A 501719-nucleotide genomic window follows, 5' to 3' on the forward strand; every position below is an offset into this window, starting at 1 on the left:
GCTTGAGTTTCTGCGGCCATGTGCCCCTTTTGGACAGCGGGACTGGGATGTGATTGAGGACGTGGACAAAGCACAGCTCAGCACCTGAGACCTTAACTTAAAACCAGCATTAGAGCCCGAAGATCGATACATTTCAGTCCCACCTGTGAGCACTTTCCCTCACAGGCTGCGTTCGCTCGCAGCACCCTCAGGAGCTCAGCGTCCGGACCCCCCGCACGCCGCCTCGGCCCGGGAGACACCTTACGGGGGCGACCTCCCTCGCCCGCTCCCGGGGGCGGCGGCGGCGGCCGGGGGGCGGGGAGGGGCGGACGGGGAGGAGCGGGGGGCGGGCACCGCTCGCTGCCGCCGCCGGGCTGCGGCTGGGCTGGGCTGGGTTGGGCCGAGCTGGGCGCGGGCGGGCGGCGGCGGAGCGCTCGCAGTCGCGGGGAGCGGCGGGGCCGGGCGGCAGGCAGGCGGGCGGGTGGGAGGCGGCGGCGGCGGCGCCGCGCTCGCCCCGCTGCCCTGGATGACGGGCGGCCGGTTCGACTTCGACGATGGCGGCACCTACTGCGGCGGCTGGGAGGACGGCAAAGCCCACGGGCACGGCATCTGTACCGGGCCCAAGGGGCAGGGCGAGTACGCCGGCTCCTGGTCGCACGGCTTCGAGGTGGCGGGCGGCTACACCTGGCCCAGCGGCAACACCTACCTGGGCTACTGGGCGCAGGGCAAGCGGCACGGGCTGGGCGTGGAGACGAAGGGCAGGTGGATGTACCGCGGCGAGTGGTCGCACGGCTTCAAGGGGCGCTACGGCGTGCGGCAGAGCCTCAGCACGCCGGCCCGCTACGAGGGCACCTGGAGCAACGGGCTGCAGGACGGCTACGGCGTCGAGACCTACGGCGACGGAGGTGGGCGCCGGCGGGGGGCGCCCCGCGCGCGGCAGCGACGGCGGTGGGGGGAGAGAGGGGGCGCGCCTGCGTGGGCGCGCGTTCGGCGGGCAGGGCCCGACCCCGACCGACACCGGGCCTCGGGCCGTGGGCATTCCTCAGCGCACGGGGCGCCACAGGTGCCCGGCTCCGCACCGCTGGGCGTTAACGGCCGCTCCGGGGCTCGGCCGCGCGGCGCTCCCGGCTTATCGCGGTCTCCCAGCCCGGGCTAACCGTAGTCAGCCCGCGGCTTTACGTGGCGGGGCAGCTCCCCGCAGAGCAAACCGGGCCTGCCGCGGTTCGGGAGAGGGCTCCTTGCGCCTGGGGCCTCGGAGAGAGTCGCGCTGGGGTTAGGGAAAGGCTGTTCATCGGGGGGTGGTGAGCGTGGAACGGGTTGCCCAGTGCGGTGGCCGCGGCCGGAGTGCTTGGAAGGGGATATTGAATTGGTTGCTGCTGTGAGGAGACGGGAGTTGGACTCAGACTGTCCAAGTCTGGATGTGCTGTGATTCTGTGACTCTTGCCACTGTTACCGTGGTAAAATACTGTAAACTTAAGAGCAGAGCCTCATTCCGTGTCACCGTGTTCTGTACGCTGGTTTGCACTCATAAACTCAACTGTAGAGAAGTGGATACTCAATGTTCCGGACATGAGTGAAACTTAGCTGCACCTCCGTGCAATGACTTGCACTGTGCTAAAATGAGGTGCAGTTTGAAACACATCAAGGCTGATGGATGAAATCAGTCCATGCACCATGTGCTCACCACAGGAAGACAGCCATGTGCAGTAGGTCCAGGCACCCCACACCGTTTCAGCAGTGTTTTTAGAACCCAGGCTCAGTAGGGCCACTAAGGACTCAGCTCACTTGATGGGTTAGTTCCACCTCATCTTACCACACCTGTGTTCTTTCATGTGCTGTGTGCAGAAGTAATCCCATTGTTTTTAACATAGCCGTCTGCTGCTGTAACATTATCAGCATCAGTGGAAGTGCCACCTCAACCTGCATGGAACTGCTCTTCAGCTTGATCTGGTGGTGGCATCCCTCCCTGCCTGTGGCATGGGGGTTGGGACTGGGTGATCTTTAAGGTCCCTTCCAACCCGAGCTGTTTTGTGATTGATTTGTCCCATTGTAAAGGAAAGAGCTGATCTCAGTTTTAGGATTGGAGATGTGCTTTGTTTTTTAATGGAAAGGCTGCTTGCTGCAGTGTTGAGCAAGCTGCATGTGTAATGTGCAAGAAATAGAACTTATCAAAATTAGTGGTACGTTGTAACTTCATAAAGATGAGACTAAAGGACCAGCCTGTGTATCAGATCTGTTGAATGATGCTGTTGCTGGATTCTTTAGGGAGTTTTGTTAAGAGATTTGTGATAGAACTGTACAAATAACATCAGAGAATGGGTGATTTTGTGTTATGCAGAAGGTGTTTACGGATGGAATCCTTTCCCCTTCTGCTCCTTCTGATATACAGGGTGTAGTGAATTGGGTGAGATTCATTTCCATGAGAGAACGCAGTGTTATGGTTTTTGTACTCCAGACTCTTCTAATCCCCTTGACTGTGCATATTTGTAACTACGTAGAAACAGTTTTCTATGTGGAAAGCTCTGATGAGCACTCAGCTTGGTTATTGTCTTGAGGATTTGAGAGCCTCACCAAACCCACATAGATAGAATTTCAGTTTCACTTTTGAGGCACAATAGACTTCGAAATTTGTTCAGAATTACTATGTCTTGCAACTCAGAAACTGAATTCTTAGTGGCCATAATTTTGTTTGTTTGGTTGTTGTTGCTGTTTGGTTGGTTTTGCTCTCCAGAAAAGTAAATTGCTACTGAGTTTCACAAACTGAAGTTTCTGGTATCTCCGTCTTTAGACTTCTTGTGGATACTTTTCGTTGCAGTATAATACTGATAATTCGGTGGTAAATTCTGTAAGTTTTTAGGCTTTAAACCAACAGGAGGCCCCTTGTCTGAAACAGCACTTGGTATGTACAGCTTCCTCTGTAAATTATTTACGTTTATTAACTGAAATCTGTTAGCAAGGTCCCAGTCTTCTAGACATCTTGATTCATGTGGACGGAAGGTGTGAATCCCTCTGATTGTAATGGAAGCATTTGTGAATGAAGCCAGGCAATATGTCAGATGACTGCAGATGGATCTTTGTTTTCATGCTCTGGGTACAGTGGCCATATACACACACTAGAAGAATGTCTGAAATGCTTTTAGAAGGCAATCAGATTTACACACGTGTCTTTAACACACTGTGAAATAATTACAGGAAAGCTAGTTCTGAGAATACTGGCATTGGAAAATTGTGTTTTTTACTATGCAAATTGCAACTTTGCTTTCAAACTCACTAAATATGAGCCTTTTTACTGTTGTGTTTTCTTCTTTTTCTATTATTATTTTTTAAAATATATTTCTCATTGCTTTGATGATATTAGTAATTGAAGTTGAGGAAGGGGAAAGGAGTATGAACACTGAGAAAAACACTGTGAATTACATGTAGATCGTGGTCCTCTGTTTATTGTGCATGCTTATGCTTGGCCTTCATGTGACCCTTCAGGTTGCAGCCTACAATGATCTGGAGTTCTGTGCCTCTTCCAGGCTGCCTTGATTTCATTGTATCCGTGTGAATCCACTAGCCTACCTGAGAATTGTTTACAGAGGGACTGCAGCCTAATTTGGTCCTTCAGTATGTGTAAATTAGTTAGCACCTTATGATCCTGCCAGCAGTAGCAGTAACAGGAGTCCTGCTGTAGGAGCCTGTGTTGTTGATCTGTAGGCATCGCTGGCAAATGCATGTGAAGAAAAGGCCATCAGCAGTGCATGTGTTCATTGATTTCTAAGCAGTCAGCTTTCTAGGCGATTGTTTATCTAACGTTTAGTCTGAAGAGCATGTAAAAACACTGAGGTGGCACCTAAATTATTAAACCACAGAAGATGAATGTAAAGGTTACTAGTAGGTCAAGCAGTTCCTAGTGCAGTGGCCACTATGCTATTTTACACAGCACAGTTTTGCATTTGAGCCACAAGTAGGCAATGACATTAACAAATCTAAGATACACATTGGGAGTCTGGGGAAGGGTGACACAATGTAGCTCTAAGGAGACAGGTTATGACATTCTACCTTAGAGCAGTTTGCCAACAAAATAACATTTAAAAGCACACTTTTTGTTACTTCTCAGGCTGAAAATATGAACACCTTTTTGGGGCCACCACAGTCAGTAGAAGCTGTTGCTGAACGGTTGTTGTTTTTTGTTACAACGAACACCGAGCATGGCTTTTAGAAAGTGAAACTGAGTGAAATTATTGTTATATGGTCAAAACCAGTTTTAAAGTAACTCTGTAATTACAGTGGTAATTAAAATTTTAAAAATTGATCCTCAGTGGAACTGCTATAGACAGTGCATTATAGTATAAAATGAAACAAGAAAAGATGTGTTGGTATTGTCATTCATATTTATATCCATGTATAGAGCCAGGTAGATACCATGTTTCTATCTTTATTAGTAAGAACAGCTGTTTGTTTTATACTGTATGCTGTAGCATTTTATTGTATTACAGCATTAAGTATTGTATTACAGTATTATACCATATACCTCAATTGTGGAAGGATGTCTAAAGTTTCTTCTGATGAACGAGATGATGCAGATATAGTCTGATATGGTAAATCACAGTACTTAAGTCTGCATTCTAGGAAGTTTTTTATACAGAGGGTAGTGACGCACTGGAACAGGTTGCCCAAGGAGGCTGTGGATGCCCCATTGCTGGAGGCATTGAAGGCCAGGCTGAATGTGTCTCTGGGCAGCCTGGTCTGGTGGTTGATGACCCTGCACGCAGCAGGGATTTGAAAATAGATGATCGTTGTGGTCCTTTTCAACCAAGGCCATTTTATGGTTCTACAGGTCTGCTGCATTTGTATTCTGTAAACTGTCCTCTATGTACCATTAAAAGGTCTTTTCTTTAACATTTAAGTTAAAAAAAATCAAGGAAAGCATCAGCTTTCTAGCACTAGTATCAAAATATTTTCTTTTACGAATTAATTGTATTAAAAAAAAATCCTTGTGGCCTGCAAGACTGCATAAAATTCCAACTAAATATCTTCCAAGAACCAGATCACTATAAATATTCCATTGCCTCATTTGCTCTTTTCTCTTTAGAAGAAACTGACATTGATTTTATTGGCCTAGCAGAAAGAAAAATCTGACAAGCAAACAACAGCACATCAGTTGTCCTCATTTTAATACCCTTTTGGGCAACAGTAACCACTTCTGTCTAAGGAGCAGGGAAAAGTGTGAGTCATAATTTCATTAAATATTTTTGAGCTTTCTGTATTTTCAAGTCAAAATATTAGTGAGAAAAAATACAGCATGGGCAGGCCATTTCTATTTCTATAAAATTCTGTGCTGGAAAAGATTCTCTCTGCTTTGAATCAGACGCTCAAATAGCAACGTGACGAGGCTCTGTTATACTGTTGTAATGTAATTCTGGGGTATAATCACAATTAGAATTGGATTTATTATTTTCAAATGAAATTAACGAACTGATGCAGAATACTGGATTGTTGCATGTAGCAGTGCAGTGTACCTTGCCAGATTCTTAGCTTCATCATGTCATTACAATAGTAGGGCTTTTCCAGTTATAATTAAGGACAAAATGTAGTCATTTATGCTCATAAAAAAATTAATATATCTCTGTGAAATGTCTGTTTAATTAAGAAAAAAAAACTACTATATGTCTGTATTCTTGCAGTATTTTCAGGATATGCCATATTGGTGTTTTGTGCTCATGTCTATTTGTTCTTCTCCATATGCTGGGTTTTTTAAAATAATCATGTTTCTAGATTGAGCACCCTTACAAGCAACACAGCAGTAGGTATCCAGGATACAGAGTATGACAAAGAAATGAAGAAAGTTGTTGGTTTGTGTCAGCAGCCATCTGTTAAAACAAAAATCTGAGTAGAATTTAGCACTTAGTAGAATTTCTTGAACCTATTTTGTATTATATAAGGAAGAAATGGCACAAATGTGAACGTAATTGCATGTTAACGTTGAAATGCAGCTTAGCCAAAGAGAGGCAATACAGTAAAACAGTAATTGATAGATAATTGACATCAGCACAGCCAAAATACTGTGCTTATAACCGTGCTTATACAAAGGAGATTGAATATCAAAGCAATTGAATCTTTGAGCTACATCTGGAACTCTAGGTATTTCACAAATATGTTTACTGAACTTTATTCAGTCATGGAATTTGATGTTTGATCCTTAGTTCTCTGAAGAATGATTTTTAATATGTACTCAGTTAAAGCAGAATGAACTCAAAGATATTTTAGGGAGAGCTTATTCATACTTCTGTATGAATATTCAGAGTCAAAATAGCTTTTAAAAGAAATAGTAGGTGGATGAGAAACCTCATTTTTTTGCCTGTCTTAAAGAAATTTCATAGGGATTAGAATGAAATGATCTTAGAAAGCAACTATCTTCTTTTTGCCAGATTTGAGGCACCTCACACACCATCCTTTGGCTTTCAGAGCCCAGGCATGGGAGTGTGTCTTGTCAAAATGTGCCTGGGAGTGTGTCTTATCAAAATGAAAATGCTTGTTGAGAGTACAAGAAATAAAATTGTCTGAAACAGTAATCTGATGATAATGCTGTTTCTTGGCTCAGATACAGCTTTGCCTGTACACAGATAAACATGTCTTCTCATACCAAATACCGTGTTGCTCTTCTTCGTACTGCTTTTTGAAAAAATACTCAAAAATAATTATGGTCACAGTATAAACAATGGAATGTAGTTATAGATAGGGTGGTGTGTCATACTCTGTCTATTACTGCCTCGTCTTCTGTATGTACTGCAGCGCAAATGGAAGGCAAAGAGTAGAAAATCTTTCGCATTTCTGATTTCTGTCACAACATACTGCAGAATGTAAATAGAAAAATAGTCTGACTGTATTTTTATATGTCACATCAGCCTTTTGTATTTTTGATAACTGTCAAATAGCTTGAATATTTTTATTTTTTTTTTTATCTTTAAACCCATGTTCAGCTTCTTCTCAAGCAAAGGACCTACTCTTCTGGGAATTACTCAACAGATGAGGTGGCAGTGAAGGTAGTCTGCTGTTTTCCTGTGACTCGTCCTTCAGAAAAGATAGCTAGAGTAAAGTGTAGCTTGCTTTATACTGCCAATATCTTAGGTAGCTAGTGTAGTTTGTCTGTGATATTGAGTATACAAATAAATGTTCGTAGAAAGCAATATATACAGAGGTTTTGTTTGTAGGGTTTTATCCTTTACTTCCATTCAAGTACATCCAAAATCTTTTTAAAATATTTGATTGTACAGTAGGGCTTTGTAACAGCAGTCTTTAGGTAGTCCTTGGGATGAAAACAATTTGGTGGGTTGTTGAATATGTCCCAGTGGTGAGGTTTGCAGTTGTCATAAAAACAAAAAAAAACAGGATGTTTACTCATTCCACTAGCTCTCTTTATGAGCAGCTGGAGGCAAGAGCCCAAGTGTTCTGCTTCCTCCCTGCTTTCTTTCCCTCCACCCTTCTCTCTCTTCTTCATTGATCACTTTAAAAAAACACTGAGGGAGTTCTGCCTTTCAGATTTCTTTTGAAATTTCTTCCATGGGCAGCACTGTTCAAAAAATACATATGATGATAGCTACTGTGTTTTAGTTGTCAAAATAAACTACTGCAGCTTGGAAAGCAAGGGCTCTGGTAAAGTGAAAAATGATTTATGAAAAAATAAGTAACAAAAAAATATTTTATGTAGTGCCATGTGCTGTAATTTTTTTCTTCTGTTTCTGGTTTTCAAAAGCAGACTTAACAGTGTCGTGTTGTTGGCAGCATATTGAATGTAGACTGGTAGGTCTTCTACAACTTCCTAAATTTAATTTCTGCTAATTACTTTAAAAGGTACATACCAGGGACAATGGACAGGAGGAATGCGACACGGATATGGTGTACGTCAGAGTGTACCCTATGGCATGGCAACTGTGATCCGTTCACCTCTACGAACATCTCTAGCTTCACTTCGAAGTGAGCAGAGCAATGGCACCGTTCTGCATGACATCACTTCAGACAGTCCGGCTGGAACAAGAGGAGGATTTGTGCTCAATTTTCACAGTGAAGCAGAAGCCATGGGAATTAAGAAAAAAGGAGGCTTATTCAGAAGAGGATCCCTTCTTGGTAGTATAAAACTTAGAAAATCTGAATCTAGGTCCTCGATATCTAGCAAACGGAGCTCTGTCAGGAGTGATGCTGCTATGAGCAGAATTAGTTCCAGTGATGCCAACTCTACAATTAGTTTTGGAGACGGTGACTGTGATTATTGTCCTATGGAAGACCACGTTGATGCCACCACGACAGAAACCTATATGGGTGAATGGAAGAATGACAAGCGCAGTGGTTTTGGTGTTAGTGAGCGTTCAAATGGCATGAAATATGAAGGAGAATGGCTAAATAACAGGAGGCACGGATATGGATGTACCATGTTTCCAGATGGCACCAAAGAAGAAGGAAAATATAAAAATAATGTTTTGGTTCGTGGAATAAGAAAGCAACTTATACCAATACGAAACACAAAAACTAGAGAAAAGGTGGATAGAGCAATAGAGGGTGCACAGCGAGCGGCTGCCATGGCAAGAACGAAAGTGGAAATTGCAACTTCAAGGTATGTTACTGCAAAATATATTTGCTTGTCATTGATTTCTCAGGAAAAAAAAAAAAAGTGAGCTCTTACTGTTGACAAAGTATTCAGAAGTGCAAGTGTTTAAATGTTGTCTTTCAGTTTCAGATGGTTACCTATTGGCTTTACTTAAATTAGACATATAAAACTTAGAATCTCAACTTACTTGACTATAGCTATTCATGTATGTTCTGTAATATATCATAAAAGTAAATTTCCTGGTTCATACATTTCTGCCTTAAGTCAAGAGCTGCTGCAGTATGTCCTTACTGCATGGAACATGAAACTGCTAAGGAAATATATGAAATTATGTGGGGAATGTGAAGTGACAAAATTATATCTTCCCATAAACGTCTTCCAGTTATGCTTACTGTGTTGATAACTTCTGGGGAACCATCTGAGAGTCTGAAATTGTGCATTTTCCACTGGGGATCTTAACATGCAAGAGTTATCTGAGGGAGTGTGGTGCAAACAGTGTAAGAATAATGGTTGAGGCTTTTGTGCTTAGAGGCTGTTGATTCAGTTGCCAGAAGAGTATCTGCTGAAAAGGTTTGTATGAGATTTCTTTAGCTCTGAGGCATAGCTCTCCTGCAGTGTGAATTCATCTGGCTTTTGTGACCACCACTTCAAATAACAGTGGACTTCTCCCCACCATCGAGTGGAAGAGTATGATTAGGATTAGGGAAAAGTCACTTCCACTTTCAGCTCCTAACTAACAACCAAACAGTTATCTGAAATGGAATTGTTATGAATTAGATCAGTCTAGACAGTGTTAATAGGTTTTACTATAGAGACTTGGAGCTCTTTATGAAGCTATTTAATTTTTAATGCCTTCAGATAAGTTTCTGTGGCAGTTTCTCTGTTGTTGGTTTTGGTCTGTTTCCTCAGGCAGACTTTTCTTGAAATATGCTGTGGACCAAAAAAAGAACCCAGAAATGTGCATGAAAGAAAATCTTCCTGCTATTTTAGAAAGAGGCTGTCATATTACACTTACAGCTGAACAACTGATTCCTGATTTAGTATGGTCAGTAGTGTATGTTCAGTGACTCTCCTTTTTCTGACAGTTGTCAAGAATACAGAAAAGACTGAAAACTACATATGTGGAAAAGCTGAAATACATGGATGGCTCATAGCAAAAAGTAGTTGAGAAATAAATATGAAGAATTTAGTGTACTGTTCAAGAAGTTTTATGAGCACTGGGGACCAAAGTAACTAGAGAGTAGCATATACTCTACTGCTTCTATAAATACATGTAAGGCATTATATGACAGCATACCACATTAGTGAAGCAGAGCCATGATAGCTAACTTTAAGAAGTTCCTGGATCCCATTCATGTTTTGTCAGTATGTAAGCCCTAGTTCTCAAAAATGAGTGGCAGAATGTCTGGATAGGGTAATCACCACTTTGAGTCAATATAAAGATGTTAACAAAACTATGGTCTGAGATCCTTAAGATACAAGGTGCAATGTATGCGTTTCCTCCTTAGGAAGAGATATGTCTCTAAAGTTTTTTGTTTGCTGCTCCTCCTTCTCAAGTTGCTTCTTCTTTGGAGCTATCTATGAAAATAGTGTTTATTTACTGAAAAGAAGTCCTTGAAAGCAGGAAAACAGAAGTCATCTATAGTAGTGCACCTGTGACCATGGCCTGCTCCTTTGTTTTTTTCAGTTGAGAATCTGTCAGACACAGTCCCATGACTACCTGTACTGATATCAAGGTTGCAGATACAAGTTTCCTGTCTTCTAGCAGCCCTTGATTGTACTGGCACAGAGTCAAAGGCAAAGAGGCCTGACACCTAATCAGACAACATCAAGCATAAATGTTACATAAACTTCTCTTGTGAGTGCATATGGGATTCATGTAGTAGGGAAGACGTGATGCTTCCCATCTCTCGAGTTTTCAGAATTCCCTTTAGGATCAACAACTGGGAGCAAGTCCATGGCATTATGTGAACTAAGGGACTGGCATGCTGGCAGAGTCAATAGTACTGACTATCCAAGAGTCAGATCATCTGGAAGAGTTTCTAGAAGAGCATTCCAGACTGACTGGATTAGTCCTGTTTCAGAATGAGAAAACTTGCTTCTGTCATCTGGAAACTTGATGTTCACTATTGATTTGTGATTACTAACTGATAACTGTTGCTGTCTAGTTGACAAAAATGAAATACCTTTGATTTACGGTGAGATTACCCTATTACTGATGCAGAATATTGCCCCTGGGAAATTTCTGCAAACATAACTTCTGCAAAATCTCACTGTGCTGGAAGCACAGTGGTGGGAATTGAGCAATTACTTTCCTATACTTAGGTGAACAGAGATTAGGAAGAGACTTCAGCTGCACCCATCTCTCAGATAGTAATTTTCCTGCAGTGTCTTAGATAATGGTTGTCTTGTCTGATTCCTAATGATCGGTATTATGGGTTGGATGGAGAGGGAGAAATCTGGGAGTGCCTCGCTTTCATTTCTCTAACATATAATACAGAGATGTTTCTACCCATTTGGCCTTTAAAACTTTCTGTGTGTATAACGTGACTGATGGATGTCAGCAGCAATGCATTCTGACTCACTGTAGATTTCCACTGTAGAAGATCATTCTACATACACCTTTCCTCTGACACACACACACACGGTTTTCTATTCCAAACAGCTAGAAACCCCATCTCTCTGTAGTCAGACACCTTCCTTTCAGGTTGTCTGCTCTTGCTCCTGTACTGTTCATTCCCTAAATGTTTGCTGAGCCAAATGAAACCATACTCCTCTTCATAGTTGCCTGCTGATCGTGTCAGGTTTGGCTGATAGTTTGACCTGTTGCAGATGTCCACGCGGTCATCAGCAAGACCAGCCACTGTTTTGCTTTATATTCTTGATGCCCTTCTATATCAAGAAGTCCTTAATAATCTGTGTAGTCACCCTTTATCAATCATGACAGTTTGGTGTATGAGTAAAGATCTAAAAGTTGGATTAAATGTAGCTTCTCCAAGCCTGAATTTACAGTGGCTCTCTTGACTCAGCCTTTGGGATTTTGAGGTATCTGTACTGAAGTGTTTAGTTACAGCAGCAGTGTTTCTCAAAAGACAGAAGAGGAAGCTGTATAAGAATGTGCAGTGTATGGAAAACTGGTGTATCAGGCAAAAAATTACAAGCCTCTGCTACACAGATCTCTATCCAAAACTAGTTATATGTTAGCAGTGAATAACAGTGTTTTTAGAGTGATAGTGCAACCTGGGAGTTTAGTTTGTACACTGTAGTTTTGGTAACTATACTTAAGATAAAATATTGAGGCATAAATACAAAAATCCTAGGTTTTAAAGAATTACAGAGGTACAGTAGGTATTTGTTCCTTTTAAGATATTAAATGGTCTTTTTTTCTTCATTTTTCTTCATCTAATAAATAAATAAATAAAAGGAGCTAAAATATGTACTTTACCTTTTGGAAGATATTGAAAATCCCCAAAAGTCCACCAAAGCAGGAGACAAACAAATTAGATACCAGATACTTCTCACTGAAAGGATTTTGAACTTCCTTTTTATTCCCATTATGTTTCTTACTTATAAGAGGTAAGCTCTGGCAGTTCAGTATGAGAGACTGAATTTTCTTTTCACTTTATTTTTGCCTACCAGAATTATATTACAACACTTCTTTTATAGTAAGAAAATGCCTTAAGCTGTCCTTTCTTATGCTGAGAATCTCTGGGTGCTTTTAAAGGTGTGAATACTGTGACTGAATATGTAGCACTGGAACCAGATAGAATGATGTTTATGGACAGTCTTTCATATGCCGGATTCTCTCTAGGAAAGTCAGTATTACAGGTTCAGAACAAAGCTCAGAGCCAGTCTTTTCTCCCTTCAGATTGTTCCTAGCTAACACTCAACTAGAAGTTCTCCTTTTAGCATTGTCTCTCTGGAGAAAAAGAAACTTTGCAAGTACATAAAAAAGACAAGATAAAATGACAGTAAAAGAAATAGGAGTTGAACGATAGTAATAGTGGAGAGAAAGGGAGAAAAAAAAAAATCAACGGATATAAAATATTTCCTTGTTGATCTTTTCTTTGTGCTCCATTGATCTTTCAGCTTATAAAACAAAACTCTTTGGAATAATTTAATAATTTGTATTGTCACAGTATGCTGCAAGATTGTTTGCCCACCTGAAAAGTTACATTGTCAGGAGTGTTGGTTGTGTAAGCACCTGAGGTTTGATTCCGGTATAATGGTGCCTTTGTGTTAGGCACAGTACAAACAAATCACTCAGAATAAAGACCTTGCAGTCTGGGAAAATGGCAGTGTCCACCATCTGTGAAAGGGCCTGAGATCAAGATAGCAGTAAAATTAATATGTGCAGCTAATAATATAGAGCAGTTCCTCCTTGTTAATTAGCTGTATGTGCTTAGATAGCATTACAGTGCAAGCATCCAGTCAGGGATCACTTCTAAGGGGGATTAAGCATTGCTTTTTCTGCAGCCATTTCCTTCTCACAGCAGCTTTTTCAGACTACTCAATTTTATTTTTAATGTGTTTGAGTCAAAGTCCACAGATGCTACAGCTTAAGTACAGCCTTTATATTTCTGTATAAACTACTGAAACTCTGGGTCTGACTCTGTGCTGCAGGCAGCCAGATTTGTGTTATGGGGCTGCTGCTGAGTGGCCTCAGTCGGGTGGGAGGGCTGGCCTGTGAGCTGTGACCCAGCATAATGCTTTTGGATTCAGTTATGCATGGGGTTACAGTGGCCTTCTGGAGCTGGTAGCTGTCTTGTGACATTTTCAGTGCTGAGGATAATTTAGAGAGCCTGTCCTGGCAGTGCACCAGCCAGGCCTGGGCCTGACAGCTTAGCATGGGCTTAAAGATTGAGCAGAGCCTGCTTTGAACCATGCTGCTCACTTGTCTGCCCCAGAACATAGCGGTGGCAGTAGGGCAGCACTTCGCTTTCTCATAATCTCAATTGTGAGTAAATTTTTGGTATGCTGTGCTGCATGTGATGGATTTATTTGAAGGAACTGCTCAGTAGCTGCTTCCTTCAGGCCTTGCCTGACCACTGCTCTCAGCTTGACCTTAACAGACTGATTTCCAGGAAAAACTACAATGAGGTGTGTGGAATCCTACAGTTTGTGTTTACACTAGATTGCAGCTGCCAGAACTCCCAGCCAGTGCTGAAAAATGTGCATGGCATACAGCTTTCTGTGGTGGGTTTGGCCAATTCTACCGAGCTTGCTTTACTTAAGAAACTGAAGGGGACACTTGCAAGACTATTGCCCTGCACATCTTTGAGATGCTTTGCTTATTATAGCTGAAATATGAGCATTGTGTTGAGACATGGGATCCAGCAAATACTGAATGTTTGTATATAGAACTGCTTGCTGTATGAAGTTGCTTAGGTTCAAAACATTTAGTTTTAATCACTTCACTACACAGTATATTTGAATGTAACAAAATGTTGTGCAGCGAAGCGAATTCTGTGTAACAAGATGAATGCAAAAAAAAACTTAAGTAAGCCTTCAGCTACAGTGGGTAGTAATTTTCATGTTAGTTCTGCATCCTTTAGAAGAAACTATGTGTTCTTTGGATCCTGTGAGTTACAACACTGACTTCAGTGGGGCATGTTTTCCCTCAGATCACTGGTAAAAGAATATAGTTTTAGACCATTTCTCCATTATTTGCTGTGGTATGAATAACAATGTCTTTGAAAGAACAAACTGTATAAGCTTCTTTATTAAGATTTGCTTTCTTTTCTTAATATTTAATACAGGAAGATTTCATGGCTGAAAATGTATAAAATTACTGTGCTAACACTCAGCTCAAAATTTTTAAAAGCCTAAAGTGTTTAATTTTTTTTTTTATTTTAAATCAAAGTGCCTATATCAAAGTACACTTATTTACAACCAAACGTCTGAATAAGAATATTAAAAGAAAAAAATAAATAAATAAAAATGAAAGGCCTGCACTGATTCTAGTGTGAAAGCAAACAAGCATTTCTCAGTACCTTCAGGGACAGTTCTATAACAGCAAGTAAAGTGCAGCCAGTTCAGGAGTATGATTGGTCTCACTATGAGCTTGTAGTAGACAAAGATTTTGTTACCCCACAGTTACTCTTCTAACTTGCTTAAAATCTAGAGATTGATAGTTTAAGGCTGAAAGTGTTCTTTTCTTTCAAGACATAAGCTGACGCTGCACTACTGCTTAAACTAAGCACGAAAGGAAAAGTTCTGTGTCATTTGCTTTTAAAATATATAAACTTTTAAAAATGCTTCTTTGTTTAGATGGATAAGGATTTCTTGCTTATTTTTCAGAATACTTGGTTTAGGAGATGAATAATACAGTGGTAGTCTAGCAGATGTATATGGAAACCCAATGAGTTTTTGATTGTATTGAGACATAGTAGTAAGAGACAGTTTTGTTTTGTTGATTTTGTTTGTTTGTTGGTGGACAAAGAATTAGATGAGCTGTTACTGTGACTCTTGTCAGGTACACAGCATCTCAGTTTTGATCTGTGTGTATTACCACAGTTGTAACAAAGCTAAGCCTCCAACAACATCTGTCTCCACTGACTTTCAGGGGAATTTCTATGATTGAAAGAAATCTCCATTTAAAATATAAAATCTGTATGGTTTGTAGTGGTCAGTCTCATGCAATCAACAGGGTAAAGGCACAAGACTCATTGTATAGAAAACATACTCATAAACAAAGGTATTTTATATCTTCTCTAGTCTATATGCATAAGGCTGGTGTAGTGCTAGTGAAAGCTTCAGAAATTTACTTGATGTTTTGATCAAAGACTAAACCAATTAATACAGACATTTCTCAGCTTTGCTCTTCAAATAAATAAGGAAATTTGCAGTTTTTAACTGTAACATTCTGTACAGTAGAATGTTTTTCAGTTAACAACAACAAAAGTCATTTAAATGATGTAGTTAGTAACCCTTGTATTGATCTCATAGAATATCTTCTGAATAATAACTAAATAATGCCATGAAAACTGGTGTCATTCATTGAGTGATGCTGTTTTCTTGAATATTAATTTATCATTGATGCATTTTTTGTTTTTTTTCTAGCAATTAATACATTTTTTTTCTGTTTTAATGCACGTAACAAACATTGGTATACACTTCTATATCGCGATCTGCCTTCTTTTGACTACTTCATTATTATTTTCCTTTTTTATTACTATTCTGCTGATACTGTTATTTGCCTCTTCATTATTCTGTGGTTCTCTGCTTTCAAGTGCAAGGTGGCAGAGTTGATCTCTAGTAGAAGTAGATTTCTTCTCTATGAGTTTGTATTCTCTCAAAATCATTTAAATTTATATCATTTCGAGTAAACTGTTGACTATTCTTGTCATTCCCCTTTGATGTTTCCCCAGGTCTGTATAGATGTAGCATCCCAGCACTACATCATTCCTGAGCTCACCACAAATCCTATCTCTTTATGTATGAGGGGATATTGTTCTGCCTTGCGCTTCACTTTTACAATTAAATTGAACTTCATTCCTCTTTAAAGAGGGATCTGCAAGTTTCCTGTTGTATAACGTTGCCATTCACAGATCCTGTTGTTTAGCTGTAGACACATTTTTCCCAGATGTTTCATGAATGTAAGTGGTTTTCAGCTCAAGACTCTGTGCATATCCAGTGGCTGGCCTTCCCATTGCTTAAAACGCTGATATAAACTTGTATGTATTATATTTTGTTTTTTAACTATTCTTTTACTTTTTCCTGTGTTCCTCCATGTGGGCTCCAGACAGTTTCTGATAAGGAAATTGCTGTATTTTAGTCCTGGTACCTTAAAAACAAAGACTGATTGAAAGTAATGGTATTACTACATTGTATTTGAAAATCGGGAATTTTCTTATGTTTCTAATACAAAAGCAGTTAAATGGGAGTTCTCTCTTGTCTTCTGGAAGCATAAAAAGAAAGGCATATATTTCTCTTTTATCCCTCTGAGTCTGGTGGGCTGACATTTAGGCTTCCTTACTGCTCATACTACTGCAGCATACCACCTCCATTTTACACTCTCATCAGTTTGCTGACTTGTGTAAGATGAAGGAGAGAATGTTTTCTGCTTCCACTTTTACCTCACTTTCAGATTCTGGGGTGATTCATTACAGCCATCTTCTCTTTCTCTGAATTTTTAAGTAATTTCAGAAGAAAAATGTATGGGAATATGTCAGCCCTAAAAGCTGTGCAGAAGGACTTAAAATGCAAATGTGGAAAGAGGCAAAATTCAAAGATGTCCTTCTGATAAGGCACTCTTTTAGCTGATGTGGACGTACTTCATAGCTGCTTATTTTGAGCTTAGGTTTTATGGCTGTCACTGTTAGAAAATTCGCAGGAAGAGTAAAATTAATAAATCTTAGTTATGACAAAAGGTGCAATAACTTCATAGGAACTGTCTCTCTTACTGTGTGTAAGTTCAACACAAGCTCACTTTTTAAGCTCCCTTTCTAAAATTTATGATATCAATTATATAAGCATCTTAGGAATATCTTGAAGAAGACGAAGTACACACTGCCTAGCCATAAGATTAAAAAATGTATTTCAGGTATACTAAGGAAGCCAAAATTTAATAGTTTGAGTAAGGAGATGCCAGCTGTCAGAATGCTTTGTGAAGATAGAGTGGAACTTGGAGCATTAGCATGTCTTCTTCTTATGTCTACTGTCCGGAGTTCTGCTGTTACCTTAATACAGCTTGACCAAGATGTTAATTTTGGTTCTACTAAAAATCCAATAATTGCACACATTCTGTTTATATAAATATTATACACACATAGATTTTCAGTCATTAGCATTGTTTTCTGATTCAGAAAGCAGCATGGTTTTTTTGAAATTGTGAGTTAGAAAGAAGGTGGGAATAGCATTTGTCAGTTCTACAAATATCAACAGAGCAGATAAGCTGGTGAGCTTTTCTGATATTCCAGTTGTTTGATTTATATAGATATATTGAAACAGTTGTTGATAGCTTCTTTTGAAAAGTCCTATCCTTTCTTCCTTTGGTGGCTAAAGGGCATCACTAACTGGTGCCAGATCAGTGAAGTGTTTTGTTTTGTTGTTCATTTTTTTCCTAATGCGGGGTTTATACCTTTTTCAGAATAAGGTTTTGTTTAAAGACTGAAATGGGACAAATGAACATTAGAGTGTGCTCAGAATTCAGGTTACTCCTGCAAAAAATACTCTCATCCTGCTAATGATTAAAATCTATACAAATATAATTTTCTGTACTTACTGTAATAAAGAAAAGATACTGAAGAATTTCTTATCATAGTCTATATCTGTAAATGTAATAAGTTTCTGATGGACTGACTGCTTAGTGCAGCTTCTGTTAGCCTTTGTTAATAGGGGGTTTAGAGAAGCAGATAAGCATTTAGCTTTTAGCCCTGCTGTGGCTCTGGATGGTGATTGCAGAAAGTGATGAGGAAGAATGACAATTATATTGTTTATGAAGGAGTTTGTCCAAATTTGACATTATATTTTCTTTAATGTATATATATATATATTTAATCAGCGTATATTCTAGGTGGTTTTTAGCAGTTCACTCTTAAGGTTCAGCTTTGAGATATAAATCACCATCCATTTGTCTGCTGTTTGCATCTGTGATGATTGAAATACTGCTTAAGTGGTCTTGAGGTCTGTTAATGAAGTTGTGAGAGATACAGTTCCTGAATAACAAGATGAACTTTTGCCAAGAGTCTACATTGAGCATTCTAAAGGAGTCTCAGGAAGCCCAGAACACATAGATAGGTAGGCTTTCAGAAATCTCTAACACTCCTTTGACACCTGGATTTTCTCTGTTTCCTGCAGAGGTAAGATTGACTGGAATCCTTTCAGAAAAGAACAGTATTACATTTTGGACCAGAAAAATGAATAAGCTGTGCTCTGGGGTTTCAGAAAGGATTGTACAGATACTGGTCTGGTAAACTTGAGGGCTGGCTTCCTTATGGTACCTGTCTTTAAGTCTATTTGATACTTCACAATAGATTTAATGCAGGCGTTTTTGGTCAGTGGTTCAAAGAACATCCTTACTGATGTTCTGAGAGGCCAGTCTGAGAAAAGGCAGCCTTAGCTGTTCTCAGGAGCCTCATTTGCTTCTTCAGGGCCCCTCACTACTCGAGGAATTGTGTTCTGCTTTCAGTATACTTGAGAATGGAAGAGATAATTTTCTCTGAAAAGGAGAATGAATTGATCTTGAAAATGTTTATCCTCATATGTGAAATTATATATTCAAGTCAGTCTGTGACTTCATAGTGCTTATTTCAGGAAATAGTTTTGGTTTTGCACAGTAATATACTTGACCAGAAATAAGGTCGCAATTTTCTCTGGATTATTTGCATTTAGAAAATTCTCACTGTTAAACATTAAACCAGTTGATATAATCTATTTAAAACTGAGAGGATTAATTGTCTCTTCCACAATAGAACCAACTTGCATGTTCCAATCTTCTTTACCTTTGTATCTTGGCAATAAATTGTCTCATTTTCAAATGAAAGTTTCAAGGGAGATAGAAGTTGAATTTATTTAGGTGCGAGTCAGCTGAGGAAACAGCTGTCTTTTCTAGGCAACCTTGATGTTCCCATCTGTTAATAAATGAAACTTGGGAATAGATTGAATACAACTTTTAGCAGCTAAATCTGGTTTTGTTTCAGACAACAGGTAGGGAGTGTTTTAACTCAGGTCAGTATTTTCAAGAATATGTTCTTGTCAGAGGAATCATTTTGGTGTGCTTTGCCAGACGTTGCACTGAAATTGTCTATGCGGTTATTTAGCTTGAGGTGTTGCTGCCTTGATTTGTGTTATGGGATTGATGTTAGGGGAAATATTGATGAAAGCTTTCAGTATTTGTTTCAGCTCTTCTATTCAGTTATTTTCATATGTAAGTTGCTTTCCAACCACTAAGCAGCCTTACTTAGAAATGAATGCTATTAATGAGAATTTTATACTTTTTTCGTTTTTCTAGAAAAAGTAAATTCCTTGTTTATATCCTTATATTTTGACCCTGCTATTGCTATCAGTATAATGCATTTTCTTCTCCTGGAAAGAAATGCATTAGATGGATTAGCAAAGTACTAAAAATATCTTTGCTTAACCACCAAATTATATAACCATCCGATTTCTGTCGGCTGCTGCTCTCATACTGTGAAGCATTTTACAAATCTGTATTTTACATCACATCCAGTGCAAAAAAAAAAAAAACCTTTTTTTTTTTTTTTTATTACATCAGACCTTCTTTCAGAGATTCAAGTATTTTTTTATTCTTTTTTTTTTTTTTTTTAATATTAAATATTCATTTTTAATCCAAAAAGTAGAATGTACTGATAACTGATATCATTTCCAAATCTGAAAGTGCTGCTTCTTTCGTATGCTGTGTTATTTGTTTTCTGGCCACTCTGGTATGGTATGCCTGCTGCTTTCTTTGGATTTATGGTTTGTTTTGTCTGGGGGATATTTTTTTTTATGAACAATAATTTAAATCTCTACTGGAGGCTGTGGAAGTCCGAAATAAGACGAGTCACTTTCTAGAATGATCTTTACGAATACAAGAGAAGATCTGGTCAACGTGACCAGCTGTAAAGCTAGGTATCTTCTTTCTACACTTTAAGTCATACAAGCGAGAGAATTTGAAGTAGTTAATCAGTTCCAGAGGTCTCTGGGGGGAGAGAATATGAGAAAAATCATTCATCTTCTTTAAGATTAAGATTCTTTAAGATTCTTTAAGATCTTCTTTTAATTAAATCTTTTTCATTTCAAGATTATTCTCTAAATTTCTCTTAAAGATCTGAAGTTATTTAAGTAGTTCATTTCACTACTTGACTGCATAAATAGTACTTGTAAAAGTAGATGTTATAATTCAAAGGATTTTATGTGCATTGGTGAATAAGGAAAAAAAGAGGCTTAGTTTAAAAGGGCAGATAATTAACTGATCAAAAGTGTGTGGTGAGATAAATTTATAGATTGCTGGCTTTTTTTTTTCTTTGCTGCAAGAGACTGGTGTTGTATTGTGGTGGAGCTGCTGCCTATAATCACATTGCCGAGGGTTGGGCTGCAAGTTTGTTCTTTGCGAATGTGATGAGACAAGTTAGCTCCTATCCTAAGGTCAACAAAGCATCACCTTAGTCTGCAGCTACATCCGTTCCACTGTTTGTTTTTCTATTGTGTAGCTATAATGAAAAAGGAAAAAAACAAATGCATAAAAAAAGGAAATGATGTCATCAGAGCAGTCAATTAGCAAGTAAGGGAAAAGACTACATACGGCCAGCTGGCTAAAGGGCATGAGAACATCCTGAAAGATAACTGGGTATCACTTGTTGAAATACTCCAACATTATAATATATCCAATATATTAACTTGCTCAGGGTTGATCAGAGTCAATGCCTACAGATGAGTGCAAAAGAACTCATCTGTCTTTGGTTGTACAGTCTCTGGAGCTTGTCCACCATACACATAAAAAAGGACTGAAATAATCAAACCTAGCCTACTTGTCATCTTGCTTGTGATGATCAGCATCTCATCACTGTTGTTACTCAGCTACTTCTGAGGAGAGGAACATGTAGCTAAGTAGGTGTAGGGGGAAAGGTTTGTCAAGACGTTTTAAAAATACCACTTTTAAAATGGTGCCTGTGATGTTACTCTTTTACAGAGAAAACAAAACATGACTTTCTAAATTTCTAATCAAAGAGCACTTAAATGGCTTATCACTCATTTTATACTGTAGCTTTAGAAGATGAAAGAGTGAGTGTAATCTGTCGTCTTTAATTTATTCTTATAATCCTTTGCTGAAAATGCTAAACATTGGCTCTGCTGACATAAACAGGAAAACTCCTACTGATTCCAATGATACCAGGACATCACTGATGGAGCAGTGTTCTTTGTGAGCTGTGTATTTTAGGATATAGTGAGTTGAATGTACAAAGTCAGCTCAGTTAACAAAACCGTCAAGTTCTGAGCATGCAGTGCTAGGTGTCTGCTCTTCCTAATTCTCAGTAAGACTGAAATTCTAGTCTTATTTTATGAGTTGCAGAAGAACTAATAGAACTTCCTGAGATGTCATCTTTTCTCTTTCCAAACACTAAAGCTTCTGTAATAAGTCAGTGTGTCACATTCTGTCTCCTGTTACTCCTGCTGAATGTTGTGCCATGCTGCACACTGTCCCAAAAAATCCTGAGATTTCAGTATGGTGCAGCTCAGTACAAGTGGGAGTGACAGAATTTATTCTAGAAAGATAAGCCAGCTCAGTTACTAAGGATATCCATATTTCTGGAAATTAGGGAGGCTTTACTTTGAAAAGCCTAACTGTGAGGATACAGCTCAGTTTTTATTGCTCTACTAGAGGACCTCGTTTCTGATTTTGAGTCTTTGTGAGAAAAATAACTTATATATTACATGTCCTTATGTTGGAAATAGCTGATCATATGGGTTGCTATTGCTTCTTTTTGGAATGCATTTGTTTTTCTATTGCAAAGATCCTCAGTCTACTAGCTGATCAGGGAAAATAAAAAGCATTTAGCATGGTTTGTTTGCCTCAGCTTTGCTTGTCCAGCAGATGTTTCTGGAAGGCCATCAAAATCATGGTGCCAAATTTCTCTGCTTATGTGTGCATACCACTTTTCTAGTGGCAGGGCATGCTGGGTGGCTCATCACACGTGTGGTGGGACAGAAGCTCATGAGGAAAAGGAAGGTGCTAGAACCCACTCAGCCAGCTGGCTCCCAGCTGTGCTTGTGTCCCAAAGGGTCTTCAGTGGCGGGCGTGGAATGCGCTGTGAGATCCTGGTAGCAACAACCAGACAGCTGTGTGAAAGAGGAGCAATGGGAAAGATCTTGATTGAGAGTGGGTTGCTGTTACTTCCTGAATAACTTGATCAGCAGCCTACACACACTCTGCTCTTCCCCCAAGTATTTCTTCAGCCCTGAGCTGCCTGTGGGTGAGGTGAGTTGGCCTTGTGAGCCACTTAGTGTATGTGCACTCAAGCCACAAGCTGGACGTCAGGTGCACAGCTGATCTTGGTTACATGAGTTTACCTTCCAAGCACGCCACAAATTTCATCAAATTGATTATGGTGAGGAACAGAGATAGAAATATGTGACCAGGCTTCAAGGACTGTGCAATGCAGAGCAGGGCACAAAGTGAGCATACAAGCTTGGTTCTCTCTGAGGCAGTTGTAATCTGTTGTACTTTTGTGGTACTGTGGACAAACCATTCTTGTTTCTCGAGGCTCCTACCAGCTGAGGCAACCAGCTCAGGGTCAGTACAACTGGTACAACTGCCCAGCTTCCAGTTGTGGAGCACACTTGCTCAGTGTTCCACTGTGTTGTGCATATTCTCTAGTCAAGTTTGTGTATGTACTCTCAACATGTGCAAATGGAAAGACTGCATATTCTAGTCTCCTTTAAGAACAGTACCTGATGAATACTAGGGTACTTACTTCTACATTGGTGAAGCCCATTTAGGCTCTGTTAAAGAGAGTTTAAACTACCATGATTAATAGCATTATGCAATAGAGTGAGTTTTAATAGAATATATTGCCGTAGTTCCAAAGGCAGCTAAATATGTAGAATTTAATGTATCTCTGTATTCAGGAGTCGACCTTTTGACAGCAACGGTGAGATAATATACAGCAGAATCTTGCTAATTCATGCTAAGGACTTAAAAGATTCATCATGGATTACTTCATTTTACAAGTTAGCAAGTAGGTGAAACATGATGACAAAGCGGAAGAGTTGCACGCTTTCACGGTATGTTCTGTGCTAATTTATCTTGCTGGTAACAGTTTAGTTGTAAGTATATTCACAATATACAAGCTAATGGATAGTGATATCAATAAAAGCAAAGGGATGTCATGAAATGCAGATTGTTTTTAAATATCTTCAACAAAACAAGAAGTCTTCTAGTTATGAGTATGTGAGACCAGTGAATTAGTTGTAAAGGCAATAGATACAGGGTTTTAGCATTACTAAAAACGTTCTCTTTACATATGTGACATACCAAAGAATAAGTCAAGCTAAAAGTACTTGAGGAAAAGAGAAAACAGAAGTAGTATGCAGGTGCATGAGGTAAAAAGCGTGTGAAGTTTAATCTTCTGGTTGAATTACTTATACGGAGCTAAACTGCCAATTTATGCTCAATCTTAAAATAGTATTCCCAAGCTACTGGCTTATTTAAACACCCTCTCATGCCTTGCAGTATGCAGTATGTTTCTTAGCCTTCCAAAGAGTGGAATAGTAAAATAAGTATCTTGGGATTAGGACAGAGTGAATATCTCCATTAATAAAGTGTCTGCATTTTTTTATGATCAGGTTTTCAGATTTTTCTGAGTTGTGTTCTCACATTAAGTACTATTGAAAATATAGTTGTACTACAGATAGCATGTTCTTAAATGACCAGATAAAACCTTTCCATAACACCTTAGGATATGGCACTGAGCAATATAATATTTGTTATGATCTTAGTGAAAGGAGGAGCTGAAGCCTCTCTGGACTGGAAAGATCATGCACACTTGCTACAGCACATTGGTGTGTCAGCAAAGAAGTCTGACTAAATAAGGCAGCGCATGAGTGGAGCTTATCAGTGTTTGACAGGAATATAGTCCTCTAACAGCTGATACAGTAGCCCATCTTTTCTGTGCTATCATTGGCTCTCTACACTGTACACGGATGTATGTCTATCGTCTACTCTGCTGCTGATTGTGCTCAAAACTTAGCTGTCTACCTTTTCTTTTTGGTCTTATTTTATGTGAGAACTCTTGCTAGTGAGTTGAAACCCTTATAAACCCAAATTTATTTACATTTGTATTTGTATTTCTATGCATACATGTATTTGTATGTGGAGTACTCAGCTTTCAGTGTGTAAAGAAGCAATATATCGTCCCTACTGTTTTTTCTCCTATCAAATACAGTGGAGTGGGTCAATGTTCTTTGATAAAATACATGAAAAATATGAAACTTATATGGGAGTGCCTTTATAATACTACTGTGCACTAAGAACAGTTCTAAAAAATAATTTAAAAATCCATAACATTACAGAAGCAAGTCCTGACTGATTTTGCCTTCATTGCTGTGAGGGACTGACAGAACTCAAATGAGTGACCAAGTTCCTAGTGACCTTTCTGAGAATGCTGTTGCACTTTGTGTATTTGCTGAGGACTTTTATCCTTCAGTAGTAAAATGCCAGCATCAGTATTGTTTCAGTATCAGTTTTGCTATTAAATGTAGTGTGGTTGTCAGATTATTATTTTTCACCTGTATTGTGCAAGGGCTTGGGGATTTGAAGATTTTTAGAAATAAAGGCATTAGGACAATAAATCATCTTTAAGATCTGATGATACTTGATATAGCTGGTCAGCTACCAAGGCAGGCAAACTTGAGACCTGCAGACAAATTTAATAGAAGAAATGAATTTATGCACCTGTGTGTGGACATGCGCAGCCTTTCAGTTTTGGGGATATCAAATGCTAAATTCTTATCATTCCTTGTTCAAACAAATTATTGACAGAAGTTTCTGTTACCCAGAGTAATAAATGCATTCTACACTGAGTGGGTGTTTCAAAAAATAGCACAAAAGTGCCTTTCTGTTCTCCACAGACTGCTGTTGATTTCTTGTAGCTCCTGACCATCTTTTGCTTTTCAAGTCAAGAAAGGAAGAAGGGACAGATGGGTGAAATGATGATGTACTTCTAAAATTATTATTATTAATTACACTGAATTTATCTTTTAATATTAAATCTCCTTCATCCTTTTTTCACCTCAGGTGTGTTACCCACAGCATTTTTTATACTGAAAAAAATAGTCATGATTATGAATTATTGTGATATTACTGTCAAGACATAAGAAGAAGACATAAATTTCTCAGAATAAAATCAGATCCAGTGCACTTATGGCTTTTTGCTGTACACTGTGCATGTTTTCTGCTGTCCGATACTGTATTTTGTCAAGGCAGTATCTTGCTTATTTACTCTTCTATATGCCATCATTAGCATCTTCCTATTCTCCCAACAGGGTTGTTCACCCCCTCCTTGTTAACCATTCATACTGGAAGCCACATAAGGAATGGTGAATGCTCAGCATCCTTCTGAGAACATTCAGAATGTTCAAAGACTACCTGTATTACATTCCAGCTGGGTGTTTGCTAAAGGTGGTAATTTCTTATGTGCAACTCCATAGGGAGTTGCAAAAGAATAAAATAGACCAATGCCTGATTATATAATCCTATTTGCCCAGCATGTGTTATTTGCCTTTTCCAAAGTTGATTGTTCTCAGAATACTTTGTGTTTGTTTGTTTGTTTTTTCACTCAGATGTAGTGCTTAAATATAAAAAAAATCAACAGCAACACCAACAAAAAACTGCAGTTTTAGTTGAAATCCATCTTCAGCAATGCAATCAAGCCTGGCTTGATTGTCCTGATGTGAAGTCGTAATTCAGTAGCACTGTTGTAGGCAATATACTTGAGATGTCTTTCTGTCCTCTGGAGATATCTGTGGTAATGGTACTAGAAGAATAAGCAGCTGATTGAGGTGCTTGCCAACAGAGCACTCATGAAAGGTTGACAGCAGACATGCAGTGCAATGAACTGTTTGCCATGTGTTTGAAGGCTCCTGTACATGTTTTCTATGTGAAGCTCTCCTCCAAAATAAGAGCTCCTCCACACAGCAAATAACATCACTTTCAGGCTGCCATTTCTCTACTGTACTCAAGATATTTTCTCTCTTTGTTAGAAGAGAGCAAGTTGCTTTGTCAGCAACCCCCAAATACTGAGCTGGATGCAGTATCATACACCTGTGTGTCCTGCATTCAGAGATGTATGATGTGTGCATGGAGATACAGAACCTGGATGGCCTTGGTGACTACTTAGGAAAGCATAGTAAAGCCCTTAAAATTCTTTAATAATTTAGATGCTTTTATCTCCAGGAATATAATTAACAAATTGTATCTGGTTTAATTTCTAAAAATATATTTTGCAAATATTTTAGTTACTTCAACCATATTAATTATACAAGTTTGTATTTTTGTGTTATTTCAGATCTGTTTTTACTGTAGCCTTTATCAATATTTTATTATGTTGTTTTTACACTGTGTGAAATATCTGGCTTTCTAATGAAGGTAGTTAATGCAGCTCAGCATTCTGCAAAACATGCCTTGTAGCACCTAAATATCTTCTCATTTGTAGGGGAAGTAATTTGCAAAGCTTTATGATATCATGGAAATTAAACCTTCCTCGATTGTCCTTGAACTTAAAAGCAGAATCTGTTCAGTAACAGTCTTCTTAATTGCTGAATTAGGCATGATACAATTTTGTATACAGTTACTTGGTAGCATTACGCTGAACTTTAAAAGAAGCAGAATCAAGTTTGGGGGCTGTGCTTAGAAACTTGTTTCCTGTGTTGGCTTCCAGTGCGTTTTGTGGCAGGTGTGTTAGGCACACATGGAGGTAGACAAAGAGCTTAACATCACACACTAGTGTGTTACAGACATGCAGTCACTACAGTTTTGTACAAACATGAACTAAAAAATAAATACTTAGCCAATAAAAACATGAAGAAAAAAATGACAGTCATTAATCGTGGGAAGACATTTTCATGCTGAAATGAAGCACCTAGCTTTGCTATGATTAGGCTGTACTTTCAGCAGCTTATTGTTCTTAGGCTGTACTTTCAGCATCTCATTGTTCTTCTGTACCTTTGTGCAGCCAATGCTCCTAATTACTCAGAATACAAAACTTTTTGAGATGATTTTTATGTGATTATCCACTGAGTGTGAGCTATCATTTGTATTCAATGCTGATGAAGTCCCACGTGGCTGATAGTTCATCTCTTCAAAATTTTCTTTATCTGTATCCATTGGTAATGGACTGTACTGTTCATCCTGCAAATCCAGACGCAGAGTTTCTGTAATGTGCAAATAGGATTTAATTTTCTTTAAGTAAGACAATTTGAAAGCTTTCATACTGAAATCTATTCTATATAGATTATATATATTATGTCCAAAGCTGTAATTCACATTCTTCAGCTTCTTGCAAAGAACAGATAAAATAAATGATAAAATGACAGGAAAAAAAGATCTCCTTCAGTTCTACCTGTTCGAATACTTTATTGTCTTTTATGGGACAGGAGCTTTTGGCAAATACCTTTCTTACAATGTAAATATAAATTCTGCCTTAGAACACCAAAATGCTACTTCACATACCTGAAACCTCTAAGTGGGATATCTCATAGCAAATATTGCAAACCTCGTCCTATGGTGTAAATGAGGACAGGTCCTGAGATTTTACACTGAGGATTAAAAAGCATATTACATAGACTGTGTGATAAAGAGGCAAAGGTCTGTTTTCTCTGTAAATATCTACAGGTTTGAAATTATTCCAGATCTTTTGTGACCTGTCCTTGTATAAACTGCTGCACTTTAAAATATTTCCTTGTTTTAGTAACTCTGAATGTACCAGAAAAAATTCAGTTGCTTTTGTGATCAAAAACCAAAAAGCTGTCAAATAGTTAGCCTCCTTGCAGTAGTTTCTGTTGGGGTGATCATCTTGGTGTTTTCTGTGTGGGCTGTGAGGGAGGATTGGTCAGAAACTCAAGTTGCCCTTTTAAATGGATCTGGAAGCAGTACGAGGAACCTGTTCCTCCTGAGAGGGGGAGCAGTAGTCTTCTCTGCTTTGCTAGGGAAAGTATGTGAGGTTTGTGGAGGTCATCTATAGTGCACTAATATGAGGGATACATTTTCTTTCCTATACTCAAGTTACGATATACTAAGCAAATATTTATTAACAGACCTTTCAGATGCAGTGTAGTGCCAGCAGCCGCACTCTGAACAGACTGGGTATGAGGGTTCTTCTGTCTACTTGCAGACAGCACCTTGTCTCACAGTATACAGACACAATTTCCTCCTTAGCTCTGCCCTAAGCAAATAAGACAGATTAAAGACAGGGATGTTTCTGCTGAATTGGAGTGTTAGAATCACAGTATATTCCTCTGCTCTGATTCTCCCTATGTCTTTGGGCAATTTTTCTTTCAGCAGTTAAACAAACAGCTTCAGCACTGTCTAGTAATTATGCTTATGGCTGCTAGGCTTTTCTAAGTGTTCAACAAATTGCTGTAAGTTTTTTTCTTGCTCTGTTCTGGCACTTTACCTACGTCCAACCATTTCTGATCTTTTCTTCTCTATACATCAAACAGCACTTTAAAGTAGTGTTTCTGAGGTGCATGTTTCCTTTATGAAGTTGGATTTCCCCACTTGTCATAGTTCATCCCAGCCTTGCTGGATGCTGGTTGGATCTTTTGCACATTCTTCCAGCCATAGAAATTTGGAACAATCAATGGAACTGGGGAGATGCTTGCTTATACTGTCCTAAATTTGCTCAGGTTGAAAGATTAGCTGCATTGTCATTCTACATTTCTACCACTATTTCCTTTAGCTTATTTGTAGACCGTGGTAAGGTTTGTACTGTTCTGTGCACCTGTTCCTCTAAATCTTTCTCCTCTTTTCCATCTTGTCCTGTCATGAAAATGCAGGGTGAGAAGGGGTGAGGGAAAGAAGATCTCTTGCAGGAATTTCTCTTTCAGGGTTGTATTTCACTTTCAAGTTTTACCTTTGTCACTGTAAGATCATGTGCCGAAGTCTTGGCGATGCAAAAGCTAGAAGATGTTAAGAATACACTCCAGAGTGGGGGTGACAATTCGGCCTGTCTGCAGCTGGCTCCCAAGTGTCCTTGAACGAGAGATTGGGAACAGGCTGGATGAATTGTCTTGGTGACTGCAGCCCACTCCTGACTCCCAAGGGTTCTCAAACACAGCTGAGAGTGGGTAGGGATTTACTGGATGGAAATAATACAGAAGGGGAATATCAGACTGGCTGGGCATTGGCATTACTCGCAGTCCATGCTGTGTATCTAGTGAAGTGGGGGAGTCAGGAGCCACCACTCATGCTCTCTGTAGTCAGTTCCCTGCATTACCACAACAGTTTGCTTAGATGCTGCCCACACTGTAGGGGAGAGAGTTAGCAATGGGAGAGCAGGACTCCTTCCTTTCCATCTTCCTGAGCATTGAGCATCAGCAGCATCTTGTTGCCATACGGGAAAGAGCCGTGTCTGTGTATTTAGATGAGGCCCAGCAGTGTTTCTTCAGTCAGGTGCAGCGCCTCTTGTGTGGCTGATTGCACTGAAAAGAAAAAAACAGGCTTCAAGCAAAACAGATGTGGCTGTGTTTATTCTGTCTCAACTGTTGTACTGCAGCCATATCTACATCTATAATGTTCTGGATATCTAAGCCCTGTGTCAGGGAATTACTTATTTGCATGCAGTTTTCATGTGACAGCAGGAGCAGGGTTGATCTCTTTATCCCTGGGGTGCTTTCATGCAGCCACACTACTGACACCTCTAAGTGCTTTATCTTGTCTCTCTTTTGTAGTGTATTATTTTATTTGTTTCTTTTGCAAGGTTTTTTGGTATTTTGCTTAACATTGAAGGTGATTATGCAGTTTGTGTGTGAAAATTCTCTTTATGTTTCTGTCATAATACTGCTAGCTATCTTTTTTTTTTCCTCTTCCTTAAGATGTTTTGATCAGAGGGAATAGTCTGACACCTCCATCTTTCAGGGAGATCTCACCAACAACCCTTTTTGCAATAAATTCTTGAGTACATCATTCTTGACTTTTCTGAGTTGTTTCCAAAATAATTATTCAGCTCTGCACAGAAATGCATTCTCTTGTCACTGGATTTGAGCTGTACTACTTGCACATCATAGATAATGTTAAGAGATTTTTGTTTGTTTTGATACCTAAAAGTGACCATTTGGGGGTATAATTTACTCCAGTCAAGGTCTAATGTTCTACACTCTTCCTCTGAAATCTCTCTTATGCTGGGCAGTTTATTTAAAGACATTCATTCTGTTACATCGCCATTTTTAAGCACTGTGTTCTTTCACTTTTAGTTTAGCCACATGTCTTCATTGAAGTATGCAATGCAGCAAATGTTTGCTGACTAAAGGTCAAGCAATCCATATAGTTAGTGATGCCCCTGCAGCGCTGAATATTTCTTTAGCAGGGTTGGGCACTTTTTTTGTTGATTTTCTTTTGTTTGTTTTTAAGTCGCATTCCTCTTTCTTCCTGTATTTTTGGACTCACTATTTGGACTCGCTAGCTTTGTATTACTGGCAGCAGGGTGTCTAGGATTCAACCAGATAGGTGGGAACTGTTTGCCACAAAAGACCTCTTCAGCTTGGTCTGTGTCATGCTCCTGGTATGCATGTAGCGCAGGTTCAGTATAAGAGCAGGCACCCACACCTCAGGTTTCACACTTCAGTGTCCTAATCATCAACAGAATCACAAAAGATGCACATCATTGCAGATTTTGCCTTTGGCAACGTTTGCTGAATGCTGACCCATATTAAAATACATATGCAGTAGATGCAGAGCTTAAATTCAGAAGAAAAAAAATAATGTGGGTCCTGAAAATCATTATTACAGATTCATGTAAGTCCAGACAACAGAAGGCAAGCTGAATATGTGTCCTAGCATTTCCTGCAGGTAGGTTTAAGATTCCTCATGTCCTAATGTGCTGTTTAGCACCTAATCTATGCATCAGGTATGCTCCCATTCACTGTGAGAGGTTCTAAGCAATAGGAATTCTTTACTTCCTGTCTAAACGCGGCACTGCTGGGCTTCATAATGCCTTCCCCTCAATCCCTGTTCTGTATAAAATGGTATCAGTTTTAACCTCCCTATTTTACCAAGGTGCTTTGAGGACAAACAGTGCATGCTGCAGGAATGCAATAGAAGTACCCAGTAAAATAATGAGTGGATGAGCTTAGTGCCTGCCTCAAAGGCCTAACACAGCTATGAAGGCTCCTGTGTCATTCTCTTTGCTCCAGTGGCAGCTAAACAGTTCGTCTTTGTTGTTGTTTTTTAATTAGAGTGTATCTAAACAGCATGGACAATATTGAAGATGATTAAGCAAATTTCAGGGTGATGCAAGTTAAAGATGTTGAAGTGTTTTTGTGGGTGAGGGTACGAGCAGACTCAGGAAAAAAACAGTAAAAATGTATTTTTATGCACCCCTTCATTGACAGGAGACAGATAACTCCCAAAAATATATACATTTTTAAATTAGCCAAAACATATTATTGTTTTGATGATATGTATGCAATATTATGTATTTTAACAAAAAGATTTATTTTAAAATAAGTTGATAATATATCAGTTTTCTATAATACGTTATTTAGGTTGCTGAAACTAAGGAATTTATGCTTTTGACATATCAGCAGTTCACTGGGACATTTTGTTCCTCAGCAAGACATACTTTTCATTGACAGCTCCAAAGGAGGATTTTTAATTAAAGTCATCATCATATTCTTTTTCTGTTACCAAATTTCTTGTCATTCCTAATAGGAGTAACAAGTGATTTCATATGTAATGCTGTAGCACTAATTAGAGCAGTTTTTTACTGCATGTCTTACTTGAAAGAACAGAAAATGTAGCTGAACTTGAGAATTTTGAACTAATGCTGTTTACATGTACAAGTAGCAAAAGAGGATGCACCCTTCCCCCTTCATTGTTAAGTGGTAAATTGTTGCTATGGTGATCGCTCTTTCCATCTCATCAGCTATAACCTGGTTTTCCACATCAACTGAATAGCTGCAAGCAAAGCATGATCTTTATTATTTTTTTTTATTATATCACTTAAGATTGTTTTGCAACATAGCTATTGTCTTGGGACATACTGTAAACACTGTGATGCAGTGAATGTAAAGCAAGCGATATCTAATTTTTTAGTATATAAATCCATGCACTTTAAAATAATATAACTGCCAAGAACTTTAAATGTGTTGTTTTGTTTGTTTTGTTTTGTTTTGTTTTTTTAAAGCCAGCTTATTTTTGGTGTGTAAGATTCATCTTTTTTTTTCTTATTATTTGAAAGACTAAGGTCAGAGTAAAGATGTGGAAAACTTGGTGAGCCTCTGCTCACCTCCGTTAAGTGATTTGTTGTTTGTTAGCTAAGGTGATGAAAACAGGATAGCTGTAGTAAAAATTCATGGAACAGCTTATTTTCTTGTAGTGTCAGTATGTGTGCATATTGAGAATGCAGAGAGATGCCTGAGCTGTGGTGAGCATAAGCCAGGTGAGCTGTCGTGGCATCACCAAAGGGCAAAACATACGAATACGTGATCCTATACATATACACAAGAGATTTGTGTCAGGAAATTCAAAGGCAGAATGAGCATGTGGGCCATCAAAATAATTTCAGAGACCCCCCTCTCAGCCCCATCACAAGGATTTTCAGGAAATGGGCCAGATGTTGTGGCATGCCTTAGAGCTTTTTTCTTTCTGATCTTTTTATGATTTTGTAAATAATTTATTTGAACATAAATTGATGGTTTTGTAAGACAGTATTTGTCTGTAGTCATTTCTGGTAGTGTTCATTGCAATCAGTCTGTTTTCTTTTCACATAAGATTCGAAATATTTCCAAGTGCAACATTACTGTATTTCTGGGTAGCATATGTGCAACTCTTTTCTTCTGATTTTATTCATGTTCCAATGGTTTCTTTTCTTTTTTTTTTTAAAGGATTTTTTTTCCCCTAAATTTCATCTGCTTTACATGTGCCTGTTTTAAATTGTGTGTCATGATCAATAAAGGAGCAAGAGAATATCTGCCTCAAATTAACTATTTTCAATTTATTGTCTGTTTTATGATCCAGAAAAAGAGAGGAGATGTTCTCAATGGTTGTAATCCTGTATATCATTTTCATAGAATCATAGAATCACAAGATTGGAAAGGGCCTACAAGATCATGTAGTCCAACCGTCCTCCCATCACTGTAGTTACAACAAGCCACTAAACCATATCTTGTAGCTCCTCATCCAGACGCCTCTTGAACACTGCCAGAGACGGTGACTCCACCGCCTTCCTGGGCAGCCATTCCAGTGCCTGACCATTCCCTGAGAGAAAAAGTTTTTCCTTATGTCTAATCTAAGCTTCCTCTGGTACAACTTGTGGCCATTTCCTCGGGTCCTGTTTGTTGCCTGGGAGAAGAGACCAATCCCCTTCTCATCACAACCTCCTTTCAGGAAGTTGTAGAGTGCAGTGAGGTCTCCCCTGAGCCTCCTCTTCTCCAGGCTAAACAATTCCAGCTCCTTGTGCTGCTCCTCATAAGATTTGTGCTCCAGACCCCTCACCAGTTTCCCTCTGAAGGGCCTCCCTACCCTCAGGCAGATCAACACCACCTCCCAACTTAGAGTCATCTGCAAACTTACTGAGGGTACACTCAATCCCCTCATCTAGGTCATCAATGAAGATATTAAACAAGGTGGGCCTTAGTAGTCCTCTGAGGGACACCTCTTGTGACTGGTTGCCAGCTGGACTTAACTCCATTTTGTGTGAAAACATCCTAGTTAGCATGTATGGAAATTTAAATAAGAATCTTATTTTCTCTGTTAGCAGTCTTTTGGGTTCTGTATACAGAATGGTATTCTCTTGTCTCAAAATACTGTGCTGCCAAAAGCTTACTTCTCATTAGATGTTCCTGACCTTCATTTGCAAGGATGGATGTTTTTCTGAGTAGTGTCAATGACCATCTCTCTGTAGAGCAGTCTTTCTCTACTGAGAGAGTTCTGCAAACATAAGCATGTTAGCAAGCTAGACTGATATTTCAAGAAGCTCAATTTAAGTCTAGAGTAAGATGTCTTGAATTAATAAATTGCTTATGTTTTCTGGAACTACTTGCACAACTACTAAAGGATTAATCCTTTTGTCCAATAAAAAGCTCATTAAATAGCCTGACAGAATAATCCATGAAAATGAAGGATGCCGTATTTCCATCCAGCTGTAGAGGATGAGCAGTGATTACAAAAGCACACTATAAAGTTGCCCAAGCCAAAACAGCCCTTACAGTGTTCTTGTAGTATCTTGCTTACTTGGCCTAGCTCTGTCAGGTGTAGTATTTAAGTTTCTGAATCTGAGCTAATTCTTAATTTCATATCATGAAATCTGCATGGCAGTGCAAGCTGAGCCCTAGTGAAGGAATATCTCAAGCTCTCTAAGGTATGAAATCCTTGCCTGTATTTTGCTATCATGTGAATAGGTCATAGAAAGACTTTGTTAGTTTGTAGACTGGTCATTTTTTGTTGTGGGAAGTATACAGACAATTACAGCATTGATAGCAAAACTGTTTACGAAAAAGAAGCAGCTGTTGTGTATTTTGTTGTCACATTTTCCAGATTCCAACATTTCCTACAAAACCAGAAACAATTCCTCACAGAACTGAGCAGGGGGTGACCCAAGGCTCTGTAGCCCTCAGCTGTAAGAAGATGGTTGAGTAGTCTTCTAACAACCTCTTTAGACTCCTGCTCATCCTTGTCAATGCCTTATGTTTTTCAAGGAGGTACATATTGGGCAACGTAACAGAGTTTCAAGCGTGTTTTAAGCCTGAGTACCAGGGATCAGCTGGAAGCATGAAACAAGGACTGATCTGAGTGGAAAAGCGAGTGGCTGAGAGTGAAAGAAGATGGTTCTTTCTGCTGTGCTAGGAAGGGACAGCCCAGAGAGACTGTGGCTTCTTGGCAATGTTCTAAAGCCGTCTCTGTGGTACTGGGCAGCTGACTGAGGAATCTATGGGAGGCCTTGAGAAGGACACTCACCGTTGCCACTTCTTCAAGCAAACTATTTATTGCATTTTTTGTGGAGGCCAAAGCTCCTGGATCAAATGGGCCATGTCAGAGAGGCCAAGTGGTCACTGCCCAGCTTATCACAGGAGTGTCTGTTTCAAGCATTCATGCTGCAGCCTTTTCATTTGCATGAGGCGCAGCTCCCCCTGGTATGATTCTCCTGTGGAGAAACCATGCAGGAGCAATTCCAGCTGCCTACTGAACAGTGCCTTCTCCATGTCCAGAGTAATCAGCTCTGAAAGAAGAGCGTTAGCTATTTTGTAGCCACCACAGTCTGTATCACTATCTGCAAGCCTGGAAATATGTCCTGTTCCAGCTTGCCCAGGAGCTGGTGGTCAGGAGGTACATGGCTGGTCTTCAAGCAAGGGTGGCAAAGAGGGTGCTGACCAGGGTAGAGACATTGTGCTCCTGACATTTGAGGTAGAAGCTGTTGTGCCAGATATGCCTGACCATGTTCTGAAGAGCTGTGACTCTGCTGCAGCACATCTGTGTGGCCAGCTTGTGCTGCTGATATCAACAGCCTCTGCCTACTTGAAGCTCAGGATGATGTCTGTGTCACCTTGCAGTACCCCAAGCATTAGCTCAATGTAGAGGGCCCAGGAGGAGGTGGTGGTAACCCCTATCTTGCAGAAGTGAGTTGAGGGCAGCATCTCTAGCTGGATTGTGAACAATAAAGGCATAGCCACTCAGGCTTCTGTCACAAGTTCCCAGAGCCAGGTTGTGGTTTTTGGTACTTCCAGGCACATTTATATGGTGGAAAAATGTTTCAGTGAAAACCAAACAAAATCAGAACAAAACCACATTTGCCATATAAAAATACATAGGGTAACTTCCTCTTTTCACTTGAATGTCCAAAAGCAGGCACACTTATGTCTGTTTAATATTACCAAACTTGTTTCCTGTAGCCAATTTATTTTGTCATTCATCAATTCCAGTAGCTGTTTCCAAGCTCTCCTGCTTGTCAAAGTAAATAGACTTGGTGGCTGGAGTATAAACTTATAATAAATCTAATTTCTTACTGATATTGAAACAGATTAGCAAACACAGCTACAACAATAAACAAGTTCCAAATTTGAGGTTATTTGGGAAAAACATTCAAATTTTAAAGATTTAGCTTTGAACATTTTGAGTATGAATGTACTGGCTGGGAGACTTGGTGTTCTCTCACTGCCTCTTAGATAGGAAAAGAAAGACACAGAAAGCTGTGCCTGCCAGAGAATAGCAGTTGTTATAGATTGAAACATAGAGAATACAAGAGAAACAAGAATAGTTTAAGCTAGAAATAATGCTTTAAAAAACAAAATCCTCTTTTCTCAGGATTCCTCTGTAAATGGTTAAAAACTGTGGTTCTGGCTTCTACCCTAAGTGTCAACTATGCAGTATTTTGCCTGAATATAGTTCCATCCCTGACTTCAGGGACCATCTTCACTGATTTTGTTTGTTTGTTTTGGTCTTTGTAATTCACAAAGAGAAAGACAAAAATGGTCCAGGTCAAAGATCCTGTGGGCTGTAGTGAATTTTCTAAGCTCTATTATTTACATTGAGATTTATGGGTAAATTTCATTTGACCATGAATTCATCTGAAGATTCAATTTCACTAAGAATACTGTCAAATACTTTCAGTTCTCTCTTTCCACTGTGTAGCTAGACCCTTTCAAAGCTTAATTGCTTCTGAGCATATTTTATTACCTTACTAACATGCTTGGCTTCTTGCCTTCTAACATTTCTGTTTTCTGACATAAGCCTGCCACTGTTAAGAGGCAATACCACTGCTCAGGGAACTTGCTTAAACAACACATGCTTTGTTCTTCTTAAGCACTCTAAAGAAATGTCATCTGAAGGATAATCGAGAGAAAGACTGTCAGACCTTATGTAAGTATTGTCATCTGAGATCAGTGAGGCTTCTTGCTATCCTACAGCCCTTAAGCCCAGAAAATACAGAAACCAGTTGATGAGACAAAAATTGTTGTAAAAATGGAGAGAAAAATAAGGATTTTTAAGTTTAAAAATGTCTGGTTTGTAGTAAGTAAATGAACTGACAACAGTGATGTAGAGATTGTTTTTCTTAGGTAAATCACATTTTTTGCTGGGATTTTCTATACGTACAGTATTTTGGATTAACTATTCTAAATTCTCTTTTGTAGTTTTAGGATTATGGTGCCTTTTCCTAACGTGATTTGAAAGTGGATTGGATTTTGTTAAGTTGGAAAAGGTACTCAGTGCAGAAGGAAGTAGGATTCACTGATTTATTCAGGGACATATTTTACATGTAAAACAAATTAATTCTGCGATCATTTCCATTCATAGAGAAAATAAAAATACAGCTGAAGAGATAGTGTTACCACAAAGAACTGTAGAAAAGTTTAGAGATAATGTGTAGACTTACTCAAAAGAACATTAGCAAGCAGGCATAACCTGCCAACAATCCATTAATTTTACTTGTGATATTGCCAGTACTAACTAACTAAGAAAAGAAGTTCTGAAGTTTTGTTTGATTCTTTGACATTATGCCCTATTAGTTAACCCAAATAATAGATTTTTTTTCTCTTTAGTTTACTTCAAGGACGGATACTAAATATCTCTTAAAAATTAAAGAAAAAGAAAAGATAAAGCTTCTGAATTCCGTATTTCACATTCTTCAAGTTTCTAAAGCTTGCATTAGATGAAATTCATAGGCTTTAATGCAGAGCTACTGCAGGAATAAGAGTAATTAGCTGGGGGTGGTCTCTTCTTTGCTTAATTATCTCATCTCCAACAGAGCTAAATTCAGTTCTTGACATCTGCTGGCAAAAATCTCATTCACACACAAGCAGCGTTCAGCTGAAGCTCTGCAGTAGACCATGCTCCAATCTCACCAGATGCCATTTCTTCTTCAGGTGTATATCACTCTGGGTATAGTGTATGCTTCTCACAAGTTATACTGCCACATGGTTGCTTTGTTTGATTTTAATAACAGCAGCCTTCGTGGATCTACATCTACTTTAGCCTTATCACACTTGCACGTAGTGTCATAAAGATAGCACAGGTAGTTCTTTATTATCCTCTTATGGTAAGAGGGAATGTGGTAGGTATTAAAAATACTCTTGGTTTGAACATTTAAAGAATCTTCCAGCATATCCAAAAATATGTGTCTATCATGATCTTGTGTTCTCCAGTTCAGATGCCCTTGCACTGAGATTTTTAAACTACAGTTAAAATCTGAATACTTCAGATTTAATCTATCTTGCAACCAACATAATCTTTCCTGCACAGGAACAACAAGAAAGACAAATATTCTTTTTCTGGAAAAAAGAGTGTTCAGCTATTCATATACCTTCTCTTATCTATAGGAATGCACAAGTTGGGAGTTCATGACCAAAACTCTAATCTTCTGAAGCAGCTTGACTGCCATGGCAAGCTGTCACAAGAACTACCAATGTACTGATAGTCTTGCAGCCTACTGAGATCTAAATTCAAGAGGTGATAGCACCATTTATGCTCCCAACATAGACACCAGTAGCCATAGTCACTCCAGTACTGATCTCGATACAGATCTTGTTTATAAGTGAAGAGCTCCAGCCCTCCAATCATCATTGTGACCCTTCCCAAAAGCTCCACATCTTTCTTGTACTGGGGGTCCTAAACCTGAATGCAAGTGGGTCCTTATAAGGGCAAAGCACAAAACAATCACCTCTGTCTCCCTGCTGGCCACCCCTCTATTGATGCAGTTAGCCTACTGAACTGCAAGCACATACTGCTGACTAACATCAATCTTTTAATCCATTGCCACCCCCAAGTCCTCCAGCTCTCAGTTCTTTTCCCAGTGTATATGCATATCAGACACTGCTGTGGCCCAAATGCAACACCTTCACTTGGACTTGTTGAATCTAATCAGTTTCATGTGGACCCACTTTTCAAGCCTGTCCAGGTCCCTTCCTTCTGTTGTGTCAGCTGCACTGCTCAACTTAGTGTCGTGCACAAACTTCCTGAAGATGCTTTGATCACCCTCTCTGGACTACAGATTTTAAAGAGCAGTGGTCCCATGGGAGACCCCTTGGGGACACAGATGCCATTTGAGACCAGCCTCCACCTGAATGTAGAGCTATTGATCAGAACTTTCTGACAGTGACAGAACAGGGGGACCATTCCTTGTATGTTTGGTGGTCTGCCCAGCACCAGCCCAATTGGCGTCTAAAGGGCATATCTTGCGGCTGGTACTTTGAACTGAGTCACACCTGGCAGGTCACTTGCCTTCATATGAATTACTATCCCATTTTTCAGTCACTTTTTTAAACTGTGATCTGCACCAATGAGAGATGAGAATCTTCTTGTTGATTTGCCTGTGAGGCGTGAGTATGTGGAAGATTTGGGGTCTATGGCACATCATTAATGTGTCTGAAAACTCAAAAGACAGGCACACGGGAATGAATCACATCTGTGAGGTCATGTTATTTCAGTTTCTGATTCAGGCGAGATTATCCACATTGATGAAGTGATTGCTAAATTCAGTAAAAAAAAAAAAAAAAAAAAAAAAACTGGTGGGCACCATCTAAAGTAAGACATGACTAATTTAGAAATAGGCAAGAAAAAAAAAGCTTGAATATTTTTACAAGAATACCAATCTGGCCACCTAAGTTGTATTAATTATACAGAGCAATCCTGTTAAGCTAAAGCACACCTAGGGTCAAAGGCCACACATGACTTGACCTTTGTGGAAGGAAACTGTACACCTCAGCTTTGTGGCAGTTGTTTGGCTAACTGGTTTTGACAGCCAAGAAAAATCTTTTCATTTAGGGCAGAGTGATACTTCACTCTTAGGATAACACAGAAGAGCTCAATTTTAATGAAACAAAAAGGGACCACTGTTAGGCAAGTAGCTTCACAAGAAGTAATGGACACACTAGGTAACCTGACCGGCAATTGCCTGGAGTATGTAGCTGTAGGCATCAGGGCTTCTGAAGAAAGTGGAACCATTTTAGAGCTTGTGGTTCTTCAACATGTAGATAACAGCACTGTATTCACATCAAAAGAGCTGGGACCCTGAGCAATGGGAGATGGGCACATGAGCTCCTAAACACAGACTGTACAACTGCCAAAAGAGCATAATGTCCCAATATCTCAGTCTTCTCTTAGAAGCCAGCTGCTTCTAAGTACTGCTACTGGAGTCACTTTTTTTTTTCTTGGTCAGTATTCTTGTTTTTGAGACAATCTAATAGATTTAACAAGAATGCAGAGATCTTTGTTAAGCTTGCTCTAGAAAATACAACCTTTCAGACTCTCATCTTTTCCTTTTCCCTTAAGTTTAATTGTTTAGGAGTTAAGGCTTCTGTCTTGAAAAATCATTTGTCTTGTCTCATCCATGCAGTTTCAATCTTCTGTGTTAGAGACAGCTCTTATTTCCATTACTTTTGCAGTGATTACTCTGTAGATCTTTTGCTTGACCTTACTTCTTTACAAGAGCTATAGATGCAGTTTCTGCTTTCTTGGCACTGTAAATGCCAGGCATTTTCTCAAGGTAGATAAGAAAGACCATTTATTTCCTGTCCTAAAGCAATTCACAATTGTCTGTAAATTTTCTCACCTGCAGGTTTGTAATACTTTATTATTTCGTGTTTGAATTATAAGACTGATGCAAAGTCTGCAGGTTTAGGGAGGTAACGCATGATATACCTGGAATTACCAATAAAGGTTTCTGTATCTCAAAATTCTCCATGGTGTTTATGAAATATATGGTATGTTTAAGTTAGAAACTACACCTAGATAGCTTGGTGACGAGAAAGAATGTTTTGAGCTGTATGATTTGTGTCCAAATCACAGAATCACAGAATCACAGAATCACAGAATTATAGGGGTTGGAAGGGACCTCTAGAGATCATCGAGTCCAACCCCCCTGCCAAAGCAGGCTCCCTACACCACGTCGCACAGGTAGGCGTCCAGGCGGGTCTTGAATATCTCCAGAGAAGGAGACTCCACCACCTCCCTGGGCAGCCTGTTCCAGTGCTCCGTCACCCTCACTGTAAAGAAGTTCTTGCGCACATTCGTGCGGAACTTCCTATGCTGGAGTTTCAGCCCGTTGCCCCTAGTCCTGTCCCCACGCACTACTGAAAAGAGACCAGCCTCGCCACTATAGCTCCCACACCTCAGGTATTTATAAACCTGGATCAAGTCCCCTCTCAGCCTTCTTTTCTCAAGGCTAAACAGACCCAGTTCCCTAAGTCTCTCCTCGTAGGGGAGATGGTCCAGGCCCTTCACCATCTTTGTGGCCCTCCGCTGGACTCTTTCCAAGAGATCCCTGTCTTTTTTGTACTGGGGAGCCCAGAACTGGACACAGTATTCCAGATGAGGCCTCACCAGGGCAGAGAAGAGGGGGAGGATCACCTCCCTCGACCTGCTGGCCATGCTCTTTTTAATGCACCCCAGTATGCCATTGGCCTTTTTGGCTACAAGGGCACAAATCACATGGAACTGAACAGCCTTGCAGTTTCAGTTCTTGTTCAGAACCCGAAAACAGGAGAAAAAGTATATCACTCTTTTAACAAATTACCTGAGAGGTTGCATTTCTACATATATGACTTGCAGTGAACATGCAGTACATGAAAATGCTAGACTGAAGAACTTCAAGCTTTTATATATCCATGTATGTATGTATATATTATATATATTTCTACCTCTTCTGTGGAATTCCAGATTGACTGCCTTATAGAAATACAGTTTTCCTGATGCCCCTTCAATAGAGGTTATTTTGTATCTTGTATTTTCAGCAACAATTTGACTATTTGAAATAGTACTTCACTACCAAACTTGCTGGCCTTTGAAGAAAAAGGGTTAAGTTGCAGTACTTCGTAGCTTAATTTGCAAGGTTAGGTTTAAGAACAAGAAACTGCTCAAAGCACTAGCACAACGTTTCAAGTTATGTTGAAGAAGGTCCATAGAATTCAAAAACTAACATGTTATGGTACATTAGCAGTCTTCTTCAGTGCTGTGCTTCATAGCAAAGATTTCCTTAATCTCAGCAGGCATTTCACTGCACATCTGTCTCAAAGAGGGTGAAAATGTTATTTATTTAATAGGATTCAAGGGTGAGTCTTTATTTATGATCAACTGGCTTCTCCTTTCTAGTTTGAAATCAGATTAACTATACATCCACTTGCTGCTGAAGCACATTTGTGACAGAGCAGCAAGACAGCTATATTGAGCAGACCTTCACACTTTTTAAATATTGTCAGCTAAGCATAAGGTCACATGTTATGTTCAATGGATATAAACTTCACTGATAGATACAGCTGAATGTCTGACTTGAGTGAGAGAATTTCATTGCTATTATTTTGCCAATTGAGTAAAATTGGAAAATCAATGAATTACCTTGTGATTATATTCTTGAATTATCAATTTCTGCAAGGTTTACTTTACTTACAATATTTACTTTCCTTGCAGTGTTTACTTTCCCTGCTCTTTCAGTAATTCTTCAAGTGCATCATCCACTCCTTTAAGCCCATCAGTACAGGCTTCAGTAGAGGAACTAAGGCAACACTGAGATCTACTGTGCTTCTGGCCTTCATATTTGCCCATGGGGTTGATAAAATAAGGTACATATTAGGTGAAGATGGATTCGTATAAACTCTAAGAAGGATCATCTTGGTACACAACCTGACAAGATAATGCACCCAGCCTACAAATCTGTTCCAGGACACCGCCTTTCCCAGAATTTATAAACCCTTCCCCTGTCATGATGTGTGCCCATAGCATGATGAGACTCCTTCAGTGTCCTCAAGAAAAATAGCAGGCGAAAGTAGTCCCTTCTGACCTGCTGGAATTCTGCCAACAGTAGCCAGCTACAGGAATTGCTGTAGTAGCACCAGTCACTCCTATATTGTTACTTAATGAAGATATGGAGAGTAAAGAACTTAGTTGGTACATATGTAGCTAACACATTGGAAAGGCTCTTTTGCCTATGCAGCACTATCATTCTGTGGAGGACAGCAAATCCAATGCTTCGTGCAAGCTGACAAGGCTATAGTGGTTTTGCTATGGAAAAGAGAGAAGATGCAACATGTTGCCCTCTCCAGTACTCATTAAAGCTCATAGATCTGTATTTGGATGTAATCTTGAGGCTCAGGAATTACTCAGTAGGGCACTACATCTCACAAAAATGCTATTTGGTGTTCATTTTTAGAGTCAAGTTAGTTTTGGAAATTACATTCTGTAAATAACAAGGTGCTGTAAATAGCTGTTGGTGATAGAAAACTAGCACAGGTTGTACAGAGAGGCTGTAAATTCTTCTACTTGGAGATCTTTAAAGGCCACCTGGGTATGGTTCTGGGCACCCTCTTCTGAGTGGCACTACTTGAGTAGGGTTTGGACCAGATAGATAGACCCAGAGGACCCTTCCGACATCAATCATTTTGTGTTTCTTTGTGATATGTAGCAGAAAGAGCTTTTTGCTGGAGGTAGTGGGCAGGTTATTTTGCAGATTCTTATCTTAGTAGATGCTTCAATGCTTACTCATAGGAATCAGTAAAACCCATCAAACTCTTGTCAAGTCTGATAAATCACTTTATGTGAAAAGAGAAAAACAGGAAATTAGTATTGACAATATTGAGATATACTTCCTCTTTCATGTCATGTAGTTGTATTTATACTGAAATTCTGTTTCTAGCGGCATAGAAAAGAGGATACTTGCTTGCTGGAAAAGGCAGGAGAAAAATGTCAGGGCTACAAGGGCTGTTCTAAGCAAATTAAAAGGAGCAAATAGACCGTGACTGTTCAGAGAGGCTCAAAACAATAGAGTCCTTGAATCTGAAATAAGTTGTTACTTTTACATGTGATTACTACATTAGAATACAGAAATTAATCTTTAGCCTCACAGTGCAGATCTGCATGACTTCAGCTGAACAAAGCAGTTAAGGACCACTCTGAAGCAGGAATAATAGCCTGCTGTGAACTTTCAGCAGTGTGGACTCCACAGCATGCCCTCAGGCATCTGGCTGAGCTCATCATCAGCGCTCACAGAACCAGCAGAGATAAATGTCCTTTTTTTTTTTTTCTTCTTCAAATTTTCTCTTAGCTGTCAGGATATGGTGGTCATTCTTTCAGACTGGGTAGCATTGTGGGTCACTAACAGAGGGTTAATGTATACACATATGCTTATTTATGCATGTGTTACCAATGTGAGAGAAATTTATTTTAAAGCTATTAACTGTATTTGTTGGAATTGTGTTTGTGGTAAGCCCAGATTTTCTTCATGCGAGAGACAACAAAAACTGTGAAATAGCTCTCACCTGCCCTGTGTTTGAAATGACTGACTACCTCAAGGAAAGTCAGAGCAAAGTGGGGGGGCACTCTCTTTCCCCAAGTAACTGGTGATAGAATGAAAGGTAATGGCCTCAAGTTGCACCGCAGGAGGTTCAGGTTGGATATTAGGAAAAAAATCTTCTCTGAAGGAGTGGTGGAGCATTGGAACAGGGTGCCCTAGGAGATGGTGGAGTCACTATCCCTGGAGATATTCAAGAAAGGTGTAGATGTGGCTCCTGGGGATGTCATTTACTGAGCATGATGGTGATGGGTTGACAGTTGAACTAGATGATCTTAGAGGTCTTTTCCAAACTGAATGATTCTATGTTTCTATGATTAATTTCAAATGTAAGTCTACTGTGCTCTTTGTTTAAGCGCATTTACATGTTTACGGACGTTCTCGATTGTTAAGATTTCAGTTCCCTATAAGTATTATTCTGAGATAATTAGATATTCTGAGATAAATAGTTTTCTGCTAAGCTTTGGAAAGGAGAAGGGCAACACTGTGGACTGTTTTTTTCCCCCTTAAGTTTTAAAAAATCCTAAAAAAAGCATGCCAGTTCTATATAGAGAACAGATTAGGCAATACAGACTTTGTCAAGGACAATGTTTGGCATGGTTTTCATGAATATGTTTATTGATGACCAGAGCTTCTGTAAATTTTCTAGAATTATTCCAGTTATAAATAATTTAAAATGTATTTTTCGTATTTTATTTCTCTTATTCTTACAAACATTTGAAAGTGATTAAATTCAGTAGAATGATGAAAAATACTGTTTAAATTGAAAACAGTCTCTTTTGATGCAAAGATATATCCTAGTCTCTTCCTTTTCCTGCAAGCTGTTCTTATTTTTCATCCAGCTGTATTCCTGGGATCCTGATTTGTTGCTTTCTTATGAGCAGGGTCTTGAAGAGCTGCCATATATTGGTACTGATAGCATTCTAGTCATGCCTCCCATTGTATTTCATTTGTCACAGGTGTAGAGAGCAGTACAGTTTAAAAATGAAATAAAATTTGACAGGTGGAAAATGCAGTGCTTTAAATGCACCCTAGAAATTCTGTAAGCAAATGATCACAGCAGGCCCTGTGTTCCCATTCCTTTTCATGGATTTATTTTTTGCTAAATCACTCTTGCATGGAGTTCTTGGTTCTTTAAACTCATTTTTTATGATGATGGAAAGATATGCATTTCTACTCCCTATTTTTTTCATAGCTATATCATCAGGAACATCTGAAACTCAAGAGTGTACTGTTTTTTTTTTATGCTTCCAACCAGGTTCAGAAGTTGCTGTAGTCAGCCAGCATAACTAGCCATAATGATCAGAAAAAAAACAAATTGTTTGCTGGCAGATTTTCCTTTATCTTTTCCAAAAACCTCCTGTCTGCACAAATTACCACGAGGAGGCTAGGAAACTGGGAAAAAATATTGCTCTCTAAGGAGCCTTAGTAATAAGATCAGTTAAGATGTAGTCTATCCTATGAAGAAGGATAGACAAATGCACATCAAGATGTATATTCTAGATGTGCCTGGGAGTTAGTGACATGAAAAGATACTGTCTGTGAAATCACCATTGGGAAAATACCCGAGGAGCACAGTATACAACGGTGGTTTTTGTCCACTGAGTTGTGAGTTGCCCCACAGGAGGACTTCTTTTCTGTGTGAAATTATGTTGCTCATATTGCTGAAATGGACAACTGTATCATCTTAAGATTTCTGTGCTAGTGCTGAGATGAAGTACAATCAATAAGAAAGAAAAACTTCTCATTCAAGCTTCTGACAGAATAATGGATGAAAGTGAATACATCACACGAAGATGTATGTTATCCATGGGCTGATAGTCTGGTGTGAACATAAATAATGCCAGGCTAGTGGGACACCTAAGGTTAGGGAGAGTACAGTGTAATTGCAGCTTGTCAAGTGATGCTTTAACAGCGATCTAAAACCACCTTTTAAATTCTGACATCTGCATGTGAGGTTTTTTCTGAACATCTGAGAGAGTCTCTGCAGGGCTAGAAGACTGATGAGGAAAATAGAACTAACAGCTCTATGTTAAAAGTGGATTTTCTGAAATACAATCTTTTTTAGGATGCTATCCTTCATTCTCCTGAAGTCTTTCTGAACTGATGACCTCACGTGTGACTGGTATAAATTATAGAAACAGTTACCTCAGCACCCTTTCTCCACATTTGTGGAGAAGTTCTGTTTTTATTAAAGGGGACCATAGGTGTCTAAAGGAGTATGCAAGCAGGTTTTAAAGAAGTATGAAGAGGACTGAATCTGTAGTAAAAACGTAGGTTGATGTTCACAGTAAGATTTTTTACATTCACAGGCACAGCAGAATATGCTCACACTGACCACTGCAGAGTGATCATCCATGACATTCAGATGATCAAACTGCAAATGTTTAAAGTTTACTTATAGTGGAGTGAGAGGGATGTCTCAAATGAGGCACTGATGTCAGATGTCTGACATACGTAATGTAAACAGCCTCTAAATCATGTAATCTCGCTTCCTGTAAGCAAAAGACTGTTATTTTTCTCACAAGAATGGATTAAAGAAGATTTTTTGTACTCTGCCTAATATCATTTGCAAGATTTTGAAATATTTTTTATAAAAATTTATTCAAAGCATTTCAAAGTTGAGTACATCCAAATTTGCCTTCTAATGGTTGTAGCAGCTGTGTCTTTCTGAAATGTTGGTCTTCTCCATTTTGTCTTCTACATTTTCCACTGTTGAGTATCCATGTTTACACCATGAGAAGTGACTTCGCAGTGTTATTCCAATAATGAGTTTGATGTGAGATTGCAGAAGCTTAGGTCAAAAAGCTTTCCTTTTCAGAACTTTGATTGTTCTGTGGTTCTGACATTTCCTTTCTTGAGACATAGATGAGTTGGGTATTTTTCCATCAGTGGTTTTGTGGATTCTGGATTGTGTTGCAAGGCAATAACAAATTCTTGTTTACACTTGGTTTTTGTCTCTTAGTTGTAGAAAGACTGCATTAAACATTCCTTTTGCTGCAGCATGGGGCCATCCAAGCTGATCTCATACTCCTGTGCCACTTGCCATCTCAGTCTCTCATACTGGCTAGGTTTTTCCTTTCTCTGTTTTGTTTCAGTACAGTCAAATGCAATGTTTTTTGGAATTATTATCCTTGAACTTTGGGATATAACATAATAAAATATCCTTCTGGGTTTGGTTTGAATCGGAAAGTTGTATAATCTGTCATGTCTAATGCAGTATGTTTCAGATTTTATTGAGATGTTATAAAGCTAAAATATTTAACTACTCTGCAGCAAAACCCAGTTCACGTGTCAGCTCATTATTTTGATGTCTTCTGGGTTATGTTTTGATATGTGCGTAAGTGAATTAGCTTTCAAGCCATTTTGATGTGCCTTATTTTAATTGTACATAATTTATGGTATTATTTTGTCACAGGATCAGAAAAGAAAACCAAGTATGTTAAGTCAAGGCAATCTTGATAAGGTATTAGACCTGTAATCATTAGATATAAATATGAAGTGTTTGGCAAAATCTACTTTTTGTTAAGGCCCAGTTTCTGGTGTTATATTCTGTTAGTCTATAAATCTTTGTGGATGTAGACCCTGTTTATTTATGCTATTATTTATGCTCTGGACAGACATCTGGCAAACTAGTCAGTACCCTCAGTTTATTTTCTCAAGTACTGAAACCAGATTGACTGTCTGCCATTTCTATGGAATTTCCTCCATTTTTCATGAGTTTTTAAGTAAAATTAGTATTTTTTTAAGTTCTTCTAATATGAAATAGAACTTTGGGGGGGAACGGGGAACAGCATAAACGAACTGAACTGGGAAAGAGGAGTTTGCTGAAGCAAATTCCATTAGGTGAGATTCTGTGGGCCAGGGTTCCAGCACTGTGCATATAGTAGCTCTGTTTATGCTTCACTACATGAAAGTTTTCTGGTAATGCCAAGCTAGTCCAGTCCATGAGTGAAGTCAGTTCATTGAGAGGGAGCAGCAACTTGAAACTGAAATCCAGCAAGACATAAAGGACTTCAGAGAGTTCTGGCTCTCTTGATTGAAGACATATGCTTCATTTGGTCAGTTCAGTCTGCACTTTATAAGCACTTTAAGTTTCTCAGTGACACAGAGTTCCTGTGTTGCAATATCTGTACGTAATTCTTTTACTGCCCTGTTTCTCTGAAACTCCCATTTCTTGTTGATATTCAGTGATGTCAACTCACTTATGGGCAATACTGAGTTGCTTAGAGTAACGAAGGTGGAGCCTAGAGTTCCTAAGTAAATCTGTGTAGTTGTGCACAGATATAATTTTATCCTACCATAAGAGAATAGTTTTCCACTCAGTATTGTCTCTGAAAGAAGATGAGCAAGATGATTAGTGCACTTGAAAAATGACAGTCTCTCAATTGCCATATCAAAAAACGCATACATGGAAATAGGGGGAAAAAAAATAATAATCTTCTAAAGAGTTATTCCTTCCAAATTTTCTCTTCTTCATGGTCTCCTCCTTGAAACTGTTTTGACATCTGTAGGAATGTTGCAGAGTTCAACCTCCAAAAGATGGAAGAAAAGATTATAAAATTTCATAAATGGGAAAAAAAAACAAAAAACAAAAAAAAAAAAAAACAACCACCAACAACACAGGATTCTTTGCTTACTAGAAAATATAACCAAATTTTAGAATTGAGAGAAAAAAGGGACTTTTTAATAGAATTCCAGTTTCAGAAGGGATGATACAGGTAGCAAACTGCAATATGTGAAGTTACTCAGACAAACCTGGTGATTGCCATAAGTTAAACAAATAGGTCTCTCTGAAATTAATGTATCTTATTTATTTCCATGGACGCTGCAATGGATACAAAGAGCACAATAACACTGTTTGGTAAAACAAATGCTTAGCTACGAAACACTGTTTTTCAACATAGTCACCAGCATTAGGTATGCATTTTTGCCAGCAAATATAGTGATCAGATGTGATGGTTTGTCAAGGCCCTGGGAAATCCAGAAAGATTGTCCCAAAGGACAGTGCACATCAGTTTACGTGTCACCACTCCATGGAGTGCCTTTTTGATTCTGGCCTGCATCTGTGACACCATGCCTCGTCACTGGTAACGACATGATCCAGGAAACTGTCACCTTCAGCCTCATGTTGGTCCTGACAAACTTGCATATAGTGTTCTTTCTGTTCCTATGTGGAGCATTTGCGAGACCTACTTGGTGCAAACTTTGTGATATTCCAGTATTGCCACCACTATTTCCAATGTATTCATGTATGCCAATATTCATCTCCATATGCAGTTCCCTGGTTGTAACCCACCAGTTCACATGGATGAGCTGATCAAGACACTCTTCATTTCATGGTATGACAGCTGTGCATGGCATTCAGAATGTTGCTGGTCTTTCACATCGCTGTCATTGCTACTGAAACACACCATCCACCACCTCACAGTGCTCATATCCACTGTTTGGCCTCCAAAAACATGCACTAAGCAGCAATGGATGTCAGTGGGTAGCAGTTTTTCCTCGTGAAGGAGTTCAGTGACATACCTTTGCTTCATACACACTTCTATATCAGGCACCATTTTGTCAAACTGCCCATCAGCTGCCATCTGTCACATGGCAACAAAACATAATGGAATGTTGGTGGGTTCAACCTCTACTGCCGTAGCACCAACATCTCCCTCTGATGTCATGGGCCAACATAATAAAATAGGATGCATTACTTTCTAAGCAGCCCTTCTGTATCTCTGAGTAATTTATGCGGGTTTAAACTTTACTGATTTATTTATTTTTTTACAATACAGAAACCTGTTAGTAACATTTCTAAGATTATTAATTTAGGATAATTTGTATTTGGGAACATAATTGTGGTCCATATATTTGGCAAACTGAAAAGTGAGAAAATTACATATATCAGCATATTGGAATTCCTGTGCTTAATAAAAGCTGAAAGATGAATGAAGGAAAGTATGTTGCTTACATTGTCAGTTGACACTGACTGGACATGAATTACAAATACGTTGAAGGAAATAATGGAAATACAAAATAATCTCAAGGGGAATGGAGAGTTCTAAATGGAGTTTAAATTTAGATAAATATTACATAATACATTCAAGACAAATGGTATTATATAGAAGTATTGTTACTACAGAGTGCTAGATAATGTTTAAGCCCTTTAGCCCTCAGTATTCCCTTTCCAAGTCACTTTTGAGACATAAGTAGATGGAAATCTGCTTGTAGTGTTGCTGGAAGGGGACACAGTGTGATCCTCTATGGGTCTGTGCTTCTAATCCCTTGAGTGTAGCTCAGAATCCATCTATGTACTTATCAACACAACCAACCAGAGAAAAAAACATTGGCAGCGGTACCAATTGTCCCACAGTCTAGGAAGCTTAGGCTTTTAAAGTCTGAGTCTGATAAGAGTCCAAATGAAATTTGTACTAATAGCAGTTATGTAGTTAATCATTGGTCCTGCAGCCCTTATTCAGTCATGATATAGGCATGTTTACAGGCTCCACATACCATACCAGTGCTATATCTGAACTTGTGGCTGTTGCTGTGGGTTCATTTTTTAATGTAAGTACAGCCTGATTCCTGCCACAGATGTAACTGTCAATGTATTTAAGACAAAAGTTCCAAAAGTTCTCATAAACATTTCTTGTTAACAGCAGTGGATGTAGAGTGCTCCGGAAAAATAATAATAATAATTGTAAAAGAGTTCTCGAGTAGATGTTGGTTGTTCAAATGTGGTTGATTTTGACCTGATATACAGTAGACTTAAACTCCCCTGATGAATTACTGAAAATGTACAAAGCAGCAAGACTTTACAGTGGTGAAATTATTTCAGGATACAAGTTAAAGGCTTTCTCACACTATGTGAAATGTAGATGGAGTTACCTTTCAATGGGGCTGTCTGGCTTTGCTATCTGCCTTTCAGTAGTCATTATTCCAAACCAACATCTCTCTCCATAGTCTCCGATGATAGCACTGTTACTGGGGGGGGGGGGGGGGGTCAGTGCAAGGCAGAATAAAGCAAGTACAAAAAAAACATAGTGCCAAGGAGGTAATTTGGAAAACATACAGGGAAAGCAAGCGTGGAAGTGAGAATAAGAAGAAATAAAAAAGCAGCTGAAAAATTGAGTCTTACAGAAGTGAGTGTGCAGGAAGTAAAGTAAAAAATAAAAAATCTGACCATATGATTGTAAATTGAAATAAAAAAGTACACACTGCCAGTTAGTAAAGTATCCTGACACCAAGGTGATAGAAAACAAATAGCATGAAGTGAAAAGCACGTGTTCAAAGCTGGAGTGCACAGCTCTGTTAGATACAGAAGCTGGACTCTGCCCATTTCTTCTGTTCTTTCTCCATTTGCCAAGTATCATTCTGTTGTTCACTGAAGAGGCCGTTAGAGAGATGTCTCTGCACGGCCATGTGCACACATGGCTGTTTGGCTGGCAGAAGGCCTGCTCGGGAGCATGGACACTGGTGCTGCTCACCCGTCCCTGCTCTCCTGTAGCTCGTGCTGCCTCATCCCTCTGTGCTGTGGATTTTTGGTGTATCAGCAGCACACATTTCAGCAGCCATTCCATCCTGATCTGTCGGGGCTCCTGACTGCCAGTATGAAAGCAGCAGAACAGCAGGAAGTGATAGGTTAAAAAAAGTGAAAGATGTCAGTTAGGGCAGCCAAGCAAGGTAGCGTTCATTTACCTTCTGTTCCTGTGTGTTCCTACTGTGACTTGCTTCCGCCCCACTTCATGTGGCCAAGCATCAGTAGCTCATTATCCGTGTCTCCATTCAGTGCCTCTGCCACTTTCATACATGCTTAGACAGGATGTGTCATTTGCTTCTTGGCTATAATACTACAGAAAATTCACATCAATAAACAATTGGCAGTACAATTTTCCAATACTGGTCATTTAGTATATTAGCTTTTAAAATTTCTACTGCAGCTGTGACAATAGCATTAGACTATTTTTACATGAGAATAGTCTGGTTGTTCTGTCATCACAATAGGATGATCAGAGTCTAGTTTATCCATGTGCAGACATTATTGTCTCATACAACAGTGTCCCAGTACTATGATTGCTTCATTAGGTTTATGCTACATAGACATAATTATGCAGGAGCTAAGAATAGCTCATCTAATTGAAAATAATGATTATAGTGAAAGAACAGTTTTGATTACTGTTACTAAGCGAGTACATACCGTACAACCATTCATGAACTGCACGGAGTACATACGGGATTATACAGTGTGTTTGTTTTGATTAACAATTTCTTTCCTGATCCTGACTACAAGTTAAAGGTGTTGTCGCTTATTTGCTATTCTAAACCTTTTTTTTAGAGACCTAGGGGGACTGATGAGAAGGCAACTTGAGCTGATATTTATTCATTAAATTATGACAAGCTAAGCTTTGAAATAACATTCAGCATTTATCCCCATACACATTTTAAGGAGGACATAAATAAAATCTTCTCCAGGCACCACAGATAAAAATGTCTGTGGGATTTTTTTATGCCAGCGTTTATACTAGAACCCCATGGGATTAAACATCTTTTTAGAAATGCAAAGTCTGCCACACTGTTAATCTCCTACTCATCCAAGTCAGTGCTAACTTTTAATTCTTCCTTTGTCTAAAACACACAGAGTTTTTCTTTATTCCTTGAAAATAAATTTGAATTTTTAGATGGAAGTAATAGAAAATTTGAGGGTTCATTTATTTTATTTCTTTTGATTAGTATTGCCAGGCCCATGGGATACAAATGGTTCCTTTTATTGTCCTTCTAATTTACTCTTATTTCAACTTTCAGCTAGAACACAATAAGAAAACTCCTGAAATGATGAAATTGAATGTAACTGTTTCAGAAATGTTATGAATCTCTTGAGTAGGTCTGAAGAACTCTACTGTTTTTGCCATGTTTAGCTTCCTCTCAGTTCTAATGAACCATTTTATAGCTCTAGGCTATCTGCTAGCTCTGAGACATGCAGCAAGCACTGCTATCAGGAATTTTTAAACAGATGACCATTTAAAAATGAGCTGATGAAGGAAGACTGGGGAAAAAGCAATGTGATCACATAGTAACGCAACAATCAATTTGCACAGTCTGAAGTGAGAGGCATTTGCACAAGCTATTCTTAAAGACTGTTTTAAGAAATAACAGAAGGAAAAAGAAGAGAAGCTGAGGGCAGATTATTTTGCTGTAGTTTGGAATTTGTCTTTTCCACATTGTTTTGGATTTGAAATTCAGTGAATTAAAAGAATTTAAACATGTTAAGTCCCCATTTATTCAAATGCCTATTGAAATATCAGACACGAGTTTTTTGATCCCATTCATTTCCACCATGGCCTGACTGTGGGAGATATTCGCAAATTTTTAGGCCAGTGTACCACAGTTTTGTTATTTTCCCAGCATTGATCAGTGACTGTGAAATCGTATCATAGAATCATAGAATGGTTTGAATTGAAACTGTTCTCAAGTATCATCAAGTTCCAGCCCCTCTGGCAAAGGCAGAAATGTAGAAGTTGTGGGTTTTTTTAAAGTCATTCTACAGTCTCTCAGAAGATTGTGAGTCCTGATCTCAGAGCTCCCTGCTCAGGAGTCAGTGTAGTGTCCCAGTCTGACCTCCTGTACACTTTGTGTTCTGTGTGTTAGCATTTGACCATATAATCATCATCTCAATTTCATTTAGATATTATTTTTCTACTTCAGGAGTTTATAAGTCTGGGTTGTAAATTGAATACCTATATGATTCAATGATGAGCAGGGTTGAAGAATAGAGAAGAGTAACTTATATGCTTTGATTTGCAGTTGTATTGAGCATGTGGGCATAACAGTGAATTGTACAGTACAACGCAATACTTTACTCTCTCAATATTGATGCAACACATAAAAGACTTCTGTGCATATAACCTGTTTTCTACTCTGTACAGAACCGCACATGCAAGAGCTAAAGCTGATGCTGCAGATCAGGCTGCTCAGTCTGCTCGTCAGGAATGTGATATTGCAAGAGCAGTTGCCAGAGAACTTTCACCAAATTTCTACCAACCAGGTAATTATAGATTGGTTTGGGTTTGTGGCTAGTCTTTCGTCCTCGCAGTAAAATGATTTGGTGTTAAATATTAAATATTATTCCATTTTGAATGCTGTCATTTTTACAGAAGCAGTAGTTGGATGCTGAAGACTGTATGTTGCTCCAGGATATTTTGTTTTCTTTTTTTTTCTTTTTTTTTTTTTTTATTATTTGTTGATATTGCTTTGCATTAAACAGTGAAGTGTCAAAAAGTTGGAATCAGGCTTACAGCTTTGGCTGGTTAATAGCTTATTCAAGATGATGACAACATAAGACATCAGAGAACATAAGTAAACAGAAGTTGAGATTATTTCTGTAGTGGAAATATCCTTAGTTTTTTTACTGTCTGAGGGAAATCTTGACAGTCTTGGTTAGCTAAGGCCTATTCTCTGGGAAATTCTTTGCCAATACAGACGTGGTTCAACAAGTTGCTATAAAAGGAAGCAACATGGATTTTACTTTATTTTTTTCTTATATCTTTCCACAAGATCAATATGTGTACTGCTCCTTAGCTTAAAATCGAATGGGTAAAATGGAATAGCATTTATCCAATTCATTGTATTTTCAAAAGTCTTTCACCTGTCAAATAAGTAAAGCCACACTGTGTTATTGCTTTTCTAGATCTTGTCTGAATCTTTATGCTAATAGAAATTATACCTCTGAGTCTCATGTTTGCTTGCCTTCATCTTCTGCTCATCTCTCTTTCAGATATAAAACTTCTTTACCCTTAATTGTACTCAGATTGTGGATGCAGGCAAATATAATTGCCCCACAACCAAAGAACTGTGTTTTTTCAGCATTCTCTAACAGTCCAGACCTTTCCTTCACTTGTAGTGTAAATGATTACTGTATATGACTTGTTCTTAAGTCATTGTTAGTTAGCTTATTTTTTTTCATTATTTCTAAGTGTTCTATAGTAAAGAGCAGTCTCTGTGTATTGAGGTTGGGAGCGATGAGGCTTACAAGCCTTGCAGTCTGCCTTTGTATCCAGGTTTAAATGTGTCTTTCTTGGGTGACCATGTGTCACATGGGTAACCAGAAATCTAGACAATGCTCTACAGAAGTATTTTGAATAGTAAGACTTTATAGGCTTTAACATGATATCAATATGTACCTTGCACTGTTGGAAATCACTTCCATACATCCTTGTCTATGTATTCATCATATTAGAGGCCCATATTTACTCCGATGATACTGAAATTGTTTTCTTTTTTTCATTATTTCATACTTTTGTCAGCTGGTGAGCTCCAAGTTTATAGCAGCAGTTCATGTCATTAATCATAAGTTAAGAAATCCTAACTTTAGTTATGCTAAGAACTAATAGCAGGGACCATGTCAAAGGAAAGCTTGGCTGAGGATAAAAATTAGGGAGTTAAAGCACCTGGACTGAAATTATTTCAAAGCTGCTGAGCCCCTGAAATAAAGAAATGGCTAGAGGACTCAAGAGAAAATATCAGTACTTGATGGTATGAAATGTGACACCAAGAAATTCATCAGAAAAAGTTTTCCTTTGTGCTAAGTTGTCTTGAAAATAACTTATGGTGGGAAAATGTAGTTTTTCTCTCTAAGCTTGAAGAGCTTTGAGAGATCAGGAGGTATGTTGTCAGTAAGGAGTAAGTGTATTGGGTAAGGAGCTGGCTGGAGGGCCAGGCCCAGAGAGTGGTGGTAAATGGAGTTAAATCCAGTTGGAGACTGGTCAAGAGTGGTGTTCCCCAGGGGTCGGTGCTAGGGCCTGCCCTCTTCAACATCTTTATTGATGACTTGGATGAGGGCATTGAGTGCACACTCAGTAAGTTTGCAGATGACACCAAATTGGCAGGGAGTGTCAATCTGCCTGTAGGTAGCAAGGCCCTACAGAGGGATCTGGACAGGCTGGAGAGCTGGGCCAAAGCCAACAGGATGAGGTTTAATATGACCAAATGCCGGGTCCTGCACTTTGGCCACAACAACCCCAGGCAGTGCTATAGGCTTGGGGCGGAGTGGCTGGAGGACTGTGTGGAGGAAATGGACCTGGGAGTACTGATTGATGCTCAGCTGAACATGAGCCGACAGTGTGCCCAGGTGGCCAAGAAGGCCAACGGCATACTGACTTGCATCAAAAACAGTGTTACTAGCAGGAACAGGGAGGTAATTGTCCCCCTGTACACGGCACTGGTGCGGCCGCACCTTGAGTACTGTGTTCAGTTTTGGGCCCCTCACTACAGGAAAGACAAAATTTAGTGTATATTTAGTGTAGTATATACACTTTTCTGTAAAAAAGTTAAGCATTTTTGTCTGTCTGAATAAGTGATTTCTGCATTAGATAAGGCCTAGGTGCATTTAAATAATGATGAAAATCTTTGATAAAATTCTCGAATTTCATATTCTTAATATGAGAAACCCTGGGCTATATATCATAGTATTAAACACAATTTATAGGTACAGTGAATATTCATAAGTCATTGTACCATGACAGTTCTCACTTTCCAATTGCTTTTCTCTCTTGTGTTATGTTCATTAAGACATTCATCAAGAACTGCCAAGAGGTTCTAGCTTTTTAATGTAGCTTGAAATGAGATTGAAACAAGAACAAAGTGGTAGGAAGCAAAATAGTATTCAGCAGGTGTGAATAATAGTGTCAGTCTGAATCATGAAGATGGAAGCACTGTAGAAATCTTCAAATTTAGTTTGCTAGTAAATAATTTCCTTAATATTTGCATATTGGGAAAGGAAGTATGATTGGAAAGATTTAAGCCATAGTCTAAGTGGTCATAAGCCTTGAAGGAGCTGTTTTCTGTAAGCTTGTTCAGCTGGGAGTAAGGAAAATTTTTACTTTTACTTTAGCTGTAGCAGAGATTTGGCTAGTGATTGAAAGGTATAATGATGGCATATCTTTGCAGAGCCCTACCCACAAGGCTGCAGGTTTTGTAGATTGAACAAGTGTTCCAGTCTTTATGGAGACTGGACTTTACAGGCTTTTTTATTACCAAATAAAACAAATTTTGAAAAATGTCAGCTCTGACCTGTTTGTTTCCTCCAGGCATCACTAAACTTGCAGATGTGTCAGAAAAGAGCGTATCAGGACAGGAAACAAATGAAACCTGAGCCACTTTCTCATTCAGAGGAGTCATCTAGGGACAATATGAGATTTTCTTTGCTTAGAGACAAACAATAAAGGCTGTTTTATGTCACTTGTTAAATCCTAGAGAAGGGTAAATGACTAATGGAAATTGTAATAGAAAAGAAAGGCTTTTGGCACCCAGTAAAAAGGAGGAAGGTTGTTTTAATCTTGCACAAGTTTAATGGATGTGGCTGACCTATTTATGCTAAATTCTATAAGACATCTCTAGCATTTACTCTTGTAAACATACTGTCAGGAGGTAAACTAATGTACACAGTCTGGACAGCTAAGCTGTAAGTGTCTGTATGCATACATATCCTGCAGCAAATGTATGCTGTTCTTTCATTCAGTTTGAATGAATAACATTTGATTACATGAAAGAGGGGCAAAACTACTTTGCTGCAGGGTAAGAGTCTGGGCACTTTACCATGGAGCAATTAAGCTCTGGAAATTGAAATCTGAATTGTTTTATGGCAGATTATTTGTCAAGCCAACCAGATGCTTCAAGAACACATATTGCTCACAAGAAAAATTCTTCCAGCCTTTGACCTCCTGAGCAAGGCATGAGAGCAATCAAGAAGCGATTCAACAGTTAACACTTGCTAGAGAGGTGAACAGAATTTTAGATGAAATATATGAACAGCAAGTGAAGATTTTCTAATAAAAAGAACTACTAGTATTTACCAACATTGTTTCCTATAATGTTAGGGTACTGTTACAGAAAGAGTAATACTTAACATTCTGCAACAAAGTTTCAGAAATAAAAGCATTTCAAGCAGCAGGCAATTTCTGCAGATTTCTAATGTCTTAAAGAGAAACTGTGTTTTAAACTTCCTTATGACCAGATGTTGATGTCTGTAACCTTGGAAGAAAGCACATCCTTCCCATTTTCCTCCTCTCTGCCATCTCCATCTCCTCCAGTTCACTAAACGCAAACTCCATATGGACAGGAAGGAGAGATTTCTTCCTGGTGCTAATTAACAGGAATGTTCTGGCTAAGTGCATGTGGACGAGGCTAGATATTTTTATTTAAGAAGCCAATTACAGTGAACATTTTTCCCTGATTAGAATTACCAGCTATGCCATCAGTTTGTGCCTTAAAGCATAAGGAAGCTCACTAGTTATTCTTAGTCATACAAAAGTCAGTTTATTTTTTTAAGTGATTTGACATACTGCTACATCATCCTTATACAACTGTTGTCTAGATTCTTCCCGTGAACCATGTCTCTACAATTTATTGTTTCCCTCTTCTTTTTACATGCCTGGAGAAGTCTACCAAAGTATACAAAGGCACTTGGGTTGTATCTGATAGTCAAAGTAATAAGATGGGCTGAAAGAAAAGGTGGGCTTCAAGTGTTATTCTTGTTCTGTTCTTTCTTTTTCTAACTATTGGCTAGCCACATACCGTCTGAATTTATCACCAGTCCTGCCAAGTCCTAGGTATATGTGCCCTCAGCCACCCATGTCTTTTGTCCTGCTCAGAGTGACAATTTGCTGGTAGCCTGCACCCATCATGCCCCACTGTCATACACACATTCTGGCTCAGCTCAATCCCCAGCCCTCCTGAACGAACTTGGAACAAGGAGCAGGCCTGGGAGAAGGCAAGCGAAAGAGGGGTTGCAAAGGAACCAGTTTCATTTTTCCAGGATGCTTTCTCAGTTTTTCCAACATACTTTTGAGTGACATAATGAAGCTACTTGCTTAGGAGGGGAAAAAAGCACATAATTAACTTTTTAAACTAATAACAGAGAACCAGTTTCCTGCAGAGAAGTAAAGCTGATGAAATCACTGTAATTTTGTCAGGCTTCCATTACGTATTGAATTAGCTAATTTACATCTAGATGCAACTTATGGGTTGCCTAGGAAAGACTATTGAATCTGTCTACAAAGTTAGCTGGACTATCAGGCGGCTAGCCTGAGGTAACTGCAGTTTTGTTACTGCTTAGTTGCTATCTTGGAGTACCTTCTTAAAAGATAGCCTTAGGTATACTCTCTGAGCTGCTCATACCATGAAAGAAAGAGGTCGGTGCTACCTTAGAGTTTTAATTGCCTCCTTTTTCCTGTTCAAAATTACCCATTTGCCCCCAAAAAGAAGAACTAACTGCAGGACACAGAACCAGAACACTAACGCCCTGCTCCAATAAATTTCTATATTGGTCTGTCCAAGTGTCCATTAGCCAAGGACAAGATGAATTAGGGTCTATCACATGGGAGTATTATCACAGCAGTCAACATTTCCATTATAAATGCTATTTATAACTGCATCATAAATATTTGTTCCATGTTGAAGTTCAGCTAACAAAATCTATACTGTGAGAACTTTACTTACGGTCTGAAATTTCACTAGAGGATGGTAACATATTTTAAAATAATTTTATCATACTAGTGCATACTTGAATTATATTGAAAAAGGGTCTTATTTTTATTTTTTAAACATACAATACATTTTACACGATGCTTGTGGCTGCATCTAGTTCTATTTGACCACATCAATTAACACTTGCTGCTGGGCTGTGGGTTTCTTTGCTGTTCTTTTTACAGGAAATGGAGAGTCAGAGATGTATTTTAGAGGAAACAGTAGAATGCTAGAGAAAAAAAATGATCTTTACAGCTTCATTCCTTATTTGCCAGTGCATGAGAAATAGATGGCTAACACACAGAGCATTTCATTCAGTTGTCACAGAGTTGTCTAGATTTATCGATGTCCGTGTCAAGGGTGGGGGGGCAGTAGGCCCATGGGCGCCCTGACCCCAACAATGGGAATGGAAAAAGGGAAGGGGGTAGGGAGATGGGAACTGAGTTCAAGGAAACAAACAGAGCAGCAGCAACAATATAAGGAGGAAAAAACTTATTTTACTAACTATGATATCGGAATGCAAGATAACACAATATAATACTTAACAAATAATTAAAAATGAGGCTAATAAATCAAGGAAAATAAGAGCGAGAGAGGTTTCCAAAGACCAAGAAGCCTACTTTGAAATTGAAGGTGCCATGGCTTGGAAGCACACCCACACCCACTGCCAGGCAGTGAGAGAGCCAGCGTCACTTCCGTGACATATTTCCCTCTCTGACCATGAGGTCCTCTGGGACGTGTAGTTCTTCTTCTCTGTGCTCCACATGATGTTATGACATGGAAAACCAATAGTAAAAATTACAAAACTATTACATCAGCAAAAATCTGAAAGACAACAGAAGTAGAAAGATTTTGAAGACAGAGAGATCTAAAAAAGATTTATGGGATTCAGATTAAAGACCTGAGCAATGTAGACCAATGTAATATTTTTTAGAATGCTGTAGAAGATCATGGTGAGAATTTGGAGAGGATGAAGATTTCTTCATTTTTATCTTGTTGCAACTATTTACTCAGATTTTAATCTAAACAGGTGGCAAATCCAGAGCTGAAACGTAACCAGAATAGAACTAGTAGTTGATTCCTTCTTTTTTTTTTTTTTTTTCTTGATGATGATGATGAGATCGGTCAGTATGAAGAGTATAAGAAGAAAAGGACGAGGGACCAAGAACAGAGTAATCTGTGATTCTCTGAAGGTGTGGTTGAGAAGGATAAGAAAAATGAGAGGGAAATAAGAGGAGGGATCGCAGAATCTAACAGAGGAAAAATGTTCCAGAAAAGGAGTATAGCCAGCTGTGTAAAAGGAGGGTAAAAACAGAGTACTCACACAAGGATATCAGCAGAAGTAGATGAAGAAGATTAGGATCAGTAAGAGTTTGTTGGGTAGCTGCCAAACCGTGAAGAGTATTGGATAGTTTTGGAAAAGAGGAACAGTACGGGGATATTGCAAACCAAGAGTTCAGTGTGGCTAACTCAGACCTTAGAGATAAAGGGAGAACTGACATTATGTCAGAAAGGTGAGTTAAATGGTGATTTCTCTTAAAATACAGAAGATCGGTAATGTATTTGGAAAGATGCCTGAATAGGATGGAAGAGTAAACAGATCATCATAGCTTAATTTCACCAGAATTAAACTGATCATTGGATTTGTATGGTTCTGGCATTTCCAGTGCAGCAGTCAGTTCTATTAGCCCACTTCAGACTCAGAGCATTCTTCTTTGATTCCATTGCTAGATGTAAGACACCAGTTTTTCCAGAAATTTCATGCAGCTTAATGAATACTGCTGTGTTTTTGGAAGCATTCAAGGCAAGGTTGGATAGAGCCCTGGGCAACCTGATCTAGTGGGTGGCAGCCCTGCCTACAGCAGTGGAACTGGAGTTAGATGACTGTTAAGATCCATCCCAAACCAAACCATTATCTGATTCTATGTTTTTATGTAATATTGATCCTGAATGTTGAAAAATATTGAATTGATCCTTTACCCTTCATGAAAATTGATAAAACCTCAAAAAGCAGTGAATATTTTTCATATCTTTCTAGTAGTGAATCTGAATGGCACACAGACAGAGCCTAAACACTCGGTTTATTTTACAGAATCACAGAATCATGGGGGTTGGAAGGGATATTAAGAGATCATCGAGTCCAATCTCCCCTGGCTAAAGCAGGTACACTACTGTAGGTCACGCAGGCAGGCATCCATTGATTATCTTCATAGAAGGAGACTCCACAACCTCTCTGGGCAACCTGTTCCAGTGCTCTGTCACCCTTGCTGTAAAGTTCTTCTGCATGTTTGTATGGAACTTCCTGTGTTCAAGTTTTAGGCCACTGTGCCTTGTCCTATCACTACATACCACTGAGAAGAGCCTGGCCTCATCCATTTGCCTCCCACCTCCCTTTAGAAATTTATAAAAATTAATCAGATCACCCTTCAGTCTTCTTTTCCCCAGGCTGAACAGACCCAGGTTACTCAGTCTATCCTCATAAGGGAGCTGCCCCAGACCCTTAATCATCTTCCTTCTAGGAGTACCTGTCTTTTTTGAACTGGGTAGCTTGGAACTGGATACAGTAGTCTAAATGTGGCCTCCCCAGGACAGAGCAGAGGGGGAGAATCACCTCCCTTGACCTGCTGGCCACATTCTTTTTAATGCACCTCGGTGCTAGACTTGATTTTTTATTACTGCTAACATAGAAAGGCGTTAAGAATAAAACAGTGCAAGGAAGTAAAATCTGCTCTTCCTACATGTTTGTATGTGACCCAAGAGGCAGTGTATCTGACACAACTTCAATGGTCTATTACCATTGTCTCACTGAGAACATGTTTTAATGTGGAATAAAAAAGCAAATCAGTGATTGCTATGCAAAAGGGGAGAATCTACTAAGAGAACAATAAATAACAGAGCCATAAGTATTTCATTTTTAATACAAAGGTTGGTAGCCAAATAAGCCCTGTTTTGATTCTGAACTTCACTGAATTTGTTTGATTGTCTAGTTTAGCTTAAAAAAAAGACATGGCATCTTCTTATTCATAATGTTTTCAAAAGGAAGATCAGCTGTGTCTAGGTAGTTTTCCTGTCTGATTATAAGAGGAATATTGACAACTGTTGATAAGGAAAAAAAAAAAAAAAAAAAAAAAAAAGTGAAAAATAGCAAGGAGAGAAAAGCCTAATAAAATGACAGAAACTGGTAGTCATTTCACCCTAGTCTTCACTGACTAGCCAAATATCATGGGTGGCATGTTGTGTATTTTTATAGTGTGGTGAACAGCGTTATTTAAATGAAAAGGTACTAGTATACTGATATGCTGAAATCACAAGCTGCAACAGAATAGAAAAAATGTCTGTAATATTTCACATCTAGGAGAAAGTGGATGCTATTATTCACTCCATGAATTATTCACCAAATTAGTAGATCTTCCTGCTTGACCAGTCTGGAGCACAGGCCGTATGAGGAGCAGCTGAAGGAACTGGGATTGTTCAGCCTGGAGAAGAGTTGGCTTAGGGGAGACCTTATTGCTCTCTATAACTTCCTGAAGGGAGGTTGTGGTGAGCTGGGGGTCAGCCTCTTCTCTCATGTAATTAGTGATAGAACTAGAGGGAATGGTTTCAAGCTGCAACAGGGGAGGTTCAGGCTGGACATTAGGAAGTATTACTTCTCGGAAAGGGTAGTCAGGCATTGGAATGCACTGCCCAGGGAGGTGGTAGAGTCACCGACCATGGGAGTGTTCAAGAAACATTTGGATGTTGCGTTGAGGGGTATGATCTAGCTGGGAAGTATTGGTTATGGTTGGACTGGATGATCTTCTAGGTCTTTTCCAACCTTGAAAAATTCTGTGATTCTGTGAAATACCAGACTTAGTATTTAAGATGAAGACAGTGACCTCTTCCTCAGAAGCGCTATGAGAAGCCCTTAGGGACTGGCAGACTCAGGCAGTTTGAGATGAGATGTGAACCAGCTCCTGTTGAGGTCAGTTGCCAAACCCCTATTGAACAGGATGGTAGCCACACTCTTGAAATGTGATACAGGGGAAAAGCAGCTGATACTATTCCACTCTGCATATACAGAAGAAGCACGTCATGGAGAAGAGGGGTAATAGTCCCTCTTCTGCATGACGCAAGTGACATTCTGAAATACTATGTCTAACTTTGGGCATCATCGTACAAGGAAGGTGTGGGCACCCTTGGAAAAATGTAAAGAAATGTGATTTTACTGGGTAAAAAAGCCTATTACTAGCAGACTATACAATTAATCTCTTCAGAGAATATGCAATTGTGATGATAACAGAATTAAAGCCTTTCACTTCCTCACATCTTTTATGATCAACATAAAAGAACTTGAAAACACCACTGCTATACTTAACATTTGCTAAATTTGACTTTGTTCCAACTTTCAGAAAATGAGTTCCCACAGAGGTTCACATGCTCTTCTTAGTGATAACAGTTAAACATACGCTGATCCTAGGCTTCAGTCTGCCTCATGCCTCAGTGCAGCCTGGGTGAAGTAGCCTCTTTTTTCAGTGGAAAAGCTGAAAACATACTTCTTCGGTTAGTTCATATTAAACAGCCTGCAGGTTCCAAAGAATACAGGTGCATTATAGTACATGTGTTATTTAACTGCAAACATTCACATTAAGTATAAAGTGTACATTGTCCGGCCAGTAAGAATGAAGCCTGTTCTAAATAAAAGATCCCTATGCAAAAACCATATTCTTGTAGAACAGGTTCTGCCAGTATTCATCAGCAGTGAGCTAGGGTAAGTAAAGAAAGCCCTGCAGTAATTAAGATTGCCAGTCACCAGCAATTTCTGTACCCATAAGCTGATGTCCCAGTGAGGTGACATGCAGCACTCATTCTGCTGTCTATCAGGTAGGATTAATCTGTTTCAAGTTTCTAGTGAGAACAAGTCTATAAGTAAGAGCCTACATGCTACAATCTACTATGCTGTTACAATTATTGTGTCTCTTTCTATAAATTTTACAGCAACTGTAGTTACCTAATGAAACAGCCACAGAGAGATTGGATGGTCAAAACAAATAGATTATTCTTAGTGTTGACAGCAGACACTTCTTGAGATTCAGTTGGCTATTCTTTCCTGCATTTGAATCTTTCAAGTGCATGTGTTTCCTCCATAATGATGCAGTTAGAAACCTTTTGAGGAAGGAAATCATATTTTAAGTGATTATTTTACTCTTGATTTTTTTTTATTATTTATTGCAAAATCTAGGGGGATACAAAATAAAAAAAACACTGTTTATATATTATATTCAGATATGTTCGTGATTGGATGACTCAAATTCAGATATCCAGGAACCGCTAACTGCCTGGGTTTCTTATGGACTGGAATGGCATTGATGATCCTGTTCTGTTGTCCTACTTCTAGACTCACAAGCTTGTGATATTGTATATGATTTGGACCATTTTCTGGAAGTCCATTTCCTTTATTACTATTATTATTATTATTGTCATTGCAGTTGCTAAGAGCTCAAGTCCAGGTGCTTGATTAGATGCCTTAATATTTTCAAGAGATTTCTTACAGCATTGTGAGATAACAGAATACCATGAACTTTTCAACAAATATCTTTTTAAAATGAGAATCAAGCTCTCTGTGTGAAATGCTGATAGTCATCCATTCACAGGCCATGGTCTTTTGCTGTGCAAACATCAGAGCAGAGTAAACACAGAAGCATGAGAACTACCTTTTGGTTTGGCCAGGTGTGTACATATCCCTATATGTGTGTCCAGTAAATAAGTAACTCAGCACTCTTGATCTCTGTGACAGGAAGTGTTTGATGTGGGCTTTTGGAAGGCCACATCATTTCTTTTTATGTCAAAATCAGGAAAATAAAGTATTGACAGTATTTACAGTGTCATGCTACTTGGAAATTATTTATTCTACTACATGATAAAGGGATAAAGTAGTTGAGAGGATAACCTTGATAAAGAGGAGCTTAAGTGTTTGAAGCTGTATATGTGACAATGAGCAATTTCTTGATTTCCACCAATTATGACTTATTTAAGGACGGAAAGTTGCATTTAAGGCTACATTGTTTAATGATGCTAACTTTAAAACTTATTTGTAAGTGAACCATTTGGTATTCTATCTCTTTCATCCCTGATTGATAATGTGGCTTTTGTCAGGTTGTGGAATTGCATATCATTATGCACTATCTGTGTTACATTCTGAGGTCACGTGACTTGAAGGTACATGACAGCAGGCTGCTAGATCAAATCTCAACAGGTCTAAGACATAAATGCATGTAGGCATCATGGATCTAGTGAGTGTTGGCACATATTACTTTCCCTTGTTGCCTCCAGTGCAATCAGAGTAAAAAAGCTACCAGGAGTATCGCTTAAGGAAAAAGTAATTTTAATAGTATGAAGATTCTGAATTAAGGAATTATTAGGAATATATATGTGCATCACTGGGAATAGGGCTTTTCTTTCAAGGATAATCCTACCTCCAAATTGACAATCGAGTCAGATACCCTCTTGCTGTCTGAGAACCAGACATCTCGCATATTTTTCTGCCTTTCTCCAGCCTTTAAACAGCTGTTCCCTCCCATGCCCTGCTGCTGAGATGCTGTAATTGTCACAAAGGTGCTGCAGACATCTAGGGGGATAACATCCTAAACTTCTGTATCTAAATCAATCAGAACATATAATCTCTCAGTCCTGTGCCTCTTTGAGCACCTTGGATTATAGTCATCAGTTTCTCTATGCCTGTAATCCCACTCCCTCATACTCCAGGCCCATTCTGTCCCGTTGCAGCCTGCCAGGATGGCCGACCCAGCTGCCAAGTGTTGCTGAAGCCATAACCATAGCTACGCTCTGCTGAGTTCATCAACACATTCTACACATGACATTGCATAACCATCCATTCATTTGGGCTGAATTCAAGCCAGCAGTCTACCAGTTAAAAGCATTTTTTTTTTTTTTTCCCTGTTAACAAGTATAACCTTTATAAAATTAAGAATAAAACAGAGGAAGTACTGGTGATGTTAATTATAGTTCTTTCCCCCCACTACACACATCCACAATGGAGCAATAATAAAAAGCTCTGTCTTTATAAATCTTACTGAATATAGTTATTTGCACTTTCTTAGTGACTCACTGAATCTCTTCTTCTAACAGACTGATAAATTATTATATTTCCCTCACCGAGTTTCAATCCTGAATACTAAGGAATAATTATAAAATAGGTGTCCTGCTGTGAAAAATCCAATTTTGGATAATTGCAGGGGAAGGGAAAAAAAAAGGTACTGGATTAATTGATCTTTATGACTATTCATCAAAGTAGCAAATATGATGAGATCACAGATATTATTGCCAGTGGTGATACTTTAGAAAATTATTGATCACATCAGAAGATACAAAGCAAGCGATTTTCACTTTTCTACTTCTCAAACAATATATAAAAATTTCTGTTAAAAACAACATTTAAAAAAGAAATAAGTAGTACAGTTCTTTTATAAACAAAAGGCTTAAGATTCATTTCAGTAGTATTATGGCTTGGTTTTATTCTAGGATGTAATGAGTATTCATAACTAACAATTTATTTCTCTTTTGTTGTTTTTTGTGTTATAGTTCCAGATTGTGAACCTTTCAGAATAAATATTTTCTTGTATTATTTTAGAAATGTTCAGGAGTTAAAAAAGAGACCTCTAATCTTGACAGATTTGAGGCATCTCTTCAGAAAATTACCATGAATAATATGTACTAAAGTTTGCATATGGACTGCAGCATCTGACTTCAGTGACCAGTGGAAGAACTTCGATTTTGTTACCATTACTCTACAGACAATCAAGTAAATCTTGTAGGGAGAGTGTGAAAAACAAGTATAGAAGGCCTGTCTCAAGAACAAAATCACTCTCTGTGGTAAAGAACACATCAACCTCTAGGTTTTAAGTATAGTTATGCAAGTTATGATGACCTAATTAAGCAAAGTCTCACAGGAAATGCCAAGTAATTCTCAAATTAGCATTTTTGCAGAGAGTGTAATTACAGCACTTTCCATCTAAATCCCTTTTAAGTGATTTAAAGGTTATGGTTTGGCCTTCAGAAATAAAAGTGAGAGGAGACAAAGAATGCTGTACATCTTGCCCAGAAGCCAGAAAGTTTACTGGTGGAGTGTCAATCAACCAAGAGGGCCAGGTTCTTTATAGCCTGTACTTAGCCTATAGAGTTTTAGAGGACCTGCTTCGGTCACACATAGTCTTGGATGCAGGACTAGGCATCCACTGCCCTACTATGGTGAGAGACTCTTGTTTGTATTGCTTAGTGTCTTAAAGAAAGCTCCGAAAAAACTGCTCTCTGCAGAATGAGACCTTATGTCCTAGTGAAGTTTGCACGACATTCTCTCCCTGAAGGAACATACCTGGCACCATGAAAAGGCTTCCTGTGGAGGTTACTTATTGATATCAATAGAATTCTGTCCTAAGTAATTTTTGTTTGGGGAAAAGCTTTCAAACCTGTATGTCTGCTGCTTGAGTCCCTTTATACATATAGGACAAGTAAGCACATCTAAGGTCATACTGGTGTACATGGAAAGCTGCAAGAGACTAGGATGCAACGGATTAATTATCAGAGAATTTTGTGCTACGTTGAACTAAAATGTGCTAGAATATAGTATATTCTAGCTTACCTAATACTGTTTTAATTCAGTATTTTAGTATATATATTAATTCTGTATAATGGTAAAGGACTACTTTATTTTTAGTAATAGAAAACAAAATGGATGTTCTTGGGTCACTTGAAAATGCATTGCGACAGTCTTTCCACAAAACACCAGAATGGCTGATATGTTATGATAGAGGTCTGTTTTGACAAACTAAAAAAAATATGTATATAACCTGAATAATTTTGAGGATGTAGATTACACTGAAGTGAGGCAAAAGCATGCTGAATTATGGAAATTAGATTTCTGGCAGGTTACTGTATTATACATATGTACTGAAATTCAGAAATGTTCCGTGAAGGGTCATCAGCCTACTGTAAGGAATCCTGGTAACTTCAGCACCTCTGAAACTCATCCTCCCCTTCAGTTCCAACCTTTTCCTGTATCCCTATCTCTTCTTTTTCACACAGGCCAAAATCTGTCAAACTGTCTAGACTGAATAGGCAGGAGTAGAGCTTGAAGCTAAAATATAAGAATAAATATCCACACCTTTTTTCTCACTATCCAAGGTACATTCTGCAATCCTTCTTGAGCTTGAGATTTCATTCCAAGATGATAAGACGCAAGGTCTCCTAGCGTTCTTGGGAAACACTGCGTTTACACCATCCTGCAGGATGACATTTTTAGACATTGCTTGAGCCCCAATCCTTAAACAGCGCCCTGCTTCCAATATGTATACCTCACTAGGCTATGAGGGAAAGCATGCAGCTATCACCTCTCCAAAAATGCTGTGGCAGAACCAGGCCACCCTTCTCTTCTCATTTTCAGGGCATGCCTCCACTTCCTGGAGACCTTCCAGGACAAAGGACATGTTACAGAGGAACTCTGCAAGAAATTCTAGTGTTAGAAAAACTATGAGTTTGCCTGCAACTAAACCAAAGCCCAACTCATCCACTGCAGTAAGTTACATTTGATCAGCTTCAGGAAGGCTGAATGGCAAACCTCATCGTAGCATGCAGATTTCTCACAAGGCACTGGACAGATCTCTGCTCTCTGGTGGCAGAAACAACACTTGAGAAAATGGCATGCAGATGTGTCAGGGAGAGTTCAGATGGGTGTTAGGAAAAGGTTCTTCACCAGAGGGTGGTCAGGCACTGGAACAGGCTGTCCAGGGCAGTGGTCATGGCACCAAACCTGTCAGAGTTTAAGGAGAACTTGGGCAACACTCTCAGACACAGGGTTTGAATTTTGAGTTGTTGAGAATTTGAACTCAGTGATCCTTGTGGGTCTTTCCCAACTTGGGGTATTCTATGATTCTGTGAAGTGCTGTTCAAGGAGAGCAGCTTCCACCTTCACATACATATATTACACATAATACAGTCCTTGGGTTTTCATAAGCTATTTCCCTAATCTGCTGTCACTTCAGCAGTGCCATCCATCTGGAATCACAGCTGTAGGAACCAAAACTGCCTAATAACTAACACTGAGCAGCAAATGTCCATCAGTTTTAAGAAGGCAGTAGCAGGATCAGAAAGTTGCCATGGGAAAACACACAGGTTCTTCTACAAAGAAAGCTTAACTTTACTTGGTTAGAAAATACTTATTAGATCTGCTTTCCAGACCAGTTGGTTCTTAGTTATTCAGAAATATCATAGGACTATATCTACTGGTTGCTTGAACTAGAAACTGAAAAGCATAACTCCATTTTTACTAAGTAGATAATCCAGGCCTAACTTCTTTTCGCCCGCAAATCCTATTCTTTTAGGGAACAAGCAGCTGAGCCATTGTGTGGGATCAAGAATTAGTGACTACCTTTCCAAACTCCATTGACCCTGGCATCTTTAGACGTGTGCAGTAGAGTGCACGTATGAAAAAGAAAAAGGAGGTTTCTGTAGTCCATGTCTCTACTGTTAGATAATGCCTTTAACAATAGAGGCTTGCTAAGTCCTGACAAGCATTCTCAGTCCTCGGAAGAGAATGGAAACTGCTCTTTCTGCTTGGAGTCAGTGGTTCAGACAGGTAAATAATCTGATAGTACTGAATACAGTGAACAGATATATATATATATCTGTATTTATTATATATATATAAAGTCCTTGGCCAGTCTCCAAAGCTAACATCAGAACAGAGCCAAGAATTTAAGTATCAGAAAGATGTGGCTGGCAGGATTGGAGGCAAGAGATGTATCTCTAATAGCCATATGTGATGTGTTGAAGGGTTTGGGAGCAGGAGAGTGGTTGCTTTGTTACACTGAAGCAATTCGTCAGTGTCTGATCAGACTCTCTCAGGCTTAACTTTGATGCAGAGGCTACACCTCATTTAGTTGAGCTCAGTGTTGCTTAGCATCAAATATTGTCATATACCCAGTAAAAATATATCACTTTTAGCCTGTTTGTGTTTTGTTTTCCCCTCTATGTGGAGAAATTCCAGTGTAGTTTGGAGGTCACAGGAGGAAAATCCTTTGTCTAACTTCAGAAGGTTTTTATAGATCATAGGAAACAATGGAGAAGACTGACATTTGTGGGATTCGGGTGTGTTTCTTATTAGAGTACCTTCAGTCCAAGCTCTGTGATATATTAACAGATGTCAGGTCTTTATATATGTTGGGTAGTGGAGAACTGTCCCAGGATGTGAATTTTCTGGGTAGATCAGAAGCAGAGATGCAGCAGTGTGCTATAGGGGTACAGGCAAGATCAGTTTGGGCGCTGCTTGAGTAAAACTGAAAGGCTGAAGCAAGGGTGTTCCAGATTGGGGTGCTTTCATTGTAGTAGACAGAGGGAGGAATCTAATATGAACATACGTGTAGGTGTCTGTAATAGTTATTACAAATAAACAGTTCCATGGTTTGGGCTTAAATGTTAGGCATAGCTCTTCTAGGTACCCTTTCTTCCTTATACCTCTAGTTTTATCTCCTGTGAAAGAGAAGAAAACTGAAGTTTGTGTACATTAAAAACCTCAGTATTACCTTATATATCTCTAAAAAGATGAAAAAATTGTGAATTGTGACTGTAACTGACTTGATATGTGGTGACTTTTAGTTTGTGTTCTGCTGCCTCCCTCTTTTATCAGCAGATTACAGAATGCAGGCTTACCTTCTCAAAGAACCCCCTTAAATACTGTATGAGAACAAATCCTGACTTGTCTCTTCTTTTTCAGCAACTCCCTGTTTTCACCCCTGGTTTTCAAAGATACTGAAATCCTTGTGACTCTCCTGCTCAAAAGCAACTCCATGCCAAGTAATTCTCATTCTCAGCAGTGCTTGCTTACTTACCAGATGATTCATAACTTCCGAAAACTTCATGCTACTCTTTGTTCCTTCCTCTCATCTCAGCTCTGTGTAGTGATGCATGTGTTCTGGCATCTGTAAAAACACCATATCTGCCGAGCACAGCTAGAGTCTCCTAGAAATTCAAAGGAGGAAAATGTGTGCAGACATTCTTCCTTGGGCACAGAATTTCTTTGACATGAAAAACAAGTAAGCCTCACTTATGGAAGATAAAGAAATCAGAGAAAAGTAGACATACTAGCAAAGATAGAAGCAGAAAAATAGTTACACTGTATTTGGCAGAAGGAGTTCTGAATATATGGAAAGATTGTTGGAGTTCTTTGTTAATAGAACTCCCCAGCATCTGAATTATCACAGGATTTGATCCTGGAGTCTGGGATGTGGCCTCTGGGAAGAAATTTAGAAGTTGTTGCCTGTTGCCCACTGTACAGACAGGTTTACAGCAGTTTTATTTCTATTGAATCAGACAGACCTGGAGCTAAGCTTCTCAGCCTGTTTGTCTTTATGTGAACAACTACATAAAAATGCACCTTGATCATTGAATCTAGTGATAAATGTACTCATGGGTATTTTGGTAGGGTCTGGGGACAGAATATCCTTCATACCAGATGCTGTATAAGCGAATGTGAGAGAATTTGTCTTCCTAGCTTCTAAGAAGAACTGTGTTACCCACTAGAGGTGTTAACTTGGGTTTGCATGTGGTAAGTGATTTGTTCAGGAAGACAAAGCCAGCATGTGAGAGTTTGAGGCACATATGTATGTATATAAGACAAGCTGACATGCACACAAATGGAAAAATAAGTGATTCACGCATTCAAGCTCTATTTCCTATGGGTTATAAGGGCAGAAGAAAAAATTAATTCTGAATGTTAAATATGTCCATGTCAGACAAATACTATCATCGTTAGTTGAATAGATGAAGGTAATTAAGGAAAGCATAGCTGTCAGGTAAAAAAAAAAAAAAAAAAAAAAAAAAAAAAAAAAAAAAAGGGAGAAAGGTGTAAGGTAAGTCAGTCTTTAGTCCCTCATGGAGCTATTACTTTTATCCTGTGGCCCTTTCCAAAGCTGAAGATGTAAGATCTTTGAACTGAATCAATAAGGATTTCCAGCAATTACCAGGCAGTACAGTAGCTTCAACTAGTGAGTCAGTTAGGGTAAATCACTACAGAAGTCAGTGAATTTTTGGATAACACTCCTCTAGCCCCAGTATTTTAGCAAGGCCATCCAGTCTGACATTGCAGTGCAATACTTTTACTGTGAAGTCTTATTTTTCTTTTTAACCGTAATATTTTTTTTACACTATTTTCCAGGCCCTGATTATATCAAGCAAAAATTTCAAGAAGGAATGGAAGTAAAAGACAAATCTGAAGACAAAGTTCAAGAACAACCACCTACCCCAAAAGAGTCACCTCACTTTTATCGGAAAGGTACTACACCGCCTCGAACCCCAGAAGCAAGTCCGAGGTCGAGTCCTCCTCTTCCTTCTGAGCCTTCTCCTTCAAAACACCAGAAAAAGCAAAACTCCACTTCTGGGGCAAAACTCAATCAAGAAAAAAGGCTTTTAGCCACAGAGAACATAACACCCACAATTAACAAGCCTTTATATTCAAAAGCACCAATAAAGGAAGAAATAGCTGTGAAACACCAGTCAAAGCTTTCAGCCCATCACAATCCCACCAGCACAGAGAACGGAGAGTTGCATGGTCACTACCATGGTTATTATGTAAAAATGAATCCAACAGTGCTTCCACAGGAGCTTGGGGAAGAAAATGATGAATATGACAACCCATCACCATCAACAGTTTCACGGATACCACACTCACAGAAGCCAAGCCCTGCTAGATCTGGGGGTAAGCCAGATGCCAAAGAAAACAAACCTGAGACAAAAATTAAGAAACCAGAATTTGCTGCACCAAAGAATCCAGCTAATAAGGAGTCACATTCAGCCACGGAAAAAGAAGTAGTAAACAGCTCGGTGAGTACAAGAGAGCTTTTCACCTTTACTTCGCTTTTACCTCTTACTGCTGACCATTGTAGCCTGAAGACAGGAAAGGCTCAGTCTTCGGTCAAATATTTGTATGGATACAGTCAGCTAGCTAGAACTGTCTGTACAAGATTGAAATGAGGTGCACACATTCCAGTCCTTAAAATTGGAAGGGGGCAGCTGATATAGCCAAATATAAACAGGCTTTTGAATTGTATACCCTAATGCATCCACAAATACAAGGGTATTGTTTATGCCTAAAATTCTATTACAGTGTGTTTGAGATACATATTTTCAAATAGAAATATCTTTCCTTGCTTTTTTTTCAAAACAATATTTGATGTATCTTAGTTTAATAGATAATTACTAAGTACTAGAAGTTGCACAGCTAGGCTCCTGTCATGATGCAGAAGTTACCGCATATCCTGTAGCTTCTCCCAAAAATCTTGTAAAAAAGTGAAATTTAAGAATTTTTTTCCATCACTTCTTCACATGCCAGAGAAATGAATTGATGACAGTCATCAGGAGTTGTATAACTTGCAGTTACTCTCATCATACATTTTAATGTGAATGGTAGCAACACAGGAGCTGTAGTTGTGTTCTTAAATAAAGGCAATTTTGCAAGCCAGATGTAATGACAAATTGTTTAGTATTCTATTAAAATGATACAGTATTTTCTTGTTCAGCCAGCGTATGTTGCATTTCCAGAGCTTCAGGGCAAAAAACACCACCAGCAAAACACTTCCAGAAGCCTCTGTGGGCTCCAGAGACTTAAGGAAAAGGCCATTGAGAGTAGTTAGTACAAGGTTACTACCTCTAGAGCTTGGAAAGTTTATGAGCAACAAGTCATTGGAGACTGCAGGGTATTTGGGAAGTGTCCCTGTATATACTTGCTCTGATCTCATTCTCTAAAGGTGGTTTTAATTACTCTTGGAGGTGGGATGCTGCCCTGCTAGCTGACCCAGTCCAGACATTTTCCCCTTTTCATTTTCTTCTCTGTGTTGATAGTTGCTCTGAAACCGGGCAGTTTTGTGACAAAATATACACTGCTTCCAACCAGACTGGGATTTTAGTGTGATATGAAAAACTAAGCATTTTTCCTTGTCAGAAAATGGAGAAAAAAATTAATACTATAATTCAGGTTACTATGGATTTGAATGTCATAGTCGTTTAGAAATAATGGAATTATCAGCAGTTGAACTGAGACGGAGAAATGACTAATAAGCATTTCTATTCCCTGTTAAGAAAAAAAAAATGTCAAATTCAGAACTTGTGATGATTATGAAACTATTTCTGGTGAAGAGAAACTCAAGAATGCATTAGTTGTAGATGCTGAATTAAACTGCAGCAAATTAGGAAATCTAGATAATTGTGATATTGTTTCTTTATTAATAAACATTGCTTCTCTGAAACATTGTTTTGTACACCTAGAAAGAAAAGAAAAAAAAACAATCAGTGTGTCATTATTAAGAAAGGATAAACAGAATGACTCAATTAAGAAATCCTGTGAGTCTCGCCCTGAGCACCGGATTTCATTAATAAATAATTTAAAAGTGAAAGGTAAAAGAATTTCCAACCAACATGCATTGTAAAAGGTCTTGTCAGACAAGCTTGAAATCTTCAAGAGGCAGAGAAATGATGCCCTCGGTCGAGAAGGTCATTTGATTTGCTTTGGCAGTTACTTCTTCTGACAAGGAAGCCAATGTAATGCAAAGGCTAAATGTCACATTAAAATCATTTTTAAAAGACTGACCAATGTTTATCAAGTAGTAATTGGAAAACGTCAGTAATTTTGTATTATTCTTGGATTAATTCTGCTACGCTGCTTTATTAACGTGCTTACTAGTGACATGGAAGAGAACATAAATGTGTTCTGATAAAGTTCGCAAAAGACAGAGGAGTTAGAAACCTGATAAAGAACGACAACAGCAGATCACCAGTACAAACTGATCCAAATCACCAGACAGCAAAGATGAAGTTTAATTATAATCTTCAGTACAGCAAAACGTAAGCTCATGTGCTGAAAGACAGTTGGTAGAGCCTAACTATGCAGAATGGGAACTGGAAAAGGCTGGTAGATCAGAAGGTTAGATCTGGATCAGGAGAGGTAACTGAGCATGAGCGCTCAGTCTGCTGTTCATCATAAGCGTTAATATAATCCATAGATTTACTGACAGGAAAGATTAAGCAAGAGTACATGAGAGTCTGTTTTATCTGGGCTTGGCACTAGTGCAACCATTTCTGAAACAAAATACAATATTCATAAATCAGAGATTGAAAATGAAAAAAAAAAAAAAAAAAAAAAAAGAAAAAGAAAAACAAAACAAAACAAGGAAAGTCCCATGAAAAGCAGCAAGAGTGATTAAAACATATTAGAAGGGAGGATCTGAAACAGAAAATCTGTTTGGCACATTAAATCACATTCTGTAAGTACACACCCTAAAATAGTTTACAATAAAATTTCAAAGAACAAGCATCTGAAAGTTGAAGCTAGACAGATTTAAAGTCTAATTTTAAATTGCTATTAATGAGATTAATTAAATGTACCATCAGTTTTCATCACTCCTCACTAAGTAGTTCAACAAAGAATATTTTGCCAAAATTATGTCCTTTAGTTTAGCAAGAAGCTTATATTCTGTTTTGTGTAGATCAGACTAGATGTTCACAGTGGTTTTGTAATCTGCAAATCTGTATTACAGCTCATATCAGCCCTTTAACCTTTCAGATCTCACAGATATGACTCCTATCTAGGGTAATGCAAAGCTGTCAGGCTCATGAATGTTTAGTGAGCACACAGAATTTCAGCCTGCATCAGAATATTTTCTTCAGCTCTGGTGAAAATAAGGGGCTAGAATTAGTCCTTATTTTTCTTATATTGCATCCTGACCAAATTGTCACTTGGAGCTGAGGGAGTTTTCACATTAAGAAACCAAGCAGCAAACCTGAACAGCTGTTTATTGACCTTCTAGAATAATCAGAATGAGGACTGTGAACTTAACAGCTTGTTATCTGGAAGGATGGAAGAGCAATCAGGTATAGCACATTAACTACTGTTTACTGATATTACAGCCCTCTGCTTCATTTGGAGCACACTAATTGCATTACTCTTATTATCAGCATGTCAGTAAGGCGGGAACATAGAGCTTAGGAGATAATTTTTAATATAACATTTTCAGAAGAATGTATGTTTTTCGAAGATATCTTTCATCTGTGTCTATAAATGACTCAGTAGAATGCAATTCCTAAAAGTGAAAAGTTGCTGGAAAAAATAACTGATTAGAGTACTTCTCTTTATCCCAGACAGTTCTGAACATGAAGATACTTTAGAATTCCAATGCTGCATTAGGGAATTATTTTGTTTTATTCAGTAATTGCAATGCATTATATTCTATATATTAATTCTGACAAACTGTTGTGGTTTGAAAACACTCACCTGCATTGGATCTTCCATTAAAGTTTAAAAATATATTTGTTAGGAAATAGAAAACAGAAACAAACTCTGATTATTGTGAAAAGAGTGAGAAAGTATGACTTGGGTATATGAAATTTAGTACATAACATTTATTGAGTGCTTTTATTAGATTAACTGGAACTGCTCTGCTTTTTCCAGGTTTCCAGTGAGAGTGCATTAAGAACGTAGACATACGACATATAATTTTTAGTTCTTCTTTCCACGTATCTAAATCAGAGCTATTTCTCACATCTGAATGAAACACAGACATTTAAGATGTTCATATGCATTGATCTGGATTAAGAATTTTATTTACAGCAAAGTCCATGGTAGTCATTTGGTTAATAAAATTTGCAGTTCGTATTTTCTATGAATCTGTTACATCTTTAAGAATATTATTTAAAATCATTTATGCAGTATATTGGTTATAGTACTGATTGTGCAGGTATCCCTATTTCTGACATTATACTTGCAAAATATCAGCACATACTCATACCCACAACAAACTTGAAATACATAAATGTATATCTCTATGTTCTTATTTTCTACTGCTCAAAAAACAAAGTTTAGAATCATTCCAGAGCTTCTTTGAAAGAGCAATACGACCCTGTCACAATTTTATCAAGGTAAAAAACATGCATAAGAACAGGATGCCAATGTCACTGTTCATCAGCTGTTCCTAAATAATTGCTAGGTTTTAGGCACTGACACTAGTAAATTGTAGGTGAATCATCCTTTTTTTTAACCAAGTCTGAAGAGCCTACTAGTTATACTGTGTAAAGAATATGCTACAGAGATTTCATTGGGACTTAATTGCAAACCAATAGTGTTGTTTCTAATTTCTCATTTGCAGCCTCTAGCCCCAGTATCAACTTGCATCCTCCTATCTCACCTTGAATGTGAGGTGGTTTGAGATACACTTGGATTTGGATAACAAATAGAACTGAATTGTAAAAAAAATGTCATTGTAATGTCTGCTTATGTATACACATTTGATTTGTCTGACATGTCTGTGTTGCCTTAGGGCCAGGTACAAGCACAGGCACCAATGTTCTATGTATGATATTCCCAGGTTTTTGTATTGTAGATCAAGATTTTTAAGCCACACAGACTATTTAGCCTGGTTTTTATCTTTAAATCATTACATCTGGCTGAACATTACCCCGTGTATTTCTGCTTCCATCTCTTTATTCACTTAACATGCAGTTATCAAGAAATAAAACTACCATGATGTTAGGAAAATAGACCTCTATCTGCCTGATCCTAAAAAAATCTTTGAGCAAGAACTTTATGCTAAATATAATAGACATTCATAGTGCAACGGGATTACAGGAGCAGTCTTAACAATTCCTGGCTCTCTGTTTTAGGAAAATAACTTTCTTCCCTGCCCATACTGAAACCTAATCGTATGGCTGTATTTTTATCTGCGTAAGTGGCTGACGTATTAGAACATGGAGGGGCAGTTTTTAAGCAGGACTAAAGGTTTTCTGCTATAGCTTCTTTATTGCACCTGTGCTAGTCACTCTTAGACTCCTCAGACTAATTTTGGCTTTTGCTATTTTAAGCCTTTGCACTGAAGCCTTATTTATGGGATTTGCCGTGAAGCATTAAATGTTTATTTCATAGGTGTCTGAAGAACAGGTAGTAGTTAACTGCATGATAATCCTGGGTTGTACAAATATTGCTCGATCATTTTTTACTTTATCAGGAAACTATTTTTGACACAAAATCTTGGTTATTAGACAAGGAAATACACAGAACAGGTTGAAGGAGATGAGATTTATTTCCGTAAAGCATAGGCTTAATATTATCATAAATATACATTTTTTCTTTGATCTTCATATGAAATCAACAATCAAGTTCTTAAAGTATTGCTTTCTTCTGTCTTTGTAGGTGAGATTTCTTGATTCAGACTATAGTCTCTAGGGTGGTTTTTTTTTTGCCTAATTTATCCAGTGTTACTGTGGTGAGATTATTAAACCCATGTAACCTGAGAGATGCATCCATAGAGAAATCCCTTCTTCCTCCACCAACCTTAATTTCTTAAGACTAATGATACTGAATTGCTCTTTGATCTGCCGTCCCAACTTACCATTCAGTCAAAAACTGTCTTGTAGCTATCAGAATGCTGTTTCAGGAAATACTTTAGGAAATGAGTAAGGCTCATTGGCTCCTTGAACTCCTGGTAGGTCTTCAGTAGGAATAAAACAACTTGATTTTGATGGATTTTATTTTAAATTAGGTAGAGTATTAGACACCCAAATCCCAGTGAATTTTAATGGCATCAGGCATTGGTCTCCTTCATGCTTCCTCAGAATTTCTGTGCAGTTTTAGGTTGGAGGCTGAACTATAAAGAATCTAGTGACCTGGCTTTGGTCAAACTGAGTCCCTACAGATGCCAAACTCAAATTTGAGCACACATCAGTAATGTATTCACACTCCTTGTGGACAGAGATGTAACATTATGTATGTATTACTTCTGTTTGTCATGTGAGATTCTGGGATTAATTTTTTTTTTAAGATAAGGTCACTCACTCTGAGTGACACATTAACACTCAGGACTGCCAAACTGAGAGATTTGTAAATCGGCTATTATTTCAAGTAAAGCAAGTTTTGTTGTTTAAATTCTTCTGATGTGACTTTCTTGTATAAACCTCACAGTTTCCAAATGTAGTTGGTGGGAGTCATCTGTTCTGAAAGAATTGGTGGGAACTTGAATTTCCTTTGCGGTAGGAAAGCACAAAGAACCACAGCTAGCACAGTTGGGACAGTGCTAGAAAGCAAAAGAAGAAATGAAAATCAAGTTGCACATGCACACAGGCTGCTTACAGTCCTCTGATTAAAATGTGGTGATACCTGGAGTCAGACTCTCGTTTTTTATGCTTATTCTCCATCACCAAGCTTCTCATATTCTTTGGTGCATAGTGGCTCACTTCCTGTAGGAAGTAGGGAGCACAGTTCCACTTCTGTTCTGTGATCCAATGGTTAAAACATACCACTGGTAAGTGGGCGCTTTAGTGGTACTAAAAATTCCTTTGGTCAAGGTAACCCTAAACCCTAGTCTTCAGTTTCCTAGTGAATGTTTTTGACATTCTGCCACTAGGCCAAAGGCTAATGTTGCTACTAATACCTTTCCCCCATGGCAAAATGTAAGGAGCATCCTGATGGTCACAGGCACTGATTGAACTTCAACACGTAGTTCCTTGGCATATGCATAGATGTATCTGAAGAGGTGCAGGGGGAACATCACGACCTGTAGGGACTGAACTGCTAATTAGTGTTAGACTCCCCCAAGATTTAAGCAGTGCTTGACAAAACATTTTTTGTGACTTATTAAGGAACTTAGCAGTCCACATCTAGCCTGTTATCATACCTACTGTGTAAATGTGTGTTCTGGTAGATGTTTAAGTGACTGTTTCGGGATAAGAGTATGTGGTACAATAGCGACACTAATGTTCAGTAGCTTCCTAGTTACAGCAAATTTTTAATTGCAAGTTCTTGTAACTTATTATTCCAGAAGCTGCATAAGAAATGTTGTCATTGCCATAAAGCATAATGAACCACAAGGAATGCTTCTTGTGAAAACTGAAAAAAGAAATTCTGATTTTCAATAAAATGAATTCATTCTTCTGGAAGCCAGTGATCTTTAAGTAGTTCAGCTTTATGGAGAGAGTTTTTGATGTTTTTTTTGTGATTCAGGAAATCATTGTCTGAGTAAAAGGTTTTTCTGTTTCTACTTGCACTAACTACACACCTTAGCACATACAAATTTATGTGAAAATATGTTGCAGTAAACCAAATACATTGACAGAAGAATGGAAAAATTTAGGAACTCCATCTGTTGAATACATTATTTCAAGTTGTTTACAGAATGCCTCCGTGTTCACTAAAGGTAAGGATTTGCAACCAAGTTTCAAAGTAGATCAAAGCAAGTTTTTAGTATTGCAAATTGAAAATTATTTATTTGTTTATCCTGTAACAGATATATTACTAGCGATTTTAGTGGAGTGATAATATATATATATTTTTTTTCCTTTTAACTATCAAAAAAGGTGTTCTTTTCATACAACTCATTATTGTGCAAAACCCTGCTTCTTCCTTGTAATGGTGTCAGAGAAGGAACCCACTGTATGGATGAGGAACAGTGCTCTGGCTTCAAGTTTGACTTCTTTATTTTGTTTTCTTTTAAGCTGGCACCATTTTCATTTTTATAGCTTTGTTTACGTTTGTACAGTCATATTTGTCAGACAGTTATTCTCAGTGTGATTAAGAGCTGTGTAATATTATACTTACCTTTATTTATCCAGTTCATTTTCATACAGATGATATTTAGGTCACTAGAAAAGAAGAGTTTAACCAAGGCTACATTTCATGAGCAGAGTCTGCGCTTTTGATATTTAGATAATCTTTCAGAGCAAAACCAGATCCTGTTTGTTGCTGTGCACTATGTGAAAGATTGCATTTTTGGAGGTGTGGTTTAGTGGACATGGTGGTGATAGGTTGACAGTTGCACTGGATGATCTTTGTGGTTTTCTCCAGCCTTAATGATTCTATGGTTCTATGATTAATTTTGTTCTCTTTGTTTATTTTCAGGGCCCTAACTCAGTCATGATTGCCCTGGTAATGCTGTTGAATATTGGTCTAGCCATTCTTTTTGTCCATTTTCTAACTTGATTGGAATTAGGAAAGGTAAGCAAGGTCTTGTTTTCGTATACAATCACCACATCCACCCCACCTCAAATTATAAAGATTGAATTTATTTGCATACTTTTAATGTTTCCTACTTTAATTTTAGCTATGCCTGAATGTGATTCAACATAGTTATTTAATTATGTAACTGTTTTGACCCTTCAGTGAAGTCATGACAACTAGTGGTGTTAGCCCACAGTTCTCTGCAGTTGTGTCATCAGCCTTTTAAATGGCACCAGGCATACTCAGACACAGGGAAGGAGGCTTGGCGTTAGGATGATGGGACGCAAGAGAGATGAAACTTGGAAAATTCAGCCAGGGGCCCAGATCAGTTTGTCTGCTGGTGGTTTGTGGCTTTGGGGTCCTCTGAAAGCTGAAGCAAGCAGCCATGTCGGAAAACAAACAAAATAATATGCTGAAGCAGCCCCACCAGTGAAGTGCGTTGGCTTCTCCATCTGTTCCAACAGAGTGTGACTAAACTGGAAATGTACGGAGCTGCACTTTTTGTTGATGGAAGCTAACAGCTGCCTTACTATTTTACCGTCTGATGTTTTTAGTGGGGAGATGGGAAAACGACTGCCAGAGGAATGTGGTCAGAGGATTCTGTTGCTGTGGAAGTGATTCCAGCGTTCACTCCTATCTCATTAGAAGAAATAGTTAGCAGCATCAGTCACCAGTCTTATTCCATTACCTGCTGCTTTTAACATCTCCCACAGTGTTCTGGGAGATTGAATTTCATTTGCCTGTGCATGATTCTGTTCATTCGTTGTTTGTGAAATCTGATGTATAGCCATAACATAGTGTGTAGTCCAACCTGGAGAGAGCAACCGGTTCTGCCTAGCAGCAGAAGCAGAAGATAAAACCTTTATCTAATCTGAAGGAGTAATTCTTAAATTCATTTTCCTAAATCTGAAGAGTCTGTTCACTTTAAGGTTTAGGAAACAATACACAAGTACAATATGCAAAAATTGCTATCTTCCTAAAAGAGCTCAAATACTTACGGCAGTAGCAAGCAAAACTCTTTTGAATAAAAAAAAATATGAATTCAAAGTTGTTATCAGCACATCCTAAGCTGGAGATGAAATACCAGAATAATGCGAGGAAGACAAAATGCGGAGTTTGCATGTTGATTTATTTTTTATTTTTAATTTATTTTTTAATTCTGGTGCTGTGATAATTAGTGATTTGAATTATTATGTTTCAGCACTGAGGTGTTTTGCCAGCATTTAAAATAACGTCTTGTCTGAGTGCTCATTAATGCCAGTGACAGTTAAGCTAATGCTCATAATAAACTATCGTGATTTTTAAACACTAGTTTTGTGTTGAATACATTCAGGTAGAGCATTTAGACATGTTAAGTGATCGTTTATCGATTTGATGCCTTCAGTGTCTTTGAAGTCCATTTATAATTTTACCTCAGCATTAAAAAATCCTCAAAATTTTTCGTTTGGGAAGTTTGTCTTAAGTAGCTTCACAGCCCTTTGTTATAATGACGTGATCATGTTTCTTTTACGTGCCATTATACTGTAATTATTGTACCCTATATTAACCAAAAGCATGCTTACTTGCTGAAAATATGTGGTGTGATCATTTGGAAAGAAAGCATTTTAATTTGAAGCTGCAAAAAGCAAAGGGCTTGTATTACGGTTTATTTTATCTCTGTTAGACGATATTTCATACAATATAGTTTTTGAACCTGTTTGTAAACTTTATAAGTGTTTGCATGGTGTAACAGGCGACATTCTTAAAAGTACATTAGCTATCTTTTGATGCAGCATATTAAAGTAACTTAGGTGCGGACTGAATAGAGTGCAGCGAAGCAGCTCCAAGCAGGGCAGTAACACCGTGGTGTTTTTTACAGAAGTATGTTGAGAATCCTGTGTTTTCACCAGTGTGGATAAAGAAGAAAGCAGAAAGAGAGCAAATGAAAATAAAGCTTGTATATTTATTTTTTAAAGAGTCAAAATTGTGTTTTAAATTTAGGAAGGTAATTTTTAAATAAGAACAAAGTTTTAAAAGTTACTGTGTAAGCCTTGACGTAATGGACAAAATGTTCCATCCAACAGTGAAATCACCCCCCCGTCTCCTTACGTGGAGAGGTAATTTTGTAACTGACATATTTAATTCCTATTAAATGTTTATTTAAAATACTTTATGCTCTGGAAATAATGGGTAACAAAGCTTATGAAAATGTTTATAAATTTAAGTAAGCATGTTAGTACCATTTATAAATATGTATGATTTATAAGCTTTTTTAAAACAAAGCTCAAACAAATTGTTGGTATTTTTCTAAAATGTGCACAGCTGTATTTTACATGAAAGGCTATTTATAATTGGTTGTTATACTGTACACTACATTTTGGACAGCACAATGAAGCCTGCCAATGTACTTAATAATGTCATTTTGTCTATTTAAAGTTTCTTGCTGTCAAAGAATGAACTCTTTATCTATGAGTTTATTTATAATTCTTGACCCAAAATGTATAATGTACAGTTTTCACAACTGTATTTGCTCTAATAAAAATAAGTTGGTTATTAATAGAGTTTCAGACTGGTTCTTCCTGTTTACAAATTGCTTTTGTCACTCTCCAGAAACAACTTTTCAAGCAGACTAAATAAACAAGAAATGAACCAGGATTATAAAGTGAAGTCTTGACCCATTTGAAATTATTGTAAGTTACTGTTTTCAACAAAATCATTAAGGAAATATTTTTTAAAAGTACCTTTAAAAAAAGAAAGAAAGAAAAAAGGCAAGTTTCCTTATGTGTCTTTTTTTCGTGTTCTGGGACACAATTTTGGATCTCTAAAATGTCGTATCTTGTATTATACTGCCTCTGCACAGATGGTTTAATTGATCTTGTTTTAATCAGTGATTGATCCATTAGGAGCTGTCCTTGTAAGCAAATACCTTATTTAGATCTCCTTCCTCCTCAAGGTCTTCATGGGTTCACAATTAAAGTGAAGAATTACAAAGCAGTATTTTACACGGAGAAAATTCACCATTACGGTTGCCTTAAGGACATCACATTTGGTGAATTAGTTTGTGAACTCAGGATTTTACTTTCTGGTTCCTGTTCAGATCACTGTCCAACTCTGCTTACGTTCCAGTGTTGCATTATAAAGGAGAGTAAGCCTCCCTGTTCACTGAAAACATATTTGTAGTAATATTTGAAGTAGGAGGGCTGCTCCAAAAGTGACGCCTCCTGTTTAGTTATGTTGGCCCATGCTGTCAGTCAGATATTGGTGGAATAGCAGTAGGGGCTGAACCTTCCCACCAGCATTCTGTGACAGAGGGGCAGTCTGACAAAATGGTGTCTGAGTTGGAAGTGCATATGAAGCAAAGGTGAGTCACTGAATTCCTCCATGCAGTGGATGTGAGCACAGTGAGGCAGTGGGTGGTGCAGTGGCAATGGGTCACCTCTGCTGATGCAGGTTTTTACTTGCACGGGATGCAGGCTCTTGTTCATCACCAGTGAAAATACATCTCTAATGGTGGATCCTGTGATATAAAGTGATATTTTGTAACTCAGGATTTACTCTATCAATTGGTATTGTTGTGCACTTTGTATCCGTTGTAGCTTTCACAGAAATAAATAGGAGGCATTACTTTTGGAGCAATTGATGTACTCATTAATGCCTTATTTTTTTTTTAAGTCTACCATCATACAGTTTAATTTTAAGAGTTTGTATTTCCTACATGAGAACCCTGAAGAAAATTTTGTCACTTCAGACAGAGAAATATACGTTCTTTAGAACCTTAAGCAGACGTCAATGAGCTGCCTTTCGCGATCCACGCTGATGGCTGACATTTTGAGATCCATGCGTCCGTCTCCTTCCGTGTCCAGGAATGTAACGCTGACATGAAGTACCTTGTCAGTGAATATGAATGTGATAATACATGCAGGCATCTTAAAAGCAACAAGCAAAAGATTTGCCTGAAAATAGAAGAAAAGATGTTTTCACAGTCAGCTGAGAAACTGCATCTTGCCCTGCCCTTCAGTCTTCGTAATTCTTAAAAATCAACATGGAAATGCAGGGTTTTTTTATGATGTCTGAAAACAGATTGTTCTTCTCTGAAATATTTATACCGGTGGTTTAGACTGGTTGTAAATTGGTTCAAGTGGAGAAGCACTTCCTATGTTTAAGTAAAAAAACAAACCGTGGGCACACAATTTAAAGCACCCAGATTTGCTCTACTTCATTTTAGCCTACTTCAGTGTGAGGGATTTTTGTCTCAGCAAAGCACTTTCTCCAGGCACAGCTGTGTGCCAGCCCACAGATGCTGTAGGCAGCGAGCCGTCACCTTTTAATTTGAGGTCTGCTTTCTCGAGCAGTTCCATTTATCTGACTAAACAAGGCATAGATAGTACACAGAAAAACAGCGAGAGGGTAATGATGAGACACCAAAGATTGAAATAAGTATGTGTTGCTGCTTTTTAGCTGCTTTCCTTGCAAAAGTAAAGCAGCAAGCAATGTGAAGAGCGTGTAACCTCTTCCAATTGTGTTCCAGTAGGAGATTCAGTTTGAAAGCAGAAATTTCATGACATAAACTACAAATGACTGTTCGGGTATGGACATATGTTAGAACAAAAATTAATGCATCTGAGTGCCAACTTCGAAAGGGGTAAACACCTCTTCACGAGCATCTGATGAAAAGTCTTGAAATATTTACATAACTCTTAATTACATTATGCAGCCATAACAACCTCTCTGAAGATGCGGTTATGCTATATTAAAGGATACTGACAGCACTCTGTATGCAAAGATAAAGGCCTGCAGAAACTCACTGCTTATTGAGGTACAGTAACCTTCTTAGCTAGTTGATATTAATAAAACATGGTCGTGAATTATATCTGAAGGGCTTTACTTACAGCTCATTTGAACCACTTAGAGAGGGGAGACCATCGTACATACTGTTCTCCTATGGAAATGTAATACAGCAAACAAAGCAAATGAAGACTGGAAATTAAATAAGCCTTTCAAATGAAGTAGTCTTCTCAGTCTCTCATTTAATATTCACAGAAAAAGGAAAAAATAGAAATATGTGATGTCTGAGCTTGAAGCTGAATATGCCAAAGTGCTGTAACTGAGCCATCCACAGAATCCGTCTCAGGTTCTTTTCTCCCAAATAAAGAATCTCCTCAGTAAGAGACATTATACCTCCTAACTTTACAAGAGGCAATTTAGTTTCCATACACAGCTTCTTTAAGGAGAACTGGCTGTTAAGGCTTTTAGACTTGGAGGAAAAAGTAAAAACGCACCATGTTGAAAGGTGATTGCAGTAAGAGTGGGGTTGGTCTCTTCTCAGTGGCAACAGGTGACAGGACAAGGGGAAATGGCCTCAAGTTGCACTGGGTGAGGTTTAGTTTGGATATCAGGAAACACTTCATTACAGAAAGGGCTGTTAAGCACTGGAATAGGCTCCCCAGGGAGGTGGTTGAGTCACCGTCCCTGGATGTGCTTAAAAACCATTTGGATGTGGTGCTCAGGGACATGATTTAGCAGAGGGCTGTTAGTTAGGGTAGTATGGTTGGGTAGTGGTTGGACTTGATGATCTTTACGATCTATTCCAACCTGAGCGGTTCTATGATCCTATGATTCTGTGTCTAAATAGTTTATAATATGGCCATCACTGGAACAGTTGGGTATACCCCTCAGCCCCATGAAAACAATAAAAAATATGAAGCATGCAAGAGAATTTGTTATAATAACTTATGTTACTTCATTTTATTAAATCAATAAACAAATTTAATCCAGTCATCTAAATTTCATCATATCGGTATGTGTTTGTTTCAGGTGATGTTTTTCATCATCACTTGAGATGGGTTGTTGGGGGGTTTAGGCACAACCTGACTGCACATTCAGTGCCATTTCTCCTAGGGGAAGGTTTGGAATTGATTTTTCTGCGATGGAAAAGAACAGTATTTCTCTAATCAACCCTCCAATCAGCTTTTGTGGTAATTTTTCTGTCTGCCTCTATTTTTTTAACTGCCTTTTTATCCTTCACTGCCCCTGCACCCCTCAGTCTGGCAAACTGAATTCAGCTCATTCTCCTGTTTCCCACAGAAAGCTATTTGCCGCTCACTCCAGTAGCTTACGGTTTTCCTGTCAAGAACACTTGTTCCAGTTTAACTCAGTATGGCTATGGAAGGTATTTCTGTTGCAGCTTGTCCTACACTGAACTACATGACACAAATTCAATTTGGTCCATTTCTCTGCAGAGTACTAATGCTAGTTTATGTGACTGTATTCTAATTGCAAAGCTGCACTCACTGTCTCCAGTATCAGGGCAGTGATTGAGCCACAGTGCTTAATGAGTTGAAGAGGAAGTGACTGACAATCATGCACAGAGATTTATAAGGGCTCTCCATAACTCATTGAAACAAATGGTGTCATCGCTGAGGAAAAAATCTGCTGTCATCTGGGTTATGAACTCCACTATGAATGTCCACAGTAGGATTGTGAAAAGGACTGTACAGACAGCTGGAGATGAAGTGCAACCGAGAACAGCAAGAAGTCCTTTTGAGGGCTGTGGTTTACTGTGACTGTGTGGTGTGGTGGTTGCTGTATTTGGTACACAAACCTGTGGATGGTTAGATGGAATAAAATGCATCCTGTGTTGGAAAATAATTTTTGCTCGCTTGCTTGAGCTTTTGTACATCTCCCTTTATGTCCTACTTGCTCATCAGGAAGCTTTGCGGAAGTGGAGGCATGCACACCTAAACAAGGGCTAGGTTTTACTTTCTTTTGTGGCTTTGGGATTGATTAAGTAGGGAACAAAAAATGGCAGAGAAGGAACTGTGAACTTTAAGCTACAGATTTTTAACTCTTGCTTTTTTATGCTGATTTATCTGAATTAGAAAAAAACAATGGTGGTAAATCAAAGAGTACAATTCCAGGTATTACCTTTCACAACAATATTTGTATGGCAATCCTGAACTCCTTTGAGATGAGTCCTTGAATCTGAAAGAAGAAACGTATCTTCCTTGATTTTGTTAATGGCACACAGTTCACTGAAAAGCATCTTGGCAAAGACACAGTGTTAGAGCACGAATGATGAATCTTGACCAGGAGTGTTGAGAATGGCTGCCTACATTCCAGGTCCTCACTCTACGCTTAATGAACCTAAGCTGAAACATCCTGCATTCCATTCAAAGACCTTTGTGGGGAAGGGTGGTGGGAAAGCGAAAAGAAATCAGGCATTTCTCCATGAACTGCAGCCTATGAAAATGTAGAATCTGTCCTACTGCTGTAGGTTGAAAGCATTTAGGGCTGGATGTTGCATCAGCCATTAGAGCTACAGGCTCTGTGTGGGCTGTCTGTCAGAATCCAACCCCGGGTCTGGTTCCAAGGGCACACAGGCAAAATGCTTGAGCTAGAAGGAAAGGGGGAGGGGAGGAACTTCATTAGAAATTGGGCTGCATTAACTCTGGGTTAATTAAACCCTTACATTCTGTACTTGCAGAACAGTGTAGTTAGCTGTACTTCACATTGCAATCTTACTGTATTCAGGACATGTCTCACAGAATATCTTGGAAATGTCGTGGTTTAAGATAACGGTGCTTAATTACTTAGCCATTTTTAGCCACAAAGTACTTTTATCATGTAATACCACCCAGTCTTCAAAAAGACTGTATACTGCCTCCCATGTTAATTGTGACAGTTCTGGATTTTGTTTAGGCCACCGATGAGAAAGTCATACAAGTATGGGATTGGCTACCATGGAAACAGGGAAGACATTTGAGCACCAGCAGCATTTTGCAGGGGCTAGGATTAAAAAAAGACATTCTGCAAAGAGAAAGTAAAAAGACATTTACATTTCAGCCAATGGCTTCCATGCATTCCTGCCATACTGAGGCAACACATTCCTGGCATTGATTGCTACAAGCCTCCACATGTGGCCATGATATAGAGCAGAGCGTGCATTGTCAGGAGGGCTGGAAGAGAGTGTTTAGGAAAAAGGAAGTGCTGGCATGTTGAAGCTGAAAAGAGAACAAAAAGTCGAGGAAAAAGAAATAGAGAGTAGAAAATGCATTATCAGAAGACCTACACATGTTAAAGACAGGGAAAAGGATTTTATGGAGAGAAAAAATAAGTACAAAGAAAGGGGACAATACTGGGTACATCATAAACTGAAGCTTATTCTGTAGAACTGTGAAGAAGGTAGAAGACTGGGAATTAACCATCTTGGCTACATAACAGCTGATCTAGAAAGCTGCTTTCTGTGCCCACAGAGATTGAGACAAAAACAGATGGGCTTAAATTGCATGAAAATTGAGGTCTGTGTCAGGCAGGAAGAGAAACTGTATAATTGTAAGGATAATGTCTTTGAATTAAATAACTAAGAAGGCTGTAGGATTTCAAGGCAGAATATTTTTACTCTGAACAGGATCACATGATGAAGAACTGCCAGTTAACCATTACGAATCATTTTCTATGATCCCTGATATTTCTGATGGAATCTGGGCATGGGCAGAGGTGTGATGAAAGGGCAGCTGGAGAGTGAGCCCTTCTTTACATTGAAGGGCATATCCATGAGGCTGGGGGAAGCAAAAGGAGAGTATGCCGCAAAAAATAAAATGCTAGGACAGGACAGATGGTAGGGCAGCAAACATGAACAATAAAAGGTTAAGAAGAATGTCAAGATTTGACACATGAGAGGAGGGGATAGTTGGTCAAATTCAATATGTGTATATATATATATATATATATATATGAACTGTAAAGGATGTGTAGTGCAGAAAGGAGAATAAGCAAGAAGTGGGCTGGGAGTCCTGCAAGAACACCACACTGAGACATAGCCAAGGAGCCTAAAAAAGATCTGAGCAGGGAACCAACACCAAGAGTGCACTGTCTCTTCAGCAGCAGCTCAAGTGTCCAGCCCCTTTCTTTTCTCAGCCAAATAGATCCAGTGGTATTTCATGATTTTTAAACTGTGGGAATAATTGAAGTTTTCAGGAGGTCTCCTCTTTATTAAATGTTCAAGAGAACATCTGTTTTCAAAGCCCATAGAAAACAACAGTTTATTGTTGCAGGAGTCTTGTTTTCTACTGAAAGACGTCAATAATGCAGGCACAGTTGCAGTATTATTTATTGACTTCTTGCTTTAAACCACTCTAAGAAAAATATTTTATCCAATGGGACTTTCTCACTATTAATATAGAATAAAACACACGAGAAAGAAATAAACAACCATATAATCCTGCAGGCTTCCCATCTGAAATTCAGAACATTAGCACACAGCTACAGTTTTGCTTTTTTGTGAGCATTTGAAACAACAAAAACGCTGTTGGTATTTACACTGATTCGCTGCTGTACCAAATGTTGCATATGCTCTATAGACTGTGTTGTTGTGAGTCATGCAAAAAATTATGTAACATTTGGAAATACATTCAGTCATCTGCTTGCTACAGAAATACTGCTAACTGATTCTTCACTCTTTTATCTCTACAGTCTTTGTCATCCTTGTTAAGTGTTATTTGCATGCAACTTCCTCAGGGGTAGATGACTCATAGCCAGAGAGTAAGCTACTATGCTCTGTTGGCACCAATGGCCATATGCGCTGCTAATAAAGTGTTGTGGTCCCCTTATCCTTGACAAAACCATGTATTTAATGGGCCAATCATAAATTTCACTCTCTTTCCAAAAACAAAAAATGTCAGTTGTCCAAAGAATTAACATTCTCCCCCTCCCTGACCACGCACCTTTCGGTCTGTCTCTTGCCTGACTGGGCTGGTGGAAGAGCTTTTCCCTGAAGGCAAACAAGTCTGAGATGAAGGACATATTTTAGCCAGGGATTCCTTCCAATAAACTAGACCTCTTCTATCTCTGACTTACCTGAGTGCTCATCAGCTTATGCCAGACCCCACGAGGTTATGTGGGCACCCACACCCTGCTGAGGATTGGGTGCGTCACCCAAGCCCCACCTCCATAGATGTTGCTTTATTGTGCTTAGATGACTAGTGGCATCCAACTGATGTCTGGAAACACTGCTTGCAGCTCAGCATTCTGGCTGACTGCACACACACAGCACAGGATGCAGCATTTGTGCTGCCTCCTCAAAACCAGAAGCCTCTAGCCCAGTGAGCTAGTTGAATGATTTCATGCTTTGTGTCCATGCACGTGTCTGTGCTTCCCATGTATGTCTTGGACAGACCAAAGTCATTCACTACTCTTCAAAGAAGTAGGAGGGTGTTGTTTTTTTTTATTTTCTTGGATTTTTTTATATACACACAAACACAAACCCACTGTTGTCTACTGTTGTTTCTTCTCAACCAGACAGAAACAGCAATTTTACTATTTTCTGTCTGTATCTATGGACATTTCTCTCAGTTGGGCAGCCTGAAGACAGCAACAGTGTTCCAGAGCATCAGCGTGGACATGTGATGCTCATCCTTTACCCAACAGACTGAACACTTCCATAGCTCTATAGCTGCCAGAGTGATAATATACTGCATGCGCAGAGCACACATCCAGCTGTAAAGTCTGTCATTAGTTCCGCTGGGCACTTATACAAATATTTGTTTATCCTAGCCATCAGAATGTCTTCAGTGGTTGTTTGAATTGAAAGCCTGGAGTGTCTGAAACAAATAATAGAAGGCTGGACTCAGCTGTCAGGGGTTTGAGTTGTAAGGTGTTCAAACACGTGAGATGCTGACTTAGAAAGGAAAAAATTAAAAGCCAAAAAACAAAAAGGAGAAGCACTTCCAGTTCATCTTCCAGCTACACACTAATTGCCTGACATTTCCTAGTCCCAACTTCACCCATCTCATGTTCTTCACATTAAAATGAAATGGTGAAAATGATGAAGAAAACGTATTTTCAAGCATGGGGAGAAGCCTGACTTGAGCTAATTTTTGGTGGAAATGACCTGAGCTTCCAGATTACAGATGTGTGTCTGAGAACTTCAAAAATAATGTGCACGTGGAAATGTTATGTCTACTGGAGCTGAGCGAGACTGGCTGCACACAAGGCCTACTGCAACCAGCTAGCATCCTCTGTGTAGCTGACAGGACCCATTTCAGCTCAGTGTTACCCAGAAAACTGCAGTCACTGGCCACCCATACATACAGGATCTAGGGTACAGAACCAGCAGTGGGACCTACAGCTGCAGGGCAGGAGCTGCAAGTGCAAGCACTGGGAAGCAGCATCCTCAGCTCAGCCCCACAGCACAGAGCACATGGGCTGGGGCTCCACATCCAGGGGAGGCAATGATGTATTTGCAGCACACAGCAAGCATACACATGTGCCAGATCACAACTGGGTGGTCTCTCTGTACCCAGAGCCAGGTGTCTGCAGCATGCAGATCCATTAGATCAGAAGCCATTTGCTGTGTCTTGGTACCTATGGAGCATTTTCAATATTCCAGCTACGCATCTACCAAAGCCCTGCTGAAATTCCATGAAATGCTAATGGCAAATTAAAGTAGACATTGAGGATAACAGCAAAAGTTACTGCTTGTGAGATGAAAACAGAAGTGATGCAATTCCATCCTTACAGTTTGCACAAGTGACCAGGAGCAAGGCTGGTGCCTGGCTCTGCCCCATTGTGCCTATCGAGTGTCCCTGTGTTAGGAGGGAATGTCCCGAGGAGCTGGCTGGCCACTGGCATTTGGGAAATGAATGAATTGTGTTTGCCAGGTGCTTGAGAACAACTTTTGGCACGAAAGAGCTGGCATGACATGAGTGCACAGGCTGTATTATTCTTTCCTATTCTCTCAACCTTCTCATTGTGTCAGGGGACTGAACACAAGCCTGTTTCAGTGCACACAAAGTATGCTGGGGGGGCATTTACAGTTGTTTTTACAGTATATTCATTTTAATGACATAGAGTGGAATTTTGGGATATTATTCCAAAAAAAGACAACAGCGGTGAACCTGAAACGTGTCTGGAATATTTTCTATGGAGGCACCAGAAAAAGCCAAGGAAAGCCGAGGTAAGAACATTTGAACAGCTTACTGTTGTGCTTAGCGGCTGTATGAGTGTGTCCTCCTGCATTACTGCCCAGACCCTAACAAAATACACTAGCTACTTTTTGTAACAGGAATCCTTGAGTGTGTTCAGTAAAAAAGTACTGTTTCTAAAAATTATGACACAGATAAATTATTTTTGCAGTCCTGAGTTATCACTGTTGTTTAGAGAATGTGCTCTAACCCGGAACGGTACAAGCCCCATTGCTACAGCTGACGGTTTCTTTTTGATTTTCAAAATGCCGCTCAGTAAATCTAACCTTAATACTCACCACTGCAGAACTAATCCAAGTCAAGCACGAGATCAGATCTAATGCAGCAGGCTGGCGCACTTTGCTCTAGAATGAATCACATTGCCTTTAAATCCTTCACAATCCGTGTCCTTTAAAGAAGACACTGTCTCTCCCCTGAAGAAGAGGCTTTGTTCTGGGAGCCGCAGGTGCCACCCGTGGCATGTCCACATCAGAAACCTGTTCCTGTAACTCCCTTTGTTGTATTACTCCAATCTCATAAGTGAGAAAGTTAGTATTATAATTCAGTGACAATGATGATTAACCACAACTATTTATAAAATGCAGAAAACGTGACTGCAGTCAAACAGAATTACTGGCATAGCAGGATTGGAGTTCTTACAAGCTGATTTGCCTTCTACAGGGAAGTATTATTTGGTTCTAAAAGAATGTTGGCTAGCAGCTTTGGATAAATGAGTGGCACAAGTGGAAAAGCCTGACCAGAAACAAGAGCTTCCCATGTCTTCCTAACATCTTTAGATCTACCTTTCTCATCTGAGCATCCTGAGTTTTTCCATGTTTTTCAGATTCAAATAATTTGGCCTTGTGGCCTTTAAATGAAAGGTGAAAAAGAAATGCAAAATGCAATGTATTATTAGCGAATGTGCAAGAGGCCCCACTCTGCGCTAAATTTCCTTTTAACTCCTGAAAGACCTCTCCATGTCAGACATCAGTGTGCCACGCTGGCCCAGCTCCAAGGAGGAGCAGCAGAGTGGGCAGATGGTAAATATTCACACCATTCAGTCTGGGGGACTTCAAAGGGCTACATTTTCATCCTGCTCGTTAGTGATGTGAAAGTTACACGCGATAGTCTTAACCTTAGCCTTTCCTTCATCTCCCTCTCAGCCACCAATACATCTCTGGTATTTACTGAAATGTACAGCTTGTTTAAGGACACAAAGATACTAGACATTGTTTCTCCTTGACTTCATGGAGACTATTCTTGTCAGGATCATCTGACTTCAAAATGAATGCCGATCCACTTCAAAAGTTTACCTAGATTGGAACTTCAGATGAGGCGGGTTCTCTTATTGAGAAATGCACCAGAAAGTGTAGAAAATCTAAGCTTTTATAACACACAAACAAAATCAGAGTATAACGAGGGTGTAAATAATTACTTGGAATCTAATAAAAAGAAGATTACTTATTACATTAATTCAATTGCATTAAGGATGTAATTAGCATCTGCTTAATCATAGTGTCACTGCAATTAAAGAATAAAAAAAACCCACTCACTCAAAGGCAGGAGCACTCCTGGGGAGGAAGGGGCGAATGGGTGGGTATACACATGTGCACATCTGTCCAACTGTTTTCAGCGTGTTTGCTTGAAGATTAGATCTAAATTGAGATTAAAAATGAAATGAAACCGAAGCTCTCAAATTTGGGTATTTCACTACCTTTGGCACTGTGCCTAAATACATCCTCTCCTCACATTTGGTTAAATTCAAGTAGAGCTGTGCAGAATCCATGGCACCACGCAGATGCTGCCATGGTAAATGTTGGGATGTTCATCTGTGAGATAGAAACTGAAACCTTCCTACTAACAGATTTGGAGTCACATTTGCAAAAGCAGCTACACTTCTTCACTGGAAGAGGTATGTGAGCTTTAGCATCTTCATGTCATTTGAAATGTATGTAATACTTGCAAGATTTCAATTTCTGAATAGCCACTTTTGTGTATTTTATACCTTTTCATAATAATATGATCTATTCCAATGGCAATATCTTGATTTCCTAACACCATACCTGGGTTCCTTCACCACCCTTCATTTTAACAAAGGTACCTATGGAAACGATCTTGCCCACAGAGAATTCATGCATCTCTTCCTTTCAAAGCTGCCCTTTACAATGGAAAGATTTAGACAAGTAATAGAATAGAGAAGGCATATGCACCATTTAAATCTCAAATGAAATAGCTACAAAAGCAAGAAGGAAATGCTACTGCAAGGACCCATACTAGAGGTATTGAACTCCTAAAGCAAGAAAGTAAAAAATTCATTCTAACTCTTGTAATCAATTATGTATGCTCAGTAGCAGGAGAGTGATGATCTTTCTTTTGTGGAGTAACCCTGTGATCATTAATCAAAGACTTGCTGTAACATGAACTTGGGTGACCCCAAATCCAGTATCTCCTCTGCCCATCTTTCTGTGTACCAGAGAACTCAGACAAAAGCCTGGAAAGCATCTGGTACCCCTCTAAGGCAGGTCTTGGAATCCCTACACTCACTGTGGTGAGCACACATTTGCCCGTCCGTGTCTTACAAATCGCTTCAAACCCCAACCCAAAGCAGTAGAGTTACCTGACATCTTAGCATATGTATTTTATGTACATTAGAGATTTTGCTGATTCATGAGCAGAGTGTAAGGGTGCAAGATCTCAGGCCTTAAACCACTGTCTTGCAATGGCAGCATCCCATTTACAGGCACAACCACTTCAGATGGAAAATGTGTTCAAGAGTAGAACTTGAACAAGAGGTTAGGATAGCAAAGCCAGGTGTATAACTATATATTCTCTTTTGATACCTATCAGGCTTGAATCCAGGTGTGGGCTTGGGTCATATTTATAAGCCTCTGAATAAATCCAGATGCTAACTGCTCATTTTGTTTGAAACAGAAGAGTCCATTTGCTCTTATATTAAATGGAAAGATAAATCAGTGGAGCAACTCGCTTTCTTTAGTCTTTTGAATAGATGTGTTACATTTCTGTCTTACTCTTCAGTTTATTTTGTCAGATTCTCTTCTTTCTTACAGCTTATTCATATGGTGTTCCAGTTGTTTACATCCACCCATCTCCCCTGTTTCTACAGTATCGTTTTTTGACTTAGTTTGATCACTGCTGACCAGGTTATATAAAATACTACTGTTTTTGAGAGTATCCTCATCCCACTGCTGTTGTGAAACATCATTCTCCTTTGCAGCTTGTGTTACACCTCCCAGAGACTGACTTACTCCAGCATCGCATTCTGTGTTAGCTTTTGTTTCTCAGCAGAATTGTGCCCTTCACACGTGCAGTTCACTGCACAGCTTGCTAGGCTCCCTGTGTCCTCAGAGCTTCCTCCAGTCACTTCACTGAGCTAAGTGCATCCGCTGACTCCCAGCATTCCTCTTTTGAGCTGCAGAATGGAGTCTGCAGACAGCTCTGAGCCACAGAACCACACTGCTCTGCCTTCAAACCTGGGCGGGAATGGAGTCCAGTTATGCATCCTGCTCTTGGTCTGGAACACTCTCTGCTTTCAGCTTGGACATTTGACACTTCCTTGACACTTTAAATCACTCTGAGAGTCCTGCTGCCCCCTCACAGCTGAGCTGGAGGCTGGAAGCAGCTTACACTCTGCCCTTCATGTCCTGGGGCTGTGCTCCTTGCTGCTGTTCAGGAGACGCAGAGTATCGTTCTCTCACCCACCACTGTTGAAATGATTCCTGCCAAATTATGCTAGCAGCCTTGTAGTACATATGTTTATATGCATTACACCTGTGAAGCTTCACTAGCTTGAACATTATAAATAAATGGAATTTACACCCAGAGCACATTAACAGAACAAGAACAACGGCACAAGGGAACCAGTCAGAGTGTTCTCTAACCTCCAGTGAGAGAAGCAGGCACAACAGGAGGCTTTGGCCAGGAACCTCACAGACCAGCTATATCAGCAGGTGCGACAGCAGCCAAAATGACAACACCCCGCCTATAAAGTCCAACACCACACCAGCCACTCTTCTTTATCCTGTCTGTCTTGCAAGAGGTCTTCCACACCTCTCATGGCAGAGAGAGTGAGACTCTACAGCCTACTCCCCCAACTCATCAACCTTTAAACTGAGACTTGGTGCTGAGTTATCTCTAGCTGAGACAAGCTGAAGCTATTAGAAACAAAATGCAGATGCTTTCCTTTTATTAGACAGAGAATATCTTGAGCAGTGTGCCCCACCTGAGCAGTAGGAGGGTGCTGGCTGGGTCGGAGCTGCAGTTACTTTCGTGGATAGCCGCTTTCCGTACTCTCCAAACATGCTCAGGTTTCTGAGACCTACAAATTTCTTTCCTGTAGCCAGCGCTCATTTATTTTCCATAGTATTTTGAAACCGTGCCTGGCGTCAAAATGCTATTTATAGTTTTATGTGCAACATAATATTTGCTTCAACCGCCAATAGAGTTGTTTATCATAAATGTCAATGGATTATTTACTATGGCAAATTAATTAGTTACATAAATGATTCTCTTTTTAGGGATGAAAGACCGTTAATGCCTGTTGGATTACTTGAGCATTACAACCCTTTGAAGTTCTTCAGCATTTTGGGGTATTTAGTTCAGGACTTTTCAACTTTAAAGCAACCAGCGCAACCAATATCTCAGAGCTCCAGCAAAGAGAGAGTTGTGCTTAACTCAGGCATTAACAGTACTTTGACTCGAATGAACATGTCAGTTGAGCTAAATTACAATGAAATTCCCATTGAAGCTTGTAAGATGGGAACTCACGATGAATTTATCTTGATCAGAGTTAATACAGAGACTATCCTCTGTTTTAGTAATGACAGGACAACTCCCATAAAGTATCAACAGCGGTTGCTAAGTGTCTAAACAGTGGTAAATTTTTACACTTGTTCCTTAAATAAATTTTAAAAAGAGAAGGAAGGAAACTGCAGGCAAACGTGGGTTCACATGGGTTTGTACTTTAATTCCCTTTGATGTTCTGGATTATAGTCACCTACATTTTATGTGCATAAGATGAATAAAATATGCAAACAAATGATTGCATAGGAAATGTGTAATTGTTGATGTGAAGGGTACAGTTCTCCATGAAGTATGACAGACTATGTGCTCACAGATGGCACCACTAATAATAATAATAATAATAATAATAATAAACAGAGGAAGAAAGCCTAGATGCTGTCTAAGCTGACAGCGTGTTGTGGTGTAACCCAGCAGGCAGCTCAGCACCACACAGCTCACTGCCCGTTCTCAGAGGGATGAGGGGGAGAACTGGAAGAAAAAAGCAACAAAGTAGAATCTGTGGGTTGAGATAAAACTATTTACTAAGACAGAAAAGGAAGAGAAAGGGGAAATAATAAAAGTAATGATAATACTGTAATTTGTATTTACAAAACAAGCAATGCACAATGCAATTGCCCCCCAGCCATCTCCCCTCAGGTTTTAAAGCTTTTTCACATGATGTCATGTGATATAGAATATAATTTGGAGTCTATTTGGAGATCAAGTTTTTTTCTTCCATATGCAGTTTTGCTTTATTCTCTTCCATCTGAGAAACAAAGGAGTTGTAGTTTTGTTATCAGACTTTGTTAGTTTACCCTAATTTCATAAAGTTGGCAGGAAACAGCTCCAAAAACATCACTACTACAAAGCAAGGCTGAGCTCAAGGAGCTCTCCCCAGTGGGGATGCCTGGGTCAGGTCTGACAACAAGCCCCAAAGGGCACACAAACAGGAAAACTGGGAAACAGATGGAGCCGTGAGACAGGGAGAGGGAAGAGTGTAAAGCTGGTGAGTTCAGCAAACTGTTGTGATTTTTATAAACCCAAGATCTTCTACTGGAAGGACTGCAGACTGCAGCAAGCATCTGAGCTCTCTGATGCCCTGAAAATCTCCTCATATCAGGGGATCTGGAGGCACAGCTTCCCCTCTTAGAAATAATGGAGCTGGTAGGATTATTTTAATATAAGAAATGTTCCATCCAGAAAAATTTACCTGCTGTAACCAAAGCATCCAGCAGGAGCTCCTACCAAGGAGCTGACAAGAGCCCTGTCTGCACCTTCCTTGATGTGCCCCTGAGGGTGCTGCACAGAGAGGCACCCACCTCAGAAGCAGACACTGGTCCTATTTGCAGACCTCTCCTACACCAATTTTTCTCTTTCCCTTTCAAAACCAGAGTTAACATCAATGCTGCAATGGTAAGAAAGAAAAGAAAGAAGGAGAATAGTCACTGATTGCATTCTCATTCACATGTTCGGCAAATAGTTGTCTAGTACAGGGAATCATTAGTGAATTTAAATCACTACTACAGTTATCTGATTGATTTCATTGGACAGTCCCTCCTTCTAACAGCAAATCTCCGTCTATCTGAAAGGAGAATCCCACAGGAGCTGAAGAAGCTGAGTAGTTTTGAGTAGTTCTGCCATTGACTGCAGAAGAGTTAGAAGTACAGGCTATTTTCTGGTGGCTCTGGGTCTTATGTGTCCAACATATTAGCTTAATTTGAAATGAGATACATGTAAACCATTCCATGTAAGCATTCAGCAGGAAAGAAGCATGTAACTCAGTTCAAATTGCTAACAGAAGCGAGAATAGACATCAGACTATTAAAAATGTACCTCCTAAGACAAGAAGCATGTAAAAACTCTCATCATTTTTACAGTGAACCCTCATCAAACGCACATTCATATCTAACTTATTGTCTATGGGACCTCTAGCAAAATGAGACAACTAAACAATCCGAAGATAAATTAGAGTATTCCGCAGTCTCAGCTACAAAAACTACATTCATTAAGAAGCCACATGTGTGAATGCATGGTAAATAAAAGAACTGCTGTATGAATAAAGTAACAAATTTTAATTCTCTGTAGAAATGCCCAGGTCCTACAGAAACTCTTTTCTATTATATGATTCGTTTACTGCACAAATAGTATTATGAGTTTTCAAGTTCAATCTCTGAAGATTTTAGCAGAAATCCAGGACAGGTTCAGCTGACAGCTCCTCTGTTAGTCAAACCATGCTGTGCCTTGAGGGCACCCTGCAGAAAACCAGCTTGAAAAGGATCTCAGGGGGTAAGCTCAGGAATTCCCTGCTACTTCCTAGCAGCTACAGCTGTGCTTCACCAGCAGTGCCTACACTGCTCCCAGGGGTGTCTGCTCAGCCCTGTCCCACAAGGCCCCAAGGACACACGTTCTACTTCATTAGGCAGCTCTCTTCTCAGAGAGCCCTATGTGAAAAAAAAGCAATTGTAACATCTGAATGCAGGAATGTTCACACATCTCAGTTGAGTTTGCTTCAAATTCACTGGAGTGAACACTCAGCTGAGTAAGTTTCAGAGAATCGATGGCTAGTCCAAGGTGAAAGATGGTTTAGGTACATTCTCATAATCAGGCCTATGCCAAAGAGCAATTTAAATAAGGCTAGTCACAGGATAATGTTTTTCCAGCAGGTTGCAGAGCAGTGTAAACAGGCCGTCCTCAGCAAAATGCCACATGCATTCCCTCTTCTGTACATTCTGACAGAATCCTGATCAACTTGGCAAAACACTGGTCCAGATTTATACTGGTAATCAAGGATGAGGATCTGTATCCCAAATGCTGTTCATTCTGGTGTTCTGTGTACAACCTCCACACTTCTGAGAAAACCGTGGTTCATCTTTCACTGTAGACATTTCCAGAAGGATGATTTGGTTTAAGTGGGAGAGATGTATCCGGGAAGTGTGATATCCCATCCTGAGATGGGTGTTTGGAATGCCTGCAGTGAGTGGCCTGATGCAAAGAGCACTCTGTGTGCCTACTGGGCCTGGGTTGTGTGTCACAGAATCACAGAATAGCTCAGGTTGGAAGGGATCTGAAGGATCATGAAGATCCAAACCCCCCTCCACAGACAAGGCCACCAACCTTCACATTTAATACTAGACCAGGCTACCCAGAACCCCATCCAGCCTGGCCTTGAACACCTTCAGAGACAGGACCTTGCTAATTCTAAAGGAGAGAGGAGCAGCGCTCCTCCAGAAATTCTATTAACTGAGCCTGAAACTGCAGCTGGTTTGGGGTTTCAAAGATGGGCATTTTGTGTTTTTACCAGGAGATTCTACCTCTGGGAATTAGCTTGAGAAAAAGAAAAAAAACAACTCCCATTTCTGTTGAACTGTTCCTATTATTTTCCAGAAAACCAATAATGTAAAGACCTGTGCAGAAAGCTGTCAGCGTGCACCTAGAAATCAATGAGATATCGATTTACTTTTCCTAACAACATTTACTCTATTCTTTTTGGCTCTGTGGATGCTATCTTTGGGTTATTTCATGACCCATTAGGTGAGCCTCCCAGACCCATGTCCCAGACAAGAAGCAGGCACCTGAGCACTGCGGTGACCTGTAAGCCTGGGCACAGGGCTAGAAAAGTAGGAGCACTGTTGTGTACCTGTGGATTCGATCCAGCACTGTGGTTTCCAGCATCTCTGTGAAGCGACTGAGGTGAAACAAGTTGCTGGTTGTGCTCACACTCCTGGGGTGCACCTGTGTGTTCTCTAAGATGTTTGCCCAGTAGGAGGGACTGTGGTAGAGGTTTGTATTCTGGAAGTAAATAGAGGTTAATTTCTATCTTTAAAAGTTCACACTTGTGAAGAGAGTAGAAATGTATGGCTGTGACAAAGCACTTTGAGACCGAGTTGAGTCTTACTAAGAAAAATATACTACCAAAGGCAGGCCCAGAAAAAGGTCTGATATAAATACTCAGCAAAAGAAGTGACTCTGCTGATGCCAGTTAGCAAAGCTGGTGTTACATTCATTTCTTGGGCGCTGTCTGAGTATGAAAGTGGCAGATTTGCAGTGCTGGAAGGTTGATGCTGTGTGTCTCTGTGCTGTGTGTTGGTGACGCTGGATGCTATGCTGTGGGTAGGTTGGGTAGAGAGAGCAGCAACCTGCTGCATGGCGTGGGAACAGTGCGTCTGCGGTGTGGGTATACAGGAAGGCTACAGCATGGGGATTTATCTGATTTCTGTCTTTATCTGTCTATCCCTTATGCCTATCACTTAAATACACCCACATCCGGAGAGATATGCATCAACAGCTTGAAAGCTCACAGCATCCTACATAGCAGCTTCTGTCAGGAAGTAAAGAATACCATATTAAGTTAAAACTTCAGTGCAAATAACACCAGTGTTGCACACAGAAAAACGTTTACCCTCCATTTTGGGAACAGTGTCAAGAGATCTGTGTTGATGACAACCACCAGGTCTCGTTTAATAAAAACTTAGACTTGGTGTCTTCAGCATCTGTATCCCTTTCTTCTTACACAGTATTTTCATTTTAAATTGGACACAAATGTCAGCAGCATTTTATTAAGTGATTTTATTTTTGCATTGCACAGAGTGACTTTAGGAATGTAGAAAGAAAATTGTTAAGCAGTTGAACTCCCAAAGGGAAAGATTTCTCATCGTGCGACCTCACTGATGTTTGTTTTATTCTAATTGCATTGAGTGGACACAATTTTCTGAAGTTAAATAAGAACTTTTAGGAGAAGCCTACAGGCGAAAGTCTGGGTAGCACGCTGCAGTCATGGTCACTAACAGAGCACCTAGTGGTCTTCAGGAGCTTGGTACTGTGTTTTGGCTGGAGCAGTCCAGCTGCCAAACCCCATAACAACCTCACAGACACAGCCCTGAGAATAAGGCTTTGGGCTCTTTTTACACTACCTAAATGCCAACCATCCAACTGTCAGCTCTCATTTTGCCATTACAAGTCTTGGATAATTTCCTATTCACCGCTATTTCATTTGTGTCTGCCAGGACTAGAAAGTGAGACTTCAACTCCTAAAGCTGCACAATTCCATTAAAAATAAGTACATAAATAATTAAAACATTTGTCTCCTGTGTTATAAAGAAGAGAAGGAAAACGTGGCATTTTCAAGCTCAATAAAATCCAGGAAGTGAGAAAATCTAGGGTTTTACTGTATTTTGAAATACCATCGTTTTGACGTTCTGATTCATGTGTTTTGAATGTCGTGAGATGGAAGTTCTATAACCTAAACACAGACTTTTAGCTTGCAGGCTGTCCATCTGAAAGGAAACGGGTTTAATCAGCTAAAGAGAACACTTAATAAGCTTCTTAAAAAGAAGTGGAAAGAGTGTCTCAGTTCATATTTTACTGTCAGACTAGCGCAATTCTGGCGTAAACAATGAGTACATCCTGAATTCAGTTTTCATTTACTAAAGTATTGTGTTCATGTCTCGTAGCTTCCTACCAGTAATTAAAATGCTAAATGTTACACTCATTTCTTAATCTCACTGCATTATTGTTTTTAAGGCTGAGACAGTACAGCACTCTCACAGACGTCAGTAAGCTCAGCAAAAAAAAAACCAGTTTCACAACTGAGCTCTGTGTTTTAAAATACTTCTTTTCTCTTTTCCCCTTTCTTTTTCTTTCTCTCTCTCTTTCTTTTCCCTTTCTTTTTCTGTACTTTTTCCCTTCTTTTTCTACTTTTCCTTTCCTTTTTCTTTCTTTTTCACTTTCTTTTTCCATTTTTCCTTTCTTTTTTCCCCACTTTTTTCTTTTTTTTTAATTTTCTTTATTTTTTACTCTTTCTGCAATTTTCTTCAGTAAGATTTTTATTTACTTCTAATAACAAAACCTCCTGACTCTTTATTCCAAATAGAGTCATTCCTTTTCTGAATTTCAGCACTGAAATAAAATGATGTTTAATGGGGATTTCAGATTCAATGTGATAGAGAAGTTAGATTTCTAGTAACTTTTCTAAGGAGAAAGATGAAGTTTTATTTTGCCCTTCTCATTTCAGAACTCCTGACCTTAAGAACACATAAATAACTTGCACTTTATTTACATCCTCCATGTTGTAAAACAGAGTACTGTAACTTAATAATCATGGTAATGAGAACCAGCCTGTGTCCCAGTTGTGCTTCCAAGATTCTTATTAATGTTTGTACACCTTGTGGCACTGCTGCATCCTGTGCTGTCACTGTGTGAGACTGCAGCAGTTCCCCCAAAATCTCATGCTGGTAGGCTACAAAAATTCAATGCATGGGCATATTTAAACTTGTTTTTCCCCACATGCATATTTTGCCCTCAGCAGAATTGAATTTCATCTGCCTTTCATATTCATTACTATAGGATCTTGCCGCAGCTCTTAACAATCAATTGCTAAAGACTATTCTGTGTAATTTTGTATCATCAGCAAATATTGTCACTGCTATTCAGTCCATTTCCTCATAAATTTAAGAATATAAATGAGATCCTGGTGATGTCCCACCATCAAGCTCCCTTCGGTGTATAAACTGATTGTATACAGAACTGCCGTGTCTCAGATTCAAAACATTTCTGAGCTACAAGAGGATCAAAAGTTAATTGGTAGCAAAATGATAGAGATATCATGCTCTCTTTTCTCTACCCATCTGTTACCTAAATCTCTTATGACTGGTGAAGTTTTGCAGCTTTGAAGAATAAAAAAGCAGGAAGTAGGCATGGCGTTTTCTGTCTGTTTCAAGGGATTTGCTCTTAAGGAAAAAAGAAAAAGAAAGAAAGAAAAACAATCCCACAAAAGTAAAACCACTCCATCTCATTTACATTTTAAAACTTCCTAATGCTGCTGTTCAGGTATAATCACCAGAATACAGAGCACGTGGAGGTCTTTGTGATGAGATTTAAAGAGAAAAGTGTTGGAATTCACCATACCTTGGGGTTCATAGCACTAATGAGGCTGAGAACTCACCAAACAGAAATGGATTTTTTAACTTTCTGTCCACTGACACTTTGATGCTCAAAGGTAACCAGACAAAACATATTATCTTCAGTAGAGTTCTGTACATGAAATTGTACACAATACTAAGAAATTCCAGAGATCCAAAAATCAGGTGAAAAAAGCATATAACAGACCCCTTGGGGGACCCTTGGGCAGCATAAATCTGGAAACAAACAGAATAATGGAATCTCCAGTCACCCTTGGAAACAGCTAGCTGTAGCACTCAGTAGATAGTAGATAAGCTTAAGTAGATAAGGAGGAACAAAGATAAACCCATAGCTTTCAAGTAAGGTCCTCCTTTTGCTTGGGACATCTCTCAGGTTACTCTTTGAGCTGTCAGAGCAGCACTAAGGAGAAAGGTACATACAGGAGGACAGAGCGTGGCAGTGACTTGCAGAAGGTCAAAGGGTCAGGGCAGAGTTGTAAGCAGATCCAAGCTTCCCACTTCCCTCTCAGCGCCTTCCCACACTTTTGTTTCCTGGATTTTTCTGGGAGTCTTGTATTTAAAGGCAGCATATAGAAACCATATAAGTGGCATTCCTCTTGTAACAGTGAGGTTGCTGAGCAGCAGCTGCCGCCTTTCGCCCTGCTTATCTGGTCTGTTCAGTAGCAACCTGCCTGCAAACACAAAGGAAAATAATGTAAAGCAGAACAATAACCATAGGGAGGAAAGGGGGAGGAATGGGATTTGTTTTCTGTTTGTTGTAAGACAGCTATTCTTTTCAAACTGTTGCTTACAACCAAGGAAAAACATGAAGTGAAATGTAAGATATGAAGCATTTCTAAAGCTGCATCATGAGAGAGTACAATTAATCCATGCTGCGTTGGTTGGAACTGGAGTCTCGTCCTTCTCTTCAGCTGTGAAAGCAAGAAAGCCCAACCCTTAATTACTACACTCTGCTTCTGCTGCAAGAAATACCTCGTGTTTTGTTGTTGTGTTTTTTTTAATAATTGATAGTTTTGTCATTCATGTAGCTTTAGACTTCATCCAGTCGATGAACCAGTTGTTCAATTAAGCTGTCTCTTGACTTCCCAAGCTTGTCAGTTCAGCAGAAACATGCTTGGCTTCCTCCCCATTCACAGTGGGGGCTTACACTTGTTTTTGTTTCAGAATCAGTACTTCTCTAATGCCTGAAGATGCGCGTTGTTGGAAGAACGCTATACACTTCACAGTACACTTACTCCAGTGGAATTTGATTCCATCAGAGAAATGGAAATCACTGATGATCTGAGTGCAATAAATCAGCACGCTAGCAGCCTGTTTCTGTTGGGAGGGGGATAAAAAAGCCAGAGTTTTCTACTTAGACTTACAATTTAGGAAAAAAAAAAAAAAAAGTCTTCCTGAATGTTAATGTTATACATTCTAGAAAAACAAATTGAATTTAACCCAAAGATTGCACAGGGTGTTAGGAAAAGTCAAACTGACCTCTCAGTCACCCTTGAACACTGTGACTTCTCATCTTGGGAAGCTGTAATTTAGCTGTAATTAGATGATCATGCACTACTGATGACAACAGCAGAGCCATCATACAAACCTGCTCATGTAGCACGTGCTGAGCACATGGCAGAGGTGAGAGGAAGGAAAGATGAAAATTGGAGGAGGTATTAAACAACTTAGCAGGGGTACAAACAGCAGGCAGCACCTTCTATAACATAAAGAAACACATTGCCCTGTTTCTCTTCCCTTGCTGCCATCATGGACCATGTTCCCTGCAATTTGGAGCAAAACTAGAAGAAAGAATTCACTTCAATTCAGAGCTTGTACATCACAGTGACTCCATTATAAGTTTTTCACAAATATCAAGAGATGCCCATACGGCACAAAAAACAACCTAAAAATGGTACAGAAAAAAACATAAGAATCATACATAAGGGTGAAAGGATGGTAACAGTTCAGAAACCAACAGATGTCTGTGACTCGTTACTCTAGAATTTGTTGCTCTGTCACAGTGACATTTTCAGTATGGTAACAATAATTCTGTAACTCAGTCAGTTTGAATTACTTTTATTTTTAGCATCAGTAAGATAATGCAGTCTTACCAAAACACATTTGATAAATATCTGGTTAGTAATTCCTTTCCAAAACACCAAAATCTAAAAAAAATAATCAGTATAGGCAATAGTAGAGGCAATTCAAAACTTTTTTTGTAAAGAAGGTACAGGAAACTAGTGATTCACCACAGACATGAGCTGACAGCAGGAGGTTATTTCTTTTGGTACTTTAGCAATAACCACTAGGGCCAGATCAATTTCATCAAACTGAAACATTCCATTATGATTAGTAATCATCTAGCTCATTTTGCTTAAGATAAGACTCATTCTTCTACTGTGAATTATAAAGATAAGCTCAAACATTGCTGAACCGAAAACGGATTGGATTGCTCTTTGCAGAGACTTTATCTGCGCAGTTGCATCCATGCATGTCTTCTGAACTCACATCGCCATTTCTGCTGCTTCTTGTGTTTTCCTCTCATTGGATTGAAAAAAGCAAATATTTATATAGGTGAAGCCTGGGATGTGTGATTTCACCTGGAACATCCCCACAGTGCTCTGTCAGACTACCACCACCAGACTCCTGCTCCACCTCCCCCTTCTCACTGTAAACAGCCTGCAGTGCCGGGCTTAGACTCAGGCACTGACTCCCATGGCATGACACAGTGCACAACCACTTCACTTTTTTCTTGCCTGGGAGCTCCACTAACAATTCTGGATAGAATTTCTGAAAAGCTCCACAGCTCAACATCTCTTGTAGAGATGAGGACAAGCCCTGAGAGGCATTGGACTGCTTGCTTCAAGCAGAATGATGGAGACTTCTGAATAGCAAAAGCAGTCAGGAAAGAAGCAAAAAATATAAATCCAACATTCACTGAATTTATTTTTGTTGTATGACTTCAGATTTGTTTCTAAAAGTATGGAGAGCCTCCGTCTTCCTCTGATTTTACCTACACTTGTGAGAAAATCCCTCCAAAAAAAGGCATTTTAACAAGGGCTGCTCAGAAAATAGTGCCTTCTATTTTATTATGTTGGTTCACAATACCAGAAGCAGATGTTGGTGGTGTGACAGTAGAAGCTGAACGTTCCCACCAATATCCAATATTTTGTTGCCATGAAGCAGATGACAGCAGAGGTACAGTCCGACAGAATAGTGTCTGACATGGCAGAGCATATGAACCAAAGGAGATTCAGTGAACTCCTCCATGTGGAAAAAAATGGCACTGATATTCATCAATGCTTGCTAGACACTTATGGAGACCAAACAGTGGATGTGAGCATAGTGAGGTGGTAGGTAGCGTGTTTCAGCTGCAACCTGAGAGATAAGCTACAATCCAGATGGACGTGCACAGCTGTCGCTGTACAAAATAAAGAGTGTCTTGATCAGCTCATCCACATGAACTGGCAGATTTAGCTTCGGTAACAGAGTGCACATTTTTGTACTTTTTCCTTCCTTCCTTCCTTCCTTCCTTCCTTCCTTCCTTCCTTCCTTCCTTCCTTCCTTCCTTCCTTCCTTCCTTCCTTCCTTCCTTCCTTCCTTCCTTCCTTCCTTCCTTCCTTCCTTCCTTCCTTCCTTCCTTCCTTCCTTCCTTCCTTCCTTCCTTCCTATTTTCCCTTTCTTCTTGTTTTTCTCTTCTTTTCTTTAGCATGTTGCCTTTGATCTTTAGGTTTTTAATCCTTTTTTATTTGGAGGCTGGTGATAAATTTTTAGGTTTTAATAAGCATAGGCAAAGAAATAAATCCAGCTGAGCAGAACATTCATTGTCCCAGCACAGGCATCTACTGTCCATACTTTCCATATGGACACGCACTAAGACTCCTGTGACCAGAAGGGAGTCACATAAGATTAATGTGTTAAATGCATAAAACACCTAGATTACCTGTTATTATCTAGATTAGTAGATTACTAGTCTAGTCTCTGAGAGAGCACAGCTCTTTCAACCGTCCTTCTTAGAAGAGGTGCTCCAGCCCTCTGATCATCTTCAAGGTCTCCTCTGGACCTGCTCCAACATCTCCATGTCTTTCCTGTGTTGGCTGCCTCAAGCCTGGGCTCAGTACTCCAGATGAGTTCTCAGGAGGGCAGAGCAGAGAGGGACAATCATGTTCCCTCGCCCTGCTGGCTCCCCTCTTTTGATGCAGCCCAGGAAATCATTGGCTTTCTGGACTGCAAGCGCACACTGCTGGCTAGTGTTAACTTTTTCATCAACAAGAGCCTCCAAGTCCTCCACAGATCTTCTTACAGTCCAGTCTCTGTTCAGCCTATATTTGTCCTTAGAATTGCTTTGGCCCAGGTGCAGAACCTTGCACTTGGCCTTGTTGAACTTTCTGAGGTTTATATAGGCTCACCTTGTTCTGTATGGCTGAGTGAAGTTTTGTCACTTTTGATAAATAAGATATTTGATACTTGAGTAACACCCTTTAGTGAGGTGTCAGACTTTCAGGTTCATACACTTCGGCATTTGGTTATTTGTCCAGCTTTCTTGGAACAGAGCTGAAACTGGAGGAGATGGTGAAAGGCAGCATTCATAAGACATGCTGTATATTCATCCCTGTTAGCTTTACAGGGGGATAAAGTATCAGTAAGATGAGCTTTCAGATTGCTAGCTGACAGTTTTTCACGCAGGCAGAACTCTGATACGACAATATCCCAAAGTGCGTGGAGGTTCAGGGGCCATGAGGAGGTTGAGAAGCCACACTGAGTACAGCTGAGTGTCCCAAGCACACCAGCAAGGTGCTGGATTTGCCTATCAAGTTTTTCTTGTTCTTCTGCTGCTGCTTTATTTGCCTACAACTATTTTTAAACAAAGAAAATAGGACCATGTTTCTTGACATGCTGTGAAGGCAAATGTACTGTTTCTGTTAATGCTTAGGAGCTGAGCCTGGATTCAGCTGCGCACCAGACAAATAAACAGTTCCCACCCTGACCAGATGATGAGAGAATGGGAAGCTTCAGGCAAGTAGAGAAGGACTTTCAAGCATTGAGTCAGTGATGGATGGCTTCACACACAATAGTCTGAGCCTATCAGTAGTTTTCCCTGTATTGTATTTTTATTCATATTACTCCTGGTGAATGACAGGTTGGCCATGAGCCAGCAGTGTGCCCTGGTGGCCAAGAAGGCCAATGGGATCCTGGGGTGCATTAAAAAGAGCACAGCCAGCAAGTCAAGGGAGGTGATCCTCCCCCTCTATGCTTCTCTGGTCAGGCCTCGCATGGAGTATTTGTGTCCAGTTCTGGGCTCCCTGAAACTAAAGATAGGGATCTCCTGGGGGGAGTCCAGCAGAGGACCACAAAGAGGATAATGGGCCTGGAGCATCTCCCCTGTGGGGAAAGGCTGTGTGACCTGGGTCTGTTCAGCCTTGAGAAAAAAAGATTGAGAGGTGATCTTATTAATGTTTATAAATACCTTAAGTGTGGGAGTCAAAGGGATGTGGCCAACCTATTTTCAGTGATCTGTGGGGACAGAACAAGGGGAAATGGATATAACCTGGAACATAGGAAGTTCTGCACCAGTACGTGAAAGAAATTCTTCACAGTGAGGGTGATAGAGCACTGGAATGGGCTGCCCAGGGAAAATGTGAATTCTCCTTCTCCGAAGATGTTTGGGATCTGTCTGGCTGCCTACCTGTGCAGCCTGCTGTAGGAGACCTACTTTGCAATGGGATTGGACTCAGTGATCTCTGGAGATCCCTTCCAGCCCCTACAGTTCTGTGATTCTGTGATTCCTACTCCCCTTATTTAGTGAATGAAAAACTGAGGTTTAGAATGATACTTTCTCATGAAGGCAGCCATTCAACCATCCACTTGAACAGAAACATCCTGTTTTCCTGTGAGGTTGTCATGGTAATGCCCTGATCCATTTAATCTATCAGCATTAAATGTAAATAACAATAGTGACTTGATGATCTCTAGAAGTCCCTTCCAATCCTTATGATTCTGTTATTCTGTGATCCTATGATTCTGCAATACAAGCACAGCATAACTTGGCAGAAATGGCAAATATGGCAAAACAGATCATAATAATCCCAGCCTGTGTGATTCCTCTGTGCCATACATCAGAAGGTCTGAAATGGCTCATTAACTGTGTGAGAAGCTGTAGGCTGGAGGGAAACGGCCATTGGGCATGTTCTTGTCTGTCACCCCTTTTGTCTGAACACGGACTTTTGGGAAAATAGGTGGTTACTATCTAAAATCATAGTTGTCTAGAAATGTTAGCGTTATAGGAATTGCCTTCTGCTATAATTAATGCAGGCAACATGTCTAAGGACTTGAAGGTTGACTGATTCAGCATCACTATGTGTGAATTACTGTGTTTTAGCTAACAACTATCTCAGCTATCCTTTGCTATGCCTGTAGACTCAGAATCCAGTTCCGAGTCTCAGACTCTGGTATACAGTTGGCTAATGGGCCAGGCCATTGAGGCCAGCCAAAGGCAGCTCTGAGATGCAAATCTGGCACAGGCATGTTTAAAACTGTGAGACTAGGTACACATTAGCAGCCACAAATCAAAACATCTTGAACACTACTGCTGCAGACCTTGTGAACCATTCAGATGGACTGCAAGGGTGGGCCTTCAGCACAGCTGCCAGTTGCATTCTGGAGCAGCCAAAACTCTCCTGTGTGGTCTGTAGGTCAGTCTTTCTTTCTTGGAGTTGCAAGTGCCTTGAGATGGAGCGTAGATCTGTGGACTTCTTGTAATGTGCTTTCTCCTTCCTTTTCTCTGAGGTTTACTCAGTTCCTTTGCTAGCTATGTAAATGTAATTACCTGGTAAATTAATGCAGAGCAATGACTACAAACTTGGTGTTCCCCCACTTCTTCTGCCCTTGTTTCCCTGTGCTGTTTATGAGCTCTCTGCAGCTCCCGTGTGTGTTTTTTTTTTTGGCTGTTGTTGACATCACTGACTGTTCTTCCTCTACATCCACAGCAGGACGTAAACCAATCAAAATGTAAGAAGTGCCTTAAATTGTCTTCAGAGTACTCTGTTTACTGATTTTAAGGCATTTCCTTTGAAACACACATAAATGGATAAAATTCAGAGCTGACAAGGCAATCTTCTCACAGAACACCTCTGTTGGTTTGGAAAAGATCATTTTCCTTGTTCTTATTACTTAGTCAAAGGAGAAAAACTTGCCCCAGAAATAAATGTCGTGTTTTGTCTTTTGTTGTCCATCTGTACTTATTTTGCAACCCTTTTAGAAACATGTTTATCTGTGTAGGGCTATAACAACCTTTGATGAATAATACAAGTTTTTCCCTGGCCTATATTTAAAGGAGATTAAGAACAATGGCTGGTGTCTGGCCTATATTAGAATGTACAGCAACACTTGTTAACCAACACCTGCTAAAGCGTGACCAGACCTCTCAATATGACCACATACACCCTAGTGAATAGGCGGTGCTTTTGGAAATAAAGGCATTGAAATTAAAATTAAAGCAGAATGTGAGGCCGGGATGAGGAAAGGTAAGGAAATGAGCTCCGGAACAGGCTTTTAAACTAATGTGCTTTGGGAAGCTCTCTTGATGTCCTTGATGCCTCAAAACAAGCTGCAAAATTTCCTTGCTTTCGTCCTCTCCACTCTCCTTCATTTTCTCTCTCTCTCTCTCTTTTTTTTTTTTTAATAAAGAAAAATCACTCTTTTGTTTTTAATGTTAATTTTAAAGGACTGGGCAAGATATTTTAAGCTGTGCCCCCAGTCTCCTGAGAAATATCTTTCAAGATCATGAAATTAGTGAAAGATCGCCACTGCTCATAATTAAGCCTCTCTGCTTGCCTTTCAGATTTAGAAAATGACCCTCCCTCTGCCTGGCATTTGCAGGAAGAAGCTTCACTGCTCAACTTCCAGAAGACAAAGAAAGTCCCTGTTACAAACCCCCCTCCTAAATGTGGTCCTGCCCGTCACTCATTTATAATTTCATTTGTTGGCAACCAAAAGAGATAAGAACAAGGCAACCTTCGCCCAGCAACTGTTCTGTGAAAAGGGCCCTGCGAGATGGGGGGAGGTTTGTTGTGACTAATGCAAGCTGATAGCCCTTGCACAGGGATGTCAGAGCCCACGGCCGTTTGAGCCCTGCTGATTCCAGCAGTCCTGTGGAAAGAAAGCAGCACTGGGTCATGGAAATCTGCTAATATTCTTTCTCTGGGAGAGAAAAAAAGACATTCATTGGCATTAATGAGCATGGAAAAATTCAGTAATGGTGTCCCTGTGTATATCAAATGGAGGGATGGGGGCTGAAGATAATCAGCCATTTTCTCCTTACTGTTTGAATGGAAGGCAGCTGGTTAATAAACAGGTATGCAGACAGAAGATCTTTTGTATTAGGATGTAGAGGGTCTGGAGGGAGGTGTCCTTCCCTATAGCAGGGGGTTGGAACTGGGGGATCTTAGAGGTCCATCCCAGTACAAACCATTCTATGATGCTATGATTATATGTACAGGGTCTTCAGTGGGCACTGCTCACTAGAAGAGGCAACTGGGCGCAGAGGGAAGATCTGTGACCTCAAAACCACTTCTTTTTGCACAAAATCACTGACAGAGACCCACTGAGATTTGTTCATATGCGCACCGAGTACCTCAAGTGAACCAAACTCCCATGTGTTTTGTTCACTTCTATGAGGACAATTCTCCCCAAATGTGACCAAGTTCCCATGCGTTGGAACATGTTGCATGCAGCCTGTTTTTTTGGACAGATGTTTCAAGACCTATCCCTACATATTCCTGCATAAAAGAGACTCCTGAAGAAGTATTTAGATACAATGGTTAACTGCAACCAAAGACATTATTCCTTTTCTTGTTTGCTAAGCATTAGACTAGAAGGAGTCTTTTCAATCCCAGGATGACACAAGCAAATATATCATACAAGCCCTTTCCTTAAATGAGGGATTTCCATGTTAACATTCATATTTTTATCTCCAGACTGACTGGAAGACTGTTCCAGACACCAATTCTGCAACATATAGGAGTCGTGTAGTTTGGAGACTAAATTTTTGTTAAATGGATGTCTTGTTATGTATTTATTAAAAAGCTCAAGGAAGACACCCTTAAACCTCTAAGTAATTCCAAAAGGATCAAAAAAGAACCAAGAACATGACTTCGTACCAGTAGCTCGTGCAAAGGTATACACAAGATGCAGGCCCTGAATTAAGAAGCAAGGTTTATTATTTGTCTGTTACTACAGCAGCTCTTTAGAAGTAGGGAGACAGAATCCCACTAAGGAATTTTACCAAACTGTGCCTCTTAGAGACAAAACTATTTGTTGTTCATGAACTAGAGATGACAAAGGAATGCCAGAACTGTATGGTCCTATATAATTCTGCATTATTGGCTTGTAGGGAAGTTCAGTCACTCATATGACAAATTCTCAAGTCTGTGAAGTTTTCCCATACCTTATAACAGCAAATGGGAAGTCACCAATGGACTGAAACAGTATATATGGTTTATTTTGTGCATGAGCTGCTGGGAATCCATGATGTTTCAGTACCAAGTACTGTTTGCTGTGGAATACAATGACATCATAGAAAAACATCAGTCGACCCAATTTACTTGTAATGATTTTTCATTCAGCACTCAGCATAAGTGAAAACAGTGGTATTGCTCACCACCTTCCAGAGAAGAAGAAAATCCACATAGTATGAGAACTGAAGAAGTACTGATGTTCAAACTCCCTCAAAGGTCTTAGAGGCACAGGGCAAGACAGTGTCTGGTTTGGGTGCCTGGCAGATGCTGGAGACACTGAAAAGTTTAATGTTAATACCTGAATCAAGTTTACTGAAAACCTCCATGTAAATACCTGAATTGAGTTTCAGCACCAAACTTTGACAAAGGAAAGCCAACAGTGTAGGAAAAAGAGAACAAAGATTATCTACCTACATGGGGCCAGGTGGAGAGTAAAACTCACAGCAATTAGTGGATCCTGGAGATGCAAGACAGGAAAGGAGAAAACACAATAGAACAGAGCATTGCTTCTGACCTATGGGCTGAGATAGCAGGTGTGATTTTCTTAACAAAGCATGTGTGGAAGGATGGAGGCTTAAGTGAGAGGAGGTATAATTACGAACTTCGCTATGACTGTGATTCAGGTGTTTATGAATAATTCTTCACACTTTCAAAAAATCTCCAGGGAAGGGAGATTTTCTGGTGCAAAAACCCACTGTGCCTGTTCTGATATCATGGATATAAAACCACAATTGTGCTAGCCAGTGAGTTGATCTCACAAGATGGTTTATGAAGGTCCACCAGAGAGAAATACAGTGCCAGAATTGTCAGCTGGCAGATGAATTAAAAGAGAACCAAAAGGGTTCTGCCTGTAACAGAATGAGTATTTCTAACTTGCAGTGAAGTGAATCAGCATCTGCAGCCCAGATGGTTATATGTGAAGGGCTGCAGTGCCTGAGAACAAATGGGAAACTGAAGAAGGTGTTTCTCAGAAAGTCTGAAATCACATTCTAACAGACGTTAGGCTTGCTTTCAATACAAGAGAAATCCAAGTCACTGCCTAATAAGATCAAAGTCTTTCCTGGGAATGTGCATTTATTATTGATTCTGAACAGAACAAAATAAAACCACACAGCCACAAAATGCCGCTCACAGAAATGTATCTTCTGCGTCACGACTTACTGCCTTTTTACATTCTTTCTAACTTAAAAATTCTTTAAAAAATACACTGGAAGAAGTGTGTTCTTCCCCTCCCAGCATACGCTCTTGATGACGTAATGGATCATCTGCAGGTGTTATTACTGCTAACAGCAGAACAGAAGAGCAGATATGATGCACAGGAGACAAGTTGCATCAGCAATATTCCCACTCAGCAAGAACATATCTTTTTTGCTCTGTTACTGAGAGGTATAGATGGTTTTGGGGAGAAAACAATTGGTAGAAAATAAATGAAAGAAAAAAACTTTTTAGAGGCTTTTTTGTATGATTTTCCTGTCCAATTCTTCAATCCTGTTTGCAGTCAAAAACTTTCTTTTTTTTTTTTTTTTTTCAAAATTTCATACTACAAAATACATCAAAATATGCCTGATTTGTGCTTGGTCAACACAGCACTGCCCTAACCTGTAGCAGATAAACACTCCCACAAAAATACCACGGTAAAGCAGAGCCTCAGCCGCTCACCATATAACTCACTGGTGTTGGAAAGAAACGTTACACTCAGGCTATCACAGAGCTCATTTTAATGTAGAGCTTTACAATCACTTGGAGGGAAAAAATGAAATAATGACATAAAGCAGCTGGCCTATTTCTGCGTCAGCACATTGCTCGCTCCACCTTTCACCTGAACATCCTGTGCCCCTTCTAGAAGTTCCCTAATTAACCCTTACTTTATCTTACAACTATCAAATGTAAATTAATAGTCATCTGGGCTCATCTTTCCAAGGTTACGCTGCATGGCGTTCACCTGCTCTTGTCTGTCAGAATTAAATCTGGAGAGTGCTGAGTTGCTCCATATCGTACGTCACTTGAAGATACAGTTTTTCACCTATACAGCAAAGCATGATCTTAATTTGGAGTTAATGAAGCAAACACCGAAGTCTCAGGGACCAAAAAGAGATACACTCTACAAAATGCTTTTTTCCCTCTGGGATGGTAGAAAAGGGTGAAAATCCCTATTGAGATTTTAGAGCCTCGCTTAACTCTCTTTTTAACACATGGTAAGTTTATTTCAAAACAGCTTTCATTAATAAGGAACAGAATTCCCTTAACTGACCTTAGACATATGCAGGCTCCCAGATGGTAAGGAGCACTGCTTCAGGCTAAATAAGCAAGTGATGTATAGTGTACAAAACGAGCAGAATCCTTCTCCTGCTCTCAGTCAGCACAGATGTGAGTTACAGCACACAGCAAGTGACCAACGCGCACCTTTGCAGCGCTGCAAAGGAAATTTTATCCCCCTCGAGTCATAGCAAATGCAGCCATTCAGATGTAAAGCATTTTCAAATGTATTAGTATTAATCTGTTGATTCCCTGAGAATAGATACGCCTCCTGTTTGCTTGGGAAAAGTCAGACAGCTAAATTTGCTGTTGGAAAATAGTAAAATATGAGGCAGCTGCACGCTTGTTTTTATTAGTGACTTCTCAAGTAAGAACTGCGAAACAGATTGAATGTTATTACACAGTGGTAGATGGGAATAAACTGTATTTATACAGTAACCTCTCCAGCAACCATGAGTTAGCAACTGAGGAAAGCAGTTATTTTCGAGCAAATCATTTTAGTAAGTATAACATTTCCCAGTACAAATTTTCACCCTTTGGACCTGGAAAAAGATCTAACAATTGAAATGAATTGCTATATCTTGCTATATCTACTCTGTTTGGGTTTTAAACCCTTTTATTTTTTTCTTCTATGTGGAAATATAAAAAAAAAGACAAGGAAGAAAGGAAACAAAATTAAATCCAGTGAATAAAACAAGATTTTAGAGATTTTCAGATTAGTTTTATAATTGTGCTTTTCACATCCTGATCAGCTTTAATTGATAATGTTAACTATCATGTAGAATTAATATTAATATCTAATTAAAAATCAATAATTATTCATCCTAATATGTTACGTTATTTATGTACATAAATAGATTGTGTAAACTATATTAAATTACATAAGTGCAACCGAACAATAAAAACATTTCCATTATTTCTTCATGCTTCTTTCTTCATTAATTTGGAGGTTAAAATACTTTGATTTCCTTTCAAAATGAAAATATAAGAACAACGTATTAAGGCTTCCACTTGTGAGAAGTACCTCAGTTTGCAATTGATGCCAGCCAAACCTCAAAGCACTGCAAAGTAGTGCCATTTCTGCACTGTAATAGCTTCCCTTTTCCTTCCAAAGCACAACCACATGGCATGCATATGCTCAGAATCACACTGATAAGTCCTAAATCTGTCCCCAGAAGAAAAAAAGCGATCAGTAATGAAACAGGTTTTTGTCTCTGCTAATCTCAAATAGCTTTTGATTGAATGTGAAAGTTAAGTCCATTGCTATGGAAAATGAGTACTCTTGTTAGCCAGACGTGGAGAATTCAGCATCCACTGAGCAAAATCACATCATGCTTTTCTACCTTCCCATCATTTTGTTCATTTTCTCAAGTCTGTTAATTTGTCTGAACTCTGCTGCTGCTCTGTTATTTGTATCACAAACTAATCAGAATGTTTACGAAGCCTAACTAGTAGGCGCAGACATGCACACACTTGCTCTCAGGTACATATACAAAAGTAATGGAAAACTACAAGTTTCTGCATTGGGTTACACCAGACCCACATGTAATAGGATCTGGAGAAGACAAATTCCTTAATCAGGGTACAGAAACAGTTATTTTAAGTAAGGCAGGATGTCTGGAAGGATCTGGCCTTGGATTTGATGAAGAGATACTTTCTGCTTGTTTTGTTAGTGAAGAGGAGATGAGTTGGCTGGATTTAAAAAAACGTATCTTGCTGGAACCCTGAGGCTATCTAATAATTCATGTTTCAGTTTCCAACAAGATGCTATTGATAGACTAGGTGTGTTGTACATGCCTACTGTTGCCCTTTTCTGGGCAGAATCAATTCCACAGTGCTCTGTATCCTGGGTCTTACATGGCTAGCAGAAATTCTCAGCTGGTTTAAGTGGGTGTAGCTCCATCAACTCTCTGGGCGCTTGTCCAGTTACATCACTTGTTGATGTAATTTGAGTTGATTTATTTATTATCAAATTTGTTTGAGCTTTAGGCAGATCAACCTCACTCTTGCCTCCACTATTGCCATAATTCTGGTAGACAGTATTATTAGGAACAACAGCCTTTTCAGATCTGTCAGAGACAACTCATCTTGGTGGCATTTCAGTAGCAAAAGCAGCTATGAACCGACTGCAGGAACTGCAAGGGAACCATGAGGAAATCATGTGTATGACCATATTTTGTGACTTTTAATCATTCCAGTTCTTTGCCCATCACTATTAAAAACTGCTATGGAGGAGGAAGAGATTTTTGGCATTACTGCTCCAACTAGAAGATCTGAATCCCCATTTCTCTGATTGCTGGAACTTCTTTATGGAGTTTGTATGCATGCATTTGTTGCAACATCAGCACCATTCTTTTGTTTAAGTATTTCTTTTCCTCCCTGGTGTTTACACCCTTGAGGCTTTATTGGAAAACAATTAATTTTGCTAGGCTAAGTAAGATGTTTTTAATACATTTCTAAATATCTTTACTGTCACAGCAACATAATTTTCTGCAAGTATTATAATGTGACTCAGTCAGTCTTAATTATGTATGACCAGGACAATAAGCAATCTGCAGGAAAGGTCTCACCAGTGCTTTGCAGAGAGTCCTACAGAGAGGAAATTATTCCTGTGAAGCTAATTCCTATGGAAATGTCTGCTGTGAATGAACTATTTGATAGATTTTGATATAAGTGCTCTTTTCTACTCCTGCAGTAGATGTTTCTGACTTTTTTTCCTTTGTATTTTCAACAGACGAAATCTTGTCATGTCGCAAAAAAACTGCTGCTATTCTTTCCTAAACACATGAGCTTTACTTTATAGTGTTAAATTCATTCCTAGTTCTTTTTCTCTATTTACCAGTCATCCCTTTCTTTTCCTGGTAGGAATCATCTCTGTCCTAAATCATGTTGTCTGCAAATTCCATTAGAAAACAAATGCTCCTTGTGACAAGGCCATTAATGAACACATTAAACAGGACTGGAGCCAGAGCTATGAACAGTGCACCTTTCTGATCTAAGCAGCCTTTCCAACACAATCCGCACTTGTCTTATGGCTGGTTCCTTCAGCCCTTTTCTACAAGTGAAATAATAACCTCTCATGTAGTCATGTAGCAAAGGTATGAGTGAAGGCAGAGGTGTGCTACCCTCTCTAGCAAAGGTTATCAAAAGCGGATGTCTAGATAAGTGTGTCACAGTCTCTCACACTGAACTTCATCTCTGTATTTAAATTCCCCCTTCAAAGTGTCTTTTAAATCTTTGTGTACTCTGAAGTCAGAGCACCATACTAGTGACCTGGGTGAGAGTGAGGGTGAGGTTTAGGAAAGAAACAGAACAGACTTTTCACCTTGCAGCCCACTTCAAAGAGAGCTCTAGTCTTTATTTCACTGCTCAGAGAAAGACCTTTGGATGTTATCCATCAACTGGTAGCAAATCTGACTGAACCATCCTCATGGCTGCAGCTACCACTTCTCCCACACTGCACTGTAAAAGCCACAGCTGCCTGCTCTGGGAACAGTACCCCCAAACCGCCTGTACCCAGTGAAGACAGAAATTGCATTGGTTTGTGTTAGATCAAGGTCATACTGGTGAATAACTCCATTATTTAGTAATAATGATACTGGATCATGACTCATAGTGCGTTCTGCAGTTCTTAAGTGAGTAGTAGAAGCTTTTAATCATAACTCATAGAAGACTACCTCCCTGCTGTCCTACTATAGGTCATCCCATATACTGTAAGGTCATAGTAGCAGCTCTACAGTCATTCAAATCACTTTTTCTATAAGCTGCAGCTGCACTCAGAGCTATAATAACTACTTCTTATATCCCTTTTCATGTTCTTCTTTCCCCCACATGCAATCTGTCTGTTATTCCCAAAATTAAAGCACCAAGCTTTATCAATGAGCAGTTAAAGTATGTGTGATGGTTGCCAGAGCTCATCACACTGCAAACATTGCCTGAACAGCTGAATGCCTCCTCTGGTATACCATGGAGTTGTTGATGTCGCCATCACTACTTCCAGAAACAGCTGTTAACCAGAGTAAGATTAAGAACAAAATCACACGCAAATTTGTGAAGCATTCCTATTTATTTATTTAGTAAGTTAGTTAGTTGGTTAGTTATTGTAGATCTCTTGGAATGGGTCCAGAGGAGGGACACTAAGATGATCAAAGGGCTGGAGCACCTCTCCTGTGAAGAAAGGTTGAGAGAACTGGGTTTGTTTAGCTTGGAGAAGTGCAGGCTCTGGGGGGACTTCGTTGCGGCTTTCCAATACTTGAAGGGAGTATATAAACAGGAGGAGGAATGGCTGTTTATGAGGGTGGATGGTGATAGGACAAGGAGGAATGGTTTTAAACTGAGACAGGGGAGATGTAGGTGAGATATTATGAAGAAGCTTTTCACACAGAGGGTGGTGACGCACTAGAACAGATTGCTCAGGAAGCCTGTGGATGCCCCATCCCTGGAGGTATTCAAGGCCAGGCTGGATGTGACTCTGGGCAGCCTGGTCTGGTGGTTGTCAAACCTGCGCACAGCAGAGGGGTTGAAACTAGATGATCTTTGAGGTCCTTTCAACCCAGGCCATTCTATAATTCTATGATTCTATGATCACTAATAAAGCTTTCTTCAGTGTGCCTTTGGTGGCTAGCTAGCAAAGTCTTAGTCTTCTTTAAGTTTGGGTTTTATGCATTTTTCTTTTAATGGTCTCATATGCATCATATTTTTCTTTCCAACCTTAAAATCCACTTCTCTTTGAAGTGATTCATGAGTGACATTACATCACTGCTGCCTTCTCTCTGAATGGCTTTCAAAAATACTGTCATAAACTGAGAATGAAAGAAATTTATTATTTTTATAGAAAATACTCATGAGAACATGTTTCTCACCATGTCTTGCACAAGTAATTATTGCTGTTAGATACATCGCTACCATTTCGAGTAGAATCAAACCAGGAACAGAACCCAGCTGTGCAATAAGATAATCTTTGAGACAAGGATTTTGCAGATAACGGAGACTACGACATGCTCAGAACTTCCTCTATTAAACATTTTCTTAGATCAACAACAATAGAAACTCCTTAAAAGTTAACACATTTTTCACCATTTGTGTGAACAAGAAAATAAGTCTTACTGCCCTAGAGTTTGGGAAAAAAGATAATGTTGATGTAGCAGCTATTTATCCTAGATATAAGGCCAGAAAAGAAAGGAGAAGGCTGACACACAGAGAAGAAGGTTGATACACAGCTCTGCTCCTTGTCCGCTGGAAGAAAAGTGCTGGGAGATTGTTCTGGGGACACTGGGAATAGGGGAAATAATCTGATCTTAAAAAAAAAACCCACTCTCACATTATTTCTTTTAGTGCAATGGAAGAGCCAGATTAACGTGTTTGACTCAGCTTAGTATCTCATATTAATTCCCTTGAAAAAAATGGGAAATGAAGACTGGGAAGCAATCAGAGCTCCTGCAGTCTTTGCTCAGGAAAATTCTACAGCTGCAGGGGAGCTGGTTTAGAGTATCTCCACAAATAACACTACACAAGGTCCAACTGCTGGGGAAAGATAGCCAGAACAGTTGCCTCAGAGTGACCTCTTCATGCATCCCAGTCACAGAGATTATGGAAATGGTGATATGAGTCAGCATTTTGTTCCCTGGGAGTTATTCGTGACAATTCAGATTCAATATTTGTGTTTCACACAGTTTGGGGAAGTTTAACTTCATGATTTTGAACTACTCCATCTCTGCAAAATTACGGACATGGTCATTAGGTACTGTGGCCAAGGAGGCTAAATATTTGAATATTTGATCAAAATATATGCAGCTTAATGTAAACCTCCTTGCTCTGCCTCATAATTGGGTTATACGAGCTGTTTGTAATGGAATATATTTTCAATTGATCTTCTGACTTTCAGCTAAGTTTTCTTCCCAAAACCATGGATATCACAAGTTCCTGTGATTGTCACATTCAGTCTTTATACTGTAGGGTAGTCAGCAAGATCAGCTTGAACTTCTTCCCTGACAATTCAGGACCATCTGCCTAATGGAGTAATTCTACCTTCACATATAAATAAAGAATCTGAATACTACAGCCATAATCAATATGATGGAGCACAAAAGCAGCGTAAATCCAGAGGCAAAAATCATAGGTAGGGAGGGTTTTGAGGAGCTAGATGAGCTCAGCTGCGCGCCTGTTACAGCAGACTTTTATTTATAGCATAGTAGTAGCACACATGCATTCCCCGAAGTCCAAATCTGGCTTGCATAAGACAGGCATGTGTCCAAAGGTGTTTGGACGGAAGCTGGGACAAGAAATACAGACATGCTGCAGTAGGAGTTTAGCTACTGTTCAGCTGTCTTTCCTTTCACTCAGCATATTTCCTAGCTTCATATTTTTCTCTTAATTGTCTTTTTCCTGGCTTGAGCATGAAAAGGGAAGGGGTTCTGGGAGACAAGTGCTTCACTTGTGCTGAGGAAGGGGCAGAAGAATACAGTGGTGTACCCCATCTGGTGAATGTCACTGCACAGCACCAGCTGGCAAGGCAAGATGGGCATGGAAGCCACTTTCCTTCATCAAGTAACTCACCCCACATCTGTGCTGCAGCACAGACACCTCACCTTCAGACATCCAACAGCAGTCTCCTCACAGAATGCCTTCTAGCCGACTGACCAGTTAAATCTAGACAGCAGGCATTCTTTACACATAGAAAATAATGAATATAAAAGATCAGTGGGCAAATTATTGATCCTTTCAAGGCTATTTAAAGCCAATTGTAGCACTGGATGCTAACTGAAGTAGCTGATGATTGCCTACAACAGAAAATAATGCCACAATCATGTTTACAAAAATAATCATCATAATAATAAAAGATTAATTTTAAAACCTGAGAAGTTATAGTGCAGCATATGTATTCCACCTCATCTCTTCCAAAGGCAATTTACAGCACTTTGATTATTTGGAGCAAGGCAGCATTTTAAATACAAACACACTTGTTCTGTCCACTGAAGTTGGGTATGTTTCCAGGAATGAGATCATCACCAGCATTGGTGTGCATCTCCATGTGGGGTCTCACTTCAAGGCTTGGCATGTGTTAAACATGTCACTGTTCTGACAAACAAAATAGACTTGAAGTTATTTCAGAACCTTTCCTTTACTCTCCCAGTATCATTTCTGTTCCTTTCCTGATTATTTTTTTTTCCCCTGAATAATTCAGCAACCTGGGTTTGTTGCAGCAAAGAAAGTAACAGTGCAAACTACATTTCACCCAGAGCTGAGTCTATCTGGATTATCATTGTAATTTTTCATTAAACCAACACATTTTTAGAGATAATTTGTTCAAATAAGTCAAACCCAAAACCACTGGTTGTCACTTTTATCAGCAAGTATCAGGTGCTTTTAAATTTGTTAGCCTCTTTGATGAAGTCTCATGAACAGAGATAGGTTTCTTTCTCATACTTTTGCGGGTAACATTTCCTCTCATTTCATATCTAAATGATGTGAAGTCCTCTTGAAATTTTCCACTAAAATAAAGAGAAACATTTATTTTTTTCCACTCTGACACAAGTGTCTGATAGAAGAGACTTCACATGTGAGAGAGAGAAGTCCAACCCCAAATCTAAACAGAGTATTCCTAGGACATGAACCCAGGTTATTCCTGGTAGCTGACCCAGCCCTCTTTGTCTCTTATAGTATTACATAGCAAAAAAACAATTCACTGGGAAAATTTGATTGAAGCTATTGTGCTCCTGCTGGTTCTTCTTGTTTCCATGAACTGTCATTTTCTAGCAAGGAAATTGAAGTAGTACAGTAGCATCTGAGGAGCTTCAGAAGTAGCAGTCCTGTGTAGCTACTTATTTCTCTCCGTAGGCTGTTATCGAGTGAGTTGACAGCTATCTCTGATGCAGGCATTGCAGATGCCTGTAGTTTGAAAAAAAGAATCTCAGCCTGTTCAAAGCTGAATCACACTCTATGTACCCATGAATGAGTCTCTGAGATATAGGACAATCCAGAAAGTTCTATTTCAGACATATTTCATGGATGAAAATCATTTTTCTGCCTACACTCACTCTCTGCTGAATCAATCAGCAGTCTTCAGTACTCCTGAAGAAGAATTAGACCCTTGATACGAAAAGAGAACATCCTGGCAGAACACAGAGTGCCTAATATTCATGAACCACTATTATTTTGCCTTTTCATTTAAATAGAGATCTCCTTGTACCTCGCTCAGATGGCATACTCCATGCCTCAGGCAAGCCTATGCAGTTGGCTCTACAGCTTGCAAAGGCCTTGGCTGCGTTACAAGTGTCATATTTTCTAACAGATAAATTGTTCTTTAGCATTGCCTAAGTAATAGGATTTCCATCAGTATCAGTTTTGCATATCTCCTTCCCCTTTTTCATCTCCCTTTTATCGTACAGACGCATTAACTGTGAGCATTGCAAAGAAGCTCTATTTATGTTTTAGTTCCCCCGAGACCCTCTTGCCATCTCCAAGGGAATGGATAGCATACAGGATCAAGTTCCATATTCCACCCTCATGTCTTTTTTTAGCACCTGCATTAAAGAATCCAAGGCCACAGTGCAACAGACAAGGTTTAGTAAGTGTGTGCAGCACTTGTTATGCAGTAGGACAGTGACCAAAATGAGCCGTGCTGTCTCAGTATGCCCACTTCCACCATCCGTTCCTCCAAGTTCTGAAACTTGTGAGGAGTCAGCTGAGGTGATGGAATGGGGTTTGTGAATGCACAAGTGGCAGAGAAATGGCTTTGTGAAATCCTAGTATAGAGATGCACCAACAAGAAATTTATATACTTTGTTTAGCACATAATCTCTGTTATTAAATCTCCATTTTCTTCTTTGCAGTTCTGAGAAATGGTAGTTTGACAGTAATATACAGCCACTTTTAACCCAAAAGAATTGTGTTTTCTTAATTAAAATCCATTCCTCTGTTTAAATGATTCCCCTGATGACACAAATTATACATGGCATGAATGGTAGGGTATCAGGCTGAAATGTCCTGAAGAGATACATGGAACGAGGTCATGTGAGGTCATTACTTCACTTATGGACAGCACACCCTACTCCCTCCTCCCTAAACAAAAGATTTCAATCTTGCTTTATGAAATCCAGACTTAAAATCCTCCCTGCCCTCAGCAGCTGCCCCCTCTTTTCCTGCTGCAGGAACTTGGCTATGACTTCTCTTCACCCCTCATGCCTTCCAGCCTGAGCTACCCTGGCCAGCACCACTCCAGCTGAAGTTCCAGCTTCTCACCCCATATCTGTACAGCATCTGGCACTAAGAGAACAAATATATCAAAATGGTACTGTGGCAGCCTTCCTCACCAGTTCCTGAAGCTGAAAAACATGAGGAATGCAGACACTGAGATCAGTTTCTTTAGGTAAGTTTTGAATAAATTGCAGCTGCCCGATGCTGGGTGAGAGTAGAAGAGTTTGTTACCCTACCCACCATGACAACAAAAATAAACCCAAGATCTACCAGCACAGGGAAAGCCACAGGCTGATGTTTACAATATCTGCAGCATCCAGCTTTCTCTAGTTAGATGACACCAGTTAAGAAAGCCAACAAATTGCACAGATTTTCTGTTTCTACTCTCAACGATGTTATTGCTGATGGGGGATAGGTTGAGGGCAACAGCCAACCAAAGGAAACTTTAGCAAATGTGCAGTAATGTGGCTGCATCCCAAGTCGCCATTCAGAGTGTAATTCCACTCCACTGAGGACTCAGCAGGATTGGTTGCAGCAGATAAACAAGTCACTCTGTTATCCTGAAGTGTGACAAATGCCACCACAGTGCTGCCTGGAGAAGAAGGGACTGAATACAAGATTCAAGCCCAATTCCTACCTGAGAAAGATGAAGAATCTCAGCACTGACAGCTGATCCCTTTTCACAAGCAGTACATACATCCCACACTTGACCTAAGGCAAGGCTTGGAGCTGGGATACACTGACACAGTGATGGTTTTATCTGTTATTTCTTATACAGAAAATGTTGAGCATGCAAGCAGAGGGATTTCGGTTCCCTCTACTGCAATCCAATGGGCTTTAGACAAATCACTTTGGGTATGCCTATATTAAGAGAGTAAAGGCTCAAATACCTCAACAATTCCTCTGGGGCCTCTCCAGGCCAGGAAGAAGAAGCAAGATGATAGAGCACAAAGCAAACTTTAGCTCACTGCTGGCATTTCTGTATTTTTGGGGCCCCAGCCTGTTATATCCTTGCAACACCATCTGAGTTCACCTAACCAGAAAGAAAACAAAAATAAGAAACAAAACATCATAACCCTTTGATGTTCCCAAGTGGGAAGCAATATAAAAGACCCCAAGAAATACCTTGCATGGCGCAGTAGTCAGTGAATGCTAACTGGGTCAGTGACATATACCTCTCATTAGTGTTCTTGGAAAATCAATTACTCTTGGGTTCCTAAGTAAATATGTTTGTGTTTTTTTCATACTGAGTGGAATGACAGAATTCCCAAAGGGTATCAACTGCAGCCCAGCACAGCAGAAGTGTAACTTGTCATACAACAACATTGTGAAATATTTCGCAGCTGAAACTATATTAACATGACAGAATCTGAAGTCAGTTAACACTTCTCATTAGAGTTTTTCTTCAGTGTAACTCTTGAGCAAGATGTCCTTAGCCCAAAACAACACATTTAACGTTTCTTGAAACACCGCAGATGTTGCCATCTACCTCCTTTCCCTGACACGCTTCCTTCTTGAGAAAAGTTCAAAGCCACAAGGTAATATTTGAGTCTCTCTGAGTAGCAAAGGTGAAGACAACTACCAGCCATTGGTTCCTTGGCAGAACTCCTGCAGTCTACTTGCAGCCATACAACGAGTAGTCAGTTTTGATCTTGGTCTTTAATTACATCACTTAGGGAGAAAATTCAACATTAATTTGGGGTCAGACTATGACATGGGAATTCATCATAACATACACAGTTTGCTCCTAAGTTTAGTTTCTACCTGACTCAAATAACAAATTTACATGGAAAGTGGCAAGCTGCTTGTAAAAAGCTGGTGAGTTGAAGAAGCAGCTACATTCACAGCAAATCTCAAGCACTGTCAGTCATCCACTGAGCTCAGCTACTTAGTGCAACAGTCATTACAAGAGTTTTACAGCCACTTAAATGCTGTCCTCAAACAGTTACTTGCTGACCAATCAACAGTGTATGGTCAGGTAAGGTGCCATTCATATGTGCTCTGGGACTACTGAGCAGGTACTGGCTGGCTAATCCTCCATAAGGCTCTGGTACATATAACATCACTGCCCCCAGGATGAGGGCACTATACAGCATAAACACAGCCAGTCTGCCTCATGTGGGATGGATGGGACCCACTGTCCTAAGGCTGCACAACCAGCAAGGCATATCTGTGGTGCAAGACACATAAGGTGAGCAGTAGTGCTCAATGGCTTGTCTAGGATTCCTGAACATAAAGCAGCCCAGGTGGAGTGACTCTTTCAGGAGGACTGGGTAGAGCAAAGAGGTTGAATTTGTTCCCCCTGAGCCCTGAGAAGGTGCCACAAACATCAGCCACTCTTTCCTGCAGATAATGAATTGCACTATTATACTCACCACCCATTCACGGCAGATCATTATGTAAACTATTTGTGACATTTGAAACATGACAAAGCCACAAAGCCTAAATGCACTGTCATTCGAAAGGTCCCAATAGAGACGAACAAAACCATAGCTCTGAATAACCTCAGATCACCCTAGTCCTGAGGGAAGTGATGAGCAGAGAGGGCTGGCAGCAACACAGACCAGATGTCAGACCAGACCCTCCCCATACTGTTTTCTCACTAGGACCACAGAGTATTTCCCCTCTCCTCCCCCTCTTCCCAAACCCCTCCCTCTCCCTACCACGGCTTTTCTTCTTCTGTTTTCTTTTTTTGCTAACAGCAGAGAATTGCTGTATCCCCACAGCAGTTTTCCCATCACAGGATGCTAAGCACTACTTAAAGTCCTTCATTAACCACTTTCTGTAGATTCAACAAGTGGATCAATGAAATAGGAAAGCAGAAGCATCAGCAGGTGAAAGCTGGCAAGCCTCCCTGAGCCACTCAAGGCTTTCCGGGCTCAGCTGCTTGCTCTGTCAGAAACAACCATCCCACAGTGTCAGAAGGAGAGGCACTCAGTCCCAGCTCCTGCACTGCCAATCTAGTAGTGCTGGGCCAAAAGGTCCATGAGGCCACTAAAGGCAGATCCCACAGACCACCCCAGAGCTAATTATGTTGTTTTGTCACCTCCCTGCAGAATTGTTTTCCTTGCTGTTTTCTCACTGGACTGCAGATTGTTTATTCTTATGTATGTTGTTTCCTCTTGTGAAAAGAAACTGAATATAGCAGTGAAACTTCCAGTATACACTTACTCTTCGTGCTACCAAGCACTCTGCCACTGAAGCTCAGAAGGGACAGATAATAAAAGATAAGAGGGAAATGCAGGCGAATTCCATATTCACTTATCCTTAGTAGTGATATTATTACTAATAGTGACAGTGAGCTACAAGTGAGCTATTACTTTGACAGATGTAAATAAGGGTTGGGCTTGACATGCTTTTGAATAAATCCTCTAGTTTGGCAAGCAAAGTGTCTTGAATGTGTCCCCCACCCACATTTAACCCATTGCTAGTGTACAAGCACAGTAGCTATAGCTGAAAGTGAAATGTCTGTACATCCAGAGATATCAAAGTGAACCAGCCTTGATCTCAAAGAGCAGTAATTGACCTCAGGCATAGAAGCCAGGAGGCTTAAACATGACATTTTGTTAATAGCAGCTTTTCTCAGAGGCAGCAGGGGAAGGGAAACATTTATTGCACGCTCCTAGAAATTCTTAGCAATCAAAGCCACTGACAGACAGCATTGGAGAGGCGGCAGTGGAGCCAGTTCTAGGAAGCGACACCCACTAATGAAAAAATACTTTCTGTTAGAGAGCTGGGATGCTCTTTCAGACTGCCTCCAGCAAGCTTTCCTGCCAAACACCAAAGAGCTATAGCACTGAGCATCTTTTAAGAAGGGGAAGGGAGTATTCCACTGAAATCTACTGGGCAGATTTGTAATGAGCTTATATGGCTCAGTGATTCATTAGTAGCACAGTCTTTATCTTTGAAAACCTTGCCACTTCCATTTTCCTTCTTGTTCTCGTGAAGCAAGCTAACTAAGTTGACACAGCCAGGAACTGTATTATGATTCATAATTGTGGGACTAAGAATCTATTTTCATTGACTGGGCAACAGACAGAAAGCGACTCTGCAGCTGACTCCTAGGACAGCATGTAAGATATGTGTGGTATGTGGTAAGCTTTGTAGTCTTCTTTGGCAGAGGAAAATTCCCTAGATAAGGACAATGGAAGAGAAAGAGAAGGAGGAACCAGCAGAAAATTTTACAACTTCAGAAGTCTTCAAAGAAAGCTGAGATCTGTGTGAGGATGTTATCTCTTATGGAAAGAATCATTCTCTTAAGCTAAAAAATAAGTAGATGTTTAAACATCTAAACTTGAATCATCGTGCCTCGAGTTAACCCTGCAAGCACAGATGCAAATAACCCTACTTCACCTTTGGTCTTTCTGGATCAAAGCGTGTCTCAAGGCAGGTCTGAAAAGCTTTGATGATTTTGCAGACTTTCCTCCTGAAAAGCCAGAGCAGTGCTCTCTCCTTTTATAAGGATAAATAGTATTGTTACTCAAGAAATGTGCAAAACCATGGTGATTTACAGGCACTTTAAGCCATATATGGTGTACATATATGCATATATATGTATATATATGCATATATATGTATATATATGTATATCTCCTATTCACTCTGAACTGTAGACTTTTTGAAATCAGAGATTTTCATCAAATGTCACCACCTATTTGGGTCCCCCCAGTTTATAGAACAATATGCTCATCAAATTAAACTTTATTTCAGGAGTTCAGTAGGCTAAAAGCAAATGAACTGTGGGTTCAGTCACCTTTGTATAAATGAGTCTAGCATGTGAGTTCTTTTATTCATCATTTCCCTAGCAATAGATCCACCTCAGAGGGTTTTTTGGTAAGCTGATGTGTTTATACTTCCAGCTCAGCTGGATGGTCTATGTATTTCCATAGGTTAGTAGACTTTGAAGGCTCTGTCAGACAGCTACTATGCAAAGCTGCAGGAGGAGAGAGCTGCAGGAGATAGCAGGCTCAGGTGACAACAGCCCTTACCTTTTCCTGCCCTCTGTGTCCTGCCCGCACATTGATCTCACAGTGCCCTAATGGCAGTGCTCCCAGCATACATCAGGTTTTGGCATGAGCAGAAGCTGGTGCAGTCACACCCCTTGCAATAGACCAAACATCCAGCAAACTTCTGCCTCAGCCAGTAGACGTACTGGTGCTCCTCATACCCAGCTGAGAGCATGGGAAAGATCTGTGCTCTCACACAAGCCTAGCTTGGCAGTCCACTATAAGGTAACAGTTGGTGATATATGCTTTCAGCACAGTGAGACAAGTGATAAGCGTGGATATAAAAGCATGTTAACAACAAAACTAATAAAATACAACACAATAGCACAATGATCATAGGATGTAACACAAGACGCAATTTGCCATTTGCAGATGGTGCATGTCCCATAAAAATGTCATACCAATGATGTCCAGCAGATTGCTCTATTTCTGTTGGAATTCTGACTATCCAGCCCACATCATGTTTGATAGCAATGCCCACCTGTTTTTGGTAAATAATAGCCTTTTTATATTTGGCGATTAAAGTTTCCAGTCCTTCATTTTGAAAATACAGTGTCACATATTATACCTAGGAATATGGTCCATGTTGGAATCCTACAGTAGTTTAGGGTCTCCAGAATGAGTTACAACACTGCTCTAGCATGTAATTGCTTAACAGAGAAATCTAGATTCAAATCTACCCAGAGGTTATAGATCCTATTTCATTCTCCTTTTTCCTTAGGCCTTCATAAATCTGCTAGCATTCCATTCCAGTCAAAAAACTTTCCTTCTCTCATGTATGTATAAACCCGGGTGCATTACTTTGACATAATATTGCGTGGATCCTCTTTCTTCAGATCTGAGTCAAATTCACATTCCATTGAGTATCTAGAAAAAGGCAAAACACATTAGTAAAATATGGAAAGTCTCATCTCTGTTGGCTGTAGGCAGGACAAAGTTCAATAAATGATAAGCCAAACTGGAAAGGCCAATGAATGATCATCTCTCTTCATTCCGTTTTGACATCATCAACACCTTCATCTTTATACACTTAAATTTTTGTCACTAGCACAGCTGTGCAGTATTTTCTGTACCCAGAGAATAATATGTTTTGAATATCATAGAACAAGGATTCACTATCTACTAAACAATCTCCAAATTTGAAGCCACACGCAGCCCACTATCCTGTAATTTCTTGGAACAGTGGTCAGGATGAATAATAGTGCATTAGTCTTAACACCAACCCGTGGAGGTATCCAATCCCAGTTAAAAGAAAGCTGCCCAGGAATTCCTTTAGAGAAGTAATATATACACGTCCAGCATGACTAGAATACACTGAAATATCTACATTTAAATAAAATCCAGTTTCATTAGGTTGCTTATTAGTTTCAACCACATGAGCTCATTATTGAAAACATAGCCTGTTAGCGAGCAGGTGAGTATTGCATGCCAAGACCACAAAAGAGATAATCTTAATGCTGTAGGACTCATATTGGAATATTTTCTGCTGCAGTATAAGTTCAGATTAATTGTTAATGTTTTTGTAGAGGAAAAATATTCTATCCAAACTGCAATGTATCAAATGTGCTCACCAGAAAAGTGGCAAAGTCTTTCCATCTCTAAATAAAGCAAACAGGTTTCTGTCAGCTTTCACTACACTGAATTTGTCCAATAGATGTAAAACAATATAAAAACGTGTGTTTGTTTGTTTTGAACATACAATGACCAATAAAACCAAACACAGGAGACATTTCTGAGAGCCCCCAGTGCGTGTGTTTAAGTGAACTGGCTTCATATTATCACAGGATTTTTCAGCACTCTGGGTGTAGTAACACTCTAAGCCGTGGCTGCTTAGCACCTCTCAACACAAGGTACTGTCTGCAAAGGGAAATAACTTCTTGACAACTTTCCCCAGGTCAGAGGTTTTGGTTTTTTTTTGTGGTATTTTGGTTGGTGTTTTTTGGGTTTTTTTTGGGGGGGGAGGGGGGGGGGAGGGTTTCTTTTTTGTCTGCTTTTCATGAAATTTAGAAAACATGTGAGTGATCTTTTTGTTTTTATGGATGAGATCCAAATCTGTACAGAGAAGAAGTGCAGAGGACTAATGAAGTTCTTCTGCCCAGAGGTGGCTCCCAACCCAATGAACTCCACGTACTCTTGCTATAAGGGCAGGGACAGCCTGATCCAAACAGGGAGAGCAAAAGGAACCTGTGCAGCTCCATGATTACATCATGATTGAACTACATCAGTCCAAACTGCATCAGTTCGTCACTAGTGCTGAAATGAAGCTCCAGCCCATTTGCTATGCCTGCTGCTAAAGCTCTTATGTATACAAACATACATTCACACACACACAATCTCTTTGATAAACTGTTATGTTTATTTCTGTCTGTGTTTAAAAATAAGCATTTCTAACTAGTGCTGATTAAAAGAACAATCATTTTTAGCCGTACGTATAATGTTCAAAAGCTGCACGCAGAACAAATTTAGTTGAAAGGTATAAAATAAAAGAAAATTTAAAGAAGGCAAATAGAATAGCTGAGGCTTGTCTTGGAAAGGAAAGCATAAAGAATGCATAAGGGAACATAGCTGGCAAAGGGGCGATAAACAAAGTTAATTGCAGAAGCAAATAATAATAATAATAAAATTAACACTAAGCCTGTAAAAGAGAATGGCAAAGCTAAATCTGAAAGTAATACTGGTGGTCATAACGCTGATGGATACATTCACAGTTTCAACCCAGAGAAAAGCAAACAAACAAATCAAAACCTCATAAAAATAAAAGAAAATATACTTCTGGTTAAAATAAAATTTAAAATTATGGAAAAAATGTTTTCTGTTTTCTTCAGAATTTGGCTTGGTATCAAATGTCAACATAGGAGTGACCTTGCATTCTAAAATACGGTTGATCCAGCCAACCACTTAACTTTTCCACCTTTGCAAGGCAGCCTGGGGCAGTTCTCTGCTGTCTGTTGCTTTCTCACAGTGTGAGAGCCCGTGGCTGGTAGATATTGTTAATCGTAGCTTTTAATTTGAATCACTACTAGTTTCTTGAATACTTAAAGCAGCTATGCTAGAGAGCAAAGCGATCGCTCCTAGGCAACAGAAGCTGCTCACTTTCTTTCCTGGGAATACTACTATTTCCAAGCCTTATTTTCAGGGTGATGCTGAATTATGGGCAGAGGTGCTAACAGGTAACTCTCCTTTTGGCTACCTGTGGATGAGATAACCTCCTCTTCCTTCCTCCTTGCAAACAGGGAGTAGGGCTGCAAGGGTGACCCAGCCCCCAGCCAGTGCCCACAGAAGCAGCTCGGGTTCAGCAGAAGCACATCGGTGGGGCATGCAGCACAGCAGGTGTTCACTTCACTGATGGACCCTCACACCACTGTAGCCAGGTCAGTCAGCTCCCTAAGGCCTTGTAACCCAGCTCAGGTGGTGCTTGAGCAATCACATGCAGTCACAGACAGGTTACAAATCATGCACACATCTTTGGGTAAAGAATTCTAATTCTCATCCCCTGATGCTTGCTTCCTCTGTGGCTCAGCATATCTCATGATGCTTTTCCTTATACAACTCTTCTTGTATGACCTCAATCACTCTCCAAGTTAATTAGTTTGGTTCTAATCAGTAAGATAATTAACATCTCATTTTAAGCAAGAAAATAGTTCATTTCTGTGCTGTATTCTTAAATCTGACATTTGCTTCCCACTCAGTAACTCTAGAAAAACTTCACCTGATAGCAAATCCATGTTAAGTGCTGACTGGGAGTCAGAATCCAAGTGAATTTTAATATTAGAAAGACTTTCCAGCTCTGACTCAGAAGAAAAACGTGTGTTCACTACATGAATTACTGTTTAGGTTTCCTTTGAAGACAAGTGTATAAAGTTGACTATTCAGTCAGTGCACACTGTTGGAACAAAACCGTCTTCAAAGCTTCAGCCCCCTGCGCGGAGCTGAGGGACCCTGAGTACTTCCACAAGCTAAAAACAACTCTGTGTTGCAGGAGACTTTTATGCCCTAGCTAAAGTACTAAGGAAATTTGCAGACAGAGAGATTTTCAGGAATCGGGATACCTGTAAAAGAAGAGAGTTTCAGAAAGATTTAGGCAACATAACGTATATTTAGGAGAGATTCTCCTTCATCTGTAAAGCTGAAAGAAGTCGTATTTGCTAAAGGATCTCTTAGGTCCTTGCATTTCATTTTCTGATAGTCAACGAAATCCCAGGAGGTAAAAGCTTTATCTATACCCACTGATTTCTAACATTACTGACAACATGAGACTGATTTCCACATAGTTTAAACAACTATTCTTCCCAGCTTTGGTACTTCAACTCAATTGTCAGTAAAGACATTCCCACTACAGCTAAACTTTGATCATGAGGCAGTAACTGTGATGCACTGTGCCATTCAAATGAGTGCTTATTTTTCAGTTCCTTCCCTAAGATGGTAATAAGCTTACAAGGTACTCTGTGACTGCATAAAGGCTTCTCTTCATCAAAGCAAAGATTTCTGCAGATTTTGTGAAAATGTGTGAATTGCACTGCCTAAAAGGCAATAAATGACTGGGTTATTAAAGACTGAATTGTAGCAGAAAGGGGCACATTAAAAATGAGTGACAACGTTTCCCAGTTTGAGAACGTAACGACACAGCCTTAATATTCTCCTAGCACTGTTTGGAATTTCTGCATACAATTTCTTGCAGCAGTGACTTTTGGTTGTTTGACAGATTCAAACTGACAGTATACAGGTGAATGGCTCTCTGCCACATTACTAGGCTTGAGTCATTCACGAGTGCAGAGACAAGTACATATTATGTGTAGGCACTCATCTTACCAAGGACCAAGCTGTAAAAATCCTAAAAAATGGCTTCATTGACTTAAGCAAGTTTGTGTCATGCTTCAGGATGCTTAGAATTTGAGCCAAGTACAGAGCTTCCTTTCACATTTGATTGCTCCTTTTTTATTCAGCGGAGATAATCTCTTCTAGAGCTGCAATTCATTGAGCAATTGTTGGTTTCACAAAGTGAAGCAGTAACAGCCACCTCCATCTTTTATTCTAGGCTTCATTCCAGCTTTGGAAGGGTTACCAAGATTTTAAAAGGCTAAACAGAGCAAATTCCATTTCTTTTTTGAACAATTTAGTATTTACATTGCTGGTTTAAATAGTCAGATTTTACACCCTTTTTCTTTTCCTTTTTTTCAACCTAAATGTGTAGAGTAATTACAACCTGAAACATGCAGTCAACATTACGTGGCTTGCCTTCCTACTCCTGAAGGGAATAATGCTCTCTTGACAACTCAGAAAATGCATCCTTTTAAGATAAGTTTTATTATTTGGAATATAAATTAGCAGCACCTGGTCTGTGTGGAAATCCCCACTGTTCTGCTGTAACTGATCACCTCCAGCAATAGGGCCAAAGCTTCACCCAGCAGGGAGAGCTTCACCATCAGTGTGCCTCAAAATACATTTTTTTCTTAGATTAGTTTCCCAGCCTTCAGATCTAGCCTAAAGATAGAGAAAGTAATCACTGAAACATCAATGACTTTGTCTAGAGTTTGCATTAGTACTCTTGTGTTACAGTATTTTAAATAACACAGACATGGTGTGTTAATTGGTGGAAGATAATAGGTTCATTTTGCCTACAGTCTTCTGTTTGAGAGAACTGTGGTCAATGTGATGTCCCTTGGAAACATGTAACAACATTGCAAAACAGGCTGAAGTTGATGTAAAATCAATGTAACATCAGCTTAAGTGTCAAGACCACTTATATGGCCAAAGCCCACCACAGTTAGGCCTCTGGCTCCACTTACAGCTTGATTTTCCAGCAAAATCCTCCTGCTTAGATTTTGGAATATATCTCACTGTATCATGCTACATGATTTTCAGGCTGCTAATGAATTAGAGTGGAAGTCACAGTGGGAAATAAGAATCAATGCAGTTTGCCAGCCATCCTCAGCAGAAAAGCTGTCTTACTCTGTTCCAAACCACAGCCACCTGGCAGTGTAGCATTTCCGGGCTGCTCTTTGGAGATGTCAAAAGATCTCATTGCCTGTTACAAAATTAAGTGATTTTGGGTCACTTTCTTGGGGCTTGAGGCTTATTATGGGCTTTGAATCTGGCCGTTAATGATATTGCAAAGAATATTTATAATAATTTTTTACTAATTTCATAAATATTTATACAGTAACAATCAGAAAAGCAACTACCCTGATTACAAGCTACTTCCAGAAGACACCAATTGAGTCCAAATATTAAAAACAAACAAACTGATCATTATAACTGTAGTTGCTAAATACCTTGACCTTATGCTTAGTTTTAGCTCTTCTCACAAAATGGTGTCTTAGTCATCCCTGTTGTATTGACAGAATGTTCAAAGAAAGTCTCTTCTTTCCAACAAATCTAATATTGCTGTCTGACTCACTGATGCTGCAGCATTTTATCTATAAATATTTAAAACATCTTGCCACATTTGATTGTATATTTTATGTAACTGTTTACCCCACCTATATTTTTTTTCTTCTTTTCTTCCACATGTTCAAAGATTATATCATGATTATCATTTTACTCAATATGTTTTCCCTCCAGACACTGAGATTATGGTGAAAGAGCAGAATGCCACTAGGACTGGCTGAGAGTCGTGACGGAGCAGCACTGAAACACAGAGCAGTCATGTTTCTGCTCCATCCCAAGAATGACAGCTACTGTAGTCTTTGCCGAGGCATTCCCTCCCTTGCTCCCTTTCCAACTCACAGGGGTTGAGGCTCAAGCTTTGTGAATCAATGAACATTTATACTAGAATCAATTCCATCCTAGAAGGAAAGACCATTTGTTTTATCACAGATTTCTCATTTACAGTCAAAATCACTCGCGTTATGACTGTGATAAGATTAATACGTATAAAAATATACGTTACCAAGTATCTCCAGAACAATTTGGTGGCACCTCATCTATTAGGGATCATCAGAAGGTAGTGAATCAGACTGAAAATTTCACTAAAATCCTAGTGCCAATAATAATGGGCTGTGAATTGCTCTTTAGCTCCATGCTCAGGTGAACAAATACCAGCTTCAGGCCAGAGCAAACCCTGTGGGTCCATGATCACCCCTCTCTATGGAGGGAGGCAGCTTGTAGATTAAGTTTTGATGTATAAAGAGGACTCATCAGTTATATTTATTATAACCTTTCCTTGTTATAAACTGAAAAGTTAAAAAAAAAAAAACAAAAAAAAAACAAAAAAAAACATGATTTAGTCTGATCCCCAGGTCATTTTGTTTCCCACTGTACTGTTTGTAGTCTTCATATTGCCTTTTACAGACCAGTTCCAGAAGGAGACATATAAAGTCACTTATAATTGGGCTGTGCATCTGCACCTATTGGGAAAAGCTCAAGTAGAGCTTAATGTAAGTATAATAATTGCAGGTTGACTCCAAGCTTGTCAACAACAATCATGGCTACTTTTTTTGGCAGCCTATCTTTGAATAGCGCTAATATGACAAAAACATAATGTACAAAAAAAATTGTATTGGTTGCTGAAGCATCCAATGTTGACAATTTCTTTGGAATTACTAACTTTTAAATAACACTACTCCTCAAAATTAAGCAACTTGCAGCCCACTATTTTTAAGTTATACACAAATATATAGATAACATTCTGAAATTAATTATCATAGTGATGTATTTCATTTTTTTTTTTTTTTTACCTCATTAGTTCTCTGTGAGTACTTTTTCTATACTTTAATATTTAGAATCATAGAGTCATAGAACTGCTCAGGCTGGAAAAGACCTTAGAGATCATCAAGCCCAACCATAACCTAACCATATGACCCGAACTCTAACAACCCTTTGCTAAATCATGTCCCTGAGCACTGTTTTAGCTTTAGACAAGAAATTTCTTTAGCTTGTTTTTGCTCGTTCGTTTGTTTGTTTCTTAGGAACTTCTTTCCTCCATAATTAAAATATTAAAATCTCCCAAGCATTTATAGGTGAGAGCAATTGTGTGTCTAGCAGCCAAAGTCACTGATATGCAGCCACAAGAATCAGAAAGGTGTGTTGCTGCTGGCAGTCTGTTTTTCTGACAGTCATATGTGCAACTTTCATTAATGATGATTGTTGATCTACTTTTCCAAGCTTTAAAGAAACAAGGAAAATTACACTGTATGAAACGTCCCAGACATGGGACAGATTCCTTCAATGCCTTGTACGATCATGAAGGGTAACTACCAGTCTGTTCAGCTGTTATTCAGAGGTGAAATAAAGTCAAAATATTCTTAAAACAGGGTTAATTTAGGGTCAAAGCAAATAACAGATTATGCCTGAATGCAATGTGCTGTCCTTTATGTATCTTGTAAATGAAGGGCAGGTTTTTCAGTTCTAATACTTTCAGCAGACTAATGATGAACATTTGCCGTGTTTTCTGTATCTATCTTTAATTGTCATAGGGATTTTTTTTAGTTTAATTTCCTTTGTTGAAACTAGTCTATGTTACTATATGAAAAAAAAAAAAATAGGAAAAAAAAAAAAAGATAAATTGTCTAAATGGATTCTGACTGAAAACAATGTATATATATTAAGTAATCCAACTTCCAAATCCACACTGCAGGAGAGATGTCAAACATGCTGGAGAACAAAAACCACAGTGGATGCTCTCAGCTAACAGAAGTTAGTCTTTGGGACAAACCATCTATCTGCACTGATGTACATGAAGGCTTTATGTAAAATGGGGACAAGAGGGCCAGTGGGAGACCTTTATATTCTGAAAGGGATCATTCTGTCCTTTGAGCAAAGAGCCAGGTTTGCTATTAGAACTTTTTCTTTCTTAGTTATGGCAATAAGAAATATAATTTTAAAAACACAGCACGTTTAGCAGCAATTTAGTCTAAAGCCCAAGAAAGAAAAACATCAGGCAGAAGCTTTGGAAAATGTTACTGGGCCAAACGTGTATCATATATATGCATGTATATAAAACATATGTATTTTTATACACACACACATATATATATACAGTACTTCTTTGCCAATAAAAATGTATGTGGAGTAAAGGAGGTTGTGGACGTACCCATATACAGCAGGAGCGCAGTGAGGCCATGTCTGGGATCCACAGACCCGATGTGTGTGCACAGGGACTGCTTTCTGGGATTGCCAAAGCCAACTCATTTCTAACGCAAGTGAGGAGACCTTCCACAGCCCCTTTCTCCGTCCTCTGTTCCCTGAGCTCTCTGAGCACGCCAGCTCTCTCTCCTCATCCCTTCCCATTACAAATGTCACATCCCCATCTGCTGCCCCTGAGCTCACTGTGCTGGCAGGCTCAGATGAGCAGAAGCAGCAGCTGACGTTATTCAGCCCAGTGTGCCACACTGGCACTCCAAAGGCAATTACTAGCATTTTCTGAAGTGGAAAAAAAAAAAAAAAAAAAAAAAAAAAAAAAAAAAAAAAAAAAGAAAAAGAAAAAGAAAAAGAAAAAGAAAAAGAAAAAGAAAAAGAAAAATTAATCAGTGCTGCTGCATGTCCCTTTTGATGTCTGTAGCACAGACCAGGACTTACCTCCTGCATCACCATGTCCAGCTCCTTAACCAGGCACAGTACAGTTTATCTGCTCAGGATGACAATGAGTGTTTTTCTCCAACCAACCTAGCCAGTGGCTGAATGATTGCTTTTGCCTCCCAGAACATCCCGAGGAGTAAGATATGCTTTTGTAATATCTGAATTAAGTAGAATTTCCTTTCCGTCCCCATCCCAAGTGGTGCCAGCAGATGTGTGTTACCATGGTCAGCAGGACTTCTTGTGTAAAATTATCTGTGCTTCCCTGTTTTATCAAATAATAATGCAGCTCAGAAAGAGTGTGCTCTTACTGAAAAACACACTTAACAGGAACTGCTTCTTCTGATAATTACATATTTGGTGACAGAGGGTGAGGGGGTGAAGAAAAGCTATTTTCCCATCTGCAGAAAATCCTGACAGCCTCTTGAAAACAACAGTAATGAGAGAGAGGAAAAGGATACGTTTGTGAAGTATTTCATGCTATAGCTGCACACTAGGCCTTCCTTGATTAATCGAGTTTTACAGTGGGGAGCTTTGCACAACTAACTGGAGCTCTTGGCAAAGTACAGATACGTCAGAATCTGTGGTTCTCACTGAATGTTTGAAAGCAAAATACTCAGTGAATGGCTTAATTCACACCATTCAAATTCTGACCGAGCCAGGACTGAACCAGGAGACCAAGAAGCAAAAAAGTGGATCAAAAGTTTGCTGACCCAATAAATGGAAAAAAAAGAAAAAGAAAAAAAGAAAATTAAAACATGTCTTTATCAATGACTATCAACACAATGAGTTCTTTGCCTCAGTCTTCATTGGTACAGTCTTGGTTGATTAAAAACTATGAACTAGCAGTGTGTGTACTTGCAGCCTGAAGAACCAATGGTTTCCTGGGTTCCATTAGAAGAGGGGTAGCCATCAGGGCGAGGGAGGTGATTGTCTCCGTATACTCTGCCCTCATGTGGCCCCAGCTGGAGTACTGCATCCAGGTCTGGGGCCCGCAACACAGGAGAGATGTGGAGCTTTTGGAGAGGGTCCAGAGGAGAGCCATGAGGACGATCCAAGGGCTGGAATACCTTTCCTATGAAGACAGGCTGAAGGAAATGTGCTTATTTAAGGCTTCAGGGAGATGTCATTATGGTCTTAAAATATTTTAAAGGATTTTATAAACATGAGGGAAATCTACTTTTCACAAGGGTACCTTGATAGTGATAGGATAAGGGGGAGTGATTTTAAGCTAAAGGAGGAAAGATTTAGATCAGATCTCAGGAGGAAGTTGTGCACTCAGAGAGTGGTGAGATGCTGGAACAGGCTGCCCAGAGAGATTGTGGATGCCACATCCCTGGAAGTGTTTAAAGCCAGGACGAATGGTTTCCTGGGCAGCCTGATCTATTACCTGATCTATCAGTTGGCAACCCTGCCCATGGCAGTGGAGTAGGAACTTGATGATCCTTGAGGTCCCATCCAACCCTAGTCATTCTATGATTCTGTGATTCTTTACTGAGTCCATGCAACCTCCTTGGTCCTAAAGTCTCCTCTTTGTTGGGAAAGGAAGCAAGTAAAATAACAAATTTTGTCAACTACAGGCACCAAATGAAGAGAGAAAAGTGCTGTAGCAACTCTGCCTGGAGAATGGGAACACAGAGCAAAGCTCTGCCTTCAGCTTTCCAGTCCATACTGGGTGACGCTGGGGCATGCTGTCTGCATGAACCTGACCCTACAGAAATTCTGCCTCCTCACAGGAGGGAGCACAGTGCAGCCGTCATCAGTGCTGCAGTGAGTGGAAACATTCAATTATGGGCAGAAGAGAGGCCTAAGGCCTTGGGAAGGTCTTTGCTTTATAAAGTTGTGGCTCCTGCACTCCATGTCGCAATCCTAGCTGCTGGCATGTGTAACCAGAGCCCTTCAGCTGGAGCCACACTATAAAAGTCTGCAGTGTAAGCTGCTGAGCACAGATGGTTATCTGTAAATATCTCTATTTAGATACATAAATTCTAATTCTACCTCTACGTACTGTAAACATCTGTAACATTAAAACACAGGTTTATGAAAAAGCATGGGGCATGCATTTGATTCCCTGTTACTTTTTCTCCCGCCTTCAGTATTTGCTTCTTATAATAAACATAGCACTTAGTCTTACATCCAGAATTATTCAGGACAACAGTGATCTTGGAACACTGACACTAAAACCTGTTTTGGGCTTTTATCTTACTACTGTTGGACACTTGTGAAAGGGGTACAAGAGGACATCATGGTGAGACTGCTCCCCAGACAGGTAATATTAACAAGGAAAATGGAAGAAGAAAAGTAGAATTTGCCACATATTCACTGACACTTTAGGTTGAGAGGATACTATTTACAGCTCTAGTAACCTGAATCAATCTTAAGCAGTAACACTCAGGATGCTCAGAAGATCCTGACATGGTCTGAGGACCGATTGAATCTCAGATGTTTACTACTGCCAGTTGGAGGTAATTGTGGCTTCTTGTTTCCAGCCAAAACACAGTTTTGTTTCTTATATTATTATTGATTTTGTCTTAGATTGTCAAATTAACCATTTTGAAACTATTTTAATAGAGTATTTTTATTTCTATATTCCCCCTCCCCCCCAATTTCCCCCACTCCGGTGCTCAATTTGAAATACATCCCTGTGTGTTGAGATTAAAAGCTTTACTTCCACTAATTTTCACACTTTGAGCAGCCTGAAAGAGCTGGTTAGCTGTGATTTCATGGTTTCTGTCGCTTTGAAGCAATCTGCCAGGTATAGCACAACCCAGCGGCCAGTGTGAGCAAATGGGCACGATTAATGGGGAAAACAGGACAAAACAAAACCAAAAAGCCATGCTTTAATTCGCTAAACCTAAAAGCTGGGTATGAAAAGATATTTCAAAGTACTTTTGGTAGCTAAGAAAAAGTTCAACCTGTAGCTCAAGGATCATTCTCCTGCTTCTCAAGGAGACAGCCTGGGAGTCTGCCCAGCTCTTTGCCCAACGCAACATAAAACCTGTGACACGGTAGTTATAGCTCTGGATGGGTGAACTCAATTGTGCTGGACTGGTGAGACTGGAAACACTCTTCCCTTCAGGTTTTATCAGCATCTGCCACATAACAACTTTTTGCTCCTCTGCTACAGCTCTGTGCAGATGGAGTTGAGCATTAGGATAACAACCGTAAGTAAAAGAAGTCATTTCACAAGTTGGTTGTACAAACAAATGTATTGTTAAAAGAAAAACAAACAAACAAACAGAAAAGCATTTTTTTTCCCCAGACAGAAATGCTGCTGTATTTTAAGTTGAATACTTCTAATTCTTGTGCTTCAAAACTTCAAAAATTCTTGTACTGATTTAGCATAGTCTGAAGTACTTGGCTTTTCTGTATCTGAATGCTCAGCACTGAAATGCAGTTCTCAGTCTGACCATTTGCAGTTGTGGATTCATTGGGATGCTCAGCTTAAAGAGAAGCTGCATATATTGGCTGAGCATGTGATCACAGCCGTGCTATAAATGGATAAGTCTCCATCTTGTTGCTCTCCACACAGAACTTGATGTGTTCTACCTCAGGAAAACTGGAGTGCTTTATGTTTCATAAGATGGATTCCAGCTGTTTGCAGAAGGAGCCTCTATGCTTTGGATTTATTTGAAACGTTTGTCGAATTCAGAAAGCATCTTCTTTCACTATCATGGTGATGTTCAAGCACATAATATTCTTCTCAGAGTCATCAGAGAATGCTTGTAAAATAACATCATAATATCCCTAAAATCCAGGAAGAAAACAAGGAAATTAGTGCATAATGCTGCCCATTCTTGGCACAGTCACCCCTTGAGGTCTCAAGCTGCCTAGTGACCCTTTGGTTTTATGCTAAATCATGATGTCTGAGCCTTGAGATACTTCTGGTCATAGTGATCAGCTCTGCGCTGTGTGCCTTACTGAACACAGCATGGGCAGTGGTGGCCCAACTGTCCCCAATAGTTCCCAGCTCACCTCCCCTCATAGAACAGCTATTCCTGGACAAGTAGAATCCTGTTTGTCCAAACCTAAGCCTTTAGCTCAGCTGCAATTCAACCATGTTTTCTTGCAGTGATCACTAGCGTAAGCAGCACTGGCCTTTGAGTCAGCTGGGCACCCACAGTTCTGTCTGTGTATATCCTGCAGTCTGATCCATTAAGCAGTGCAACTGTAGATCTAGCTGTTGTCTAGCTAGATCACTTGTCACACCTTTGCACAAACAGAATTAGTATACATCAGGACAAAAAAACATCATCATCGCCCCTACTGAACTCAGGTCCCACTCTACCTCCTTTGAGACCATTGTCTTCTGACACAACAAGCTAGTGATGAGCACTTGGGAGCTGAAGGGTTCTTTGGACTAATCTAAAGACCACAAGATTTGTACGAGTTTCTTCTTTCTAGTAAAAGCTGATTAGCCATAAGGAAGCATCGGGTATAATCATGTAATTCTGCAATTCTGTTAAGTATGCTATTTTAACATTACTGTCTATTTGAATAAAATGAAAAGTACCTTTGGAAACACTGTTCTTTTACCTTTAATGTCAAATTCTGTTTCAATCGTTTCTGTAAAACAGATGAGCACAATATAAATGGTTACTTAAACATAAAGCCACCAGTGAAACTTCATAAATAACTCCAAAGCAATATAGCATATCTCTCAGCAGTGCTGCCAGTGCCATTTACTCTTACAGGGACAAAACCTCCACCTCTTTATGCCCCTAAAACTCATCCCATTTGCCAAAACAACGTGCAAGAAAATGGAAATCAACCAGAAAGCTACTGCAACATCTTCTACCAACCCCTCCTACTGTGATAACTCTGATCATTCGACTTGTAAAAGTAGTTCAGACAAACTGATAACTGAGAAGAGTTGATATTTACTTCCCCACCCAACATAAATAAACAAACAAATAAATAAATAAGGAAAATATGAACAACATGAACTGTGTATTTGGAGATCTGTTCTTCTGTTCTATTCTTTTTGGCTTTTAACTGACATCCTGAACACTTCAGATGAGAGCCTTTGTCACACTAATATTGGTTAGCTTATACCACAGGACTGCCTCTTCTCTAACAAAACACATTCTGTGTGGGTATAGATAGTATCTCTAAAACACCACCCAGACACTTACCTGAATAAACTGTTCCGTATGTTAGTAGTGACCCTAGATCCTCTTCAGCTTTGTGTGCAGACCAGTCAAGTGTAGTGTTTCCATGTCATTTTAGAAACGTTAGCAATAAAAGTGTCATAGTGCAATAAAGGGTACTACTAATCCCAATTTACAGAGATGGAAACAACGCTATAAAGACATTGGAGAGTAGAATTTGAAAACAATTTTAGCAGAGAACTGCCTGCTCTAAATTCTGCCACCTGAGTCATGAGATGAGGGGTGAAATCATTGGCCCATGTGGCTTGACTAGAGCCCACCTGTGTGCAAGCTGTGATTTAGACACTTTGCTCTCAAATGCTGAAGTATTACGCCTTTCAGCACCTTAAGCTGCTGCCACCAGGAGACAAAGGTCCCAGAGACAGAAGGGACACCTCAGTGATGGCCGAAGTGCTATAGCACAGCTAACCTTGATGAAGCTTCACCTTAATGTTCCTGGGTTTTCCTTCTAAGAGAGATAAATTGATCATAAAGAGAAAATTCTATATGCGTGGGTTGATCAGTTAGACTTCTCAGAAATCTGTTTGGTAGCAAGTACCAATGGCCAGGTTATGCCACAGTCTGCAACCTGAAAAGCAAGGTTTCCCACTGACCTCCTTTCAGCCTTCCACACAGAGAATATTCGTCGTCAGTCCCACTGCACATAACTTGTCTCCAGCGCAACGCTGTGGCACCTTCATACCAGACTGTGAAGACTATCTTCAAAAAGGTGACATCACTTTCTAGATAAGATATTGCAAGTAAGAAAAGAAGTAACTGGCAAGGGGGAAACAATACATGTGCAGACATACTATTCTGACTAAAAACTATTTTTTTTCTGAAATTTCTTTTTTTTAGAATCCCTAAAAACTAATAAATATACATTTCTTGAAAAATGTTCTTTCCAGAAAAAAAAAGCTGGTTTATTTTACCAAAAGGCATCAGTCTCAAGAAATATTAGTGACAAATTTCAAAATCTCCTTCAATTTCTTCGGCAAAGACAACAGTGTTCACTTAGCTCCATACTTGTCCCTAGGAGATTCCACACATGTAGTTTTAAGCAGGTATTTTAAACAAATAGTCCAGATTGCTGGTAGCCATCATAAAGTTACTCTACCAGGGAAGCAATCTTACCCCAGCTTCAGAGCAGGTGAAGCTTAAGATGTAGCTCACAGGCTAATAGAATCACAGAATATCCTGAGTCGGAAGGGATAAGGATCATCAAGTCCAACTCCAGGCTTCAAATAGCACTGCTCAAAAATCAAACTATATGTTTGAAAGTGCTGTCCATACATGTTCCATTACACAACTTTCCAACTTAAAACTGGTTTTAAAGATTAATTTAAAGCTAGGATTACGCACACACACCATTACCATATTTACAGTTTCTGGAGTGTGCATATTCATAGTCCTGATGTGCTTGGATACTTTCTCCCCTTAAAATAGCATGGGTCTTTTTCAGACCAGAAAAGGATGTGTGCAGCAAAAGTTTGTTTGGTTTTTCTAGAAGTACCCGAGCTGTCTCAAACTGGCATGTGCAATGCCAATCAGTGCGCTGAGCTATGGAACCTGCACAAACAAGTCAAATTCAAACACCCTTATTTTCACAAACAGTTTAGAATTCATCATTTCTGTCCATCGCTGTAGTTTATCCATTCCATTGTTAATCACAGAAAAGTATCTCTAAAATAAATTGACATTAAGGATGAAGGGGCAGTTTTTTGCTTGTGTCACTTATTATTTCTTTGCATTCGGACAATATAATTCTCTAGGCAATAGTGACTCACTTGGAATCCAGGTAATAGCAGCATGCCAGACGGATTCGTTCAGCATGCTGCAGGGCGTCACATTAAACTGGAAATAATGAGCCGAAGAATCTACAGGATAAAATTATTTCATGTTGTTAGTGAGAATAGATTTCTCCAGTGCATTATTGAAAATGTACGTATGTATACACTTACAGTAAACACAAACACAATACAAATAGATCTAATATAAAGTATATATTACACAACTGTGTAATCTAGTTACTTGTAGTAAACATAAAGATCTTTTCAAATGATACTCCTGACTGTTTACATAGTTAGAAGGCAAAAGGAGCATCAGATTACTTTGTGACTGAGAAGTAAGAGAAGTCATTTGTTGGATGAATTATATTTTGCACTCAAGCAGGCAAGAAGTATGCTTCTTTCCTTTTCAAAGTCACACACTTTGCATTAGCATTATGCCATCAGGATCCTCTGATAAAAATATTCCTACTTATGCTAGCTGTGTATTATACATACTAGCAGGTTGCCCAAGGCTAGCAGGCCAGCTCAGTTTGCAACAGTGACTTCATCGTGATTTATAATGAGCTCTGTCTTCTATTTTGTGGATTCAAGCAAAGGTTGTGCAAAAGGACTGTCTGACTGCTGGTAATTGGCAGTCATGTTCTGATCACAACTGCGTACAGGAAATTATGCTAGAAAAATGGAGAACAAAACACACCATAGTCTCAAAGGCTCAGTTTGCAAGCTTAGGCCTAACACAGACTCATTACATTTTTTAAATGAGTGTTAATGGAAAGCAAAATACCCAAGGTAAACATTCCCTCTTGTGCTTTAGTTTATACAGATATTTTACAGGTGATACGCACGGGTAGTGCACATAGACAAGCTTCTTTCCTTGAAAAATATCTATCTCCTAAAATTCCTACCTCCCTGCCATTGAGTACACATGTGCACAAGGAGCCTGCTTGGCCCTCGCAGCCTCCTTGTGCTTCATTGCTGCAGAACTGATGATAAAAGTCAGTGAACTACATGGATCCCGTCACCTACTTCTCAGAGACAGCTAGCAACCAGGAGAGAAGCTGTCTTGCTTCCCCAGAGCTGTACTGACCCCCAGCCTGGCACAGCCTCACACAGGCAGGTTTATTTTTCAATATTTTAAGTGTAAAATATTAGTTAAATCAGTATGGGTAATTTGGACAACACAGAACTTCCAAACCAAATTCAAACCCCCTATCTTCCAGCTTTTCCTGAATCAAAATATGCCTCATGCTTTCTCTACTGAGCAGTAAACACCTTCTCTCCTAGCTACTGCAAGCCACCACTGAGGTAATACTTACATTTACGCAGCATGATTCTTATAATAGGGTGATTAAGAACAGAAATATACACCAGCTGAAACTCTCATTTATATTTGCCTGATTCATCCAAGAAACATACAGAAGAGAAAGCTCACTTTGCCTTAGACTAATGTAATTACTGTGCACAGGCCAGAAAGAAAAGAATAAGCTAGTTTCTACTTACCACAAAAAGCATAAGATAGTTCTAGATCTGATGATGTACAGAGAAATACACTGGCTCCAGGAGTGAACAAAATGAAAAAGACAAACTCAAACATATTTACTTATTTTGATCGGTATTGGGTGGAATGCTTCATTTTGGGGAAAGAGGAACAAAAATGCAGCACGGTCATCCTCAGCTTCACGTCTCCAGGGAATATTCGTTTTGTTCTGTCAGATTCTCCTAATTCCCTTGATTAATCCTATTCCAGTGCTATCAGTTATCTTCATCACGAATTTCATGAAGAAAAAAGTATTTCTGCCTTTGTTGTTTCCTCTTCTCCAGACAGAACAGCTCATGTCACGAGTGAAAAAATGAAAGAGAAAACTGTGTGAAATGAGGAAGTGAGAGAAACTAAAAATACGATTACCAGAAGAATGTAAAAGGCAACTGGGGCTGACTCAACAGGAGCAACTGTTGTTAAGGCTTGATTTCACATGCTCACGAGGTTTCCTGTACATAATAAAGAAAAGTTACACTCAAAGGATGAAAACCTAGTCCACCCTTAGTGGTGTGTTAGTCAATAGTTCTCATATGTTTGCACAATAAATTTCTTACAAAGCTCATCATACCATAAGAGAACTCAGACATTATGGATATAATGCGACCAGTTATCTTGTAGAACCACTAGAACCACTGAAGTTCTGCTCTATGTCAGCTACTACCTTCATAGCTTTATCTATCACGGTTATACTTCTTAGAGACAACCCTAAAAATCCATAAGATTTCTACTAATGGGCTCCACACCCCTCCCCCTAACTCTGTGATCTCTTCTCATGCTCTTCACTGCAACCTCTAGCAGAAAAGCTGCACCATGCAATTCATGCTGGAGCATCAAGTCCAAACACTGAACATTTTGTCAGTACAGTGCATGCTAGGGGGGGTGGAACCAGATGAACTGTAAGGTCCTTTCCAACCCAATCCATTCTGTGATTCTGTGACTCCAACTTTATACAATTTCCCTGACAGAGTACATACACCCCACACAGACTTCAGCTGTTGTTTAACAGGACACTATAAAACATGCAAAACATTTGTAACCATGGCAGCATTAGTTATGTTTCCAAATGGTCGTTTTTTTTTTCTTAAAAGTATCAGAGTGAGTAATAAAATAAACATAAATCAGGATGCCATAGTAGCTGGAAAAAGAAATGCAATAGTGAATCAGACACTGAAGAGTAGCTACCTCATACCTGTGGCAAAAGAAAAGATTTGTTTTAAATCAAAAAGCTCCTGCCATTGATCTGGAGTGAGTCAAATCAGACAGAGAACAAGCCAAGACTACAGTAGACTCAACAGATCCAGCAAAAGTCACAGGCCTGTTTGAAGTAGGTGGGAGACTGCACTGACTGTAGGGCATTGACATGAGGTGACCCTGAATGTGTGCCCCTCTGCTGCCACGCTGGGTCTTGCTTCACTGCACAGCACATTGGGTAACTGCTGGACTCATTAGAAAGAGGTCCGTAGATTTACAAGGACATACATAAAAGCTCTCACATCTAAAATGAAGACAAACACTTTGTTGAATCCTGTGACTTTCCAGACCGTGTTCAGTGCAATGATGTGTTTTCTCTCTGTTACTGCCATAAATGAAATAGATGAGGAAGGACTCCCCCCTGGTGGCATACACAAACACGTGGGGAAGCCCTGTATCCGCTGCTATTCCTTGTTGCATTTGTACTGCATGAGACTTTTTCAATACTTAAAAAAATACAGCATAACTAGGCTTCATTTTTAAAAAGATCTGGTGCCTAATTAGAGAAATATAACAATGAGTTCTACTGGCATCAGGGCTAAAATTTCGCTTATGACCATGACAGTGAAGTCTGTAACCTTTACTATCATGTTTGGTCAATAGTGTTCATTTTCTAGAGTATTGTGATCATTTACTTTCATTTTGAAATCCTTCACAACTACATTTCATAGCTACCGAGTCTCACGTCCATTTAACAGGAGATAAAATAAATCCAAATTCAGTGAATTTAGGAATTTTCATTTTGGCTACATTTGAGATGCTGAGAATAAAATTTAACAACTCCAAACCTCCTGATTTGTGTTTGAAAACCTTAAACAAATGTATGAGACTTTTATCTTTCTTTCTCAATACATCCAAACAAGTGCTGAGATCTCATGCGATTGCTCTTTAAAATAATAACTTTGCATTTAGATCATTGGCTGCGGATGAGTACTGTGACCAGACGAGTACTGAAATCTCCCTCAGGAAAGCTTTATAATATACTTTAGCATAATATCCCATCACAAGAAAAAAAGAAACAAAACAACAAACAGCTACAGAACCTATACCAACAGTATTCCAGGGCAGTAGAGGAAAGCACTCTGTTCCAAAGTGTCAGACAGAATTAAGTATTATGGAATTGTGGCACATTATGGAAGTGGGGTCATGATCGGGGATACTAGGCAGAGCTGGAGGATTCAGCTCTTCTATATACAGCTGACGGAGTGCTGGGAGTGCTGAGGAGATGCATCCCAGAGCAGTGCACTAGTAGTGAGTTTGTGCCATACGAGACAGCAAGAAAATAACTGTGGAAAGAAAAAAAAAGGGAGTGATGTGAATTATTCTGTGTGTATTTTTTAAAATGCTGTATGCACTTTGGCTTAGTGACGTGATTTGGAGATGTCACTTTAAGCCATCAGAGGCTGTTATAAGTGAAGTACATGCAGACAAAGCTTTAAACTGTAGAAATAATTGTGTTGCAAATAATTTTGTCTGTTGCCAGTAAGCTTCAAGTTTATTCTTTCCAGGCCGAGTTTAGGATCAAAGCTTATAGTTATACTCCAAAGTATACAATGAACCATTAAACTTGGCTGGAAGAAGAGAAAGCAGAGGATAAAGGCGGAAGAAAGGGCTGTGTCCTACTTGAGGCTGAACAGTCAGAAAGCATACCACAGCAACACTGCCTACCAGGGTATTCAAGAAATTAAGACAGCTGGACAAGTTTCCTGCTTGCTCTTGTTCTTCCCTGCTTTAAATAGCTGCTCATTTGAGCTTATTTTAAGCTACTCGCTGAGGCCTGTATAGCTGTGCTATAATCTTATTACAGTGGATCCAACTCTTAGTTCACTTGTCCCATTTCTCGGGGGGGCTGCAGCAGGCTATGTGGTACATAGGGTCACGAAGAAATTGATGTTATGACTGTGGAACTCCACAGTAACCAAATTACAGCAGTTTAACAAGTTTCCACCTATGAATTTATAGTGGACAGTTGTAATAATTCATGTACTCTACCTTTTCATGTTACAATTCATTAAATTTCCATCACCTTAATTAGAGTTTCACAGTACGGTGCAAAGCATCTACTCAGCTCTTCCTCATCTTTGCCAATGAAATTACTTTGGTGTGTAATAAAGTATGCTCCAGTGAAGCTAGCTAATTTTAGGAAGTGTGCATAGGAGTGCGAAGCACCTCAGCACTTTAAAGATTTCTCTTTGAAATCAAAAGGGGATCGTTTTCTGATCAGAATATTTTACATATGCAAGGAAAGACTGAGGGTCGTGGAATAATTTAATTAAAAAAGAACATTAACAGAGAGGTACTGCTGAATGATACAGAGGAATAATACTGTGGACAAAGCCAAAGACTGAGAGAAACAGTAAGGAACACTGGTAAGAGAATACCACATAGCCAAAAACTGAAAAGAAGAATCTGCCTGTATCCTGTTTTCCAAGGAAAACAGCAGTCATCCACAACCTTCTGTGGAAGCTTTTAAAGCCAGAAGGGGATAGAAGGCAGCGTCTAGGAAGGAGATTTGAGTCATTTCATATGTTCCTGCTCTTCACACCAGATTGAGCAAAATCAGTACTACAGTAAGATGCAAGACCCAGCTGCTTCTAGCAAGAAATGGGTTGGCACTGAAAGGCTGCAGGAGCTTGCAACTCCTACAGAAGGTATAGCCTTGCAAATAAGACAGCTTGTAGAGCACGTCTAAGACTGAGCTTCTATATCTGTATTTCCTTCAGAATCCCTACTCACATGTACATACACATTCTTCAAGTCTTATCACTTTTTTTCCATGATGCATGCAAGTTAGCTACAACTGAAAAAAAAAGAGTACCAGGGATGAAAACATTTGATCGTAGGAAACCTTCTGCAATTATTGCTGCTTTTCCCCAAAGGTATAAAACTGAAGAAAAATAAACAAGAAAATGGTAGTTCACGAAATTAAGGAACAGGGAATAAATTTAATAAATGAACAGGGAAGGATGTGGAGCAGATACGTAAAATATATATATATATTTATATATATATATATATATATATAAAGTCAGTTCTCTAGCAGAACGTGTCAGTAGCAAAAGGGGCTGTTTTGCTTCATGCACATTTTCTAGCTTAGAAAGATGTCAATCATTTCACACTTTCCCACTTGGAAATGCACTCAGCGCACTACAGAACACATCCAAACTTCAGTGTCCGCAGAACTGGATTGTGTGTTATGATAAAAGGATGGGTTCTGCAAACTATCTGTATTCAGTTAGACTATTCAGGACCCAAAGTAAAACAGAAATGCATCTAGAAGTCTTTTTGTATTACATTTCCATTTTTTTGTTTGTTTTAATTCTAACATAAAGAACAAGATACCATTGCTTGAGTACTAATTTGTTCTGATCTCAACAAGTTCCAGGGATCTAAATCAGACACCTACATTCAAAAGAAGCCAGATCTGAGAATCCTGGAATTACAAACAAGGATGGTCAGATGTCAACAGGAAATGCGACAAAACCATTTTTATTTGGTATCCATAACAATGTCTATGAAGAAACAGAGCTTGTTTCCTGAACTTAGAGTTTGCCAATCTTGGAGTAAATAAATTGTTGACTCACTGGAATATTGTACATCTCTAGTAAATTTCATCTTCCCCAGTGCTGGAAAGCAAAAACTGTTCTCACATTTTAATAAGATTGCAAATCTGTATTAAAGTACCATTCAAATAAAGTTATGTGATTACCATTATTTTCAAGGTGCACATTGGAAGTATAAAATACTTTTCTGAGACCACATCGTGGCCACAATTATGACGTACTTCTGGGAAAAAACTGGGCTTCTTTCTTATTTATTTACTTAATTTTTAAATCATCTATGTGTCAGAAAGCCATTACTAACTTACCTTGCATTTCACAGTCAGGAGATAAAGAAGTACTAGGGATGATATCTCCTTGGGTTTGTTTGTTTGTTTATTTTTTGAGAAACGTAACCACTTGGATGAAAATCTCTTCCTATTGTTGCTTCAATTCTTATCCAGCAAAATTCCAAATTTCAACAGTAAAAATTCTTTGCATTCAGAAGAAAAGGCTGAGGATTTTGGTACTGCTCAAGAAGCACATAAACACCAAGTTGGGGCCTTCCTTTTATTGACTCTTCCAAACTACCTCTTGTTCTTCCTCTGTTTGGCATTCAAAGATGAAGTTAACTTTACACATGAGCACAAGCAGGAATTAACACATCTGACATGAAAACAACGTACAAATGTTTAATTTGGTGTAAAACATGACTTCAACAAGTACCATAATCATGTGATTAGAATTTCTTATTACTGGCCTCCTGCCTTCAGTATAATGCATTAAACATACAAAAATATATCACTGCTTACTTATCTAGTGATACTGGCCTAACAGAGATAGATCAGGCTTTTCAAAGTAAAGCTGCTAATATGAAAGAATCAATTTGAATTCTGCACATATTCTTTTTTAATTCAGCAATTTTTAAGCCCCAAAATGTTCAGGTCCTTCATTACTTGTACACAAGGATCCATCAGTTTATGTGACAAACCTCTGCTTGATTCAAAAACACTTAAACCCAACTTCCACATGTTGAGTGCAGAACTAATTTAAACAACCTAGTGACATGAGAAGATCTTATACTCTTCACTTGAACTACTTCCTTTGCAGAGTTAAAAATCAAGACGTATATTTTTAAAGGCACAAGCTCTAAACAGTATTCTGCAAGAGATTCCCTTTTGTTTCCCTGGCTTTCATAAATGCCAAAAGAATCATAGAATCATAGAATTACTCAGGTTGGAAAAGACCTTGAAGATCATCAAGTCCAACCGCAAATCCATTTATACCACTAGATGCTTGTACTTCAAATCAGTACAAATATTTGTCTTAGCAAGATTTTCACAGCACAGACCCTACTTCTTTTCCATCTTTGGGAATGGAGCTGCTTGTGAGTGTGATTCCATCTCAGAAAACCATTTAAGTAGCTGTGAATAGTGATTGCTGTGACCCAGCTATTCTTTCCATCATTTCCAGAGACCCACAGACCTCTAAAAGGAGGCTACAAGAGGAGTTAGCAGTAATACATGCCTGTCTTTTGAAGCGAAGGCCAACCCTACGCTCATGGGATGAAAAGTAGTGTCCATTAAAGAGCCCGACCTTTCTGTGTTAAGTACAGTTTCTCTCTAATCTTAAAAACTTATCAATGTGCTTGGCAGGTAATGAACATTCCAGATTTTTTTTTATATGAATAGTTCCTTTTAAAGCAGAGATGGTGAGTGTGCAGAACAGTCCATGCATGCTACAGTTCTCCAGGTCAGTTGATAATAAAAAATAAACCAAGAACAAGCACAAGAAAAACAGAAGCACTTTCAGTGTATTTTGTGCTGTTAACTCTGAAGAAGCTCTACATGTCTTTTTACAGGCTTAAAAAAAATGAGTACATTCCAAAACTTATGAAACTCCAATATTACCTGATACTTTGAAAACCGCAATACAGTTTAACATTCTTTCGCATTTGCAGTAGTGCACAATGAACATTAAGTGACATTTCTTTCCTCTAAATTATTTACTTTCACTGTCTTTCTCTTTCACCTCGAAATCAAAACAAAAGGCTTTGTCATAGCCCATGAGACGGTTGTAATCCTGAGGATCCGGGAAAAGAGTTGGATTAACAAGCATTGATTTAGTTTTAGCATAAAATGTTGTAAACATCTTGGTGATGTCTGGAATCTTTACATCTTTCTGACGGAAGACAGTTGCTTTTTCTGCCAAGATTGCATTGTACGTAATAGCTGTGTATGTGTCCATTTCCTCTTTATAATAGAGTCGAATTACATAGCCCTTTGTAAGGATATGCAAAGTAACTGGAGTAACGAATGTAAAAAACCCTATCAACCCATAAAATGCAGCTTGTAGAAGCAGGCTGTCAGATCCAATACCGGTTTTCAGTATGAGGTAGGGTGCCATGAACAGGTTGAATATGCTGGTGGAGTAAGAGAAAAATCTCACACCTACATAGAACAAAAACAAAAATAAGGTTAATACTTATAAGTAAAATGGTCTCTGTAATTACCTGTGTTCTGCTACTGCAAATTTTTGTCATTACTTGAATGAGTTACTATTGAAAAGCCTTTTTAAAAACACTCTCAAATAGAAGCAGTCATTAATAAGTACCAGGAGGTCCAGTCCTCTCTTCCTGCCACTCTCATGGTTTGTTATATTCACGCTGGGTTTAATCAAAGCTAGTAGCTGACTTTATTTCTGTGATGAACTCTGCTATCATGCAATTATACAAATGTATGCATTTTTCACTTCACACACAGGAATAATCATTAACGATATGACTGGGTACTTCTCTCTTCATCAACAACCACATTAAACATTCAGTGTGCATTAAAGAGAAAAGTTTGCTTGGTCCCACACTGTGTTTAATTTGAAAAATGTAGGTTATACTACATTCACAAGCATTCTGCAGCCATCTTTCATACAGACTGAAAGACAGCAGCTGCTGATATCAATCACCCACCATCCTTGAGACACAATGAGAACCAGTAGCCTAAAGATGCTGTGAAAATTAAAGATACCAGGGCACGCTTCCCCCTTCAACTCAAAAAAGGCTATTAGAAAACATTCAGTGAACTACTGCTTGCTAAGTCTTCAGAACATTAACAGGTCAAAGAGACATCAACCAAAGTCTCATTATAGACAGCACTTCTTGTCATTTTAGTGACATTCAAAACCATACAGAACACAAATATTAGTTACAGCTGGTCAGTGTTGGATAATCGAAAGGCTGCAAGAGAAACAGAAGCAGGCTGAGGGATTACAGTCGTATTGTAGTTTCAGAACTCCCTGCAGACCTAAAATTAACTGAAACAGAAATATTGTTAACATTAATCGTTACATGCCACAGAAGTAAAGACACAGCAAAATACTTTTTTTTTTTCCTGTCCAAACATTTGAGGTTTTAGCAGAGTTGGAGAGAACATCTGCTTTCTTAATGTTGCATTAATTGTTTAAATGTTAGATATATATGCATATATACATACACACATATAAAAGAAGCAATAAAGATCCCTTCAAGTTACACACCTAACACTGCTTTTGCTAAGTTTCCTTTATAAACCAATCTTCCATGTTCTGGGTGGTCAGAAGGGGCAGATGTGCTGAGGCTGCGAACTGCTACCCCTTGAAAAGATGCAACCTGGAAGATGAAAGCAACACCAGTACCTATCAGCACTTCAGAGAATCACAGAACTGAAGCATTAAGGCTGGAAAAGACCTCTAAGATCATCTAGTCCAACCATCAACCCACCCCCACCATGCCCACTAACTCATGTCCCTCAGTTCCACATTTCTTGAGCACCTCCGGGGTGCTCCCTAGGCATCCTGTTCCAATACCTCACCACTCTTCCTGAGAAGCTTTCCCTAATACCCAGACCAAACCTCTGGCACAAGAAGATTCTCTGTGCCCTGAACTTATTCCAAGCTACCTGAATTAACCATTAAGGTTAAGTTATATGCTACCGGATCACTTAGATTGGAAGCCCTCTAAAGTTCATCAAGCCCAATTGTTAACCTCACACTGCTACTAAACCACACCCCTAAGCACCACATCTACACATCCTTCAACGCCTCCAGGGACAGCGACTGCTTCCCTCGGCAGCCTGTTCTAACGCTTCATGGCCCCTTCAGCGAAGAGTTTTTTCCCCCTATAACCAAATACGCCAACCCGGCCTCCCCCACTCGAGCCCCTTTCCCTCACAGCGCACCTCGGGGAGCGCCCCGCAGCCGCTCCGCAGCCACCGTCCCCCAGCAGGCCGAGACAGGGGCAGGCCCAAAGGGCGGCTGGCAAGCGGGAGCCCACGGTGCGCCGCACCCCGCAGGCAGACGGGGCCGGGCCGGGATGCGGCGGCCCGCCAGCAGCCGGCGGCGCGGAGCAGCATGGCAGCCACGGCTCGTCCCGCAGCGAGGCACGTGGAGAACGGAACGAGAACGGAGCGCTGCACCTGGCGCACCACCGCAGCCTCCGCCGCCGCCACGCAGCCCCAAGCTTTGGTTCCGCCGCAGGAAGGGCCGGGCTCTAACATAGCGGTGTGACTGAGCCCGGGGCTGCGGCTGAGGTTACGCCATGGGAATGTGCCGGGAATGGCAAAGCGGCGTGAAACGGGCTTTTTTTGTGTTATGTTGTGCTATGCAGGAACCCTTCCCCGCAAAGTGCCCTGGCTGCGCTTTACGAGCCTCTCTGCACGCGACTCCGCTCTGACCCGAACGGAACGGCGGTGTTTGGAGGCTGCAAAGCGCACGGACAAACGTGGCGGTACCGCCAGGGACGAGCGGCCGGGCTCATCCCGGCACCTTCGTGGGCAGCTATTCTAACATGGCGGACAACGCCTCTCCGCCCCATAAACTACAGTTCCCGGCATGCCCCGCTCCTGCCGCGCAGCACGCCGGGAGCTGGGCGCTCTCACGCCTTCCAAGGGCAGGGCGCGGGGGGCCGGAAGTGTGCCGTGACCCAGCGGAAGCGCTTGGGAGGCAGCTGGCCCGATCCGGCGGGGGCCCTGCGAGCGGGGCGGAGGGAGCGGCACCGACGGGTGAGTGGCTGGAGAGGCCTCGCCACGGCCGGCACAAAGGGATCCCCGGGGTCTGCCCGCGGGAGGGCGGCGAGCCTCGCTGCTGGGGGCGGAGGGCCCGGAGCGCTGAGAGGAGAGGCCTGGGGCGTGTAGGGAGCTGGTGGGGGTGCGTGCGTGCGTGGTGTGGGAGGTACGCAGGGGTTCACGGCCAGCCTGGGGTTCTACTGCTGGGAGCGGGCTGGGAGCGAAGAGCGCGGTTCTGCTCGCTGTTAAAGTCTCCCCGAATTCCACGCGCCGCCGGGAAAGGGGCTTTCCAGAAAGCTGCTGGAATTAAATCCGCTCCTAAACTTTTTTTCCGCTACAAATGACGCCCGCCCTCTTCCCACGCCGTGCCCTAAAGAAAGGACAGTAACTAAGGCCGAAAGAATTTAGGATGCGTCCTCTGGGGTTGTCGTGCCAAGGCGCGATGTGCTGGTTGAAGTGCTTTGGCTGTAGTGGTCGGTGAATGTAAGCAACACGGGACCGATGGGGAAGAGCGATAGACTGGCTGACGTGTAGCAAAGGAAACACGCTTCTGAGCAGCCCGTGCTCCTTAAAGGCAGACGTTGTTTTAGTGACCACGAGCGGCCACGAGCTTTGATAAGTTATTGATGGCTTTAGGTACGTGTGTGAAAAGTGTGGCACTAGCAGGCAGGGCCAGTGTGACCTATAACATGTAGTATTGTTTGAAGGGACTCTAAAGGTGATTAATATTGTGGATTGGGATACGAGCATCGCGCTTTAGGGAGATGGAGTCGTAGGTTTGCTGTTTACTTGGGTTTGCTCTGGTTTTGCTGCTGCAGAACTTCAGTTTGGAATGTAGATATATATACATCTTGCAGTCCTTTAGGATAAGAACAGCTTTGTGCCTGTATTTATGAGCATTCCCTTCCGTAATCAAGTTTCTTCCTTTTGCTATGCTAAGAACAAAAGCATAATTGGGAGTGAAGTGCTATTTATTAACTGAAAGGGTCCTTAGAAAGGGAGAAGTGTTTTTCTGTCATTCATCTTGAGATCAGCTATTTAGCGTGTAAATAATTTTTTTTTCCCTGAGATTTGCCATCGACACTGAGAGATTTCAGATACGTGATCTTTAGAAGCTTTAATCACTTCTGGCATTTCTTTACAACAGAGAAAAATCTGTTTTTTCTTCCTCGTACTGAAATGGTGATGGACTGATTTCTTATAGTCTTAATGTGAGGAGCTAATACTGGAATTCTCTCTGTATGCCCTACATTTTGTCCTAGAAATATATATATATTTAAACAGAGTAAAATAAAAGAATTTATATATAGGATTTTTATGTTTGCTTGCATATGGAAAGGCTCAGCATGTAGTTACCATTGGTGTGGGGTAGTTTGTATAATTGTAGTTTCTGATGAATGTTTCTGAGGGACAGGCCTTATGAGGAGCGGCTGAGGGAACTGGGATTGTTCAGCCTGGAGAAGAGGAGGCTCAGGGGAGACCTTATAGCTCTCTATAACTTCCTGAAGGGAGGTTGTGGTGAGCTGGGGGTTGGCCTTTTCTCTCGTGTAGACAGTGATAGAACTAGAGGGAATGGTTTCAAGCTGCGACAGGGGAGGTTCAGGCTGGACATTAGGAAGTATTTCTTCTCAGAAAGGGTAGTCAGGCATTGGAATGCACTGCCCAGGGAGGTGGTAGAGTCACCGACCATGGGAGTGTTCAAGAAACATTTGGATGTTGTGTTGAGTGATATGGTTTAGCTGGGAAGTATTGGTAATGGTTGGACTAGATGATCTTCTAGGTCTTTTCCAACCTGAAAATTTCTGTGATTCTGTGTGATGAGAGAACAGAAGTTGATGCTGTATTAATAATTTGGAATGTGCGAGCAGCTTTATTCCCTCTACCAGCTAGAGATAGAAAGTAACCAAGGCTTTTCCTGTATATTAGGGAGAAAACTGTGACACTTGTTTTTCTGTTTGTTTTTTTTTTTCTCTTGAGAATTACTGGAAAAGAAAGTTTCCTAAGAAAAAAGAATACCTTAAATAAAGCGAGGCCTTTGAGACTCCATATGTGGCATCCTATTCTCACCTGTTTGTCTGAAGTCGCATTCAGCTTTAGCTTACCTTCCTAGTAAATCAGCCGATCTGGCAAACTTGCTAAATCAGTTTTCCCTGATGGTTTTTCCGAATATGTTTCAATCCATATTTACATTAATTTTTTTTTGTGTTCCCTAAACAGCGAATACTAAACTGAAGAGTGGTATTTTTAAACAAGCTTCTCTTTAGGATCTACATTAGGACTATAGTTTGGAATTAAACAGTAAGACACTATTGATTTGTGCACACAATGGTCTTTCTTTACTGAAAAACTCTTTGGGATTTCCAAATGACACTCAGAAAATTCAACATTTGACTTCTCAACAAACCCAGGAATTGTGAAGGCATTTTTGTTATTTGCCCCACGTTTTCCATAAAGTTGATCTCACAGAACACAAAAATGTCACCAACTGAAGCGTACAAAAGACGTGTGTGTGCCTGTACTGCACAGCTAATGAATTGGAAGCCTTTTGAGTTGCCCTACACCAGAATCTGAGTTTCAGACATTTTTCTGTGGGAACAAAGAATCTGAGTGCTTGCAAATGTTTGCATAGATTTAAGTTTCTTGTGCTAACTGGACTAAAAAGATGACGTTCTGGAATGTGTACAGCAGTTGTGTGTGTTCAGTTAAATTAACATAGGCCCATCAACCATATTTTAGCCTTCTAGGCTTAGAAGGTGTAGAAGGAAGTGATGTTGTGAAAATGCTGGGTGTGTTGGTTGACGAGCATGCAGTTTTGGCCCTAAGTTAGGAAAGGGATTGTGGGCTTTTTTTCTTACGTTTGATGCTCAAGAGAAACAAAAATCAAAAGTAAACTCACTGTACCATACTGTTTCTTCTTGGGGTTGTGAGGAGAGTAACGTATTTAAACACAGGAACGGGACAATTTGCTTTCTGTTGACAATTATGGTGGCTTATGATACTTATATTCTATCTCAAGGTGTAGAGGTGTTACTGCTTCCACTAACTCTTGTGTAAGCTCATGAACCAGGAAGGGAGTTGACTGAAGAAAACAAGCTGTGGCTCGTGCAAGATCACGTTAATAATATCTCAGATAACTTGGGTGCAGTTGTTGGAAGGAAGATGCTTTTCACAAAACAATCATGTTGAAATGTTCAGATCTTCATAATGTATCATGACACACATGACACTTCTTGATCCAGAAGAGGAACCAGTACTTGCTAAGAGTTTCTTAGTTCCAAATTTCCTATTTTCTTAAGCTCGTCTCTTTTACTGCATTGATCCTGTGATCCTTTTATGTTCTTTACTGTCAGTATTTTGTCAGAAGAAAATCTATACAACTACTCTTAGTCACAATTATCACTTTATTTATTTATTTATTATTACACATTGTTATGTCAGAATAGATGAAGTGGAACCAAGTTCCGTACCTTGCTTCCAAGGTGAATATAGTGGGGATGTATGATGTTACTTTCTTAAAAGTAGGTGGGCTTCCAGAGTCTTCTGTTTTTAGCACTACTATGTTACTTTTGTTCTGTATTAGCAATACACATTTTATTCTTTGTTAATACTGTTATGTTCAACAATTGGACTTAAACTAAGGAATAATCTTGGCACGCTTTTCCCTCTTTGCTTATCCTTTTGATGAACTGTATTCATCTTTATTTTGCTAATCTGAACAAGCAAGATTTTCTAGTTTTTTTTGTTATACAGCAGGCTTTTTGGTCATGTCAGTAGCTCCTTTCTGTAGTGTTTCCAATTTGAACTACTTCTGCCCAGGTAACCAAGAAGATCAATGGCATCCTGGCTTGTATAAGAAACTGTATCGCCAGCAGAAGCAGGGAGGTGACTGTCCCACTGTACTCAGATCTGGTGAGCCCATACTTCAACTGCCCTGTTGAGTTTTGGGCCCCTTACCACAAGAAAGACATTGAGGCCCTACAGAGCATCCAGAAAAGGGCAGCAAAGCTGTGAGGGATCTGGAACCCCATCCAACCTGGTCTTGAATGCGTCTAGGGAGGGAGAATCTACAACCTCACTGGACAACATGTTCCAGTGTCTCTCCACTCTCACAGTAAAGAAATTCTTCCTGATAGCTATTCTAACTCTACCCTCTTTGAATTTAAAACCATTTCTCCTTGTCCTCTTGCTACATGTCCTTATAAAAAGACCCTCCCCAGCTTTCCTGTAGGCCCCTTCTGGTACTGAAAGGCCACTTTAAGCTCCCCATGGAGACTTCTCTTCAAAGAAGATAATAGAGTTTCATACAACTTCATTTTATGTGCCATTTTTCAAGATGAATGAGTCACTTCTTTGTGTGATAATCTGTTGCCCTTTTGTCACATTTCCTTAGTAGCTTAGTAGTCCTTTTCAGTCCAGTTGGTGAACAATTGCATCATCTTACTTTATTCTGTTAGACAATTGTGCTCATATCACACTTTTTTAACACCAGGTGATTTGCCTTGTCTAGACTCCATCTAGTTTGCCTTCCTTTCTTGTTATCAAGGAAATAACAGATTCACTTCTTACATGTTAGGTTACTTTGGCATACTGATCCTTACTGCATTTGTATCCTGTTTTTCTTTATATTTCATACAGTTGACTGCCATTTCTGATTTTGTTTTATTACACTTTGGGTGCTAATAACTGTTTTGGTTTTTTTTCCTCCTTAATCATTAAATAACACATTCAGTTTGACATTATTAAAATGTTCACTGTGGTTCTTTTTGCAACCGCTCTAATATTTTGGTGCAGACATTATTTCAGTTCCCCAGCTTTAATGGAAGAAGACTTGAAGTACACCAGTGAGAAAGGAAAAATAAGGTATTTCTGTGAAGTTGGTATACATTTCAAATAGAGCGGCAAAGTAGGCAGAAAATGCTTTTTGCTCCATGTTTAAAAACTAGTCATGAATGGTTAATTATACTGAAAGTGACTTATTGTGAGATCTCGAGCAACCATTGGGATTATTTCATACTTCCTTGCCTGAAATGGTTATGAAAAAAGGGAGACAGAAGAAATCAACACTCAGCACTGAAGTACTATTGAGAAGTCAAGCTGTCTGCAATAGCAAGAAGCTGCAGCTTTCAGAGATCTGAATCTCTTGACTTTGCTCAGGAATCTCTGTAAAACCTCCTCCAAGTCAACTTGCTTCCTTTTCTTTTGTGGAGATGAGGGGAACAGTCTCTTCTGCTTTTTCACGCCTCCTTGGGATCCTTCTCAATAGTGAGTAATGGCAGCTCATGGGTCTGCTTGTTTGCTCATTGCTTTTCATAGCAATTAAATGAATTATCAGAATTCTTAAGAGACTTTGTGCTGCCCCAGCCCCCAGGTTTCTGCTGAATAACTACCCAGAGTCACTTGTCATGTTTTGCTGAACCTTTGGGCACGCAACAGTGCGTCATTGATTTGTGCTGGGTTAATGTTTGGAGAGTAGCTGTAGACACGAAAGGAATTCTAGGACAGCAGGTGGGTGGAATTTCTCTTTCCTAGTTTTCTTTGCTACAGCAGAGATGCAGTTCAATATAGAGAAATGCACGTTGAATCTAAAAATACTGGATTTGTTATGCAAACAAGTGCTTTCATTTCTATAATCCTTTCGAATTGTTTTCATGACAAATAACATCTGCAGCAAGCTGTGTGTCAGCTTAGAAGCAGTGAAATTCCTGGTTAACTTACCATGTGAATACCTACATTAAATATCTGGAGTAGATTACCTCCTAATTATCAAATGACATTGATGTATGTGTCACGAACTCTCAATCATCTAGGAAGGGCAGCTTGGAGGGCCAGGTATTTAATGCACACTGATCAGATTGTTCGTTGAGCCTTCTCTTCTCCAGCCTAAATTCCCCAGCTCTGTTCAGTCTTTCTGTGACTGGCAGATGCTCCAACCCAGGTTGCATTTCAGTGTGTTTTGTACTGAGGAGCCCAGACCTGGACTACAGATGTATCCCACCAGGGCTGAGTAGAAAGGAAGGATGCCTTCACTCAGTGTGCTGGCAGCACTCCTCCTCGATTAGTCTGGGACGGTCTTGCCCTTCTTTGCTGTAAGGGCACATTGCTGGCATGTGTTCTTGCAATCCCACAGCTTCTCTACCAGCACCCTTGGATCTCATTCTGACTGAGACACTGGTTGGCCTCAAGTCAGTACTGTTGCATAGTGTAATTCTTCCAAAGGTGCATTTGCTGTTGAACTTTGTAGGATTCCTGTTTGCTCTTCTCCAATTTGTTGAGGTGTCCGGTGAACACCAGGACACCCTTATGATGCAACAACCCCTCCTGTATTCACAGTATACTGAACTGTTGTCTGACTTTTCTTCTGTAGACACACTGTTTATTCTCTTCAGTGCCTTCTGCGCTGTGATAGAACTTGCTTTCTTTATCTCCCTGCTACAACTGTGTGGGTGGTGTCTGTGGTAATACAAGTGTAACAAGCTCCTGAAATAACTTTGGCTTGATCATCAAGGGCTTTTAAAAACTAGAAGGAAACATTTTCTTAGCAAAACTACAATTTGGAGATTCTAGAATTTGGTAAGCTGGTGGGGATATATATGGCAAAGAACAACAACAAAAGCCAACCCAAACCAAGAAACACCAGGTTTCAAAACAGTGTTTAGTGTTCATGACACTGCACGCTTTGTGTCATCATATTCTTTTTAATAGCCATTATAATAATGTAAAAGTTAATAACTAGTGCTGACTTAAGAAACTGTATTAGCGACTAAAAACGTTGCCTCTTGTATTTTCAGACGCTCCTATTGCAAAAGCTGTGGTTGAAAAGAAATAATTTTTATATAAGAAGAGAATGGGTAAGTGAATTTTTCTTAGATATTCATTGCTGTTTGTCACATGAAACATTTTAGCTCTTTAATTGTTAAGAGGGGTTGGCCTATAAGACTCTTAAGTGTTGATCTTGTAGCTTTGTGTGTGTGTGTGTGTGTGTGTGTGTGTTGTTTTTTATTGTAGCCTGAAAACTTTGTGGAACTTCCTGCTAATGTACTTTTTAGAGGATGTTTTGGTGTGTGTGAATGTTTGTTTATTGAGATAACTCTCTGTCTAACAGTGAAATGCAATTTATCCTTAGTATACCAAATGATGAAAATGTATGTGCTAAAGTAGGATGCCTTTATGTTTTACCGCACAAAAGTTTTAGTTAGGGGACAAGAAAATTTCCCTATATACCAGCTGAAATTTCTCATATTTCTCATTGTTTGCTAAGATCAATCTGTTCAGTTCTGGCTAAGAGATCATAATAAGGACTGACAGTTAAATTACTCTGTGTGTGTGTGTGTGTGTGTGTGAAACTTGGCTAATCAAACCTGTCTCACTACAAATGATGGTTAATGAAACAAGATTGGAAAGATTCTGGTGCTCGCTATGCTTCTTCTGAAAGTATTTTATTATCTATGGCACTGATGGCAAATTACTGAAATTGTCAGTAACTAACTATATAGTAATTCTATTTTTATTTCAAATTCACCAAACAACTTAATTGATGAGGAGAATATAGTCTTTGCTATAGCACCAGATACAGTGAAAGATAATACATTACAGTTAATGTAGTTTATATTTTTTTTGTTTTGTTAGAAATAAAAACAACAAAAACTGCAGATATCAAGTTTTGTAGTTTGTTTTATCTCCGTACTCTTGCATGCAGTCATGAAATACTGGCAGTGGATTACTTTTCTAGAAGCATATAAGTATCATCTAATTTTCCAAGCTGTTAGAACTTTGAAGACTTCCAGTTTTACCTTACTTCCAAAATTAATACTATCCTGAAAATTAAATCTTAGGTGCGGTATCAATTTCAAGTATTAATTTCTAATAGAACCAAAGCAATACTTAACGTATTGGTTCTGTACTCCATGCAGTATTTGAAATATGACATTAACTTTCCAATCTGAATATGATAGAAACTGTATATTTATTGAGTTGGGATTTTCTTTGCGCTTTAAACAAAAGGGGAAGAAAGGTTTAAATTTATGATCTATATTACAGTTTACAGGAATGCATGAAGACCAACTCCAGAGTCATCTTGGTTCTGATCATGATGTGGGTACAGAATAGTCATAGAATCACAGAATGGAAAGGTTGGAAAGGACCTACAAGATCATGTAGTCCAACCTTCAGTGATTCCTTCCCCAAAGAGCATGTTGTCAAAACAGATAGGCAGGTACACAGTAAGACAAAAGAGGGGGAAGAGAGACAGGAAAAGCATAGTCAAAACCATTATGGGGTCACTTCACAAACCTACTGGGTTTTTGTGATTTCTCACCAAAGTCACAACATGAGTATGCACTAATTTTCTTAGTCTGACTGGCCAGTGAGCAAGGAATTAATTCAGTTTCAGTTTTCCAGCAGAGACATACTTGCTTTGATTGCTTTCATTTCTACTGTGCTTCAGAAAGCATTTTTTCTCTTGTAGTCTTTATTTTTAAGATATTAGTTACGTATTCAGATGACTTTTAAGTTCTAAGTACTGGCATGCCAGAGGTGGCAATATTTTTGTGAATAGAAGAAGTAGGATGTTCTTCAAATGAGTAAATTATCATCTGAAGGAAAATTTCTTTGCTACACAGATTGTTGAAATCACGTCAGAATTTGATGATGAAGAGAGGGGAGATATTAATCAAAATAGATGCATTTTCTAAGAATTCCTCCTTAGAAAGAGGTCTCCAGACTCCTCAGAGAAGTCTTGAAATGTGCAAATATTTACCTTATTTTTGGTGGTCTGATGTGGTTCTTCCATCTGCAGAATGTAGTCATGGGAAGGACTGGAGCTTGTGTTCTTAGTAATTGGAATCAGTCATTGTATACTGAAGCTGTTGTTTTCCATCACAGATGGAGAAGAGAAAACATATGGTGGGTGTGAGGGCCCAGATGCTATGTATGTGAAGTTAATATCTTCTGATGGCCATGAGTTCATTGTAAAAAGAGAACATGCATTAACATCAGGAACAATAAAAGCTATGTTGAGTGGACCAGGTAAGTATAGCAGATGTAATATCTTCATGTCATTCTCAGTTGAACTATTTGAATTTCTGTTATATAGTGAACAAAAGGTGGAACAAATAATGACTTGTTCAAACCATTTCTAATTCCATTTCCATTGGAACAGTCCACCTCTGTGGAGCATTGTATACCATATAATTGGACTCTGTCAGTTTGTGGACAGCTAGTAATTTTACGATGTTATTACTACCACTTTCCTCTGTTAAATGAACTTGTGGTCATTATATGAAGCTTGCAGCTTTCAAATTCAAGACAATTAACTCCATTGCCACCTTGGTGGTTGAACTTCAAGTATTCACAAAGTCTTTATGTCAAGGAGTACTTGAGATTAATGGCACAATTCAGTGTAAGTTTGAAGGAGAGATAAATTAACCAAAGGGAAAGCCCTCGTGTTACTAGGTTTGTGAGACTACTCCTGGTTCAAGTGTTTGAACTAATCGTTGAAGCATGAAAGGGTGGAGAAGAGAATGAGAAGTTGACTTGCATGTTTTCTTTCTTCTCTACCCTTGTCCCAAACAATTACTTTTGGCCAGTTAAGTAGAAGTAGGCTGTATCAACCTCTGATCCAAATATGGTCATTAATTCGCTTTTTGATTGTGATGAATGGAATTGCCGTCAAGATCTATTTCCTGAATATACTTCCAAATTACTCAATAATAGTTGAGCAAATTAATCAATTAAAATTCTCAGCTTAATATTCTGTAAAATGAACGTGAAAATACATTGAGGATCCATTGTCTAACTCAATCCGTATCTGCCTCTGAGGTGTGCAGGAAGAGTAGTTACAAAACCCGCTCCAAATTTGTTCTGTGATCTGTAACAATATGAAGAAATAAAAGGTAAAGAGGGCTGGAAAAGTATCTCTGTAAAGAAGTCAGCATTTAAGCATGTTTTACATAAACATTTGTAAGATAAACAAGTTTGCAAGTAAAATTATTCTTACTGCCTACAGGCCATAATTTCACTGATGTGTAAGCATTTTCTATTTCAGTATTGTGGCACTGTCAATATGCTAACAGTTGTGTTGCTTCCTACTGTTTCTGTTTTAGACTTTAAGGCAGATTGGCTTCAGTATGTGTGTTCAGATATTTCTACACAAATATACGTAGCCATTAGTAAATGGCTCTGCTATGTGGTTATTATGAAAGTGATCCCTACGATGATATCCCTTTAGAGATGACTACATACTGCTAGGTCACCTATAAATATGGAGTATATGTTAGAGGGCTTTGTATTGTCTTTCAGCTTAATAAGTTTTAAGTTGGGAGATAAGAAAAACAGTGACAAAGAAAACAGTAGAGGAAGGCTGTGGGACTAACAACAGGATGATTTCGTATTCTCTGTGTCGTGCTTAGAGGGCACAAAAGAAAGGTTCAAATATACTTGCGTTTTGAGATTTGAGCTTTGGGTAAAACGTTCAGATCTAGCAGGGATAAGCCCTTACAGTATGTAACCTTTCCTCCAGTACAACTAGGGTTTTACTCTTGTTCCTACATGCCTTTTTTTCCCACAGCTTGTCAAGTTAGTGTATCTTTAAGGCTTCAACCCTCTGTCAAATCTGCCAGACACCATCCAAGAAATTCAGTGGTAGTGGGAGGAGACAGAACTGATGAGTGTGCATATGAAAATAAGGAACATATATAAAACTTATTTTTTTCTCGAGAAAGATAGCTAAAATTTTGTATGTATACCTCTTTTTCTACATGATATTGTGAGCTTTAGTGCTGAGCACTGTAGAGTTTTAGAGAACCTCTCGAAAGCAAGCATCAGAATTACACTGACTGGTGTAATTCATACATTACTGGTGCAGTGGTTCTAGATAACCCGATTACAAATATTAATGTGTTGCAGCCTAAATGAACAAACATTTTCTAATGCAAGGGAGCCTCTTATTTGTGAAGGTTATGAATGCGAAACACCCTGCTTTGCACTGAAGAACGTAGCAGCTAGGAATATGGAACCCAGCAAGTCTATTTGGAATATGTTGTATTTATTGTAGTAAAGTGTTTCATTTTGTGATGAATTGAGATTCTGATTTTTTTTGTTTGTTTGTTTTCCCACAGGACAGTTTGCAGAAAATGAAACAAATGAGGTGAATTTTAGAGAGATCCCATCCCATGTCCTATCCAAAGTATGCATGTATTTCACCTACAAGGTCCGCTATACTAACAGCTCTACGGAGATTCCTGAATTCCCAATTGCACCTGAAATTGCACTGGAACTTCTGATGGCTGCAAACTTCTTAGATTGTTAAATAAAATAAATTATAATAAAAATGTAAAACTTTTTTCAGTATTTAATACATGTAGTTAAGTTAGTAACTTTTTTCAGATAGCATGTTGCGTGTGTGCTGTTGAGAACTGTAAAGTTCACTGCAGAGGCAATTGTCTTCAGTCCTTTTGCATATAGCAATCATTCAGTTGAGATTTGTTTTGCTGCTTACACAAATAAGGACCTTTTCACAACTGAGACAAATAAACAAATATGCCAATTAGTAGATGGCTATGCCTTATCCTTTAGGTGTGGTAGAATTTTCTTTTAATACAGTGACTGTATAAAATACTGGAGTTTAGCTTAATGCTCTCTAAAAGGTAATTATAGTTAAACACAAGTAGTTGTTTAGGGTTTCTAACTTTCTCTTATTGCTAAAGTTTCTAAACATCTGAACTTAATCTCCTTTATAAGGTGGCTGTCCTTTAGCATACTTACACTAACTAGATTAGAAGTGCCCTCACTAAGGTTTGTATACTGACAGCAATATTCCATTTAAGTTGGAAGCGGAGTACGTAGGAGAATGCTTAAGGCTCTTAATTTAATCATTTAGACAAGTGAAGAAGTGTATTTGATGCATTTTTCCTTTCTAACCTGAATTTTCTCCTTCAGTAATTACAAATATTCAAGTCACTAGTCTGTACAGTAACACTGTGATCATACTGACAGTGGCTTTTAATCTGTGTATATTCTGTGTAACGTATAAAGTTGTTCTTAATGTACCGTCACTTGGCCAGATACAGATTCTATATAGTTTCAGTTATGATTTATTTCCATTGTTGTGGTGGATTATGTACTGTATTTAATCTTTAGATTAGCAGTCATTCCAGTTTTCTCAAATGGTAGCTGAAATGATAGCAGTTATTCTAGTCTTTACCTCTTCCCTGACCTCTCCCTTAAATCCACAGAAAAAGACCCTAAATGTGGAGGCCTTGTATTGGATGGAAAGGGCATTAAGAAGATGTTTAAGGAGCTTTTTTAAATAAATGTAATATAGTTATTTCCAATGTTTTTACAGATATTTTAGAGGAAAAGGATTGGCAAGCCACTCACAAACTAGCGTGAAGCACATTAGCTCTTATTAATTCCTGCTTCTAATTGCCTATATAGATGGTTCTTAGTTTAAAACAAATTTCCATGAAGCAAAAAAAGGAGAAAAAAAAGAAAACTGAGACAAAGTTGCTTCTTGTTCAGTCACGGCCTGAAGAACCCTTCTGCCAAAGTAATCTGTAAATGAGAATGTGTCATGAAAAGCAATGCAAGAACAATGTAGTTAGCATTTCCATCAGCTGTCTCTGATTCACATTTTTGATTAAGAAATGATTGTGCCCTTTTATGGAAAAGTCTCACTAACAGATGCTGGGATCTCTTCATTAATATATTAAGTAAGGGTGAAACTCTTGTCTAAGCCTGATTGCCAACATAAACACAATCTGATGTTTTCCAGACAAAAAATGGTAACTTGCATAGGCTACGCAGTCTGCCTATGGATGAGTTCAGTTCTGACAAATGAACTTACTCTGGACTTCAGCAATGCTTGATAGACAAGCTGACGTGTGTCAACATGTTGATAGATGAGCTGACGTTAATTCACATCACATACTTTTGGCACAATTTATCATGGTTAGCATGGGGATGTTTATAATTAGACTGGTTTTGTATGATAAAGCTGAAGGGTATTGCAAGAGGATTGTCTGAAATCCTATGTCTGAGCACTATGGTCAGTGCCATTAGTAACTCATTTTCAAGAGCACTAAAGAGAACACAAAACAGAACTATCTTGTAATGCTGCTTTTGTTAGCGCCGGTGGGAATATACCCTAAAAGCTGAAGAAGTACTGACGTAGATGTTGAAGTTCCAGCTATGCTTCAGGCTGAGAGGCTTAAGTTCTTCAGCCATTTTAAATAGTCTTGAGGTCAATGACTTGAAGCTCAGACTGTTTAGTTTAAAATAGAAGTAAAAATAATGTCATTTTAAAAAAATAACAATAAAAAATAGTAATTTGTTTTAAGCATTCCAAAACAACCTCTTGTTGAAATACGTTGCGTTTTATGATTCCGTGCTCCAGCAGCAAGATAAAAATACCTGTTTTATTTCTGAATGATAATTTCATTGTTTTTTCCTTCAGCTTGATGTATCATACAGTAGCTTTGAACACTCAGGAAACGCAGTAGTGTCCTAGAACACACTATTTGCAAAACCACTGGCTGTTAAGAAAACTAACCCGCAGAATTCTAATGGGGAGGGGGGCAGAGGGAATTAGTGCAATTTCTTTGGTAGCGACATGGGTATGCTATTAACAGACATTGGAAAATTACCACGCTTAACCCCTGAGTTCTAAATAAATTTCAAAATTGAAAATTTTTAAAACCGTGTTTTTGTGGATTTGTGACTCACGTAGCATTGTAATTTTCATGAGCGTGTGGTGAATAAATTGCTAGTATTAGCGTTAGCATTTGAGGTCTTGAAACATGTATAATATTAATATAATATTAAGAAGTTTTTCTCCTAGTTCCGAAGAGTTCTGTTGGTTTAGTCATTGTTTAGATACCTTTGTGCTCCTCCGAACTGCAACGACTCACAGTTCTTAAAAGGCCTAATACTGAGAGAGAATGGCATTCCTAACTGCCTCAAAGAGGATATTTTAGTGTTCCGTGTGTTATGATACTGATGATAGGGAGCTAGGAGATATGGTTCAGTGGTTTGCTGTAGGTATGGTAAAGGGAGGATGGTTGGACTTGATGATTTTATAGGTCCTTTCCAACCTTGTGATTCTATGACTCTATGAAATTCTTTACCGACTGCTGGGTTATGGTTTTTTCGCAGTACAAGCAACTGAAGAAGTCTCTGATGGCCTCCAACGTGAAATGGCTTGTTCATCTGGAGCAATCAGAAATATGTTTTACAATACAGGAAATTCCCTTTTGGTTCTGAGGTTTAAAAATGGAGTACTTGTCATCAAGAATCACTAGGCCGTTATATTCATTGACTGCATTCAACACATTCTTTGAAAGGAATCGCTTAAATAGTGGTAACAGAATCACAGAATGACCTGGGTTGGAAGGGACCTCAAGGATCATGAAGTTCCAACCCCCCTGCCTGGCAGGGCCACCAAACTTCCACATTTACTAGACCAGGTTGCCCAGGGCCCCATCCAACCTGGCCTTGAACACCTCCAGGGATGGGGCATCCACAACCTCCCTGGGCAGCCTGTTCCAGTGCGTCACCACTGTCCTAGTAAAGAACTTCCCCCTAACATCCAACCTAAATCTTCCCTCTTTCAACTTGAATCCATTTCCCCTTGTCCTGGTATTATCAGCCCTTTCGAAGAGTTTACTCCCCTCCTGGATATAGGTTCCCTTCAGGTACTGAGAGGCCTCAATGAGGTCACCCCGCAGCCTTCTTTTCTCCAAGCTGAACAAGCCCAGCTCCCTCAGCCTGTCTTCATAGGGGAGGTGCTCCAGTCCCCTGATCATCTTTGTCACTCTCCTCTGGACCCTTTCCAACAGCTCCACGTCTTGTACTGAGGGCTCCCTACCTGGACACAGGTAGCATGTAGGTGTTTCTACCTACATCTTACTGATGCAAATATATACATAATGTCATTCATAGTCATGAGTTGCTGAAGTGGCTATTTCCCGTCCTCCCTTTTGTTTTGTTTTTGCTGTCCCTTTGAAAGGAAACCCAGCACCTATCTAAATCCTGATCTATATGATAAACCACAAGGAAATTACAGGCATGGTAACAAATTTTCAGTCCATGTTTTATGCCAACTTATATTTGCTTTTAAATTTTGTCTCAAATGTTGCATTGTAATTTAAGAATACTGGCTATTGCAGGGTCGACAAAATCACAGTAGTGTACAGGAATCAATGAGAAACAGCTAATTATTAGTCATGTACGAAGCTTGTTTGAGTGTTGGCAGTAGGGCAGCACTGAGAGGAGAATGGTCACTTTTTATAAGCTCAAGTTTTTAGAAGAGTTATACGTCATGAAGTTTTGAGCGTGTTACTTGTACAGACATAGGTTATGGTGCAATCTCTTCTCTATGGGAGAAAGGTCACTGAGATAAAAGAAAGTAAAACATTCTGTCATTGCCATGTTACTGTTTTGTGTTTACAGAATAGAGGATTTTCCTCCCACACGATATGGGAGGAGAACTTAGCATGTAGGAAAGATCAACATTACTCTGACAAATGGAGTACTTCACCCTTTTCTCCTCTTGAACACGACGTTAGTCATGTAATGATTTGTAGCCTCGCTTGTTGACTGTGGAACTGGGAAACTGAAATTGCCCTTAAAACTTGTGCAGCATTTTAGATTGGTGAAAGTAACAAGAGTTTTTGGATGATAAACTAAAATCCTGGTGAAGGAGTTACTGGTTCTCAGGACAGTGTTGTGCTATGAGTTCTGGGGGAACACAGACAATGTTGGTGATTGACTGGTACTCCTTATTTAATGCCTTTTTTTTGTTTGTTTGTTTGTTTGTTTTTCTTTTTAAGTTATAAATACAATGAATTCTTTCAATATTAATTATTAACTGATTAAAACTGGCTTTTTAGATGAGAATGCACAGCTAAGCTTTTTGTCCCCGTTTAAAAAATACTGTACGTATCCCAATTGCACTTAATAATAGAAAATAGTTGGAAATCTTCAAAATGCCTTCAAAATGAAGCAATAAGTAATCCACGATTTTTGTCTTCAGTTGCCATATATTCCTGTTATTTTGCTTAGTAAAAACAAAAATGAATGGAATATTTGTTAGGCCGTTTATTTCTCTTGCATAAATAGTTCTTGGCTTTGTTCGGTATCACTGAGGCTGAAAAATAACTGGGATCTATTTGCATTTGGCATAAAGGATTTCATTTAGCTTCTTACATAGGGGAAAGCTTTTTTGCATTACTGTAACAGGCTGGATGTATATAGACTGGATATATAGCGCTTCTCAGAAGTGAGACTCCATTTGAATCAGAATTATTTCTAGTCAATTACTTGAAATGTAATCTATGCGATCTATCTGTTACACACTATCATTTAAACTGTTTTCTGATAGTGATAGAGCACTTCAATTAAGAAAACTACTTGTTGTCACTTAGGAGAACTGATAGAAGATATTTAGCTGAAATAATCAAGTAACTACACATCCTTTTTATTTGCTTAACATAGGCAAGACTTTGTTTCAAGGCAGACATACTGCATATGAAGTCTTGTCTTTCTTAAGGGGTGTTAAAAAACAAGCAGAAAGATCCCCTAACCAACAGGCTGAGTTGGTGATGGTGTACAAGCCTTCAAAATGGAATTCTGTAAGCTGCGGTGGCCAGCAAAGATAATGCTCAGCGTGATGTGCACATCTGGAGGGTTCGCTTTTCATCTGTGAGGAGACGTGATGGCTTACTGCACAGCTGCGTAAGTCACCTGAGAAGTCACTTCAGCAGTTTTATCTTGATTCTAGATTTGCATGACCGAACAGCAACACAGATCTGAAAATCCCTTATCAGTATCTTTCTTCTTCTTCATTGGTTGAGGAGTATGAGTCACTCCTGTTTATAACAAAATCTATTCACATGCCCCTTGGGTTTACCTGAGAAGCTTTCAATTCACAGTCTTAAGATAAAAACCTAAGCGATATTTGTATTTAAATCTTAAATGTATTTCTTATCAGTGAGTAGAGTCTGAGCTCTTTGTATGTGACAGATGCAGTAATCATCCCACTTACAAGAGCTCTGGTAAATTATGCTTTAATGTCGAAGAACATTTAATAATTACATAATGTCTCACTAATCTGTATGTCTATTTAATCGATTATGGGTCCTATGCTATCCTAGTGACTACAGTTTTATAGCTATGTATATATTAAAATATTTATGTTTATAGGATTTCTAAGAGTCAGAAAAGTGCTGGTGCCAAAAGCATGGTTTGACAATTAATTCCAAGTGTTAACTGCGGTATATTGCTGAAAGAGACAGTTCCCTTCCTTTCCCTGGCCTTGTGTAAGGCCTTTCCTTGCAGTAATTAGAACAACTGTGTGTTCACAGAATAGGACAGATTCTTTTTCTGATCTGATGGAAAATGATTACATGTGATGAAGCCCTGCTCTCCTGGTAGTGGCTGAACATCTGCATGACAGTGGGAATTAGGAATGAATTCCTGATTCGGTCTTCCCTGTGCACACAGCTTTTGCTTTACCTGTTAAACTGTTCTTTACTGGAATCCACGACTTACCTTTCTGATTCTCTTCCACATCCCACTGAGGGGAAGGGAGAGAGTAAGTAAGCGAGCACTTAGCTGCCTGTCACAGTTAAACCACAACAGGAGTTCAGTCTCCCAGTGGTTAAGATGAAATGTACAGATAGTCCAGTAGCTGTAGAATGGCTAAATCCTACATAGTATAAGAAATGGAAATGTATGACATCATAGAACAGGCTCGCCTTCTGAAGATGCTGCATTTGCAGCAAGTTCAAAATAATTTCCCTTAGTCTGCATTTGCTCCTTTGAAAGACCTGAGAAAGAAGTGGTAAATGTGCCCCTTAGTATTCTCAGCTAAGTAAGATAAAAACAGAAGAAGCAGTTGATGAAAATAAGTAAGGAATAAATAGCAGTAACATTTCAGAGGCAAAAGACATCTTGAAAATATAGCACATTTTTGGCTGTTTATGTAGTTCATTTGTATTCTTGACACGCTTTTGTCTTGGTTTGATTCTATCCCTTTTGCTAGTATGACACAGATGGTGCTTTGTGCAGGTGCGTCAAGATTGTGTTTATCAGAAGATCTCTGTTCCACAGACGTTTTAAGCTCGGTGCCTATGAGCTTGGCAGTGGGAGAAGTTGGCACAATTCTTCTGAGGTATGTAGTCCTCTGTGCTCCTGAGACGGAGTCTCCTGGCACTGCAGATTATGGTTGCTATGTTGCTGGAGCCACAAAGGGAGGTTGATGTCAACGCGCAGCTAACTTCTGTGGGAGAAAGAGATAAGATGGAAGGCTAAAATGTACAGTGTTCTCAGACAATAGAAACCAAGTACGTGTTATTATAGCAGAGGAAGAATGATAATAGGGAAAAGGGGAAAGCAGAGGAATAAATATTGGTAACGATAACGGAGGGAGTGGAATGGAAAGAACACTGATCAGTAAAAATAGCTCATCTTTATAAAACTGGTTGGACAGATCAGAAAATAATCTGAGAAACGCAGACTGAATATTGATTGCATTCTTTTTCTGCAAACTCAAGGTAATGCAAAGCACACAGAAAAGTGGATTTTTAAATCTAATTCATGTATATTTTCAGATATGTTTTTAGCAGGAGGTACAGTTGCAGTTTTCCTGATTTGCACCACATATATTAGTTGTGTGAGTCATCATCGTGCATTTGATCAGACCAGAGCAAAATATATCCTGAAATAATGAAGATATTGCATTAAATTGTGTGCCCTGGTGGTGCAGTGGTAGAATTGCTGCTTGCAACACCGGTGGCCCGGGGTTCGAATCCCACCTGTGGAGCAAGGGGTAGAAGTGCTGCTTCGCTACACAGAGGGCTCGAATCCCAAGAGTTGGACTCGATGATCTCTAAGGTCCCTTCCAACTCGCACGATACTGTGATACTGTGATACTGTGAAATTCCTCTTCCCTCTACAGCTTTTTTTGTGTTTGTGATCTAGGACCACCATATAGGAAGCTTCTGGCAAAAACCTAAGTTGGCTGAGGCAGGAAGCTCTCCTTCACACAACCCACCACAAATCTTTCGGTTCCTATCTCTACAGCTGCAACAGATTAAGGGTTAACTGCATGAGTGTTTCTCTCACATTTTGTATAGGTAAGGGTCAACACCAAAATGAACAGCAAAATTACACTATAACCAGCTCCTTGTGAAATCTACCCATGTTGGGATTTGGGGCTTTTCACTGTTTAGATTACAGAGTAACTTTGAACAAAGAATAGTATGAGCCATCACAAAGTCAGGGACAACACTGTAAGGAAGAAAATACTCGTATTCACTAAACTCTTCTTGAATGTCTGCTAATAATATTTTCTTTTCTTGTTGTGTTTGAATCCCTATGGCATTATGCACTGTACAAACACTTATTAATAACACTGCCTCCAATACAGGTTATTGAGGTATTGGTATGGGATAATTCTCCAGCTGCCCCTATTGCAGCAATAGTGAGGACGTAAAGAAGTTGCACAGATATATCAGTCAGTTGCATGACACTTGAAAAAAAACAAAGATGTGTAGTGTAAAATAGACCTCTTGTGCAAGAGCAAACTAGAAGCTCATTTATGGATGGTGTTTGGATTCTTCTGGTCACAAGTTTCAGCTGCAGAGTAACCGTTCAGTTTCTTAAACGTTTGGTTAAGACAGGGTGGGAAATAGCTCATCTCCACTTTATAACTTCTGGGAAGGGCAAATCCTGAACTTTGTTTCTCATGTTTGTTATCCTGAGGAATGGGATCTGCTGCTAGATTAAGGAACTTCAGTAAACAATATTGTAGCCTAAAATGTAGTAGGTGTCTTTATTTTTAAGAATGAAAAGCTTTGGTGGTTTAAAAAAGAACAACAACAACAAAAAGACTTCTTGAACGTAAGGATGTTTAAAAGGTCTTAATTTTTGCTACAGCCACTTTTTGTTCAGAGATTATTGATCTTTATTACAGAGCTGAAGACATATTTCTATCGATTACAGTTCTTACATACACTTCTATGCCTCTTTGTGACTTCTGACCTTGATCAGTGTTTTCTAGAACAAGGTTAAGAAACAGAATACAATGGCTTTGAATCAGTTTTGTCTTCCTGTGATTACATCAACAAGAGTAGTCAATATGTCCATGTTTATAGCTCAACACATGTCCACTGCTTAAACTTGATGTTCTTGCTATCTTTGTGGCATATGGCGTAAAGAAATGTATTTTAGGATAAACATATGCTTGAATCGTGCAAAAATAACAACATCTAGTGAAACAGTTAAGAGCAACAGCAATGTTCTGCTTAATATTGTAACTGCCCAAGACAGTTATGAAGAGCTTCGGGGAAAAACAAAAACAACCCTTCTATGTCAATTGAATGCAGTAAATCTCTGTGATCTAAAACACATTGAGAGATTGTATCACTTCTAAGAAAGCACAATACTGAGCCTTTTGACACTTCAGTGTCACTTAAGTGAAGGCAGAAGAGCAATGCCAGCTTGCAGGGCTTCAGGGGTCTATCACGTATGACTGAGAATTGAGGTTGGATTTAGAGGGCAAGAGGTGTACGATTTAGCTGACCACAACAGTTATTCCATCCTTATTTCCACTGGGACGGTTTCATTTCCTACTCCAATTGACATATATTCATTTCTGTCATCAGCAAATTCCTCTGAAGCCTATAGGCTCGTTCCTTTCTGCATCTGGCTCATGGAGCAATGATACTCCTGCCTTCTGTTGGTCTGTTTATTCAGAGCTCTGGAGTTTGTATGCTTGCTTTACCAACAGTAACACTGCTGACACTGAAACAGTTTGGAATCTGACGCCACATTGTGCTGAGCTTTTGTTTTTCTCCAGATAGCTGTTCTCAAAGTTGAGAATACATAAAAACATACCAGAAGGTAACACTTAAAGGTGGAAGCAATAACTTGCATCACATCAAATAACACGATTACAGAAAGTAAGCAGGTTCTCAGATGTCCCAGACCCATCAGTTCTAAGCTTAAGGTGGCAGATTTCAAAGGTAAATATAAAGAGAACTATTGTTCAGCCATTTAATTGGATCTGCACCCATTAGGCCACCTTCAAAAGGAAAATCAGGTGCTGCCTGTGCTGGAGGGGTGATCCAAGAGGGTTCTTTGCAATACCATAAACTACAGGCGTGAGGGGACTCAGAATGTCCGTGGAACATACAGCAAGGCCAGCAGGGAGACAGAGGCTGTAGCTAAAAAGCCAGCATCTCTACTGAGTCTTTGTGTTTATGCATGTGCTAACATTAGGAATTCCAAGGGGTTGTCTTCCAAAGAAGCCCTGTGGAGGTTTACCTTGAGAACCAGGTATGCCTGAAACACTCGGGCAGGAGTAATGGCTATACAGAAGGTGTTGCCACAGGGTGCTTTCTTTATGGACTGCGTGCAGGCTGGCTGCGGTGCTCGTTTGTTTTCACCCCCACAGCCGCCGCAAAAGGCACAAATAAGGAACTAAAAACAACCCAGAAACGCTCCCACCTGCAACCCGCCCTTGCTAGCTCGGGCACGTCTGTCCCTACAACGTCAGGGAAAGAGAAACAAAAGGAAACGCAGAAAGGCGGTAGCGCCAGGCGGAAGGTAAAGAGCAGCTTCTTCCCTCGTGAGGAACAACGTCAGCAGCGCAGCACAAACCGGCTGTCGGCGGCCACGCGTCCCCGCTCCCCAGCTCGCCCGGCGTTTCCCAACGGCCTCCGCACGCGCGGCCGCCTGACGGGCCCCAGCCGGGCAGCCCCTCCGCAGGCGACGCACCCGCCGGGCCGGCCGGCTGCAACCGGAGGCCGGCAACGGCCCGCGCCGGCTCCGCACCCCTCCCACGCAGAGAGAGCAGCAAGACCAAGGACAAAACCAGCCCGCCCGCCTCGTCAGGGAGCTCTGGCGCCCGCCCGCACCGCCTCTTCCCGGCGCATGCGCGGCCCTGCGGCCACGTGACCGCCGAGGGCGGGGAGGGAGACGGGCGCGCGGTGCTGCGTCTGTGAGGGTGCGGGCTGGCGGCGCGGTGGGAGGGGGAGGATCCATCATGGCGTCCATGCAGGTGAGCAGCCTGCGGCGAGGCCGGCTGCGGGGCCGGGAGTCGGAGCGTCGCCGTTTCCCTGAGCGGCGGGAGTTCTCTGCGGGAGCGGTGCGGGTGGTTGAGGGGAGTCGGCGGTTCCGTACGGAGTCGCTCGAGGGGCAAGAGGAGTCCGGCAGGGCTGGGGCGAGCGGAGGGGCGAGCTGAGGGGTGAGGCCGGGCCCCGGCTGTGGAGAGGGGAGGCGGGAGGGCAGCGGCCCTGTGGGGAAGGCGTGGGGAGCGGAGCTCAGGGAGCGAGCTGCTCCGGGAAGGGAGGCCCAGCGGGGACGGCCCCGACCCAGAAAGTCCTCGGAGGCGAGGTGAGGGGGTGGAGGGGAGGCCCCGGTACTGTCCCTGTCCCTTGGTGGGGTTTGGGGAAGCCGGGGGCGGGGGAGACGTAGGGGCACCCCTTAGAGACCCCGTTAGGTCGGTGACGAGGACGTGGGCAGGGGCTCCGTCTATCTGGGGCTGTGGTTGTCGCCGACGGGGGGGCTGCGACAGGCGGGCACGAACCCGCGTGGCCCTGTTGTCCCCTCTGTGTAAAACGAGATGGTGATGCAGCTTCAGTCCTGCGGGCAGCTGGCGTCTGGTTTGGCTGGGGTGGATGGATGGGGCTGCTGGAGGTACGGTGGTGTGAAACACCCTGCTGCTTGACAGGTCTTTCCAGCTGAATTATTTATTCATACCTGCTCCGAAGGAGTGAGTCTTAAATAGTAGCTGCAGAAATTGCTCTGCAAGAATGGATCGCTTTCACTGTGTGCTGTTTGGAGTGGATGGGGATTTACTGTGACGTGCCCAGGACAAAGGATCACTGGGTTTGGTGGCTGTAGCCTCTGTCTTTTCTTACCTCACCTGTAACTGCTCTGCTTTACCTTATTTTTTTTTCTTATTGCATTTTAATGGTGCTTGAATGCTTCTGTTTTCTTTCTCCAATTGCTGTTTCTTTTCTTGTTTTCATTCTGGTAATTATTTTTCTTTGTCACTGCTAATTGGACAACCCTGGAGTGTAGAAATAATCAGATTAATTGTCCTGATAGCCGAGCTTTAGTCTTAGTGAGAGTTAAAACGTCAGAACGATGAACCTTATGGGGTAAAAATTCTACCGGTGATGTTTAGTGCCATAAAAATAACTGTGTGTCTTTCTGAGTTATTGAGATGAAATGGGATCAAGAACTCGAACGCACTTGAACATACTGTACAGAATGTTCTTGATTTAGCAGTACTTTAGACAGATAGCCTGATGCGTCTTTGATTTATCAGCTTAATCTGGCAGATGCGTTTTTATAATGCTTTCCTTTTTTTTTTTTTATATATGGTCAAACTTTACAACCTCAAGTGCAGAATTGAGGCAGTCATTCATGAAGCAGAACCTTTTATAAAGCGATGTGGGGAGAAAAACAATATAGGGAAGTAACAGTTCTGAAACATGAAGGAGGGAGACGGTCTATGGGCCTCAGTAAGCCTGGGCTGTGCTGCTGTATTTGGCCTATAAAATGACCTTCTGTAGCTTGCATCACCCTTGTTTCTTTTTGATCCCCTTTTAAAAAGAGAAAGAGTGATTATGAAAAGTGTGGCTGTTTAGGATACAGGAATGACAAATATTGTCTCAAAAGTGGGTTGTGTGGAGGTTGTACTCTCTTCCTGTAAACATGGCTATCGTGGATCCAATGTCGTAATTGCTTCCGTTTTAGATGTAGTTGCTGTAAGATTGTGCTTTAAATTTTGTCCTCTTGTCTTTTGATGAGACAAATTTACGGAGCTCTTTTTGTTTGTTTACATCCTGCTATTTGTATAACGTTCTGAAATAACTTCTTTCTTGAATTTTAGGTATTCGCTTATGCTGTATTAAAAATCTAGATAAACGGAAAAGAAATTCCTTAGGAACTGTTGTTTTGAGTAAATGGGAAACCTTAAACTGTGTGTTGTAAAGACACAGAGGGTTGGAAGGGACCTCAAGGATCGTGAAGTTCCAACCCCCCTGCCTGGCAGGGCCACCAAATGTCCACATTTACTAGATCAGGTTGCCCAGGGCCCCGTCCAACCTGGCCTTGAAATTGGAATTCTTCCAGTGAAGAACATTTTACAAACAAAAGAAGCTGTTGCATGTAATTCCAAGTGATTTTTCCATTCGGCGTTATTGAATTAATCGGTGCTAACATTTAATATGCAAGTCTCACCGTACTGTTATGGCAGTGTCATTGGTATTTCTGATCAGCATAGTTCGTTGGTACGTAGAAGACATTTTAGTCTTGTTTTAAGCTGCCATAATTTTGTACAACGATATAATTCTCTTGGTCAATTAGACTTTGTTTTTAGCTATTCACCAAAATTTCTGTGATTAGCTCAAGGAAATGCAGGCATCCTAGCAAGAAAGCTTTGAAACTGTGTCCGATCACTGCTTTTTGCCACAGTCAGGGAAGTAGCTACTCAACCCAAGTAGCTACTGGAGTTCAGTTGATGAGATGTAACTTATGCACACAATGACTCATACTCACAAGTTTTATATTGAAGTTTCATGCTTTGTTGATGCTGGACACCTGTTGTAGGTTACTGTAAGGCTTCTGCGAGAATAATAGAAGTCAGCGTTGTTGTGATCCCGTGTCTTGCTTTATAACTATCATCCAAAGCGTTGACTCATTTGCTGTTGGATTGATTTAAACCTTGATTAGGCAAGTGGTGTTTTTCTTTTTTTTTTTCCCCAAGAATTTCTCATAAAAGTCCAAGCTTGTGCAATTTCTTCCTGGAAAAAGGAAAAAAACAAAACAAAACAAACTGAAAAATTGTGACTACTGTAGAGCAAGCGAATGGAATGAACTTGCTAAAGAAGATTTGGCATTGCATCTTTGGGTTTAAAGCTAGACATGATGTAAAATATATAATTTCAGCACTAAGTATTGCGTAGGCACTGCCTTTTCCTAAGCCCACAAGTAACAATTGTTTGCATCTAAAACTTGGAAGATCACTGTATCTGAGGTCTTAACTACTCCTGTTTTGCTTCTCTTCGTTCTTAATGCTGAGTTCCTTGAAGCTTTGAGTTGTGGCAGCGTGCGTTTAAATGGCCTTCACAAGCATCTATGGGAACTGCTTTAGCTGAGTGTTTTATCACCTCTGGTCTTTTCATTACGTTAAGCACGTGAAGCTTGTACCTGTAGATATTTAAAACTGATTAAACTCAAAGCTAATGTAATTAATGACACAAGCAACTGCAGTAAAGATTGTAGATTGTTGGCCTTCAGAAGGCATTTGTGTTATCAGGACTTTGATTTACTTTTTCTTTTTGCCCTTGAAAACTGCCTGCTGTGAGGCCAACATCTAAACACCTGCATGCATCAAAATCGGAATGCTACTGCAAAAGCAATAGGATTCTTGGTTTCCAAATGTCAGAAAATATAACGGGGGGATATGGAAGGGGACAAGAAAAGAACTTCAGTGAATAGAACTTTGAGTGGAACCTCAGTGGTGTTATGCTTGTTCTGTGCTGTTGGAGGTCCAGGCACAGAACATTATTTCTATTAAATATTGTAAACAGTGAAAATTAAGTAGCTGCTATAGCTGTATAAGTAATTCTGAGGTGTAAACGCGGTGGGGTTACTGGTAGCAACTATGTGACATAGTTAGTAGTGCCTGTGGGTGAAATACTGTCGATAATGTTTAGATAATAATAAAATATTAAAACCAGAAGGTGCGAATACCGTAATTAAGATCAGAATGAGCAGAGAGTCAAAAGCATTTCTCCTGTCCGCTTAGTGGTTGCCAGTCCTTTGTGTAACCTTCAGTTACCAGTCTGTACTGCGATGGAGCAAATTAGTTTTGGCTTATGGTCAAAACACAGTGAGGTAAATGTAAAACTTGCATTTGCTTTTTACCAAAACGAGTTTGTTTGATCTGTTTTGTTGTTGTTGTTTTTAATTTACTACTTCGAATGGGCTGGAAGTCCATTAAAGATTCACAGCTAATAGTTCAGTTCTTTTAGGCCCTGAGGAGTCTCATGTGCTTGTTTTGTATCTACACCTGTATAAAATGATTTGGGAAATACTTAGCTGTGCAACAGCTGCAGAATTTGTGGGCTAGAATAGAATTCCCTTTATAAATAGAAGGCAATGGGAGACTTCAGTTTACTAGAAGCTAATATATTGGGCTAGCAGCAGATTTGTCTCCCAAATAGGCCAACTGTATGGCTGGACTATGGAAAAGTATGAAAGCTTTCAACCTGCTATTTTGAACATTGATGTCACATCAATGTGTGTATTATTTGAAGCAGTAAGATAAGAGCAGGCCGACATTTGCTGTGAAGAACTTTTATCCCAGTTGATGGTAGACATTTTTTGTTCGCTCTCATAATGCTCTATTCCTGCTCTTAGGTTTGAGAAGGAGAAAATAGAAGACAATAGATTTGCAAAAGCCAGGGAATGTTGTCTTGTTAAGCTGTGCCCTTGGGAAGCTCTGGGTTTGTAAATAATAGTCTAAAGCAGCTTAGTTTAGCTGAAATAATGAGGAAAAGGTGGGCGGTTGAGCACTTCATTTGTTTGGTCAAATTCCATCAAGCAGAAAATGTCAGACTAAACACTTCACTATGAAGTTATGGGCTGTACTGGTGATACTGCATGAGGTTAAGTGGTTAAATTATCCCCTCTAATATGGAAGAGGCAAGGCGCAACTTCCATGGAGCTCATCCATTGTCATAGCAGTGCACAGATAGATTTGCTATAATGATCGTATCTTGTATGCAGCCTTGTTTCACATTCATGAGGAGCTTTCAAGTAGTTTGCAAGCTGAAGTTCTTGCCGAGGTTGTTGGTGGTGAGGATGAAGGTCATTCACTCCAAAAAAATGCTGCATCTTTGTGAAGAAGCAAAGGACTGTCAGCTGTGTACTTAGGGTTGTGTTTTGCCCTTTGTATGGGCAGAGGTGTATCGTATCATAGTATCATGCGAGTTGGTGGCAATAAGTGAAGTTAAAAGCAAACTGAAACAAAAAGTAATTTTAAAGTTTTTTTTCTTTATTTATAGAGGCGATAAACAACCTTTGGTGGTAGAACTTAGGTGAAGTAACCTGCCTTCTGCCTGCTTATAATAACTGAGGGCTTTCAGAAGGTATTCAGGAATCCTGCAGGTTGTTTCCTCCCTTGGTCACCCACCATCCCTTCCATCGGAGGTCACCTTTCTCACTGGAATTAAAGCAGAGTATTAATGTAGGGGACAAAAAGAAGGGGATGGAACGCCACCATTCGGTGTTCAGTGAGAAAGGACAGAAGGATGTGATTGGGAATGCTATTTGGCCTTTTGTATGCGGTTTTAACGAGTTTTTCTTTTTGTCAGAATCCAGTCGTATATCTTGATTATTCTTTATAAGAAATTCCCTGGTAGATGTGTGGTTGTCCTCATTATGCCAACCTATGTTATTGTTGTAAATTCCTTGCTTTAACGGAAGCAGCCTAAATGATGTCCTTCAACGACTGAGTTATTTGTTCGATTTGTTAGTGCCATGTGGGGATTTCCTGGGCATTGTTGTGTTTGAAGAATCAATTCCAAAAGCAGATTATTAGCTGTCTGTTTTATTCTTCATTAGTGGGTTTCATTTAATTTGCTTTAAAGTGGAAGGTTCAGTGTCAGAAATGGGATTATCTGGTAAAAAGCATTTTGGGCTGTGGTGTGCAGAGTGGCTTTATGTGTGGTTGTTGGCTTCTATTTAATTGTTTTGTAGTTTTCCTTTAAAGTTGATCTTGTCTCTTAGCCACCAATTCAGTCATACTATTTATTCCTTTTAGAAGAGGAATAAATTGTTGCTCTGACCTCCTGGGCAAATATTGAGAAATCCACAGCATTCAATATTTGTTGCTTTGTTTTAGAATATCTTGGAGTAGAGCATGTAAAGATAATATCCTGTTTACTGAGCTGAGAGGTCAGCTCCACCACTCACCCATCTTTCCCCATTCCTAGTGGGATCTGAAAGTGTTCAGAACATCCCAGTGTTATGGGTGGAAACTTCTTCACGCTCTACCTTTAGGTTCCCTTAAGAAGAGAGCAATGCACAAAATGCCTGATGTTCAGGACTTGAACCATGGATCGGTCTGGGAGAGTATCGTGGAACTGGGCTGCCAGATGTTAACATGTTTTATTAGAAATAAGAAGGAGGGGACTAATCTGCTTCTGCATCTGAGTACAGATTGAAAACCTGATATTCGGCCAAAAATAGATCAAACTGAAAAACAATTCTTAAAAATCAAATCCTGCTTTATTTTGTTATGGATGTATTATTTTGTGAAGCAGCTCTGCAGTGTGAAGCTGCAGTTCTAATTGGGCACATCAGACAATTCATCTTTTTTCCTTCCTCCTCTGGGCCTTGATTAAAACTTACCATAAGAACTTTGATTAGAAAGAATTCTCTCAGGATTGTGATAGTCAAGTGTCTGGGTGGCTTGTGGGTTTGGGAGTCTGGGCCAAATGATTTCACCTGAATAATGGAACATGTCATCTGCTGCGGCTTTCTTGAATGATCCAGTTGTTAGGAGACAGCATTTCTAGTTTGCAGTAAATGTTACTTGCATCTTTTCTATTGATTGCTTTTACTTTAAATATATATATATACATATATTAGCTGTGTCTGTTTTTAATCTTTACTTGTTTCTCTTCTGTGTGACAGCTTTCAGTATTTAAATTTGGCTGTCTAACTAGAGTAACCTGGAAGCAGTTGCAGCAATATTGCTGTTAACAATGTGATTTTTTTGTTTCTGCTGTTTTTTCTTCCCGTAGAAGTGTTGCTTCACTAGCAGAGCTGTTTTTCCAATGCTTCAGATTTCATATCCCCTGAGATCCGAGATGCTTTTCGGCAAGAAATATGTGAATGGAAGAACCAAAATACCAAAAGTAGGGTTGTTGCTGCTCTTGTTGTTTCCAGCTAGTGGGTTGTGCCAGCAGACTTGTAACAGCTCTGCTTATGAAACAGCATGGTGGTGTTGTCACAACAGAGTTGTTACAGCCTAGTGACAGCTATTCTGGTACGTGGTTACCATTTGCCTTCATTCAAGGCAGGAGCACATCTCTCGAATGTTAAAACTTCCCCTATTCAAAAAGGATGTTTTCATGAGATATTTTGTAACTTAAATGAGGGAGGAGGTAAAAACCCGTAAAACAAAATGTAAGGGTTTTTTATTTGTTTGCTTGTTTGTTTTTTGCCAAGACTTTATTACAGGATGCTTTTGTGCTGACAGTTGTAAGTCTTTGGATTTGCAAGACAGTAGTTTGCAGTTACTGGAGAAATATTGTTGGGTCCTCTTGGGATGCAGTGGATTGAATCATAAAGCAGAAGACTGGAGCACTTAGGGGATTAATCTTTAACTTCTATTTATGAGTTTGCTTTTCTTCCTTGCAGGTCTCAAAACTAGATAAAGATTTGCATTTACAGTGCAGGTCTTGGCGGCCTTAGAGAGCTATTTCTTTCGTGTTTTATCACAATAAAGGAAGGGTATTTCTGATGCTTGGAAATAGATTTCTAACAAAAATGACTTGCAGATTTTTTTTGAGAGACCTTTCTAGTGTATAGTATTTCAAAATTGCTGTTAGATTTCTCAGTTTAGTTTTTCCTATGTGTCCCTATGATAGCACTTAACTGACTCTGGCTACTGAGTTCTCTACTGCTCAGAGCGAAAAGGCTGCCACATTCCAGCTCAGTTGCCCATCCCAGCTTATGTTAGAGAAAAAGGTGTGACGGTGGAACACTTCCTCCAGCAGAAATGAAAGGAAGCTGCATACTTGTTTTCTACTGAAGTTTTTATTTTACTGCTAGAGAGAGTTGTTCTAGCTGCCCTATGTCCTGTCTTCTACTGAAACTCCTCTTGGATCAGTCAGCTCTGTTTTTCAAATTGCCTTGAAACTTTTGGAAGAGAGAAGATTGCTCACAGGTAGAGTATTTGACTAAGCTCATTATTAGTTTTCAGCTTACCCTTTTAAAGAACTGCACCTCTTAGGTGACATTTCTTGAAATACCTGAATATTCAAGAATTGCAGAAATGTGAAGGTATGCAGTGAGCTTTCTTCAGGTTTTTGTTTTTCTGTATCATTTTCCTTTGTGAAGTATATTCAGCTCTAAGGAGATAAGTCAGGAATATGGACACACTATTGAATTTGGTTGCATTATGGCATTAATATTTTATGGCTAATATAACAGTGTATGTGTATTTTGCCCACTCCATTTATGAGGTCCAGTACCTTAATTGAAACAGTATTAATTGGTTGCTTTAATAGTTCTCAACATCCTGTGTATTCATAGTTGGTTGTGACCATTATTGCCAAGCGTACCTTACTTTCTTACACTTTTGGGTTGGGTTTTTTATTGCGGCTTATAGCTTTGTTGGACTTATAACTCTCTGGGGTCCAGTTTTGTGAAGGAGGGATGGAACTGTTAGCAGAGTTGTGATAATGGACTTAGAACTGGAAGTAGACACCTGATACTGTGATACATAACATCTGGCTTAATGGTGCTCGGTAATTAAACTCACTGATTCTAGGGGCTGGATTCTGAAATTCTGTTGCCAACTTCTGAATCTCCTCCTATCTTAAGCTGCCACTCTGTCCCTCATTCCACATTTCTTTCTATAGGGTTTTGCCCTGCCTCTGCTGCTTTATGTGATTCTTCAGGAATCAACACAAGTGAGAAATTTAACTGTGGCATTTGAGATGCTACTGCGCTGGTTCTAGAGTTGGCAAAGGAAGACGTGTGCCATGTTGGAGAAAGAAGAATGTATGTTTTTGCCTAGCAAAGGTTGCTAGAAGCTATTGGCTTTGGAGATAAATATAAACCTGAACTGTGGCAGACAGTGGCTGCCATCTTTTTGGATTGAAATGATAAAGTTTGTTGTCAGCTGTCTGAGAAGCTGGCAGGAATTCTGTTGCACCCGGTTAATTTTATTCTTGGCTCCATATGCTTTGAGGAGTCTTAACGTGTTTGACACATGAGAAAATCTGTGGAGGATAATAGAAAGGGTTGCACAAATCCTGTTTGACAGAATTAGCAGTAGAATACAAGCCATTGCTATGTAAGGCAACTTTAATTACTTGAGTAAACTTTTAGGAACTGATGTTTGAATCAGTGTTAAGTTCTTTGTTTTCATCCTTGAATTGCTCTTTTCTGTAGAGGTAGGTGAATTAAGTATTCTTGGTTTCAAAGGCTTCCACCTCTGTGAAGATAGTCATGTGGACTGCTGGCTGTGCTGTTGCTCTTTGCTTTTTGCAGCTGGTTATTCCTTTAACTAAAAGATTGATGTTATCTGCTCTCGGGTTTGTGATCTTCCAGCTCTTCTCTTCCTCTTTTCTCTAGGTAGTGAATGTTTTGTGTACGATCCTTTTTAGTTTTGTTTAGTTGGAAGTTGTATTAGAAATGCTTAAGCATAAAATCCTCTCAAAAATAAGTGATCAATTTAAGATTGCCTGTATGTTTTTCATTTATTTCCCTTTTATGTAGGTAACTCCTTGACTCCATTCAGTTTTGTTTTGTTTTTTCCTTCGGTTGTCTTAAATCAAAAGTGACCAAGCAGGATGCGAATGTCTGTATGACAAGATGGATTAGCACAAGCTTTGGAGTGATGAACTTATGATATGAAAAAGAACAGTACTGAAAGCATAAATCCCAAGAGTGCATAAATGTATAGAACTCATCTGGGGGAGTGATGGGGGCTACTGTGGGAATGAGTAGCTGCACTAGCTGTGTTTTGACTTAGAGGAGCTGGTTGAGATGTTGAAAGCGACTTGAATATGTGATAAAAAGAGCGATGTACTTGGTTCGTTTTATGAAAAAGAAGCAAAACTAATAATGATATTTACTTTAGATTTTACAACACAGCTGGAGACCTGCCAGTGAGGAAGGACTGCTGAGTGTCAAAGTGCTGCAAGTTCATAGAAAGAAATACTAATTTACAGTGGAAAGCTGTCTCCATATGGAGAAAATATAGCAAGTGTCATGAAAGTCAGTGTAAAAGAAAGAGTGAAGTCTACCTACGGTGCATTGTTTTAATTAGTGGATTTGAAAAGATTTTTGTTCATCACGTAAAAGGAAGGTGAAGAAAGGAATGAACCTGCTAATGGAAAAGAAAAGCAAAGAACAGATGACATGGATGCTTAATGATGATGAGGCAGTAAATCATGCCAAAGATAGGGCAGATTGGATAGCTTTTTGGTGTTGGATGTTTGTCAGCCACTAGGATTCGACTGTTTGGATTGTTTTGTGTTTTTTTTTTTTTTTTCTGTTGTTTTTTAAGTGTTTAAGCATCTGATTTTGGTAATTCTTTGGGGAATTGTTTTAAGTGAGTTTCCAGGTGATAAATAATATATATATATTTTTTTCTTTAATGTATTCCTCTGCTTTCATCTATAAAGATGGCTTCTCAAAATCGCCGAACCAAACAGTCTCTGATACCTGTAGGAAATCAAGGCTGCTCTGAAAGTAATGCCTCCTAATTTATTATGCTGGCTTATGATGTCAGAAGGAAATGCTGGGGGATGGCAGCAGATGTTGAACCTTTCCACCAGTCTTCTATTACATGTTGCTGTGCAACTGATGGCAGCAGAGGGGTGCTCTGACAAAATGGCGTCTGATGTAGAAGTGTGGGTGAAGCAAAGGCGTGCAGTTGAATTTTTCTGTATGGGGGGAGAAATACACTGACATTCATCAATGCTGTCTTAGGTTACCCTAAAATCTACCGGCACCCATGACAGGGGTATAGACGGCCTGCAGGGCCGCTATCCCAAAAGGAAAAGAAAACAGGGAAAAAGAAAATAAATACAGCGGCAACGATCTAAGGAGGCACACTATTTTACTAAATACTATATCGGAATACAGAATAACACAATATAATGCAATATAATTGGAATTAAGGCTAACGAATCAAGTAAAATAAGAGAGAGTGAGTCCCGAAACCGAGAGGCCTACTGTAACTCTAGGCGAAACGGCTGGAACGCTCCCACACGGCTCTCCCCCTGGCTGGCAGGATCCAAGAGCACGAGTCCAGCACTGAAGTGAGATTATATAGTCCTGGTCATATGACTGACCGTGGTGTTCCCTGGGACATTCAGTCTTCCTTCTGTGAGCAGCAGATTCATCAAAATTATCTATGCTTAACATGATGTTATGATGTGGAATACTGATAGCAAAATTACAACATTGCAAAACCATGACAAATGCTTTCTGAACATTTACGGAAACTGCACAGTGAGGTGGTGGTGGGTGGTGCATTTCAGTGGTGGCAAGAATGGGTCAACTCCTCTGGTGCAGATTTTTACGAGCTGATGAAAATGCATTAATAATGGTGATGACAGGTTGAAAAATAGTGTTTTGTGGCTGGGTATGTGCTCTATCAAATAGTATTATTGTATTCTTTGTATCTGTTGTTGTTTCCGTGGAAGTAAATAGGAGTATACTTTTGGGGTGACCTATGTGAATAGAAGTTATACATTGCTAGGACATCCATTTTGGCAGTTTTTAAAAACAAATCATATAGTATCATAAAATTAAGGATGGAAAAGACCTCTAAGATCATCTAGTCCAACCATCAACCCGTGCCTGTGACAGCTCTAGACCTTGTCAGTCAGTGCAACATCTCCCCTTTTCTTGAGCACCTCTAGGAGTAGCGATTCCATCACCTCCATGGGCAGCCCGTTCCAGCACCTCGCTGCTCTTTCTGAAAAGAATTTTTTTCCTAATATCCAACCTGATCATCCCCTGACAAAACTTAAGGCTATTACCTTTTCCCCTATCACTAGTTGCCTGGGAGAGGAGGCCAACCCTCACCTGTACAACCTCCTTTTTGGTCACCGTAGAGAGCGGTAAGGTCTCTCCTGAGCAGCCTAAGCAAACCCAGCTCCCTCAGCCACACCTCATAAGACTTGTGCTCCAGACTCTTCACCAGCTTAATTGCCTTTCTTTGGACTTGCTTCACTGCTTCAGTGTCGTTCTTGTCATGAGGGGCACAAAACTGAGCACAGTATTCAAGGTGCAGCCTCACCAGTGCCAGGTACTGAAGGATGATTGCTTCCCTAGTCCTAGTGACTGCGCTATTTCTATTTTCTTTCTAGCTAGTCTGCTCCAGGCCTGTATCGAGGTATGGTGTTATTGTGACCAACCAGGACCCAGCACTTGGTCTTGTTGAAGCCCATCAATCAGCCTGTCCAGATCCCAATGTGGGACCTTCCTACCCTAAGGCAAAAGACAGTTCCTTCCCTCTGGATGTCATGTGCAGACATGCTGAGGGTGTACTAAATCCCCACACCCAGATCATCGATAAAGATATTAAACAGGGCTGGCCCCAGTAGCAGCCTCTTGTGACTGGTCACCATCTGGATTTAACTCATTACCATCACTCTTTGGATCTGCCCATCCAGGCAATTTATTTATTTATTTAAGTGAAGAGTATGCTTCTCCAAGCCATGAGCTGCCAGCTTCTCCAGAATACTGTGGGAAACAAACTATAATGCTTTACTAAAGTCTAGGTAGATTACAACCACAGCCTTTCCTTTGTCTATCTGGGTGGGTCACCTGGTCGTAAAAGGAGATGAGGTGGATCAAGCAGGGCCTGCCTTTCAAGAACCCACCATGCTGGCTGGGCCTGATCCCCTGGTTGTGTCTCACATGCAGCGTGATTGCAGTCAAGACAGCCTGCTCCATGACCTTCCCAGTACTGAGGTCAGACAGGCCTGCAGGTCCCTATCTTGTTGAACTGGCATGATTTCCATTCTTTTTCTGTGTAGTAACAGTTTTGGAAGTGGAACAGTAGGTGTTTTTTGATGATGCAGATATTTTTTTACTTGTATAACTGTAACTTTTGAATGAGCCAGCAAGAAAAATGTGATATAAATTAATGGATTCTTTTTTTTTTTTGTGTCCTTTTTAAAATATCTCAAGGTATTAAAGCTGTAGTTTAATTGAAGCGAAATTACTCTGTTTTAGATGAATATCTGACTGAGGAAGGGAGTTTGTCTCCCTTCTGTCAAGCTGACAGGACCTGTCAAAATGTATTTTGAGGGCAGCCTGTGCTGTCTACCATGCTTTCTGAAAGCATCTGGAAATGACTGGGATTTTAAGGAAATACAAAAGTGATAACAAATGGAGAAGCTGCTGTTGAAAAAAGGATTAAAATAAGCAAAATAGGATTCAGCACAGAAGGCTACAATGTATTTAAATGGAGGGGGGTGGGAGGAAGGAGAGGTTTAAGTGTGTCTAGGTCACAAGTAAAAAGGAGCAGCCCACAAACTAGTGTTCTTTGGTGAGGCTGTGGGCAGTGAGTGCTGCTGTGGGTTAACCACACAGAACAGACAACTAGATCCCATGCAGGTGCTCACTCATACTATCGTGTGATGGGGAAAAGAATTGCAAAGGTAAAATGAGAACTTGTGGGTTGAAGCCTACACAATAAATGAAGCCAAAGCTGCATGTGCAAGGAAAGCAAATAAGGAATCCATTTGCAACTTTGCATTGGTAGGTAAACATTTAGGTATTTGCAGGAAGTCACAGTTATGTCATGTGTAGGGGTCACTTGAGAAAACATAACCTGTAACTCCAAACAGCACTGCCCCCTCTTTTTTTCCCTAGCTGTTATTGCTGACCAGGACTTACGTGAAATATCCCAGTGGTTATTGGGGCCAGCTGTCCAGTTGTGTCATGTCCCTATTGTGTGTGTCTCAGCCTCTTCACTGCCATTGCAGTGTGAGAAATAAAGAACTTGAGTCTGTGTAAGCACTGTTCTGCAACAACTAAAACATCACTGTGTTGTCAATACTGTTTTTCATCTAGAATACAAAATATAGCTGCCTAGTTGCTACTTTGAAGAAAATTAACTTTATTCCAGCTGAAACCAGGGTAGAATGCAGGTTGAATGCAAGTAAAAGAGCACTGCGCTGCTAGAGGGAGGAGACAAATTCATGGGATATAGGTACAAAAGTATAATGAGTGAACATTCTTCCCAGCTGTGCAACTGTGAGGCTTCAGCGAAGTGGCTGATTTTGAGTGTCGAAGTTTCTGTATATATTTGTGTATAACCTATTTAATAAGGTAGCAGCAAAAATGAAATACTTAAGATAAAAAGTCGAAAGAATAGTCTGTTTAGTAAAGATTGTTAAGGTACGCTGAAAACAGAATTCTGTAAGATGAGTAGGAGGAGAGATTTGGTGTAATTTACTTCACTTGCATTTCTTACTGTGAAGAAAATTATTCCAATTGCAAAAGCAGCAGAACAAACAGAGGTAACGTGGGAAGCAGTAAAGGCTTTTAACTTCAATGATATTTAGAAGTATCTTTGATCTGTACTTACAGTAGAAAGGTGAAAAGGTGACTTGCTTTAGTAATGATCAAGCTTTAAGTTTGTGAGATTGTATAAATGAGGTGGCAAAGATTATTGAAAAGGTGTTAATCTGTTATCCATTATCCTCCTATGTGTGCTACTTCTAATGTCAGTTTTGTTGCTGAAAAGCAGTTTGCTACCTTCATGGCTGTCAGACACAAGGAAGTCTTTTCTCCCTGTGAAACAGTCCCTTTTCCAGTGTCTATTTTCAGAAACTTTGGAGAGTGCTTTCAAAGTCTTCTGATTATCTTTAGCTGCATTCTGGGCTTTGTGTGCAAGAATGAAGAGTAGGCAGCAGCTGGAAGAATGTGGTCTTCGTCCTTTCTGACACTTGAGACAACATCTGAAGTAATGTTCTTAGGGATCCCTTCTAGAAGAAGGACATAGATGTATTGGAGTGAGTTCAGCAGAAGGCTGCCAAGACGATGAGGGGCTGAACTACATCATGTACAAGGGGTTATTCATTCTAAAGAAGAGAAGACAGAGGGGAGTTCTTACTGATGTCTTCAGTAGCCAGATGGGTGGTGGGGATAACGAACTATGACTCCTTATAGGTAGAAGCCAAGGCAACAGACAGATTGGAATGGAAGATATTTCAGTAAGATGTAAAGAAAACACTTTATATTGTGAGAGTAGTCAAAGGGAGGAATGGATTGACCAAAGTAGCCAATTAAAAGACTGTTTTCTCAACGATAGTTGGCTCCCTCTTTTTCAGTATTTGAATGGATTCTGGTTAGTAGATTATTATTCCTTGTACACATTTTGGTCTGGTTTCTCTAGGGTACTGGATAGCATCTTCCAGAGGAGTTCTGTAGGTGACTGTTACTCTGCGGAAGTAGTAGAGTTTGATGCTTGATAGAGCAAATTCTTAAAGCTTCTGGTAAAAGCGTATTATGAGTCCTGGTATGTTTATCAGTTAATCTGTGAGTGATTGGTATGACATGGTTGATCAAGTATTAAAGAGCAGTGGAATTGTATATTTTACTTATCCAAGTGGGGGGAAAAAAGTTATATCCCGAAGCTTCAAATCTTAACTGCTTATCATTTTGTCTAGCAAAAGGCATTCTCATTGTGTAAAGACTGTCTTGTTTCTATCTTTAGACTGTAGTGGATAGAATAACACTTACGAAACCTTAGAAGCGCTCTTTTCACCTTGACCTGTCTAACACTTTCGCAGTTTGTCATGATGGGGGCTGGAGAAACCTGGAAATTGATTATGAAATGGTATTTTTGTCCTTTCATTTCAAAAGAAGTTTTGTTAAGATGGTAGATATAGCTGAAGTTGCACCTTTCTCTGATAGAGAACCTTGAAAAAATGAAAAGCTTCTCTGCTGTCTGATGGCAGCTGTTGGTCTCCTGTCCTGTTTCCTGCTGCTCCGGGCTGGGATCCTTTAGTATGTGGTGCTCTTGTGTGCTTTTTTTCTCCTGACCATATTCTCAAGTGGAGCAGTGTTGGGATGCATGAAATCCATATGTTCATAATACAAATGCTTATGCCTGCATAGACCTGAGGAAGGTATGTGATTAGAACAGTTACACTGAGACTGAGGGAAAAAGTGCCTTTTGTTGAGACTCATTTTTTGAATGGGAGATTGTTCCAAGTGAAGAACGAGTCCAGGAAAGTGATAGGTTTCTTGACTGATGGCATCCCCTTCCGATATTTCCACAGGAGCCATGCCTAGGAACTTCCTGCTAGTCAGGTGTGCAGTGGAATTTTCCATGTGTGATAGGAAGTGACAGTCAGCTTTTATCTGTGGTTTCCCTTATTTCAAAGCAAGTGAAAACGAGTTTTAGCAAAGAAACTTATTCTTGCATGGTAGAGATGTTAGAGGATTCTTTTTCTGGGGAGGCTTGTTTTACTGAGGTTTTATCTGAATATTCAGCTTAATTCATGTTAGCAATGTTAAGTATGGTTGGTGTTACAATCTGGAGCTTCTTTCTCTACCATTTGGGGAAAAGAAAATTGAACTCAAAGTCTAATTTGATTCTTATACTAGTAAATTATATATATTATGTTGGTAAATTATCTGTTTCTTATGGAAATGTTATTGCATTTTCAACAATATAGTTGATGTGCTGTAAAAGCGCTAATAGCCTTTAGAATTCTTTTCTGACATAATGTTTCACTTTAAAACAGAATGGTTTAATTTCTTACAAATAGGACACTCAAAACGTGTATTAGGCAGAAGCTTTCATACTGCAGGTACAAAGCATGTTTTCAGGGCTGCTTAACAGTAAGTAATTTCAAAATACAAACTGTGGAGGTACTAGGGCTTTTTCCTCAGGTGCTGCCTGAATTAATTGTAGCCCTATTTCAGATATATTAATGAAATACTGCATCACCTCTGCGTTGTGATTCAGCATCAGGGACATTACTTTGAACATTAGTTTAAAAAGACAACAAAATAAAACCAAAGGTCTGTTAGTTTGTATAGAAAATGGTTGCAGTTACTGACTGATCCCTGCGAAAATAGGTGAGAATTAAATGACCTAGTGGTATACTACTTTTGTAAATATTATTCTGTAGGCTTTAAGATGCAGTTGTTTATAAGTTATAAAGTAGTTTATTTTTGGCAAAACCACATAATCCTGTTTAGTTTGTCTTCTGTCCTTCGGGATGACCTAGAACAAGAAAAACGCACCAGTGCCATGTAGAATGATCTTGAACAACAAAGAGAAGGAAGAGTTATACTCTTAAAGTATAAAATTAACTGTAAATGCGATGCTATATGGGGATTACAGAACATCTACTGTTAAGAATGATGGCATGATTTACATCTTTACTATATCACAAAATCTTGGATACTCCTATGAATTCTGTAATGCAACAATGGTTTGCTGACTGATGTTGTAAGTGTTAAAAAATTGTAATGAGACAAAACTCTAAGCTTAAGGCCAGTGAATTTGCAGTTTGATTTCTTGGAGATGACTTTCTTCTTTCTCTACTTTTAATTACACTTTGTGCTTATCACTAGATTCATTTAAAGTTCTTAGCTTTCAGTAATTGATTAAAATTTACTTAAATGCATGTGCTTATTGTTGAAACTCACTTAATGTTTCAATTATTCTATACAATTTCTCTTCAGAAAAGATTACAAAAAGAACTATTGGCATTGCAAAATGATCCACCTCCCGGAATGACTCTAAATGAAAAGAGCGTGCAAAATTCAATTACACAGTAAGTATATATATATGTATGTATATATATGTATCTACATTGTTTAGCTTTTGCTATCAAGCTGAAAAGTGTAAGTAATGTAAAGTCCCCTCATGCATCTTCCACTAATCATTCCAGGTAACATTCTGATCTTCTGTTTTTTGTATGGGGAATAAAGCATTTTTCTCATTAATGAGCATATTTCTGCAACATACTTCATAATCTCAGGATCCAGCATAGTGAGTTCTTTGAATTTGTGTTAGGCATTTTACTGTTTAACAACATGGCAATTGGTATAAACTCTTCTTGGTCTGGGATAAAGTAATTCGAGAAACTCTTGCAGCTGTTAGCCTGTGATACTCCTCTAAATTTCATCAAAGAATGGAGTAGCGGATTTAGATTTATTTAGACTCTGTTTCAGTGTTATTAATTTCCATCCGTGTTTTCTAAAGGAAGTGGAGAAAGCTTCTTAAAAAGCTTCTTTGCTTAAAAAGCAAAGTTGCTGGAGTTCATTTTTTGCGCTGTTCTTGCTGTGGTTTCGTGATTAGTAAAACTGAAACAGGTGTGGTTAAGTATTCTCTGTGTTTCATTGAAGTCAGCAGGTGATTTCCTTGTTCTAAATTTTTTTTCAACTGATACCGAGACTGTTAAATTTTTTGGATAATTAATCAGGTTTTTCTTAGCTTAATTTTAGGGAAATGTTAGATTTTTGCATCTAGTAAGATTTTCTGTATGAGTATGAATCTCAGGCTGTGTTTTCTGCATTATGTTTGCCACTGAATGATGGATCAAAACCAAACACTGAGCTGCCTTGTTGAAGTCATTTCATATTTGTATTTCTGGTGATGGCAACAGACTGTGCTACATGAAGTTTTGTACAACTGTTGCTTTTTAATGTTCTTGACTTTTGTGATACTTGATGAGGATGAATATTACTGAAACAAATTGAAGTAGCCCTTTCCGGAATTTGTTACTAGTAACAAACCTCTGTGCAATTCATGAATTGCAAGTTTTGCTTCTTTACTTTGTCCTTTTCTTCAGGGAAAAAAAAAGGTAAGCATTTTAATTCTGAAAGAAAACTCAAAAGTTTTTCCTCTTCTTTAAAGAGAAATAGTGACTAATTTTACAGAAGATGAAAAGTTGAAAAACTTTGTGTTTTTTTTGTTCGTAGTTTTTCATTATTGTAAGGATCTCTTTGTTACCAGAGTGCTGCTACATTGTTTCTTTGTTGTTTGTTTGCTACATGCAGTTTTTATACCTTTCAATACCTTACAAATAGAAACTTCCTGTTTCTGGTCCTACTAGTTTTTTGTTTTGTTTTGTTTTCCCAAATTGTCACTGAGTAAAAAAAAAAAAACTTCCTGCCATTATAGATGTTGTATATACATGTGTGTATATTCATATATATTTGCCCTTTAAGGGTTTTCAGTTCCAAGTAGAATGTTCTGAGATTATTAATCAAATTGCTGTTACAGCTGGTGCAGTATATAGATCTGTATTCACTTGGGTTTGAAAGGAACTGAATCAATTAATTGAAGCCCATAATGTAACTGGGTCATTTTAAACTCAGTTTAATCGGTTTCTTTTTGATACGCATTAATTAAAAGTTTGGCTTAAGGAAAGAAAACAAAGCAAACAAAAAAAACAACAACAGTAATACCTCAGTCATAAAAAGAGCAGTTTCCAGAAAGAATTACCTTCTACTTTTGAAGTGAAACTAGATCAAAAACTTGGAAGTGGAGATTCTGGATTACAAAGACCAGTAAAGCTGCATAGTACTGATGCAGCATGTCTATGAATGGTAAAGCAGAATGTACAGCAAAAGGTAAATAGTCTAGTAAGCTAGAATAAATCATAACAGAATGTCCTGAGTCGGAAAAGACCCATGACACTCATCGAGTCCATCTCCTGGGTCGATGCAAGACCGTTAGAAATTAAAACTTTGCCTGAGAGTATTGTCCAAGCACTTCTTAAAGGCCATGGCTGTTGCTCCGAGGAGCCAGTTTTAGGATCTGAGCACCCTCTGGGGAAGGACCTTTTCCTAACGCTCAATCTCATGCGGCTTCACGCTGTTCTCTTGTGTACTGTCACTGTCACCAGAGTGCAGAGATCATTACCAGTCCCAGACAAGCTGTAGGCTGCCATGATGCTTCCCTTCAGCCTTCTCTTCTCTCCCCTCTAGGCTCTTTACCTTCATAACCCTCCTTTGAATGCAGTATAATACTTTCATGTCCTTATCTTGTGGCACACAAAACTGCACACTGTGCCATACCAGTGCAGCACAGGAGAGTCCCTTCCCTTGCTGTGTTAAGAGTGCTGGGCTTAATGCACCACAGGGTATGGTTGGCCCCTTTGGCTACCAGAGCACGCTGCTAATTTGCGTTCAACTTGATGACAACCAGAACCACTTTCTTCAAAGCTGCCCTCCAATCTCTTGTCCCCCAGGTCTCTACATATATATGGAGGTACCCATCCCAAGTGCAGAATTTGGCTCTTGTTCTTTTTAAATTTAATGTGGTTAGTGATCACCCAGCTCTTTGATTTACCAAGATCTCTTTGCAAGGCCTTTTTACCTACTGCTGAGTTCTACCCACTTAGTATCATTAACCAACTTATCTAGTGTCCTTAGGGTCTTGCATACAGATCAGTTATAAAAACACAGAAGAGAGCGGGCTCTAAAATTGAGCCATATGGAAACCCAGTAGTGACTGCCAACCTGATGTAACCCCATTTACTATAGTCCTTTGAGCCTGACCTGTGAACCAATTGTTAACCTGTCATACTGTGTACTTGTATAGCTGGATGCTGGACATTTTGCCCAAGTCACTGTAAGTGTTAAAAACTTTGCTGAAGAGGAAGAAAACCCTCATCTACTAGTTTCCCTTGATGAGCTATACGGACAGCCTTGGTGTAAATGGCAATTAAGTTAGTGACGGAGGACTTTCACATAATGAACCAATGACTACGCTATTTCAAGTGTTTTTCAGTAACTTCCAGAATAATTTTCTATATTGTTTACAAGGAGGCACTAAACTGAAAATGACTGGCCTGTGATTACCAGTCCTATTTATTGCCTTTCTTGAAAATTAAAACATTCGCTAATTTCCAGCCAGCTGAAACCTCTCCAGATTTCTAAGACCGCTGCGAAATAATTGCGAGAGATTTTATTGTGAGCTCTGTGAGTACCTTGTCAAGTAATGAGCCAGTGTTCTCTGGTGCTCCTTTTGCTGTTTGAAAGAGAACACTTTGCTGTCCCTCACTGTACTCATCAGCATCAGCCCTAACTGAGCTTTGACTATACAAATTTTCTCCCTGCAATAGAAAACAGTGTCCCTGTAGTTCTCCCGTGTTGCCTGACCTTAATTCTAATGTTAGTACACTTTCTTTTCCACCTAAGGTTGTGAAGAAGATCCCCGCTCAGCCAGGCCAAACTTTTATCTCCTCTTGCTTGATTTCTAACACACTGGAATTCTCCCGTTCCTGTGTTCTTAAGATATGACTCTTAGAAGTGGCCAGCACTGATGGATGCCAACATCTGGAGCATCTTGCAAACTAGCTCCCTGAGCAGCTTGAAGTCTGCTTTCTCTGTGTCCAGTGCTGAAGTTTTGGTGGCAGTTTTCCTGTCACCAAAGATTTGAAACTCAGCTGCTTTATGGTCACTGTGGCCAAAGATGGCTACTGATTGCCACTTCACTGGCAAGACGCTCTGTTTACAAGTAACGAATCTGGGAGGGCACGTTTCCTAGTAAACTCCCTTAGTAATCTCCTGGGCCTATTTATATCAGTTAGATGATATTCCCAGTTAACAGCTGGGAAGTAGAAGTCATCTATAAGGACAAGGGCAGCTGTTCTAGAGATATCCCTTAATTCTCTTTAAAGTAATTCATTGGTGTTGTCACCCTGCTTGGATGATATGTAATAGGTTTCTGCAACAATATCCTTTTTATTTGCTTTCCCCCTAATCCTTACCCAGAGGCACTCAACTGTGTAATTGCCAACTGTGAGTGCCATACAGTCCAACTCTGTTACATACAGTGACACCCTTTACTTCACCTGCAATTATAGGACTCTTCCTCATTACAGCAATTACAGTATTACTGTTCGGGCTGTGTTCCCCCTGTAGAGGATGACAGCAGTTCTGTCGAGAAGCAATTTTTCTAAAAAAAAATTTAGTATGGTAGAGAGGAAGGCGAGGGATTGGTGCTGGAAGTAATATTGTTTAATGTCTTTATAGACAACATGGACTGTGGGATTGAGTGCACTGTCAGCAAGTTTTCAGATGACACCAAGCCGAGTGGTGCAGTTGACATGCTAGAGGGAAGGGATGCAATGCAGAGGAGCCTGGACAGGCTTGAGAGTTGAGCCCATGCCAACCTCATGAAGTTCAGCAAGGCTAAGTGCAAAGTCCTGCACCTGAATCAGGGCAATCCCGAATACAAATACAGGCTGGGCAGCGAATGTTTTCAGAGCAGCCTTGATGAGAAACTTTTGAGGGTGTCGAGTGATGAAAGACTTAAAATGAACTGGCAAAGTGCACTTGCAGCCCAGAAGGCCAACCATATCCTTGGTTGCATCAAGAAATGTGTGACCAACAGATTGATAGAGGTGATTCTGCTTCTCTACTCTGCTCTTGTGAAACTCCACCTGGAGTACTGCTTTCAGTTCTGGACCCCGCAACACAAGAAAGACATTGAGCAGTTGAAGTGGGTCCAGAAGAGGGTCACAAAGGTGATCAGAGGGCTGGAACACCTCCCCCACGAGGATGGTCTGAGAGAGTTAGGGCCCTTCAACCTAGAGGAAAAAAGGCTCTGGGGGGACCTTATAGCAGCCTTCCAGTACCTGAAGGGGCAAGGCCTACAGGAAATCTAAGGAGGGATGTTTTATAAGGGCACGTAGTGATAAGGTAAGGGGGGAATGGCTTTAAACTGGAAGAGGGTAGATTTAGACTAGATAGTAGGATGAAATTCTTTACTGGGAAGGTGGTGAGACACTGGAACAGCAAGGTTGTAATTGCCCCTGCCCTGGAGACATTCAAGCCTGGGATGGATGTGGCTTTGAGCAGCCTGGTCTAGAGGGAGGTGTCCCTGCCTATAGCAGGGGTTGGAACTAGATGATCTTAATGGTCTCTTCCAACTCAAACCATTCTGTGATTATTTGAAGTGTGCACCACTTAAATACAGGGATAGCCTACATGATGGCAGAATGGAGAGAGGCTGGGAGTGCTATTATCTGAACTTTGAGCTGAAAGAGACCTTGTTCTTTGAATGTATTTCTGTTCTGAAAAATCTCATCTGCTTCACTTGCAACTGATTTAAATGTTCTTATCTGAGAGCTTTTGTAGTCTTTTGATAAACCTTTATGTTACTTTATCCCTCAGATGTGTAAAATTCAGTCAATAATGACAAAAATGGGGAAGCAGTTCTACAAAGAATGGTACTAAATGATCAACGGAACTCTGAAGTGATGGAATTGACATAGCAAGGTGTTGCTTTTTGTCATGAACACTGCACAGAACCTTTTTTTTTTTCTGCCTAAATTTAAACCAAAACATGTCAGTTTATTCCATGTTGTGATGGAAGGATCAGGTACAGGCAAAAAGTACAGTTGCAAGTCATCCATTTTCTATTTCTGATTTTCTATGACCTTTTCATTTTTTATGCTGAACCTTTACAGTTCTGTGGTTTCCCTGTGTGACAGATTATGTAGCATTTTGCTTCTGACTTCTCCATAGATGTAAGTGCAGGAACATCATTCCTTCTCTCCCTGGGGATGCAGATTTTATTTTAATAAACTGTATTGATGAATTCCTTGCCAGAAAAATAGAAGCAACATGGAACATGCCTGCTACTCTGTTTTGTTCCAAGCCTATTTTTGTATAAGAATAGTCTTTGGAAGTCTTCTACGTCAGCTGTGTGTCACGTAACAGAGAATTGATGAGTCTGTAATGAGTTCAAGTCATAATAATTTGCAGTGCTGTGGCAGTGCCTGTATATGAAATACCAAGCTTGTTTCTTTCAAATATGGGCTTGATGCATTATTCACTTCTGTAATAGCTACACTAATGGAGAGTTTGGAAGATTGACTGCATGGCAGTTGATTTTATTTGTCTCGTGCTCCACAAGTAAAATCTGTTGGTGCATAATACTATTTTGTTTCTCCATTCTTAGGTGGATTGTAGACATGGAAGGTGCTCCAGGAACACTATATGAAGGGGAGAAATTTCAACTTCTATTTAAGTTCAGTAGCCGATATCCTTTTGATTCGCCTCAGGTATCTGCTTTCCTCCTTCCTACTTAATTCTGTCTCTAAGTAATAATTGTGTGGCACATGCTGAATATTAATGCTGTTTGTATATCCGAAGGTGAGGTTTAGTTGCCTCTAGAAAAAACACACCTGCACAATATGTTTAACATAAATTGAAACAAGTCTTTAGTGAGATGTAGTGCCTACTACAGTCCACTTAGTTTCATGGAAGATGAAAGAATGGTGTATTCTTGAGGTTTCTTTATTTATATACTATGAAAGAGCAACACAATAGCAGGAAGGTTCCTTTTCTTGCTGCACAGGAGTGAACAATAAATGATTTTTTTTTGTCTCCTCTTCAGCTTCTAGTTCCTTTTTTAACCTCTTCCACCTTCTCTACCACCATTGTTAATATGGCTATCAAAATACTGTTCATGTGGTAGGAATTCTCATAAACACCTGGCATCTCTGAGAGGTCTGCCAAATCTAGTGGTTATAATTAAGGTGTAAGCTACTGCTTTCATGACAACATTAAGTACTGGGGGGGCTGCATTACTACTAGGGTGCAGAGTGAGCTCTGTACATCCATCTGTCCATTACCTGAGAGAAGTTAGGCTTGTAGGAGGAAAGCAAGTGTTAAGCTATCCCTTCAGCTCTCCTGAGAATGAAAGAAAGAAGAAACAAGAGTGCTTTAGTTCTGGCCCTGTTTCAGAAGAGTCATCTCTGCTTTTTTCATGGTTGTTGAAGCTCCAGCAAGGAGCTGTGGCAGTCACTTAAACTGTAAAAATACGTATCTTTAAGGATTAAGGTGAAAACTAGAAATGCTGATTCTTCAGTCTTAGGTTTTAAGGAACAAATTGGCACGTTCCATTCCCATCTGCATTTTGTCAGGTTTGCAGTAAGCTCCTCATGGGTGATCTATAAGACCCACTTTGCTTTGATTCCAAGTGGGTACTTGTTTGTACTCTTTATCTAACATGTGCATGTATGAAAATTATTGTAAAACAGCAATCTAGATCAGTACACATAAACAAATGCATTTATTTCCTTGTAAGCATAAAAGGCAGTTAAGAATTAAAGCACTGGTTATTTAGTTCTTGTTGTGGCTAAAATTTTCATCATGCTGCTTTACAATAATTCTCTGTTTTTAAAGCTCTTGATTTATAATTCTTTCTCCTATAAATCTACTTCCTCTGAATTGACAATTTATGTTTCTCCTGTTCAATCACTTGATTGTTTTCTGCCTTGAGTGTTGTCTGTTATAGCATGCATGCTTTTACTTACTAGTATGCCTAGTCCTGGTTTTCTTGTAAAATTGAAACATTAGTTAGAAATTAAATACTTCATTAAGTCACAGAGGCAAGCTTTTCAGTGCATAAGAAATACCAGATAAAGATCATTCTGCATCCACTTTTTTCCGCTGCCATTAAAAAAAAAAATCGCATGCCATTTGGAAAGCATCTTGATCTTTCTCACCTCGTTTGTGATTAAGTTGAAACTTCTTTCTGGTAGTCAGTAATGAGATGGAGTGTGTGTACACGTACCTGAACTGAGAATATCTTAAGAAGATGTTGTGATTTGAGTGGTAGAGATTTATGATGTCATTTTATAAAAGATTACGGTGCTTATGTTGAATAAGGAGCTCAGGAGGATAATGCTGCTGTGAGGATTCTGGTTTTTACTCCCTTTTCATTGGTCCTGAGCTGATCTTACGGTTTTGTCAAACTTATTGTAAGAGCAGTAATTGTCAAAATTGATTTTCTAACCTTTATTATTTTTTAATAGAGAGAAGTTGAGATTCTCAGTGCTGTTCTCTGTTGTTCGCTTCTGTTAAAAGAAAATTCCACTTAAATAACAACTTGAAATATTTCCTATGTGATAGTGCACTGTGGTTGTAAGAGTCCTTTATGTTCTAGCTAATAGGATTAGTGTGTTAATTTCTTCTTGAGTTGTCCAGAATTTATATCCTATTGTGTCCATAGAAATACTAATTTGTGAATCAAACCTTCCTAATAGGCAGCTGTATTCCTTGGGATGTGAAAAAAATACTGAAGATGCAAGATTTAAAAGCTTCAGTTTGCTGCATCTGTTGCTTTTATGTTCTTTTTGTTTTGTAACTATTCATGGGGAAAAAAAGCTGCATTTAGCCATTTGTGCTACTTTACCTTCACTAGCTAACAAGGCTTTTGTCGTTTCATTTTACGTTTTGACTAACATCTCGAAAAATGAATGAATATAATACTGTATATTGTGTTATTTCTCAAAAATGAAAATGTCAGAACCTGCTTTTAACAGAACAAACTGCATAGTTTTAAATAGAAGTTGAACAGTAGATTACATTTATGGTGTTTTTTCTTTTTTTTTAGGTCATGTTTACTGGTGACAATATTCCTGTTCATCCACATGTTTATAGCAATGGTCATATCTGTTTGTCCATTCTAACAGAAGACTGGTCTCCAGCTCTCTCAGTGCAATCTGTTTGTCTTAGCATTATTAGCATGCTTTCCAGCTGCAAAGAAAAGGTATGAGGTTTTTTTTTGTCCTAGAGTCTGTGGCTTGGTTTGGAAGGGACCTTAAAGATAATCTAGGTCCAGCCCCCTTGCGATAGACAGAGTTGTCTCCACCTCCTGAATGGTGCTGAATGCTGAATGGTGCTGAATGTTGAAAAGCACCATTGGAGTAGAATAAGTGAAAATTATTAGTTTTCTACTCTGCAAAGTAAGATTTTGTTCGTTTGTTTCTGAAGTTCTAAAATAGGCAAACATGCTATATCTGTATTTCTGTTGTTTGAAAGTATTAATTTAGAACTGCAAACTAAATAGTACAGTAAGTATTTTGTAACTTTTTTTATGGTAACCTGTTTGTACAGCTTTATTGGAGAAGAAGAGTAAATGAATATTTGTACAAAGTCATTATCTTATTTTAACACGTAAAGTCAAATTCTTGCAGCTCTGTTAAAATTATTTGTCTCTAAAGGCCACTCAAAACAACTTTTGAAGTGTCTGTTTTGCAGATATCTGTGATTTTGCAGTTGTACTATTTTTATTGACTTTGATCACTTTTATTTCAGAAAAGTAAACGATTTGAAGCTGCTTTTTGGTCATACATGAGTGGTGTTCAGACTTCTATTGTAAAAGCGGTTGCTCCTTTACTCTTGACCATTAGTTTTGGAGTTGAATTTGTGTGGAAGTTAATTTGGTCAGAGCTCCTACATCTGTGCTTACCCGATATGCATATTTAACATATCCCAGTTAGTTGTAGTCATGTGACTTTAGTAGGAAAATACCTCTCAGATTGTTATATCCTCTGCCTATGAGTTTGCCCCATGATGACTCTTATGAAGAAAACCAAAGAATATGAAATACTGATCAGACATTTGTTGATGGCAATTTAACCAAAGTTTGTTTTTCATCCATTCCAAGCTGGAATTTATGGGTCTGAACTGGACCTAATATGGAACAACTAGATAAAAACTGGGAAGGAATTTCTCTCTTTTTTATTTTTTTAATCAAAAGCTGTTTCTTTCTCGTGGGCTCTCCTCTTTCTTTATTCTTCCTAACACCCATGTATTCCTACCCCAGTCTTTCTCCAGGCTATTTGGAATTTTTCATGAAATCTTAGCTGGGATTATCTCAGTAAAAGCCATTACCTAGATTTTTCTTGCAAGATGGCTATCCCTGTTTGCCATCTTAGTTTTACTACATTCATAAAATAACCTTTCATGAACTTCACAGAATCACAGAATGACCTGCATTAGAAGGGACCTCAAGGATCATGAAGCTCCAAACCCCTGCCTGGCAGGGCCACCAAACTTCCACATTTACTAGATCAGGTTGTCCAGGGCTCCATCCAACTTGGCCTTGAACACCTCCAGGGACGGGGCATCCACAGTGTCCCTGGGCAGCCTATTCCAGTACCTCACCACTCTCCTAGTAAAGAAAACTTCTTAACTTCTTAAATGGTTCATGTATTTAATATATGGGGATTGTTTGATTATTTGTAGGTCTTTTCTTCTGTTTCAGAGGCGACCTCCGGATAACTCATTTTATGTAAGAACATGTAACAAGAATCCAAAGAAAACAAAATGGTGGTATCATGGTAAGTATTTCACTAGGATCAGGAATTTTGAAGGTTTTTTTAAACAGAAGACAATTTAAATGTGGGAATGAAGGGTAAATGCATTGGATGTCTTAAACTCATTAATTTCAGAAGTTTATGAAATGCTGTTTCTCAGATACTTGCTGTGCATTCTGTGAATTTCTGTATATCTCATTTTCATAATTCCCAACCAAAATTTAAACAGCACAGATTCACGTTTTTAATTGTTGGACTAAATTTGAGTAATAGTTCTTGTCAGTTGTCTCAGTTTGTGACAGGTATTAAGTTTTAGGTGGAGGAAATCCTTAATTAAACTAAAAGTGTTTGTTTTTTTCTTGTATTGGCAGTAACACTTTTAAGGCTTTCACTGCAGTAGAAATACACTTATATGTTTCTAACAACCACATATTTTCAGTTAATTCTGCTCTGAGTCAGAATTTTCGGTGTGAGACAGTTGGGTGACTTAAAGACTCTTAAGAACTTATATTTAGAAGTGTAGTAATAAGATTTTACGTGTACACGATAAATATTTATGCACTGAAATTTTTCTACTTAATACTATAGTGTCTGTTGTGCTGGTGCCGTGTTGTTGTTGTTTATTTTTCCTTGCCATCTGCTCTCTATCTGGCTTTTTCCTGTGTGGACTCTTTTTTCTGCTTCAGCATTTGTCATCTTCTCAGAGCTAGGGTTGGCTGTATGTGCTAGTTCTGTCTGGTCCGGAAAAAGTAAGGCAGGATGGGAGGGACAGAGAGAGGCATAGTTTCCTTTTCTCTTCTCTTGTTGACTAATAAGTTCTTGGCTTTCACTAAGAAAATTCTATCAAATAGTAGTTATCAGAAGCCTTTGTCGTTGGGAAAGAGCAGGAAAATGCTATATACTTAGATGATGCAGGGAGGAGCTGGTCTTACCTTTAGCTGAAGCATCCATCGTAAGACATTCATTTTTCTGCTGTCTCCACCCCGGGGAATGTTCTGTTCCGTATGTGAAGTGAGGTCAGGTAGTTTGAGATAGCAGGACTGGAGAGACAGGGCTGCTTTCATGCGTAAATTCCTAAAAACCTGGAGATGCCTTAACAATAAATGTTTGAGTTTCATAATACTTGCTGATGCCCATGGGTTGTTTTGATAAATGGAAGTGGAACAGAATGGAACTGCTACTCATGGTGCTCTGGTGGTCTCTCTAAAAGAAGCTGACTTCAATCGCAGTAAGGCCAGTGCTGTATGTCGTAGGGTATTTAAGTAGTTAAGAAACTTAAGACTGTTTATCATATGGTTGTAAATAATGCTGTTTTTGAAAGTGACTCCAGTAATACTTACACTCTTTTCTCTGCAAGGATAGTAGGCTGGATTTTTCATCTTCTCTAGGTTATCTAGTACTCACTTTCTTTTCTTTTCCTGTTTTTTTTTTTTTCTCTCTTGCAATGTCTTCAGTGCTTAATTATTTTGAGTTTGCTTTATCTTTATTGGCAATTTTGGGAACATTTTGATTTACTATTTTAATTTTGTTTTTACTTGCTAATTATTTCTGAAGAGAACTGAAGCTAAGTTTCATTTATTGGCTTTATGTTGTAGTTAAAATAAGTCCTGTTTAATTTGCATTGGTACTACAGTCATCTTTTGGGAAGTGAAGTTCTCTCAAGTAGAACAGATTCTACTTTTGTTTCTTATTAATGAAATTTGAGTTAAGTAAGCAAAACAACAAATGACTATGGGGGGGGGGAAGTGTTTATTTTACTCTGAAAGTTTCTATATAATTGTGGCTTGAAAAGAAAATTGTGCTTCTTGTATTCTATTGAACAAATCATTTAGTTACTTCAAAGTTGTTGTTTTCTGTAAGTCAGAAAACCTGCTAAGTCAGAGTAACCTAGAAAAGTGACCAAAGAGATAAGGAAACAAGTCAGTTCATTTAAATAACTGTTTTACTTCATATTTTCATTTGTTTTTACTTTCTTTTTAGTTACTAATTACAAAGATCTTAATTAGAAGATTATTGAGCTTCTAATCTTTTTAAATTCATAAGTTAAAAAAGTAAAACTTGCTAATGTCTGTTAGATAAAACTTGTCATTTCATCTCTCCCTCAACAAAGCATCTTATTCCATAAATGGTTATAGACCCTTATTTGTTACAAACTCATTGTCTTCAAACATCCTCTTTCAAAACTCCTGCTTCCTCTTAGTGATTATCTCTTTGACAACTAAAAAAAATTACTAGGTTATATGCCATACTCAACATCTCCTTCAGCTGTACATTGAATTTCACATTGACTTCCTTAGAGTCAGTTGTGCTGTGTCAAAGATAAAAGGGAATCTTCCAGATAAGGTTTTTGTAGCCATCTAGGCTGAAATTGGTTCCATAAAGCTGTTGTCTATTCTTTTGTGTTGTCAAGAAGTAGAATTTTATTGGGGGGAGGGAAAGGTACGTGGCAGTGGGGATTGTTTTCAGCCAGCACTTCCTTACTGCTTTTGGTCTTTGATTATTTTTTTTAATGTTATTATTATTAGTAGTAGTAGTAGGTGTTTTCCCTGATATTTCTTCTAAACTTCTGATATGCTGCTTAAACACCGCTTCTGTCTCTCTTGCATTCTTACCCTCTTTTGTCTCTCTTGCATTCTTACCCATTTTTTTTATCCTTACATGTATAACTTTTTTGTTCCTTCCCCTCTTAACAAAACAAAGGCACTATTTTTCCCCCCATATGCAGTAGTATTGAGGTCATAGTTCTACGTTCTCACTGAGAAAACACTTTTTGCTGCTACTTCTATATTTACTGTTTATGGATTTAGTAACGTATGCTGTTTGCATGGCTGCCTTTTCTGTGTATGCCAGGTTACAAGTAAGTGCATTAAAAATTACCAGGTAGTAAGTTTGCTTTCTGTTAACAAGCTTAATATCTCCCTTTACCAGTTGCAAATATTTTGTAGGTTGATGTGTGGAATAAAAGGTTTAAATGGGTAAGTTTCCTCAGGCAAATATTTATGCTTAAATATGAAAGTGTAGTGCAGAAACTTCTGGCTCACTATATTCTTTTTTAATAGGTCCAGCCCCAGTACTTAAAATTCAGTGAATATAAATATTTTCACATTTCAAGTTTTAATGTTACAGTAGTGATCTATTGCTTTTGCACGAGTTGATCAGCTATAGTTTGTGTTGATTCTTGAGAACTATAAAGTGTTGAGATTGGAAGCATCTGGGTAAACCAACTCTGCGGACACTTTCTGATGTGTGTTCCTTGTGAAAGGATGTCTCAGTTTCATAAATGGATGTAGACCTGCTTTTACTTCAAGGGGGACAAAATGTTAAGCATATTTGGTATTTCCTTTCCCTAATGATTGACTTTCTAAATATCGAATGTGCTAATTATTGTCCTTTTAATTGACTGCTTGCCAATGGTAATACACTTAAGAATGTGTGGATAATAGTTTGCAAATTGTGTATTTTATATTCTCATCTCTTTTTGAGTCATTATTGAACAGAATTGTGAACTCTTTCTATTGGTGTGTTTCCACTGTGACTTAATTTCTGTGCCAGGAATTGCTTATGCATACATCACCTTGGTAATTCGGAGTTGGACTGTTTATATATTTACCATAAATACTTTTTATTTTTATTTTAAAGATGACACATGTTGATGCCACCATTTTGTGATCCTCGTAGCAGAAGATAGTCCTACTGAGAAAATGAGCACTTTGATCATTCAGTCTTTGAACTTTAACCTTTGACTGGAAGTGACCTATAGGCAAAGAAGACTACTTCCTTTGACTGCATTTTTACTAGTGTGCATTCTGGGCGCATGTTGATCGCTGGTTCAGTCCATGCAACTGACATGCTTTTATTAGTCATACAGTATTAATGCAGGTGTCCAGAAATGTCAGAATAATTCCATTATTTTTATTTTAAGCTTTTGGAAGAATTCCAGGTCTTCATATATTGTGCAATAACACTGAACTCCTTGGCGGTTTTGGTGCATCCATTGCCGGCAATGGACATTGTACCAGGGAAAGGTTTTGCTCCTGCCACAAAAAGATTGATGCGTAATAGAACTTAGGAAAGTTTCAGATATTTGAATTATAAGCAAGGGATCGACCTTTACCTTAAAAGCCACCCCATTCTTTTGTATTTGGATTCTATGCACTGTGATCACAAAACTAGCAGCATGAGTTAACATGCTTAGCTGAAGGACTGTAATAAGGTCATTGCATATTTATTAAGTGGTTTGTCTGCTGTCAAATTGTTTTGACATGGAAGGTTTTTCAAGCGACATTGGCAGGGAGGTACAATGTTATCCCTATGGTGAAATAAAACTACTTTTTTGTATATAGTTATTCATATCTCTGAAGCAAAGGTATGAGTAATTTAGGGTATGAATGATTTAATCAAGAATTTATTTTGGAGATAAGAGAGGATGGCAGTGATATAACTGAACTTGCTGCAGTCCATAATTGGGCTTGTAATTTGTACTTTAGAGCTTTTTCCAAATAGATTGCACACTGTTATTTCCTGCTAGCCATCAGCATGAGCCCTACTGCCTACACCAATATTTCATTTATTTATGTGTTTGAAAGAAATCATATAACATTTTTGTTTGCATTCACTGTTTCTTTTGTTGTTGTATGTCATGTTTGAATGTTACAAAATATTTTGATTGAAAAGCTTTGTCAGAAGATATTTTCATGTAAATTATTTCTTTACCTTGTAAGCATCATCTTGTCTTTTAATCCTGTACTATAAAAAGAAAAAAAAAAATACATTTTTGACAGAGGCTTAATGTTTTGACAAAAAAGTGTGGACCTTCTTATTTAAGTTTAGACTAAAGTATATTTTCTTAACTTGCTTGTCTCTCACAACCATTATGTTTTGTTTTTCTTCCAGGCTTCTACTTCACCCCTTCCTACCCTCCCCCCCCCCCCTGCCCCCCCCAAAAAAAAGAAAGATGAAAAAGCCTAAAACCAGATTGATGTATTTTCTATGGAGCAACATTTTATTGAAATGATAGATAGTTGTTCTCACCACTCTGTAATATTTTGATACTGCAATTAGGTTATCTTTTTAGGAAGCACTTTTATAAACTTAATACCTTTACACGTATGCAAAATTTCTATGACTTTTTTTTTTTTCTTACTGTTGCCTTATTGTTGCACTCAAAAATAAAGAATCAAGTGGTCAATATGTGAATGTTTAGATGAAGCAACTACTTGATTGAAAACAAAACAAAACCAGAAAATCAACAGTGACACAACCCAGAATGAATAACTAGAAAAACAAACAAACAGAATTGGCTGTTAGTACTGAATTTTGTAACTGCTGTATAATAACTGACAAATTTTATAGCCTTGTACATACTTCTCTGTTATCTGATGTTCAAAAATTTTTTTCAAATCAGAGTAGCATAACTCAGGGTGGATAGAGTTCAAATGGATTTGCTTTGGAGAAGTATTTTGTACAGCGATTATTGATATTGTCACTAAAGTGAGGCTATGATATACTTCAGGAACTGCTATTTTTTCTACTGTATTGAAAATATCTCTTGGCCTTTAAAACTCAATGGTAAAATCTATATAAATTTGATGTGTGTATATATGCTTTCACAAAGAGCCTTTAAAATCTAGAATTCAGATTCTTTTAAGAGCCAAAAATAATCATTTTAAGCAAATGAAATAGTTGTGCTCCTAACTTTTTATTTAGATAAATTTTATTGCTTTAAGTTAATCAAATCTGTTATTTTAGGAAGTGTTTCATATGAATGAGCAGTGATCTGAATATTTAAGCTGTATATTCTTGTTAACTGCTCTTTATTATTGATTGAAAGGATTGTCACATCTTCGAGAAATTCATGTGTTTTCATACAATTGATCCAGATAGTGGATCCTTTCAGATAGCCCACAGTGAAGAGACCTTATCTTGATACAAGGTAACGTGACTGAAGAAATGGTTAAAGCGCATCTTCTCAGATACTTAAATCTTTTCCTGTGTTGGATTGCCGTTCTACAATACATGATTTCAAAGAAGCTTTATGACATACTGTATGTATTCTGTTGGAGATGTGCGATGTAATGCAAAGCATTATGGTTTTTTTTGATCTTTGCTATCACGTGGACTACGATGAAGTTATCTAAATTCATGCTGCTCTTTAATGAAATCCTCTATAATAAGAGAAAAAGAAATCCAAGGTAAATTGGAGTTTACCTCAAGTCTTTTAGTTTACAGTAGACATGCATTCATTGGTTCTCTTGTAGATCTGTTGGTAAGTTCTCCTATATACAGAGGGCAAGGACAAGGCCTATATAGCAGTCAAGCCCTCAAAATAATGCAACTATTCTGACAGTACTATGGTGGGGGGTTTAAATTAGATGAAGGTGATGCCATCCTTTCCATAGGGTGACCCTGTGTATGTAACTTTCTTTCACTCGGAGTTTCTGACATGAAATGGTTACAGAATTGGCTTGAAATGATCTTGCTTTTATCTTGTGTCAATGTTAATGTTGTTAAACACTTTGTTTTTGTGTTTAGTGTCTTTCTACTATAACACAATAAATTCTTGTTTTAAAATAGATTACTACCCTTGAATATAAGTACGTGTGGACCTTTTCGTGGTGGAGTGCAGGAGCGCTGTGCATTACATCCAGCTGCTCTTGAGACAAAGCTCTCCGTACTTCCTAAAAGCTGTGATGGATATCCAGGAAGGGATTTCTGTAGTATTGAGGTGTCTTTTCTTTCCTCCAGACAACACCTGTTGCAAAGAAAATGATATCTTTAGAAAACTTAAGATGAAAAACTTAAGATGGAATAAATAAAGGAGCTGTGAGATTCCTTTTCATTTCTCATAGATTTTTAAATAGTTCCATACTGTGGTTCTTCATTGTTTGACAAATGGTTTATATATCAGCAGGCAGTGGGAGTTTCAGATGTTTGTTTACATTTAGGGGAAAGAGAGTTTCTGTTATTTGATTAGCATTGATTGTTCAATGAAACTTACAGTTACTTTCAGTTTGGATTAGTTTATCTTTAAGATGTGTTGGCTTCTGTTTTGGAAAAAGACTCTTCCGTGATATCTGAAAAAACTCTTTGTGAAAAGTTTGGTTTTTAATGCACTTGTATGTTATGAAGAGTCTTCAGATTAGACAAACACTTGCCATGAGAAATTTAGGTATAATGAATATTAAGACGTTTTGATGAGGTTTTTGCTTCTGTTGTTGTTAATGTAGACATTTGTTAAAATAGTTTAAAAGAAGAAACAGGAAAAAGCTACGTGCGGCACTCGTGTTTTTCAAATATGTCTTGTTGCTTTGTGATTATGGAGTTACATAATACCTACCTTTGTTGGGGAAAGCTGCTGTAGTTTTTGCCTCCTTGATAAAGAGTTCAGCGTTCTGTTGCACTGTACACATAGAATGGAGTCTCACGAATCCTCATCATTGTAAAAAGGCAGCTGAATAGAACTGAATAAAGAAAACTAAATGGCCACTGTAATATTCCATTCCAAGCGAGAGGGTTGATTTGGGATTTCATTTGTAATGCTAGTACTTGTTGGCCTGTTGTTTCCAGGCAGACCAACAGGCTCATAAATACCTTAAAGTAATTAGAGGAGTAAAAATCCAATCCTTTCTTTTGCTGTATTAAAGCATAATTCAGAAAGACCAATTTGAAAATATTTAGCTACTGCTGTTTATTTTTACTGTGATGTCAGCAGTGAGGATTGTTTTATTCTCATGCCATATTTTTTCTTCCAGGTCTTAACTACTTTAAAAAAAAAAAAAAAAAAAAAAGTGTTTGCCTTTTAATCAGTTTTGTGACACTAACTTCTCTTTTGCTGCTCTGTTTTCTGGTATTTAAAATCTCCACAGTAAGTCCTTTAAAATCCTGTCTTGTCTTCAGCAGTAGAGGAACCTATTCTGTTTGAGCACTTCTGAGTGGATTCTGTCAAGAAGATCAAAGTTTCATCTTTTCAGATGGAATATTCTGGGCCCTTTCTCTTCCCAGGACTACACTATTATCTGGATAGCATTTGTGCAGTCCTCCAGTGCACAGTGTTGCATCTTTAGAGATGAGATGAACGGCGCAGGTTTCCAGCTAGTTAGCGTTCTAGTTAACTGTCACTCAAAAGGAAGAACTTGTTCTTATCTTTCCAGCCTCTTGCTTCACATTCAGCCTTGTATCTAGGTTTGTCCCAGTCTGCACTGAGATGATTTGGTATGTTAAACAAGTAGGAAATGAGCCGAGTAGAAAACGTGAAAATCTTTTTTTATCCATCAGCAAACTGAATCACTTTGCTTTCATGACCAAGAGTTTTAAAGCTAGTACGAGAAATTGTACTGAGCAGCTGGGAATTGATAGGTGATGGTTGAAACTTGAATTCATATATTTAGAATGTTCTGCATAATGTGAAGTACTAGAAATTTTGTTATACAGGAACTGAGTTATGTACAGTGAGCGTTCTGAGGGTTGGAAGTCTGGACTGCCTATGGCTTTCTGTGGTGGAAGATATTCTTTCTGTATGTTTTAGCTCTGTTTTCTAGAAATAATCCCAAAGGTCCAAAGTCTTCCTTAGTCTTCATTTAGATACCTCAAGTATCTGTGCCCAGGACTATTGTTTTGTGTTCCTCTGTTCTCCCCTCCCCCTCCTTTTAACAATTGTTTCTAAATATCAAGGCTGCAAGCACTTATTGGTATGGATGTTTTTGCATGTTGGTTTTTGTTGGTATTGTTATCTTTTTGTTCTTAAATTTGCTTTGTAGTCTGCTGCTGCAGGTCTATTTCAGAATGCTTGAAAGCTCATGTTTTGTCTTGCGATTGTCTCGTCTCTTGATGTGTGATTTGCGTCTTTGCACTTCCTATTTTTTCAGACATAGCTTTTTAGAAAGAGGGAGCATGGTGGTTTTCAGCTTGTCATTGCTTAGGTGGAACAGCTGGATAAAAGGACTGAGATAACTACTGCTTTGATGCATTATCAATTGCATGAAGATTATTAACAGAATCACAGAATTGATTCTGTTAATCAGAATCACAGAAAAAGGACCTCTGGAAATCAACTAGCCTAACTCCCCCCTGATAATGCAGGTTCCCTAGAGTAGGTTATACAGGAAAGCATCCAGGTGGGTTTTGAGGAGGTCTCCTCTCCAGAGGAGACTCCACAGCCTCTCTGGGCAGCCTGTTCCAGTGCTCCTTCACTCTCAAAGTAGTTTTTTTTATTTTCCCCACAATTATGAAACTTATGTTTCAGTTTGTACTGGATGCCCCTTGTAATGTCATCAAGCACAACTGAAGAGAGCCTGGCCTTATTCATTTGACTCCCTCCTTTCAAGTATGTAGCAGCGTATGTAAGACCCACCCCCCAATCTTCTGTTCTCCAGGCTGAGCAGTCCCAGGTTTCTCATCCTTTTCTCATAGAGGAGGTGCTGCAGGCCCCTAATCATCTTTGTAACCCTCCACCAGACTGTGAAGTTTCCTGTCTTTCTTGAACTGAGGAGCCCAGAGGACGCAGTACTTCATGGTGAGCAGCTTGCCAATTTTTTCCTGGTGGACTCTTATCACTGAGATTGTAGGTTTTTGATAGAAACACACCCCATTTGTCATCTTGTCCCTTTCTCTGAAGGTCTTGTTGAGAAGGCAGATTAAATGTGATGGTTTCAATTTCTATTTTTACTGGATCACTAAATAATAGCAGCTGTCATTCTGACTGACTGTGACTTCATTGCAGAGGATTGGCTGCTCCCTTACTCTCTGAACTGTTTATATGTCTACAGGAAAATAATGGTAGCTGTGTTTCATGTATATGAGATTAAGTACACTTTTTTTTAGTTGAATGTAGACAATTTATTAATGGTTAGTAGTTAAAAAGTAGTAGTACTGGAGGTATGTATTGCTAATATGTAGCCTGAAGTCTTGGTTTGCAACAGTATTTGAGTTTTCAGGGAGAGAAGAAATTGGGAGCATCACCCTACACTGATGTATCACTCTGAGTTTAGTGCTCTTTTCAGTCTTTTATTCATCTGTGTATTACCACTTGCTCCAAGCAGCAATTTCCATTTTAAGTATGGTGCTGAGGTAATGGTCGACTTTGGTCTCCTTAATAGGCCAGGCAATCCTGTGCTGTGAGTGATTTTCCAAATAGTCCTGTGAATTGTGTTGACTGATGAGGGATGCCATATGGAGATAAGCTGTGCTTACAAAAGAGGGTTTGGAGGGATTAATGAGAGGCTGAAGATCAGTTTTGATACATTTCTGTGATTCTTAGAATATTGGTGGTGGCTGATGGTAGCATAGGACGGTTTTTTGAAGAGGGCAACAGTAATTGCACTAAGGTGTGTATTTTACATTATGAATCTCTTGAAGAAAAGTGGATGAGGGCAAAGCACAGGCAATCATGACAATCATGCAATTGATGGAAAGACCAAAGTTCTTTAATGTTTGATCAAGATCCAAAGAAAGTACTGTTGGAAAGCCTGTATCCATTTGCCAGAATGCGCTAAACAAATTAAAAACACTGATCTAGTCAAACTGCAGCTCAAAGCATGAAGAGCCTCCTCTACTAAATGGAATGAATGGCTTTCTCTGTACCTTTACAATAGTTGCTCCAGGAGTCCCAATAAACTCTCAGCCAAATAGACCTTGTACTTTGCCAGACAAGAGATTCTGAACTTCTGCAGATAAATGGATCTAATGTGGTACTTTACTGTGTGTTTTTGTAACTGAGAGTCCTTTGTTATCTTCCTTTCCTTATTTAGTCTACAGGAATCGACTAAATTGCATCACATGCGTCTTCCTTATATCACAGGTGTTGCAATGGAATGTTATATAGAAAAGCTTTGAACCTTTTTCTTAAAAACAATGCAAATGCTTCTTTAATAGTCTTTACACTCATCTAGATGTCATCCATGTTTATATTATCTACATCTGTGCTACTTGGTAATTTGCTTAAAGCTCATTTCAGCAGTTAGTGAAATTTAACAATATTTTAAAGGTTTACTATTTGTATGTGACGTGAATTGGTGTTCTATTCAGAAGGCAGATTTCCTTTCATCAGTGACTGCAGGAAGGTTTAGGTCCTACAATATATTTCATCTTCCTAAAAATTCTGAAGCATAAATTCATGTAAACTTTTCATCCAGTATTGGATGTTCCTGAGTTAAGGAAGACAAGAGTTGGTTTGTGCCAAGCAGCTCAGCCTGGAGCATTGCTGAACCCCTCAGGGTTTAATGTCTCAGGGTTCTATATGGAGTGAATCAAAGTAAATAAATGGGAATATTTCTGGTAATCTTGTATAAACTGTACTCTTTTATGGTAAGACAGCAGCCTTGAAATGCATGGGAAAGTCATTATCAAACCTGCTTCATTTTGAGTTTTGCTGTTAGGAGTTTGTCCAATGTAATGCATTTACCTTTTTTTCTTATTTACAAAACATTATTGCTAGATTTAGGCTCTAGAAAGGAATCTTGCTACTGTGTTTATGCTAAAACTTGTCTTCTTGGTTTTGATCTCTGCAGTAGTTTTATGTCTGAGTGCATATTAAATATGCTTAATAAATCTTGCTTTGGTCACACTTGGTCACACACTTGGTGTGACCATCCAGACCAAATGTGGAGATCATTGCGTATCCATGTTGATATCTATGCTATATTTTACAGTATGTATTTTTAGCTATTCATTTTCTTTGAAAGTGAAGGCTTCTGCCACCTTTTACATGTTCATTCTTTGTTTTCTTAATGGTAAAGATGAAAAAGAATTAAAAAGAACTTGAGGAAACCTAAGGGCTACCTCCATCCCAGCCTGAATTTCACTGCCAAGGGTATCTTTTGTTTTCAGTCTTTCTTTTAACAGATGTATATATAAAAACAATAATATACCTGGTTTCAAAGAGAGCTGTATCTGTAGAAGTGTGTGTGTGTGTATAATGGATGACAAAGGTCTGGCTCAGCATTTTAGAACAACCATCCAATTAACACATTTGTGTTGTTTCTTAAAATATCTTGGAAGTCCTTTAGCCTCATATTGCCTTTACCCTGACAGCACATAGTTGCAAACTGATAATGTGATGGCAGTGCAGGATAAGCTTTTTATGGATGTGTAGTGCTTAATTTTTCTTAGCAGACACAAAAGACCTTTACTAAGGGTAGTAAACTTAATTTTGACAAGATTGGGAAGTCAAGCTAAGAAATCCTCTGAAGCCCAACAGAATCCATCTAACAAATAATTCTTATTTTCAGGATCCATTTTTAGGTTATTCTCTGTTGTCCTATGGAAAAGTTCCACCACTAGTCGCTGTAACATGTGCAATATGTGCCAAACTACTTTCATGGTAAACTCGTCTAAAAATGGCTACTTGGCAGGTGAAATTGGGTAGTTATGGGAACATCTAATGTATGTGAAAATGCATAGATTTTGTATTTTTAAATGATGTAATACTGTTTAGGAATGAAAAATGGAAGGCTTAAATCACAGAATTAGTAATTGTCTTAGAACAGGATAGCATTGCAGTGCTGCCAGTTGTCCTTGCTTTTAGTGCTTCCATTTGAGAGTTCACTGTAAGCTTATATGCATATGTAGCTTTAGTGTCCCATTGATTGTGATAAAGCTTGTGTGTCATTATGGACTTCTGTTGAGGGAGAAGCTTTTTCCTATATGAAGAGTCCGCATAATATTGTGTACAGAGGGATTCTTTTTCTTACTGTGTGAATTCATGTATGACTAAGATAGTCCTTGCTCCAAGAAAACAGTCATTTAGAGTCCACTCATTTGCCGTAGCTTTGAATTGCTGTATAATTTTATAACCTTGCCCAATTGCCTTATGTCCTTTTTTTTCCTCCAGAGAATGGCTTAATGTCGCTGGAAAATAGAAATCCTTTTAAACGTGTTGCAGGGTGTATTCAGTGCCCTGCAATAAAAGGAGTATTTTAGGAAGGCTAGGCATTGTCAGTTTTATCATCCATACCACAGCAAGGTAGTTAAGATTGCTAATGTAGTGCGCAGCATGGTTTTATTAGTTTACCTTGCGTAGCTGCATTGGAAAACAAACATGCTGTGCACTATGGAAAGCACCTTTCTGGTGATTTGCTTACGTTTAGCCTAGGTGTGATGTCTTAAATCTACTCCAGGTAAACTTATTACAGTACAAGAACATATTTGGCTGTGAGTGAAATACTTAATTTTCATGTGCAACATTGGCCTGAACTGAAAGGTTTGAAAAAGCTCCAATTCCTGCTTCTTTCAGGTGACTTTGCCTATTAAAGTCTTTGGCTTGAAAAATGTAGTAGCTATGGTTATGGTTAGGTGCATCCTCTCACCAGCACCATCAGCGTTCTTAGGACGGACCCTGGTGTGCAGACAGAGCTCTGCTCTTGGGAGCGTGGCTTTATACGTGTTTGAAATGTGCTGTGATCTGTGTGCAGTGAGGCAATTACAAACCGAAGCACTTCAAGATGGGTGCAGTGCTTTCTTGCAACACAGTCAGTGGAAACGGCACCACGTCTGGACTTGTTTGAAGGCTTCTTTACATATCAGTAAAGGGAAGAGGGGAAAATAAGCTTGTAAACAGCAGTTTAATCTTACAGAATCTATTGCTGCTTTGGCCTGTGATTACGCTTTGGCTTTCCCATATTTTTCTCATGAGTAAAGGCAACATAATAAGTAACAAACCCTCCTAATTCAGAAGCCTAAACTTGGCTGCATTTATTGTAACAGAATGCTGATATACAACGATCTCTAGGTTAGTAATTCTTGTATTATTCTCAGTAATTCATCAAGACGTCGTTGCATCTGTCTTCACTGCCTGCAGTCAGGAGATTTGAGGCACTGATTAACCAGAATTAGCTTTTTATTTTCCCTCTAAAGCACCGTGGTCTGTGTTTCAGAGGGATAATCCAAAGCTAATTCTTTGTAATTGTGAGGAAAACATGAGTTTTCTGCATTCAGTGCAAATGGTGAACTCGTGTGCAGTAACTGAATACACACACACAAGTTCATACAGTTACCCTGCCTAATAAGATGTGCATAAATATGCATGCAATTCTCTCCAGTTACAAGAAGGTGGGTTGACTGTACATAAGTTCTTACAGTTCCGTGTAGGAAAACGTGTGATGAAGCAAATAGGTGACACAAAGCCAGTCGTGTCTTTGTAACCCAAAACAAATTAAATGTGTAAATTCAAAATAGAGGTTTAGGACTGGCTTTATTGCAGTTCTGGATACATGAGCAAGAATAATTAATACTGTGTAGTTTTCTTAATGTCTGAGTGCAATTACTGCTATGGACTATAATGTCGGTATAATTTTTCAGCTAATAATTTTACACTAACATTATTAAAAGGGTAAAGCATTTATTTAGGCAGGGCTTATTTCCAGCGCTGGTGTATAAGTACAACAGGAACAAATTATTTCAGGGAGATGCAATTCTACCTGCAAAGCAATCTGGATTTGGGTCAGTGGGACAACTAATGAAGAACTGCCTGTCATACCTTCGCGTGGAGAAAACCAGATGCAAGTTGGTGGCTGTAAAGCCAGTACGTCATTTTGTTTGGATTCACCTTGGTGGTGTGTTCTTGAATAACGATATTTGTAAAGGAATGGGGGACCTGAGACTTGTGCGATGTAATTGAAAGTGATGAAGAACATTGAATGTGTGCTGACGAGCACTAGTTGTAATTCATTTTGATTCTGGAAGTGATTGTGTGGTTCATCTGCTGTGGAGAACTCACATTTTAGATGTGAATCATGAGATTTGATCAGTGAGTTCTTAGAAGTCTTTACTGAAATATGAAGAACAGTTTCCACTAGCTGAGAAAGCTCTGTGTTGTATTTGTAAACTCCTCAGTCGTGGCGTGGTTTGTCCATGTCTGTCATTCTGTGTCCTACTCAGGGTAATAATGGTTTTAGGCACTTGTGTAACACACGCTGTTCATGAATGTCCATTTTAAAAGTAGAGCTAAAGATGAACATTTTGTCAAAGCCTGTAATGAAAAGGCGTCCAAAAGGGGCTGTAAAATCTTCTCCCTTGGGTGTTTTCATGGAATCATAGAATCGCAAGGTTGGAAAGGACCTATAAGATCATGTAGTCCAACAGTCCTCCCTTTACCATACCTACAGCAAACCACTAAACCATACCTCATAGCTCCCTATCCAGATGCTTCTTGAACACTGCCAGGGATGGCGACTCTACCACCTCCCTGGGCAGCCAGTAAGTTGTTCGTACTGGGGGTGCTGACTGGCTTTTATCCTGTATCTTACAGTAGAAGGAAAAAAAAACCTATTCATAAAGATATAGAAAATGTAAGTAATGACTCATAGGGTAAGTTTTTGGATAAAATATGCTTTTTAAATCCACTTTTCTTTCAGACTTGTGTACCATTTGTGGCACAAATGTATTATATTAAGAGAAGCGATTCATCCGAGTTTAAAACAATCCAACATGTTTTTTAAACTAAGTGTTTACCTGTTTGATAATACCATACAAACGTTGAATATTGATAGCACAGAGTGGAGGTACGAGGAGCTTTTTGGAAGCTTAGTTCAGTACTTAAGGTGTGACAGGGTTCTTCAGGCTCACAGTAAGTTAAAATTGCCTTAAGTAAAAGCAAACACTCTTACAGAATCTGTCCTGACCCACCTTCTAAATGACCTGCTTTTGTGCAAAAGCTTTCGTAGTAGCCTCACAAGAAGTATTTGCGTTATTCCCCGTTGATACAGCAGAAGAGTACGCAAGGAATATCCTGCTGTGTTCTTCAGCTCAACTCTTACATGAAATACAAGGTAAGGAATGTCAGAAAACTAAACAACGGAAGGATGAGAAGGGAAGGATGACATGCTACCACAGCTGAATCAAGGGTGTGTATAAAGCTGTCTTAGCAAATGCTGCATTCCCCAAAGCGTATTTAAACAAATTATGTCACTGTAATGTTCTGTTAGTGTGAATAAAACCTCGCTGTCTCCTGGATACTCACAACACCATCCTGTCACTAAGCCTCAGTATGTGTGTTTGGTGTGTAAATCACTGGCTCTAATACACGGGCTTAGACAACATGTGTTTGGGGTGCACTATTAGGGTGCAATTATACCCCCAGCAATGGGAAGCTGGTTGGGCTCCATCCATCATTGTGTTCTTTGCTCTCAGCTGGCACCCCAATCCCTGTGTGGCTTCCAGACAAGGAGTAGCATGGATACTGATGTAAATTTCAGATTGCTTCTGATCGTGAGCAAATACCTGTTGGTTTCAAAAAATATATATTTGTTACAAATGATGTTTCAAGATAGTCAGAAATGGATTTCACCCATGCCTTAGAAAAATAAAGTTATTACTTATTTCTTGTTTAAAGTAAGGTTTCATTGCTGAGAAATGGCATTACAAAGTGCTTTCCATTTTGTTTATCCCTGCCCAGCCGTATGTGACAAGCAAAGCCCCGAAAGATGGCACTAGGGGCGATGCTTTGGTAATAGAACCGTAGGCCTGCTGTTGGGTGGAAGCCCTCGAACAGCAGCAGTGAGTGCTGAGGGCTTTGCAGCCTTTCTGAGCAGCTCCTGGATGGGAAGCCAAGGTTTTGACACTGCTGCTGCTTGGGGCCTCAGGGCCTGTGCCTACTGCTCCATAAGGGCGATCAGCTGCAGCAGTTGCCCTCTTCACATGCGTTGCTGCAAGGAACCGTGGTTTGACCGGGCATCACGTAATCCGCGTGGACTGAGATGCTGACATCAGTCGCGTTAATGACATTCAGCCTTCCTCTCACCACTCCTGCCTGGGAGAGGCGAGGGGTCACGCCTTATAGCGAGGCTGTTGTTCCACGCAAGGAGGCAGAGCGAGATGAGTAAAACCGAATTACAAAAGCGGTTCTCCTCTCGTGCCTTCCCGCCGGGCAGAACGCAGGCAGCAGCTCCCGGTGCGGCGTCGGCCTGGGCCGGGCTGCCGATAGGGGGCGGGTCACCGCAGGGGAAAACGGGAGGCAAGGAGAGGTAAAGCGCTGCGGGGCTGCTCTCGGAAGAGGTAAAAGGCAGCAGCTCGGCGTGTGACAGGCAGCTGCCGCTTAGAAGGGCGGTAATTAGCTGGAGTAAAAGCTGGTTTTTCACGGGGCTTTCTCCTCTCTAGTACGCAACTGAAAGAACCGTGAAATTAAAAGGACGGCGGGGGTAGCAGGGCGAGCGCCGCAGCACTACCACGGCTCATCCGTCCGCCCGCTGACAACTTGCCGGCGCCGCGTTCTCTGTGCTTATGCCGCTCTCGTACGGCCGCCTCGCGAGGAGCCGGCTCGGCCGCAGCACACGCGGATAAGCGGAGCTCCTCGCTCGGTGCCGCGGAGCCGCCGAGTCAGTGACCGGGGTTGCTGGGGCTTCGCACCTGCACGGTGCTGGCAGCGCCCGGTCCGCTCCGCCTCGCCCCTACCCGGGCACGGCAGCCCCGCAGCCGCCGCGGAGAGCCTGACCTAACCGGCCTCAGCGGCGCGGCAGGGAAGGGGGGCAACGGGCCGGCGGCCCCGGCCCCCGCGGTACAGCTGCCGCTAGAGGCGCTGTGCGGCCTCGCCGGGCCGGGAAGGGATGCGGACGGGGCCATTCGTGCTGCGGGAGCGGGGGGGAGCGAGGCCGCGGAGCGGCGCCGGGAACCCGCCGCGGGCGCCGGGGGCCGGAGGGGCGATGGCGGGGCGGCGGGCGAGGCCGACGGCGGGCAGCGGGGCGAAGGGCGGCGGGACGGCGGCGCGACGGAGCCGCTGCGGGAGCGCCGGGGGGAGGGCGGAGTGGTTGGGGCCGGCGGCGGCGGCCGCGGCGGCGGGGTCAGTTCTCTTTAGTGTTTGCCGATGTTAGAGGCGGCTCCGAGGCGTCCCCGGGAATCAGGTAACGGGGCCCGCCGGGCGGCCCCGCTCCCCTCCGCCGTGAGGGAAGGGCGGGCGCGGGATGGGGGAGCCGAGCCTTGGCCGGAGGGGAGGGGGCTGCCGCAGCCATGATGTCCGGGTTCTCCTTCTCCTCCTCCCCGCTCTCTCCCCTCCCGCCGGCGCGGCGCTGCCCCGGGCAGCGGCTCCGCCGACCCCCGGGCGCTCTCCTTCCGAGGCACCGCTGCGCCACGGCGGGATGGAGGAGGGGGGCGGCGGAGACGACACCGACTCCGCCATCCGCCCCGCGGCCCTCTCCGCCGCCGCCTCCTCCTCCTCCCCCGTGCGCTGGAGCCGGGCAGCGGACGGCCGCTACGGGCACGCAGGTGGGCACCCCGCCGCAGCCCCCGGTCCGGCGCGGCCCTCGCCTCGGGGCCGGGCGGTTGGGCTCGGCTCGGCGGGGTTGCGGGCCGGGCCTGCCCGGAGCTGCGCGGCGAGCCGGTGCGGGCTGAAACGGTCTCGTTCTCCTTGGCCTGCTGCCCCCTCCCCGCCCCCGGTGCGCCCGCTCCGCACGGCGGGTTCGGAAATTCTTCCTGCGGGAATGTTCGGGCTCTCGCACCTCGCCCATCCGTTCGTCTGCGTTAACGTCCATTGCCTTCATTTCATTCACCGTGCTCTTCCCCTGAACTTGGGACAAGGTCCTAAACTTTTGCCAGCAGGACTGCGCCGTCGTGCTCCCAAAATGGATGTCAGTGTTCCTTCCATGAGGCAGCCGGCCGTGGAGCGGTTCCCGGGGGCTCAGCAAGCTCAAAAAGGCTGTGGGGCTGTGTTTGCGGTGCAGTGGAAGCAGAGGGACACGTTTTGCAGCAGGCCGAGGCCCTTTCTGGCCTTCAGGTCTGTGGGCAGAGAAGGCTCATCCTGAGTGCGATGGGGTCTGGATGGGGCCGCTGGGTGCGTGCCTGCAATTCAGGGTGCTGCCTGCCCAGCACACGATGCCTTAGAAGCACCCTTCCTGGCAGCGCACCCACTCAGCGTTGCCCTGTGGCAGGCAAGCTGTGCCTCTGCCTGCTAAGGAGTGTCCCCTGCGCAACTACTGTAGTAGTGAATAAAGTCTGTTGCACCGAGGAGTGGGTGGAACATCCCTTCTGCTACTCCTCACTGTGCCTCAGTGATTGCTGAGGAAATGCGTGTGGATTGCCACAGGGCACAAGTAAAGCTATGGCTCCGGTGGAGCTAGGTGGGGTTGGCTGCACTGTGCTCCTGTGATTGAGTGCAGGTTACTGTGTATCTCACCGACATTACTGCTGCCCAGGAGTAAAGCCGGAGTTGCACAGTAACTCCAGGTTGGAAAGCTGTTTTCTAAATACAGGGAGATTCCACAAAGGCGTTGTTGTGACACTGCTGCCTGTAAGCCGTGCCAGGTCTGACAGTTCCCTGAATGAAGCCTTTCTGACATCCAGCAGCACTGTGTGATTCCCAGCACCGACTTCCAATCGTGGATCTTCTGCTTTGCCCTAGAAAAACTCCTGGAGAGGGAGATGCCTGCTCTTGCTGTGCTCACTCAGATTCCGGGTGCTGGAAGCTGGAGTGAGGCTGCTGCTTGGTTGTGGTTTGTGAGGGAGAGTACAATTCAGGTTTTCCTTGCTTGAAGGAACTTCTTGATGATGTTTGGCTTTAGCAGAAGGACATCCAGTTTGGGTTCTGGTCAGGCTGCAATTTGGAGGCGGAAGATTTCAGATCTCATTCCCAGGTTCAGCTACCTCTTCTCTCAAGAATAATGTCAAAGTAATAACGCATTTGAATAATATTCAGTCCTGAGCTGTGAAAGTGGCCTGTAAAAGATCTCCCTGATTTTACATGTAGGGAAACTTGGTGTTTCAATGACTTGACCAAGTTTAAAGAGGCAATTAACTCAATCAGCCCCTTCCTTGGGGGCAAATGCCAGAGCTGAGTCTCCTACAGAGGCTTACAAACACAGCTCCGTGGCCATCCTGGTGCATGTTGGTGAAGGCTGGATGTGTTGGGGTTGTGAGGTGCCATGGAATGACCTTGGAAGGTTAGATGATGTGGCAGAGCAGGTCAGCAGTTGCAGCGCTGCTCCTCCAGCCTCTGGGAGGGCTGCACCTGTCATGCTCTGTCTCTTTGCTTTGACCTGCCTGGAGCACGTGGCTATTGATCTGCTAGTCCTCAAAAAGGAGAGAAGCGCTTGGATTGATTGTGTCTGGTCCTTCAAAATGCATCTTGTTGCAATATTGTGCAGCGAGGGAAGCAGTCCTTGTAAGGTGTGCATATGCACTGCTACTTTTATTGTGTGTTTGTTTCATACATCCATGTAGACATCTGCATAGATTTCATCCATTGGAGAGCCAAATATCTGCTTCCTCACACCACATGGCTGTGGTGGGGACGGATCTAACCTGTGGTCTTTAGCATAACTCTAAGAAGATTAACTTCTGTTAATGAGCCGCCAAAGCTTCACTTTTCCTTCCTTGGCCATATCGATCTCATGTCAGCAGCAGCACCAAAGAGCTCCCTCATATAGGCCTGCCTTTACCAGAACCAATTATGTTACGTTTCTCATCTTTGGATCATGCCCACAGCCCGTATTTCTCACAATAATGCCTGATTTTTCTCTCTCTTCCCCAAAGAGGAAGAGAAAGTAAGGAGGAGAATGCTTTCCTAAAGCACCTATGGGTGCTGTTGCTGGAGTCTGTGCAGGAGAGCCCTTCAGGTGTTCATGCTTCCCAGCCACCCTTCTGCTGGACTGGCCTTGTTGACATCGCACTCACGTGAGGATCAGGGTTGTGAGAGCCCATGTGGAGGTCCTGACCAACACCCCTCCTTCCCTGCTTGCTGTTCATTGCCTGCTGCTGCAATACATACAAGTTCAGGGGTTCTGTTTGCTACGGGGGTTTATGAGGCATGAAATGAGGGTTCTTAGAAGCAGGCAGAATGAGGTGCACATCTCTGTGCAGAGAGGAGGGATCTGTGATGGTGTAAATGTGGGGGGAGCCGGGCTGGTTGGAGCATGTGGCAGAACATGAAAAGCGGAAGAATGGAATCTGTGCATAACAATATAATGAGAGCCAAGTGCCCTGCTCTTAGTGCTCATGTCTGCTCATTGTCAGGGAACAGTCACCATCACATTATCCAAAGTGTGTTTGTGTTAGAAGAGCAAGAGTTCAGTTAGAACCCCAGAAGTGGTTTGCAGTGCTTTGGGCTGGAAACTATTTAGAATAAAAAGACTGCTCCTCACAACTTCTCATCTGAAAATGACTTCTGAAAACCTGTCTCTGGTGGTGTGAGACTGAAGTCACACGTGTGTCTGTAGCCTACAAAGTTGGTTCATAACTGCGTCTCCAAAGCCACGCTTGTGTTTATAAGCTGGTGGTAGTTGAAGTGTTTCCTGATAGTGAAACCTGCGCTCCAGTGTTAAGTGTCCTCACCTTTGTTATGCCTCTTATTTTTGGTTTACTCACATATGCTTCTGTATAGTACGTGACTCATCTGTAACAAATTTATTGATACTTTCTCTAATAAAATCAGACAGTTATTTCTTTTTCCTAGTAAATAACTTCTTTCATATAAAGTGTTTAATTTTGTAGCTCTCTATCCCCACGATCTTCTAATTTAGTCACTGCTGAAATGGTAGTGAGGGATTCTTTTTAGACTAATTAGAATTTGGACACAGATTTCAGATGGTGTTTGAGAATGATCGTGGTAATAACCAGTGGCCGAGTCATACAGCTTATACACTGGGTTGACTTGCTACCCTTAGATTTTGGCAAAAGGCAGCTTGCTAAGATGTTGACCGTAGCACCACACACTCAAAGGATGTATTTACAACCTCTTGAAATTCTCCAAAGGATTGCACTGCCGTTGGTCGTGCTTACAGTTTCTCTGCCTGGCAGCTCTGAGGAGCAGGGAATTAATGCTGTTTCCTCCTGGCTGCAGGGAACGATTCTGAGGGTAGGAGAATGGATTTTTTAGGGAAGCTTCTTGCAGTGCATGTGGTCATCTCTGGGAACAAGGAGACTTCTATGCAAGTCAAGAAACCTCATTTTTACTATTATTGCTATTCTTAGTTTCTTTCTTTATGAATCTACTGTGTGTTTGTTGTTTCCGGTTTCTCGTACAGTAAACCCAATTAAGAAACGTAGTGTTAGACAATGTAAGGAAGTGTCAATATTCCAGATGTGTAGATTGATTTCAGCCATTGAGGTTGTATTTGTTTATTAAAAGGTTATAAAAAAAGCAATGTGTTAGCTGACTTTTTGGAAAACAGAACAACTTCTGTGTCATCCGGACGACGCATCCATACAACTGAAATGTTCTGAAGCGAATGAATCATCATGCACCATTCCCAAGGTGAAATTGCAGAGTTGGTACAAAGCAGCGTTGGGTCAATTTGTAGCGTATGCGGTTGTACTGAGACGAACAAAGGACTGAGATACTGTTTATAGGGGACCTGGCTGTGTTATTAGATAAAAACAAGAAGTAGTCTAAATGTTTCTGTTAGAAATTCACCATTCTTCCCCCCTTTTGATCCTCCTTCAGTCCTGCATATTAGCTTGCGAGGCTTTTTCCTTTTCAGAATGTGGTAAACATTTTCTCTTCTTTTGGTTTCAGTCTTATGTTTCTAATAGTACTAAACCAGCCTGCTTTGAGCTGTCTTCCATCTGTGGTGGCAGTGTTTCTCAGATGGACGTTGCCAATGTTGTATTGTGCTAAAGAGAAGAGTGTACACTCAGGGTATAGAATCACAGAATGTCCCGGGTTGGAAGGGACCTCAAGGATCATGGATCTCCAACCCCCCTGCCACAGTTAGGGCAACAACTTCCCCATTTAACACTAGACCAGGTAACCTAGGGCCCCACCCAGCCTGGCCTTGAAGGTACCAGGACCAAATCCCATTTCTAGGGACTGATGAAGCTATTATTTACGAAGATGTTCTGAATGTGGACTTGAAGCCAGCTGTAGGTTCCAGGAGAAGAATTAATCCATCAATTTTCTCCATCTGTTGCATTACAGGACTGTGAACTCACTGCAGCACATGCTTTGGAGGCCCTTTTTTATGCGACCATTACATTAAAGAGTAGCTTTCTTTACTGTCATTGCAAATGGTAGCAATGAAGTCGGTGAAGGTTCTGGAGCACAGGTCTTATGAGGTGTGGCTGAGGGAACTGGAATTGTTTAGGTTGCAGAAGAGGAGGCTCAGGGGACACCTTATTGCTCTCTACAGTAACCTGAAAGGAGGTTGTAGCAAGGTGAGGGTCAGCTTCTTCACCCAGACCACTGGTGATGGGACAAGAGCTAATAGCCTTAAGTTTTGCCAGTGGATGTTCAGGCTGGATATTAGGAAAAGATTCTTCTCAGAAAGAGCAGTGAGGTGCTGGAACAGGCTGCCCAAGGAGGTGGTGGAATTGCTACTCCTGTAGGTGCTCAAGAAATGTGTGGGCACAGCATCTGGGGACATGAGTTAGTGGGCATGGTGGTGATGGTTGGACTAGATGGTCTTAGAGATTTTTTCCAACCTTAATGATTCTTTGATTGTAAGTCCTGTACAGATTACCTTTGCTTAGACACCACTGCCATCAGGAGCAGAAGTGATGTGGTTGCTCTCAAACTAATAAAGCTAATGGTCTAGGTCATTCTCAGCTTCCTGATTTCTTCAGTTTTGGCAGCCTAGTTTTTTATTCTAGTTCATGCATTTTCCTCTTCATTTCACTATCATAAAGAGAGGGTAGGGCCTCAGCAAGACAGGGTAGGGCTGAGCACCGTGGTTGTACTTGTTCAGTCAAGGCAGTTCAAGTTCCAGGGCCCATTCAGCTTTATGAGTTTGAATGTCTGTGTTGTTAACAATGGATTGCACACCTCCGCAGCTGTGAGTCTGCACGTTTACCAGAACTTTTGACACATAACAGCCAAGATGTTGGTTGGCTTTCTGGGCTAGGAGCACTCCATCCCTTTGGTACTGAGGGTCATTTTTGTTGGCCAGTGATAAGAGTCCATCAGACACATATATATGAATCCAAATAGCATGTATTCTCTTGGAGATCTTAGAAAAGTGGGCCCTCCTTCCCTTTTGAAGTGTTTTTTATTCCAGTCATGGGCCTGTACTGTTGCTAGCAGTTTTGGCATTCCTCTTATCTGCAAACTTCTTTTTCATTGTTACTCAGTTACAGGTTCTATTACCTTTTATTTTGAATCTTTTCGTGTTCCACTGAATCAAGTTGCACTTCTAGTCAAGGTTGTCCTTTGTTTTATTTCTAATTCTGTATCTGTATAAAAGTTCTTAAAAGAATTTAAAATTTCAGTTCACTGTTTCTTTTCCTGTAATAGTTATGCTTATAACTTCCTCCAGGTTTTTCTGAATCACCAGCTATGTGGACTGAGATCTCTTATTTGCTATCCTGTAATATATCCTACTCCTAATCATTAGTATGTAAGCAGTTGAAGGGAAAAGTCTCCTGCTTTTGTCATGCTGATTCTGTGTACTCACTGTGTGCTCAACTTGAACCAAATCTCTTTTTACTAGCCTCTTTTCTGCTGTTTGTTGTTAGTTTAATATCCTCCTCACTGATCCAGCTATGGAGATTAACCTTTTGCCATCTTGCCAGATGCGTGTTAGTCTCTGCTGTGCTGGAATGTGTTTGCTCAGTGTTCAGCAAGTTTTTAATGTTTAGCTTCTCTCTGATCATATAGGCAGAAGTTTTTCTTCAGTGTTTTTTTGCCTTTGCTAATTTACACCAGCTGAAAGGATCTGTAAGCGTAATACTATTATTTTTCCCCTTTCCAGGATTGACAAAATCTTCTGTAATCTGCACCTTCTTGTGGAGATAAATATTTTTTTATCACACCACTTAGAAATGTCTGCTCAAGCATGGATTTGCTATAAGAAATCAGCAGGCCATTGCTTTACTCACACACTGTACTGAGTTGTTACTGATGACTTTTTGTATTCTCAGGATGCTTAAAGAGTCTGAATTGATGGCTGCTTGTTGCATATGGTTGGAGAAGTTAGCTTTGTCCTCTTTGGCTTTCTCTGAGACCCTCTCAGCCACATGTCTTTTCCCACCTGGTTTGCTGGAGCTGAGTTGGTATCACCAAGTCACAACCGACTAAGTGGAATCTTTCCACTTCCATAATTTTTACACTCTGTTTTCGTTGCTGAGCCAGGCTTTTGTCATCAGTTTTGCAACAGTTCATGACCTTGCCCTCAAACTTAGCAACTCTAAACATTCCTCCAGTTGAAAACAGATCTTCAGCCTGATAACTTGGTACAGCATATCTAGTACTCAGTAATTATTTTGCCTTTATTCATCAACTAATGAGGACTACATGTGAGATAGGAAGAATGCTCTATCTCTGGACTCCATGCAAAGCTCCCAATCTGACAAGGTAGGCTACACCTATGAGCATGTCCCTTGGCAAACATGGTGCTAGTCCTAGGAGATGCATTGAACTCAGCTTATATTCAAGCATCACAAAACGTGGATACAGGAGAGCTGAGAGAAGGGGTAACTCAGGAGTGATTAATGAATGGGAGGTGAGAATTTCACTCAGACTTTGATGGGGATCTGCAGCATTTTGGAAGCTGCAAGAGACTTAAAGTTGAGCTGTGAAATGCTCTTTTTGTTTAAATATGCTTGTGGACAATTAAACAAAACAAAAGGCACATAAACCAAAATTGTATCGCCTTCTTTCAGTAAAGCATAACATCCACCACTTTGTCCGCTGAAACATCCTTTTCTGAAGGTCTTGGAGCTGTTATGATGGGGGATTGATTATAGAGAGAGGAGGGCTGGTTGGAAGAGCCATAAGAATGTGTGAAAAGCTATTTTGAGATGTTAAGAGTAAAATTACTAGTTGTTAGCGCAAAGTCGAAAAAACGCAGCTTCTTTTAAAAACAATAATTGAGTAAGAAGCTAGAATCTGTGAAGGAGTTCAGCTTAGATGCTGATATCACAAATAAGGAACCAGTTACAAGTTTTTGAGCAATTGTGTAGTGGCAGCTTGTCAAGTCTGAGTCATGTTTTTTCATTGACTTAATCTCCTTCTAAACTTTTAAGCTGATGATTGATTGTTAAACTAGTGGCTTAGGCCGCCCTTCTTTTCGGCTATTTTTCTTCATGAAAAAGCTTAGTTACTCATTTTTGTTTAACCTAAGGCAATTGCGGTTTATCTGCTCGACATCTGTAGTTAAAGATGGCGTGATGTCCTCTGCATACAATGGCAACCAATGACCATTTCAGTGCAAACTTCTTTTCAGTCTTGGTGCCATATGTAAATGGTTCACTCGAGTGACTCATCTCAGAAAATACAAACCAAACACTAACGTACAGTAACGCCACATTTTACTGAAATTCCGCTTCCATGCTCACGATTTCTGGAGTCACTAAATCTTCATTTCCTTCAGCCTTTCTGACGTGTTTTGTATGGATAAGTTCTGGGGTAGCTGTGAAAATTCAGCACTTAGGGTCAGTGTTGCAGGGTCTCTTGATGATTGTCCTACTCCACTGACTATGGAATCAGGCGAGATTGTCTTTTGAAGAGGTTACAGGTGTGGCTGTGTATTGCAGACTGGCTAAGCAGATGCGTGTTTTCGGTTTCCAAGAAGTCACAGGTAGTTCAGATCACTTCCTTACCACGACTGTTAAGAGTTATGATACTACTGTTGCCTTTTGGATTAGTGGTTGCTCCCAGTCACAGCAAGCTAATACAGAGAAAGACATGACCCTCTAGTTCTGTGCATCTGATCAGTAAGGCATCTGTAATCTAGTTTTTGGGATCTATCTCAAACTATGATGAGTTTGGTATGTGGAAGGTCTTCTTCAAAGAGGGCTTTGGTGATCATCTTGCTGTTTGGTGGGGGGAAGTTGCACGTTTTATTTTCCATAATACTTCAGGATGTCCTGGCTGGGTTCAGCCGGTGGCTGTGTCTGAAGCAGTATTTGGGCTGGCTGGTCCAGTCTTTTTTACAACCTTTTTATTGGGATAAAGTGTGTGGCACCGTGCAAACTGGGAAATGGCTGTTGGAAATTTCCCCCTCTTATTTATTTATTTATAACCATTTTCTTTGATTTCTGGACAGCATCAATGAAACAGGAAAAGCTTTCCAATGAGTTTATCTTTGAAAGATGGTGGAGATTTGCATGAAGCAGCCTAATCTTTCCCCTTCGTGCTGTGGGTTAGTGGCAGATTGAAGAGCGTTGGAATATCTCACAGATTCAGTTTTCGATGCAGCAGGTTGACTTTTGTTACCTTTTAGTCTTCCTTTGGCACTGAAATCCTTGAGATGATGGTCTCATTCATCTCCCTCATCGTTTTACACAGGAGTTTTGTAATCACGCTTCTGAAACTGCCTTAGGCCAGGGCACTTTCCCCAAGAGATGTTTGCTCTGGTCACAAAGTGTGCACTGAGGAATTTCCAGATGTTTGAATTGTTCTTCTGATTCACTTTGCTTCGGTGTCCTTTGATAGCAGCAAGGTTTTGTAAGAACAGCAGTTCTGTTTTTCCATATCGGTTCAAAATGCATATTAATGAAGTTAGTCTGCTTTGGAACTCTGCTACTTATTTGTCAGTGAAGTTTCCCATTGACACAGGTGGCCCTCTAGCATGCAAAGGACTGGCCTCTTAATTTTTCTGATAGGCAAGGAACTGAACTGTGTGTGTATCCTGTGGTCCCTGGGCTTTGCTGAGTGTTGTGAGACATGATGCTGCCTGTGTTGCGCCTTTCTCAGCATTTAGGTGTCAGCCTTTCAGTCTCTTTGGGAGGCAGAGGGGTGGCCTGTCCTTCCTCTCCTCACTTTCTGCTGAGGTTCCCTCATTACACATTTTCAGACTCCGTGTAATTTGCACATGTAAATTATAACCAGTGTCCTAATCCCTGCATTTTCCTTCATTTCTTAGGAAAAGGCTGATCTTTGACAAACACATTAGGTGTGGCTCTTCAGTCTGCAGTGCTTCTCTCAGTTTATTTGCTTCCCTAATTATGTCTGTTAGTTTTAATAAGGTTTATTATCACTTGTTTGTCTAAGACAGGTTTGACTGTAGCCTTTGAGTTGGCTCCAGTTGTCTGTATTTCAACATCCAGTGCAGTTGGAGATGGAAGTTATCTTGTCTAGTCCTTAGCCATCGCCCAGCTAACCCAAAGATAGCGCTTGCCTGTTGATCGCCTTGGCTGTATTGATTAGAGGTGTAGTGCTTGTGGTTAAACACATGTAGTAGTGCCATTTCATTCCCTTTTGACATTGAGGTTTATCTGAACCATCTGCCACATAAAATGTCAGATGTGGCATCAGTCTTTGAGAGAGGTCTTGAGCTTCTTTGCAGGTATCCATATGTGATGCTTTAGGACACCTCAAATGATGCTTTTAAACTGTGGATGGGCTACTGATTCTCACACTGCATTTCCTTTGACTCTATTGGTGCATTTTGCTTGTATTTGGAAACCTAAGTTAAGGCTTTCTTTACTCCTCATTTGAATCCTTTATATCTTGCTGTATGGCTTTGTCATAAGGTATAGTTTACTGTTCTGGTGTGAGATGTGCCACACGTGGATGGCCTTATAGATGACACATTTTTTGTCTTGGATACTTTAACTATAGTGGCGTTAAGCAGTTCACTAGTTCAAAAACATTTGCTTGATACATTTGTTTGCGTTCTGATATATAATATATATTTCAAGTTGCATGAATCTTATCTCAGTTGCAGGATAAGACATTTCTGTTCTAGTCCTCTTGCTAACACCTGATAATTAATAGCAATAAAAATCCTCACCTTTGACCATTTTGTTTACTAAGAATGTCTTAGATTTTAGCCTTTTGATTCCATGCTTAGTTACCTTATTTGCCTGTTTCGTTTTTGTTTGGAAATGTTCCTATCTATTCAAAATTAGTAACTCTAAAAAGAGTCATTAGAAAAGGATTAAATCAGTGACAGATGTAAGGTATTTATTAACAAATAACGATGGCCTAGGCATTGATTCATGCTTTATGTAACAGCTAGGATCGGCATAGCACTGGAGATTAGGAAACCAATATGGTTTCATTGTGAAAGAAATAAACATGCAAGATGCAACAGATTCTAGCACAGTCTTCTTGTGTTTGGTTTTGATGTTCTTGTCCTGTGTAGCAATTAAAGGTGGTTAAGCTGGCTGGTGTTTGAAGAAGTGGCTGAAATTATGAGTGCAGATTTTTCATCTGTTGAATTTCTTTTTTCTTTTTATTCTTCCCCAAAATACTTCTCTGCTTCTCTGGTTTCCAACCAGCAATGGAACACTCTTCAGAAAACACTGATCATATATAGAAGTTACAAAAGGAAGCCATTTTCTCAAAAGTGCAGTGTTTAGTTGTTGTTCTGAGGTTCAGCTTAGTGCTGAGCAAGCAGGTGAACTTTTCTATTGGCCTTGCGGCTCCATTAAACTTGAGTGTTCCTCTGTAATCTCTGTCCATTCACCTTCCTCACTGTGTGCATTTTTATCTTGGGCTGTGAATTGTTTTGTCGAACTAACTCAAACAAAAACTAGTGATTTATTTTTTTTCATATACCATGGGAAATTAAAATGCTTGTAAGGCCTGATTTCACTTGTAAGGCCTGATTTCACTTGTAAGGCCTGATTTCACTTACTGTCATATATTACTTATATGTTTACTGTTTTGTAGCTGCATCCAGGTTTCTGCTGAAGTTGTCCCATTGCAGGGCATTGTAGAAAAATAATGATAATTAAGAAAAAATGTAGGACAGTGTGAAGAAGCAGAACTTCAGTGTATGGTTTGGCAGGGAAGCTAAGCGAATTAGCACAAGTTGAAAGGGCTAATTGCTTGCACCTATGCCAGGTCATGAGTTTATGGCTCTTTGTGTATGGGCACAGACTTTTCTATGATCTGTCACTTGCTTGTGTGCTGGTTCAGTGAGGTATCTTAATAGAGAGCTCTGTGCTGGTGGAAGGGTGGACACAGGATTGCCCTCAGCTGTGGCAGCTGAGCATTGGGTCAACTGGCTACTGTCACACCACCCTTCTTAGGTCAAGAAGCAACAGATTGATGGAGAAAGGTGCTGAGCGCCAACAGTGTGAGGACCAGCACAGATGGAGTCATCTTTTTACACCCATTTCATGTGTAGATTCTCAATTTTGCATATTTAAAATGTATACACAAGGTAAATTTTATTACTAATTCTAGAGAGCCATCTGCTCACTGTTGCTTTAACTCATGCTTCTGCTAACCTGTTTCTGTGTGACTATCACATTATTTGATTTTGTGGAACAGGAAAGATTGAATTAACTGCTGCTTGGAAGGTAATGCAGAGCTGTGTGTGTTCTGTCATCCTCAAATCAGCTGCCAGATACAGCAGTACCACAGCCAAACAAACAAACATGAAACTTAGGACCTGTGTAGTATTTATGTGTGTGTGTATATACATATATATAAGTATATATACAGCAGGTATTGCATGCATATATATGTAAAGCGTAAATATTTGTATGTTATACTTTTGCTTTAGAGATTATGTGTTTGTATCAAAGTATTTACAATAAAAGTGAGAAGCAGCACATAGGAGGTATGTTTAACTTTTGGCAGCTTTGTATGCTATTGAATGAAGTCATATCAGAAGAAGCAATAGGTTTAATGAATTTTAAGGCTAAACCCAAACCCTCTTTGGTTAGGAGCTTATGTTAAGAGTTCAGTGACCTGTGATTTTTTGCAACGAGCTACTAACTACAACAGAGATTGGTCTTGAAAACAACACTGAGGTGCTGCCTGTTTAGACACTGACCACAGGCTGAGCTTTTCAGCATTTTCATTGTTGTGGATGATAGAGTGAATAGTACACACGTTAAAATTATAGATGCTGCACAGCAGGGTTGGAGGAGACTGCAGACATTTCAGAAATAGAATTAGATTTCAGTATGATCAAGAAAAATGGGAACAATTGACTTGTTATTTTCTTTCATCGTTTTTAAGGGGATTCTAGGAAGACAAAAACAAAGTCTCATTAGCTGCAGAACGGTCAACCTCACAAATAAAACACAGCGTATAACGTGCTGAGTAGCAGTTCTGTGGTAAAGGACCTGGAATCGTAAAGATGACACTGCTGTGAAAAGCAGGCACTAATTAGAATCTTTAACTGGAAGTATTGAATATATGAGATACAAGATGTCAGTGTCTGGTTCTCACTGTTAGCTTTTGTAAAGCACTGAAGTAAATGCTATGTGTCATTGGTTTCACACTTGTTCGTGGAATGGGCTGTGTACATTTAGTTGCATGACACAGTAGTGTGAGTGTGCGATGATGTGTATTTTCACATTCTGCTCAGATGAACTTCAGCCCTCCAATTGCTGTTTGGGTCATTAGCTTCTCCAGCTGTGTTGCTTTTTCCCATGGAAGCTTTTCTTTTAGGTCAAGTTTTTGCTGTTTGTAAGGTTCATTCTACCTCACTGTTTCATTTGTAGCCAATGTATGTTCTAGAAAAGCAGAGGAAGTGGTAATCATTAGGAAAAACAGAAGTAATTAATAATGTTGTGTGGAGCTTTTGAGCATGACATGGGTTGTGCTTAAAAGGAGACATTAATGGGACATTCACATTTCTTTAAAATATTTGGAATCTATGCATATAACTAAACTAACATATTCCAGCTTACAGGAAAAATAAATGGAATACCTGACAGTGGTATTTTCTCTTTAAAGTCTGGGGGTTTTTTGTTCTGTTTTTTGAAGTGAGCGAAAAATTCACAGCTTGCACATCACTGAATGAGAAAGTTAATGCCAAACTGCCTACTGACACCTGTGTAATTGCCTGGATACAAAAGGCTTTCAAAAGCTGAGATGAAGAAAAATGCAGTTACAATGTATTTACCTCCCTTTAGGAGTCTGGTGGGGCCTTTTTAGTGTAGCTGTGCAGGATAAACTAAGAGGAAAAGCACTGCTGTGTTTCAGAAAGCACCCCGGGCTTTTGGCTCTAACTACAAAACTTGTGGCCTTGTGCCCACAGACTTCAGCTCTGCTTACATATCTGCAATGAGGACTGCAAAGTAATATCATTGCTTTGGTGCTGGCGTGGCAGTTGGGGACTTCATAAAGGAACAAAGCTGGCAGTCAGCAGCTGCACAATAAAGATTTCCAACAAAGATCCAAGTGTTTAACTTTGTGCAGCACGAAGAAAAACTCCTTTGTGGGCCCTTTGATGTATCAGCCCCATGGAGGGAGCTGGTTAGCCACTTGAGATGAGGTGTGCGGCCTGTTCCGGCTGTACCCATAATGGCCTAATGAGTTAACCCTCTTTTATCTGCTGGATTTTCTTACAGATATCCACACAGAAGATTTGCCGTTGTTTTGATTATGTAACTGGGTTTTTATCTCTGACAGCTCAGTAGGATCTCCCTGTCTCGAGCCCTACATTTTGGGTTGGCAGTGAGTGGCTCTGTGCTGCGGGGCCACAGTGTGCTCACTGCTCCTAGAACACCACGACACTGGTACGGAGGTGGAGATGAGTGGGAACATACAGGTGTTCTCTGACATCAAAGTTCATTTACCTGATAGTGTGAAAAGGACATTGCAGCGCTGTGTCTGCTATAAACTCTGTTGTTTCTTTCTCAGTGGGTTATCAGAACTGCTTACATGTCAGTGATCTGTGTGTCTCACCTACTGTAGACCTCTAATTACATCTCTCATATGTTGTGATGTTCTTCTCAATTCCCACATGGTTTATGGCAATACAAAATGTTTTTGGTTTTTTTTCCTCCTAAACTTCATCTTATTCACCTTCCCTTCTCCATGATCTTATTACCAAACTAATTTTTTATCCTTAATAGAAAATGATCAGTCCTTATGATTTATCCCTGTGGAACATCAGTACTACAACAGCTATGAATGTAGTTCATAAAACACAATTTTTATTTGGGTATTGGTATGTTCTGCTTTCTTGAAAAGAATAAATTCTCAAAATACTGGAGGACAAAAGGTTGCTTGAGAACTGACAGGGCCTGAGGTGTTCAGTAGCATCTCATGCAGTAGGATGCAAGTGATCTTTCTTATGCTCACAGTTAGAAGCTAGAAGCTAAAATGCTGTAAAAAGCCCAGGGTGTTCCTTAAATTATGACAATGATGTTTCATATTATTTATGTTGATGTTGTTTTAAAGACGACATTTAATAACCATGGCCTGATTCTGCCATTATTTACTTTGATATTTACAATTAAGAAACTTTTTAATTAACTCTGATTCATATAAAATATTTGAAATGAGTATTTTGTACATAGTTACATCAAAGAGTTCTGTATTCTCAGTCTTAGGTCCCTTTAACAGTACTGCTGTATTCTATGACACTTCCTGTTAAGTGACAGTAAAATGTTTGCAGTCTGAATTTAGCCCTTGAGTTTGAACACATTATGTGTTTGAATGTATCTCAGCTAACTGTGTATATATATATGTCACTGTTAGCATTTTACCTCTGATACTTATGAAAAGGGCAAATAATTTCACCTCGGCTTCATTTCTAATTATTATGTTTTTAATTTTGGCTTTCCAGAGGTTAAAATCAATGTGTCTTCCCTAAGTAATACAAATAGCCTTCCAATCTGAACATCGTCTTCGAAGTTCAGTTACACAGTAATATAATTTTCATTATATGAGTACAGCTGTGCTGAAGTAGTCCTCTTGCCCATTGTATGTAGTGATGTGGGACTTTATTCCAACTTGTGTTTCCTTTTAACAACTGATACTTGGGTATTTAAAAAAGGATTTGAGAGGGAAAGGGTCAAAAATACCGATTTAATCACCCCCAAAATTTCACAGAGACTACTTGTTTTAGTCTACCCTAACTAGAAAGGGTTTTTTTAGGTGTTACATGGGATTTTTGCTTAGGAACAGGGAATTACCCAGCAAACATAGCAAGGAGCTGCACAGTGGTGATGCTCCATGTGAAAGATGAGGTCTCACTTCATGTCCTGCACCTTGGTCAAAGTAACCAGAGCTGCAGCCAGCAAAGATCCCAAATCCCAGGCTGTGTATTAGTTGTTATGAGATCATCCCTCTCTGCATTACATTTAGTTTGTATGAGCCCTTAAAACACACTTGGTGTCTGTTACTGGATAGGAACAAGTAATAGTATCAGGCCACCCTGTTTGGATGAGGTCATTGGTATCTGGCATATATTCCAAGGTAAATGATTTAGGCACTGCATTTCGGGCAGTACAGGAAATCTGCGGTACCTGTGCTTATTATTTATGTCAGGATTGAAGTGTTCAACCTGTAGCTTGGATAAGTAATTTTTTGGAAATTACTTTTTTTTTTCTTTTTCTTTATTTTTTCCTCCATTTTTTCTTTTTATCTGTTTGTTTTCTAGTTTGCTAACAGAATGAAATAGGACGTTTCCCCAGCGGCCCTCTTTGGTATTTTGCATGCACATTACTTGAAGAACTTGCTATTGCAATTTGTTGGAAATAAGCTCTTGGAGAAAACAGCCACTGCTGATTTTATTAGCGGAAGAACAGCATAGAATTTTGTTTCAGAGCAGTCATTCTTCCTGTTGTTCTTTAGGCAGGGTCATCCCACAGCTAAGCAACAGAACCTGCAGCAATGACATGTGGGTTCTTCTTTGGTGCTGTTCCCTGGCTGTGAGCAAACCACTGTTCCGCCGTACACTGGTTTGGAAGTAATGTTTGCAGGGCCGTGACTTCTGTGGATAGTTTTGTGACCAAGGTTCAGTAACAGAAAGAAATGTTGTTGATGTAAATACTGTCATTTGATATAAAAAGTGCAAACGCTCCCAACTCATGCGGATTTGTTTATTGTAGTGATAAACAATGGCACAAGTTAAGATGCAGACGACAGCAAACCTATCCGGCCCTCCCATGTCCCCCATGGTGCTACCCCTGCCAGTTACAGCCGCAAGCACTCTGGGCCTGCCTCCTGCCATGAACGGATCCATTCCGGAGTCGGCTGTCAGCTGCAGCAGCCCCGCTGCTGGCCTTGCAGACCCCACACCTGCCAGCAACCCACCAGGTAAGGTGGCTCAAGTGCATTCTGTGTGCTGTTCAAAGGAGTCAGAAAAGAACATGCCTATTTTGTCACATTTGGAGTATCTTTTACAGTGAAGTTTTAGTTGGGCAGGAAAGCCTCCAAGTGTATTTCTCTTCTCTAGAACAGAATGTCTTCAGACTGCTTGGCAGTATTCGGTGTTTCCTTTGTAGCCTAATAAGTGCAGTAGTTCCTATGCTGAACTGGGTATAAAATACAGAAATGTTATCATAATAAGTTAAATGAGCAGGAAAAGCATGTGCTACAGTTCAATATAAGTAACCTGGAAAAAAGAAGAAAGCTAAAAGGCAGAGTACATGAAGTAAGTAGCCTAAGGAAAGTAGAACAAAATCCTTAAATAAAGTGTGGAAGGATCTTTGGTAGTGTTTGGAGAGTGACTTTATTATTATAGGAAAAATTGAGAACTGGGAAGAAGGAGAGACCATAGTGTTTCATCTGTGTTTTATATTGCAACCTTCAAAGTGTCGAGATGATATTCTGAGAGCACAGTCAATTCATAGAACGTGTTATGCTCCTGAGAATGAACTTTAACATAGGAAGTGTAGCATATGTTTATGCCCATCTCCACTGTCACCTTCTATAGAGACGTTTTGAAAATATACACTTGAAACTGCGCGTATTCAAAGTGTTCTTTACATAGTGCATATTATGATTGACACATCAAAGGTATTTGAACACTGAATTTAGCATATTTGCAAAGAATATTTTTTAGCCAAAGTATTTTTTTTTTTTAAACATACTACTACTACTGCAAAGTTTGAAGTGTACATCCCTCCACAAAAGCTTTACAGACTCTTTGTTTGCAGCTCCTCTCCAGGATAACATGGCAAACCCCAAAGAGAAGACTCCAATGTGTCTGGTAAATGAGTTAGCCCGTTTCAATAGAATTCAACCCCAGTATAAGCTTCTGAATGAAAGAGGGCCTGCTCATGCCAAGGTAAGGTCACACTTCCAGGTTATGAGCCAGATGTTGAATCTTGAACATATTATATCTTGATCTTGACAAGCACGATTGTAAAACGCAACCATGCTTCTAGTGTAAAGGGTTTCTTACACTTATCTATTCTGCTTTATTATTTGCAGTTTCAGAAAGTACGCCTGCGTTTTCTTTGGAGCCCTGACTTCTACCTTTGAGTTTATTGTTGGTCTCTGTAAAGACCTCCTGTGGGTCTTTCCACCTTTTCTATATCGTTTTGGAGTGTGTGCTTTTTAGATGTGTGAATCCTTCTCCCCAGTTGGTGTGCCTCTGATAATTAACTGAATTTATTTCATGGTAGCTCAGGCTGCTAGGAAGCTAATCATATGTAGTGATAACAAGACTCCTAATATGATTGTAGCATTAAAGTTTATAGTGAGCTGGCAGGTAGTTCTTGTCATTTCTCATGTTGATTGGGTATCTGTTTTCATTTTGTAAGTAGGAATTAGGATGCTTTCAGGTGACAGGGAACACAGAGGGTTGGTCTCATAGTAATCATTTCAAATGATTTTGAATATCCTCCCTCATTATATGCATACTCTAGGGGAGGAGAAAGAAGCCTGATAAAGAGAGAAAATGACATAAGTAATAGCTATGTTGTACTGAACTGTTTCTGGTGTGGCAAAGCCAAATTCAACAGTGGGCTTGAACTTGCAGATTAGTAAAGTTGCAGAGGGCAGAGAGATCTTCTAATACCCTCTGGCCCTCATTTCCCACACCCATCATGTCAGATAGTGCAGAGCTGATGTAGATTCCTGATGTTCTGATTAGGATGCTGTTGTGCATGCTGGTGGAAGTGATGCCAGCAGGTACAGGGCTGGTGAGATTTGGCAGGCTTTCAGGATCACTCATCAGAAATAAAGACTGAGGTTCTCATCCTCTGCCTGAAAGTGTTTGGCATCAGGTGATTCACAAGTTGGTTGACAAGTAGGTTGTGATGTATTAAGTTTGTTGTGCTTTCTCTAACCTTTTCCTATGATGTGGCGTGTTCATTTTGTTTTCCATGACTGCAGTTTAAGTGCTTTGGTCATGCAAAAAGCTGTAGTTTGGGGGTTGGAACCTGATGATCCTTGGGGTCCCTTCCAATCCAAGCCATTCTATAGTTCTGTGGTTCTATGATATGAGTTGTATTACATTTGTATTATAGCTTAACTTTCAGCAGAATAAGATACAGCTTAGATATATTCATTGCTATTTTCCAAGGAACTAGAATCGTTGGAATTGAGTCTGTGTTAACTTCACTTTTGAAAGACAGATTTTCCATGGATTTCTTAGTTTTTCACTTCTTGTTATTTGTAATTATGCTCATAGCAATCAAAAACTGTTATGTGCTGTACAGACTGGCTGTTGCTAAGAAGAATGTTAAGTGTAATGCTGTCCTGTGCAGCAAGTGAGAATGACAATGGAGGAGAGAGAATAAAGAACAAATATGATAATACAGGTTGATATACCTTTAGCCTTTGGAAAGCACAGACCTGGGAATTTTGTATGTGTTAGCAGTTTTACATAGTGTGCTGCTTAGTTTCCCTGATAAAATATGTGAATCAGAGCAGAGTGTGCTCTAGAAAACATGACCTAAAGGATGTGTTGCTGCACTCTGTTTAAGGAGTCTCACTGTGCTTTGTTCACACACATAATGTGTTCCTGTCCAGTAGTGGTTTTCATGGTTTTCAGAGACATGCTCAACCAGACAGCAGCCTCTGATATGATCATGGCAAATTTTTGCATCCTTTTCTCTGCTTGTCTTTGGAAAGTGAGTTTTGACAGTGAGAATGAAATGGGATACTAGAAAGTGTGGAGCTGTGAGAGAAGTGGTATCTCTAGATAGGCTAATTTAAATCACTTTAAAATGTATAGAGAAAATAACTATCTAAATGAAAATTCTGCTTTATGTTATGTAATTTACTTTATACTGACTCTAGTACATAGATTTCTTTGTGCTTACATTCAGTAAGTTATACGTACCTCAGAAGATGGTTTGTCTTAATTTACCATATGTATCTGATAGTTATATCCTGCTTTATATAGTTAGAATTTGTATAGAGAAGACTTTAGCTTCCTATCTTTTCTCCTCTTGTTGTTAGCTGCTCAATTTTAAACAGTACATTGTACATATCATTCAGTAGATGCTATCTGGTATCTTAAATGTGCTTTGAGATTTACCTTCACAGATTGAACAGGCATAGATACAGCTTGGAATAATCCTTTATCATAGGTTTTGAAATGTGTGTAGTTCAATCAGCCACCAGTTTCTGAACTGTGAATTTTTTTATACTTATATCTTCACTGTAGAATCCATGTTATAGAGCTATAGTTTTCATTCATAAAAGATAATACCTTCTTTCTGTTGTTACCTTGTATCGTAGCACATATATGAGTTGTGACTCTGCCCTTGCGATACATGGGTTATGCAAGAAATCCTTTCACTGTACAAATATTTTGGCCAAATAATATGCTGTCTTGAAGAGTCATCTATATCCAGATTATATATCTATCTATATTCAGATTTATTACAAAACTACATGGTTTTAGTAGCATGCTTTACCTGTTATTAACAGGCAGAAGTGACAAAGTTAAAAAGTGTGAAGAAGTGTGGTCTTAACTGATCCGTATATAGTCTTCCATGACAATTATTACTTGGTTTTAAGAGTATTCTTTTTTGATGTTGCTGTTTCACTTTGCCAGCTGAAACATCAAATGTTGTCCTCTGTTAAGGACCCGCTGATCTCTGTAAGAATCAGATGTGTTATCTGAAAGTTTAATGTAATGTAAAGAGGTGACGTATTCTCTTTGTTCTCATAGGTTTTCATACAGATTGATGTATGTGCAGTGATAATCTTGCCAGTGTTCACTTGTTCTTTGTCTTGAAGATGTTCACAGTGCAGCTGACTCTTGGAGAACAGACATGGGAAGCTGAAGGAAGCAGTATTAAAAAGGCCCAGCATGCTGCTGCTAGCAAAGCTTTGAATGAAACTACCCTTCCCAAACCAACTCCTAGACCGCCCAAAAATAATGTTAACAATAATCCAGGTATGATGTTTTCCTCTGTGTAATAAATCTTGTTAGCATGTTGTAATAGTATAGCACTGATTAGTATGTTGAACAAGATGTAGGTTAAGATGGCAGATGAGAATCAACCTAGTTCTTTTACAGGCAAGATTAATTAACAACCTCTGCTGAGTTTGCGCAGGAGAGTTTTAAATGAACAGACTAAAACAATTGAATGTAAGTGAATATTGTTTACATAGGATTCAACTGTCAATCATTCAAAATGATTGTATGTGATCAACACTAAACTGAAAATGTAGGAACAAAGTGACCAACATTGCCATAGCAAAGGCTTTTTTTTCCAATGGAAAAATGTGTTGTCTGTGGTATAAACATAAGCTCAAGTTTTGGCATGTTTTTTCTTCTGTGAGGGTTAGTTTCAGTTTCTGGAATCATACGTTTTCCTTCTTGGCAATTTGTACTATTTAAAAGCCTTAAACAGCTTTAAAAGTTGTTTGAACAATTAAAAGAACATACTTTGCTGACTTGCATCATTCATCTTGAGGCGTTACCTGTAAGTTGCCTTCTATACATGCAGCACCTTTTGAGTGGCTGACAGCTGCATGATTGATGTGATCTGTTCTGTCTTATTTGAGAAAGTTAATAAAAAACAAAGCTTGTTCCTAACTTTATTTCACACTAATATAAAAGAAGGAAAATGGTGAGGAAAAAAGATAGAATCTTGCTTTCTCACTTCTTTTTCTTTCTTTACACTCCTTTTTTTCCTTCTTTACTTTATATGTCTGTTGGGCCTACTCCTTTCAGACACTTTCTTACAATGGAGTCATTTTGCAGTTAATCTTCTCTAGGCTGTGAGAAAGCAGGACTAGCTTTCCATTAGAGCTTAGAAGTGTTATCCTGAGCATTAGACATTAAGGATTGTTCACGAGTGATGCAGTAGGATTCTCATGTTCCATTGGAGATCAGTGCGTTGCTTCTCCAGGACACTGGTTTGATCTTTTGTCATTCACAGTCAGGGTGTTTTTAGCTGTTCTGAAAGTGGGTGATACAGATCTCTGTAAAAATGGATCCTGAGATTTGATTCTTGACGTTGCACGCTATCACTCAGCTTCTAGATTGTGTCTTTTTCCTTTTTTTTGGCTTTTAGTATATTTGTAAAGGGAAAAGATGCAAATAAAAGAAATAGGCATTAAAAGAATTTATTAAAAACTGTGTCATGTAACACTGTATTTTGCTTTAAGTACAGTGTATTATATATTCAAAAGAGAAGGCTGCAAGGTGACCTGATAGTGACCTTTCAGTATCTAACAGGAAAGAAGAGGACAGACTCTTTAGCAGTTTGTGGTGACAGGACAAGAGGAAATGGTTTCAAACTCTAAAAGAGAGTAGATTTAGGTCAGATATAAGGAAAAAGCCTTTTACAGTGGGGGTGGTGAGGATCTGGAAAAGGTTGCCCAGAGATGTGGGTTGATGCCCCATCCCTGGAGACATTCAAGGTCAGGCTGGATCAGGCCCTGGGCAACCTGATCTAGCTGTGGTGTCCCTGTTCATTGCTGAGGAGCAAATGACCTTTATAAGTTATTTCCAACTCTAAGGATTCTATGATTCTGTGATCTTGTCCAAATGCTGTTTTTGCATTTGTAGTATGTATCTGGATTCATAGCATCCTTGCTTTGGAATATATTGAAGTTGTAGCTGATAGAAGTTTCTGAGTAAGTACTGCATAAAAACATTAATCGTTTGGTACATAAAACCTGAAGGGCAGTTTGGCGCTTTATTTTAACTGTTTCAATGCTAGATTCAGTTGGAATTGTTGTAACAGTATTTTGTGAAAATACCAGCTCCTTCTTATTCTAGTGTATGTTTAGCTTGTTCAGGGTTTTGTTACAACAGGGAAGTGAGGAATATGGTAGATGAGCATATTAGTGGAAAAAAGGTATTCGGATGAGGCTGTAGTGTAGCTTCATGTTTGGCATTGATGCAACTGGGCAAGTGGTGGTTCTGTTTTTGTGTTCTGTCACCAGTAGATGGCTGCAGTGGCACTCGTGTCCAGGAGTTCCAGTCCCAGTTTTGTTAGATCATTCCTCTCAGATCGTTTGTTTTTAGTCCCAGTCTCAGAAAACCTTTCTGTCTCTAACTTCTGTCGTAACATTACCAAGTGACTACAGTAATGTATATTCCTGCCTGTTTGTTTCAATGCCTCTTGATCTGTGATTTTATTTAGTGGTATTCAGTGGGAAGAAACATTGCTCTTTTATTTTTATAATTTCAGATTATACTTTATTATAAGCACTCTGCAAAGATGAATAAACAGCTTGCTTATTATACCCATTTTCTCTTTAACCTATGAAGATGAATCTACTGAAACTGCATAAAGTTTTCAGTGTTCTTTGCATTGCTTTTTATTTAATTGACATCTGTATTCCCGTTTTTCTTGTAGAGGTGGCAAAATGTCATTGTAGCTACTTAGTTTTTGATTTAAGAGCAGCGAGTAGCTTCTGAGTTTATTACAGCTCTCTTGCTGCTCATCTGTGTCCTGCGTGTGTCTTTTGCAGCATTTATGGTTTAAGTACCTTACGTGTAATCTTTTATTTTTTTCTTTCCTCAGGCAGTATAACTCCAACAGTGGAGCTGAACGGTCTGGCTATGAAAAGAGGAGAGCCTGCCATCTACAGGCCATTAGATCCAAAGCCAATCCCCAATTACAGAGCAAATTACAATTTTCGGGGCATGTACAATCAGAGGTTTGTACTTTTTCTATTATTTGATCTTTTTTTCTCAGTTTCTTTGTCAGCCTGAATAAAATATTATTTGAATTAAATGTGACAATTTGAGACAAACTTCAGGTAATATGTGTATTTTTTGCATCCCCGAGGGCCGTTTCTCTGAGATTTCTTCCTGTTCTTCCTGTTTTTTCTTTCCCAGAGGAACTGTGTTTGATCGACTCTTTCGGAATTAGGCTGAAACTCCAAAAGCAGTCTGAACACTGTTAGACTTTCCAACAGAATATTTTTGCAGTGAAATATGTTATCTTTCTGCTAAGGGGTTTACTTGATGGATTCTGTAATAATTTTATACACCTCGCAATCATCAAGAAGATTGTGACTATGAAGGCCAGAAAAGTGGCTTTGCTCAGATTGTTCTTGTTTGAAGCTGAATTTGTAGCAGTGTTTAAAAATTAGGCAGTTTGAATTGAAAATGCAAGATGAAACAAACAAACTGGAAGAAAACTGTTTTCATTATTCTACAGAGCAGAGTGTCTGGTTATTGTGTTACTCGTGTTCTATTTCTTGTTGCTGCTGACTAGAGTCTCCACTCACATATGTCATGATTTAAGTGGCTGGATATAGGGCCTGAATTGAGCTTTATTGGTATCCAGAAATCTTACATTATTTGTTTTAATTGCTTTTGTAATGACATTGACTACTAGAAAAAAGGCTACACTCGAAAAAGTGCGAGTTAGTAAGAAACATGAAACTGGAGATTCTAGAAACTCAGCTTAGTTACTGAAATGTATTTACAGAAGCAAAACCTCAATTTAGCAGGTGCTAACTTTAAAGATTTGTTTTTCTTTGCATGGGAAATGTGTAGCATGTCTGGTGAAGTCTTTAAGTTTACTTATTTCTTGAACTTCGTTCCAGTGTTAGTGTACAAATGGTATATCAACATTACTTTTAAAGGTTCATTAGGTAGCAAATGTATTTGACTTTTTGATCACAAAACAAATAGATAAGGTGGGACAGAGGCCAGAATCTCCACTTGTCTGCTCTGCTCTGCTTAGCTGAGTGCAGTAGGCTGTGCGGGATGGTTAATGATATGGTGGATGTAAATTAATAAGTAACTAAAGTAAATAAGTAGCAAATAACTATATCTGCCTGTATGCCTGTATGCATACACCTCCTGTTCATACACTTGCACACACAGTAATACCAGCGAAGGAAGAATGGTGCCATATCATAATATCTAGGGACTTGTCCTGTGTCAAAAATAATTGTTTATCAGCTTGTTTTGCATTGGAACGTGCAAATTCATTATGATCCCATAAGAAAAGCACTTGGACTCTGTAAGGTATCATTTGAATGCTGTTCATTAGAGCTTACATTATAAGGGAATAGCGTAAATGATCTTACGCCCTTTAGATGCAGTAATGTTGAAACCTAAGATTTGAAACATAGCGTAGCATACTGCCCTCTGTATTTCATCAGCTTCTGACTCTAGATTGAGGAAATAGCTGTGTTATTAAAACAGATAGTAAGTATGCAGAAAAATTGGAAGACTTTTTATTTTTTAATATTGTAACTAAATTCCCTTTCCTCGTCTCCACTTTAAAAAGTGTGCTTTTCATGTGGGTGAAGATCCAGATTAAGATGAGGAGATTGTTTTGGGGGAATTTGATTCTGGCAAGGTGAATGACTTGAGGGGGAGAGTAAAGAACTGAGTTCATCTCAGGACGTATCTTTAGAGCAGTTACACCTTGTGTTTCAAGTGGCACAAAAGATCCTTTTCAAGAACTCATGAAAGTGTGGTCTGAGAGCTGCCATTTGCATGCAAAGCTGAGAGCTGGCTTTCATGTTAGCCTAAAATGATTTGTGCTGAGGTGACCTTGATTCAAAAGGAGAACAAGCCTTTCCCACTGGCCAGATTGAAAGGGAAGAGTGATGAGACCTCTTATGTGAACATTCTCCTCTGGGCACTGTTTCTCATGCAGCTTGTGCTCCCCATGTTTCCATAGTTCTCCTGTGCTTTCCAGGAGCACTTGCTCACACTTTCTGTTGGTTGTTCTGCTCTTAGTGCTGGTGGTGCTGCACTGTGGCAGATGCTGAATGCCAGCTGTTCATTGAGCTTTGTGTATGCATGATACCAGGCTCAGTAATGTATACCAGTAGTTACTGCCAAGGAGAGAGGACAGAGGAGGGAAGAGCTTGAAGGTACCAGCCTGACTTTTCATTAAAGGTGGTGCATATGGTTTGTCACTGGGTTGGCAGTACTGGGCCGTTGTCATTATGCTGCATCTTGACCCAAGCTGATGTCTGTGTAGTGCTGTGCTAAATCACATGAATGCATCAGCTTTGGTCTCCAGTGGACTAAGTATCTGTAGACTGCAGTTCATACTAGATTGAGATAAGGCTTTCAAAGCTTTTTCATCTCACTCATAGCATGGAGACTTCTCCAGATTATTCCAGTAGAATCTATGCATTAGGTTTAGTACTAGGAGTCTCGATTGCCTCTGATAAGGTGAGCTTTTAAGAAAGACTCTCAGCCCTGAATCCAGCCATGCTGGACAGTTTTTTTTAGATAACAAAGGACTCATTTCTAGTGAATTATAATTAAAAGGAAAAAAAAAGACTTTATATCACTTAAAATTAACTAGGTGAATGCTACCTTTTTTAAGTCTCTCAGTTCTGAGATATTTTGCAGTAAAGGCATGTGAGGACCTTTTGGATTAAACAATGTGCGCTACAGAAAAGCTAAAAATGGTGAACATTGCATTTGGTATGGTTTGTTTTTTAATCTAACAACTTTACAAACCCACCCTAGGGAATTAAGTGCTAATGTTTTCATGGACTATGAGCTCACTCATTTTGGTTGCGTCTCATTTGGGACAACTGGCAAGCTGCTCAGGAAAGGATGGATTTTGAAACAGTAGGTCGGGTTTGAACAGTATTGGCAGAACTGAGGATGAAATGTGCATACTATTCATATCAATGGCCAGCACTAGAAACTCCCTCACACCCCTCAATAGGCAGTTCGTTTAAACTATGTAGGAGTTAAAAAAGAAAATGGAAAAAAAAAATAAAAAAAAAATGCTGTTCAAATTAAAGCAATTAAACAATAAAACAAGGTATGAGTTCAAACCACATGGTCATCCAGCTTGCCTTGTTGTACTGATTGCTTGCAATAGGGTATTTTGTCTTCAATTAGAACTGCAAAACAACTGTCCCTGAAGTTTAATGGTCTTGAAGTATTTTCAACTGTAGAATGTCCATAAATGACAGAAGAGAAGTTATATCCTACAGACTTACCCAAACTGAGTGTCTTCAGCCAAGAAATAAAACCACTAGAAACTGAACACCAGCTTTTGATGTTTCAGTATGGAAAGCAGCATCAAAGAGATCACACAGCTCAAGCCTTGTTGTCTGGGAGGATTCAGAAGTTATTTGCTTATTGTATAAAATTCTCTAGAATGCGTCTCACCGCAATCTAGAAAGCTTGAAGAACCTTCATTTTTTGTTTTTATTTTTTTTTAAAAGCTTTCAAAATTAAAAACACTTGTGAAGTATAGGAACAAAGGAAAAAAAAACAGCGGCAAGCTAAAGGATGGGAATATAGTAACTAGAGCAGTTTCTTGTTTGGTTTTAGGGAATTTGTATGGCGTGTTAGTTCTGTAAAGCACATGTCACGCAAGATGGTAATGTCCCTGGGATAAACAGCAGCTTCTGTGCACTGTGATGGTTTCTTCTGCACTGAGCCTTCATGCTAGTTTTGTTCAAGGTTTCTTCTTCCTGCTTGTATGTTGTATATTGCAGACTAACAAGAAGACTATTACCTTTCTCTCTAGTACATGAGGGAAGAGTGCAAAGACCATTCCTCCTTGACTTTTTCTTCACAGCTCAGTCATTCTGGGCACATTTCTTTGTTGTTAGCAAGCACTTCTTTACAACATCAAACTTAGAGAAGTGAGGAAGAATCACAGAATTGCAGAATTATCAAGGTTGGAAAAGACCTAAAAGATCATCCAGTCCAACTATCGCCAATACTTCTCAGCTAAATCATATCCCTCAACACAACATCCAAATGCTTCTTGAACACCCCCATGGTCTGTGACTCCACCACCACAGAAGAAGCACAGTCTTGCCTTTTCTGGAGCCAGCCAAGCTGCCTGGCCTTAAGGCATCAGGCATCTTCCTAAGTGTGCGTGTGTATCCTTCCTCCTGGGCTGAGGGCTGAGCGTGGGTCTGTTCATTTAGGCTTAATTGCTCCTGTGAATATGTGTATCAGCCCTCTGGGTCAGTGTCCTAAATACAGAATAAGTGCTTTAAAAACATGGCATAGTATAAGTTTGAGGGACCAGTCTTTGGTTGATTCCATCTGTGGACTTAATGTTCTCCAAATTTAGTCTGATGTCTGACTGAAAAGAATAGTGTGAGTGTTGGATAAATAACTAAAATTGTCAGATTAGATAAATAAAAGATAAGACATAAGAAGATACTGTTACTTGACTTTGAGTCTGCTTAGCAATGCAGTCTAAACCCTCAGCCTGCTTTGTGTGTTTCACAAAAATTACTTAATGCTATGGAGAAAAAGAAGAATCTACCCAGAAGAGCAGCTGTGGATAACGTAAGCCAAATTTTTGAGTAGGCTGCACTGCAGGATGTGACACAAAATCTATCGAGACTGTCTCCAGAAGTACACCTGCAATTATACAGCCCAAATACCTAATGTACAGAAAGAGGATGAGGGCTGAAACTGTGCAGGCCGTTAGAAGCCCTTCTGTGCCACCTGTGTATACTGTAGGAGGAGATGTTTGTTCACAGAGAGCCTCATCCTGAAGCTTCAGCCTGAATTTTGGTTATTGAAGCTTTTTGCAACAGAAGGGGATTTAATACCCAGCTGTGTACAAGGCAGATGTTTTCACAAACATATATATTGCAGCTCCAGGGTGACCCTAAGTTGCCCAAACATGGTGCCATTTGAGGCATTGTAAGGTCTCTGGGATGTCAGATCAGCAGATTTAGAACACCTAGAGGAGACCATTATAGAGTGACAGATGAAGACAAGGTATCCTAGGGCTTTCCAAATCACCCTGCATATCTATGCTTGGTCAAGAAATTGAACCCCTAAAAGCAACAGTGTGCAAGTTTAGATAATCCACCAGGACTCAGCTATTCATGGGAAACTGCTGGTTTCTATAGGGGAGTGATGTGTCATGTCCTGTAGGTATCTTTGGTGCACGACTGCGTCCCATATGGTAGGGTGTGCTCATGTTGAGGCAGCCAGAGACTAATGCAAGTCTGGGACTCAAATCCAAGCTCACATACCTCAGTAGTGTTACCAGCCTGTCCCCTGGAAGGCTAATTGTCCTGTTACAACCAGCAGAAGGCCTGGTCAGTGAAGTCCTCAGTCTGGAGCACTGTTTGTTTTGCCATAAGCTGTCTGCATGTTGTATGTGTCTCTCCAGGTCTTCATGGTAATGGCAACTTAGTTTTCTACACATTATTAAAGGTATAAATTTTGATGTCTGAATCGAGCTGAATCCTACTCTAAGAAGTAATTCTAAGAATGTTGGTATATAATAATTTTATGAATGCTGTAGTGGGAGTCATCAGGCTATGACAGTGGAAGGATTGTAAAAAGAGAAAAACCTCTCCTCAGAGAGAAGAAGTTCCAGAAGAACAAACTCTTCAGAAAGAATGAAAGAATGAAATCATTTCTAGTATGTGGTTAACAACAGCGCTAATGAGAGGCAGGCAGACATATGTGCTTTCTACTGAAATGATTTTGACTTAACTAAGTCATGTTTTGCTGCAAAAAACTGTTAGGCTTTTTGCCCTGATCAGTGCCCTGATTCCCAGGGTGAACAAAACACTTGCTCATGGAGCAGGTTGGGCAGCACTGGAGTTTTTACCTGGTTACAGTCATTTGATTTAACCTGTAGTGTGCAACATCGCTCCCCTAAAATAACCAGAAGAAGCCATTTTGCCTTGCTTTTCCACTAACTGTTGAAAAGTTTTGTCCTTAAGATTTATGTTGTATGAATTAAGAGGTGTAACAATGAAGGCATTTATTGAGTGACTTTGAGAAAACTCACTTCTGCATTCCTTACCCCCTTCTCCCCAGCGTTTTGGACAAGTGAACAAAAACACTTTGAGAAGAGTTTGAAAATCTATGTGAGAGTAGAAATAAGAAGTTTGGCTGGAATAGATTTCCCTTAACGTTAGTGTAATTTTATTCTGAACAACAGATGTGGATTTCAGAGAGTTTAAGAAAAATAGTCCTAACAGCAATGGAAGTGATAGTTCAGATTAACAATTTAATTGTTCAGCTGGAAATGTCTGATTTAGGCCATTAGATGGCAGCATGAATTTGTGTTTTGGTACAAGAATTTCACAGCAGAAGCACTGTAGAAAGTTGTCTTCTATAGTAGAGCTTTTCCTTACTTTAACATGTCATAATTCCAGTATCAAACTATCATTAAAGTGGGTTTACTGCATTTTTTTTACCATTTTCTTCAAGCCTTCTTCTATAATGATTGAGGCTGTAGTGCAACAACTTTAATGTTTTTCACTTTTAATGTAATTTTCACTTTTATGTGTAAATTTATTGCATGTAAAAGGTACAAATCGGTTAGCAGTGAAAATGGAAGCATTGGGTGTATCTATAAAAAGACAGCAAGGATTCTGCATAGTATTGAATTTGTGAAGCTTAACCTAAAAACATTTCCTTAAGGGTTAGTCTGCAAACTGGTCACCAAGCCCACACTCTGTTCAGTGTAATGATGCTCTCTGTTGGTGTGGACATTGATTGTCTTGAAAGGGACTGAGATTGCCAGCTGTTTGTTTATTAACTTTTGTACATTGCCAGCTGGGACAGGAATACAGAGCAAAATCTTGTACGTCAGTGTTATTACCCTGCTGGTGCATCAGTGTAATGGTGTAATAATCCTCTCACAGGTTTATAAAAGAATTCTTTGTGTTCATCTTCTGCATGCTACATTTCACTTCCCCGGCCTGTTTGTTCCCAGTCATTGCACGCCTCCCACACAGACATATTGTTGTAAGGCAAGCGTTGAGTACAGCTGTGCTAGGGTTTTTCTTTGCTAGTATTTGTTTCTAGGAAAGGAAAAGGGAGAAAGTCAGTCCATTTCCTGTTGGTTTAAAACAGCAGAAACATCTGTTTGTCTTAAGATAGTTTTCCCAAAAGAACAGTGGCAAGGGAGCTTGCAGGTGATGAGCTTTGCCATTGCCAGTAGCTATCAGTTTAGACAATAGTGATTAGATTAGTCTGTTAAAAATAAAAAAAAATAAGAAATTCCTCAATCTGTCAGAAAATGACAGAGGATATTTATTCCTGCAATAAAATCTCTTGACAGCTCATGTTTAATTTCTACAGTGTTTTAAATCATAAAAAATGCACTGAGTATCTGGGATCAGAAAACCCAGATCCTGCAGTGGAATCTACGGGCTCCATTAAGCTCGTCATGAAAGCTGTTTTTCTGTAGTCGCCTCATCCTGTTACGGTGAAGTTTCACAGTGCTCACAAAATGGTGTTAGGTGATGTGCCTTGACACAGGGAATGGATTAGTTCTGACATATTCATGCTATTGCTGCCATCCACTACATTAATGGGTGCATTTAACCTATCAGGAATCAATAAAATATATGTTCTTGAGTGTATTTACAGTCTTACACTGACAGCTGTTAAAAATAGTGTTATGTAGCTGCAAATTGAGCTCACAGGATGTAGGCAAAACTCTGTGGATAATTTTCCCAGTGCAGTGTTGCTGCAGTAGAGCATTTAGCTGCTTCGTACTTCATGCCTAAAATGTGATAGTAAGGAATAACGTTTTGCACCATTGTATTCTTCTGAACTGTCGTCACTCAAGAGTGGGTAGTTTTATCAGTGACCTCTTGGCCCTATTTACAGGGGAACTCCTGAGCCCAAGTACTTTCTCCTTTTCTCTCTGTCTTGCTCTCTTTTTTTTTTTCCTAACTTTGTTTGATTTCAGGATATTGTGAGCTCCCCAAACCACCTGCATTCTTGCCCTGTCTGCTTGCTCTTTCCTTTTGTAGTCCGGGGCTCACATTGCGACTATTTCTCCTGAAGTTTCCATCTGTGGACAGAGTTTGGGTAGATTTATTTCTTTGGACTTTCAGACTTCCTCCTGTCTCAGCTCTGGAGGAGGTACAGATCCATGCCCTCCAGTGTCAACTGTGATTTTTCTTGTTCTCGCTTAGGCTGAAAAGGATGAAATAGAGGTCTTCCTCATCTTTACTTAATGGATGTCTTCCAGCACAGTTCTTCCACTGGAGGGTGTTCTTGTAAACCTGATTCAAAAGTCTTCAGAGCCAGCATCTTTCCCCAAGACCCAAAGTATTTCTTTGATCTATTGGCCTTGCAGTTTGCTGGGCGTTCCCCAGTCCTTCCCCTATATCTGATTCTTTAAGGATTTAAGGATGCTTTACTATCAAGATACCAACAGAAGACTAGCATTGTTGGTGTGTATGAAACTGATTTGGAATGCTCTCCCAAGAGTAGGAACGTTTAGAGTGCATTTCTTTCTTTCCACAGTTAGCTTTTTATTCATGCTTGTCTTTTTTTCCTCTGGTTCTACTGAACTGTGGACCTGTAAGACATTATCAAGTAGAAGCAAGCCCAGATGCCCTCCTTTCTTGTTATGGCCTTTCTGCTGTGTCTGAAACATGAACCCTGATCACCAAATGTATTCTCTGTTCTTTGCCTGCTTCTCTTGTAATGCTTCAGGTCAACTGCTGCTAGAGCTCAAATGGTAGACTGAGAGAACATAATAATTTGCTGAGGGAAGCAAGCAAAAAAAGTTAGTGACTAATTTTTACCAGATAACAACTCAATAAGGCCTGACTGGAATTGTAATGCAAACAGCATCTTTCCTAGGCCAAGGTCTTTGTCTCTTTTGAACAGGAAGTTTTGCCACAAACTGAGAAAGTATAAAATTTTCTTTAAAAAGATGTCTTAAGATTCTTCTATGACGGGATTCCTTTACAAATAAGTCTAGAATAGAAATTCTCACGAACCAACACTATAATGTAGTTCCTTTTTATGTCTTTTCTAAAGCAGTAATCTTGGTGGCTGCATGTTTTCTGTGAAAGAAAATACAGTTAACATCTTTTCAGAATGCTAATTCCCAGGATCTTCTGAAGATCTGCTTTTCTCTCCAGGACCTTTTTAAAGAAGAATGCCAGTTTAAGTTGGTTATTGTCAGAGAAAGGGCAGCTGAACTCACAGCATCATGTACTTTGGCACCAAGAGTTGTTTGTTTGAGTTGTTTCACTGAAATGGAGCATCATCTCCAGTTGTGATCAAAAGGGAAATCATCTCCAGAAAAACAAACTAACAAAAAAAGCCAACCAAACAACAGCAGCCTTTCTTAGCTTTGAGTCTCTTCTCCATGACAAAAGAGGAGAAAATGGAGTCTGACCATCTTACTGACATAGGTGGAAGTCTGGCATTCATGCCAGCGAAACAGAAGTGACAGTTCTTAAGAAGACAGGCAGCAGCCACTGCACCTTATTTCTACTCAACAGAAGTAACTCTCAGTACTGGATTTGTTTATTCAATCAAAAGTTAGAACAGCCATTTTGGATATGCATTTTATCAATAGTCTTTGGTATCCCTATCCTCAGAATCTTTTTCACAGTCCCTGCTTTCTAAAATGTAATCCCATACCAGCTTATAAACATTTCCCACATTTTCTGCTTTTTAGCAGTTCTAGGATACTGTGTATTAGTATATTGAGCTAACACAGTCCAACTTCTATTTCTGTATTAGTATTCTGCATTGAAGTGTGTTCAGTGGACTGGCTGAGGCAACTCACCGTGTGCATCAATGACCACTGTTACTGGACCTTCATTGCAGTCATTTATGATTTTATTAGCTATGACTGTATATTTCCTTCTTGGTCATTGGTGTAAATCTATTAAATCTACTAAAGTTTGAAAAATGGAGGCATTGGAAGAGAAGTATTATGTCTGCTTTTAATGAATATTCTCCCTAGGAAATACTGCACTTCTTATGTCTTTGTGTAGGAAAGAACTGAAGTACTGAATGAATTCAGCACTCTTCTTTTTTCTCTCTTACCATTTTGCCCCTTTCTATCTTTGCTGTAATTGATTAGCAGACCCTTCCCTTTGCTTCCCAAGGCTTCCCTTTCCTTCCCAAGTCTTGCTTTGCAAGGCCATCCTTGTTGCTAATCCTTGTCAACTTGCTAATGGGATTAGTGCATAGCAACACAAGATGTGCTCTGTTCCCCATTGGCCAAGCTCTCTCTTTCTCCATGTTTCATTTCTTTTCAAGTCTGATGGTAAAGGTGGTCAGATTTCTGGACAGAAGCTGCTGCTGGCTGTGATGGTGCATTTTTGGAGGATGATGACTGGTGAGCTGTGAGCACATGCGCTCTCAGTTAACTATGCTCAGCTGCTTAGAGGAGGCTTGCTAAGCCATAATTAAGTGTGATTTTTCAATTTGTTCTTAGTGTCAGTCTTTTAATTGCCAACCTTAAAATGATAGGCTAAATTTTTGACTCATGAGAACGCAATTTAGTGTCTGTATGTTTACATTCCTCCAAATGGGAACAGAATGTACCTTGATACGCACTGGTTATTTCAATTTAACTTAAATTGGATGGGGGGAATTGCTCTTTAAGCTTTCTTGGGTCTTCTTCCTCTGTGCATAATGTTAATTAATTTCTGTGAAGGCCTAGCCCATAGATGATTTTGTTTTTTATTCACATTGTATTACCAGTATGATAAATGAATGATATATTTTATTTTCTCATTTGCTGAGTCCATAGGCTGGCAAGTGACATGATTTTTTTTTTTAAATGCGAATTTCTTATAGAGAAGGAAAATGATATTGTAGTCAGATATGCAACACTGTTTATGTTCTTTTACTGTAATGGGTATTTGGACAGCATTCTCAGTAACCACTCTGCGTGCTTGTAAAGATTAGTGAGTAATACAGTTCATGGGAAATTTTATGAGCAAAGAAGATAAGAGTTTGAGATGTTTGTCTTCTGGATGTCTGTTCTAACCTCTAAGTATGCAGTGTACATCACAGCTTCATTATGTTTTCTCTTTTGTTCTTATTGTACTTGTTTTTATGTCACGGAAAAGAACATTTTCTTTTTACTTATATTTATCTTTTTCTCCCTCCCCAACCTCCGTCCCCATTTCAACATTGACCACTTGACATTTCAGTGCCTTAAACTCTGGAGGCAATATTTCTGTTATGTTCTTATAGTGTTTATGCTATGTCTGCAGTCAAGAATAAGTCGATGTTGTGTTGACCATTTTCATGACTTAATTGCTTGGTTGATAGATAAAAGTACTTCTCCAGAGGAACATAACATTTTGTTCTGTGCTCTCTTCTTGATTTTGGTTGTTATTTTTCACTTTTATTTCCCACCCTGTGTCCCTTGCTTAGTACTTTGGTAGGTTCATGTCATGATCCTTTTTTTCCCTATTTTTTCTTTATACTTCTTCACAGCCTTTTTCACCCATATCTCATAGAATCAGAGAGTGGCTTAGGTTGGAAGGGATCTTAAACATCATCAAGCTCCAACACCCCAGCCACGGGGACACTTACATCAGGTTACTCAGGCTGGCTTTGTGTCCCTTCTTCCACTTTTAATAAGGGCTTTAGACTGAGTCTCCCAGTAGAGGGAGAAATAAAAGCAGAATCAGAGAACTTTCTGTGCACGTGAGCATCTGTCTATAACTGGTGCTGCAAAGCCAGCTTGGTATGTTTGTTGTAGTACCTGTTAGGTTGATATGTGACGCTTAAAGTATTCTGTAGCTTTCTGTTGGCTTTTTCTAATTACTTTTGATACGGAACACTCGTCAGTGTACATATTCTTTATTGCAGACGGTACACATATTAGTGGCATGTGCAGAGGGTAAATATTGAATATTTTCAGCCAAATATATGTATTCAGCAACTTGGAATTCAAAGATACAGTGATGTGGCAATATTGTTGTCTTATCATCACAAGTTCTCCTGGGAAGATTCTATGGTAGATAGTATTACTGAAACTGAATCCCTTCCCCTTTTCTTTTTAACTTAGAATTGTTTGAAGACATTTGATATTGTGATAGTGAAAGCGTGAGTCATTTTTTTTTTTCTTATGTTAATCACGTTGTTTGAAAGAACTGAATAGTCCCTGACTCAGTGTAAAGGAAAAAAAAAAAGTGAATGATCATTAACTTCATTAAATATTTGCAGAGTCAGCATAAATTTTAAAACAAAACTTAAATAAAGACAGGGAAGTAAAACAGGTTGAAACTCAGCCTGATGTTACCATATACTAAAGGTAGAGCATGTCTGACTAATGTGTTAACCTTGTACGTGTTAGCTCATTTCTTAGGTAGACAGTAAACATTATTTAGTGGGTTTCAGTGAAGCATTTGATAGCATTAGATAAGACTTCTGTTTTCATTAAAATGAAGGGGATGTGGATTTGTATGAAGAATGTGAGGTGGCAGAGGAGAACAGAAGTGATCAGTAGTATTAAAAATCCAACTTGGAGGAAGCTTAAGTGCTGTTCCTCTTCCAGGTTCTGAAGTAATCTTTTAAATTATTTTTCTTAAAGGTGCACAGAAAGTAGGAAAGTGGTCATGGAATGCAGAAGGTGTCATGATGAAGAGAGGAAAATCAAAATACACAGGAAGAATTGGGTGATTTTAACAGCTGATGCTCAAATACCTTGAGTTGGTCACTTGCAGAAGAAAGGCTTTGTCTTGCTTGCTTAAAGATTTTGGAGGGATGAGGAGGTGATCTAGGAGAAGATAGGTAGACTGACCCAGGGATAGCAGGCTGTGATTCTTCAGAGGAGCATTGGAAAAGAGTAATTATTTCTTGGTGTTACTAAGGACCTGTGGAAAGAACCAGGAGGCAGACCGTGTGAAGACAAAAGTGGCTGTGCTGGATGTTTCACTCGTCAAAATGTAGAACTCACATCTGTAAGAAATCCATGTGGCTAATGGACTGCTTAGAAAAATAGGGCATGGCCAGGGAACAGCTGCACTAAGCAACTTGCTCCTCAAGAGAAATTTCAGATGGTATGGAGGAGTTGCTCACAGTGAATGCCATTTCCTACTCCACTGCACAGCCCATGGCTCTGTCCCTGCACTTGCAGAGCTGAGAGCATTTTTCTGGTTGAGCTATGTCTGCAGGGCTGCCATTTCAATTGAACTGGTGTGGAAAAGGAACAGAGAATGACCTTTCAGCATGGAGCTGGCATCTGAAGAATGACTTTCCTGTAACAGTTTGGATGTCATGTTTTACCAGCTCTCATCGTGGCAGTACCAGTCCTTGTTCCTTTTCACTTTCAATAAAAAATGGAAATAGGATAATAATAATTTCTATAACACTTCCATTCTGGGGGAGTAAATGGATTTAGTCATTGTTTTTTACATAGGTGAAGAATACCTTAAATTTAGACAAAACCTCACTGGAGTTATTAGCTGGAGGCTCAACCTAAATAAACTTCCTGGTTTCCTTATGCTTCAGTTTGCACTTGTTTTTTTAGCCCCTTCTAAGAGTATAGTAACAATATTTATCGGAAACGTTTGTGCCATTGAGGAATCCAGAGAAATGCAGTATGAACACATAGTGCGTGCACTAATACTTTATTTGTCTTTGTGTGTGTGGATTTGATGGCCAAGAAGGAAGAGGCCCCAAGGGCTCCTTAGTATGCAATTAATATTTTGGCTAGAAAAGCAGCAGATTGTTTCAGTATGCTTACATGTTATGACATCATATTCCAGTAAAATTATAATGAACAGAATTTTTGTTTGTCTCTGTGGCAAACCAAAATGAGTTTTCTAATTGTCAACAGACCTCGGTGATTTATTTAATTATAGTGGCGCCCGCTCACACCAACTTAGTTAAGGTCTGTCAGCATTTCTGTTACGAACCCCTCTTTTTAGGGGTTTATAACCAGTTGTAAATATTTGCTCATTGCTGAAACTTGGCATTCAAGGTCACAACCGTAGAGCAAATACCCTTTTTCAGGTTGACTATTCCTAAGTGATGCCAGTGGTATTAGCTAGAATGCAGATTTCTTATTCTATTAAACTTAGAGGTAATTAAGAGGACCTGTTTCCCAGACCTCGTATGTGAAGGATCTTCTTAGGGAATCTCATGTCCAGAAATGACAGATGAAAATGAACTTGTTTTAGTAGATTATGTATGATTGCTTGTTAATGTATTATCTTTTGTCACATTCTGATTGAGTGTATCATTTCATATCTGTGTTGCCTTCTGTTGTCTTCTGTTCTTGTAGTCTTGTCATTTGGGTGCGCCTGACAGACTTTGCTCTGTGGATTGTGTCAGTATCACCCAGGAATGTTTCTACACAATAATTTTCTTCAGAGAACAACCTCGACCTGTGTAGTATATTATTTAAATATAGTTAGTTTTAAAACCTAATGAGTCTGTGTGTGAAGTGTTGCTGTTTGACATCCTGACTGTTCCAGTTCTATGACTGAACAGACCTGCAGAGGGCTGAGGAGTGTAGTGCTCAAGTACTTGTCACAGAAATTCTGATCTGGTATGTTACTGTCTAATAGTCAACAAATTCTCTATGAGCATCCAAGATTGTTTTTCAGGCCTTTTGGCAACTCAGGCATGTACTGGGAATGTTTGTTAATGATCAGTGGTAGATGTGACATCTTAAATTTGTGTGGTGTTGAATGGGCATGCCTCTCTAGGACCCAGAGTCACTCTGTGTTAAAACTCAGTGTAATCACTGCATCCTGCTTTCAGGCATAATATTATGACCACTTTAAAGGTTTTTGTTAATGCAGATTTTATCCTTGCACTGAAAAACTGAGGATGCTTTGTTTCTATTTGGCGCATCCCATGTTGTAGAAAAGCCAGTGTCCTCACAGATTTTGGCCATTTTCTAAGGATTTCAGGTACTCCTTTGCACTTCCTCGGCAATGTTCACATTATCAGTGCTCTTAACTCAGCTTGAGGCCATGCAGAGCAAGAGAAGTTTAATCAAAACCGTGTAAAACCTAATCATTCTACTGATGCCAGAGAGCTGCATGAGGCTCTAGAGCCACAGGCTGAATATCATTTTCCACATTATCACATAAATAACTCCCTAAACACCCTGTAAAAGAAAAGGTGGGGAGGGGGTGAGGGAAAAAGTGAGGGCCTGTTGTGGCATATGAATCTGTAAAATGCATTTAGGTTCATAGACTTTTCTTCATGGAGAGAAAGTTAAGTTTAGTAGCTTGACAGGCAGGAACTTCTGATGGATACAGTTGTGGAATTACCCCAAATCTTTTCTTCTGCTTAAAGATGACTGTATAGTAATTAAGTGAGATGTGCTATCTAGATACCTGCTGGCTTTACATATCCTCTGGTATGGTGCAGCCAACAGGGGCAACTGTTTGCAGAGTAGTTTCTGTCTTTTCATTCTGGATTAGCAGGGTGCTTCTTGTGGGATGGTGGGAGTGCTGGAAACTCTTTGAGGAACTTGAGAGTGCCTCTTGCTGCAGGGAGAGGATAGCTAGCAGAGGCTGCTGCTCCTAATAAGTTCTGTCATCACACCTGATCAAAACATGCATTGAGCTTTTCATCCATCTACATCCTGAATAGAGAAGACCAGGTACCCTCTCATTGGATATGAGGGAGAAGCCCATAAAAGCACCGCTCTCAGAGGCAGCCAGCTGAAGGAGCACTTTGCATGGTGCCTCTCACAGAATGGGGCCAGAAGCTCTGCTGAGGACAGTGTGTGGGTACTCAGCAATGGTGGTGGTATGCCACGCCACATGATTCCTAGCTCCAGCTGGAGCTGTCCCTGATGTATGGAGACTTTAAGTCAGATCTCACCCTGGAGGGAAGATGGAGCTCTCCTGATCTCCAGCTGCAGGAGTGCAGGAAGCTGTAGCTGGGGGCTACAGATTTGTATTCAAGCTGTGCTGACATCACTGGAAGTGATGAATGAGGGACTGGTTGGATCTTCTCTGAGACCCTGCAGGTATAAGATCCTGATTCTCAAAGGAGGAGCAAGGAGAGTCAGTGCTTACTGGTCTGGGAGATGGGGAGTCCTGTGATGATGAAAGCTGGATGTCTGAAACTTCTGGCATCAGGAGGAAGGTTTCTGCTCTACTATCAGTTCTGCAACTACAGGTTCAGTGCCATGACATCAAAAAAAGGTTTCTGGAGCAATCAAGCATCCAGCTGAACTTGAACCCCACGGGAGCACCAGAAGGAAGTGACAAAGAGGGCAGCATTCTGCTGCAAGAGACAGAGCTCCTCATCTGTAAACCTGACCTCTGTGCAAAATTTGCTGCTTGTCTGGGGCTTGGAAATTGTGGAGTGACTGCCAAGGGTTCTCTGTTCCTCAGTATAATACCTGCTGCTGATCTCCACTCTGTGCACCAAAGATATTGCCAAGAGCATAACGTCCATGACTACATGACAACAGAGACTGGATTGTTACAGTTGTTACACACTCTGTGAGAATCACTACTTATAGAACCATAGAATCACAAGGTTGGAAAGGACCTACAAGATCATCTAGTCCAACCGTCCTCCCTTTACCATACCCACAGAAAACCACTAAACCACATTTCTTGGAAGAAACAAGATCAGTGGATCTTGCCCTTGGTAGGGCAAGCATTAGGTCAAACAACCTAGTGAATTCAGGGGAGAGAGAGAGTGGAACTGATCTACATTCAAGTAGGGAAGATGGACCCAGCTAGTAGGCAGTGTTGACAAGAGAGATCCTGAAACAAAACAGGCCAGTGAAGGCCCACCTCAAGTGTATGTACACAAATAAGGTTAGCATGATGGGGAGAGCCCTTACATCCTTTCTATGAAATCAGCACTGTTGGATTCCCATCTGAAATGCAAGCATACTAACATAGTGCAGGAAACAAGTGAGAGGAAAGGGAGGACTTCATGCAGATTCAAGGCTACAACCTCTCTGGAATCACAGAGTTATGCTGGGTTAGTTCATGAATCAGGAGTGCTATAATTGGTGCATACAGATTAGGAAGGGCAGGCTGGTATGATAACGACAAAGTATTGTGCTTTATGCAAGAGTGTGGTGCGAATACATGGATTTCTTCCAGGGGATGAGTGATGTGATATCTGATAGTTCATGGGTGGGGATTAGATGGTAGACCAATACAAGTAATGTTGTGATGGGTGACTCCCCATCACTGCATGACTGCAGCATGCATGATGAGGAAGAAATAGATGAGGTCTTTTTCAAGAACTGGAAGAAGCCTCATTGTCACAGGCCCTGATCCTCATGGGGGACTTAAACTTCCCTAGTAACTGTTGGAGGTACAACACAGCAGGGCACGAGCAATCCAGGAGGTTTCTGGAGTGCGTCCATGATGACTTCCTCGTGATATATGAGGAAATACTAAAAGAGCCATGTTTGTTTAGTTTGGAGAAGGGGAAGCTGAGTAGGGATAGGGAGTTGTGTGCAGTCTTCATTTAATGTGATGAGTGGTTTTAAAGAAGACAAAGTTAAGAAGCAATGAACATGTGTTACAGCAAGAGAAATTACAGCTACATGTGAGAAAAAAGTCCTTCCAGAATGGGTGGCCAAACACTGGAGCAGACTGTCTGGGGATGTTTTGGAATGTGCATCTTTGAAGATACCAAAATACCCTGGACAGTGCCTGAAAGAAGAAATGGTAGAACTTCAGAGTTCACCCCTGCTTTGGGCACTGCTTTGGACCAGATAACCTCTAGGATACTTTCCAACTTGAGTCATTCTATAATTTTATCAGATTTTTACACAAGAATATGCATTTCTGGCCCTTAATAGTTCCCTATAACTGTGTTAAACTGTAAACAGGAAAGCAAAGTAAGTGCCCACTTTCTGCATTCATAAAGGCAACTGAGCTCAGCCCTCCAAGGCCCTATAGCTGGAGGCTTCTTGGAGCCAGTATTATGGTTTTTCTCTTTCCGTATAAACATGTTTTTAGAACTTGACACAAAGTTCAGGGACAATAAGAATGGGCTGCAAATTCACAGTTGTTTGAGCTTGAAATGTGCTGCTAACAGAAGAAAATGTGTTTTGTTTTGTAATTGAAACAAATCAGCTTCATGTATTAATGAAAAATCAGTCTTCGTATGAAAGGTCATTGCATAAAAATAGAGGAAGCATGTTTTAATAAAAGGCTTTTAAGAGGAAGAAGTACTTTGCTGCATTTTTGAGTGATTCTAGTACTGTTGCAGTGGACCTAGCTTTCTTCCAAGCTTTCAGAATTTGGGGCTTTTGTGTATTGTCATAAAGTAGGTGCAAGTTAAATATCATAAAGAAGAAAACATTTCTGAAATGTGTATGTTTTTCCAAGGGAAAAATTTGCAGTGTTCTAGAAGAAACACTAAGGAAAGAGCCTCTGGCAGACTAGACCATAGAACATGAAACAAATTCCCTTACCTGCATAAAATATGATTAGAGGGTTTTTGGTGTTTTTTCAGAATTTTCTGTTAAAGGATTATTATTTTAGCATTCATAACATAAAATTATCTGTTCTAGATTACTACTTTACTGTTTTTGGGGAGTGCATCTTTTGCATCTGTAGAACTCACTGATGTAGACAGGTTCTTATGTTTGTTGTTGTCATGCTACTTTGACAGTACCTTCCAAAACCAAGAATGGCTTGGTGACTCTTCATTCCCTGCTAGCAAGGGACATGTCAAGGTAGGGAGCATGAGTTGGGTTAGCCATTTCTGTTACTGAAAACAGAGATGTGGAGTTGATGTGAATAAGGGTACTGCTTTCTCTGAGGTATGATAACTGTGTTAGTTCATAGGAAAAGTCTTCATTTTTTTGCTTTATCTCTCAGTGCCTTTCAAACATATTCAAAACAACACATCCTGCCATTATGCTTGGAAATTTTTCTGTAAGGTGCAAAAAGGAAAAGCAGTAGGGTGGCAATTTATGCTTTTCTTTCAGCACCTGCAACAAGTTTGGCTACCTTGGTGCTGGAGGAGAGCTTTTGGTTGGTCCTCTCAAGGCTTAGGCCATGAAGACCGCAGCACTAGGGTGCTGACTTGGAGAACTGTCCAGCTTGTTGCAGAGGTGTAGAAATGGGAAGTGAAGAGCTGGTGTGCATGTAGGAGTTGCCTTTCTGATCAGTTTTCATGTATTTGAGAGGTCCTACTCTGTGAGCAAAGACAAGTTATAGTCCTAACTACTGTTCTATATCGCATACAGTTGATGTTTAAAATCTGTAACTTAGATTGCTGCTTTCTAACGCATTAACTTGTTCATGACTTCTTTACAGGTATCACTGCCCAGTGCCTAAAATTTTCTATGTCCAGTTAACTGTTGGCAACAGTGAGTTTTTTGGTGAAGGAAAGACTCGCCAAGCTGCTAGACATAATGCTGCAATGAAGGCCCTACAAGCTCTCCAGAATGAGCCTATTCCAGAAAAATTACCTCAGGTTTGTGTTTCAGAAAACATGCCGTTCCTAACCTTCATGTTATGGTACCAAGCTGCAGTTTTTCAGTGTTTAATTTTAAGTGTTCTGTTTTCGTATTAGCCCCAATAGCAGAGAAGCAATGCAAAGAAATCATTAGTGTTGTTTCTTTCTTTATAACTGCATGCCTAACATAGAACAAGACTTAAACAGTGAAAATAAGTAGGCATTTAAAGATGAGATTGTCCACAGTGTAAGAGTTTATCCCAAAGTCCCAAAGTATAAACTCTCAAGAGTTTATACCCAAAGTCAAGAAAATGTCAATGTAATCAGTGCCTTCATGAAGAATGAATCATTAATCTTAAATGACTGTCATGCCATGAATGTGGTTTTAAGTCTCTTGTTGCCAGTGTGCCTAAGAACATGGCTGAGGTCACCGACGTCTACTGCAAAGCTGTCTGATGGTTTTAGTCTTTCTGCTCTTTGTTCCCCTTTAGAATAATTAGCTCTGTCACTGCAGTGTATGTAAGTGGTGTATATTGCTACTTAAAAATGAAAAGTTGTCATTTTAAAATAAGTTGGCAGAAAAATTAGTCACAGAGTAATCATTGCAAATTGAAAGTGCGAATAAAATCAACATTATTTTTAAAACAGAACAATAAAATTGCTCAGTCAAATAAGCAAAAAATAATACATAAGGAGACAATCTTTTTGTTTTGTTGTTTGTTTTTTTTTTTTAAATCTTAAATGCGGAGGATAGTACATGGTATATGGAAGTAAATAATATATGTAAATAACCTGGATGCATACCTGGTATATGTACAGAGATTTAATAGCCCTTGTGTGTATGATATTTACCTAGGAAAAGTAATAAGATCTCTAACCTTCATGTCTAATTGGATCTATTTCGTGTCTATTGAGACTAGTGTCTTGTTTGGATGTGCAGGCTTTTAGGAAATGTCACCATGGCAATTGGAGTTTCCTATATTCTTGCAGCATTGAGCTAAGGAAGTAACTTCATTCTCCTCTTCACCACCATGAAGGTGGTGAAACTGAATCAAATCCACAACTAGCTAGGAGAAAAACTGAAGAACTGTCAAAAGAGAATAATGTGTGTTAGGTGTGTTAGGAGTTGTGTGGTAGTGGTAAGATCTGTGGGAGTGCTGTGACATTTTGGTGCAGCAGCTGAAGGCCATCTGGTGTGCTGTAGGATCTCAGTAGCAGGTGTCTGTGGGCAGGAAAATGAACAAAGTTCCAAGGAAAGCCCATGTGTCTTAGTCATGCTGAGGCTACTAGTTACAGGTAGGGAAAATTAAAGTTCCTCCTTGTCTCTTTATGGGTTAGGGCCATAGGTGACTGGAGAAGGCTGGAGTGATTCTGGAGTACCCATTGATGCATTATATGGAGTTGGGTGCATCTACCCCAAGAAGTGCAGGTTAAAGTGGAATTTAGGGCCTCATGTTACCAAGGATTGGGCTCTTCCCTGCTGCTGGGCATGTGAATTGCTAAGTGGTGGGATGTGCCCTCACCATGGGATTGCTCCAGCTTTGTAGAGCTCTGCTTCCTTCAGCGGAACTGAAGTGCTGGGATCAGCCAGGGAAGATGTGAGATTCCCCATGCCTCGCACATGGATCAGAGCCAGTACATGAGTCTCACTGGTCCTGATTACTTGACTGGTGGAGCTTCTCTGGCCAGTGCCACTGTGTTCCTGATGAGAGTAGGGAAGGGAGAAGACAGACCTGCTGAGGCCAGGCTGGCCCTGCATCCCACTGGTGAGCCTCACTGGAGTAGGGTCTGTGGAAGATAGCACACTAAGTACGAGGTCTTTAACTCTGATCTTCAGAACTCTGCTTAAGGAGGCTTCCATATAGTCTTTGTTCATCTCGATGCCCACATTTATTTACTTCTTTTTCCCTCATCAATATTAAACTGTTAAAGAGTATTACCATCTTAGAACTTCCTTGAGCAAATACACGGAAGGTGAGCAGAAGCAAGAAATGATCAGCAAACAGAGCAGGAACGTAGGTGAATCTGAAACTGCTTACATAAAAGAACTATTGTGTGTCTGCCAAAGCACCTTACTATCTCATAGATTAGAGGCTAAGAAAGGCCTTACAATTAAAGTGTCAGTTCTGGAATGAGGATCAAATTTAAATTCAAAGTACTTGGGACACTCCTGAGCATATTTTACCTTCATGAAGCTGAGAAAGCTCAGGTAGTTACTCCACTGTGCTTGGTGAAAGGATATGCAAGGGCTGAAATTTTAAGGGAGGAGGGATATTCAGTGATTTTCAGTATTAAGTCTGTACGGTTCTGTATTATTTTATGTAAGCTATGCCAGTCAGTAGTTGTTCCCCCTTTCAGAGATAAATTATATGGTGTGAAGCTGAATGTGGATAAATTCACCTAGCTACATCTTCTGTCTAATCAGTGTTTTCTTATCACTGATTAATCTAAAAGCAGCTATGAAAAATCTTTTCACTCTATGTATATAGAGATTATGCTTAAGTAATATTAATCTTTTTATAGAACTAATGGTTTCCATGTCTTGGTGTAAATTTGTTTTCTTTCTAACCAGCTGCTCATCTGTGTGACTTTTTTTGTCCACCTTTCAGATTTTCAGTTTATAAAACACGGACTTAATTGAATACCATATTGTGTAAGATTTTCACTAAAGTTACTCCGCTATTTGACATTCTGTCCACCCGAAGATACATTTTTGGTTTTTAATACTGTCCTTTTAACTCCATTCAGCAAGCCTAAGTCCTTCGCTGAATCAATGCTTTGCCTGTCCTGTAATGATCCACATTCTTGACTTCAGTCATACTGTACATTTCAGAGAAATGAGCTAGAAGTCCTACATAATTTCATTCTAACTACCCTTGTTTCTGCTTTACACTGTACCCTTTCTTTTCAGCAGGTTCTGCAGACTTTTATCAGTTTTGTCTTGTATTTAGCTCCAGATCAGTGTCAGGGATGTAAATGGCTTTTACAGAGTGAACCATTTAGTGAGACAGAATGTGCTCCAAAGACTGTCTATTGGACTGCTGCTGGTGTATTTCTGGTCTTCCTTTTTGTTACATACAATATATATTAAGAGTTAAGAAATGATAGATACAGTATTGGTAAGTGCCCTCCTTGTTCTGAAGAACTTGTTACTCTTTACTGTTATTTTAGCTTCAGTATCTGGATTTTGTAGCTGTGCTGGTGGCTGAAGATTTACATCAGGCTTGATTATGTAAGATGGGAGCTCTGCAGGAATCCACCTAGTTCATCCCAAACTTCTTTGATGTTTACCTCCACTAATAAAAAATCAGGAGCCTGGCCAAAATTACATGTCCCTTGAAACATTCAGGGCACTGCAGTGTGAAAGTAGCTGGAAGGTTAACCTCTGTGAACTAAGTAAAATGTGACCTAGGAGAGTGACACCAAAAGGCAGCAGTTGCAGGAGATGATAATCTGGTCCCCTTGCTTGTGGTTGTCTGAAAAATATTGGGCTTAACCTAAAGTGCAGGGCAAAGGCAAATTTTATGCAGGATAATGTTTGTATGTGCCTTTTGTTGTTTTATCTCTAACCCTCTTTGTTTGTTATGTTCCTATGGATAAATAAATAGCTCTCTGTGTTGAGCAAGCTGCTCTCTGTCACTACCTTTTCATACTGGTCGTTAATTCCCAGAGGGAAGCTGACAGAGGGGCCGCTAAGCAGCTGGACCTGCTGGGGACACCTGTAACCTGGTGACCCAGTCAAAGCACAGGAGGGTTCATTCTATGCCTTCTGACAGAAGTACAGTCTTCTTGAGAAGTACAGGAGACCTTGTCCTTGCTCAGAAGGGGCACCCACAGAGAGGCTGTTAAGCGGGTCACAGGGTCTTTAATATTTGTGTTCAAAGCTTGTATTCAGATGATTATCAGCCATGCCATTTATAAGACTAAAACCCATAGAAGTTATTTTGCCCTCTATCATTGGTTTGTAAAATAATGTGTTTGTGTTCCTTTGAAATGAAGCATTACTGCGTCGTATCTGGCTTCACAGGTCAGTGGGTGGCTGGCAATGGGGGGCTGAGGTGGGGTACCAACGCCGATTCACAGTGTGACAGAAGAACACAGAAATGACTGAGAATTTATTATCTTTGTGTACTCTTCATTTCCAGAATGGAGAAACAGGAAAAGAAACAGAAGAAGATAAAGATGCAAACAAGTCTGAGATCAGTGTTGTGTTTGAAATTGCTTTGAAGCGCAATATACCCGTCAGTTTCGAGGTATGTGTTCTATATTATCTGTTTGCTGAGAAAGTAATGAAGAACTAAGCACTGATATTCAACACGGTTAAAACATTTAAATGCATGTAAACTGTAAATAAATGATCTTGGTATTACCATAGAATCATAGATTATTGTGAGCTGGAAGGAACCCAAAAGGCACCACGCAGGACCACACAGAATTCAAGCCCTATGTATGCTGGACACAGTGACTAGAAGGATACTGTGAGAAACAGTATCAAGAGCTTTGCTGAAATACAAAAAGAAAACATCAACTGGCTTCCTTCCCTTAGTCACCTAGGTGCACAACTGTCATAAAAAGACACCGAGTTTGTTAAGCATTCACCTTGTGAATCTGTGTTGCCTGTAACAAATGACCGGGTAGTCTTTCAAGCGTTTTTCAGTAACTCCTAGAATAGTCTTTTACACAGTTTTGCCAGGCACTTAAATAAGACTGACAGAGCTGTCCTCTGAAAGATTAGCCAGCTCCTGGAATGAGATGCTGGTATCTATAATGACTGATTTGTATCAGTACTTGAGAAATTGACCTTCTACTATAAAATGAGACATTCTTTCAGAAAAAGTATAATGCTGATACTTGGCTGGAAACAAGTAAATTGCAGGAAGGCAGTTCATACATTTTCTGTATAATACCATGGGATGTAGAATCAGTGGCCACACTCAAACTGACCTCAGATAATCTTCAAAACAGAGTTAGATGAAGTCTTGTCTTTAACTGCAAGTATCCATGTGCTACAGAAGTTCTCACTAAGAGACTCTGCATTCTGTTTTCAGAAAGTCAAGACTTCCTTTCAGTCTTCTACACTGTTTGACACCTAATCTATCTCTACTTAAGCCTCAGTCTATGAATCTACTTATTACACCTTTGTTTACCTTGAGTAATAGGGAATTTTTTGGAGTTGCTTTATTATTCATAATTCATTATATTGTTCATTAAACTAGCAGGGAAATTGAGTGATAACAGCAGGATTTGTCCGATGAGAAAGTTTTTACACAGACTGTAAGAATCTGAACTTTATTGTGGTAGAAACCACCAGACTTCCAAGTAGCTTGCATTTTTTAAATTTTGCTTTCCTAATGCAGAAAAAAGCAGATGTATCATTACACATTTACACTGAGCAAATGTGAAGGACGTGGGCAGTGTCTACGCTGGTGATGGTTATTCTCTTTAGGCCTTTTTCATCTTGACATATATGCACGTATTTGCATATTAAAATACACTGTTATGTGACATGCTGTTCTGCATGCTTTATACACTTTACTGATGTGTTTGGCCAGTACTCATGGTTTGGCTGATGTCAACTGAGCTACTTGGACCTTACTGGAAATTTGAGAAATCACTCATAAGCTAGACAAAGGAGCCAAAGATGCTGAGTATTGATTTTGACAAGGAAATTCCTTGGTATAACAAATGTGAATGTACTTCGTGTATGGAGTCTGTAATAGCAAAAAAAGTACCAGTTGGAAAGTTGAGAGAGGGAAATCTCAAGGATAAAACTGGAGTGTCTGGGGGTGTTGGTTTATCAATTTGCAGCTGCTTGGGAAGTATGTAATTCCTATGTATGATCAATGCAATGGAAAAATATGCCCGTGTTTTGAAAGGGAAGAGAAGAATTAATGCTTCAGTTTTCATACAAGTTATTTTTTACCTTAAGTATTTAAAAGTACTTGGAACAGTTCCACACAAATCAGCACAATAAAATACAGAGAGGTGAATGGTCACAGATCAAAGAATAGCTTGGATGTTGGAATGGAAAGAGGCGTAGTGCTTTGAATATGTTCGAAACTTCATTCCTGTGTTTTAGCTTATTTAAGGAAGAACATTTGGTTAAGGAGAGAATGAAGGAAGAGATACTTAGTGCAGGAAAAGTCTAAGGTGTCCTTTGCCAAAGAATGTTAACAACATTGATAAAGGACATTTTCTTGCTCTTCTGACAGGTTTTGTGTTATTTCCTATCTTTAAATCTAAGTGACATTTCAAGATAGGATTTTGATTTAACTTGGTACTAGCTTGTATTTCAGTAAGTCTGCTAAGCAATTATGGGTAATCCCCAGGATCTGATGTTTCTAATAGGATTTTATTTACAAATGGTTTTGTGTTATTCCAGGCAGGCATCAAAGCTTTCTTCAGCTTGTTTTTGTGCGATGGCTATAAAATGATCTGCCTTCTCTTCATCTGATGAAGCTTTGGCAAATGTTCCAACAGTGCTGTGTTACGCAACTAATTAATGGTCAAAAAGATACGTAAAGTTCTATGTAAACACATTCTCAGAATTGCATAAGGGGTGGAAAATAAGGAGAGTGTGCAGAACCCAGGAGTTTTCTTTTTTTAATGTAACTGTTCAAACTGTACACACTGGAACGGGTTGCCCAAGGAGGTTGTGGATGCCCCATCCCTGGAGGCATTCAAGACTAGGCTGCATGTGGGCAGCCTGGTGTGGTGGTTGGCAGCCTTGCACATGGCAGGGGGTTGAAAGTTGATGGTCATTGTGGTCCTTTGCAACCAGACCATTCTATGAGTCTGTGATTCTGTGAAACTGTGCACGTGGTTTCATTCCAGCCTCTCTGCCAGTGTGAGTTAGGTGCTCATTCTGTTCATCCTGCTATGTATAATGTGGCTGATTCTAATTGCTTAGGAGGAAGAGTTTTAAAGAATTCCTATCTATTAAATTCCTAACTGAAAACAAACAAACAAACAAACAAACAAAAAAACCAACAAAAAAAACCCAAAAACATTCAGTTCTGATAAGAAGAAAACAAGCTTCATGCTGCACCTACTTAAGGTGTTTCCTTACTTAACCTTTATTTGTCAACTTTTCAGCCAATATACAACTCTAAAGACATACGTGGTCAAAATTTTTAAGGAGAGTTATAAAGCTGCTAGGAATTGTCAGAACAGGTCTGGGATTTTACCTCTAGTTCCGTCCTTGAGCATAGACCAAAATGTTGCTTTTTTGGTTCTTTTGCACCATGGATGTTTTTTACTTTCCAAACTTGTTAGTAATGAGTTAAGTTGGCCTGAAAGACAAACTGAGGTTAACAAGTTAAGGTGTTAGAAGAACTATGTAGAAATGATATGTTACTCACACCGGGCATCAGATGCCTTAGGATGTTTCAGACTTGTTTTATTTCCCGTATTGTTTCTGCTCACAGTGAGGTGAAAGCTCAGTGTTTTGAGCTAGGAGCAGAGAAAACTGCCGTCTGAAATGCTGGGCTTGTTCTCGGCAAGAAGTTTTGTGCCCATCTAGCTGCTCATCTCCTGGGCATTAGGTCTTTCAGACTGGATGATGGATGTACTGAATAGCTCTCATTCATCTGTTTTAATAAATCATCCAGTCTCTTTTTTTTTTACTTTAAATTGGGAAAATCTGACACATCAGCCCACACAAGCACTTGGAAATATATTGGTATTTTCTAAATAATTGTGGATATAGGTGACGTGGTTTTGCTGACCTGTTCTTTGTCTTCTCTATTATTTTTGTTTAATGTCCGTTTAATCTTGTCATTGTCTTTTGTTTTTTGTACCTGTAGTCTCTTTAATGATTGAAGCAGTGCTCCTCTTTCATTGTAATTGTACTTCTGTTTTTCATTTGTCAGCGTGATTCATTGAATTGAGCCAAATTCACTCTTGATGTAACTTGACCTTAGATGAGTTTTGGCCCCATGTGTTTTCTCTTGCTGGAATTATTCTTTAAATCACTGGAACAGAAAAGAAAAGTTTATTGAACTGTCACCCTTAATCAAATTCTCAGCTTTAAATTAGCCATGATTTGATCCATAGGTCGTATCTTTCAACTGAGGAAATGGTTTAATGTACTAATGCATATAGTGTTCTTGGAGAGCAAAGCCTGAATTTCTTTTAATGTTTTGTGTGCTTAGGCTTATAAAACAACTGTTTGAAATCATGTGGAATAAAAAGATCTAAAATCTGAGGTTAACCAAAAATGTTGTTAGGTAAATATTTTTTCTTTGCTAAATTACCAATTTTGGACTTTTAGCTTGATCCAGATCCCATCCAAATTCTATGGGGTTCTTTCCATTGACAAGACAGACTTTTTTCATATACTCACTAACAAAGTATACTCGCTAACAAAGAAACGGTTTTGAATGTTTTCCAGGCAATTATTTACCTTGTGCCACATGCTTAGATGTTTAAAAGATGAAAATCACAGCAGAATACATTGGTCTTATATTCATGCACATGAAAATATAATCAGGTTTTATATTAAAATTCTTTTCCATATATATACGTTAGTGTGCATTTATATACATGAGAAAACTTATATAAAACTAATATTTAAGGAACTTAGTAACTATGTTTGTTAAGCAAGTTATGTTGTCCTTTTTCATCTGGTCAGTATATATGTTGTTGTATATTTTATTAATATGCTGTATTGCATATAAGTAGAAACACCTATGGAATGCCATTAATAAGATCACAAAAAGATTAAGTACTCTAGTAGCATTAATTTAGCCTTATTCTTTACAGCTGGCGTGTTGTGAGACTTGGATAGCACTGTGCAGTAGTCAGTTAAGATGCACTCTAATGACAAAGGAAAGGGCAGCGCTGAAGGATGTAGTGCAGTAACATAACTCTACTGTGCCTGCAGTAGAATGATCCTGAGAGTGCAGTCCCCTGGCTTAAGCTGGGGGCCATGAAGGCACATCAGGTTCTCACACTTCACCTTCAAGTGAGGCAGTGTTGAAAATGCTTCTGGAATCATTACCCTGAATCTGAGAGTGGGAACACTCCCAGACTGCAGTGTAACCATTGCGTGCTGGCAAAGATACCCCCTTATTCTGGGAAAATGTGGGCAACATGTGAACAAAATTGTCTGTTAGTTTTCATTTTGTATCTCTTTATTGAGATACGCTGTGATAATTGTATTTGCTGGGTGAAAATGCCACAAAAGAGAGTTTAAAAAAGAAATACAAGCCTAGGGAGGCCTCATTACAGTGTAACTGCAAAACTAAATAATGCAAGGGACATGACCTTGATAAAAAGAACTTTAATACAAAACATGTTTTAATAATATTAAGGTTGAAGGTTCCAGCCCATTAAAAATACAGTTATTGCATCAAGAAGGCCCTAGCACCTTTACCTCCCTTCTCTTGCACTCAGGCATTACACTTCCACAATGGATGGTTTGGTGTTACTGCATCAACTGAAAAATATATATTTGTATTGCTTTTGAAGACAATGGAGAGAGGTGCCTGTCAGATGCTCTAATCTCTCTTTGCACTCATTACATGTAACAAAGATTAAATTAGGTAGCTGCTTCCGCCCATCAAACAAAATAGCTGAACCTTTTCCCAGATGAGGTCTCTAATTCCTGATAGACATTATCCAGACCGGGAAGTGTTGAGTACATGAATAGATGGCTGTCTTAGCACGTGCAGTACTGTGGTCTATTGATAACTACATTCTAACAGCATTGTCTCTTAGGAGGATACTTCTGTGCATGGAAGAGCGTAGACAGCAGAATCCTAAACAAAGACAAAACCATTCATAACTTCCTCCATTTCATTTTTTCGTATTATTACAACTTTTAGTAATGGAGGAGTACTTCAAATGCATTTTCTCAGTGTTTTTTATCCTATGTATGTTTGGAAAAGGATGAATGAACTAAAATTTCCGGAACCAATTGGTTTTTGTGTGAGTGACGGTGCTTCTCTTGATGCTTCTCTTTTCATACTGATGGGAGGGACAGCTGAGAGTTGTGGAGACAATGATATGTCAGCCTTTGTAGTGGGCATGATGTCTCTGAGCTGTGTGCTCTGGCAATGTAAGAGCTGAGAGCAGGCAGTGCTATCTGCAGCTGGGATAATGTGAAAATTCTGGCCCTTAGGATGGAAGTTTGGAACCATGCATGAACATTCCAAATTTTAACGATAACTGAAGAAAATGATCAACATGTTAAAGCAGTGCCGTATAGACAGTTCTGAATACACTGTATGTAAAGAAAGATTGACGGACATTCATGAATTGAAATTCTTCAGTGTGGGACTTGCCTTACAAGAAGACAACAGCGACCTTGGTTTAAACGTGTGTTACTGCTGTGCACTGTGTTACGGATGTATTTCGAAACTGCAGATCTCCTGTATTTTCTGAGAAACACTGAATATGATGGTTAGATTCACATTATCCTATCAGCTTTCATTTTCTGTCCTCAAACCTGGTACTGCCATTAAGGCTTGTCTAGATCTTGTGAAAACCCATCTAAATGCTTCTGAGTAGGAGAAAAACTTCATTGGTATTGAGTATGTTGCAGAAATATAAACATCAGGTTATAGGGTGATTTGACTTCAAGTACTTTTGTTTAAAAGGTGATAAAAGAAAGTGGACCTCCTCACATGAAGAGCTTTGTCACACGAGTTACGGTAGGAGAATTCACTGCAGAAGGAGAAGGAAACAGTAAGAAGCTCTCAAAGAAACGTGCTGCAATGTCTGTCCTACAAGAGCTGAAGAAGCTTCCTCCTCTCCCTGTGATTGAAAAGCCAAAACTGTACTTCAAAAAACGTCCAAAAACAATATTGAAGGTATGTGTCTGCTCTTGTCAGAGTTAAGAATACTTGCTTGGAAAGTTACTCAGATTTTAAATGAGTAAAGGCTCGTTTGCCAATTTCTGTCAGCATTGTTCCTAATTTGCTTCTATCCCATACCTTACTTATTTATTTAATTCTGACAGTGCTGTGAAATTCTCCAACGCAATGGCTTGAAGGAGCTCACATCACAGCAAGAGTTAGTTCAAGTGTAGTGGAGGATCAAAGCCTCCAAGCAACTCTGTACATTCATGAGGATTTTAGCATCATCTCCTTTGAGAGGCCTCATTGGAATATACAGTGGTTTATCCCAACTCTTTCCTCTTCACTCTGATTTGAAGGGAGGGAATATGAAATACTGCTGGGGTGTTGTACAGTCCATCTTCCTCCCCTTATGGAGCTGGATTTGGGAGTTTCCTGCTTTCAACATCAGTCTGTTGATTTTGGAGAGATTCAAAAGAAATACAAGAGTTTGTTCCCATCTCAGCCTAGCATGTCACTTGCCATACTTTCTTAGTTCCACGTTAAGGAACTAACGTTAAGGTTAGCATTTCTTTGATAATGTTCTTCAGCTCTCAAAAACAGGTTGAAAATGTTCTAAAGGCCAGCTCATTTGTAGGCTTTGAACCACCTCTCTGTTAAAACGTATGCAGTCTCAGAAGATGTTCGTGTGCTTTTGGCTTCACCAAAACATCACTTTAGGGTCTCTGGAGTCTTCTAAACTCAAGTTTCTTAAGTAGTGCTTTTATTCTTGGTGGCAGTAGATTTATTGCTACTTAGAGAATTCAGTTATCCTGCAGTGACTCGACTTGGTTCTTGTACTTATCCTCAATTTGTACAGAAACAAAAGACCATTTGAAGTAATCAATCCTCCGCTTGACCCAACAAAAGCAGCCACAAAGTGTCCATATATTTATGATGCATCACTTCATTGTCTCAGCACTGAACAGCTAATCAGATTAACTTGTCATCTTTTCAGTCCTTATGACTTTGCAAATGATCAAAATCTTCTAAATGATATTTTATTTTAGGAAGTGTTATTTTGTGAGGTAGTAGTAAACATTTTGTACGTGACTTTTCATTCTCTGGCATGTTGGATGGTCACTTAGACCTATGCAAAATAATATTGCTTGAAGTATACATAAAGCATACTTAGCTGTTCAAACCTGTGTTAGATTAGTGAAGATGATGGAGAGTTGGGCTGCTGGTGCTTGGTGTTACAGTCACTTTTGTCCCCATAATATGCAGCCTCAAGGCAAAAACTGCAGGAAATAACAGGGCACCTTCACATTTAAAACCTATGCTTTGGAGTAATGATTTAGGGCTTAAATTTCATCTCTGGTTTTGAGAAGAAGAAAAAAAAAAAAAAACTCTTCAAGTTTTCTAGATTTGATAACAGTGGTGATGATACACAGCTCTGGATGAAATGCACAGCTATATCCATGGCTTTCATTATGTTAGGCTAGGTAACGTAACACCAGTCTGATGTTAAGTTTTAAATATAGCTTGGATTCAGTCCTCACTGAGTGTTACCGAGATGGATATTGAAAATAAATAAACATACAGAAGTGTGACCATTTGAAATCTTCATATCGAGTACATTGAGAGAAGAGTCGTGTAGGAACAAACATCTTGTGTATGCAGTTCTTGGGAGTCTGAAAAATTGGAAAATATGTAGGTTGCTTCTTCATCTTCTTTATTTTGTTTGCCTTCAAAACAGGAGAAGTGATTTCCCAAGGAAATCTAGGTTAATTAGATAATTAACTCCTAACCAAATTCGTGGGATATGATTTCTCAAAAACCACTAGGAAAAAGGTCACATTAAGTTACTTAATGCAGAACCACCAACATCAATGCAGCTTTAAGGTTCTGAAGGTTGAGGGATCTGAAAAAAGGCTGTTTTCTCTGTCTGTCTCATGTTGGCATGTTTTGCTCAAGAAGCATGCTAAGGGTACAACCAAATAAAAACCTCTTCTTATGCTGTATACCATTTGCCATTACAGTCTTGAAATGAATTATCCAAAGTTGATGATATTAGAAACAGAGGTTAATAGTGAAATAATAGCCTGATTGTGTAGGAAGCTGTTACCTGTGGAATATAAAGTCTTTTGTTGTGCCCGTTTCTTTTAGTTTAACCTGCACATATTTTGAGCATCATAAAGAATGACAACAGTAACTCCTTGATACTTGCGCATATATTTATGAGGCTGTATCTTATGTCCTGCACTTTATTTAGCCTGCTCTCCCTTTGTCTCTGCCTGGCTCCTTGCCCACACAGCTGCCCTTGTGCATGACATTGTCTTAATTCTTTCACCTTCATCTTCTCTAATGACTTCAGTGGTAACACTATAAGGATTCACAGCTTTCTTAATATCATCTCTTTAGGTTCTTGACCACTTGTTTGCTTATTTGAGAAGCTGAAATAAGCACAGCTTTGCCTTTTCATCTGTGTTGCAAATGAAGAATAACTATCACAGTAACGTTAAAACTATTCTACATTCAAATGTCATTTGCATTTTTAAGTTCTTCTGTTGTGTTATGTTATTCAATCTAATTAGAACCTCAGATAAATGTGTTTGAATCTTAATTTCTTCTCTTTTCCTTGGGTTTTACAAACCCTATTTTCAAAGCTGTTTGTTTTGAGAGAGAATTCATTATATGAATAATAACATTAACTAGTACAAAAAGATTGTAAGGACTGTGGTTTTTTACCTGTGTAATCTTGGACAGAAAAATTTCTCTGTCCATTTGTTTTCCCCATCAGATGTGTTTTCCCGTTATCAATACATTTTGAAGCATTTGAAATACTTTGTGGGTGGCTCATGGAGCTATTGGAGATTTTCTTTGTATTTTCTAGCTTCACTGCATAAAAACATTTTGAGGGTAAATTCCTCTGGCATGCAAACAGAGCAAGCTTTCTCCACTTTTAATTGCATTGTAGGATGCAAGACAGGAATGCTGAGATGGAAAGTATGGGGCAAATGCACCTTCCTTTGTTATATGGCAAATCTTTTTTGTTCCCACGTTAAACCAACTCTTCTTAATGTACTGCATGTTCAGCATTCTAGCAGCCTATTTTAAGAATCACAGGGAAGGGTTGTAGATATAGGGTAATGAAATATAATGGATGAATCTGTATTTTGTCCATCTCCATAGGGCGTTCGTAGATAGATTAAGGTATTAGTAGCTCACCTTTGATAGATCTGCATGCTACTTGCAGCAGTGGCAGGCAATAGGGGGTATGAAATTTGCTTATTTCTCTCAAAATGAGCATTAGAGAAGAGGTAGTAAAACAACTTAGTGTGTATACTATTGATATATAATGAAATAATGGTTCTTTCTTTTAAACCTGTTTTAGACTGGACCTGAATATGGTCAAGGAATGAATCCTATCAGTCGTCTGGCCCAGATCCAACAGGCCAAAAAGGAGAAGGAGCCAGAGTATGTTCTTCTTTCAGAGAGAGGGATGCCTCGCCGTCGAGAGTTTGTTATGCAGGTACCATCTGCTGTTGTGTCTGAGATAGTGCCCTTGCTCTGTCATGTTCTAACATGAGAGGAATGGTGGCATAATATAAAGCTGATTCCTGTGTGTTTAACTTTTTTGCTTTACAGTCAGTTACACAAGTGGAATATGAAACACAGTACCTGTATGAACTTCTTTGCAGTTGGACTAGATAACCTTTGAAGGTCTCTTCCAATTGAACTACCCTGCCTTATTCCTTCTTTCTTTTGGTGGAAAGAAGTAGAGTTAGGGCCCTAGTATTAAGTATTCTGAAGTATGAAGAACATACTCCATATTACCAAGTGTTTGGTTTTAAAATACGAGTACTGTAAATCTTCTGAGAACTCCTTTTAGATTTTCATCTGCTTGGGTAGGTCTATTGTTACTTGAATTATGATGGAAACAGCCTTCTATCACATGTCTTAGCCTGTCCAGTAATGGATTTGGATATAATGCAGTAGGTCATTACTGTTTCTTTGACTTTTAAATTGGAACATTTGCAGAGATTTGGTGTAGCCAATCTAATATATATTGTGTTTTCACTGGAGGAATTTTGTGCCAGAACAATCCTGAACAGCAAATCTGAGCATGTTTTGACGCGTTGTCCATAAGCCACACCAAAATGTCACTTCCAATCATAAGCCGAGTTAATGATGTACGAGCATTTTCTTCTCAAGAAAAAAAGTTATTTTTTCACTGAAGTCTTTAAATCTTTCCTTCATGTCTATCTAGACAGGCTAGCACTCTTTGTTTCCTTGGATCCCAGTGATAACTGTTTTTATCTCTGGAAAATAATAATAATACATATATATATACACATATATAGGGTTCCTTTTGTTTTAGGTTCTGATTTATAAGTATAATCTTGGATTTGCAACTCTTTATGCTATTCAAAAACGTCTGAAAAGACCATATTTTTTCCTGTGCTCAAATCCTGCCCCAGTGAGAGATAGTTCCATGTGGAGTCAGCAAAGTGCTGTGTAAAACACTTCAGTATTAGAGTGATGAGCTGAGAATTTGGCTTGCCACTGAAAAATTCTCACTAGTGGTAAATTATTTGGCTTGAATAAAAAAAGAATCTTAAGAGAAGGCTTGTGAAGAAAAAAAAAATCAAAGAAATTTCATAGACAGTTTGCTTTTCATGTACACTTCTAAACACTGTAGCCGTATATTTACCCTTTTCTATTTGTTTCACACAAAAACAATACCTCAGCTTCTTCTGCCTTCAGGAAGTCTGTGGATTCATTATGACGTGCAAAAACCTTATCAGAATAAAAAGCCTTTGTATAAACTACTTAAACAATGTTTTCCTTTAATTTAATTGAATGTGGAAGTAAAATATCTAAAGATAATATGTTCATTTTTATCTGTCACACAGAAAGCAAGTTTAGATGTGATGAAATGGATCCAATTACTTGTCCTGACCACTAGATAAACAGAAGAAAACCTCTGATGACATTAGTTGGTGTTCTGTTCCCAAAGTTAATTTCAGAAAGCTCTTTCTCTTTGTAGTCAGGCCTTTAATCCTTGATAGAGGTTATAATAATAGCTAAACCAGTTTTACAGGTCTGAGAAATAGCAGAACATTGATTTATTGTGGGTTACGTTATAAATTATCATTTTGTCTTGTCCCATTAAAGTCTCTCAGTTTTATTGCATATAAGCTTGTAGTAGATTGGCTGTTTTCTGATTGAAATTTCTGAACTACACAGAACATAAAGGTTTTATATCAAGGTTATTAATATTTCTGTTCTATGTGGTTGAATCTTTTTGTTTAATTATATATGTATTTTGAAGGGATATTCATGATCACTTATTTACAGCCTCCTTCTTCTGTTTAGAATTAATAGCAATTTGAGTAAGAAAACTTAAGTGTTAAAAAATAGATATATGATAATTTGAGGAAAGTGAATAATTATTGAATACCATAAATTACTAAATAACACATACTGTTTATTTAAGAACAACGTGCCTGTTTTTGTCATCGTTTAAGCTCCCCTCAGAATGCTTCAGCTCGTTGACCTCTAAGCTCTCTTTTATTCAGATTGCCTTGAGTATTTTACTGTTTGAAATATCTTAATGGACAAACTGAAATACAGCTTTTCAAGAACTTTGAATATTGCACAGATGAATTGCAGTGACAGTACTAATACCTCAGATCAGATGCATACAGCCTCAGTAGGTTAAGAGCGGTACCAGACTCAAGGAATGAGTTCAAGACTTGCTCAATACAAACACAGGTCCAGCAGTGAGGGAACCTTCTTTCCAAAGAGAGTTTCAATAAAAGCTTGTCAGATGTGAAGACAGAAAAAGGAAATGGCTCTTATTCCTGCATTTCTTGCAGTGCAGCGAGGTGGAAGGAATGTGAATATGGTTTTCATCCTTCTGAGAAACCACTCTCTTTTGAACCACAATCTCTGGGTCATCGTTTGTCTCTCCATTGTTCAGGATATTGCTCTGCCGATGCTGGGGAGCTGCTGAAGGCTTGTACAAGGAAGTCCAGTTTATTATATTGTTAGGAGAGAGTGAAGAACATAACTGGAGAAGATTTTCAGCAGAGAGAATGGCGTTGACACGGATGCTGGTGGAAAAAAAGATAAATAGAAATGTAGCTCTTTGGTATGAATTTGTGGACCTTCTTGAAAAATCTTAACCAGCTTTAAGTTAGGAAGCAGTATTGTAATCCACTTTGGTACTGTTCTTACTTTTACAGGATTGCATCTATATCAGAAGAGCTGGTGGTAGGTCTACAGGATTATTGTGTGGTGATGTTAAAGCGTCATTTTTGTAATTATGATCAATATTTTCTTTTTAAGGTAAAAGTAGGTAATGAGATTACTACTGGAACTGGCCCAAACAAGAAAATAGCTAAAAGAAATGCAGCAGAAGCAATGTTGCTACAGCTGGGTTACAAAGCCTCTACTCCTCTTCAAGACCAGACAGAAAAGGTGAGAACCAATTGTTGTGATGCCCAAATTTTACCTTTGTCTACGTTTCTTATCTGTATCAGCTATTCCCTTGTTACAAATAGAACTTTAAACCTGTGCACTGCATTGCTGGGTTGCATGTCAGAGATCAGCCTTCATTTCACAGCAGCAGACAGTAAGAGAGTTAGGGATCAGAAGTGTAGTTCTAGAAGACCGTGTGTATGCAGAAGAGTACATGTAATGTGTGCTTATATTCTGCTTAAAATATGCCTCTTTTATGCTCCTGTTGGTACAATGAGAGGACACCTCTCCTGGAATAGGAAAGAACATTGTCATTAATTTTCATACATAAACGACTCATTGCTATTTGTATTTCCATTGAATATGTTCCAGAGTAATTCTAGAAAAATAATGGCCTTTCTTTTAATTGCTGAGAAAGAAAATGTGTGTCAATATTTTCTGGAGAGGAAATAATATTTTAAATTCAAGTATGTTATATTATGTATTTCCTTGTTAGCAATGTGCAGCTTAGCACTCCTGACCTGTCCTTGACTTCATTGATTAAAAGTTTTGTAATCAAAATAGGTGTTAAAGTTTTACTTTTCTGTCCTGACAAGATCAGAGCAAGGCATTTGGCTAAGCTGTGGACTCTGAACAGCTTCTGTCATACACACACACAGGGTCCCCTGCATGTGTATATTTTGATCACGGCTTAAATGTTTGCTGTGGATGCATATACTGACTATTGACTCCGGTCAACAGAATATTCTGCTGGGCTTTTATAGGGACCACATGATAAATCTGTATATAGTGCTGCTCAGTGGTTAGTGAAGGGAATGATGCTGCTTTATTTTCTTGCTTTCATTAATCTATTGCTTACAAGTGTATTGTACAAAATAATAATAAACAGTAAAACAGATGTAATTACATACTTGCAGAAGTAGAGATCTTTGAATTGGTGTAAAGCACAGAAGAATATGATGCAGCCCAGCATATGGTTGGCCTTCTGGGCTGTAAGGTCACTTTGCTGGCCCATATCTAGCTTGCCATACACCAGTACCCCCAAGTCCATTTTGGCAGGACTGTGCTCTATCCTTACTTTTGTAACTAAGTGGATTCCTAGCAAGTAAATATTTTTAAATTGCACTCAAAGTACTTTGTATTATTTATGCATTCTTTCATAGGCAGATATTAGGATCTTCTTGTTTTAGAATGTAATTTCTCAGTAGTCTGTGTATATTTACAGTTGAGAGCTGCTTATAACATTTAATTTTAAGTCTGATTTGGTAACATTGAGTAGAAGCTAATCCTTGGAGAAATATTTATATTTCAGTGTTAGGCAGTAGTTATTAATGTTTATTCATGAAGGGTACATTCCTCAAATAACGTACTTTAGACCAAAATTAAGATATGTTAGCAAGGATATGTGAGCAGATGTGGCAATCCCAAGTCACCCTTCTTAGAATTTCTCAATCAAATTTATAAATATGGGTGTTGTGCTTAAGGAGCAGTTTAACCTTTACTTATCTGTCTCTTTCTACCTAATTTCAGCATGGAGAAAACAAGAGTTGGAACGGACAGAATGTTGGGTTTCCTGAGCCAACAAGTAGCAGTAAGTATAGCTTTCTACATTCTTATTTATTCTTAGTTCTTTTAGTCTCTGTAGGATTTAGATTATTCAAGCTAATGGAAATGCTTTCTCTAAATTTGCAATTAGATTAATTAACTCTGATGTATTCTATGTGTGTGAATGTAGATGTGAATAAATGCAGGAATAAGAAGATTTTCATTTGCCCTTGTTTTCAACATTTTTTTATTTGCTCATTTAATAAAATCGGTCATAATTTTATTAAACAATTGAGTCCTAGTGGTTGTTGGGGAATTAAAGTAGTTGTCTAAACTGCAGGGTCACTATCACATTCCAGCAAGGTTGCATGTATCTTATAGATACATATAGGTAATGACCACAAAAGAACAAAAATTTGTTCATTTGGAACCCTGAGATAAATCTCATTTGGTCCAGTGAACTTTTATGGACTGAAAATTTCTCTAGAGATCACATCAGTTTCCACTCCTGGTTGTTTCTGTCTTCCTCCTTGAGGCTTGTCTGTGGATCAAAGACATGGGAGAACTTGCTGGTGAAGACCAGCTTCAGTTTCACTACAGACACTACAGTTGTTAACAAATAAGACAAGCTTATAGGTCTTCCTGATAGATTAAGCAGGCAAAGGAGACAATTTATCACTTCTGTTCCGCTCTTATGGGGCCCTACCTGCTATACTGTGTCCAGCTTTGGGTCCCTCAACTTGAGGAAGTCACAGACTTGCTGAAGCAGATCCAGAGGAGGCTACAAGGGAGACTGGAGGGCTGAATGTATCTCTTCTATTAAGAGAGGATGAGAGAGTGGGAGTTGCTCATCTGGGAGAAGTGATGGCTCCAAGGAGACCGTATAGCGGCTTTCCAGTACCTAAAGGGGACTACAGGAAGGATGGGGAGAAATGAAGGATAAAGGGTAATGGTTTTGAACTGGAAGCAGGCAGGTTAAAGTTAGATACAAGGAAGAAATTCTTCACTGTGAGTGTGGTGAGGCACCAGGACAGGTCTGTGAGAGAAGCTTTTGAATCCCTAGAATTTTTCAAGGCCAGGCTGGATGGGGCTTTGGTCTGATCCCTGGTCTAGTGGGACTTGTCCCTGCCCTTGGCAGGAGTTAGAAATAGATGATCTGTAAGTTCCCTACCAACACAAAACATTCCACGATTCTATTATTTTTCTCAGCTCTGGACCTACTTGAGTGTGGTAAAGGTCATATAGATAGCATCTTCTTCACTTTTCCATGAGTACTTATTCTTCTCTAGAACCATGTTGATTTTTGTACTTGATAAGAGTCTCAAATGTCATCTTCAAACTGAATTTTAATAGAGATGAAAGCATATTAGTTGTCATTATTATTATTATTATTATTATTATTGTTGTTGTTATTATTATTTGGCTGATACGCATCTGAATTCAACATCTGACATAGTTCTAAATGTAGTTTTTAAGGCAATTCAGTAGTGTTCCAGTATATATGGAATCTTCTCACTTGCTGCATCTGCTTGGATTTTGTGCTTCAATTTATACAAAAGACTGCCAGTATTTGAAATTATCTTGGTTCAACATATGCCATCATTTTCCCCTGAAACTGAAGATGAGATGTTACAGAATCTTAAGACTTATTTTTAATTCCTTCCTTCAAGCTCTATCTTCAGTCCTTACCAGTTCTAGATCATTGCTGTTATGTATTGTCAAAATCTGTAGGGACATAGTCTGTTACCATCTACAAATGTTAACGTCTTCAGATGTTAACCTATTGGAGTTTGGGACAGCAGAATAAGAACTCAAGCTTTTGTCTGCTTTCCTCACCATGCCTTGTCGCTAAGATATGTAAAGATGACAGGACAACCATCTACTACCATCCACTACACCAACAAGAAAATATGCTTTCCAGGCTTTACCTGGTAAGAGTGTTTTGTTGATCATACATGTAAAGCCAAACCCAGAAGGTGAAGGCAAACTCATTCAACAGGGAACGGGATCAACAGTCATTACTTAATATATCAGTAGCTATTATCATTTTTTCTGAAAGTTCAGAGACCACTGTGCTTAATCCCCTGAGTCCTTCACTCCTTTTTGTAGTCTAGAGGACTGATAAATATTAATCAGCTGATTAAAGTATATCATTTTTGCATTCAGAGGGACTGTGCTATCATTTTGCAGAATAGGAAGGGTTTGAATACCTATGCAGTATTCACTTGATGTTTGCATTTGTTGTAATCCTAAAATACAATTTTAAGTGGTCTTGAAAACCATTTGGCATCTCTTATTTGGATTTCTAGTACTTTTATTCTAGTAAAATTACTGTTTCCTGTTAGCCCAGCATATTATTCATGGGTTCCCTTTGGGAGGCGGGTACTCTGTGTACGTACTGCACTAGATTTTAACATAAAACTATGTGAAATAAAACTGGAATAGTAAAGTGAAGCTGCACATTTTAGTAGAACAGAAACAAAAGAGTTATGTATTTTAGTGGAGCTGAAGAACAGATTCCATTGTGCTTTTATTATGTAGTTTGTTTTGGCTGAGAAATACCCTTCAGTCTGTATCCTCCTACATACTCGATGCGTTTTTAGTATTTCCTCTTACATGTCCTTGAAATTTCTCCTGTTCCCCTGTCTCGTGTGCTTTTGTAGCTACCATTGCAGCAGACTTCATTTCTGTTCCTCCTACTCATTGGCAAAGCTTCTTCCCATTGATTTACTTCTTTACCTTTCATCTTCATTTCACAATCCTGAAGATGACTTGAAACAAGAACCTATTTGTTCCTTTGTTTGGAAGGTCTTAGACATCTTCCACACGTGGAATAACAGAGACAGGAGTGAGATTTTTCCATCATGCTCCTGGAAGTGGTGTTGAAGCCAGTGTTCTTTGAGCACAACACAAATATTTGCAGCCCATGCAGAAGTTGTTTACTGTCAACAGGATGCTCATTTATTTCTTAGGATTTGACTTAAGCAAGTACTCACAAAAAACAAAATGTGAAACAAATAAACAATCCTAATGCAAACTGTAGTCTTTTGGGAACATTCATCTTTTGATTTTGTTTTTCTGGATAGGCATAATCATACATTTCATACGGCATGTGTTCTAGGAGAAGCTGTAGATGAGGCATAAAACACTGAAAAATGAAGAACAAAACTGTATAAAACTCAAAGGAAAAAGTATTCAAAGGATTTTTTTATATATATATTTCTAAAAAGGAAAAAGAATACTTCCATAATTTTTCTTTGTTTCCCTACACTCAGTTTTCACAGACCAGATTTCCTTTATCTATTTCCAGAAATCTTAGTGCCCACAAAATAAATAGTAAAAAAATAATGATAAAACAGTTACATTCAGAACAAATCTACCTCTCTGTAAAGGACAGGCTTTTTGTTTTTACTGCCTAACGTTTTATTACTAGGGATTCCTGTGTGACTTTACAATCTTTGTTCTTCAAAGTACATCTGCTCCTGCTGTTTGTTCACCACCTGAAATCATAATCATTTGTTTGTGACATCACAGTTAGTCACTGTGAAGATGGTTAGATTGTCACCAACAGATGACAGTGATTTCAGACGGTAAATGAGCAGCAGGAGCAGATGATCTCCTAAGGAAAAAAGATACTTGATCTCTTGCAATTGTTCTCGGTAGAAAACAAGCTATGAAAGGAAAAAGAAATTAGATATTCAGAAGTTTCTTAAATCTGTAATGAGAAACTTCAGCATTTGTCCACAAACCCTAATTATATGGTTACATTCAAATTTGTATTTAGAAATCTCAGGGTGTTTGGTTTTTTTTTGGTGGGGGTTGGGGGGGAGGGCAGAGAGATGGAGTTGGGGAAATAAATGTACAATAAATAAGTTATCAACTTTTATATGGGAGTATCTTCACTTTGGAGGAAGTAAAATTGATGTGAGCTACATAGTTCTGGAACTTGGTGGTTTTATTAAAAACTTTTTAAAGTAGCCCTCTGTATGCTTATTTTACAGCTGGGGATTTTGATGAAGCCTTACAGTAGTTAATTTAATGCCTCTGTATTTCTATGAACAGTAACAGAAGTGTAGAATTTGGGAGTAAAGTTTGTATTTTATACTTCAGACATTTAAAAATGAAATTTATCTGTGTTGTTTTTTATTTATTTATTTATTGCTGAAACATTTAATTCCTTCTGGGGTATTTCAGAGGTGATTTCCAGTGCATTGTATGCATTTTTTATTCAGTACTAAGTACTGTTGTTTCTGGAAGGATTCAGATTAGCATGCCTGTATGTGATACGAGATTTGAGCACAACTGAGGTGTGTGAGACTGTTGGTCCTCCTCTGTTCCCCACATGTCCCTCCTTTTGAGATGCTTTGTTAGGTAATAAAGATAATGCAAGTTTTGCATCTTCAGATGTGACACCATCACTGCTGAGTATAGATGTGTATTTCTGGCATACCTAGTGTTTTAAACATGCATCTGGAAAGTTGAGAGGCTTACTATGTAGGTTTGGTTTCCTTCTACACTAGAAGGAGAGTACCCACGAGGTACAGAGTAATCTGGGTAATGGAAACCTCTGTGCGGAGATGTGTAATCACTATGATCTGCCAACAGAGAATGAAGAATCAGGTGTTGTCAAAATGCAATAAATCCACAGAGAAAACATGATCTAAAGGAATCATGACATTGTACTGTTGGTTATCTGTTGATTAAAACATTTGTAACTGAAGGTGCAGTTATGTATTGTAGTGGTTTACACAAAATATCTTCTGCGTATTTTAGGTACAGATTAAACAAAAGTGTTACTAGCAACTCATTCCTTGGTTCTTGAATAGCATGGATTAGGTGTAAATAAGAAACATACATTTGGGCTGTGAGAGCAATGGTTTGAATGGTCTCAAACTGAGAAAGAACCCAGGTCTTTGCTTTCTAGGAGACTGGTTAACCACAAAACCTTTAATGTATAGATGGGTACGAGAGAACTGCCAGCATGACAGTAGATAGTCAGCTGTCTGGGTAGTTAAATTCAGCTTTTGCTTTTCCAAGTCTTCTAAATTTCCTGTATGAATTGTTTGTTCCAGGTTGCTCGTCCTTTCCTTTGAAAAAAATCTGAGTGTGAAATATCAGCACAAAGCTCTTTTTTTTTTTGATGTTAACTCTCAAATTCAGATTTAAGAATCTAATTCTGAAAATGATCCGCACTTAATCCTCTTTGTTCAGCCAAGCAAACTGAGCAGTATCCCACAGTTAACTGCATTTCTCTAAATACTTTCACATTTCTCCTTTAACCATCCCCACCCTTTTTCTCACCTGGAACCTGCCAGCTACATTGCCATTAGTCTAGAGTAATAGTTTCCTTGAAGATCTTGAACTGAAGCGTTCTTGCTGTCAGAACCAAGACTTAATTTTCCATTCTCCCCTCCATCCTCTTTACTTACATCAAACATCTTAGCCCTATGACTTCCACTCCCCCACCGCTTTCTCCTCCTCTGATTTCATCTTCACTCATACCTACGCTGTGTTTGTTGATGTCCCCCTTGACCTTCTTAGCTTCAGCAACCTCTCTATCCTTGTCTTTCAGACTTGCTCATTCTTTCATCTCTTCTACATACAGGTCATGCCTTTGTTTTCATCATCACAATTCTCATTCCCCTCTTAATCTGTTAATGAATAGTCCTGCCTGCACAGGTCACTGTCTGGTTGTACTTAGGCACTCTCCTAATTACTTCACACCCTCAAAGATCACTTTCTCGCTGCTTTTACAAGCACTGTGATCTGTCAGCTCACTAGCTTCATTTACTAATAAAGATAGTACCTTTCTACATTTATACTGGTACTTTTCAGAACCTGATTCATCTAGACTGTAGATTGCATGGGACACCATTACATTGTTGGATCCTTGCTGTGCGGAGATTGTATTGTAGAAATAATGATGTAGGTGTTTTGCTTGTTTCTATTAGAATATTTCATATTATATTTGTAGAAATTCTCCATTACAAAGATTGTCTTCTTTTTTAACAAAAATATATTTCCCGTAATCATCCAAACTAAAGCTGTGGAATGTTTCAATGGATTTTTCTCACTAGAATTTAACATCAATTATTAGATAAAATATATACAGTAAAATATATAAAGTCTCCTGTGATACTGAAGTTTCAATTTGGTGATACTGAAAGAGTTTCAGTAAAATCAATCGATCTATCTATCTGTCTGTCTATCGAGACCTAACCTCATGATGAACTAAATAGCTTTTACTTAAATGTCACAGTTATTTTATGGTTAAGTAAGCTAGAATTTTAACAAGTGACTTTATATAACATCAGTTTGTTTAAGGTCATGTAGACGAGATCGTTGATGGAAGGACATTGTGTAATGACAAAACATTTTTTCATGTCTGAATATAGCGGTAGCTGGTGACTTAGAAATACCACAGATAGTTGTGGTGAGTAGATAATGATTGAATCTTGGCTTTCCCAGCCAAGACTGTGTGTAGACTATTACGGAAAACGTAATGGATATACTATTTGCCTATTCACTTGTTTGACTGATATTTTCTGAGTTCCTGCCGAGGTAATAAAATTGGAAAATATTCCAGTATATAAATAGGCATTTTTTTACAATGAATGAAGTATAAAAACATAATTACTTTTTATGATAATATTTATATTTTTCCGGTCTTTTTATTGAAATAGTTATTTACAGAAATTCTCTTTTTTCACTCCCAGTGAATTTGTAATGGACTATAAGACAAGTTGAGGACCTGCCAGTTCTATGGAGGAATTGTTGCAAGTGAAAATTCACCATGTCTTAAGATTTTGTCCATTTTAACTTACATAATAGTGAAATCAGAGTTGGATTTGGCTCTTAATTTCTCTTACTTAATACCTTAGTGCAAAATTTTGCAACATATTTTCAGCAGTGCAGTGGAAGGCTTTATTCAATCTGAACATGGGTAGCATAAAGAGAAGTTGTTGGATGGTTATTGAGTTTTTTATTCGGTTCCGAGAAATACTGATAATCTTTGTGAACAGTCTCTTTTTTGTTTTAAATCCACTGATGGATTATTTCAGAGGTAACGGTGTTAAACAGTTTATGAGCAAGTCAAACACTGAATTATCGTCCATTTTGTCTCACTACACAAGACATCTTGTATCTCATACCATTGGCTGTAGCGCAAAGAACAGCATGTGCTCTGCAGGAATGTCAGGGGAAGCCATACACCATCTACAGGGCTTTTGACACACCAGATGTGACTTTTCTGTTGGACTTTGGGAGCCCATGTCGAAAATTCTAGTTCATGGTTTTCTTTTAGACCAAGTATACTGAGTTGCCTTGGAACAGTCAATGAGTGGCCTTGAAACCAGGAAAGTCATTGAGCAGATACTATACAGCAGAGTATCTCTACCCTGTTGATCAGGAAAAAAGAGAAAATCAGCTCTATTACTTACGTGGATTGACAGTACAAACCTGGTGTTGTACATCACCTTTTGGAGCTGAATGATAAAATCAAAATCTTAGCTTTTCATATTATCCAATCTTCCTGACAGAAATAGGAAACTGAAAATGGGACACCAGTGTTACAGGTGTAGATGCTTCTGAGTTGCAGGCAACGCTGTCATCATTGTGAACCGTTCTCAACTCAGAAGGCCCACTGCTATGTGGTAAATTGTCTCTGTCACTATATCTAGTAAACTCTGCTTTACAGCCTAATTATATTCTTGCCTATGTCCAAAGCTGTTCTATGGTTCTATGGTGGTGGCCCATTTGCAGAAAAGTCCCCTTGCCCCTTCTGGCAGGGAGACCTTATAGACAAAGGATTAGGGTTAAAAATAACACCACTTCAGCAGGTCTTTTGGAGACTACCGCTGCTGCTGCTATAAAAAGAAGTGGAATCAAAGCATGGAGATGCACTTCAAGGGACAGGCTCATGAAGGATAAGCCATTTTGCATCACACATTTGCCTTGGAGTCTAACTTGTTTTGCAGTTGTGATAGCAAAAGTAGACAATGGATGATGAGATTTATTCTTAGGCAGGAGAGGTATGGAGTTTTCAGAGACTGTAGAAGTTTGTAAGAGACTGCTAACAATTACTGCCAAGGATGAGTAAGACGTGTTTTTCAAATGTTAGTGATTACACTGCATAGCTTGCTTGGATATTTTTGTAACACATTTGACCACAGGTTTAAATAATATAAGTGGAAATTATTTTAACGTGTTTCCTGAATGTACCTCTTAGTTATGTCCAGCAGAAGGTGCAGTGTTGTTGGGCTAAGTGGTAGTATTACAGTTCCAATGACTCTTAATAGTTGTGATGTTACCTTTGAAGTACGACAAAGTCAGCATGGGATGGCTGTTCAACAGAGACATAAAAACCTTTTTTGTGGGGGGAGTGTGAGGGGGAGAAGGGAGTGAAAGACTAACAGATATATGGAAGCATTCACCTAGAGCTGTTCTCCTGCAACACAAGGAAGTGTTAGAGCAAAAGATTTCTTTGTCCCACTTTTTTTAATTAAAGTGCTTATTTGAAGACTAATTATGAGAATTCTTGGAGAGTTTTGATCTGAGTTTTATTTCTCTGTTGATGTCATACTCCTTGATTTGTGATAGCATAGTTACCATGGTAACTAAATTGTTATTCTATATCCTTGAAGGATTCAGCAGAGTTGAAGTAAGCAGACAACAGAGGCATGATATTAAAAAAAAAAAAAATTCCTTAATAAGGTTACAAATAGATAATGAATTAAAAAAAAAAAACAACCCAAAAACAGAAAAACCCACAAAAAAACCCACATACTTGATGTTTTCAAAGAGAGCAAGTTTTATTGGATTTTACAGCAAGTTTCTAAGAGGCTCCATGAAACATGGGTCCTGAGTATAAAATCTTAATTGCTTGCAACTATATTAATGTAATGGCTGGAATATTACATTACTTTGTTTCCAGAAATAATCAATGACTGTAATATAATATCTGCTCTCTGAGCCAGTGTATGATTTAAATTAATTATTGCTTATAAAGCACTTTGAAGTCTGTAGCTGAAAGGTGTTGCATAAGAGTAGAAGTACTATTATTAATTTAACATCACCATTACAGTAAAGGCAGTGCTTTAGATGCATTTGCTAAACTTTACTCAATATCTTTTTATTCATCATATGCCGCATATTAGTTATTTTAACATTTAGAGAGCTTAGTAATCTGGAAGTATTCCAAACCATTGTTCCAGACAGCAGTTAGACATTTGGGTGGATCATGTAAAAACAGTGAAATGGCTGAGAAAGCATGTAAAATGTTTGTTTTAAGTAATATTACATCAATGGGACACACATCTGCTGTACTGGATTGGGTTTTAAACGTCTTGAAACTTTTTTTCTTTTTTAATTGTTGCGTGATCTTTATTTTCTGGAGAAGGAAGGTCTTAGTTTTGAAGAAGTATGTTGTTATAGACTCTGTTCAATGTTGATTTCATTTCTCATGTATGTGTTGAAAATCAGGTTTAAGGTGGGCCAGGTCTTAGGGAGTGCCGAACACCTGTAACTCGGTGTCATTGTTGATGTTTGTTTTTGAAACCTGACTTCAACTACCAGCATCTACACTATTTTAACTTCATTCATATTGTCTCTGGTGTGAAACTATTTGAAAGTGTGATTAGTGATAAGCCTTGGAGGCTGTAGCCTTAGAAAAATGGTATATTGCCACTCTATTACATTATGATTATGCATCATAGAATAATAATGGGTGTTTAGACAGCTGTTGTTCTCTGCAAGGTTATATTCTACCTTGTCTCAGATGGAGAGAGACACTTTGGGGACCCCGTCCTCCATCTTTCCTAGTAATACTGCTGAGAATTTGTTCTTAGCTCTGGATTTCAGCACAAGATCGCCCTTGTTCTTAGGACTTTTCATCCCCACGCAGGCAGGGCAGGCAGTGGGCACGTGGTACAGGTGCGTCCAGCTCTGCCTCGGTGCTGATACAGTGCTGGCAGCAGCATTTCTTTCTGAAACTGAGGTATTCATGAAGCAGAGTTCTATCCTCCGTTTTGCATGTTCTTAATGTAAAAAGAACAGCAGCACATTCCAAACTAGGCTCGCATAACCCCATAAATAGGTCCTTCTCAGAACTTTGCTAGAGCTTTGTGAAGGTTATGAGCTGATGTTCTAACTCTTTGAAACCACTGTTAATTTAAAAGCCAAATGTGTGAGTAAATCGATTAAAAAGATTCACCTGTGAGCAATTTGCTGAGTCAGCAGTGAGGAAGTTCAATTTTCATCGTGTGGTTGAAAATGAGGATATTAATCACTGGTCTTTTTGTTGTAGATGTTTTACTTAAGAATACCGCTTGGACTTGGAGCAGAAAAGTCCTTTGCAGGAAACTGGAAATTATTTCTCTTCTTTGAATTTATTTTGCAGCCTGAGATGACTTTAATATGTATTGCAAGTGAATTAAGCCTTGGATGCTTTGGTTTCTCTTGAGATAACTAAGTTAGTTAAAAAATAAGTTTATCATTCTTAAAATGAAATGCCGTATGGCTCAAGTTCACAGCTGTTTTTTTCAGGTGTACACTAGAAAATCAGTGTGTTATTATTATGAAATTAAACACTTCAAGCTCATTTTTCAATTTAATGATGATAAGCAAGGAGTTTTCCTCTTATATCAGCAAACCAGGTACTTGTGCTTCCAACAAATATTTCATTGTGTATAAAATTACCAAACTTCATCCCTAGTTCTGCACATTTTCATACACAAAGATATTAGTAAAACTGCTTTAGTACATGTTCCTGTTTTTAAGGGTGTTTAGGATCAAGATGTTCTCTAAACATATTAAATATTTGAAATGTGGACCCGTTGCTCCTAGTTTAGATGTCACTAGAAATATTTGAATGTTTCTTGCAATTTGCATGAATAAGTGTAATTCTGTAATGTTTGCTTTAATTCTTGTTGATATTAATCATGACATGTGCATAATTTCTATGCTAAGCATGAGCGTTGTCCAAGGCAAGAAACTATTTGCAAACTATAAGATGCTGTATGTGCGGCTGAATGTTACAAAAATTAAAGAAGATTGAAGGGCAGGCAGTTGCATAGGAGTCATGAGCACAGGAATGATGTGGCTGCAAGGCTGTTTAGGATTACTTAAGCCCAGGCTGCTGCTGTAATTCAGCAGATGCTTTTAGCCAGCTTCTGAGGCACTGCAGCTACTACAAGGAGCCATTCTGCCCTGCTTTTGTCTCCAACTGCTCGTTCTCATGAGCGTCACTGCATGGTCCTACAGGTGCTTGTGCTGGCACAGGCAATAGAGCAGCTGGAGAGAACAAACAACAGCTGTAGGTGGGAGAGGGAAGAATGACTTCTGATGGGGATAGTGCTGACACAGGCTAGTTTAGAGTATTTGTCAAACAACAGCCTAAATTACTCTATCAGGTAGGAGGCAGAGGGTTGTACCAAAATGATGATATTGCTACTATTCTGAAGCAGCAGCTGTTCCTCATGGTTTGCAGAACTCAGAACCATATTTATTCACATTGTGTATTCTGTGTTTGCCACAGTTTTAGAGTCCAGAAGTTTTTAACTACTTAAAAAGGGTGGTGGGGGAGGAAGAAGAGGAGCACTTCAGGTCTGCTTTGTTTCCAAACAGTTTGGTAATTTCATTTACAATTACTGTGGAAAAAAGATGCTGCTTTTAAGTGCTTACTTTGTATTCTGTTGAAAAGTATGCTAATGAAAATTGTCTACATTCCATGACCATTCTAGGGTAATAAAAATGATCTCTGCTTTTACTTTCAGCACCAAAGGGAATACTCCATCTCTCTCCTGATGTTTATCAAGAGATGGAAGCAAGCCGCAACAAATCAGCCCCTGGTACCACTGTAAGCTATTTGTCACCCAAAGAAATGAGCCAGACTTCTAGCTCTTTCTTCAGCATATCTCCTACAACAAATAGCACAGCTACAATTGCCAGGGAACTTCTCATGAATGGAACATCCCCGACTGCCGAAGCCATAGGTCTAAAAGGAATATCTCCTGCTTCCCCCTGTTCTGCAGTGCAGCCTTCAAAACAGCTGGAGTATTTGGCAAGGATTCAAGGCTTTCAGGTATGGGAGGGGGAAAATGAAGCTCTTCAACCAGAATCATAGCATTGCTATCATGGTTTTACTCTTGCCCTCTTGAATTGGGCTTGCATGTAACTTATCTTGTAAAATTAGCTCGTGTCCAAGGCAGTTTCTGGGTCCAGGAGATACAACCCTGCACCAATATACAATATATTATGTCCCTCTTCTTTTTTGTTCCTTCCTTCCATTCACTTTACTACAGCCCGTCTTTCTCTCCATTGTTTATTCCCTATAAAGAATTACAGGCTTAAATCATGCTTCTGCTTGCACTTCTTTGGGTGTCTCACCTCTTGGCATTCAAAGCTTTACTAACTGCTCTGACGCTGGTTTCTCATGGGCTCAGATCCAGACGACACTAATGAATTCCCTTAACTTTGCATTTGTCCTCTGGGTTGGGTTGTTAAAACTGTTCCTTTGCTTCCCACACTGCACCTGTTGACTCACCTGTAGAACAGAGTTTCTATCAGAAGGTGCGATCTAGGAGCAGGTTTGGTATCAGAGCAGAATAGATTGTTCTTCACATCACAGTCAATATTAGAGAACGTAAGATGTACCGTGCTGAGTCAGCATGCTGGTCCTCAAGCCCTGATGATCTGTATCCAGCAATGGCAAACCCCATGTATTTTGTAGGACAGTGAAAGCCTCCTTAGTACATTCAGTCATTTCTGCAGTGCGGAAGATGGAGAATGAAATCCTCTTCCTGAACACCATTACATGCAAAATTACATGCATATTTGTATGGTAGCTCATGTTACTACGTTGCACCATTGAAGGATAGGACCAATTATGTAGAAACATACTTTTTCCTGTCTTAGAGGCTTTTTTCTTTGCTTTTGTTTGTTTGTTTGTTCCTTTTCAGAGTTGTGAATTTATTTCATTTGAAAAAGTTGGTTTTGTGTGTTCTAGCCTATGTCATTTGATCATGTAACCAAATTATGGAAATGGAAGGTTTCTGTTAGAATTTTTGCATGACTGATAATGATATTTTTCATCAAAGCCCATGTAATTTACAAAGTATACAGTTGTTGGAAGTGATTTATAAGAGGCTACTAGAATTATGGAAATAGCGTCAGATGTTCTGTTGGCATAAGCAGTATAGTTAAATAATATTTGCAGACATCAGCTATGACCCGCTGTAGATTTGACCTAACAGTGTTTCTGTCTCAAATGTACATTCATTCAAATTCCTTTTGGCTTTCATTTTCAAAATGTAATTTTTGATTCAATTGTTTGAATTTCTCTGAGTAGAAGAAACAAAAAAATCTAAGCCTCACTTTATGCGTTTAAGCCGCTAAGAGGAATTCGGTTTATCTGAGTTCCACTTGTTACCTGCCTTGCAGTAGAAACAGATGAATTCTGATGAAAAGAAATTTAATCCCTGATGTTTTCACTGCCTGCTTTCACATCTTTGTCAGATTGCTTGTGTCGACTAGTAACACTTTATTTTCATAGAACCAATGCACAATTTATGTTATTGTTTTGATTCCTGCCTGCCTGCAGTATGTGGTGACTGTAAAATGATTAGTTGCTTGTCCTGTTTTTTGTGTGGGTTTTTTTTTTTTTCATGCTTTGATTCTAGTTGCTAATGTAGAGATTGTTTTTAAAGGGTCTTACCTTGATCCAAAAATATAATCCAATTACTACGCAACCTAGACTACTACATTTTACGTGCCCTGATTCAAATCAAGAAGTTTGGTAGAGAATGTCTATTACTGACATATATCTTCCATGTATGTAACTGCTGATTTTACATCATATTAGAATGCTTTTTAACACCTCGCTTGGATAAGTCTGGTATTGATGTGAAACTCTGACACTGCTGGGTCCCTGAACTGAGGTGGAGCAGTGAACAGAATCTCTGTGGGAAATGGCTTAGCGGCCTGGCAGGTGCATATCACAGGTCTCTTCACCATTTCAGCCTAGAAAGCTCTTTGTGTTCAAGAGTCTAAAAGCCTATTTCTTTACAGGTTAACTTTCTCAGGCATATTTACCAAGTAGAAAACTACTGCATTTACAAACAGATAGCTTGTTTCATGTTTCCTGAGTGACCCAAAATGATTTTTAAATTGTTAGCATGTATTTGTATTCTGGTCCCAATGATAACCATAGTTTTGTCTTTTATTGAAGAACATACACATTCTGTTCTGTTACAATGTATTTTTGGATTTTAAAGAAGAAAAAAAAAAAAAAAAAAAAAGAAAATCAATAAATGCTCATATGATGTTTCATTTGTAAATGTAAAAACGTGTTATTTCCTCTTCTGGATGTTTATTTGAACTTCATGAGTTACAGGGAACTCGTATTTAAAATGTGATGATTTAATTTAAACTCTGCTAAACTGTATATGATCTCAGTCATGTTCTGTTGTAAACCTTTAATATTAAGTTATTTGACCAGTGTATGGAAAAAGTTCTAAAAAATATATATTACATTATAATTCTGAAGATATTTGTAATTGATAAGCAGCAGTTCAGTGTCACTGAAAAAAAAACAAAAACCAACAACCAAACAGGTGTTTAGCTCAGATTCTTTCAAGGCTTGGGCTTCAAATTACCAGTGATAATTTAACAAAAATACTTCACAAGCAAGCCTTTACAAAGTCTGAATGGAGCATTTTTAGTGCTCTCTTCATATTGATGTATGCTATCAGTTAATTGTTTTGCAGACTTTGCCCCAGGTGTTCTTTAAGGAAAAAATCATCTTTGATAGAATTGCTGTTTTTAAGTGACCATGGTTTTTTAGTCATTGTTTTGCAGCTAGATTAGTTAAAGTTATTTTTGGTGACCATACAAGTGCAGTAAGTTCTTCAGGGGATTTGTTTTTGTTCAAAGATCAGAGAAACTCTTTACAGATGAATAATGTGAGCCTGCAGTAGTTACGGAGGCAAAACATGTGTTGCAGGTAGCTTGTGTACTGTAGGAAATGCCCCTGGCAGCTTCCATGGAGAACAGATAGCAGAAATGTCATGCCAAGAGTTGGACTCAATGATCCTTGTGGGTCCCTTCCCATTCAGGATGTTCTGTGATTGTAAAATGGAAGAAGATGAGAGGGAGAGCCCACTGTCCCCTGCATGGCTGTAGCACACTTGGCTTGCAGCTTTGGCAGGAGTTAGGTATGTTAACTTGATGTCTGTGGTGACCATGTAATAAGACCTCACACAGAGTGCAGTATGTTTCTACTTCTTTCATTCTGAATACAGCGGTTACACAATTGATCTCTTTTTCTTTCTTTTTTTTTTTTTTCTTTTTCTTCCCACATCTGTTTAGTGGTTAAGCATTCCGTTTGATCAATAGAGTGATTTGAATGTTGTACTGTGGGCTATTTCTGGATGTTTCCTATTTCCAGTGATGCAGGAAGACACTTGGGATGGAGTCCTGCTGGACTCTCAAGTCAGGTTTACTTGTGGCCTGTACATTTCAGCTTGTGGCTATGAACTGTAGGCAGAGGTGGTCTAAACCAAATTGGTGTTGAGCTTAGACCTCTCTCTACAGTAAATATTCATTTTGCTTTGTCAAAGACTGGATTTGGAAATCAGTCAAGGAGAAGATATCACTACTGAAATATGTATACGAATCTGAGCAAAATTTGTACCTCACTGGATTTCAAGTTAAGGCTGTAGTTTTGAACTGATCTTTGTGTATTTGCATATTCCTCACAGCAGGACCACAGGTCAAATTTTATAATGTACTTAAATACCATTTCCAAAGCTGACACAGGCACAATGGATGCCCACAGCAAGTCATTGAGACGTGTGAAAATGTCTAGAAAGCTTCTTGGGATTTTCATAAACGCCTATGTAGATTTAGTACCCAACTTCCAGTTTATAGGACTTGCTACTCTACACGTTTCACAAATTTTGGCTTCTGTCACCATGGACTGTGATACTCCTTGTGAACTCATTGCTTGAAGTTAGCATACCTGCGCAATCCCTACCCTGCACTGTGTTATGTGATTCAGATGTGCTCCGGTCTCTCAGGACAGTCTCACATGCTTTGGATTTCACTTTGGTGTGATCCATAATGCTGCTTTCTTCCATGTCTGCTCACACCTAGTGCTGTAGGATGCAGTTACTCTTACAGGAAGAGCAAAAAGGGGAAGTCTTGTCTCTTCCAGACTTAGTGTAGTATTTGAAGTAGCCATCAATTTTAGCTGAGGCCTTGCTGTGACCAATTTGTGTTTTCTCTTTGTGGGTTTAACTTGCTAAATACTACAGAAGGGTCATTTGTCTTCCAGAGTAAAGGACAGTGACCTCCACATCCACCCCTACTGAGTTTGTGAAGGTATTTGGATCTTGTTAACAGTTATAATGACAGTTGAAGAGTTCCTGGTCTTTTTAATAATAAAGAGTTTAGTCCTGAAACCATTTCTCAGGGAGATAACTTAGAGACCACCATGACAATTGGATTTGAGTTCAGTGGAAATTCTTAATACAAAAAGAATGAGCAAGGAATCCAGCATTAAGCCTGAAGTAAATAATTGAGATACAAATTGTTATCACAACTTTTGTGTATATATTCTTGAAACTTGATGCAGTGGCCTTCAACTTCCTTCATTAACATTTTGTTCCCAAGTACAACAACTCATTGATGATGGACGAAATAACAATTTCCATTCAAAAGATCTCTTCCAAAGCTGGTTGCAATTAAGAGATGTTGCTTATTTAGTTAAATTAAAATTCATTGCTGGAATCAGCTCTCCTTTCGTTAGTTTTTGTTAGCTACGTGGCTCAGTGAAATATGCATACTGTATTTGCTAGAGCTCCCTGGGAGAATTGACGGTAGCTATTTCCCTCCTGTTTTCTTGCCTCTGAAGCTGTTTTTTACCTCAGTAAAAACAATACCTTACCCTTTTTCAGTCCAACTTCCCACAGCAAGCAGAACAAATTCTCTGAATTAACTCTGATTATTGCAAGAATTCTTTGGTATGGGTTGCAAGGTTAAGGATAAAAGCAGACAGAAAAAAAGCCTAAGCACTCCCCATTGATTCCAGATTTAGATAGCCACAGTAAGTGTTATATATTTATTGTTCTGATGGTTGGGTGAAAGCAGTATGAGAAATGCTCAATATTGCAAATAATTCTCAGCAGAATCCCCAGCAGAGTCATGGTCCTGTCTTGGTTTGTTCAACATGATGATCTTCATTTCTGTTATTACTTTCATCTGAATAGAAGTATAGAGTCATAGAATCATGTGGGTTGGAAAAGGCCTTCAAGTTCACCAAGTCTGACTGTCAACCTGAGCTACTGAGTCCTATCACTTATTCACGGCCTCAATGACGTTCTTTCCCTCAAGACAGGGAACAGCTTCTTGCTTCTTTCAGCCTTTCTCCTGGCTCACTGTGTTGTGTAAAGTGACCCCATGCTGTGTCGTTCATCTTTTCTTCAGTAGTTATCTACTGATCCTACTCTGCACAAATTATAGCTATAAGTTTAATCATAAGTTTAATCATTTTCAGCTGATTGTGTTGAAGTGATCAAGTGTTTAAGGTAACTAAACTGTGGTAAAGTTAATGAAAGCAAATACCTATCTCCAGTGCATCATTAAAGGCCAATATGATTTTGCTCAGAGTGTCATCCAAATCTTAGGGGAAAAGTGTCCAATCTATTGTATTTGGGTAGGCAAAGTTCTATGTGTGGAGCCTATAAAATTAGTATAATTGTAATTATAGAGTTTGTGAATTGTCAGAGAAAGTACAGTTTCAAAGTTCCCTGCGGATGAATGAAAATGGTAAGTTTTGTCAAGTGTTCCCCTAAAACCGTTCATGAATAGTGCAGCAAGTGCTAAAATCTAGAATGTAATCCCAGATGATGCTGTTCTGTCCCTGAGCCTGGCAGCTGCAGAGAGATTTGTGGCCACTGTCAGCTTGGAACTGGAGTCTCAGCAAAAGGTCTGGTGTCATTGAGTTTAAAGATCTCACCACTAGTTCAAGCTGAAAAATATAAGCAATAGTAAGGAAGTAGCATCAGTCTTTCTAACATCATTAATTTAATGCAGATTTGGAAGCTTTGACAGCAAACTGTTTTTAAATAAATATTTCTTTGAAGATGGTCCTGTCTCCTAAAGCAAGACAAATTGGGATCTAAAAAAATTAAATAAGGCTGCTAAAGCAATTACTGCTTCATCCAAATATGTGAAACCCTTTGGAGTAGCTCAAGGGTGACTGTTGCCATTTACTATCAATTCCCATTGCAACAAAACAGGCACTGGAACTGGGCTTTTGGATCCTCTCCATGTACGTTGATTCTTTGTCTAATTGATTGGCACTGTACTTGCTCATTGATCAAATAGATCAGTTTCTATAGAATGATGTGTGGAAGTCAACGCTGAGAATATCAATTTCTGGCTTCTACAGAGGGGCAGCATCTTCCTGCGTGTTTTTACTGCACCATACTCAATGGCCACTACCAGAACCTCAGCAGCAATGTTTGTCTTTTACCAGCAGGAAATATAAACACCTACTGTAGAAATGGATGATAAAAATCCTCATTATCTTGGTTTCTGTCTCTTCCCTCTCTTGGGAATAAAAACACTGGAACTCCAAAGGGAACCTCATGTCTAATGCTGAGCACACTGCTACATGGTATGGAATGTTCCTTTGGTCACTGGTGCCAACTCTCCTGGTTCTGTCCCCTCCTTGTGCCCCCCACCCTATTAATGGCATGGCAGTGTGAGAAGATGAAACCTCCTTGGCACTGTACAGCACTGCTCAGCAACAGCTAAACATTGCTGCGTTATCAGCACAATATTGGTCACAGTTCTGAAGTACAGCACCATACAGGCTGCTGTGAAGAAAATCTCCCCCCCATCCCACCCAAAACCACTTCAGCTTTCTAAATTTCACTGGCATTTTTACAGTTCTTTACCACTAGGCAGAGATCAGGAAATTGGAGAATGCTCTTATCTGTGTGAACTTGCAGTCTTTGTTCTCTGGAGAAAACTTACACTCTTTTATCAAGTTATTTTGTTACAAAATTTCCTCCTTTATTCAAGAGGACCGCTAGTATTGTTGTAACCGTAATAGAGATTAGCAGGGGAAGAAGTTTACTCCAGGCAAGAGCAACAGCTTAGCCATGATTTTATTGACGGTTTCAGTGGTGTTTGTGATTCACACAGCACCAGTTAGGAATACAGCCAGAAGGAGGGACTGTGTGTATCAGCCAGCAGCAAGGTAAGGGTACAGCATGGGGTTTGTGGTAGGCCCAGCTTGACCTGGACTGAAGGAACTCAGTTCTGAAGCAAAAAACCTTAACAAACAGCATGAAGGGATGAAGGAGGGGAAAAGAGGCGAGTCATCTCTCACTGTGACATTCAGGTGAGGCTTTCAGAGACTTTTTGCTCGAAACTCAGTCTCCTTTAGCATCAGGAGCACAAATGAAGTGCTACGTTTTCCAGCAGTGAGATGATTGCTTCTTGAGTTAATTAAAGCATGATGATTCTTTCCACACAATGTCATGTATCTTAGCTAGTGCACACAAACAGTCTATACTTGGGATGGATCTTTCAGCAAATTCAGGCAGCTGGTTCCATACGTGCAGTTTCATGGTGATTCTTTTCCTTGTTCATCAGTATAGCATTTTGGCCTTTCACACACACTGTGTAAACAGTGAACCACTCACACTTCAGCTCTTCACTTGGGTGGCAACCTTCCTAAATAAGAGGAGTGTTCCTGAAAGTGTATTTCCATTGGCACTGTTGATATGAAGGACTTTCTATCTCTAGACTGACCAAATTCCCTTCTCACCTTACCCAGCTGTGGGCAGGTACCCAGGGAACAGCTCCTCACTGGAGCCACTTTCCAGTGCCACGCTCATCCTCTGTCAGTTCCATTAGCATTCCTTTTGTTCTTAGGCATCTGGTGAGAGCAAGGGATCCAGGCCCCCCACTCCACTCTCCTATTTCCATTGACTGAATTATAAAATTAATTTCAGTTCCTGTTGCTGCACATGCAGTATTTGTCTGTGTCAGTATGTGAGGCGAGTAAGTTGTTTCTGAGAAAAACATCAGGTGTAATATATTGTTTTGTCATGCTCTGTAGTGACTTCTTTTCTGAATAGCTAGTTTTTCTTATTTTTATCAGGTCTTTCTCATTCTTTATGGGGAGTGATTGTGTTCAACGTTTTAAGTTACTGCATTAAGTTTATGCAACATTTAACATTTAAGTTACTACTGTTACTCTCTTCTACGTCTGTATTAAATATTTTAGTTGTGGAATGCAGGAAGGGAACCAGGCAGCAAGTTGCTCTTCAACATAATTGTGGTTTTTTATAGCATGCCATGTCCCATAGCATGACTTCAGCCTCCCGACACAGGCAGCAGAGATTGCTCTCTGCTCTCTTGAGTGCTGGCTGGCTGTTGAGACTAGGATGGCTCACTTTGCATGTGCTCCACAAGAGCACCATCCTTACTAATACAAATGCTTACAGGGGTAGGGTCTAACAGAGGTAAAGTGAGCGGTAAGTCCCATACTGTACTGATCATCCCACAGGCTGCAGCAGCAGTGCCAGTAGCCAATTTTCTCTTAGTCAGAAGCAAGCATCACGTCCAGAGGTAGGAGAGAGCCAGTTCTCCTTGGCCAGACTGAGCACCTTATGTGTATGGTCAAACCTTCCCTATCCCCCATGTCACTGAAGACAGGAGATCTGAATATACACAAGTAGTATAAAATAATGATGTGTAAGCTTCTTTGGCTCAGATACACTGATTTTGTCGTTATGTTATATATTCTCTTTGGGAACTGTGTCAAGTTTTTTCAGTCTTATTCATACTTCTTATGCTTTTATAGGTGGCAAGTGTCTGCCTAGCTACGGTCAGGAATGTAAAATACTGCTGCAACGTACTGTGACAGTCTTTTGCTGCTTACTGTTATCTATTTCTGGCAGAGTAATGGTTTATTTCTTAGTCTAAAACCTAGGATTGTATTTTAGTGGAGATTTAAGGCTACGATACAGCTGGTATTTGAGCTCTGTAGGAGAAGAGCACGCGAGAACTACTCAAGATTTACTGCTGGGCTGTCAGTCTTCGGGCTACCGCATGGCTTCCCCCGTCCTGCAGTAGCTGCAGTGGAGCCCTGGCCACTGCTGGGAAGCAGACACTGCGATTGATGAGCCCGAGGCGTGCTAATCAAACATGTGTTTTCTTGACACAATGATTGTGTTATATATCACATATGAATGTACAGGCCTTTATCTTTCCTTAATGATCTAGCAAGGGGTCTTTTTAAAATGTGGGTGTTTTTCATGCACTCCTTAGATTTGTTCCACAGGGGGTGACCATTAAACACATCTGACGGGCATGCAGTTAGCCAGCTCCCTGCTGAGATTAGTAAAATACTATATTTAGTAATCGCACTACATCAAGGAACTCCAGCATTGCAGGAAACAGTTTGATTCAATGCTTTTGCTCTGATTCTTTTTAATATATTTTGTTAAATTTTCTCTCTTATTTTTTCATCTGGGGCAAGTTTTTTTTCACTCCATTCCTCTTCTGTTCCACTCTCACAAATGAGATATATGGGACTGTAAAGCAAATCGGAAGAAAGCAAAGCGGTATTCTGAATCTCTCTTGTGACACTGTGTCTGGAGAGACTGATCTCTTGTTTCTTGAAGAGATGAACCTGTTATTTGTTAGGAAAGCTCTACGAGTAATACAAGGCTTCAGGTTTTTAAGTACTAGAATACTGTATTATGAAAGCTTCTAGAGACAACTTTGAGGGAATGGTATAAAAATACCAAGCAGATTTAAGTGTTTTTTCACCATTAGTATTTCTTCACCAATAAATATGCATGAAACAGAATTTGAGCATCATCAGGATGGTTTGAATTGTTTTATTAGGTCACCTGACTGCCAGTAGATGAGTAACAGAGAGGGTAAGCTGAAAGGCTGACGTGGCAAAGATAAGCAGTTCAGTATGAAGCTGAAGGAATAAAAGTATTTCACGGGACATTTGTCCAATTGAGAATTACTGTTTCAAAATCTGATTTTTGAATTCATTTTGGTTGTTTTAGTTAGCTGTAAATCTGTGTAAAATCTGTGAAGTGATTCTGTAAATTCAGGACGAAAGTTGGTGCTTTCACTTTAAAGGGCAGATTTAAAGAAATAGCATCCTTTGTTCTAACAAAATAGTTGGGGCTTGTCAATCCAGAAGATTTGTGCCTTGCCGAACATAATAGCATTTTATTACCTAGTTTATTTCTGCCTAGCATTCTGAGACTCCCGCTGATGCTTTGACTCAGAGTAGTTTTTGGTTTGGAAACATGAACTCCAGTGTCACAGATGACTTCTTTCTTTTAGTGATTCGTATCATTTTTTTTTTTTTTTAAGTTAATAAATGTTCAATAAAGAAAGCATTTGGCCAGACAGAAGTTGTGTTTCAAACTGTGAACATCTAAGCATTGCTGTGTGAAAATAGCAGCCTTTCTTTTCCCTCCCTTCATCTCCAGTTGGTGCAGTCAGCCCAGCCCGTTGCTGACCATAGATGAGTGAGTTTGTGCCTGTAGCAGCTCTCTTGTCTTCTACAGAGATGCATCAGTAAAACATGACCCTTGTTCATGCATGAGGGATGCTCAAATCCTGACATGCCCACTGAAGACCAGGAGAGTAACTTTCAGGATGTTAGGGACATTGTGTTTGTAGAATAACATGTGCGGGTTAGCTGTGGCTGTTGTCTGAAGTTGTGTATTGGTCCAGTGTATGAAACAAGCCTGTTACAAGACAAGTACTGCAATATTTTTACTGTTTTTGTTGTAACACACATGCCGAAGGATGTCATAGTGAAGCTAGATTCGAGAGACGTGTATTTGTTTAAATGCAAAAGAAGTGGGAAATTTCGTGCTTGTGGAGCACCATTATGATAGAAGTAACCTTAACTATGACTTGCTACGTGGTTTTATACACTGCAGCTTAGTTTTTTCTCTACAAAATAGCATACATAGTTGAGAACTTTGGCTATGCCATTCCACATTCAGTTGTGACATTGTAAACATTCATTTTATATCTTCCTTTTTGCAAAGCTATAAGTGGACATCAAAATATTTCCATCTCTACAGCAATTTAAAATATTAAAAACAAGGGCTAAATTTCAACGTGGCTGTAAAATATCTTTAGATCTTCACATACATTTCTATATGCACGCGCCTGTTGGGTAGTGCTCCTGCATGCATATTCGTGCCATACAGCTTGTTCCTGTGTGACTTAATCTTTTAAAAGGATATACAGTTGCATCTCCTGGGAATATCAAACATAAAAACATGGATGTATGAGTAAATCCACTCAGATTTTGGCATGTGCTTGTGGAAAAAAAGTCGCCTAGGATTTATTTCATTGTTTTGATGCCTGGGATGCACTTTGCGTTTTATGTGCAGCAGTTTTGTGCCCTGTCTACACAGAACAATGGGGCGCTGTGTTTGGGATTCCTGAGCGGGTTATACATGATTTATCTCAGACACTGGCCGTGTGCAGTTACCCAGGAGAAAAGCGAGCAGTGCTGTGTGCTTTTCCCAATAAATGGGCACTCATTTAGAATTATTGCCAGGATCTGGCAGTGGCACTGCTTCGTGCTGTGTAGAAGTACCTTTGAGCGCACAGTTACACGTAAATCACTGGTAACAGGCTGAGTTCTTGAGTTTTAACTCAGGAACTTGCACGACCCACACTGCAGACATCGACATGTTGGACATTATTTTCTAACCAAATTGTAATGCTGTTCTATTGAAAGAAACCTCTGCTTGTATGATAACCAAACAAAATATTACAAACTTTAATGACGGAAATTTCAATGCTGTTCAATCCTTAAAATACACATTATTACCTTAATTATGAAAAATCAAAGCCTGGAAATTAGGATGTAGTTTGTAATTATTCTCAGAGCTTTTTTTGTTATTATTTTTTTATCTACATAATATATGGAAAGGGAAAATGACCAGTTCTGGCTACGGTTAAGCCATTCCTCATGGGCTCTAGATGGGAGCTCCCACTGCCTCCTCTCCTCCCCATCAGAGGGGCAGTGCAGGCAGGCAGGCTGGGGGCAGCACTCGCTTTAACCACAGGCACTTAGTAACTTAAATAAGAAAAGGATTACTGCTGTTGTTAATCTTAGCAATAGCTGTGCAAGCACTCTTGGAGCACTTGGCCAGCCTTCAGTTGCTGCTCCTCTATCACAGATTCTGAAGGAAGCATTTGCTACGCCTTTTGTGTTCCCCTGCCTTGGATGATAATGATATTCTTAAAGCAGTTTTATAGACATTCAAGAGCCTCTCATACTTAGTCATAGTAGCACAGACATGTCAGACGAAACATTTACAGTGTATTGCTAGCTGAAAATCTAGAACCATCTGCTGCTATTTGGACTATTTGGTAACTATTTGACTACCACCATTTCTATCTAAGTGCCCATTCTGCTCAAATCAACAAATACCTCTCCACATTTAGTTGACAAAAAGCTCTTAAACTTAAGATTGCAGATCACATTTGAAGAAGAAACAGAAATAAAATAGTGAGTTTGAGATTGCAGTGGCTGGGCTGACAAATGGCAAAACAGGACATTTAACCAAACTAGGATATTAGTCACATATGTACCAAAATATAGAGAAATAAAAACGAATGTTTCTTGCTGACGCTATAAATCTGTAGGCTAGAGAGACTTGATGAAAGGACAAGATTCTGTTTTGTCCTCCTTTCGAAGTTGAATCTTTTGATTTTATATCTTTGTTTTCTATAATTAACATCAAGAGTGTTTATTTTGGTTAAAATGAAGAACTTCAGCAGAGCAAGAAATAATTAGAGGACTGTTGTCTAAGAAATTATGAAGTAATGGCCTCGAAGTAAAGGCCAAAAAATGCATCAAGAAATTCTTCCAGGGAGGTTAAGCCTAGAAAGATACCAAAATTCTGAATTTATTGCAGTTTCAACATGGAATTCAAAAGCAGGGTGTGGGTCAAATCTGGTATTGCACATGATAATGTGATGCGGTACTTTTAATTTTCCCTCTGAATGTCTCCTGTTCTTTCATCTTGTTAACTTTGCTTTATTCCAGTGAGCATTAGTGTACTGTAACTTTATTCTTATTACTCCCATCAAAAATGAGCCAACCACATGCTAAGCAGTTCAGAAAGTTCCATTTTTCTATTTCTCCGTATGCTCTCTGCAACGTGTACTTTTCTAGGTCACCAGATTTTGCCCCTTTTGCTGTGTCACATTTGCAGGACAGAATCTTCCTTGTCAGTTTTTCTGCCCCATTTCTCCACATTGCTTTCCCACAACACATACTGGGCAGAATATCTAGCTTGCAACTAGATACTGCAGTTGTGGAGTCTTGATAAGTTCTTGTCATAACAGTAGTCCTTGACATTTAAAGAACTTCAGTTTATATGTGCAAGCCAAATTTCATACCTTCATACTTCTTTCGATTAATCAAAGTTAAACCATTGTATATGTGAAGGGGCCTCTTGTGGTTTCTAAGTAAGTAGTATGGCTTTTCTGGCAGAGAGCCACAGGCAATTTAGTAGGCATGTATTGTGGGGGTTGAGAGAGGAGGAGAGACAGGGATAATCCAGAAAGCTTTAACAAGGGCTGAGTGAAATCAGTATTTCTATACTAACTGCAAGAATGCTGTATTCTGTATCCAACTTTTAGCCACAGCTAATTTATTTTATTTTTTTTTTCAATGTGTTGTCAGTAAATTAATTCTGCGATACAGCAATGATTTGATTTTCCTCTCACTCAACCAGTCTTGCACTGGTTTTGCCTCACTTGAATGATTCCTGGTTTGCACCTGTGGCGGGGAAGATATAGGCACAGTGAATAGGGCGTGCATGGTTTATGAATCAGTATCATGAATGTTGCTAAATCACTTCCAAGGAACAACGTGGCTCCTAGTTGTTCTCAAAAATAATTTTGTAGCTTACGTATAAAGGTGAGGCTTTCTCACGTAACCTTTGCCTGAGATCTATACAGCTGTAAATAGATACTAACATAAAAGGTCTGTCTCCAGCAGAGCTGATCTCTCTTTCCATTTCTGACAGGGGTCACATAGCCAATGTAAATTACCACCATAAACCAAATTCCATCTCTCTTGTAGAACAAAGTGCTTGATCTGCCTGTCTAGAAGCCGGGAGCTACATAGCAGATTGTAATATTTCAGCAATTCAGCATGAGTGGCAACGTGTTCTTAATAATGAAATGCTGGCAACATTTAACTTAATTTTGTCTCGACATATTAAAATCCATCCTTTCTGTAGGGGATTTAAGAGCTATCTGAAGGGGGACTGAAGACAAGAAAAATAGTTCAAGTAGAAGCAATAGCTTCCTCTGTATTTCATGCAAGAGTCAGGTTTAACATGCACATCTTGACATTAGTAGAGAATAAGTTACTCTTAGAAAAAGATGGCCTAGCCGTCTCAGGAAGAATGTGAATTCTTCACCGTGCTATCCATCATTTTGATTTAATTACAAAATCAAATTAAAATATACAACAGTGTGTAGCCATGCCAAGTAAGTTAGTGAATTTTATTAGATAAGGCATTTCAATTGAAAAATGAAAACTGTTACTGCCAGGGTTTTGGAGGTGTAATGACTTACATGGATGTTTTATAGCCAAGCTACAAAATGTTCAAAATGGCATTGCCTTAGAAACTATGACTTGAAACTAGGTTGTTGTGATTGTGTAGGTATAACATCTTGAGTTCAGTCTAAAAGGCTGTAGAGACTGGAGAACATAGAATTTGTAAATTATCAAACAGTTCACTCAGAAAATTTAGCCCCAGTACAATATGTGACTACCTAAAATATTTTACACAATCCTTGTTTTGTATTAGAGATGAATTCAATGTAAATGTTTGGAATTCTTCTTACAAACTTGTTGAAAAGGGACAGTATTGTAGCATGACTCCCTTGTACAAACCTGGTGTTTAGCAGATTACGTATGTTATTCTGTTATAGGTACACTACAGTGATAGACAAAATGGCAAAGAGTGTATGACCTGTTTGACACTGTCTCCTGTGCAGATGACTTTCCAAGGTATCGGAAGCTCCATTGAAGCCAGCCATGACCAGGTATAATACCTTCACCCACACTCCTGTACTTTTATTAATATCTAGTTAGGCCAGAATGTCAGCATTAGTAAATTTATTCATAGACACGTCTTTTGGTTTTTGTATGGCATGTTCTTGTCAGTGGGATTTTCCTATCTCACCATGGTAAAATCCTGAATCTCTGAAGAGTTCCCAAAAAGGAGGCAGAACTATGTTCCCTTTTGCAGATTCTTAAGACACGTTAAGAAAGCCTGTAGGACTTGCTTTGATTCTGTAGTCAGATGTAAGGTTTCTGCAAAGGTCTTGTTTTATTTTAAATATGTATCAGTTCTTGTCTATCCTATTTTTACTGTAAGATTGTGAGTAGCTGGAAAAACAAAGAGATGAAGCCATCATCTCTAACCGTCATCTGTCACAAGAAACTGTCATTTGAGGGGGAAAAGGGATTTTCAGTCAGGCTGTGTAAAACTCCCATTTTGTTTGGCTATTGTTAAAATGTTTAATTCAAGCTTTGGGCAAACAGCCAAGGGGAAAAAAAAATGTCACTCATCACCCTACTGCTTCCAATGGGAACTGAGGGGGACTTCCATTCTACTCCTTTCGTCCTCCGGTAGTCTTATGTGTAAAATAAGACAAGACACTGATATTCTGCAAGTTTTTGAAGCAAAAAGGAAATAAATACAAGAAAACTAGAAACCACACTTTGCATCTTTTAGATTCAGTAGATTAGAAAAAGGACTATTCTTATTTGACTTCGCAGACTGTCTTTAAATTATTCTATGCTCTGATTTACCTTCCATTTAATCAGAATCTGTGCAAGAAAAGGGAAAAGTCACCTGAAGAATTATGAGAATTAGTTACCTTTGAGAAAAAAGTTCAGACATGTAGCCATATTTTAGGTGGATTTTGTTTTGTTTTGTTTTGTTTTAATTGGAAGTCTCTGAGTTAGTTGTTAACATAAACTAAGCCCATTAGTTATTTACATGGTAACATGAGGATACTTCCTGTCCTTAAGTGTTTGGTGTTTTACAGTAATGGAGAGCTGGGGTAAGTCAGACGGCTTCGACAGCCGTATTCCATTGAGTCCTCATTTTGTCCAGCAATTTGTTTATGCTGTTCTAAATCCGCTCAGTTTTTCTTTCAGTAAAGATTGCCTTTTAAAATTTACTTATGTCTCAAATACAATATTTAGACATTTCCATGAGTATAAGGTGGTCCCTGTCAACTTGCTAACAACTACATTCTGGGCTACCAGCCAGCTTGGCCTTTGTCTTAGCATTTATTTAGGCTAGAGTATGATATGTAAACAGAAAAAGACGTTGTAAGCAAAAAGTACGTTTAAGTCATCTAAATAATTATATATTTAAGAAGTCTAAATGAAAAAGTGTTACTGAGCTTGAAAAGTTAAGCACCTAGATATTAGGAAATTCCAGATTATGTGCAGCATTAGTTTGTTCCCAAGAGTACTGCTTCAGTGCTCAAAACAGGACATGCTTCTGGGAGGAAAGAAACTGCGTACAAAAAATATAGCTGAAGATTACATTATTGGCTGTACACAAATGGGTAGAATTAAGCCTGTTTGGTCCATTATGAAACTAGAATTTCCTAATCTTGCTTCAATTTGCAGTTTAAGTAACGTTCCTTCATCGTTTCTTTTAGTTATGTAATTTTCCACATAGCTTTTAAAAAAGAGAGAAAAATGATTTGTCATTGCATGATGGGGTGGTTGTTGCATTAGTGAACCCACATCACTTGTGCAAAGATTTTGTCTGAGCTGGGAGCAGAGGAAGATAATCATCTCAAAGCCAACAGGCTTTGATCACAAAAGAGATCCACGTGCTGGTCAGGAGGCACAAAGTTCTGCTCATTCCCTTTCTAAACGTTAAAGACATCCTGCTTTGGGGGGAAGAGAGATGCTGCTGTCAGCTTTTGTTTGGTATGGGGAGTGGCGGGACTCGGTTGAAGCATTATTTGCTATCACCTAAGTAAACAGAGAAAAAATAGTAATTAGCAACCAGACAGAACATACATAATATGCTGGCCAGGCACTGGAATTAATTAGTGATAGAATTGGATCTCATAATAAGTGATTAAAAATAATTCCCATTTCTTTTTAATTTCTGTCTGATTTGGTATAATTTTACTTTTATTTTCCTGCAACTTCACTCGCAGCAGGCTTATATGATACCCTTACTTTTATAAATATAAGAAGCAGAACTACTGTACAATATTAAGCTGAGTTGCCCTCATTTCAAAGTTTCAAACAGAATAAATGCAAGGTAGACATATACTACTGTAAAACTGGAAACTGTTCTTTAAGTTACTTCTGCATCATCTATTTTCCACTGTATAATTCAGGCGGGCTATTCATCAGTACACCTCTAATTTCAGTGCATAAGTGTTGATTTGTGTCAGCTGTGAGGCATGGCACAGTTTGATTTAAGGATCTGTCTCTTGCCATGCTTATGAAGATAATTCTACTCATGTTGAATTTAAAATAGCGACTTTGTAAATTTAGCTGGTGTTTTGTGTTGGTTTGTTTGATTGGTAGGGTTTTTTTAATTTTGCTTTTATTGGAAAACTGTCTCAGTAAGACTGGAATTGTTTCACTGTGAGAAGGTGGTAGAATCTGCTATGTGAGTGTGTCCGATAAGACAAATGTATACCAGAATTGTCATTATGTTGTGGCAAAAAGGCTACAGCTGACCAAATACCTTGATCAAAAAAAAAGAAGCAAAAATAAGAAAATCTGGTTTCCAGTAGTGCTGTAGTCTTCTTTTAGGGCTAAATTGCCTTTTGTAGCATAGGAAACTCTCACTTTTCAGTGGCAGACTTGATGTAAGTGTATTGCCTTGCTGTTTCAAATGTACCAAGTCATGACACGACACTTTGCGAACTCACCTGCTTTTTTCCAACACATAGTAGGAAATCTGTCTTTTCATTCCTTAGGCTGATTTAGATTCTGTGTTTGATAGGAGTCATTTCTTATTTTTATTTTATTTTATTTTATTTTCAAACACTTCATCATTTGAGCAATTTCAGATTGTAGCAAATTGTTCATACTGGGAAGTTTATAAGTGTGTATTCCAAACATCTGACAGGACGCATCTCATTTGGTTATGGAGCAGTGTTTTCAAAGCTATCACTGTTTTTTCATTTTCCTTTTGGCAAACAGTAAGGAAAAAAGAGAAACATTTCTACAGTGTAACTGTAGTCAAGTTTGTTTCGTTGGGTTTTGCATTCACGTGTGCCAAATTCCTCAACAGAAACTTCATGATTTTTAGAAGATTCTTTCATGAGTTATTTCTTTTTCTATTCTATTGTGCGGTATCTAACATCATCCTTCTAAATTTCTCTTTCCTTAATAGACACTATTTTTTAGATGGGTTTTTATTGTTGTTTGTTTGTTTGATTGTTTCAATAGAACTCAGCTACAAGCTACTTAAAATAGTCACCACTTGTAGTCAGTACCATAAGTTTCTAAAGATGTTCTCCACTCAGTATCAGTTACAGGACTTGCTATAATGGTGTGTAGGTTAAATTTGATGGTCTGTGAAATACAAGAAGTCAGAATTAACATAGTTTAAGTATAAAAGCAATGCTTCCACTTCATCTTGAACAGCTTCCGTATCTACACATCTATTTTACAAGCTTGCAAATAGTATTTACTGTCTCTTGTGACTTTGTAATGGTTGGCGCTTTTCTCTATGTTTCATCTCTGAATGTAGGATGTCAGGAGCATAAATACCCCTGTGGTTCTCATAGCTGTGAAGAAAATCCTGGAAAAAAGGAGTATATTGAGATCAATCTTAAGGCTTGCAGAGAAGCAAACAAATTGAAAGTATGAACATTTGCTTTAAAAGGAAATTATTTTTAAAAGTCAATCCTGGTAATAGAGAAAAACAGGTTGAGCCCATCCTGGGATTTTGAAAGCTTGCCATAGAGTGCTCTGCCACTACAGCTGAGTTTTTAATCCCCAGATAACTTGATGTTCACGGTGAGATTACCATCTCTCTACATAGACTTTAAGAGGCAGCTCAAAGACCAACATATTTTTTTTAAAGTCTCATTACTTTAATACTTTTTTCATTGTTTTGGAGGCTTGAACGTCTGTTTGTTTTTTGAAACTGGCAGTGCTACCTATTTGTTACTAACTTTTGCTTCAGCCAGTAGTCTCTATGACATTTGCTGTTAAAGGAATGAAGAATTATCTTTTATGTTGAGTCCATACCATCTTAATTGTATCCATTTAATAAGTTGTATGTTAGATCATGTTTTCTGAACTCTTCTGCACATTGCAGTGCATAAACTAGAACATTTGTTTCTCAGGGCAGGTAACAGTTTTGTAAAGTTATATATAATCACATTTATTTTTGAGTATAAATATAACTGGAGAAAAAAATAATAAGCAGGGGCAGAAATAGGAGTGGAAGACCTCTGGATGAGGTAGACTTGGTGAGAGAGCCCAACAGGGATGGGGAGGCTGTGCTGAAAGGATGCTGCTACACTGAGCTGTTTCAAAAACTGCTGGTGAGAACCTGGAAAGACAGTGTCAGTAAACAGTGAAGTGAAACATGCTGTGTAGGTAACCCTCACTGTTGGCCTGCAAACAGATGTTCCTGGGCAAGGTTAAGGCCTTATGAGGTGAGCAGCTCCTGGTGAGGTGGTGGTAGTTCTCTGGGGATGAAAGGCCTTGGGGATGGCTGACAGGCCTGAGACATTAAAACTTAGGACAAGGTATAAGGAGAATTTGTTATAATTACAAATACTTAATACATATGGAGGTCCACAGCTCTCTGTTTTCTATGCTCTTGAGTTTGTAGAGCATGCTTAGGAACATCATCGAGGGAAGTTATTTTCAGCTGGAGTCACTGACTAACCTGTGAGAGAAACAAGCACAAAAGATTAATGGTGCATTCAGTGATGATACAGAAGATGGGAATTCATCCAGTGCTGTAACCAAAGTAGATGAATAGGATTGGGATTTTTGCTAAGATACATTTCCAAATCAGAAAAGTAAAAAAATAAATAAATAAAAATTGTTTAAAGATTTTTTTTACTGGATATTCCATTAATTCCTGCTTGAAATGAAATCATGTTGGACTGCAATTACTGCTTTCTATGTGTTCAGATTTACTTCTCAGTAGGCATTTTTTATCCTGGACATAGAAGAAAAAAAAAAAGAGAGAAAATGCTAGGATTTTCTTTAAAAAATACAAGTATTTCTTCTTTCAACTGGTATTGTATGTTTCCCTTGTCGACTGATTTCTCCTTTATTTACTGTCAATTCAGTGTTCATCTCTCTGGGATGATTTCCTCAATAAAATGTGAAAAGTTTAGTATGACTCACTGAAAACCTTCTAGCCATTTTCCCAGGGCTGGATGATTCCATCACAGCCCCTTCACTACCAGACTCCTACCTGCTCTTGTGAAACTGCCTCCCGCAGCCAAGGCTCCTGCTGTGCTGGTGTGAGCTGGCTGGCTGCTGCCATTTCCCTGACAGCTCCATAACCTTCAGGGCATGGCCAGAGCTGAGCTCCTGGTGCTCTCCAGGAGACAGTTTGCTCGTGACAGAAATATAAACTGCTTTTGATATATAGCACCAAGCTTTGCTCTTCTATCATTGTGTTGGGAAACTTGCACCTCTTAAGGCTGACACTGCAGTCAGGAATCATCCCAGCAGGTTTAGGTTAGGCTCACCAGGTTGTTGTCTGCTATTTTCTACTTTCTTCCTTGTCTGCTCTGCTCCCCACAACTGTACAACTGCATTAGTACGCTGTGTCCGTAGCCTACATCTTCTGTTTCACATTAACTCACACTGGATGTACGTGACAGAACATTTGCTTTTCCCTGGCAGCAGCTGAATTTTTCCTTGATGAGCCTAAGATCAAACGTCTGTATTTGTTCAGAATGTGTAATCTTTCATTTTCCAAAAGTGAGTTACTAATTAACTGTCAAATGGGAACAAAATGTAAACCAAGACACTGCTGTCTCCCAGACCTTTTCAGTGCTCACATTCGGGGCTTCTTGAGCAGCTTCCTAATGTGAATGCCTCTCACTGAAGATGCAGAACAGCAATTTTCAGCGCCCTGTGTAGGTATGTTTGTTTACACAATAATGTCAGTGGGATATAAAATGCTACTGTTGCAGTCTGCAGGTATCTTGCGTATTTCTCATGTAAATGATGATGACTGCCTGTATTTTGGGGTCCGTTTCCTCCTCTGTTAAAAAAAATATCATGAGGTATCCATGTGACAACTATAGATGAAGTTTCACAGCAGTAGCAAGGTAGAAAGAATCAAAGAATAACTGAGGCTGGCGGGACCCTCCACATCCAACTGATCCAAATTATGCTCAAACAGGGACATCCAGAGCAGGATGCCTAGGTTGGCCTTTGAGTATCTCCAAAATGGGAGTCTTTACCTTGGCTGTTTCCTTCCCTTGACTTCATCTCCAGCTCTGGCTGTAGATTCTTCTGCCTCCTAAACCACTGAGCTGGTAGAAAGTAACTCGAGTTTTTAGCCTGCTGAGATGAACTGGCCCACGGAGAGTAAGATGAGTACCAGAACCAAAATGAGAGAGACGTCAGGACAGACCAGATACAACAAGTGAGATGGAATGGGTGGCATCCACTATTCACAGCAGCTAGCCAGTAGATCAGCTTCCTATCTTGTAAAATGTCACTTGAAATGGGTGAGACAAAATTAACTCTGTAGAAAGGTGATTTTATTGTGTAAATGTTTGGCTTTTCTTGAACCTGTTTAGCTTTCTTGAACCTGTTCCCTGTTCAGTAGTATGATTTGGCATAAAGAACAGGAGTGCACACAGAAGGAGGAAGCGCAGGATCATAGCATCTCTAACCCTGAGCTCATAACCTATAGAATTTTAGCTGCTTTGGATCTGCACCCTTTGTAATTGCTTGTATTAAAATACCTAAGTGGGCTTTCAGTGCAGTGCAACATGTGGAAATGAAAAGAAAGGCATGAACAACATGCAATGAGCCAGCCTTCCAAGGACCACAGACCAGCTGCTTGCTATCCTTTGTAATGTAATGTGCTTCTAGTTTATTTTGTTATACTGTTACTTTAGGCTCATTGGGCCAATTGTGAAATACAAAAATCTTGATTATTTATTTATTGCTGCTGCTGTTGCTGTCAGGGAAGGCAAGGAGATAAAGGTATTGGAGAAACTTGGGGAAGCTGAAAGCATCTGTTTGCTGCTTTGTCACACTGCAGCAGAATCACAGAATCACAGAATCACAGAATTGTAGGTGTTGGAAGGGACCTCCAGAGATCATTGAGTCCAACCCCCCTGCCAAAGCAGGTTCCCTACACCAGGTCGCACAGGTAGGTATCCAGGCAGGTACTGAATATCTGCAGAGAAGGAGACTCCACAACCCCCCTGGGCTGCGTGTTCCAGTGCTCCATCACCCTCACCGTAAAGAAGTACTTGTGCACATCCACGTGGAACTTCCTATGCTCCAGTTTCTGGCCGTTTCCCCTTGTTGTGTCTCCATATGTTGCTGGAAAGAGTATAGCCTCGACACTTTTCCCCCCAAAGGATATTCAGCCCATTTGCATTACCAAGAAATCTAACAGCTTTTTCCCTGGCAGGAATGACCAGCTGGAAGACAACAGGGGTAGGTTCTTCTACTCAGTAGTTAAAAAAGGATAGACAGAGTCCCACTGGGCAAAAGTTGGTAACAGAGATGGAGCCCAAAATGAAGTGAAAGTAGACCACTCTAGCACCTTGTCTTGCAGCTGGGATTGACAAGGTCTCATCTTTCATCTTGACTTCTAATGAGCAGCATTTTCAATCAAATAGCTGTATTTGTTTCAGTTTCTAGGTCTGTAAATCTTCCAAGCCTTTTGAATTAAAGCTAACACTCAGCCAAAACCCAGTTGTCTGTTTTATAGGCCCTTCCATTTTAGACTGGTATTAGGAAAATATACACTCTACTTTATTGTTTACACTGTACTTGCCAGAATTATTTTTCACACGCTAATCAAAGTAATGCCATATCTGTTTGCTGATACATTTTTAATCACTTGTCGTTCAAATAAGTTGCTTAACACACTAATTATATATTTGGCATTTCATCATATGTCTCCTTAATACTTCTACAAGACAAAATAATGGTTTGCACATGTTGCATCTGAAGAATTGTGCTTTTGCCAAAATTGTGTTTGCCACCTCACTTTCTCACTCCTCTTGAAATAACATGACATGGCTGGCATTATGCATTCAAGTACTACAAAAGTTTCAGAGCTTTTTGTCTGAGTAGTCGTAATACAACTAACTGGACCTACGCAGTGCAAGTAGGAACTGAATGTGACATCCTATACCCCTTCATTTCAAAGAGGCCAGGATCTCATAATTCATCTTCTGACAATAGAGAAATGGAGGAGGTTGGGTTTTATAAACAATTGCGGGTGAATAGTTATGCTTATACACTGTGAAAGACATCAGGATAGCAAAACAGACCACTCCCTTCTGTTACTGGTTTCATTTGGTCCCATTGGTACAGTAAGTGGCTATCTGCTCAGAGTTTTAAAACCTTTTTCTGTTTAAGATGGGCCTACATTCTGTAAGCAGCCCTGGTGGTGGGCTAGTACAAGAACTTCTGTAAATTTAGACTCTTTTCTAGCACCACCTTCCCCCAGCCAATTTTTGTTATCTGTGTCTACAGAGCTTCAACACTCATCTGTGTGTAGTTTGGCCCATGTCTGTAGTACTAAAGCACTTTTCTCAGTCTTTTAGACAGACTTGTTTATATTTTGGGCAGGGATAGGATTACTGGGCGAACAAAGGAATAGTCAAGTACTGGGAAGAGTGTGAAAGTAGTCCTGCATACATGCTTGTGCGGCAAGCTCCTGTCCCATTTGAAGTTCAGTTCTAAAGTTACTCTCCTAGCTGTTCAACTTGAATTGGTGCAAGAAAGGTCTGCATCTCTGTGGAGCATTAGGAAGACTGGGAGTTTTGTTTAGGAGCACCAAGATGAAACTCAGTTCCTACTGTGTTGTGCAACAGCATCCTCCTTACTTCCTTGAACAGTTTTCTGTATTCTTCAACAGAAATGCTTTTAGAGAAAGAGCTGAAGATTTCCCCATCTTGATTACTAATGATTTACATGAGAAAATTATTTAACCTTTTTCTACCATAGCTATCACTGCCCTGATTAGAGAGGTAAAGTGTCAGACATGCCCAGGGAAAAAGGTGTTTCTGTTCTTTAGCAGAGCCTCTTTAACATAGCATAACAATTTTCTCTTGTCTCTCAAATTCATTTAGTGTATAGTTTTTTGTAATGCAGAATCACCCAGTGAGAACAGTCATGTGTTTGAGACAGGAAGAAAGGAGTCAGCATCTGGCCTTCTCTAAGGCATCAAATGAGTGGCATTCTCATTTAATGCAGGAGCTCCTGCTTCTCATGTACTTCTCTTCTCCATCTTGTAGCATTACAGACTGCCTGAATTCCAATACTGAAATGTCTCATTCCAGTGAGATCCTTCACATATGCTAAATGTAAGAGTGCTTCCAAGCAATTTACTCTCTCAAGGATCCAATGCTAGAGATAATAAACACTAGAATGGAGATATCGAACAAAACCAAAACAGTGAGCTCTTAAGTTAAACTCTACATTTCATACATATTTCTTTATATCTACTCTTTCCCATCATTAAAGAGAATGGGAGACCTAGTTTTTTGCAGATCCTTATGGCTGTACAAATAATTGATTTTGCAGTTCAAAATCTCCTGTCTCATCCTTCATCCCCGGTCCAAAAGTTCAGATCGGTCCAAAATAAAGAAAAAATTTATCCTCGCCAAAAACAATAACTCGTTTTGTAAGTGGGCTTTTGTAGTGAAACTAGAAAATTGGCTGAGATTTACAAAAATTGTGGAAAAGATGTTTATTTATTTTGCCTACTGGTTCTGTTGTTCATGAGCTCATGCAAGATGCAGATGATGTAAATCTTATTCTATCCTTGTTGCCACCTCATGCTACAGGCCAGTAGAATTAGGTAGTCACAGGCATATGAAGCAATAATCTTGGCATGGCCATCTCTTCTTTCACTGTTTAGAGTGCTCAACAGGGTTGCATGAGCTGAGGAATTTGGGCAATCTCATTTCATTATACCCTACAAGCAATCAGCTAGCATGCTGTTCTGAAAAGTGAGAAATATTCAGATCCTGTAAATCAAAAAACTTGATAGTACAATTTTTCATAGTCCAGTCCCTACCTGTTCCCTATTGTGCATATCAGGTTGCCCAAGAAGTTTGTGGATGCCCCATCCCTGGAGGCATTCAGGGCCAGGCTGAATGTGGCTCTGCGCAGCCTGGTCAAGTGGTTGGCAACCCTGCACATAGCAGGGGGCTTGAGACTAGATGATCATTGTGGATCCTTTCAACCCAGGCCATTCTGTGATTCTATGATCTTGCTCTTTTGTTTTAACCAGAGATGACCAAAGCTAAGAAAGCATAACAGATAACTTCAAAGTTTCTAAAGTTGTTACGCTGTTTATAGTTGAAATCAAGGAACACTCATCCCAAAATTGGGAGCAGATTTGGTCAAGGCAAAACTACTTTTTCCATTGTATGTACTGTTAGGACAGCACATGCTTACCCCCGGGCATGACCTGGGGAGCAGTGCACATCCAGCTGGTGGCGGCATTGCCAAACCTCCCGACTGCTGCTGGAAATGGTAGGAAGTTGCCACATGGATCACTTGGCTGCCAGACCAGCTACAAAGACAATTTCAGGTAGTAAGACACGTTCAGCTATTCTCTGCTCTCCCCAGCAGCTCCCAGGAAGCCTCCCTTCTATAGTTCCTGTGAGCATAACATGCAGGCAAATTGAAAGCTTCCATTCCTCAGCACTGTAAAAAAGCACCACATTTGTGTCAGGACTTTTAATACCCAGTTGCGTGGATGTACAGGGGACATCTTGGCACATATTTATTGCTAAATCTGTTACGTTGTCAGCATTGCTCTAAGTAAGACTGGTGTTGACAGCAGGATTGTGTGCACTGGTGGCACTGGGGTTGCGAGCAGTCCCAGTCCCTGTACCTGTCACGCCTCAACTATTCACATGAAAAGCACACCTATTACTGATACATGGCTCCTCCCAGCAGCTTAAAGATTCCAGCTGCTTTCTGAAATCATAAAAGGCCTGCTCAACCATGACTTCAAAATGTCAGGCTATTCAGCAAGCCAGTCCTATTTCAGACTACTCCCTAAGTATTTCATACTTTAGCGTTGCTGTAAATAATGGTGGTCATTTGTTTTTAGCACAGCATGCTGTGTGAAATTATGAATTGAGGAGATTTCTGTGCTGTTATATTTGATTCAATACCCCATTGTCACTGATGTGAAGTGTTGCGCTAATACACTGTCATTCATTTAGTGGGACAGTGGGACCTGTATGAAACTTTGCTCATATGAGGGGGCCTTAATAGTGTGCCTCAGTTTATCAGTTTGGGATCTGGGGCTGGATTTTGGAGTGTGCCAGAGAGCAGGATCATTCTTTCAGAATTAAAATTAAACAGGGATCGGTGTGTAAGAGAACTTTGTTTCAGTCTTTGTATGTATGTCCATCCTTGTAAGAAAAATAATAGAGGGATAATAGAGGGGTGGGGAAAAAATAGAAAGGAATATTTGGTATAATTTTCGAATTTCTGCATAATAGTTATGCAAGGAGACACAGGTTTTAGAGGGAGTTGAGGAAGGGAGAAGAAGGAATCAAACGTTGGCTTGACCCCAAAATGCATAAAGCCTGATTTGCCCTTACAGAACAAAAATACTAGCACAGAAGTCTAACATGCTGAGAAAGATTACACAACAGTGTAGATATGTCAAACTACCTTGAGAAATCTTGCAAAAAGTTGAAAGGTTTTTGGCCCTCATTTAAGTGAACTGGATCTTGCGGCATTTTTTTGGAACTCTTCTGATAAGTAACACTTGAAATATTTTTGATCAAATAGCTTTTCTCAAGCAATTACAGGTTCTTAATTTAGAGGCCAGTTCAAATGATTGCTTGTTACCTTCATTTAGCAAAGGTTCAACTGCTGTGATTTTCTGATCCTTTTAAAAAAGGCAAACCGGGAGAGTTTGCACAATAGAAGTTCTTTTTTTAATTCTCAAATTAATTATTTTGAAATATCTCACAGATTACATCAGTTTCTTACTTGCATTCATGTTGCAAGATGGCGACTATTGTATATTGCTAGTGATGCATTAAATTAGTTGTTTACGTTATAAAATCTAAACATATTAGAATCTTTTGTGTTTGTCTTCAAAGATTCCTATTCTAATAAAGCTTTCTGAAACAAGTAAGGTTGTCTTTTTTGTTTAGTTAATGCATCAGTGGAGAACCTAAAGATCTGTAGCCTTTAGCCATCCCTGTCTGTGTTTAGTAGAGTGTAAGGGAATTGTGTTTGGGACACTATATATTTTCATTTAAAATGGGAAGTTATACTTTTAACTTAAGCATTTTTCAATTAGGAAGAGCGACACCTGAGCCAAATGTAGGCAGAAAGTGTCTAAAATCGTCCTCTTTCCTCAAGGACTCTGTTTTACTGTGGCTTTTAATTGAAGTAAAAGTGGTACATACTTAAAAATGAAATTTTGGCTGCATCCTTCCTATTTCTGATATCTGCAAGTCTCTCCTTTGTTCAGAGTGATTCTGAGGGTTAAATGGTACAAGACCAATATTTAGTAAAGGAGTTAATTTAGAAATTTAAAGGAGCCCTGCAATTTGGATTCTCAGATTTGTTCTTTATCAAATACTTTAATAGATATAATGAAAGAGGAAAAGGAAAAGCAAAAGCTGTCAGCTTTAACATGGCTGGAGTAGCTCTGTGAAAGTAACTTTTACTTTTGAGGGAAGTTCATGACCACATTTTTTGAACCAGAGGAGCTCCTTGGAGAAGCAGCTGAGCAGCACAGCAATGAAAGTCCATTCTTTACACTCAACAGATTCTTCTTCAGTATGTTACATCTTAGCTTTTCAGCTAGTGGAGCAGTTGTTTTACTGCACTCTAGATCATACTGTATCTGCCTTATGAATCTGGTTTTTAATATGTTTAGGCATACATCCTCCTTACAATGATTGTGAAAAACAGCAGTATTTTATTTACCTATCAAAAAAAGCAAAATAACTTGCATTAAAGTTGATGACCAAATAAAATTGTCACAGTTATTTGTTATGTCAACAAACATCGTTGATAGAAAGAGGAACAAAGCAAATCTTAACTTCAGAAATGGCTTACTTTCTGTGTACATGATATGCCTACTAGGATAACAAGCCAAAAGCACTTTGTGTTTAAATAACGTGTAGAGCTTACAGCAGTATAAGAAGCTCTGAGTTATAGTAAGACTTAGAAAATGCAACAAAATGAATGATGGAATGAGGGGTACGGTACCGAAACTGGTTGGAAAAATTATGGAATTTGATAAAATTAGGAAGCACGTTAAGGAACATTTTGTATCAGATTATGATTAAACAGTAAGAATAATGGTAAGGAGTAAAATGGCGGTTTCAGTAAACAAGACTTTGGACAAAAATTAGATGAGATTAAGACCTCTGATTAAAGAAAAATGGGTAGCATTTTAATGTAAAACAGAGGATTAAAAATATGTGTACATTCCTTTTGCTGGCAAGGCGATTTAATGAAAGAAGGTATGAGAATGTGCTAAACAGTAATACATATAACAGCCTGCTAGAAATTGTTTCTGGGGCTGTCACTTGTTGAGGTATTTAGGCAAGATGTATTCCATCAGCAGCTGAATGCACAGTGCTGTGTGTAGCAGGACATCAGCACTCATGATATCTGGATAGTTTTAGTGAAGTTTGAAGTAAATCTCAAAACTTCAAGAATAATACAGGAGATCTGAAGTCTGGAGTACGAATTAAAGCCCCAGGAGAAAAACTGAAGTCAGCATTTTGAATATACCCTCTATTTCTGGACTTCTGACTAGAGATACCTTAATCTATGACAGCCAGAATCAAAGAGTATCCACAGCTTTTAAAAGACCTTGTACTTTGTCATTTGCAGGAGCTTTACCCATTCTATTTGTATAAGATATCAGATGAGTAGCCACACTGCTGGGTTGATAAGAAAATCTGAATTTCTTTATTTTGTTGTCTGAATGTCCTGATCCCATACACATTTTCCTATTTTTGTAGATCTGCATATGTGTTGTCCCATTAAGATTACTCAATGATTGGTCTGTGCAAGTGTACATACAGTCAGAAATGCAAGTTCATCTGATGTGAATGGGAGTTGATCTGAAGTAAAATACCCACTGTTGCTGCATTGCCTGGGTTTGATGTTCAGACATTGTCTTGGCTAGGATCATGTCTAAGTGCATGAGAATAAAACACAGCATCTCAAGAAGTATAGCTCATGTTCCTACAGTTAGTTTTTAATCTCCAAACTGCATAAAAAATGAGGTTTCCAGTCATGTCAATGGTTTCTGTGGCATTATCAAATTATTTGTGTTTTGGACTCCTTTTTGTTCTATTTTCTTTCACAAGTTATTGTGACTGGAGCTTGTATGGATATTGCCTCCTGTAGGGCAATGGTAACTCAAGAGGAAAATCCAGTCTTTATTTAAGGAACAATGATGGAAAACAGTACAGAAAGGCAAAAGCTCATTGTTCAATCACATTAAATCACAACACTAGTCCTGAGTATGGATATATGTGCTGGGCTGTGTCTTGAAGAGCCACATTGTTGTGTAGACCTCCATTTAGGTAGCACCTCTTCTCTCCTAGGCCTTCCTTCTAAAACATCACTCCAGGGTACAAATTCATACTGAAAGAGAAGGAGCAGCTTAGAATATCAGAGAGGAGTATGTCATTGACATTTCGAGCAGGAGTGCAATATGGCTGGGGATGGTCTTTATCAGATGGAATGAGCCACTGGGGTGCTTGGTGTGAACTTCTGTGTTCCTGATCACATTCTTGTGCTCAAGGAAAAATTAGGAAGTAAACGAGCCAGCTAAGAGAGATATAACCAGGCATGTCCTTTAGCTTCTACTGTGCAAAGAAGCCAGAAAAGTTGTTTCAGGGGTTGAAGTAGACTGTGCAAGTATACCAGTGCATTGATGGCAGAAGACAGTGTTTTGGAGTTTGCAGCTGAAGTTTTCCTTACATTCCTTGTATGACAGAAGAAAGTAAGGGCTCAAGACCACGTTGCTCTGTATGCTGAGAGCAGATGGGCACTTTTCTGCTTGTCTGATCAACCTCTTAGGAGATCTTGTTTTGCACTGTGTTACCTTTGGCACCTCTCTCTGAAGTTCTCTCTTGGAGTAGGTAAAGCCAGTACATTGTGAGGTTACCTCCTCACCTTCTCTCACAAGCAGAATAGCTGCAGTTTCTTTAGTCTCATAGTACAAAGAAGCTTGTACATACTCACCTTCTTCTCCCAATGCTTGTTCAGAATAGTCAAATCTGTCAATACACTTAAACTTTGAAGCTTAAAGTTTAACATGATCAAGTTTTGGAACATTAATGCTGTCTGTATTGGTAATATGCTTTCCTTTTCTTGATATCATTCTGACTTTGCATCTAAGGGTCTTGATTGCTGTTGTAGCCATTATGCTTCTTTTGCTTGTGCAGTTTTTCCATCTATTATTCTACTTCTTGTTTTTTTCTGAAATAAATGAGCTGTATCTGAGTGAGATGGAGTCTGTACCATTGCTGATTACCTGTTGAAAAAATTTATAATGCTTGTATCTCAACATTACAGATACACTCTAAAATAGCTTCCTTTCTATTAATTCATAGTCTGTGCTGGGAAGGTAGCTGAGAATGCAGCAAGAATGTATCGCATGAGTTAAAAGTAGGTCTTTATATACGGCAAACAAGATTCAATTTACCCTAACTTTCATTATTTCATGAGTTGCATTCCTTGAATGCTGGCAGTAAAGTTCAAAATGTTGATATGCTGGTATGATTAGGATGCTTTTGATGAATATGAACTGTGTGAGGCTGGGCTCCTATTCAGAATCAATCAATCAGTGCCCAGGGAGGTTCGTAAATAAATGTCGTTAAAGCGTACATTTGCTGAGGGTGTATCTGTGTTCTCTAAATAATTGCCTGACATGTTCTCTGCCTAATATCCTTACATAGTGTCAAACGTTACAGACCAAATAAACCATAAAAATACAAGTCTTCTGTCTACAAACCCACAGGAAGTGTCAGAACTCTGAGCAGTCCTGGTGAAATCAGTTATTAACCCAGTCTTATGTCAAAATACTTCTACAGTCCTAAATGAAATAACATTAAATCTCTGATTAGGACAAAGTTCTTACAGATTACCTCAGAGCAGAAAATGTATTCACCAGCTGTCTGTGCAATGTAGGAAGTAACATATATGTGTTTATTCTCATTGAGGTTACAAAAACTTAAATGTCTGATTGCAGAGCCCTTATGCATGTAGTTAAAATTAACTCAGAGGGATTACTTGTACATAAAGTCACTCAGTTACGTAGGATTTTCAAGATCTGGCCTGCATTATATGCATCTATCAAAGTACTTAAAACAGCTTGTCACTGTGGTGTATCTCATATAAATTAATAATCTGTGTGTACATCAGATACGCAATCAAATTATATTTCACATTCGAAATATATTTAAAATATTTTCTTTTTATATAAATTTCTTCAGTGCAGTGCTTTTTCTGCTGAAATCCGAGACGATCTCTTTAATTGTATAGTGTTGTGTTTCGGTAATTCAAGTCACAGTGCAGGTGGTACATGCAGTTTACTGATGTTAGAGATAGTATTTAAACAACTCCATGCTCAGAGGTAGTATATCAAAAGTTTTTAAATTGAGGGTGACAGGAACTGGTGCTGCACTTTCATGTTATCCAACAATGTGGAAGAATTTTGACATACAGCTGGAATGATCAAACCGCACCAGTTTTACTTTCTAACTTCAGTTGACATGAATTTCAAAGGTATTTGGAAATTATTAAATTGTATGCTATGTTTGGAGAGTTAAAAGTCCTTAGGGAACTTGTTTATTACCCCTGATAGGAGTGGGCTTGCGGTCTGAAAACACTGCATTGGTATCAGCAAAGCCGACAGATTTTTCAGCAAATCTCTTTTTATGTCTAATTTGTGATACGTGCAGAAGCTGTGGTTTCTGCAAGAGCTGTTACTATGAAAGTGAAACATGCCACTCCTAACCTGCCCACATTATTTCACAAATGTATGTCTTCCATTGATACAGAAAGTGACTGGCTTGAGATTAAAATAAGGTTACATCAGATTGTCCATATTTGGTGTAAATATGGGTAAACATAATTAACAAGAAGCCCAGAGTGGTTTGGTGATATGTATTTGTTTCTAATTCACATCGTAAGTGATCTGATTTGTGGAAATTTAGGAAGTGCTGTAGAATATTTACAGGCTTGTTGCTTTTGTCTGAAAAAAAAAAAAAAAAAAAAAAGAAGTATTGGAACATTTTGTTGCAAGATTGTTGTGTTGCTTAAGACTGATGCAGCTCAGAAAGCAGAGCTTTAAGCTTATAGATATGCACTTGGTTGTAGGCTAAACACCATATGGAATTTAATGTTCTCTGTGAATTCTCATTCTTTGTCTGGTGTCTGATAGCTGTTACCCTTTGGACTTAATTTACTTGTCTGGTTATATTCTATAATAAATGAGATTTTCAACATCTAAAGAAGGAACTGAATTTACAAAGAAAAAAAAAAAAAGTACTGTAAAAACTCATAGTTGTACGTTAGCTAGGAAAAAGGTATTTTTGAAATGGCTGCCTGGATTTGTATTTAAGCATTTACTTGAATCTTAATATGAACAATTTCCCTACATTTTTACTTACAGTAAGGTCCTTTATGTCCCTGGTGCCTTTTGATGTCCTAGCACCAAGTGACTGCTGCATAGTGATGCATACCTCAGCGTAGCAGCTTGGTTTCATAGTTATCTGACGGAACAGAGAGTGATCATTTGGTGTTTGCTGTACTTATCTGCTGCAATAACAAAGGATTAAATGCGTCCTCACTCCTGTGCTACAGTTCTCACACTTTCCCTGCTGGTCCAGATGGGCAAGAGAGAAGTGTTCATACTGAAACTCGGCTGAGATGGTAGGAAGAAATTAATTATTAAGAAATCAATATACGTCTCATTAAGTGAAAACAGTGTCATGTGTGATAGTGATTTCTGTTAAATAGAAGCCTAAGGGGGAAAGGATTATGGCATGTGATTGAGACACCTGTTGAGAAAATAGGCAACTATTGACAAGGCTGATACATGACTGAGTGACTGCTCTGCTAGTCTTCACATGATCCCCACAGAGAGCGAGCTTCGACCGCCTGCTAAACAAGGGCTGTTTGAAGTTTCTTTTTAACATTTCCAAGACGTTAATTCAGCGGGACATCTCCACCGGGGTTCTCCATGTCACCAAATCAGCAGCTGTTGAAATCCATTCACTTCAGCATGAGATGTTTGTGTAAGTTCTTTTTTTTTTTTCTTTTTTTTTCTTTCTTTTTTTCTTTTTTTCTTTTTCTTTTTTTTTCTCTTATTTGTGACAACAGCAATGTAAATAAAACCCTAAAAATTCGGCACTACTCAGCTTGCCTATGTGTGAGAACGGCTTCTGATGGCAACTGTAGTTGCTAAGGCAGAATGTTTATTTGCAGAAAACACGACAATCTGAGTAGTTTATTGTGAGACATAAAAAATACTGGCCTTAATAGACATCTCTGTGACATTTTTCCAACGTAAACATTCAGTTAACTTCTGTGCCAACCATCAAACTCATGTAAAAAGTGTTTTGAAACAGAATTGTCTTTGTTTTTCAACCCCTCGAAAATGTTAAAAGTCCGAAAGCAAATGTTTCCTATTTTTTCCAGTTAGTAAATGAAACTCTGGGTAGGAAAACATTTCTATCTGACTCACATTTCCCTGAGAAAACAGCTTGTATCATAGAATTAGTTTAGTTTGAGGGGGGAGCAGAACAAGGCAAGACATGTAAACATATTACAAAGCTCACTTTGATATTTAAATGCTTTTTTTTTCTTTTTCTTTTCCTGGCCATCTGAAAAAAGGTGTGGTGAATGTAGTCAATTGTAAATAGAAACTCTGTATTTTCTGTCAGCTTCATTGTTAAACCCGAGAACTGCTGACCACATATGAAGACTCCCGGTTTGAGCTGTTTCTCTTCTGTTTATTAAATCTGTTAAGACTTAAGTGTATTTTTACAAGTTCATTAATGTATTCCATTCTCTCTGATGTGTTTTTTCCCACTATTATCAGATTTCATTATATGGGACGAATTATCTGATCAACCCATTATACAGCCAAGCAGCGTTAAGTCTGATTGGAATTTGGTCTTCCTTCAGTTTACAGGGGGAATATTGTGTAAATCAGACTCTCGGGTTTCAGTGGGAGGCACAGGGCTGCACAGCATCCATTTGTCAAGTTGATTGCACCTCAGCGAGGTTGCATTAGCTTGTCTTTGAACAGAAGTGAAATCCTATGCGAAGCTCCCCTTTCTGTCATTTACACTAACATCCATCCTCTTAAACCAAGGCCTCAGAGAAAAACAAAGTGATGGCACAATATCATCAGTCACTCAAGTTGTCTGTCATCTGTTTTCTTAAGGAAATGACTTTTAAGTTAGTGGAGCAGAAAATCGAAGAAAATTAGCAGAAGGTTGTTGTGGAAGTAGGAGGAATTTTTTAAAATTGCAGATGTATGTGGGGAAGTCCAATGGCAAACAGCAAGTAGAAATGCAGTTGGTTCCGGCTTTTGGTTTCGTGTTAATGGAGTGCCAGCGTACCTGATACGTAATAATTCAACTCTTAATGAAACTTTATTCATAAACTTGAATGGGGCTGTAAACGCACAATAAAAAGCTGGTATGCACATTTTCAGCTTTTATATCAGCGACTCTGTTTTACGATGCTGAATACTCAAGCAATTTGCACTCTTTTCCATGTGTCAGGAAAGCTGTGTGTGTATCTCAGAAATGTTAAGCTGGAAAGGCTGTTGTAAACAGCTCTGAGAGGGTGCTTGGGAGTTTTTTGAGTCTGAGAACTCGGTTTTTACCCCGATGCCCATGCAAATGGCATCAGTAAGTAATGTGACTTGTTTAAACTGATGTACCAACCACCTTGTGTGGTACAGATGCAGCAGTGTCTGTAGGGTTAATGATGTAAATGAACAGAAAATAAAAATGCGTACGTTCTGCATAAGATAAAAAGCACCACATTGGAATAGACTTTTTCGTTGTTTTTTTTTTTTTTTCCTCCCATCTTTCCAAACTCTAATTTTATTCACTCTGGATTTTTAATTTGAGGTGCTTGGTTCAACTTCAGTCCGTAAAAGAATTGTCTTGTATATCTTAAGGGAACATTTTCACTGTATGTTTTAAAGGAGGCTTATGCTGACTATTTTAGCTTAGAGCAAAACAACACACTCCGAGTTTAAAATAAAAACTGTGAGCTCTTGCAACAAACCAGTGTGAATTTTGAATTTATTTGGTTATTTTTGAGTAGATACGCCTTCTAAGGTCTTTCCAGACATGCTGTAAGTGATGTGACTAGCATTTGTCAAATGTGCTTCTTCCTTCTCTTTCTTTTCTCTCTACCCAAGGGAAATTGCATGAAGGTTTTATTTAATTATATGCTACAAGTATAGTAGCCTAAATCTTACTACTCAGTAACAGACAGATTCCCAATCTTATCGCAGTTATTTAGGATGAGAACCTGTTTTCTTATATTCCTTTTTCCTTGTTTCCTTAAATTCTTTTTTTTTTTTTTTTCTTTCTGCTATTATTAGAGGCACAGAACTTCACAAAACAGGACAGCTTATTATATTGCTGTCTTTTAGCATAACTTGGAAGTTTTGGGTGGAAAATGGTGTGACAGTACAACATTCTGATGCTCCTTTAGACATACGTAGTAGTACATCACTTGGAAAGAAGAAGGAAATGTAGGTAATGGTTAGTCTTTTGAATAATGTGCAAACCATACACTTGTTATGTTCATTTACAAATGTAGTTGTCAACTAGTTTAATTCTTCAGTCAGTAAATGCTCAATTTTTCATGTGCTTCCCAAAGAAAAACTAAAATGGCCTCGTAGTCTTGAACATGCTTAAATTTGAATATCTTTACTCAACAGTTACATTATATATGCTAATGTCAGTCAGATGTGTAAGGGTCTGCAGGATCAGATCATAAATAAATCTATGTTTCTCCTTCAAAATAAGTCTTAAAGCGTTTCAGAAGCCAATTGTTTTTAAATGCAGCATGTAAAATTATGTAAAAAGTTACAGATTATAGAACTATCAAGTACGCTGCTCATGCAGCTCATGTTGCATTGAGATATATATTACTTCAGGTTGTGCTGTGAAGATGGTAATGGCTACATTTTACACTTCTTTCCCTTTTATAACCTAATGTTAACAATTAGGAATTTGGGAACTTGAGAACCCTAGTAGATCAATCTTGATTAGTTTATTTTTCTTTGTAAAGATTTTGATAGCCTGGTAATGCTTTTGTTTGAAAGAGTATTCTTTACTTCCTCTTGCGGGGGATGAATTATTGTTACACCCATCTCTTCCTCTGAAATAGTTAAAAACAATTTAGGTAACTGAATCTTTGATGAGAAGACCTTAGATTGAAAAGTCTGGCATTTAATTGCCCTTTTACTCATAATTCTTCTACATTTAACCTCAAAGGTGATTTAAAAAGTTATATCTTAATTGCATAGCCTCACTCAATCATTAGTACTTTGCTTTGCAGCAATTTATTACAACTTTATTTCCCTGAACCATCAATGAAGATGATGCTGAATTTTATATTAGCCAAATGTCCTTTTGAGATTAATGTGGTAATATAGATTTTATGCATGCTTTTCAGCTTCAATATTTGTGTTATTTGGGGCTGTAGCTACTTAAGTAGTTCAGGGAAACCTCTGAGTTTTTCCTGAACAACTGATGCCTTCAATTTATTTGGCAATGTGTGTCTGCAAGAGAAAAGAATAGCAGTGCAGTCTCTGAAGTGCTTCTTTCTAGATATTTTTACAGCTTACTCACATGGGGTTTTCCCCTTTGAAGATAGTAGCTAAACTCCCATTGTGAAGTGAGCTCTGTGATCAGGCACCTCAGAGATGGGGCTGCAGGCATAAGGGCTTTGCCACAAACGTCACTATTAACATGGAGCAAGTCACTTACGCTCCCTTTAAACTGTGCTTCTCTTTCATAATGTTCTTTTGGAGATGACTACATCCTTAAAACTTTTAAGAGTTCCAGATGCTAAGGCTGTGGAATACCGGGGAAACCTTGTGTCAGGGCAAGACCACGGCAGGATTCACTGTGAGCATGTTTCCTGTTATGTTTTCCAGTTCATTTTGATAGGTAGTTAAATACGCCAGATAGAAAAGAATTGAGCCCACTCTGTGTATCTGTCATAATTTAAAATAACTCACAGCTTTTACATGTAGTCCATATCCAAATTCTCTCTGATTAGAACCAGCAGCTACTGCTGTCTCTTTTGCAAGCATTTTTGCTTGCCCAAAACTCCCAGAGATTTCAGTGGATAAGGCTAGTTTGATGAATACTTTAAGCCAGGTGTGCTGACACTGATGCCAAATGCGCCGTCCTGCCTTCCCCCACTCCTGGCTGTTCATTCCTGACCCTCTACCACTCTTTCCTTTGAGCTCTTGCAGCTGTTTTTCTTGCAAGCAGTGATGGAGGTGAGGATGGGGGAGGACAAGACTGTTTCCTTTGGCAACACCACTGGCACAACCCACAGAAATGTTGGTTTGGGTGCAGACCCCAGTGTCAGCTGGGTGAGACATCACAGGCAAACCAGAAGGATCTCAGCAACATTCCAAAAATGTACACTTTGGGGATGTGTCTTTGGGTGAAATATTGTGGAACTTAGTGTGTGTTGCACCCTTCATTTAAGGAACAGATAAGGTAATTTTTGTAGCAATACAAACAGCAGCAGCTTCTGCCCCAATTTCACCTTCCAAAACAAAAGGCTGTGTGGGGTATTTTAACTAAGTAGAAGAAAGCTATGACTGAGTGTTAAACCAAGATCCCTGGAAATTGGGAAGATCTGGAAGACAAGGACAAGGAGAAAGTAAAAGAGAAGAAGCAGGAGAAAAACGCTTAGCAAAAGAAGTCAAGGGAGGATAAGAAAGTGAAAGAAAGAATTAGGTAAGCACTATGACAGTCCCATAAGAGTCTGCACCCTGGCTGAAAAGACTTCAAGAAGGGATGGCAGGAAATTTTTGTTGTTGTGTATCTCCTGCATTCAAGGAAAAAGGAGTGATGTTGGGGGCGGGTGATTTCAGAGCTGTTTTTTTTTAACTAGATATGCCTAAAAGATTCTTGACTTCATGATTTTCTTCTCCTAATAGGAACGGCCCTCAGGGCCTCAAATTTTGGCTAATCATTTAGGTCAAAAGGGTAATAATAATGTAGAAGACCATGAATTAGAAGAGTACCCTGGGGAAAGCTTGACCCAATGCAGAAATAGAAAATAGCCATACAAAAGTCTGTAATGGGATCCTCTGAAGCTGAATGGGAAAATGAGGGCTCGTACAAATACATTTGCCATCTAATATGAAACATAACTCCAGAAGTATGTATTTTTATTCCCTGTTACAAGACTGAAACCACAGAGGAGTTACTGTAACACTGAGGCTGAACTAATCCCATCACAGGATCAGATCTTGGTAATAAATAGTTCCAGGTGTGATCCAAAGAGCAAGAATGTTTTGATTTGTTTAAACTGAAAGGTGTGGAGTTTTTTCAGTCTTTCCACTGACAAGGGAAGGTTGTATAAGGTGTGTAACTGTGGTCTCCAGAAAGAGAGACCTGTTTATTTTGTAGCACTTTTCAGCAATATATCTCAAACGTTTTATCCAGAAATCTGATAGCATGTGTTACAGGTAGGGAGATGAGGCATGAAGTTGCACAGCATCTTGCTAAAAGTCAGCCACCATGCTGATGGCAAAGCTGGAGGTATAAACCCTGGTAAAGAACTCTACTTAGCTGCTTACCCTATATACAGAGCATCCTTACAATCTGCCACTTTCTTTGTCATGGAACTTGAAGTTTGTTATGGGAGAAGTTTGGGAAAAAGCTATTATTTCCTATATATTGTAAGTCCTGTAAGTGGCAATGGCTCAGAATGGAATGAGCATGAGTTTAAAGATTGTACCATAGATGAGCACAATGATAAAGGACTATGCTAAGGTCATGCATTCAGGCTTGTGGCCAATGTCTCTCTGTTTTCTAGTCTTCAGTTTTGCAGTTTTATGGACTATGTCTAATCAAGCACTTGAATGTCCACAAAGTAACCTGTAATGGTATATTAGGCCGCTAACCTAAATTCTCGGTACCTTTCTACAAGATGCAGCTGTCCTGGCAGCAGATGGCATAGCAGCAGATGATAGAATTGCATGCTGAAGAGGGAGTTGCCTAGGGCTGGTTCCTGGGAAACTTTTAACAGTTCTGTGTGTTTCTGCACCATAGGCCCTGGTCAGAATTTATACAGATGCATCAGGGGCACAGGCTGGTGGTAAGTTCCACTCACAAGTCAGGAGCAGGACTTGTGAGCGGGAACAAAGTTTATGGTGTGGTGTGTTTTTCTGTTCTGCTTAATCCATGTGTTCAAAGATATCAGCATCACAATGGAGTTGGAAGGCAGTGAAGTCTGCTTCTCTGTACCTATACTGACACTTAAGAGAAAAAACGAGTGGGTGCTACCTATCTATGCAAATGATTACCAGTATGTACTGGTGAATATACTTTTCTTCTTCAGACTGTACTGCTGTGCAGAGGCTCTGAACTAGGGAGACTGTTCTAGCGCACATCCCTTACAATACTTCTAGATATCTTGAATAATTCATAAAGTTTTGGACCCCTTTTTGCCCCTCAAGCACACAGCCAATTGTACTATAGAAGAGAGTTGGTAAAGCTCTGTAAGGAAAGCTGCTTAGCAATCCTGCCTGTAGGTATTTTCAAGCAGTTTTTATTAGTCCCCATTATCAGGAGATGACTAAGCTGACCACTTAATTTTTGTGGAGTTCATACACTATAATAATTTACTTTTTATCTCCTTATTAGGGTTTTACAGCCTTATTTACATTGTAATAGCAGTAGTGATCTTTTGCATATAGTTACATTGCCTTTGATTGGGAATAACGCCAAGAAAACTGAGTGCTTCGTGATTTAATTATTTGTGTTCTTTGCAAGAGTAATTAAAGGATCATGCCAAAATCTTATCAGAGCATGAAAATTTAGCATACCAAGACTGAAGCTATTTAAGTGGCATGCCAATGATTTATGTGCTGACAAGATTCCCTTTTAGAAACTCTCTCTTCACTACTGGTAGTTAGAAGTGTAAAGAATGCAGTTACCAAAAAGCGTTAGAAGGAAGAGGTTTGCAACTGGCTAGTGACTGTTGATGTCTTAGGATAAAAAATAACACCAGAGAAATTGATCTTTCAGAACCAAGCAAATATTTGATGAGAGTCAGCCAGCACCGATACAACTATTCTTGCTAATCCTTTTCTAAGCTTTTACCATGATGTTTTGAGCTCTAGTTACTTGTTGGGAGCGCTGCTGTCATATGTAAGCATTAAGTTGTTTCAGAAGTATTGTGGTATCAAAAATACTAGTGATTAAGGTATTCCATGAAATCAAAATGCTAACATATATTATATTCATTCTAAGACACGTATGTCTACCTGATTTTTTTTTTTCCCTAAGTATTTCCTCCATCAGGTTAATTAATACATTTTCAGGCAACAGATTTAATCATCTTCAGTGTAACACACTTCTCCTGGCACACCTACCGTGGCCTACAAAGTTAATCCACATATTTTCCTGAAGAATTTTTGAATACTTAAAAATACCGGTCTGATGACGAAGGTGCTTAAAAGCATTTCTTTGCAGATGCTTGGAGAAAAAAAATATTTAATAAGATAGCATTCAGATCTGCAGATCGTGTTTAACATTTGAAATACATCAGTAGCACTGAGTCAATTTGGATTTCTCCATTCAGCAACTAACTGATCCCAGAAAGAATATCAGCAGCGTCCTGCAAAGTGCTGATCTTCAGCACTTTTAGAGCTTTGCAGAATTGATTTCTCAGTCCCAAGGCAATTGTCCATATCATGAAAGTGCTGAATACTATTGTAGTCAGAAGCCTCTGTTTGAGAGCAATCCAAGAAAAAATACTTTATCACAGTATCATGCGAGTTGGAAGGGACCTTAGAGATCATCGAGTCCAACTCCCGGGTTTTGAGCCCTCTGTGTAGCAAAGCGGCACTTCTACCCCCTGCGCCACAGGGGGGATTCGAACCCTGGGCCACCGGTGTTGCAAGCAGCAATTCTACCACTGCGCCACCGGGGCACACACTTTATCACCCCTAACAGCCACCTCTAATAAGCCAGTAGTGTTATATTCATCTTTATTGCAGTATCTGAACACATATGAGCTTTGGGCAAGGCCCACACTTGAGACTGAACAGCAGAGCATGTGGACAAGCCTGTGCTCCAGGAATATCTTCACTGGATATTACATGAAACAAATAAAGGTGACATGGGAAAATGCAGTGAGACTAAAGTGATAATTGCAATGGCAATGTGGAGCCAATTCCCAGACACAAGGCAAGCTGAACCCTCTCTGCCCAAAAATTTCATTAAAAAGCCAGAAAAAAAAAAAAAAACTGAATAACTCCTATTAGGTCTTGGCAAAGATGCCATCTTTCCCTCTAGAAATCTGCTGGGCTGACAGTTCTCATCATTTAGGTACAGCAGAGCTCAGGCTGCACAGGTTTCACTACGTTATCATCCCCTAGACAGGAGGGACGTTGCTGGGCCATAGTCCACATGCCTACCTTTCCCATGTCTTCAGTGCTAAGGCTGCTAACACTTTAGCATCAGTGCCACTAGTTGCACTGATGCAGAATTGATGGAAACAATGCAGAAGGTCAAGCACAGTTCCATTTCTTCCCCAGTATTTTTCAACTCCCATCTAAAGAGCAGCCAGCCACTATTACAGAATGCCTCATCTGCATCAAAGGGCTTCAGCCTGATGGTCTGATGTCCACCACCTCTACTGAGTATCATAATCCCATACTTAGCCTCCTATATCCCAGATGACCTCAGTACCACCAATTCTGTCCTGAATCTCTCCTCCTCCTCCACAGCTCCTCACCAATTTGTTCTCAATCATACCTCTGTAATCAGTTCTGTCGCCTTTTAGTGGATTGATTCTTCCATTCTTCTTTCTCATATCCTTCAGAACTTTGTCTGTCCCTTTTGCCCTTTTCCATCTGTCCCTCTCTTGCCATCTGACCATTTACTGCTCACCCAATCTCTGCTTTCTCTGTTATCTCAGCAGTTCACAGAATCACAGAATCACAGAATTATAGGGGTTGGAAGGGACCTCTAGAGATCATCGAGTCCAACCCCCCTGCCAAAGCAGGCTCCCTACACCACGTCGCACAGGTAGGTGTCCAGGCGGGTCTTGAATATCTCCAGAGAAGGAGACTCCACCACCTCCCTGGGCAGCCTGTTCCAGTGCTCCGTCACCCTCACCGTAAAGAAGTTCTTGCGCACATTCGTGCGGAACTTCCTATGCTGGAGTTTCAGCCCATTGCCCCTAGTCCTGTCCCCACGCACTACTGAAAAGAGACCAGCCTCGCCACTATAGCTCCCACACCTCAGGTATTTATAAACCTGGATCAAGTCCCCTCTCAGCCTTCTTTTCTCAAGGCTAAACAGACCCAGTTCCCTAAGTCTCTCCTCGTAGGGGAGATGGTCCAGGCCCTTCACCATCTTTGTGGCCCTCCGCTGGACTCTTTCCAAGAGATCCCTGTCAATACCAGTATTTTGTTTCCAAGTTCTTTTAGTGAAATATTTGGCTCCAATACACAGAGAATTTTCATAAGGCTCTTTGAAAGTCTCTTGTTAGAAAAAGTTGTATTTTTTTCTATGTGCATAGCTCATTTTTAAACCAAAACTAACTAAAAGTTGCCATATAAGCTTTTTTCTTAATAATCAGCGACAATAGCTTTATTTGTACCTCCCCAGAGAATTAATACCCTTAATGTATTTAAAATATTTGAGTAGTCATATAAAATAAGCAACACAAAGGTGCCATATTGAATTCATTAACATTTCTCTCATATGTAATCCCAAGTATCTAGATCCTTATAATTTTATTGGCAAAGGGAGCAAGTACACAGCTCTACATACCAGCTGGGTTATGAGCATCTAAATGTTAAGGCACTTCCACAGGCCTGTGCTTTCTTTTGTTTTCCTGCCTTGCAAGTGATTTTAATATTGGTTAAGAAGTCCCAACCGCTGATGCTGTCTCCAGACTGTACTTAGTCACAGATTTTGTCTGTTGCATTACCCATCTCCACTGTGGAGAGTGGGGTCTCGCTCAGTCCCTCCCTGTCCATTCCATGCGGGGCTGCCCTGCTGTTCTTTGCTCACCAGAGCAGAACCACCATGCTCAGACAGCAGCTCAGCCAGGCACTGGGACTGCCGGGCCCTACGGAGCTGCCATTCCCATGGCTGTTGTCGTCTGGAGGAACAGGGGACGCAAAGAAAGCTGAAGGTAAAGGACGGGTCACTGGTTTGCTTTTCTTGTTCTTTGATATGAATAATTGTTGGAAAACAAAATGTAATTTTCACCTCAAAAACAGAAATTAGTACCATTTTTGTTTGACGGGGTGACATCTTATGTTATTAAAGAGAGCCTCAGATGGCTGCTAGGGATTAGTAGGGAAAAACATTTCACTCGTAGGTCACCCGCATGGGTCTGGCCTGGGGAGCAGATGACTGACAGCTGCTCAGATGCAATGTCCATGGGAGGCCCCTGTGAAGGAAGCTGCCTGCTTCCGTCTGGTAGGACAGTGTCAGTGTCACCAGCCCACAGCACCACGGTCAGTAACCTCTGTAGCTTTCCTGCCTGGAGCTCAGCCTCAGGGTGGTGGGACTTGACATTGGCGGGACATGGAGCCTTCTGCTGCTGTGCTGCACTTGCACAGTAAGCAATGTTAGATCTGCAGCCTGTGCAAGCTCTTGCACAGGGCAAAATTATGCAAGGAAAGCCAGCAAGAGCCTCTCCAAACACACTCTTCCCTTTAAGCACGGGCATTGCTGTTTTGTGTAGCCATGAAGAAAGCAAGTGCCAAAGGATTCATTGCCCACAGCTTTCTGTCCCAGATTCATCCCCACAGTGTCTCCCTCTACCAGGCCTCACTTTTACCTCTTTCGCTTGCTGCTACACTTTCCCATGCCATTTTTCCCCCCCCTCCTTGTAAACAATGTGAAGCAAGTATCTAATGTTATCTGTAGTGCTGACGCAAGAAAATTAGATGAGGTATATTACAGTTGAGTTCAGATTGCTTTCCAGAGAAAACTGGTTAGGTCAATTTACTTGGCACTGTGTGCTGCTTTAATCTTAACTCAAGGCCTGCTGTAGATGTACAGCAGCTGGGGCTGATGTCTTCATGCATGGTTGCAAGTCAGCCAGTTAATTTCTGTTTGTTGAGAGGTAGGAATCAAGCGAGTTTTTCTCTGTTGAATGAAAACATTGTGGTGCTAGTAACAGGTGAATAAGCAGTACTGGATAAGAAAACAACCTGGAATTACTGCCTAAACTTTGAAGAGCTGGATTCCACAGCAGAGGAGTCACAGTTTCATTCAATTTATAATGGCAGTAGTGTAATCTCATATCTTTTATTAGAAGAATTAAAAAGACAAACTGGCTTGACAAACTTTAGGATAAAACATGTCACTGGTGGAAAGACACTTCAACACCAGTCCAGTGCAGTAGGCTGCTAATAGAGGTGGTCAGTGTATTCGTAAACCTTTATGCAGGCTACAGATGCTAAGTAAGTTGCTCTTCCTATCACATTGACATGTGTTCAGGCTCTGAATGACCTCTCAGGCTACCCCCATCAAGTTTGTTGTCATATGTCTCTAGAGGTACCTTTGGCTATGCAGTATGTGACCCACGGGTGGATGAAGTTCCTTTCACATTCTGTGCAGTCTGCAAAGATTAGCATTACATTCACCAGGACCTTTGACTTTAAATAAGTGCTTAGAGTTACAGACAGCCAATGAATAAACTACTTTTAAGTAGATGCTACTTAAACACCTATGTTCAAATGAAATATAACACGTGAAAGCTATTGTTCTGTGCCTCACCCTACTCACTGTTAGGTTTCTGTGACATTAATGGTAGCCTAATTCCAAATATACCTCAGTGTGATGTCTTAAAATTACTTAAAACTGTGTATTTAGAATATAAAACTTTGGTTTAAATGGACAACTAATCCTAATAGCAGAAAGTTAGACCAAGGTCTTTCTTCTCCCACTTCTAGAGTCAGGCACCTGTTTCCTCTCTTTCTAGGAATCTTGAGCTATTCCTTGCTCAGTGTCGCAGCCTCAGTTGAGGTTGTGATGTGGGAAAGGTCAGAGAAGGAGATGTAGCCTGAGGAGATAAAATCCTTTTTTCCACCTCGGTCTGATGAAGCAGTTAAAATTCAGGGACTTTTTTTTTTTTTTTTTTTTTTTTTTTTTTAACAAAAGAATCAATAAAAGGTTTTATGTGAAAATCTGCAAGGGTTAGAAACAAATCTTCTATGTTTAATTTCCGTATAATATGTCTCCACAGCTAGTTATAAAGACAGCTAAGGTACAAACTTTAGTCTGATATTTCCTCTGAAACTTGCCTGTCTAGATGCTTAGAATGCTTTCCTGTATAGTTCTGTATTTACCTAAATCTACAGGTGAAAAGCCAGCTTCACACCCAGTAAAGCCTTACTGGTTACTCTCTCAGGAGAAATCAATACATTTTCTTTGCCCAACTCTAACACATGCTACCAAGTTAAGCTAGGAGGATGAACCTGTCTGGGACCCTTCTGTGGTCACTGATGGAATGGATGGCAGACAGGTAGGACTCCCTTGTGTTTCTGTAGTCCATTAAGGTGACCGTTAGTTTGACACTACAACTCAGCTTAATTGCTAGCTGCTACCCAAAGAAATGATCTCATCCCTTTCTGGACGTCTTGCTCCTGCTCTCCTGGTTGCACAAGCACCTACAAGACTTGCTTTAGAGGGCTACCGTGTAAAAATGAGATTTATGGCTCCCTTTAGGAGTTGGTTGGGTGCCCATAGTGGTAGAGGACTGGGGGCAGGAGTATGTTTCTAGGGGAAGGGGAGAGGCTGGACAGCTTATTTTAGCAGTGACATGGTGTTAGATGGGCTTAGTCGTCATCTTGCCAAGCAAGCCTTAGTATTCTGTAGAGAACTGCATAATTGCACTATTCCACAATAAACCTGTGGTTCCTGTTGTGAGTCAGCCTATATAACTGAATTAAGTTTCCAAATGAATCATGCTCCTAATGTAGTCCATCAGGCATGGTTGCACAAACCATCTGTTAGTGGTGACACTTGCATGTACGCCTGGCACTGCCACCCCTTGTGTCAGTGCAACTGTTTGGGTCTGTGGGATGAATGAGTCTTGAAAGCTGGCCAACGTGAAATGTAACTTCTATTTTCCTGGCAAATAGATGGTTATAGCAGCATATTTAATGGAGCAACACAGGGGCTGAAATGGCAGTAGGGGAGAGGAGAAATAAAGAAGGAAAGACCTGCTTGAATATTGGCATCAGAAGAGATATCATTATAACCATTGCTGTAATAATGTTTAGCAAGGGTTTTCTTTATCTAAAGTGTAAGGGACGTCTGTTTTTGGAGCATAAGTTCTGAGTTTACTCATACTCCCAATTTGCCATGCTAGGAATCGTGACACTCTTGAAGATTAGAGTAGTAATGCAATTTGCTTCATGTTGTCAGTCAAAGTGAGTGTGACTCTGATTCCTGAGTATGGGGTAAGATAAATCAGTTGTCTGACCAAAACTGGCAGTAAGTCAGTCCTTGAAGGAGCTCCTGGGATTAGATAGCATTTCCAGGGTAGACTGTTCACTCAGTTTGAAGGGGAGGAAGGGGCTGAGGAAGAGGGGAGTTTTGCAGGTGTCACATCACGTGTTCAGGAATGTGCTCACATTACTGGGAATGCTGAAATGGAGCAGACAGTGTAGGTGACAGGACAAATGTGGACCTGCAAAATATTGCAGTTATATAAATATACCTTCAGTAGTGTTTGAAAGTCTTACACATGTAGTCTTTGAACTTCAGTTCCCTATTCACTCTGCCGCTATTTTAACTGTCATCGTGCGAAGAGCTGTGGGGCCAAACAGAATCCAAGCAAGAGTATACTGAAAGGGAAGGAGGACAGAAGGATCAGTCCCACAGTACAAACAGCTTCAAACAGCTTTGAAGCATTTGAATGTGTAGTGTTCTGCAGTTGCCTATAAAGTTCTCTGATGTCAGTCAGAGCAAATAGAAATCTTGCCATATGCTCCAACCTTCTTTTTGTGTGGCTGTGGGTTATGTGCAAATCTTTGAGGTGGCTGGTAGAACTGTTGTGAGCATATTGGGTGCTTGCATGAGTCAGGGCGTGACTTGCAATATGCTCAGCATCCCACACTGATTGCAGCCCCTTGAACTGTAGTGCTCTCAGCACCTCACCACGTCAGGCTCTTAGCGGGTGGACTGCATTATGTTACCTGCCTCAGAAATCAAGTGCTGCTCTTGTCAAATCATTCTGCCCAAATCTGTAAGGGTAATCAAACTTTCTCCCAAGTAATTCCTTGCTGTTACTTGGCCCCGCAGTGTATGGAGGAGGCTTGTCACGCAGAGAAGCCTGTGAGTCAGACCTGTAGGGCATGTCACTGTCACGTCAGGTTCTTATGCTGAAGCTAAAAACAGTTTGTGTCAATGCTCCCCATTAGCCACCCTAATTTTTAGATGGAAACTTGACTGTCACTTCTACTTAGCTGCATCATTTCCTAACATACAATGAAGTGCAGGTTTTGTTTTGCTAGCCTGTACTCTGTGTAAAGGCTTGATAACAAGACCTGAGATGTTGATTTGTTTATAAATAAAGGCTGGTGTTTCATGTTCATTCTTTCTTCTGTTGCTGCAAAACAAAGACAGAGCTACCTATGTTCAGTTTTGTTGCTCTTCCTAGTCAAGAAACCATTCATTTTATGCTAATTGTAGGTAACCTCTTAGTCAGAACAGGATCACCTGAAGTACTTTTAAAGTATGTTTACAGACCATAGCTGTCTGCTACACAAGGTGTTAAAAACTTTGACTATTTCACATGTGCAAATGTGTTTAATTAGTAAAAGTTTAAATGGTTGAACCCTGGTCCTTATTTTACAACTTAGCTTTACTTCTAGTTGTTTCTGTGACTAACTTCCAGCTCCAATTCACAGTTCAATTGTTTTCTATGTAAAAAAATGTTTCTCTTGGTTCCCCTGAAAAATTCTGAATTTCTAATTATGAAAGGAAGCTGTTTATCGTTGTTTGAGGTGTCTGTTTGACAAGCAGTCATGCAGAAATAGTGCAATGTGTAGGCTCCCAGCATAAATAGAAGCAATCATGATCCAAACAGTGGATAAGTAATTAGTATAATAACTAGAAATAAAGAAGCTTTATTTGCATTCCCTTTTCTGAAGCAGTGAAGGGTAAGCGTAGAAACTGATCCTTATCTTTAGTTTTCCCCCCCAAATGAGGATAAAATTGGATTTAAGAGTAAGAGCTTATCATATAAATTTAGCTTTATGGAGGATGTACTGTAGACTGTCAAAAATAGTATGCCTAAGGCAAATTTGCTTCTGAGGGGAAGAATGCAGTAAAGCTTAGGGTCATACTGAAATTGAACTGTAATGTATTATGAAATAGCTTAGTTCAGTAATTCCTGGATTGTTACATTCAGATTTTTCAGCCACTGTGGTTCTCTGTTGATTGAAAAAATCCTCTGGTAAATACCAAGGACTGGCAAAGTTAAGGATCTCTTTTTTTTCTGTTGAAGCTGTTCAAAGCAAGAAAGAGATAGTAATTCATTTTTTAAATGATAATGAATTTTGACCTGAAGCTGTTAAATGTATTTCAAAGAGATGATTGAGCATCGTGGCAGTGAAAGTATACCTGGTGAAAACTGCCCATTATGTTTGTGTAATAGATCTTATATATTTCATTTGTCTAAGAAAACAATGGAGGTTTGGTCTCCTTTTAGATGTTTCTCACCCTCTGAACTAGGACCTAGAGGATGAGGTCAGAGAAGTCTGCATATCATGTATTATCTGTACGGTATCTAGCACAAGTTTATCAGGCCTAGTGCTGTCCTAAATTATACCAGAACAAACTAGTCTTCTGACTCTTCATTACATAATCTACTGAATGTGAAAGTCTTTTTGGATTATGCTTTGTTACATGTTTGTAAATGTTCTGAAACGAACAAAGAAGTAGATGAAACCCACTTTTCTGGTACTGGCAGTTCTTGTTTGTAGACTGGTTTATAAATAACTCCAGGACATCTGACATCTTTTTCATATAAAATGTGTTGGCAAAAATTGGCATGAATTGGTTCCATTTCATCAACTTTCTTTTTGGTTCTCTCTCTTTTTTTTTTTTTTTTTTTCTGTGGGAGTATTCTATTTTTTTAATCATTTTGGAATTTGGAAGTTTATTCATATCTCCGTAAGCGTATATTATTTGAAGGAACACATAATCCCTTTTAGGCAGCAACTTTTACAACATGTGGCGGGTGCTTCTGAATCAGCATCAGGAGTTGGCATCTCCAGTACCTCCTTCATCAGAAGCAGTGAAGTTTCTTCGGAACTAATAGGAGAAACATTTTTCAAGAGAATGTAAAGAAGCAGGGAAAGAAATAAGGCTGAGATTTGTTATTAAAATGAAAAACGTGAATGCTTCAAAAACTGTCTTGGGTGCTACCTTCAAATTTAACAAAGAATCAAAACTTTCTAATTGAGGGTAGACATTGTTGGTAAGTGAGAACTGAATATGACTTGTCATAAGGCAGTGCTCTGTTGCCTTTCTGTTTGTGATGGGATTTGATGATTTTCTATGTGTGGAAACTTGCAATGCAGTATATCCACTTTTTGGCAGATCAAGAAAACAATAAAATGCAGAATAATGTCATTTTCAATCTGTATGGTTAGACTAATAAGCTCCCCTCAGCCTACTTTGTCCAACTTTCTGGTCCATTTATTGTAACTACTGGGAAAATCATCTGAGCTCACTGTTTAGAAAAATACACTGGAGAAATGTGTTAGAGCTCCTGAGACTGTTGCATGCTGTGGCAGCCTCACTGCTGTGTGTGGGGACAAGAAGTGTGTTACCAGCAGCCACTCTTCCCTCCATTCTGTTTCTCCAGATGTGACCCACACACATGGGCTGGTGGGAGAATTGCAGCAGGGTTCTTGCTGCAGGTACCTGTTCCTGATGCATTCATCATATGCACTCAGGAACTGCTGAGGTGCAGACACTCAGAGTAGTCACCCAGGTGAGAGCAACATTCAAGGTCAGGTCCTGAAGAGCAATGGAAGTGTGTGGATCATGGCCATTCTCCTGTCTGATGCTCACTTCCCAGCTAATTCTAATCTATTCAGATCTTCTCCCTCCAAAGCCCTTTGTTCAACTCATTGAACTCTGCAAGAAATAATTTAAGGAAATGCTTCAGGCAATGGAATGTAAGCCTCAAGAAAGGTCCAAAGGTTTCTGCTCATAATGGGATCCCAGCTTCTCTTATATTCGTGGATTGCCTGATCCCTTTTTTTACTTCTTAAATTAGATATTTATAAGAAAGAAAATCCACAGTGTTTCAGCTTTCAGGAGTTCAGTGGGAAGAGCCTCTTAAAGTTTAGGCAGGTATAATCCTGATCTCTCTCACCAGAATCCCCAGTTGGAAAAACAACTGGGGGAACAGGTCACTTTGTGTAAAATAATAACTCTGGGGGATTCATGGCTTTGCTCTTCCCAGATTATGAGCCCAGACACAAATGTCTGACCAAAGCAATGGAGCCTTTACAAAACCTTTCCAAAGGAAGGGCTGGATGTTTAAACTGTTTTCCTATCCCAACTCAGAGAATGACTGTTCCGTCATCGTATATCAACAAATAAACTTTTAGCTAAGCTATGGGAACAAAACCAAGTGGTTTTGTCCAGTAATAACATCACGGTGGAGTGAGGATGATGCAGAAAACTGAATTTCCAGATCTTAATTTTTGTCTCATATTTCAAATACTCTACTTGAAGTTAATAGATGACATTCTATCTTATTTATATTTTAACTTTATTTCACAAATATATACATATATATTTTAATGGAAACCACAACATTTCTCAATGTTGAAATCCATATTCTTTGATAACTTAATTCCATTTCTGGATGCAACAGACCTAGATTCTTTTCTACACTAAATGAAAACAGAGTGCAAGGTATTTAATATCCTGTCATTGAGACAGTGCAAGCTCCTGCTATACAGTGAGTAGTATATTAGTACATGATTTTTTACTATTAAAATGGTCTGGTAGGCTAATGTAAGAGTAAGATGTGAGGATAGACATTGTTTTTGCATCTAGGCTGTCCTAAATAATTTCACCCTGTCCAAATTTTTGAGCAATCTTCTTTATAGTAATCGGTGCTACTAATTCTTCATAACATTAATTATTTGAAATAATTGGTTTTCAAATACTGAAGATAGAAGAGCGTGATTTTTAAGACTGCAAGACAATGCAGTGTCACATGCAAATGTAGTTTTAAAAAAGTAATGCAAATTTCACAGTGTTAGTTAAAGGGGAAATTCAGAGCTCTGTTGGTTATAAGAATCCACATTCTCAAGGCTGCTGAATTCATAATCTGCAGCTGTTCACAGCTTTATATACTCTGTAGTCAAATAGGATAAATACCCACTTGGGCTAGAGCAGCATTGGTAACCTGATCATTTGCTTTCATAATCTACATTCTGTACCCAGTACTGCTGCGTTGTTGCCCGGTAGAGCACTGAGACTGGCAGGAATGGAGGTAATGTTCTTCCTGGCAGCCTGTATGGTGCTGTCCTTCAGATTTGAGACCTAAACTGTGTTCATAACACACAGATGTCTCAGCTGTTGATACACAGTGCTTGCAGAGTTTCAAGGTCTTTGTTTCTCAGTCTGCCCTCCAAGTGAATGGGCTAGGGTTGGCAGATGGCTGGGAGAGGACCCAGGCAGAACAGTGGATCCAAACTGATCAAGTAAATGTTCCATGCTTTATAATCTTATGCTCAGCAATTAGTCTGGGGGGTGAGCTTTTCCAAAGTAACCATCACTCAGACTCTGGCTGGTCTGCGGTGGAAGGTGATAAGGAGTTGCCTTTGCATCACTTGTTATTTTCCTCTCTTTTAGTTAATTTATTAAACTATCTGCATCAACAATAGTTTTTTTCACTTTCATTCATCTAATTTTCCCCATCCCTCTGTGGGGAGGAATGAATGTTATAAGATTGTGGACTGGGTATCATATGTTTCTTTTTTCCTTTCTCTCTGTTGAGAATGCAGTAGACTAATACACACCATTCCAGGCAAAATCTCATATGTGTTCTTTAAACCTAGTATTGCAAAGAAGTGACAGATCTATAGACTTTGAGTGTGCCATGTACTAGGCTGAATGACAATGGTTTACTGACCTGATCTGCGCAGAAATTAGATAGTTTGACTTGCAGCGTCTTCCTTGCTCACAGAAATATCTCCATTTCAGTCCTGTCATTCATTTGTACAAAACTGGAGACTAAGGCAGAAAACGTGACTTGGCCTTTTATTTTTTTCATGTGTACAACCGCTTATGGGTCATCCTGTCTGTTTCAAGTAGATGAGAGATTGTGCTTTCTCTACAACACAAAAGCAAACACTTCAAAATTCAGTTTCAGTTTTCACTTACATGCAGCGTGTAATTCAGTGGTCTGGAAACAGGCATGAAATCATCTCTCAGTAGTGTTCGTTGATAGCACAAGAAGAGCAGAGTATTAAATATGGTAAGTCATAGAATAAATTGCAGCCAACCTGCTGGATTCAAAGAAGGTCCACAATTTCCACATAGTTAACCACACAATTATTCATCAAGGAACAAGAGATCAAAGCCATACTGACAGAATGGAGAATTTTAGCCTAAAGGTAAGTAAGGGATCAGGAGTGGCCATCTGAATAAGAGTTCCCATTACAGTATTCAGCCACAAATGTGTTGGATAACAGTAAGTGTGCTACAAGGTACATCCATGTAAACGGCATTGGTCAAGTTGGTACTGGAAGAATTCATCTAGTCCCAGTGTCAGCATTTTTAAAAGGATATGGAAACACTGAGGTAAGTTCAGAAAACAGTCTCAAAAAAAGTATTTGCTGGAGGAAGTGGGGGAAAACGTCTTCTGGTGAGAGACTTTGCAAGCTCATTTGGTTTAAGTTGTAAAAGGGAAAACTGGGAGCTGACTTGACTCTGTCAAAGTGCTTACAAAGAAAAACTGTTGATTCCTAGGGGGACTCTGATCTAGCTGAGAGGGACATAATAAGAACCAGTAGCAAAATTCATAGGTTCTCAAATTCAAATGATAAAAGTGCGTTCTGAGCTGTAAGATGCTCACCAGTGGAATCAAACTGCTAAATATCTCTGCATTTCTATGGGTCAGGGTAGGATTTCTGTATTCAACACATACACACAGCATTAACACAATGTGACATACACAGGAGGTCAGAGTAGACCAGCTCAGGTTTCTTTCTGGCTTTATGAAACAATGACTGCATGTGGTTTGTAAGTATAGCACAGAAATCTTGCTAGCCTGTAACTGTCTTCATTGATTCATGTAGCACAGAACAGTAAAATCAACACATGATTTCACGGAGGAAGAAAGAGCTAAGTGACCAAAAGTGTGTTGGAGTGGGGTGGCAACTTGTTTTCATTTTGATGTCTCTGATGAAATCTTAGGACTTCATCCTCCTACCTGAGGGTGCTTGTTTTTGAAACTGATGGTTTGGACAGGTCTCTTTTTCACTTCTCTTTGGGTATTGAGTAGTAAATCCATTTATTTGTTGACCTGTGTCTCTCTATCTCTGTACAAGTAGATTCTGGCTATGACATAGGTTGAACATAGTCTTCCTCTCAATATAGGAGTCTCACCAATCCTGGTTAATACAAGCATAACTCAGAAGTGCAAGTTTGTGAATGGTTTATATCTGTACAACCAGACTCACTTTTTGGCTTGCTCATTGTTTTTTCTGAACAGTAAGTAGGAAGAGTTGCTTTTTAAATTCTTATGTGCAACCTGTGTCACTCAGTCCTTAACTCTCTCACTCAGTGCAGTGACTGGGCAATGCATGGTGAACCCATGAGTGCTGAGTGCTGTGGATCACCCTGTGGTTCTTTATCCAAGTAACAAGTTGCTTCTTTCACACTGCTACTACTTTTTCAGTACTGGGTAATTTTTTTTCTTTCTTTTTCAGTTAACAATGATTAATACTTTCCTGTGGACACTGTGCTTTACCACAATGTATGTTTCTTTCCACAATATTTTTCTGCTTGTAGAGTGAGCCTATGTTTGCCCATGCTTTATGACTGTATGAAAGTTTGAAAACTACAGAGGAAAAGTTAAATAAAACTCTCAAAAATGTATGATGGTTTAATTTGGGCTTTAAAGCTGTGGGTTTAAACCCCATCTTGGGTCTTGAGCACACAGGCCATAACACTCAGTTTGAATATTCCCTTTCTGAAGCATCGTTCAAATAAAAATGCAGTCACTTCATTATTATTATTATTATATGTTAAATCTACCAGAAAACTACTCTTTTTTCTTTTCACATCTTTTTCTTCTCTACAAAAATGTGTATTATTTTCGTCTGCAATCTTAATAGCTGGATTTGGAGTAGGAGGTTACCGTGCAACACTGAGGGATTTCTCCTTAAGCCACAGTATTGCACAGTACTTTTCACTGACCCCAGTGCTGGCTTTTCATTTCTTCCCCAATGATATTGAGAACCCATTAACAGACTTAAGCATATGCAGACTGATCTTGCACAAGTCATTATCTCTGTATAGTTACGCTTGTACAAAACAGAGTTCTGCAAGTGCTCAGGGTACACCTATCTCTTCTCCAGCACAATTCCCTCTAGATTCTGTTGTTTTCCTTCCATCTACCCAAAGGAGCCCCACTATTTGGTTTTAAGACTGCTCAGACTATGCTGCAGAAATATGCAGAAATTTTCACAGCATGAACAAATAACAGCATTCCATGTTTTAAACCTACTGAGCAGAAGTCCTAATACCCAAAGCTTCTTTGTTACATTGTCTTGGATGACTTTCAGACAACTACAGGGCTTCCAGGCTGGGATAGTTGCATAGTTTTACCTATACCAAAAGAACAGAGATAGACATTTACAGAAGCTGATTCCTTCCACCTGTTTATTTGGGAGATAGCCCAAGTATCACACCCCAGAGATACCTATCTCCTTTGACTCACAGAAGACAGTGAACTTTGGTCATACCCTTGGTGAGTTTAGGGTAAATGAGGAATGGATCCATTCATGAATTACTAGCCTGCCATCTCTTCTCCCACCGACAGTTTATTGGGGATTTTATTAAAGTAAGATATGCTACTTGGTTTGGAGCAAATAACCTTATATATAGGAATACTTTGAAGTTTTGCAATGGCAAGACATGCCAAATCACATGTAGTGATGTGTTCTGATATTTACATACATTTTGAAAAAAATACAGGGCATCGGATACAGCTAGACTTAGGTAAGTGGTACATAATATTATGTTCTTGTCTCATCAGTTTTAGGAGTGGAGTGGAGTTCCTACTCTGAGCAGTCCAATTCCCAGGAATTATTCCCCTCCAAAGAAATTAAGAGTTTTGTTAGCTTGAGGATGAGCACCATAATCTACCCATATTTAGCTCTAAGAGAATATGTGTTTCATTCATAGAGGAGAGAAATATGAAGGGATGAGTCTGAACTGGAGAAAAAATGTTTCTGAGTGAAGGGACACATTTAAATGTTTAACCTCTGCTTGTATTAGCCACTTCTTGGTTTCTATGAAAGCTTCTTGGCATGTGCCCTGCCTGGGGTCGTGTAGGACGTGGGAGAGATTGTGCTTGGATGTCTGAAGTACTACCAGTTGGGGGGGTGGGAAATGTGTAGCATTCCAACAGATATAATTAATGACAAGTGTTGTTGTCTTTCTCCTGTGCCATCCACCCACTGGCTGCCTGGTGCTGACCCCTTGCTGTCCTGCTGACCTTTCCAAAGTTTATTTTAAAAAGGCATCCTTGCTTTTCCAAACTTTTCAGCTGGGCTTCCCTTGGGCTTCTTGTTCAGTGCGTGCCCAAGACTATGCCTCTATCTACCGCTAAGTGATCAGACACAAGTGTTTCCATTAGAAGGATGATTAATGGAACCTTCCTTGGGAATGGAAAAAGGCAAGTGGGTAATAGAAGTCAAGAAACATGTTAAAACTGAACAAAGAAACTTTGTTTCTTTGTTTCAAAAGGAACTTATCACAGCAAATTGGCCTTACTCCATCACTTGCTTGGGTTCTGCCCACAACAGTAAAATATTACAGTTGTTTCCTCCATGGTAGGCTTCAGAGAAGCTTGTGCTTTCAATCCATTTCCCAGTGAGCAACCACATCAAATAAATCCTCCAGTTGAACTGGCTTCTGTGCTGGCAGATTTAGATGTAAGGTTTAATGCTGTGTAATGCAGGTGCATGAAGTTTTGTACATCTAAGTACGAAGTAATAAAACGATGCCCAGTATTGAAGAGTATGTTGGAATCTGATCTAGCTATTGTGAGATCGCAGCTGTCAAGTTACTCCTGCCTCTTAGCATTCTCCAAAGAGAAAAGGGTGTGACTAAGTCCCTCATTTGCATGACGAGAATCACAGAACAGTTTCTGTAAGATCTCAAGCCTCCCTTCGCCCTCTGCTTACCCTTTTCTCATTATGGGATGTTAGATGCAAAGAACTGCTTCTTCTGTTTTCCTTAATTAGACCTTGTGGTTAGCTCTTTCTGTGCCCAGAGACAGCATCCATTCCCTCAGACAAACTGACCTGTGCATGGACGGCACAGCATGGGCATGGTGACTGATTTTTCACTGCTGAAAGGAGTTGGTAAAAACGGTGGATGAGGCATGATGAGGGTACTTTTCCTGGGAGGAGGCTAAGAGCCCCACGCGGCCTCTTCACTGGAAAAGCTGAGGGCTGGAGTTTCTAGAGCTACTGGTAAGGACTTCCACAATGCTTTGTAAAGAGGAAGCATCCCTATTTTCCATGATAAATCAGGGCTTTTGTTGCTTGTTCTTTCTGGTCTAACAGTATATTGAGAGTTTTAAGAGGAAATGATAATGTTATCTTCCCACAAGCCAAACAGAAGGGACAGTTCCTCTGCCTGCCAAACTTTGCTGTTCATCAGAAATAATCAACTCTAAAGACTTGGTAAGTTGTTATTCAGCATGTGCACATGTGTTCTTTATGGAATCAATTTTTTAGGGCCAGAGCTTGATCCTGTTGCCAAAGCAAGAAAAAACATGCAGTTCCACCATGGTGCAATGGGGACACTGAGGCATGGGGCTGGAGCTGCCATTTTCCACTTAGCAAACCAGATGTGAATGAAACTCCTTTGCCACCTGTACAACAGCAAAAAAGTTTTTTTCCATGTTTTGTTTGTTAAATCAGTTCTGCACGCTTTCCTGCCCTGCCCCATGTCTAAGTCCCACAGTGCACAATGTGCTGGCGAATGGCTGGTGATGGCTGGCATCTCCACGTGCCTGCACAGAGGAAAGGGCAGCCCCTCCCCTGCATAGCAAAGGCATTCTGTTTTTATGGCATCTGGGCTGCTGCAGCTGTTATTAGGAGGGGTTTGCTCTTTTTAGAATTTATTAGCAAATTAAGCATGACATTTAGTGAAATATGCAGTCTACATTGTGAACGTGTAGCTATTATGCAAAAAATATCAGTATATGACTGCCGCGGTTTATTGGAAACTCCTTCTTGCCCCTGTCCCAGTGAAAGGTGGAAATTGCATTCTGGCTGAGTGTGCAACTTAAAGTACATTTTTCCACTTTTTTGTTTTGCCTTTAGAATTCAAAGTAGTATTCAAATTTAAGTTAGAATTTCACATGAAAAACAATGTAAAAATGTTGGGGAAAATTGATTGTCACGAACTCTTCATACATGCCCAGTTTTCATGATATCACTGCATCACATTTAACACAAGAGAACTGGTGATCACTACGAGCAAAGATTATGCTTCCTGAAAAGTGCTCTTCAGGAACAAATGCATTGTTAACTCAACATGCTCCTGCATGTTTAAATAAGGCCGAGAAAAAAATGAGATGCTGGCAGTACAAGATTAGAAGCACATACGGCTATATGAGGGAACAGCCTTTATATATAAATATAAAATATATATATAAAATATAAAAATATAAAAAATATAAATATATACATATATAAATGCTTTCTTAAGAATAAGAATTTATTCATTTTACTATACATATATATATATATTGCTGTTTTCTTAATAAATAAAATGTTCTCAGCCTGTTAAGTCTAAAAATGACTTAAGTTTTTTTCCCTTGTGATTTTTGAGTTTTAATCAGCTACCACTCCTTATTTCTTTTACATATATATGTAAATATATATTGGTGGTTTTTTTTTAACTGTATTTGAATGATTGCTATTCCTTCACTGTATCGTTAAGAGTTGCACTCTTTCTGGAGAGGACTAACAATCTTCATCAGTTCACTACAGCTCCTTTTGTTTTCTTTTGTATGATTAATACCCATTGTTCATATGAAGTTACAGTTCAGTCAGTTTTAGCCTAAAGAAAAGAATGAGATTAATGTTAGGGAAATATAAATTATTAACCAATTCGCAGAGGTGGTTGATTTCCACAAAGTAAGTTTCTTTACTAAGTGCATGTATAAATGATAAAATGTCTCTATGGCATAACTAGAAACCAAGAAATGCCACTTCTTTTCCCAGTGCTTGGGAAAAGGAAAGTGGATGTTTCATATCATTTTTTATGATATATTTTTATGATATATTTTTTATATTTTACATTTTGATTTGAGTAAAATAATTTCCAGCCTTAAAGCGTATGAAGTGGAGACAGGCCCAAAATGAACAGATCATAGACTTTATTTGCACAGCAACTGGCTTAATACAGTGCTTTACAGTCCTTCGTATTTTGTGACTTGTTCCTTGTGTCCAACCTAAGAAATATGTAGTGTTTTACACTTTGGGGACAATATCCATAGAGAACTGTCTGTATCCTTTCACATCTCTTTTAGACATAAGGGCATGTTAATTCAGATAATTTACTTTTGGCTGCCATGGAAGGAGAAAAACAGATATGCTGTTTGGTAGATACATATTTCTAAAAATTAGGCTGAATATTCCCATACAGCAAGAAAATATGAGGACAAGACTGTTTCATGGAGGAACAGGTTGAAGTGCACTATAGGTTCCAGGCTCATTTTTGTGTAGTTGGATGTGTGCCGTAGTTTTGTAAAGGCACACAAGAGAGCTATTACCCTCACTATGGGAACTAAGTTGTCTTCTTTGAATTTAAGAAAGGTTAGATAAATGTAGAAGTATTCCTTACTGGTGACTGTTCCAGAAACTTGCTTTATTTTTTATTAGAACCATTATGGTACTATCTTTTGCAGGCTGACATTGGTTTACATGGCAGTTGGGATGATCTTCTCCAGTTGTATAATCACAGGCCAGCATGTGAAGTCTGTGGGTGGCTGTAAGAGATTTTCTAGGCTTCTTTGTTTCAGGAGTTTGGTGTCCAAACATTATATGATTTGTTTATACTGATTTCATTGTGAAGGAAATAATAAGTCTGGTCTCCTCCTCTCTTTATTGTAACTGGATAGCATGACAGTTATCTCAAACATGGTTTCGGTGAGGTCTTATTTGTGCTTGAAAAATATCACTGTATGCTGTGCATGGCTATCAGTGTATTTTCTCCTCTTCTGGTGGTAGCATTATAAAGCTAGCATTTCCTTCATGCCGTCACTGTACTGTTTTGTTTATATGGCAGCTACAAATACCAAATTCTTAGCATAAAATAAGGTTGGGTGTAATGTTTTACTGCCATTTAATTTAAATTCATATTTTCCTTTTAGTTTTACATTATTATTTTTGCTTCTATTCTGAGTGTGTTGATTTTAAACAATTTAATGGCAGAGTAAAATTGCTAGTAGCCTGATCCTGGAAATGCTCTCATGCAGTTTGAATGCGTGAGGATGCTTATTGGAATTTATTCGCATAAAGACAGCTTGACTAATTAAGGATTACTATTAGTTAATAAAATCTTTTATTAAGATACAGCTGTATAGTAATTAAAACAAATCATATGGAATAAATATTAGGCAGAATAGCATCCTGAAGACTTTTTTTCTCAGCTGTGGCTGGAGCAGTTACTTTTGGTTTTCATGCTTTACACGATGCTGACTTACTCAGACTCTGTTCCTTTCACAGCCTGAACATATTCTTAATGACAGGCCACTGGAGGCACACTAGTGCATGTGTAGCTATTTATCCACCTTCCCAGATAATCAGAGATGCTGTGTAACAGAAAGTTAACATACTCAGGCTCGCATGGAGAAAGCACAATATAAGGAATATGATTGCGTCCTACAGGTTAAGAAGTCACTGAAAGGCAAAAGTAGTGGATTATGGTTTCTGCTTTTACCACTTCTGAGCTTTGTGTTAAAGCAAGAGTTGGGTGAAGAACAGGAATTATGTAGGGGACATACGGTGCTCCGCAGAACAACTCAGTAATTGTTATGATCATTTTAGCTTACAGTGTCAGGCTCTCTCATGCAATATCTTTTACTTGTGCATCTCAAGTTATTCTTTCTGCATAGTGGCCCAGTTCAACAGCTTCTCTATCACTAAGCCTGAAGATCAGATTCTCACGTTGGAGTTAGGGCATGTGGCTTGTTTGCTTAAAGCTAAGAACCGAAAATCTGTGTGTTTTGTATGGTGGACAAATGCTTTCAATCATGCCATTGACAAACAGGTACCCTCAGCTCTGCCTGCTTCTCCAGTGGTCACCTTTGCATTGAAAACAGTGAGTTCTGCTCAGTTCTGTAGTAGAGCTGGAAGTGCCAGCCTAGAGATGGATTGTGTGTCTGTGGGTCCTGTCTGACCGATCTCCTGGATGTTCTGTGTGTGAACCTGGCTTTGCATGTGGACTCTGGAGAGCAGCAGGAGTTCAGACAGGTAGCTCCATATCCAGCTCATGGCTTTCTCGGGTTCTTCAGAGAAACCCGCCTCTTCTCTTACACCTAAATAAAGAAACCAAGTACTTAACTTTAGACCTTTGATTTTATTCCAAGGATGTGCTATTTAAAACCATGCTCTTACAGTGCCTAATTTGTAAGCACCTAAATTCTTTATTGAATCTAACTCTGACAGGTTATTTTGTAACTAGCAAGTTTTTGCATAAGCTCTTTTTGACATTTGTAGTTAATGGATTTTAATAATAGGTGCTAGAATGAAATGATAAAATAGCCGTTAGCAGATCTTCTAGACTAAAAGCCAGCTGTTCTGCAAAGTTATTGGACATGTATCTGGGTGGGTTTTTTTGACTGTAACTGTAAATGGAGGAAAAACAGGTCCATAGTTACAGAGCTCCATTAATCAGAGTCAAGGAGTGCCTAATCTGCATTGCTGAACTGCCAGCTGGAGATGTTCCTGAATTTAAGAAGTCAGAGTTCTTGAGAAAGCCTCCTTTCTGCTTGCTAATGTCTTAGTTTAAGCACTTGCTGGGTGACAAAGTACCCTATTTATTCCCTTTTTAGCAAAGAAGCACAGAGGACAGCGTTCATGGAGATAGCCTGGTCAAGTATTAAATGTGGACGTTGGTGGCCAGTTGGAGATTCATGATCCTTAAGGTTCCTTCCAACCCAGGCCATTCTGTGATTCTGTGATGCCTGGAAGTGCCTGGTTCCACAATGTTAGTAGTCCTTTTCCTACCTGTTTCAGTAGCAACCAGAAGTGGGAATTATTGACTGTAGAGCAAATTCAGGTACAGAAAAATTAACATAAAAATGGAAACAGATGCTGAATCTGAGGGTAGATTAAGCCTATCTATTAAAAAGGAGAGCTGTAGGAAATATGGAATAATACTGTGAAAATTATGTCTGCTACTTCGCAGTGTGGATAGGGAAGTAGCAGATACTGATTTTAAGTAAAGATTAATCCTTCATCTCAACCTGCATTTGCTAAGTAGATGGTTGAATTTCTTTGTGCAATAGTAGGGTTGGACTAGTCAAAAATAAACAAAGTTTTGCAGTGCTGTCATTTAACTTGATTGTTGAAGTGATGAATTGCTGAAGGCAGATTAGGTTCTCTCCATTTTCTATTTCTCCTTTAACCAATAATCAAATGTCCCTGAAAGGCAGCACTGTGAAGCAAAAGGAGAAACGATGAAGTTAGTTATGATACTGCTCCAGTACTGTAAAAAAGACAGGCTAAAGTATTTAATTTGAAGAAACAGAATGTATTCGAGCATGGAAAGGGAACGAGGGTACAAAAATAGTATAGTTTTCTTTTGTTGCTAGAAAACCAGGGCATTTTCCATCCTCCTTGCTATACAGTAAAGACAAATTTCAGGCTTCACTTTCACTTGGAAGGTGTTCACACATCTTCAGAAGGTTAAGTCCAAGCATAAGGCTCAGCTTCTACACCACTGCACTAAAAGGCTAGGTGAAGTACAGCTGGCATTCTACTCAGCAGATTCAGCAATGCCCTCCCTCCATGTGTTCCAGATACTGTCAGAATCCTCAGATTCAACTGGTAAGTTGGAATTTATACTTGTAATCTAAAATTGTAAAATGTCTGGGGAAGAAGTCCTCTTTTTAAAAATAAGGCTTTGCAGCTTTGCTCTTATGTTAGTACATATGGCACTTGCTATACATTAGCTCTCCCCTAAAAAACTGTTTTGCTTTGCAGTTCACCTCTAATTCCTGACTTTGAGAGCTGGGATTGCTGGACGCTGTGTGCTAGTGAGGAATGCATAGGAGCTTAACAGCAGGAGCAACAGACCCAGGTTAAAAACTCAGTGACCAGGAACAAATGTGCCCTTTATTTCGTCTCCCTGCTAAAACCCTAGATACAGTTTATTGGCTTTAAACTTTTCTCATTTAGGAGAAAAATCTAAGCTCAAGTGTTTCTTCTTAATCACAGGCACTTTAAATGGGACATATATGGCACTATAAATTAAAGTTGCACAGAAGTATTCTTTGTTCAAAAGACTTGGAAAATGTTTGACAGTTAACTGTTAAGTGGTATCAAAAATACCTGGAATTTCCTTTAAAGAAGTGCATGCCCGTACTGAAACTGACAACATCAAATTTACACCAAAAGATGATCAAAATGCGCTACTTGATCTCAAAGTCAACAGCAGAGTATCTGCCTGAAAAATATTCAGCTAAATTTGTTCCCCAGTGTCACACAGCAGATTAGTGACAGAGTCGCTCTTATGAATGAAACAGACTTTTTATCCCACGTAACACATCAAGATTCCAAGTTTTTTTTCACTCTGAAATGAATTAGAAACCTCCTGAAATTTTTCACGCAGAAGAGCAAACAAGTATGGATGTGTCACCCCACACATACTCGTCAGCCCAGGGGTCATGTGTGGCACGTCCCTGTGATTTTTTGACCACCATCTGCCCAGGACATAGAAGGACTTTGCTCAGAACTGACGTGTTCTCATGAAAAGTTTTGTGTCTTCATTCAGTGTTATTCTGAAAAAGAATTTTGACCATCTCTCCTCTTGACTCTTAGTTCAGGATCCCATCCAGCTGGCCACACATCCCCACCAAGAAATACGTGAGTGACCTCTTTGAGGGACAGCAAGATCTGCAGCATCTTCATAATACTTCTGGTGTAATTTTCTTCTTGGATTGTGGGTCCTGACATGAAAAGGCCGGAATGAAGGATATGGTGTTGTGCATACCCAAGTGAAGGCAGGGAGCCAACAAAATGCTATTGTAATTACAAGTGAACATTCTTGTATCATAAAACTGCAAAGAAAAAACTATAAATCAGAGCTGTCCTGGTGGTCCCTGGCAGCAAAGCACAGGAGATTTGAGCTCATTCCCTTAGCTAGCCAAGACTGGGATCCTCATGGAGACAGCAGTTCATTCCAAGGGAAGGGCATTCCTCGTGTCTCCTGAGTGATGGTCATGAAATGCTGATTTTGGTGGGAGTCAGATCCAGCCTTTAGCCCTGTAGGAGTGATGGTCTAAAAGTGCTGGCCATTGTGGAAAATAAAGAAGTAGAGATCTGGAGGAATTTTATCTTCAAGTGCTGTCAGAGTGTCAGTAGCCTGCCACTTCCAGTTAGGTCTGCATTATTGTCTATACGTCCCATATTCAGTCATTCATAGTTATACCCGAGTAAGTAGAATTGTCCACAGATTGTTACCTAGTTTCATGTTTCCATATACTCAGTGCTAAAATATTGTAATAGGAATAGAAAAATGAAACTAAGTAATAGTATCCAAAGTATCTCTACTGAAGTTCCTGACACTGATAAATGTGGACTCAAACATGGTCTTCATTTAGAAATGGGTCCTTCTGCTCTCCTGGAACATTTTTCCTTTTTTTTCTTTCTTTTTTCTCATGGACATACAGCTCTTTAAAAATCATTGACCTGTCTGGATGTTTTACCACTTTCAAGAATAAGTCGGTAGCAGGAGAGTAGGAAAAAGCATCAAAGCTGTTAGCGTTGGACAGGTTTCTAGAAACTTTCTGTAACACAGTCTGGGGGGAGGAGGATATTTCCTGTGTATCCAAAAGATATGGCTTGAGCTGAGCCCACATTTACAAACAGTTGGGGAGGGGCAAAACAAGATGATCTACTGTTGTGAAAATAAAAAATTAAAAAAAACAAAACCAACAACACACACAAAACTGAGAGTGTGCAAGTGCTTACAGCAAAATAACCCCCAAATTGACAGCTGCACAAACAGCACTTGCCCAGCAGTGGTAGTCAGTCACTAGGAATGCCCAGTTTCCCATCAGATTAGTAAGAATTTATAATTAATAGCACATTTAGCATCTCCTCTGTACTGAAATCACAACTTAATCTGCTAACCTGGTTGTGGAGGAGGTAAAGGAGACGGAAATTCAGGGTCCTGCTTTGCTGAGCACATTATCTCCCTGTTGATAACAGTGTGAGATGAAGACAGACAGCTTTTCCAGAATCAGCCCCTCCGCTGTTTTAAGATCTGCAATCCTAAAAGGTGAGGCGCTCCTTCCTTAACAGATGTGACCCCCTTCAACTCTGATAAACTTCCTGAAAAGATGAGGGAAATCTGTGCCACACAGGATGTGCTCAGCACATTGAGGGATTGAGTTAGTAATGTCCCTGATAATTGTGGATACCTCATTGTAGGAGTCAGTTTTTATTTAAATTTTTTTAATAGGAGTATACACATCTGTCTTTATACCCAGCAGCTTTTCTGGCCCACAAGAAGTCCTCTGTGAGTTTCCCCAACTGAGCTCAGTGGGATCTCTGTCAGCTGCAAGATTTATGTCATCTTTTTCAGTCCTGAGAACTGTTCCTTAAGCTTTTCACATCTGGATTTAATTGGAAAGACATTAAAAGACATTAAGTGTGCTGGAAAAGCATATTTTAGAGAAGATCTTTATAGGCACTTCCATTAAAGGAGCTGATGGTTGTAGGTTAAAATGGGATGAGGATAAGCCATCAACAGTTAGCAAGGACAAAATTACATTACAAACTGCTTCAGATGAGAATTTCAGCGTGTAGCTCTTGGGCCTGACTCTGATCTCACTTAAATCAACTTCAATTAGGAGCAAAATACTGGTTAATGCGGTATAAAAATACACTGAGATCAGAATAAAAAACTTTTGCCTTTTGGAAACACTCAGATTTCTAATTACATGCCATCTGTGCTAAATATAACACTTTTAGCTGTCAATCTAGATTTGGTACTTTGTTGGACATACACGCACACTTGTAAAATGAGACTTGGAGAATGAAGAGAGGGATTGGTCCTTACTGCTTTCAGGGTGGAAGCGTCCTTCTCTGAATGCCTGTATGTAGACTGCAAGAATAGAGTTACACTAAAACAGAGATAGAACGCAATTTAGTATGTGGACTTTGCTGGAGATGTTGTTATGCAAGAATCCAGATCCCTAAACACCCCATTGTTCAAGCTCTAATGTGCTGCTTGAATGCGCCAACGGACAGCCCTCTGTATTAAGTGTAATCTACTGCTTTTGTCTTCAAAGTCAAGTTTCTTGTCGTATTTAGACTGACACACACTTATAATCTGCGTTAATGGGCTTGAACATACACTCTTTCATTTTAAAACAGCCACAACCAAGGAATTTGATATTAAGGAAATCATTCCCATATTTAAATTAAAGTGTACAGTCTTCCAAAATAATAATGTGTCAAATGTTAAAGAACAAAAATGAAGAATTATTTTGTAAATGTTGGAAGGAAAGATAAAACATTTCAACAGAAACCCATTTCAGTGAAACAAACAGGTTTTTTAGAGGCTCTCACCTGTTTCTCTTTGAAGTGAGTCTCTTAATCTGCTATGTTGTGAAAAGCGTTTAATATTAATGAAAATATTATATTGCTGTGTGGTAGTGGAAGGGATGAGGTACTTGAATTACAGTCATGTGGGTTTTTTTCCCCATTGTAGCATACTTTTTCTCAGAATCTCCCCATCTCTCTTCGGCTATGATAAAATGCACACAAACTAGTAAAGTGCCTGACCTTGGCCAGCCACATTTGTGGTTGTGCGCAAGCTTTTTTTCAGTTTCCTTATATAGAAAAACAAGAGTAATAAAACTGCTTCTCATCCTAGGGTGCCATTTTGTCTTATGAGGAACATACTTGCAAGTAGAGATGAAAAGCATTTAAACAGTAATGATTGCGTTTTACAGGTAGAGTTTACTTTGCATGGAAGTATAACCATGCTGAAGCAAGCAGAGTAACACCTGATCTTTAGATCTTTGTTGTATACTAATTTTTACATATCAATTTCTGTATTATTTTGTTGTATATTAATTTTGATATGAATTGGATTTGAGAGTTCACAGAAAACATTCAGTGAGTTTAAATCAGCACTTGCCTAAGAAAACTGCTTAAATAAAAGAGTAAATGCTTATATCTTGTTTAAATACACTTTAGAACTCATTCATTTTATTGGGACAAGTTCCGGCTACCTGTACGTTACTAACAATATGCATCAGAGCCCATTTTCCAGTGGAGAATGACAGGGTCTTTACCTTGTTTCAGTACTGAGGAAGTGATACGAAACAGTACAGAACTGTGCCCATCAGACTAGTGAAGGGGATGGTCTGTTGCACCGTGTTTTTGAAGTCACCATGAAATCTTACACAGCCAAGAAGCTCAGTCCACTTATTTGAAATCACGTTCTCCTGCTACACACATAGGGTTAATGACACTGGACTTGCAAATCTACACAGGGATGTATAGAAATGCCTAGAAATAAATAATTATATATATGTATATATATATATATATATATATTCTGAGAACGCAGCTGACAAGGATATTTTCCAGCCTTCAGTGGTGAAAGAGACAGTGATTCATAGCCTTTCTTCCCCGCTGGTGCAGCATTTTGCCTGAGGATATACATTCTGCTGGTTTCAGTTGTAGATTTAAAGTCATTCTTCTTAAAATCTCTTGCAGTTTTTGTCTGCAGCTTCTCAACCATTTTTGAGTGTTGCCTAGATTGTGTGATATACCTCTACCTGTTCATCCAGTCACTAGCATCTAAATGCCCTCATCTGTAATTGCTGAAAGAACCTCTGTTACTTTAGTGTCTACCTCCTTCTGAAAGGTAGTACTTAAGTAGCTTCTGGCTGAGGACACAAAGCTATAGGCAAGATTAATTTGAATTTTAATTGCTGTCTGGTGAAATTCTCTTGCATATAGTGTAAATGCTTGGACATTTAAATCATTTGCACTATGCCGATTAGTAAGTTGTGATGATGCATTATTCTTTCCATCTTTATTCTTTCTTTTATAACAGTTGAAGGAAAAATAAGAAATTTAAAGACAAATGCAATAAGATGAAGACTGAAAAGGTACTGAAATGACCTGACAAAAGAGCTCGATTAGGATTGCACTGTTGATACTTGGGCTAAACTTTTACACTCACTCAATAGATACTAGCCCTGAACCTGAAAGCTTTTCTGAGATGTTCAGAAAGAATTACTAATTAACTGATTTCCAGCATCAATTGTAATGAAAAGTTAGCATTTTGTTACCACTTGAAAATATTGTTCCTCACTTTAGAGTATATGTGAAGAGAAAGGAGTCCGAGAAGATGCAGATTTAAGAACACTTCCTCTCCGAGTCTCATACAAAACTTTCAGCTGTCCCTTCATCTCTTACTCTCACCTGAGAGTGAAAATGAATTGAAAGTTGGCTAATCTCTTATGCTAATATTAAGTTTCTCATTCCATATTGTTTGATCAGGTACTCTTCATTAAAAACAAAACAAAACAAAAGCAAACAAAAATCCCATACCTTTTCATTATTTTAATAATTAAGTGCTTTTCATGTGTTTTTCTCTCCCTGTGGCCAGAAACTCTTGAATCACCATTAAAACAATAGAACTGTCTCACCTCAGATAATCATGCTGCTGTTTCATAGGTTTTTAAGGTAATGCTTTGCCATTCATTACTTCTGAAATTATTTCATAGTCCCAAGGATGGTGATGGGTTACCTAGTGTGGTAGTTCACATGGTAGAATATACCAGCTCCTAACTGATTCTTGACTCAGCTAGTCCCTTTACTTACAATCCCTTTATTTGCAGACCCTTTACAACAATCTATGTTGAAGATCTGCAGAAATAAAATGTCTTGTTGAATAGGGTTTTTCTCTCCATCCACTTCTTGTAATATTGAGAGGCATGGAGGGTTTCAAACCATGAATACGCATGTCCAATAAAAGTAGGCTGATGAAGGCGACATGGTTGCTGTTGTTGATAGAAACTCTGCCTAATCTGTAGGAAAGTTTGTTCAAGAACAGTTAATCCTTACTTTATGATTACCCCCAGAAAGCTGGAAAGGTCAGATTTTACGTTGATTGTATGTCATTTTAAGTGGTGAATGCATGAGTTGCCTTGGGATAGCATTAACTACTGCATGGGACTTATTCTAAGCTATGTCTGTGCAGCTTCCTTCTTAATTCAAAGATACTGGATTCCTTCTATCCTCTAGCCTTCTTTTCTTGACAGGTGCAATCAGTGTCTTTAATTGTAGTGCCTATCAGGTGACTGTTCATTTGTGCAGACATTAATCAGTTTGGAAAATGCTGCTTCCATGTAAACTACATGAGCTAATCAGATTATAACTGTGTTTTTCATGCATATCATAAATGGTGCGAGGAAAGGGCTTAAAGTCATTTAATTAAGGTTTACATTGTGCAGTGTGAAAAGCCTTTCTGACTTTAATTTTTAAACAGATGTTAACATTAGTTCACATGAAATCTAATCAACTGGGGAGAACAGTGCATTGTGAGGAAAGCAGTGAGAACTCCTAGCAGAAATGATCACTTCCAGTGCAGTGAAATCATTTAGAACAGAAGCTGTTGGGAAAATTGATTTGTTTCAATAACCATCTCTTCATTTCATTTTGGCTTGTATGTTGCCAACCTGTTGAATCCAGGGGGATTAAATTAAGATGTTAAGAAGTCAAATCTTAGCTACCTCATGCACATGTATGTAAGTCTACACATATAGATGTATCTTCCCTTTATGCACCTGTGTGTGCAGTTATGGATGTGGACAAGTTAAAGGTGGAAGCTTGGTCAGAATTATCTTCATCAAGAGAAAGCAAAAATAATCAGCAAGAACAATATTTTTAAATGCACACAGAGTTTAATAGTTGCCTAACTTTGGAATACTACATCCTCAAACTGTCCTCAACAGCTGTGTTGTTTTTTTGTTTTTGTTTTTTTTTTTCCCAATTGCTTTTAAATGTGAAATTTAAAGGTACACATTGAAAAGTCATGAAATGCACATCATTAATGATGCAGACAGGATTTCTGCAGTGCTGTTGCACAAATGATATTGCCTTTTGAGGCCTCAGCAGTCACAGAGAGAAGAATCTTCCTGCTTTGGGGGTCACCATTTCTTTCAGCTTACAAAGCAGATGAACACTGAGTGTTTGTAAATATACTTGTGAGCGGATTGATTCATGCATCAACTCAGCTGTTTTCTAGTCTTTTGACTTGCAAGGGTAATCAAGGACTAGATTTTGATGCATTTGTTTTTTTGACCGGAATGCCAGCATTTTCTCAAGCAAACACTCATACTTGTTCATGTATGTGGTATGTGGTTTACAGACACCATGATCACAAGTCATTTGCAGACTCAGCCTCGATCTCAGACCCGCCTATTAAGATGGTAAAATCTTGTCACAGAATCATAAAACCATAGAATTGTTTGACTTGGAAGGGACTTTTAAGGGTCATCTGGTCCAACTCCCCTGCAGTGAGCAGGGACAGTTAAACTAGTTTGCTCATCCTGACCTTGACTGTCTCCAGTTATCCATCACCCTTCTGGGCAAGTTGTTCCAGTGCCTAACCACCCTTATTGCAAAAAACTTTTTCCTTATATACAATCTAAATCTCCCCTCCTTTAGTTTGAAACTATTTATTTCCCCTTGTCCTGTCCCCTTCCTTCTTAAAGCACCTCTTTAGGTATCAAAAGGCCACTATCAGGTCTCCCCAGAGCTTTCACATCTCCTGACTGAGAAGCCCCGGCTCTCTAAGCCTATTCTCATAGGGAAGGTGTTCCATCCCTTGGATCATTTTTGTGACCTTCCTCTGGATGCACTCTTAACAAGTCCACATCTCTCCAGCACTGAGGACTCCACATCAGAACACAGTACTCCAGGTAAGGTCTCACCAGCACAGAATGGAAAAGCAGGGTCACCACCCTCACTGTACTTACCACACTTCTTTGGATGCAGTCCAGGATACAGTTGACTTTCTTGGTTGCAAGGGTACTTTGCTGGCTCATGTCCAGCTTGCCATACACCAGAACCTCCAAGTTCTTCTGGGCAGAGCTATGTTCTATTCTTACATCCCCCAGCTTGTACTGATAGCAGGGTTTGCCACAAGCTAGGTGCAAGGCCTTCCACTTGAATATGTTGAGCCACATGAGGTTCACCTGGGCCCACTGCTCAAGCCTGTCTAGATCTCTCTGGATGGCATCCTGTCCTTTGTAGACGTCAAATGCATCACACAGCTTGGTGTCATCTGCAAACTTGCCAAGGGTATACTCAGTCACACTGTACATGTCATTGATGAAGATGTTAAAGAGCACTGGTTCCCATACTGACTCCTGAGGGACACCACTTGTCACCAATTTCCATCTGGACATTGAGCCACTGACCACCGCTCTCTGGATGTAATCTAATAACAAGTTCCTCATCCATCAAGTACTCCAACCATCAAACTCATATCTTTCCAATTCGGAGAGAAGGATGTTTTGGGGGACCATGTCAAAGGACTTACCAAAGTCCAGACAGATGACATCAGTGGCTTTTCCCTTGTCCACTGACACAGTTACAACATCATAAAAGCAAAAAGGTTGATCAGGCAGGACCTGCCCTTGGTGAAACCATACTGATTATCCCATATCACCTCCCTCTCTTCCATGCACCTTAGTATAGCTTCCAGGAGGATCTACTCCATGATCTTCATCAACAAAGAAATGTGGCTGACAGGCGGTAGTTCACCAGGTCACTCTTTCTACCCTTCTTAAAAATGAGCACTATATTACCGTTTTTCTGGACACCAGGGACTTCACCTAATCACCATGACTTTTCAAATATCAAGAGTTGCTTGTTGACTACATCAGCCAGTTCCCTCAAGACTCTGGGATGCATCTCATAAGGACCTATAGATTTATGGGCATTCAGGTTCCTCAAGTGGTAGCAAATACGATCTTCACTTACAGCAGGAGGGTCATTATTCCTCCAGTTCCCTCCTTTTGAACCATCCACTTGAGGGCTGTGTGTAGAATAGTCACTAGTGAAGTCTGAGGCAAAAAGTGGTTGAATACCTCAGCCTCAATCTGTTGTTATTCTCCTACCTGTATTCCTCACTAGAGGAGATGTGCCCTCCTGGACTTTACTTTTCCAACTGATGTACCCATAGAAGCCTTTCTTATCCTTCTTTGCACCCTTTGCCAAGTCCAGTTCCAATTGGGCCTTGGCTGTCCTTACCCTAACCGTATATAGCATAGCAGGATCTCTGTACTCCTCCCAGGTTACCTGCCCCTGCTTCCACTGCCTGTGCATTTTCTTCATGGTCTTCAAGTTTGACCAGCAGGCTCTGTTCAGCCATGCCAGTTTCCTACCTTTCCTTCCTGACTTCCTCCACCTGGGGATGAAGGACTCTTGTGCCCCAAGCAGATTTCCTTAGAGATGTGCCAGTTCTGCTCTGCTCCTTTGTCCCTGAGGACAGATTCCCAGGCAATTTTCTTGACTTACTCCCTGAAAAGCTGGAATTTGACCTTCCTAAAACTAAGCTTCCTGATTTTACTCTTTGCCTGTTCAGTATCTCTAGAGATTGTGAACTCTGCCATTGCATGGTCACTACAGCTCAAGCAGCCTCCAATCCTGGCATCACTAATAAGTTCACTTGTACTGGTGAGCAACAGGTCCAGCACTGCATCCCCCCTTGTGGAAATGTCTATTACCTGTCTCAGGAGTTTATAACCTCAATGCATTCCAGGAGCCTCCTGGATAGCCTACAACTAACCATACTACTTTTCCAGCAGATACCAGGGTGGTTGAAGTCCCCCATCAGGACAGGAGCCTGTGAACATGATGCTTTCTGTAGCTGGAGGAAGGTTGGGTGGGCAGTAGTGGATCTCGTGCACAACTCTCCCTTTGTTGCCTCTGTCTCTAACTCTCACCCATAGGCTTTCAACTTGCTCGTGGCCATTCAGGGACAGCTCTTCATACTCTATTCCTTCCTTGATGTAGAGGACAACACCTCTACCTCTCCTACCTCCCCTATCCCTTCTGTCTTTTATTACCTGCTGTGGACTCTTTCTTCATTCAGAAAAAAAAACAAAATGAACATTTTCAATTTCATGGACCAATCTGAAATGCAATATGGATTTAAGGGGAAAAGCACGAAGTACATACTATTCTAAAACAAATGGGAAAAAATTATCATGAGGATGTGGGCTTAAATGCACATGGGCTAGTGTAGTGCCTGTCTGCAGTTCTAGCTAAAAGTATGATCTAATGTTACTAGATTGTCATTACAAGATGCTTAATCCCCAGAGTAAGAAACAGGAAGAATATTTGCAAGTTTGAATGCTATTTACTAATTGCCAATTGACTTGAGGAAAGTTAAAAAATGACTGGAAACATCCATCCCTGTCCTGATACACACACACAGTAATACTGGAAATGGCAGCCAAGACAAACAGCTAGCAGTGCGGTGCATCCTGTTGGCATCGTATTTTTGGCACTGTTGTAGCTACATAGAAAACAAGTGATACAAGAAATGTGTAAGGACATCTGTTCTGTAACCTATGGGGCTTCACTCACAAAACAGTTATAAAATCTTCTGGGGGAGAGAAAAAATTCTCTGTATCTGTGCAGATGCTCTATTGTAAGAAAAATATCAATGCAGGGAAGTGTTGAGCCTTGAAAAGAGGAAATTGTTCACCAGATTCACTGTCAAATGTTTCATTCTTTTCTTTCCTTTTCATTTCACCTAAGTTATCTGCCATTCACAAGTTAAATTTAAGCCAAGCCATGTAAATCCGTTGGGACTAATAGAATTGAATCATAGATTAAATTAGCCTGGTGTCTGCTTGCAGCGCTTCTTCACTGCCATTTACTTGGGTTCTGTGTCACTGCTAATTATTCAGGTCACAGCCTTCAGCTACCAGCTTCCTTCCTGAATCCAACATCTTCATGCCTGTCTAGGAGTATTACAGGGCAAGGAGAAGCATTAAAGATATCTATAAAGGTCCAAAGTATCTCACTCTATCTGTTGTCTACTGCTCTTCAGTCACCTCCCACTAGTAGATATTTTTAAATGAAAGGAACTTTCCCAAAATACGAAAGTTGTTGCAGAAGTCAGGATATATATAGTTAGACTTCCTCCACAGGTGACCTAGAGGGAGAAAGATGTTTTTCCATGCAAAAGAAATCAAATTTCATGTAAACCTGGAATACATTAGGAAACTGGATGATAAAGAGGGTCTGTGAGTTGTAAGAGTTTGGGAGGACTTGGGGAAGGAGAGCAGCTGGAGATCCTGGATGGGAGAGCATATAGGAGTAGGAAAAAGAAGAGGCCTAGGTAGGGAGAGATTTGTAGAGAAGTAGAGGTGTTTTCTTCTGCTGTTAAATAAGTCTAAAATCTAGCTGTTATTAATGAGGGAAGACCAGGGGCACTGGATTGGCTTGAGAAAGATGGGGGAATGAGGCAAAAGACAGGGAGTCAGGACTCAATGGTGAGAAGCCTGAGATTTTGAAAAGATCATCAACTTCCAGAGCAGCAAAGGTGGGAAACCCATCAATGAGGATTGATGCAGGGGGCTGGCTCTTCAGCAGTGCTCACACAAGCACCTGGCACTTCTGCCTGGAAAGTCAGGAATACCAAGTACATGATTGCTTTCCTGCTGCTTGACTCTTTTAAAATTTGGTTTTAATAATACACGATATCTGAGATTTCACCTTTATATTGCATTTGTATTAGGGAAGAGCATGGTTTGAAGAAGGATGAAATAGAGGAATTGGATTGTACCACAGTGCAAGCATAAGGATTTGGATTTTGTACTTTACTCAGCTCTAATATTACCTTCATTTTACATATTTCCTTGAACTATTCTGTATTTACGTCATTGACACCCATATAGTAATGGTCCATGCTTACAGGCAGAGGATTTCATTATTGTGTATTATAATACTTCTTGATAGAAGAGGAAAAGACTTTCCCTTTGAGACAGTGGCTTGTATTCCTCCAGGCCATTCCAAAGCAGTTTTTTTCTGGAAAACAGATATTAAGGCTGCTCTGTAATTTGTGTGATACTGCTTTGCAATAACCAGTTCTGTGAGTAGAACAGTAGTGAGTAACAGATGTGCTTATTCATAGCAATTCTAGAAAGGAAGACTGGGTTGGTCCAGTTAATCTTTTGATGATTTGAGGGTTTCAGTGACCACTTATCAAGATCAGTCTACCCTGCATGATTACCTTGTGATCTAATTTTGAATGAAGCATTACTTGGCACTGCTCATTGCTATGATCAGGTCCTCTCAGTCTAAGCCACAGTACAAACAAATAACCTGAACAAACCATCCTTTCACAACAAGTTTACAGTTCACACGTCAGACCAGGAAGCTAAGAATGGATATTAAAAAAAGTAAACAAGGTAGATTAAAAAAAAAAAAGCAGATTGGATAGCAATAAAGCTGTAGGAGGAGCAGATGTCTCAGCTTCCTTCTCTCCTAGTAAAGTTCTCTGGGCTACTATAGATAAGAACAAATGAGATCTGGTTCTTTGTTGATGTCAATCAGGAAAAAAATGGATAAGAGAAGAAAGGAGATTCTTGCGTGCCAGTCCTTACCCCTTGAGTTGTTAGTGGCTGGTAGTTGATAGCCCATGATCAACTGAAAGACAATACAGAACAACCCTGTGTAGGGAAGCACAAGATCCCAGTTCTAGCCTCTCCCTCACTTGCTGAGCAGTGCTTGCATTGTGTTGGAAATAATCCCACAGAGAGGAGTAGATGGGAGAAATTAGGATGTAGAAAGGTACTGGGTTATTGGAAGAAACAGAACTTGAGAGAAGAAAAACCTTGTTGCTGCTGGGAAAAATTGGTTTGACTGAAACAAACTTAGTGATTTAGCTGTGTAATTGAGACCCACAATGGAAAGGTGGATGGTGATCAGAACCTATGGGAGCTGAGAATATACTTCTGAAATGGCAGACACTGTCAGGTGGCAGAGAAAGAGGTGTCCCATAAGAAAATGCGAGTATATCAAATGTCAAGAAAACTAGAATAAATGGGAAAAGGAAGTATACTGAAGGATGATGGAACTGTTAGATCCTTTAATGGGAGAAGTTGTGTCTGAGGTGAAGGTCTAAGGCTCTGCCATGGCATGAAAAAGTAATAGAAATTTGTAGGCAGCAGATAATTTTAGATGAAGGGAATCATTATATGAACAGATGGGAAGAAAGAACGAGTAGAGAGCAGAGAGCAAGACAGATGTCAGATACAGGGGCACAGAGCATACAGGAAAGAAGAGTGGACAAGAAAGTAACAGCGATAGTCTGATGTTTAAGAAGTGTTTGGCTTTTTATTTGCATGCTAGTACAAAAACCATGAAAACTCACCATCAAAAAAATTCCTCCTTATGCGTTATGGGTGGGAGTACCATGTACAGCCTTCTGAAGCTTTGGCAGCTCCTCATTACTATAGACAAATCTGGGATACATGGTCTTTTAGTTTAGGGCAGCCTGGCAATTTTTGCACTGTTATTCATCTTGCCAAAATACACATTGTCTGATAATATTTAAGTTGTATAAACATACCTTTCAAGGGAAGGAGCTGTTGAGAGAATCCAGGCAAAGAATTAGTTTGGGAGCAAATCTAGTACTTCATTACAATGGCAGCTCCTGTTTCTAACAGAGCCTCTGCTGTCCAAAAGGAACGGGAAATGAAGATAGAGAAATTGATTCTTTCTATCCCAGCAATGACAAAGAGAGAAACTTCCAATTTTCTAAACAGCAGTTGCTGGCTTCACCATGAACAGCAGTGCCAGAGAACCTGCAGTCAGTTCCAGTATTTGCAATGTCACCTTGGGTGACAGTGTCTGTGGAAAGCCACCTCTTTTTCTACTGTGTGATTAATGCATATTAGGTGGGAGTGATTAAATAGAAAGTTCTGCTTTGCCTTTCACCTTCGAGACAGGAGAGGCTTAATTTGTTTTATTGTTCTGGGTGTGTTTTCGAAGTGAGGCACATGATGCCCGAGAGTTTCATAATCAACCTTTGCTAAATTAATTAGAAAAAATCATTTGTCTGTTGCCAAAGCAGCTAGAGGAAAGGAGAACAATGTGCTTCTCAGAACTAAAGCAGGACTCATGAAGCTGAGGGAGAACTCTGTCAACAAAAAATGTGATTATGCAGAAAAATGTGAACGAAAAATTGATAATTATTCCGATACTTCATAGTTGTTCCACGTTGGCTTACCCTGTTTAGTGCAGTTCACTAATGTATGAGACATCAGTCTGCTGTGTTGTTCAGGTTCCAGCTTTGGGGTGCTGGCAGTGCCCTGCTGCCCATCTACCTGTTGCTTATACCTTCTGCAGTCATCTGCAAGACAAGATCTGCAAGCTCCATAGGAAATTCCAGGAAGTGTGAAATTTAAGAAAGCACAGGGGAAAGGTGGAGAGTCTTTTCTAGCCAGAGAGACAAAAATCCTAAATTTATATCATTTTATTGATGTAGATGGTGCAGCTTTTGCTAACACATACAGAAATCATTCATGCACCCAGGAAGAGGAGGGTATCTCCAAACTTGTCCACAAACACAGTTGTTTGTCATGGCACTGTTCTGTACCCTCTTTACAAGCTCTGCAGTATAGATGACTTCAAGATACCGACATTACATCCTCCTCCATTTGGTATTAACACAGTTGTGTCAGTGGATTTTTAACAATTCATTTTTTATTTAGGCAGCATTAAGTGCCTTGAAACAGTTTTCAGAACAAGGACTGGATCCAGTGGAAGGGACTCTGAAAGTTGAAAATGGATCACTTGAAAAGTAAGTACCATTTAAATCCTTTGCATTTTAATGTCTGTGTGGCATTGTAGATAAGAAATATTAATTAAGAGCTTAGTTGCCCTTTTAGACCTGCGCAAAAACTTCCCGCTGGAATTTGCGTAGTTTTTGACAGTTTGAGAGGATAAACAGGATTTCAGGTTTAGTATTACTGATAATATTTACTAATGAACTATGAGACAGTCAATCTTCCTATGGAAACCCTAAAGAAGAGGATTTTCTGTTTATTGTTTGGATTATCTTTAAGTAGCATAACATGATTTTTCTCCAATGTATTGTAGCACGTGATATTGCCTGTAATTAGGATAGTTGTCTGCAGTGAGTTCCTATGTCTGCAGGGCGAATTTTACCCTAGAGAATATAAAAGTAAGTTAAAAATTCTTTCAGGTCTTAAAAACTCTTAAGCAGAATATTATCTTTAAGCAGCAGACAATGGATACAGGTTTCACACTAGATTTTCGAATATTTAGCCAAGTTGTGTTGTCCATCCAGTACAGATTTTTTTTCCCTGCTGTTAGTATGTTTACATAAAGTCTTGTATTACCACATAAATTAGGGAACGATAGAATAAGAGAAAGGAGACTAAAAGTGGCGTTGAGAGTCTTCAATAGATATATCGTGGCTATTTATAAACTAATTTAATCTGAAACAATTTTCCATATGATCTCATCAGCATAGTATTTGAACATAAATATTGTTGTTTCACTTTAAAATGTTACCTTCCACAGTGACCTTTGAATCTCATGTGCCATCTGCTAATAAACATGTCTTAAAGATGTGCAACCCTGGACCTTACCACTCTTGTTAATGTATTAATCTTTCAGACAAGTCAAGCATCTGGGAGAGAAAGCAGACAATAAACAGACTAACTCAGGCACCATTGCTCAGGACTGCAAGGATTCAAAGGCTGTCGTCTAGGAGCTTCCCAGCACCCACGGCTGCCACTGCATCCTTATAAACCTGTCAACACGCAATAGGGTGTATGTGTACAAGGAAATGAATGACTAATACCATTATTTGAGTCTTATGTGAAGACAACACTATTCTAACACAAGAGATAGTATACATGGTACTGTTTATTCAACTGTGGAAAAAAAAAACCAAAATTGAACATTTCCCTTAGAACTCGAGATCAGAGCATAACTCAATTGCCCAGAGGCAGAAGAAATCTGATTGTGTTACTGGAGGTTAAAACAACAACAACTAATTAACAAAAGTGTTAGAAAAAGAAATAGAAAAAAAAAATAAGAAAAAAGAAAAAAAAAAAAAAAAGGATAAACATTAAAATTGATTAATACTGAGGAAAACCAGTCAGCATTGTTTCAGTTATACAGTTTTTCGTAGTGTAGTTTTAAGTTCAGCTTACTGTTTTTTAAATAATGCTTGGGTATTTTAAAATTAACCAATGACAGTGCTGTGAGAATTGTAGTTGTTGTCTTCATATATAGTCATACGGCTTATCTTTTTATGCAGACATTATGCATTCTTCATTCTATATGAATATGTATGACTTTAAGATGCACTACTCAGAGTTGTATGCAAACAGAAGTTTAAATCATGAGAAGTATTTGCTTAACATGAACAGATGTTAGTTATGATCAATCTCAATATACTCCGGGAAAAAGCAAATATGGTATTTGATTTTCCTTGCCATTATCAATTAAAGAGGCGTCTTGCCTCCAGGCGATGTTCCCCTTCAGTTCTGCTCTCTGTTGTGTGAAGCACATCTACACCCCATCTGTGTGTTGTATCAGCCCACCGTTTGCATCAACTGAGTGTTTTTAATCTCTGCATTCTGACCAACAGCAAAAAGTAGGATTTGCAACCTTGTCAAGCCAAGGAAGGAAAACTGTTGATGTGGAGATTGTTCCTTTTTGAAAGGAGCAGCAGCAGAGATAAGGCCTGTGGGTGCGCTCTGTACCAGCATATTCCATTTTAGTGTGTGGCCAAATGCAGTAAAACCACATCAGTTCATGTGCACAATGACAGTGTCGTCTCTTTCTTTACCACTTGCAGGTAGACAGCTAAAAGAATGGGTTGAAATAACAGCACAAAAAGCAATTACGAACAAATGAAGGACTGGCTACCATGCCAATACCTGGGTCCAATCTTCCCCTCCCTGTATCACCACCTTCTACAAACCTACTGTGTTACAGCAGTGAACCTGGCATGTATGTCACTTATTTGTCCAAAACAACTATTTTATTTTTACAAACCACTTGGAATAAACACATAAAGGAACTGCCAACTGCATAACAGTCCTGACAACATTGCACAAGATTTCAGAAGCATGTAAACCAGGGATCACAACCCTGCTGACTCACTCAGGAAAGCAGCACTGTAAGGAAATGGTGCAAGGTACAGCCGCATTGATTCAGCTCTAGTTTCTCAAGGTTCTGATTCTCTGATGTGCAATAGAGTCTGGAGCAAGCAGACTCTGCCAGTTTCCACAGAACTGGGAGGTTTCCAGGGGTGTTTGGCCCCTGGCAGACTCAAGTTATTGAGGTAGCAAAGTATAATATTTAGCTCTTGCACACTGTATTTCTCAGTGATACCTTCCCTGCCCAAAAGAGCAGAAATTCTGTTCCTCCTCCATCTTAGCAGATAGAAGAGCTCAGAAACAGGCTCAGTCTGTTCTGTGGCAGTACCTTCCAGTATGCAGAATACAAATGGCATTACCATTGTCTCCCATGGGGAGCAAGAGCAAAAGAAAGGACAAACAGGTTCCTTGATGAGTCTATCCTCAGGGCAGGAGGCTGAGCGTGCTGGGTGGGTGTGACGTGGAGACTGGCAGTATAGTCTCTTTGGCACAAGCAGCACTTCTGCAGTGTGTTCCCAGTTCACTGACTACATAGAAACCCTTTGCTTTGAACTGGTTTGCTCAGAAGGTGAAGGTACAGCTCGATCCTTTCTCACCCACAGCAGGAGGAAAGCTTCCCACACTCAGCAGCAGCAAACCTTTTTATTCAGGCACTGGTGTCAGCGGTAGTGCATAGTGCTCAGGCGCCTATAACGCTGCCAACATGATGCCATTCCCAAGTTGCAACCATATAAATGCATCCAGTAATTCTCCAGTGATTGCACTGATGGTAGCTTGCACTCATAGAATCATAGAATCACTAGGTTGGAAAGGACCTGCAAGATCATCTAGTCCAACCATCTTCCCATTACCATTGCTACCACAAGCCACTAACCCATATCTTGTAGCTCCTCATCCAGACGCCTCTTAAACACTGCCAGGGACAGCAACTCCACCACCTCCCTGGGCAGCCTTTCCAGTGCCTGACCACTCTCTGAGAGAAAAAGTTTTTCCTTATGTCTAATCTAAACCTCCTCTGGTACAACTTGTGGCCATTTCCTCAGGTCCTGTTTGTTGCCTGGGAGAAGAGGCCAAGCCCCTCCTCATCACAGCCTCCCTTCAGGAAGTTGTAGAGTGCAGTGAGGTCTCTCCTGAGCCTCCTCTTCTCCAGGCTAAACAATCCCAGCTCCCTGAGCTGCTCCTCATAAGACTTGTGCTCCAGACCCCTCACCAGTTTTGTTGCCCTTCTTTGGACACGTTCCAGGGCCTCAATGTCTTTCTTGTATTGAGGGGCCCAAAACTGAGCACAGTACTTGAGATATGGCCTCATCAGTGCTGAGTACAGGGGGATGACTACCTCTCTGCTCCTGCTGGCCACACTATTTCTAATGCAGGCCAGGATGCCACTGGCCTTCTTGGCCACCTGGTCACATTGTCGGCTCACGTTCAGCCGAGCATCATCAACCAACACCCCCAGGTCCCTTTCCTCTTCACAGTCATCCAGCCACTCAGCCCCAAGCCTATAGCACTGCATGGGGTTACTGTGGCCAAAGTGCAGGACCCGGCACTTGGCCTTATTGATCCTCATCCCATTCACTTCAGCCCAGTGATCCAGCCCTCTGAAGGGCCTCCCTACCCTCAGGCAGATCAACACTACCTCCCAACTTGGTGTCATCTGCAAACTTTCTGATGGTACACTCAATCCCCTTATCTAGGTCATCAATGAAGATATTAAACAAGATGGGCCCTAGTACCGACCCCTGGGGGACACCACTTGTAAAGGGTTGCCAGCTGGACTTAACTCCGTTAACCACTGCTCGTTGGGCACAGCCCTCTAGCCAGTTCCTTACCCAAAGGAGAGCATACCTGTCCAGGCCACAGGCAGTCAGTTTCCCCAGGAGAATACTGTGAGAGACTGTGTCAAAGGCTTTGCTGAAGTCTAGGCAGCCTACATCAGTGCCTGCATGCAGGACAGCTCACCATGCCATGGGCAAATGGCAGCCTGCATGCCACCCTGCCTGAGCTCAAGGTGACTCATCTGACTCCCTCCATTCAAGACAACAGTAAAGCAAAGTCATCTCTGTGAAATTTTCACTGTCTCATTGCTGGTCAAAGTCATGCTTGATTCTCACTCCATCTGGGAAGGGGGGGGAATGGTGGTGCTTCTTATTTTTCTCAGAACTATAGAAACATTGAGTAGATTTTTGGAGAGGCCATATAGTAGCAGGACTTCTAACTGTTGTCCAAATGCAGGACCAGCTAAAAATTGTCGTGATCACAAGTCAGAAGGTTTTGTGCATCCTGAGGTAAAGTACACACAGATGGCAGTTTTAAAGCACCTCCCAAGCCACGGGTTAAAAGCCTCTCTAAAGAGGCTCCAGTGAAGGCTAAGACAGAGCTTTTCCTGACATAAATCTGAAGAAAGAGTTCCTGCTCCCTGCCGATACAGATGGGAGCACAGAGACCATTGTGCAGAGCTCATCAAGATGCTGCACCTGAACTCCATTATGTCATTTCAGTGCTACTAATGCACTCTGAGGCTCCCGTCCCAATGCAGAGACTTTCATTTGTCTACCTGTGTCTCACGCACGAGAAATATCTCAATGAAAACCCTGCAATATAAACACACACATGTATAGAAATGCACTTTAAATGTAGTTTGGCATTATCCCTAGCAGCCTCCCAAGAGCCCAAGGAAAATTCTTGTACCAGAGATGTTGCAGCAGCCGGTGGACTCATCTCTGATCCTCAGTCTTGTTGGTTCACAGCTGTTGTTCTTTGTGTCTGAGCTGGCAGCATCTGAAAGCTGCTGGGAAGGACTTAAATCCAGTGATTTGAAAACGAGTTTGTTTTTCCTCCAGCAGCCCCTTTTGTTTTCTGATTTTGCTTCCCAAATTCAGATAAGGGTGTGTAAATAGGGGCATGTGAAACAAAGCAATGTCTACATTTACTTTGTTTAATAATTAGCCAGAGATGAACACTGAAAAAGGATCAGTACATTTAGAAAGCTCTTACTGGTTCTAAAATGGCTGAGTTGGATTTTTGTTTTTCGTTTTTTGGTTGTTGTTGTTGTTTTCTTTTTCTGACAGCAATTAATCATTTCTCGATATTATTTTTAGATTATGTTGTCTTTGAGGTAGAGATTTGGCCAACCTTCTGTTTGCAAAGCACGAAGAGTAGTATATTTGCCTGTTTAGCCTGCATCCCACATATCACATCCTGCTTCCCAGGGCACTGTATAGATGAGTGAGTGCCATACTGATGTGGATCTGGGGTGCACACTGATGCTTAGGAATAAGGCTGGAGACAGTGCCTATCTAGCAGAATACAGTGGGCACTGTGATGAGCGCTTTTTCAACCCTTTTTTAAGAACTCGGGGCACAAATTAGCATTAGTTCTAGACCTACAACCATCATTAATCTAGAGGAATTATGCTTCAGAGAAAATAAGACCCTCAGGTACCCTCTCAGAAAATCTTTTCAACACCTTCTGGAGATCAGTGAATTAAGAGCTTGCACAGGAAAAGCCTCATCACAGAATAAAGGTATCTGATGGGGCTCAAAGGACGAGAATTCAAATGGTTGGTTTTATATCTGAGTTATCATCTCCAGTTGCACGCTGGCCTGTCAACAAATCAACACGCTCTGGAAGTTTTTGTTCTCACTTTGACACATGAGGCACCGACTTCCAAAAGGACAGATGTGCTGCTTCCAGAAAATGCAGTGAGCAGCAGGGCACAGAGCTGGAGAAGGGGATGCTGATCACAGTGTCCCTTCCTCAGGCACCCCGCTGCCATTCACAGTGGGGATGAAGTTATCCTACAGCTGTTGTCCCCACCAAATTCAGCAGAAAATTCTGCTAGTGTATAATTTCACCTGCGATAGTTACAGGATTTAAGAGATTTGGTGCTCACAGTTGGCTTTTTTAGAGGGTATTTGCATAATGAGTTCTTGTTCCCTCTCCATCTCTCCACTCTTACACATGAGAATGGGGCTTAGCCACAGTGGGTTTTGAACATCAGAATGGAAGTAGTTGGGATGAGTGACTACAGGAATATGGAATCCCCTTCTCGGTGGCCTGAAATGACAATGAAATCAAATCCTACCTAAAGAGTATGCGAGGCCCTTGATCTCCTTGACAGTCCTTTACTACATGCGTTTTATTGGAGAGAGGCTGCATGTTTTTCTTGTTCTCTTTGGCTTGCTCCAATTCCCCATGAAGCAGCAGAAAGTTTCCCACTTCCTGCAGCGAGAGCTGAACAAAAATGTTAAGCCGGATTTGTTTTCCAGCGAATGGGCAGAGGATTGGTGGTTTTTCTTTTTTGTTTCAAAACACAGTGTAAAAGAATACACTTGTAGAATCTATCCTCTCCCTGAAACACGCAGGGTTTCTCCATTCTCATTTGTAAGCAGATAAGATTTTCTTTCATTGCTCAGTTAAGAATGGCCTTTGCAACCCCAGAGAAAAATCAGCAGAGGGTGGAAGGTTATTTTTAATAACAGTGAAGACAGGGACATGACGGAGCCCTGAGTACCCCGTTGCATAATTTTGTACTCTTTGGGGGGGATGTTGTTCTGTGTCAGATGGGAAAGGCCAGTGATTGTCCTTTGTCAGCTTCCTCGCTGAAACACAGGAAATTATCAGCAGTGAGCTACACCTAGAGCAGCAGCAACCAGCACCAGTGTTTGCTGTAGCACCCCAAGGATACCTCCACTGAACTGCCAGAAGGGATGTCCTGAGTGGCTCCTGCCTTCCCTTTCTGTGGCCAACAAAACATCTGTGTGAGATATGGAGAGCAGCCTCCTTCTGGGTATTTACCTCTCGTGCAGGTTTCTGTCTGTGTGCAGCTGCATTCCCAAGGCATCTTATGGGCTGAGCAAGTGTGTGCGCATTGGTAGTTCAGATGCGTATGAAGTGTCATGGTGGTATGATTTCTATTATTCCACATGAACGGCACTGGCTTTCAAGTTTGATCGTACAGCTTGTTATTTGCTGTATGCTGTTAGTCATGGTTGGCTGTGCACTTTTGTACTTGGTGTTTTAACTCTGTAGCACTTCAGTACAAAGGAAATTTAAAGAAAAACAATGACAATGTTTCTAATCTGTTCTTAATTAAATAGCCCTCAATAACTGATTCATGAGAAGAAGGAAAACAAAACAAAATGGTAGCTAATCTGAAAATATAACTTACTTAAGGGCCAAAGTTTCCTTCTATCTGCAGTGACCAGTATTTATGAAAGCCTGAATGCCAGTGGAGATTTATTTGACAGCACTCAATAAATGAGGGCAAAATTCACCCAACAAAAGTCAGGTTGTGCCTCTCCCTATAATATATTAAGATTTCTTTGTACATTAAAACAGATCACGTAAGTCTGCTTATTTACTTTTGCCTGTGATTAAGTGCGTGGCATATTTTCCTTTTTATAAGCCACCATTACTTGTTAAAAACAGTCAAGGGCAATAAAAATGAAATCAATACAGTGCGATTCTCTGCTTCAAGATGGTCCCTTTCCACTTGTCCACTTGTCACTGTAGTTGAACTGAATTTAGACTTAAAGACAAGAGATCTTCTTCAAAGTGAAGAGCACACGTTTTGGTATGGTTGGCAAAAACAAAATGCAAATGTATGTGGTATAAAACACTGCATTACCTGTGCCTGAGATATGCTTGATTTTTTTGAAAATGAAAGGCAACTCCAGGATCAGCTGAAGTTTGTCCATTGACTTCAGCAAAGCAAAAAATTTAATCAAATATTGTCTTCTTAGGCCATGTAGCTGGATCAAATATAATAGTGATAAAACAAAAAGAACTTACACTGAGCCATCCTGCCTTGTATTACCATAAAGTGAAAATATATTGCAAACCAAACTTAACTTTCCCTTATACTGAAACAAAGTATAAAGTAAAAGAGATGCAATATATTTTCCTTGTCAAGGAAGATGTACCAAGCCTGACTGCAGAGCAGTAACTGTACTCAGACCAGATATTACACATGGCTTTACTAAGTTCTCAACTATTTGTATCAGTGGGGCTATCGATTGCAAGTTCAGCCTCAGTGATGTCTCATAAAGTTGGAAATTGTTTGCAGATGGATTAGAAATACTGCAGGTAGGTATCTGGTAAGCAGAGACTACATTTCCCACATACAATAGATAATAGAAGTAAACAATTAAATGAGCACAGAAAATAAGCAGTTCCATACAGAAGAAAAGTCACCAGACCTCAGGCTGTACAGCTGATTTATGCAGCTCACTGCAAAGATGCTCTTATTATTGTGAAATATTTGTTGCATGTGATCAACGAAGCACAGAGAAAGATGTTGCTACTATTTCAGTGTTTCTTCTAACTCATAGACACAATAACCCAAGGGCCAGCATGTTAATAGCGCTGACCCAGTTAAACCAGAAAAGACAAGATTTTCTTGTCATCTTCTGAAAATCTGATCCCAGCTGGGCACTATTGTCTTCAGTATCACCTTTGGAGTCATTCTGAAACTGCTTTGGAAATACTGGCAGCTCTACCAGCCTGTGGTGAAGTTCTAGAGAAAACCAAGTGGCTTGTAGAGGAAGAAGGACACTTGCAAGGCCTTGACACCATTATGTTCAAAGTTTCACTGCAGATTTTACAGGCATTTAGAGTGTGAAGATCATGTCTACACAAATCTGAAAAAGATTGTGCAAACATTTTCATGAAGCAAAAACTTGTGAGTAATCAGGGACTCGGTATTTTCTTTCTTTCTTTCTTTCTTTCTTTCTTTCTTTCTTTCTTTCTTTCTTTCTTTCTTTCTTTCTTTCTTTCTTTCTTTCTTTCTTTCTTTCTTTCTTTCTTTCTTTCTTTCTTTCTTTCTTTCTTTCTTTCTTTCTTTCTTTCTCTCTCTCTCTCTCTCTCTCTCTCTCTCTCTCTCTCTTTTTTTTTGGCTATTTTCTTACCAAAAAATCCCCAACAAACCCTTCACCAAAAAACTGTGGTTTGCTTTTTTCTTCTACAAGCAGAAGTTCCTCGCATTCTATTTCAGTTAAAGAAGAAACATAAAGTAACAATTGTGGAAAAGAGGACACTACTGGACTTTTTTGAATGTATGAATGTGTGTAATATGTTTTCTATACTATATATCTACTTATCTATATATCAATATATATCTCAATGTATTTATATACATACCTACACTTCACCTACATTCTAGATAAATAAACATATTGTTGTCTAACATGAGGGCATGCCAGGTGTGGAAAAGTCTCCATGTACCCTGGATCTAACACAAAAGATCTTGAAGTCCACCAACAGTCCCTGCTTCAAGGCAGAAGCTCACCCACAACCATTTCCATTTCTGCGTGGGTTCAGAAACATTCCAGGCCTAACCAGGTACATGTTGAGGGTCTCTTAGCAGTTTGAGCAGCATACAAATTACCTAGGGTACTCTTAGAGTGGGATGCAAGAGGTTGGTGCTCCAATCTTTTTCTGGGGATTAGTGAAATATCAATGTAAGATAATCACAAGGCAGCTTTTCATGTTCAGTTCCTTGACTCTTAACCACTGAATATTAAATTATTTTGTTTGAGTGAGATAGTTTTCACAGAGATGTGAAGTTCCCCAGTGGCTTCTACATGTTGTTGGTTAAAGTATTCTTTGAAGGTGGAAATGTGAATTCTGCCTTCTAATCAAAGACACTGACAAAAATGCACATTAATCTCACCCTGTGCATTCTTACAACCTGGTCTGGTCTGTAGAAGCACTTTGAAAGTAAAGCAAACGAACATGAAGTACATGTACCACCCTCCCCATAAGGAAGCATAAGCCCTATTACTGAGAGGGAAATTACCTTTCTTCATGACTACTCCACTCAACTGATGAACTTCCCTCTCTGCAACAGGTGATGTAAGTCTGAGTATCGTATGACCATGACATAATCAACATCTTCAGAGAACAGGCTCAGTCTCAAGGTTTTCTGGACTCAAAACACCTATAACGTCTGAAGTCAAAAGGGCATCATGTACTAAAATATACCTTAGCTTTTTTTCCTTCCTAGTTGCTTTTCTATTTGAGAAGTTGTATTAAAGCATCACAGACTCCTTCATGATTCCATGTCCTCTCAGCTGCATTTTTGCTCTCTCTGTTTAAATCTTTTACTTTTGTTTGTCAGCTTGAGTTCGTTCAGATTCACCCTATCAGTATTTCAGAAAGAAAAGGGTAGAACAAAATTTCAGAGCAAAAAGTAAAAGTGCTTTGGAAATAAAATTAGCAATTTTATGTTATTGCTTAAGGCCTTCACCAAGGAACAATTACTGCAACATTGCCTGAAGTCAAAGAAATCTTAACACAAAAACAGTCAATAGTTTGGTAAAACCCAGACCTCCTGTGTTACGCAATTAAAGGTTAGACAGAGTGATAAGAGCTTTAATTTACCTTTGGAGATATTGGTCAGATTTTGGATTAACTTAAAATGTTTCCTGTGTGTTTCTTCCCTATATCTTCAATATTTCCTTTGGTGCAGAGGAAAAGAAAATGCTTTCCCAAAGCAAGGCAAACTCCAAGATCCATAATTCTGTATTATTTCTTCTAGTGGCCTGAAAAGGCAGTGGTATAAATTCCCACACGGGCTTGTTTGATGCGAGTTCTGTTAGTATTAATTATTTATATGGCACTATGCGTGTGCACGATTCTTTATAGACAATGGATAATATCCCCCAAGAGCTTGCAAACCAAATGGCCCAGTGGTGCTAACACTTCTTTAGCTTTCCTAGGACTTACTACCTGGAATAATCCACTGATGTCAGTGGGCTGCTTACACACTGGTAAGTGCTCTGCTGGGTAGGAAGTGTTTGCAGGATTAAACTATAGTTAAAACATGACGTGATCATTGGTGACGAGGGGCAGGGAAGGCAAGTGTTTCAGCAGTAAGATCATGCTGTTGCTTGGGTTATATGAAGGTGTCAAGGGGTTAGGGCATTTTTAATGTTTTATGTTATTTGTGATGCTGTTACCAAGAAGGAAAAGCTCAGCTTTATAGGCCACACGGAAGAAGTGATTTTTGGAACAGGAAGACTTGCTTCAAATGTGAGGAGAGGCGCAGCTTGTTGCGTGAGGAAGTGGACTCCAGAGGTAAGGAGGAATGCGCAAGAGAGATGCTGACCACATGCTCTGAGAGTCTCCATCCTCTGCTGCAGCAAGCACGTGTCCACTGGATCCTTGAGAGCTTTTATTAAAAAAAAAATAAAAATTGAGGGCATTTTCTGAAGCTTCCCAGTACATTTCCAGCTCTTGGCAAGAACTCGACACATCTGTGACATTTAGCTGATAGCCTCCTTACTGAAGGGAAAGTTGCCAATGAATCCTTGTGCAACTGTTTATGCTGCAAACCAAAGCATACAATTGCCAGTTTCACTCTTACAACATAAAGAGCATTTTTCCTCTTTAACTGAAAACGTGGAACACAGCAGAGCTTATAAATGCTGAGAAAACAACCAGCTGAAACAAGTAATAAGAGAGACATCAAGGATGACAGACAGTGGGCCTTCTGCCCAGTGACACACGCAGCTAGGGCATACTATATTTTTAATAGCAGCCCACAGACTTTATCAAGAATATAGGATTTGTGTGTGACAGGAAGAAAATTGTTCAAGGATTTCAAACTTCAGAGATACTCCATCCTTCAGAGAAACACTCTGTCCTCACAAATATTCAAGGTGAGATTGGATGAAGCTTTGGGCAGCCTGGTCTGGCATGTGGTGTCATGTCTCTACTTACAGAAGGGCTGTTAGAATGAGGTGGTCTTTAAGGTCCTTTCCAAACCAAACCATTCTGTGATTCTATGGAATACAACCAAAGGAGAGGGAAGCTGCCCTCACTTAAAGGAACAGACTAGCAATGGAATTGGGACAAGGTCTGAGAGGAAGACAGAGGTAGCAGAGAGGCTTGAGTCACTGGCCTGGTGTCAGTGGAAAAGTGTCCTGGGAGGTTTGTCATATGAAGACTTCTGCACAGAATTGTGGCTTTGCAGTGATGAGGCAGCAGTAGAAATGGCATGTGCAGCAGACTTCAGCATCTTTTCACTCCTGGTTGAGTGAGAGAACCTCCACCCTGCCAAGGGCTGTAGGGATATATGAAGTGGCTGGAGAAAACTTTTGTCTTTTGGGGGTAGTGTGGGAGCATGTAACCTCACTGCAGTTTTGCTTTTTCTCACAGCTCCAAGGGTTTAAGCCTGTGAGAAAATAATTGTAATGGCTAAAGTATCAAAATGATAGAAATTAGCAGGGAAATTCAAACAGGAAGATGAGCTTCCATCCACATTCTACAGCATAAATACTTTAAGTTTTCAGCATTTTATGGAAAATGAACAGGTGCCAAAACAGTTAAATGAGACATCTACACTTGGAGGGTGAGGATGGCACTTGCATGGAAACAGGCTTCCCCAGCCCTCACTCTTCTGAATCCCCACAACTTAATCCCTCAGTGATCTGTGGGACTTCTCTTTCTCCTGAAATAGTCCATGATACGTGACTAAATTCGTTTCTATACATTTTTTAAAGTTTTTAAATAATTCTGAAATGCTCACAAAGAGCACTTAAAGCAAACAGATACGTGAAGGCAGATCCACAGATTACAGGATGTGGATACTCTAAATTTTCTCTTCCCTTTTTGGTGTTTAATGTGTTTCAGACAGTATTCCTGCTTTCTCTTACACATTTGACACTTTTTAACCTGAATGTTTGTACTTTATTAGTAATATGCTTTGAATTCGACATAAAAAGAACTGGGGCTGTAAATAGCCAGACCTTCCTGTCTGACAAATCTTTTATGTATGACAAACACAAAACTAACCAAGAGTTGGTGTGGTTCTGATCTCATTTTCCTTACCATACAGAGAGCTTGTGATGTAAGAACTCTGTGTGTATTTACCCAGTGCTTCTGACACTTGAGGTGAAGCTTTTATTGGCACAAGGTACTCTAAAGTGTCAGTCACAGCAAAATAAGCCATTGTCCTCACAGATAATTAGTGTGCCTCTCCCCTCTTAAGGGCACATTTTCAAAGTTGCTTATGACCTCGCGTGTCAATGTCGTCACACATACCTTAGTGGTAATGCATGCAAAATAACACCAGACACGTGACCAAGGAACACTCATGCTCTCTCTTGCTTACAGCCAAAGGTAGAGCTGATGCTTCTCAGGTCCATGTGTCATCTTCTTGTCCTCTCTGACACCAACCAGCATCTCTCAGTAGTACGCAGACATGTAAATCAATGCAGATTCAGTCTGGTATTTTCAGCAGTTGTGACTTGATCCTCTGTAGTGGATTGGTGAGTACAGAAGGACTAGAAGAGGTGCAATGGCTTGGAGTGAAGAAGGTAAAGAATCATGGCCCTTTCACATAGCCAGGCCAAGGGGAAAATCCACAGAGAATGATCATCTTCACTCACTTGCTGAGCCTTGGGACTAACTGTGACATGGGGCATCACCTTAGACCATGCAGATGTGGCCTCTGAATGTGTTTCAGCTCTCTGTAACATCTTCGCCAGTCTGCAGCTAAAGAATTTAATGTTAGTTTTGCACTGAATTGCCAACAGAAATCCTAAGAGATTTGGCCTCAAAAGCATATTACTAAGTATACAGGGAATATTGTCTGGATGTAATTAAACTGACATTGCCCAGCAATTCCATAGATCTCTTCGACTGGTGACATTAATATATGGAGCAAGCACATGAATGGATTAACATATACAGTCCTATAATTAGCTGTGTTATTAAATTTTATAAGTAGTTGGGGGGAAAGGGCTTGTTTGCCATCTGTTTAAAAAGTATCTCTCTTTCCACTGAAATCTGGATATAAAAAACATCAGACATGTGGGCATGACTGCCTTACATACATTACTGGGATTATTTCCCTTGAGTTAACCAAAGACAAGTGTGATTCATGTACCAGTAGAATGCTGCACAAAAATGTGCGTAGCATTTTTTCACATAACGTTCCTTTCCCTTCACATTGTAAATTATGAATTGTGTAAACATCATGAATTACAGATTTTTGTTGGTTTGAGGTTTTTATTTTTTCATAATGAACCTCAAAACTATGTAATGGAAGAGCAATTATGCCAGGCTGTATGATACATTCTTCCCCGATAATGACTTTTTAATCCTGTTCTTGTCACAGCGGAGTAACGTAACCGCACAAGCATTTGCTTCAGATTCCCTAGAAAACTCGTAATAATGAAATTATGGTTTTAAAACCCAGACACACACACACTTACACTGACTTTGAATAGAAAGCATATTTGTATAGGAAGAAGGGAAAACTGGAGGAGAAAGAGATCCGTATTGGGTATTTAATCATTAGTCTTCTTAGTTATGTGGAAATAGTCTTCAAAAAGTGAGAATTCTGCATTATAAAAGGCTTATGGCCTAAGAGTAAGATCCTAATTCACAAACTCTTCAACAGAGCTCTGTCACTTACTGAGGTGCCCCATGGAACTTTGTGCTGTGAGAGCACAGGAAAGTGAAAGCAAATAAGAAAGACAAGACACCCACACCTGAAAACTTACAGGGTGTGAAAAGACCTCCAATACAGTAGCAGAGCACTACAATAAAAAAACAGTATTTGTACATGCAGCCTTACTTTTAATGCCACATATCTTTAGAGTGATGATCAAGCATTTGTGATTTCCCATCAGACATTCAGCAGTGGTTCCTGCAACACACAGATGAGCAGGTTTTTCAAAATCAATATTTGACAGCAGTACCTGAGGAAAATGTAGCTGAAAATAAGGAAACCTGGATCTGAGTGGCTTTTCCATTTGCCTCGCGTTGCCTGAGAGGTTGTTCAGTTAAACAAGAGGCAGACACCCACCTCAATATTACAAACCTGAGTTTGGAGTTCATTCTCACATCTGCAAGGATTACATTTAAAAGTTATGATAAAGCCATTGTGAAGGTAAAGCACAAACCAAATGGAGAACATAAAGGGAAGATGGCTGCTAGGTGCATCAATGTGTTCAGTTTAACTTCAGGCCTCCCATATGGTCATCAGAGAGGGTTAAACTTTCAGCATGGGTGCTCTGAGTCACTGCCCAGAGAAGCTGAAGGGGAGATTATTTATACATCACATTAACCACACAGGAGTATATAGGGGGTCTAAAGTTCAGGAGCTGAGCGTGAATACCCCCCAGAAGGTGTTGAGTTTGCATTTCTTTCTGTTTGCTGCTGTCCTCTTGGCCCCCATGAGCTCCTCTAAACCACATTATAGAAGACCAAGGAACTTTCTAATTTACACCAGCCAGAAACAGCCACTATCAGCAGCCCAGACTTAAGTTTCTCTGGTCATGACCTTCTCTCTGGCAGTGGTAAAAAACAAGTTATATTCCGGTTGTTTGTCCCTGAGCAGAACAAAGTGGCCAAGACAAACTATCTGGGTATTCTTTGCATGCAAAACAAGAAAAGAAAATGAAAACCAAAAAAAACCGAAGCTCTCTAACAAGGTCTCTCATCCATCTGTTTTTCTTTAGAGATGCCGTAGCATTAGCTAAATATCACTTATTTACACCTGAAGAAGTTAAATGATCTTGTTCCCATGAACTCTCTTATAAATGCTGTCCTGGTCGGCGATTTATATAAAAGTAGCTGTTCCCTTAATTTTATTCACAATAGCTTCATTCTTAGCATATGATCCTGCTTTGTCAGTATTCGCTTTGATTTATAGAAGATTTCAAACTACCAAAATAACTATCCCTTTTCTTTTCATTAAAGCTAATCCCCACAAAGACACTTTCATCTGCTGATTAGTCATGCTTCAGTGATCCTTGCTAACCAGAGGCTAAGTTATTGATGTGTTAAAGATGTAATCACAGAGATTCAAGACCACTAAAGAAAATTCAACGTGTTGCTTGATAGTGTCAGAATTTAATAGCATCTTGCCTTATTTAAGCAGCCTGGGTAGAACATGCTCAGCAGCATGCTCAAATCCCCTGCTAGTCCACATGCAAGAAAGACCTTATTAAAAATTGTTTAAAATTCACATATGAACATGGCACTACAGACCATGAATAGAAGAGGTAGGGATTTCCAAAGTACAAATTGGGAACACCATCCCCACAGAGCAGAAAGCAAACCAAACTCTGAATTTCCCCTCAGTTTTTTGAGATGAAGAACAACACATTTTCCATTATAGCTTGTACATGTAATTGTGAAATATTTACCACCACAGCATGTATTCTCCAGGCTTTGTCTCATTTCACTATTTATTTAGAAATCATCTTTTATACACAGACAGTTCTGAATGCTGTGCAGATGATGACAAGCTATGACAATAAGCTCATATACCAGCAGTAATTCCCTACTTGCAAAGATGACCATCCCAGATACTTAATAGATGTGCTAAAGAGAATGAAGACTCATGGAGCTCTACACTTTGACTTAGCAATAACAGAAGTCTTCAAGACTAATCCACCTGCCAGCAAGGCAACTTGTATTACATTTCAGGGAGGGAACATGACAAGCCTTAACCTCCACTTCTGGCAGCTAGCACCTCTGTGTCACAGTGGTGATTAGCAGATATGTGAGGCACATTTACACTCATTAAAACACATCCTTTCTGCATGCACACCACAGTTTTCCTCTGTTATATGTGTATTCAAAGCTGATGTTTCACTATGCTGATCCTAACAAACAGCTCTGTGCTGTTTAGGAAATTAAATATGAGTGAGACACCCCCTGAATCCCAGATGGCTTTACAACTGTTGGTCATGGTCTTCAAACAAGAACCTGATTAAGTCCCATGTAATCAGTTTTTAGGGAATACATTCAGCTGCCATTGCCAATACTTATCAAGATCTAATTAAGATTCACTTTAAAGAGGTCTTCCTCTCAGGTGGATGACTGCAAATTAATGATGTTTGGAGGTCAGTGTGGTTGCCACCGTCATCCTGGGTCTGAAAATGGGTTAGCCATCTTTGTGTGCCCTGAACCAACACAGCCTGCTGAGCCTGAGATGGCTGCCTTCAGAGCTAGGCAGTGTCACTGCATTGCTTCCCCAGGCTGAAGGGGACAAGAGCACAACAAGAGCACAAAGACACCCATTTGTTGGCTCAAGAGCCAACATTTGTTGTCTCCAACCTGGGCTGACACCTTGGTGTCAAGATGGGAGCAAGGAACAACACACCTCGCTAAGTGTCTCTGCAGAAGTTCTTCTGAACCATCTGATGTTCCTCTTCCCGCGGCCCTGTTACACAGTTGGGCACTAACTGCATTGACTCAAACGTCCACTTTGTCCCATCTTCAAAACCACTGTGTGGATGAACTCGTGCTCCTTCATCACTCTTTGTTGGATGTGCTGCCAGTTGCTCCAGGAAGAGACCCTCCACTCCATGATTTTAATGTGCTTGGTGTAATTATCTTTCATCTTGGATCAGTATAGCTATATGCATTTCTTTCCTTCTGTCATTCAGTCTCTGTCAAGTGCTGCCCTTTGGTAGACTTGATTTTTATTTTGGGTCTTTATACCTTCAGGTTGGTCTCCTTTCTTGTCGTGAGTTTGGTGACACTGATGATGCCCTTTCTGCCCATCTGGCCTTGTATTAACAGCAATTATTAACTCTTTTGTATCGCTGATGTTTTTCCAAATGGTTGCCGTTTTTCCCATATTTTGTCAGCCTCCATTATTTTACAGCATAAACTCATCATCTGTCCTAGCTGCTTAGTAAATCCATGAGTTGGATCAAAATCTCCCTTTCCTTGTGGATATTAGATTCAGAGCAGTATGTACAAGGTTCATGGCAGACAGCTTTCTGCCTCCATTATGTAGCAGCTGCTTCTTCATCTGATGCATTTCTCTATGGACAGTGTCCAATTCCAGGGCAAATACTGCTCTTCTAGGAATGTTCTTGGAATCCTCTCACTGACCTTGGTCTGTAAGCCCAAATTCAGTGAGCACATATAAATCGGTCCGTTGCTAATTTATGCTGGAAAGACCCACTCGTTATAGCAATAGGTCAGTGATACATATATTTGAGATCTTCTTTTCTAATGGAATGGGTCCTTCTCACTCTTGCTGACTTTCAGTTTGGGACAGGTATCCTGGTCAGGTAAGACTCCATACAGTATATCAAAGACTTGCTACATCCAAGGCATAACTGATGCCTGGGAAGGGAGGAGGTTGAGCTCTGCGCTGCAATCAAACCCAGTCCTGCGGATTGGCACTGTATGATGCTCTCTTTGTCCTGTGATGGCCATTTGTTTGGTACTGACATTGTAGTAAATGAAACCAAATGAGGCAATAAAAATTTTACCCTTATATGTGTAAAAGGGTTTGTATTACATACAGTTAGGACAGTCTGACAGTAGGCTGCCTGGAAAGAGGGAAAAAAAAACCACCTCTGCAAACACCCAAATTTTCTAAAGCTCTGACTTGGACCAGGCCCACAGTTTGTACTTATACGTTTAAGGCTAGTGATTAGTTCCCATATTTTGTGCAGCTTAAATGGAGATCTTAAGAACTGGACTTCCATTTTGAAATACCTTCATTTCTTCACTTTGGGAAAGTGAAAAATTACTGTGAGCAATTGATCAGATTAAAATGTACAAAATCACTCATAACCTGTGTACGTCAAATTCCAAGGCAATTAGGATATTACTAGTGAAGAAAGAGATAGCGCAGAGGAAAAACATATTTTTACTGTGACCTGTCAGTTCAGTGACTCAGAGACAGCCTATCTGTACCAGATCTGTGAAGCAATCCAGAATGTTTTAACCAGCTGGAATGGATAATGCTGACACACATGAAACAGAGCCAATAGTTGTATCTCACAGAGGCAGTAACAGGACTTAGTGTAACTAACAGGTGTTATGTTGCTCTAGAGGCTTCAAGGGATCCCATCCTAGTTTTATTCTAGTGAAAAACATTTAATTTTGCATCCACACTGTCTGTAGACCTCTAGCTGTTGCAAGTGATACACAGGCAGTGAGTCTGTATAAGCCTTTGAGTGGCTCTTCATTGATGTTGCTGTTTCTGGACAGTCACCCATGGATGTGGGTAGGAGTGCTCCTTGTTGCTGTAGTCCAGGTGGCTTTGTTCACTCTGATACTGAGGCAACACCCAGCCTTTCACTGCTATTTTTCAGATCTCACTGAGAATGAGTAAGTCCTTCTTTCTCAAAGGAAAGAATTAATCAATTTGTGAATGCTGACTCACAACCCATTAACAACAGCTTATCAGCCCTTTTTCTTACTACTCAAGAAGATTTCACTGGAATCCTGATAAGATCCTGTTTCTTGATGACAGTATAACCAGAAAGTTACCCCTTATGTGAACCTGTGAGTTTTTTCCTTCTCACTCCAGTATCTCTCCTTTGTGGAGTGTTACCCCAGAGCAGGAGGAGCCCTATCCTGTGGCACACATGTCACTAACAGAGTCAGACTTCTTCAGGGGATTGAGCTAATACAGCCTGAACATCTGAAATCTTCTGCCTCCACGTGAGCTGGCACATGGCTGGTACCTTCTCTGCAGTGGCACCTGAGGAAGCACACCTGGGGATGCTCAAGACTGGAGCAACTTCTACCCATTCCAGGCAGTCTGTTTTCTCTATTGGGTGAGCTGTTTGTCTACCACACAGTTGTTGGTTTTTTTCCCTAGAAGGCTTGGAGTTTGCCTCCAGTAGTTTTCTGATATGTCTCCAGTAGTCTTCCAACACAAGCAGATGTATGACTAACAAAGCGGGAAGGGAATTATGAAAAATCATTTCACTAGAAGAAGGCAGAGTAGAGGGAGAAAAGCACCTCCCTTGAACTGCTATCCACGCTCTTTTCAATACACCCTAGGATACCATTGGCCTTCTTGGCCACAAGGGCACACTAATGGCTCTTCGCCAATCTGTTGTCCACCAGGATGCTCTGATCCTTCTCTGCAGATCTCCTTTCTAGCAGGCCAGCCTCTAACATGTACTGATAAGAGCAGTTATTCCTCCCCAGGTGTAGGACTCATCACTTGCCCTTGTTGAACATCATCAGATTCCTCTCTGCCCAACTCTCCAGTCTGTCCAGGTCCTACTGCATGGCAGCACAGCCTTCTGATGAGTCAGCCACTTCTCCCAGTTTCACGTCATCAGCAAACTTGCTGAGAGTGCATTCTGTCCCTTCATCCAGGTCACTGATGAAGATGTTGAACAAGACTGGACACATAAGTTCTTTACTAGCTCATTATTCATCCTTATGCAGAGCACAATGCATTCCAATTGTTCAGTGACAAAAGAGAAACTCCAATGCCTTGTCCTGCTGGCCTGTCTTTCCTAAAAAGTTCATACCCATCCATGACACCATTCCAGTCATACAAGTTGTCCCTTCACGGCCCTGTGATCACAGTGAAATTGTGGCCCTGTAGTGGCTGCATACAGACCTCTAGTTCTTCCTGTTTGTTCCTTATGCTGCATGCATTGGTATACAGGCATTTTGGAGGAGAAAAGGGAACGGAGGCAGGTTTCCCTAGAGGGATGCAGGAGGTTCCTCCAACAGCTATCCACACCTTTGACATGACTGGCATTTTTGGCTCATGTTATGGGAGGCAGCTAAGGAACTTCTGTCACTGTTATGGTTGGCCTAGCTCATTCCCCAGTCAGTTGCAAGGGCATAAGCTTTGCCATTTTGAACTCCACTCCCAAATCCTTCGGTTTAGAGTCATCTCACTAGGCTGGGGAACCTGCTTCCAAACCATGCTTGGAAACACTCTTCGGTACTATTTAATTTACCAACACTGGAATTGGCAGCATGTCTGGAGCAGATGTTGTTTTATTCTTTCTATTGTATAATTCATAGTGACTTGAATGCCCCTTTCCTAATCTAAGAACTCCTAGATTCAAGATATAATAACTCAAGAGCAACAACTCCTGGCTGGTAAAAAAGATATTTCTGGACAGTACTTCTGTGAACATTTGTGATAGCAATGCTTGGCTTCATGCATATGCACAGAAAATGACCATATGTGAGAAAGAATTTGCAGAGAATGTGAATGACAGCATAGAGATTTTTACTTGTTTCTCAGGGCACATCCAGCACTTGGTGATGTGGCTGGAAGTTGTGAGATTCAGCTCTTGTTTGGAAGCCTATGGGACAGGAATCACTGGTCTTGCCTCTTTTCATACCCTTTGGCTATTCATGGCATAGAAACTGTCAATGGGTGTTGGCAGACATATGGAGAAGGGAGGGTGAATAACACTTGTAAATGAATGCATCTTTTATTCCAGGACATTCATTCACCAGGAAGATTCGTACAAGGTAGTTGTGTCTAGGGAATCAGAATATGATGCCATACTGCCTAAGTAATTTCTGCCATTACCTGTGAGTCCATAGTTTCCCAGTTCTGATAAGAACCCACGAATGCTGGTAAAAGTGTTGCCTGGTGCCTCTTCTTTATTAAAATCAGTAAGATACTTAGAGGCCATGGTGTTTCTTCCTCCACCACTCCAATTATTGCTCAGAATCAAGTATGAGAATAATTCATTCTTTGCTAAAGACCTTCACATTGCTTTTCTTAGCAGATCTCGAATACCATACAAGGCACAAATTCACAGTTCTGCATGGAACTATGAGAGGGCATTCCACCTGGGACCAGGAAGGAAAAGAACATTAATGTGAGATTACTTCCAACCAGTTCACATAGTGCATTTCCTCCACTAGCTCTCCACCACCCACAATCCCAGCTGGCTCTGGATTTTTCTGAACACCCAATTAAATGTACAGGACATACAACACTTAGAATATACCTAAATGTGATAAAATTCCACTCTCATCACCACGTCAAGGGGTCCCAGGTTGTGGATCACAAATGTAAATGAATGCAGCTGAATGCTTTTCCATTTTCATTTTTGTTTTTACCATGGGGTTTGAAGTGTCACGTTCTGTAATATAACTTCCCTTTTCTAGTCACAAACAAATGACATCTGTCCACTTTCAGTAATAAACCTGAATGGAGGAGACATTTCCTTTTAGCTTGGTGGGCCCCTTCTTAACCTTCAGAATCCTTAACCTTTCAGCTGGGGAAAAGCAAAACTTAAAAAAAAAAGTCCCCTACTGATTAAACACACTAATGAAAAGAGTTTTCCTTCAAGCCCCTGAGTACTGTTTGCCTCACACAATCTCAAGCATCCTGATACAGTTAATGTTTGAGGAGCTGCTTGCTTCTCCCACTCTCATTCTTACATCATACAGGAAACCCCTTCAGGAAATGAATATTCGGTTATCCTTCTCCTCCCTCAACACTTCATGTTTACCACTCTAAGACAGAAAGCATACAGGGAAAAATTTAGTTGGGGTAAGTGCACCAGGGAAGCAGGCCAAAGATGTATATATGCATATCAAATACCTTGATTTTTCTGTCTGGCACAAAGTTCAGTCTTCTTTCTGGAGATGCTTCCGTCAAATAGTCTGGGTTTCACTGAACAGGAAAATTTCACTGCTTATCCCACACTGGGTTTGTCATTCAGAGTTTTCTAGGCTGAATTTGCTGTGTCCCGCAAAGTCTCAGTATGCTTTTTCAAATACCTCTCTACTGTTTCATGTGAAAGAATGGTCTTCCAGCCCTTGTTGTGTCCCAAGCCTGTACCTTCTTGTTGTTGCAACAGTGAGATGCAGCCCACTCTTGGAAAGGCAAGAGTGTGGTTTAGATGGGACCCACCCAACTCTTTTTCAATCAGGAGCAGGGAATGACTGAGGTTATCAAGATGAATAAAAACTGGGAAACAGATTGTGAGCAGTCATAATGCAAAGGTCATTTATTCTTTTGTTCTTAGTCACCATAAATACCAGACACATAATTTTAAAGATTAGATTGTCCAGGACAAATGTGTGGTAAGTCTGGAAGCAGTAATCCAGTTACTCTGTGAGGAACCACATGTCCTCCCTTTCTGATGATTTATAGATCTCCTTTCAGAGAACAAGGGAAAGGTTTTCCTGCCTTCCTCAAGCTACAGCTGAGGTCTGCAGAATGGCACCATCCCTGCCACCAAAGCTAGTTAAGTGCTTTCTAGATAAGTGCTTTTCTTTCTGCTGGAAATGTAGATATCCTGAAACTGAAATGCTAAATGGGAGCGTGCCAGTTCTGACTCTGTTTCATGGATTCCCATTGCTTGGCTCTAGATCTTCTGCAGCCTTCCTGGCCAGTTGCATTGACCACTCAGGATTTCTGTCTTGCAACATATTCAGAAAATCACCTCTTGGTTTCAAAACTAAAGGAAATCTGCTGAAAGAATAGCTTTGTTTTTCTCAAAGCAAATAAGCAGCTATCACCAAAGATTGGAGGGACTGTGGGAGTCGCTTAGAAAGTCACCCTTCTAGACGGTCATCATCACAGTCCGAAACAAGAATTTTCTCTTAAAAAAGGCACTATTCTTTGCTATGAACTTGTCAAACAGTTGATAGAATCGTAGAATCATGGAATCGTGGAATCATAGAATCATAGAATAATTAAGGTTGCAAAATACTTCTAAGACCATCTAGTCCAACAGTTAATCCATCACTATCATGCCCACTAACTGTGTCCCTCATTGCCACAGCTCTTTGCTGTTTCTTCTGTAGAAGGCCCTCAAAGTTTCCATGAACAAAGAAGCTGGTTCCTTCCTGACTTTCCTCCTAAGGAGCACTGCCAGGTCATGACAGCCTGAGTGAATTTATTCTTCATTGGGCTATAACAGGCACCGCACCTTTGCCATGCTACTGTGAGGTATGGCAACTTTCAGCTCTCTTTAACCATAGTCCTCTCCATTAAGTGTAGCCTTTTCTATGTAGTATCCCCCCCAGACTCACTGGGAGCATATTTCAACTCAGGAAAATGCAGCTGTACTTCTTGCAGCACGCGAAGGAATTTCTCTGTATTGATCCTGCCTTGCTTGACAGAGATGGTGAGATATTAGATCTTGCCAGCACATGGCTTCTGGGGCCAAACTTGGATTGAAGGCCATTATGTTTTCTGCTATTACCAGTGGCAGTGCTATGCTGGTTTGGGAAGTCATCAAAGTATCTGAAACACATGAAACATACAAAGATGAAGACAGGCTGGTCTGCTGATGCTATCATCACCAGGTCACACCTCAGTTCCCTTCCACAACCATTCCTATCTTGCACCCCCTACCTTGGCCACTTGGAACAAAAAAATCACTCTTTTGTGATTTTTTTTTTGAAAAAGAAAGAAAAGCAACAAATCCAAATAGTAACAGGAGCAGAGTCATGGGCTGCAGCAGGTAGAGTGTTCAAAGAACACAACAACAATGGCATGGCATGGATCAAAACTGTATCATATGGATAGTAACACTGGGGACAAGATTACACACAGGCCAGCACAACTCTCCATAGTGACTGTGATTTGTCAGTGCCACTATGCAGTCTGCAGAGTTTTGGGATGTTACTTGGTAAGATGAAAAGATAAACCTAACATGGAAGTTATTGCTCCCTGACACCCTTTGTTTCCAGCGTTTGTTCAGAAGCTTCTCAGTAGGTAACCAGCCACCCAGAACTCTGCTCAGTAGAGGCCAGAGCATATCAGCATCATCCCTATCAATGTCGTCATCATCCTCCAGTGGTGTAGACGTGCTGCTCGGAAATGAAACAAATACATTGTAAATACCACGTCCACCTACAGAAAAGAAATGGGCATTTACATGTTTATGTATTTCACAGAATCACGGAATTGTAGGGGTTGGAAGGGACCTCCAGAGATCATTGAGTCGAACCTCCAAAAGCCATTGTGTCTACTGCTACTGCAGGGCTCAAGAGAATGTTATTTGAAAAATAGTAATACATGAGACTTAAGCAATTATCGTAATCAGGTTGTCTCTCTCTATGGCCTTCTGAGGTTCTGATCCTTCTAGGCTCATGCTCCTCACAGATTCTTTCTGCTACAAGGATTTCTAGGAAAAACATCAAATCTCCTCAAACAAGTCACAGCACTTGGCCACACAGAATTCTGTTGTGAGATCAGGGAAAACACGAGGACATTGGTTAGAGATAGTTAACTGTAACCCCTGCCCCTGACTTGAAACACAAGAGCTTGGGCCGTGTCACCATATGTGGGTCACTGACTTCAGAGCCTGCTGTTGCATACTGTTCCCATCTCCAGCTCAGACGGGATGTTCTGGGACACAGCTTAACTTTATAGCTCACGAGAAGTTCACTCATAGTTTATATTTTCCAGTATTTTCATGGTGACTAACAGTGTTATTGAACTTCAATGAGGACAATCTCTCTGGCCTGGGTGACCAGGCGCACCATACTTCTTGTCTCAGAAACCCTGTGGTCCAGTGCCTTATGGGCTGTCCCACAACTCCCTGACCTGCTGCAAGCTTGTTATCATCGCTCAGTTTGCTACTGATGAAAGTAGCTATTTGAAGCAAAGATGTAGCTTGTCAGTACCAGAGAACTTCACAGCAAGTGTGATGTGAGCACTCATCTTCATAGCAGCTGAACTGCCTAGAGTTGTCTCTAGGTGCCTCCAAAAACAGAGCTTAGCTGTGACCAGCAAGTTATCTGGGGTGCCTACAAACAGGAGAGACTGAGGTTGTGGGCAGGACACGGGACAGACACCAGCAGATCTGAAACCTCTGAGAAGAGCCCTGAGCAGAGACAGAATGTCGACACACACGCGATGCTGATATGCCTACCATACAAAGGTGGTAGAAACACGTTTGGCTCAGAAAGTCACAGTGGTAGCACAGTGTCTGACTGGTTCAGAAAAGCTCCCATGTAAAATGACCAACAGCAAACCTTGAGAGAATTCTTTCATAATCAAGATCATTTTCTATCCCACATGCAGGAAAGCAGAGGGATATTGCAAGAGTGGGAGATTTTGCTAAGCGGATTAACATATTAACTAAAAAATAAAGATTGGACATATTTGGAATTCTAGGATAATCTTGCTTTTCTGGTGACAATGGAAACCACTCAAGCCCTTCTCCCACACTTACTGTAGAGCTCAAATTCATTCTAGCCAGTTAATTCATGAATTTATCTGCATTGTGCATGAAAAAGATATGTCTGCGCCTAGAGCACATGCTGACATTTGGTCCAGATGATCTAATGATTGACATGTTTTGATTCAGAAACTGCATACAGTAGCATTAATAAGATTTATTTTTAGACTCTGAATTGGTCTTTTCTGAATCAGTTGTTTCAAATTTGTTTCCTGTACAGCATCTCCCTTTCATTTTGTCCGTCCAAACTTATAAACCTGACTAGGGAGGAGATTTTTAAAAACTTCCTACATTCTCAGCTTAGCTTGAAATGTCAGACCTCCATGTCCTAACATAGAGCCTAATGTGAGCCCATACAGAGCCTGAGGTGGTCTAAGCTGTTATCCCTTGGGATAACAGTGACCACTCTGAGCTGTGTTCTGTGACTTCACTGTAGGATGTGCAGGCATATGCAGGCTTTTGCTTTCACGGCCATGGCTCCTGTTTGTCTTTCTGTGCTACAAATACACATTTGGCTAAGCAAGCTGATATGCTGACCTATGGCATCTCTGGGATCCTCAGTGTGGCCCCTGCCTCTCATCAAAGAACAGTCTCACACCCACTGCAGAATCACCTGAGGAACCTTAGCCCTGGAGATTATTGATGACATCCTGTTAGCAGAGTGCCCAGAAAGCCAACAGCTCCACAGGGGTGCAGGGTGCTCCCTCTGCCTACGTTATCTCCAAGTTGTGTTAATGAAGGTATCCGATATGTTATCTCAACTGCCCTCAGGGGAGCCTCTTGCATCAACCTGGTGACCAGTTTTACTGCAATTCATGTTTGTGGAGGTTTCAAGCAATTCAATGCACTGGAAAGGACAAAGAGCCCCATGGGAAACTGGGCCCTGTGGCACAGCCATGGGTACGGTGTGTCTGTTAGCCAGCCAGCTGCCATTTACATTTGGGCAAATCGATTTCACCATTCCTATCTACCCAAATCTCTTGCAACTTAAAATTATTTCCTTTTTCTGAGCTGTAAGGACAGCTGAAATCGCTCAATAATTAATGAAAAATAAATGCTGTAGCGGTCTTCTGTAGGAAACTTCCAATGGGTTTATACGCATATCCGTATGTGTGTTTATGTACATACACACACATAAACAGACTGCACAATTTCAGCAGGGGGCTTTCTATTTTACATTCTGCTTGGACTAACACTTGCAGTTTAATACCAGATATCACTGTGAGACATAATGAGGGTCATTAAAAGTATTTATTAGCTTATTAAACTGAACTGCCTTCACCGTTGCAGCTGGACTGTGTTTTATAGAAAAGCCAGCAAATCCCCAAAGTCACACAACAGGAGCCCAACGCACTTTAGCTGATGACAGTGTAAATATCAAATTTACTAGGGCTAGCAAGTGGCAAACACAGTTCTGGTATGCTATTTAAAAGCCTGCCATGAGGCACAGTACGTAATTCTCAACTCATAAGCGTAGCGCTGCTCGGTAAGGAAATATGAGAAGAATTTGATCAGATTTAGTGATATTCTCGGGGACAGAGTTTAATTACTGTCAGCCTGGAAGCTCTTAGATATTATTTGCAGGTCTGATCCAATGATACTTGGAGGACACTAAGAGGAAAGACTGCAGTAGGCTACATGGGTTTAACATGGGTTTTAAAAGTGATATACCACAGCTTTATCAAAATCTACATGCTAAATAAGTTTTTTATTATTTTTATTTTTAGTTAAGTTCAGGAAGGAGGTCAGAGGACCCATCAGGCTCTAGCTGTGTAAATGGTGTGTGTTTCTATGTGCATAGGCAGGTGTTCAGTAGGCAACAGCCCTTTCTGCTGATTGCAGCGCACATCTCTGATTTTTGAGAGGTGACAGTATCAGCTGCCTTTGGATGTGAATGCTTCTTTCACAAGGTGATTTCTCATTTTAAACATTTGGTGGACTGTGATAATGTGGTTTTCTGTGTTTCCATCATTTTCTGTGCCCTGGTGAGAACAATGCAAACGCAGGCTTTTGACTGCTCACAGCCCCTTGGATGAGGGTAATGCCTTTAAGGATCAGCTGGTGCCAAGCACCCGCCGTGGGTACAAGGAGATTGTGCACAGGGCTCTGCCCTCAGCAAGAAGCTGGGCTGGTGTCTCCTGGCCCTGCAGATTTTACAACAGTTGAACTCATGGAATTACAGCAGGGTCATGCAGCCCTTTAACTTTCCAGTAGTCCTGCATTTGTGAGGATGATGGGAAAGGCTACAGCCCTCTCAGATATTTCTTGAGCCGTTCCTCCAGGGTAAAGATGAATGGGCAAGTCCCTGGAGCAACTGCTAGCTGCAATATCAGCCACGCTTTTGGCACTAGAAAACTTCACATCACCAAAAGAAAATCAGAAAGGGATTAGTCACAAGGAAATGCTCTTTGTTCTTAAAACATTCTCTCCTGCAAACTCATCTCTCAAACTTGCTCAGGAAAAGAGGTTGCCAGGGTGTTGGGTGAGCAGTGTTGCCAAAGGTGGAAATGCTGCTCGGTCAGTTTGAGATAACCATGACTAAGATTGATGACCACACAAATCTGTGGTCCGCATTAATAATAATAATAAAAATATCTCATGCCCCTCAACACTGCCATTACAAGGAACTCATGAATAGTTTTCCATCATTTTCCATAAAGTAAAAGGAAAACCCCTGCTGAGCTATTTTTATTCTCAGCCTATCTCACTGTCCTGCTCCAACACCCACAGTTCTCCTGAAGATACAGTCACTGCTTATTCAAAGTTCAAGTGTAGGGGGACCTTGAGCTGATCTGCCAAAAGCTTTCCCCTTTCCTCGCCACCCCCGCCTGAATCACTGGCAGCAAACATAATAGCAAAGGGTGTCACATTCATTTTACTGTAATCCTGCAAAGCAGACGGGAATATTTTTCAAGATTTCTTGTAAAGCTGGATGCAAGCAACTCTGCGTGTACACATGCGCACAACCAGTTGCCAGTAAATTATCTTGGACTCACACATTTGCAAAATCAATGGTTGATTTGGTCCTTTTCTTATAATTAGGAGTGTGCATTCAAATTATTGTCAAAGACTTACTTCTCTAAGCTTTGTTCTTCCAAACGCTTTGTTACATTTCTTACACTAACAGCGCAGAAGTGTGTCCCAAATAGCTGAAAGGCAAGAATTATAAGTACCCACACCCCTATACATACATTTTTATAATGACTTACACTGACACAAGCCAGGAAATTCAGAGTTCAGTCTCACATGGCCTTAATTCATACCTTTGAACACACAAACTCTTCTCTCTGTAGGGCTGTATTTTATAAATAACCAGTGGGACTTAACTCCAGATTTTTACGTGGCCCTGATTGTATTGGCTCTTCCTTTTTCAGCTTTATCTTTTACAAACTTTCTTGCTTGTTTTTCAAAAGACAACGCTTACAAAGGGAGATGAGGGAAGAATTAATTAGTTTTCTGTTAGCCTAATGCTATTTTGGAAGTATTGGGATATTTTTTTCCATTTTAATGTATCTTAGGCATGTATGTGCCTTTTATGTTCTTATGAACACTGTGGAAAATATTGCAGTTTACTGATTTAAGAACTCAACAGTTAAGAAAAGCCAAAATAGGTTGTTTGTACAAATTTGTTCCCTTGTCTTACACTTACGTACATAGATGGCTTTCACTTAGTGTTGATGCCAGTTCGCTTTGGCCTTTGCCCTTATCACTCCCTCCACCCTCTCTGTCCTGAGTCCCTGTCACCCTGGACAGCCCAGTCCTCCAAAGCACTCATCACATCACAGCCTCTCACACCTCTAACCCTGTTTTTCCATCCTCATCAAAGCCCCTGGCCCACAATAGCCAGCGCCTTCTCCTATCAAAAAGTGTGGTTTGTCAGCGAACACTCTGACACACAATGGTGGTGTATTTTGCACAAAGACAAGTACATCTTCTACCAGCAGGTTTCCCATACACTTTGTTCACAGTCAGAAAGGGATACAAATAGCCCCACTCTGAAAATGAAGACAGAGGAAGTCCATGGGGTCTAAGGCCAAGCTCTCTGCACAGGTGCAAGCCAATTATTAGTCTCTGCCTGCAGCCTTTGGTACCCATGGACCAGAGGAAGGGGTGATGTCCTAAAGGGCCCAATAGTGGTAGAGGAGGCTTCTGCAGAGAAAACTGGGACCCTGACAAAGGGTGGTTCTTTTTTCTATGAAGAAAGCCCAAAACATTTAACAGAATCACAGGATCACAGAATGGCTGAGGTGAGAAGGGACCTCTGGGTCCATCTGGCCCAACACCTTCTCAGGCACAGACATCCAGAGCAGGGTGCTCAGGACCTTGTCCAGGTAGCTCTGAAGATCTCCAAGGAGCAGATTCCACAGCCTGTCTGTGTGGACTCCTCCATTTCAGCCGGAGGAAAAAGCAGCAGCAAAGCTTCCCTCCTGCACAAGGAAAATCCTTTCCCACATACAGCTTCCCAGAGCCTTCCTGGGCTGAAGCTGAGCCAGAAAAGAGCAAGGCTCTTGGGCCAGCAAGGCAGTGCAGGCAGGACCATGGCTCTGCAGCTGAGCATTGTGGATCTTGTCTGGAAAGCAGCTGAATTCTGCTTCCTTTTTCTCCATTTTCCTTTTAAACTCAGTGACTGGCCATTTTTAAAAATGCATGCTCAAGGCTCCCCAGGAAGGAGCTGCGATGTCATGCCCCTTCCTACACTCCCTGTGCAATCCCTGCCCTGCTATATTTGTTCAGAAATGTGATTCTGAGAGAAGCCTAAGGAGAGGCAGCATAATGAGCAGAGCGCTGGCTGACAGTGATGTGAAGCAGGGAGCCATAGGACTGTCACCTGCAGTCTGAGACCTCCAGGGAAAGCATAGTTTCTGAATTTTTTGCAAGTAAACAAGATTGCCTCACAGAGACAGCTGACTCCATCTTTAGTTTCCCGTGCAACACCTGCAGCTCCACATATTTGGCTAAAGTTTGGGTTAAAAAAAGGGTAACATTAATATAATCAAAAGGGATGTAATGAATTTAACTGAGTGAATGGTTTCTAAGCACTCCACGGTTTTCTGGGCTATTGACTGTTGGGATCCTGAACCTGAAAGTTCGTCAGTCCTTTCCAGAAATACCAGCATGTGTTAGGAAGGATACTGAATGCATCCTCACTGTCAACCTGATGGATCCTGTGTTCCCAGACCACATAAGAACAGCTTCCACCCATGTGGGGATATTCCTACTGCCCTCAGCCTACTTCAGGGCTTCGGCTCTGGTTGCCTCCTTATTCCCCATATCCCACCATGGTGCACAGGATGACAGTCCAGGCATTGCCTACTATACAGCTGACCATAAAGAGCATGCAAGATCCATGTCCTGTGAAGAAACTTGTCCCAGTCATATCGCAAATACTCCCTTAACTCTGTACCATCTTTCTCACTATGTCCAGCTCCTCAAGATGGACTTACATACCCAGTCTTGCTTATGGCATCTTCCAGCACTCATAGAATCATAGAATGGCCTGTGCAGTGTCGCCAGCTTCCAGACCAGGCTGCCTGGAGACACATCCAGCCTGGCCTTGAATGCCTCCAGGGATGGGGCATCCACAACCTCCTTGGGCAACCAGCTCCAGTGCGTCACCACCCTCTGTGTGAAAAACTTCCTCTTAATGTTTAACTTAAAAGTCCCCGTTTTAGTTTAAAACCATTTCCCCTTGTCCTATCACTATCAACCCATGTCATCCATTTCACTCTGCCAATTCCTTCCCACCAATCTGTTCCTTAGTTTACTTTTCTCGATGAAGATTTCTCCTTTTCTCATTGTCTGAAAGGATGTCTCCTCCACACTCAAACCTTCTCACAAATCTTCCAAGAAGACCTGGTGGCAAAGAGCACCTTGCTGGCTGTTCTGCTGTGTGGGCAAGTGAAGCAGCCAACAGAAACAGGGAGTTTTTTGCCTTTGTGCCGATGGAGGCACAGCACTGCCTCCACCACTGCCAGCAGTCTCCAAGAGTGCAGAATAACAAAATAAGAACACACAAAAAAGCCTGGCAAATGAGGTACTTTGAGCAAATTTGGTTAAAAGGCTTCTTTACACCACTTGCTTTGTGTGGTCAGAATATTGATGTGGTAGAGAGGCAGTGGAAGCTGTTTTCTTGCCTTTTGCCAGAGGCATCATCAATTGGCTGGGTTTTATATAGCACCACTTATTACAAATACATGCAAAACTGCTGTGAGCAGTAAAAACATTTATTGCCATGAGGACAGATTTGACACAGAGTAAATTGAGTGGTTTGGATGCAGATCCAGGGTACTGAACAAGGGAAGACAAGGCTGAAAGTCCTGTGTTGTTTTGGTGTCTGCATTCAGAACCTCTCTATGAGCCAGATCCTATTAGTTGTATCATTTCAAAGTGAAGAAACTCGGGAAAATATTGTCAGAAGCAACTGGTATTTGCAGGAAATAACAGATTTAAAAGCTAAAATCTCTTTTTCCTTCTCTTCTAGTCCACTCAAGTTTCAGTTGTTGCAAATGCCTTTCCTAAAGAAAAGAAAGAAAAAAGTTTGCGCAGCAATTTGAGCTTACTCTTTGTGGAAGTCTCAAGTTTGAGCTTGCGAAAGTATTTTGCTGTGTCTTTGATTCAAGACACAAGCTGCTCAGCACACTAAAGCCGCTCAGATCCTGCAGCTTGTCATCTGGTTGTCTCCCCTATCCCTGGCTGTGACCTGAAAGATCTGCCCCAGTGAACTGTTTTCATTATCCTGTGGGTTTGGTATTTTTTTGTTGTTGTTTTTTGTTATGTTTTGTTTTGCTTTTCCAGCCTTTCTCCCAGTGGAGGAGCTTTCCAAATTCATTGATATGCTTTTGTGAATTAGCCATTGGGACGCTGAGAGCACAGGTGCTCTGAAATGCGTGCAGTTGAGGTTACAGTATAGATCTGATCTTTTGACTTTCGAGTCTGATTGTTAAAAAAATAAATAAATAAATGAATAGAAGAGGAAGAATCATCAATTGCCTACATTTCATTAGAGCTTTCAGTCTGGCACAGAGGCCAGAGGAATTTCTTGTTCCTACATGTATCCTCTATGTTTAGTTTTGGGAACTGATGTGTAATATCAAACAGATTAAATGAATTGCATCAGTTCCTCATTCAGCACATGCAGAACTTTGCAGTTGAAGTTTCCCAGTTGATCCATCCTCTTCCCCCCAGTCATAAATAAAATCAGGAGTGGAAGATTCCCTTCAAGGAAATTTATCTCTTTGACAGTCAAACAGGTGGCGAAGTTAATGCTAAGTCTCAAGAGAACTTGGTTGGTAAGAATGGCCCTGCAATAACCACAATGATTTACAAGGGACTAAATTGCCAGATTAGGCCTTGATAATTTTTCAACTCTTGACTTCGTTATTACCTTGTGGATCTGGATCTTACATCACCTCTAGGAATGCTTGGGATCAAATTAAAGTGGAAACACCTGGTTGAAAGTCAGTTCAAAATACAGATTTGAGAACAAGCGGGCTATTCCTGCGTGCCGGATCTGCTTTCTGTGCATGGTAGACATCTATAAAATCAATTCTTTGTGTTTGAATTCTGCTTTCAGTGCCAGTCTACCATGTGTGTTTGTGCTAACAACCACTGCTCTTTGTAAACACGTCCACAAACCTGATCTGTGAAGCTGATGCAGTTGTCAGATCTGTGAAAATGGTGTAGCAGGTAAATGAAGTGCCCAAGTGAGGTAAATTACATGCTCCAAAAGCTAGTCCCAGATGGAAGCCCATGCTTTGATCTAGCGCAGTATGACTAGATAAGGAAGAAGGCAGAGAGAAAGTAACAAGGGTTTGCAAAGAAGCAAGATGATACCACAGGACATGTAAACCATTTTTGTTTAGTGGCATGTGAGATCTGAATAACAATTTTTGCTAGGAAATTGTAGATTTGAGCAATACAGTGATGTGTTCAGATGCCCAGTGCCATGATGTAATGGATGGAGGCAGAGTAACACTGTGAAACACTATTTGTGGGCAGAATTTTGCAGCCATTAAGCCTTCTTTCATTTTATATCTCAACTGCCCCTCCCCAGCACTGGCCTCCTGTGAGCCAGGGATTCAGGCACGGACACAGAACACACAGAGCAGATCAGCAGTGGGGGCCCTTCCACAGGGCAACAGGTAGAAAGCCAACGGCTTCTCTGGTTAAGACTGCTACCAGACCAAGGTGGTTATTTAAACAGAAATTGAAATAAAAGAGGCATACGGGTGGTGGCTGTTTCAACAGAGAAGCCTTCCACTCACCCAATGAGTCCTGTGGATTTTGATGGGAGCGTGCCTGGATGGCTTTGGGTGATGAATCTGGTCTAACAGCCTTGATCCTTGAAAAGCAATCAGCTTTACCACGGCTGTGGTCTGTGGTGACAGAACTTGTCTTTGAGGCATTTCTTGAGCGTGCTATTCAGAGACCAGGGTACTGGTGGCACTCAGAATGCCCATCTTTTTGTCCCTCCAACCACTGAACTGCTTTGTCCTCTTTATAGGTGGGAGATGAGGGTCTCCCACCCCTGGCTGCTTTCTGCTTGAGGAGGCCTCACCTGTGGAGAAGTTAAGGGATCTGGGAGCTCTCCACCATGAGGACACTCGGCACTGCTCCCCCAAATCCCTACCATCTGGCTCATCCTTGCAAGAGCCAAATGCCAGCCTGGTGTTTATTGTGCACTGGGTGTGTCAGGAATATTTTTCTTGGCTCTTGTGAGGACAAAAGAAGCCAAAGCAGACTCAGCCCACACAGCAGCACAGCCAGCCCTGCCAAAGACCTCAGCTTCACTCCAGCCTCATAAGGAGGTGGGACAGTGGCTGTCCTCTTCTTGAGGGCACAGGAAGGCAATATATCTGCTGCTGAAGGATTAGTTTACAATCTTCAGCACAGCTCTGTTTAGTACCCTGACCACCTCTGCACACTCCTGATCATGTGCCTGATTTCTCTTACTTTGTGCTAGGTGAGAAGGGTGTCAGGGTATGTGCCCCCTGCTTTTCTTCTCTGTGGCTAAAGATGCTTTTGTCCAGCTGAAGGGCTGTGGAGAGCACAACTCATGGGACAGCTTCTCCAGCTGCAGCAATGCCAGAAGCTTGGGCAAGAAAAATCACCGCTGTGCGTGGTAAATATCACCCCCACTTCGTTTGTGGGTGCTTGAAACTTCCCAGCGTAGGCTGGGAGAGAAGCAAGAGCACGAGAATGATGGTAAATAGCTTCCTTTTCCCCTCTGGAGGCTGACGCGGTCAGCCACGTGAATCTATTCCTGACCCCTGGGCCAGGCCCAGCAGCCCAGCAGGGAGAGGGGCGAGGATGCGGCACCTCGGCAGGTGAGAGGTCTCACAGTCCTGACCGCGACACTGGGATTATCTTCAGGGAGTGAGACTTGGGGAAAAACTCCAGACAGTGACAGAACAGGAAGTTACAGCAGCTGTAGGAGCTGTGGTTAATGAATTTCCCAGTGGGGCTTTAGCTTTTGCTCTGCCTCGTTCCCTTTGGCCCACAGTGCCGTATTAGTTTCTCTGCTTCCCAGCCATCCCGGTCCCACAAGCTGTTTTGTGTAAGAATTTTCAAGGCAGCAGATTGTGTTATGAGTCCCCAGTGAGAGAATAATTTTAGGTCCAATTCCAAATATTTAGTAACAAAGGCTCGGCTTCCCAAGGTGAATCCCAGGAACACTGACAGCATCTCCACATCTGATCGTTCAAGCATCAGGAGGAAGGAAAAAAAGAAAAAAAAAAAGAAAATATGTGTTTTTGAGAAAACAAGAAACTTGGGTCTCACAAGCTCAAGGGTCGTGGAATTTCATGTGCAGTTTTGCCCTTTGGTAAAAAGGGGCTGCTTTGGCTGACCTGACTGCTCATATTAGATGCTCTAGGTCTACAGAGGAGAACCTTCACAAGGGACTGCAGATATTTATAATACCAAAAACCCAGGGAACGTTAAAAGCTATTTCTTGGAGACTCTGGGAACACTTACCTCCAGGTCTATCGTACTTGCTCATATCAGCTAAAATCTTGTTCTTTGTCAGGAATGGATAATTTGGGCATAACTTTTCTTCCATTCCCTGCTCCAGTCCCAGTCCCATCCTGAGATGGACAGTGGCTTGCTGAAAGTCATTACGGTTTTCTTTCAGTGAAACTGAAACGAGTTATTTTCTTGAGAAAACCTCCACCAACAGCTGTGGCTTGTAAGTACTCTACCTATACATAAAGATTCCATATTAAATCATATTTCAAATTGTTTTTTAAAACTTACTCCCAAAGCTTACAAACTTTTCATAAACCTGGCATTACTGTGGAGAGCTTAGTTTGTTCTGCTGCCTAGGGAGGACAATTACACACCTTCTAATTGCTCTCTTTGTTCTGCTTTGCTATGCAAAATAAGGATGTAAAGGAATGCTACACCTGAACAGACAGGCTGAACTATCGCCTGACCAATCTGAATTTTCAGAGCCATCCTAGCATTCAGGAATCTGAATTCTTGAACCTCGGGAATTCCCATTTTAGCTCTGAGACTAATGAACTGCCTTATTTTGCTCATATTAGAAGATGATGTATCACATGAGCCACACGATACTTTTATATGTCAAAACTTAGTTAAAGAACCAGAGAAATGGTCACTTCTGTAAATTCAGAATAAAAAAACAAGGAGAGCAACTGTTTACATGATTTTTGTTTTGAATCCCTGCAAGCAGAGAAAAGCTGGCATTTCTTATCAGGTTGTTTGGATTGTGGATACAAGTGAGAGATGAGAAAATCCATGTATCAGTGTTTTTGCTGGACCGTTCTGGTTTATGATCCCTCCACTGGAAGCCTCGGTCTCATCTGCCTTGTGCTTATTTCCCACCACTGTGAGCACTTGTTAGACATGAAACTGGCAGTCCTCAGCATGTCAAACACTGCAGTTCACAGGCAAGCCCTGGGAAAGCTGAGGCCTTGAGGAAACACTCATCCCTTGGAGATGATGTATTCGTGTTAGGGCTCCCATTGCTTCTACCAGAAACAAGGCTGAATTAGTAGAAGCAGCATGGCAAGAGCTGGTGATCAGAACTCCCTACAGACACCCATGAAAGGAAGAACACCTATACTATGTTAAATGAAGCTGGAACAGTTTACGCTTATTGTGAAATATAAGGGTACATGTACACAAGCACACATGTAAGTACGGTCATCCCAGAGTAACTCCTGAGCTGGGATGTGTGTGGACGAGTGCTGGCAGCGTCCTTCAGACAATGGCTGGCTGCAGCTGTGATCCAGTCGGGACTGGATGTCAGCATGTGGCCGGGTGCTGTGTGTGCATGAAGCTGCTAACATGGGGCATGGAGAAGAAATCCCTAAGGCCATGTTAGCACCCCATTCTTCCTCTCCTACCAATAATCTGTCCCTGGACACAGCGACTGGCTTTGCTAATGGCTCTGTTTGAGCTGATCCCCATGTCTCAGTGCCACAGACGCTTTTATCAGTAATTGGATTAGGAAAGAAAGGCTCCAATTATCAAAGTGTCATAGACACTGGGACAGGCATATTGCTTGCTGAAATGTTTTTGGTCAGAACGGGCTAACATTTTGAAGGCAAGTTGGTCAGGCTGTGTTTAAAGGAGCTGTTTTTGAAAACACACTGCAGCTTCTTCGTTAAGAGCCCTGCTTAGGAAGGGGGATAAAACATCCTGCTGGTCTAACTGATGTACACACACACACACACACACACAGAGTCATGACTTCTATGCATTCATCACTTAGTTCAAAAGCTATTTTTTTGCATTTTGTGGAAGACATGAACTGTTTGTGCATAGCCAGCATTAAGGAGTTGGTGAGTACGCAAGCTGTAATGCAGTTTCTGAAGTTATTTTAAGTATTTGGGTTGCTCACTTAAACTATGTTCAAATGAAGTTAGTACAAATTTCTTCATTTCTTTGATGGCACAACAAATCCAGACTTTCTGTCACTACATGCATCAGTGTTTAATGGCCAGGTTGAATCATGGCAGGCTGATTAGGATACCAGGTTTTGGGAATTTCTGTAACTGTATTTCTAACTTTGTCAGGGACTGCCTCTAGACTTCTCAGCTTTACTATTTTTTGCAAGGAAGAGGAGCAGCTGTGTGACTAAACACCTGGAATTCAGGGTTAGGAGCTTCCTGACAATGTCAGCACTAAATCAACTGCCCTCATCAACCAGCTCTGCCTAACTGCATTTTGGGGGCAGTGAGTAAAGCTTCTGCCTGGGAATGACAGTTTTATTTCCTTCTTGTACAGCACGAACTTGTAAGCAATGAGTAGAGCCCCAAGCTTGTGTACTCAGAAAATTTAGGTTTAATGCCTTAATGTGCAGAAACAGACTCTGCAGCTAAGAACATAATGTATTACCACTTAATGTTGTGATCATCTGTTTTTGTTAAATAGATGCTTAGGAACTCTTTACTCAGAGACACTGAGAAGTTAGGAATCAAATTGAGACGTTAACACTCCAATAGTTATTAAACTCTTGTGCAGATGCACATGTCTAGAACCACAGTATATCATGATATTATCCTTTAATTTACATGCATTAGCTACGCATCTTTGATTCCTCTGAATTGCCCAAGTTCCTCATAAAGACAAGGCTTTTCAGGGTTTGTCCACATACATAAGCTATAACAGTTGTGTCAGTGTTTGAATGTAGAGAGCAAAGGTTGCTCCTGGATTCTTCATTCATTATGAACTGAAAGGATATGGTTCCTGATTAGGTTACCTCAGCAACAGATCTTCTGCATCAGTTATACGATGTAAGGTAAGGTATCCATTCACTGTGCTCTAATGATTCACCACCTAACCAGGCCTAACTGCATGTGGAGAAAGAACAGTCTGAACTACAGTAGGCATCTAACTTTGGTGCTCCAAGCTGCAAAGAAAACATAAAGTAACCAACACGTACATGGCGCAAGAGATTGCTAACACCAAAACTGAAGATATTTAAAGCCTAAACCTGTCTTTTATCACTCAGATTATTTAACGGGTATACCCAGTTTAGAAGCCTACTACTTATTTCTTATAAAGACTGGGGAGTGGAAGAGAACGAATACTCACTTTGAGAACAGCTTGGATTTCACAGCAGAGAGTTTGCACCCCCAGATATATCAGCCCTAGAGATCGAAGGAAAGTCTAGGCTTTCAGGCTCTTATTTAGCCCATAACTTTATGAGATTAATCCAGGCTCTGTTTCCCATTAATTGGTTCACTGAGAGTGGATTCAGATTACTGTAAATTTCTTTCCTATATGGTCCAGCCCTTAAGAGATGCTAGTTTACTTCCATCACACATCTACTAACCAGAATGAAGGCTCCTTCATTCATGTATAAAAGAATCATAGAATAGTTGAGATGGGAAGGAATGTCTGGATCCATCTGGACCAACCTCCAGCATGGACACACAGAGCAATGCAACCAGGCCCATGTCCAGTCAGCTCTGAAAATCTCTAAGGAAGAGACTCCACAGCCCCTGGGCAGGCTGTGCCAGTGCTATGTCACCTGCACCACACAGAATTTTGTCTTCATCTTCAGAGGCAGCCTCCTGTGCTCAAGTTTGTGCCTACTGCCTCTTATGCTGGCACTGGGCACCAGTGAACACAGCCTGGCTCTAAAGAACTATTTGTGTAGACACTTACAGATTCTCAAAGCGTAAGCCAAAGAGCGAGATACCATGAGATAGGACTGGTTGTGAGAATACATTTCTGACATACCAGTTATACTGCAGCAACTGTCTGTGTGCCAATACTTAACGCTGACGAAATGCAAGAAAGCTTATCCCTTAGAGAAAAGTGTTATCTCATACCTTTTAAGCTTCTGTTTAAAAGGTACATGCGTAAACTCCAAAGGCACCCTTCCTGTGACCAAACACTGATGATAATGTCTCAGCTAGTTAGCCAAACATCTTCAGGGAGAAAGAATCCAGCTCCTTCACAGTGAGAGTACCCAATCCTCACACAGGTACACCATGACTAAAACAGGATGAAAGAAATCCCCAGATCCTAACTCAGGTAGTGCTTATTTCTCTCCACTGACAGTTAACCCACAAGTGCCACTGTAGATGTGCCAAGAGCATGAGTTGTTCTGTGTACTAAGAAAGCAGTGCTAGAGAATGATCTTCAAATACCTTATTTACATGACCACAAGCCTAGCATTGTTAAGATAGGAGCTTTCTCAATGACCCGCTTATTCCAGCTGGTGGTTACAGCATGACAAAGACAGACAGATACCAAGAGGTGTGTCAGGTTTGCTCACCTAGGTGTAATAGGCAACGTCCTACAGAATGAAGGAAAACCTTCCCATATCAAATTGCATATTTACAGTATTTATTTAAAACTTTTAATCTGATCTATTTACGCAGTAATTGTCATAGTCTCTGATTCCAGTGCTAAAGGAAGCTGAGTGGGACACTGAATTTGCAGCAGTTTAGGACAATCTAAGCCTAGTCACAAGTTGTCAGTTCCTGCTCTGCATGCAGCACCTGTGCAACTGGAAAGCCATGGAGCCAACAAAGAAATGTCTTGGATAGGTGACAATCTTTCTAATGTTCTATTCCTTTCCAGGCATGGCCAGAGCTGACAGAAGTTCCACAACTGTTTCCAAATCAGTTTTTTTCCTGAAATGGAGAATCTAACATTTTGCATTTGTTAAATGTGAAACTTGAATCGAATCTCAGTGTAGCATTCTGAAAGACGTGCTATCAGTTCTGCTAAATCTGTAGTTATGGCTGTCTCCAGGGATGTTGTATGCAATAACACTGATATTACTTGACAAACTGAAAAAATATATATATAAGATTAGTCTCAAAGGACCTCTTGACAAGCACTTAAGCAATTCTTCTAAGATCTACATGGCATTTGTTATCTCCTTTCTCTACATGCAGCTAATTGACTTTTGAACAGGAGATTGAAAGGTAAGGGTCTGAACGCTTTTAGAAACATGGTCACGGAGGGCACCAACCATGAGCCTCAGCCAAACAGTTCAAACAGAGAGATGAACCATATGTTCTGGAATAGTACTGAGCTCACAGAAACCAGTATGATAACGTATCTGCTTACTGAAGTAGAACCCTGAAATTTGCTTTCTAAGTTGGTCTATTGCCCTCATAAAATGGTATGATGCTTTATAAGAACTTCATATTATGGTCAGGTTTTTATTTCTCCATTTCTGTCAGAATAGGAAACGTTTTGGGAATCAATATATCAACTATAAAAGCTGCTTCTCAGTCTCAGACAGCAATATAGATTAAAACACATTAGAGGGGGGAAAAAGTGCATTAAAATTATGCTGTGTAATAGAATCAAAATTTGCTGTACTTACTCTTAGTGACTTTGCTGCAAGAGCATGAAGTTAATTACTTCCCTGGGGTCAAATTAAGAGGCGTTTTCAAAAGTGGATGGAATTTGGAATAAGGGCTAATGTAAACAGTTTCATCTACTTTAAACTAATTTCTAAACAGGTTTAGTTAAAACACTATTCTCCAAACATATAAAATTAAAAACAACATATGTGTGCTATGTTCATGTAATGAGTAGTAACAATGACTACACTGAAACATTTTTAATCCCTTAAAATCACATCCACACCAAGTTATTTTTACGTATATCTAATGAAGTACTATAGAAATCTGAAACTCTTCAGATGCTCACTGACCAATTACATCATTGATCAGGCTAGAAACTAGAAAGCGTCAACTCCTAAAGCTTAATTTCACAGTACTTACTAATGCTTAAGAGATCAGACTAAATCTTGTAGTTGACAAAGCAGACACAGGAACTGAGCAATAAGTATGTGAACTGTGTTGATGACAAAGAGCTACGGAGCACGCACAAGTAGCTTGAACTAGTCTTTCAAGGAAGCATTCCAATCAGTGATTTAAGGAAAAGGTGGCTCACTTTAATAACCACGGGCATTGGTCACTATGTAACAAGACATTCTAAAAAAAGTAATCACAATTTGTCCAATAGTAGTTTACAAGTGGATGGTATACATTAAGATACAGAGGTAGAAGTTCACTTTTACAATGCTTCACTAATACAGATTACCAAATTCAAGGCACAAAATTGTTCGCTTTACAAAAAATACTGTAAAAATGTCGTTTGCTGTTCTACAATGTGAGTACAATTGAAAAAAAAAATCTTTACACCCTTCCATACTCCACATGTAAAGTTGCATCAGGCGTTACTCTATTTCTTATTTGCTAATAGTTGGCGTACGACCAGCAGTTACATAAACAGTTTGTATCTCAGCTGAGTTGCTTTGTCTTTTAGGCACAAGTCCAGTTACAGAAATTTAGTACAACAGCTTCCTCAGGGGGTGGGAGAACTCTGTCGGAAATAAGTACTACAAAAAGAAACATAGTTCATAACAGCAGACCGGACTCTGACATATATAGAGGAAAACAGAACAGAGCATATTTCAAATCAAGTGACTTGAAAAAAAGTCGATTTAAATCACTGACTGCATTCATAGAAAACCAGATGCCCAGTACAAGTTTGAATGTAGTTCTGATACATTCACTTGCCTTTGAATCTGCAGAGATTTTTATCTTTGTTTAAATAGAATACGCACAATTGGTACAAAAGAGAATTACACCACAAGTTGGCCATGTGTCCTTTAGAGAGCTTGGGTTAACAAGCAAAGAGATGCAGTCAGAAACCATCCTTGAATTTGCTAAAAGGTGATAAGCAGTAGCTTAAGTATCAAGATTTCCCTCCCTGCCCCTTACCAAACACCACTGGGAAAAACAAGCAACTTCTGAGACATTACATCCTCTGGTTGTAGACAGTTTTTACACATCTTGGTAGGCTGAGGAAGAGATATCACACAGTGCATCCCTACAAGAAGTAGTATGACTAGTTTACTGTACATACAGTGAGATTCTAAAGGACAACGGTGGCGGCTACACTGTAAATTCACCTTGTTTACCTATCACATTTTCCAAGTACTCTAGTCAGTTTTATTTACAGTATATAAAAAAACGTTGATTTTTAGAGTTCAATACACAGGTTGAGGACCCAAGAGAATGCCACAGTAAGGTGATAACTTTCTGCATCTCTTAGATGCAAGTGCACTTCACAATTCACTCAGGTAACATTATCATATTCACCTATAAACGTCAGTCCAAACCAGTGTTAAATTCCATTTTTTGCTTCATTGTTGTTTGTAGCCTGCTTCCTTTGAGCAATGAAGGGGTACATACACTTGTCTGCTCCCAAAAACCGGTACATACACACAACTGCTTCAAAGGGTAGAATACTGCAAAACACGAGTTAAGAAATTGTTAGAAAACAGCACAAAAATGCAAAAAAAAAAGCCCTGTTTATTATGTACTTTGGCTTTCATATGGAACATAATAGCTATCACAGGGGTTTCCTAAGACAGTTCAATAAAAGTATTTTCCAGGACATTCTAGGGACTCAGTCATACAGGCAGGTGTAAAGGAGGAGGAAGAAGTTATTTGTTCACTGGCTGTCAGCTTAGGACAGATTTTCTGCTGCTTCTTCACAAACCTGTGACAAGCGCACCACAGAAAGTCTACTAACAACCAAAGGTAGTGCCAGAAGTCATCAGACATTTAGCAAAATCTAATTTGGAATTAGTATTAATTTATGCAATTCTTTAATCACCGGATGTCTAACAACTTTTACACACATTCTAAACTCAGTCATCCATCCTCAAAAAGAGGTCTGAAATAAAGAAAGCAATTTCCTCTCTGTTCCCTTTAGATAAAATTCCAAGATGAGATGAATATCTGGCTACAGACCCTCCCCTCCTTCCTATATCCATAAAACACTACTTTTAGAAGCTCTCGCGAAGGACTAAGATTGGGTCTCTTCAGCCTCTGGAAACAGCACAACAGACACTCATGTAGTGGAAAGCAATGCACAGAATCTAGGCATTAGGAGTAAGGATCACTGAAATAGATGTCACTGGTACAGGTGTCTTTGCTGGCAGTAGTACTGTTTGTGCAGTAGCCACTGGAGGGCCTTTGATCTAAGTGCTGCTGCCTGGGGCATGGATTATGCAGGAGCTTTGATCTCCCTGTTGGAAGCTAAAGTGTTGAATGCAAGAAAACCCCAAGGGCCTTTGATGTGACCGTTGTTGCAGAAGGCACTGCTTGTGCAGAGAGCACTGAAGTGTCCTCTGAGCTTCTAGTTGAAGCTAGCTCAAAGACTGTAGTGTTCTCAAGTTGTTGGCAAAAGGGACACACACATACTCTCTTCCAGCAAAGATGAGAACAGTCAAGGTCCTCCCTAGTCTTTGGTGACTCTATCCACCAGGAGAGAATTGAAGCAGAGAACGACTGCTTTGTAAGTACAGCAAAATCCCAACACTCTCAGTTTCAAGGTTCCTACTACACACTTAAGGTTAAAGAAACAGAAAAATCTGTACAGCTGCGAAACTGTTCTCTACAAACTAGCATGCAAGTGATGATGCATCAGTGGAATTGAGCCAACTCCTGTATTACACTGCATCACTGAAATAGAAGGCTAGTTACAGAGTTCTCATCCCAAACCTGAAGCTTTAGACAGAACAAAGGAGACGATTCCTTAAAATAACCCTTCCTACAAACACACTCTGCAATTTGGTTCTAAATGTGCAGATTTTCAACTTGTTTGCTGTATTGATGCGAGCCCTAGAGAATCTGCAGGCAGGGCCTCCTCCACACTGCTCCTAGACACAAATAGTTACAGATTCCTTTGCTGGAAGCTTCCTTATTCCCCCATTCCTAAATAAAAAGAACTCACAGAACAGAAGAAAGGTCTATTGAAGAGAACATGCATCTAATGAGGATGGAAGATAATAGAAATGCAAAACTAGGATGTACAGTACATAGGATCACAGTTTTATGGAACTTCCCAAGACAACAACATACACTTACGTAAGCCAAGAGACCAGAATTATGACTAAACAGCACCTGTGGCCTGTACAGGTACGACAGTGTTTAAATCTAGAAAGTGGATATATTAATGTATTTTACTAGCATTCTGCTGCTTGTATTGCCAACTGAGTGGCATCTCAGATGTTACCTTTTCATGAAGGTGACCATGTACATGAGGCGAGGTGTGCAGATCATTGGCTGGTCTGTAAGGATAGCTCTCATAGCCTGCTTCACACAGTATTCTGGTTTCAGCGGTGGAAGAAAAGGCTCAATTTCTTTTCTGAAATATTTGATTAAAGCCGATTTACCAAGATATATCAAGGACTGCCAACATAGAGAGTTCATTAACTCACGTTTTTTTTGGAATGCCTTAGCAAAGAGAAGTAGTTCAACTTTTGCATTCACTATTCAGTTATAGGAAATGTAGGTTAAAACTTGTGCTAAGTACCATGGGATCAAGGAAATTCAGAAAGTCCCTTTCTGGGGCCAGGATTAGTAATCACAGTAACATATGAAAGCAGACATAATATTTATTTTAATATTTTTATGGTAATGAGCTAAATTACCGTCAAGTACTTTTATAAAACAACAAACATAAGAGAGGCAAATTTCACTCACCTGATCCTGCACCCTCTGAACATTCCTGTATCTACAAGATAAGGGCAGACTAAAGTTGTTTTGATTCCATCCTTTTCAGCAGCTTTCAGTTCATGGCTCAAAGACTCGTGAAAACCTACAGCTCCAAATTTGCTAGCACAATAATCCTGTGTTGGGAATGAACAGGGGGGAAAAAAATAGCACCTTAAAAGGGACAGATATGAATCATGTTTAAAGCCAAAGCATATTGGATGTGATTCTACACAAACTTAGCAAGTAACAACAAAAAGACACCCACTGGAAATAGCATCACATCAACTCATTTGTCGCTTCGATTTTAAAGCAATGAGCACAGAATCATAAAAACAGAAAAGCTGAACGTATGAGATTAACTTGGATTTAAGATTCTGAATTAGGGAGGTTCGTATGGCAAGTTACTCAGTTTGCTTAATACCAAATGCTGGAATGGAAGACTGAGAAATCTGATACTACCTGGGGGTCAGATTTGAAGAAGCTGGTTTTCAAGCATATATCAAGCAGATTTGGCAGAGCATAGGTGCAGAAACTTGAAATGTTTTACTTTTTGTTAGTTTCAATAGAAGGTATAACAAAGTTGTATTTGGTTGTATTACATATTTAATTTCAGAAAACTGTACAGTTTGCTTATCTCATAAAATACTCAGAATTCAAAAATAACTGCAGAGACAGCAGTAACATTCAAGTTCTCAGTTGGATGCACACATGCCCACTGTCTAGGAAATTCTCTCAAGAATTCTCAAGAAAGCAAATAAACTAAAAAAGCTTTAACTTACACCAGCTTAACTCATTTCTGCTAATAAATAAATAAACTGGGCAGTTTAAGATTCTGGATTGAGCCTAAGATATAAAAAAAAACAACCAAAAACAAACCCAACCCTGCATTTTACAAGGTAGTACGACCATCATTCTGTTAGACTTATTCTTTTTCACTACTTGAATGACTTTTGTTCCCACTTGCATCTGTACTAATGACCTAAAATGCAAGCTAATATGCTCTAATCCTTACCCGGTTTTATGTATCAAATGAATCACTGAAACTGGTGTTCTCAAATGGCTGCTAGAACCTAGATGGCCTACTGCTTATAACTTGGAGTAAGGCAGGTGAGTCATCTATTCTGTAAGGAAAGTAGGTAGCCATTTTCTCACAGAAAAAAAAAAGAAATAAGAAACATGGCTTTTCAAAAGTCCTTGCCTTTGACTTCAGCCTTAACACTACATTTCTTGGCAGGAATGGGTAGGTGAATACCATTCAAATTACCAGTAGTTACCAGGCTACTCAACAATCATTCAGCATTCTGAATGAAATTCTATCCTAGGCCTTCACTCCAAGTGGCAAGTGCACAAATACGGTGTCTGCTTGAGTCCTGTGGATCCTACTCAGAGGGCTGCTAAGTTATTTGGTATCCATATTACTGTAACCTCCAAATACCTTTGAAGATTTGACTACTTTCTCTAGCTGCTAATATAAAAAAAAACAAAAACAAAACAAGCCAGATTATTACAATCCAACAAACCTCTACTCCAGCAGTACTGAACAGTCCTAAAGAACTTGCAACTGTCACAATGTGTCCATGATTCATTTCCAGCATCTTGGGAAGGAATGCTTTAGTGGTCTGCAAAATAAATAAAACAATCAAGTAAAAGAAAATAAGCAAAGTACTACATTAGTTACAAGCGTTCAAAACCTTTACCTCAGTTTATTATAAAGAATTCAGAAGATCACTGTATAGGTTTGGAACTTCTTGGTTTTTCAAAAAAATGCCAATAGAAAATCTATAGTATGTGAATTCAGACAGCAACGATCGTATCTCCAGAAATGTGAAGGTTAAAAGATCAATTGAGCTCAGACATGTTTATTTTTCTGCAAGAGACCAGTTATCAGAAAGAGATAATTCGAACCTAAAGTGGAAGTCACTTCTTTTTTAAAGGCAGAAAAAGGAATGCAAAGTGTTTAATTATGCTACTCAGCGTTTCTGCGTTAAGATCAGCACCAATTACCAGTTCTAATTATTGATGATGTATTTTCTCAGCTAGATATGGTTGGTTTTATCCACTTAACTTACCCTGTGCATTTTACGGCAATATTGGAGAGGCAGATGCTTTGCTGATGTTACCTTTCACATACAAAATATACTACACATCTGCCAGTTTGAACTGTTTTCCACCTTTATTAGTATCCATTAGCACCGCTCTAACTAAAAGTAGATGTATACATCCATTATTAATTCCGTATCTGAAGGGTTTCAAAGATAAAACAAAATCAAGTGTCAAGATGAATGCTTTTAACCACCACTTTGATTATCTCAAGGTCTGTTTGTTTAAACACCCAAATCAGAGCTAACACCTTTAAAAAAAATAAAAATTTAAGTGATAAGCTGAAGTTAGTTCTCAGAAGATCACCTCTCCTATAATATCTAGTTTTGTCACCTGTTTTTGAAGCCAACTCACACTAATGTTTTTTATATTCTATCAATCAGAACACCACTTATGCTTAAAACAATTAATTAGAAAAAGGGTTTCTTCAGCTATTATTTACTTCAGCTTGTAGGTAATCAGCATACTATACTAGAACACTTTTAAGTTGCCAAAGAATTACAGATAACGTATGTTAATCACAAAAGCATGTGGTTAATATACAAATCTACTCATGGCCAAGCTTCTTTCCCATTCTAACTCAGGCAGAACTACAAATAACTACAAATTCTTTGTCCTCCCAGAAACCAAATCTTCTCATGTAATTTGGATCCAAACCCAGAGTATGCAAATGCCCCTGAAGTATTTGCTGTTTGCTTAATTGTTGGTCTGAATCTTGTCAGCTGCATTGTTACAGAGACATACAAGCTACAGCTGAATCCATCTAATTCCATTCTTATGCTGTCTGCATTTTCCAATCACAGACGTCAGGATAGTTTTGCTCTAATGATTTTCACATGTTCTTGTACAACGTTTTCGCCTGCAGGTGTTAAATGACTAATCCAGACCTCCTAACACCACACAAAAGAGTGTTTTCACTGGATAGCTGGCAGATGATAGAAGATTAACAGACCTCCTGACTCCTTGCCTTTTCTACTGTTGATTCATATAACTCCTAGATTCTGTCATAACTGTATAACGAAGCTAATTACAAAATATAATCTGAGAGCAAGCTGTCTTGCATTTGTTTCTTTCCTCGTGGCAGGGATCTCTAAACCTCTTATACAGAGCCTCAGACAAGAATTTAGTTCACTTGTTAAACTAATCTGTGCCAGGCACATGAAGTTTCAGCCTCTCTTCCCATGTTGTGTGGCAAGAAAGCCTGGTCGTCACAAGGCAACACAGTCTCAAAAAGGTAAGAAGCTTCACTTTCCTCAAGCTATGCAGTACGTTATTTCTCTGCAGTCACCCCACAACACTGACCACTGTGCACTGGCCCAGGTCTTCCACACCAACTTCCTAAGACAGCAGAGCACCCAGTTCAGCCCTGCTAACAATTTACTCCCCTCCAGAGCATTAGTCAGTTCCATCAGCAGTTTCCACTTAGGTCTCAGTTATCTGTCCACATCACATTGGAATGACTGATTGCCACCCCACACTGCCAGAAAGCGTGATAATGCAGACTTAAGCCCTGCCTGCAAAGCACAGGAACAGCAGAAAGAAAGAGGGACTTGCCTTGGAGTTTGTCCCTCAGGAGGTGAGGGATAGAAAGAAAGGAAAACGTAGCAACAGATTTTTCATCCTACCACATCCAAGACACAGATAATTTTTATCTGATAGGAGAAAATCAACAAGAAAGTGCTTCTCTTGCTCCTTTAGGCTTTTGGGGTGGTTTTATTTTCCTTCCTTATTCTCTGTGATATTGTAGCCTCCTTTCTTGTTGTCTTTTTCTTCTTTTTTATTTTTTTATTGTCAAGAGTTGCGGAGGAAATATGTTGAATTGTAATTGCGTCCATAAACCCATGCTATTACCTATCCTAACAGTTGATAAAGATAGCTGCACCATCAAAAACATACAAAACACAGCAGTCAACTATCAACACCTCACTAAATGGATAACAGCAAGTCATCTTGGTGCTGCCATCCTCCAGCCATCTGCTGCAGCTTGGAGTCAGTACTTAAAAACACGCATGGTGAGAGGCAGACACACCCTATTGGGGGACACATTTCCAGTCTCAGAGTAAGGCTTGCCCACTGCTCCTCCCAGCCTCCTCTTGCTGGGAAAAACAATCCCAAAGTGAAGTTATTCTCTTTCGTGGTATATGCAATCCCCAAATAAATCAGTGTTCTTACTGAGCTTCTGGCACAGCCTACTTCGTTGATCAAAGCAGCTTCCTCCATACTCTGGTCCCCAGTTTTTCTGTCTGTTACATAAACCAGACCAACCTAGTTTCTTTCAGCTTCAGCTACATCTGCCTACCAGACCTGACATCTTCTCTGTGCTTGTCGTGATGCTGAGAAAGCGGTTCAAAGTTCGATTGGTTCAGGGGCAAGATGCCTCTTGGGTGGCCTTCCCATCTGGCATTTGTCTGAACAGGTAGCACAGCCCACATTCGTTTTCAGAGGTGATGCATGGACACACTAATCCTCTGCCAAAGAAAAGTATTAGAAGATACTATGTAAGAAATGTGGTACTGTCCCTGGCATTAGAGGTCAAGAACCAGGCCCCCAAAATAACCGAAATGATTTAATCAAACTATCTGCTTTCAGGTTTGATCTTTTAATTTCAGTTTTACCTCTCACAGCTGCAGAGGAAGACATAGAACTAAAATCATTTAAGTGGTTCAAGTTGGAGCGAGGTCTTTTATTAATGACAAACACAGTACACTTTTCAACACAGAGGATAAGCCAGAAAGTACAGTAGATGAAAGGAATTTATGCTATGGGGAATCAGGAAAGGTACACAGAAATATAAAGTTAAGCATCTTCTTTACTCAGAATTGCTCTCTTCTTATTTCCCTCTCTTCCAGAAAAACAACAAACAGAAACAAGTCCGAAGTATAGTACAAATAAGTTTTCTAACCTGCAGTTCAGATTAGACAAAGCAGGTAGGTAGGACAGGCAGAATGTAAGAAGCTAGTTGGAACAGAGTGCAGAGCTAGTTCTTTTGTTTGTTTGTTTTTGAGGCTGTTTAATCTTTATGTTCAGGCTCCATAAAAGACCACTTCCAAATCTTCTAAGCAATTTCCTCCATGCTTCTGAATATATAAGTAAGAACAAACTATTCTCAGTAGCTGTAACATGTATTCCACGTGCACACAGCTTTAATGACTTATTTCTCATAAGTGTGAAACTGAACAAGCATTTACATGTCACTTCATAGCTTTCGTAATCTGTTCTCAACATTTTGGTTTACGGCAAATTAACTTCTAACAGTCTAGCACTTCTTCCCTCCCCTTCCCCAAATTCTTTAGTTCCATTCTTAATGAAACAAAACTCAAAAGATTGTGCAACACAAAGAACAGCACAGCTGCAATGTCAAGACAAATTAGCCTAAATACAGCAAATGAGAATATGAAGAAATACTCTGTTTGGGAAAGTGATTTTTTTAATTAAATTTTGAAGTAATTATTCTTAAAGTAGAAAGCAAGCCTACACAGAAAACAATGTTAGACGTATGCAGCTCAAAACAGTGAATACTGAACGCACAAAGCACACCGAAGTGGAAAAGTACATGCTACCTCATGTTTATAGACTTGCTTTTATATTAAAGAAACAAATAAAACAGGTACCAATGTGTCGGATCCTTTATAGTTTCTATTTTTCAATACAGTATTTTTTTCCATACCTTCTGCCTTCCACCAACACCCAACCGCCCTTTACAACTACTCTGATAGCATAAATAAGGCAGAAAATACTTTATGCCAAAGGGATAGCTTATTCTCCATATGACCCCTTCATATAAGGTGGATTGAATGCAGTTACTTTTCAGGGGCTGATAGGAATAGGCAAGTTTTCCTACTGCTGTTGTTAATCCACAAGAGTGGCATGCTGGTATAACAGATAATGATTTTACTCGAGTCACAGCTTTTCCTGACTGTCAGATGCATAACAGTATGAAAAGGTACGACATTTGGGTAACTGCATTGTTTTTTTTATCTTTGCATTAAAACTTTTCAGCAAGATCCACAGAGTTGGTGACATTAGTCACAAACCCATCTAGGTGACTCTATTTAAGCCAAAAATGAAGGCAGCAGAAATCACAACAGCCTGCTATCATGGCTAATAACACGAAAGTATTAATTTGAAGCAATGGAATCATAGAATCATAGAATCATAGAATTACTCAGGTTGGAAAAGACCTTGAAGATCATCAAGTCCAACCGCAGCCTAACCAGTAGCCTATCTCTTAAAAAACAACCACAAAACAATACCACAACAACAAACCTCTGCTAAATCATATCCCTGAGTACCACATCCAAGCGGCTCTTAAACACATCCAGGGATGGCGATTCAACCACCTCCTTGGGGAGCCCATTCCAGTACCTAACCACCCTTTCTGTAAAGAAGTTCTTTCTAATATCCAACCTAAACTTGCCCTGGCGCAACTTGAGGCCATTTCCCCTTGTCCTGTCACAAGTCAGTAGTGAGAATAGACCTGCCCCACTCTCACTGTAAGAACCTTTCAGGTACTGGAAGACAGCAATAAGGTCTCCCCTCAGCCTCCTCTTCCTCAGACTAAACAGCCCCAGCTTCCTTAGTCTCTCCTCATAGGGCTGATTCTCCAAGCCCTTAACAAGCCTCGTTGCCCTTCTCTGGACCTGCTCCAGTACCTCCATGTCCTTCTTGTGCTGAGGTGCCCAAAACTGGACACAGTACTCGAGGTGAGGCCTCACCAATGCTGAGTACAGGGGCAGGATGACTTCCTTAGTCCTGCTCACCACACCATTCCTGATACAAGCCAGGATGCCATTGGCCCTCTTGGCCACCTGGGCACACTGCTGGCTCATATTCAGCCGACTGTCCATCAGCACACCAAGGTCCCTTTCCGTCTGGGAGCTTTCCAGCCACACCTTCCCAAGCCTGTAGGATTGCCTGGGGTTGTTATGACCAAAATGCAGGACCCGACACTTGGCCCTGTTGAAACTCATTCCATTAACCTTGGCCCATCGATCAAGTCTATCCAGGTCTCTCTGTAGTGCCCTTCTCCCCTCAGGCAGATCAACACTCCCTCCCAGCTTAGTGTCGTCTGCGAACTTACTGAGGGTGCACTCAATCCCCTCATCCAAATCATCAATGAAGATGTTAAACAGAAGCGGCCCAAGCACCGAGCCCTGGGGGACGCCACTTGTGACCGGCCGCCAACTGGATTCCACTCCATTGACCACAACTCTCTGGGCCCGGCCATCCAACCAGTTCTTCACCCAGCGGAGCGTGCACCATCCAAACCACGGGCAGCCAGCTTCTCTACCAGAATGTTATGGGGGACAGTGTCAAAGGCCTTACTGAAGTCCAGGTAGATGGAGACAGTGACAAAAAAAAAATCCCAGTTTCTATCTAAAATGCATCTTGCATCCTCTCTCTTCCTCGCATGGGCATTTGATTTTATATTCTTTCCTTTCTTCATGGATCACAGCACTGCAGGTTCTCTTGCTTCCATGCAGGACAGCACATGGCTGCCATGGGGCAAAACTCAGAAATTACCATATGCCCCAGTTTTCTTTCCATTCCAATAACTGGAAAGTAAGGCACAGAAACCTGACAAAAGAAAACACCAAACTGTTCTTCAAACCAGCTGTGGCAACCTGCGTCTTAAAGTAGGTTTCTCCAAACTGGATAGAATAGCAACAATGTGCTCCTGCATGTTGAAAGGAAACGTGAGGCGCCTGAAAGGCAGGAAAAACCCCATGGAAAACTTACCAGTAAATATACTGAAGTTATTTTCAACTGTAGTCATACAGTCTCTCTCATTTCAGAAGATAACCACTTTAAATACACTTTAAATACACTTTAAATACATTTTATAAATGTGGGGTAAAACTTTATTTATAGCATTATAACAAAAGCCATTGCAAACTTTTTTAGAAGAGTCTTGAAAGTATACCCTAGAACCGTGTAACTCCCAAAGGAGAACTTATTCTCATTAGAGGCTATAATAACCAAAAACGCCTTCTCAAACACCAAAGCATACCATTACAAGATTGGATTTAACTGTTCATTTCCCTTTTATTTTTTAATTGGTTCCAATTAGAACTGAGCACAACAATCAGACATTTGCATTATCATCTCAATTACTTCTTCTGTATTATATCTCCACCCTTCTTAAATTCCAGTATACAATTATCTCCAAAATATTAGTTTAAGGTGAGATTGACTGTGCAAAGACTAGATCAAAAGTCCTGAACTGGACACTAGAAAGACTGCACAGCACAGCAGATACAGCTGTGTTGTTAACAGGCTGACTACAGAAGGCAGATAGAAGCCCACAACTACTGTTGACCTTGCAAATGTAAGGAACCAAAGTTGTGCCTCAACTTAAAAGGAGCTCAGATGTCTCTGCTGGCTGGTTTTAAGAAGCACTGGGCCCCCTCTGGATAATTAGCCACTGTCTAAGTAAATATTTAAATAGCTGTAGAGATCAGTGCTATTTTTGATCTTCAGTTTTTATTCTCAATAAACTATTGTGAAAAACAAGTCAGAATTGTGTAATTTTCATAAAGTAGCGAATTAAACAAAACAAAACACATATTCCTCTGGATTGTTCATGGGTGATCATGCTCAGATCCTTCTATAGTAAAAACGGAACAGGAGATACATATGACCTTCTCAAACCAAGCTGCCACAGACAGCTGTACCAAAAGCACAGAAAGAAACAGGCCTTGCATTCAAAATAAAAACCTAGTGCTTCCAATATTTCATTTCAAAAGGAGTTCCTTAGTTATTTACCTCCTGGCAGGCAACACAACCTTTAATCTCTCACTAAAGCTTTATTTGTCCTTTACAAAAAAAACCCACTGCTTTGGGACCACGGGGATTCCTTTAATATTGAACTGCAACAGCAGTTAATGCTTAACGTACATGCACAGTAATAATGTTACAGTTGCCTTGCAACCAGAAGCTCCTAAAAGAACAAGAAGTCCATAAGGATGACAAGTAGCAAGGAAGCAAAGCCACACCGGCACACCAATACTCGGTGTGCCCTACATTTGTAGATAGAGTGAAACTACAGATAAAATCTAACCAGGTTAAGAGGTGAAGGTAACAAAATAAGTACTCCAAAGAACTAAGTCACCAAGACAACACCAGGTAATTTAAAACTTTATTTGATTTACAGAGAAATATATTTATTTTCCCTCTCTCTTATGCTGTGTGAAATAGGACTCTGAAGTACACAGAGCCTTCACCTAGTGAAATCATAACCTATTACTTGAATCACTTGTTTAGCATTTAATTTTATTTTTTTTTTTTAATGAATTCATATTAGTAATTAATGTTCCTGCTTTCTCCTCTCTCGTGGCTGATCCATCCACAAAATCCCTTGCTTCTCAAGGGACACACAATCAGCTGAGAAGCATCATAACTGTAGAAAACTCGGTTAAACCTCATTTATGGAGGTTTATAAGTGGGTTTTTTTAGTAGTAACAAACACGTATCATGCTATTTGCTAAACAAAAAGTATGTTACAGTCCATAGTTACATATCTACACTGTTTCACATTTGTAGTACTTAGGGTGCCATTACAAAATTCCTTGAAATACCAATAGCTACCATTGTTTCTTGTGAACCTTTCAGCTCTTGTAGTAGTTCCTCTTACGCTGAATAAACTCACGCTGAGTGTATCAGAAGAAAGCTGAAACTGAATGAAGTAGTTTCCTTAATCAGAACTTTGTGCCAGAAAGCTGTTTACAATGCATAGATAGTAAAGATAAGATAAGTAATGCTAAAAAAATAAATAAATAAATAAATAAAAATCACAGGAAACTAATACCACTAGTTATCTCTCAGTCATTAATCATTGTTTTCTACTCTTTACTACCAAAACTAATTATGCCAAGCCTAGAACAACTGAACTTAGCCTGGCTAAATTGTCTTTTGTATGGTTTGTTAACAAGGCTTAGTTGGAAAGGGGTTGTTTCTACAGAGTGGAATATGAAAAAAGTGCTTAGGAAAGGACCTTGCAACAGAGACTTTAGTTACCTTATCATGTCACTACATTCTCTCTCCCTCCCCTTTCATTTAAGGGCTTTGTTTCCTGTGATATTACCCCAAATTGCATAACTAGGACTGGAACAGAAAACAGCTTTGTTCTCCCTTTGCTCTGAAGTGTAGGAAAGTACTCAAGCATGCTACCTAAATAACAGAATTCCTGCTTCAGAAACGTTCTTTTTGAGAGTCAAGATGGAAATTCTACCATTGCCTAAGGCTTATGGCAATCCAGAGCTAATCAAACTCCCAGCTGCCTTACATAAACCTTTTCCTTGTGTTCACCACCATAGCAGCACTTCAGACACCTTTACCTAGGGCATGTACTTTAGGTACATGTACCACAGCCAAAGGCAGCCCCAGTATCTCCTTAAGAATGTTTTGCTTGTTCAAAGGAGCCACTGCTTTGTATGCTTTCTGGGCATTCAAGCTGAACTACCCCTGTTAATTCTATACCAGCAAGTGGAAGTTAGAGCTTTCATGTTACTGGTATGCAGCTTCCACCTTTTTGCTCTTGAGATCTTTTATATTCTTTCCTACTGAGAAGAAACAGGTTGTAGATTTTTAAAGCTTTTAAAATTATTTCCACCCACAGATGTCAGACTTCTATTTACGTGTCTGGTCTTCCTAATGAGTGTATGCTGCACCAGTCGTTTCTGTGGAAGCGTGTGGCTGCCTTTCATGGACATGCTTGTATATATTCTACCATACAAGCACATAAACTTATCTACTTTGATCTGTACTTACAGATATGGCTTGCATAACTGTTTTATATACATGCATCAGTATATACTGCTACTTAAGTCACCAACTGTACAGTTAGGGCTCTTCACTTTTTGCAAGTCTTTTATTTCATGTGGCTATGAATAACAGAGGACGTTCTCCATGTAAGTCAAGGATACCAGCTCCCTTCCCAACAAAACATTCATCTTCCTCTTGCACAGAAAAGTTCATAAGCAAGCAGAGACCCTGCATTCTTTATCCCTGTGTTGAGTTTATAAAAAATATAATAAAAAATATAAGTTACATAAATATATATATGTAAATAAAGTATATATCTTAGGGAAGTATGCTAATTTCTTTGTTACTTCTCTCCTGTATCTCCCATATACTTTTGTCTGTAATATATTTATCATACTCTAAAATAGCATCTTTTCCATTTCGACTCTTTCTCCTTTGGTCTAAGGACCTTTCAAGTGGATGAAGTGAGTCCAGTAAGACAGTGTAGAGCACCCAGATGAGCATGCTTTGAAACTAATGTATTTTCAGCTGACTCCAGGACACCTGCATATCGCATTATCTTCAAAATGAAAATGATGTTCCCCTGCTATCAGAAGTCCTCCACTGACTACACTTCCTTGCCAGCTTCTTAAAGGTATTCATTCAGACCACTCACAGACAATTCTGCCTACGCTGAATTTCAATGGCTTTTAAAGCCCAGACCGTACAATCGTACTGGATTCTCAACAGCTAGCAATGAGCAAGGGGAAGAGTTTATCCCCTTAAGCAGGGCAGGAGAGCAGAATAAAGATTGCCAGTGATTGTGCATTTCAAATGCCAAACTAAAATTATAAAAGCTGAGAAGTTTCAGTAGTGGGTTAGACAGGATGGTAGGAGGGCTGGTGGAGGCATAACTATGCATTTAGTTTTGCCTCACGTTGGAAAATAAATGTGACAAATGTCAAGTGGAACTTGGGAAAAAAAAAAATGCATACATGCAGGCTTCTCTGGTCAGAACAAGGCATAATCAAGCATGAGAACCAAAGCTTACAGATGAAGTAATCATGCTGAAAAGATGAACTCTTCCCTTCTGCCCAAAGATACCTCATTAGGTAAACTGATGTTTATTGTCTTCAAACAACATTTCTTTATGCTCTCAGACTATAACCACTACCAAACCATGACTACTGTTTAATTTAAAACAGGTACTATACACCCGGCAGAAGTCTCTGAAAAGTAACATGCAGTTTCAAGCAGAACAACTTGCTTTCTTTAAACTACGGTATTAGCATCTGAGCTTTCCATACACTCAAAACTAACAGAACTCCAACACCACTATAAGAAGCTAAGGGACTTAAGTTACATTTCCAGTAGAGAGCACTATCAACATCATCTTTTTCCACAGGCAGATCTGTCAGTAAAGACCTAACTTGCATTGTCAAATTTAAAGTTACTTTAGAGTTTGCTGATGAAGCAATATCAGAAGTTAACAGTTGGCTCCTTCTTTCCACAAAAGCTGGGTCTAAGTCCTGTTGAAGTCAAATGACTAGAAATTCTGCTTTGTTTATATACTAACAAATGGCCCAGTCAAAGGATTTGTGGTATTTCAGAGCAATGTTGACATTAGTGTAACAAACACATTAGTCCCTCACCTTCATTAGCACAAGTTTGTAGCAAATGTCCAACCATTTGGAGAGCAGTTATTTATTGCCAGCTATGTGATAATCTTGACCAAAAAAAAAAAAAAGAAAAAAAGAAAAGAAAAAAGAAAGAAAATGTGCCATCATGAGTCAGTGAAAAATCCACATAACAAATTCATTTTAGAAAAACTATTAGATAAGAGCTCAGAATATTCTGTTCAGTGAACAAGAACGCAATCCAACTTCCAAATACACATTCTTCTCCAGCTTGCCATAAGCTTAGTCATGCTCTGGAATACTTGGTAACACTTAATATTTTAGTCTGCATATTTCCAAATATTACTACAGAACAGTACTTAGGGAAAACATGAAGTCATCACTCGTGCTTTACAATCTACGTAACTGACTTTTGAAGAGGAGGCTAAACCAGGAAAAAAAAAAAATAGTCTCTGATTTCTTTACGTACCTTAAGACAGCACCTCCACAGCATTGTCATTGCTGTGCAATATCTGCACGCAGATGAAAGCTGAGTCACTCCACTCATCCTTCCTAACTCAGTAACTAGGTCATTGTTTCAAATAATTACTCTTAAAAAAAGAAAGGGGAAGGTAATTTTGCACCATAACTGAATATCTCACAAGAAAAAAAAACAGGATTAACAGCTGTAGAGGTCCTGTCTGCTGCCACATGGTTTTATCCTACTTTCAGTCTCTTTGACATAAGTACTATTTGGTCAGTGCACGCCTAAAATGTTGATGAAGCAAGTGTGGTCTCTAAGAAGCAAAACTAATCAATTAGGCCAAGAAAATGAAGCTTCCCTCTGGAGAGTTCTGTGTGCTAAACTGGCTCATCCAAGGATCATATATTCAAGGGATGCCCCCATGCTTGCCACCACTAAGCTGTCCTTAATTTTTCTCCTGAGTCAACAGAAACTGTGGCCAACTTATATTTAAGCATATGCTCAAGAACTTATACAAACCAGCGCTGTAAGTGGAGTGCTTGAGAAGCTGTCACACAAGTTCAAACAGATGGCAGAAGTGACCAGGGCACATTTAGGTGCAGAATTCAACAGCCAAACAAACTTGAATTTCAAAAGGCTCACACCAAGAGAGTCACCTCTGCTCTGCAGCTGTTTCTGCATTCCTTGGCCTATAACGCCCTCCCCTCCTGACTGTGATACCTCACTTGTGTCAAGTGTTAATTTGGCTGGCATATAAATCATTATTCTAACACAATTATTTACAAGAACAAAGCGTTCATTCAGAAGTTTAAGCATTGATGTAAATCTCTTTCCTGCTTGTGACATATCTCCTTTCAAACCAAATGATAAGAAACCAAGATGCCAGCAGTTTATACCCACTTACTTAAGCCTGTAGCTATATTTTTAAATACATTTTTATACAGACTAAGAAGCCTAAGACCACGGGCATAAGCACACAGCATCACATGTGACCCAGCACTAGCTTGCCTGTGCAGAAATACTTTTACCACTCTTCACAAGAGACACACATGTATCGATTACTCAATTTTATTGTCAGTGTGAATAATTAGAAACCTTAGAGGCTGTGGAGCAAGGTTTATCAATTAAATGATGCTCTGGCTTTTATGTACAGAGGACTTCAGAAAGATTTAATATTACAAATGCATAACAAAAACCCAGGCAAACAAACAAGCAAAATCCTCACACACACAAACACACAAAGATCCAGATCAAATCAAATCATGAGATGCACTGGGAAAGGATAACACTTTCCAGCTCATACTGATAAAAAGTAGAGAAGATAATAAAAATGTGGTGCTAAAAAATGGCAGGAACAGTGTTGGAAAACACAACATTCATCTTCCCTCAACCCATCTTGTCAGAGTACTTGATGGCCCTCAGAACTACAGATAAGGATTGCTAGCTCACATTGTTCACTTAAGGCTGGTTCTGCCAACAAGGAAAAAACTGGGTTAGCAAGACACTTATCCACATCTTAATTAAAATTACATTTCTCTGTATTTGAGCACACAAACACATCTGTCTTCTAGAAGTATGTTACTGTCACTTGATTATTACAGAAAGGTAATAATGTGTTAAGATCCCATTAACATCATTGCTTTTCGTAAAACTATAAACGTTTCTTTAGACAGAACAATAGGTAACTTAAAATTCTATCATACCCCATCAGAGCGCTGCTCTTCCATCCACCACAGGACATATGTATAACTTTTATATGGAGTATTTCCCAAAACAGCAGAGGCACCCTCTCCACTTCAAGCTAGGTTAAACAGCACAGTGGCAAGAACTAGCATTCCATTCAAGGTTTCCTGCTTCCCCAGATTTTTCATAAGTAACACCATAATATCAGACCAAAGTCGGTGTAGAGGTTTTTGCTTATTCAGCTGACTTAACTCATTCCAGAAGAAGGAGGAATTCAATCACCACACTGATCACTCAACCAGCATCATTTCTTCAGAGCAGATTAGCAGTCCTGAAAGCACTGATATGGTTTGCTGACAAGTCTCTAACCCTCATAAAAGTCACAGGAGACTGAAGTGTGAGATTACCTCAAGGACCTCTTCTTTCCAGGCTACACTGCATTTCCAGCTTTATTTTAGAAGGCTTCGGAATTACAAGTCACTAATAACTGATTAATACTTAAGATGTATTTCAATTAGTTTGAGAAGTCTTGGCATGTTCTCTTCAGAGTAACTCTCCTTTCCCTTAAAGGACCCATCACATTGCTTTCATGTGAAAATAATACTATTGCTTTCACCTAAACTCCACTAACTTCAGCAAGTCAAGTGCATGTAAGTAACTGGCTGGCCATGTGGTACACCACCTTCACATACACCAACCTACGGGCAACAAACAATTAATGGTCTGCAATTTGAGAATCTTTATTTTCTGTTTTTTTGAGCCCAAGTTCCATACATCTTTCAAATGATGCAGAAAATTCACCTCAAAAGCATGCCTGGGAGCAGTTACAAGAGCTTGAGCATAATTGAAGCACTTTAAGACCCACTGAGCCATCATTTCAGCTCTCTGAACTGACAAGGACAAAAAAACACTTTACACCATTACAGAAAAGGGAGATGCATGGATTCAACTGCTTTTTGAACAAAACAGGTCAGCATTCTCCATCATGCAAGTATGATTACCTAGCACAGAACATACATGCAGGAAAGTTAGCTTAGTAACACACCCAAAGAATCTTCAAAACATTCCTCCTACTATCCCGATGGAAGTGCAGCCCATGAAGACAAGAGCTCTAGGAGTTGTTTTGCTACAGCTCCCCTCTCTCACTAATTTATTGCTTGAATTCACACAATTCCTACAGATAAAAAACTAAGGTTTGTTTTTCTTTTTAACATGACTGAGACTCATCTACCTCCCCAACTTAATGTGCTTGGTAAGTCTTCCAGTCAATAAGTATACATTTTAATCCACACCTGTGTCTGCTCTTGGAAGTGATGCAAGATACCTTTCACAACTGAAGCATAGACATCTAGATGCCTAATCAGATGTGTTTCTCATGTTTATTTCCTCAAAAAGGATCAGAAAACTGGAAAAAAAAGTCAACAAAATACAGATTTTTTTGAAAACAATCACAACAACTTAAATATAACAAGACTAGTTTATAGATGAATACAGATTGTAAGATGCAGGTAACCAACTGTTACAGATTAGACAACTCCAGGTTGGTGGCAACCGTACTTGACAAGGTCCTGGTACACTATACTGTACATCAGTAAAGAAAGCTCTAAGCCAGTAGTATCATGTCCACTCATGCTCCAAAAACGCTCATACAGCCATTTATTTGCTTATGCTTTCGTTAAGTACATTGCTGCATAAGAGGGTACAATTGATATTTTAGAAAACTACATCTGGAAGACAGTATTTTCCTCAACTGATAGAAGATTTCCTCTATTTCCTTGATAAATAAGCCTAAGAACATATGAACCACAGAAACATACCAAAGCACTTGCAAGGTTTAAATATGACCAATACTCTATTTCTGTAGCTAAGAGCCTGACTGCTTTTGGTTCATTTTCATTACCCAGCATGCTACTGCATTATATGAAACACATGTGCTGTCTAGGGTAATTTACTGGTGGCATGTAATTGGAATCATTTTGCAAGGGAAGAGTTAGTTTTGATGACACTTTTTGGATCATATACACATGGTTTGGCTTGAATTTGATCCAACTCATTTTTCAAAGAAAAAAAAGTCAAGAACTTATAAACTTCGTCAGCAAACTTCTTTGGACACATTATCATGAAATTAAAAATTAAGACAGCTAACTCCACTCATCCACAATGCTAAATACAGCGAGTTGGCACATAAGTAAAATATCGTGTGTATATTTTATCATAAACATTAGAACTACAAAAATGAAGACAAAAATTAAACTACTAGGCCAATAGTTTATAAAAGATTTGTCCTGGTACAGTTTCAGATGCAGCTTCACATAATTATCTCTTCTTCTGTAGAACAGTCACCAAGCACACTTGATGTGCAACATTTTCATATTTAAACCAATCACGGGTATGAGTTCTATTGAACACTGGGGAAACTATATGAGATTAGAATCACAGAAACCTCAGAGTTGGAGATTAGATCAGTACTTATAGATAAGCCACTTATTCTCCAAGGTTTTAGTAAGTTTTTCAGACAGATTAAGCTGGCAACTGCAATACCTGCATAAATATGTATTTAATCCAGTACCCTCTCTAGCTTCCACTAAGCTTTTTCTTTTAAAGATTTGTTTACTTTTAGGGGATTATATAGTCCAGAATATCTAATTTACTCAAGCAGCATTTCCCTCTTACACAGTATATCTCTCTTCATATTATCAGCATTGGACCATGTAGAATTTGTTATATACCTGCAAAGGGAGCTGTACACGCTTAACCTCAGAAACAGAATAGTTTATAAGTGAATGGACAGTAATGCAGCAATGAACAAGCCCAGGCTTTAGCTTTCCACTTCTTTTTAAATATGACACAGCTGGAGCTAAATGCTTTTGCTTCCCCCTTTTGGTAAGTTGAAGAGAACTCGCTAGGAGGAGAGCTTCAAGTCAAAAGTTTCAGAGCACTGAGACGACAATGAAAAGCAGGAGCAGTATCACTGTTCTCTCAGAGCTGGATACTGAAAATCTGCTGTACGGAAGGATCTTCTTATCACAGAACATTGTGGTGCCTGATCATCATTGTGCTTCGTTCAACAACTGAATCTGGGAGGAGTCACCAGGAACTATGCTGAGGTACAACACTAATACTTGTCTATTCAGCAGTGGCTTTATAGCTTCACATTCAGGCAGAATAGTAGATACAAGAAATCTCAATCCATCCTGAAATGATTTGTACAGTAGTTTTATTGAATACTATTCTATGATCTAAAAACACACGCGCTGATACTTCACTTAAGCTTTTTTGTAAAACATTAAGGAAAAACACCTTTCTGCTTAAAATAGATGTAGCAACAGCTTAATCTTGCACTAACTAAACATTTTTCAAGTCTGGATCCTGACATAAAGAACTCCCTGTCTGCAGAAGTTCTGTTCCAGTAATTGGCAAGTGCAGCCAAGTTATTCTTGCAACAGACTGGCAAGAAAGATACTGTTATATTACTGCAACAGTTCTATGCATCTGCAAATTATAGTAAACCAGAGCTGGCTTGTTTCAAACTGAGAATAGATTTTGTCCCTATGTTTTCAATATCAGAAGCATTCAAGTTATCACAGCATGAAATAACAGGTTTTTAATACTGCAATGGATTTTATGCTGTGGAAATTGCTACATGATGCATTGGTGACATGTTTATATAGAACACACATAGGAAGGCTTATACAAATCATGGATGTCAGCAAAATGGAAAGCATCTGTTTAGGCTGTGGTATGCTGCTAAAGCTCTCCTTACTGCCAGTTTGTGATATGGTACACAGCCCAGTTAGAGTCACTACAGCAAACCAGTGACAGGCTTTTGTTTTATTGCCTAATGCAGAGATTCAGCAGCCTTCAAACTGTAGCTGCTCACGGAAAACAAATTCAGTTCACCTGCACAGAGAACATGCAGTCAACCCCATTTCAGAGGCTTCAAGGGGACAGTGCCACAGTTCCATTTGACATTTTTATGTAGAAGCACACTGAGGCTTGTTAGTGATCAAAGTATGAGGGAAAACATACCGTGTTACACAGGAGAGAGAAGAAATAATAGAAAAACCAAAAGACCCCAAAAAGCACAAACACTGAACTACTGAGCAATGTTACACAAGAGATTCATGTCAATACAAAACCCTTTTAAAGCTTTTTGGATGAAACATGCTTCAAGAATAGTTACAAGTCTACATAATGCTCCAGAGTATTTCCTTCGCTTTTGGACCACCAGTTTAGCTGACATGGAAAAGTCTAGCTGCATAAGACATCACACATCTAGACAGATTGTTTTATTTAAGTCAGCATTGACTTGCATTAAAAAAAAAGAAAAAAAAAAATTGGCTTCAAATCAGCTGATTCAGATGATATCTTATGAATTAAGTATTATTATTTTCTAATACAAGTCCACCCACTGTTGGCCAAGCCAGTCTTTTCTGAGATCAGGAAGGGGAAGACTATGAAAAAGCTTTGCCAAGAGCAAAAAAATAAATAAAAGGAAAAGCAAAGCAGGACACGGGATCTGCAGGAAGCATACATAAGAACAGATCCTCTAGTAAATAGAAAGGGTGTTGACTACTCCTTAGAAGATTACGCCAAGATCTCAATTTCCACAGCTCAGATCTTAAAGAAAAAAAAACGTAATCTAAGAAGATGCAGTTAAAGGCATTTGATACTAACATTTAGAAATGAATGAAACTTATGGAAATAACAGTCACAGCAATACTAGACTAAGCTTAATATTTGATTACTGTAAAAGAACACACACAGGATGCTTTAAAAAGGTCTCTGAAACAATGTTATAAATAAGTGTATGACTTAGGCCTGAAGGAAGAACAGCTGGAGAATTTAGGATCCTCCCATATTTTAATTCCTGGTGATGTCATAATTTAGAGTTCTTGGAAACTTTGTCAAATCTGCTTTTAAACCACATCAACAACAGTCATTAAATCTGTGTACATCTCTGCTTGCTTCAGCATCAGTTTCACTTTTATGAAGGAAACGTGCAGAGCTCTTAAAGGCTGCGAGGTCTTATGCGCTTTTTCAAACCTTTCAAATTGCCCAAATTGCCTTAAAATATACTTTAATAGTTTCTAAACAATCTCATGTGCATTGAAGTTTAAGCAAACTCTCTGCAAGCTTTACAATACATTGGAAAAAGACTGCTCTGCCATTAAGTATTTCACAGCGCAGATTTGAAGGGGCTCCTTTAGGGTTACGAAACAGCATTTAACTTCCATGTTAAAGCCCCAGGTTTGTGAGGCCCTTCTAGGTTTCAAAGAGGAGGATTTTACAAAATTTTATCATCCAAAGGTAAGAACAGCCAAAGAAAGCTCAAGTCGAAGCATATTTCAGATTGCTTAATCTTTTGATTGTTATGCAAGTGTATTTCATAACACTATTTGAAGGACCAAAGAACAGTTCACTACTAACAATGGGCTCAGTCTGACAGCTAATGCTAACCCGAGTGTGCATCGTGCCCTCCTTCAACATGCTGACTTCCATAGCTCCACACTACAGCGAGATTAAAAATAAAACTTGCAGGGAAACAAGATTCAGGCAGACAAGAAGAGCAAAGATCAAATAGCTTCATCAAATAACTTCTCCTTGATAACAATCTGCTAGTTACAGAAACAGTATCACCTCAGAATTAGCTTTGAAGATGTTTCTTACTTCTACCAGTAGCCCCAGGAGAAAGCTATGATGACAAATACACAGGATTCCCAAAAAAGTGTTCTTGGCTTGATTTCTTGGCCTTTCCTCCCAGCCACCAAAAGCAACAATTTGCCTCCAAGGCAATTCAAACAAGACCTCCAGCAGGGCTTCTAATAAGCCTCTTTCTCCAAAAGCGAGCAACTTTGCCATTGCAACCGTCATCAAAACAGCACCTTAAAGCTGCTGACATTCTGCTTTAAGACTACAGAAGGAGGGAGAAAAGTCATTCCTTAATAGCAACAACCTTCAATGCAAATTCAGAAGTTATGATTGCAACAGATTTCATATCTGGGGCTAAATAAGTGAGTGAGATTGTGAACTCAAGATTCTAAGAGCACAGAGTCAATTCAAAGTAATTTATTAATAACTTTAATAACATTACCTGTTAAGACATTAAAAAAGAAGCCCCCAAAGTGGAGAGCTTCCAAACGAAAGGGACCCAGTGCAAGGAGACAGGAGTTAAGCAACAGCAGCTGATTCCCTCAATTTAACAGATAGAAAAGGTAATATGAGCATATAGTTACCCAGAAATGCGCGTGACAGTTGACCATCATGGTCCTCTCAATCAGCTCATCAGGACACTCCAAAAGGTGGTGCCCGGAGACCACGCCAGCATTGTTAACCAGGACAGAAACCTCTCCAACCTCTTTGCGGACCCTCTCCGCTGTTGTGTAGACATTTTCTCTTTTGCCCACATCACAGGTGTACGTGTAAACCTGCAAGCTGCAATGGGGCAGCGCATCTTTCTCTCCGTCTCCAACTACTAGCAAACAGAGAGGAAAGAAAAGAGAAAACGTTCTTAGGTGGATTACGGCAGGCAAATAAAGAACTGAGCAAAAGAGCAAACTTACTTCCAACGCACTAAAACTTCTGTTTACTCTGGTGTCACCGTGGTACACGGGAACTCGCCTGCTTGCTATCACTGCCAGCTCTGAGAGCCGGGAGCCGCCGCGGGGACGAAGGGACACCCGGGACACGGCCCGCAACGTCCCGCCCGGCTCCCCGACAGGAGGGCCTTCACCTGGCGCCGTCCCGGGGCGGGAGGTCCCCGGGGAAGGACGGCCGCAGGTGGGCTCTGAGGGGCAGCGCCCAGCGCCGCTTACCTTTGGGGGCGGCCTCGGAGAGTTCGCGGTAGATGTGTCGCACCATGCCCGCCGTCTCCTCGTTGCTCTGCGTGTTGATGTCCCACAGCACCAGAAGCGCCCGGCGCCGGGCAAACTCCAAAGCGAAGAGACGGCCCAGGCCGCTGCCCGCCCCTGTGATCAGGCACACCTGCCCCGCCACGCTCTTCTCTTTGGGCCGCACCAGCCACTTGGCAGCGGCCAGCACGAACGCCCACAGCACTCGGAAGGTGACCACGAACAGCTCCAGCAGGATGTTCATGCTGGCAGCCCCTCGCCCCCGGCCCGACGGCCCTCACCCCCGCCCGCAGCGGCGGGCACGGCGCGGAGCGTTGCCTCCCTTCGCCCGGCTCCGCACCTGGGGCCGCTGTTCTAGCTAGGACAGCCCGGTACCGGGGGAGCTCCCGCTGCCGGGGCTGCCCCGCTCCGCCCGTCGCCGCTCGGGACGCCCCGTGCTCGGTCCCGCACCCCACGCCCAACGAAGGAGCACAGGGAAGGAGATCGCCGCCCGCCCCGTCCCCACGCGCCCGCGGCCCCGCTGTTGGCAGTGAGCATCTTGCTCGCTCGGCGCCCTATATAGGGCGGGTCGGGCGGCTCGGCCCCTCCTCCCGGGCTCCCCAGCCCTCCCCCGGGCCCGCCCCGCATTCCCGGGACCCCCACCCCCGCCGCGGCCCCTCCTCGCTCCGCTCTCCCGCCCCTCCGCCGGGGGAGGGTCCGGCTGCCGCTCCAGGCCCGGCCTGCCGCCCGCGGCGCCCCCGCAGCGGCTTCCCCCTCCCGAGCGGTGCGGCCGGACGCCGGGCCGAGCCCGCCCCGACTACATGTCCCAGCGTGCACCGCCCCGCGCCCTGCAGCGCCACCTTGAGGCAGCGGCTGGAATGGCGCTCTGCTGGTCCGCCGGAGGAGGGCGGAGGGCTCTCCGCAGCCACCGGAGGGGAAAGCGGGTTGTGCTCTTACAGCCGATTTTATCGGCGTTTTATCGAACATCTGCGTGCTGGCGGATGTTATTTACCTTCCCCGTTATAATGAGATCGGTGGGATGTAACCCGGCTTAGGAACACGCGTACGTGTCCGCAGCGAGCGGCGGGAGGAAACGTCCCGCACAGCGGGGGTGTCCCATGTGCCCTGAGCGCACAGCGCGGCGGTGAAGGCCGAAGCACGGAAAGCCCGCACGACGCAGGCATTCACGGGCCACCCCGGGCTCCGCACCGCGGTCCGGCACCACCGCGGACACCCATACGTGGGGTCCTTCCACAGAGCAGGGCCCTGCCCGCGCAGGCAAGCGGCTTGAGGTGTCCCCGCGCATGCGCCTGCTCTCTCTCTTCCGGCGCCGATCATGGCGGACAAGGAGTAAGTGGCCGCCCTGCCCTGCCGCAATCCGCCGCCATCCGCGCCTGTGGCGGCGCCTGCCGGCGGTCTCCGCTGTCGGGACGGTGTTTGCCGTTCGCTGGCTGCAGGGCCTCTGCTAGTGACCTGGAGGGCGGCCTGGGGGCGGCGGCGGGAGGTTGGGGCTGAGCGCGGTGGCGATGCGGCTGCCGCCGCCTTCTCGGTCCCTTCCTTTCTGCGGGCTGCTGAGTAGCCCGCATTGAGGTGGGATGAGGAGGTAGAGTCGGCATCGGGCACGGCTGTGCGGGGTGGGGGAATTGCGAGGCTGACTGCAGTCGCGGCTGTGCTGGGATGGGAGGCCTCGCAGGCGCTGGTAATGCAGGAGCAGGCCCGGCCTGTTAGTACCGTATAAACGCAAGTCTTGCACGTGTTAAAACATCAAGAAATTTCAAATGCAAGTGAGCTTGAACATCATGAATGTAGAATTTAGTTACTATCAGGCTTTTCTCTTCCTAAAACTACTCCCTAAATACTCGGTGAAGTCGAATTTTTAGTTATTTTTGATACGTGTGTAGATACCGAACAATAGTATGTCAGACTTCCTTCTGTTAATACAAAAGGTGATCTTTTCAGGCTGTATTGAAGCCTGGTGATGGTGAGGACAAGCTGTATGCCTCAGTAAACTGACTGGAGACAATGAGGCCTGTGTGTATGTTGTCTCTTGTTGCTTTTGGTGTTTATGATGTGCTGGTTTTAGTAAATGTGGGTTTTTAAAGTGTTTTTCTTGTCACTTAGGGCCAAGAAGGTGCCATCTGTCCCGGAAAGCCTCCTGAAGAGGCGAAAGGCTTATGCAGCTGCAAAAGCCAAACGTTTGAAGAGGATGTTGGCTCAAAAAAAGGTGAGTACTGCGTGACTCCTTGCTTGGATTGCTGTCTCTTTTGTAAGCGGGTCAGCAAGCTGCTATCACTGCTGACAGAAAGCAGTCAGGAACTTTGTAGCATTTATGTCATAGAATCATAGAGTGGTCTGGGTTGAAAAGAACCACAATGATCATCCAGTTTCAATCCCCCTGCTATGTGCAGGGTTACCAACCACCAGACCAGGCTGCCCAGAGCCACATCCAGCCTGGCCTTGAATGCCTTCAGGCATCCACAGCCTCCTTGGGCAACCTGTTCCAGTGCATCACCCCATCTGTGTGGAAAAACTTCCTCCTAATATCTGACCTAAACCTCCCCTGTCTTAGTTTAAAGCCATTCACCTTTGTCCTATCACTATCCACCCTTGTAAACGGCTCTTCCTCCTCCTGTTTATACATTTCCTTCAAGTATTGGAAGGCCACAATGTTTTCTGAATGATCAGATCTGAAATATTCACTAGAGGGGGTCAAAACTGTGTATGAAGAATTTGGTTTAGGCAAAGCTGAGACAAAACTGTCATAAAAGTTCATGCTCAGCAAGGAAAGATGTTATCTTCTGAGGATAAGCACAATATGTGGTAATATGTTGTTCAAAATAAGGCACTATTGCAGTGTGGCACAGTTCTCCACATTTTTCTTGATGGTCATCCTGAAATCGACATTGAAGACCAATGCTCCTGGTATCTGTGGGGAGTTCAGGAACGTGCTGCGTGATTTGAAGTTGATTTTCATGTATTAAAATGCATTATATAGTCTTAAGTGATGTTTGGTTTATTCCAGTTTCGGAAAGCGCAAAGGAAAATCATCTATGAAAGGGCCAAAGCTTACCATAAGGAGTACAGACACATGTATAGACAGGAGATCCGCATGGCCAGGATGGCCCGAAAAGCCGGTAATTACTATGTTCCAGCTGAACCCAAGCTTGCATTTGTCATCAGGATAAGAGGGTAAGAATAAGAATACATTATTTATGTTCAGAAGCACTGAAATTGTTTCTTTTTTGTCACCTCCCTTGTTTTGTGAGCTTAAATGTTCAAATAAATCCAAGCTTTTGACAGGATGCTTGGGAAAGTACTGGCCATCGTGTTGAAGATATATTAGTGCTGTAGTTCAAGCATGAAGTCCTTTTGCTTTGTGTGTACTGCCGTTGGGAATCCTTGATTTATTAAAGCAACAAACAAAGCAGAACAAGACATGCAAACTGTTAGTCTGTCTGAGTTCATCTTGATGAAATTATATACCATTGTTCCCTACTGAGTGCTATTAGAAGCTCTTGTTTAACTGTTCTGGTAAAAGTCTTAGAGAAAACTAACAAGAGAATTATATACAGGAGAGCACAATTTTTGTTTGAATTATTTTCATGTATTATTAAAGGAGTTAAATCTCCTTTAATCCTAAAATACATAAATACGATAACACACAAAGTTTACTTTGTGGAATGGGTTAAACTGTGATGCGTTTTAAGATAGAAGGATGTTACTGTTTATTTTTCTGTTTGGGTTTCTGTTTCTTTAACGCTTGTTATTGCTGCGATGTTACCAATATGTTTTCAGATGTAGATAACTGAGGCTTTTTGTTGTGTTCTTCTAGTATCAATGGTGTCAGCCCCAAGGTCCGGAAGGTGTTACAGCTGCTTCGCCTGCGTCAGATTTTTAATGGCACCTTTGTGAAGCTCAACAAAGCTTCTATCAACATGCTGCGGATTGTTGAGCCCTATATTGCATGGGGGTGAGTAACATGCTCAGTTCTATCGAAGTAATGCAAATGTTGTTTGCCTTGGATTTTGCTGTACTAGTCTTGCACGTTTTCCTGTGCTCAAACTGCTTTGAAATCAAAGCAGGGAGAGCACGAAAACAGGAAAGGCAGTGCTTGCTATATATGATTATTCTGTTGCCAGCACTGTTGCTGGCTCCGTAGGAGTAAAGTTTACTTCTCTGTTACTTTTATGTTTACTTTTGTAATGTGCTGGAATTAACTCGAATTGTCTGCTATTGAAATTCCATTTGGCATCCAGCTTGTACAGATCAGTAATTCTTAACCTGGTATTTCAGTTATCCCAATCTGAAGTCTGTGCATGATTTGATCTACAAGCGTGGTTATGGCAAGATCAACAGGAAGCGCATTGCTCTGACTGATAACTCCCTGATTCGGAGGCGCCTTGGTAAATACAAACTTCACTCTACAAAACAAAAACAGAACTAGTTGCAGTTGGACGACTAGTGCTAAGCTGGACAAGTGTCCTTATTTGTCTCTTGGGAATAGTAGTGATTAGTTAACTGGGCCTATTTCTGTATTAATACAAAGCATGCAGTAATTTTCATTAGGAAGTATTAAAAGTGTTGCGAATCAAGGTTCAGATTTTAGATTTGTAAATTTTGACTGTAATTTCCTCGGCCTTTAATAGGATGGTGGATATTTCTTCCTGCTCCAGCACTTACTCCTTACAGAAAGTTCATTATACATTGCTTTGAAGTTTCAAATTTAGTATTAGAATCTGCTTATATCTTAGACCTTCATGCTCTGGCAAACAGGCCTTTTAAAGTTCCTGTGAGAAGAAGTAGCTATTAAAGCCATCAATATACTTTGTCAGAGCACACATGGTGGTCTGTTGTCGAGAAGCAGATCGAGCTCTAAGATCAGCTCTAAGAGGCTCCTTATATCCAAGTTGTACCAAGAAATAGTGAAGTTTCTCCCATCTAAGTCTCCCTTCTAGTCAGAACTGTTGTGTTTTATGCTTTCAAATTCAGAAGGTACAGGGTATTATGTATGGCTTTGTAGACCTTGTAGAAACAACTTTTCTGACTTCTAGGAAAACTTGGCATCATCTGCATGGAAGATGTGATCCATGAAATTTACACTGTTGGCAAGAACTTCAAAGTTGTGAACAACTTCCTTTGGCCCTTCAAGTTATCCTCTCCTCGAGGTGGAATGAAGAAGAAAACGATCCACTTTGTGGAGGGTGGAGATGCTGGTAACAGAGAAGATCAAATAAACAGACTCATAAGGAGAATGAACTAATGGTAAGATACTACCAAATGTTAACATTATCCACTATTCTATCTCTACTGTGTAGGCTGGAGTTCTTCCTGGTTGACAGTTCATTTGTGCTTGAGTGGTAGGTACCTGGAATAGCCAAGTAGAGCAGTCTTTGTGAAGTTAAATGTTGATTATAGATGGATTATAGATGATACATTTATGAAGTAGAAGCATTACTGGTAATTTGTTTTCCCTTCACTAATTGCATGTATGAAAGCATTGTTTGGATGTTATGATGGGGGGCCTTCAGATTTTGGCTACAGTTTTCAGTTCTCGTTAATAAGCTTTTCATACAGTTACTGTTGTGATGGTAATAGAGTATTTCTTCACATTGTCTGATTTCTGCAAAAAAGAAGGAAGTTTGTTTAGGATTGGGAGAAACTAAATTCTGAATTCTCAATTTACAGCATTTTAATGGTCTAAAGTTTCAGCCTAAGGTTTCATTCAGAATGATTCAACTCAAGCTTTCGTATTACCTAAGACTTTACTTTAGAAAGACTAATTTGTCAATTAGAATACTCTTTCCTTTAGAAATGGGAAGTGTTATTGACACGTCACTTAAAGCCGTTTGGAAGTGGCTGCTGAAGCCTGAAATTAGTACCTGCTTCAAACTGTCTGTCCTGTCATTTATTGTTGTCATTCTGCTGTTCTGTTTTGGTGACAAATGTTGACCAATCAAAGACAAAGCTTTGTTTCAGAAGTCTCGTATTTCCCATCTTTCCAGCTTTCTCACACTCTAAGCCAGCTTCAGTGTTGTCCCTCATCAATTTTCCCTTAAGGATAAATGCCTTTTTGCTACATCAGATATTCTGGAATTTAAGAAAGCTTTGTTGTTTCAGAATGGTTGGAAAAACTAACAGGCAAAGATGCAGTTTACCCCAGACTCCTCAAAGACAAGAAGCTTTTGGTTTGCTTAAGAACTAGTAACTTCCAAGGGCTTGGTTAATAAAAATACCAAGTAGTAATGAGATTTTAGGGCTAAAAATGGGAGTAGAAGCTATTTGTTATTATTAGGATTATTAGCGTATTTATTAAAACTATAATAAGTTGTTCTTAGAAACACATTTTTGAAGGGAAGGTGTTCTCTGCCTCTTAATCAAGCTGTGCTGTTGTGTTTTCTTTTGTTTTCTTTAAGCAAGTTGAGCTCTTTCATATCTACTCTCTGTGCAAGAAGCCAGAGGCAGCCTCATGAGATAACCTTCTGATTGGCTGAGCTATTTTATTGAAGTTTATATGTAGGCTGTTCTTCCTCTCTTCCAAACTTCTTGCATATTCTTTTGTTTGTCTTGTTGTACAAAGCGGTGGACCTTTGAAGTACTGATTACACAGCACATGCAAACCTGGCACTTCAGGAAAATAGTTGATTACCAGGGACAGCATTCCCATAAAGCTTCTCAGATAGCCAATGTAAAGAACTGATTTTGAGAAAGCAAGCTGCTCTAATGTTTGTTGCCCTGGGTGGTGTTATGTTGCTCTTGGTAGCGTTCTCTGGAAATTTTATGTGCTCACAGGTGCTTCTCTAAAGTTAATCTGTGAGTCTTCAGAAGGAAGATTGAGCACAACTGCTATTATGTTTCTGTGTGGTTCTTGAGCATAAGATGAAAAATACTATATTTAATTCAAACTTTGCAACTTTCCTGTCAGCGTAGATCCTTTGGCCTCCATCTTCACTGTCGAGCATCTGAACAGTACTGGCAGACATCGGGACTTTGCTCTCTTTCAATATAAGCTACTGGATACTATTAGCTCTTAAACAGACTTAAAAAGAAACTTGAGACAAGTTTGCTTTTTGTTTTAATTATTTTGTATGAACAGCCCCCAAAACTTACTGAAAACAGGGTTATTGGAGAAGATATTAAATACATTCAGTGCTTCTGGATGTCTTCATATAGAGAATTGTCTTCTGCTAAGCTTTCAGAAAAATAAGAGAGAGCAATACTTCAAAGTAAAAGTGTTTTATTCAGTTAGTCTGTCAATAGAAGTTGGTGTACTCAGTGCAGAGATGTCACAAAGTTTGCAAGACTGTTAAAGTTTTAAGTCTGGTAAAGAAAAAGTAGTGTTCTTAGGCTGCATTATTAAATGTAAGAGTGTATGAACTCTTTGGGTGGCCAAAGTAGTTTCAGATCTGCGTGTGTCCAATGATACTTCTTTCTTTCTGTTTCAGATTCAGATGCCCAGCTGCAGTTTTTCCAAGTCTGGTCTGCTAATAAAATCTTCTTGCACAAAACAGTGTCACCTCAGTTGTTCTTTTGGTAACCCTTTATTATAGCAGCATTAGTTGATAAGACGACCTCACTAAATGAATTGCTCTCTGAATTGGCAGTATGCAGGTAATACTGATTTCAGCTTCAATCAGGCAAGGGATTAATTATTATTTGAGTGACAACGAGTATGTGAGAATTTTTTTATGTGAAGAATAGTCAAGGTTAGATCTGTTGTTCTTAAAACATTAAGATGCTGTTTTTAATGTCGTAGTGTTTACTTCAAGCTTTTAATAACTTCAGATTATTATTTTTTTACCGAAGGAAAAATAAAACACAATATGCAAAAAGTATTTTAAACATTCTGAGTAATTAATCTGCTTTACCTGATATATTTGCAGTGTTTTATTTTGGATATCATAGAATTGGAGACCACCAGGTTTGTTTGGATTAGGGTGAGTGCTGCTGGTGTATAGAACTGCAAGAGTCTTATAGAGGGACTGTTTAAATTGCAGAACTTTTGCTGTGACTTTGGGGCTCCGAAATGTGTTAACACAGTTCATTGTGACTAAGGTGAAAGTAACACCACCTGTATCCAATTAAGCTGATTGCTGTACTGAATCGGACTGTATCAGTTCCTTAGATTTTTCAGTGCAAGTAAATCAATATTATGGGTAAATAAGTGGATTTGTGGGGGAGTGTATTGAAAACCATTGAAGTACTTCATTTTTAAATATCTTTTTAATGGGATAAGCAGTTTGATCTGTAATAAGAAAGCACTGTCGTGAAGCTGTTGGGTGAAGGGAAAACTCTTCCCGTGGAAATTAAACATTGCTATTAGAATCATGGAAAACCTTTGTTCTCATCTGGATCTTGTCATGCTATTGGCTTTATAATTAAAGCTGCAGAGATAGGCAGTAAGATGCAGGGGTTGGTCACCCCTTACTCTAGCACAAATTCAAGTATTTTAATTATGCTCACCGGGCATGTTCCATAGTATGCAATTAGAGCAACAGCTTGTGGTTGGATAGTTAAGGTCAGAATTTGTACTGGAAATGAGGCATGATCCACTTACACAATGCATGAATAATATACATCTTGGAGCATTTACAAAGTAATATGAGTTAAATGTAAATGCTGAAGAAAATCGTTTGGCCCCTAAACAATAAAAAATGTAAATCCTTTATGATAAAGTTTGGGGTCTTGTAAACACGTTACTTTCTCACTGTTTACAACTGCCAGAGTCTGACACGTTGTGGGATAATATTTCTGTGAACTCTTTCAGAATGGCCATCATCTTCCTTTCTTTTCCTCAGAACCGAAGCCAGAAGCTTTACCTAACAGCCTTTGGAACAGCAACAGGAGACTTCTGAAACACTAACAACTTGCTTATAAAGTTTTCAGGCATGCTGAGGTTTATAGGCTTTACAGTTAATTGGTATTCCTTTGCTGGTGTCCAGCTCATGCAGCTTGCTTCACTATCACCAAGTGTAAAGTCATACATCTGGAAACAGAATGGGAGCCCATCCCAGGCATCAGCGTTTTGAGAGAAAGTTAGGAGACGTGATGGATCGTCAGCTGAACATGAGCTCCCACTTGGCCAAATGCAACTTTTGGATGCTTTAAAAAGGGAATATCAAATGGTATGGGGGAGGTAATATTACTTTTGTTCCAGTAGTGCTTATCCTAGTGCCAAATGCAGTATCCAGTTCTCATGCCAAGAATCGAGAACATGCTTTATAATACTAAGATGAATTTATTCAGTTTAAAGACAGACGTGGTTACAAAATGAGGATCTACCTATAATTACCTCCGTGGAGAAAAATAGTTTGATAAAAGAACTCTTTGATACAGCAAAGTTACAATATGACGAAATGTCTTGAATTTGAGGCCAGAGAAAATTTGGCTTCAAATTAAACATTCTTAATGGCAGATAATTAGCCAAATTTAATTGGTAGCACGCCAGGTCCTTTGTCAGTGGTCATTTCTAAATTGAGGTCTGGTTCTTCTTTTTTTCCACTTAAAACATTTCCAAGAGATCTGTGGACAGCAGTCATAGAGCCTCTCACTCAGTAGAAGTTACTAATGCAGGCTCTTCAGGTACTCAAAAGGACGCAAATTAGACCCTTGCTTCCAGATAACCAACTCACAGCAGGGTTCAGAACTGCAGCAGTGGATACGTGCTTGGGATGGATTTGGAATTAGGCAGCTCACGCAGTGGGAAGTCACCCAGCTATGTCTTAGCAGTGTGTAGTGCTCAGGTGAAGGATGGCAGGCTTTTGCCCATCTTTAATGGGTTTTATTGATTGTGTCTGTTTGGCGTGCAGGTCTTCCAGCTCTCATTGGAAGACTGGGAACAATTTTGTTTATTAATTTTAGAGAACTAGCAGGGCTAGAAAATATACTCTGCCAAACTAGTTTTGTCAGTAGGTTGCAGTAGGAATTCCTTTTTTCTTCAGCAATGATTAAATTGTAGCTTTTGTGGAGTTCCCACTCTTCTTGGCATCCTTGTTTATCCTCTAAAAGCTTCTGTACCACACCAGTCTATGGGTATCTGGGATCACTAAAGTATTGTCACGGTGCTCAAAGACAAATTTTGATGTACAAACAGCAGTACTGCTCTTCACTTGCTTAGTGCAATGTTAGCAATACAAAGGGGCTGTAAGTCCAGTATAGCCAGCATGCTGTGTGCTCTACGTCCTTCCCATCCTGAAGATGTTTGGTACAACTTAAGCAGGCTTGTGCTGCCCACCTCTGCAGCAGTGTTGTACCTGTGGTACATGAGTACCATGTATGTATCCATAGCAGGTGTATCCACTCCTACTGCGCTTTGTTAGGAGCTACGTTGGGATTATCATGCTTGTACCTGAGGGCAGCTGTTACTGAAAATCTGCTCTCGTAACTTCCCAGTAAAATTCAATGGTAGTTTTCAGATCTCGATCATTCTGAGCATCTAATATGTAGAATACCACAACAGTATCTAATAACCTCAGTAGGGCGATGTTTAAAGTTTTGATACTAATGGTGTATATCACACATCATTATAAGGCCTCCAAGATAGAAACAAATACGCTGTGAGCCAAGACATCAAAAAAGGAGAGTCAAGTCAGGCTCCAAACATCTCTAACTCTAGTTTGAATAACAGGTGGACTCTTATGGCATCTTTTGCCAGGCATTGTTTTAATATGACAGTCTATTTAATATAGACAGTCTATTGATATATCACATCTTTGTGAGAGAAGCCAGGATTGAAATCAGCATAAATAATGGGTGTTGGTACAGTTGTTTTGAGTTAAGCATAGCAAGTGCTATTAAGGTGTTAAAGAAGAAATCAAGTCGATTATTTGGCAGTTCAGAGCACTAGACTCTTTACTCTAGAAGACTAGAGGATCTAGGATGTAAGTGTTGCATTTATTTATCACCCAAAGTGTTGAAGGTGAGGAGGCCTTAGCTTTGACTTGAGCACAGTGTCAACTGGTAGGTGGCATCGCTTTTATTGTTATCGTGGTTTAGTTTTAATGATCACTTTGTTAGATTGGAGCCTGGTGTTTTGGGAGGCTTCTGCATGATCTTTGCTGTTTTATTTCACATTACTACCTCAGAAACTGCCGCTCTCAAGTGTTTTGAGGGCATGAACCTTGGTAGACAAAAAGTCTTAAAACAAAAACAAAACCTCATTTAATCTTTTAATTTATTTTGTTTGCTTTACCACGTATAATTAAGAATGATCTAGCTGAGTGAATGACTCCAAAGGCATGCATTTTGAATACTACTTCAGGCTAGCTCGTTTCCAATACCTGGAAGGACTGAGTTAACTTTCTGCTAGCCTGTCTGCCTGACATCTGGCTTCCTGCTGTCAAGCTGTTTGTTTCTCCTCTTTTGGATTACAATCTGGCTGTCTGAAATGAACTACTGTGCTACAGCTTCCATTGCTAAAGCCTTTGTATGACAACACTTTTTCTTAGCAGACTTCGAAGTAATTATCTGATATCAGTACTACTGGCTTCTAAGAGAAAAGCCTAAGTAGAAAACACTATTTGCCAAGGTTTACATGGCAGGCTAGTAACTGAACCAGAACTCATCCCCAAAGAGCAGGAGTGGAATCTACAGCCTGGAATTATGGAATTAAGCTTCCATGTGCTGCTGGAGAGCAGGTAGCTGTGGCTAGTGGAGGGATTTGTGCTAGCTCGTGTACTATGGCCAGGGAGGGCTCTGATGCCTGGTCACTACAGTCACAAATGAGGGGAGATAGATCTCACAACCTAGCATTATAAAACTGTGGTTGCTTCCTCTCTTCCCACAGCTGCACAACTTAACTGTCTTTGCAGGTGGAGTGGGGACAGTCCAGAATCCTGTCCCAGATTTAGTTTTCTCAAGCTTGAAACTAGGGTAGGTTTTCAAAAGTACCTGGGCAGGGCAGGTGGTAACTGCTCCTCTTAACAGATTGGTGGAGCGTATTTAACTGTGAAGAGGTTTTCTATATACACAAAATAATATTGGGTTCAATTTCACATCTATCTGCCTACAGCAAAAATGATGTATACTTCTTAGAAAAGTGAGTATTTCTGGGTAACGGCAATGCTTTCTTTCCACCTCAGCATTACATACAATATAAGTTAACTTACTGGCTTAAGTATCTTTTGGTCTATAGATCTGTATTGTGAATGTTAAGCAAATTTAGACTAAGATTCTTTGCCCTGCCAAAATGTTCGTTACTTGGAACAAGCACGGTAGGAGAATTTTAGGTGACACTTTTGGCTCTCGTACTGTGGGACTAAGCTTGTAGGTACACATACCCAGTCAAATACCAACACAGGTACCTGTCTTCAAAGAAGAACCGGATCCAGAGACAGATCTGAGTCAGTGAAATTTGCACCTGCAGTGAGGATTGGGCTGGAACAGCAGAGGGGCAGCATCCTTGGAGTACACAACTGGGCTATCAAGATACTTTCTGGCAGAGAACATCCTCTGTTCTCCTTTTCCACTGAATCTGAAGGTAGCTATACTGTAGAACAAGACCCCTCCAGCCAACCCTGTTTCAAAACAGTGAACTTGTGCCATACTGTGTAAGACTAAGCATATCTTTCTGCACTGACCTAATTACTGCTTGGACTGCACAATCTCTAGTGAATGCTCACTGCCTTGCAATTTCTTCCTACCTTGGCAGAAAGGTAAGTTATTGGCAGTGATTGTGCTCACAGATACTACAGAATCCAATGAGACATGTTGAGGACTGTGAGAATTGCCTTGCATGGAACCAAACTGGCACTAATTCCTAGTAACTGCTTCTCTGATGCTGCAACAATAGTCAGCAATGCTTCTCGCAAAGACTGCAAATAACCCTTATTTGTTCAGTCAAAAATCCCACAACACATCAGTTTATTTTTGTCTTTATTGCATGAGACAAATCCTCTTTTCAGACAACAGTACCCACATTCATATTGACTGAGAAAGTTTTTGCCCAAATTAGCAGATGATCCTTATTTTGTGACTGAAGGCATAACTGCAAACATGTACATCTCAATACGGACTCATTTGCAGGGCAGAAACTATCTTTGCCCAGACTATTGCTGATGAAAGGTGTCCATTCAACATAAAAAGTGAAAGCATTTATAGGAACCACATTCTATTTCAGTGATTTATTACCATCGTAGTGACCTGCAAAGAGAGAAGGAGACAGATGTAAATGTATGCAGACAGTGTCTTTGCCATTATCAGCTGTTCAATGTGAATAACTGTACTAGATGATATGGCAGCTCATAGTATTCCACTATGATCCCTGGCAAAGCACTAAGCCAGATAAACACTCATAGTGCAATGTCAAATAGTAGGACATTATCTCTTGCCTCAGAGCAACACTTAAATGTGATTTATGTAGCAAGAGTGTGCTCTATAATGACAAGAAGATAATTTTTAAGTAAATGGTAATCTCAGTAGATAATAGAGATGAAAAAAAAGGTTGAATGAGAGCTCTTGAAGTCAATCACCTGCTAAAAGTACAATAACCTCAAAGTTAGTTCAGGCTGCTCAGAGTTCTCCAGGGATGGAGGTGTTACAGCCTCTCTCCATATTACCCAACTACACTCATGCTTTGTCTCTGCTATGGTTCTGTCTTATTCTTCATCCACTCATGCTACAGTCTATGACTCATTCAGGACAGCTCTCCAGCAGGTGACACTGCTGTTGCTCCAGCCCTGATCTCCCGGAGGGGCACCCAGCACACCCTGCAGGCTGTAGGGCTGCATCCTCACTTCCAGGTTCTTCCTTGGGCTCAGCCCCTCACAAATATACCTCATAGCTTCAACTGCCCAAGCTAAGGAGACAGTTCCTGTATCATGTATTTGACTCTAGGCGGTCATCTCACAAGTCTCAACGCATTCTTAACCGTGTTGGTCTTAATTACACGACCATCTTCAGGTGTTTGCCATTGTGTGTCAGAGGCACTTCAACTCACTGTACTGTGACCTCCTTCCTCTTTTTCCCATGAATTCTCTTCTAAGCCCTCAAGTTTGTTCATACCTGTTACATCTAGCAATGACGGTAAGTAAGATACAGGGGTACTGGAAGAGAAAGATCTCAGTTAATTCTACTTTACTGTAAAGAATTGAATTCTATTGCATTTAAATGACTGTAAGCACATACTTCCTTATGTTCTACATGCCTGGGTGGAGAACTTACTTTCAAAAACTATCAGGACTTGCAGTAAGAGCAATGAGACCTGTATTTTATCATATAAAGGCCTATTCATCACAAATACTTTGAGTAAACCAGATCCAGAATGCCGCAGATTAGGTAACCAAAACTAGCAGATAATTTCAAATGTAATATTTGTGTGGTGTAGCTCCTCGTCTATAACAACAGTAAAATAATTTGCTTTGTGAGACACACGTGTGCACCCTAGTGAGGAAAATTCTTAACAGTCTTCATAGCTCTGTCTGGAAAACAATATGCAGTAAATCAGTTTGAAGGCCACACACTGAGTAAGCAAAGGAAAACAGTATTGAATTGTTGTTCATTGAGTGAATGTCCTTTATATGCTACACCAAATGAGGCAAGAGTGCTGCTGAATAAAAAGCTTAGGACTGTATAATGATGTGACAACTTAATAGCTTGTGCTAATGGTCAGGGAACAAAGAATCTGACTTCCATGATATAAACTTTAGCACGGTTATGTTATAGAGCCATTAAAATAGAAAGAAGCTGCTCATCAAAAGCAACACTGATCATTTAACAGCCTTCCCTGCTAATCACCATTAAACATTTTCGTCCTTCATAATTTATCGACCTTAATTCATCTGAGGAAAACAACAGTGACGAAAGCATAACTGTTCAGAAGGAGGGAATAAGATCATCTGGCTTATCAGCTGGAGGAGATGCCTACTTTCCAGGGGGCTCGTGTTTGTGGCTGAGCTCTTTTGGACCATACATGCTGATGACTTTGCCACTTTATATGGTCAAAAGCCTTATAAACCTAAACCTTTTCTGCCTTCTTACTGCCTGTTTCTGACTGGTTGCTTTTTCATAGTATCATAGAATTGTTTGAGTTGGAAGAGATCTTTAAAGGTATCTAGTCCAACTCTCCTGCAATGAACAGGGGCACCTACAGCTACATCAGGTTGCTCAGAGCCCTGTTCAGCCTGCCCTTGAGTGCCTCCAGGGTCAGGGCATCCACCACCTCTCTGTGCAACCTGTTTCAGTGCTTCACTATCCTTATTGTAAAAAACTTCTTTCTTATATCCAATCTAATCTCTCATTTTTTAGTTTGAAGTCCTTTCCCCTTGTCCTATCACAACAGACCCTGCTAAGAAGTCACCTTCTTTCTCACAGCCCTCCTTCAAATACTGAATCATTGCTCTCAGGCCTTCCCAGAGCCTTCTATTCTCCAGGCTAAACAGACCCAGCACTCTCAGCCTGTCCTTGTAAAGCAAGTGCTCCATTCCTTGGATCATTTTTGTGGCCCTCCTCTGGACACACTTCAACAGATCTGTGTCTCTCCTGTACAAAAGACTCTACATCTGGATGCTTCATCATTGTCATTATCTTCCTCCAACTTGAGTGAATTTGATTTATCTATCAATGATGAAAGATGAAAAACAGGATAATGATGACAGTTATCAGAACAGGGTATTAAGCAATGTGGCAGATCATTCTGAAAACCTCAGCTGTCCAAAACCCAACATCTCCTCCAGGTGATGATTTCGCTTCTGTTTCTTCACCTCTCACGGCACCCACACTGTCCTAGTGTATATAAATTGTACTTAAGTCTGTGTTTGCATCTCCCATCGGTAACAATCATTCTTATGGGAAGAAAAATGCTTTGATATCTGCTGACTTATTGTTAACAGCACCTTTTAGGAACACTGTCTTCATGGATGGAGGGGAAAGACTGTATCAAACTAACCAGAGGGATAACAGCTTTGTGAAGTTGTGATAGATGAAAATATTGTTACACTAATATTTGTCACCGTCTTCTTAAACCTGTTGATACAAAGTAAATAATCTTTTATCACCTCAAGCAAAGTGGACCAGCTCCATTTATCCAACAGCTAAGGTGGTTTCAGATTAGGGATTATTCTTGTGCACGGTTTAGGAAGAAGCTGTACAGGTTCCAGATGGTGGACAGTGACAACTATCCAAGAGCAGCACAGCTAGAGCGGAAAGTGGCTGCTTTCCTAAAGATTTATAGCAATGATCCTTTAAATTTGACCATTCTACCAGTAAGAAGCAGAACAAATAATACAAAGCCCAGTTTACTTTTTGTTGTTATTTTTCTACTTTTTTTTTTCCTTCTTTTTTTTTTCTAAATGGATTCATAACAGTCCAAAGACAGGAACTGACAGCACTTACCTGCTGATGCAGGGTACTCAACTACTGTACTGAGTATTACGAAGATTCACAGACTCATGTTTCCTTTAGTACCCAAGTTCACAGTGCTGCAGGGTCTGTGGTTGCTTCCTTTCCTACACAATGAAGGAAGAATACCAATTGTAAATATATCTTTTGAAAACAGAGGTAGACTTTATTTTTGGAACACACAAATGCAAGTAGGATGAGGCACTTTCTATCATCTTCATATTCCTGGAGAACTTGGTGTTTGTGAAGATTTTTTTCTCTGATCCATATTTACACAGAATACATGTAATTAGAGGTTGGACAAAGAAGGTTTTAAGTAAACAAAATAACCCAGCAAAGAATTAAAGCTAGGTTTAGCAATTCTTGCTGCATTTCTTGTTCCAAGAAAGAAGCAACCCGGTCTTTACTCTTGTGGCACCAGAAGTACAAGTACAACAACAGAGAAGTTGGGCTGATGTCAGTGTTTTCCATAATAACTTCCTTGAGACAGTCTTTTTAGCAGTTGGGACTTACTGCAAGATTGCAACTCTAGGACTGTTGAGAGAGAAAGGAGAACACACACAGACACCCTTCTGGGAAGTGGGCAAATGATGGTCTGGTTTTCTTCCAGCAAATAAACCAACAGCAGCTAAATTTCAGTCTGCTGTAGAGATTTCTCACAAGCGGATTCTCTCTCAGTGGAATCAGGTTAACTCCTTTTGCTTGTTCAGTGTTTTCTTTTTAACAACTGCATTACTTTCCATAGGAAACTGTGTTTGCAGCATGGTTAAACACACCCCTGACATGGCAAATTTGCACATTTTGTACTGACATACAAAAACCTTTGAGTATACAGAGCAGTAAGTGCTTCATTCCAACTATGCAGACCAAAACTGTGAAAACATGGTGTCCAAGAGAGAAGTTATGGATAGCATGATGCAGATGCCTCTGAGTAGCTATGCATTGAGATGGCTCAACCTGAACTAAATATTTTTATGCTAATTCTTGCTTAATGATGGAACTTGGAAGTAGGAGTACAAAAAAACTGCGGATCAGATTGCTCAGGGCCCAATCCAACTTTGCCTTAAACATCTCCATGGATAGGGCACCCACAGCCTATTTGGGCAACTTGTTCTAGCACCTCACTGTTTTCATGGTAATAAAGTTTCTCCTCTAAATTAGAGATTTAGCATAAATCTTCCTTCCTTTAGTTTAAAACCATTCCCTCTTGTCATATCACTACCTACCCACTTAAAAAGTAGATTTGCCTCATGTTTATAAGCTCCTTTTAAATAATGGAAGGTCACAATGAGTTCTCCCAACAACCTTCTCTTATCCAGGCAGAACAGGCCCAGTTCTTTCAGCCTGTCTTCATAGAAGTGCTCCAGCCCCTGGTTCATCTTCATGGCCCTCCTCTGGACCCTCCCCAAAAGCTCCATATCTTTCCTGTGCTGGAGGCCCCAGACTCCAGCTGAGTCCTCACGAGGGCAGAGTAGAGAGGGACAATCACTTCCCTCACCCTGTTGGCTACTCCTCTTCTGATGGAACCCAAGATACCATTGGCCTTCTGGGCTGCAAGCACACACTGGTGGCTCATGATAACTTTTTTATCAACCAGGAACCCTAAGTCCTTCTTAGCAGGACTACTCTTAAGGAGTTCTTACAGTTTGTATATGTATCTGGGATTACCTCTACCCAAGTGAAAAACCTTGCACTAGGCCATGTTGAACCTCATTAGGCTCACAAGGCTTCACTGCTTGAGTTTATTGAGGTCCCTCTGGATGGCATCCCTTCCTTCTGCTGTATCAGACGCACTGTTCAGCTTGATGTCATCAGCAAACTTGCTGAGGGTGCACCCAATTCTATCATCTATATCACCGATAAAGATGTTAAGGAGTATTGGTTCCAAAACACACTTCTGGAGGGTACTGCTCGTCACTGGCCTCCACCTGGGCATGTAACGATTAACCTCAACCCTCTGGCTGCAACTATCCAATCAGTTCCTCATTCACTGAATAGTCCAACCTTCAAATCTTTATCTCTCCAATTTTTATTTAAAGCAAACAGAACCCTTATCTTTGATGGAAGATCCTGCTTAGAAAGGCACAACCTGGTGTTCTTACCCACCACCAAGAAGGCCAAACCTATGCAGTTTGAGATGGTTTGTCATGAGATTGTCTTTAAAACACACTTTACACCAAAGATTCTCCATCTCAGGTATTCCCTCCCTCACATTCCAAACTTGAGAGTAAAAAACTCCCAACTTTCTTTTTTCTTCATCTATTCCTACCTTTCCTCCTTTTGCACACAAACCCCTGTCATTTTGGTGACACATGAGACATAAATAGAGCTCAGAAAATTGAAGTTGTAGTGATTTTCTGAAGCAGTTTTGCTCTCTTGCTTACCCAACTAAATCTAAATGCTGTTGCCATTTATTTATCTGTGAATTGCTCTAAATAGAACCATTCAGTTCATGCATCTATCTGGCACAGATTCAGGGAAACTCAGATACTGAATTTGATCAGATTTGCACCATTTTAAATGTACTAAGCATTTTGTAAAATTTTTTAAAGCAATTTGCCTAATGCACATTAATGTAAAAGCTTATATAATGACAAGGAAAAGTTATCTGGGGATATTGTTTATCAATTCTTGATTGTCTTGTTTACAAAAAACAACAATATGGACAAAAAATCCCTAAAAACAAACATGCATGAAGTGAATGCTCTTTAAACAAAAGAATCAGCATGAAAACTCTGTGCATATTATAAAACTAAAATCATTAGAAATTCTGTTGGTGTCTTAGATATTTATTATAAGGCTGTGTCTATTTCTAGTTTGACAGACTCAAGACTGTTTACCAAATAAGGCAGCAGATTGCTTAGTTCCTTGAGATAAGCCACTTATTTCAGTATTGTTGAACAATTCAAACATCATATTGAGAACCAGCTGTTTAAAATTATTCTCCACAGTTTCCACAAAAGTTTTCTGGATTCCAGCAAGAAACACAGGAAAATAATTTTTTCCCCCCATTTTGTTTATAAGGACCACAGCATAGCAGCTATTTAAATTAAACAGTCAACAGCTTCTAAAAATGCTAAAACACCCTACAATTAGCACTGAAAAGACTTTCTTAATAATCAAATTAGTTTGATCTATACAAGAAAACTATGCAATTATTTGGCTAAGCCAAGTCCTGAAACTCATCTAGTATAAGGATAGTTGCACAACAGTACCTGGATATTAGTGTCCTAAATATTCTAGTAAAGACGGTGGCGCAGTGGTATAAAGTGCTGCTTGCGGCACCGAAGGGCCCGGGTTCGAATCCCCCCTGTGGTGCAGGGGGTAGAAGTGCCGCTTCGCTACACAGAGGGCTCGAAACCCGGGAGTTGGACTCGATGATCTCTAAGGTCCCTTCCAACTCGCACGATACTATGATACTATGATACTATGACTCATAGGAAAAAAAAAAAGATCATCTGTGTCACAGTGAAGGGTTCACCCCAGGACAGAAAATTACTGATAAAGTCATGGAATTGTGAAATCACCAAGGTTGGAGAAGATCTCCAGAATCACTTAGTCCAACTATCCACCTGCCACCAATAAAACCCCACTAAACCCCGTCCCTTAAGTGCAAACTGTGGCATTCCCTGTTCCAAAGATTTATACTTATATACTGAGCATCTGTAGTAGCTTTTGGGATAAATGACTCCTGCAGCTCTACTTGAAGAAGAAGCCCATGTCAAATAGTAAGAAAGTTTTTCAGGAGATTGTTCTGAGTGTCCATAATATGACTTGGTTGTGGTTCAGACTCCTGAGATAACTGCCAGATATTACAGTTAGATGGTTGATGAGAATTAGAGTGACATGATAATTATCTGAAATTCTGAAGAGCCAGAGCAAAATGATAAATAATTCAACTACAGAAAAGAAAAACTTTACTTCTTGGCATGAAAAGGAACATCCTTTTATTGCTGCAATGAAACTAAATCATGGGCCATGTGTTCAGAGATTGATTATAAGAGTTTTCTGAACCAGGACTTCATAGTCAGACATGCAAATTTCAAAGAAACATTACTGGAAAACATTAAACAGATAATGTTTTTGACTTGAACTGGAACATAACTTAATACAACTATCTGTATTTCAATTGGTGTTTTGCGTTTTAGTGGACAGAGAGATGTCAACACCCAACTCTGTTAAATGCAAGCAGCAGTTCCTTGTGAAAAGAAGAAACAAAGGAGAGAGAAGACGTCTTTCAGCTTTAAGACCATCAGAGCACTAATTCACCTTCTCTGTTCAAGCCCTTGTGTCCTGGCAGACATGCTCTTCAACTCTGGACAAGATAGCAAAACTTTTGGTAAAGCTTGTGAAAACACAGACCTGCCCAGAAGTTGTGATGAACTGTCACAAATGGAGGGGTTTTCTCATTTCAAGCTAACTAGATAGAGAAATCGGCTATAGAGGGAATATCCTGCAAAAACTAAATAGATTTTATTATGCATATTACACATTGGCAAGACCTCAAAACTAAAACATCAGAGAAAGAGATCATAGTAATCCAGGAAAATAGGAAAAAAATCTTGTCAAAGTCTGATACAAGTACAAATTCAGCATGTTAGAGAATGGCCATATCCACTTGGAAGATTCACACACAAAAGTATATGAAGATCTTGAGATACATGGAACAGTGGATAAATAACTAAGACAAGAAAGTACAGGTTTTTCAAATTATAAAACCCAGGCCTGCTTAGACATCCGATTCCTTTTTTTTGGCAAACTTCCCTAGAGATAATTTTGAGTATCATCCTTAAGTATTCTGTGTAGCTGCAACGCAAGAGGAAAGAAAACAAAAAAACCTAAAAAGGAAAACCCTGCAACTTTAATAGCTGAGTCAACAAATATTCTCACAGAGAAGAACAGAAGGTTTATAGTGTGATTTGTGAATATGTGTTACTGTAATATCAAGATACTAAGGATAGTGTGTATACACATTTATATCAGCACAGTGCAATTCACACACTTTTACCTGTTCTGCTTTCTTACATGACCCATAGATGAAGTCCTGAAATGGAATATGAGTCCTGCTCTGGAAGTAATGCATCCTAATTTCTCATGTTGGCACATGACATTAGTGGAAGATGTTGGTGATAAGCCAGTAGAGGCTGAACCTTCCCATCCATAGTCCATTTCATTCTGTTGCCATGTGACAGATGGCAACAGAGGGGTAATCTGACAAAATGATGTCTGACACATCTGTGTGTACAGAGCAATGTTGTGAAATTGAATTACTCTATTTGGAAAAAAAATTGCACCCACTGACAGTCATAGACCCTCGTTGAACATTTATGGAGAGCAAACAGTGGATGTAAGTACAGTGAGATGGTGAGTGATGTGTTTCAGCAGTTGTGACAGTGGTCTGAAAGATAAGTCATGTTCCAGACCATGCATGGCTGTCATAGCACAAAATGAAGAACATCTTGATCAGCTCATCCACATGAACTGGGAGATTACAACCAGAGAACTGTATATGGAGCTGAATATCAGCTTCAGTGTGTTAGAAACAATGGTGCCAATGCTGAAATATTCTGAAGTCTGAGCCAGGTTTATCCCACAAGTTCTCATACAAGAACAGAAACACTGTATGTCAGTTTGTCAGGACCCCTCTGTACATGTGGCTGAAGAGGACAATTTCCTGGATTGCATCATTGCTGGTGACAAAAATACATAGCTAATGATAGTGACTGTTGAAAATGGAGCTTTGTTGCTGAGAATTTATTCTGTCCAATATTGTGCTCTTTGTAGTTGTTGTAGTTTCCATGGAAAAAGTAGGAGGCATGACTTTCAGAATGACCTACCTATTTATACTTATTAGCTTTGCAGAAGAATAACTATTCAGCAAGCAAAATCTATTTTCTCTGTCTGGCAAGACCTAAAGATTTATTCACCATACTTGCTTCTCTTGATAGTAGTTGAATTCTAGAACTTAAAGGAGAAGCAAAGAACTATCACCCTAACATCAGATAAACTATCTGTGGACCTTTTTACTCAACACATTATCCAGTAACTTGAAAAATTCATCCCATAGGCATACTAACTTCAGGATGTTCTTTGGATGCACATTCTACAAAGTAAGTATTTCATTTTGTACTGATGTGTATACATAGAATTTGTGGAAGGATCCCATTTTCTAATCTCTCACCCCATATAGGGACATTTGGGGGGCAATTGGGGGTTATAGAGGGTTATGGGGGTTTATAGGGGGTTATGGGGGACTATGGGGGGTTATAGGGGATTATGGGGGGTTTATAGGGGGTTATAACATATATATAGGGGGTAATATAACATTATACATGAATAAAAGTTGGACTAATTTACAATGCTTTTCACGTTCTTTATGTGTCACCTCAATTTCTGGGTTCTAAGATATAAAAAGTGTTTATTATCCTCTGAAATACCACCACGTTTCTAAATATTCACTGAAAATGCTTAGCAAACGTTTACCATCCACTTATTAGTTATATAGACTTGTAGGAATTTCAAAGCTGCTAAGCACCTGCAGCTCCTGCAGAATGCTGCAGAAACCAGAATGAAGCTTTCATAATTTTCCAAAGGCTGCCATCCACATAGTGCAACTCAGCATATTTATTTCCTCACATTTTGGCACCGTGCATTAAAAAAGATGTATTATCGTCCTAAACCAGGGTGAAAACATTTGTCAGCGCTTATGAGATCTGAATGGCTCTCAAGGCAACTATCGTGTTTGGTCAAATTTGTTTGCTGATCATGATATTTTTCTGCAAATCATGCTACATTTTCTGCTTAATTGCAGGACATCAGTAAAGAAGTTATTCACTCCATACAGTATTTCTTAAGAAGTTTTCAGATCAAAGATAAAGACCAATTCTTTGGCAATAAAGAGTTTGTCTAGCAGCAGCACACGGCATTTAAGGAGTACCTCGTTTTCAAAGCAGATATGTGCAGATATGGAATATTTAACAGAGGTTCATTGCTGTCCTACCCATCCTATCCAAAATACCACCTTAAACTATCAGTGGTCACAAATGGAAGCTTATATCGGTTAAGACATATATTCAAATTAAAACTGAACTCCTTCTGATTTTCAAGCTGTATGCATTGAAGTAGTTATTTTTTTCCATTGTCTGAATGTTTAATTCTCTTTTATTTTTGAGAACAAGACAGTTGTTCTTATATTACATCTGGGTAAAACAGTGGAATTGTATTCTGGGAGGGACTTAGCACTAAGAACCAGAAAGCATGGAGAAGTTAATAATCAGCTTTAAGATGATAGTTGTCACCCAAACGCTACATGCCAGGAATTGTCTTTTTGTATATAAAACAATTTGTCAAGACATACACCCACAGGCCTGGAAGTAAACCAGAAAATATCATATTCTTCGCTGTGCACAAGCATTTTTTCACTAGTTTTCATGGGCAAATATAGAAGAACACTTGATGTATAAACAGTAGACAATTGGTGGCTGTAGAAGAGGTCTAGGAGTCTATGTGTCCCATGACAGCACATGCTGACCGATGCTAATGCTTAGAGATTTCAGTTCCCTCTGACCAGCGCTCCTGTGCTTGAGTATTAACATGTCAAGAAGATTTCTGAGTTATTCTGTAGAAAGCGAGGGATACAGTCAGTGTCATCGTTCAACACTGAGTGTAGGAATATTCACAAAAGCAAATTTTAAGCAAAGAAGGGTACCCTGTTGAAGAGACAGACACTTTTATAGCCTTCAGTTTCAAGTTCTACAGACTGTTAAAGACTGGAGATTCTTCCTACCCCCTCAGTTCAATTTATTTTTTGTGCATATTCTTTTTGTTTGTTTGTTTGTTTGGGGGGCAGGGAGGAGAGGGAGGAGACAATTAAAGTCTGCACTCTTTTGAGATTTCTTCCAACATGGATGCAAGCTTCTTTTATTGTGTTTAGTAGCAGCTTTGTGTGCCAGTATTCTGGAGCTAATAGAAAGAGACTCAAATGTCTGTTGCCTGGTCCTTGTACAGTACAGTTCTTAGATATTTTTTCCTCCACTATTTCTTTGCTGCTGTTTTCATTAATACTGCCTTCTCAATAAAAGGCTTTGTAAAATGCAAGACAATTCATGCTGCTTTCCCCAGATCCCTGGGATAGAAAAGAAGAAAACAGAAGAAATGTGTTTAGCAATTCTCAGCATAGTCTTGAAAAACTTAAGTCAGAGACTGTTTGTAGACTGCCATAAATAGACAGAAGAAGCATACTCCAAAGAGAACATCCTCTTACCAGCTATGCCACCCGTGCAGCAACAATAGTTGTCCAAGAGGCAGAGAAGCGCTACGTTCCAAGTTTAGTGGAGAATCACATAGTTTAGAGGAAACTCACATTTACTGGATTGTTACATGGGAGAAACAATGCCACCCAGTGGAAGTCTGAAGAAGAAAATGTGCTGTGGTGAAGAGTGGAGAGGATTTCCCTGATGTTTCAAAAAGTCAGGAAAAACCTATTTATCTACATAAATACAAAGCTATTATACGGCAAACTTACCAACAAAGTAATTCACCAGCAAATTGGATTTAATATGGTGCAGCTATGTATATATATTTATATGTATATGTGGAATATTAAGTGATGTTTCTAGACTAGATGACCAGTGAATAGATGACTAGTGACTAGATGACATTCTGCGTGCTGAATATCCTGTATTACAATTATTATGTCTTGCATTCAGTTTCTTCCCACTGCAACTATAAAAAGGACAATCATTTTCTTCACCATTTTTTAAACAGATTATTATTTAGAATATTCTTATAGCCAAGCTTAGGAAGAGACAAGAAGAAAAACACAATGATAACACAAAAAACCCTCTTTTTAAAGAAGGAAAATTATATTTATGCGTTGAAGCATTTTATATATAATATTACATTTATTTTCACAGTTTATTAAAAACAACATTGCTGAAATGAATATATTTAATAATCACTTAGAAACCATATCACAAATTAATGGCTATTGTAGTTATTACAGAATTTCATTCTAAATAAGGATCTGATTAAGTAAAAGAGAGACTTTCAAAAACACAGATGTAATACACAGCTTTTTTTACCAAGTTTTGTGGTGGGGTTCTTTTGAAAATGACTACAGTCTAGAAATGTTATTCTTCTTGGACCTATGGTTGTGTTAGAGCAAGAAGCCTTAAGATTAATGTTGCAAGTTAGCATCATACTTAAACACAACGTACAAACAGCAATGCCTGGAGTTGTTCTCCGTAGCTCCACTGCTTCCTGCAGAGCTTATGGCTACTTAAGAAGTTCTTGTGAGCAATCTCCTTCCTTTCTAGCTATGGATTTCACTCCTGTACAGCACTCTATGTATCTCAGGTATGTACTGAATCTCTAAGCCAGTGCTAAGCCCGGTGTCAATTAAATCATCATGGTTTAGGAAATCTCCCTGTGCTTCATTAATACGTGCCCATACTGTTAACCAGAAACAGTTGTATCCACTTTATCTGCTAGAATAGACTTGATTCCCTTTATTTTTTTTGATGGGGTTCTTAGATGAAGGATGTTGCCAGTTGTTCAGTATGGCTTCTTACCCATGTAAAATTGCATCCAATTTTCTTGTCAACTTCCAGACAGGGAAATTATAGCTCAGCACACCCCAGAGATTTCTGTGTTTCTAAACAGAGTATTAAAGCCAAACCAAAGATGACAGAATTTTCTATGGTATGTCTTCTATTGGCAAAAAATAAAATAAATAAATAAAACAAAAAACAGCTCATCCCCACAGCAATAATAAAAGCACAGAGCCACTGTTATTTCTGTAGGAGCTCTTCTTTCCTTTCTTCTGTATTTTTTACAGATTCTTTTCTCGTCTTACTCTTCCCATTTTTTTTCCAGGTATTATAAAGTAGATATAGAGTGTAACAGGAGATTTTCTGGCACACCTCTGACCAGTGAGCCTATCTAGAGAATCAAACTCACAAAAATCTCTTTGCCATTTCTCTCTCGGAACTTGTCCCCAGTTTCCGGGAATGTTCTGCTATTTAATATTCTCTTCACATATAATATAACATAAAGTTATTATATGACTTACTATGAATTATTTACCTCCAGTTTTCCATCTCTGCTCCTCCTCTGTGCATACCTGCACTCCCCTCTGTGCCAAAGTACCAGGATGCTTTTCTCCCATCACAGATACACTTCTCTGCAGAAAGAAGTAGTGTGATAGTGTGCTCCTCCCTTCCCCTTCTTTCTTTCAGCTTCCTCCTTTGGCCTGGCTTTGCACAAAAGGCCTTGCACAGGAAGGCAATGAGCAACAGTGCTCAAAACGGTCTGGCTAGAACACATTAACAGCCATAAATCTGTCTCAGACCGGGGAGCAGACACCTGCTTCAACAACTGAGGACCAATTGAGCATGAGTCTAAAAAGCAATCCTTCAACTGAGTCAGTCATCTTACTCCACTAATAGTGAGCAGCCTAAGAGCCCCTGGAGCTGTTCTGCATGGCAGCTGGCTGTATGACAGGAGCTCCACTTGAACCAGCAAGTCTCTTGAAGTTACACCTGCATGGAGATCCCTTACACCTTGATGGCATGGTATCTTGCCAACACAAATCTTTGGTAAGTGACTAACAGGTAGTTTTAGACTTTGCTAGCTTTGTAAAGATTATATCTTAAATTGACTGTGCATGTATAATCCTTAGACATAAACTATTGACCAGCCCTATTTCTAGGAGTGGATTCAGCCACACCTAGGCTCCTTACCTCAGTGGTTTAGGGCATGTTGGAACCAGGAGGGTCCACTCTGAACCTTGCGCCTCAACAAGAGGGTCACTTACATGAGTGTATGTACTCTGCCCTCTGTACAGTTAATAATCAAGTGTATCCAGACGTCTCTAATCTTGTTAAGTAGCTGCCCTATTTACAATTAAACTTTGTGAAATCACTCTACTGTATCTGTATTATATCAATAAATAAGGTCTAGCTTCACTTGCATCAGTGCAGCGTAGTGTAGTTGTTTCAATCCATGACAAGTAGTCTTTCAGAAAGTAACACAAGAGGATTAGATTTTAATCTCCACTGCAGTTATGAAGAAAACGTGAGGTCATTCTGTTTCTTGCCACTGCTGCCTTTCCAACAAAGACAGAATGGATGACTTATATGGGCACGTTTAGTTATGCCTCCCTGTTTGTGTTTATCACAAAGAACAGCTTTGAAGAACGAACTGTCCTATTGTTTCAGCAGGAACAGCAAAGAGGAAGTCAGTGTAGATTACCTAATGCATAAAACAAGCAGGTTAAGAGGAGAGGTTGTGTGAAGACTCTCAGAAAGGCCAGCACTTTCATCAGTGACATGTATGTGTGAAGGGGCAGCAAGGCAGTGTGCCCTGTTTCACAGAAGTGGGTAATACTGAACTCTGTCTAAAAAGAAATTGGGACAAACAGATGAAAAGTTCTTTGACTCACATTATCAAAACCCAGAGCGCTCCTGGTACTAGTAATACAAATGCAGAGAAAGGCAGAGGCCAGATATTTGGATGTTCTTGGGCAAGTGTTATTGGCATAGCAATGTCTTCTTGTCAGTGTGAACATGAAAAGAAAGGAACTGAATCTCCTTGGATACTGAAGCTGGCATAGATGGTACTGGAGAAGTTATTCCATCACTGCACTGAATACTTTGGATGACACAAATATATCTGATCTGGAATATTGCTGTCAATTATCAGAAAGGAAAACAAATTTAAAAACCCAAACTCTTCTTCATAATAAGATTCAGGCTAGTCACATAATGTGCCATTCCAGAAAACAAGGGAAAAAAAAAAGGAAATGGTTGGTTGGTAGGTGGCACACTCAATATCAAGGCCAGGCTCAGTTTTGAGTGGATGATAACTGGGCTTGGAGAAAAGAAGGTCTCTAGGAAGACCTCATTATGACCTTCCAGCACTTGAAGGGAGCATATGAACAGGAGGGGGAACGGCTGTTTGTGGGGATAGGTAGTGATAGGACAAGAGGGGATGGTTTTAAACTGAGACAGGGGAGGTTTAGGTCAGATATTAGGAGGAAGTTTTTCACTCAGAGGATGGTGACACACTGGAGCAGGTTGCCCAAGGAGGCTGTGGATGCCCCATCCCTGGAGACACTGAAGGCCAGGCTGGATGTGGCTCTGGGCAGCCTGGTCTGATGGGTGGCAACCCTGCACATAGCAGGGGGTTGAAACTCGATGATCATTGTGGTCCTTTTCAACCCAGGCCATTCTATGACGATTTTATGATGATGGAAAAGTTTTACTACAGGAAGTGTGTATGTACTTCATATGAACCTAACTGGCTTAATGAACCGAGCAATGCTTGCATAAATAATACAATGTACAGTAATGCATGTGTGTTTGTCATAAGGAAAGCAGCAGAGCTGGTTAAAAGAGCTTTTGGTCTCCAGCCTTCAACCCTACTGTTTGTGTCTTGCCTCCGCGCTGATCTGCCAGCAGGGAGCACCGTGAACTGAGTCGGGGAGATGATCTGGAAGAGAAATCTGAGAACTTTAAAACACTGAAATGCACCAGAGAGGAGAGCTGCCCTACATACAGGAGAGCTACACATCCACAGATTGAGTTGTTCTCTCTCTGTTGAGGTAGAAACTTGTTTTTCCACAAGCCATTCATTCAGCACAACACAAAAGCACTGATACATTCACAGAGCTCTAGGAACTTATTAAGACCTTTGTTTTGTAAGGTGTTGAAGAAAGAATGAAGGAAGTACAAAGCATGCTCCATCACTTATTCCAAGGCCATGTCTGTCTTGTGTTCTTTTGTTGAGATGGCTGAACAATGACATCTTACAAAGGATTTGTTATTCCTTTTTTTTTTTTTTAATGCAAAATGCCTGTAAGAACAAAGAGAAAAAATCCTGTTGGAGTAGCAGAACTACAATAACAATAAGCAGCGCAATTCTGGCAGTTTGTCTGCAGATCTGTCCATGGCTTCTCTTGTAACAGTGCTGTTTAGTGACATGAAGAGCCAAGCTCATGAAGATAGACTGAATTGCATGACACTATTAACTGAACCTGGAAATTAGAGATTAGACCGTACTGTGGGATTTGTTCGGTTTTGGAAGGGAAAGGTAAATTTTATCATCTTTTCTCTGGCTCCACAGAAACATAGTTTCAGAATTATGTATCCAGCATAACTGCCATTCTTCTATAAACATCACTCAAGAGTAAAATGATAATATAGCTATACATTTAACTTGCTATCCTCTGGACATAATAACTGAGACTGCAGGATTAAGCACCTACAGGGAGTTATGACAGATAGCAAAGCAGTATCATTCATGCTGCATTTGATCTGTAAAAAACTGACGTGTGTATATACCTACATTATATCTATGCTCTTAGTATATAGAGTACCATGTTGGAAAGCAGAGCACCAGACCTTGGTGGGATACTTTCTTTTTGTCTGAAGAAAGTAAAAAGATGGGATGGTTTGGCAGCTCTAGAGACTTAAAGTAAGACAAGGTACTGCATCACTCTGCTCACTGTGCCTCAAGAAAAAAGTGGAAGTATATTCTGCTCAAAATGAGTAATTAGAGCGACACATATGGGGCATTAACATTAGGTCATAATAATGGCATTGGATATATTTAAGAGTATCAAAGAACTAACTCCTATTAAAGTCCTTGCATAAATTTAAAACGAGAGGCATATTATTTTGAGAAAGAGGCCTTTCATGTGCTCATCTTGCAATGCTGAGATACTTAGTTATGAGCAACTTCTGAAAATAGCAGTATAGAACATGCAGGAGACGTGTACCTTTTTTGCCACTGATATCATGCCAAAAGCATTGCTTCTCCACCTGAAGATGCCGTGTAATCACCTTCTACCTCATTTCCATCAAAACATGAGTGAAGTTTACACAAAGTGATAGTTTTCTGCTAAAATGGCTTGTTGCAATTGCTCTGGGAGTGGCCCATAAGCGAAGAAAAGAGCAGTGAGGCAGCAGTGGACAGTGACACTTCGGCATTTGAGGCAAGTGAGCAGCCAAACTACACTGCCTTATGGGCAGACAGTGCAGGATCTTGCAAGAGAAATGCAGAATTCACATAGAAAGGCTCCTTCATGCTAAGGAATGCACTTGGAAAAGCAGAGCCCATGTGTGTAGATATGTTAGAGCAGGGCTATTCAAAACTCATTTATTTTCAGATTACAGTACACAAGTGTGTTGATTTTTATCTCCAAAACAATACATGTCAGTAAAATGCAAAGGGAAGGAAAAGGTGTGGATAATAGTGAAGAAATTCAGAATTCAGTGTTCCTCCCCTGAATCTATCTCCAGAAAATCCATATTCACTTGCCCCCTAAACTTCTGAAATAAAAGTATCTATGTGTGTATCTCCTGTAACACGAGACGTGGCGGTGCCAATAAATACAGCAAAAAGGCAGAAACTGTTTCACAACGCATGACAGTAAGCACACCATTTACTGACAGGCACACAAATAAATAGATTCTTGAAGCCTTCCACATTTGTTTGCCCTGGCTGATCTTTTTTCAGTGGCTAAATTTTTTCAACAAGTCAAAAGATTTGTGGGTCATAATAACAAAAGAATGTCAACGAGAAAGGGTGACTTAATCTTACATTCTATGACAGCGTCTATTGGCTGCTCAAGCAGAAAGGGGATTCTGCATGTTTTAAATGAATACATTTGAACTTATCAGTGAAGTTTTCCTTCTACAACTTACTGCTTTTTTGTACACCTCTGTCCTTTCTGGATAAGTCATTCATATTCTATAAATGCAAATGAAGGATGATTGAGTAAATGATTTCCGTGAATGTAAATGACCCACATTGATTCAGAACCACAACAACCCTTTCCATAAAACCTTTATGTAATGATGAAGTGTTCTACCTGTCAGTATGGACTGTCATTCAACACCAGCAAAGGGATTAAAAATTAGATGTGAGTTTTTAAAGAAAGATCTCTGTGATTTCAGCAGAGGAGGATAGAAAACTTCTAAAACTAGCTGAAATTATTTATAAAACCCTTTGTTCATCAAAAACATACCCTGTAACACATCCTGAAATCCTCTGGATATCGGTTTTGTATTCTTTATGAGTAAGACCCTCTATGAGGCTGACTGTGCTTTATATTGTTTTTATTGTAATGCCAGCACACTATTCCAATGAGAACAGAGGATGCTGACAGATAGGATTACTTCAGATATATATTGGGGAAAGACTAGACCAGCATAGAAAATGGTGATAAAGCAGCCATTAAGGTGATTCTACATCACCCTCAGACATTAAACAAATAGTTAGAAGACTGGCATGTTAATGGAAAATTGTTTAAGTTAATAAAAAGAAAAGCTATTAAAAAACTCATAATGTCAAGAAATTCTTTAAGCTCTTTGTGATGGGAAACAGAATCACCCAGTGGAATGCAAACAAATGTTTCTGTCAGCTATAAAGAGATCTGGTCTCCATTACTGAGGCTGTCGTGACATCTTGTATTTGTGAGGTGGATTTCTGAAGATGTCAGGTGTGATTGTCAACAACATGTGCCTCCTAACCAGCAGGTACCATCTGGACCAGCCAGATCTCCGAATCATCCATGCTGCTTTTGAGAGGAACAAATCTTGCTTTTTCAATCATGCTGCCTGTACAGCAGAAATTGTTGCTTCTGACCCAAATAGGCAGTAACACAGAATTCTTGAGGCCAGAGACGAGTCTGATCATTGAGGGTGGCCTTCTGTTTTTTAGAATTCCATGTCTGCCTGAACTGATTGCAACACCAAGGATCCACAAAGCAAAGCAGTTGAGAATGCTCGTTTCTGAGGTATACAAATATCAGTGAGAGTTCACAAATCTTTTAATTGGACATATATTTCATCACAGTCTAACAAAGTGTAATCGGGTTATCTAGATTTATCCGTGATAGAGGCTGCTGCCCCTAGAAGGGGAGAAATGAACAAAAACAACGGCAGCAATCTAAGGAAAGAAATTATTTTACTAAATACGAGACACAATATGATACAATATAACTACAACTACTATATCAAACAAGGCAGAGAAAAAAGAAAGAGAGAAAAAGAGTCCCGGAGAACCGGGGGCCTACTGCAATCTCTAGGCGACAGGCTGGAACGTTGCTGATAGAGCGAGACGGCAGGGATGGAGCGCTCCAAAGCGAAAGACAGGGCGAAAAGAAGGACGTTCCAGCCTGGGAGCGAGATTATATGTGTGTCCTCCTCCTCTGGTGATTCATCTCTGGCCGCGTTGTCCCCTGGGATATGTAGTTTCCTCCAAGGGCTGAGTACTCGGGATGCTGCCATTCCACAGATCTGGAGCATGAACCTTCCACACTTCCGCATACCCTCTGTTACACTTCCACATACCCTCTATTACACTTCCACATACCCTCTGTTACACTTCCACATACCCTTTGTTACACTTCCACATACCCTCTGTTACACTTCCACATACCCTTTGTTACACTTCCACATACCCTCTGTTACACTTCCACATACCCTCTGTTACACTTCCACATACCCTCTGTTACACTTCCACATACCCTCTGTTACACTTCCACATACCCTCTGTTACACTTTCTTATACCACCAAAACAGTTCATACCGCACATGATGTCATGATGTAGAATATTGACAGCACAAAACCATGACACAAAGTTAGAGAAGACACGAGCGATGACAGGAAAACACGCAGTGTTGTCCTTTAAGTTTTAGTAGGCACTGTGTTCTCTTCTTGTTTAATTTCTGAAAGAGCCTTAACAGGCCAAATGCCACTTGTGACATTTACATGAGTCTGTTCCTGGAAACGAAGACGTGCACATAGGCAGCAGTGGAAGAAACAGAGATTCTACATTCTCAAACTTTTAACTTATCGTGGTGCTTACAATAATATAACTAACTAAATAAATACAACAAGAGCAAACAACAACAACAACAAACCCCACATTACTACCACCACCAACAAAACCCAGTATCCAAACAACTGAAAACCACTGCTGCGTTTTGGATCCAGTGAACGTGCAACCATGGATTAGCTGATCCAGGAGAACTCCCTCTGGGGAAGAAGATTTAGTTTCCTGTGGCATGGGCCACCTAAACAGACTAATCCTGAAGCCACACAGACATGAGGTAGAATGCAAGTGAAACACAGAGAGCTGGCAGCAAGGGCCAGAGCACAAAATGCAGATGGAGGGTAAACTGTAGTGATTCTGCTCTGTTTGGCAGCAGCTCACCATCACGTTGTTTAACTGTAACATAACACCACAACCTCGGCCCGAAAGGACGCAATGCAAAAAAATTACAATCTGTCTGCCATAAACGCCTCTCTAAATTTCTAGAATTATATGACCACGTTTTGAAAAGCAGATTGCAGGAAGAGGAGAAGACTTGGAAAGAGCAAGAAGCAAAAAAAATGCTCCTATCTTTCCCCAAACTGAAAACCTGGGACATCATCAAGCTTTCACGTTTCTCCTTTTCACACTGCATGGGTGTAATGCTGTCATAACTCTAAATCTTAATACAAGCCAGTAACAATGGTGATCCAATCTTCTGATTTGAAACACAGAACTGCCTCTTTCACTGAAATGATTTACAGCAAAGCAGCAGCTTGATGAGCTCAGAGACCTTCCATGTCCAACTTTAGTACAACAGACTCTGCATCTCTAAATGCACTTTAAATAGCTCTGCTATATTCATGGATGGTATCTAATTAAAAAAGAGGATTGTCTTTGCTTTTTTCCCTGTGTCCATTGATATCTTAATGTTTACGTTATACAACAATAATAAAACACTTGTATTTAATGACAAAAATGAATATCTTGGGGAATTTTTTGCATATGATTTTGAAATGCAGAATGAAATGAAGAAAAATTCCAGAAAACCACCTTTAAACATTAAAATAAAACATAAGCCTTAATGATATTTTTTAAAATATTAAGTGTTAGTTAATTGTAAAAGTTAAAACATCACCAGCTTCTGCACTGTGCCAACAGGCTTTAAAGTTTGCATTCCGTAAGATCCTGCTCCCAGTAATTATATACTATCCTCTTTTTCAAACTTATGGGATTTCCAGCTGCACATATGATAGCCATGCTTGACTTGGCCTTCCAGGTAGTTGTACAGCATTCTGTACACCACAGTGATGTTTCACACTCCTCTAACTGTCTGGGTTTCCAGTTACTCCAATTTACCACTCACAACAAATCACTCCATATTTCTAAGTACAGCTGTACTTTGATGAGGCCTCAACTCCCTCAACAAGAGGTACTCAACAATACAGCCAGCAGGTAAGCAAAGAGACTTCTATCCTATTGTACTTAGATGCAATGAAGAGCCCACTGTCACAAGATGATCTCTCCACTGTGAAATCTGAAGTTCCAGTGACTATCATCTCCTAATTCATAAGCTGGTGAAACATGTCCTTTGTGTGCATACACTGTTATTATCTGTTCTAATCCTAGTTTCTAACTTGCTTTTCTGTTCTGCTGTACATGCGGTTGCAGTGGCAACAGGGACATGGAGTAAAATTGGAGAAAAATAATAGAAAGCAGATTCTCATTGTAACATGTAATTACATCATTTCCTCAGATAATATTTCAGCAAAATACTGTAAATTCATTATTTTCCCATGAAAATATTTGTACGATAACAGTGTTGTATCTCTGACCCGTAAAGAGCTATTTTTACATTAAAAAAGGATATTATTTTTTCCTGGCATCAGCTATTTCTAGGGCCCTTTAGAAGAGATATTAAGTTCTGCTTGTCTGCTTCCTGGGGCCTGGCTTCAAAAGTCATCTGCTGCAAGATCCTGTCCTTTTGAAAACTCTTACATGACTCCATTAGGAGCCAGGATTGTGAGGAAAAAAAGCCAAATACAAACATGTACAATATGTTACTGTGTTTGGTTACTTCTGGCAACACCATGAAAAAAATCATTCATTAAAATTTACTTCTAGAAGTATTGTAAGCTCATTTTATTTCTTTGAATGTGAGCCAGAAGAAAACCCTTACCACCCTGATGTGCTTTTCTTGCTAACTCAGGCAGGCACACTTGATCGACTTGAGGTAGATGCTTGCTGGGAAATATGTGATTTTGCTTTTGCCTGAGGAGCTGTCAAGCTTGTTGATAGCAGATTCTCCAAAAATGAGCTTTTCAAATGCTTAGCAGCTTTGGCAATCCTCTGAATGTGTGACAAAAAAATCATTACAGAGGTATGGAGAACAGGAGGCTCAGGGGAGATCTTATTGCTCTCTATTACTACCTGAAGGGAAGTTTTACTGAGCTGGGAGTCGGCCTCTTCTATCATGTAACAGTAATAGGGCTAGAGGGAATGGCTTCAAGCTGCACCAGGGGAGGTTCAGGCTGGACGTTAGGAAATACTGCTTCTCTGAAAGAGTGATCAGGCAGTGGAATGGGCTGCTCAGGGAGGTGGTGGAGTCACCAACCCTGAAGGTGTTCAAGAAGCATTTAGATGTTGTGTTGAGGGACATGGTTTAGTGAGAGTTATTGGTGATGGGTGGACAGTTAGACTGAATGATCTTGTAGGTCTTTTTCAGCCTTAGAGATTGTGTGATTCTGTGAGTATGGTAAGAAGTGGAAGTTACTTGTATACGTTGGTGCTGCTTACAACATTAAAATGTAAATGCAAATTATCCGAATAATGGAAGCCACTGAGCCTGCAGGAGAGCCAAAATGTGACACCCGTAATTCAATGGCATGAACATTTTTTCTTTGATTGTAAGTAAATAATGTGACTGTGATGAGGTCCCACAATGCTTTTTTGCTCTTTTCTGATCAGCTTAGTGCCATTAATGTTTTGGCCCCTGCTCATGTGCTAGAAAACCCATTCCTATGAGAACTTATTGTTCAGTTTTCTGAATGCATGTTTTCAGATCAATATTATGGGCACATTTCCTCTACTTTAGGAGAAAAATAGACATGCATGTAATATCTGCAGTCCAGTGTTCTGCACAGATCAGACAAGTTTTAATAGCATTTACAACATAATTATGTAGGAGAAGACACAGAGGACCATGGAATCATTTGGGTGGGAAGGGACCCTTAAAGGTCATCGAGTCCAACCCCCCTGCAATGAACAGGGACACCTACACCTACATTAGGTTGCTCAGAGCCCTGTCCAGCTTGACCTGGAGTATCTCCAGGAATGACTCACACCTTCATTTGCAGACTAGAATAGCTCCTGACTCCTCTGTGGTTGTCACTGTGGACTTTTTTTTCCTTTTGAAAGCAAAAATGCTGTTGACTTCAAAACATTCAACCTACCCCAAACTTTTATTTCCTCCATGCCAGTAAAAATCTTTGTTCTGTATGGTAGGGAGAAGTGAACATATACTAATCCTTGTCTGAGATGAAGCATTCATGCATTTTCTTTTAGGAGTGATTAGGATTGTTATGTGATCATCGGTACTTTTATTATCACTTGGCAAACTGTAACTGTTTTGAGGTGCAGAAAAGTGTGGAGGTTTACTGGGCAAGATGGGAAATGAGGCCAAGAAAAATGAAAATGGTAGGCAAATGGGAACAATATATAGGAGAGAAGATAAAAGCATTAAATCCATAGTAAGATTTTATCTTTTCTGTCCTCCAACACTTAGTTATCAGACGCCACTGCAAACTAAAATCAGTCACCTGAGTTGAAGCACTGCATAGCCATGAAATGCCTATTAGGTAGCATTCCTAACAAGATTTTGACAGAATCATTACCTTGTGATTCTCTACTTTACTGGCTTGATACCACAGGCCTGTGGTGCACCCCCTGATATCCAGAACCACCAAGCAGTTTAAACATTGCTAGAAACTTCCTTAATGGTGACACTTTGCAAAATGTCCAGACTTCAGATGGAGGTGGGCGAGCAAATTGCTGGGAAAGTATACCAAAGGGGTTCTGGAGTAGTGAACTGTTGGAGGGTTCAAATCATGTAAAGCACGGGCCCTTTGTATTGCCTCATTGTGGCAAAAAGGTAATGCTTTATTTGGAAATCATTAGGAAGGAATGCCTTCCCAGTAAATGATCCTTACAAGTTGCTTTTGAACAATAATACATTTAGCATAAGAATTTAGACTCTGGAGTAACTGAACTTTATGAGGTTGGCTTCATTTCACTGTGGAACTCTTAGCTTAGAGCATTACAGAGTTCTGGCTTTGTAAACACATCTGTGAACAAACTTGCCAAAAATAGAAGCGAGATGCCACTCCATGTTTTCTTAAATTATTTTCTATCACTAAGTGTTTCAAGAATCTTTCTGCCATAGCAACAAAAGAAAAAGGCTCGCTTATTAGATTTTATATGTCACAGAGGGGAAATAAAACCAAACAAATATTATGCTGCACATCAAACCATGCACATACCCAGCATATTAAATAGGGAAAAAAATCTAATAAAGCTGGATTCTCTCTCATGAAACAGAGAAGCAAAATTGTTAGAGATACTGCCCAGATATTCAGATTCAGCCATCCAAGGCTATCCCTGGGGGGCCTATGCATTGAAACAGGACAGTTATAAAGAATAAGAGTGTATAAGATAAATGTTGAACTCATGACAGAAATAGGTGTTGTATGAAAGTCTGAAATAGAGACTTTTCTATTGTCATTAGGTGTTAGAACACATCCTTAGTGTTCTAAGAGTTTTCTTCAGCAAATAAGTGCTTTCAGTGGCCTTGATGCCATTCTACCTAGCAACTGCAGTCTCATTGCACAAACAGTGCTCTATGTGCAGTATCACTACATTCTACACTTTAAAACTGTGGGTGGACTCCCTGGGTTCTGTTAGTCAGGCTTTTTGAGAAGGTTGCTCAAGAACTGTAGGACAAGAATGTATTTCCAAAGATATTTTAAAAATCATTTGGTAAATTTATGCAAAGGCAAGGAAATAACAGGTTTTAAAGATTTTAATGTCAGTTTACAGTTTGTGATGTCCCTCAAACCTGCAAACTTTTTAGATTTAGTCTTAGCACTGTAATTGTCAAAATGCATTTTCACTAATTGCTAGGTTCTCTAGCTGGTACAGAAGTCTTCCCACTAACATCACTGCAATCTTTGCCCTGCTGCTCTTCATCCAGCAACTAATTTTAGTCAGAAAAAGAACTGGTACCAGTTTTAAGAGGAACCCTACATAATCATCAGTAGGAAGCAGGAGCTTACACAGAAAGGTTTATAAGAAGGAGGAGGAACCTTTTCCCATTTGCCCACAGGTCACAGATTTTCTTTTATTAAAACTGGAGATAATAATACCTATCATCTACCTTTCAGGTCAAGTAATAAGTAGTAGCTAACTGCTGAAATAAAGAATGTCCTCAAAAGCTGTATGTTATTAGCATCTAGGTAAAAGAAAAAGAAAACACTTTAGAGTGAGACATTAAAGGGTATAGAAACTTCATGGAAAGAAAACACCGGTCTTTGTAATCAGAGAACGAAGTAGGGGACCTGTCATACTGAGAACTTAGAGCTCCCACTGAAATCACTATGAGCTTTAGATGTTTAATATATCTTAAAATCAAATCCAATAGTCGTGTATTTATAAGAAACAGCAGCAATAGCATGTGGGAGGCAAATAGCAACTTCTCCATTAGTAAAGAAAGATGTCTTTGTAACTCAAACTGTAAAAAGCAGAGTTAAACCTTAATTCATCTGAAATATAGCACACTGACATCTTGCTATCTCTCTCAACAACTTAGGGGAGGAGGTGGTATGCTTTATTTCAACTTTTAGAAATGTGTTAGGCAGCTTTTTGCTGAGACAAATGTTCAGTACTTGGCAGAATACGGCACGTTTCTAGATGCTTGAAAAGTTTGAAATTTCTGGTGGACACGGGAGCTTTCTGTGCCACCAAGATTCATACTAAGCACATAATTCTTTTTCTGTGTCCTGTGGTAGTCCACCATACATTTAAAAGCAAATAACACATAGGTTTCTGAACCCACAACTTCCTCATGTTAACATATTAACACATGGCAGCTAAAATTAAGAGTTCAGTGCCCCCTTACTACTGATACCAGTGTGGGGAAACAAGGTACTGGTGATACAGACATGGACTGTTACCTGCATGAGAAAATTAAACACAAAGTTGTAGACACCACAAGAATTTTTTAGGCCGATGGGTGATGAACATGTGGCCATGTGGCTACTCTGGTGCTTCTGTTCTTATGTAGGTTTTTCCAAAAACTTGTGCACATTCAAGGATCAACTGAATCAGAGCCAGTGCCAGAGTTTTCTTACAGTGTTATGGGTTCCCAGAACCCATGGAACCCATGGAACGCTTGTGGGGAGTCTGTTAGGGATGGAAGCCATTCACACCTATGGAGCACGCAAGGTACTTCCAAAGTCAAAGCATACTGTGTAGCAGCTGGTAAGAAATCTGTAAGAAAGTAGTGCAGAGAGAGAATGGAACAGACCAACTTCTCTGCTCCTCAAAGCATGCTGCCCAGAGAAGCTGTGGATGCCCCATCCCAGCAAACATTCAAGGTCACATTGCATGGGGACCTGGGCAGACTGATCTAGAGGGTGGCAGCCCTGCCCATGGCAGTGAGGTTGGAATGGATAGTCTTTAAGGTCCCTTCCAACCCAAGCCACTCTATGATTTTAAGTCTGCTAAGAGGGAGGGCAGTCACAGTGTCTCCATTACTGCTGCTTGCAAGAGACGGAGTTTGTAACACATTCCCTTTATTTTAGATTCCAGTAGTTAATACAAGTTATCAACTAAAGAGCCAGATGTATGAAATGAAACAAGCTGACTGTGGAAGAAATTCAACCTCTTATGCTTACTAAGGATGTAGCCAACATTATTCAGTGTCAGGATATGGACGTTGTAACACATTAGGTCAGATTTCTGGCACAATTTTTATGCACGGGTGGTTTCAGACATCAAAGGGAATTGCAATAGTTATTTCCACAGAAAACAGTTTCTCCCACCAGTTCCACACTGGCCTGAGTTACTGACATGTGCTACCCAATTGTTAGCCACATATGCAGTAGACACCTGAGGAAAAAACTTGCATATTCTCTCTAAAAAGAAGATAAATAAAAAAGAGCTGTTCTCAGAGTAGCAGCCATGTAATGGATTTAGCTTGTCCTGAATAAAAGGCAACAAGATTTGAGGTAAAACTGCAAAGTACACAAGGTATTGAAGACTTGCAGACTCATTTTCATGTTTGTCAGCAGTTACACACCTTTCATTGACTGCTCTGAAAATGCTTTGATGAGTAGCAGTCTAATGGTGAGGGTGAAGGGTCTGCAGGGTTACGTACCTTAATTATTAATTACAAGTAAATAAAGCTTGAGCCAGCACTTTTTTCTTAATTCCTCTGTGGTTGTCTGTCACGATGATACATTCCCAGGCTTAATTTGTTTAGATCTACATAGACTTTGATAAACAGTAGTTAGATGCTGTTGCATGAGAAGGATAAGCTGCTCATGAACAGCAAGTACGTAATAAACATCAGGTGTTGTACAAACAAGGTCTACAGAGCAGAGTAGAGTACAGGAATCAGAAAGAGCACAAATCCTGATGTATTTGAACTACTCCTTGGAAGGCTGCAGTGGAATTATCCACACAAGCATTTAACTGAGGACCAAATAAGTGTAGCAGTCATGCTCCAGGGAGCGTAAAGCATCAGTAATAACCCCACCAGTTTCAACATGCCAGTCTGTCAGTTGCCAGTCTGGCAATTTTTAAACTCTAATATATCTTCCAAGAGAAGGACAAACCTCAAAAGGGAGTTAAAATGTGTCACTTTGGAATGACATAAAGACTTGGTCTTAATTTTTGTTTTTGTTTATTAGCATACAAAGAACGTTACTCCAGTTACTTAGTGAACTCTGATGATCACTGAAAAAAATGTTACAGATCTCAGTCCAAGTTGTACTTGCCTGAATGATTTCTGTAACCACACTGAATGCAAAAAGACGAGAGTTTCCTTGCTTGCTATTTAGATTTGGTTCAGATAAACCTCCTAGAGAAATCTTCAGAAAACTTATCAGTCTGATAACATGCCCATCTTTCAACACGCCAGCAGAAAACAACAAGAAAAAATAGGGAGTATTCTGAATCTTTCTTGAGGAAAAAAAGACAGCAAGGCAAAAAATAAAATAAAAAAGCTTCTCATTCCCTCCTAGCCAACTTTTTTTTTTTTTTTTTTTTTTTTTTGCTGGGGCGATGGGAGTAAATAGAATGATGCAAAGAAGGCACATTTCCATGGACTGAGCAGTTTAAATGTGCGGAAAGTACACAGGTTGGTGGTTAGCTTACCAGTGTCTAGCTATGAAGTGATGAAGTCAATACCGCCCTGCTACCCCCAGGAAGTGGTGGTGATGATGGCTGTTGCACAGGTCTGTGATTTCTCTAGATATCTCATTTGTTCTGGTTCCTGCAGGAATTTTCTCTCTGCCTAGCTTGTATTCTGAGCCTTTCTCAGGCTGGATAGGCATAGTCACTGCATGCATGCTGTGAGGTCTATTTTACTCTCAGTTTATTCACTTCACAGATTATGTGATACTGCCGCAGCTCCCTCATGTTTTTGGCACTTGGCTGGGCTGATACTGTGAATTCAGCTGCATTATAAGGGTGAAATCACACTTCATCAATACCCATTTTAAGGTTTTCTCATTTTACTGACCATATGCAAAACCAGTGTGGTCCAACTGCCAGCATGCAAGTCAGATATGGGTAGCTGGATGCTTCTGCTGCTTCACTGCTGCTTCCTCAGAGCAAGCAGAGAAGGGACTTTTGGCTCTCTGAACCAACAACTGGCTGTAGTTAATCAGCCATTTGCACTGTGTGAGTAAAGAAAGCTCCAAATTCATCTCCTGATGCATGTCTGCATGTATATACTCTTTTGGCTTCAGATCTAGGAGATATCAAAGCTGCACAAGAAGTCCTAAGGAAAGTGTCCTTGTACTGGGATGTACCCTACTGCTGGAGGCATCGTTCTCAGTTCAGAGCTCTTCAGCCCCAAACATTTTCATTACTTCAGGCACTGATTTCAGGACATTTCCTGAAACAGAAATGCTCTTCAGTCACTGGCATATCATAGTATCATAGTATCATAGTATCGTGCGAGTTGGAAGGGACCTTAGAGATCATCGAGTCCAACTCCCAGGTTTCGAGCCCCCTGTGTAGCGAAGCGGCACTTCTACCCCCTGCGCCACAGGGGGGATTCGAACCCGGGCCCTTCGGTGCCGCAAGCAGCACTTCATACCACTGCGCCACCGGGGGCACACAATGCCCTAAAATCTGACAAATCTCGCATGATAATTGCTGCTATAATGGCAATTCTCTGTCAAAGCATAATTTAACAACCTTTCCACTTCAATCTATCAGTCAGTTATTTTCTGTCAACTGTACTGTCAATGGTTATGAACTGTACTTATTTCACAACAGATTTAGCTTTAATTCTACTGATCATGCCCCAAGATCTACTTAATGCCTAAAGATTCAGTTACTTTAATCCTTAGATTACAAAAAATCTACCCTTTAGTCAGTCCTATATATTAAGGTTTTCCATTTTTTCCCCTCCAGTCATTACTACTTTTTAAATTTCTTTTTCACTCAGTCTATTTCACAAGTTGGTTGCTGGTAGGTTACTATTTTCCCAATTTTAATACATTATTTGTGGACCTATTCGTTCACATTTCATATCATATCATATCATAGTATCATAGTATTGTGCGAGTTGGAAGGGACCTTAAAGATCATCGAGTCCAATAAACAAATAAATATCTAATTCTGTGAATGTGATTTGCCTCAATAAAGACACTTCCCATTTTCCAGTCTAACTGTTATTTCTTTTCCCTTTCATAATTGCCTTCCAGGAGATCCTTCCTGCTCTATTACATGCTACTCTTTGAATTCCAAGGTCCTTAACAGATTTAAATGTGACCATTTTCAGTGACTGATCTTCCACCTTTACTTATTCCAGTTTAATTGTCCCATCTAAATTCTTTCACTTTACCAACAAGGATGTGCTTGTTTGTCAGCCTACCTTTCACTTTTTCCATTGGCTTCCCTCAATGCATTCCTTTCCCTGGTTAGGACTAAGTCCAGTGAATCCATTGTGGGGTTCCTGCATTTCCCACTGGATGAACTGCTCACTGTTCCTGCCTGCCCTGTCCCTTCCAAGACAGAAAATTAAAGGTGTTTCCTCTCCTTGCTTACAACTCTTTATTACCGCTTTTTTCACTTTCTTTTTTCTCTTCACTTTCACCACAGTCAGTCAAGTCTACGTCTTCTTTCTCCTCCATATGGAAAGTTAATAAAGTCAAGACATACATTCTATCCATACAGTAGAATGCTTACTACTTTTTTATCCCTTTTCTCCCCCATCCTGCTATATCCTTCCATGCCAGTATTCTTCCTAGTGGCTGGCGCTGGACTTTGTCAGAGAGAGCGGAGGAGTCTGATCCCTGCTTGAGGTAACTGCATCTTTCTTTTGAACATTTGTTTTTAAATTTATGGGGCCTTTTTCTGCCCTCATCCATCCCTCAATAGAGATGCACCTTTCTAACAACTTTGGTTTTACTGAAAAGAGATTTGCTATTTGTGGCTATAGACACCTTAGAAGCAGCTCCAGAATGAAAGAAGCCTACAGGAAAGTTGAAAACTGAAGGCACAGATAATGTATTTGTGTTTGGGCCCAATCCTAGAGAAAACTCCCATTAAACGCACCTGCACAAGGAATGGAAGATTTTCCCCAATCAAGTTTTATAGGAAATCTAACCCCACCCCAAAAAAGAAAGTGTTTCCAGTCTTTGTTTCGTATAATTATTTCTATCTGTCTTCTAGAACATGTGTGTTTCTTATGACTACAGTATAGTTGGTTGTAGTTTAAACAGTGATAAGTATATTTATAGATCTGTGTAAAACAAAATATTACTAGCATGTCAGCATTTGGTTGATCTTCACATTCTTGGCTTCAGAATGGTTTAAAATAAAACATACACACAAAGCAGGGTTGTTTTTTGGCTCCGGTTTCCTCATTTTTGCCCACAACAGACCTGGCAGATGTGGGATAGCTGGAATGTGCATATCTAACAATTCTCTTCTGTGCCATCATTTGAAGCTGTAGGAGTGCAGCTATTTGGCTGTAGCACGAACAGAGTGATGAATGTGATGAAATACAGATTTCATTTATGACCAGGGGATAAACGCTGTTCAGGTCACAAAAACAGATTAGCGCACGGGGACAAAAAGTTCATGAAGAATTCTTTTTTGAAGGTGGAGGGAAGAGTGCTAAAGAGCTGCACTGATTAAACTGAAATGACTTGGTAGTTACTGGGAGTGTATAAAAACAAATACAAAACAGGAACCACGAAAGGATGCAGGCTTCTTAATTGCTGTGGCCTTGGGATGGCCTTGCTGGAGAATCACAGCCTGATTAATCACGATAACACAGAAACTGGATTGCTTCACAGAAGATTTTACATTTGGAATTTTGTGGAAAAGTTTAAAACTGTTTCAGGGGCCTCAGACCCAAAACAAACCCAAAACAAATGAAAGGAAATCAGAGAGCTGTAAAAATGAGTTATGAACCAAGACCTTCTTAGAATGGCTATTAAGCCTTGATCAGTTTATAACAGATCAAAGAAAGTTCTTCCCAGTGTGGGCAAGACTGTTACAGCAGAAACTGTGCTCTTACCAGAGCCAAACCCTTATCCTGAGTTCAGATGTAGATGCAAGCTTGATAAATGAATCTATTTTTAAAGTTGACCGCTCACAAATCTAAATGTGAGCAAAGGTGTTTTAAAGATGGATTCGTAGCATATAATGCTCTGCATCTGTATGCTGGATCAACTTAAAAATAGAGGTTTAAAAAAGTAATAACATAAAACAAACAAAAAACCCAACAAAACGAAAAGCACCAACAAACCCCCAGAGCTAGAAAAGCACTCATTACCATTTCAGGAATAGCAGGTCAATCAGCATTTTTCATCAAAATGAGCTCAGGAGGAGTTTTTCTTAGGTAAGAACTTCAGTAATAAATAAAGAGATATCTCATGGATCAGACGGAAACATCACAGAGATCTTTATTTAAAAAGAAACTCATTTTCCAGTACATCTATCAACTTTTTTTCTGCAGTTTGAATATTCCTTCCAGGAGGCTCTATCTATACAGCATTTTCCATCAAGCAGGGCTCAGTGACTGGCAAGGCTTCCACATAAGAAGCAGGGAAATGGGAAATGCTTTCTGAAAAGCCTCCACTGTGTCCCATGTAGTTCAAAAAGGGTGCGTCTTACTGGAAAAGCCTTCATGGGAGAGGCCGACCTGAGTGTGTGAGGTCCTTCTCACAGATGTCCAGGTGGGGAAAAGACTTGGCAGCTAATACCGGAATGATATGACCTACCAAAAGATGGGAGATAGACAGAGATTTTTCCTGCCACGCTGGAAAGTTTAAATACTGTTTTGCCTCTCATAAAAAATGCTGTGGATCTGGGAGGGGGAGAGAGCAAGCCTTTTCTTGCTGTGGGAAGGTGGATGCGGGTGTGGAGAGGAGAGCAGAGGGCAAAGAGAAATGAAGGACTTTCAGCCCGTTCTGAACTTTCCTGCAGCTTTGGGCACTCCAGAGGAGTTGTTTATCTCTGTCACAACCACAGAATGGTGACAGCTTCACTAACTCAGCCCAAGTTCCACTGGTGCCGTCTCCATAGGTATCTCTGGTATCACAAAACCAGCCGTTAACTGCCATTCTGAGAGCTCTGCCCTTTACAAAGGGATATTCACCAAGGATGAGTCCCATTGGTACTGTGACTCATTTCCACATCTCCAGAGACAATCTGGGTGTGAAGAAATACTTTACAGTTGTATAAAGAAAGTTTTTCAGAGCATCAAGGCATGGTATCTTGCTATTTCAATATAAAATGGAGCGCAGGAAGAACATGACTCTGGGTTGAAGGAACTCTGTTAGCTCCTAATTTCTCCACTGGCTTTGGTGGAGTTAGTCCAGGTTTTTACTGAGCAACATTCAGCATCTGGCAGAGTTTGCAGAACTTGTCTAATCAGATCCACTCTGATTTGCTGTTTTCAGCAGCTGAGACATTAAACCATTTCACCGCAGTCACCAGCTCCAGGATTCATAAGCAGAGAGTGAAGACATGACTTGTTCTGTAATGTCATGCATTCCCATGGGGAAGTATATGTCTTTCCATGCTTTTTTCCTCCTCAATTGCTTAAGCTATTCCTTGACCTGTGCTCTATAGTCAATTAGTTCGACATGCATTTGTTACACTACTTCTGAGTCTAAGATTTTTTTTAATCATCTAATGATGATGGCTGTCCTCCTCCAAAAACACTTCAATACAATCTGATCCAATTGGTCGGCCTCAATGGAGTGCTGAGCCAGCGAGCTGTTTGAATGCCAAGAGTCAATGAAGCCAAAAATAGGGGTCAAAAGTTGCTTTTAGCTGGCACATACCTCTGGCAGGCTTTGTAGAATATTCTGATTAAAGCACTTGTTAAGCCTTGACAGAATTCTTTTTCCTCTTATAAATACAGTTTTTTCTAATTTAATTTTTTACTTTCCCCGTGCATTTGTGAAGAGGCCTGTGGTCAGGATGATGGAGTAACAACCTGAAGCAAAAAAGCAGGATTTCTGCCATATCAGAGGGATTTTTGCTACTCTAGATTGGTAACTGATCTGATGACGGGTTCTACCTTCTGCATCATCCCAGGACCATTTGCAAGGTACATCACCACCACCACCACCACACAACAACAAAGAGTGAAGCAATCTTGGAAACTGTTGCACTTAGTCCAACAATCCACCAGATGGTGCAAAAAAATAAATCACCATCAGAGGGAAATTTCACAGCAGAGCTCCTTGCAGCTTGAGCTGCTGTGCAGCAAAGCTTCACCTGAATCCTAACAGAGATAGAATTGAGTGTCACTGAAAGTAAGCAGATACGACTTCATAGGCTTTTACAGCAGTGCAGGCAGATCAGTGGCTGTTTAGCGTTGCTTTCATGTGCTGAGATGCTAAATTCAGACACAATAAAGTAGGCAGAAAGAGCAACTGGATTTTTTTATTATTATTATTTTCTCCCAGATTGTAACGGAGCTCCTTGTATGCTGAAATGTGGAAGGCAGGAAAAGACATGCAGAATCCAATCATATTTGCTTATACTTGAGTTCAAGTAAATCCAGGATTAATCGATGGGTGAAGTTTCTGCCCCCACGTGGTGAAAATCTTTCTGGTTCTTCAGTTCTGGTGCAGTTGATACTGCCTGGGTTGGGGCTGGAACAAACCTGACAAGTTCAGCATTTCTAATTTGTGCTTGACTCAGATTCAACAGTGTGAAGTTCAGATCATTAAGCGTGAACCAAACCTATCATCCAGGCACTTGGCATTTGGCTTTCAGGTGTTATTTAGAATCATAACCGATCGAATACAACACAGAGAGTGTCATTTTGTCACAAAAGGAGGTATTCTAATGGTACATGCCTCTTAACAGTAACACTGCTAAAAGTATCTTCATTCTCTTCAGAACAAATCTCACACTTAGGATTATTTGCCTTGTTTGTTTCACATTTGGATTTCTCACTGTATGACAACTGTGGTTCATTATACCTCCTATGCTTAATACTGTTTTCTTTGCTTACAGTGTGCTGAAATATATCACGTGTGTTATTGCAGGACAGGGTAGTAACAGGAATCTACTCACTGCCTGTGATTAAATTTCATCAAGTCAAATAATGACTTCAGTCCTCAGAATTTTTGAAATTTCTAAGATCCTGCTGCATAGGATATATGCTTCATATGTGCACATAAAGGAGATGAGCTCCTCTATAGGTTATGGTCATTTTGTGCAATATGTGTAATGGGCCTGTTGTGGATGCTCTCTTATACTGGATCATAGTAGAATTATTACTAATGCTGCTGCCATTGCATTTGCTGCAATAATACTACATTTGTGTACCACAGGATATTCTGCCACTCCACCAAGAGAAGTATCTCTGGAATGGGACAGCGACACAGCTAAACTGTGGTGAGGGTTAGACTGCTATGGAAAGCTTCTGCTATTATAATACAGGTTTTTATGGGCCAACACCCAACTCAGACAGACAAACTTCAATCTGGCATATGACATCAGCCTAGATAGCATGTGTCTACCAACCACAAGGCAGCAAGTTACACTGCACCATTTCTTTTTCTGGTTGGACAAAGACAGTACTTGCAGGAATTCAGACTGCCTAAGCCAGACTTTTGCACAGGTCAGCTCCATATAGAATCTAAATCTGTTCCTGATTGTGGGAATATTACCTGAATAAATTACCTGAATACCTCCCCACTGTGCACATTTACTACTCCTTTCTTGAACTTTTCAGTTTTCAGTGGGGTGTAGTAAAACAGAAGACAAGCTTGTAGGTTTTTTTTGTTTTTGTTTTTTTTTTTTAAACTTTTCTGTTGGGAACAATCTTCTTTAATAGCTGCTGCAAAAAAGAAATGTTGAATTGCAGCTAATTAGAATTCTTTATTCCTAAGAACTTAGAGGGCGAGTATTCATTCGGTAAACATCTGTCAATGCACTTCTCCCTCTTAGAGTTCACCCCGTAAACACTAGATAAAAATAATTTCTTTTCCATCTTTCCTTAGATAGTCTATTCAAACACAAAGTTGCCTGTCTCCTTTGGAAGAACCACTGGAGAATCAGAAATCATTTCAGCACAGCATGGACCTTTCCAGGAGCAGCTGAATTTTACTGTTGATTTATACCCTCCCAAGAGGGAAACTCACTTTTCTGTGACCACTAACTGCAGAAGTGGACTTAAAAACCACACACATAAGCTGAAAAGTTTCAGCAGTACCTGAAAAATTATGTAACTAGTGACATTTAAAGGAGTCAGTTCAAATGTCATCTTTTCTATAGAAAATAATAGATGTATTTATAGACTAATTAACAGAATAAGAAAATAAGCTAGACATTTATGCAAAATCCAATGAAGGAAGAGAATACATCTATGGAATAATCTTTTTCCCCTCAAAGTAGTCTCTTCAGACTTAACCTTCAGAAAATTTCTTTCCGCTTAGATCTTTGAATAGGCAAAGCCCTTGGTAAAAACCTCCAGCCATCCTAGGTGTAAAACCTCTCTTTGATTTTTTTTTCCCCTTTTCTTCAGGAAAGAATTAATTCTTTCATGGTGCTGCTGAAGAGGAGAAAACTTGATGTCAGGAAGAAATAATGAGATCTTTACCAATAAATATTTCAGTTCTCTCAACACATTTAAGAACTCTATTTTACTGCAACAGGGAAAAGATAAGTAAGCACTCTGAATCAAAAATATCGGAATGTTTTCGAACCTGATTACTGGATCAGTACTCATTTCATATTCTTATTTGTGAACATATGTATGTCTAATAATAGGTGATGCCATTCTTGGCCTAACTGAATGATGTTAAATACAAGTAGGTAAAAAATGATCCAAACAAATAATGGGAGAAATGACAGAATTGGCGCACCTTTTCCAGAGAGGCTGTGACATCTCTTTGACATTTCTTCCTTGGAGATCTTCAGAGCTGCCTGGATATGGGCCTAGGTGCTCTGCTCTGAGTGACTGTGCCTGAGTACAGGTTGGGCCAGATGGAACCAGAGGTCCTTTCCCACCTCAGTATTGTGATCATGTGAAGACATAATCTTGTGAACCACACATCTTCCCTGAAGTAACAAGTGCTTTATCATAGATGTCTTTGTTTTCTCACTTTTCCAGAAATCAAATTTCCAGAGACAGCCTTGGGTAAAGACTAGTTTCATGACAAATGAAGCTACTGCAGCAATATAGAATCAATGGTGCTTAGAACTGGCTTAAAGAAAACAAATTCTCAAACAAAAGAAGTTCATAACTTATGCTGTCCCTGAATGTGCACAAGAGCAGAAGAGGTTAGTCACAAAACAAGTTCCTTCCCTCCACCTTCCAATAAGAACCTGACTAATTTTCTCAGCCTTGTATGCCAGATGGCTCTGAGGTGTGACATGCAGGTATACCCACCTGGTGGGTGACAAGAGTCCCAGCTGTCAGAAGCATCACTTGGAGCACTCTGATGGGCAGCTGGGTATACTGGATGTATATTAGGTTCACTACATAAAATGATGAGTGACAAAGTATTAGCCACTCTAAAACACCAACACCATCCTTTATTTTCTACCATCAAAGTGCAAAAGCTGTAAGTACTAGTGTTAGGAAAATCTGCAGACAGATGAATTCTCATTGAAGAAATAGTAAGCCATCAGAGGAACTTCCCTGACTCCTTTGTCATTATTTCTTGACTATGCAACTGCTGCTCCCTATAAATAAATCAGCTTTTCAGAAGGACCGTATGATTAATAAAAATGTGCTGTGCTTCCAGAAGGCATGTGGGATGTTTGCACATGGTATTAAAGACTTAAGAGTCTGTGGGATCTGGCTGAAGGACAGAGGTCTTGTGAAGGTCCAGTTTGTCCAACCCTCAGCACAAGATAAGTAGAGCTTCAGGAGAGAGCCACACTCATGCAAAGGTGATACTGTTAACAGGATTAAGAAAAAGTGGTGCTGTCGATAAGACCATAGAAGAGCAATGCCACTTGTAGGCCCTTAGAGGTGGTGAAATTGCATCTAATAAGTTCTTTGATATACCAAAGTGTTATTAGAAATATCAGTAATCATAAGTAGCAAAAAATTGACTCATCCAACTGGTGATAGGGTCACTGGCTACAGACCACTCCTTCTCAGGAAGTGGCCTTCATCCAGAAAATGTTCTCCTTTCAGAGGTTAGGACTTAAATAAGCTCAGGAAGGGGTGAATGCTGGGTCCACTCATTCTGAACACAGGAGAAGCACAGATTAATTGCTTACACCTGCACCTCCTGGGCAAGCCACCTTTTCACCAGATGCTCAATCCTCAGGTCAGGCCATGACACAACAGCTCCCTTATATAAGTGAATTAAAAGATGGGTAATTTTTCAAAGAATGTGGTCTGAAAAGTGAAGGACATTTATGGTTGCTCTCCACACAAATCATTCAAGTGCTTGAGTAATCTATCTGGCTCCACTCCCCAGTGTCTGTGCTAGACATCAGACACAAAGGTAAGCAGCTGAAACCACTGAACAGCAGAGACTCACTGAGTACGTTTACTCCTGCAAGCAGTTTTAGCCACTCAGAACATGTGTTCCCCTTGCAACAACATTGCTTACTTCAGACAAGACTACTAGTATTGAGAACTGCTGGTACCTGTGCATAGTAAAAGAAGGCAGTGACAGTACCTTCTAAGGGGATAAAAGCCCTACAGAGCAGCAACAAGGAAAAATTGGTTTACCCCCTTCCAACAACTGCTGATATGTCAAAAAGAGCTCAATCTCTATCCAGAAAGAGACTAATCCCTTGGCTACTAACTCTTAAATGAGGGAAAAGAGGGGTGGATCCAGGCTTCACCCCCACTGGTCCCTCAGGTGAACTGTTTGCGCCTGAGCTCTCTGGATTAGCCATGCCTCCTTACCTAGTACTCAGCCATTGGTTCAGGCTGTGACCTGCTAACCTATCCAGCTTTGAACATACATCTCTCTTGGTTAAACTCCTTTTGTTCCAGTTCTTTCAGACCTTTTGCCAATGGAAATGTAACAGCTACAACTTGTTTTATATTTGCTAAATGCTAACCAGAATTTCATCAAAAGATGATGTAAGGGGGGCTAATATAAAGATGTTAACAAAGATGATGGTAAACATACAAAGGTTATATGCAAAGGAAAACTCACCAGTGTTGATGTCTTGGCTGAGAAAGCTGAGGCAGTCTTCACTGAGGAGCAATCTCCAAGAGATGCTGTCTGAGTGGGGGTCAGCCCTTAAATGAGGTCTTAGAGGAGGTGGAGTCCAGTTCCACCCCTTCCGGGAGCACAGCTACATCACTCTCACCTGTGCTCCTGCAGCTGACCCAACACTTGCTTCAGCTGATTAATCAGAGGTTCAGGCTGTGATTACCAATTTCCCATACAGATTATGTACAAAATTTGACATATTTTTCATTGCTACCTCCCATAAAACCGAGCATGGTCTGGGGAAAGCATGCTAAAACAGATGGTTTGTTTCTTTAACTGTGATAATATCTACCTGTAGCTACTGTTGCTTATAGAGTTTTTTGCAAATAAACACGAGTTCTCTTTTCCTGGACTCTCACTGGGCATAAATCTCATGGCTACATTATTGTGGTACTGAACCCCAGCTAACAGAGGGTATTTTAGTACTAGCTCAGGAATGTGTTTAGCACAGCAACATGGTTCCCAGTCAGTAGGCAGTGTAAGCTCGTGACTGCCCTCAAATGATTGTGCAGACAGTCTCTATTGCACTTCTGTAAAGCTGAGAAAAGAAGTTGAATTATAACCATAAATGCCATAAACACACGAGCAGTCACTAAGATCTTTCCTGGTATCTTTGGTATCACAACCCAATTCTTTTTAAGGGTGACATCTGTTCATGAAGCATGCAAAACTCATAGATCCTTCAGCTCATGTGACTTTGTCAAGTTGTAAGTTTCCTCTCCATCCATCCAAATATATATTTGTTTCAGTGCAGACAAAAATCTTTATTTGAGCAACAGTAACAAAAGTAAATATCCAAACGCATTTCAATACCTTCTGTATCTTACAGATTTTTCTCTTCCTTCTCAATTCAAACTACTATGTCTCGCCCATCTCTCAGCAATTCTATCAATGCTGCTAGTTATCTATTCTTCCTGAACAGGAAGAGTATCCTGAACTTTGAATTTCAGGATAATTCAAGCAACTTTACTCTGGATAACAGCTAAACCTTTGTACTTGCTGACAAACACTTCATCTGAAAACAACTGTGTGATCTTTTTCTGAAAAACATTTTGGCATTTTGTGTTGGATTTTTATTAGCACTGAATGAATCTCAACCAAAAAAAATGAGAGGTCGTTAAACAAATCTGTGCAATTACTCATCTTAATAAAAAATATTTATTTCTTGACTAGCTGAACAAAGGACTGTAGTTTCCCATGGATTTGCATGCTACTGCCCTTCTTGTACTCAGACTCCACTTCTTGCTGCAATATAATCAGCTCTTTTTCTATCTGCTTTATGTTTGATTGAACAGTTCTGTTAATAATGCTCTTGCTTCACAGAGGAATCACTTTGGTCTTTCTGTAACTACATGAAGGGAGGTTGTAGTGAACTGGGGATTGGCCTCTTCTCTCATGTAACATTCTCAGAGGGAATGGCCTCAAGTTGCGTCAGGGAAGATTCAGGCTGGATGTTAGGAAATGCTACTTTACCAAAAGAGTGGTCAGGCAGTGGAATGGACTGCCCAGGGAGGTGGTGGAGTCACCAACCCTGGAGGTGTTCACAGAACATTTAGATGTTGTGTTGAAGAACATGGTTTAGTGAGAACTATCGGTGATGGGTGGACAGTTGGACAGGATGATCTTGCAGGTCTCTTCCAACCTTGGTGATTCTGTGATTCTAGACTCCTTCCTATTTTTGTAAAGCTTACAGTAATTAACATATTCAAGATTTCTCTCTGTGTCAAGTGCGTTTAATTTCTCTGACCTTTGTTTTCAAACGGATGTAAAATCTTTGTTAACCTTTCTTAAATGAGTTAAAAAATAAACGAGACATGGAGGGTATGCAGATTTTGCTTCCTTGCTAATCTGACTAACATACCCACTCATTCAGTAGGCCGCATGAATGTATCTCCTAAACTCTCATGCTACATTTTTAAACTACCTTACCAATATACGACTTGGAGTTGTCAGAAACATTCTTTTCATTAATTTATACTAACTGTATAATGCTGGGCAAACAAGTTGCACAGTTAGTTAATACCTCCGTCTGAAATGCCTGGGAGACTTTGGAGGACTTCTGCCAAATCAAAAAGAAAAAATAATTAAAAAAAAAAAAAAGGGTTAAAAAAAAGGTTAAATAGAACTAAATGCAATGCAAAAACATAATCTCTGACAAAAACATTATTTATCCATAGCCTTATAATTATATCATCTTCAGCCTGGACAAAGACCAACCCAAAAACGTTAGCTCAGAACTGCAGCTGAAAAAACTCTCAGTGATCCCTTTGACATTTTCTATCATTAAACTAAGAAGTTTCTTCTAATATTTTTCAACTTGGCAAATTAATTTTTCAAGATGTTAGGGCAAGCTTTCTGCTACTGGCAGAGCAATACAGGAAAGGATATATTCTGAGGAGAAAGAAGACATACCCCTTATGTTGCAGGGAGCAATAGAGCTAATGGAAGCCGGTGAGAAGAAAGTGGGCCATTGCTACATCCACACGTCTGGACTGAACACATCTTTCTAAAGGTCTGTTGTGCTGCTAGAATCATATACAATGCAATGTTTTGCCCACTTCTAACCCTCGCAGGAACCACTCACTGCTTCTGGAAGGTATTTGCCTCTGGGCTAAGAGCATTCATGTACATAAGACTGGTCCAGGACACTTTGGCACAATACATTCATATGCATTCTGGAATAAAGTTGAAGGAAGGCTGTTAATTGCTGTCCTGCAGAGAAAAGGCAACATTACTGGCATAGGAAAGCGTATTGCAAAAGGTGGTCTGGCATCTTATTTGCAGCATATTTGAATGCTATTTCTTTCTTTATGATCAGGGATCATGTTGATCATGTTGGATATTTTTCTTCATACGAAGGGCATATGTTAAATACAACATGAACTCTCAGTTCTGAATTCCTTTGTAGTAATGGAAATCTAGAGTTAACTCCACAGCCTTCTGAATCTGGTATATAAAGCTTAGTCAAAAGAGCTTCATAGCTCTTCTCATGTATTTAAGAGGATTGTAATATAAATGAAGGAAAAAGTGGGTCACAATTTTGGCAACTCTTTTTCCTTCCCTCTATTTTTGGTCTCAGAGTAAAAGCCTTCAACATTTCCTTGTATGGACAAAACAATTAATAAAAAACCCCAAACCTTACAATGAAGGCAACCATACAACTAGAATTGCTTTATTTTACCAGCGAAGAAAATACATTAAAATGGGCAACAGCCCGTAAAAACCCCAATATCATACCACATATGGTGTGAACTGATAAAATTAACGTAGGTGATCTGCAGATAATGTCTGGGAAATGTTAACAGTAAAACTGTAT

At 39.8% G+C, this 501719-nt stretch overlaps 8 protein-coding genes across 17 annotated transcripts; 5 read left to right on the forward strand and 3 right to left on the reverse strand.

Annotated features, from left to right (window-relative positions):
• Window positions 1–401: 401 nt before the first annotated feature.
• Window positions 402–84579, forward strand: JPH1 (junctophilin 1). Of its 6 annotated transcripts, none has more exons than XM_072330629.1 (6): window positions 402–884; window positions 7816–8572; window positions 54411–54529; window positions 73211–73875; window positions 81929–82024; window positions 82131–84579. In XM_072330629.1, the coding sequence occupies exons 1-5, from the start codon at window positions 506–508 to the stop codon at window positions 82007–82009; spliced, it is 2001 nt and encodes a 666-aa protein (XP_072186730.1). In that variant the 5' UTR covers window positions 402–505; the 3' UTR covers window positions 82010–82024; window positions 82131–84579. The 6 variants fall into 6 exon arrangements, with proteins under 6 accessions (XP_072186730.1, XP_072186731.1, XP_072186729.1 ...); XM_072330630.1 differs by having other exon boundaries at window positions 82582–84579; XM_072330628.1 differs by having other exon boundaries at window positions 82190–84578.
• A 59763-nt stretch (window positions 84580–144342) lies between these two features.
• LY96 (lymphocyte antigen 96) lies at window positions 144343–149957 on the reverse strand. Its single transcript, XM_072329669.1, has 5 exons — window positions 149591–149957; window positions 148088–148177; window positions 146915–147043; window positions 145664–145716; window positions 144343–144897 (listed from the first exon to the last, which is right to left on the reverse strand). Exons 1-5 carry the CDS (start codon window positions 149682–149684, stop codon window positions 144799–144801), a joined length of 465 nt encoding a protein of 154 aa, XP_072185770.1. The 5' UTR covers window positions 149685–149957; the 3' UTR covers window positions 144343–144798.
• Window positions 149958–154978: 5021 nt separating this feature from the next.
• On the reverse strand, window positions 154979–158911 carry TMEM70 (transmembrane protein 70). Its single transcript, XM_072328771.1, has 3 exons — window positions 158632–158911; window positions 157952–158063; window positions 154979–156870 (listed from the first exon to the last, which is right to left on the reverse strand). Exons 1-3 carry the CDS (start codon window positions 158803–158805, stop codon window positions 156422–156424), a joined length of 735 nt encoding a protein of 244 aa, XP_072184872.1. The 5' UTR covers window positions 158806–158911; the 3' UTR covers window positions 154979–156421.
• A 414-nt stretch (window positions 158912–159325) lies between these two features.
• Window positions 159326–173144, forward strand: ELOC (elongin C). Its single transcript, XM_072330099.1, has 4 exons — window positions 159326–159453; window positions 166245–166304; window positions 168337–168480; window positions 170571–173144. Exons 2-4 carry the CDS (start codon window positions 166301–166303, stop codon window positions 170759–170761), a joined length of 339 nt encoding a protein of 112 aa, XP_072186200.1. The 5' UTR covers window positions 159326–159453; window positions 166245–166300; the 3' UTR covers window positions 170762–173144.
• Window positions 173145–181365: 8221 nt separating this feature from the next.
• On the forward strand, window positions 181366–216088 carry UBE2W (ubiquitin conjugating enzyme E2 W). Its single transcript, XM_072330101.1, has 6 exons — window positions 181366–181513; window positions 198940–199031; window positions 205178–205280; window positions 207620–207775; window positions 209276–209351; window positions 212967–216088. Exons 1-6 carry the CDS (start codon window positions 181499–181501, stop codon window positions 212978–212980), a joined length of 456 nt encoding a protein of 151 aa, XP_072186202.1. The 5' UTR covers window positions 181366–181498; the 3' UTR covers window positions 212981–216088.
• A 10115-nt stretch (window positions 216089–226203) lies between these two features.
• Window positions 226204–381072, forward strand: STAU2 (staufen double-stranded RNA binding protein 2). Of its 4 annotated transcripts, none has more exons than XM_072327340.1 (15): window positions 226204–226313; window positions 243930–244137; window positions 244980–245110; window positions 248020–248179; window positions 250767–250902; window positions 270181–270340; window positions 274468–274575; window positions 280924–281136; window positions 284498–284635; window positions 287458–287589; window positions 289120–289180; window positions 300906–301213; window positions 316165–316278; window positions 378983–379071; window positions 379914–381072. In XM_072327340.1, the coding sequence occupies exons 2-15, from the start codon at window positions 243939–243941 to the stop codon at window positions 380005–380007; spliced, it is 2043 nt and encodes a 680-aa protein (XP_072183441.1). In that variant the 5' UTR covers window positions 226204–226313; window positions 243930–243938; the 3' UTR covers window positions 380008–381072. The 4 variants fall into 4 exon arrangements, with proteins under 4 accessions (XP_072183441.1, XP_072183439.1, XP_072183443.1 ...); XM_072327338.1 differs by lacking the exon at window positions 226204–226313 and adding an exon at window positions 227044–227155; XM_072327341.1 differs by lacking the exon at window positions 226204–226313 and adding an exon at window positions 227496–227516.
• A 40128-nt stretch (window positions 381073–421200) lies between these two features.
• Window positions 421201–446887, reverse strand: RDH10 (retinol dehydrogenase 10). 2 transcript variants are annotated; one of them, XM_072328632.1, is made up of 6 exons: window positions 446276–446887; window positions 445697–445932; window positions 426356–426454; window positions 424824–424969; window positions 424354–424485; window positions 421201–422578 (listed from the first exon to the last, which is right to left on the reverse strand). In XM_072328632.1, exons 1-6 carry the CDS (start codon window positions 446553–446555, stop codon window positions 422455–422457), a joined length of 1017 nt encoding a protein of 338 aa, XP_072184733.1. In that variant the 5' UTR covers window positions 446556–446887; the 3' UTR covers window positions 421201–422454. The 2 variants fall into 2 exon arrangements, with proteins under 2 accessions (XP_072184733.1, XP_072184731.1); XM_072328630.1 differs by having other exon boundaries at window positions 445697–445935.
• A 280-nt stretch (window positions 446888–447167) lies between these two features.
• On the forward strand, window positions 447168–454959 carry RPL7 (ribosomal protein L7). The gene is made up of 7 exons (XM_072330192.1): window positions 447168–447640; window positions 448412–448514; window positions 449313–449479; window positions 450123–450260; window positions 450584–450693; window positions 451342–451552; window positions 453733–454959. The coding sequence occupies exons 1-6, from the start codon at window positions 447627–447629 to the stop codon at window positions 451548–451550; spliced, it is 741 nt and encodes a 246-aa protein (XP_072186293.1). The 5' UTR covers window positions 447168–447626; the 3' UTR covers window positions 451551–451552; window positions 453733–454959.
• The last annotated feature ends 46760 nt before the right edge of the window (window positions 454960–501719 follow it).

The sequence above is a fragment of the Excalfactoria chinensis genome, chromosome 2 (genome assembly GCF_039878825.1).
Source record: "Excalfactoria chinensis isolate bCotChi1 chromosome 2, bCotChi1.hap2, whole genome shotgun sequence".
Taxonomy (NCBI): Eukaryota; Metazoa; Chordata; class Aves; order Galliformes; family Phasianidae; genus Excalfactoria; species Excalfactoria chinensis.

Excerpts from the sequence above, each read along its gene's own strand:
- UBE2W (XM_072330101.1), top strand. Across the intron at positions 199,032-205,177 it reads GTGCAAAATTCAATTACACA|GTGGATTGTAGACATGGAAG; the intron begins GTAAGTATATAT and ends CTCCATTCTTAG. Across the intron at positions 205,281-207,619 it reads ATCCTTTTGATTCGCCTCAG|GTCATGTTTACTGGTGACAA; the intron begins GTATCTGCTTTC and ends CTTTTTTTTTAG.
- TMEM70 (XM_072328771.1), bottom strand. The coding sequence starts at position 158,805 with ATGCTGCTCCGCGCCGCCGGCTGCTGGCGGGCCGCCGCATCCCGGCCC. Across the intron at positions 158,064-158,631 it reads GCTGCGGGGCGCTCCCCGAG|GTTGCATCTTTTCAAGGGGT; the intron begins GTGCGCTGTGAG and ends TTCATCTTCCAG. Across the intron at positions 156,871-157,951 it reads CTTAGCAAAAGCAGTGTTAG|GTGTGAGATTTTTCTCTTAC; the intron begins GTGTGTAACTTG and ends TGTTCTATGTAG.
- JPH1 (XM_072330629.1), top strand. The coding sequence starts at position 506 with ATGACGGGCGGCCGGTTCGACTTCGACGATGGCGGCACCTACTGCGGC. Across the intron at positions 54,530-73,210 it reads ACCAAATTTCTACCAACCAG|GCCCTGATTATATCAAGCAA; the intron begins GTAATTATAGAT and ends ACTATTTTCCAG. Across the intron at positions 73,876-81,928 it reads AAGAAGTAGTAAACAGCTCG|GGCCCTAACTCAGTCATGAT; the intron begins GTGAGTACAAGA and ends GTTTATTTTCAG.
- LY96 (XM_072329669.1), bottom strand. The coding sequence starts at position 149,684 with ATGTTTGAGTTTGTCTTTTTCATTTTGTTCACTCCTGGAGCCAGTGTA. Across the intron at positions 145,717-146,914 it reads GTGTGGAAGGCTGAAAGGAG|AAACGATTGAAACAGAATTT; the intron begins GTCAGTGGGAAA and ends TCTGTTTTACAG. Across the intron at positions 144,898-145,663 it reads AAAGAACAGTGTTTCCAAAG|GGATATTATGATGTTATTTT; the intron begins GTACTTTTCATT and ends CCTGGATTTTAG.
- RPL7 (XM_072330192.1), top strand. Across the intron at positions 449,480-450,122 it reads TTTGTCATCAGGATAAGAGG|TATCAATGGTGTCAGCCCCA; the intron begins GTAAGAATAAGA and ends GTGTTCTTCTAG. Across the intron at positions 450,261-450,583 it reads GAGCCCTATATTGCATGGGG|TTATCCCAATCTGAAGTCTG; the intron begins GTGAGTAACATG and ends CTGGTATTTCAG.
- STAU2 (XM_072327340.1), top strand. The coding sequence starts at position 243,939 with ATGGCACAAGTTAAGATGCAGACGACAGCAAACCTATCCGGCCCTCCC. Across the intron at positions 244,138-244,979 it reads ACCTGCCAGCAACCCACCAG|CTCCTCTCCAGGATAACATG; the intron begins GTAAGGTGGCTC and ends CTTTGTTTGCAG. Across the intron at positions 301,214-316,164 it reads CAAGGATTCAAGGCTTTCAG|GTACACTACAGTGATAGACA; the intron begins GTATGGGAGGGG and ends ATTCTGTTATAG.
- ELOC (XM_072330099.1), top strand. Across the intron at positions 168,481-170,570 it reads AGCTATGTTGAGTGGACCAG|GACAGTTTGCAGAAAATGAA; the intron begins GTAAGTATAGCA and ends GTTTTCCCACAG.
- RDH10 (XM_072328630.1), bottom strand. The coding sequence starts at position 446,555 with ATGAACATCCTGCTGGAGCTGTTCGTGGTCACCTTCCGAGTGCTGTGG. Across the intron at positions 424,970-426,355 it reads TCAGTACTGCTGGAGTAGAG|GATTATTGTGCTAGCAAATT; the intron begins GTTTGTTGGATT and ends TTCCCAACACAG. Across the intron at positions 424,486-424,823 it reads TTCAGAGGGTGCAGGATCAG|AAAAGAAATTGAGCCTTTTC; the intron begins GTGAGTGAAATT and ends CAAATATTTCAG.